General features: G+C 43.8%; 7 protein-coding genes, 2 long non-coding RNA genes, 2 other non-coding genes and 1 pseudogene across 36 annotated transcripts; 7 read left to right on the plus strand and 5 right to left on the minus strand.

Annotated features, from left to right (window-relative positions):
- Positions 1 to 348: 348 nt before the first annotated feature.
- Positions 349 to 103,133, minus strand: UBR2 (ubiquitin protein ligase E3 component n-recognin 2). 8 transcript variants are annotated; one of them, XM_070456423.1, is made up of 47 exons: positions 102,745 to 103,119; positions 94,751 to 95,010; positions 72,185 to 72,263; positions 70,145 to 70,258; positions 63,530 to 63,660; positions 61,258 to 61,396; positions 60,754 to 60,816; positions 56,540 to 56,660; positions 54,621 to 54,728; positions 54,164 to 54,252; positions 52,960 to 53,058; positions 46,909 to 47,072; positions 46,720 to 46,819; positions 45,174 to 45,302; positions 42,485 to 42,668; positions 40,218 to 40,279; positions 39,150 to 39,260; positions 38,359 to 38,424; positions 36,668 to 36,790; positions 36,457 to 36,520; positions 35,177 to 35,301; positions 33,250 to 33,302; positions 31,667 to 31,769; positions 30,604 to 30,652; positions 30,025 to 30,179; positions 28,096 to 28,198; positions 27,493 to 27,602; positions 27,306 to 27,386; positions 26,836 to 27,014; positions 25,888 to 26,087; positions 23,662 to 23,755; positions 22,691 to 22,852; positions 21,116 to 21,216; positions 20,381 to 20,459; positions 17,273 to 17,421; positions 16,282 to 16,337; positions 12,914 to 13,010; positions 12,595 to 12,662; positions 11,223 to 11,358; positions 10,591 to 10,684; positions 9,292 to 9,422; positions 8,180 to 8,288; positions 7,807 to 7,863; positions 7,419 to 7,496; positions 6,443 to 6,613; positions 4,408 to 4,509; positions 349 to 2,589 (listed from the first exon to the last, which is right to left on the minus strand). In XM_070456423.1, exons 1-47 carry the CDS (start codon positions 102,820 to 102,822, stop codon positions 2,448 to 2,450), a joined length of 5,268 nt encoding a protein of 1,755 aa, XP_070312524.1. In that variant the 5' UTR covers positions 102,823 to 103,119; the 3' UTR covers positions 349 to 2,447. The 8 variants fall into 8 exon arrangements, with proteins under 8 accessions (XP_070312524.1, XP_070312521.1, XP_070312523.1 ...); XM_070456420.1 differs by having other exon boundaries at positions 21,116 to 21,219; XM_070456422.1 differs by lacking the exon at positions 52,960 to 53,058 and adding an exon at positions 53,129 to 53,227 and having other exon boundaries at positions 21,116 to 21,219.
- Positions 103,134 to 103,215: 82 nt separating this feature from the next.
- On the plus strand, positions 103,216 to 141,116 carry LOC139031435 (uncharacterized). 2 transcript variants are annotated; one of them, XR_011483919.1, is made up of 4 exons: positions 103,216 to 103,407; positions 106,099 to 106,209; positions 110,109 to 110,192; positions 140,600 to 141,116. It is a non-coding gene; the product is annotated as an uncharacterized lncRNA (long non-coding RNA). The 2 variants fall into 2 exon arrangements; XR_011483918.1 differs by lacking the exon at positions 140,600 to 141,116 and adding an exon at positions 131,407 to 133,438.
- A 29,062-nt stretch (positions 141,117 to 170,178) lies between these two features.
- LOC139031642 (U6 spliceosomal RNA) lies at positions 170,179 to 170,285 on the minus strand. Its single transcript, XR_011484147.1, has one exon. It is a non-coding gene; the product is annotated as a U6 spliceosomal RNA (small nuclear RNA).
- Positions 170,286 to 189,219: 18,934 nt separating this feature from the next.
- LOC110131543 (small ribosomal subunit protein uS3-like) lies at positions 189,220 to 200,394 on the minus strand (annotated as a pseudogene).
- Positions 200,395 to 202,641: 2,247 nt separating this feature from the next.
- LOC139031635 (U6 spliceosomal RNA) lies at positions 202,642 to 202,748 on the plus strand. Its single transcript, XR_011484141.1, has one exon. It is a non-coding gene; the product is annotated as a U6 spliceosomal RNA (small nuclear RNA).
- A 6,230-nt stretch (positions 202,749 to 208,978) lies between these two features.
- TRERF1 (transcriptional regulating factor 1) lies at positions 208,979 to 413,124 on the plus strand. Of its 14 annotated transcripts, none has more exons than XM_070456432.1 (18): positions 208,979 to 209,131; positions 209,996 to 210,080; positions 293,750 to 293,832; positions 350,511 to 350,625; positions 375,617 to 377,276; positions 378,647 to 378,693; positions 379,585 to 379,735; positions 380,801 to 381,112; positions 384,483 to 384,870; positions 385,943 to 386,009; positions 387,258 to 387,397; positions 387,522 to 387,625; positions 389,147 to 389,222; positions 397,186 to 397,274; positions 399,133 to 399,246; positions 406,332 to 406,532; positions 409,149 to 409,396; positions 412,559 to 413,124. In XM_070456432.1, exons 5-18 carry the CDS (start codon positions 375,867 to 375,869, stop codon positions 412,881 to 412,883), a joined length of 3,672 nt encoding a protein of 1,223 aa, XP_070312533.1. In that variant the 5' UTR covers positions 208,979 to 209,131; positions 209,996 to 210,080; positions 293,750 to 293,832; positions 350,511 to 350,625; positions 375,617 to 375,866; the 3' UTR covers positions 412,884 to 413,124. The 14 variants fall into 14 exon arrangements, with proteins under 14 accessions (XP_070312533.1, XP_070312534.1, XP_070312531.1 ...); XM_070456433.1 differs by lacking the exon at positions 208,979 to 209,131 and adding an exon at positions 209,187 to 209,217; XM_070456430.1 differs by lacking the exon at positions 208,979 to 209,131 and adding an exon at positions 209,224 to 209,356.
- Positions 413,125 to 419,762: 6,638 nt separating this feature from the next.
- MRPS10 (mitochondrial ribosomal protein S10) lies at positions 419,763 to 430,414 on the plus strand. 2 transcript variants are annotated; one of them, XM_020884276.2, is made up of 7 exons: positions 419,763 to 419,870; positions 423,246 to 423,310; positions 423,401 to 423,470; positions 425,655 to 425,791; positions 426,757 to 426,865; positions 428,390 to 428,479; positions 428,950 to 430,414. In XM_020884276.2, the coding sequence occupies exons 1-7, from the start codon at positions 419,823 to 419,825 to the stop codon at positions 429,031 to 429,033; spliced, it is 603 nt and encodes a 200-aa protein (XP_020739935.2). In that variant the 5' UTR covers positions 419,763 to 419,822; the 3' UTR covers positions 429,034 to 430,414. The 2 variants fall into 2 exon arrangements, with proteins under 2 accessions (XP_020739935.2, XP_020739934.2); XM_020884275.2 differs by having other exon boundaries at positions 419,764 to 419,870; positions 423,398 to 423,470; positions 428,950 to 429,840.
- Positions 430,415 to 438,167: 7,753 nt separating this feature from the next.
- Positions 438,168 to 448,931, plus strand: GUCA1B (guanylate cyclase activator 1B). Its single transcript, XM_020884274.2, has 4 exons — positions 438,168 to 438,503; positions 445,089 to 445,238; positions 446,579 to 446,699; positions 447,621 to 448,931. Exons 1-4 carry the CDS (start codon positions 438,297 to 438,299, stop codon positions 447,746 to 447,748), a joined length of 606 nt encoding a protein of 201 aa, XP_020739933.2. The 5' UTR covers positions 438,168 to 438,296; the 3' UTR covers positions 447,749 to 448,931.
- A 1,342-nt stretch (positions 448,932 to 450,273) lies between these two features.
- On the minus strand, positions 450,274 to 458,037 carry GUCA1A (guanylate cyclase activator 1A). Its single transcript, XM_070456441.1, has 4 exons — positions 456,787 to 458,037; positions 451,315 to 451,464; positions 450,854 to 450,947; positions 450,274 to 450,561 (listed from the first exon to the last, which is right to left on the minus strand). The coding sequence occupies exons 1-4, from the start codon at positions 456,985 to 456,987 to the stop codon at positions 450,389 to 450,391; spliced, it is 618 nt and encodes a 205-aa protein (XP_070312542.1). The 5' UTR covers positions 456,988 to 458,037; the 3' UTR covers positions 450,274 to 450,388.
- Positions 458,038 to 464,629: 6,592 nt separating this feature from the next.
- On the minus strand, positions 464,630 to 482,978 carry CIMIP3 (ciliary microtubule inner protein 3). 4 transcript variants are annotated; one of them, XM_070456442.1, is made up of 2 exons: positions 482,590 to 482,978; positions 464,630 to 465,156 (listed from the first exon to the last, which is right to left on the minus strand). In XM_070456442.1, the coding sequence occupies exons 1-2, from the start codon at positions 482,836 to 482,838 to the stop codon at positions 464,827 to 464,829; spliced, it is 579 nt and encodes a 192-aa protein (XP_070312543.1). In that variant the 5' UTR covers positions 482,839 to 482,978; the 3' UTR covers positions 464,630 to 464,826. The 4 variants fall into 4 exon arrangements, with proteins under 4 accessions (XP_070312543.1, XP_020739929.2, XP_020739930.2 ...); XM_020884270.2 differs by lacking the exon at positions 482,590 to 482,978 and adding an exon at positions 470,891 to 471,098; XM_020884271.2 differs by lacking the exon at positions 482,590 to 482,978 and adding an exon at positions 465,945 to 466,092.
- Positions 471,081 to 482,419, plus strand: LOC110131549 (uncharacterized). The gene is made up of 3 exons (XR_011483920.1): positions 471,081 to 471,177; positions 471,358 to 471,492; positions 472,758 to 482,419. It is a non-coding gene; the product is annotated as an uncharacterized lncRNA (long non-coding RNA).
- A 10,652-nt stretch (positions 482,979 to 493,630) lies between the features above and the next one.
- On the plus strand, positions 493,631 to 514,725 carry C27H6orf132 (chromosome 27 C6orf132 homolog). The gene is made up of 4 exons (XM_020884277.2): positions 493,631 to 493,765; positions 508,729 to 508,804; positions 510,767 to 514,046; positions 514,608 to 514,725. The coding sequence occupies exons 1-4, from the start codon at positions 493,631 to 493,633 to the stop codon at positions 514,723 to 514,725; spliced, it is 3,609 nt and encodes a 1,202-aa protein (XP_020739936.2).
- The last annotated feature ends 11,821 nt before the right edge of the window (positions 514,726 to 526,546 follow it).

The following is a 526,546-nucleotide window of genomic DNA, read 5'->3' on the forward strand; positions in this document are numbered from 1 at the left end:
GTAAGAACAGGCAAGAAGAGTTTAAACCTGGAAACAACTTCCAGCTGGGAGAGGCTTTGAGGGCCCTGTTTTCCCAGTGATTTGAGGTCCAAGATGGTTCAGAAAGGTCACAAGTTGTCATAGTCAATCAATATGAGACTTAATCAGCTGAAATGATGAGCAAGCTTTCTTCAGAAGGTCAAGATAGTTTGGCTAACAGCCATAATTATTGACACTAATAATATAAGCATCTTAAATTTCAAGCTAATACAGATGTCCCACTTTATTTGTAGCAAGGTGACATGGGGGACAATTCCACTGCATTTTACTGTGTGAAACAAAACAAAGGAAATGTAGGCAGACCCAAAGTAATGTCAACACCTAAAGCATTTATTTGGATATCTTTAAACTTTTTACATATGATACATTCCCAATTTTACAAGTTGTCCACAGATAATAAAGTTATAGCCAATTTATTAAACAGATATGATTTTTCCCTGATATGGAAAGCATGTTTATATAAACATTTCTACAATAAACATAATACATGCGGAACAAATCATGACTAAGATGATTCCTTAGTTGGGGAAGACAATTAGCTTAATGATACACACACCAGAAGATAAAAGGGTGTGTGTTGCTACTTGATGTAAATTCATTTTCTCTCAGACTCCCTGACCTTCTCAGAAAACGGAATCCAGGGACACCCTCTGCTAACAGCAGGCTTATATGAAGTCAGTTTTAAAAGTTGAAGTATTGTTATGATTTGGTGAAGAAGTTTATAATCCTACTACAGAGGGAGAAACCTGGTTTTATTTGGAGTTTAAGCTTGGTTAACAACTGGAGAAAAGCCAAAAGAAGCTGGACTTAAAAGCTAAAGGAGTGGGGATGTGACCAAGGCCAAAATAAACATTAAAATCATGATGCCATAAACAGACCACACCACCAGAGAGGGAGAAAGGCCAGGAGAGGGGATGAGCGCTGGGCTCTAACGTGGATTTTCCTTCCTGTTGGGCAAGAAGCGCCCTCTCAGATGGGTGAGTCAGTCCCAGGTAAGAAGGGTCAAGTTCGTCCTTTCAGAGGAAGGGGTTCTTCACACACCACCTCGGTGATGCAGCAAGTGTGGCTTCTGTATCACCACTGACTTTAGCTGAACATCTGGATTTCCGGCCTTCCTCCTGGGTGTACTGTGGAGGGTGCGAAGCTGAGCAGGATGCAACTTTCAGACGCAGTTCAAAGAAAACTGAGTGAAACGGTTACCTGTATTGGCTAAAAAAGTCCAAGAGCCTCTTATTATTCATTCATCCCTTAGTCCCTCCTCAGAGAGACTCCGAACTGATTCCTCCACCAAATCTGCCACCACTCTCCGCGTACCCAAGCTCTTAGCACACATGATCATGCGAGAGTGGTGTGTGGCATGGCGTGGTTATAAACTATTTTACTAAGCGGCTATCATTCTAGGAAGGCACCTCTTAGTAAGAATAAGGTTCAAAAATAATAAAAAGCCTGGGCACACAGGCTGTCCCAGGAATGTACTAAGTGAACTAGCAGGTAAACAGCAATTCATCTATTCCAGAAAATGCTGGAAGGGTGGGGGTGAGGGAATTTCAAAACACTGAATTCTCATTTTTTTTTTTTTTGCAAGTGCTTGATTCTAGATGAATACACTCTTTCAACTTAGTCTTAGAAATAACAGAATATATTATCTGAAAAATTAGGATACTCTTAAGTTCTCAAAAAGCCCTTTAAAATGAGGATTTTTTCCTCAAAGCCAAAAGTCTTGCAAAAAGAAAAAAAAAAAAACAAAAAACGAGGGGGGAATCCAACCTTGTACAGCCGTACAGCCCTGAAAATCAGCTGGTACATAAAGACACCACCGTCTCCTCTTCGGATTCCCACAGGCTCCTCCAGCAAGTGTCCCCCAACCCCCTCACAGCCAGTGGAAACAGGGAATGCCACTTTCGAAACACACTGCTTTGCTTAGAGGTAGGGTGCCATCAGCTGTGGCGACACTGACCCAGCCCCCAGGTTGAGAGTCACTGAGCAGGCCCAGGAAGTGTGACCCCCAAAACACCAGAGACTCTGCTTCCTGCTGCTGCTGAATCAGCTTCCGGCCTGGAGTTCCCTGTGCTCAGTAATGTGACATGGCTCAGATGACTGGGGAACAGTCAAACGCAGTCAGTTGCCCACAAACGGGCTGAGTCCAGCCCAGGAAGAGAAGCTCCTTCCTGGATTCGAAAATTCAAGAAGTTATGTCTGAAGGACACAGCAAGCGATGCAAGAAAATCTGCTGGCAGAAAATGATTTTCATCAGTTCCTGGAGCCAGAAGCTATAAAAATAAAAACTGGGGGGAGAAAAAGCTTAAATAATTTATTTCCAAATTCAGAAGAAGCTATTTCCTATTTTCCTTCTCGAAAAGCCAGCTGGGTTACAAAAATCCAAGTTCATGTATTTGGTAGTGAAGTAGCTATAGGTGTTGCCAGTCAATGCCAACCAGTGTCTGGTTTGCTTCCTGTGCGTGTCCAATTTCCTCTGTGATACTGTGCTGGTGCCAGAGCTTCTGAATCTTCTTGAATCGTTCTCTGCACAAATGTAAAGGATTTCCCCGTCTGGAAAGAAGACACATGTCACTCAGGAGGCATTTGGTGGTATATTCATCTATTCTACTCCAACCTTTCCTGGTTTAGGAAAAGCTAACAAGTTACTGGTTTTAGATCCTCTGCAAAATTTCTCTTTGGCAGGCATCTGTGGCTATTAATATGTTAGCTCTGACCGTGTGCTAGGAGCAGCTATAGGGGAGTAAGTGCAGAAAAGAAGAGGAAAACAAACAAACTACACTGACTCAGGCTGGGGTGAGGAAGAGGAGGGTGGGGTTGAGCAGGAGGATTAACGTTGAGAGGTTAAAACTATGCATTCATTGTCCATTTTGTTGGTAAAATGTAAAACAGGGAGTGGCGGGGGGAGGATGAAAACATTACACAGGTAAAAATGTTCTTCCAAGTACGTCGTTTAGATCCAATGTTTAAGCAAAGCAGCCAAATATGAATAACTCTGGTGTCCAACTTAACGAGAGAACAGGTGTTGGTGAGTTCACGTCTGAGGCCTTGGCTCCCGACTCAGAGCATCGGTCCTCTCAACTCTCCATCCAGGGCTCCTCCTCCTAAGAGCCCACATTTCTTTTTTTTTTTTTTTCCTCCTGTTTGGCTCATTTCTTTCTTCATTTATTCTTCCATTTATTCATCCAACAGTATTTATTTAGAACCTGTTATATGCTAGTTCACTGTCCCTGGTTACATAAAATTTGGCCCAGGAGACAGGCAGTAGGCAGGTAAACACAGTGACTCGGGGTCATAAAGTGGGCTAAGAAGAAAATGAAACTGACCAATGTGACAAACCTACTCAGAGGCTACGTTAGCCAGGGTGGTCAGGGAGGACTTCTCTGAGGTGGCGGCACTGGACTGAGACCAGCAGGAGTCAGCCATGTGCTTATGGAGGTACGGGAGGAAGGGGGATGGAAGGGGTGGTACAGAGTCATAAGAAATACACCAGGAACTCATCTGGAATATGCAAGGACTACCCAGCAGTCAGAAGAGACAAAAACAAAGCTCTCAGTTACCAGTGGTTATATAACAAATCACTGCAAAGTTAAGGGCTTTAAGAGCTCACATTTCTCAGAGCACCAGGTTGAACCATCAACTGGTGGCACAAGTGTATCCTTGTAGTCAGTCAACTGTCTGGGGAGCCCAACTACTTACCTTGCTTTGGTTTCCAGGTCTTCAACTTCTGCTCCCCAAGCCTGGGAAGCTACATCTAGGTTAAGGTTTTTACCCCATTTTGGCAAAAATAAGCAGTCTGAAAATTCTTTAATAGTGCTTAAAGGAACTACTGTTCGTATATTGCTTTTGATGAAATAGGTGCGACCAAAGCAGAACACTGCCTCAAATACTGTTTACTGCTCTATATGTTCTAAGTCTTTGTCCCCCAGAGTCTTATGTAGTAAGGTAAGTCCATCTCTTATCAGTTAAGATTTGCTCTTTTTTCATCACTTGAAGAATACTGGGTCTCCCACACAAAACTGCACAAGCCACAGTGCGCTCTCCCTGCAACGCTTGATGCTGAGGCTGCTGCAGGACCCCTCAAGCAGTTCTCTGGAGTGAGACAAGGAAAAAAGCTGCACTCTGTCCCATTTTCTCCCCCTTATGTATCGTGATGGCCCTCATGACATTCTGAGGGCTAGCAATGGGAATGGCAAACCACATAGCAAGGGGAGCTGCCCTGGAAGAGTCCACAGACAACAGCCACTTGTGCTAACGCCCTGGGCGGGTAGCAGGCAGGCCTCTGGACCACAGGGTTCATGGGGATCACCTCATGCTGAAGGTCCTGGAGGCCCAGAGCCAGCCAATGCAGTTCCCCAGGATGGGCCTTACCTGAGTCCCTGGTCAGTCTCCCCATAGTCATCAAGGTAAGGAGGAGAATAAAAACAGCCTTTGGTTTTGCCAGCTAAAAATAGTACTTGACATTCTCGTACTCTGTAGAGAGACCAATTTATACATTAAGGACCAAAATTTGAATTCAGTCACAAATGGACTGAAGTCCTAGAGAAATCAACAAAACCACTAGAAGTACGGGGTTAACAGATATAAACTATTATACATAAAATAGATGAACAATAAGGATTTACTGTACAGCACAGGGAATTATACCCAGTAACTTGTAATAACCTATAATGAAATATGATCTGCAAAAAAACAAAACCAAAAACCCACTATATCACTGTGATGTACACCTGAAACTACTACAATATAAGTCAACTATACATCATAAATAAATGTAAACAAACAAAACTAGTGCTGGAAGGCAAGCAGTGGTATTTATAGCAGAGACACTTGATAGTTTCAGGTGGACAGTGAAGGGACTTAGCCATTTATGTATATGTGTATATCCATTCTCTCCCTAACTCCCCTCTCAACACATGCCTAATATTAAAAATAACTAAAAGGACTGTATTGTTATCAATATAAGGAGGAAGAGGGACATTTAGGATTAGATTTCCTCAACTCATATAAAACTGGCATTGAAAAAATTAAATATGAGAAAGTTAACTTCTAAAAGCAGTTACTGATATATCAACCACTCTTATGAGAAAATTATTCATTAAAACATGGTACACAGACATTATAAATTACATAGACCTGAAACACAAAGCAACCCCCACTCAACCAGAAGCATTCTGAAATATGCTGAACAAAGTACAACACTACTTTCGTATTTCTCCTAAGGGTTTTAAAAAAAAGTTTCCTGATTCTGTTGAGAGGCTTGCTTAACTTTTTCTGGTGTCAGTAATTTAGCTCAATTCAATATTTACTGAGAACCTGTAGTACACTGGAGGTAGTAAGATGTGCCTGAAATCTACGCCCCAGCGGAGTTCAAACTCACGTCACTTCTTCCTTTCTGCGATGGCTTCCATCTCACTCAGAGATGCCAAGGGGACACACTAGGCCCACGACTCTCCCCACTGTACTCGCGTGGCAGTAGCCTCCATGCTGTTTCTTTTCTTTTGGCCACGCTGTATAGCTTGTGGGATCTTAGTTCCTGGACCAGGGATCGAACCCATGCCCTAGGCAGTGACAGCTTGGAGTCCCAACCACTGGACTGCCAGGGAATTCCCTCTTTTCTTAAATAAATTTTACTGAGGTGTAATTTTTAAAATAAAATATATCCGTTTTTAGAACACAGTTTGATGAATTTCGTCCTTTCTGTTTCTTGAACATGGCAGGCACACCCCCCAGCAATTCTGCACTTGCTGCTCATTGCACCCTAAAATGTTCTCCCCTCTCCTTTACGTTTTTATTCAAGACACCTTCCCAGGGACCTTTTCTGGTTTCCTATCTATAATAAAATCCACCTCAGCTGCCATTTCACATTCCCCTCCCTGCCTTATTTTTTCTCTTCTGCATGGATCACTTTCTAAATTCTTATTTTCTATCTCCCTCATGAGAAAATGAGCTCCATGAAAACAGAGATTTTTGTCTGTTGTGTTGACCACTGCATTCTCAATGCCTCGTATACAGTCACTAATAAGTATCTACTGTACACTGTTGAATACACACAACTACCTGTATCAGTCTGTGCTATGTGTGAATCCTACCATTATAACAAAAGAAGCAATTAATTCTGACTGTGCCTGGGTAGAAAATCAAAGACAGCTAGCAGTTTCACATTAGAATGAGGCGCAAAGAAAGAAAAACAGAACTGTCACAGGGATGGAAATGACAATGGAAGAATCAGCACAGAGTTAGCATGAGCCAATATGAGGTGTGGAGACAAGGTTCCCCGTTTTCCTCAAATGAATAAAAATGGTGGCCTCTAATTCTCTGCCATGCAGCAGTTTCTTGTGTCCATTACTCAACAGGCATCTACTGTGGCAGATCTAAAGCTAGAAAGCTCCTTCCAGGGCCTTACCTCAGGAAGATGCCCACCCCGGAACCACAGGAGTAGGTGTGAGCAGTGCATGCCCCCACGTCCTCCCCTTCCAACTCCGTCTGGCAGCAGTAGCTCTGGGAGCACAGCAGGGTTCCACATACAAGGCACATAGTTGGGGCTCTGCTCTTGTCACCACCTGATTTGGGGCACCTTCATGGAATAAAAAAAATACAAGTGAAGACTAAAGAGCTGATGGTGGTAAAACCGTCCTGGGAAAAAATTCTGCAATATCAAGCAGAGCTGAAGATCCATACAGCATATATATCCATATAGCCCAGGCAAATTCATTTCTGGAATAGATAACATCTTACACATATACACCAACATCAGGTACTGGAAACAATCAACAGGAGAAAGGAGAAATAAAATTATCAACAGGAGGAAAAAATAGGTAAATGCTGCTACTCTCAGATAATGAAACGCTATACAACAGTGAAAAGTGATGAATTAAAAATTATGTATGTCAAAAGCCACAGGAATAGGTACAATGTTATTTTAAAGCTTAAAACAATTATAGGGGAGGGGGGACCGGGATGGGGAATACATGTAAATCCATGGCTAATTCATTTCAATGTATGACAAAAACTACTGTAATGATGTAAAGTAATTAGCCTCCAACTAATAAAAATAAATGGGAAAAAAAAAACCAATTATATATGCAAAATAATATATACTGCTTAGGAATATAACTATCTGTAGTTAATGTGTTACTTAAAATGCAAAAGGTTTAGATAAACTGTCATGAATCAAACTTGTTCCTCAGCATCCTGTTTCTCATATTTTATTCTGTAAGATGGTGGGATCGTCCTTTTATGAGTTAAATAGTGTCAAGTCCTCCTGATGTTACGATTTCCCTACCCAAACAGAAAAGAACAGTGAAATCTTTCACATTCTGTGTAGAGAATAAGTGTTTACAGTGGCAGGAAACGCTCAATAAGCTAATATCAAAACTTACGAGAAATTAGATGCTTGATTAATGAGGCTGCTGTAATCCTCTGGAAGGTCTATTAATTTGTTAGATTCTCTTGGATAACTAGAAAGACAAAACAAAACAAAAGCCACACAGAAACTCAGTTAATAGGAGGACATATTGTTTAACAATAGCAAAGTAACTTTTGATTTAGTCAAATAGAGGAAAACTGGGTGCTACCACAGCAGCAAGAAGCTATAGCAAGAAATTAAAAATGCACTGCACTCTTAAATAACATAGGGCCTTAGGATTCACATTTTACTTGAAGAACTCAGCATAAAAATTATCAGGACAACACAGTACTGTACACTTGTATCTTGCTTTCTCCCTACCTCCTCCCCGCAACCAAGAGGTTTGACAATCTTTCACCTACCTTATAGCGTCTCTTTCACCTTCCAGGTATCTTTTAATTTCGATGTTATGACACCAACTTTAATGTAAATGGAGGGAAAATTAAAACACAACATTTTTACTTTTGACGGGCTAGAACTAAATGTACAAGGAAATAAACATCTCTACTACTGTTCTCTGTCCAGGCCAATCTACTTATGCTATTCACTGGGCCTGGCAAAAATCTTATCACGAAGGTAAACCCTTAACTAAGAAGGCCTAATGAATCACAAGGATTGAATTTTGCCAGGCTCACTATCTGAGAATTTTGTAAAATATGCAATAAACTCAAGTTTGTTTCCAAATATATATATATATATATATCAATATAAAGAAGAAAATTGTATTGTCATTACCTTTCGATCAGTAATTTCATTATCTCCTTATTTTCTTGAAAAAGACAAATGAGGTTGTTTGGCAGGGAAAGATAGTTACATAAATGTTCAAAATGGCTTGTTCCAGAAGCTGCAAATAGAGAAGGAAGAGATACAGATATAACAATTAAGAGCAGATTCTATATTAGAGTAAGCAACAGCAGAGTTTAAAACAAAAAAAAGCACAAGACAGAAGAGTTCAATTTTGCTAGGTACATAACCTGCAGGAAGTAAATAAGATGGCACAGGAAGGAATCCAGAGAGTCAGGCGACTCTTTTACTAAACTGGCCACAATTTCTTGATGTTTCAGTATTATCATATGCAAAATGGGACAACTGTCCTGTGTGATATGCTTTATGGGGTTATTTGTGAACATTAAATGACAAAAATAACATATGGGGAGCTCCAGAGAAGTATAAAGCAGTACAGAAATATAAGACAATTTTATTACTGAGAGATGGATTTAAACATTCACTTAATCATCAGTGCAAATGATTAGGAAGTTCTCTCAGTGGTGCCTGGACAACTAACTAGATGGAGATGCTATTCAACAAACTTGTAGAGAGTGACATTACATGCAGGTACCCCAGGCCCTGGGGCCAGGCACTACGAGATACAGTACACTGTTAATCTACCTTTACATTACTTTCAAGAAATGAATTGAAGCAGAACATAGAGAACAACTGTGAAATAGCAAATTAACTCCTATATTAAAATCAGATTTATGTGCAATTATGAGTATTCTGAACCTCAATGCCACGTTTCCTGTTAAAAACCACCTGAATTTCAGTTTTCCCTTTTTAAATTCTGAAGAACCCATTATACATAAATAATATATACTTGAACATTTTAACATCTGACAGCAAAACTATATTTTTATACATGTACAAAATCAGTACATTTACTGAGATTCAAAGAAAATCAGATATTTACATAAATATGCATTTAATTCTGTAATTTTATACATCACCACTCAACTAGCTACGATCTAAAGATTTAGTAAGTTTTAATTTTTGCAATGCACTTTAATTCTTAAATTGCTGGAGTGAAAGACAACACACATTTCCTACATTTTGAAAGAAATTAGAATTACCTTGAATTTCAGGTGGGGAAGGAACTCCATTTAAGTAATGGAAAAACAAAGCAGAACACCTCAGAAAAGGCATGATTCCAGCTCTGACATTCCTCCACAGATGCCAACCAGACGGCATTTCTTTCAAGGCACTAAAAAAGAGAAAAATGATAAGTGGGAAACTTAATTTGAAAATGATTCATTCTCATTACAGCACAGTGTGAAAACAGACAACTGCTATCTGATTGTCAAAGGTGAGGGAAGCCCTGACTATCCAGGGTGTCAGGTATAACTGCTGATATACCCTCCACACTGTTATTAAAATTTATAAAAGTAATATAGCTACATAAAGAGAAAATCTGGAAAATATTAGCAGGTATTCTTCTGGCAAACTACTTTCATACTAATCAGTCTAACACAGTTATAAGTGTAACATGAAATTTAAAATTAACATAAAAAACTCCCACATTTTTCAGAATACCATAAACTATAATTTTTATCAGAGTTTTAATACTCTGGATAATACCTATCATAACCTACACTAAATTACTCCCTGCAAGCAAATTCTTGGATTGCTTTAAACTCTTTGCTAATATAAATAATATCAGTGTACACTGTTACGTCTACAGGTTTTTCTGTATGTGGATTATTTTGTTAGTATGGATTCTCAGAAATGGGATAACTTAGTCAAAGAACAAACAGCTTGGTTCCTGAGATCTACTGTCAGAAAGTCAAATGAAACTGTTATAACCAAATCACAACGGCCCCAATAACATATGAGGTTCCGAGAACTTCTACCAGCCCTGGATATAATCTTAAAAATGTGTGGGAAGAACTGTATATTACCCTTCTTGCAGAGATTCCCAATCATGTTAGTACAGTAAAAGTCTTGGAGTCCTGCAGATCCCCCATCTTCTTTTTCAAATGTGTCAACAGACAGCAATTTCCTTTATTTAACAAACTCCACTTCCCCCCCTCTTTTTCTGACATGCATACATTACTATATTTATTTATTTCTGGTTGTGCTCATGTGGGCTTTCTCTAGTTGTGGTGCATGGGCTTCTCACTGCGGTGACGTCTCCCGTGGAGCACAGGCTGTAGGTGTGCAGGATTCAGTAGTGGCGCAGGGGCTCAGCTGCTTTGCAGCTTGTGGAGTCCTCCCAGACCAGGGATCATCTGGGAACCCTGGTCCCCTGCATTGGCAGGTGGATTCCTATCCATTGCGCCACCATGGAAGCCCCAAATGAATTCCTTTTTCATGCTATTGCCTCCTAATATTTGGGGAACTGCCTATCATATAAAGAGTACATATGATCTCACCTTCCTGTATACTGCTGAATCATTTTATACAAAGCAAGAACTGCTAATTCTTCTTCTTCACCAGCAGCATTTTCTTGATCCATGCCACTCTTTTCTGAAAGACAAGGCAATATTAGTGCCCTGCATTTGCCTACTAAGTGGATTGCTGACCACATCGTTTAAGCACTCAAATATATTCACACAGTCACATGTAATATGAAAATACTCCCATGAAACACACAGAATTTTAATCCCTCAGGTCTGAGCACAGTTTACTATCATAACAAGGAACCTCTTAGGCAGAGGATGTGAATGTGCCCCAGGGTGCCGGGCAGCAAGTGGTGAGTAAAACCTGCTAAATATACAGTCTGTGGTACTCAGATATTAATAAACATGTGAAGTAAAAAAAAATAAGTAAAAACATTCACACATTCACATCACTAAGGAATTTTTAACAGAAGGGAAAATGTTTCAGAAATTTTCACATGAGGATAAACAGGTTTTTACTGTTTATTTTACTGTTTACCACTACAAGTAGCCTTATTATAAATTTATGTATTATTCTCATCTAAGCGCCTTTTCCTTCAGTACTTTTTTTTTTAAGCCGAGAAAACTCATTAATTTCCTTCAAGAATCTGACAAAAAGGAGTTACCTGTACACGAGGTAAGTAAGATCTGAACAATGTGTGCCATGGTAACCAGATGGAAAATGTGAAGGTCCCCAGTGCCAAGGCTGATCCCTGAAAAATCCTGACACTGCAGCGAAGGGAAGGCGAGAACCAAGCCCACCTGGACAGCAAACACAGGGTCAGACACAGCGCCTTTCCTTTCACTGCTGAACACAGTTCCATTTCCTTAAGGCGATCCCTTTGTGAACTCAGCTCCTCCCTTAAGAAATCTTTTGTTCTTAAAGGGTACACATGTTAGAAATTCCACTAGGACTGACTAAAGACAATTATTTAGAACATTATTATCTCATTTATTCAGCAACTCCCCTATATGCATTTATTGTTAATAATAACAAAAATAAAGCTTGAAATCTTTCTAGGTAGTAAGCAGTGGAAAAAGCATGAATTTTGGACCCACAAAGATCCAGGTATGAAGCCCAGATTCTCTTAGGAGCCTTTTAGATAATTCTTCTGAGTCTTAGTTTCCCTGTTGGTAAACTGGAGATAATATATGTATTTTTAATACCTTAGGATTAAACACCTTTGCAGTGAGGACTTAGAGACTAAATGAAGATGACTGTGAAAGCAGTCTGGTGCCCACTAAACTAGCCCCACTGTGAGTCTCCTGACACCTGTATGATGGTGTCAGTAGTGGGGGTTTTCAAAGGGGAGATGGGAACAGTAACAATGGCTAATATTTACTAGGGACACATTGCTCTAAGAGCTCTGCATTGATTATCCCACTGAGTTTTGACACAATCATATCAGGTAGGTGTTAACTAACTTAAAGGTATAGAATCTGATGCCCAAACGTGATTAAGGGGGCAGCACCTTGGGCTGCTGTGTGTGGTGGTTCACTCAGTGTCCTGTGAAAGGGAGCCTGGTTGAGGTGGGGCTGAACTTCAGCCATGCACTGCTTGGCCAGTGCTGATCTAGCACCAGACTGCACTTGCTCAGAAGACGTGACTTGCCCTAAATCACACAAAGGGACTGTCTGTTGCTAAGTAGTGGAACCAAAAGGCTGTATCTGCCCCAAACCACTGTATGGGTTGGCAGCAGCCCTTACATTACCAGTGTTATTTTTACTTCTTTATTGTAAAAAGCATAGAGAGGTTATGGTACTGACCTCAGCCACAAGGCAAAAATGAGAGAGACTGGATTAGACACTCAAGTCAACTCTCTCAACTAGATTCCTTAATATTTTTTTTTAAAGTATCTTCAGAAAAGAATTATACTCAAAAGTAGTTAATAATAATAGATGATAATTCTTTGTCTGCCTCTACATTACTCATCAAGTTTAAGATAAAGCTACGGAGTATGACAGAAGAATTTCAAACACAAATTATAAAATACCCACCAATAAATGAAACATGTCGATATCTAATATGCATGGAAGGTCTCTGTGGTTGTCACCAGGCACCAATGCTGATATTTAAAGAGAAATACAAGATCATATTTTATATATCAATGTAAGTATTATTTTTAACATGCACATAACCTAGCTTGAATTTATTTTTTGCAAGCTATATATGAATTCATAGCTAGAACCTGTATATAAGACAAAACAGTATTACCAAAATATTTTTTCATAGTGGAGGGAAGTTTCATTACTAAAAACAAAATTACAGAAGATGAGAAATTACCATAACACATATAGTACATGTATTAATACTCACATGCAAAAAGTTTACAGAAGTGTCCTTGGACCACTGAAAGTGACACCACTGTCCAATGTGCTCCGGCAAATCTTGTTAGTGACCTGAGACAGTCATCCTGAAATAGAGGCTGACACAGTTAACAAAGAAGCCAGCATATGAAGTAGTTCTCTTCTAGGAATGCTCATTCAAAGCACAGCTAGTTGAAGTACAGTTGGAAGCACAATGAAATCTCTAGATGGTATGGTACTGAATCTTATGACATTTTTACTGACATGTCTCTAACGTGAAATGAATGGAATAGAAAATATCTAATTGTATGCTGAATAAAACAAAATTATCTCCATGCTGCTAGTTCTGTATGGAAAAGTTAAGAAGGATACATGTGTCAAGACAGTCAGTAAACAGAGAAGAGACTCTCAGGAATGTGAAGCAGCATTTCTTTGTATTTAGTCTAAAGAAATACACTAAAATGTGGGAAATACTCCCAATACTGGGGAAACTTCATGGAAGATGGCTGTATAAAATCAGCGTGTCAGTAAACATCAAAAACTATTATGGGGACTATGTAGCAACAATGAGAAAACTTTAAAGTGAAGAATATAGTAGGAACAAAACTACATGTAAATATCTATTATAATTAAAGTATAAACATGCTAATGAAAAAAGACAAATGGGTGACTGACTTAAGTTTTCTTCCTACTTCTCTGTTTTCTAAATTTTCTATAATGTTGTTTGGTTCAGTAGATATTGAGGAACTACCATAGGCTAGTCTTGGTTTTGAAGATCTTAAAATGAAAACTCAGTCCTCCCAACCGCTTCTGTCAAGGAGCTCATAGCTTTGAGGGTGGGAAGGGAAAGAAAAGGGGGGTTGGGGACAACTAAAGGAGGCAGGATCCCAGATGAGCGAAATCCCACTCATGGCTCAGAAATTTTCCAGGGAAGACAAAGCTTGAAGAGCTTCTTAAAGAGGAGCTGTCTGCTTTGGGCACTTGAGCAAAGGCAAAAGTCTGGAACTAGCATCTGGGCATCAGTATTGATTTTGCAATCCTGGACAATGGATATGGAGACTGGCACCAGGTGAGTGATAATGGAGAAATAACATTTAAGACGTATGATTGGCGTTACTTTTTGGAGAACCCCTCTGAGAGTATGTTAGGAGAAAGTGAGATTCAGGGTAGAGAATCTTATTAACATTATTATACAATTACAATATTAATCAATAACATTACTAATTAAATTAATAATAATATATAATTATAAATAGAATTCATTATATTATTATATATTGTTATAATAATCTTATCATTATGATTATAATAATCTTGTTATTATTATTATAATAATCTAGGCAAGAAAAGATACAGGGTTGAACCAAATAAATTGAATAGGACAAATAAGCAGGAGAGGAATTCAACAATCTCTGCTGATCAACCGGACATGAACATCCAGACCAAATGATGCATCCAAAAGTACCTCCAAGATTCTGGCTTGGTCACCTGGATGGACAGTGGTGACATTAACTAAGACACTGAATATAGGAAGAAAAATTAAGCTGCAATGTTCAATTTGAGGTGCCTTTAGGAGATCCAGGTGAGAAAAATAAAGCAGGCAATATGGTAACAGATCGGGCTTGGAGATATACAGGTGGAAATCACTTAGAAGTAACTGAAATCAGAGTCATAGACAGGGCTGACCAGGGAAGAATATCATGACTGAGTCATGGGCCAAACTCTGGGGGTTTAAAATAATATTTATAGGACAAAGGAGGGAAAGAAGATGGAGAAGAAGCTGCCAGAAAGATAGGGAGAAAACCAGGAATGTCACAGAAATCAAGAGGTGGGGGGGGGGGGGGGGAGATAAACCACCTTACAGAGGTCCTTTATCATCTGATACAGGAGACAAAGATCAATGAAGATGAAAAGTGGAAGTCAAAAAAATAGAAGTTTGTCCCTAATGGCTATATACTATATACTTCAAAAAATTAAATTTTTCTTAGTAATTTCTCATAGAAAAATAAACTTAGATAAAATATTAGCAAATCAAATATAATGCAACATTAAAATGCCACTCTACCTCAGTGGCTGCCAGCCTTTCTGTGGACAATTCTTCCCCAGGCAGGGCTGGCAGGGTGAGGCAGGGGCGGACGGTTCAGCGGTAACGCGAGTGACGGCAAGTGGCGGAGGAAGCTCTGCTCGCTTGCCTGTATTCCCCTCCTGCTCTGCTGCCCGGTTCCTGGCAGGACCGGGACAGTTCGCAGCCGGAGGTCGGGGACCCCTGCTCTACATGACCTACATGACTCTACAGCTCTACATGACCAAGCTGGGATTATTTCAGGAATGCAAGACTGACTGGAATAACAATCAACATAAACAGATTACACACAATCATATTAGCAGAGAAATAGACAGAGTGCCAAAGAGGTAGTGTGAAGTATATAGAATCTAGAAAATGTAAGAACTGCCTTAAAAACCAGACAAAATAACCTCTATTCTATACATTTGTGACCGCCTTATCAGCATATTTATCAACTCTTTATTTATTACAGCAAAAAAATGTAATAGTCAACACTGATAGTCACATCCTATCCATCACATATCATAGCTAAGACTACAGTAAACTGCTGTTCTACTGATTTACTATAAAAATACAATTCAGGGCAGTTTTAATACCAGGGCATACTCCTAGATATTCCAACTTAATAAGTCAAAGTGACCCAGGTGTCTATATTTTTAAAAAACTCCAAAGATCATTCTTGTATCAGTGGTTCTCAATCCTGGCCTCGGGCAAAGCTTTTAAAAAATATTAATGCCTGGGGCCCATCTTCAGATACTCTGATTTAACTGACCTGAAGTAGGGCCGAGGCATTTTTAAAAGTTCCTCAGGCGATGTTACACGAATAAAATTACATGCACTTTTACAACTGTAAGTTTGAACAGTAAGCAGCAGATGAAGCTGATACTAGCTACACGGTAAAAATGAGCAAGCTTTAGCTGTATATTCCTTCACTCTTCTAGACATTAAATTACTCTGTTCTGACATTAATTTGTATTTATTTACACGCTGCTTACAACAGGTAGTCAAATGTGGTAGAGGATATGTTCTGTTCAGTATTTCCAACTGTAGAACTAAAAACTCAAGAACAAGCACTTTGTTTTTAGCTTTTCCCCCCATCTTTTTGCATGTTTAACCAAGAGAGATGAAGTCTATTTAAACGAAAAATCATATTACAAACATTACTGCTTCAATACTGTTAAAGAAAATGGGTTTTACCACAAAAGGAATGAATCTATGCTTAAATAACCATTACAGGTTTTTTGGATTAAAAAGAGCAGAACAACCTAGTTTCTATTTTCCCATTCCATGGATCGAGTAAACTGATAACTTACCAGTCTACAGGGCAAAGGACCAAACAATGGTTTATCTTCATCACTTAAAATTCTTTCTGTGGTTAAAAATAGTAAAGATGATAAATTTTATGCTTTGTATAAGTTTTTTTTTTTTTTTTTGAAACAGGTTTTTATTAAACAGCAAAGTGTAACTGCAACACAATTTTAAATGTTTGAAAATTAGGTCACAAAGAGATGCAAAATGTTTGCAGTATGACTATTATATATTCAAACAGCTAAAGTCATCAAATCTTACACCAATACAAACATAAGATTATTCCATGATTAGCCTAAATTTAATAACTATAAACTATATTAGTGGATTTCTTTTCCTATTTAACATTTTAATTAACACTACTGATTTCCTTACCAAATGGAACCTACTAAACTAAATTTTAAAAAATGGTTAAATGACTAAAATTCTGCAAACCAGTAGTTGGGTTTGCAGAGATGTCTGGGAGAAGTAGATAAAATACTGAGAAATCATCAATTAGTTTACATGTAAAACTCTCCCATCTTATTCATGACTCTGATACTAATCCACTCTTAATGGACTTTACAAAGTTGATCTGCTGGGTACTACAAATAAACCTGAGACCAAACTCTATTCTCTTCCAGGTGTGGTTTACATAAGGTTAGCCAAACTTAATCCATAAGTTTTTAAAAAAGTAAAAAAAATTCTTTCTGAAGAAAGCATAATATTGTCACGTTTTGAAATCTTTAAGTCATTTCACAAGAATTAACTGTGCATGAGAAGTAAAAGTGAAAACACATTATTTTAACTGACTAGAAGCTATAACCACCACTGAAATGAGTGCTCTTGTGGCTGTGGTTAATTTATAAACTGTCAATCTAATATTTTGTCAGTATACTACATTTCCTGCTTCAAAGTTTTTATATTATTGCTTAAGAATGTTGCCCACTTTAAATCTGCACACAACTCATATCATTGTATACTTTAGATTTAAAGACACAATTCTAAATCTCTTACCTATGCTTTGGATGGTATATGCACAACTACCCCAACACATTATGGGCACACGGGGATCCTCTTCATTGGGATGAACTTTTAATCCCACCTTATAAGTAGCAGTTCCAAATGTTGCTAGCATTTCTTTTATGCTTTCAGAATAAGGGTTCCTGAAGTGAACATGCATAGCATTAGCTCAAAACAATGTGCTCACATCAATCAAATGGCTCAGTTTCTTAACAGCTATCTTCTATATTGGAATTGAACCCCTTAAACTATCTAAAGACAGTTGTATGAAAAGGGGGAATTAAAGACATGCAGACAGCCCCTGCCTGAGAGTAGTTATGTTCATCTTGGGTTGGTGGTGATGAGGCACAGGCCCAAAAACAAGGTATTAGGCTGAAGGTCTACGTATTGAACTACAGGACCCTTGACCTCTTTCTCCATCTCAAGAACATCACAATGTATACCCACTGCCATAGATTTTAGTTTCTCCAGTGATGAATCCTCATGGAAAAGCCAGCTTTACACAAGGACATTTTCAGGGTCCCAAGAAAAAAAGACTGATAGGGGTTTGATCTCCTCAGTGTGAGGCTCATCTGTCAGGAAGCTCCAACCTGCCCACCAGGTACCCACTGAGCTTCCTAGTGATTTATTTTTGAACAGTCACCTAAGGACCAATAAACATTTAAGGAAAGAATCACACATCAAAGACAGAAACATCAAAACAGAGAAGCAAACAAAGGAACTCAGGGAAGGAGAGACAGTGCAGAAAATAGCAAATTAATTAAGAAAAAATTAGGGGATCAGTCCAAGAGGGCCAACAATGAGCTAACAGTAGGGCTAGCTCAAAGAACAGAAATCCAAGAAGAGAAAATTATCTAAGGAAAAACCAGAAAAAATTCCCAGAACTGTAGGATATGAATCTTTAAAGAGCCTGTTGAAAACACACATAGCGAAATGAATGAAGATTCACACACCAAGGAATATCACAGAGAAATTCCAGAACACTGGGAATTAATAAGATGACCACAACAATTTCCAGAAGTAATAAAATTACAAAGGAATAGGAATCAGGTGTCAATTTCTCAATGGGTGCTACAAGTTAGTAAAATAATGTGTTCAACATTTAGATGTGAAGTAACTTCTAACCTATAATTCTATACCCAAACCATCCATCAAGCATGTGGATACAACAAATGTATTTTCAGACATGGAAAATTTAATATCCAGGCACCTTTTCTCAGAAATCTGCTGAGGGATGCACCGTGAGGGAGTAAATGAAGAAAGAGAAGGATACAAGATCCAGCAAACAAGAGGAGCATGGCCAGGGCGAGTGTTAGGGTAAGAGTTGTGCCCTGTCCTGATTGGTGCGAGAGGACAGAGGCTGTGGGAGGAGGGCTTCAGGGAAGATGATCATCAGATGGATCCAAGCACTAATAGCCACTGCTAGGCATCTGACAGACCTACAACAGCATTTAGGAAAAAAAGTATTATATACACAGAAAACCAAGTACATGAAAAAAAAAAGGTAATTATTAATCACAGGAAAACAAAATTGTAGAAGAAAGATTTATCACACAACTTATCAGTATTAACAATTATAACGTAAAAATTGACAAATTATTTAACCAAAAATTGTAGAATAACTCTACAGGAAGATTGGTGAGGAGTAAGTGAATAGGGTCAAGGTAAAAGCTGAATCCTACATTACTAGTCTCTGTAAAGATACTTTAAAAAAAAGACGATGAATCAAGATACAGTTGATTAAGCATCTTAATTAGAAATAAGGAAGTAAATAGTAGAAAGAACAAAATGACAGGACTGGGGATGGGAAGGGGGTATGTGGGAGGCACATGATTGATGTTTATTCTATTTAAACCTTTTATTACTACTTTTGCCAGCTTCCCAGGTGGCACAGTGGTAAAGAATCCGCCTGCCAATGCAGGAGACACAGGTTTGATCCCTGAGTCAGGAAGATCCCCTGGTACAGGAAATGGCAACCCACATCAGCAGCAGTACTCTTGCCTGGGAAATCCCATGGACAGAGGAGTCAGGTGGACCACAGCCCACGGGGTGTGAAGAGCTGGATGTGACTGAGCATGCACATATGCACTACTTTTGCTGAGATATTTAGTATGTGCCAGGCACAGCTGCCAGGTAACTTTAAGGGCATTATGTCACTTTACCACACATATGAGGTAGATACTATTTTCTTCCCTTTACAGATGAGGAAATTGAGTTAGGTAAGTGATTTGCACAAAGTGGCACAGCTATAAACAGTAGTGCTGGAACTGAACAAATGCAGTCTAGTTCTAGAATCTGGGCTATACTTTGTAACTTACTGGCTATGGGTTAAAATGTGGCCAACTACGGTGTTGGAGAAGACTCTTCAGAGTCCCTTGGACTGCAAGGAGATCCAACCAGTGGAGCCTAAAGGAAATCAGTCCTGAATATTCATTAGAAGGACTGCTGCTGAAGCTGAAACTCCAATACTTTGGCCACCTGATGCGAAGAACTGACTCACTGGAAAAGACCCTGACGCTGGGAAAGATTGAAGGCAGGAAGAGAAGGAGATGACAGAGGATGAGATGATTGGATGGCATCACCAACTCGATGGACCTGAGTTTGAGCAAGCTCCGGGAGTTGGTGATGGATAGGGAAGACTAGCATGCTGCAGTCCATGGGGTTGCAAAGAGTTGGACACAACTGAGAGACTGAAATGAACTGATGGGGTAAAATAAGGCTGAAAACACTCTGGTTTTGACCCAGAGTTACTAAGAGGTTGGTGGGTCCGTAAATAGAAATACAGAAGTCAGCAGGAAGCATGGACTTTGGTGAGGAGGCTGAGCAGCTTGGATTTAGATGTACTGATGAGGCGCTACTATCAAGGAGAGCCAGATAAAGGGGTACAATAGGAAGTCAGCAACACCTAGAAGTTTGTGAGAATTAAACATGACATGTAGGTCTTAGGTGTTTATCAGTATTCCTGCATTAAGTCTCAGGATTTATTAAGATCAATGTCCTGTAACATTCTGCTCCCCTACTTGACAAGTTTATATTCTTACTAATGGCTAATTTAATTTTTCATTTCAAGTGGGCCAAATGTAAAACAGATAATATACTCACTTAGGATGAAAATCAGGCCTAAATCCTTCAGGAAGGTGCAATTCATCCATATTTTCTAAATTCTTTGATGAGGCAGTAACTACAGAAACAAGCATTTTATACTATTATTCTTCAGTCCACAATATTTCTATAAATTTCAGCCATAAATTTCACTCTAAATTAAAACAGGAAAAATTCCCATAATGAAAACTGGTGTAATATACATTCAAAGCATGAAAAGTACTATTGCTCTGGATGAGCTAGACACCTTTCTCAATCACTGTGCTTCTCCTGAGAGTGCAACCACTGGAAGAGTGCGCTGTTTCGTTTCCTTAAAACCAACGGTGTACATTCTGCTCAGCTCACTTTCCCTCAAGGTCAGAAGTGCAGTGCGTACCTATCAAACTTGGGAAGGTTTTGGTAATGCCAACAATAAAGTGAGTCAGCCCATGGAGAATAAAGCCAGCTCTTCGATACTCAGTTACATCTCCCCCACCCCCAGAAGCTCTTCAATAAAATGGGGGAAATAAGTGAGAAGTATCTATCATAAGCTACACATGAGCTTGTGTGTTCAAGGAATAAGGAGTAATGTAGCAGTTTCAAATTTAGTTCATTAAGATAAAGAAAATTTGAGTAAGTCAATTTTAAAATGTGAGGTTTCACTTTTAAAATATTTTAGAACAATTTATTCTGGAACTGTATTTTCCAATGGTCTCAGATATTACGGAAAAATGAAAGCAGGTTATCAGAACTTACTAGGAGTACTTTCTTCTTTCCTAAGAACCTGTAATGCTTTTATTTGCTGAGATATTGTTCTAATCCACTGAGTCAGATTTGGTTGGTCTGAAAAATTTAACCTGCTAGAAAAGATTATAGAGAGTGTTTAGTATTCTGCTGTTGCTTAGTTTAAGATACAAAAAGACTCCTTAAATCATCACGGGTATATTTTAAACATACTTCAAACATTAAAATACTAAAACAACCAAAAAAACTTGGGGAAAATTTGTTACTTTTAAAAGTTAGAATAGGTATTTATTTGTCAATGGAAATGAAAATGTACTATTTGTCAATATGATGCTACTAATTATTAGCATAAAATTGAGTAATTTGTCAAAAATTTCACTTTTTTAGTACCAGAATTTGCCAGTATTTCTTGAATATCACAACCAACACATCATGGATACTATTTATTGAGTGCTTATTATGCGGCAAGCATCTAATTAAGTTGCAAGCATTTCACAGTATTAGATTTAATCCTCAAAATTTTCTTAATAAAATAGGTTATATTATTGTCCCCATTTTACAGATGAGGAAACTGAGGTTTTGAGCTATGTAACTTGACTAAGGCTGTATATGGGACAGATGTGGCATTCAAACCCAGCTACAACAGACACTATAGCTTATGTTCTTAACAAATGTGCCATAACTGACTCTCCTGGGAAAAAAAGCAAAACCTGAACCACAGAAGTGATTTTTTTCTCTTTACAGGCAAGATAATTCTATTCTTAATCTTACAGTGACTAATTTCTTTATCAGTTCAAATGCAGATATAAGTCAGCACCATGATATTTCTTTTCTGATTAAAAAAGCATGAGCTTGCATCATATCTAATGGTATTTTAAGAGCATTTTGTGGTAGCATAGACTAAGACACCATAGTTTGAACTCTTAAAATTGAAGAGAAAAAAACCGACTCTGCTTTAATTTAAACCCAAATAGTAGCATACAAATAAACAGATGACTCATATTCATAAAACTTAACGTATACAAAGGTCAGGTTTGAATAGGAGATACCATCAACTTCATATTTGAAAGGAATATGATCATGAATAACTAAAAAGCACACTAGACATCATGAAACAACAAAATTTTTACATTTTAAATACACTTAACAGATATTCACTTTTTGGCCCAATTCTTTAATTGACCAGTAAATTGCAAAAAATAATATTTAATTGTTAGTATGCTCAATAAGGTCAGTTTGTGCTGTCCCTCCCCCCACTGATTTATTGAGTGTCTCAAAAAAGTATGAAGGAGATATTTAAAGCAAGGTCTTAAAGGAGACAGTTTTCATGAACCCATGGGAATTTTACATCCTTTATAGTGTTTACGGGTGACCAAAAAACTTAAATTTTGGTCTAATCCTTTCTAAAAACTACAATTGTATCTCATAGGTCAGCTGGAAGAAATGACTAAATAAAAAGTTTGGAAAGTACCTGGAAAACATGCATTTACCTAGAGTGATATCCTCACCCAGCTGTGGTTTATCATTTCATTACCTTCTAAAGGAAACTACTTCTTTAATATAAAGGTTTTATGAGCCAAAACTTACCTATGAAAAACATTTCTTGGAGGAAGCAGCAGAGGAATAACAGTATTACTCAAGCATTCACAAAGGGGACAAAGGAATTCTCCATTTTCTACATCATAGCTTGTATGTAAGCGTAATCTCTGTTGCCTTCGCTGTTCTTTAGCTTGAACGGAATCAAAATACCTTCACAATTAGAAAACACGAGGTATCAAAAACAACGGCAATTTTTTTTTTAATGAGAGCCACAAGCTTCAACATTTTGTTTCCACAAAACATCTAAAAATTAAAATTTTAAAATGACCTCAATTATTTTTAAAAGCGATACTTTAAGTTGTAGTAAATAGCAAAAAGGGCTAAGAGTTCTAAAACAGGAGAATTAAAAAAAGATTGCCTTGCAAACCAGTCATTCACCAAGTAGCATATTTCTTGGTCCTAGTGCTCTGTGGTTTCTCCCCCAGGACTAGAGCTGCTTACTAGGGGTGGTTCAGGACAACTCAATGAGCAGAGTACTAGAATAACGGCACTTCTGCTGCTAGAGAACATAGAAAGCATCAAAATAGAGTATTGAAGTTATTCCATATTAGCTCAGGGAGCCATGACAATCTTCAGAGGTAACTAGGCAAGTGCTAGCATCTTCAGAATCAAGAGCTCTTCACCCTGGACCCGAAGAAAGACATTCTTCTTGGGTTTATACCACTGTAAAAATCCTTTTCTTCATCTAGTCTGTTAGATTTCCCATATTAAAAACTACAGATCCCTAAATTAAAAATTATATTTGATATACTATGAAGTTTCTAAGTCACTCCTTTAAATGTACTGAAAAAGTAAATTAATTTTAATTGTTATTTGTTAGGCAGTAATAATGAAGTCTTTTTTCCTTCTGACGAGTTTAGTTCTCTCCCTTTTTCTAGAATGTAATTTCCTTTATTAAAAAATTAAATTTTAAGTCTTTGGGTAAGCTTCTCTTGACTAATATTAAGAATATAAATTACCTTTGCCAACAGTGTGCATGCATAATGTGCCCACAGCTACCAGTATGTATTCCACAAGACAGATCAGGGTGCATGAATAATGGATCATAATTTTCTGCATTATAAAACAAACAAAAAACATAAGAGAAAACTCAAGCATTTAATATTCCTATACAAATGTACAAACTTAAATTGTGAAATCCTTACTAAGAGCTTGTAAACTTCAAATGAAATGCTAGTTTATTCCTTTGATATACCAATAATTTATGCAAGACCCTGGATTATTTAGAATACAGGACTCTCTAATTTTCATTACCCTGAGCAAATTAATGAAACTTCCTTGAACTGTGACCTGAAACTGGAATCCTGTTGTTGTTGTTTAGTCGCTCAGCTGTGTCTGACTCTCAGCTGTGTCCGACTCTTTGCAACCCTATGGACTGTAGCCCCCTCTAGGCTTCTCTGTCCATAGCATTTTCCAGGCAAGAATACTGGAGTGGGTTATCATTTACTTCTCCATGGAATTCTGTATTTAAGTACATCTAATTTTTTGAACACATCACATTTTTAGGGCATTAAGAGACTCCTATTTCCCACAAATGATGGAGCTGTCTTTAATGCCCTCAGGGCAGCTGGGTCACAATGATCTCGAACAAAAAATATGTCCTGGCAGCAGTGGGGCGCTCCCTAGAGGAGATTCTTCTTAAGGACACTCATGCAGAGAAGAGCCACAATTACTGTAGGAGTCAAGGTGCAGCAAAATACCAGGACAGCAGCCCAGACCAGAGTAGGGAAAAGGGGGTAATTCACACAGCTTTCTGCTCTGGCACTAATTTTTATATTCAAAGGAGATGAAAAATGAAGACAAACATAAAATGGCTAGCTGGCTTCTTTGGGAATTCTTGGAATTCTCTACATAAATTAGCATAATTTTAGAAATTCTCTAACAGTAAAATTACCTGTTTCAATTTGCTTTATACAATAGAATAGCGCAAATTTCACAGCATAAAGAAAATCTTTAGTGATCTAAACTGTGAAAGCCTTAAAAAAATCCACTTATGGCCAGTCAGTTTTTCCAAGCAGGTAACTAAATACAAGTGATAACTTTATCTTCAGCCTAGAATGAAATCTGTAAACCATCTAGTACAAATGGTCATTTCTTAAGATGAAGCAGACCAATCTTTCTTAACTAGGGGGCTTGAGAGCCATACTCTGAAGACTTTCCATGTAGAGAAAAGGCAATTTTACCAGTGGGCTCTCAAAGCTCTCAAACGTCCTTCTAGTCATACAATGTGAAAGGCACTGGCTAAACAAGTGCCTTGGAAATTAAGACACAGTTCTTGCTCTCACGAAGTTTACTGGTATCACTGAGGCACATGCACATATAAACAAACAGAAGAGCAGAAACACAAAAGTATCTATGGTGGACACAACAAGGTATAGCCCAGACACCCCTGCAGGTGTGAATGACTTACTCCATCAGCTGTTAGAAGAGGGCACTCAACTGTTATCCCTCTTTAAAAGACTTTGCTCAGGGTCACACTGCTTTGCTCAAGGTCGCACCTCTTTTCAGAGGCAGCCCACAACCAGTTTGTTATCAATGTCAGGGTATAAAAAACCCACCCCCTTAGCCCAACCCAGGACAGCTTTGAGCTCTATCTAACTCCAGAGCGCCTATGGGGTTGGCTAAGGACTTCTGGGGACTGTATCATAGCTCAACTTCTCCCTCTGGCCAAACCTGCTTCCTTCCCCTCCATTCCATAGACACTGATTCCAAGACTCCTGAATGATGTCCTGCACTACATGGCAGTCTCGATCTCAATAATCTAAATGAGAATCTGGCTCAAGGACTGCTTCTCCCAGGGCTGGCTCACCAGGACTTCACCCTGGGACCACCCATGAGAAAAAAGAATCATTGTCATTTCAGTGTGTCAACTAATCATTGGAACTTTACAAGTGTGAAGAATGGGAAAGACTGTTGTTAAGTACCAAAGTATGTTAATGTTTTACCACAAAGGACAGCTTTCCTTTGAATCCCTGCTATTTATCAGCTGTGTACTTCAGGCATGATACTTACCCCACTGGAACATTTCTGCATTTGCCAAGTGAGGAATTCCCACCCAAGTTACCTGCCCAAGATACCAGCAAGCCTACAGAGTTATCATCAGATTAATAAATTCTGTATGTCACTTACCGTACTAAGTGGCAGTCACTATTAACAGGGCAGATGAGGACACAGCTATGACTCACCTGGATCCTGAATGAATTTACTTCTGTCTTTTGATAACACCGTTGATCTCTGCACAAACGCTGCCAGGACCATTGCCTTGCTTTCTGCGCTCACCTCTTGCTCTTCCTGACACAGGATACAGATGACACACTGTTTCTGTTCAGGGGCCCGGGTCTGTGCGGGGCCCAGGGCTGTAAGAGTCATATCTGAAACCACAGGGCTGCAACAACAAGGTTATGAGAGGAATTAACGAGCCTGAGAAGTTTCTACAGAACCAGAGAACAGTAGATTTTAGGTATGTACATATTTAAAACAGTTTTGGTGACTTGATTTGAGAGACAAAGTCTTCATATGTATCAAAATTATCTCCTTCAATCCTCACAGCAATCCAATATGTAACACAGAAGCCAGATGCTAAGTTAGCTAAGCCTAGTGTACTCATTCATTTATGAGTGTCAAGGGTCTTTTCAATAACTTACATTTTAAGCATATACAGGAATTACCCTATCAATAGTCAGAGACATGCTCATAATTATATGCTAATTAGCTCAGATTTCTAAGATTAAATCCTCTAACTACAAGGCCACACAATTTTTCTATCAACTCTTCTAAACTACTCTAGGACTAAGTGTACTTATAAAGAAAAAAGGGGGCTTCCCTGGTGACTCAGCAGTAAAGAATCTCCCTGTCTTGCAAGAGACACAGGAGATGTAGGTTTGATCCCTAGGTTGGGAAGACTCCCTGGAGAAGGAAATGGCGACCCACTCCAGTATTCTTGCCTGGAGAATCCCATGGAGAGAGGAGCCTGGTGGGCTACAGTCCATGGAGTCACAGAGTCAGACACAACTGAAGCGACTTAGCACACACACATGCATGCAAAAAGAAAAAAAAAAAAAAAAACAAACCAAACATCTTCCTCAATTGAGAACCACTGGTCAAGCGTTTCAAAACTTGTGCTTAATTTTTACCCATTATCAAGTACAGCAGAGACAGAGGAATCCAGTTCTGATGTCTGCTGAAAGAGTTCTTTGTTCTCATCAATAAAGTGCCGCTGCATCTCAGACATCTGAGCCATGATCTTTTCTCTGCGCAATCTGGCAATCTCGGCTTTTCTCTTCCTCTCAGCTTTGTCTTTGTCTCTCGAACTCTGAAATTACACTTCATTTAATTAGACCACTAGAGGCTAAAGGCACATTTTTCCCCCAAAGGAGAAATATTTTTATTGTAAATACTAGATTTTTAATCAACTTAACATGCTAAAGAAAAAAAAAAAAAGCAGCCCAAAAGATTGCTACAAAAATAAACAAATAGTGCCAAAATTTCTTTGCATTTACATGTTTGTGAATAATATCAACTACCAACTTACTGCAGATAAATTTAATTGCTTAAAGTGAGCTTGCCACATCTTTTCAGTATTACCACACTTTACATCTTATACCTCTTCCATTATGGTTCCTTCTGTCTCTGCCACAGGACTGGTGGATGAACTCTCCCTTAACTTCTTAATAGCATTAAAAGTCTATGAAAAAAAGTATCAGTTACTCTGAAGCTACGAAACATTCTAAAATTTAAAGTTAAACATTTAATATTTTTCACAAAAAGCAGAATGATGTAGGAAACTTTACCTTTAATATCCACCTAATCATATCTTTGTGGACTTCTAGATAGGGAGCATTCTGCAGTGTTTCCAGCATAGCCAGTACACTAGGTGAGTTGTTTGGAGCCTCACCAGGTTCTAAGGTGGAAGAAAAAAACGAGCATGTGAGCATCAGTTAAGACTTCATAGTGCTTACTACCAGGCACAAGAAGATAAAATGAAATTGCTTATAATACTGGCCCATCATGCGATTACAGCTCTTTTAGAAATTTTCAATACTTCTCAAAATGTGACATATTTGTGTTTCACAAACAAGCTGTTAACAACTAGAACACTTTCATCATTCAAAAACTGATGTCTTACACCATATGATTATTTTAAGATAGCCTCTAGCAAAATTCAATAAAAACCCAGCTGAAAGGTCTACCTGAGATTTTACAAGTCTAGGAAAATGAATTAGATCTGGTAAGTACACAGGCTCTGATAAAATACACAGGTAAATACAGATAACATCAGAAATCTGGATTCAATATAATCTACTTAAAACCTGTATGATCAAATAAAAGAGGTTATATTACACTTAAAAAATGACTGATATGCTGAGTTAGTTTAGTAGAAGTTGTATACATACTCGATATCTTCTGCGTGAAGGTAAATGTTATGACATGCTCTTCCATGACATTCTCTAAATGCTGTTTTTCTTCTTGTAGTGCCATTCCAATTAAATGTAATACCTAAAATATAAGCACATAATTTTGTAAGAAATAACAAAAAAGAATCCACTACTGAAAAAAGAGAAATCAAACTATTAAAGATTAAGTATAGTAAAAAATAATTCAAAGTACTAATTTTTATTAAATCCAACTCTAAAGTTCATTTTTTAATAAAGAATTCCCAGCAAGGAAACAAAAATTTCTATTTCAGCTAGGAAGAAAATTCAATTGCAAATTCTTAAGGTAAGTTAAAATTACTAACAGCTGTGACTAGCAGGTCATATAATTTTCAGTTTTATTCCATCCCTACACTACAGTCTTAAAAACCACTGATTCTAAGGATCAGTGGTCAAATAATTAGACTTGAAAGCATCAATCATGTAATTATCTAATCTATAATACTAGTTTAGTTTTTCTAAGGACTAAAAATCATCTCAGAAAGAGACATACTTTTATCTCTAATGCCACATCATTTATAAAGATGTTCAGCATACCTGATGAAAAATTCATTGCTAGACTTCTAAGAATATAACGACACTGAATCTGTCTCATCTTTATTGTTCTTTACCCTGCTCCCCAGTTTTCGAAGGAGATACGTGTGTGGTGTCTCTGTATCTTTCCCTATACATAGGGCTGCTGTGATTGTCAAGACACTTGGAAGAACATTAGTGTGAACGACATAAAGCCAATGTACACAGAAGATAAATCATGTTCATTCCTCTTTTCTCCATTTTCCCACAACTCTTTTGCTCATATAATATTGATCGTCTCCAGTATACCACAACTCCATGCTTTTACATTTTATTATTTTTAACTTTTGTAATCTCATTTTATTTTTTAGTTTAAACTTTTTATTATTGGGGTATAGCCAATTAACAATACTGTGACAGTTTCAGGTGAACAGTGAAGGGACCCAGCCATACACACACGTATCCATTCTCCCCTAAAATGCCCTCCCATCCAGCCATGAGGGAAGTATACATATACAAATATCTTAGCCAGTGAGATACTTGAGGCTGCTGAGACAATGGGAAATAGCTTTGAAGGAAGGCTCACCTTCATCTGAATTCTGGCTTCACTGCTTTGAAGCTACATGCCTTTAGGGAGTTCCTCTGAGCCTAACTTCATCATTTTTAAAATGGGAAAAAACATTAGCTTTCCTCTAGAGTTTTGAGGGTTACCAGTACAGTACGTAAAAGTGCCTGGCAAGAATAGGCTAATTCTATTAACTGAGTATTAGTATTATCTTACTTTCTAGTTGAGTAACATGGACCAGTTAATTGACTCTCACTGAAACTTGCCTTCTTCATCTATACAGAAGAAAAACTATCTACTATCTACATAGGAGTACTATGTGAATTTAATGAGATGATAATTTATGAATGACTTACATTAAAGCTATAAAGTAAAATACAAAGGTTCTGAACTTGCCACTAATTAGCTATAGGACCGTAAGTCCCTGACTTGCAATTTCTTCAATTGCAAAATATAAGTATTAATGAACTCACAAGGTTTTAAAGAGAATTAAGTAAAAAACAAATGCACAGATAACACATTATACAAATATCAGACTACTGCATAAACAAAGACGGATCAGGACCAGTCAGTGAGAGGCAGATCTGCCAACAAGAGCCGGGTAATCACAACCACTGTGGTGTAAAAACATCTGCCAAGCTCTCCTTCTTATCCTCAGACACAAAAATAGAAACAAAATACTTTATTTCAAAGTAAGATAACACTACATTTTAACCTAAGTGTCCCATGTACAGATATTGAAAGAGTATTTTGTATTTTGGTTTTTACTACAAAACCACTGAAATATAAATAATACATGTCTTCAAACTTACCCTTTGCAGCATGGACTCAGACCAGATATGTCCACTATGTTCTACAGTCCACTGCAATACTGTCCTCATGATTAACAACATGACATCTGACTGCAAAATGTTAACCAGACTTGCAAACAGAGGACAGAATGGGGGCAAAACTGGAGGTGGAAGTGCTGAAAATAAATATATTATTGGCTTCTTTTGTAGAACACACTTTAAATCAAATCAAACCAAAAAACCTATGACCTTATTACATGCTTTTGATAGCCTTCAAAGAATATTTTCATCTTAAAGCTATATTTTACCTTCTCAGGTCAGTTAAATGAATAAAAGTAGCTCCATAAATAGCAGTAGTACAAAAGAAGGTCTTTCTTTTCCCTAGAAATATCTGAAGACCTGAGATAAAACCATTAACTCAGAGGTGACTCAGTACAATATGTCTATATTAGCCTATATATTAGCCCTTTAAATGTTCATTCATTCAGAAAGCTTACATTTACATCTTTCACTTCACTAGGGATTATTATCATAGTCTATAGAAAACAAACTTTAACAATTAAGAGACTGACATGAAATTTTGGGAAACATTAAAAATACCTGTATCTTCTTTATTTTGTCTTTTCAATTTCCGTTGGGCTTCCTCTGCCTAATGAAAATGAATTTGGACAGAGAATAAGTAATATGAAACAATTTAATATCCAAAACTACTGATATAAGTTAATCTTTGTCATACTAACTTCTGATTTTAGGAAATTTCTATCCTTAATTTTGTCATCACTCTAAAATTGATTTCCAGGTTAATTTCCCCTTACACTAAGAGAATCTACCAAGTGGATTCTTTCTTGGTTTAAAATGCAGGGGAACATGTATCAACCAAAGTCAAAAAATTATTTAGGTTTGAGCTCTATCTCATGCATCAAAAATGAATAAACACTGCTATATATAAAACAGATAACCAACAAGGACCTACTACATAGCACAGGAAACTATATTCAATATTTATAATAACCTATAAGGGAAAAGTATCTGAAAAACTATATATATATATAAGCTATATATATATATATAAAAACTACATATATATAAAGGTTGAATCACTGTACTGTATACCTGAAACTAACATAACATTGTAAATCGACTATACTTCAAAAAACAAAAATCAAGTAGTAAACAAAAGCTTCATGTTTAAGTTTTGTTTAATGCCATTTATTCAAAACTTATTTTTAAGAATAAATTGCTAAAAGGCAAAATTTAACTAGTTAAATTCCATTAAGTCACCATGGAAAAGCATAATGTTAGTACTAGCAATTCTGAAATGAGTGTGAAACAGGTTAACTGATTACCATACAGGTTGACAATGTGTCATCAAAAGCCAATAAAATACATACAATTAGATACGTGTAGGTACGTGTATAATTATATAGATCTCTTTTATGTACACACAAAATACTAAGGGGAAAACCCCATATGTTAAGTGGTGGTATTATAGGTAATCTGTACTTTCTTCTTTATACCTTTCCATATTTTCCAAATTTTCTACAATAAAAATGTGTCCTTTTTCAATCTGTGTGAAAAGCAGTACAAATTGTTTAGGAAAAAACAAAAACAAAAAAACTCCAAGCAACCCCTTCCCAATATACTTTTTAATTTTCCCAATTACCTTGGACTGCTCTGCCCTTGAAAAGTGATAGAAATACAAATTGAACTCTTTGGCACACTCTGGTTTCAGTTCATACATGCCTCGTCCTGTTAATCCAGGTTTCCTTTGGGGAAGAAAAAATTCTTAAATCTCATATTGTGGACTTCCCTTGTTGTCCAGTGCTTAAGAAACCACCTGCCAATGCACGGGACATGGGTTTGATCCCTGATCTGGGAAGATCATGTTAACCACCAGGCAACTAAGTTTGTGTGCTGTTACTACTGAAGCCACGCTCTAGAGCCTGTGCTTCACAAGAAAAGCTACCACAGTGAGAATACCTAGAGAGAGCCCATGCATAGCAACAAAGACCCAGGGCAGTCAAAAATAAATACATAAATAATTAATTAAAAAGTCTCATACACTGCTAGTGAGTATAAGCTGGAACTACTTTCTGTGGATTCATTTGGTAATCTATATCCAAAGCTTTATGTGCATCCATTTTATCTAGCATGTCCACTGTGGGTTTATTCTAACTGGACACGGGAACATGATGATCACTGTAGTGACAACAATCTGAGGTCTAACAACAAGGGACAGGTAACACACATTATGCTATCTTCAGACAACTGAAAACTATTAAAAGTGATGCTAACTTCTATATCTTGACATGTAAAGATGTCTATGAAAAGTTCTACCAAGTGAGAAAAGCAAGTGTAATCTGAGTTGAGAGAATTTTTTTTTAAATCATTTACTTTATTTATATTTATTGTGGCTGTGCTGGGTCTCTGTTGTTACATGGGCTTTCTCCAGTCGCAGACAGCGGGGGTTGCTCTTAGTTGCGGTGTGCAGGCTTACTGCAGAGGTTTCTCTTGCTGCAGAACAGCGGCTCTAGGTGCACGGGCTTCAGCAGCTGCTGCACTTGGGCTCTAGATCACAGGCTCAGTAGTTGTGGCACACGGGCTTAGCTGTTCCATGGCATGTGGGATCTTCCTTGATCAGGGATTGAACCCAGGTCTCCTGCATTGGTAGGTGGATTCTTTACCACTGAGTCACCTGGGAAGCCCCTGAGAATCTCTTTTATAGTTTTTTTGATACTTCCCCTAAAAACGTGTGTTGTTTTAAAATCAACAGAAATACAGACACTGTCATTGAAGTGAGGAGCAAAGAAAAAGCAGGATTAAGAAACTGCCTCAACAACCTTAAGGGGATAAACTAGTTTATTGATTGGGTGACACACAGGACACCAAAGAAAGCATTATTTAGAGGCTGATCACAGCTCAGGCGGCATACTCAAATGGAAACAAAGGAAGAGTAATGCATTTACTTAAGACCAGGTTAATTTCAGCTATTTGAAACTATCAGCTATGAACACCTGTTTTGAATACAATGAAAATTCTCATATATCTACTTTAAGTTGCTAAGCACAGGGCTAGATCATAAAAGGGAAATGTCAGTGAGAAATCTAGTTCAGAATCACATGTCTGAAAATGGTTGTCACTCTCTGAAAACAACAATTTTATTCTCACTTGCATCAAAGGAAACATTCTAAGAAAAATTAATGTATAAAATAAAATCAAATGTGAAAAAATAGAAAATAAACTCACTTGAAATGTGCAACTGCTTCAATCACACTCTCCATGCCAGTCTCTTTGTTCTCCTAAAGGTACAGGAAATAAACGTGTTTCATGTTAATAACAGTATCTGCTAGCAGTCTGAGCACTGTGCTTTTATCTCATTAAGCTTCATAGAGCAATTGTATAAAGGGAACACACTACTATCTCAGTTTCTACAGATTCCATAGGATTTCCATAGGAAACATGATTAATATGCAGTTGGGGAAATTTACTTGGTAAGCTAACATTCATTCAGACTGATACAATTAAAAACAGGTCATCATATGAAATCAAGGTGACAGCTTTCAAAAAGAATGAAATAAAAACACAAAGTATACATAACGTTTAAACAAAATTTATATCTTTGTAATATTTTCTGAAATAGCTACACTAATTTCTTATCTATCTTCATTAAAACACCATTTTCCAAATCATATCTTATTTGTGACAAGATGTTACCCAGGAATTGTGTGGAAAAAAAGAATTCTCTGGTCAAAAATGTTTGGTAGATATAGATGCCATCACTCTGTACAAGGTATTTGCATTTTAAAATGCTTTTTAAATTTTATTTCTTTCTATTCTAACATCTAAGTGAAACTATAATTGTTCCCTCATTTCCTGCATTAAAAAGTACCTGCATACATAACTAAAAACGGAAATGGCAAAAGCAGCCCATTAACAGAGACCTAAAAAAAAGTACATGTAATTTTTATTCTTAATAGATATTTAGTGATATTAAAAATTATTTTTTTAGGTGTGATAACTGGCAAATGCACAGGTTTTTTCTAAAAGCTTGTATCTTTGGATCAACCGTGGCCCTCCTGACATTTGAACTAGATAGGTCTTTATTGTGGGAGCCTGTCCTGTACTGTAGGATGTTTAGAGTATCCTGGCCTCTGTTGAATGGATGCCAGGAACACACACACTCAGGCCTGAGTAGTGACACTGTCAAATGGTCCCCTCCCGGGGCAGGAGGTGCCAAAATTATCCCTGGTTGAGAAACACTATTTTAGATATATACAATTCTATTTATAGATGAAATGGTAAATCTGGTAATCTCTACAAAATAACCCAGTGAGGGTGTAGGGATTAGTGATTAGAGTAGAAATAAGATTGGTCATCTGGTGAAACTGGTGATGGGTTCATTATACTATGTTCTCTATTCCTATAAATGTTTTAAGTTTTTTAAGTTTGAAATAAGACGATGTTTAAGAGAAGTATTACAATGCCACAAGTAAAGGTTTAAATCCTTGAAGAATGAAAATTAAGGTTCAGAGTTCTAATCTATGTTTCAAATATGGGAAAACATTTTGAAAAACCTTTCCCAACTGTAATCGGGGTTTCTAAAAAGCCCAGGGCTGAAAAACAGGTGGTAGAGGACCTTAAGATTCCAGAAGGAAAAATAGCTACAACTGATCTACGAATGCCCACATGACTGTTAATTTACATTCACTAAAATGAGAGGAGTGGCTTAGGAGGGTCTCTGGATGCTTTAGAAGGAAAAAACTAGCAAACTTTAGTTTATTCAACATAGTTGAGTAGGTATTTCTGGGTTATAAAGTGTTATCTCTACCCATCACAATTTTGTACTAAACACCCTATCAACAATCCTTCTTTAATGGATATGTAAATTCAGTTCTAAGGAACACATTTGTTTTATTCAGTAGCCTTATCTCTTTCAAGGCTTCACTATAAAGGATTCTATTTCTTTGCTGCTTTCCACTCCTAGTACCTAGTATTTTCTTTTTCTATTTACTTCTAGTAAGAGTGACTAGAGTTATACATGTGCTAGCACCATAGTTTTTACAACTGTGGAAAAGGTATACTAGATGGACAGTTAAAGGTTTAAATATTTCTATATATTTATGGAAGGGTTTATGGAAGGATTTCCATATTTTTTTAAAATGTAGGTACTTACATCTTCAGGTAAAGACTTAACCAATTCACTATGAGCCATAGGTTTGATGCTCAACTGATGGATAATCTCTCGTTTAATCTCATCTGTAGCATTAACCTGTCCAACTCCAGGACTAAATCTCTCTCCTGTCAACAATGAATAAGTACATATAGACACACTTAACAATCATAATATTTATAAGCAATACATATTTATAATTCATGCAACACAATATATTTTTCTTTCTTTACAATGGGAAAGCAATGACTGGTCAGGCAATAAAGCAGGATGAGAATAGCTCCCAATCATTTTCCTGAGCCTCTGACACAACAGGTGAGTGTAGTCTTCAGCCACGGAGAGAGAACTCTGGTTGCTGTTTTTCAAAGAATGAGATCAGCAGGTGGGAAGAGACTAGAAACAGCAGCTGTACCAGCGGCCTAGGAAACTGCTTTCTAGTCATCTGTCATGTGGTAGGAGGAAGGGACAGTCCTCCTTTGCCCTTTGATCTAGTGGCAAATAAGGCATCACCTTCTGAGATCTCCTTCTTTGGTATTACATCCTGACAGTAGCCAGGGTTCTCTGCTCCAGGGCTGTTGAGAGTCTGAAACAGTATGGGAGGAGGGAGAAAGTAAAGCACACAGTAGGAAAGAGGGAGGCGACAGGACCGAAAATATAGACAGTGAGAACACTCACGCACCACAAAGCCATGGAGAGAAACACAGCTAAGATATAAAGTAACAGTAAATAACTCCTAAATATCCTATTCTTGTTTGCTAAATTCTCCTGTTCCCTGCTTTATTCCTAACTCACAATCTTCCAGTTTATTTGCATTAGCAGTTGTCCTCTCCCCTTCTTCCAAAGCACTGGAGTGCTGTCACTCATCATTACAGTAACCAGAGGGGAAAATAAAAATATATACTCTAATCTCCTTCCCCTAAAACTGAGTAACTGCTCAAACAGAAGGAACAGTTTAGATTCTAAACTATTTGCTACCACAAAAGTCAATACAGGACTTCCCTGGTGATCCAGTGGCTAAGAATCCACCTGCCAACGCAGGGGCCATGGGTTCAGTTCCCCGCCTGGGAAGATTCCACGTGCTGTGGGGCAGCTAAGCCCGTGTGCTACAACCACTGTGCTCTGCAGCAAGAGAAGCCACTGCAACGAGAAGCCCGTGCACCTCAACTAGAGAAAGCCCATGCACAGCAACAAAGACCCAGCACAGTCAAAAATAAATAGATAAAATTAAAAAAAATTTTTAAAGTCAATACAATACAGAAATGTTTCAAAATATCCAAACTTACCAACAAGCATTATAATGAGGTATAGCATTTCTTCTATTAGAGTGTTGTTCTGCTGAACTAAATCCTGAAACCATCGGGGGCAATGGAAGAGAGCAAGTTCAGAGATAAGAACAAGAATCATCTGTATTACCTCAGATGATTAAAATAACCAAAAAGAATGAAAGGCACTTCTGTAACGATTGTGTTGTGGTCTCATAAGGCATGTTCTTACCTTATGGGCAGTCTCAGAACCAATTTTCTTCCCATAATCTGGGGTACTGAAAATTTGATAAAGTTCAAAGCGGCTAAGCATTATCATCAGGAAATGATTTGGATCCATCATGGAGACACCTGTCTTTTTTTAAAATGTAAGAAAGAAAGGAAAAGAGGAAGGTCAAAAGGGCTACTAAACAATTAGTGAGACATATTTTGGTTTGCACAAGAGAAAGCAGCTTACTCGTTCATCAATTCCAATAAAAGATGAGGACTCATTTAGCCCCAGTCCTTACTTGTGATAGCTACAAGTGTGGACAGGAATCTATGCTGGTAAAACAAAACAAAACATGCCCTGAACCCACATATCATAATAACATCTTCGTTTTAAATGCTTTGCATTAGTTGTATCCCAATAAATTCAGTTCAAGGTTTTATGTCAGTGTTGTCACTCTCAAGGGTACGACTCTGAGAGAAATGTGGTACAGTAATAAAACTTTCAGTATTTTTTTTTAAATGCATATCATATTAAACTCTTATCAAGAACTCAAACTAATTTTTAGTAATAAATGCTATACTAAGTGAAATGCTGGCTTGTAAATATTAGTTTTAATTCTCCTATAATTCCATTTGTACAGATTCTCAATCAACTTGAATTTTAATTTTTTTGAACCAATAATTTTTGAAATTTACATTTTGTAACTTATTCTGTAATTTCTAAATCCACTCAGCAATAATATGGAAACACTACTTTGTGACAAGCACTGTGCTATGTAAATGGACATAAAAAGGACCAAGAGAGTTCTCACAGTTTAGTGCAGAGGAAGGAAAGTAAATAGGCAACCACAATCCAGAGTTATGAATGCTCTGGTGGGGATAAGTATCATGCTATGGGCCCTCCCCAAAAGGATACACAGCCACATTTTAGTATGCCAGCTTTCTGGAGAAAGTGATACTAAACTAAACATGAAGATATGCAGGAAGATAAGACAGGTAGCAAACAGAAAAGGAAGAGGGTGGGGGGGTAGGTATAACCTAGGTAAGGAAGGAAATAAATGTACAAATTTTAAGACTTAATGGAGTATATGACAAGTTCAGGGAGTTTTTAACATAGTTAAGTACTGAAGGCCTTGAAAATCAGTTTGAGGGGTTTGGGGCTTTATAATCAGAGGACAGAGAACAAAGTATGCCTTTCTAACTCTAACAACTGTATAGATTGTTGAACAATTCACCAAGGTAAAGAAACTCTGAAGATGGGAAGAAGGTATGGAGGACACAGGATTTATTTTGAATATGTGAAACACGAGATGTGTTCAGGAAACCAGATGGAAATGTTCGATCAGTTATTTTAGCCACATGAATTTGGAACTTAGTAGATAAGGGCTAGGTGGCTTCTTTGGTAGCTCAGTAGTAAAGAATCTGCCTGTAATGCAGAAGATGCAGGTTTGATCCCTGGGCTGGGAAGATCTCTGGAGAAGGAAACAAGAGCCCACTCCAGTGTTCTTGCCTGAGAAATACCATGGACAGAGGAGCCTGGCGGGCTACAGGCCATGGGGTTGCAAAAGAGTCGGATGCAACTTAGCAGCTAAACAAAAACAGATAAGGGGTAGACTGAAGTTACAGATTTGAGAGTGGTCCTAAGTGTCTGGGTCTGGTGAAAATAATAAAAACTCCCCCAAACCTTTAAATTTAATGCTTTTAATTCATTACCTGAAGCATTACTATATCCTTATCAAACATTTCACGTCTACATTTCACATTGTGGTAGTAATAAATCTAAAAAAAAAAAAAAAAACACAAGTAATTATATTGGGTAAACAGGTTTTTATTTGTGCAGTTTTCTCCTCTCCCCACTCACCAAAAGAGCACATGGCTTTTGTGCATGTGAGTATGTGAACATGCAAACACGCACACACAATGTGGTTTCCCCAGCAGTGAATGCTATCTTAATAGAGATTAATTATTAGAAATTTCCAGATTATAGTATGGAAACTCTATGGAACTTTATGGTTCACATTTTGCAGCCAACTTTCTGGGCCTCCTAATAAAGTTCTTTCAATGAGATTTATAGCTATCAAAAGTAGAGAAAAATCCTATACCATGTCTTGGTGAGGTTTAAAAATTAAAACCTCAATTTCAGAGCTATACTAACAGAACTTTTATCTTTTAACTCAATTTTATAATTAAAGCAGGTGAAATCTTGATTTTTCATTACGTTTTTAAAAATATCAAACTTTGTTCTACAAATGACTTCAAGTGAAAATTAAGTTCATTTCTACTTTTGATATTGTTTCTTAATAAAATATGAATAAAAGCTCTAAGAAACTTTTGGTTTAACATTACATCTATCTTGTCAAACAGTTTTTAATAAAACATTTTTAAGGTTCACTTCCAGTGGCCATTCAATAGTTTCAATATAGATGACTTTCAATGACTATTATAACCTCCACAGAAACTAAAGAATGGACTGAAAACTCTTCACAGAATTAAAAACCACTTACCTGGTTTACGAGAGAGAAACCATTTCTTCTCCACATTCCTGCATGTACTTGGGCACATAAAACAAGACATCTAAGAGGGTGTTCTATCAACATGGGTGGGCTAAGTTCACTCTGTGTATACAAAAAAACCACAAAAATCTCAACTCTATAAAGAAGACTGGTTTAGAGATGGAGACTTTATATAAAGTACAAGTCAAAATTATTTTAAGGTATGTCTGTGTGCTAGTTAATTTTATGCATCAACTTGGCTGGACCATGGTACCCAATTTTTGATTACCACCAGTCTAGATGTCGCTGTGAAGGCATTTTTTTAGATGTGACTAGTATTTAAATCAGTACACTTTATGAGCAAAGCACATTACTCTCCATGATATTGGTGGGCCTTTTCCAATAAGCTAGAAGGCCTTAAAAGACTGAGGTTTCCCCAAGGATGAATAAATTCTGCTTCCAGCCTGCCTTTGGATTTCAGATTATAAAATCAACTCTTAATCCACCAGGTTGCCAGATTTATTTCAGACTTGCCAAATCCCTTGACTATGTGAGCCAAATCCCTACAATAAATTAATCTGTCTTTTCCTGTATACACACACATATACAAACACACACTCAGGTATACTATGCAATGATTTGATATTTGCGGTTTGATTCCTGGGTCGGAAGATCCGCTAGAGAAGGGACAGGCTGCCCACTTCAGTATTCTTGTGCTTCCCTTGTGGCTCAGCTGGTGAAGAATCTGCCTGCAATGCAGGAGACCTGGGATCGATCCCTCGGTTGTGATGAGCCCCTGGAGAAGGGAAAGGCTATACCCACTCCAGTATTCTAGCCTGGAGAATTCCATGGACTGTATAGTCCGTGGGGTCGCAAAGAGTCCGATATGACTGAGCGACTTTCACTTTCTCATAATTACGAAATGATCGGCATGGTAAGTCTAGTAACCATCTGTCCCCATACAAAGTTATTACAATATTACTCAGCATATTCCTTATGCTGGATATTACATTCTCATAACTTATTATCTAACTGGAGGTCTGTAATAGATATTTACTTTTAAATGTTCGCACTACTTACTAGAGGTAGGAGCTCTGGAAATTTATATGCCACTTCACTTTTACTTAACAACACATGCAAACCTGCATGGAAAACAAAGATAAAAGTATTTCTGTAGGTGAAAGTCATTTAGATTAAAAAAAAAAAAACCCTAAATATTTGCTCAACTTTATATCTAATTCCCTTTCTGTGTTTCTTTGGAAACCTATCATATTACACATTAAGATACAAAATGAATTGCATCCATAAAAGAAGCTATTCAACTGTTATTTTCATGAACCTCTGTATTAAAGGCATGCTTAGAACCAGAGTCTTAATTACATGTACCAGCATACACTGATTAAATTTTACAAAAGTAAATGTTAGAAGTGCAGACATAGCAAATGCAGCTATGTAACTATCAAAGCAATTTATGTGTTAAACCAATTTTTAGGGTCATAATCGACTGGATCATGAAGTTTGTTCAATTTAAAGTACAATAGCAAGAGATCCTCCTGGCAACTGAACAGAGAAACTGGCCATGGAATTTAAGGTCTGCACTGATTCTGACCTCAGAATTCAGTTCCTCAGAACTTCCAGTTTAGGATCAAAGTCTCTTTCGTCCCTAATTGCAAAGGGCCTTTCATAGCTCAACTTAAGTTAATTCTGCTAGCTAAGAATTGTCCTATTTATGTTGCTGTCTAAACAGAGAATGCTTTTTACAGTCTTATCAACAGATGCAGGCCGCCTGGTCAAGCCCGGTTCGAAGCTTTCCTTATCCAAGAACACCTGTATTGAGAATCCCATTCTAACAATGTGCACTCAGCCTCCATTAGCACAGCCTCCAAGTTGTTCTTGAGCTGCTCTGTGTATGTTTGCTTGGCTCTCCAGTTAGTTTATAAGCATTCAGGCCAAGGTTTGCCAAACACAGTAAGATAAAATGCTCAAAATATTAGAAGACTGAGGGGGGTAAATACCTCAGCAAAATCAGTACATTTTTAGAGTACTGACTGTTTTCCCTGTGGATAATTATCAACATTAGCTTCCACTCAGATTTTCAAAGGGCAGAAAAGATCAGTAGCTGAGTTGGAGACCCACTTTCCTGCACTCTAGTTGAACACTATGCCACACCACCATGCCATCACTTGCCTGTACTGAAGATCAATAGTTCAGCATGCAAGCATCAATACTTATGAAAACAAAACTGGGCATGAACAAGTTATAGGAAAAAGAGATTTCTGCCTACAATCACAATTTCATTCCAGGTACTTTTTATTGTTCTACTTGTACTATTTAAATTCACATGTCTAAGTTCAATCTTAAATCACCACAATTTTAATAAGAATCTAAAAAAACTGTTGGAATGCTAACATCTATTGGCAAGATAATGTGGTAATGCACAGAAAAATGGAAAAAAAAAAAAAAGGCTTCAGAAATGACAGAGGGATTGTTACTATTTATCCCATAGACATTAAAAGGGTAATAAAGGAATTTTATGAACAACTCCATGTCCACATATTTGATAACTCAGATGAAATGGACCAATTTCTTGAAAAACAAAAACCACCAAAACTCACACAAGGAGATACAGATAATAGGAACTGCTAAAGAAACTGAATCAATGACTAATTACCTACCAAAGAAGGGAAAGTATCAGCTCCATACGATTTTACTGGTGAATTCTACAGAACATTTAAGGAAGAAAAGATGCCAATTCTCTAGTCTCTTACACACACACACAAACTAGTTTCATATTATTAAGTTACTGAGCCACACACTTAATCTACATTGCAAGTTCTGCAATGAGTGAAAATATTTACCTTGATAACTTTACTTTTCTACTCTCTTTTCCATTTTTAAATGGAACTAAAGGGAACAGTATGTGAACAGGCTAAGAATTACTGCACTCAAGAAATGTGGAAGGAACTTACAATGTCTATAGAGACAGTTGAGTGCATATGCAGAGTTTCTGGCTGCCGTGAGGTAGCAGCTTCAAACAGTCGAGCATGTATAAACAGTGTGTAAATCAGCTACTTACAGTTAAAAAAAACTATCAACCCAATTTGGAACTCACTTCAACCTGATGATTAAAAAATTATCAATAAGAAACTGCTTAGAGAGAGGAAGTCTAGGGTGTTTTCAAATTTTTTTTTTTGGGGGTGTTTTCAATATATTAACAATCACTTAAGTGACAGACTGAATAAGAACACTTTCAAAACAAAGCATTGTGGGTATTCAGTAAATACTAACCACAAGCAAAGATTCAAAAGACAATTTCATGGTTCTCTTTTTAGGGAAAAATGTTTTACCTGCAAGTAAGCGAGAAACTGGGAGGTGAATGCTAACTTTTTCTTTGGAAACACAGTATCTGATAGTTTCCACTGAATGTCCACAAATGCTTAATGTAACTGGCTGTTCACCATCCGTAAAACCACCATGACACTGCGTCAACACAGCAAGGCATTTCTTGTAAGCTTCTATTAATACTTTTTCCTATAAAAGAGGATTTTATGTTAAGTTTCTACAATATTAAATAAGAATCTCAAATTCAATGATGAATATTTACCTCAAATATCAATATGGGCAAACTCAATCTTCCCCTTGCAACTTGCTCCCTCTATCCAACGCCCTGTCTCATGGAACATCTCTACAGAGCTGTAGAAATCTAGAAGTCATTCTAATATACTCCTTTCCCTCATTCCCCATTTTTTTCTTTAAATTGAGGCATAGTTGATGTACATTAGTCAGAAGTGTACAATATAGTGATTCAAAATTTTTATAAATTATATTCCATTTAGTTATTATAAAATATTGACTATATTCTTTGTGTTCTTATAGCTTACTTATTTTACACACAGTGGTTTGTACCTCTTAATCTCTCCTATTTTGTCCCTCCTGGTCTTCTTTCTCTCCATTGGTAACCACTGGTTTGTTCTCTGTACCTTTGAGTCTGTTTCTGTTTTATTTTTTAGATTCCACACATAAGTGACTACAGGATTTTTCTTTCTGACTTATTTCACTAAGCATAATTTTTTGTTTTTCTGACTTATTTCACTAAGCATGATACCAGCCAGGGTCCATAATATTGTTGCTAATGCAAAATTTCATTCTTTTCATGGCTGAGTAATATTCCATTACACCTACCCACCCATCTACATATTCTTTAGCCACTCATCTATTAGACACTGTATCCTGGCAATTATGCTGCTATGAACAATGTTGCTGTGAACACTGGAAGTCTTAGTCACTCAGTCAAGTCCAACTCTTTGTGAGTGGACTGTAGCCTCCCAGGCTCATTGGCAAGCATGTTATTTCTTCAAATTAGCGTTTCTTTATTCTTAGGTAAACACCCAGGAGTGGGATTGCTGGATTTTATGGTGGCTCTACTTCTAGTTTTTTGAAGAATCTCCATACAGTTTTCCACTGGGGCTACAACAATTCACATTCACACTAACAGTTGTACAGGTTTCCTTTTCTCCACATCCTCACCAACATGTGTTATATGTGGGCTCTGTGATGACAACTATTCTGACAGGTGTGAAGTGATAGCTCATTGTGATTTGATTTGCATTTCTCTTATGATTAGCAGTGTTCAGCATCTTTTCATGTGCCTATTGGTCATCTGTATGTCTACTTTGGAAAAATGTCCATTCAGGTCTTCTGCCCATTTTTTAATTGGGCTGTTTTTTTAATATTGAGCTGTATGGGATGTTTATATATTTTGGATAATAATCCCATATTGGTCATCTCATTGGCAAATATTTTCTCCTCCTCAGTAGGTTGTCTCTCTGTTTTGTTGATGGTTTTCTTTGCTGTGTGGAAGCTTTTAAGTTTAATTAGGTTCCATTTGTTTATTCTTTTGCTTTTGTTTCCTTTGCCTTAGGAAATACATCCAAAAAAATATTACTAAGATTTATGTCAAAGAGTGTTCTATGCTTTCTGCTAGGAGCTTTATGGTTTCCAGTCTTACATTTAGGTCTTAATCAAACTTGAGTTTATTCTTTTATATGGTGTGAGGAAATGTTCTAATTTCATTCTTTTACATGCAGCCATCCAGTTTTCCCAGCATTACTTACTGAAAAAGATCACCTTCTTTCCATGGCATATTGTCTCCTTTGTTGTGGATTAATTGACCATAATTGTGTGGGTTTATTTCTGGGCTCTATTTTCCTTATTCCCCATTGTGCAATCTATTACCAAGCTAGCAACTGCATCTAAAATGCTCTCAAACTTGACCACTGATATCTCCAGTCACTTAAAGGAAGGCCAATGTGCCTCCATTGAACTTCCTGCTTCTACTCTTGCCCTCCTCCATCCGTTATCCACACAGAGTAACTTTCAAAAACATGTAAACTGGATCATGTCACTTTTCTGCTTGGGAGTCTCAAATGGCATCCACTTCAGTTAGAATAAAATTCAAACTTCTGAACATCCCTGCAAAGTTATGTCTTTGACCTCTGCTCCAACTACAGCCTCTCACAGCTTCTAGAACAACCATACTCCTCTTCATCAGAGAGCATGATACAGCTTTTCCTCAGTCAGGAATATTCTTTACTCTGATCAGTTAACTCTGACACATAGTTTAGATCTCATGGAAGCCTTCTCTGATCTCCCAACTTACACCTCTCATCTAGATTTTATAGCCAAAGGAGGCCAACATAGTTTAGACACAGGACAAATGTACTAATAGTAAAATTTCATTTTGGGGTAAATTTATAAACTTTTTATATGCTCAAAATCTTGATAGGATTATGGGGGGGAAAAGGAAGATAGCAACATAAGAGAAAAGTGTGTGGCTTATATCTCCCTCTATTTTCTAATTTCTCTAAGGCTTTAGGATTGTAACTTTTATTGAATGTATAGGTGAAAGAGGAAAATATGCTATTTTATGAGCATATCATTATTATCCTCTCCAAACCGCCTCATATTTTACTTAGGAAATTGTTTCTCTGCCCCGCCTCCATTTATCTCCTATCCCTGATCCCAGAATAGACTCACATCTAAAGCACACCAGTCTTGTATCATCGAAATGACATGTGTTAATTTCATTTGTAGTGTGAAGGCTGCTTCCCACTCTGGTTCCATTTCAATATGCTGTCCTACTTGACGTGTAATTGGATCCATTCCCTTAAAAGAAGTGAGAAGATTTTAAATAAATTAAAATTACATTTGTTTTTCTACATAGAAACTTAAGAAATAATGTAAAAGAAATATATACTGATTACAAAAACATACAAGAATTTTAATAGGAAGTTTCAAGCAGTATAAGAAGTCTAACTTCTTAAATTACATGTTTATATAACATTCCCTAAACTTTTATAAAGAAAAAAATCCCAGTAAGATATAGAATGAATTACTTTAAAAGCAATTTTCTACATGTTTTAGACAATAAAATTTGTACTTCATTGCAACAATCCTTCAAATTCCTTTTCAGTTCTATCATCTATAGAAAAAACTGTCAGAAGAAATTTGACAGGCTTTTAAAATGCTACTGAATTTATAAATATGCTCTATAAAATACTAAAATAAAAATTTTATATTTATTTGTAATTTGCAACTGCAAGTTTTCAGAGTTTGAAGGGAAGCAAAACCAGAAAAAGATAAATAGCTTTTAATACAAAAGAATATACCTCTTTAGAAACTAGCCTAACTACCCTGGTATAACAGAACTGATTAAATGATGGAAAATATAGGACATTTTGAGTATTCAAATTAACCAAGGTAGCTACTGTTTCTATAGGCACAAAGCAAAAAACAGAAGTACTATACTAAATTAAACATCCATTAAACTACCACATAACATGGGAACTAGAATATATCCTAAAAAAGGACAGGTACTAAAGGAAGCATAATGATATGGCTCATATTCTCTGAAATGTTATCTTTCTTTTTACAGCCAGGGGAATTCCCTGGCTGTCCAGTGGCTAGGACTTGTGCTCTCATTGCTGAGGTTTGATCCCTGGCTGGGGACTAAAATCCCATAAGCCTCAAGCTGTGGCTAAAAACAAACAAAACAACAACAACAAAAAAAACTGGTTAACTATACCAGTTAATTTGTTTCTAGATTTTATTTTGTATACAGAGGTTTCCAAAAAGAAAATTAAATGGGCAGCTGGTGAGGAGCGTTCTATACTATATCATATAAATATGACATCCATGAAATAAGAAAGAAATATGCAAACATTAAAAAAACACACAAACATAGCTTCTTAACTAAGTTGACAATACTTCCATTCAAGCATATTCAAAACAAAATAACTAACTTGAAGCCCCCATAGAAAGAACATTAATGGTAACCAAAAAAATAACCAAATACAAAAGAACAGCAGATGTCAGAACCTCTGCTGGGATCTCATGCATTCTACACCTTTCTAAGAGTTTCCAATTAAGAGGAGCTTCTTGGTCCAAATTGTAGCTATCCAAATTATTCTTTTAAAAATGTGCCCAGAATGAAAAAAATGCAAACAGAAAGATATTTAGATCAGTGAGCCAAAAAGGAAAAAAGTAAACGTTTCCCTTTTGAAATGTATCTATTTATACATACCTGCATACATTTGAGTAATTCCAAAAAGGCATCAAATCCTTCCAGGAACTTCTGCCTCAGACCATCTGACCATTCAGTTGGTTTGCTAATTAACACATACCTGAACAAGATAAAAACAGCCATGAGTAAATGAATAAACAATGACCTTTTACAAGTTGCAACTTGTTTAATAACTGAACAAAAACTTACTTGAGATCTAAAATAAGACTCTGAACCCTCCTAAACTTAAAGGCTTGTAAAGCAGTATATCGTTCAAACTGAAATCTGCCCTGGACATCTCGATGTCTCAAATGATCCATGAAAGTCTTAATGATAATGGTCATCAGGTTTTCTTCTGTGATAAGCATCCGAGCCTAAGACAAAGTATATCAGAGTACATGGTAATAAAAAACTATTTACCAGAAAGCTAAAAAAAAAAAAAAAAAAAGTCACCAACACTGGTTAGCTCTTTCAGTTTAGACCTTTTTCAATACAACTATATAAAATCATAATATCATAAATGCATTATTGTGTATTTCTAAATAACAATTACTTACTCCAATTGCCACGTGTATGAAGCAACAATTATATCACGGAGAAAGATGCCAGAATGTAAGGAGACAGATCCAAGGCTCATTATTCAAAGACAATTCAGGGTGGGGGATCTGAACCAGGCTGCAAATTTTCCTTAACTGAGACTTTTAGACACCTATAATGGTATGGTATAATTATTCTAGGATCCACAGTCTTATATCACAGATTCTGTAGAACTCAGTATGAAATATGAAACCATATTTCTTTTAAACTTAGTTGAGATTTATTTTTTGTTTCTTTCTGTGTATAGATATACATATCCATGTATTTTTGAATAAGCAAATACACTTAAATGATGCAAAAAAGAAGTAAAAAGGTAAGTCTCTTAGCTCCCAAAGTTCCCCTTTCAAAGGCAATGTTTGTTAGCCATTTTCTTACATATACTTCCAGAGGTGGTGCGTGTATAACATATACATGTATGCATACATACACACATATATATACACATTTATAGTATACATGAATAAGTGTTATTAAGTAGATATAAGTATGGCTATGTAAAATGATCTCTGCCCCCTGCCTCCTGCCCAAAGGATAGCCTATTATAAACACTGTTCTGCACTTGGTTTTTCACCTGATATATTTTGGAGATTATCCCATACCAGTTAACATAAATTCTCTCATTCTTTTTAACTATCACAACTATTCCCTTCTATCAAACTTTATTAGCCAGGCCCTTTACTGGTGAGCATTTAGGTTTTTCCCAATCTTATGCTATTTATCACAAAAGATACTGTAACAATTATCTACTGTGTACAGCTGCAAGGAGATTCATAAAATAATTTCCTGGAAGTGAATTACTGGGTTAAGGTAATACACATTATAAATGTTGACTGATATCACCAAACTCCAAATTGTCTCCTGAAAGAAGACAAAGATGTCAAAGAAGAAAAGATGCCTAATGTAGAGGTTAAGTGGTAAAGTCATCAGACAAAGAGAAAATCTATTAATGTATAGTTAAACATCCCTTTGAAAAAACTGTTAAATCACCATCTCATTGCCAGGACTTAGGCTCCAAGAAGCTCAAAGTCAATAGGATTAATGTATGCTAATTTTCCTAGACAGTAAAGACTATAGTTCAAGTTTGAAGGAGGGGAGGAATTGACAAGTAAAGTGATTTTCCTTCTTGTTTGCTGTATTAGTCAATTTTGAGACAATTAAATGAGTATAGGCAATTTCACTGACTTAAGAAAAACTTCTGTCTCAGGGGACAAGCTTTTACTATTTTGCCATCAAGCACATTGTTTGCTTTCAGTTTTTACTTTTTGTTTTGCTTTTAGGTACTTTATCAGATTAAAGAAATTCTTTTATTCCTATTTCATTTGCAGTGAGGTTTTATTAATTTGTTTTAAATCATGAATTCAGGATAAGCATCTGATATGATCAATTTTCCTCCTTTTTGTCTGTTAATAAGCTCTTTTATGCAAGCTGATTTTGTTTTCAAATGGTATACTACTCTTGCCTTAAAGATATAAAACAAACGGTTATGATACATTATCCTTTTCCCATATTGCTTGATTCTGTCTGCAATTCAATATGAGTTTTGGTAATAAGATTACAGAGGACATCATTAAATTGTGAAGTATATTCTCTCTGTTTTCTAGAAAAAGTTACATAAGACAGGTATTATTTTTTTCTTAAATATTTGGAAGAATTTCCCAGTGTAGCCTTTGGGCCTGGGGACTTCCTTGTGAGCAGATTTTTATATTAATTAAAACTTCTATTTCTTGTTTCTCTTGTAATTACTGGTGTTTTTTCTTAGGGATCTGTTCATCTCATCTAGATTTCCAATTATATTAACTGGATCCTAATATTGGCTATTTTCTATTTGAAATCTGTAAGATTTGTAGCTGTTGCAATCCTTTTTAAATTAAAATGTTTTTCTATTTTTCTTATTAGACTTTCTAGAGATGTATCTCCCACCAGTTTTGCTTTTCTTATCCTCAAAGAAAAATTTTTTGTACAATTTGTTTTGTTAATTTGTGTTCCTTACTATTTCCCTTTTTCTACTTTCTTTAGATAAAAGACAGAAGTAGTTGTACTACAATGGGCTTCAAGATCTGGCACTATCCACCCCCATCACACCCCATCCCCAAACTCAATGACCTCACAGATCATTCTCCTTCTCAGTCACTCTAGCAACACTGGCCTGATTTGGGTTTTTTCTTCTAAAATATCAAGTGCACATTCACCTCAGAACTTTCCACTTGCTATTTTTCTCTGCTGAGGAGACTCTTCCACCAGCTAGGCACATCACTTACTCCCTCACGTCTCTGTTCAAACACCATCTCTCCGAGAGGCTTTTTGGGAAAACCCTGTATAAAATATGACCCTTTCACTGCCACTCTCTAACCTTTTAATCTGCTTTCCTACTTTATAGCACTTCTCAACGATCTTTGATTTGTAAGCAGTATTACATACATGTATCTCCTCCTAGTTAAGATTATAAATTCCATGGGAACAAGATCTTTTGTCTTTTTTGTTTACTGCTCTACTTATCTCCAGGGTCTCAAACAATGCCTAGTTAATAAAAATTCTAAATAAATATGCTCTGAATTACAAATACATGTTATTTTCCTAGTGCTTCTAGCTAAAGGAGTCAGGTAAGAAACAAACATAAAAAATTGAAATATTAGAAAAAACCAAAAATTATTTGCAGATTACTAGAAATTCTAAGGAATTAACACAAAATATTAGAGAAAATGTTAATAAGAAAACCAGATAGATACAAGATGGATTTATAAAAATCAGTAGTTCTTAATTTATTAGCCATAATGAGATTAAAATTGTGAGTAATTTATAATAGTGTCAAAAATATAAAACATAAAACACTTTTAGGACAAATTATGTTCCTAGATGGGGATATTCAATATTGCAAAATTATCAGTTCTTCCTTAATTATCTATAAATATTTTTTCAGTCAAAAACTCTAACGTGTTTTTGAAACTGACAAATTTATTTTTGTTTGTTGTTGTTTAGTCATCAAGTCATGTCTGACTCTTTTAAGGCCCCATGGGCTGCAGCCCACCAGGTTCTTCTGTCCATAGGATTTTCCAGGCAAGAATACTGGAGTGGTCTGTTTCACCCTAGATAATATACATGTTTCGATGCTGTTCTCTTGAAACATCCCACCCTCGCCTTCTCCCAGAGTCCACAAGTCTGTTCTATACATCTGAGTCTCTTTTTCTGTTTTGCATATAGGGTTATTGTTACCATCTTTCTAAATTCCATATATATATATATGTTAGTATACTGTAATGGTCTTTATCTTTCTGGCTTACTTCGCTCTGTATCTAGGGTGAAACAGATCACCAGCCCAGGTTGGGTGCATGAGACAAGTGCTCGGGCCTGGTGCACTGGGAAGACCCAGAGGGATCGGGTGGAGAGGGAGGTGGGAGGGGGGACTGGGATGGGGAATACATGTAAATCCATGGCTAATTCATTTCAATGTATGACAAAAACCACTGCAATGATGTAAAGTAATTAGCCTCCAACTAATAAAAATAAATGGAAAAAAGAAAAAAAAAAGAATACTGGAGTGGGTTACCATTTCCTTCTCCAGGGGATATGCCCAACCCAGGGACTGAACTCGCATCTCCTGCACTGCCAAGAGGATTCTTTACCACTGAGTCAGTAGGTTTTCAGTCAAAAACCCTAATGTGTTTGTTGTTTGGTTGTTTTTTAAAATTGACAAAATGGTTTTAGTCCTTTAAAAAAAAAAGGTCTAAAATAATTAAGAAAATAATTTCTTTCTTTTTTTTCAGTTCAGTTCTTATTTACTTGCATCAGGTTTTTCAGTTGTAGCACATGGGATCTTTAGTTGCTGCATGTGGGATCTAGTTCCCTGAGCAGGGCTTGAACCCTGGCACCCTGCAAGGGTGGGGAGGGAGGACCATAAAAGTCTTTGCCACTGAACCACAGGCAAGTCCCAAGAAATTTCTTGGCAAGAATAATAAAAGGAGATCTAGAGCTCTATAAAATACTAAAATGGATTATTAAGCTAAAATTATTAGAACTGAGTACTGGCATGGAAATGGACAAAAGGATCAATGGAAGAGAAATACAGATTTGATTACACATGGGATTGTCTCAGAGGCTTCTCAAACTCATTGCTGACTAAACTGAAAGCAACACTTTCCCTCTTTACAAGTTCTACTCATTCTCCAAAACTTCTTATCCAAGTGGCAGAGAAATCTACTTGGTTACAACCAGAAACCCAGGAATCACCTTTACATTCTCCCCTCAAACCCAATAACCAATGACTCACCAAACCCAATATCCCTGAAACCCGAAGTGCGGTTGTTTAGCAGATTTCACTACTTACATCTCTCTCACAACTTCTATACCCTCTGCCACAATCCCTAACAGGCTCCCCACAACCACCACTGCCGCAGCAAATTTGTTCTCCAAATTACAAAAAGCTTCATGTTTTAAAAATCACAAATGTGATGATGTAAGTGCCACTTCAAACTCTTCAATGCCTTCCAATGCTCTTAAGATGAAAATCAAAATCCTTAATTTGGACCAAAATATCTCATTAGTGGGTAAATAGACTTCAGATAGCTTCAACTGTGCTAGAATACACCCTTGAATATAAAAGTATCTGAGGATAAAATAGTCATTAAAAAAAGAAGCTGGAACAGACACCTTATTAATAAAATAAGTGTAGAATACTGATAGCTCCATACAGTCAGGCCCTTGCCTATGTTTCTGGTCTCATTTTATTCCATGTTCAAGGATGTTCAACTGCACTTCTTTCCTTCTATTCCCTTTATAGGAACGTCCCTACTTCAGGGTTTTCTCAAGTGCTGGTTCCTTTGAATGGATTTTCCTTCATGAGCCTGCATAAAGCTACACAGAATACTCTTCCAAACTGTGGGAAAAGGTCAGACCTTTTTACTATTCTCTCAGAACAACCAAATTCTTCAGAGTTTTTACTATAGCTTTAATTAACCATTTATGTGAGTCTTTCCCTCTACAGTAAGTTTCATGAAGGCAAAGACTATGTCTGTTTTTGTTCACCACTTCATTCCTAAAACACAGAACTAAATAAATAATAGGTGCTCAAAGTTTTGTTAAATGAATCAAATATTAATTATTCAATATTATGAAAACATAAGGATGCCTGCTGGAACAACTAGTGAAACTTAGTACAAGATCACGGAATCATCATGATTCAATTGCCTTAGTAATCCCCTGCCTTAGAGTGGAAAAGGAGGCTTCTCAAAAATGTGAGATTATATACAATAGGCTGTTTCTTCCTTCCTGTCTTTCTTTTTTTGGCCACACTGCGTCCTTTGTGGGATCCTAGCTCCCCACCCAGGGACTGAACCCAGGAGCCGGCAGTGAAAGCACCGAGTTCTGACCACTGGACAGTTTAGGAATTCGCACAATATGTTGTTTAACTAATGAGTTTAATTAACTTGTCAGTTCAAAACCTCAAGGAAGTACCATGAGAAAGTACAGATTAAGTTCAAATAACTTTCCCCCTCCAGATTACATATTCAAAGTTATATCTTCTGGTATAGAAGGCATCCAAAGTCGTATCACCCATTAATAAAATATTTTTCTATTCAGAAATATACAGATCTCAGTTCACTATTATTTTAAGGCTTTACTCCTTCTAGTGGAAAACAAGAAAGTTCTTCTTAGTCTTTTAGTACTTACAAGTGAAGGGACTGTGAAAATCTGAACCGAGAAGTCTGCGATTGAAAACTCTCTGTCGTGGTCATCTGTCACATAATCACTCTGCAAACGCTCATAGTTCTATTAAGAAGGCAAAAAAAGGCAAGGAGTGCCAGCTATCAGTGACAAAGAAGAGGCAAGCACTACTCACCAGAGTAGGTGCGGTGAAGAACTGGACAGACAGAGCAGTCACGGACACTGCTCGCTCGTGATCATCCTCCATAAAATCTCTCTGCAACTGCTGGTAATTCTAAACAACAAGGGGGAGATTCACCTCTAATCCACAATGACCAAATGTTTAAGGATTATAATGAAAAATCAGTGCTGGAGGAGTCAATAAGATGTGCTATGAGAATAACTGGAATGATTTCTACCAACTACCAATTTACTAATCTGTAAACACACTGATTCACTATGCAATCTTCTTGAGCACCATGGCAGTTTATGAGCTCAAACAGGAGTAACAGCTATTAAAATCCTGGGCTGTCATTGTACACAGGTGGAGCTCAATCACAGTAGCTTTACACTGCCTCTGATGAAATCAGACTTTCATTACTTCTGGATGGCTACCACAGTCACCTGGTGGCTCTTTCAAAGTACACATGCTTGGACCCTATTCTTGGTGAATCTGCTTCAGCAGGTTTGAGAATGGAAAACATAAACATGTATATTTTGAAAGAGCTCCTCAAATGATTCTTATATGTTTCCTTTGTTAATAATCCCTAATTCAGGTGAATAAAAATAACCAAGCAGTTAGCTTAAGGGAGAAGACCAAAATTCAATGGCATCAACAACCTTGAGTTCATGATTTTTAAATCACATCCACATACACATGTCGTTTCAACTAAGATTATCTTTTCCTACACAAAATTTAATAGGAATAATATCATAATTCAGAATGGCATAGGTTTAAAGTTTCCATTTATCACTTCACGTCATATACACTGCATAGATGGATATTTATATTATCATGGCAGGTTATAAACATGAAAAACCTCACTGCTAGACTTTTATTCTATTGATAAAAGATAAAAAGATACTTTATGAAGTTTCTTAGAATGTAAAATCAACATAATGACACATTACTATTAGCTACTAATTTTACAAATGCTGGATATAATCATGGACTACAGCTATTCTGTATATAACCTATTTTTTTACTCTTCAAATGTGAGAAACTACTTACCTTTGCAAATCGAACGGCAAACAGTTTCTTGTATTTCAAATCCATAAGTAGACTGCTCATGAACAACTGATGATACACACTCCTAGCACCTTTTACAAAAAGAGCAGATATAACATGAGGATATACCAAACAAGCCAAAAATTCATTTCCAAAGTCTTCATATGATTAATTGTATTTTTACATCTCAAGAGCAAAACTCTACATGTATTTCTTAAAACATGTGAAAACTGTTTCATTAAAAATCAGTTTTTCTAAATGTATTCTTCCAACAAAACATTAAGGTTATTTGAGTCATGGATCCTCAAATCTGTTTTTTCCCCAAAGAATAAGACTGCATGTGCTAATTCTAAAAACCATAAATATATTTATTAAATATTTCCTCAAATGAAAAAGAAACTTTAACATCCCAATTACCTATGAAAGTTCCCCTATACCTTACAGTAGTTAAGATACTTACCTTTCCACAATTTGGAATCACTAAGCATCAATCTATCCACTAGAGAAGAGTTTTCACCATCTGGCCCTTCTTGTAAACCAACCTGACATAAAATTCGGCGAAGGCCATCTTAAAACAGGAAGAAAAATAGTCAAGAAATAGTTAACTTCAAATATTAAAATAAAATAACTTATTAGTAAAAGTGTTCAAATGGACTTACTATAGAGTTTTTACTTGCTTTTTTAAAAGGTCAAATTTATTCAGAAAAAGTAACTATATTAACTATTTTATTAACATTTTCACAAAATGGAGAAAAATTCCAAATCCTGCATTCTATACCAACTTTTATTCCAGAATACCAAAATATTTGTTTATCAGAATGGCAATGACCTTTTATGCTTAAACAATTTAAACAACAAAGAATCCAAAAGCCACTGAAGTAAACATGGTTTTCTAAGCATCTATGCTAATTAAACCAGGTATCAGTAAAATTGTTATATATCCTATGGTAACAAAAGATAGGTATAATACGAAATTATGCTACCATTTAAAAGAATACATGCTCTGTACTTTAATATATACCAGTCCATTTTATTGTTATTATGCAAAATGTTCATTAAACAAAAATACAAAAATATGTACTTATGTATACCCACTATATGAGAGGCTTTGGAAGGCAAATTCCTACATATACTAAACTTAAAAAAAAACCTTCAAATATTAATGTAAACATTAACACAACTAGAACTTTAATACCTTCCGGTTTCGTATTTTATATTTAAAACCACTGTTTTTAGTCATCTACAATCATGCAAAATAATCTGAAACTTCTTTTTTAATTATAAGAGCCACCAAATAGAAATTTTTTAGAAGGCTACAGAGAAAACTTTATATATATATATTAAATAATAGATGATAAGGTCTTTAAATTGTTGATTATAAATTTTCTCAAAGAAAATTTTTAGCAGAAAACTGTTTCCATGATACTATTTATTAATCCTGTAGCACAGTACTTGGCATACAGATAGATACCCAATGGAAAACAGCAAAGTTAAAAAAGGTTAAGAAAACTAACTGGAAAGACATTTAAAAGGCAAGCAAACATATTCTCCTAAATTTCCACACTTCCCGATTTTCACCTGTCAGTTCACAGTTGGTAGTACTCTTTCTAATAGCTTTTTAATACAAATGTTTTAGAAATTTTCTTTATAGCAAACACTGGAATATCATGTATCCAAACTACATCCCTTGCCTGAAGAAATATAGGACAGACAGCTTAGATGTATTCCTAGTTTACTCTTCAGTGTTACACAACAAACTTGTATTTTTGGCATTGGACTTGAAGGCTCTTAATTGTTACCACTACTTTTAAAAGATTATCTGATCTGTTGACTATGGAAAAACAAAAACTCAAATACATAGTAACTTCAAATTTGCATATTTTCAGGGTTGCAAATTATCAGTAAACACAAATTGTAGAAATCAAAACAAAGATATCCTTTAAACAGTTAACCATTTAGGTTTTATTTACAGTAGCATTTTTCAGCTTGCTTTGTGGAAAAGAATTCCACAGGATGCTCTATTAAAAATAGGTTCTTTTATCAAGTTGGTAAGATTTAGATTCATTAGCATATTAAAATCATTTACAATTGTTTAATCCACTGTTTCCTTTATTTGAAGATAAATAAATGTTTTATTTATGTATGAAAATATATAAATGTATGCATATGAAAAAGATCCCATAGATCAAAATTGGGAAGTATTTTTTTGTGTATATAAAGATATTCTTATATGGTATTTAAAACTAAAGCAAAAAAAAAAAAAAAGAAAGAAAAGAAAAACCAGAACACCTGATTCCATTTGTTACTTTTCCAAAATAGTTTTACTAGGGCATATAAGCTCATTTTTAAGTCAATTTGCAAAAGGTTTTATGGACCTACCTGAATATCCAATAATACTTCCCAGCCAAGACAAAAGTTTCAAACCAAAATTTTGATGTGCGACAATAGACGAATGCATAACTTGAACTTTGAGTGGCTTTGTTTGTCTACTGGTATTTCTCTTAAAAAGAAATGACAGGATGAAAAAAAACAAACTTAAAAAGGCTATTTTATAGAAAATAAATCAAATTTTTATTAAATATAACTACACTCTCATCATTATAGGTGAGTTATTCATGTATGTGTGTAAGAAAAACACAACATGGGTTGCTTTATTCAGATTCTGATTTTCTAGAAGGAATCCTAGGATTCTTACAAAAAAGTAATAAGTTACAGTTTTAGCCTGAATTCTTGGTCTTATATCTGAAAATGTGCCCCATCAATTATAAATTATTTAAGTGTTAAACTGACTGTATGTTTTTAAACTAATTTCTTAATGTAATTATACACTAACTTGAATAATTTATTCACTGCATAAATGTGATGTTATCAATATTTTAATAAAAATTATAGTAAACACATAACACTTTCCAGCTTAACCATTTTTAAGCGTGCAGTTCTGTGGTGCAAAGTACACACTGGTGTGCAACTCATTTCCAGAACTCTTCGTCTTGCAAACTGAAACTCTGTACCCAAATACGCTGGTACCTCATACAAACAAAACCATACATTACCTTCTTGTGACTAGCTTATTTCACTTAGCATAATGTCCTCAAGGTTCATCCACACAGTAGTGTGCACCAGAATTTTCTTCCTTTTTAAGGCTGGATAAAATTCTACTGTGTGTATATGAATTCTATCTAACCATTCATCCAGTTAAATAGCTCCTTAGTGTCTATCAGTGGATGAACTGATAGACACCTTTTGTCATCTGAACAATGCTGTCATGAACATGAGACTCTGCTTTCAATTCTTCTGTGTACATAATCAGAAGCAAAACTGTTGGATCATATGGTAATTCTATTTTTATTTTATTTATTTATTTACTTGGTAATTCTATTTTTAATTTTTAGAGGAAGCACCATACTGTTTTCCATAGTGGTTGCACTATTTTACATTCCCACCAATAGCACACGAGGGTTCCATTTCTCCATATCCTTGATAATACCTGTGATTTTCTGTTATTATTGTTGTTTATAATAGCCATCTTAATGCATATGAGGTGCTATCTTTTCGTGGTTTTTACTTGCATTCCCCTAATGATTAATAATATTGAGCATGCTTCCATGTTCTTTGCCAATCTGCACATCTTCTTTGGAGAAATGTATTTAAGTCTATCAAAACTTTTCATTTAACATGATTTCCCCCTTTTCCTTTTCTTTTTGAATTATCTTTCTACCCATCTCATCCCATCTCCATAACCCACTTTAGCACAGTATACCTTTGAATATTTTATCCACCTTATATGTATCATATATGCACACAGTTACAAAGACTTTATTTGATTTTCAAAAAAATGGAATATTACCATACTCTTTTGCATCTTTGTGTTAACAGATTTTTTTGGGGGGGCGGGGTGAGCTTAATGACTCATCATATTCTGTGGTGTGGATTTATTTAAACATTCTCGAGAGAAGGGTATTCATATTCTCTCTGTTTCAATCTTCTATGACTACAACAAAGTTAGTACTGAACATCTTTGCACACACACTAACTTGAGCTTATATTTTTATGGGATAAATTTCTAGGAGAGGCAAAATTTTAATATATGCTACTAGACTGTTTTCCAAATACATGGTAGTAATTTATGCATCTCTGCCAGCAAGGTACTTTATCACTCTTAATTTCTCCATCTGTTGGATATGAACTCTCCCTGTCATTTTGCTAATTATTAGTGAGCTTGAGTCTCTTTTTACATATATTTATACCATTGAGATTATATCTCTGCTGTGGTTGTCTTTCCATACCCCATGTCCATTTTTCTGTTCTGTTGTTTGCTCCCTACTTGATAATCTATGAGTGCTCTGTTTATCATAAACATTAAATGTCTATCCTTTGTGTTAGAAATAATTTTTCTAAATTTACTGACATTTTTAATAATATTCTGCTATGCCAATTTTTTATATAGCCAAAAAAATGTATTCTTTTTAACTCCTGGGATTCTAGTCTTGGTTAAGAAGCTCTCTTCCTCCCCCCTTAGAATATATCTTTGTTCTAGATTTTCCTCATACTAGTATCTATCTCTGGACTTTCTATTCTATATTATGAAAATAGTATTGCTATACCTATGCAGACATTACCAGAGACTTATTTTTTAGGGAAAAACTGAAATAACACTATTAAACAACAAATTAAAGGGAAAAAATATCATCTCCTTTACCTGGATTCTGTAAAATTACCTGTAAAATTCTATCCTAATTGCTTTATCATTTACACATTATCTTTCTTTTTCCACACACAGACAAAAAATAATCATGGAAGGTAACTTATATGGATCATGTCCTCTTATTCCTAAAAACTTCAGTATATAGTTCCTAAGAATGGGGATGTTCTACCACAGTATTGTTTCTAATGCATTATTAGAGTATGTCCAGATATCAAGAATTTTAAAAATAAGACACAAACTCATAAAAAGAAAAATATAGTTTGCTACATTAAAATTAAAGTTTTTGCTCAAGGAGAGGCATCACAAATAAGATATAAAGTCATATGTCAGGAAAAGATACTGCAACAAAAGATCAGGATTCAGATTATGTAAAGAACCCCTACGAATGAGTAAGAAAAAGACAAATAACTTAAAAAAATGGGTAAGGGTATGAACAAGAAATTTACAGAAAACTTAAATGACCAATACAATAAATATGAAATAAGATACTCAGTAATCAAGGCAGTGCAAATCTAACAGATGCGATACCATACATACACAGCAGGTTGGCAAAAATTTTTTAATTTGACAATATATAGTTCTGACAAAGCAGTAGAGACACAGGAACTGTACTTCACTGCTGGTTGGAATGTATACTGGGTACCACTATTTTGGAGATTACCTTGGCAAAATCTAGTATTACTGAAAATGCTTATAACTTAACAACTCGACAATTCCATTTCTTGGTATATATACTAAAGAAACTTTTGCTTTTATACAACAAGAGGACCAAAAAAACGTCCACAGCAGGACTGACTGTCATAGAAAAAATTGGAAATATCCAAACTCTTCATCAACAGGCAAATGTAAAATTACAGTATAGTCATCAATGGAATACTTTACAGATACATATATCAAACCAGATAAATCTAGAAACAACACTGACATGAAAAGACAAGTCACCATTGATAGTATAGTCACCAATGGAATACTTTATACCATACATGTATCAACACAGATAAATCTAGAAACAACGCTGAAATGAAAAGCCAAGTTACAATATAATACATTCAGTATGAATCTTGTTATATAATGTTTAAAGACCTCCAAATCAATGCATATAATATTGATAGGTATTTAGCAGATAAAGTAAAAGGCATGTATGGAAATGAAAAATTAATTAACAAAAGTAGTTATCTCTAGTGAAAGAGGAAGGGGAATGGGATTTAGAAGAGATAATACAAGTGCCTCTGTACTATTTTATTTATTTAAAATAAGCACAAAGAAAATAAGATATAATGTAGCACACAGGCGTTTACTGTGCTATCTCCATATTTTATCTATATATTTAAAATATTTTACAATATATAAAATTATACTTTAGAAGGATATTTACATAAAATGCGGTTACAGGGAATAGTTAAAGACAATAAATTCTAACTTTTAAAAATAAATCTAAATGTGGGGAATAGTTTTCTTTCAGATGTATTATACACTAAATGCTATACAGCATACCTTGCTATAAGGTACCAAGAAACAACTTCCCTTGAATTCTAATCTTGGTGCTAAAGGCCAATTTAATTCCTAAAAAGGTAACATGAAACCCTATCAAAAACAAAACAAAAAGCAAAAAACTTTCTAAGACATCTTTGATGAAGAAATAGGAAGAGACAAAAAATATATATGTATTGCATCTAAACATTCGTTTTTTTATATCAATCTTACAGCTTAAAAAAAACTAGGTAAAGCAACAAGCAATGTTAAACTAATGTATTTTCAAACGTGATTTTTAGCTGATGTCGGCTTTACATTCAAGAAGGCAGAAAAATGTGTTCATAAACACCAAAATGTGGGACTAGTTTTATACTAATAAAAAATACAAGTGTACACATGTTTTTACATTACTTACCACAATTATTGATTTTGCTTGTTCACAATACTGGAATTCTCCATATCGAACAGACCTACGTCCCTGTAAATAAAGACATTTGAGATTAACTTGCAAAAATATTTATATTCAGTATTAATAATTTTTGAATCAGTAAACAGTGTTATATGAGCATATAACAACTCTGGTCAATGTTTAATATTTACAATGTTTATTTTATTCATTAATTAGAAAGTAAATTAAAATATTTTCCTTCAAAGCAATCCTAACATTTTCAAGCCATCAGTAAGTATATACCTTTGAACAATACTACATTTGTTCTTCTGTGTAGAATGAAGGCAATTTATGTTTTCACCTAAACTTTCTGAGAACAGCCTACAGTTATATTCAATATATATTTGAGACAATATTCATATGAAATTTTAAAAAAATAACCTAGACAAACACTTTTAACTTAATTTTCTAGGATACCTTACCTGTATTAAAAGTGTAATTATGCAACATCAATGTAATGAAATTACTTACATCTCGATCTACTGTAGTTGCAAAGCCAATGGCTTCTTTTTGTGTACAGTTAACAGCTTTCTGAAGAGTATAAATAACTTGTTCATAGGTATGAACCTCATCATTAAACAGCATGCAATAGTAGGTGTCACTCTTCTCGCTGTGGGATAAAACATTAATTATACATCATCTATTTGCGTATCACCCTGCTCCAGGATGATTTATTAAAAGAACACTTTGTCCTGGGATTTTCTAGTATCTCAGACGGTGAAGAATCTGCCTACAATGCAGATTGGACCAGGGTCCAATCCCTGGGTTGGAAAGATTCCCTGGAGAAGAGCATGGCAACCCACTCCAGTACTCTTGCCTGGAGAATTCCATGGACAGACGAGGCTAGAGGGCTACAGTCCGTGGGGTTGCAAAGAGTTGGACATGACTGATCACCTAACACTTTCACTTCAGACACTTTGTCCTAGGGAATGTGCTAGGCACTAGGCACATATCTGTAATGAAGTCATCTCTGGTCCCCACATTCTATGATGTTATCAAGCTGGTGTGAAAGATACATACACATAATCTGTGTGAATTAGCTTTTATCAAGAACAGGATGCAGAGTGGGATAAAACCAGTCTGGGAGTTCAGGGAACTGCCAAAGAAGTAACGTGAGAGCTGAAGTCAGAACTGGCTATCAGCGGTGGGTGCTCCACTGGGGGATTCTCCTCAACCCATCAGAGATGGCCACTTGGCAATGTCTGGAAACATTTTTGGTCGTCATGACTGGGATAGGAGTGCTTCTGGTGTCCAGGGGGTAAAAGCCAATGATGCGGTTAAAAATTCTACAATGCACAAGTCATGCCATAATATCTGAGCCCCAAAGTCAACAGTGCCAAAGCTGAGAAACTACAGTCTAGTAAAAAGTGAAAGCAAAGACCCTGAGGTGGTAAAGGTAAACTGGGTGGTGGAGCATGGGGAGGAAGGAGGAGGTTAGTCTGGAGAGAGGCAGAAATCTTAAAGACCTTGAAATAGATTTGGATTTTCCCATCCTAAGAGCAATCCAGGATTTGAAATGGTGAAAATTCACTGTGGTTACAGTGTGGAGAATGAACTGCAGGGAGACAAGAGTGGATATGGCAGTCTGGTTAAGGGTATCATGCTGTCCAAGGATGAAATTAATGTAATTTGGACAACCATAGTAGTAACGCAGATGAACAAAAGTAGAACAACTTGATACAGGGGTAACCTGCTGGACCCAAAATCTAAGTGGATATATGGGTGATTCAGGTTTCTGGGTAGATCAAACGTCATTTACTAAGATGAGAAAACAAAGTTAGATTGCTTTCCCTTCTATGCTGGTAGTCCCAAACTGAAAATGGACTAGAATAATAAAAACACAACTTTTCTATTCTCTAAGGTGTAAATTTGGATTTTAAGTTTAGATCTTAGTTGGTTCCTAACTCAAAATACACAAAGATAAAGTTATGAGGTTAACTAAGTCATTTTCAACATTTCCAAAAAGGAATGCTAACATCTCATTTCATTAAGAAACATAAACTATAACCTGATTATTTGGAACACTGTTGAGAAAGCAAAAAAGATACAGCACCAATGTCCTTTAGACTCTCACTTGTATTCAACATTGAGCATGAGTATGATTCCAACAAGCTTAACTGGTTAGAATTAAATGTAAAAGAGAAGGCTGCTTGAGGCAAGCACATTCACGCAAAAAAGTTAAGTCCTTAGCCGTAATACAGCTATAGCAGAATCCGGCTCTCTGGTTGCAAATTTACAATCTCCTCAATAATTTAAGAACAAATGGTAAAAAAAAAAAAAAGTTAGATGTACACCAAAAGAAGCACAAAGTATAGAATAAATTAAAAAAAAACTCAGAATCAAAATGATTAAAACTGAATTTGTGCATTTAGTCAAACCAAAAAACTCACTTAGGTCACAGTGTTCATTCCCTAATCAAATCTGACAGATGAAACAAAAAGAATTATCGAGCTAACAGCTTTAACACAAAAAGAACAGAAAAATGCCCGTGCTTGCAACCAGTGGTACAGCTTTAGCCAAAATATGGCTATAAATCAGCTAAAGCAACCAACAGGGAAAAACCTCTACTAATTAAATGGCTCACATATATTTCAAAACCATAAAATCAAGGTTATTATTTTGCTGAAAACTAGTAATTAAAAAAGATTATGTTCAATTCTAGCTACATTAATTTGAGGAATTAGAATCAAAATGTTTAAAACTAAGTATAAGCAAATACAAAGAATAAATGGGTTGTACTTACATCATCTCTAAATCTGGTGGCAATTCACTTTCTTTTTCCCAGGTTAGTATCTCTACTGCATATCGAAACATAATAGCAAAAATATTATAAGTTCTTGCTATCACATCTTCTGATAAATGGACAAGAGGATCCTGAAAGAAGAAAAAAAGCAACCATGTTAAATGCGCATTAATTCTCCTTTTTTCCATTCTGCCTTCCTCCTCAAAATACTACTGTAAAAGGCTGACTGATCCTCCAGCGTCAATTTCTCTTCAATTTGATCCTTTATGTTGTATCTCAGCAAATCAAACTTCTAAAACATTTTGTCCACAATAATCCCTATTACTGAATCTTTTGAATCAAAATATTCCAAGGCACTCCAATGCCTAATACATCTAAAAATTTTGGAATGGCATTAAGGGACCTTAAAATTTAAGCATGTTTACAGCTTCATATCCCTCTAATCCCCAAATTCCAGAATAAACAAAGAAAAGTTGTCTAAGGACAGACAAGCAATAGTTAAGTTTTACAGGTATGAAGCAAAGCCTAATTTTGAGGATTCTAAAGGGGAGAAGTCAACAAGATCAGAAAACTGCTCCTTGATGCAGTTAAGAATCACTCACTTTCAGTGAGACAAGTTGTGTATGCATGTAACACGCAAGTTCGCACATTAGACTTAACAGTGAATAAGTCACTAAATTTCAACGCTAATGTAAAAAAGTATTACTATAAACATACACTAAGTTTATCATGGTATCTTTCAGTCAGGCTGGCAAAATGTTTTACACAATCTTTAATCTTAATGCTTTATCTTATGTTTAGATTTAAGATAAACATGTTATTCAGCTTAATGGCTAAAAGTGTTATATTCACCTCTCAATAAGAAAATCAATATATTCCAACATGATGGAAAGGGAACCAGCACATTCTTGCAAATATACATAAGGACACAGAAACATTTTTGTACATCCTCACCAAGGACCAGCTTAATGGAACTGATATAAATCAAATGGAGGAGAGTAATAACAAGAATGAAGAAAAAAGGACAGATTCCTAGAGAAGATGGGTGCAGGGCTTAAAGAATGCCAGAAAAAGTAAAGTAAGGAGAAGATTTTCCGAAGTCTCACAGAACTTTCTACCTATGCTTTATATGTTCCATCAAAAAAAATTTTTTTATACTGCTACCAGGTTTGCTACCATTTCTTATGGAGACTTTAGAAGTTAACATGGTAAAATCACCCATTATAAAGAAGGTACCAGAACTGGAACCTTTTGGGGATTCATAGAAGAGTGGCTAGTAATCATAAAATGAACCTCACACAGAACTAAAATAAAAAGTAGAGCCAAAACTCAGTTTTCTAGGTTATACTATCTCACTATATGGTCATTCTGTTTCTTACGTTATTATGTCCCGTAATACAAGACATTTTAGAGGACTGAAGAATTATGATAAACAGGATTTATAAGAATGAAATGGTGTTGTGATAGAAACAACTGCCACCTCTTGAGAATCCAAGCCAGTAGTGTTCAAACTCTGTTCTACAACATCCCAGGGTCGGGCAGAGATGTTTCTTATTTGAAATACACATCTGTTTATATTTTTAAACAGTCTCCAGATAAAGATTCTTCTGCCATCTTTATATGCACATGTTAACTTCTTGAAAATGGTTACGGATTAAGAAACATTTCTACAGTGAAGAGATGCTGGGCTGTGCAAGTCTATTCATGTGTACAATGGGAAATCAATGCTATTTGAAGAGACTTCTGTTCAAAGTGCTCTTACCACAGCATAAGTCAGTCAGAATGAGAAAATAAATGACCATCTTATCCTATGTTGCATTACCTATTATGATTAATAATGGTTTGTGATGACATTTACATAGAGAATGCAAGCCTTTGTCAGTGAGTTAAAAAGGCTAAAAAGGCTACTGTTATCTTAGAAGACCATGGGAATTATGGAGAACTTTAATCTTTTATGTGATCACTTCTATACCTCTATAATGTCTGAATTTTTAGAATGTCAAAAGAAAAAAAAAAGAGAGAATTCCCTGGTGGTCCAGTAGTTAGGACTCTGAACTTTTACTGCTGAGGGCATGTGTTCAGTCCCTGATTGGGGAACTAAGATCCTGCAAGCCAAGTGACACAGCCAAACAGAAAAAAAAGAAGGTGAAAAAAAGTAACCATATAATATAAAAGAGTTTAACTGCTGTCTTATGCAAATAAAGTATAAATGAGAGCTTTCTCCACACTGCCTAACTAAAACTAGAAATTAACTAGAAACAAAATAATCATGAATGCCTTTCTAACAAGTAAATAATATACATTCCAACTTATAAAAATTAAATTCATTAATAATACCACTTTTGTGTTTTACTATTGGGATTTAATTAAAATTAAAAAAAATTCCACTGCCAAAAAAATGTTTCCAAAAATCAGTGCAATGTACTATCAGAGTTGTCTGAAATACCTAGGTTTAAAGCCCAGTACCAGCACTTAGCTGTGTGGGGTACTGCAGACAACTTTCTTAAAATAAGATTCAAGTTTCCACAGCTACAAAATATGGGTAACAGTAGTATTTATCTTACACAGCTGTTCTAAACACTATCCCAACAGAAGTATATAATCCAATTTTTCCAACTTTTTCTTAAGATGTAGGCTGAATGTAAAATAAAAAAAAAATTATGTTCAATAAAAACAATTCTATGACAGACTAAAAAGTCATGTTCCAAATAATACATACCTTTCTTCCATTTCAAGCACAAAATATAGAAAACTTAGATAATGTATAAATTTAGTGAGTGAGCATTATCAGAGAAATGCAAATCAAAACCACAATGAGGTACCATTATACGCCAGTCAGGATGGCTGCTATCCAAAAGTCTACAAGCAATAAATGCTGGAGAGGGTGTGGAGAAAAGGGAACCCTCTTACACTGTTGGTGGGAATGCAAATTAGTACAGCCACTATGGAAAACAGTGTGGAGATTTCTTAAAAAAGCTGGAAATAGAACTGCCATATGACCCAGCAATCCCACTTCTGGGCATACACACCAAGGAAACCAGATCTGAAAGAGACACATGCACCCCAATGTTCATCGCAGCACTGTTTATAATAGCCAGGACATGGAAGCAACCCAGATGCCCATCAGCAGACGAATGGATGAGGAAGCTGTGGTACATATACACCATGGAATATTACTCAGCCATTAAAAAGAATTCATTTGAATCAGTTCTAATGAGATGGATGAAACTGGAGCCCATTATACAGAGCGAAGTAAGCCAGAAAGATAAAGACCATTACAGTATACTAACACATATATATGGACTTTAGAAAGATGGTAACGATAACCCTATATGCAAAACAGAAAAAGAGACTCAGATGTATGGAACAGACTTGTGGACTCTGGGAGAAGGCGAGGGTGGGATGTTTCAGGAGAACAGCATTGAAACATGTATATTATCTAGGGTGAAACGGATAACCAGCCCAGGTTGGGTACATGAGACAAGTGCTCGGGCCTGGTGCACTGGGAAGACCCAGAGGGATCGGGTGGAGAGGGAGGTGGGAGGGGGGACTGGGATGGGGAGTACATGTAAATCCATGGCTAATTCATATCAATGTATAACAAAAACTACTGTAATGATGTAAAGTAATTAGCCTCCAACTAATAAAAATTAAAAAAAAAAAAAATTTAGTGAGTGAGGACCAGGTATGCTAAACAGAATGCTATCTTTTAATATCTTCTAGTCTTTCCTCAAAGACTTCATTCTTATATGCAAAACAGAAAAAGAGACTCAGATGTATAGAACTGACTTGTGGACTCTTAACTGAATTCTTAAGTAGGAATTAAATGGCAGAGCCTGGAGGTTTGATTCTCTATCAGATTGCTGGAATATATATTCTCCAGGCAGGAGGTATCTTGCTGGCATTTTCTTTTTTTTCAACAGTATTAAACTTTAAAAACTTATTTATTTTATGTTTACTGCACTGGGTCTTCACTGCTGTGCACAGGCCTTGTCTAGCTGTGGTGCGCGTGGGCTTCCCATTGCAGAGCACGGGCTCTAGGCGCTCGGGCTTCAGTAGCTGCGGCACGCAGCTCCTCGGGCTCAGTGGTCGCAGTTAACGGGCTTAGCTGCTCCACAGCATGTGAAATTCTCCCAGACCAGGGATTGAACGTGTGTCTCCTGCATTGGCAGGTAGAGTCTTAACCACTAGACCACCTGAAGTCCCAGAATCTTCTTAAAATTTAGGAAATTAACCTGTCTTCACTACTTGATAGCTACCCCACTAACGTATGAGGATAAAGCCAACAGAGTAACTGCAAGCAGATTCATAATTTTCCTTAGGAAACTTAAAGTGAACAATCTGCTGGTATCTAGCACCTCATATTGACCCACAGTCACCTGTATCTAGGTATAAAACATTTCTATCACTTCAGAGTAAAAGCCCTTACCAATTAAGCAGTTCTTCTCCATTCTTCTCTTCCCTATCCCCTGGCAACCACCAGTCTGTGTTCGAAACAGATTTCTCTTCTGGATATTTCATATAAATGGAATCATACAATATATGACCCTCTGTGTCTGGCTTCTTTCATGATGTTTTGAAAGTTCATTACTTCTTTTTATAACTGAGTAATATTACACTGTATGTTTATCCATTCACACACTGACAGACATTTTGGCTATTTCCACCTCTTGGCTATTATGAATAATGCTGCTACTAACATGTTTGTACATGTACATATCAGAATATTTGTTTTTAATTCTTTTGCATATATACCTAGAAATGAAATTACAGGCTTATATGGCAATGTTTACTGTTTGAGGAATAGCCAAACTGTTTTCCACAGTGCTGAATCATTTTGTAACCCCACTAGCACTGTAGAGTTCCAATTTCTCTATATCCTTTCCAATCTATTTACCACTTTTTTGATTATGTCCATCCTATTGGGTGTGAAGTGGTATCTCGCTGTGATTTGATTTACAATTCCTATGGGTGTTCATTGGAAGGAGTGATGTTGAAGCTGAAACTCCAATACTTTGGTCACCTGATGCGAAGAGCTGACTCACTGGAAAAGACCCTGATGCTCGGAAAGATTGAAGGCAGGGGAAGGGGACGACGGAGGATAAGATGGTTGGATGGCATCACCAACTCAATGGACATGGGTTTGGGTGGACTCTGGGAGTTGGCGATGGACAGGGAGACCTGGCATGCCACGGTTGGGTGGACTCTGGGAGTTGGCGATGGACAGGGAGACCTGGCGTGCCACGGTTAATGGGGTCACAAAGAGTTGGACACGACTGAGCGACTGAACTAATGACTAATAATCTTGAGCATGTTTTCATGTGTTTGTTGGTCATTTGTATTATATCTTCTTTGGAGAAATGTCTATTCAGGTCCTCTGCCCATTTTTAATTGTGTTGTCTTTTTGTTGCTGAGTTATACGATATATATTCTAGATACCAGACACTTTATAGATATGATTTATAAGTATTTTCTCCTGGAATCTTAAAGTTTTATACTAGTTCTCAAATTTTTTTCAAAAGTTAAAACCCCCTTTTCCAAATTTATCTTTGTTTGCCTTGCTTGTATTTTTATATACAGAATCCCAATCCAATATGTAAGAGATAAAAATGGAGCCGTTTCAACTGCCAGTGGAGAAATCTGAAACCCTGATCACTTGGCATCTCTCTTTAGCAAATAATCCAAGAACACACGCACAAAGCAAATGAAACACAAACAAATATATGTCTTCCATAGCACTGAATTATTTTGCACAAACTTCATCCGTCCAAAACACAGTGAAACACAGTTTAAAAGACACTGTCCTACACCATAAGTTCTTTGGTCACTCTGTTAAAATACTTGAGACCACGAAGATGCACGCACGAGGAAGGACGAGAAATGTCCACTTGCCCCAAATCTATGAGATTTACTTACTAAAATGCAATAAGTACTTTAAATATACCCACCTCTCTGCCATTTAAAATTAAAATCTGAAATAAGATCCTAAATCAAATATCAACTGCCACAAACAGCAGAGTTTGAAGTTATTTATTTAGTGAGAATCCACTGAATCATTCCAAATATTTAGAGAAAAACAATGAAGGATCAACGATAATTTTAGAAAGCACATTATTTACTGGAATAAGTATAATTTGTACTGAGCTATCACCCCAATGTTTGGTCCCATCACATATCCAATGACACTGATTTACTGGGAGATGATGAGTAGGACTGGCTGCTATTGACTATAGAAAAGAAAGGTATCCAGTCTACAAAGTCTTGGTCACAGCACAAATAAAAATCAACTAAGTTAACTGGTCTACATGTATCCACAAATAATCCTTTTAATAAAAAACAAAGACTTAAAAAACTCATATATGCTTAAAATAAAACCAATGCAAAAGTTCAAATTAAATTAAATTTCTAGAATTTCAAGTGTGTTCTATTAGTAACTGTATGGCATCCACAAAATGCAAAAAAAGCTTTTCAAGTATAGTTGGACACGGTTTATTGTGCCAGGATTATTTTACTTATACAATTCTATATTACAACCTAATTCTAGGTCTGAAAATATTTCAAAAACATAGTTAAAATAGTATTTCCTTAATAACAATTTTGTGAAAATGTTTTTACCTCTTCTTCCTCAGTTTCATAGGTGTTAAGCTCATGTTTCTGACAGTAAGGACCCTCTTTCCAAGCTTCAGTATCACCACAGTCACAGAAACCTCCACCTCCTGATGTTGTCATCTTGAAAAGAAATTGTAAAGTATCTTGTCAATAAGTATTTACTGAGGACTATCAGCTTATAAATAGGAATATCAAGTGCTAAGGAAACAACATTGCTAAAATGTTTAATTTCTTTGGAGGATAAAATCAAAATACCAAATCTCTCAATGTTTTAAAACTTATTTTAAATAAGCCTATAGGCTAGTTTAAGTGACTTCAAAATAAAATAAGATACTTTATAGTGCTTAGTAAGCAACATCTATTTTTTATTTATTTTTAATTGAAGAATAATTGCTTTACAGTATTGCACTGGTTTCTACCAACAAGGCTACATCTATTTTAAAGAGGTAAAATATGTCCACTTGCATGAGTTTCTAATTAGTAAAAATCACAAGGGTTTTCTTGCTAGGTTTTGGCTAAACTGATATACTGCTGGTATCTGTGCTACCAGGCTATAACATACTATAACAGATTCAAGAGTTACAAAGATTCTTTTAACTGCTATCTTCTACAAAAGTCTAATAAGAGTGCTGCATGTGTATCAGAAAAGTGATCAACGAAAACCATTTATTTATTCTTTTCTAAAACTCTCTAAATAGCATTCTTTGAAAAGGAAGGAAACTCTGGAAATACCACCTGGCCACAAAACTTTTTACCACTTGTGGGGGGTCAAGAATTATTCCTGCTTCCTTAAAATACAGCAATTATTCAAGGAATCTGGCAAGATAAAACTTATTATTTAATAATTAGTAGATTGGAAATTCTGCTTCTGAAAACATGCTGTGAGTTTATGAATGGGTATAGGTGCAAGTTTTAGAAAGAGCCTTTCATATTTTGCTCAAGGAAAGTATTTATGTGTTACATATCACAGGGTAATTAATGTAAACTCACAAATGATGGTTACTCTTTTAAGGGCTGCAAAGATACCAAGAAACATGAGCAGGCAGGCATATGGAAAATGATAACTTCACCCTATAGCTCTTAATGAGTGTTCTGGTTACCAAAGATAGGTAGGTAGAACAGCCTAAAGGAAACTAGGATTCTCTTGCTGATTTTTGAAAATAAAAAGAATATACAAAAATACGAATTCAATTTTGCAGCTGTTTTAGTTGATTATTATCAATACTAGGGCAGAGTAAATAAAAACAAACAGGAGAAAAAGTCCTGAACTAATAAAGCTCTTGAATTAAGAAGATGACTGCAATATTTCTTCTCTATCATTTTACTTGAGATTAGTGTGAGAAGTTCCAGCTCCCTAAATTTTTGAATGTTCATAGCTCTGGCTTCAATTTCCAGTACAGGAACCAGGACAGGCTTAGCAATAATCTGCCTATGTATTCTGTGGCCCTAATTTAAAAGCAAACACACTTGATTTTTGGAAAAGTATTGTTTGTATTATAGCAGTAAAATAAACAAACAAAACCTGGTTAGCCTTATGTTCTGGAGTTGGCTTTCTTTTACACTGTATAATAGGTGCCTCTTTAACATATTAAGAAACAACAAATATTCTGTAGAGGTTCACCAAAAAATATTTCTTAAAGGTATAATCCTGTCACTTTTCCTTATTTTGCTCACTCATTCTTCCTTCAGAGTCTCCCTCTCACATTTTAACTCTCACCTTTATTCTCTAATTTTTGATAACCTGCTTTATAAACCTAGAACTAGAAAGATAATAAACATTAAAAATAAACAGCAAAGCTAACTAGCTGAAAACCAATACTGGAAGAGCTGCTATCTGTCTTGCCTTTCTTAAACCATGTATTCCATGAAATCTGGATTCATAATTTGTCTCTACACTGCCATCACATGTTTAATGGTATTTCAATAACACGTTTCTTAACCACTCTCCCCAGTTTCAGTGTTAAATCTTGTGATTTTAAAAAGGAAGAAAATGTATTGAGTATAAATTTCAATACTAGGTGTGGTTATCATCTGGGTATTACTAACCCTATATCGATGGTCTCTGTGAATACTTCCCAAAAAGCACTCCATGCACAAAACACAAGTTGGATCAACTGCACAGTCTCTGTAAAGTTAAAGAAAAAAAAATCATAATGTATACAATAACTGTATATTTTACAATGCAGTATTTCAAACTAGAATCTATCTTAGAAGAGCCAGAATAGTGAAAAGCCTTGCTGTAAGAAGAAAAAAATTATTGCTCCAAAAGATCTGTCAGATCTTTGATCAATGAAATCAGCTTAAGAAACTGTTTCTCATATTCGATGTATATTAGCGGGTCTTAGAGGGCACACATTACCAGAATGGCAATTTTCCCTAAAGATTTGGGGAAATCGTATTTTATATTAAAACCCACAGATGTATATGGAATAGATTTTAGATATTATACAGTCTTAAGATATATCCTGAGATTTCAAGTAACTTTATCCAAACAGATAATTCAGACCAAAGGTCATCAAAGTGGTTTCTACACACATTCCCCAAAGTCAAGATGCAAGAAGACAATATTAAAACAAAGGTCTATTTAAATTTTCACTAATTTAAAAGGCAATCATATACTAAGCATTCAATATAGAGGCTGACATGGGTCTCTACACTTGTATATCTGATGGTCACACAACATTTATGGTTTGTAAGACATCCTGTTGGGAGAGGTAGATTTCACAAGGTGCACGGGTTGACAATGGTAGCCTCTGTCACTTCATTTGCTTTTATCATACTGTCAGTTAGATATACTTGCATATCATATCTTAAATAAGAGAATCTCTGATTCTATGAAATGAGATGGGAGTCATGAAAATCTTTACATTTCCCCTTATCCTGTTTCTCATAGGCAACCACCCTACTATCCTTATTATTGACTTTTATTTGTATATGTTAGTGGCTCAGTCGTGTCCAACTCTTTGTGACCCCTTGGACTGGTAGCCCGCCAGGCTTCTCTGTCCATGGAATTCTCCAGGCTAGCCATTCCCTTCTCCAGGGGATCTTCCCGACCGTGAGACTGAACCCAGGTCTTCTGCACTGCAGGCAGATTCTTTACCTGCTGACCCACCAGAGAAATCCTTTATTTGTTTGTGTTCTCGCAAAATGTTTTTGAGTACATGTATTTTTTTCATTCTTTTTAAAATAGTTGTTTTACAATATTTTATTAGTTTCAGGTATACAGCAAAGTGATTCAGATACACATATACACATATACATTTCAGATTCTTTTCCAGTATAGGTTAGTAAAAGATTTGAACGTAGTTGCCTGTGCTATGCAGTAAATATTTGTTTACTAAGTGCATGTATTTTTGATGTGTGCAAATCTGTTATGTATTATTCTGTCTCATTCTGTTCTTTACTTTTTCAATTCTGTAACACAATCCATTCATTCTGTATGTGTACATTTGATGTGCTGCTTCTAATTGCTATATAATATGTCATGGTGTGTTCCAAAACATTTTTTCTCTATACTATCCCTGCACCAGATACCTGGATTACCTCCAATGCCTTTCTACCACAAATAATGCTGCAATTAACATCCCTGTAAATGTTCTCTATAGATCTGATTGAGATTTCCTTTGGTAAATCAACTCTAGAGCAGAACTGCTAGGTCATATATATAAAGTTTTTATTCTCAGTGCCATGCTACTGTCCAGAGTGGCAGCATGTTTCCCAGCAGTGTGTAAGGGTTTTTATAGCCCTCCATCTTCACTAGCATTAAGTTTTTCTCTAACAGGGGCTTCCCCGGTGGCTTAGTGGTAAAGGATCCACCAGCCAATGCAGGAAATACAGGTTCAATCCCTGGGTCAGGAAGATCCCCTGGAGAAGGAAATGGTAACCCACTCCAGTATTCTTGCCTGGGAAATCCCAAGGACAGAAGAACTTGGTGGGTTACAGTTCATGGGGTCACAGAAGAGCTGGAGACAACTTAGCAACTATACAACAACCAGCCTAACATAAGTGTGAATCGCTCAGTCATGCCCGACTCTTTGCGACCCCATGGACTGCAGCCCACCAGGCTCCTCTGTCCATGAGATTTTCCAGGCAAGGATACTGGAGTGGGTTGCCATGTCCTCCTCCAGGGGATCTTCCCAACCCAAGGATTGAACCCGGGTCTCCTGCACTGCAGGCAGATTCTTTACTGACTGAGCTACAAGGGAAGCCCTATGAAATGATACTTTACTATTTTAATTTGTATTTTTCTAATATACTTGAGCAACTCTTCATATACTTATTGCTTTGAGGATTTCCTTTTCTATAAACTGTTTGGTTATATCCTACGCCCATTTTTCTTCTGGGATTGCTTCATCTTATTTGCAGGAGTTCCCCATATAATTTAGTCTAGTAGACATTAATCACTTGGCCATTTAGACATTGCAAATATTGTCTCCCATGTGTCACGTGTGTATTAGTTTTGCCCATGGGGTCCTTTGTTAAACAGAACTCCCTATTTTGATGCAATTAAATTTACACACAAATTGGTTTGTGCTTTGAGATTTTCAGAAGTTCTTTTCCCAATCCTAGGTCACAAAAATATATGCTTTTAAAGAAAATCATTTTCTTCAATGAAATCTTTTGGTATTTTCCACATTTAGGTGCTTAATCCATCTGGAATCTACTTTTGCATATAATATAGAACAGAGATAACATTTATTTCTTCATAGACAATGAACTGCTTTCTTTGTCTGAAACCATCTAGTAAACAATCTAATTTTTACCTATTGATTGTGGTGTCACCTTTAAATATGTTAAGTTCCATTAGCAAGTCTATATCTAGGTTCTCTAATATATTTGAGTGACCTATTTGTTCTTATACTAAACCACACTGTATTATTATGGCTTTTTGTAGAATATCTTAATATCTGATAGGATAAACTCCCCTTTATTCTCCTTTTTTAAAGGCTTAATCACGTAACTTTAAAGAGTTCCTCAAAAATACTCAGTTAAAATTTTGACATAGATTACCTGGAATTTATTGATAAACTTCAGGAGTAATAGCATCCTTTTAAGAGTAAATTATCTAGGTACTTTCTAGGTTTTGTTGTTTTAATGACACACATTAAAATTTTTTTTTCATTTTCTAGTTAGCTAAGGATGAGGAAAAGAAACTATTGATTTTTAACATCCTTGATAAACTTAAGCAGTTTTTAATAGTTTGCTGATCCTTTTTTCCCCTGAAGTAAATTGAATATATAGTATGTACACAATGACAATTTAATTTTTTTCCTTACAATATTTATATCTTTTATTTTTCTTCCCTTATACTGTTGACAAGGACTTCGAGTAAAATGTTAAACAGCAGCAGTAATAGCAGGCATCCTTGTCTTGGTTTTGGATATTAAACACATCTAAAGGTTCTTATTAAGTATTACATTCACTGTCAGTTTACTAAGAAAGTGATAAACTTAGTGATATCACTATTAAGTATTATGTTCACTGTAGGTTTAGTAAGAAAGTGCTCTTCTAAAAAGAGTCAAGCATTTATCTTGCCTTTCCTATACAAACTGTGCCTCAGGGTAATCAAAGGATTGATGAGGGATTGTATTTCTTCTTTATAGAAGACTAGCTAATAAACAAAGAAGAGATAATATATTCGAATAGCACCATTTTGCGACCACCTAACAAAATAAAGATCCAGGCAGCAAGCCATCACTGACTGCTAAAACATCAGGCAAAAAGGCTGGCAGAGGGCGTTCCCTGGCAGTCTGGTCAGTAAGACTCCACGCTTTCAATGCAGAGAGCATGAGTTCAGTCCTTCACTGGGGAAATAAGATCCCACAGGCTGCATAATGTGGCAAAATAAAGAAATAAATAAAAGGTTGATGGAGACCTTTACAATGATTGCATCTGCCAGGTAGCTAAATCCACTGCTGCTGCTGCTAAGTCGCTTCAGTCGTGTCCGACTCTGTGCGACCCCACAGACAGCAGCCCACCAGGCTCCCCCGTCCCTGGGATCCCCCAGGCAAGAACACTGGAGTGGGTTGCCATTTCCTTCTCCAATGCATGAAAGGAAAAAGTGAAAGTGAAGTCGCTCAGTTGTGTCCAACTCTTAGGGACCCCATGGAGTGCAGCCCACCAGGCTCCTCCGTCCATGGGATTTTCCAGGCAAGAGTACTGGAATGGGGTGCCATTGCCTTCTCTGCCTAAATCCACTGGTCAATCTTAAAAGCAGCCAAGCATTACGTGCCTCCTGATATGAAGAAATAAAAAGTTATGCATCTGACTTTCCTGGAGTGGCACAGCGGGTAAGAATCCACCAGCCCAGGCAGGGGACATGGGTTTGATCCCTGGTCGGGGATATTCCACACGCCGCACAGCAACTAAGCCCACTTGTCACAACTACTGAACCCGCGCCCTTGAGACCACACGCTGCGACCAGTCGGCTTCTGTGCTGCGACTACTGAAGCCCTTTCCACCAGAGCCCACGGCCTCCAGAAAGAGGAGCCACCGCAATGAGAAGCCTGTGAGCCACACGAAGAGCAGCCTCTCCTCACCGCAACTAGAGAAAATCCACGCAGCAACAAAGACCCAGCGCAGTCAAAAGATAAATAATAAATAAACAAGCAGGTCAGTTAAGATATAAAAAGTTTATTAAAAGAAGCTATGCATCAATAATTATAAAATTACTATCCACTCTCTTCCCTAATAACAGAGTTGTTAATCAAGCCTAACTACGCATTAGAAGAAAGACAGGGAAAAAAGAAAAATGTTAAGCAATATCATGTGGCCAGAATCAGCGAAACCTTGAATGTGGAAAATTCCATAGGACAAATGACCTGGTTTCTTAGTAACATAAATAGAAAAATGAAAAAAGAGGTAAAGGAGCTATTATAGTTAAAAAGAAAAAATGATTAACAGCCAAATGCTATGTGTGAAATCTGAAGCCACATTTATGAGTCAGTTAAGACCAGTTCAACCCTGTTAGACAGTAGATAATATTAAGGAATTAGTGTTAATTATTTTAAAACATTAATGGTTATAGAGAAAAAAGGCACATAGTGAGTATTGATTTTTTTAAAGAGTATGCTATCTGGAATGTTCTTCAAAATAATCTGGCAGGGCAGGAAAAAGTGTATAAGCCTGTATGTGTGCACAGATTAAAGAGTTGCCATATACTGGTAATAACTGAAGCTCGGCAATGAGTACTCTCAGGTATATTAGACCACTCACTCTATCTTTATGCTTGAAAATGTCCGTAACAAAAAAACTTAGAGAAATCTAACATACAAATACTCAATATAAGTTCCCTTATATATTCTTTGTTCGCTAAGAATTAAATCACAAACAATAACTGAAATTTATGCAGTGCTTTTCTGATTCAAATCAGTAAAACATTTTTCTTTTCTCAACTATTAAAATGGTGAATTACATTAATAATTATTTTAAAGATGAACTATTCCTGAACTAAATTCTGTTTGATCATGATGCATCACTCTTTTAGTATATTCTTAGATTCAGATATTTAATATTTTATTTAGGATTCTTTCATCTATATGAATGAGAGAAATGGCTTTATAACGTCTCCTTGAGTTTATCAGGGCTTGAAATCAAGCTGGTAAGTAGCCTCATAAAGAGGCAGTTTTCACTACTTTTCCATTTTCTGCAGTAACTTGTTTAAGAAAGAAACTAACTGTTCTTTCAAAATTTGATAGAATTTACCTGTATATAGTCATCCAGGTATGGGATTTTAGGGAGGGAAGATCTTTGATTACCCTTCCATGTTTCATACTATTTCACATAATATATTCAAGTTGCCTATCACTATTCTACAAATTTATACATTTCATCTACATTTTCAATTTTTTTTTTTTTGTTTGCGTTTACTCGTTCATAATTCCTGCATTTCAGAGGTTGTCAGACTTTCTTGGTTAATGGCATCTTTATTGTCTCAACAGTTTCCTTCAAGGCACCATTTCACCAAATGAAACACCTAACAATTCTGTTTATCACACACTTAGACTCAAATTTAGCACCTGGTGGGCACTGCACAATTTCTCAAATTTTAGAATCAAATTGGACACTGCCACCCTCATTTCTTATTTCACAGGTATCTGCTTTTTAAAAATCAGCAGCAGAGAGGACCCAGCTTTGCAAGAAATGATACCATCAAAAGGAATGCAGTGAGTGTATCAATCTTCATTCTGAATTTTATATATGTTCACCTTCTTTTTTTCTTACTCAGTCTTCTCAGAAAATTGCCTTAATAATTCCAAAGTATCCCAACTTTTTACTCATATTTCATTTTCTGATCTTTTCATTTCATTTCTTTCTCTTGAGTGTGCTCAATTGTTCTATCTCTACTGACTTCTTGAACTCAGTGTTTAACCTTCTTTTTCTATCTTTAAAATATATTTATAGAACAGTTGCAAAAATACAGAGTTCCTCTACACCCTTACTTTCCCTTAAAAGCTTTCCTTAATGTTAACCAAAGTACAAGGAAACTAACACTGGTATAATATTATTAATTACACACTTAATTTAAATATTATCAGTTTTCCCACTAAGGTGCTTTACTTCTCTTCTAGGTTCCATACAGGACCTGTCAAATCTTTTGGAGATTGAGGTGATTAAGGAAAAAATGACACCTAATGTAATATGGGAGTCTGTGTTGGATCCTTAATAGAAAAAGAACAACTGAGCACACCCAAAGGAAAAAGAAGAAAGGAAATAAAAAGAAAGGAAATAAAAAGAAAGGAAATAAAAAGAAATGAGGGTAGCAGTATCCAGTGTGATTCTAATTAGAAGAGCAGGAATACAAGGAAAACTGCTACTTTAACTTCCTTCTGTATCATATTTTATGCCTGGTATATTTTTCTCCACTGTTTATATTTCTATTAGTGCCTTTCTGTTTTACTATGCCTCTGATAGATAACGTTTTTGGAGTTTTAAAAATCTGAGAACCGCTGTCTTTGTATTTTGTTGTTGTTCAGTCCCTAAGTTATATCTGACTCTTTGCAACCTCATGGACTGTAGCACTCCAGGATCCTTTGTCTTCCACTACCTTCTGGAGTTTGCTCAGATTCATGTCCATTGAATCTGTGATGCCATCCAACCATGTCATCCTCTGCCATTCCCTTTTCCTCTTGCCCTCAATCTTTCCCAGCATCAGGGTCTTTTCCAATGAGTTGACTTGTATCATCTGCTGGCCAAAGTACTGGAGCTTGAGCTTCAATACTTTCGAAGAATATTCAGGATTGCCTCCCTTTAGGATCGACTGATTTGATCTCCTTGTAGTCCAAAGGATTCACGAGTCTTCTCCAGCACCACGATTCAAAAACATCATTTCTTCAGTGCTCAGCCTTCTTTATGGTCCAACTCTCACATCCATATGTGAAGACTACTGGAAAAACTATAGCTTTGACTATACAGCCTTTGACAACAAAGAGATGTCTCTGCTTTTTAACACTCTGTCTAGGTTTGTCATAGCTTTCCTTAATCAGAGCTTAACCTGCTGGGGTTTTATCAAACTGACTGGAAAAAGGGAAATACCCAATTCTAACCTGCTCTAGCCATCCTGTCCCAACTAAATTAGGGCTATCGGGGACATCAAGAAACACATGTGAGGTTCACAGCCCAGAGATACAGGCTCATTAAAAGACTGAGACCTAATCATAAGACTACAGAATGCTTCTCTCTCCCTGACCCATTACCACCATGTTATTTTGTTGTTGTTGTTATACATTTTCTAGCAGATGTTTTTGCTTTTTAAAATTTTATTGAAGTATGGTTAATTTATTGTATTGTGTTAATTTCTGTTGTACAGCAAAGTAACTCAGTTATAGACTCTTTCTCATATTCTTTTCCATTACAGCTTATCACAGGATACTGAATATAGTTCCCTGTGCTACAATGCAGGACCTTGCTGTTTATCCATCCTATATATCACAGTTTGTATCTGCTAATCCCAAATGCCCAACAGTTCCCCCCCACACACCCCTTCTCCTGTGGCAACTACAAGTCTGTTCTCTATGTCTGTACCATCACATTACTAAAGGCCTAATTACAAGAGTCCCCTTCACCAAGTATACTGTATGACTAGTGACCAAGAAGAAATTTAAGACATACTAAAAGGTCAAAAAATACAGTTTGGAGACAGCTAGGATAAAAATCAGACTCAGATACTGGAATTACTAGGCACAGATTTAAAAACAATAATGATTAACATGCTAAAGGCTCTAATAGATATAGTAGATAGCGTTTAGGAACAGACGGACAATATAAACAGAGATGGAAATCCTAAGAAAAAACCGAAAAAGAAATGCCAGCGATCAAAGACACCGAAACAGAAATGAAGAATGATGGATTTATTAGCAGACTGGATATAGCTGATGTAAGAATACCTGAGCTTGAGGATATCTCAATAGAAAGCACTAAGACTGAAAAGCAAAGAGAAAAAAGACTGGAAAGAAAACAGAACAGAATATCCATGAACTGTGCAACAACTACAAAAGGTTTAACACATATGTAGTGGAAATACAAGAAAGAGAGAAAGGAACAGAATATTGAAAACAATATGTAGGACTTCCCTGGTGGTACAGTAAATAAGAATCCACCTGCCAATGCAGGGGACATGGGTTCAATCCCAGGTCTGGGAAGATTCCATATGCCCCAGAGCAACTAAGCCCGTGGGCCACAACTACTGAGCCTGCATGCTCCAGGGCCATGCGCCACAACTACTGAGCCCGTGTGCTGCAAGTACTGAAGCCTATACGCCTAGAGCCTGTGCTCCGCAACAAGAGAAGCCACCACAATGAGAAGCCCATGCACTGCAACGAAGAGTAGTCCCTGCTCCTCACAGCTAAAGAAAAGCCCACATACAGCAACAAAGACCCAGTGCAACAACAAAAATAAAGAAAAGAATATAAATAAAAAAGTAAAGAGAAAGCATTTACTGAGAAAATTTCCTTAAATGACTGTCAGACACCAAACCACAGATCCAAGAAGTTCAAAGAACATCAAGTGGGATAAACACCAAAAAACTCTGTACCTCGGCATATCATTTTCAAAATACAGGAAGTCAAAGAAGCAAGAGGAGAAAAAAAAATCTTACATGTAGCAGAACAAAGGTAAGAAATCATATCTGACTTCTCAGAAACCATGAAAACAACAGAAAAATAGAGTGAAATATTTGAAGTGTTGAAAGAAAAGATGCCTACCAACCTGGAATTCTGTACCTGCAAAATTATCCTTCAAAAGTGAAAGAGAAAGAAAAACTTTATCAGGTAAAGTGGACTCTTACAAGAATTAATAAATGATAAAAGGGTCAATATATCAGAAGTAATATCAATTATAAATATCTATGTATGAGGTTAATAAAAGAACTGAGACAAATGAAATATAAACTGATAGAACTAAAAGAAGTAAATAAATGATAATCATATATGGATATTTTCATACCCCTTTCTCAGTAACTGAAAAAACTAGTCATAAAAATCAGTAAGTATAGAAGTGAATGACACAATCAACCACTTCATTCTAATTAAGAGTCATAGATTATTATATCCAGTAACTGCAAAATACATCTTTCTTTTCAGGTGCATACAGAATGTACAAGACTGTGTTGCTAAGTCATAAAACAAACCTCAATAAATTCAAAGACTGCAACCTTACAGAACTTTGTGTTACAAACAAGTCACAATATGATACCCTGGAAAGCCTCAAATATACGAAAATTAAGTAGCGCACTTCTAAAGAATAAAATATGAGCACATTAGGTCAAAAATAAGTAGAAAGAAGAGTAGAAACCAAACAAACAAAACAGATAAAAAAGAAAATTAATAAAGCCCCAAACTGATTCTTTAAACAGTTTTATGAATCTTTTCAAAGAGAAAATACAAACTACTAATTTTACAAAGAAAGAGACTTCACAATAGATACCGTAGATATCAATGACATAAGAACTTAATGCCAATAAATTTGGCATAATACAATGAAACATATTTCTCAAAAATCACAATGTACCAAACATGACACAAGATGAAATAAAGTTCTAAATAACTAATCAAGGATCAAAGAAATTTAACTTGTTATCAAAATTTTCCTCTGAAGAAAACACTGACGGAGGGGTGGGGAGGGAAATGGGAGGGAAGTTCAAAACGGAGGGGATATATGGCTGATTCAGGTTGAGGTCTGAAAGAAAAACAACAAAATTCTATAAAGCAATTATCCTTCAATAAAAAAATAAATTTAAAAAAAATTTTAATAAAACTTTTCAAAACTGGAAAAAAAACCCAAAAACATTGAAGGAAGAACTCATACCAATTTTATACAAACTCTTCAAAGATATTCCTTTTTTTCTATATTTCTCAACTCATTTCATAAGGCTAGCATAACTCTTGTTACCAAAACCAGATAGAGACATTACAAGAAAGTGACAGATGGTATATTTCATGGATTACAGACATAAAAAACCTTAATAAAATACTAGCAAATTGAATCCAGCAATATATAAAGGTTATAATACATGATGATCAAGTAGAGTTTATCTTAGTAATGAAAACCATTTGGGAAAAAAAAAATCAATCAATGCAACTATTTATAGAATAAAAAAGGAAAATTATAGTAATCTTAAAAGATACAATAAAAGCACTGGATAACATTCAGTCATTTATTATAATAATAATAAAACTCGGCAAACTATAAACAGAAGGAAATGTCCTTAACGAGATAAAGGGTGTATATGAGAAAACTATAACAACATACTTTATGGTAAAAGACTGAATGCCTTCCATCCAAGGCAAGGATGTCCTCTTTCACCAGTGTAGTAAGGCACAAAAAAATACAAGGCAGAAAGGTTGAGCGGGAACAAATACAACTGTCCCCATTCAGAGAGGACACAATTATGCAAAAATCCTAAAGGACCAAAACCAGAAGAAAACAAAAACTACTAGAACTACTAAATGAGTTTTACAAGCTCACAGATACAAATTCGATATCAGAAACAGAAACCAATTCTATTTCTTTATACTCACAAAAGAAAACTGAAATTAAAACTAAGAAAAAAATACCATCACAAAATACTCAGGAATAAATATGTAACAAAAGGTATGTACAGCTTTTATATAAAAACTATAAGGCAGTTAAAAGAGATTAAAGAAGACCTCAATAAATGGAGAGATAGAAGATGTTCATGGACTGGAAAACTCAGTATAGTTAAAATGTCAATTCTCCTCAAACTGGTCTATAGAGTCAATGCAGTACTAATCTTAATCTCAGCAGTCTTTCTTAAAAGGACTTAACAAGAGACTTAAAAAAAGACACTGACAAGCTAATTCTAAAATTCATAAAACGCAAAGGATCTAAAATAGAGAAAAGAAACTTTAAAGAAGCAAAAATGAAATCAATACGAAGTTTACTACAAAGTTACAGTAATCCAGTTAATGTTGTTATTGGCATTAGAATAGCCATATCAATGAATGGAATTGATCAGTATTTTGAAATAGACCCACACTCATATGGTCAAGAGTCTTCGGTACCAAAGCAATTTAATGTGAAAAGTAAAAAAAATGGTGCCAGAACAACTGAATCCCCACAAGTAATAAGGAAGTGAAGCTCAACCCTTATACCTCAAACTTTATTAAAAAAATCAGTTTTGAGACAGATCGCAGACCCAGATATAAAATCTAAAACTTCAAAGTTTACAGGAGAAAACTGAGAGAATATTTTTGTCAGCTTGGAGAAGGCAGACATTTCTTTAATACAAAAAACAATTCTCACAAAATTTAAAAGTTGAAAAGTTAAACCATTAAAATTTAAAACTTCTGCCATCATAAGATACCATCCAGGCAAGTCACAGACTTAAGAGGAGACACTCATAAAATCTGTCTGACAAAGGGCTTGTATCCAGAATTCATAAACAATTCCAAAACTCAGTAATAAAAAGATAATGAAGCCAATAAAAAAACTTCATTAGTTCAATGGGCAATGAACACATGTAAAACTGCACCAACATCATTAGTTATCAAAGAAAATTAAAACCATATTGAGATATCACTATATAGAACGGCTGAAGTTTAAAAGACTGACAAAATCAAATGTTGGTGAGAATATGGAGCAAGTGGAACACTATTGCCGGGAAAAAATTTTTCTTTTAGAAAAAGTTTTGCCAGTTTCTTATTAAGTTCAAACATACTTGTCCTTTGATGCAGCAATTTTACTCCTGGGGTAGAATCCGATAACAATTAAATTGTGTGTGTGTGCACATGCGCCTGTGCATGTGCACACAATTGCTCAGTCGTGTCCGACTCTTTGCGACCCCATGGACTGTAGCCCACCAGGTTCCTCTGTCCATGGAATTTTCCAGGCAAGAATACTGGAGTGGGTTGCCATTTCCTCCTTCAGGGAATCTTTCCAACCTAGGGATCAAATCCGTGTCTCCTGCATCTCTTGCACTGCAGGTAGATTCTTTACCACTGAGCCAGCAGGGAAGCCCATAATTAAACATCTGTCCACACAAAGACTTGTTTGCAAATAGTCACGGCCAGCAACTAATGGATCAGCTAAGAGTGTTCACTCTATCAGAATAATAACAGTATAGAAAAGCTTATCTTACTGGTGTCTTTCCTGGTGGCTCAGTGGTAAAGAATCTGCCTGCAATGTAGGAGATGTGGGTTCGATCCCTGGGTCAGAAAGATCCCCTGGAGAAGGAAACGGCAACCCACTTCAGTATTCTTGCCTGGGAAATCCCATGGACAGAGGAGCGTGGGCAAGAGTTGGCCACGACTTGGGAATAAACAACCAACAACCAATGGTGTCTTAATATTCCTAAAGTGTGTCATAAAAAGCTGAAAATTTCTAATAGTGTAAGATTTATTATTTGTTCTTTTATTTTTAAAAATTGCTTGGCCATGCCATGTAGCATGCTCAATCTTAGTTCCCCAACCAGGACTGAATCTATGCCCCTTGCAGTGGAAGTTGAATTCCAACCACTGGACCACCAGGCAATTCCTTTATTGGCATTTTAAATAAACAGATTCAAAGTTAAGGATAAAATAATAATGTTTAATACTTGAATATGTTGCATTTAAAATAATGTTGGCATAAGCTAATATGATTTATGAAACAAACTACCATTTTCCTTTCCTTTAAATATTTTAAATTTCTACCAAAAAAAATAGAATGAACTGATTAAAAAAAAGCCATAGAAGACTTATGATAACCTCAAACTGAAACAATTCAAATGTTCATCAGTAGAACAATGGATTATGGACAATGACAGTACATTCATACAACGGACAACTACTCAGCAATACAAGTGGAAACAATTTCTAATAATTATAGGATTTTAGATGAATCAGATATACATTATGCTGAGTAAAAGAAGCCAGGCACAAAGGAGTATGATTTCATTTTGATGAAGTTCTAGAATGGACAAAATTAATCTAAGGTGAAAATATCAGAACAGTGGTTACCTAGGGCTTGGAGTCCTTAACAAGGAAATTTCTAGTCAGACGGAAATGTTCTGTTTGACAGGATGTGTTACATGAGGTTAACTATTGTAAAAAATTTACAATTAGGATTTGTGCCTTTTGAAATGTGTAAATTTACCTCTAAGAAATAAAGAACTCAAATAGGGTGTCATTAGGAAAATTTTGGTGATATAAACCCAAGTTTCCTTATCTAAAAGGATTACCCCACAGTAACCTATTCATACATCTACTATTCCCTAACAACTGGATAAAAGGCATACATGTAAAGTTGGTATTATATCCCATGTATGGCTATGTTCGATCTTACACCAAATTGGCGCGTTAAAAAAAGTAAATAAAAATGACCATAAATATCCAAACCAAGAATACAAGATTCATTTTAGACAACCACAGAAATTCAACCTATCTAGGAGATATCAACTACCCACTTTCTGTTACTTTCCCAGGTTGGAGAGAGCAAACTAGACAAGGGAAATTCCAATACAATGAAGACCACAGTGATAATACACGGCAATGAAATTGTTTCTATTAATAGGCACCTATCTTGAAAAATATTAAAATGTGTATAAAAAGATGTGTACAAACAGGTACAGAATGTTCCCTGCAGCATGGTTTGCTACAGGATAAAAAAAATCCTAGAAAATTTCCATCTCTCATTTCATTAATAGGGCAAACAAATAAATCATGGCCTGGCCTTACTGTTGAAATACAGCAGTTAAAAGAATGAAGTAGATTTATATAAATTGACTGAGAAAGAGCTCTAAGACAAACTGTTTCATGAAAAAAAGCCACATTTACAAATACAAACAGCATAATTTCATTCATGTATCACATCCATAATTAGGGGTAACAAGTATTTTTTAAAGTAACACAGCATTGATTTCAATCTCTATACCATTCATGTTTTTTAAAAAAGTCTTAAAATAGAACTCTACTAAAAAAAGATCAAGTGTTCAAGTTTTTTAAAAAGCAAAAAATTGAACAAACTCTTCTTACTGAAAATAAGTGTTTCTTCCATATTAGAGTTCTCTATTTCCAGAGAGAAAAGGAATGAAACCACCTCTTTCCCTCTGCCTAACATATTTATTACTCATGGCTCAATAATGAACTTTTTTTTAATAATGAATTTTAAGACTGAGTATTCGGCTTAAAAAATCTTACGTATAAAAATTTCTTATAGTTCCCTAAGTGCTTTTCTATACTATACCTCTTTTTATCCTAACAACCCTGTGAGGAAGGAAAAATAACACCCAAACTCTAAAGATCACTGAAAACACTTCTAACGTTCACCACTTTCAAGTCTGCATCTTTACCAGACACAGGAAAATTACACTTCCTTGCCCTGTTTTGCAGTCAGACAGAGGCCTTCTAACTAATTCTAGCTAAAGGGATATAGGCATGGTCGTCACTTTTGAGCCAGAGCAATTTATTTGCTGTGTAAGATCCTTCTCTTTCCTTATTCTGTGACCCTTAAAAACATATGAAGTTGACTGAGATGCCACACAGTATAAAGTAACTACTTAGAGAAGAGCCCTCCACTCATCACCCCCACCAATCTGGTCACAGTCTGAGTAATAAATGTATTTTGGGTATTTAAAGTCTCTGAGATGGCAGGTTTGTTGGTTATTTTTAGCATAACCTCATCTATCATTACTGATAGACTCAATGTTTAAAAAAATTAAACAAGCAAAATTGCTCGTAACAAAGAATCATAAAGTACTATCTGGAAACATGTGCTAAGAATATTCCTAAAGATAAGTGTATGGAAATAACTCACTGGGGGGAATGTGAGCAGAATTGATAGCAGAAATGAAAGGGCTTTCAGGTAGAGATTGATATGAGCATCTCTACAAGATTAAATTAAAATTAATATAGTACATTAAAACTAATTGAACATGAATTAAAGGACATGGTAATAAAAATTATTTTTTGACATTTAAATAAACATTCCCATAATTTATTAGGCTTTAAACAATTCCCATAATTTATTAGGTTTTAATCTCTGTGCCTCAGTTTCCTTAGCAGTAATATATTCAGTTTTTACTAATATACTATTTGTAATAATCTCTGCCTTGCAACCCCATGGACTGTAGCCCATCAGGCTTCTCTGTCCATGGGATTCTCCAGGCAAGAACAGTGGAGCGAGTACCCATGACCTTCTCCGGGGGATCTTCTCGACCCAGGGATTGAACTTTGGCCTCCCGCATTGCAGGTAGATTCTTTACCAGGGAAGCCCCTACTAATAAGATATTTGTAATAATCCTTGCCTTGTGGGTCTTGTCAATTATATATCTATATCTATTTCTCTCTCTCTCTCTCTCCCTATATATATATATACACACACATATATGTGTAGATATATACACATATACGTATATATATGTATACATATATGTAACTTCTACACATATATTTTTAGTGTCAAGCTAAATAAATATTGATTGTGAATGTTAAAAAAAAAAAAGAATATTCCTAACTGATGGCAGCATAACTCCCAACTCCAAATTCTGGTTATCTGTAATATTCAAGCAGTAAGCTTTTAAATGTTAAATAAAATGGAACTAATTTAATGCTAAACTAATAACCAAAGTATGATTTCATATTTTACTAGTATTTTATTTTTCTTAATGGTTATGAGATGTCAAAATTTAAGTACTTATGATCAACATCACACTAACATGATTGTCCCTAATAACAACCATCTCTATTTAGAAAGAAATAACAAGTGCCAGGTTTGATTCCATTTTTCCTAATAATGAACCAAGTATGAAAAAGCAAAAGTGAAAGTAGCTCAGTCATGTCCCATTCCTTGGGACCCCATGGACAGTAGCCCGCCAGGCTCATCTGCCCATGGGGATTCTCCAGGCAAGAATACTGAAGTGGGTAGCCTTTCCCTTCTCCAGGGGATCTTCCCAACCCAGGTCTCCCGCATTGTAGGCAGATTCTTTACCGTCTGAGCCACCAGTGAAGCCCAACTAAGCATAGACAAATATAAAAATTAGCCTACTGTCTGAAAACAGATAGCTTTTTCTGACATCACAGAGGCTTCAGTGAGATGATCTGAGATCTACACGATTTTAGAAATGATGAACAAATAACGGAAAAATTAACCTAATTTCCTTCACAGATTCATTTTAAAGACTCCTGAGTATCATTTTTTCTGGTTAAAGAAAATCTCCAACCTACAGACATAAGTCACCTTTTTCCCGAAGGGTCTAGTTTAGAAACTCTCCCACAATTCCAATAACCATATTTCATCTTTCCAAATAACAGACTCCATGTCATCTTATCAAGGTACTGAGTTTCATGTACTACTTTAAACATAAGACATTCATCCTCAGACCCCAGCATGGCCATTTACCAAGAGTTTATTATGTATCAAATATTGTGGAAAGCACTACACAAAGGACCTCATTTACTTTCTTAACAACTGTGTGATAAAGAGTTTGGCTGACCTTTGTCTGGGGTTCCTAGGAAGTAACTTTAAATCCTTGAAATTTCCCATATATAGGAGTGTCTTTGTTATTTACACTTCCACCCCACCCACATATCTGAAAGTTTATACTAATGAAGTAACTTATTATTTTTTAATTTTATTTTTAATTGGCAGATAATTACTTTACTCTCTTCAAAGAAAATTTGAGATACCAAGGGAACATTTCATGCAAAGATGGGCATAATAAAGGACAGAAATGGTATGGACCTAACAGAAGCAGAAGATATTAAGAAGAGGTAGCAAGAAGACACGGAAGAACTATACAAAAAAAATCTTCATGACCCAGATAACCACGATGATGTGATCACTCACCTAGAGCCAGACATCCTGGAATGTGAAGTCAAGTGGGCCTTAGGAAGCATCGCTACGAACAAAGCTAGTGGAGGTGATGGAATTCCAGTTGAGTATTTCAAATCCCAAGAGATGATGCTGTGCAAGTGCTGCACTCAATATGCCAGCAAATTTGGAAAACTCAGCAGTGGCCACAAGACCGGAAAAGTTCAGTCTTCATTCCAATCCCAAAGAAAGGCAATCCCAAAGAATGTTCAAACTACCACACAGTTGCACTCATCTCACACACTAGCAAAGTAATGCTCAAAACTCTCCAAGTCAGGCTTCAACAGTACATGAACTGTGAAATCCAGATGTTCAAGCTGAATTTAGAAATCAAACTGCCAACATCCGTTGCATCACTGAAAAAGCAACAGAGTTCCAGAAAAACATTTACTTCTGCTTTACTGACTACACCAAAGCCTTTGACTGTGTGGATCACAACAAACTGTGGAAAATTCTTAAAGAGATGGGAATACCAGACCACCTGATCTGCCTCCTAAGAAATTGGTATGCAGGTCAAGAGGCAACAGTTAGAACTGGACATGGAACAACAGACTGGTTCCAAATCAGGAAAGGAGTATACTGTCACCCTGCTTATTTAACTTATATGTAGAGTACATCACATGAAATGCCATCTGGATGAGGCACAAGCTGGAATTAAGATTGCTGGGAGAAATATCAATAACCTCAGATATGAGGATGATAACACCCTCATGGCAGAAAGCAAAGAGGAACTAAAGAACCTCCTGATGAAAGTGAAAGAAGAGAGTGAAAAAGTTGGCTTAAAACTCAACATTCAGAAAACTAAGATCATGGCATCTGGTCCCATCACTTGATGGCAAACAGATGGGGAAACAATGGAAACAGTGACAGACTTTATTTTGGGGGGCTCCAAAATCACTGCAGATGGTGACTGCAGCCATGAAATTAAAAGATGCTTGCTCCTTGGAAGAAAAGCTATGACCAATCTACACAACATATTAAAAAGCAGAGACATTACTTTGCCAACAAAGGTCCCTCTAGTCAAAGCAATAGTTTTTCCAGTAGTCATGTATAGATGTGAGAATTGGACCATAAAGAAAGCTGAGCACCAAAGAATTGATGCTTTTGAATTGTGGTTTGGAGAAGACTCTTGAGAGTCCCTCGGACTGTGAGGTGATCAAACCAGTCAATCTTATAGGAAATCAGTCCTGAATATTCAGAATGGAAGGACTGATGCTGAAGCTGAAACTCCAATACTTTGGCTACCTGATGTGAAGAACAGACTCACTGAAGAAGACCCTGATACTGGGCAAGATTGAAGGCAGGAGGAGAAGGGGTCAACAGAGGATAAGATGGTTCTATGGTATCACTGATTCAATGGGCATGAGTTTGAGCAAGCTCTGGGACTTGGTGATGGACAGGGAAGCCTGGTGTGCTGAAGTCCATGGGGACGCAAAGAGTTGGACATGACTGAGTGACTGAACTGAACTACTTTACAATAATGTGATGGTTTCTGCCATACATCAACAAGAATCAGCCAAGGGCATACATGTCTCCTCCCTCTTGAACCTCCCTACCACCTCCGTCCCCATGCGACCCCTCTAGGTTGTCACTGAGTGCCGGCAGAATTAAGTAACTCAGACTGGAGGTTGGCCATACCAGAAAACCAACCAAGTGATTAGAGGGCTGGGGCTTTCAGGCACAGCTATGCCACTGGGATGGGTAGTGGAATTGGAAACTGAATTATGTGGACAATGATTCAATTAATCATTATTCAATATAAGAAATCCCAATAAAAACTCTGGACACCTAAGCTTGGGTGAGGTTCCCTGGTTGGCAATACTTTGTTGTCATGCAGTAAATGTGTTGGGAAGATAATAATATGTCCCTGAGAACAAGAAAACATTGCACTTGGAAATCCTGCCTTTTGACTGGTTTAGATTTGTGTGTTTTTGCTATCATAAAACTTTAATCATAACTACAGCATTTCCCTGAGTTCCGTGAGTTGTTCAGTGAATTATCCAACCTAAGTTAATCTATGGAGATGCCTGAAATTTGTAACCAGCAGATCAGAATTGAGTGTGGCTCAAGAGGTCCCCAACTTTCAGCTGTATTTTATACAATCTTGTAGAAGTCTGGGCCCTTAACCTGGAGTCGGCCAACTTTAAGTTAACAACAAAGTTTAGAAATATCCTCTAAGAGTCTGGTTCAAACTTGAGTCCTAGGGGGGCCATCATAATTATATCCCTCTCCCCCATTTCAGGCTACCTGTCTGTCCAAGTGCAGGTTACTGCATACTGCTTTCTTTCTTCAATCATTCAGGGAATAAATGTCCCTGATAGCTCAGTTGGTTAAGAATTCACCTGCAATGCAGGAGACCCCAGTTTGATTCCTAGGTCGAGAAGATCTGCTAGAGAAGGGATAGGCTACCCACTCCAGTATTCTGGGGCTTCCCTTGCATTTCAGCTGGTAGAGAATCCGCCTGCAATGCGGGAGACCTGGATTCGATCCCTGGGTTGGGAAGATCCCCTGGAGAAGAGAAAGGCTAACCACTCCACTATTCTGGCCTGGGCAATTCCATGGGGTTGCAAAGAGTCGGACACAACTGAGAGGCTTTCACTTTCACTTTTGTGACCTTTTAGATGATGTCATGAACATGAAAATTCTTACCCAAGGAACCTTCCTTTTCATTGATTCTATACATCCTCTAAATATACAGTTAGAATACTCAGGATAGGTATGAATGGATTAACCTATACCTCCACACTCTAATGATTTCATATCTCAAAGAAACTCCAGCCTCCACCACACACATACAGGAAAACTCTTCTGAGATCATCCCTGACTTGGTTTCACCCACAAACCCTACAGGCACACTTAATCTTCAAATACAGGCAGACAGCTTTTCAGTGCACCACTTTCACTGAGGGAATAAATACATTCCTCCTCCTGTCATCCCACCTCCACTCCTCCAAACCCCCAAAAGCCGATTCCATGATCACTGCTGAAAACAAGATTCTTTCTACTTCCTTTTCTTTTAGTCATGGAAGCTCTCAGAACTGTCAACTTAATCAAGCCCTCCCTACAAAGCATTCAAACCAGCACCCAACCTGTTCTCCCCCGGGATGGCCCCATACACAGAGACACGTGGCATCATTAGAGAAGAGAGAAAATAAGCAAAGGAAGAAATCAAGAAAGAATCCTGTGGTGCTGGATTGGAACTAGAGAGACCTACATACAGATACACAGATCCATTGACAGGGTTTGGGATTAGTGATATACCAATGGCAACAAGTTGACTTGGTATTTTATTTCTGAACACTGACCTCTACTAAAAAGGAACAGGCTCCTTGGAGAAATGGTTGATTTCAGAACTGAGGCAGGGAAAAGTCCAAGATGTGTCCAAAACATCTTTTGTCAGAAAAAGGAAGTACTCAAAGATCGATGGGGACATAAAAAAGAACAAAGACAGCTTGAAGGGCCTGTATGTGCGTGCTTAGTCACTCAGTTGTGCCTGACTCTCTGTGACCCCACGGACTGTAGCCCGTCAGGCTCCTGTGTCCACAGGGATTCTCCAGGCAAGAATACTGGAGTGGGGAGCCTTTCCCTTCTCCAGGGGATCTTCCCAACCTAGGGATCGAATCCAGGTCTCCCACATTGCAGGCAGATTCTTTACCATCTGAGCCACCAGGGAAACCGCTTGAAGGGCCTCCCACTGGTCAAATCTAGGACAATTCTGACCACCAGAATAATGGGACTCCATGAACACATACTGACACAAATAAAAACTGAACATTTGATAAGAAACAGGATATTTAATAGTCTCAAAGTATCTCACCACCAAATACTTACTGATTAGAGAGGGAAAAAGGGTAACTCCACAGTAGAGAAGCCTTGCAGAAATCCCCTTATCAAGAGATCAAAGTTAAAGAGCTATTGAACCAAACCAAAATCATATACTACTGGAACACTGAAAACAAGTGATTTCTGTAATATTTCTGTGAAAGAGACAACCTGACTCTAACCATGAAGTGTACAGACAAACCCAAACTGACAGGCATTTACAAAATAAATGGCCTGTACTTGTCAAGTGTCCAGATCATGAAAATCAAAGAAAAACCAATGCAACATTCCAAACTGAAGACTGAAAGACGTGACGTACAAATGCATGTTTTGGAACTGGATATTTTTGATACAAAGGATGTTATTGCAACAATTGGATCTCAGTTTCTTCATCTGTAAATCATGAGATTAAACTAGATCTACTGCTCCAAATACCAACAAAGGACTTAGGTTTCTGTATAGACAAAACACTAGATCTAATAGTCCTTCAATATATAAAAAGCTCTCAATTGGTATTCTAACTATAAAGAAAGATTGCCACAGACACCCAGAAGTTGTAACCAAAATTAAGTTGTATGGGAAAAAGTTTTAAAGAAAAAAATATTATACAATCAATACTGTATCCACACAATGGAATATTATCTAGCTATATGAGCCGATATGGACAGATGTCAATGGCAAGATTTTGTAGAGAAAGGAAAACTTAGCCCAGTATATCTAACATAGTCCCTTTTCTATGTATGTCTGCATATATATATGTTTAAGATAGCCCCATATATGGGCATGTGTATGCACAGAAAATTTCTGGAAGGATACATAAGAGTTTGTCAACAATGATTAGTTCTGAGAAATAGAAGATAGTCCTACAGGGAAACAGAGCACTTTCCTCTCCATCTTCTACCCTTGTACACGCAATTCTCAACAAAGAAATTTAAAGTCAACCTAGTAGCAGTAAGTACATATAGCACCCAGACCATGGTTTCTAACATTCCCAACTAAAAGGAAACTCCCTGCATAAGTGGCTGATTGCACATATGGGTCAGAGTAAGTACAAAGTGAGGTGTGGACATCTTGTGTCAGAAAGCAAAGAAGCACCCAAAGACTACAAAAGGCATGTGAAAAGGACCAAGAAGCTAGTGTGACGGGGCACTCAAAGGCCAAACATGGGGTGATACAAACATCAAAAAGAATCACTCTATCAAGAAAAGCAAGAAAGTGATCAGTACAAGAGTCAAGGCAGGGGTTAACTATGGGGGAGGAAGAAAGAACACTATGGGTTTCTGAAATCCTGGTGATGCTCTATTTCTTGACCTGGAAAATAATGTTTGTTTATAATAAGTTATTAAACCATACATATTTGTTGTACAGACTTACACACACACATACATACATAATATTTCATAATTTAAAAATTAAAATGAAAGGTTTCAAGAAAAAAATAAGTCACGTAAAAACAAGGCAAGAAAGAAAACGGCAATATCTTACCTGCAAGAGTATGTAGGTTCTCCCACTTTAAAAACACGACCACAAAGATGAGAAGGTTTGTTTGTTTGTTCAAGTTTGGAAAATCCCAACTCAGGATCTTCACCACAAAGGTACCATTCCATTGGTCCCAACAAAACTTGGTGTGCCAATGTGTCTTCTTTCTGCGGAAAAGGGTTGGGACCCCTGCAGTAGATTTTGGGTACATAGTGGGCCAAATGCTGGTATACTTCTTTAGTAAGGTCAGTTGCTTGCAGCCATTTCTTAAAAAAAAGAAAAAATACTTTTAAACAGTCAATAAACTGCAAATTTTAATAAATCTACTCTATTTTCTCCTAGAGAAAAAAATAATGACAAAAGAATCTTATAAACTGTTTTATTGACAACATTCATCACTGTATGCCTTTTCAAAAAGGGTAAAACATTTAGAACTTAACTACAATAGCCAGTATCTTAGAATTCTACTTAAAGTGAAAGCAAAATCAACAGTGAAATGAGCCCATCTGCTCAAAATGACTGCTGAAGCAACCTCCTATAAGCAGTCCAGGAAAATAACCACAATAAATCATCTCAAAGACGCTAGCCATTGAGCCTATCTGACTTCCTTTCTAATTTCAACTGTTTTGCTCAAATGATACTCTAATTGTGATCTGGATTCTCTTTTCAGTTTGCTGATAGGAAGAGCATACAGTAAACATGAACAACCAATGTACTAATTCTATTTCTCAATGATTAATAAATTACATGCCACAAGAGACTTTGTTTTAATGATTATGCTCTCCCCCCACCCCCCCCCCGCACTGACCTCTGCTTAAACCCTTTCTCCTTCACTCTCCACGCTAAAAACATCTTAAAAAGCCACCGTTTCCCGTACCCAAACTTTCATGTCCTACTACCTGTGGTACTTCTACTTAGATATCTAACAGATACTGAGATATTGTAATTTACAATAAGAAATACACTTTTGGTGTTCTCATTCCTAGCACAGAGCTCCTAAAACTCTTGAAGTTTCCTAAGTGTAAGTGAGATAAAGATAAAAGGAGTGTCTTTTGTTATTCAGAGCAAACCCCTTTCAATCAGACATGAGTTGCAGTTACTGAGGTGAATTTGGAAAGCCCCTAAGGATGGGGAGCTGGTTGCCAGGGGAACATGATTAACAGGTGGGAACTTACAGCCTCCATCCCAACCAACTTCAGGGAAGGGAGAGGTGCTGGAGGTGAAGTTAATCACTAAAAATGACCAATGATTTGATCATCATGCCTACGGAGGCATGAAGCCTCCATAAAAATTCCAAAATGTCAAGGTTCAGATACCTCCTTGCTTGGTGAACAGGCAGAGGTGCTAACGTGCCCAGAGAGGGCATGGAAGCTCCACACACCTTCCTCTATTTCATTTGGTTATTCCTGAGTTGTATCATTTTATAATAAACAAGTAACCTAGTAAATAAACTGCTTCCTTGAGTTCTGTCAGCCACTGAGCAAATTATTGAACCCAAAGAGGGGGTCACAGGAACCCCCCTCATTTGCAACATAAATTGTGGGTAACCTGAGGACCCCCTGCTTGTGAGTGGCATCTGAAGTAGTACTGGGGGCAGCTACTTAATGGGACTTGTGGGACTGAGCCCTTAATCTTTAGGATCTGACGCTAACTCCAGGTGTATAGTGTCAGAATTGACCAACTTGTGGGGCAACCAATCGGTGTCTGCTGAGGAGAGAACTGTTTGATGTGGGAAAACCACCCCCCTACACTTGGTGGCTGGAAGTGTTAGTGTGAATGTAAAGAGAAACAGAACAGTTTTTCCTTTCAGATACCAACTCAGTATGTCCAAAATTGAACTCATGATCTCCCACAACACAAAACCCCCTGCTGTTTTCTCCATTTCCCTGTTTTATTTTATTTTTTTTGATTTTTTGCATTTCCCTGTTTTAAACACCAGCATCTACCAGGTATTCAAACCAGAAAAAAAAACAGAAATCTTTCTTCCTTACCCCAACATTCAAGTAATCATCATGTCTTGTCTATTAGGGCTCCTCAACATCTGCTGAATCCATCCATTTCTTTCTCTCCATCTCTACTGGCACTGCCCCCAAACTGCCCAGAGCCATCAGATTAGTGCAACCATATTCTAACTGGTAATCCCCACTAGTTTGACCCCTCTACAGTTCATTTTTCCAATCTCACAAAATTGAGTGTTTCTTGCAAAATGCCAATCTGATCATGTCACTGTTTCCCCTTCTATTCAGGATCAAGTCAAGTCCACTGACATGGTTTACAAAGCCCTCTGTCTTGTATTATACTTCCTAGTCTCCTCCTCCTGAGTGGTACTGCTCCTCTCTCTGCTTCCCAGGGCTATTTTCTACTGATTCTTCAGATCTCAGTTTATGTTTCACTTTCTCTAAGATGCCTCCTCAGCCCATTCCTTACCCTAGTCTCCTATTCCTCTAACCCCCCACCCCCAGTTCTAAACCAGAACCAAGCTCCAGTGGGCATTTAGTAAAATCCGTTAACCTAATGCCTATAAACATATCTGTACTACTGACTGTCACTTAACGTTGATATCACAGGAAGATGCTCCATGTGGCTTTTATGGAAGCAGAAATAAAGCCAATCCAGGTGCAGGCTCTAAAAACCAAACCAAATAAGGCCTATAATAAGGCATCCATCAAACTACCTCCATTCTTTTCTCTTTCTATTTCCTTAAGTCTTAAGATTTTTCCTCATACCATTGTCATTTATTTATTCCTGCCTTTCATACCAATTCCATCTATGTTTATTTGTCCTCCATATTTCCTTGCTTTAATTACAACCAACTTTTTCTGGCTCTAAACCAAGTAAAAATTTGAAATCAGAAAACATGGAACAACTCACTTCTACAAAAATGCAGTTAACTGTTAACTCATAGGTCTCATGTTTACCTATAGATTACAACGTTTAAGTCTCAAATTACATCCTTGTTAACACAGTGCATTCAAGTGATGTCTAACACCATAAGACAAGAGTATAAGGTCGTCTAATGACTATACTCCAATATAAAATAAAACATTAAAAAAAAGAGTATAAGGTCTTTTTAACTATTACTTGCATAATCTTCAGTCCACTTCTTTTTTTTTGAAAAATAACTCTACAGAGAGATTTTAAATATTCATAAGGTGGTATATACTAACTTTCAAGTTAATTTCACACTTTAGAGAACTCTTCCGAAACATGCAAAATTCTTGTTCATAAGTTAAGGGCTGGATAGAAGTTTATAATTGAAAACAGCAGAAAAAGTCTTTACCCCTGAAGTGAAACAATCCTTTCCAAATGTAACTAATTTTGCTCTGTTTCTTTTTATCAAGTAGGAAAGAGACTAAATTACTCTTGAAACAGTACTTTGAGAGAGACAATCATTAAGATTCAAGAATCCACCCCCTGGATCCTAGAAAACTATGCTTCAATTTTAACTTACAACATATTTAAAGGTTTTGTTTAACACCAATTTTTTGTTTTATATTTTATGTTGCCATTTCTCTTAAAAGTTTACTTTTGCAGAATTTTGATCCAGGGAGGATAAAGGATGGTGCTTTGTAAAAGAAATTATGTTGTCTTGTGGCTCCAACAACACTCATGGGCCAAATATGTTCAGATTTCTCAAACAAAAAATTCAGAAACTAATATCAGCTTCTGGTTAAGAGAAAAAAAAAAAAAAATCAGTCACCTTATTTAAAACACTAATAAACAAAGCAAAGTACCTTTACATGGGAATTATATACCGGAGACATAGAATTAGTGACCAGCAACAGTATAGATTAGAAAAGGAAAGCTGTGAAGAGAAAATGAGCAGGTGGAGAAAATTTCTGGCTGCATTTCAGAATAATTGTTTACATATTTCTCAAAAGAAAAAACCTATAGCTTTTCATATTAGCTCTCAGTAACATAAGCTAATTGTAACTATTTCTTCAAAAGGAAAAATTACCAGATTCCCAATTTGGTTGCATGTTAATCTGTCCTTATTTCAGACACTTGTGGCTGTCATGTAATGTGCACATCACAGTAATAAGCACTACCTTATTAGAAGTCCTCCATAAGGGAAGTGGGGAAACTGTCAACTCATTCCACTATAGTAAACATGTTATGACAATGTTTCTAGGCTCTCTCCTAGTTTGAAAGCTAATTTTCAGCCTTGGGATGGACAGCAAGTATAATAAACACAAAAATCAAAGAATCCCGTGGGGTTAGTTCTTTCATCACAGTGAAAAGTAAAAGTTGCTCAGTCATGTCTGACTCTTTGGGACTCCATGGACTGTACAGCGGGCCAGTCTGTACTGGCCCGGCTCGGGTGAGTAGCCTTTCCCTTCTCCAGGGGATCTTCCCAACCCAAGGACTGAACCCAGGTTTCCCACATTGCAGGTGGATTCTTTACCAGCTGAGCCACAAGGGAAGCTTGTATCACAGTATCTAATTATAATTCTTTGCCAAATTAAAACTGCATTCTTTAACCACATTTGGTTTTGCTTTTGAACAAGGATAATCAACATGTAAGTTAACTATAAAAAAACAATCTAAAGCAACAATCACTAATGCTGAAATGAAGCTTTCGGGACTATATTAAGAAAAAATTAGAACTAGAAAAAAATGTAACTTAAAAATAGGCAAAAGACCCAAATTGACACTTAAAAAAAAAAAACCCAAAAAGCTTATGAAAAGATGTTCAACATCATGAGTCACAAGGGAAATACAAATCAAAACTATAAAGAGCTCCAACTTTACACTCAAAAGAATGGCTATAATTGAAAAAAGAGACAATTAACAAGTGTTGGCAAGGATGTGAAACCCACTGAAAACTTCACATCTGCTGATAGGAAGGTAAAACGATGCAGTCATTTCGGCCTAGCAATTCCTGACCCAGCAATTCCAAGCCTGGGTGTATGCCCAAGAGAAATGAAAACATATATTCCCACAAAAAAACTGTACACAAATGTTCACAGTAGCACAATTTATAATCTCCCAAAAGTTGAAACAACCCAAATAGCCATCAACTGACGAATGGATAAATAAAATATGGTATATCCACATAATGGACTATCATTTGGCAGTAAAAAGGAATGAAGTATTGAGGATATATGCTACAATAAGGACAAAACTTGAATACTTATGCTAAGGGAAAGAAACCAGTCACAAAAGACAACAAGTTACATAACTCCATTTATATGAAATTTCCAGAATAGACAAATCTATGGAAACAAAGAAACAGGTTAGCAGTGGCCTAGAGTCTGGGAGGTTAGAAGGAGTGTACAGATAATGGATGTAGGATTTCTTTTGGAAGGGTGATAAAAATGTTCTAAAACTGATCGTGGTGATGGCTGTACAACTGCATATACTAAAAACCACTGAACTGAACTGTAAGATATGTGAATTATATTGCAACATATAAAACTACTGAAAATTTTAAGGTAAAAATTAACCAATATAGATATAATACTTTATATAAAACTTCTGTAAGGAATACATAGTTCTTTCAGACTTGGGGAGAAACAATATATCCACTTTTTAAATCATAATCATCCACTGAAACATATAATTGAATCTGTGGAGCATAAGATGTAGATAGACTCAAGAAGTGTCAGGGGAGTTGTACTTGCACAACCGGGAGTTGGTGATGGACAGGGAAGCCTGGCATGCTGCAGTCCACAGGGTCGCAAAGAGTCGGACACGATTGAGCAACCGAACTAAACTGAACATACTTGCAGGATCAACTCTACCAAAGGAAAGAGAACACTAGAACATTGGGCCAGTCACTTTACTATCCTAAACTTAAAAGTACTGGAGTACTTAAATACTTTTGTGAGGCATTCTAGTAAAGAATAGATGGGATCACAAAAAGTCCTTCCTCCTCATACAAATAAGAAAAGCCAGTGTGTAAATACAGTGTGGGAAAGATGACACCAGTGCTTATTAAGTAATTTTAGACGGATGTGATCCCAACCAATTACTAGTTACAGAGGTCTAAAGGCTGCAATAACTGCTTTACTTGTTTATTCTCTCAAGTTCATTTTAACCTGAGAAAAGTTTATTCATTTTAATTTGTGATAAAGGCTGGGCTGGAGCCGAAGCTGGAAGAATACTAAAGCGTTATGCTGTTTTAACCAAATACAGACAATAAACGCCTCACAAAGTAAGGGCAAATTATCCTACTTGAAGAATCCTGTATTTTAATACTAGCCTGAATCTTCTTTAAGAAATTTTATTGGCCTTCAGACCTAAATTTTTTCCCATCTTATTCAGAAATCCATTTAAAAGGAAACAGAGCAAAACTAAAATGTAGCTCAGACTCTGATCTTTACAAACTCCAAGTCCAGAGTACTAAATTTTGATTACATTTCCCTTAATTTCCCCCACTACATCTGACTGAGAATTTCACTACACAAGGACTAGGAGCACTGGTCTCTAGCATTGGTTTTATAACTGTTTACTCAGGAAATCTCAACAAATTTGAGAAGCTCTCACTTGATAGCTTGCACTTTTATTTAAAATTTTATTTCACATTGGAGTATAGTTGATTACCAATGTTGTGTTAGTTTCAGGTGTATAGCAGCTTGCACTTTTAGAACTGGGAAAATAAGAGTACATAGCCTGTACCACTGGGTTACAGGCAAAATATGGCAGAAGTAAAAAAAAAGTCAGGTAAATAAAAGGTCAGATATCAACATGGATACTGACAGGATGATGTAGTAGGGAACAGCTATTATCATCATTTTACTATTTACTTCGAACATAGCTTTCATTTTCTTTTCAAATCTCTCGATAAATGAAAGGCAGATGGGGTAAATCCTTGGGTTGTTGAAATACTAAGCAGAAAGTAAATGAAAATGGAACTAAACAAGTTAGTTTAAGAACAAAGATGCATCAGTCAATGTGTTTCTTGAAACTTTTCACCTCTACTCCTAACATTTTCTTCCCGTATGACTGTAGTGTCCTCATCAATTCGCCCAAAATAACTCCTCACTAACCAACAGGCTCAAAGTGCCCCACTACAACTTTGTTCCTAACATTCAGATTGTTGACTTGTGCTCAAAGGTCACTTCCTTCCTACCAGTTTTTAAATCGGAGGCCTTAAAGGTGGGGCCTAAGCTGTGTTGGTCCATTTATAATCATTCTGGGCAATCTGTTCTAATGGGTGTTCCCTGTCCTTCTGGAGGAAAGATACCATCGAGTTTTATTAATTGTTTTATAACTCTGTTACTTATATGAGCATATTCATATTATAGGTTCAGTACAAGACTGGCTTTGAATGCTTTAAGTTTGGGGCATTAACTGCTCTCACCACGCTGTGGCCACATTATTAGCTTCCATTTACTGACAGCCGCTCTCTCAAAGTTATATAACGTTTGTTCTCCGTCCAACTACCCCCAACTCCTAGACGAATTATTGTTTTAATCTCCCAGTCTCCGCGACCACTTTCTCACACTCCATAAACCTGTCAAGACAGTAACTCTTCGCACATTCACTAACGTCGACTGACCAAACCAGGGCAAAAACGCACTGAAAAGGAGGGGAAAAGACGGAGGACAGTGTCCTTGGCATCCGCCGGCCCCAGAAACAAAGTAAAGGCGGCAGATTTCAAACGAGGAGGCAAGGCTCCGCTTATCTCCGGAAAAGGAATCAGGAAAACAAAGTACCCAAAAAAACCAGGAAGCAGAGTTGGCAAAGAGGGCAAAGGCCCTGTGCTGCGAGACTTAACTGGGAGTGTGGGGAAAAGGAGGAATAATGGAAGAGCAAAAGGGAAAGCGAGGGTGGCTGGTGCACCCAGCGGCGCTGCCGGCTACTTGTGGATAAAGAGGGAAGGAGAGGGGCAGGATCTGGGGCCTCCCCGTGCCATTACCTACACGGGGAGGCGCCGCGCGCGGGGTCGTCACCCCAAGTCAGGGCCCGCCGCCCGGGGATTCCCAGGAGAAGGTTCCTCCCCCGGGGCGCAGCCTGCCACGACCGGACATCAGAGCCCCGGTCCAGGCACTCACCCCCGCGGTCTCCTCAGCTGAACATTCCAGCAAACTCCGGTCGAGGGCCTGCACCTCAGGCTCCAGCTCCGACGCCATCTTCCCTCCTTCGCCTCCCCAGAGCTGACGCCGCTACTGCCGCCCCGAGGGCAGCGGCCTCACCACGGCCCGGGGGCGGGGGCGCTGCAAAGCCACCACCCTGCCTGGGGCGGTCGGTCTTGAGCAGGAGTTCAGGTGGCCGCGGGTGGAGAAGACGAAGAGTAGCGCGAGGTGAGGCGGGCAGAAGGGACAGCGTCTCCTGCGCTCCCTCCCGGGCTCTGCGCCCAAGAGTCAAGTCACCGCCTCGTCCCTGCCCCGGGGAAGGACACAGAAAACATCGGACCTGTCACTCTTGCCCGCTTCTACTGCGTCCTGCACCGTGAAAGGGGCAATAACATTCCAAAGAGGAAGCAGAGCACTCTGGGAGTTGTAGTCGTCCTCCGCAAGGCCAGGAAAAAGGTGGAACCCTTACAAGGAGCCCGCCCCGGGATGGCATTGTGGGAGTTGTAGTCCGTTCGTCTCCTAAGAGCTTGGAGAAATGGCAGATGAGCGGGCGGAGCTTTTGTGCACAGCTAGAATCGTGGGAAGAGACCCGTGGTTAGAGGCGCCCACCTGGGAAGAGGCAGAAGCGCGAGATACCGTGTGGTACCGTAGTTTTATCCCTCAACGCCGTTTGTTCATTTTTGTATCCCAGAGCTTAGAACAGTGCCTGGCACGTGGTAGAACTCGAGTGCTTTTCAAAGCCTGGAGTGGGTATGAACTCAAATACTTGTCGAATGAATAAACATTCCTACAGTTACGTTTCTATAGTGTTTATGGCCCTGTCATCCATCAACACTGGTAACGAAGGTGTACATCCCCCAGGATTTTGAAGGTTTTTTAAAACATGTTAAACTGGTGTGAAAGGAAACGTTTCCAAGTGATTTAGTTATGACTGCTTATTAAAATTTATTACAAATCTTGTTGCAAAGGAGGAGTCTACTGAGCCAATTCAAAGATTTACTCTTGATCAGGACGTTTTATAGAAATAGATAATCATTGTTAGGTTGGACACAAAAGGAAACTATGTTTCGGTAGAGGTAATTAGACTTTTGACTGACAGGTGTGTGGGTTTCTTAGAACAAGTCTTCAGTTCCTTTAGAGTTTATCAGAAAATTGCTTACACGTTGTATTAGGTATGAGCTTTATTCCTACAAAGAAATTGTGAATTATATTAGGCAAAAAAAGTTCTGATGGAATCCAGGTTTGGGAAATTTTTTTTTGCTGGGTGTTATTGTTGTTAACAAAACTATAATATTACCCAAGTTTTTTCTTTTAAAGAAATAAAAATTACCCATATCCCACAGTCCAAATAAACCTTGTTATCGCTTTAAAAAATGAAACTAATATCTGTATAAGTTAGAACTGCAAACTCAATGAAAATATTTTTAAAGGGAAAAATGATAACTATGCCTCTTACCCAAAGTCCTTCTCTGCAAAAAAAAGCATTGTTAATATTTTCTTATGATTCTAGCCAGAAAAAAAAAGTATTCATATATACATAAATACCTAGAATGAGAGATCTTGAAAGGGTCATATATACACATGTTACTTTCTTCTTTGCCCAACCTCCTTGCCCTGATGGGCTCCCTAACCAGAGACAACCTGGAAGAAGCCTGGGATTGTTATAACCCAGAAGCAAAGATAATGCCTCTTTAAGAGTCCTAATGTAGAATTAAAGCCATTAAAATGCATTTTAAATAAACTTTATTATTTTTAATTTTTGGATTAATTTTATATTCTTTTCCCCTAAATTCTTTTTTTTTTTTTTAATTTTATTTTATTTTTTTTTTTAATTTTTATTAGTTGGAGGCTAATTACTTTACATCATTACAGTAGTTTTTGTTATACATTGATATGAATTAGCCATGGATTTACATCCCCTAAATTCTTGAGTTGGATATTTCTATTAACCATTCTTTTTCAAAATGTACATCTAAAGTTGTGGTTTTCAAACTTGAGTGTGCATCAGAATTACCTAGAGGTCTTGATAAAATACAGACTTCTGGATCCCACTCAGAATTTCTGATTCAATAGGTTTTGGATGGAGACTGAAAACTGTATTTCCATCAGGTTCCTGGGTCAATCTGTGGGCTTGGGGACTAACTTCAAGAATCATAGATTTATTAATGCAATGCATTTCCATTATATACTGCTTTAATTACATTATGCAAATTTTGGTATATATTATTCTATTATCATTTATTAGTATGATTTAAAATTTTCTAGTATGTATGACCTTGTGATCTTTTTTCTTTTTCATATCCATGACTCACTTATTTTGTAACTGAAAGTTTATACATCTTAATCTCTCTCTTTTTTCTTTCTTCCCTCCACCTGCTGCCCTCTGGCAACCACCTGTTTGTTTTCTGTACATATAGCACTGTTTCTGTTTTGTTATATTTGTTCATTTGTTTTGAATTTTAGATTCCACATATAAGTGAAATTGTACAGTATTTGTTTTATTGTCTAATATATTTTTCTTAGCATAATACCTTCTAGGTTGACCCATTTTGTCACAAATGACAAGATTCCATTCTTTTTTGTGGCTGAGTAATATTCCATTGTATGTATGTACCAAACGTTCTTTATCCATTCATCTTTTGATGGGTGCCTAGGTTGCTTCTGTATCTTGGTTATTGTAAACAATACTACAACAAACATAGGAGTTCATATATATTTTCTAATTAGTGTTTTTATTTTCTGAAGATAAATATGGAGGAGTGGAATTTCTGGATCATATAGTAGTTCTATTTTTAACTTTTTGGGGAATCTCTATACTGTTTTCCACAGTGACTGCACCAATTTACATTCCCACCAAGAGTGCATGAGGGTTCCCTTTCTGCACATCCCGCTATTTACTGTCTTTCTGATAACAGCCATTCTAACAGGTGAAAGATGATACTTGTTTTTTTGATTTGCATTTCCCTGATGCAGGTGTTCCCAACCTCTGGGATCTAATGCCTAATGATCTGAGGTGGAACTGAGGTAATAATAATAAAAAAAAATAAAGTGTAAAGAAGCATAATGCTCTTGAATCATCCTGATACCATTTCAGACCCCTCCCTGCAGGTCTGTGGGAAAATTGTCTCCTATGAAATCAGTCCCTGATACCAAAAAGGCTGGGGACCTTTGCATAGTGATGCTCAGCATCTTTCATGTCCCTGTCAGCCATCTGCATGTCTTCTTTGGAAAAACGTCTGTGGAGATCCTCTGCTCATTTTTAAAATCAGGTTGTTTGCTTTTTTTACTTTATTTTTTTATTTTTAAATTAAAAAAAAATTTTTTTTTCTTTAGGTCTGCATCATGCAACATGTGGGGTCCTAGTTCCCCAACCAGGGAATCGAACCTGTACCCTCTGCAGTGAAAGCACGGAGACATAACCACTGGACTGTGAGGAAAGTCCAGGTTGTTTGTTTTTTAAATATTGAGTTGTATAAGTTCTTTATCAATATTTTAGATATTAAACCCTTATCAGGTATATCATTTGCAAATATTTTCTCCCATTTAGTAGGTGGTCTTTTCATTTGTTGATAGTGTCTTTTACTGATCAAAAGCTTTTCAGTTTGATGTAGCATGGCAACCCATTCCAGAATTCTTGCCTGGAGAATCCCCATGGACCCAGGAGTCTGGCGGGCCACAATTCATGGGGTCGCAAAGAGTCAGACATGACTAAGCAACTAAGCACAGTGCACAGTCCAACTTGTTTATTTTTGCTTTTGTTTGTCTTGCCTAAGGGGACATAACCAAAAAATATTACTGAAATCAGTGTCAGAGAGCTTACTGCCTATGTTTTCTTCCAGAAGTTTTATGGTTTCAACTGTTACATTTACATCTTTAATCCGTTTTGAGTTTATTTTTGTACATGGTGTGAGAGGGTAGTCCAGTCTGATTCTTTTGTATGTAGCTGTCCAGTTTTCCCAACACCATTTATTTAAGAGTCTGTCTTTTCCTTATTGTATATTGTTGCATCCTTTGTCAACAGATTAACTGCCCATATAATGTGGGTTCATTTCTGGGCTATCTGTTCTGTTCCATTGATCTATGTGTCAGTTTTTGTGCCAGTACCACACTGGTTTGATAATTAAGTTTGAAATCAGGAAGCATGATAACTCCAGCTTTGTTCTCTCTCAAGGTTGTTTTATCTACGTGTATGTGGAAAAAGCTATTTCCGTACAAATTTAGAATTATACATTCTAGTTTTGTGAAAAATATCACTGGTATTTTAATAGGGATTGCATTGAATCTGTTGATTGGCTTGGGTATGGTCATTTAACAAAATTAATTCTTTCAATCCATGAACACAGTATATCTTTCCATCTGTGTCATCTTTAATTTCTTTCATGTGTTTCACAGTTTTCTAAGTACAGGTCTTTGACCTCCTTAGTTAGATTCATTCCTAGATATTTTATTCTTTTTGGCAGGATTATAACTGGGATTGTTTCTTAATGTCTCTTCTGATAATTCACTGCTAGTGTATAGAAATGCAACAGATTTCTGTAAATTAATTTTGTATCATGCAGCTTTTCTGAATTCATTGATTAGTTTTATGTTTTTTGGTGTCATCTTTAAGATTTTATATGTATCATGCCATCTGCAAACAGTGACAGTTTTACTTCTTCCTTTCTAGTTTGTCTTCCTCTTATTTGTTTTTCTTGTCTGATTGCTGTTGCTAGGACTTCCAATACTATGTTGAATAAAAATGGTGAAAGTAGGCAATCTTGTCTTGTTCCTGATCTTAGAGGAAATTCCTTCAGCTTTTTACCATTGAGTATGTTAGCTAAGGGCTTGAACTATCTGGCCTTTATTATGTTGAGGTATATTCTCTCTATACCCACTTTCTGGATAGTTTTTACCATAAAAGGATGTTGAACTTTGACAACGTTCTTCTGCAACTATTGAGATCATCATATGGTTTTTTTTTTCCCATCATATGGTTTTTATTCTTCAATTGGTTAATGTGGTGTATCACATTGATCTGCAGGGGTTGAACCATCCTTGTATCACTGTGATAAATCCCAATTGATCATGGTCCTTTTAATGTATTGTTTAATTTGGTTTGTTAATATTCTGTTGAGTATTTTTGTATCTGTGTTCAGTGATGTTGGCCTGTAATTTTCTTTTTGGTGTGATAGCTTTGTCTGCTTTTGGTATCAGGGTGATGCTGGCCTCATAGGATGAGTTCGGAAGCCCTTATTCCTATGCAATTTTTTGGAATAGTTTGAGAAGGATAGGTGTTAACTCTTCTATAAATTTTTATATAATTCACCTGTAAAGCCATCTAGTCCTAGGTCTGTTTATTGGGAGTTTAAAAAAATTTTTATTTTATATTGGAGTATAGTTGATTAACAATGTTTTGTAGTTTCAGGTGTAGAGTATTTCACTTAAACATATACATGTATCTATTCTTTTTCAAATTCTTTTCATTTTGTGAGTTTGTTTTATTAGATTCAATTTCATTACTGTTCAGATTTTCTGTTTCTTCCTGTTACAGTTTTGGGAGGTTGTGTATTTATAGTAATCTGTCCATTTCTTCTAGATTGTCCATTTTATTGGTATATAGTTTTTCATACAGTTTCTTATGATCCTTTGTATTTCTGTGGTATTGGTTTAGCTTCTTTTTCATTTCTGATTTTATTCATTGGTCCCTTTCCCTTTTTCTTTTGATGAGTCTAGCTAATTTTGGTTCTCTTTTCAAAGTACCAACCTTTAGCTTCATTGATCTTTTCTATTGGGCTTTTAAAGTCTCTATTTCATTTATTTCTGCTGTGGTCTTAATGATTTCCTTCCTTCTACTAACTTTGGCTTTGGTTTATTCTTCTTTCTATAGTTCCTTTAGGTATGAGGTTAGGTTGTTTATTCAATATTTTTCTTGTTGAGGTAAGCTTGTATCACTATAAACTTTCCTTTTAAAATTGCTTTTGCTGCATCACATAATTTTCTTGTAAGTTTTAAAAAATATTTATGTTTTGGCTGCATTGGGTCTTGGTTGCAGCATGTGAGATCTTTAGTTGTGGTATGTGGGATGTAGTTCCCTGACCAGGGATTGAACGTGGGTCCCCTGGACTGGGGACATGGAGTGTTAGCTACTAGACCACCAGGGAAGTCCCATCACATAGTGAAGTCTATTTGGTGTAATGTGTCATTTAAGGCTAGTGTTACCTTATAGATTTTCTGTCTGGATTATCTGTCCATTCATGTAAGTGGGGTGTTAAAGTCCCCTACTGTTAAGTTGTTACTGTCAGTTTCTCCCTTTATATCTATTAATATTTACTTCATGTATTTATGTGCTCCTTTGTTGGGTACATATATATTTATAATTGTATCTTTTTCTTGGATTGATCCCTTGATCACTATTTAATGTCCTTCTTTGTCTCTTGTAACAATCTTTATTTTAAAGTCTATTTTGTCTGGTGTTAAGTATTGCTACCCTAGCTTTCTTTTGATTTCCATTTGCATGAAAAAGCTTTTTCCATTGTTTCACTTTCAATCTGTGTGCCTCTTTAGGTCTGAAGTGACTCTTGTCGGCAGCATATAGATGGGTCTTATTTACATATCCATTCAACCATTCTGTGTCTTTTGGTTGGAACACAGTCTATTTACGTTTAAAGTAATTATTGATAGGTATGTACTTATTGTGGGGTTATTGTGTAGTTTTGCTTTGTTTTTTTGGTTGTTCTTTTCTTCCTCTTTTGGTCTCTTCCCTTGTGATTTGATGACTATCCTTAGTGCTATGTTTGGATTCCTTTCTCTTTTTCATCTGTGTATGTATTATAAATTTTTGATTGGTGTTTACCATGAGGTTTACATATAGAAATCTATATGTGATTATTTTAAGTTGCTGATCTATAAAGTTCAAGTGCATTTTTAAGAATTCTGCTAATTACTCTTCCCTACTATGTTTACTGTTTTGACATCATATTTTATGTCTTTTTGTTTTCTGTATCCTTTTACTACTTAGTATGGATATAGATGATTTTACTACTTTTATTTTTTAACGTTACTACTAGCTTTATACATGGTTGATTTTCTATCTTTACTGTATGTTTGCCTTTACTAATGAAATTTCTCCTTTTGTGATTTTCATATTTCTAGTTGTAGCCTTTCCTTTTTCACTTTGAGAAGTCCCTTTAACATTTCTTATAAAGCTAGTTTAGTGGTGCTGAACTCTTAGCTTTTGTTTGTCTATAAAACTTTTGATCTCTCCATCCAATCCGAATGAATCTTGCTGCATAGAGTGTTACTGGTTGTAGGTTTTCCCTCTTAATCACTTAAAATGTATCATGTCACTCTCTTTTGGCCTTCAGAGTTTCTGCTGAAAAGTCATCTGATAGCCTTTGGGACTCTCTGTGATTCCTGGACCTGGATGTCTTTTTTCATTCCCAGGTTAGGTAAGTTTTCAGGTATTATGTCTTCAAATATGCTCTCTGTCCTTTTTTCTGTTTTCATTTTGGAACCCTTATAATATGAATGTTAGTATCCTTGATGCTGTCCCAGAGGTCTCTTAAACTGTCCTCATTTCTTTGTATTCTTTTTGTATTGAGATTCTCCTATATTAGGTGCATATATATTATAATTGTTATATCTTCTTCTTGGATTGATCCTTTGATCATTATGCAGTGTCCGTCATTGTCACTTGTAATAGTCTTTATTTTAAAGTCTATTTTATCTGATATGAGTATTGCTACTCCTGCTTTCTTTTGATTTACATTTGCATGGAATATCTTTTTCCAGCCCCTCACTTTCAGTTTGTATGTGTCACTGGGTCTGAGGTGAGTCTCTTTTAGGCAGCATGTGTAAGGGTCTTGTTTTCATATCCATTCAGCAATCTGTGTCTTTTGGCTTGAGTGTTTAGTCAGTTTACATTTAAGGTAATTATTGATATATATGATCCCATTACCTTTACTTTATTGATTTGGGTTTGTTTTTGTAGGCTTTTTGTTTCTCTAGTGTTTCCTGTCTAGAGAAGTTCCTTTAGCATTTGTTGTAAAGCTAGTTTGGTGGTGCTGAATTAACTTTTGTTTGTCTGTAAAGCTTTTGATTTCTCCTTTGAATCTGAATGAGATCCTTGATGGATAAAGTAATCTTGGTTGTAGGGTTTTTTCCTTTCATCACTTTAAATATATTCTGCCACTCCCTTCTGACCTGCAGTTTCTGTTGGAAGATCGGCTATTAGCCTTTTGGGGATTCTCTTGTATGTTATTTGTTGTTTTTCCTTTGCTGTTTTTCATATTTGTTCTTTGTGTTTAACTTTTGTTAGTTTGATTAATATGTGTCTTGGCCTGTTTCTCCTTGGGTGTATCCTGTATGGCACTCTCTGAGCTTCCTGAACTTGGGTGACTACTTCCTTTTCCATGTTAGGGAGGTTTTCGACTGTGCATCTTCTCAAATATTTTCTCATACCCTTTCTTTTTCTCCTCTTCTTCTGGGACCCTTATAATTTGAGTGTTAGTATGCTTGATGTTGTCCCAGAGGTCTCTTAAGCTGTCTTCATTTCTTTGTACTCTTTTTGTTGTTGTTGTGATTTCTACTACTCTGTCATCCAGCTCACTAATCTGTTCTTGTGTATCATCTAATCTACTAAAAATAGCCTTCTAGTGTATTTTTCATTTCAGTTATGGTATTCTTTATATCTAGTTCTTCTTTATATTTTTCTAATTTTTTGTTAATAACGTCTAACTTCTCACTGTGTTCATCTAATTTTCCTCCTGAGTTATTTGAATGTCTTTATGACCATTACCTTATACTCTTTATTGAGTAGATTGCTTATCTCCACTTAGTTCTTCTGGGGTTTTATCTTGTTCTTAGTTTGGAACATATTCCTCTATTACCTCATTTTGCCTAATTTGCTATTTTTATTTCTATGTATTTGGTAAGTATTTACATTTCCTGACCTTGGAGAAGTGGCCTTTTGTAGGAGGCATCCATGTATCCCAGCAGTATGCTTTCCCTCTGGCCACTAGAGCTTTATGCCTTAGGAGTACCCCCTATGTGGGCTGCAGGGGTCCTTCTGCTGTGTGAGACTGATCACTGTGCGTGGTCTGATAGGTGTGCTGTCCCCTTGCCTAGTTGGTTGCCAAACTGCATTGTGTGGAGGCTGCCAGCCGCCAGAGGGTGGGGCTGGGTCATGAGGCAGCTGGCTGTGGAAGCCCATGGCTTTCCAGGCCTAGTACTGGTACGCTGGTGAGTAGTTATGGGGCGGAGGGCCCTGGATCTTGCATTAGCCTGCTGATTGGTGGGGCTGGGGCTCAGGGGCATCCCAGGGCTGGTATCAGCAAGCTGGTAGGCTTGTGTTCCCCATCCCCCAGCTAGCTGCTCAGCTTGAGATGTCCCAGTACTAGTGCCAACAGGGGCCATGTTCCAGTTCTAATAAGTTAGAGGGAGGATTCCAAAATGGCCCTCACCAGCACCAGGGTCCTCATAGAATGGGCACCCCAAAATGGCTGCCACCCGTGTCTGTGTACCCAGGGTGAGCTCCAGTTGCTTCCTGCCTCTCTAGGACATTCTCCAAGATCAGCAGGTGGATCTGACCCAGGCTTCTTTCAAATTACTGCTTCTGCTCTGGGGCCCAGAGCATGTGAAATTTTGTGTACACCCTTTAGGAGTGGAGTTTCTATTTCCCACAGACCTCTAGTTCTCCTGAAAGTAAGCCCTGCTTGCCTTCAAAGGATAGTGTTCTAGGAACTCATCTTCCTGGTGCAGGACCACTGGGGGAGCAATGTAGGTCTTGGAACTCTTGCATTTTAGGGAAAACCTCTGCCATGTTGTTATCCTCCCATTTGTGGGTCACCCACTCAGGGGATGGGTGTTGACTATTTAACACCCCTTCTACCTGTCTTCTTGTGGTTCTTTCTTTATATCTTTAGTTAAAGAAGATTTTTTCCATTAGTCTTCTGGTCTTTTTCATCACTAGTTGCTTTTTTTTTTTTTTTTTCAAATTTTGGTGTGCCTGTGGGAGGAGGTGAACTAGATTTTTCCTCCTCTGCCATCTTGGCCACTTCTGGCATTGTTGTCCTTTGTTGCTGATTTCTCATTGTATTGTATTGTGGGCAGAGAACATGGTTTATATGATATAGATCTTTGGTATTTGATGACATTTGGCTTGTGGACTAGGGTATATGGTCAAGGAATCTTCAAATCATTATTTGAAGATTTATTGCTTTATTGATTTGAATTTGATAAGATTTGAATGCTTTATTGCATTCCCTCTGTTTTCTCTTTCTGGAACTTTTTGTTTGACTTCCTTTTATATTTTCCAGGATTTTTTATCTCTTTTTCATTTTCCCATATTTTTAACTTTGTTCCATTCTGGTTATATATCTTCTAGCATACAAATTCTCTCTTCATCTGTGTCTAATCTGATATTAACTATCTATTTAGTTTTTATTTTCAATGACTTCATTTCTCATTTCTAGAAATTACATTTAATACACTTTCAAAAAGTCCTGTTCTTTTATAATGCTTTATTTACTTATGTCACTAAATCTTTCTTTTATATCTTTAATACTTATGAAAGTGCTTATACAGTAGTGTTCTGTAGTTGTTGTACTTATAGAGAACTTGGGAGCTGAATCTTAGTTTGTGTGTCTGTGCAGATCCTCATTTAAATGATTGCTCCTTTGTGCTTTGTGATTATCAAATTTGAGATCATTTCCACTTAGCATTGGCTTTGGGAATCGCAACAGGCCTATATTTAGAACATGACCTTCAAAACAGTTTTCCATTTGCTTCTACAAGGCCAAATTTTCTAGGAACATCATATACTCAGAACCAGGTGCACTAGGAGGATCATATATCCAGGATCAATTTTTATGTCAGTCTCTTGGCTTGGGGATTCCCTAATAGTATTAATTCAATTGTGTGACATTGTCCCTGTTTATAAATTCTTAAGGGAGAGTTCTTTTCCCTACTCAGGAAAGTTTAAAGGCTTCTTTGTTATTTTCCTCTGCCAGTCAATGAGTTTTTTCCTAATCTATCCTTTCACTGATATTCCAGTCCTTTGAAAGCTCAGGTTTTATGTGGGAATCTCAGCTTCAATTTATGTTCCTTAGCCCAGAGTCTTATCTTTTGTTCCCAGTTGGTCATTAAACACTAAACTCCAATTTTCAGTTACACATGGCATGTTGAATACTTCATGACAGTAAGGGGGGGAGGGGGGGCAGGGAGAAAGATAGGCTAGCTATGGAGATGATAGCACCAAACTTTTGGAAGGTGGAAAGCAAATGGATGAGAAGTAACTGACTTTGCAATCAGTGAACGCTGAAACCTGGGCTTCCCTGGTAGCTCAGCTGGTAAAGAATCCGCCTGCAATATAGGAGACCCCAGTTCGATTCCTGAGTCAGGAAGATCTGCTGGAGAAGGAATTGGCTACCCACTCCAGTATTCTTGGGCTTTCCTGGTGGCTCAGCTGGTAAAGAATCCGCCTGCAATGCAGGAGACCTGGGTTTGATCCCTAGGTTGGGAAGATCTCCTGGAGAAAGGAATAGGCTACCCATTCCAGGAGTCTGGTCTGGAGAATTCCATGGACTGTATAGTTCATGGGGTTGCAAAGAGTTGAACACTTCTGAGCGACTTTCACTTTCAAGCCAGCAATAAAGCAGTACATACTCATGCTAATTCATATCCAGAACTCTGAAAGATTTAGAAAAATAAAGCACCATGTTACTGTGAAGGTGAGTGAAGATGATGCTAAAAACAAGAATATTGTTTGAAAGTCTGTATAACAAGAAGTTAGATCACCTCATCTCCCACCCTAGAAGAAGACTAGAGGTTTATCCTCTAGAGAGGTTTCACTTGAGGGTCTTTGGACTGAGAGACTTAAGGCAGAACTAAGAACAGGGACACTACTGAATACTAGGGCCCGCCTGGAAAACCCCACGGATGGAGAAGCCTGGTAGACTGCAGTTCATGGGGTTGCTAAGAGTCAGACACGACTGAGAGACTTCACTTTCCCTTTTCACTTTCATGCATTAGAGAAGGAAATGGCAACCCACTCCAGTGTTCTTCCTGGAGAATCCCAGGGATGGGGGAGCCTGGTGGGCTGCCGTCTATGGGGTCGCACAGAGTTGGACACAACTGAAGCGACTTAGCAGCAGCAGCAGCAGCAGCAGCAGCAAGAGTTGACTGATTGGAAAAGACCCTGATGCTGGGAGGGATTGGGGGCAGGAGGAGAAGGGGACGACAGAGGATGAGATGGCTGGCGGCATCACTGACTCTATGGACATGAGTTTGAGTAAACTCCAGGAGTTGGTGATGGACAGGGAGGCCTGGTGTATTGCGATTCATGGGGTTGCAAAGAATCAGACACGACTGAGCAACTGAACTGAACTGAACTGAATTCAAAGTTGATACACTGAATAGGTTCACCCCAAACGCATTTCACCCCCTTGGCTCTAAGCATACCAGTGCCTGGCTTATACGTCTCAGGCAGAAGTTTGAGAGAATCTTCTCCAGAGAGACAAAACAACCTAAAAGAAAATCTGTCAGAGGCGTGAAACTCTATATTAGACTGCTTGGACTGCCATACCAGAATACTACAGACTGGGTGACTTAAAGCTAATTTTATCAAAGTTCGGAGTCCAGAAGCTTAAGATCAAAGAACTAGCTGTGTTGGTTTCTGGTGAGGGCTTTCTCCTTGGCTTACAGATGGTTACCCTCTCATTGCATCCTGCCACAGCCTTTCCTCTGTGTGTGTGGAGAAAAAGAGGTTTCTGGTGTCTCTTCCCAGTGGGAGGATAGCTGTTATATAGGTTGGTTAGTGAAACATATCTGGGAAGGGAGAATTGTGCTGAGCCCTGAGTGAAAAGAAAGAGGTAGTCACAAGAGCATTGTAAACAAAGCAGCAAGTGCAAAGGCCCTGAGGCTAAAACAGACTTGGAATGAATCAAGAACGTTAAGAAAGCTGTGGCTTTATGGCAAAAAGTTTTCAGATAAACTAATAAATACTAGGCTTTCCAAGTGGTGCTAGTAGTAAAGAATCTGCCTCCAGTGCAGGTAGACATAAGAGACCCAGGTTTGATCCCTGGGTCAGGAAGTTCCCCTGAAGAAGGAAATAGCAACCCACTCCAGTATTCTTGCTTGGAGAATTCCATGAACAGAGGAGCCTGATGGGCTGCAGTCCATAGGGTGGCACAGAGTCGGACACAACTGAAACGACTTAGCATGCTCACATGCTCACTAGTAATAGAACCATTCTATTTTTCCTATTCTTTACTAAAACCTTTTCAAGATAGATGTTACTATTTTTAGTTAAGATATGATGAAACTGAGCTTCATGAAGATAAGGTAACTTGCCCAAAGTCACTGTGGTAGATTGAATGTTTTATGGCTCTTATTTTATGTATAAATAAATATTTATTTGGGTGTGCCAGGTATTGGTGGTGGCATGTGGGATCTTCCATCTTAGTTGCAGCATGCAAACTCTTAGTTGCATCATGTGGGATCTAGTTCCTTGACCAGGGATTTAACCCAGGCCTCCTGCATTGGGAACTTGGAGTCTTAGATACTAAGAAGTCTTATATACAGAGAAGTCCTTCCCTTACCATCTATAACAAGTCTCAGGAATAATTTTTTTTTCTTTGATAGGTGCAATGTATTCTTTAAGGCATGTAAATCACTGTACTTGGTCATTATGGGAGGCCAAATGAAAGAAGGCAAAATAGTGTCTTTCTGGCTCTAGAAAGACATTAGAAAACCAGTGACACCAAGCCCAAAAAGGACAAGGGCGTACAGCTGCCCCAGGCATGGGTTCTGTTATATCAGCCTCTCAGAAACCACCATTCACAAGTTCAATTACTGCGGCAAACTCTGTGGTTGGCTTCCCCAGACAGTGTCATCTCCAGATATGCTTTCATGCCCTCTAAAGTGTGGTCAGCTAAACACCACATTGTCTACACTCCTTTGCAACTAGAGTCCTGGAAACAAATTAGATTCCATCAATTGTATGTGCTCTGGTGAGATTTAGAAGTTGCAAGTGCATTGGAGACTATCTTGTTCCTGGCTGTTACTGACATCAAGCTTGGTCCTGGAGATGTGTATCTGTTGGCTTTGTTTCTCTGCAGAACCCTGACTGATATGGTTACTATTAGCAAATATCCATTTGCCTTGTTGTTGGGTTCGTTTAATTAATTCTGTGTTTTTCCATCTTGTATTAAGCTTTTTAATTAAAATTTTATTTTCTAATAGGTAATATTGCCACTTGAACTTAGCCATTAAGTTCCCTCTCCTGGAGACAACTACTGTTTTCCACTTCTTATGTGTCCTTCTAGAGAGTTTCTGTATATTACCGGTAAATTCTTGTTTTTATGCCAGTGGTAGCATATGTGCATATTTTCTGCATTTCACTTATTCATTTAGGAGATTCCTCCATAGGCTATGTAGTATTGCAGTGAATATATGTTTCATTTATTTAACAATCCCTTATTAATGATGTTTAAATCATTTCCAGTCTTTTGCTCTTAGAGACCATATGGCAATAAATGACCTTGTAAAAATGTTATTATGCACATGTAAGTGTGTCTGTGAGACAGATAAAGTCTTTAGAGTTAGAATCCCTAGACTACAGGGGATGAGTGTTTTTAATTTTTGTCAAAATTATACATGTGCAAATGTCAAGAATTTTACATTTCTACAGAGTTTGTTTAAAAACAATGAAAAAAAGCAGAGCAGTCCCTAGTCCCTTTCCCCCCAATCTGTCTTCTCAGAGACAATCACTTTGAATTATTTTAGCTGCTGCCGTATTTCAAAATAGCTTCCTTGTATTACTTCTTGATTTTTTTCCATTTTAGGCATCATCTATGCACTTCCTGTTAGGAAAGAAGATTTCACACTCTTTCATCCCCTGCCCCCACGTTCATATTCCTCTGCCCTCCTAATGTAGTTATATTTGTCATTTAGATAGACAAACTTACAGAGTTTACATTATTATGCTGATAAAAGTTTTTTATAGCTGAGCCAACCAGTAAATTATGATGACTTTTCCTGAACAACTTTTTATTTTCCATGGAGTTAATAATTGTCTTATTTTTCTTTTTCGTCATTTTCTATGAGCACACCAAGATGTTCAAGCTCCAGTTCTTTTCAATCGTCTAAGTCTCTCATTATACCGAGACACATCCAGTTACCTTTAAATTATATCTTGTAGAAATCTCTGCTGGGAGTTTTCTGACCTCCTCCAAAGTGGTAATGGCATGGGACTTCCCTGGTGGTCCAATGATTAAGACTTTGCCTTCCAATGCGGAGGGGTGGGGTGGGCGGCAGGTTTGACACCTGGTCAGAGAGCTAAGATCCCATATGCCTTGTGGCCAAAAAATAAAAGAAACCCTGAATGGACTGGCTGTCCTGTTAGCCCAGAGCCAGCAGTAGATTTTCCATGACACTGTGAAGCTTAAACTTCAAGAGCCTTGATTTGCCTTAGCAATATATCCACATGATACACGAATTTTGTATAATTTGAAAAACGAGACATTTTAACTGTGTTTGGTTAAATACATTGTCTCTTTCCTATTCCTCTTTCCCTCTGTCACATTTTCTCTCACATTACAGTTTTGGGATCCAAGCAAGGGGAATTAGGTTGGAGATCCATTCAGCTTGTATTTAGTTGGATTATATGTAGTTTGTAGTCACATCTGTATAAAGTTCAGTTATTGTCAGTCATCCTAGTAGGAATTGCTATAGGAATATTTTGTGTGTATGTGTGTGTGTGTGTGCTCAGTCACTCAATTGTGTCTTTACAACCCATAGACTGTAGCCCACCAGGCTCCTCTGTTAATGGGATTTTCCAGGCAAGAATACTGGAGTGGGATTCCATTTCCTCCTCTGGGGATCTTCCCCACCCAGGGATGGAACCCGCATCTCTTATGTATATCTGCATTGGCAGGCGGATTCTTCACCACTGATATTCCTACCTTCTATCAATGCTATGCTAACTCACCCTGGGTTGTAACATGAAGGTGCAGAGGCAGAGGTTATAACAAATGTGAACATGTCCTATGGTGCCTGATGGCAGAAGTAGGTGACTAAGGGCAGAAAAACAAGGTCTGAATGTATGGAGCTGGAAGATAGTGTGTGGAAAAGTTTTTTCCATTTATCAGCTGTAGGAAATTATAAGTAATGGATTCAGTTTCTAACAATTTAGTTTTCTCCTATCAAGAATATACTGATTAATGCAACACAGAATTATTAATGTGCTGTGCAATTTTTCGTTTTTGGTGTGAAACATCTAAATAGAATTTATCAGAATTCTGTTTAAGCCTGTAGCAGTATTATAAATAGCACTATGTATATGTAAAAGTTGCTTGTTTTGTATACATCTCTACTATGATAATAAAAACAAATTTTGATTAATCATGCTGGAGAAAAGACTGAATTACCTCCATATTCTCTCTAGAGAAAAATATCACAAAATCTTTGTCATATGTAGAGATCACCAAAAAGTATACAGCATACACTTAAGAGTTTTACATTTCATTGTAGGTAAATTTTACCTCAAGTGCAAAAAGGACAAGAATTGTAAAAAAAAAAAAAAAATTGATCTCCCATTAAGGGCATGCATGCTGAGGTAGATTGCAGGAAATGTACTGACACTTGCAAATTGTTCCATGTGATATGCATCAAGAAATAAGATGAATTAATGGACAGTTGGAGAACTGGATAGATTAATAGATCTTTGATAAATTAAGTATAGTAAAATGGTAACTGTAGAATTTAGGTGATAGGTATTGGTATTTATTGTAAAGGTTTTGTAACTTTTTCTATAGGTTTTAAGTTTTTCATAATAAATTATTGGGAGAAAAATTATGCAGCTGAAAAATATAGAATAAAGGTATTAGAAACTTGAATCAAGTAATTAACTCATAAAATAATATTCTATTTTTCTGGATTTTTGTGATGTTTGTGGTATTTTTCAGCTCTATTAAATTTGTAGTTTGTTATGCTTTCTCATTCTATCAATACATAAATACTCATTTTCATACCAGCATTTGTATTTGTAATTTTGTATTTTACTTTCTTAAAGAGGATCCCCGAATTGTATAAGCTTCAGGCTCCATAAAGCCTGGATCCACCCCTGCCTGGTACATAGCCAACATTCTGAAATCTCTTTGCACGTTCTCTTTAGAATCTCCAATCTCCATTGTCCTTAAGATTCCCTTCATCCTTCCGGTGTTGCAGTTCCTGTGTCCTGGATTCTACGTCTTCTTATCTTCTTCATTGTTTGATTCACCTTCATTTTGATGAACCAGATATTCCAGTAGTTTCCAAAGAAAGATTGCATGAGAAATACATTTTACAGATCTTGCGATTATCAAATTATCTTTATTCTACTCTGCCACTTGACTGATAGTTTGCCTGAGTAAGAGTTAGAGGTTGGAAATAATTTCCCTCCAGAACTTTGAAGGCAGCTCCTAGTTGTCTTCTAACTTTTTAATATATCTATTGAGAAATCTTGTCATTCTGATTTCTAATTCTTTATTTATGATCAGTTTTTCTATCTCTGTAAGCCTAAAGGATCTTCTTTTTATCCTTAGGAATTTCACAATGATATGACTCAATGTGGGTCAGTTTCTATTCACTGATGCCGAACACTCAGAGGGCCCTTTCAGTATGAAAACTCATGTCCTTACAATCTGGGAAGTTTTAAAGAATTAGTTTTTAAAGATAGTATTCTCTTCTATTTTTTTTCCCTCCTATAATTCCTGGGCTAGTCTTCTATTTCTCGTATCTTTTCTCTTATTTCAGTCTCTGCCTTTCTGCTTTTCTTTCTTCTTTTTTTTTTTTGGCTGCACCACACAGCTTTTAGGATCAAAGTTCACCAACCACAGGTTGAACCTGGGCCCCAGCAGTGAAAGTGCCGACTCCTAACCACTGAACCGCCAGGGAATTCCCTGTCTCTGATTTTCTTTCTGGGCGATTTCCATTTAGTCAATTTTTCTCTTTTTTTACTTTATTTTTTAATTGGAAGAAGATTACAATGTTGTATTGGTTATACAGTCACAGTTATATCATCTCCCTCTTGAGCCTCTCTCTCCTCTTTTGATCAGTTATTCATTTCTCCTTTCCATTTTTGATTTCTTGGATTTCAATTTCATTCATTGACTCCTTTAAGTAATGTCTTGTTATTTTATGGTTTCAATAGTGTGTCTCTGAGGATATAAATTATAGGTGTGGTTGTGGGTTTGCTTTGTTGTTGTTGGAGTTTTCTTCCTTCCTATATAGCTTCAGTTTTATCCAGGTTTCTTCTTTTCTGTTAGTTTTGTTGTTTCTTATGTTAGAGGCTGTAATCTGTGGTTGTTGGCTCATTTTTAAGAGTGGGAGACTAAAAATCTGACAAGATGCCCTGAAGGCATCTTGTATAGCGTAGGGTATATCAGTGTGGACTTTGCTATAGGATGATCTGCCTGGGACATTTCACTGGGAAATTTCTGATGTCAGTATGTCTAGGTCTTTCCCCTTAGTCTAGTCAGATTTCTCATAGAACACACTTACTCTCTTGCATGAAATGTAAATGGTCCTATCTTTCCCAACTGTCAAGGGACTAGTGCAATATGGCACCCAGAGTCAGAACCTGCTAGAATAGAATTCCCAGCCTCCCAGGTTGAGTCAGTTAAACAAACTCATTGTAGACTAGAAGGGATGGATGTATTCACTTTGTATTTCTAAAAGGGTACTAGTATACTTTTAAAAAGTCATACCCAATGATCTAGGGCCTGTAGACACCAATTACTATTGATATTTGTTTTGATCCATTGCTTATTGTTACCAATGGAATGTTGAATCCTTCCGTAGTGGAGCTTACACTGACATAATCTATCTGCAAAGACTATATGAAAGTGAAAGTGAAGTCACTCGGTCATGTCTGACTCTTTGTGACCCTATGGACTATAGCTCACCAGGGTCCTCTGTCCATGGGATTTACCAGGCAAGAATACTGGAGTGGGTTGCCATTTCCTTCTCCATGGGATCTTCCCGACTCAGGGATCGACCTCCAGTCTCCCTCATTGCAGACAGACTCTTTACCATCTGAGCCACCAGGGAATCCAGTGTTATTAACTAGAGTACCTGGCTATTCTCTATTATACACCTCACCCTGGCTTGGGAGATTCTTATGTGTTCAGTTAGTTCACAACTAATGCATGAGGAGTCATGCTGTAGGTTATACTGCTTTGCAATGGAGGGAATAATGCCACATACATCAAGGATTGGTCTTTGACCAGCAGGACCCTGATTAAAAGAAATAAGATCAGATGAGCTATATTAGCAGAGGAAATTCAATCAGACTCCTCACATGATTTGGATACTAAATTTGTGATTATGATCATATTCAGCATTTCCTGGGCCTCCCTCCTTCTCACTTTCCTGATTGATTACCAGCTAGTAAGTTTATAATTTACCTACCATTTGGTTAAAAGGTGTTTTCATTTTTGCGCTAATATTTCTGGTAAATTGTGAAATAAGTTCCTGTCCCAGATTACTCAGTGAATTATCATCAGGCTGGTTGCCCACATTGTGTAAAACCCAAAAGGCAGAGGGAAATTTCATTTTAGACTCACATGTTTAGTTTTTATTTTTCCCAGTTCATAATTCTTTCCCCACTCTTTTGCAATCCTCAAGGCACTTGTGCTTTATCAAAGCTAAGTGTGTGTGGGGACACCCACACACCATAACTATGACAAGGCAGCCAAATTAATGAATTAATCAAAAAAATGAAAAAACTCCTTATTTGTGTTTACCAGGTCCTTTTACAGCTGTCATCACCAGATGTAAGGAATCAGGAATGTCATATTTCTGCACAACTTCCTCAGTAAGCTCCCTAAGAGTTGACTCCTTAACGGCAGCTTTTACTAATTAAGCATTAATTGTTCTGAGAACATACTTTTGGCCTTGATGGGCTGGGCAGTAGGGAAACTTACGTACCTCTTGCAGTGGGCAGGGCACAGAAGTAGCTAGGGGAAGGCCAACCTCATGGGGCTGTTGAATGTAGCGTGTTGGTTGTTAAATACGTCAGACCCTTGCCAAGGCAGCATTCGTTTTCCCTTGTGATCACTCTGTTCTTGTGTCAGCTTGCCTGCCTCCCTCATCTTGTCAAAGCATCTCCGGCTTTGTTCCAACAGGATTCCTTACCAGGGATTTAGTGGCATCCACAAGATGAACCAGGAGCTTAATTTTGTGAGAACTGCCAGTCAGTTGAATCAAGCAGCCAAGCCAATGGTGTAAACATTTAATCACAGCCCAAGAACTTGAATAACTGAGAGAATGTCCCGTTTTTATCTCTAGAGCCCAGGTTCATGTCATGGGGACTGCCTTTAATCTTGCACAGGGATGAGACCCCTCATGCTCCTCTCGAAATAGCCCCCACAGACTAGGTGTAGGATGTTTGCTGCTGAAGGCAGTTTTAAAGGAAGGTGGAAGCCTCAGCTCTAAGACGGCGCTTCCTCTACAGTGATGCCGGGTGTCTGCAGGGGGCGCTCTTGCCCAGGGCTGGCTTCTGCAGCGCCGGGAGGAGAGACGAACTTTGGTGAGGCTGGGCTTTCCTATGACTGGGGTTCCTCTTCTTTAACAAGGGAGCTTGCATTTGTCTGAACGTGACCAATTCCCGTTGCACAGCTTGGGACGCAGAAATACCTGATGTCCAATTGTTGTTTTGGATTCAATAAGCAGCTGATATAACTGACATTCAAAAGGAGCCTGGGCTTCAGCATCCTCAGGAGGAGAATCCTGAGGCCAATTCTTTCCTCTCGCTCAGGAATCCCCAAAAGGCTCTAACCTCCATCAACCACGGAGACATACCTCCTACGCTGGTTGCTGAAAGGGACCCAGGGGGAGGGCGGGCAAGTACAGCTGTTTATAAGCTTCCGAGGCAGTCTGTGGTTCCGACCCTATACAAATTCTGATACAGTACCCAAATGTGGGACGTCGGTCCCCAGGGTCCAACATGCCCATTAAAATCTACACCTGCTGTTTGGTGACAGGGTGCTCAAAGAACAAAAGCCTCTCCCTGGACCAGCGTGAATGTCTCTACGGTCTAGAGGTAGAACCAAACTGTATCTTTAAGGGCCCCTGAATTTCCTCCTGGTGGATGATGCATCACATTTCATCAAAAATCAAGGGAAGACAGAGCTTCAGGCATAGTTGTTTCTGAATCATCCCTAATTAATGTCATAAGTTAATCAAGTAACTTCAATATCTCAATTAGGCCACCTGTTGAAATCCTGCTTTATCAAAGGTGGCACCCTGATGGAGAACCGATATTTCATGATGGCAGTACCAAGGGAACTTCTGGCTTTGCCAAAGAAAAGGTCACCATAAGAAGGTTGTCAGATATAGCAAATAAAAAATATATAGAACACCCAGTCACATTTGACTTTCAGAAAAGCAACATGTTGTTCTTTTTGCATAAGTATATCCCAAATGCCGTATAGGATACACTTACACTAAATTTTTTTTCCTCAGATTCAGATATTTAATAGGTGTCCTGTATTTTATCTGGACACCCTAACTGTAAAAAGAAAGTTCAAACAATCTAAAAGAATGTAGATTCTCAATCTCACTGGGCAGAGATAAATATTAAGGATTTTGGTTATGTCTTTCCATAAACTATTTGTGAATATACTATCTTTGTGTCCAAACCCTGGCTCCTCCAGTTGCTAGCTGGGTGACCTTGAAAGAGTTATCTAATTTTCCTGGATTTTAGTTTCCTTGTCTGTAAAATGGGGATACTAATAGTATTAGTCTCACAGAGTGTTAATGAAGGTTAAATGAGTCTGGCTCATAGAAAGCACTGAATGATAATTATTAATCACTAATACTTTGGCCACCTGATGAGAAGAGCTGACTCATTGGAAAAGATCCTGATGCTGGGAAAGATTGAGGGCAGGAGGAGAAGGGGACGACAGAGGATGAGATGGTTAGATGACATCACCGACTCAATGGACATGGGTTTGGGTGGACTCCGGGAGTTGGTGATGGACAGGGAGGCCTGGTGTGCTTCAGTTCATGGGGTCGCAAAGAGTCAGACACAACTGAGCGACTGAACTGAACTGAACTGAATATCATGTATCATTCTTAAAACTGCAAATGGAGATATGTTATATGAATTGTTCCATACCTTGCTTTTGTTCACTTTTTATATCTCATTCTTTTTCACAGATGCATAGAATTCCTTTCTAAAAATTAATTAATTGTCCATGGATGGACCTAGATATTGTCATACTGAGTGAAGTAGTTCAGGTAGAGAAAGAGAAGTATCGTATGACATCCCTTATATGTGGAATCTAAAAAGAAATGATAGAAATGACTTATTTACAAAACAGAAAGAGACTCACAGACTTAGAGGGCAAAGTTACAGTTCCCTGGGGGGATGAATAGGGGAAGAGATAGCTAAGGAGTTTGGGATGGACATGGACACATTGCTGTATTTAAAGTTGATAACCAACAAAGACCTACTGTAGAGCGCCTGGAACTTTGCTCAGTGTTATGTGGCAGCCTGGTTGGGAGGGGAGTTTGGGGAAGAATGAACATATGTATATGTATGGCTGAGTCCCTTAGCTGTTCACCTGAGACTGTCATAACATTGTTTTGTTAATCAGCTATATCCCAATACAAAATAAAATTGTATTAGTTAATACAGTACAAAGGTTAAAATTAATTAGTTGCTACTGGGAACTTCCCTCATGGTCCGGTGGTTAAGAATCTGTGCTTCCGCTGCAGAGGGCATGAGTTTGATCCCTGGTTGGGGAACTAAGATCCTGCTTGCCATGTAGTGGGACCAAACAAACCAGTTAATTGATTGCTACTGATGGTCATTTAGGTTATTTTCAACCCTTTTCTACCTGACTACTGTTTCAGTGAACATCTTTGTGCTGCAGGGATTGTCCAAAAGTGTTTCCTCTGGGTAGTCTGGACAGTGAGCCAATCAAAACTTGGTGTTTCCCTCCACCCTTCTCCCAGTGGGCGGGGCTACAACTGAACTTTTTGCCAGGAACCTGGATGCGCCATCCAGGTCCTGGCAGTTGGCTTTCCAAGAGAACGCAGTAAACAATAGCAAAAGAGCTGAGACTAACATGCTTGGATACAAAATTAAGAAGGTACTCAAATCCCAGTAATCAAGGAAAATAATATTTAATGCAATATTTTAAAATTAATATTAATTGCAAAAAAAATCCACGATGAGCAAAATATCAGAATTTTAAATGAAGATGGGATCAGTAACAGTGCTGTGCCAAGTCCTTTTTGGGTTATACATTAATTTTTACTTTAAAATGTTTTATTAAAATATGATTTATTTGGATTACTGAATTTTCTGATGCTCTCTTAAATTTTGCACCAGAGATCAGCACTTTACTTGCCTCACTCTAATGTCTAGACTCTGGCTGGCACCATATCCAGGTGGCACAATGTCTAAGCTTGTGCTTCATTGATAAGATGGTTCTCTTGTGTGCCCTAAAAGAGGGGAGCGCCTTAGGGCATGGGGGCCCCTTCTATGGAACACAAACCCACACTGCATATGCAGTAGACTGCCTGGTCCTAATATACATCTCCAGGGGCAAGTGGGTTGGTTGCGGATCACAGGCCTTCTCTTGCTGGTCCTGACTTTTCCTCATTAAAATCTGTTATCTTGAGTCCTGTTAACACAACAGAAGTCACTGCTGAAGGGATCTAACACAACAAATCTTCTTCACATGGTTTCATAAACATATAAGAATATATCTACAGTATAAAGAGTTGCTGGTTCAAATGGTATGTATACCACAAATATTGATAAATACAACCAATTTCCTCTCTTATGATAATGTATTAATTTACATGCCCACTAAAAGCTTGTGTGAATAACTGTTTCCCCATTTTCTTGACAACACTGAGGATTGTGGTGCTTCTTTATCTTTGCTAATCTTTTAAAAATATATTTATTTCTTTGACTGCATCGGGTCTTCCTTGCGGCTCGTGGGATCTTCGTTTTGGCATGCGGGAATCTTTTCCTTTGGTGCATGGGCTTCTCTCTAGCTGTGGTGTGTGGGTTCTCTTGCCTTGCTGCCCGTGGGTTTCCTGACCAGGGACTGAACCCGTGCCCTCCTCAGTGGGAAGAAGATTCTTAACAACTGGGCCACGAGGGAAGTCCCTCCTCATCTTTTATATGAGTCTTTTGTTTTCCTTTCTAGAAATTCGGAGGATTTTTTTTTTCTTTGTCCCCTTTGCTCTGAGATTTCACAATGATATGCCTTAGTACAGGTCTATTTTAAATCTGTGTGGAACCCTTTTAATTTGGAAACTCATGCTCTTCAGTTCTGGGAAATTTTCTTGCATTATTCTATAATGGTCTCCTCCCTTTTATGTTCACTGTTTATTCTTTCTGGGACTCGTATTGTTCTGGTCTTGGACCTCCTGGATCAGGCTTCCACTTTTCTTATCTTTTCTTTCCTATTTTCCATCTCTTTGTTTTTATGCCCTGTACTCTGGGAGATTTTCTCAATATCATCTTCCAGACCTTCTGTAGATTAAAAACAAATTTCTGATATCATGTCTTTAAATTTCAAGAGCTCTTTCTCACTCTTTTTCTCTGAATATGTTTTCCTTATAGCATTCCATTCTTATTTTATGGATGCAGTATCACAATGGCTTTTCATTTTTCTAAGGATTTTAAAAAATATTTTTTGATGTGGACCATTTTTAAAGTCTTTATTTAATTTGTTACAACATTGCTTCTGTTTTATGCTTTGGTTTTTGGCCATGAGACATGTGGGATCTTAGCTCCCTGACCAGGGATGGAACCCAAACCCCCTGTATTGGAAGGCAAAGTGTTAACCATGCCAGAGATTGGTGTTAGATGGGACTGCCAGGCAAGTCCCATCTACGGATGTTAATGATAGGTTTTGCTTTTTTTTTTCTTCTCCTTGCCTGATGGCCATAATCCATTTCCTCCAAGTTCCTTTTTCTGTTTGCATATTTTGGTTTCTATGCTTCATGTTATGTTTTCCTAGATGCCTGGTGATCTTTGGTCATCATTTGTTCCTGTTTAACCTGATTGGAATCTTTGATGGAGTAGGGAAGGATTTGTTGAGTGCTCTGGCTAGTTGGTTTCATTAAGGGAACCCTTGATATATCTTCATGTCTTTCCTTGTGAGCTGGTCAGATTCCCCAGATAAGTCTTCTTCAGTCTCCTTGTGGAATAGTGCAAGGCAGGCTGACATCTTCTAGGAGCAGAATCAGATGAGGCCAGAGTTTTTAGCATCCAATGTGCATGTGTATGCATGCTCAGTCCTGTCCAATTCTCTGGGACCCCATGGACTGTAGCCTGCCAGGCTCCTCTGTTCACCGAAATTCCCAGGCAAGAATACTGGAGTGGGTTGCCATTCCCTTCTCTGGGGGATCTTCCTGACCCAGGGATTGAACTCACGTTTAGCACCCAGTACTTGACACCTAATCCTGTTTTCTGTCGGCCAGTGTGCCCCTGCCCTAAAGTGTGCCTGATTCCTTCAGACCAGAAGAGTCCCACTCCCCCCACAGGTTTTCCCTTTATAGAGACTAAATATATTCATAAAAAGCAGTTAGGTTTTATTTGTGCCAAGATGTTTTAGGATACGGGGGCTTCTGTAATTGCATTGCCTTATACCTTCTGAACAACGTGAAATGGTAGTAGTAATGTGGGGGTCTTTGTCTTTTTCTAGATTTACTGGGTGTCCTTTTAGAATTTCACCATTAAGCCTGACACTGGTTTCCGTTTGACTGCGTACCTTCATTATATTAAGGAAATACTCCTTGTTTCTTTTAAGAGATTTTTATCAGAAATTAGTGTTGAATCTTTCAGCTGTAAAACATCTGTATTCATGAGTGATATTTCTATATAGGTTTCTTTTGGATGCTGTATTTTCCAGGGTTTGGTATCAATGTAATATTGGCTTTGTAAAACAGTCCGAAAACTTCCTTTAACAGCATTGGAACTATTTTACAGCATTGGAATGAACTGATGAATAAATTTTTAAAATAATAGTGTCCAGTACTTAGATAGATTGGCTCTCCACCATCCTTCAAATTGAATTACAGTTTGTAGGGTGACGCCTACATCTAAGTAGATGCATATTATACGCTTTAGTGTCATCAGGCATGACAGAAGTAATATTGAATGAAAAATGTAAAATTTACTTTCTGGAAGCTTCAGGGAGCCGGAAAAGGAGGAGAAGGAAAAGGAAAAGGAGGAGGAGGAAGTTAATTGTATTGTTTGGACTAGAATTTAGTTCAACAGACCCTGTTTCTCTTCAGCAGGCCTGATAACATAGGACAAAGTAAAAGGAATTTCTACTTCTCCTTTCTCCACAATTGTGGAGACTTGGCTCCACAATTCTGTGGTCTCCCCAGTCACCTTTGTAGAAGCTTCCCCAGGGGAAATGTGTCCTGGAACAGGTCTGGAGTTGCCATGTACTAACAAATAGAAAGGGTAGATGATCCCTTTCTCCACTGAAAGATGGTGTTTGATACATTTTACCAGCTTGACTTGGCTGTCTAATTCAAGACCAGGAGACTGGGAACCCAGGCTCCCTACACTGGGAGCACGGAGTCTTGGCCACTGGACCACCAGGGAAGTCCCTTGACCAGACTCTTTATTCTGCTTATGGCTAGAGACTGGATTCCAGATGGGCAAATCTGGTTGCTACTTCTGATTGGTCATCAAAAGGGCAAAGGTCACCTCCAGGGAGTCACTGCTTTCTGCACCAGCTAAGCCTTCTCTGGTCATCACCATGCCCCTCGCACTTTCTGGGTATCACCATGCAGTTCAGCTGCCTTTCCCTTTTACTCCAGCCACCTGCTGGGTTCACTTTCTGACTGGTCAGCCAGGTTCCCAGGAAGAGGCTGGCCACTGATGAAGTTCATTTTCTTCTTCCCCTACTCTATCCACCCCTGCAGTGTCCTCTCCCCTCTTTTGCTGCTGCCTCCCCGAGGGTCCCCCAGTCTCCTCCTCCCTCAGTTACCCTGTGTTTACACTTTTCTTCCCATTAAAATCAGATTTTATATCTTCTATTCATCACATTTAATGAGTGAATCAAATTACTGGGAGTGTGTTAGACTCTCTTGCTGGTAATAAACAGGATCTTCCTTGGTTCTCCTCGAATAATTCCCTCCCCCCAGTGGGAGGGTGGGGTACACAATTATTGCAGAGTCCGCATGGTAATTGATCAGGGCTCTGCAGGCACCTACAGTAGATTCCTGTCTGGGCTTCTTTGGATGTAGAACACAGCTCGGAGACCAGAAGGGGGTTCAGGACCCAGAGCCCTAAGGACATTGATGTGTCACCACCTGGGCAGGAGACCGCCCACCCCTCAGCATGACAGCAACACAGCCCCCTTCTGCCTCTGCGTCTCACACTTCTGTCTCTGCAAGCCTGCCTTGCACTCTTCCTTTCTCTGCCTCATGGTTTGTGTTCTCTCCAAACTGCTTCTTCTCGAGCGTTCTGGGCCTCTATGGCATCTACTACCCCGTGGTACTGCCTCCCATCTAATGAGCACGAGTTTTCATAGTATAGCTCCTTGTAAGCTGCTGGCTGGGCCACTCACTGGCTGACCTTGATCCACTACCTCTGATCCAGCCATCTGTGGCCATGGAAGACTTATGTTTCTGTCTGGGGTTTTTGCTCCTCCACACAGGGATGTGGTAGGGCATGGCTATGCTTAGTACTCTGAACTGGGCTTTATCCAGGAAACATGGTTATCCTTCCCACAAGCGCAAAAGGGCTCAATTGGAATCCTGATGATTCCCAAACCAAGTGAATAAATAGCAGCATCTCATGGGCAAATTTTTACATATGCAAATTTCTAGGAGCCACTCATCTGTAAAATGGAGACAGTGATAACACTTATCTCATTAGATTGATGTGATTATTCTTATTTTCATATTTTTGTGTGTGCTAGGTTTGCTATGAAAAAGAGTTGGAATCTAATGCCCCCTAAATAGGAACTTGTTAAATCAGTTGTTTTCAAAGTCTAGGAGGAGAGAAAGGGAGAGTATATCACAATTGCTTGGAGAACCTCATCCCTGATCTGTGTCACTGTAATGGAGGCAGGGGTTGAACTTTCCAGATTATATACGAGTTGCAACTCCCACCCTCAAAAGCACTGCTCTAAATGACCTACAGTGATATGTCCTTTTTATTTTTTAAAGTTTTTTTTTTTTTATGTGGACCATTTTTAAAGTTTTCTTTGAATTTGTTACAATCCTGCTTCTGTTTTATGTTTTTGTTTTTTTTTTATGGCTATGAGGCATGTGAGATCTTAGCTTCCCGATCAGGGATTGAACCCACACCCCCTGCATTGGAAGGGCAAGTCTAAACCACTGGACTGCCAGGGAAGTCGAATATGTCCTTAAAATGGGATCTCATGTAGCCAATCAAAATGATCTCTGCAGGTGTGTATGTTTTTTAACATGCAAAGGAAATCATGATGGATCATTTAATAAAGCAGATTATAAAACAAGACTATAATAGGAATTTTTATTTTTTAAATTAACTTTTATTGGCATATAGTTGCTATGGTAGGGATTTTTAGAGAACAAAAATATAGGTATCTATGAATAATGAAGGATATGGAGTATTAAAGGTATGTTTGGGCTTTCCTTGTGGTCCAGTGGTTAAGAATCCACCATGCAATGCAGGGGACACCAGCTTGATCCTTGGTCCAGGAAGATCCCACGTGCCATGGAGCAGCTGAACCCATACACCACGACTGCTGAGCCCAAGCACCTTGAGCCTGTGTTCCGCAGCAAGAGAAGCCCGCACACCACAACTAGAGAGTAGCTGCGGCTTGCGGCAACTAGAGAAGCCCACATGCTGCAATGAAGACCCACCACAGCCAAAAATAAATAAGCAAATCTTAAAAAATAGGCATGCTTGGCAGACCCATGGCATCAGCATTACCTGGGAGCTTCACAGAAACGTAGAATCTGGGGCCTCTTTCCTGACCTGCTCCATCAGAATATGTGATTTTTGACATGATCACTGCCTTGTTGATGCACAGAGTAAAGTCTGAGACTCACTACTCTAGAACACTGGTTCTTGTCTTCGCTGCTCATCAGAATTCATCTAGAAGCAGTAAAAAATAAATCCTGATGCTCTCGTAGCACCTCGACCAACTAAATCGCCTCTTTGGGGTCAGGCTGGGCATCATATATCATAACTGTCAACTGATGCCCAGGAGCAGCCAAGATTGGAAATACCTGCTGAGTGCCTTCACTCAAGCTGTTAGAGTGCTTATTCTGTGGCTGGGGCAAACCTGGAGCTTCTAATTTTGTTCTGTCTGCTTTTGTATATTTTCTAATTTTTATTTAGGGAATATGTATTATTTTATTGGGCTTCCCAGGTGGCTCTAGTAGTAAAGAATCCTCCTACCAATATAGGAGACATAAGATATGTGGGTTTGATTCCTGGGTTGGGAAGATCCCCCGGAGGAGGGCACGGCAACCCGCAGAATAGCCTGGTGGGCTACGGTCCATAGGGTCACAAAGAGTCGGACACGACTGAAGCGACTTAGCATGCACACATTGTTTTGGTAATGATTTTAAAATGTTATTTAAACTTAAAAAGCTCTAAATGGATGCAAGACTCATCTGAGGTTTAGCCTTGAAGTGAGGAAGATGTTTCAGAGCAGGATTCATGATAGAAAGGGGAGTATCAAGTCCATGTTCCCAGATTGGGGGAGGGAGAATGAAACAAAGCAATATGTTGTGGTGTTTCTTTTATTTCTAGTCATGATGTTAAATTTTTAAAGTTGTATTTTAAAAAGTAATTTTATTTATTTAATTATTTTTGGCTGTGCTGCATCTTTGTCGCTGGGCAGGCATTTCTCTAGTTGCCGTGAGCGGGGGCTACTCTTTAGATGCGGTGCGTGGGCTTCTCATTGTGGTGGCTCCTTTTGTTGTGGAGCAGGGCTCTAGGGCTCAGGGCAGTAGCTGTGGTTCCTAGGTTCTAGACTGCGGGCTCAATAGTTGTGGCATGTGGACTTAGGAGGTCCTCAAAACGTAGGATCTTCCCGGATCTGGGATCAAATCTGTGTCTTCTGCATTGTCAGGCAGATTCTTTACCACTGAGCCACCAGGGAAACCTGAAAATTGTATTTTGAGATTAAAAACTATCACAGAAAGAAAGCGTGAGCTTTTAATGTTTAGCAAAAGGGAACGCGAGTTAAATGCTGACAAACCCTGTTTTGGAGGAAAAAGAGGAGTCATTTCCATTTACCACCTGACCTGGTGCATCTCTTTCCCTTAAGACAAAAGAAACTAAACATTGCTGAGAGCTCACTAACTGCCAGCATTGTTATAGGATGTTTCATTACCCTTGTAATAATGCCAAGGAGCAGCATTACCATGTCTGCATTTTAAAGGAGACTAAGCCCTACAGAGGTTATTTGATTTGCATTTAACCCCTAGCCCCATGTTGTCCAATATGGCAGCCACTGGCTACATATGGCTGTTGAACACTTGAAATATGGCTGGTCTGAATCGCTGTGTGCTGTGAGCATAACATAAACACCAGATTCCAAAGACTTAGCATGAAAAAAAAAACTGTAGAATAGCTCATTAATAATGTTTCATATTAATTAAATATTGAAGTGATATTGTCTTGGATGTATTTGGAATAGATAAGATATATTATTAAACTTTATTTCAGCTATTTCTTTTTCACTTTTTAAATGTGGCTACTAGAAATTTAAAAATTACTTATGTGGCTTGCCTTTTGGGTTCATACTTTATTTCTAGCCAGGCAGAGGCAACTAGAAGTTAGGCTCAGGGGGATTATTTCGATTTGCTGTTTATTCTCTTTGGAACCCTTCTAAGGGCAGAGGAAAAGATGAGAGAGGAAGCAGCTTCTCTCCGTCTGATTGAGAACTGGTCGGAAAAGAGTGAGTTTGAGAGCATCCCTGCCAACTTTCTTTAGCCCGGTGGTTCTCAGCTTTGAATTTACTGGAGAACTTTTAAAAATCCTGCCACACTACTGTCTGATCAAATCAAAATCTCTAGAGAATTTCTATTTTTCAAGGTACTGAGGAGGTTCAGCCAAGATTGAAAACCACTGTTTTAGCCAGATGTTTTAATCCTTCCTCCCTGGGAACAAACGCGAGCTGTCTGGGAAAGTAAGCTAGCAACTTTTAGAAAGCAGACATCTTAGATGATCTTGGAGGGTATTATTTGGGTCATTATATATTTTCTTTAAAATTAAAAAAAAAATTGAGGTTGCTTTGTTTCTGTTGTGTGAATCAGTCCTGAAAGAACAGGGTTATTTAGTTATCTTGAAAACTCATTCTTCGGCCACTAGGGGGATTGAGTGAAAGCACTTGCAGAAGGATAAAAGCCTTTGTCCCTTTGAGAAACTCCTCAGAGTGGAGGTAAATTGGCACTGTCATCCTGGTGGGCAGAGGAGCAGCTTGTATTGCTACTTTTAAACTTTCATTTCAGTCCTATAACTCAAAGGGCTTGACCTTTGTGTCAATGAGAAAAGTGCTATATTCTTTCTGGAGATCTCTTTTGCAATATAATAGCAGAAAATATTTATGGAGTGCTCACTCAACGCCAGACACTGTTCTGAGTGCTTCACCCACACATTAAGTTCTCATAACAGGGTCTTCCCTCGTGGTCCAGTGATTAAAACTCCACCTTCCAATGCAAGGGGTGCACATTTGATCCCTGATCAGGATCTAAGGAATCACATGCTGCAGGGTGCAGCCAAAATTTTAAAATAATAATAACAATTTTTAAAAAATCCTCACAACAATCTGATGCAGCAGGTTCAATAACTATCTTAATTTCAGATTAAAAACAAAACAAGGGCTGGAGGGACTAACAGACCCCATGGCCACAAGAGTTGGAAAATAGAGGATTTGAACTCAAGCAGTCTGTCCCAGAATATCTGTCTCTTGACCTCTAAATGATATCATATAAAATGAACTTTGTCCCATGGTTTTAGCCCTAGGATTTCATTCAAGGAAATGATCAGACAATTGCATAATTCAGAACACAACTAGACCTAGAAAAATCTCAGTGTCCCTATTCTCATTGGAGACTAGTTTAAACAGATTAGAATATCACCATAAAATGAAAAAATATGTAACAGCTAAGAGTCCTGATATAGAAGTGATGTACTGAAATGGAAGAAATCTTCTTGAAGTATTATTAAGTTAAAAAAGCAATTTAGAAAACATATTCAGTACCATATCCAGGAAGAAAAAGCCAGCGGGTACGTGTGGAGGCGGGAGCACTAAAACATTAACAGTGGCTATTTTTAGAAGGAATATCAGAAGTTTTAACTTTCCTCTTTACATTTTTTCCTTATATTCTGATTTTTTTCATAATGTCTTTAGGTAGTGATTTTTCTAGAGCAAGGCAAACGAAGATATTTCAGGATATGAAAGAACAATGCCTGCTTAAAGGAAGTGGAAGGAGTAAGTGGGAACTAGTCTTTGAGGTCATTTTGGGCACTAAATTTAGCACTAGAACTCTGGCAGCCAAAGTAAAAAAAGAAACATGTTGGTTGTATAAATTTCATAGTATTTCATTTAGTGTTTTATGAGAGAGCCTCTTAGGTGGTTTTCTGCGTTTCAAATTGTTTACTCTTGTGAACTTCAGGGTGTGCAGCCCTAAATAGATGCTGCACACATATCCCAATTCTGTGTTACCAGCTTGTGTTCTATCAAAGTATTAGGTTGGCCAAAAATTCATTTGAGTTTTTCCATACCGTCTTATGGGAAAACTCAGAAGAACTTTTTGGCCAACACGATACTTGAGTCCCTCCCATGTACCAGTCTGGGGTCTGAATGCTCAGTCATCTTTTCCTTGCACCAGAACACTGATTTGTACCTCCTGTTTATCCCCCACCTGGAATCCCATCCCATACAAATGCCCTGGTTCTTAAGTCTAGTTCCAGCACCTCCACTAGAGCCTCCAGTCCAAGCCAGTCTTCTGCTTTTTAGACGGCTGTTGCACCACAGTCCTCAGGAGATGATTATATACATACCCATTCCTTCATCTTTTCATAAACATTCACCGTGTCTCCACTGTTAGACCAGAAGCAACCTGGGAACATAGGCCTATTTTCTCTTATGTGTAGAACCCTGGAATGATAGCATTTTAGAGTTTGAAGGAGATGCTTAACAGCTGGGATGACCAGTGCCTCCTGGTTTGCCTCGGACTTTCCTGGTTTTAGCACTGAAGGTCCCACCTCCAGAAAACCCACTTAGTCCTAACAAGTCAGCTGGGCACTTCTTGGGTCCTTACTTGATTGGTCCTTACTTGATTGGATAATTATAACTTGATTGGTTGAATGGTTTTATATGGCAAAATCCCTACTAAGCACATTCCCATTTTTAGCACTACATTAGCAAAATAATAACCCCTATATTAAAATGGCTCTCTCTACTGCTGTGTTTGTATAATTATCAGGCAAATTCTGACAGCAGGAAAAGGCAAGGGTTATTATTCCACTTGAGAAAAAGTGAGGCTGAGAAGAGTTTTGTAAATTTTTCCAGCTATTAAGTGAGTAGCCAAAATTATGAATTAGGTCTTTTGATTCCTAATCAGGGCTCCCTGGAATTTGAAAATACCCACCATGGAGCTTCTATCACTTTAAATAACTGTGCAAGACTTTTGTGAAGAAAAACCCAAATTGTAGTTTGAGATCCAAAAGGCTTGCACGAATCAAACATGGAATATCATCATATTTCTAAGTGGAACACTTCAATATAATAATTTCCCTAAATTTCATTAAATTGAATGAAGTTTTAACAAAAATTCCAACAAGATATTTCTTAGAATGTAACAAAATTATTCTTAAGTTCATCTGCTAGAATACCCATTGAAGAAAAGTTCAAGAAAAATTTGAAAAGGAACAGTTGTGAAGGAGGATAACTGTCCTTCTAGGTTTTCAAAGTTATTAAACTACAGTGTTTTAAGCAGTGAGGTTGGCACAGAATTGATTAATCATTGGAATGAAATAAAAAGCCCAGAAAGAAAACCCAAAGCATATTAGAAATTTGGTATTAATAAAAATAAATGAAAAAAAAAAGAAATTTGGTATATGCTAAAGCTGATTCAAGTCAATGGGAATGATTGTTTATTTAATAAATGATATTGGGCAAATAGACTGATCATTTAGATGTGAATAAAAGTAGGGCTGTATCTCTCCCAAAACTCCAAAATAAATAAACTTTTAATGTAAACAAATAAAGCTATAAAAGAATTAGAAGAAGAACCAGTGAATGTTTATGGATCTTTGGGAGAAGAAAACCTTTTAAATTTTAACACAGAAGGCAGACATAATAAGGGTGAAAACAGATTAAATTTGACTACATGAAAAATAAATTTTTAAAAGGTTTAATATAAATGACAATGTAGGATGAACCTTTGCTATGCATATGATGATTTGAAATAATTACTGCAAATAAGAAAAAATAAACATACTAATAGAAAAATGGCAAAGTACCCAATTTGTCACAGAAGTATAAATTATTTAAATTTCTATCTCCTTAATAAGCAAATGAAAGTAAATACAAACCAAAAAGATTCTCTCTCCATTTTTTATCTTACCTAATGATATTGGAAAAAAATTTTAAACCATAATATCTTTTGTTGATGGGAGAATAAATCAGTAGTCTTTTTGTAAGGCCAGTTGTAATAGGAATTAAAACCTTATTAACCTGCCTTAATTTTGATCCAGCAATTCCATGTCTGTCTATATTTTAAAGTAATAATTGGAAATATGTGCAAATATCTCTTTATAATCTTGTGTGTAGAAATTTTATTTATTGATGTTAAAAGGAAGAAACAACTTAATGTCTAGTTCTAAGGAACTGGTTGCATAAATGACAGACTATTGTTCTAGGGGAATGAGAAGCAATCAAACAAATATACTCTGCAGTTAATGTTGTAGATGAATATTTAATTACATGAAAAATATCCATGACATGTATATTGCTAAGTGAAAAAAGCATGTTACTAGGCTGTATTCATAGCATGATCCTGTGTTTGTTTATACACATATATACACATACACACAGAACATGACGTGGATTACTCATGATTTGTTCTTTTTCTTTTTTACTTTTCTACATTTCTACAGTATACATTTATTGATTTTTTAATAAGACTAATAATTACTATTAATTATTTTTAAAGAGAACTTAGAACCTGGGTCAATGTTTTTATCAAACATATGGAATTACAGGGATGTTTGTGTGCTATGATATATACTTTAGTAATGCTAGAATTTTTTAATTGAATTTTATCATTTTTATAGTCAAAAGGAAACAATTTAAAAAAATACAGAAAGGGCTGGGGAACAAAGAAGTTCATACTCTTTATTCCAACTTTTAGAAATGTTCTTAACGCTGAATATGAGCAAATATTTACTTATTCAGAGATTCATCATAACAGTGTTTACAATAGGAAAAAACCTGATAACAGACATAGAAACACCATTTAAATAATATGAAGCTAGATGAATTATGAGACAGGCCCCTTAGATGAACCTACAGTAACATAGTGAAGTCAGCATGAATCCAGCCTGCCTGGATTCAATCTCAGCTCTGCCACTTACTTGCTGTGTGACTTTGCACAAGTTACTTAGCCTCTGTGTTTCAGTTTCCTCCCATAAAATGAAGGTAGCAATAGTACTACATCATAGGATGGTTATGAGGATTTTTAAATCACAACCCATGTGGGAAACAAATGACACATTCAAATTGGATAATTTGAAGAGAGTTTAATAAAGGGACTCTGTGCAGAGCTGTGGACAGGATGTCGTGAAACCCCCAGGGATAGTGTAGTACTCTTGGCTAGTAATAGTAGGAAGTCATAGGGAGCAGCTAGGCAGGTATTGGAACCTGGAGCAAGAAAGAGTTCCTAGGAGGAGCTGTGGTCTTTGTTAAAAGCTCAGTGACCCTTCATACCTTAACCTCACCCTTCAGGCTTCTTCTGGGACATCTGTAATTAGTCTGCCACTGCTGCAGTAATGGTGCATGTAAATAATCCCAAATTTCACCAGCTACAAACTGCAGACATTTGTTTTTCTCACTCCCAGGTTGACTGAGGCAGTGCTCCTTCAGGCTTTGGGTTGTTTGGGTTCAGGTCAGCTTGCTAGCCCCCTTATTTTAGGACCAGCCGCCAAGAGGCCAAACCAAACAGGCAAGTCCCTTTCAGTCCTCTGCTCACCCCAAGTGTACAAACATTCCATTGGCCAAAGCATGTCCCATGACTGAGGCTAAAGTAAATAGAGAAGAGATATTTATATTCCATACACTCTAGTAGAAGGCAAACTCCCATGGCAAATCCTAACACAGGCAGAGAGGGAGAGAGTGGAGTTGGGAATGATAATCCAGTGACAACTTGTCATTGGCCATATCCAAGGGGCACAGAAGCTGGGTGATGTTCTCTGTACAGGGCCTGTCCGGGGCACAGAGCAGGGCGGAAGAGGGTAGAGATGTCTAGAGAGGCAAACAATGATATCTGTGTAGGATTACATGAGTTGATATTTTTAATGAGTTTAGGATAGTGACTGGCATAGGAAAAATACTATATAAATGTTTGTTAAATGAAATAATAAAATATGGTGCTGTTGAGAATGATGTTTTCAAGAATATTTAAATATTTAAACTGTTCATCATTAATTGCTAAGTGAAAGAGATTATAGAGCAGGTACACATGATGATACAATTTTAAAATCCAATTTACCTAGAAGAAAGACTGGAAGGAAACTTAGCAAAACAATAATGTTGTTGCTGGGAGGTAGAATCATTGGGAATTTTTCCCCTATGTGTTCTGTTTTCAGAAATAGGCTGCCATATACGATCTCATAAGTTGTGCACTCCACAACTCCAGAGGCCCTGTTTGTCTCTCTGTGCACCTCTGGCTTATGCAACTTCCTTTATTGCTCATAAATTCTAAAACACACATGTATTACTCTTGTGTAATCAAATAAAAGCAGTAAAAATCGCAGCCTTGCTTTTTCTCCCTAAAACTTTTCAGTGACAACAGAAACTGACCTAGCTTGGCATTTTCATTAGAGTGACAAATAAATTATCACAGTATAGTTGTCCTTTGGGATTCTGGGGCAATGGTACCGGGACCCTCGTGGATATTAAATTTCACAGATGCTCAAGTTTCTTGTCTAAAATAGTGTAGTAGTTGCATATAACTTACACAATCCTCCTGTACACTTTAAATCATCTCTAGACTACTTATATGGAGAAAGCAATGGCACCCCACTTCAGTACTCTTGCCTGGAAAATCCCATGGATGGAGGCGCCTGGTGGGCTGTGGTCCATGGGGCCGTTAAGAGTCAGACACAGCTGAGCGACTTCACTTTCATGCACTGGAGAAGGAAATGGCAACCCACTCCAGTGTTCTTGCCTGGAGAATCCCAGGGACAGGGGAGCCTGGTGGGCTGCCATCTTTGGGGTCGCAGAGTCAGACATGACTGAAGTGACTTAGCAGCAGCAGCAGATTACTTATAATACCTAATCCCTATGTAAATAGTGTGCAGCAAGTTCAAATTTTGCTTTGTGGAACTTTCTGAAAATTTTTTCCTCCGATTGTTTTTGATCTGTTCGTTGGTTGACTCTGCAGATGTGGAATCTATGGGTACAGAGGGCTGACTGTGCACTGGGACGATTGTTAAAAGGAGCACTCACCAGTGCTTGGGGGCAATCCAGGTTATATAGTCACCATTGCAGAACTGAAAGGTATTGCTTCATGTGTGTAGCATAGATACAGGAGACTTGTTTGGCCTGAGTGAGTTGCTGAAATTTTTTAAAATCCTCTAATATGTTTTATTTAGTGGAGAAATTCAGAACTGCTGAATCAGAAATGATGAATATAAGAGTGGAATATTCTTATTAAATCCACAGTGGAGAAGATTTGGAGTAAAATGAAAGCTTCTCTCCCCAGGCCCAGGAGGATAAAATGAATCATTCAGGTACTTCCTGCCACTGCATTTCTTGTTATATGAGATATTAATAGCAGCAACATTATTTGTTAATATAATCTTCATTGATATTAATATCTTATTATAATATTAAGGTATTATAATATCTTATTAATATTATTGGGCTTCCCAGGTGGCGCTACTGATAAAGAACCCACATGCTGATGCAGGAGATGTAAGAGATACAGATTTGAGCCTTGGGCTGTGAGGTTGCAAAGAGTCGGACATGACTGAAGTGACTTAGCACGCACATTGATATTATTACCACTTAGGCTACTGCATTCTCTTAATTAAAAGCCAAAAATTATGTGCATTCTCTTTGAAGTCCCCCCTCCCAAGACAGAGTTAAACATCCCTTCCTCTGTGTGCCCACAACCCCTGTGTCTGTACTTCCATTCTAGAATTTAACATAGAGTTTCTTTCTTTTATTTTTTTCATTTATTTTTATTAGTTGGAGGCTAATTACTTCACAACATTTCAGTGGGTTTTGTCATACATTGACATGAATCAGCCATGGAGTTACATGTATTCCCCATCCCGATCCCCCCTCCCACCTCCCTCTCCACCCAATTCCTCTAACATAGAGTTTCATAGTCATTGGCATGACTTGTTTTGAGATCATCCAAAGAATTCATGGATTTTCTTTCATTTTTGTAACCTCAGTGTCTGTCTTGGTACATAACACAGAAACATTTCTTGAGTAGGTGTCAGGACTTCCTATTTCACTGTTCTGGGAGGCGTGGAGGGCGCTGTCTCTTGAGAGTGTGGGAAAGTGGTGAACAGCACATATATATATACCCGGGGGAGCCTGTCGGGAAAGGCTGAGTCAGAAATACTCTAGAGAGCTCCCCGCCCTGAGCCCCCGACAGTGCACTCCTAAAAACTGGGAGACAGAACCAAAAGCCATCCTAGGCAGGGTGGGGCAATTCAGAAGAGTATGTCTCATATATACGCTGGTGGTTCAGATGGTAAAGAATCTGCCTACAGTGCAGGAGACCTGGGTTCGATCTCTAGGTCAGGAAGATCCCCTGGAGAAGGAAATGGGAACCCACTGCAGTGTTCTTGCCTAGAGAATTCCATGGTCAGAGGAGCCTGGTGGGCTACAGTCCATGGGGTCACAAACAGAAACAACTGAGTGACTAACACTTTCGTGTGAAAAATAGGTAGCTAATGAGACCTTACTATAGAGCACAGGGAATTCTACTCAGTGCTTTGTGGTGATCTAAATGGGAAGGGAATCCAAAAGAGAGGGGATATTTGTATACATATGGCTGATTCACTGTGCTGCCCAGCAGAAACTGACACAGCAGTGTAAAGCAACTATTTTCCAATTAAAAAAAAAAAAGAGCATGTCTCTTCTCCCGTTTGGATTCTTATGATCCTTTTTAGATATTATTTTTTATAAAAATATTAATATTTTTGGAGATAAAAATTTGGTTTCATTATAAAGTTAGATTGGAGGATGTAGCTTGGTTGTCAAGTGAGTCTGGTAATATCCTCCTATTTCAAAATTACCGTCCAAAATGCTATCCTCTACCCTTGTTGGGAAGAAATTGTCCTGTTTGGCCTGCCACATGACTGGGGGGACAGACCAGAATATACCTATACTCCACATGGCAGGTTCCCAAGCAAAAGTGAATTCAGAAAGCTAGGCCTACTGGGGGAGTATGTACAAAGACACGAGCTACTACACTGGAGAACTGGTACTGTGTGTTCTCTAAAATCTTTTTCACTTTCCTCTCCTGGTTTGGATTATTGAGAGGTCACAGTATTAAATATTTCTCCTAACCTTAGTTTAGCTTTTGCTTTTTTATAATATGAAGAATGTAGCCTGTGAACCAGGGCTTCCCAGGTGGCTCAGTGGTAAAGAATCCGCCTGCCAATACAGGAGAAACTGGAGATGAGGGTTTGATCCCTGGGTTGAGAGGATCCTCTCGAGGAGGAAATGGCAACTCCAGTATTCTTGCCTGAAAAATCCCACAGATAGAGGAGCCTGGTGGGCTACAGTCCCTGGGGTCACAAAGAGTTGGACACAACTGAACACAGCAGCAGTCTCTGAACCAGCTGAGGAATGTGGATGGTGGAACATGGACTGTTTCCATGTTTGATATCAAGGTATTGGACACTTTCTCCACAAATCTTAATGTGACGGCTGGACAGATCATTGGCAGAAATACTCAGGATTCTGAATTTGAGAGTTTGGGCTCCAGGTTGCATAAAAGTAACCAGTCCAGAGTGCTATTTTCATAGTTCAGATATCCCAGTGGGCAAATCTGATAAGCCAGTTTAAAAGGCATTAATGGCGAAGAATAGGTTTCTATTTTAGACCACCACCCAAACCTCATTTGTCTTTTAGCAGCCACTTTTAATGTACTGCCTAAAAAAAGAGTGTCCTGTAGGCATGGTAAGCCATGAGCCAGGTCTCTTCAGGGAGGGGGCTTGATCTGACACCCCTGAATCAGGGCATATAGGAAGCTCCCACTTTATTCTCCATTGCACAAGGCTATTGTAAGATGCTAAGAATGCAGTGGAAAAGGGGGAATTTTCCAGGTTGAGTTCAGAAGGAGCAAAGCACAGGTGGCCCCAGAGCAGGGACCCTTCCAGCCTTATCCCATCACAATACACTTCACCAGCTTGGGCAGAAACAGGAAGGAAGGTGAGGGCAACACAGAGCCCCGTGAATGTGACCAGGGCACCATTTCTGGGTTCTGGAGAGTCAGTTGACCTGATGAGGCTCTCTCCCAGCAGTTTGACAAGTCAGCCTCCTCAGCCTAAGGGCTCCAAAAGTCCACAGTCCACCAGCCCTAGGCTGCAGTTCACAGCCACAGTCCCTGCATTGCTAATCCTGGCCAACTGTCAAGTTAGTGAATCTCCTGGGTTCTCAGGGGACTGGGCAAGAGTGTGGATGACTCACTGTGGCCCATCCCCATTATTAGAGAAACAGCTCAAAGCAAATAGTCTGTGAAGGTGATTAATGTCAGTTTCATTAGAGAATATTTTGTGGAAGGTGCAGCAATAAATAGCATTTGCAAACCTTTTAAGACTAATTTTTGTGTCACAGAAGAAAGGGGAAGTTAAGAGTAAATAGCCTGAGAATCAGATGATTTATTTCTCAGTTTAGACTTGTGTGTTTCAATCACTTCTGAGACGTTTCTTCTCGTCTATCTGCCTTTGGGGATCAGCACTGAAAGAGGAGTGACTCATCGTTTGGCCACGTCTTCTTTTCTGTGTTTAATCCCTTAATGTAAAAGAGAATTAGGCAAGAGGATTAAGAGAGATTAAACAAGATTCATTATTGAATTATTAAAAATTAAGCTCTGGCTTAAAACAGCCTAAGAGGAGATGCATACAATAATGTAAGGGACATAAAAATTCCTTCTTCAAACACAAGAGATGTTCTCCATTTGTTCTTGATAAAAATCAATAATTAACAATAATACACTCAAAAGGTATCATAATGTCACTTCGTTTATGAAGAGACCCTATCAACCCACCTCTCAGAGGGTAAAGACAGAAAAATAACTCTGGTCCTGAGATGGGTTAACCTGTTATTTCTCTTTATCTACCAGTGGACCAGATCTTCTTACCCAGAGAGCATCAGAGTTTAAAACTGATAACCACTGGACCCTTGTAGGGCTCGTAAGCTCCTGGGTAGTACTCTAGGGCAGGACTTGACAGAGATACCGAAAATGAACAAATTTCCCCTTCCTCCTTTTTAATCACAGACATAGCCTTAAAGGTCCCTTTATCAATCTCCCCAGGTCAAGTCTTTATGTGGAAGAACCAAGAGAAAAGATCCAGAGATAATTCTGGGAAAAAAAAAAAAAAATTAGGTTTTCCTCAGAGAACTCAAAGCAATGAAAATGTTAGATTATGAAAGATGTATATATAAAACATTAAAGATAAGATGGTCATGGGTTGTGCATTCAGCCTTATTCCTCCCAAGATATTTTTTTACACCACAAAATAAGGGAAATTTCTGTAGGGTCTGCTCAGTCTCATAAGATTACATTTCCAGACTTCAGAGGCAGACTAAGACTCTCAAAAGACAAGAGGTGTGTTCGCCTTCAGAGCTGCTGCAGCTTTCATGAGGAGTCACTGCCTTCTCTTTGTGGGCTTGTGGCTGCTGTGTTTAGTCTAGAGCCACGGTTTATAATTCTCTACGAGGACCATGGATGGACAACTAGGGATATGTGAGCCCCATGAACTTGTAGCAATTTTCATTATACATATATTGACTGGGGCAATGGAGGAGCCAGAACTCTCAGATTCTCGGAAAAGTCCATGGCCTCATATGGAAGAGGGTTCCAAGGCTTTTCCAGGGCTGAAGCATCTGTATGCTTTCTGATTCAGCAGCAGCCCCACACCTGAAATATAGGTAATGTTCTTAGACCCACGTTACAGATGAGGAAACGGGCTGACAGAGTTTAAAAAACATGTTGAGGTCACACAGCTGGTAAATGGTGAAGCCAGATTATAAATCCAGATCTGACTTCAGAAACTGAGTCTCTCATTAGTGGGCAATGCTTTGTCTACATTTAATAGGCTCAAAAGAATAAAATCTGGAATTTGTTAGGTCTCTTCCAGCTTTCCCAAATCTTTACAGTAACATCCCTGACAGGTGACCCAGCTCTGCCTGACCTCTTCTGGGGTTGAGAGCTTCATCCCTCATCACGGGTCAGCTCCACTGTTAAAATTAATGAGTACTTTTCAAATATTAAACCTCAATTTACTTTATGACTGTATGCTAGCAAAGTGGTTTCAAATGTGAAATACAGAATGTTTTTAGGTATGCTATCCAGGACTGGAGACTGAAATTCTGCAGCATGAAGACTTCTGCTTCTCTCCCTTTTCAAAGTGGGGCACACGGTAGAAGGTAGCCTGTGTTGGCAAATCCAAGCATGAACATCAAGAAAGAATCTAACATGTGGAATGATGGACAAGGCAACCATCCAAAAACATCAGAAGAATGTGTGCTTTGAAAATGGGAATGACCTGACAGTTTCCATATACAGCAAAATCTTTATTGGCTGACTTTGGAGGCCTTTTCCCCCACTCTAGCTTCTTTTGTAAAAATGATCCTTTGTGTATCTCCCTTATGCTTTAGTGAACAAGAAATTTGGAAGGTGGGGGAGGATGCTTTCTTAGAGTCTTGGTGGTTTCTTTTGAGCTCACATTCTTTCCTGCCTCTCAAAACATCCTCAATGATAGATGACTTAAATGCTTCAAAAATGGAGAGCATTTAACAGTAATGCTAGTAAAGTAGAAACTTTGTTATTGATGCCTGAATTAACTATTCTTTTTGAGGTAGCTAATCTCCATAGATGGTCACTAAGGATTCATGCCTCCTGGGACTCATGCCTCGGAATCTAGACTGGCCCAAATGTAATGTGGTGGGAGTGATGCTGTGTCAGTTCCAGGCCTCAACCTTAGAAAAATTCTTGAAGTTTCTACTTGTGTACTTTTGGAAACTTTGTACTGCTGTGTATGAATCCAACTAATCTCATGCTGGAGAGACCATGGAGAGAGAGAGAGATGTTCCAGGATGATGTGGAAAGAGAGAGTCCCAACTGTTCAAGTATTTCATTAGTCTAGCCTTTCAGCCATCCCTGTGAAGGCACCAGACATGTATCTGAGCTATCTTGGCTGTTCTGTGTAGTTGAACTTCTAGGTGACTGCAGTCCTAGCTGATATCACACAGAGCAGAAGAACCAACCAGCGGAGCCTAACCAACCTATAGAATCATAAGAAGTAATAAAATGCTTCTTATTAAAATCTCCTAAGTGTGGAATGGTTTGTTACATAGTAATAGATAATGAAACACATTTCATATTCATATAGCAAAATTGATTATGGGTAAACAAGTGTTGATTCCAATCCCAAAGAAAACTATGTCAAAGAATGTTCAAACTACTGTACAATTGCACTCATCTCACATGCTAGCAAAGTAATGCTCAAAATTCTCCAAGCAAGTCTTCAACAGTACATGAACCATGAGCCTCCAGATGTTCAAGCTGGATTTAGAAAAGGCAGAAGAACCAGAGATCAAATTGCCAACATCCATTGCATAATCGAAAAAGCAAGAGAGATCCAGAAAAGCATCTGCTTTATTGACTATGCCAAAGCCTTTGACTGTGTGGATCACAACACACTGTGGACAATTCTTAAAGAGATGGGAATACCAGACTACCTGACCTTCCTCCTGAGAAATCTGTATGTAGGTCAAGAAGCAACAGTTAGAACTGGACATGGAACAACAGATTGGTTCCAAATCAGGAAAAAGAGTATGTCAAGGCTGTATATTGTCACCCTGCTTATTTAATGTATATGCAGAGTACATAATGAGAAATGCTGGACTGGATGAAGCACAAGCTGGAATCAAGATTTCTAGGAGAAATATCAATAACCTCAGATATGCAGATGATACCACCCTTATGACAGAAAGTTAAGAGGAGCTAAAGAACCTCGTGATGAAAGTGAAAGAGGAGAGTGAAAAAGTTGGCTTAAAACTCAACATTCAGAAAACTAAGATCATGGCATCCAGTCCCATCACTTCATGGCAAATAGATAGGGAAACAGTGGAAACAGTGGCAGACTTTATTTTCTTTGTTTCCAAAATCACTGCAGATGGTGACTGCTGTCATGAAATTAAAAGACACTTGCTCCTTGAAAGAAAAGCTATGACCAACCTAGACAGCATGTTAAAAAGCAGAGACATTACTTTGCCAGCAAAGGTCTGTCTAGTCAAAGCTATGGCTTTTCAAATAGTCATGTACGGATGTGAACATTGGACTGTAAGGAAAGCTGAGCACCGAAGAATTGATGCTTTTGAACTGTGGTGTTGGAGAAGACTCTTGAGAGTCTCTTGGACTGCAAGGAGATCCAACCAGTCCATCCTAAAGGAAATAAGTTCTAAATATTCATTGGAAGGACTGATGCTGAAGCTGAAACTCCAATACTTTGTCCACCTGATGCGAAGAACTGACTTATTGGAAAAGACCCCAATGCTGGGAAAAATTGAAGGCAGGAGGAGAAGGGGACAACAGAGGATGAGATGGTTGGATGGCATCACTGACTTGATGGACATGAATTTGAGCAGGCTCTGGGAGTTGGTGATGGACAGGGAAGCCTGGCATGCTGTAGTCCATGGGATCACAAAGAGTCGGACACGATTGAATGATGGAACTGAGCTGAACTTAAGTGTTGATAAAAATGTATACTATAGTAAAGTGATGAAAAACATTCACTTAAAACACCCAATTAAAAAAAAAAAACAAGCCTTATTAGGGACTTGCCTGGGGGTTCAGTGGTTAAGATTTCACTTTCCAATGCCGGGTGGGGGTGCAAGTTCAATCCCTGGTGGAGGAGCTAAGATCCCACATGCCTTTTGGCCAAAAAACCAAAACATAAAACAAAAGCAATATTGTAACAAACTCAATAAAGGCTTTAAAAGTGGTCCACATTAGAAAAAAATCATGAAAAAACAAGCCTCATTAAAGCAGTATTCTAACCACAGTGAGAAAGCACTTTATAACCACTAGGATGACTACAATCAGAAAGACAGATAATAACAAGTGCTGGCAGGGATGTGGAGAAATTGGAACCCTCATACACTGCTGATGGGAATATAAAATGGTGCAGTTGCTTTGGAAAGCAGCCTGGCAGTTCCTCAAAATATTAATCATAGACCTGGCACTCGACCCAGAAACTCCACTACTAAGGATATATGCAAGAGAAATGAAAACATATGTTCCCATAAAAACTTGTACAGGAATTTTCATAGCAGCACTATTCAGGATTGCTGAAAAGTGGAAACAACTCAAATATCCATCAGCTGATGAATGGATAAATAGTATGTGGTCTAATTTATACAAGGGAATTGTGTACATAAAAAGGAATAAAAAGATACATACATGAAGTATGGATACATGCTACAGCATGAATGAACCTTGAAAATGAAGTGAAAGAAGTCAGTCACAACAACCACATAGTTTATATGAGACTGGGAAGCAATGGAGAGTGACTGTTAATGGGTACAGATCTTCTTTTTGATATAATGGTCAAATATTCTAAAATTGAACAGATTGATGATTTCAACCTTTGTGAATATACTGAAAACATTTAATAGCCCATTTTAAATGGGTGAATTGTATGATATGTGGATTGCAGCTCAATAAAGGTGTTACTAAAAAACAAGAAAGGCAATCTCCTATAAGACTGGTATCTATCTTATTTTGCCTGCTTTGGGCACTAGATTCTTGCCTGTCATCAGATAAGGCTAAATCAACTCAGAGAGCTAACAGCACTTGAATGGGCTTTCTGATGGGGTAGTTTATCAAAATAGCATGAGATGAGAGCTGAATGTCAGTTTATTATACAGTTAATATAATGTAATATTACAGTTAATATTTTTAGCTTCCTCTTATCAATAAGGTGAAGATCAATACAAAGATTTGGTCTGAATTCTTAAATTCTCTGATTGAGGTTTGTTAAGTCACCTCTGGGGACCTGCTGTGTTCTAATTTTTGATGTGATAGTAGCTTGTCAGCATGAAGAAAGGGAAGAGGGCAGTATGGTCCCCTCCTCAATTTCTCAGAAAACAAAACAATGTTCATAACTCTATTCACAAGAACTGTCAAAAGTATCTGAATTCATTACTTACAATCAGAAAGCATAAGTTCCAGTTAGATTATCCTGCAACAGCATAATAGCACATTTTTCTAATGGCTACTGAAAGGTTGACTTTTATAGATGTCTTAGATGTTTTGAAAAAAATGTTGTATGCTCTATTTGTTTTGAGGTGCAGTTTTAAACATACTCATTAATTTAAGCTTGTTAATTGTGCATTTATGTCCTCTATAGCCTTACAATATTTTAGGTATTTCATTTAAAATTATAATTATTATAAATATAATATTAACTTGTTGATAAACTAAAATATGCCAGGCCCCATGCCAGGGTCTGAGGATTCATTCCTGATCAGAACACAGTTTGTGTCCTCACGGAGCTCATAGTAGATGAGAAATGTCTCAGTGAATGAATATATAAGACCTGCAATGCCAATCTGTATTTACTTTGAATATATATTTTAATTTATGTGTATGTTTAATGTATTATTTTAATATTAGTATTTAATACTATTAATATATTATTATTTTATCTATTATTTTTGACAAAGCATTGTTAAAATCTGCGGTCATGAAGTTATCAAATTCTCCTTTAGAACTGTTCATTTTTGCTTATACTCTGAGGATCCTTTGTTGCCCCAGTTCAGGATTTTTATAACTTTCTGATGATATTGTTGTTTTTTTGTCGCTAAGTCGTGTCCAACTCTTTTGTGACCCTGTGTACTGTAACCTACCAGTCTTCTCTGTCCCTGAGGTTCTCCAGGCAAGAATCCTGGAGTGGCTTGCCATTTCCTTCTCCAGGGATCTTCCCAGCCCAGGGATCGAACATGTGTCTCCTGCATTGTTGGCAGGCGAATTGTTCACTGCTGAGCCACCTGGGAAGCCCACCTTCCTGATGAATTGTTTCTTTTATCTCCTGCAGTGTCTAATCTTCACACCACTCAGTAAAATTTTCATTTTCATCTCCAGAGGTTCAACTTGGGTCTCCTTTCTGTCGTCTACGTCTCCACTTAACATACTCAATCTTTACCTTCTTGAGTTTATAAAATATAGTTACAATAAATTTAATGCTCTTATCTTTTAATTCTGTCATCTGTGCTGTTTCTGGATGTGTTTCTATTGATAGATTATTTTTCTCCTCATTGTGGGTCAGTGTTTCCTGCTTCTTCACATGCCTGGTAAGTTTTGATTGGTTGCCAGACATTGTGTATTTTATCTTGTTAAATGCTGGATGCTTTGTATGCCTGTAAATATTCCTGAGCTTTGTTCTGAGACACAGTCAAATTATTTGGAATGAGTTTGATCCTCTTAAGGCTTTTTTATTTTTAAGCTTTGTTAGGCAGGACCCAACTAGACTTTAGTCTGAGGCTATTTCCCCACTACTGAGGCAGTACCCTTCTGGTCACTCAAGGCTGTATGAATGACAAGGTTTTCCACTCTGTCTGATGGGAGTCCAGTTCTTCTCAGCCCTGTGTCTTCTCCCTGGATTGCTATCTCTGCTCCTTTTGGGTCATTCGTTCTCTGGCCATGGGTGGGTGTATCACACTCACAGGCTGATGAACACTCAGCTGAAGACTCAATGGGGATCCTGGGCACATCTCTGATATGGACTTTCTCTGTGAGCAGTTTCTCCTCCCACTCTGTGCCTGAAAATTCCGACAGCTTTGACTTTCTCAGACTCTTAGATTTCTCTCTTCTACTTAGAGACCATGTGGGTCTGCTCAGGTTCTCCCTGCCTAGCTCTGGCCTAGAAACTCTCCAGCACTTAACTGGAGCAAGCATAGAGTCAGTTAATGTGTTTCACCTCTCAGGGATCAGGGTGCTGTGTGATGTCCAAAGCCTGAAAAACCTTTGTTTCTAGTATTCTGTCCAGTTTTTTAGTTGTTTCGAGCAAAAGAGGGTAGATCCACTTCCTGTTACTCCATCTTGGCCAAAAGCTGAGGTCTACTTAATTTTTAGTCATGCTTTTGCCTTAATATCTATTTTTGTCTTCGATTGCCACACCAGCTTTCCTTCCACAAATATTTGCCTGGTGTTTGTACTTCCAGCTCTCTCCTTTGAGCCTTCTTATATCATTATGTATCAGGTTTGTCTCTTTAAAAAGAATGTCACAATTGGGCTTTATCTCCTAGTCTGAGAATGTTTGTCCTTTAGCAACTGGGTTTAATTGTTTATAGACATTAGTAATCTATTTGGATTTATTTCTATTTACATTTTTTAAACAAGTACTTATTACATTATTTATTTATTTTCATTCATTTGCTTTTATTTTTGGCTGTGCTGGGTCTTCATGCTGCATGAAGCCTTTCTCTAGTTGTGGCGCTCGGGCTTCTCATCGCAGTGTCTTCTCTTGTGAAGCATGGGCCCTAGAGTTCTCAGGCTTTAGTAGTTGTAGCCCGCGGGCTCAGCAGTCGTGGCTCTCGGGCTCTAGAGTGTGGGCTCAGTAGTTGTGGCACGTGCACTTCGTTGTCCCACAATATGTGGGATCTTCCCAGACCAGGGATTGAACTGGTGTCCCCTGAATTGCTACGAGGAAGATTCTTAACCACTGGACCCTCAAGGAAGCCCCTCTAGTTCCTTTTTTTGTGTTTCTCTTTTATGATGCTTTTTCTTTTTCCTTTTATTGCTTTTTATTATATTAAAAGAGGTTTTTTTTTAATGCTCCCCTTTTTTATTTCTACAAATTTGAAAGTTATGTATTCTATTTTGTTTATTTAAGAGTTATATTCAGAATTTTAATATGCATTCTTGACATAATAAAGTACAAAGCTAATTGGTACTGTTATCCTCCTGAAGAAAAATACAAGGTCTTATAATGATTTAATTCCTTTCTCTGTTTCCCACATTCCATAATACTGTGAGCTAAAATGTATTCCATCTTGTTTTTAAGCATCCCCACACCAATAAGTAATTTTGAATAGTTGATGTTTATTAGGTTTAGATTACCCATTTGCTCCCCACTGCTTCTTGCATCACACTCCTTCCACAGCCATCTTACTGAAGAATGTGCTTCAGGAATTCTTTCCCTGAAGAGTTAGTGAGATGTGAACTCTGAGTCTTTTGTTTGTCTGAAAATGTTTTTATTTTATTCTATGCTCAGTGTAGAAACATGATTTTGCTGAATATAGAATTCCAGGTTTAAAATTACTTTCCCTTAATATATTGAAGATATTGTTTCATTCTCTTCTGGCATTTGTTATTTGATGAGAAGTCTGTTCTCCGTAATTGTTGTTCTTTTATAGACAGTCTGTCTTTCTAATTTGGCCAGATTTATCTCTTTGTCTGTATTGTTCTGCAGGTGTGATGATATGTTTAGGTGTAGATCTGCATTATTTATTCTGTTCGAGACAGTTTACTACTTCAGTTAGGAAGACACATTATGTTCAACACTGTCCTGTACCCTCCTCAGGACTGAGGGATCAAATCCCCTAGATGCTAGAAGCTGGGGGTACTTCCAGAAGACAATGCTTATGTATCAGCCTTCTCCAGGAAGTACTCGCAGCTGAATAGTGCTGCTTTGCTCACAGGGTTACACCCCTTCCTAAGGGTGGGTTTAGTTGCTAAGTTGTGTCCAACTCTCAGGACCCCATGTAGCCTGCCTGTCTCCTCTGTCCATGGGATTTCCCAGGCAAGAATACTGGAGGCGGTTGCCTTTTCCTTCTCCAAGGGATCTTCCTGACCCAGGGATCAAATTCAGGTCTCCTGCATTGCAGGCAGATTCTTTACCAACCAAGCCTTTAGGGAAGGGAAGCTTGCATCCAATGACTGGGATTGGTCGATGCAGGGATACAAAGAGCCAGCCCTCTTGTCTCAATGGGGGACGATTCTAGAGGTCCTTCTTAGCATCAGCACACCCTTTAGTAGGATAATCAACTCATCCTGACATATTTACAGGTTCTAGGGATTAGGAATTGTTGGGGAAGATGGCCTTATTTGTTTAGCAACAAAAATATGCATTATTTTAATTCAAATTAAATTGGAAACTACCCATCAACAGGGAATTAAGAACATTTTACAGCATTACACTTTTGATACAGAGAACAAGGGAACTGCATAAATGATGGCATGGAAATATGATATATATTAAATAAAAAGCTCGATGTTCTCAAGTACATGTGTTAAGACCATTGGTTCTGCAGATTCTAATCCATCATGCTGACACCCAAATCAGCATATTGATTCTTTATAGAAAGCTGTCTATATGTATTAAGGAAGAAAAAAATTCCAAAACAAGTTAATCTGAAATATAGCAACCAATGTATTATAGTTTATACTTATTAAAGATCATATGAGGCATGAAAAAAAACTGAACTCCTGATCTTCATCCCCAAACCCCAAAGTTCTCTCTTATCTCAGTTAATGATAACTGTTGTTACAAATATTCAGGGTAAAATCCTTGGAGTCATCTTTATGTCCTCTTTTTGTCTGCAAATTCTATGCAGTTTACCTAAAAATGAACCCAGAATTGGACCACTTCTTATAATCCTCACTGCTGTCCCCGGTCCAAGTCACCAATACTTTTTGCCTGGATTATTGCAGCAGCCTCATGACTGGTAGGCTTTCAGCCAATTCTCAATGTGGCAGAGTGACCCCATTAAAGTGTTAGTCAAATCCTTGTCTCCTTCTGCTCAGAACCCACCAGAGGAACTGTTCACTTATCACTCACAGTGAAAGCAAAGTCCTCACTGTGATTTGCAAGGATTCCTGCCTGATCCAGCTCCCTGTTACCTCCGAGACTCATCTCCCACTGCTGCTCTCTCTTTCTCACTCCACTCCCCCACACACCCTGTTCCTTGCTGTAATTTAAAAATACCAGGCGTGGTTCCCAATCAGGACCTTTGCTCTGGCTGTTTCCTCTGCCTGGAAAGTTCTTCCCCACACATCTCTGTGATTTGCTTTCTTACTTCTTCAGATCTTGAATAAACATCACTTTCTCAGTGAAGCTTTCTCAGGTAATTTATCTAAAACTTTAACCCCTCTCTCTTGACATTCCATACCCCTTTCCCTACGTTATTTTTTTCCTTAACCCTTTTTACTTACCCCCTATCTCATATGCTATATATTTGTCCATGGAATTCTCCAGGCATTCCCTTCTCCAGGAGATCTTCCTGACCCAGTGATTGAACCCAGGTCTCCCACAATGCAAACACAAACTCTTCACTCTCTGAGCCACCAGAGAAGCCCGTTATATTTATTATCTATCTTCATTATTAAAATGTAAAGTTTATTAGACTAGGCTTTTAAAAAAAATCTATTTTGTTAACTGCCATGATCCCAGAGCCTTGAACCATGTCCAGCATGTACTATGAGCTCAATAAATAATTGGTGAATGAATGAAAGAGTGACTATTTTTTGTTTCTAGAAATTTGACTTGAAAAATCTGTGTGTTCTTATTGAATAGTGTCCTTTTGCTTCTGATTTTTAGTGATGAATAGCATGTGCTCTCAAACTAGACTGCTTGGGTTGAAATCCCAGCTCTGCTACTCTAATAGCTGTGTGACCATGGGCAATTTCCTAACATCTCATCTGTAAAATGCAGAAAGTAATAGTGGCTGCTTCACAGGGATTTACTGTATAGCTGTAAAAGAATTAGGAACCTTTTATGTACTGATATGGAAAGAGTTTCAAGATCTATTTTAAGCAACAAAAGGAAGGTGCAGAATAGTAATATATAATTTTCTGTCTTTTATGCAAGAATTTGTACCTGCATAGAAAAATATTGGAAGTATTTAAAAGAAATTTATAAAAGTGCTTGACTACAGAGAGAAGGGAGTGGGAGTAGCGTATCAAGAAAGAGAGTGACTTTACTGTTGAAAGAGGAGGGTAAAGATGTTGATTAACTTGAGGTTTTGTTAATCAAGTTGGGATAAACTTGGGACTTCCCTGGTGGTACAGTGGCTAAGATTCCTTGCTCCCAGAGCAGGAGGCCCAGGTTCAATCCCTGGTTAGGGAACTAGATTTCACATGCCTCAACTAAACATCCCACAATCTGCAGCTAAACATTCTGCATTCCACAATGAAGATCAAAGATCCTACATGCCACAATTAAGACCCAGGGCTGCTGAATAAATAAATGTTATAAAAAATCAGGATAGTCTTGGTTATGTGGTAGTTACAATCACACCAAAGTCTCAGTGGTCTTTTTCTTTCTCCTGCTAAATGTCCCTTATAACAGACTGGGAGTTCTATTACATAGTTCTGGAATGGGTATATAACCTAGTTCTGGCCAATGATGTGACAAAATATCCTGGAGAGCTTCAGGGAAATGTTCCCACTCTTGAAAAGAAACAAACAGGAATAGATATCCCTCACACGTGCCAGATTTACAAAGGATGCTTGGTAATACAGGAGCCATCTTGTTGACTGGGGAGAGGCAAGCTTGGGAGATTTACAAATCTGACCTCCAGGGGATGGTAGAGTTAGAAAATTGAAAGAACCTGGATACTTAATGAGGTCAGCAAACCACTGAATTAGCCAACTCTGGAGACTTCCTACCTCAGGATTTCTTATTATGTGAGATAATAAAATTTATTTATTGTATAAGCTATTTCAAATTAGATTTTCTCTTATTAGTAGATGAAAACATCCTCATTTATAGGTTTCTCATTCATTTTTCTTATTTTATTTTACTGACTAGCTATCCCAGTGTAATGTTGTATAGAGCATGAAAGCAGCCATCTTTGTCTTATTCCAGATTTAATAGGATTACCTCTAAAATTACCCCTAAATATTATAATGACTGTAGGTTTTGGTAAGTCCTTTTATTAAGATAAGAAATTTCTCTTCTAGAGCTAGCTGCTTAGAAGTTTGTGGGTTTTTTTTTTTAAAATCAATAATAGATTTAAATTTTGCCAATTATTTTTTAGCATTTGTTGATATAATCAGATGCCTAATCTGTAAATGTAGTGACTTACATAACTTTCTAAGTTAAAATTAGATCCTTGGACTTCTGCAATTAACCTCTTTGTCATAATATCTTTCCTTGATACAGTGTTGTATTTGCCTTACTGAAATTTAAATAGAATTTTCGCATCTCTGTTCCAAGTGAGGTGAATCTTGCTGAATTTTGGCCTCAGTGCTTTGCTGAATGCACAAAATGAATTAGATATTTTTCCAACAGTAGAATAATGTATTGCTCTGTGCTTAGTCGCTCAGTTGTGTCCGACTCTTTGCGACCCCATGGACTGTAGCCCACCAGGCTCCTCTGTCCATGGGGATTCTCCAGGCAAGAATACTGGAGTGGGCTGCCATGCCATGCTCTCCTCCAAGGGATCTTCCCAACCTAGGGATCAAACCCAGGTCTCCCGCATTGCAGGTGGATTCTTTACCATCTGAGCCACCAGGGAAGCCAAGAAGAATGTATATAACATAGAAATTTATCTCTTTTTGGAAAGTTTCCTAGTACTTATCCATTAAACTTCTTAGGCTTAGCATCTTTTTTTCTATCCTGGCTTTGCCGACTGGCTTGAGGGATCTTAGTTCCCTAACCAGGGATTAAACCCAAGCAGTGCAAGTGTGGAGTCCTAACCCCTGGACCTCCACAGAATTCCCTTACAAAGTTTATAAAACTTAAAAAGAAGACAGTAAAGGGGATGGTAGGAGGGAGCCTCATGAAGGAGGGGATATCTGTATATATATGGCTGATTCACAATATTTTACAGCAGAAAATAACACAACATTGTAAAGCAATTGTATGCCAGTGGAGGAAAAAAAAGACACTATGGGAATTCAGCAGTCCAGTGATTAGGACCCTATGCTTTCATTGCAGGGGGCACTGGTTGGACTCCTGGTGGGGCACTGCTTGGATTCCTGGTGGGGAAACTAAGGTCCCTGCTAGCTCTGTGGCAATGGGCAAGGAAAAAACCGTGAAACTTAAAAAATGCAGAAAATAATATAATAAACACCTATTTATTAACTCATAGCCCCAAATGATCAATACACAGCCATTATCATCTTGAAACAAATCCCTGACATTACAGTTTATAAATATTTCAGCACATATCTCTGAAATATAAAAACTTTTTAAAACCTACCACAATATATCATAAAACATCCCGTCAGTGCTCAAATTTCCTTTCGTGTCTCATCAATATTTTGACAATCTTTGTATCAAGATTCAGTTAAGGGCTATACATGCAATTGGGTGATGTGTCTTTTAGGTCTCTTCTAATCTATAGATCTCCCCCATCCACTATACCACACACATCTTTCTTTTCTTTGGAATTTATTTGTTGAAGGAACTGGATCACTTGTTCTGTAGAATTTCCTACAGTCTGGATTTTGCTGATTATATTTCTCTGGTGTTGTTTACTATGTTCCTTATAGAAAGCAGCCAATACTGATTTATAAAAATTATTCCATATCATAAACTTGAAGTGTTTTAATCCAGTACAATTATTACTTTTTTTATTAATGCAAAACTGTCACATCTTTTGCCAACAGGAGCCTCTTTAAGTTGACTCCTAAGTGGTTTTTTAAAAAATTTATTTATTTTGAGTATAGTGGATTTAAAAGGTTGTGTTAATTTCTGCTATATAGCAAAATGATTCAGTTATACATATATATAGAGAAGGCGATGGCATCCCACTCCAGTACTCTTGCTTGGAGAATCCCGTGGACGGGAGAGTCTGGTGGGCTGCAGTCCATGGGGTCGCTAAGAATCAGGCATGACTGAATGCCTTCACTTTCACTTTTCACTTTCATGCATTGGAGAAGGAAATGGTAACCCACTCCAGTGTTCTTGCCTGGAGAATCCCAGAGACAGGGGAGCCTGGTGGGCTGCCGTCTATGGGGTCGCACAAAGTCAGGCACGACTGAAGTGACTTAGCAGCAGCAGCAGATACATATATATACATTCTTTTTCATATTCTTTTCCATTGTGATTTATCATAAGATATTGACTATAGTTCCCTGTGCTATACAGTAAGATCTTGTTGTCTACCCATTTAAAAAATATGTATATTTTTATGTATATTTATGCATATCTTATTTATTTGGTTGTGCTTGGTCTTAGTTGTGGCATGTGCAGCCTAGCTCCCTGACCAGGGATTGTACCTGGGCCCCCTGCATTTGGAGCACAGAGTCCCAGCCACTGGACCACCAGAGAAGTCCCTATCCATTCTAAATATAGTAGTTTGCATCTGCTACTCCCAAACTCCCAGTCTATCCCTCCTCCACCCTCCTTCCCCCTTGGCAACCTCAAGTTTGTTATCTATGTCTGTGAGTCTGTTTTGTAGATAAGTTCATTTGTGTCATATTTTAGATTCCACATAAAAGCAATATCATATGGTATTTGTCTTTCTGACCTACTTCACTTATAATCTCTAGGTCCCTTCATGTTGCTACAAATGGCATTATTTCATTCTTTTCTATGGCTGAGTAGGATTCCATTGTATATATATACCATGTCTTCTTTGTCCATTCATATGTTGATGACATTTACGGTGTTTCCATGTCTTGGCTATTGTGACTAGAGCTGTGATGAAAATAGAGGTGCATATATCTTTTTGAATTGTAGCTTTGTTTGGATATATGCCCAGGAGTGGGATTGCTGGATCTTATGGCAACTCTATTTTTAGATGTTTTGATGAACCTAGTAATTAGTGATGTTGAGCATCTTTTCATGTGGATGTTGATCATATGTATATCTTCTTCAGAGAAACATCTCTTTATGTCTTCTGCCTGTTTTTTGACTGGCTTGTTTTTGTTATTAAACTGTATGAGGACTCCTAAGTGGTTTTGATAGTCTCCGTGGCCTTTGGCTTTGTTGTCTCTCATATGACAAATTGTTCCATACTCATCTTATACCTTTCCTGCCCCAGGCCTGAAATCAGCCTTTTCTCAAGTGAATTCTAATTCCTTTTAGTGGAAAATGATGTTTAGAGACCACTCTTTAGACATTGGGGTGCTCACTGCTACTAGGTGGATCCATTTTCCAGATCTTCCTTCAATTTTGTTTTCTTTAAATATAGTCACACATAGTTTCTCTTTATTCATTTTTTATTTGAATATCTTTTTTCATCACTTTATTTTCAACTGTTTTAGGTGATCTTTATAATTTTTTTTCCCATGTGGTTTGTGGGATCTTAGTTCCCTAGTTCAGTTCGGTTCGGTTCAGTCACTCAGTCGTGTCCGACTCTTTGCGACCCCATGAACCGCAGCACGCCAGGCCTCCCTGTCCATCACCAACTCCCGGAGTCCACCCAAACCCATGTCCATTGAGTCGGTGATGCCATCCAACCATCTCATCCTCTGTCGTCCCCTTCTCCTCCTGCCCTCAATCTTTCCCAGCATCAGCGTCTTTTCCAATGAGTCAACTCTTTGCGTGAGGTGCCAAAGTATTGGAGTTTCAGCTTCAGCATCAGTCCTTCCAATGAACACCCAGGACTGATCTCCTTTAGGATGGACTGGTTGGATCTCCATGCAGTCCAAGGGACTCTCAAGAGTCTTCTCCAACACCATAGTTCAAAAGCATTATTTCTTCTGTGCTCAGCTTTCTTCATAGTCCAACTCTTACATTCATTGTTGACAAAGTAATGTCTCTGCTTTTTAATATGCTGTCTAGGTTGGTCATAACTTTCCTTCCAAGGTGTAAGCGTCTTTGAATTTCATGACTGCAATCACCATCTGCAGTGATTTTGGAGCCCCCCAAAATAAAATCAGCCACTGTTTCCACTGTTTCCCCATCTATTTACCATGAAGTGATGGGACTGGATGCCATGATCTTAGTTTTCTGAATGTTGAGATCAAACTTGGGCTGGACTCTCAACAGTGAAAGCATGGAGTCCTGATCACTGGACCACCAGGAATCCCCTAGATGACTTTTATTTATTTCTTTTTGATATAATAGATTTTATGTATTTATATTTTCATTTTAATTTTTTTAAGCACCAAAAACATTTTGTATTGGGGTATAGCCAATTAACAATGTTGTGGTAGTTTCATGTGAACAGCAAAAAGACTCAGTCATTCATACACATGTATCCATTCTCCGCCAAACCGCCCTCCCATCCAGGCTTGCACATAACACTGAGCAGAGTTCCATGTGCTATACCGTAGGTCTTTGTTGGTTATCCATTTTAAATTTAGCAGTATATATATGACCTTCCCAAAGTTCCTAACTCGATGTGTGTCTTGTAATAGCTAGATTTTTAAAGATCCAGTATAAGATTCTCTTTTCGTCCATGAACTAAGTCTATTCACATTCCAAGTAATATTGATACATCTGAATTCCCAACATATTTTGCCTTTTCTACTCACCTGGATTTTTGTTGTTTCGTCATTTGTAAGATTGAATTTTCCTTGTCCTATTTTATCCTTTAAAATTGGAACTTGTGTCTGCTGTTTCTTTTAGTGGTTACCCTAACATATGGATTTTACAAGTTTCACTGATTTCTTTAATAAGATATTTCGAGGATTACTATTTTTCCTTTTTTCTATGTACATTCTCTATTAATTCTTTGTGGCTGGCAAATGTTCTGCATCCTTGAATATCTACAAATATATTTATTTTACACTCACACTTGAATAATAGCTGAGTACGTAGAATTCTAAATTTGTAATCATTTTTATCTCAAAAATTTGGAGATATATTTCTTCTGTTTTCTTGTGTCCAACATGTTTTCATTGAGAATTCTGATGTCAGTCTTCATAGAAATGTTTTGTAAAATCTTTGGATGATTTTAAGAAATTGTCTTTTATTGCCCATTGTTCTAAAATTTCACTCATATACACTAGGCATAGTCCTTTCTTCTTTAAAAAAAAAAATTATTTACTTACCTAGCTATTTCTCTATTTATTGATGTGTAGTCATCTCTCATTCATCTGACTCTATTCCCAACCTGAAGATTCATGAATTTTTCCTCCCCTTTATCATTTATGTCTTTTATTTTCTTCTGGAATATGTATAAACAGGCTGGGAGACTCTGGCTCTCTTCTCCATGTTTCTAAACATTTCTTCATACATTCTGTTTTGTGCCGCATCCTGGGAGAATCTCTCAGCTATTTCCAGCTCATTCTGCTATTTCCCCTTCTTCTGAATATTTTTATTTTCCAAGAGCTCTACTTGGTTCTTTTTCATAACTTCCTTTTTGTCTTGTGGATTCAATTATCTCTATTATCTCGGTGAAGATTTCAATTATATCTTCCTTAAAATCACCTTCTGTGAGTTCTGGTGACTGTTTCTTAGATATGTGTCGTGTGTTGCTCTTTATGCTTCTCTTTTATGAAGCACTAGTAATTCTTGGCTCTGTACACATCTTTTCCTCTGAGAGTCTCTATTATTCTGACTATGGGAGGAACTGCTTACTGAAACTTGCTTCCAGCCACTGATGGGGAGGGAGATGAGGATGGGTCCATTATCTGGCCTTTTGGGCATGGGCAGTCTCCCAGGGTGCTGACTTGCCTCTTGGGCCCAAGGATCTCCCTTCACTGATTAGGAGCACACACCTGTAGGAAGTAGGAGAGGCAGACTATCAGCGTCTTCCTACCCAAGTGTACTGGGTTGAGAAGTGTCTCCCCAAATTCATGTTCACCTAGAACCTGTCAGTATGACCATATTTGGAAATAGGGTCCTTACAGATGTAGTCAAGAAAAGATGAAGCCATGCTGGATTAAGGTGGGGCCTACATCCAATTTGACAGTAAGTTGGCCCCCTTACCAAGAAAAAGAAATTTATCACACAGTCTTTCTGCTTGGTGTCCCTGAAGTTGAAACTCACAGGTCCCTCCTAGCTACATATCAAGTCATAATGAATCAGCTCTTCAAGTCTCAGTTTGCTCATCTAGAAAACAGAATTTTAATACCTCCTACTGTATAGAGTCGTTATGAAGATCAAAATGATAAGGTTGATACAACAGGTTGTATGAATCGAGACATTATATTTTCCTTATGCTAAGTTCCACATAGATAAGATTAGCAATAATGACACATATCAAAAGTAATATATGTTATTCTAACGTTTGGACCAATAAGCCTAATTCTCTTAATATACCTCAAAAGAACAGCCACCTACAGAGCTATCTTTATGCTTGAAAACTGTTTGGCATAGTAATCCTTATAAAAGCTACACAGAGGGAGATGTTGGGAAACAGGTGAAACAGGGGAAGGGGCTTGAGAGGTACAAACTTCCAGCTATAAAATAAATAAGTACAGCATAGGGGATATAGTTACTAATATTGTTAATAACTCTGTATGGTGACAGATGTTACTAGACTTACTGTGGTGATCTTTTTATAGTGTATATTGAATCACTATGTTGTCTCCTGAGATTAATATAATATTGTATATCAATTATATTTCAATTTTTTTGAAAAAAGACATGGGCAGTAACCCAAATAGCTAACAATGGGGGAATCAGTATATAAATCTGCCTTTCCCTGCATATATATGATATATGTAAATATATAGATTTTTTTTTTACTTTGCAAGTCTCCCTTATCAACACATAATAGTCTCATAAAATTCATAGTATTTTAAAAATCATTTCATTATTTTTATTTAACAATCATATATGATGCCTAATAAGTACCAGGCATTATTTTAAAAACTTAAAAATATTATGTTTTAAATCATTGATACATATTTTAAATGCTTTGTAAAATATTTTACTTTTAACAAAATAGTATTACAGCTGTTTGATAAAGACTGATTCACTGCAAACTTCATTAATATCCATGTTACTAAGACAAAATTTAACTTCTTGTTAATACATGAAAAATACTTTAAAATGCATGAGAAAATCATCTGTGATATGCCTTTTAAATAGAATATTTATTGTGCTTAGTTTAGGGACAAAATTTATTTTTAATATAGATTGAAAGAAACTACATTCTCTGCCATTAAAATGGGCGAAAATTGTTTTCATTGCCTAATGCTTAGAATTCTTATATTTTAACTTAAAATATCAATGTTTTATTTTTATAATTTTCAAATTGTATTTCCAAGTGAAGAGATGAGACAGATTTCAGACTGCAATTAACAGATACTTCTCTACAAATATATTTGGGAATGTGATTTTGGTGTGGCTGATTAGTATTCCAGTAAGTGGATTGCTTCTCTCTACTTTTGATTTACATGATGTGCATAAATCTGCTTTATTTTTTGTGTGCTTATTGACATGGCCTAAGGAACCATAATGATAGTGGGAAATTCTTTTTTTTTACTCTTTCTTTAAAAAAATTTTTAAATTATGAAAAGTATGATAATTATGAAAGTATGATCACATTTGCAAGAGACTTGGAAAATACAGAACAAAATTACATATAGTTCCACTATATATTGCAGTTATTTTTTAAATAGATAAATGAAGATTTTTAGTTGAAATTTCAATACCAAATTCTCAAAAATTAATAGAATGAATATACAAAAAGTAGGATGTAGTAGACCTGAAAGGCATCATGAACCAATTCTACATAGTTAAGATTTATACAATTTTCACACAACAGTAGGATACAAACTCTGTTCAAGTTCCCATAGCCTACAAACTAGTAGACATTGGAACATACCCAGGGACATAAAACAAGGTACAAAAATTTCATGGTTTAAAGGTATTGAAATCATACAGAGACTATTCTCTTATCACTGCAGAATTATGTTAGAAGACAATATCAAAAGATAATTGAAAGTAATCCATGTATTTTCAAGTGCAGTGTGACATTTACCAAGAGAGATCTTTGACTTAGCCACTGAAAGCCTCAGTGAAGTTGGAAGATTGAAAAAAAAACAGAGGGTGATTGCAAAGTCCAAAGCATTTAAATGAGAAGTTAATATCAAAATGAGAAATTAATATCAAATGTGTATTTTGTAATTAAATGTCCATTTTTAAATGATAGGTATATCTAAGAAGCCATACAAGGAAAATCAGAAATATATGTAACAGAATAAAAATGAAACGAGAATTTACTAGAATCTGTTACAGGTAATTGAAGCTGCTCAATGCAACTAAATACAATATAGAATCTTGAATAAGGTGTGAAAACAAATAATGGACACTAGCATAAAATTTTGTGAAAATTTGAACAAAATCTGTACTTTAGTTACTAATACCGTATCATGTTAATTTCCTGTTGTTGTTTTTTTAACGACATAGTATTTCTTTATATTCTCAGAATTAGACTAGAAGTTTCAAGCCTCATTCAAATTAAAAAAAAAAAATCCCTAAGATAATAAACTTTCTTCATTTTTAGCAGTAATACTAGATACAAAATATGTGAAACTATATCAAAGTTTTGAGTGAATATAAATTAGAAATCTAGTATATATGAATTGCTAGATTGCTTTTCCCCACTTTTAAAACAGATTTGAAAGTATAAGACATGTTTGGAAGTTTGAATTCATATTATTATAAAATAAAACCAACTTACATATCTGATAAAGAGTATCTCAAGGAAAATTTTCAGAATTATAATCTTTTATTGTGGTAAAATATACAGAACATAAAATTTACCATTAACGTCATATAGCACATTCAAATTCACAGTGTTGTGTAACCATCTCTACTATCTAATTCCAGGACATTTTTATCACCCCAAAAGGAAACCCCATATTTTTATCACTCCAAGAGGAAACCCCATAACTATTAAGCAGTCATTCCCCATTGCTCCACCTCCCAGTCCCTGGCAACCAATAATCTCTCTGTCTCTATGGAATTGTCTATTCTGGACATCTCAGATATATGAAAGCATATAATATATGGCCTTCTGTGCCTGGTCTTCTACATCTAGTGTGATGATTTTAAGGTTTGTCCATGTTATATAAGTATTGGTATAGAATTATCATTTTAATGCTTTCATTCACTTACCTGTATTTTAATAACAATTCCTTATTCTTTCTTTAGTCAGTCTTTAATCATTATGAGTGTAGACTAAAGAATGCAATAAGGAATAAAGATTATAATTGTGTAATAGATTTCTTAAGTGTTAATGCCCATGGTGTTGTATCAACCTGGGTAAGAATTGAGGGACCAGTTCTTGACTTCGTCAGATTCTGTCTGTGTGACTCACTCAAAACATGCCCAGAGTTCTCTCATGCTGGTCTTTAAAGGAGAAATGTTTTAGCATTATTATTATTTTACTCTTTTATTTATTTATTTGATTGCACCAGGTCTCAGTTGGTGCACCATAGGATCTTTAGTTGTGACATGTGGGATCTAGTTCCCCAGGCAGGGATCGAACCCAGGCCTCCTGCACTGGGAGCGTGGAGTCTTAGCCACTGGACCACCAGGGAAGTCTAGGAGAAATGTTTTAAATAACTAATTGAGCTACTTTTTGAAATTCAAACAAATGCACTTGCCAACTTTGAATGTGGAATAACATTCCACATACTGAGGAATTCCCTGGAATAATGTTCATGGACCTTGCAAAGGATAACAGACACTTTATGAGATTCTTATGAGGGAGAATGTATTGCAGCCATTAAACATGCTTATGAAGACAATGTATTGCAAGAAAAATATTTATGATCTAATGCCAGAGGGGAAAGCAGGACTCAAAATTATAAGTATGCTACGGAAATGAGAGGAAGGCCACTTAAAACTATGTAAAAACACTTTTAGGAAAAAGAAAGGAAATATGCAAAATAACAATAACATGAGGAATGGTAGAATTATGGGTATATATTTTTCTTTCCTGAATTTTCCAAAGCTCTGTAATGTGCTTATATTACTTTTATTATTAAACAATTATACGTGAATAAAGGTAATAGCTCATGATCACTGACCTTTAGCAGCTTTCCTGTAAGTCAGCCTTGATTCAGGCCATCATAAAAGGACATGCAAACCCACATGTGCTCTATAGATAGAAATCTTGAAGTTAAATGATTGGAAAATTACACAGGAACTGCTTTCTAATGTTCATTTTGGAAAGATAACTGCCATTGTCTTGCCTTATAGAGGACAGATCCTTTTAATGAGGTCCTTTTTGTACTTTCTTAGTTGAATGACATTTTTTAAAAAAGATTTATTGATTTGGACCATTTTTAGTCTTTTTTGAATTTGTTACAATATTGCTTCTGTTTTATGTTTTGGGTTTTTGTTGTTGTTGTTTTTGCTCTAAGGTACGTGGGATATTAGTTCCCCAACTGGAGATAGAACCTGCATCCCGTCCCACCCCCCAACTTGGAGGGAAAGTCTTAACCACTGGACCACTAGGGAAGACCCTGAATGACCTTTTATTGGACCAAATTCTGCTTGCTATCTACATCTTAAAAGCGCATGGAATGTACCAGGCCACCTATTATAATGGGCTGGGAAGCACTTTGGCTTGGTTGTTAGGAGGCCTCAATTTGAGCCTTAGTTGTGTGGCCTCTGGCAAGTCAATTTCATCTTCTTAACCTTCTCTCTGCACCATGGGACCAGGGGTCCTGACTTCTATGGACCTCTAGATGAGAAGGAAATTCTCAGCTATTTAAATGATCTCTTACTTCTCATAAGTAGGGACTCAGAAATGTGTCTGACTCCTACTAAAGTAGAAACAGCTGCCGAGCAGGAAAGAGAAGAGCGATCGAAAAGGATATAATTGAAAATAAGGAAGACAGCGAGCACTGGAGGGTGACTCTCAGGAGATATGAACTCTAGTCCCACCTATGCCACTGGCTGAGGGTGTGATCTTGAGTTAGTCATTTTCTTTCTCTAGGGCCTGGCTTCTTCCTCTGTGAAATAAGGTGACAGGTCTCAGCCCCTCCCAATTACAAATTCTATTAATATATGATTCTAGATTATAGAACGAGGGCTGCCTGTTGTAGCCTCACTTGATTCTTACAGGACCTCCTTGTTATTCAGGGGCCTCAGCACAATGTTGACTTTTTAATCTTTTAATTCATTCTCATGTCATCCATGGAGTAAATCAGGAGAGAAAATCCAGATGAACATTCCCATTTAAGCCAGTTTCTTGAGGCTGATATTTTAACAAACAATAAACTGATGAATCATGAGATGGCTTTGGAAAATATTAGACACTTAAATCTTCTCAACATTTTTCAGGAAATAGGCTGTAAATGGGGGAAGAAAAATGTAAATGTGTTCAAGATGGGGAACTGCCTTAAATAAAAATAACTACATTTTACTTTTAAATTAAAAAAAAAAAAAAAAAAACTCCTCCTGAAAGAGTATTTGGGATGGGTACAAACATAGTATCAGGGATTTTTCTTTAGATACCACAGCCAGCTCTTTATTTGCTAAACAGAGCATTTTGGAAAATTTGCATCACGAATACAGACCCAGGCAAGTAGGCCAGTTGAGATGGTTGATTCCTCAGCCACTTTCTCAGTTATTTGGTTTTCCTAATGGTCAGCTCTGCCCAAAACCAAACATCATCAGGGGAAGCTGTGGGGTAAAAGTGTAAGAGTGGCAAAATTTGTTTTCTGGTTCCGCATCTGGTTCTCCCTGCTCAGTATCAACTCCCCAAAGCTGCCTTAGATACCTGTATTTTTAAAAATTTATTTATTTATTTGGCTGCACCAGGTCTAGTTGTGACATGTGGGATATTGTTCCCTGTCCAGGGATCAAACCTGTGCCCTTGCATTGGATGTGCAGTCTTAACCATTGGACCATGAGGGGAATCTCTGTATACTTGTATTCTTTCCTCTTCCTTTCTTCCTTCCCTGTCCCTCACTCCCTCCTTCTTCCTTCCTTTCTCTCTCTTTCTTTCTTTTTCTCTACAAATCCAAAATCTTTCACCTGGAGAAACTTTCTATATTTATTATTCTGACCTATAATTGATTGAGAATATCCTACAATGGGTTATATATTCCCATGTTTGGTAAGCTTATAGGATTCAGAGGCTCGAATAAATGGAATACATTTTCCACCCACAGCCTTGAGGGAATATGGGGTAGTGAGAGAAAGCTGGTATTTATAGGGTCTCTCAATCGGGGTCTATTTACAAAGAGCAGAAACCACTTTGGCTGATTTCAACAACCCTTTAAATAAGGGAATTATGTGCTTACAAAATTGTTTGAAGGATTGTCAGAAAAACCTAGGTTGAGCTTCCAAGAATGATGCCTAGAACAGGATGGTAGAAGTGGCCCACAAAGGGAGCTCTGACTTCTGTCAATACTAGTAAGCTGGAGGATCAGGAAATAGTAGGACCACGTCACTCCTGATACCACAGAGCTGAGAAACAGACCCTGGGACTCTTGCCACTGATGTCTCAGGAGAACTCAACCCACCTCTATTTGCATGTGTGCCAGCAGAAATAACAGAAAACATCAGAAGCTTGGCCTGCACCTTATTTCTGCCTTCCAAATCCCCAGATGTGTTTCCTTGATGGACTCGGAACACTTGCTGTCAAGGAGTCTAGGAAATACGTAGTCTTTTTTTTTTATTGTTGAAGAATTTTGAAAAAACAAAAGACATTTATTTGACTGCATTGGGTCTTAGTTGCAGCACTTGGGATATTTGTTATGTCATGTGGGATCTTTCACTGGGGCATGTTGGTTCAGTAGCTGTGGCACATGTGGGCTTAGTTGCCCTGTGCCATGAGGGATCTCAGTTCCCTGACCAGGTATCAAACCCTTATCCCTTGCAGTCTCTTGCATTGCAAGATGGATTCTTAACTGTTGGGCCACCAGGGAAGCCCCAGTCTGTCTTTTTTTAGTCTGAAGTATTTAGTGAAGCATAGTTCAAGGGAGCTGGAATGGAGCTGAGTGAGCCTAACTGTGATATGTAACATGGGAGAAGGGTGGGGAACAACTTCATTTTCACCAAGGTGCCTGGAGGTTCACTCCCATATACCAAGGCCAGCTATGAACATCATCATGTGTATAGAAAGAAGCCATATGGAGCATAAGACCCTCTGGTAGGGTAGGACTCAGAGTATAGAGTATAAGTCACTGCTGGCTTCTTAGCACTTACACAGTCTCACCTGAGAAATGGAAACACAGACTCACAATCTGGCAGGCCAGTTATCTATATAGATATATAGACAAATATATATGCCTTTGGAAACAACTGCATTTGAGAGTTTAATTTGCATTTAAAAAAAACTAACCTTAGATGCCACCCATCTGTAGAGACTGAAGGTGTTTCTAACTCACAACATCTACTTGCCATGAGCCTACTAACTGCCAAGGAATACTTTCACACGTGCTTTCTCGTTTAATTTTCATAGCACATGAATTCAGAATTCCTGGGGTATGAGCTATATAGAATATATATATAAGGCAGTTATTAGACTTCTTTGAGGGGACCAGAAGGGACTACCCTTGATATGTGTGAAGGCGACCCATATATCGTTACTAGAGAAAGTGAAAGTTGAAAGATCAGTTCAGTTCAGTCGCTCAGTCATGTCTGACTCTATGCAACCCCATGGACTGCAGCACGCCAGGCTTCCCTGTCCATCACCAACTCCCGGAATTTGCTCAAACTTATGTCCATCAAATCGGTGATGCCATTCAACCATCTCATCCTCTGTCATCCTCTTCTCCTCCAGCCTTCAGTCTTTCCTAGAATCAGGGTCTTTTCCAATGAGTTAGTTCTTTGCATTGGGTGGCCAAAGTATTGGAGTTTCAGCTTCAGCATCAGTCCTTCCAATGAATAGTCAGGACTGATTTCCTTGAGGATTGACTGGTTTGATCTCCTTGTAGTCCAAGGGACTCTCAAGAGTGTTCTCCAACGGCACAGTTAAAAAGCATCAATTCTTTGGCGCTCAGCTTTCTTTATAGTCCAGCTCTCACATCCATACATGATTACTGGAAAAACCAAGTTGATTTTGCAATAGGTGCAACTATTTCCAAAATCAGAATGTGTGGAAATTTAAATGTATGTCTAACCCATGTGATGTTGGACCGCTGAATTTTATTTTATTCTTTTTTAATATGGAATGCTTCACGAATTTGCATGTCATCCTTGCACAGGGGCCATGCTAATCTTCTCTGTATCATTCCAATTTTAGCATATGTGCTGCTGAAGCAAGCACAGACCGCTGAATTTTAATGGTGTTGCAAAAGAAGTGTTGGGACCTTAGTCGTATTGTGTTCTCATGTGTGAACATAGCGTAGTTTATTTAATCTATTCCTTATTGATTGGCATGTGGTTGCTTCCGATCTTTTTCTATGTGGACAATGATGCAATGATGAATTAGCCTCTATATCATGTTGTCATTGTGGAGGGAAACAGAATCTCCAGGAGTGGAAGTGTCAGGTCAAAGGGTAAATGTACTATCAATTTTGGAAATATTGTCAATTGGTTTTTATTATGGTTGTGTCATTTTTAAAATTTTTGGCCGTGCTGGGTCTTTGTTGCTGAGTGCGGGCTTTTTCTGGTTGTGGTGTGCAAGCTTCTCACTGTGATGGCTTCTTGTGTTGAGGAGCATGGGCTCCAGAGAGTTTGGGCTTCAGTAGTTGCAGCTGACAGATTCCAGAGCGTGGGCTCAGTCGATGTGGCCTACGGGCTTAGTTGCCCCAGGACATGTGAATCTTTCTGGACCAGGGATTGAACCTGTGTTGTGTGCAGTGGCAGGCCGATTCTAACCACTGGGCCACCAGAGAAGCCCCATGATTGTGTCGCTTTTCACGCCTACTGACCATGGTTAAGATTACCTGATCCCCCACAGCCTTGCTGACAGAAACTGCTGCTCAGTTTTTGGGGTTTTCCTAATTTAATAGTTATCTCAGTTTAGTTTCAATTTGCTTTTTTCTTATGAGTCGAAGAAAGTTTCTTTTTGCATGCGTTAAGGGCCGTTTGTCTTTTTCTATGAACTTTTCAGTTTGTGTACTTTGCTCATTTTTCTTTGAAAAGACTGATCATTTTTGGTCTCTTTGTATTGATGTATTGTAGTTCTGCATGTATTTGGATAATTAGCACTTTGTCTAAAGATGCAAGTTAAAAATGTATCTTCCCAATTTATCATTTGTCTTTCAACATTTCTTATGGCATATTTTTTCATGTACTTACAATTTTTGTGTAATAAAAATTACTATTTTTGTGTATGCATTTTGAATTATAGTAAGCTCATAAAGAAGTTACATGTTTTCTTCTTAGAGTTTTATAGTTTAATTTTTTAATATCAAGATTTTAAAAATAGTTGTGTTTTTCTTGGTACATGATGAGAGATAGATCCAACTTTATTTTTTCCAGGTGGTTACTCGGTTGTCTCAACAACATTTATTTGAAACTGTTTTCTTGGCACGCTAATTTGAGTAGCCACTTTTTCATATACTAAGTTTTTGTATATATTTGGCTCTATTTCTGCACTTAAATTCTACTCCTTTAGCCTGTCTAGTCAAGCAAAATTATACTGTTTAAATTATTGGGACCTATTAACATTTTAATATCTGTTTGGGATAGCTTCACCACATTGTTCTTCATTTTTCAGGTTTTTCTGGTTACTCTTGCTTATTTATTTTCCGGAATGAATTTAGAAACAACTTATCTATTTCTTAAAAAAAGTCTATTAGCAATTTCTTAAAGATCAGGTTAAAATTTATAAACTGACTCAGAGAGAACAGACTTTTTATCATGTTGAATTTTTTTTTTTTTACCAAAGAATAAGACAAACATTTCTATTGTTCTGTTCTACTTTAATTCCCATAGTAGTGTTTTGAAAATTTCCTCATAAAATTATATATTTCTTTTTTAAAAAAAATCAATCTTTAAAATATTTGCTTATTTATTTTCAGCTGCACTGGGTCTCTGTTGCCGCATGTTCGGCTCTCTCTAGTTGCATGAGTGGGGGCTACTCTTCGTTACAGTGCTTGGGCTTCTCATCGCAACTGCTTCTCTTTTTGCAGAGCACAAGGTCTAGGGCGAGTGGGCTCAGCACTTGGGGCACATGGGCTTAATTACTCTGTGGCATGTGGGATCTTTCTGGACCAGGGATTGAACCCATGTCCCTTCATTGCAGGCAAATTCTTAGCCACTGGACCAACATGGAAGTCCCAAGATGTATATTTCTTGTTAAGTTGATTCTTAAGTGTTTTATCTTTTTGTTGTTGTTCTTGCTAATGTGGTTTTCTTATACTTTTAAAACTGGTATTGTTTTACGTAAGAAAACTATTCATTGCTGTATATTAACTTTATACCTTGTAGTTTATTGCATTCTTTTAATATTTGTAGTAGTTTTTTTTGCTAATTCTCTTAAATATAAAATTGTATCTCTTGAAAACAGTGACAATTTTGCCATCTCTTACAATTCTTATACTTTCTCTTGTCTTATTGTAGTTCTTAATATCTTCAGGACAATATTAAATAGCAGTATTGACAGGAGGCATATTCAGCTTATTTCCTACCTTAGCATGTGTTCTTCCATTGTTTTCCATTAAGATTGTTTCTGGTTTCTGGATTAATAAATTATGTTAATCATGTTAAATAAATCATCCATTAATATTTCATGGGATGTTTTTTATTTTTATTTTTAAAATTTTATTTTCTACTAGAGTATAACTGATTAATAATGTTGTGACAGGTGAACAGCAAAGACACTCGGCCATACAAGTATCCATTCTCCCCCAAACTCCCATGGTGTGTTTTTAAAAATCAAGAATGGGTTTTTACTTTTTCCCAAATCCTTATTATCATTGAGATAATTTTTCTCCTTGTTTATATTAATATAGAACTATCACTGATATTAAGCCATCTTTTCATTCATGGAATAAATAACAATTGATTATTATTTTAAATGTACCCCTTGATTCTGCTTGCTAATATTTTATTTGCAAGCTGGAAGTAAGATTGCTGGGAGAAATATCAACAACCTCAGTATGCAGATGATACCACTCTAATGGCAGAAAGTGAAGAGGAACTAAAGAGCCTTTCGATGAGGATGAAAGAGAGTGAAAAGGCTGGCTTAAAATCAACAGTCAAAAAACTAAGATCATGGCATCCGATCCCATCACTTCATGGTAAATAGATGGGGGGAAAGTGGAAACAGTGACAGATTTTATTTTCTTGGGCTCCAAAATCACTGCAGATGGTGACTGCTGCCACGAAATTAAAAGACGCTTACTCCTTGGAAGAGAAGCTATGACAAACCTAGATAGCATATGAAAAAGCAGAGGCTTCACTCTGCCAAAAAAGATCCCTATAGTCAGAGCTATGGTTTTCCAAGGAGTCATGTACGGCTGTGAGAGTTCAACCATAAAGAAGGCCGAGCGCTGAAGAATTGTTGTTTTCAAATTGTGGTGCTGGAGAAGGCTCTTGAGACTCCTTTAGACTGCAAGGAGATCAAACCAGTCAATCCTAAAGGAAATCAGCCCTGAATATCTATTGAGAGGACTGATGCTGAAGCTGAAGCTCCAATACTTTGGCCACCTGATGCAAAGAGCCGACTCACTGGAAAAGACCTGATGCCAGGAAAGATTGAGGGCAGGAGGAGAAGGGGCTGACAGAAGATGAGATGGTTGGATGGCATCACTGACTCAATGGACATGAGTTTGAGCAAACTCTCGGAGGTAGTGAAAGACAGGGAAACCTGGCATGCTGTATTCCTCAGGGTCGCAAAGAGTCAGACATGACTTAGCGTCTGAACCACAACAATAATGTTTTATTTAATGTTTTTATGTTGATATTTATAAGTGAGACTGGTTTGTAATTTTCTTTCTTTGTGCAGTCTTTGTCAGGTTTCAATATCAATGTTGTGTTTGCTCTGAAACCATTTACAGCTCAATGGTCAGATAGAGATTTCTCAGAAATCATGGACCATGTGAATTTAAGTCATGCACCTATGTGAAGCCTAGCTGTGATTCCATATTTTCTGAGGATATTTTTATTTTCCCTCCCACCCACCATTAAGACTGAAGCAGATAAGTTTTCTTACTGTGCTTTTCTGTATGCTGGATTTTCCAAGCTCATCTTTGGGTATTTTGGCTTTGTGCATGGGTCTCCTATCCATTTCCCTAACTTTGGAAGGCCTTTTGTTCTCTAGACATTGAGAGGATGTCAAGATAGAAACCTGAGGTCGTAAAAGATGACTTTAAGACACCTGGCATTCCACTTAGATTGCTCCTTCCACTCATGTGACCTATGTAAATTTGTGACTCTCTTGCCGTCATTGTTATTGTTGCTCAGTTTCTAACATGTCTCTTTGTGACCCCATGGACTGCCACTTGCCAGGCTCCTCTGTCCTTTACTATCCCTGGGAGTTTGCTCAAATTCATATCTGTTGAGTTGGTGATGCTACCTAACTGTCTCATCTAGCTCTCTTGCTAACTTATTCTTAAAACTGAAAGCAAATCTATTTTGTCCAAAATTTTCACTTGTCTTGCAGAAAGAAGTTGTGAAGACTATCTGGTCTACTATACTGCTATAAACAGAAATTAGGACCTGCCATATCAAATATATTTTATAACACTAAAGCAATTAAAATTGTGTAGTTATGGCATAGAAATACTTAACTAGATTAATGAGGCAGAATGGAGACTGTAGAAATAGATCTATCTCTATATAAGAACTTAGTATATATCCTTACGACATAGCATTTTCAAAATTAAATTCCAGATGGATTGAAGGGCTAAACTTGAAAAAAAAAGTTATGAAAGTGTTAGATAAAAATACAGACAAATGTTTCTATTTAACTACAGAGAAGGAATGATCCTCTAAATCAAATGCACATACACTCATACAAGAAAATACAGGCAAATATTTATAACCCATGGGGTAGAGAAAATTCTCTAAAGCAAGACATACTCGTGCTTGCACAAAAAGCCTTATAGAAAAATTTGATAAATTTGATTACTTCAACATCAAAACCAAAACGAAAGAAAAAGCAAGAGGCTAGAAGAAAAGATTTTCATTGTATAGAGTAACAAAAAATTACCATCACAAATATGTTAGCCAGTCAACAAGAAAAAATGAAATTAAACAGAAAAATTGTAAAACACTATAAAGAAGCAACATAAAAACCCCATAAAGATATTAAAAGATATATCCCTTGTATAGTTTATCAAGGACATCCAAATCTTAACAATGAGAAACTATTTTGTTAACAATGATATAGTCAAGAATTTCACACTGGTTATATTAAGCACAGGCAAATAGGGAAAAAACTGATATCCTAATTTCAGTTGTTGGGAATTTGAAATGATATGGTCTTTTTGGAGGATAATTTAGCAATATCAGAATTTTTAAAATGCATACCCTTTTATGTAAGCACACTACTTACACAGCATATACTGTGAGACTATATGCACATGTGACAAAGAGATTCCATTAATAATAAAAATTTAAGGTGAACTAAATGATCTATAGATTGTACATGTGCACAAGAAGACATGCACAATAATGTTAGCTGCATCACTATTTGAAAATGGTAAAAACAAATGACAATAATGGATAGATAAAGCGTGATCTTACCATATGATAGATTACTATGTAGCAATTAATAGGAATAAACAAACATGTTTATCAATGTGGATGGATATCGAATGAAATTTCATGATAAAAGCAAGTTGTAGAGTCATATAGAAAGAAACCATTTCTGTAATAATTTTTAAGCTCACAAAATAATGCTGTATGTTATCAAAGAAAAATGTAACAGGTGAATTAAAAAGATACACATTAAATATCTGAGAGCAGATGTCTATGGTGAAGGGGGAAGAATGGGAATAAGGGAATGAAAGTCAAAATTGGCCATAACTAAGGTGTATGAATAATCAAATCATGTCAATACATATTTTTAGCTGAGTTCTAACACAATTTTAGAAAAACAAAAGAAACAAACAAAACTCTGATATAACCATACCAGTACTTAGGTGAGAGTTAAAGTTAAAAAGGCAAGTCAAAGAACCATGTATACTGTGTTATAAGACATAAAACAAACCTACAAAATAAAACCCTCTTTACACATACATACACATATACCCAAGTACACACATATGCATAAAGTTTTGAAAAAGATAGCTATTGGAAATATGTAAATAATAATGTGGGAAATTTTCATACATTATTCATAACAATTTAGAAATGGTATAGAATAAAAATAAATGCAGCTAGAAACTCCAGGAAAAAACAAAAAGCAGTAAGAAAGGAAATCTAATGATTACAGCTTCTGCAATGAACAGTATTTTCACAATAACAATAATGTAAAGAGGGATTTTTTTTTTGCTCTCTTTCACTCTACACAGGTGTGTGTGAGTGATGTATATATTTTACATATGTGAGCATTTAATTTTTGCAAGGATTTTATGCCCTTCATGCCATAGTAATATGTTGTTCACTTATGTATAAAACATAACTCCCAAGCAGATCATATCCTTTCTATCCTTGCTCATCTCTGTCTGTTCATCTGTCTCTCTTTATCTCTGTCTCTCCCCAATATATCTATATATCTATATATTTCTCAGCTACATAGCAAGTCAAGTTTTTTTTAAAATTCTTTTATTTTATTTATTTATTTATTTTGCAAGTCAAGTTTTTAGAGACTTCTTATGTAAGGAGTAAAATGAGAGGAGATAAGACAATGCTATATTGAACAGTATTTGATTCTATAATCATGATGCATTTATTGCCAACAGGAGAGTTTTAATTGATTTTTAGTTGTCCATAACAAAACTTTGGGTAATGCTTTGGAGACCTAGTAATAACCTTGAAAATGAAATTTTTGAATTGAAGTGTGAAATTGTTGAATGGATTGGTTGCGGAGTTAATATCTTAATTCTATTTAAAAAACATAAAAAGATGGTTGATGAAACTAAGCCTCAAGGTGTTAGGGTATTATCTATAGTTGTTGAACCTGTGCCCCCTGCAATGGAAGCATGGAATCCTAACCACTGGACCTCCAGGGAGTTGCCTCCGGTAGGTGTTATTAATGTTATTACCTTGGTCTCAATGTTGCTGGGAGAAATTAGTAAAGATTTGGTGCCCAGGCTTGGAGCAAAGAATTAGAAGGAAAAGTGGAATCCCTAATCTCTCAGTGAAGGCAGCAATATCAGTCAGCAGAAGGAAGCTGGATCAAGGAGAAAGGTGAATCATGATGTGGACTATAGAGGACATACTTGTTGAGGGATGTGTGTGGTTATTTATAGCAAGGAGTTTGCTAGGGGCTTGAATCATAATTATGGGTATAATTGTTTGGGTATAAAGAGGATAATGACCAAATTTTAAATATGGGTTTTAAATAGATTGGCTTTCAACCCAATTTTTCACCAATCCTTCTCCCTTTTGGGGAATATTTTCCTAGAAAAATTTATTCCCTTATTTTACAGAAAAGTCACTATGTTCTGTAAATGAATTTCCTGGACAGAATTCATTATCTGGCCAGTGGGAGGAAGGCTTCTTATGTAAGACAGTCTCCTTGTCCACTTAGGTATTGATTTGATTTAAAAAAAAACACAAAAAATCCTCCACCATTTGTGTGCAGTTGTGCCTGTTCATTTTCAATGAAAAATTATAGCAAGACAGAGACAGAAATTCTCCTTCCATAGTGCCTGCCATTTCACTACATGTAATTGGGCTTCTAATAAAAAGATTCATGTATTGGTGATGTTCTTCTAAGGGACCTTTCTAGGGCAGTTATGGGGCTGGAGGTATAGATATTCTGGTCAAATATGAAAGAGAACTTTTAAATTCTGGATAAGACTTTCTGAGATAGCAATGTATTTCTTGATTCCTAGGGACTTTATGAATGGAATGGACTGAAACATGATTTTTATGGTTTAGTTATTCATCTATGTGAAGGAGAGTACAAAATCAGATACTCTTTCAAGATCCTTTTCTAGTTCTGGGTTTTTACATATTTAAAATTCAAGAGCACAAATAAATTTTAAGCTTTCCATTTTATTTTGCCCCTAAGGCACATAAATAGAGCATGGGAATGGTAAATGGAAAGAAAAATTATAAACTTGAATTTAAACTTCTTTTTCCTTAAAATAACAAAGCTATGATTTGCCATATACTCTGTACAGCTTTGGAAGAGAATCCGTCCCCCATTTATTCCTAAGAATTATTATATTCAGGAGAAAGGCATGGGGAAGAGTGTTTATAAATAAAATTTTATTCAAGATTGGCAGCCATTGTAAATAGATAACAAATGAGAACCGACTGTATAGCACAGGGAACTTTACTCAGTGCTCTGTAGGATGTATGGGGGCGGGCGGGGAAATAAAAAAAATTAAAAAAATAAAAAAAGAGGGGATGTATGCATACATGTGGCTGATTGGCTTTTTGATGTACAGCACAAATTAATACAACATTGCAAAGCAACTATACTCCAATTTTAAAAAAGAGGGTTGGCAGTCATTGATGTTCTAGGAAATAATAATAGGGCAATAACTCCTTATTGCCAAATTCAGATTTAAATTGAAGAAAGTAGGGAAAACCATTCAGGTATGACCTAAATCATCCCCTTAACGATTATACAGTGGAAATGACAAATAGATTCAAGGGATTAGATCTGATAGACAGAGTGCCTGAAGAACTATGGACAGAGGTTCATGACATTGTACAGGAGGCAGGGATCAAGACCATCCCCAAGGAAAAGAAATGCAAAAAGGCAAAATGGTTGTCTGAGTAGGCCTTACAAATAGCTGTGAAAAGAAGAGAAGCAAAAGACGTACTGTTCTCCATAGTGGTTGTATCAGTTTGCATTCCCGCCAACAGTATAAGTGGGCTCCCTTTTCTCCACACCCTCTCCAGCATTTATTCTTTGATGATGGCCATTCTGACCAATGTGAAATGATACTTCATTGTGGTTTTGATTTGCAATTCTCTGATGATGAGCCATATTGAGCATCTTGTAATACCTGGAATGACTTTTATTTCTTGACCAAGTTCTGACTGACTGAATAACATGATTGGATAACATGGTTCAAAACTTCTAGAGTACTTCTTCCTGCTAAGTGACTGGGGTCCATATCATAGATCACAGATGACCTCATTATCAGAAGGTCAAATAAATGAAAGAAGATGGGGCTTCAGAGAATTGTACAGGCATATAAATGCCTTGTTTCTCCTTTGCCTGAAATGGAGCAAAATTAACCAGATGAAATTAAACCCATGAAAACATCTTTTATATGGGCTCCTCTGGGTCATAGGGTGAACTTGCCTCCTCCTCTCTGTTATCTAATAATGGCCTTCTCCCATACCCCATTGCTATCTCTTCTATTTCTTAAATGACTTCATCTGTAAGGATAAAAAACTTTATACAGTGGAAACAATATCAACTTTTGAAATTGGAGCATAAGATTAATTGGCATGATTTGAAAAACAGAAATTGTAATATTAATGATGATGAAAAACTGTTAAAATGAGTCAGGAAGAAAATAGCATCTGAAGAGGCCTTACAAATAGCTGTGAAAAGAAGAGAAGTGAAAAGCAAAGGAGAAAAGAAGATATACCCATTTGAATGCAGAGTTCCAAAGAATAGTAAGGAGAGATAAGAAAGGCTTCCTCAGTGATCAAGTGCAAAAAAATAGGGGAAAATAATAGAATGGGAAAGACTAGAGATCTCTTCAAGAAAATCAGAGATGCAAAGATGAGCACAATAAAGGACAGAAATGGTATGGACCTAAGAGAAGCAGACGATATTAAGAAGAGGTGGCAAGAATACACAGAAGAACTATACAAAAAAGATCTTCACGACCCAGATAATCACGAAGGTGTGATCACTCACCTACAGCCAGACATCCTGGAATGTGAAGTCCAGTGAGCCTTAGGAAACATCGCTACAGACAAAGTTAGTGGACGTGATGGAATTCCAGTTGAGCTATTTCAAATCCTAAAAGATGATGCTGTAAAAGTGCTGCACTCAATATGTCAGCAAAAACAGCACTGGCCACAGAAAAAGTCAGTTTTCATTCCAATCCCAAAGAAAGGCAATGAATGCCAAAGTATGCTCAAACTACCGCACAATTGTCCTCATCTCACACGCTAGTGAAGTAATGCTCAAAATTCTCCAAGCCAGGCTTCAGCAATACATGAACCATGAACTTCCAGATGCTTTTCCAGATGCTGGTTTTAGAAAAGGCAGAGGAACCAGAGACCAAATTGCCAACATCCATTGGATTGTCAAAAAGGCAAGAGAATTCCAGAAAAACATCTATTTCTGCTTTATTGACTATGCCAAAGCCTTTGACTGTGTGGATCACAATAAACTGTGGAAAATTCTTAAACAGATGGGAATAACAGATCACCTGACCTGCCTCTGGAGAAACCTGTATGCAGGTCAGGAAGCAACAGTTAGAACTGGACATGGACCAACAGACTGGTTTCAAATAGGAAACGGAGTACGTCAAGACTGTATATTGTCACCCTGCTTATTTAACTTATGTGCAGAGTACATCATGAGAAACGCTGGGCTGGAAGAAGCACAAGCTGGAATCAAGACTGCCGGGAGAAATATCAATAACCTCAGATATGCAGATGACACCACCCTTATGGCAGAAAGTGAAGAAGAACTAAAGAGCCTCCTGATGAAAGTGAAAGAGGAGAATGAAAAAGTTGGCTTAAAGCTCAACATTAAGAAAACTAAGATCATGGCATCCAGTCCCATCACTTCATGGCAAATAGATAGGGAAACATAAAAAGATTGATCCTTTTCCAGAAAAGAAGTCTAGGGAGATAAGCCAGCGTTGGACTAGTGGTTTCACAGTCTTTGGACTCTGGCCTCCTTCTATCTATTTCATCACCCTTAACTGAAGGTCCATATGAAGGTCACTGCATAACCCAAGATGGCTTTCTCTTTTTTTAACTTTTTATTGGAGTATCGTCGATTAACAATGTTGTGATAGTTTCAGGTGGACAGCAAAGGGATTCAGCCATACATATACATGTATCCATTCTCCCCCAAACTCCCTTCCCATCCAGATTGCCACATAACATTTAGCAGAGTTCCCTGTGTTATACAGTGGGTTCTTGTTGGTTGTCCATTTTAAACATAACAGTGTGTACATGTCCATCCCAAACTCCCTAACTGTCCCATCTCCCAGCAACCATAAGTTCCCTCTCTGGTCTGGGAGTCTGCTTTTGTTTTGTAAATAAGTTCATTTGTATCATTTCTTTTTAGATTCCACATATAAGGGATGTCATACAATATTTCTCCTTCTCTGTCTGACTTACTTCACTCAGTACAACAATCTCTAGGTCATTCCATATTGCTGCAAATCACATTTTTCAAGATGGCTTTCTCTAGCCATCCCCTCTTCACCCCAGGCAGCAGGAAGGTGGAAGGAGGAAAGGACAAAATGTTCAGCCTCCCATCTGAATTTGTCCTCCTTTATCTGTCTTCCTGTAAGTTCCAGAAAACTTTTCTCTTTATAACTCATTAATCAAAATTTAGTCACATGACCATACTTGTAAAGGGAGGCTGGAGAGGGCAATTTCTTTTTAAAAAATTTATTTATTTTTATTTTTTGGATGTGCTAGGTCTTCATTGCTGCATGAGGGCTTTCTCTAGTTGTGGAGAGAAGGGGCTGTTCTCTAGTTCTGGTGCATGGGCTTCTCATTGCGGGGGCTTCTCTTGCTGAGGAGCACAGGCTCTAGAGTGCATGGGCTTCAGTAGCTGTGGCTCACAGGCTTAGTTGCCCTGTGGTATGTCTTCCCGGATCAGGAGTGGAACCTGTGTCCCCTGCATTGACAGGTGGATTCTTAACCACTGGACTGCCAGGAAAGCCCCGGAGAGACCAATTTCTATTAGAAAGTTCTACTCTAATAGAGGGTGGCAATGTACCTCTATTACTGAAAAGTGGGGTATTGAATGAATATTGGGTGGCAATTGACAATTTCTGCTGTAGGAAGTTAAAATCTATTTGGGGAAATAAGAACCTGTAGGCTTGAAAAGACAATGAATAGTCTATTGGGAAGGACCAAGCCATGGGTTGCCAAAATTTGGAGGAGGAAGAATAGGTGTCAAGGCTTCTTGGAAGAACTGAGATTTGAACTCCCCTTTGAAGATAAGAAGGATTCAATAGGCACAAAAGCTTGGGAGGGCACCCCAGCTGGAGGCATTGACCTGAGCAGAAGCCTAGAAGCTGGACAATGCAGATCAGCCTCGGGGCAGGAGCAACAGAGACCAAATGTTAAACTTCTATGTAATGGAGTCTTTGGCTGAAAAAGGAAGGAATAGGACTGATTTTTTTAAAATTCCCTGAGGCAAAAGTTCCAAGACCACTTAGCCAGGACAAAACATGACTACTGAATTTGCTTCCCTATTACTGGAATTGACAATCCTGTATGCCATGAACAACTCATGCCAGCAGAAACGATCACATTATTTACTCCAGTGAGTTCCCCTAGTTTTTGGATTGTCCAAAATAACACATAGTGTTAACCAGTGAATGAATATATGACAGCAGCAATCAAAATAAACACATAGGATGCCTGAGACTATAGCCAAAGGCTAATATTCATTAAATAGGGGAAGGAAAAAACCCGACAAAGAGAAGGTTCTGGGTCTCTTTCCTAAATATTAATTGTTTATTTCATGATTCTCCTCTACTCCAAACAGACCTTAAAACGCCTCTTCTTAATATGCTCCCATAAAGGATTATAAACTAGAAAGGAGGATGGTTTAAACAAAAGTAATCAGAAAGTAAGCAATCTTCTTCTTTCTCTCTGGCTCGAAGCTTGTTTTGTCTGTTAAGGAACTTTTCTCTTCAGCGCACAGACCTCAAGGTCAAACAGAGGTCACTCTTCTGCTTTTTTGAGGTATGGGCGCTTTCATGTTATTTGTTCATTTTTATTGCTGAGAATAACCATCCATTTGCCCGCATAACCAAGGCCTCCCCAACACAAAGACTTGAGAGTAGGCTCTGGCAGGGGGTTAATCCCATTCAACGCAAAGCAAACAACTTCAAATCTCATTAAATGTTGGACTTTGCAGCAAGAATACAAATATTTCCAATTTAGAAAAGGAAGATAGAAATGTGACACAGAAGTATTCTAATCATTTAGTAGAGTAAATCGTACCAACATGATCCTAAAACTGTCAACTTGGTGGAAAAGAGAATAAAACTCCATTAATAATACAACAGTAATGCTTACTTTTTCACATCAGGAAAATTCCATTATAACAAACAGCCCGAGGCTTTTAAATTGCTTTTGTTCTAGATCAGTGGAATATTGTTATGAAGAATATATTGCTAGCGATGATAGTTTAGATCTAAGGATGAAACCTAGCTGATTTTTATAGCGTGAACCAGCAGAGATGGTGGTGGTTGCACACGGGACTGTGTGAATAATCTCCTTTGTGCAAATTTTTAAAAGGTAAACCCTTGGGACTTCCCTGGTGGCCCATTGGTTAAGACTCAGCCCTTCCAATGTAGCGGGTATGGGATGGATCTCTGATCGGGGATCTTAGGTCCCGCATGCCCTGAGTCATGGTCATAAATAGATAAATAAAAAGTAGACCCTTCATGCAGGCACACAGCTTGATGAGGAGAATGCTGGCTGGAATTCAACTCCATTTGCCCCCTCAGCTAGGGCACAGCTAAACAAACCCCTGCAGAGGTCCTAGTGGCACAAAATTGCTCTTTTAAGACCTATTTATAAGGTGATCCTCTGAAATTATTTTCCTTAAGTCTACTCTGGGATAGACCTCACTATATGCTTCCTTTTTAGTTATAAGATCCTCTCTGATAGAATTTTCCATTTAAAGATTTGGACCAATGTTTTTTTTTTTCCACTGGTTTTGGAAGTATTTTAGATTCATCATCCTACAGGGGTCTTGTAGTTCTCCCAGTTACCAACCGTGGCATCTTGGGGTAAGTTAGGATATTTTTTTACTCTCTTAGCCTAACTTTCCTTATCAAGGAACTATTGGTTCACTGGTTCTCAATAAACATTTCAGAAGGTCCTTTTTCAATACCAAAATGAAATTCATAGGTAATACGATCATTCTACACTCAGAAGTTTTAAATAATTATAATGCCCACATATAAAGGAGAAAGAAAAGAAGAGCTGTTTATCATAAAGCTATATAAAATGCGTAGGCTTAACTATAATACAAAACATAATAAAGTTGTCAGATGCTGAATAAAACAAAGTTAGAATCTTCTCTCAGTTTAAACTGTAGTCTACATTCCTGGAAAAATCAGTGTAAACCCACGACAGTACACTTTGTGATTATGTGGAAAACAGAGTTAGGTGCTAGGTTTGATCATTTTGAATAGGCTTTCCACCCATATAAATGGGCTTTTGAAAGTGGTTTGGAGTGTCCATGGAAATTGTTTGTTGGGTGGGACTGTGTCATACGTGGAAGGAGGTATAGTACCCCTGGTCCTAATCTACTAATGCCAGTAATACCAGTCCCCTAATCATTGTGAAAATAAAAAATCCCCCCAGATTTCCACAACACACCTGACTAGGGATTTTCTTGTCTCATTGACAATCACTGGGTTAACTAGTCTTGAGTCCAAGAAGGCTGAAAAATCTCAGGACCAGAAAAGTCCTTCCTTGATGAAGAGGATGATTATAAGTCCACTTTCCCGCAGCCTCTCCTAGGGACTCCAGCTCTAGGGGGAAGGACACACAGCTGATGTGACAATTACAGGACCAGCCCTGGAAAGGACCTTGAGGATGGCAAATGATACCTCTACCTTCTCACTCCATCTTCTCCCATCTGGCAGGGAGTTCCCACTTTCTCTTCCCTTTCAAGCAAGTATAGTATACTCTTTCAGAAGTATAGATGAGGACTTCCCTTGTGGTTAAGAATCTGTTTACCGAGGTAGGGGACGTGGGTTTGATTCCTAGTCCGGGAAGATCCTACATGCCACCGGGCAACTAAGCCCAAGTGCCACAATTACTGAGCTCACGTGCTGCAGCCACTGAAGACCGTGGGCCCTAGAGCTCGTCCTCTGCAATAAGAGAACTCACCTGCAAAGAGAAGCCTGTGCACTGCAACAAAGAATAGCCCCTGCTCGCCACAACTAGAGAAAGCCTGCAAGAAGCAACTAAGACCCAGTGCAGCCAAAAATAATTAATTTTTTAAGTACAGATGATGTTAGGGATTTATATCTTTCATGTAAATATGTGTTAATTGTACGTCTCTCAAATCCAAATGGCTTATGAGAATATGAAAGGGTACTGAACCTCGCTAGAAATTAAGGTAGTGAGAAATTTATAATAAAAATGAAGTACTATTTCATATTCATCAGGTTGGCAAAAATCTAAAATATCAACAATTTCAAATGTTGGAAAAGAGTATCGAAATTGGTATAGCCACTTTGGGGAGCAATTTGATTTTATCTATTAAGATCGGAAATGCTCTTATTCCTACATCCCACGAAATTGATTCTTTGGTCTGTACCTTAGAGAAACACAATTTGATTGCACCAGAAGATATATATGTTTGTAGCAGCATTACTTTTAATAGTGAAAAACTAAATCAACTGGAGACATTTAAATGTCATTAATAGAAGATCAGATTCATATATCATCATGTATTCATAGAAGGGAATATTATACAGCAAGTACAATGATGAATCACAGCTTTCGGTCTGCACAGTGATAAATCTTAAAAACAATTCAGAAAAGCTAATTGCAGGGTATGTAGAGTGTGACACCATTTAAATACTTTAAAAACCTGCAAAATAGTGCCATATACTGTTTACGGATACATGAATATGCAGTTAAAGCATAAAACATGTACAAGAATGATTAATGATTCATGATCTTGGTTATTTCTGAAGAAGGAGAAAGAAGAATGAGATTGGAAAGAGGACATGCAGAGAGCTTTCAGTTGAATCTGCAATGCTTTTGTTCTTCAAAAAAATATCTTAAGGAAATGTGGCCAACTGTTAAGATTTAATTTGCTATAGATGGTGCTGGATATACTGGGTACTCATTATATCTTTTACATATTTTGATGAGAAATATACCATAATAAAAATAATATTAAAAAGTTATGCATCTCTAGGGGTGTTTGTATTCTTGACTTAGCAAATTCTTTCCAACCTTCTGAGACAGAGAACTCAATAATGAATAAGATACATCCCCCCACCCCGCCATCTTAGATTGTGGTTCTCTAACTTTATTGAGTGTCAGAATCACCTGGAAGGCTTGTTAAAACACACACTGCAGGGCCCACCCCCGGGGGTTCTGATTCAGTTGGTCTAGGATGGGCCTTGAGAATTTGCATTTCTAGCAAGTTCCCAGATGATGTTGTGTGTTCGGGGACCTCATGTCTCCTGACATTGTTTGAATACTATCGCAGGAGGACTTTATTCCAGCTATAAGAATTCCAAGAAGTGATGGGAGAAGTATCTTCTGGATGCTCGGCCAAGTCTCTGAAGGCACAGTTATGCTACCCGCCCTGGGTCACAAGTGACACATCATCTTCCTGGCTTCTCAAGAAATGTCACTGCATCCTTATAACCCCATCTTACTTGTGGCTGTGTATATTTCAAGTTATTCTATTAAAACTTTAGCTCCTCTATACATCCTATTTGGTATACACCTTATACAAAATATCAGTAGTAGTTACTCTCAAATATTAGAATTATGGTTAATTTTTAAATCTTCTTGCTTGTCTGCATCATCTAACATTTCCATAATGAACATTTCCATAAAGTATTAATTACATAATAAGGATATTAAAGTAAAATAAATATATATCAAATTGTGTTAGGCTCTGTGATGTGGGCGGAGCTTCTAAGAAGTAATACGGATATAGACTTGCCTTCAAGAGATTTATGATCTTGTTCATACATACATTGGGAAAACATTTCGTAATAAGACAAGGTATTCAGGAAACAGTGTTCACTGAGAACTAAAAGTACAGTTGGCAAGTACTTTGGAAGGAAAAAATGACGAGGTTGAGTGAACCTAGAAGGAGCATTTGGGCCCAGCCTTGGATGATACACGTGCCAGAGCCTACGCAGAGGGCAAGGAAGAATTCAAGGGTCTTTGCAAATCCCCAGGGTATGTACAGGTGCTCAGTGAACACTATGAAGAATTGAACACGTACTGAATTCACACAGAAACTGCACTCTGGCACAAGTATGCATTCAGCCACATGATAGTGGCTCATACCCAAGACACATAAATTGAAACCAAAATTAATTTCATTGTGGGTTTATGACAAGTCAGGTAGGGGAGAAAATGTCTTTTTCTCCTTTTACATGATTTCTACGTTGATGACTACATCCCTAAAGTGCATCTGTGAGTTTGTAAAGACAGACCCATCTGGACTGGACACACCGCTTCCTGGGTATGTTCTCCTCCCCTCTTGCTCTTAATTAACACTGAGGAGTTCTTCGTGGATTGTTGTTCTTCTAGTTTCTCTGCATCTCTTCACTTCTTTCTATTTGGGTTGTTTATATTTTTCTCTGTGTTAAAAAAGCCTGTACCACATCTGCTTTATCCGCTCATCTGTTGTTGGACATGTAGATTGTTTGTGTCCTGGCTATTGTAAACAGTGCTGCAGTGACACCTGGGGTGCAAATAGACAGCTACTGGGAGTCTGCTGTGTAGTACAGGGAACTCACTTCGGTGCTCTGTGATGACCTAGAGCATGGGAGTGGGGAGAAGTTCCAAAAGAGAAGGGATATATGGATTTCATATATATATCATGATACAAATATCACTCCGTTGTACATCATAAACTAACCCAACATTGTAAACAATCATACTCCAATAAAAATAAAGTCTTCCCGGGTGGTACAGTGGTAAAGAAGCCACCTGATAATATAGGAGGCACAGGAGAGGCAGGTTTGATCCCTGGGTGGGAGAGATCCCCTGGGAGTGGGAAACTGCAACCCACTCCAGTATTCTTGCCTAGAAAATCCCATGGACAATGGAGCCTAGTGAGCTACCATCCAAGGGGTTGGACACAACTGAGCACACACACACACACACACACACACACAAAAGTAAAAACAAACCAAACACAAAAGCCTGAAGGCATCTACTTTTGGCCAAGATAAAACAACAGGGTCCAAATTTATCCTTCTACCTTCAACAACCACAAAAGCAGATTAAAATGTATGAAAAAAAAGGTGTTGGGGTGCAAGGAGGGCCTGGATGGAGGAGGTACATGAGGAAACTCTTGAGGGTGATGAATATATTCACTCTCTTGATTATACTGATGCTTTTACAAAACTTAGATTGTGTGGGAGGGGGATCGGGATGGGGAATACATGTAAATCCATGGATGATTCATGTCAATGTATGACAAAAACCACTACAATATTGTAAATTAATTAGCCTCCAACTAATAAAAATAATTGGAAAAAAAAACTTAGATTGTATATTTCAAATACGAGTTTATGTCAATTTTATCTAAATAAAACTGTTTAAAAAGTACTGAAAAGAAAAGAAAATCAGCCTGGAAGCACAGGTCCTTAAAACAAACAAACAAAACAATAAAACCTCCTATGTTATTCCTTGGGTAGTTTCCCTTTCTTTTAGCAAATTTTAAAAATTACTGTTAAGCAGAGGTGAAAAATACTCCTATGCTATTTAATTGAATAATCTCCCCTTTTTAAATAAGATCTGTTAAGCACTGGGATGCTAATAAAGTTAAAACTCCTAGACCTTCACTTATAGAGTTCTTTCCAAAGTTCTATAGCTAACTTTGTTTGTAATTGTGTTTTCTTTTTTTAAGAGGCCCCAAATTGTATTGTATAATATAAGATTCAGGCTCCATGAAACCTGGAGGCAGCCCTACTTTTTTTTTTTCCCCACACCATGCAGCTTGTGGGGTCTTAGTTCCTGCACCAGGGACTGAATCTGCCCCTGGGCAGTGAAAGCATGGAGTCCCAACCACTGGGCAGACAGGGAATTCCCCAACCCTACTTTTAAAAAAAGAAAAAAGATTATTATTATAGAGCAACATCCAGACTCCAGATCCAGCTGCCAAAGAGACCATGTTATGACCATGTTATGCTGCGGGTACTTGTGGGGACAGCAGGAATCCATGGCTTCCTCCCTTCTCTTTCGGGTGGGGATGGTAATGGAGGGCAGTGTCTCATCTATGGGTTCCACAATGCTCAGCAGTCAGGCAGGGGCTTCTTAAGGGTCCCTCTTACCACCTGGGTCTCAAGGCAGCATGATCTTCACTTTGATGCCCAGCACACCCTGTCTTAGCAGTATATGGCGCCAGGTGGTGTCTGCATAGGAGTTAACAGGGTCTCCACTGTGGATCATCAGGCCATCCATGACTTCATGGGTTTGACCCTCTGTCCCCAGAGTTTCCCAGGCACTACAACCTAGCAGCCTTTTCCCTACTCTCCATGATGACCCACAGCAGACCCCAACAAGTTCTCCTAGAAGTGTGTGCTGCAGACTCGGCCAGGGTAATGACTCACTGAACTCTCCTGTCTGCCTTTCCCCTGTAAAGTTCTACATCGCCCTCAGGGAAGTGAAATCTCTTCTGAAGCACAGCAGTTAATTCCTGAATCTGCAGGCCCTTCTCACCAATCATGTTCTGTGTCCAGGGGACCAAGATAATGATTTCTGTCCTGGTTGGTTGAAGTCGGACTTCAATGGAGGCGTCATCTTTTGCCAGTACCCAAGTGAGAGGCTTGTTCAGTTCAGCCTTGAGGACGCCATCAGAGACCTCTTGGACACTGGCACTGCCATCTTGCCACCCAGCGCCATCTTAAGGAATGGCCCAATGCTGCTGTTAAATGATCTAAGGAGTGTGATGTGAGGAAATTGTTCCCATTGCTATTGCAGACAGAACACAAACATGCAAAGAACTTTAGAACTGTGGTGGTCTAGAGCACCATTCTCTCCTGGGATAAGCCTCTGTGAACTTGGTAACAGCCGTTGAGGAGCTGTGAATAATATTTCAGACTTCTTCACTTGCTTTCTCATCAACTGCTTGATCTGGAGGGACCCAAGTGTGACGGAGAAAAAATGACCCAATAAATGTAATTCAGCTTCAGCAGCTTCAGAATGGGTTTCCTGCCACCTTCAACGGCACTCCAGAATTGAGCAAGCAAAGTAGGCTTTGCCTTGGGTGCTCTTTGTGAATCTGCATTGGAGAATTTCAGTTCCAACCCCTTCAGAGTGGGTGTCCTGAAATGATCAGGGAAATAGGATCTTTTACTACATTTGGGGCCACATTTCACACTGTTCCTTAGTAAAATATCCCTGCTTTTCCTCTCTGTGAACCACACCCCACTTCTCCCTCAGTACAAGCTTGGTGCCTTCTTCCTGGAATTGCCTTTGGTGCTGGAATTGCCTATCTAGTGCTAAGTGAAATCGTCTTCCCTCAACTGGAGCATGCAGGATATGACTGTTCTCGAAGCTTTTAGGAGTTTAGACCCCAACTCCTACAACCACATGATCTTGGGTAAGTGATAATTTTTCTGAGCCAGTCCCCAAATAATAATTTGTTTTCCACACTCATATGTGTTAATTTTATAATTAAAATATTTTATGGTGTCTATAACAATTCCTACTGATGGCTCACAGTTGGCATGAAACTTAACTAAGATAATATATGTAAATATTTTCCATAAGCTAAAAATGCTGTACAAACATAAGGTACCGGCACAAATGATGTTTCAAATATTTAATGACCGGTAGGCACTGGCCTTGACCAGTCAGAACAGTCTTCAATCACAGCACTAGAGCTCAGTCCGGTAGGTTTCCTAATGGGCCAAATATTAACTCTTTAGTCACAAAATTAAAGGAAGGTTTGCTGTTTCCTGAAGGAGAAGCTGAGGTAATAGTGGTCTAATGGAAGCCGGCTCGGGGAGGTAGCAACTATATTCTTTTTCAGATTCTTTTCCCTTATAGGTTATTACAAGATACTGAATATAGTTCCCTGTGCTATTGAGTAGGTCCTTGTTGGTTATCTATTTTATGTATAGTAGTGTATATATGTTAATGCCAACCTCCTAAATCATCCCTCCTCCCTTTCCTTTTGGTAGCCATAAATTTGTTTTCTATGTCTGTGAGTCTCTTTCTCTTTTATAAATATGTTCATTTCCATCTTTTTTTGTTAAGATGCCACATATAAGCAATACCATATGATATTTGTCTTTCTCTGCCTTACTTAGTTCACTTATTATGATAATCTCTAGGTTCATCCTTGTTGCTGCAAATGACATTATTTCATTCTTTCTTATGATTGAGTATTCCACATCTTCTTTATTCATTAATCTGTCAATGGTTATCTAGGTATTTCTGTGTCTTGACTATTGTAAATAATGCTGCAATGAACATTGGGATGCATGCATCTTATAAAATATTTTTTAACAAAAATGAAGCACAACACATAAAATTTTGTGGGATGAAGTTAAATCAGTTCTTAAAGGGAAATTTATAGCATTATAAATTAGCTTATATTAGAAAAGAAGAAAGGTCTTAAATCAACAGACTAAGCATCCATCTTAAGAAACCAGGAAAAGCAAAATAAGCCAAATCAAGGTGGAAGGAAGAAAATAATAAAGAGAAAAAAAGCCACTTAAAACTGAAAAATGATAAAGAAAATCAGTAAAATAAAAAGCTGGTTCTTTGAAAAGATCAATGAAATAAAAATACTATTAATAACAATTATAAAATAGAGAAGACGCAAATTACCGATGTCATTAGATACCTCAGAGATATTTTTTTTTGAAGTACTCTAAACAACCCTATGCACATAAACTCAATAACTTAGATGAAATGGACCAAGTCCTTAAAAGTCACAAAATTCCAAAACTCACCCAAAGAAGAAATAGGTAACATCTGTATTAAAGAAATGGAATCCACAGGTAAAAACCTTAAAAACAAATAAACTTCCAGGCCCAATGGCTTCACTGGTAAATTCTATCAAACTTTTAAAAAACAAATAGCACTGTTTCTATAAAATCACTTCCAGCAAACAGAAGGAAAGGGAAAGGAACACTTCCCAACCCATTTTATGAGGCTAGAATTGCCTTGATACCAAAAAAACTAGACAAAGTCAGTACAAGGAGAGAAAATTATAGACCACTATCCCTCATGAACAGTACACAAAAATCTTGAAACAGCAACAACAAAAAACAACTAGAAGATCAAATCTAGCAATATATAAAAAGACTACTACTCCATGACCAAGTGGGATTTATCCTAGACATGCATGACTGGTTCCAAATACAAAAATCAATCAGTGTAATTCACCATATTAAAAAACTAAAGAGGAAAAATGACATGAGTATATCCAACAATGCAGAAAAAGCATTTGAAGTTGTCCAGTATCCATTCATGATAAAAACTCTCAGTGATATAGAAATAGAAGGAAATTTCCTTAATTTGATAAAGGCCATCTACAAAATACCTACAGTTAATGTAATGTTTAATGGTGAAATACTGAATGCTTTCCCCTAATATCAGGAACAAAGCAAAGATGTCCTCTCATCACTCCTATACAATATAATACAGGAAGTCCTAGTCAGTGTAATAAGTCAGAGAAAGAAAGTAGCAGTAAAAGGCATACAAAAGCATATGAAAGAAAATACGGCCTTTTTGGCAGTGACGACCTCCCCATGAGAACATGTCTTCACAAAGGATCTCCTTCATCCCTCTCCAGAAGTGAAGAAGAGGAAACACAAGAAGAAGTGCCTGGTGCAGAGTCCCAGTCTGTATTTCATGGATGTGAAATGCCCAGGATGCTATAAAATCACCACCGTCTTTCAGTTCAGTTCAGTTTAGTTGCTCAGTCGTGTCCGACTCTTTGTGACCACCATCTTTAGCCGTGCACAAATCATAGTCTGGCTGCTCTATTGTCCTCTCCCAGCCTATATGAGGAAAAGCAAGGCTTACAGAAGGATGCTTCTTCAGATGGAAGCAGCACTTAAAGTACCCTGTATCAGGATGAATGGGAAACTGTCCCAATAAACACATTTTGAATACAGAAAAAAATAAAAGAAAGGATATTGTCTATTTGCAGATGACATGATTTTCTACATAGAAAATCCCAAGTAATTTACCAAAACTCTTAGATTAACAAATGAAGGGACTCCCCTGGTGGTCCAGTGGCTAAGACTCTGAGCTCTCAATGCTGGGGTCCTTGGTTTGATTCCTGGTGGGGGAACTAGATCCCACATGCCACAAAAGACCCTGCACAGCCAAATAAATAAATAAAAATAAGTATTAAAAAAAAATGAAGTTAGCACAACTATAAAAGATAAAGTTAACTCACAAATTCTATATACTTAATTCAGAAATCAAAATTTTAAATATATTTCATTAAAAAAATTTTTTTTTGGTTTTTGTTTTTTCATTTAAAAATTTTAAAAGAGAAATACTTAAGTAAAAATTTAACAAAACTTGTGCAGGATCTGCATGCTGACAACTATAAACACTAAAGAAAGATATCAAAGGACATAAATAAATGGAGAAACATACTGTATTCATGGATTGGAAGATTCAATTTAGTTGACCATGCCAATTTTCTCCAAAGAAATCAATAGATTTAATACAATTCCAATCAAAAGTCTAATCAAAAGTAAGATTTCTGCAGATATAGACAAGCTTGGTTTGTCTTACATTACATTACATTACAAGCATGGTTCTTACATTTATTTGGAAAGGGGAAGGGAGCAGAATAGCCAACATAATTTTGAAAAAGAAGGATCAAGTGGGAGAAATCAGTCTACCCAATTTTAAAACTTACTATAATGGAAGAATAATCAAGACGCAGTAGTGCTGGTGGAGGGATAGAGGCAGAGACCAATGGATCAGTCTGTATCAAACAACTGAGTCAGAAAATGTCAATTATTGACAAAGGTAAAAAAGCAATTCAATGGTTAAAAGGTAGTCTATTCAATATATGACGTTGGAATAACTGAACATCCATATGCAAAAGTATGCCACGAGAAGCTAAAGACAAAAAAATCTTGATCTCAATCTCACACTTCATTGAAAAATAGATCATAGATGTAAAATGTAAAACTATAAAACTTTCACAAGAAAATAAGAGTAGAATGTTCATGACTTGGGATCAGGGAACTTTCTTAGACTTGATATCAAAAGCACAACCCAGAAAAGAAAAAAATGGACAAACTGGACTTTATTAAAATGAAAACCTTTTGCTTTGTGAATGACGTCAAGAGAATGGAAAGCTATAGATGTGAGGGAACATATTTTCAAATCACATACCCAACAAAGGACTTGTATCTAGAAAAACTCTCAAAACTCAATAGTAGGAAAGCAAACAACCCAATTAAAAATGAGGAGACCATCTTGTCACAGTTTAATTCTTATAATCCTTAAAACAAAAGTTGTTGTTTAGTTGCTAAGTCATGTCTGACTCTTTGTTACCGCATGGACTGTAGCCTGCCAGCCTCCTCCATACCTGTCATTTATGTATCTGGTTTTGGTTGTTCTGGATCTTCCTTGCTGTGTGCCGGCTTTGTCTAGTTGTGGCGAGCTGGGGCTACTCTCCGGTTGCGGTGCTTCGGCTTCCTGTTGTGGCGGCTTCTCTTGTTGTGGGGCATGGGCTTTAGGCGGATGGGCTTCAATGGTTGTGGCTTGAGGGCTCTAGAACACAGACGAAGTAGCCACATGGGCTTAGCTGCTCGACAGGAAATGGGATCTTCCTGGAACAGGGATCAAACCAGTGTCCCCTGCATTGCAAGGCAGATTCTTAACCACTGGACCACCAGGAAAGCCCCCAAAGATACCTATCTTGATAGGAAATGATGACCAATGCCTTTCGTTTGTTTTCAATGCCATTTTAAAATATAGTGCTTTCTGGATAATTTACATTACTTTAGGTGGGAACAAAAATAATTGAGGTTTAAAATTCTGTTTAATATTAATATTACAGGAAAAGTATCAGTAAGCATTTTATTCACTTCAGTTTGATTTAAATGATCAGCTCTTCTAGAAAACTTTCCTTGACCCTTAAATATAAATTCCATATTCCTTCCACTGTGCTTTGCCAGGTTCCTGTGCCTATCTTTATCACAGTACATTTCTTATTTTACAGTATTAACCTATCTCCTGAGGGCAGCTTTCACTTTATTTCCAAGCCCTAGCATAATAACTGGCAGGTAGTAACCACTCAGTGTGTTTGCTGAATAATTAAAGACTTGTAAAGAAAAAGTAAAATTATTGATGAAATAATTCAATGGCAACAACCAAAAATTCTGATAATATTACCATGCTTTTAGAATGGTCCCTGATGCATAGTAAGTCCTCAATAAATGTTCATTTATTCAAAAGATATTAGTTAGAAAACTACAATGTATGAAGCACTGTTACAGTTGATGGGTAAATCACATGCATTTTAGATCATAACTGTTAAAGGAAAAACAGCAGAGACCAAAATCCCCACCCTAATTGGGATTTACATTTCAATAGGAGAGAGAAACAATAAGTAAAATAAATTGGTGAAATATGTAGTTTGTTAGATGACCAAAAAAAAAGGGCAAAAGACAAATATCTATGTACTTCACCTTAGAGGAAATAAGCACATGAAAAGATGTCAATATGATCAGCCATTAGGAAAATGCCAATTAAAACCATATTGAGAAACTATTGGGTTTCCCTTGTGGCTCAGCTGGTAAAGAACCCGCCTGCGATACAGGAGACCTGGGTTTGATCCCTGGGCTGAGAAGATACCCTGGAGAAGGGAAAGTCTGCTTACTCCAGTATTCTGACCTGGAGAACATGGATTGTATAGTCCATGGGGTTGCAAAGAGTCGGACATGACTGAGCGACTTTCACTTTCACTTTTCACTGAGATCCTATTATATAGCTCTTAGGATGAAAAAAACATCAGTAGCGACAAAAGCCTGGCAGTATCTACTGATGGCTGGGGAGCAACTGGAACTTTAAATATGGAATATAAGATGATTCTCAGGAATACAATCTACCTGTGAAACACATACTTATCATGTGATATGGTATGATCCCACTCTTAAGTATGTACCTTAGAGAAATGAATTTTATATCCACCCCAAAACCTGCACATGAATGTTTATATCTGCTTTATTCTAATCATCCCCAAATCATGAAGGCAACCGCAAAAATCCTCCAATGGGTGAATAAAGTGAATATATTCATATTCTTTAGCATTAAGATACTATCTAGCAATAAATATTATTGCTAGTAGAGTATGAATACTACTGAGCAATGAAAAGGAATGAACTATTATTATTACATGTAGTAATATGAATGAGTCTTAAAGACATTATGTGGAGTCAAAGAAGCCAGTTTCAAAAGACTGTATATGTTTGATTCCATTTCTATGACATTTAGGAAAAAGGTCAAGTGAAGGAGTCATGGAGAACAGACCAGTACTTTCCAGGGGTTATAATGAGGGGACAGCGGAACTCTAAAGGGATTTTTTAGTGTGAAGGGGATAGAACCATCTTTATCTTGATTGTGATGATGTTTACACATAGAATACACACACATACACACATCAATTATACTTATTAGATGTTGATTTAAAAAAAGAAAGAAAAGCTTATTCCTAGGTAGGACCTCTGACTTCATCTAAAAGAGACAGTTTGCCAAAATTCTGTGCTTCTGAACTCAATTCTGAAGGAGAAAATAAATATTAAGTCAATAAATAGATTAAAGGAACAACAATAGCAAGAAAAAAACCCCAAACCAAACCCAAACCACACCTTCTATATGCAGGCTCAGCAATCAAAGTCAGAGTTAATTTACTAGGTAATTATCCTATTTATTGTTGGTTTAAAACTCAACATTCAAAAAGCTAAGATCATGGCATCCAGTCCCATCACTTCATGGCAAATAGGTGGGGAAACAGTGAGAGACTTTATTTTCTTGGGCTCCAAAATCACTGCAGATAGTGACTGCAGCCATGAAATTAAAAGATTCTTGCTCCTTGGAAGAAAAGCTATGACCAACCTAGACAGCATATTAAAAAGCAGAGACATTACTTTGCCAACAAAGGTCCATCTAATCAAAGCTATGGTTTTTCCAGTAGTCACATATGGATCTGAGAGTTAGACTATAAAGAAAGCTGAGCGCTGAAGAATTGATGCTTTTGAATTGTTGTGTTGGAGAAGACTCTTAAGGGTCCCTTGGACTGCAAGGATATCCAACCAGTCCATCCTAAAGGAAGTCAGTCCTGAATATTCATTGAAAGGACTGATGCTGAGGCTGAAGCTCCAATACTTTGGCCACCTGATTCGAAGAACTGACACATTGGAAAAGACCCTGATGCTGGGAAAGATTGAAGGCAGGAGGAGAAGGGGATGACAGAGGATGAGATGGTGGATGGCATCACTGCCTTGATAGACACAGGTTTGAGCAAGCTCTGGGAATTGATGATGGACAGGGAAGCCTGGTGTGCTGCAGTCCATGGGGTCGCAAAGAGTCGGACAAGACTGAGCAACTGAACTGAATTGAATTATCCTACACAACCATACAATCATGCTTCAGGTTATTAGAGCAACAGGTTGAACTGAAAAAACTAGATAGGGGTGATTTCTGAAGTGAAATTGTTACCATTCAGAGGTTTACTGTATTGTTTTTCTTCTTTGACTTAATTTCATTTTCTGTTTCAGGCTGGATTTATAAGCAATCTGAGGCTATTTTTGTAAAAAAAAAAAAAAAAGTGCATGTTAAGAGTTCACAGTGGGTTACAAATGATGTTTTCTTTTAGCATCCTATTTTTTTTTTAAATTCTGTAATGAACATGTATTACTTTATAAACCAATAACCTAAATAAATTATAAGAACCGAAGTCAACTGCTAACTGGAGTATCTCCCACATAGAAAAATTTCTGGACCATGTTCTTATTTATAGGCAAGAATGGGCTTAGTTACTCTAGGTATCTATGATATCTAGTGGTTGTAAAATTCGTGCTTCTAAAAGGGTTTCAGGGTTCCCTTAAAAGGTTGTGTAAACAATTTGATAGTTCCTCAAAAAGTTAAACAGAATTACCATATGATCCAGCAATTCCACTCCTATGTGTATACCCAAAATAACTGAAAATAGGCGTTCAAATAAGTAGGGCTTCCCTGGTAGCTCAGCTGGTAAAGAATCCGCCTGCAGTGCAAGAGACCCCGGTTTGATTCCTGGGCTGGGAAGATCCCCTGGAGAAGGGATAGGCTACCCACTCCAGTATTCTTGGACTTCCCTTGTGGCTCAGCTGGTAAAGAATCCGCCTGCAATGCGGGAGACCTGGGTTCAAATAAATACATATATACTCACATTCACAACAGCATTGTTTACAATTGCCAAATGCTGGAAACAACTCACATGTCATCAACTGATGAACTGATTAAAAAATATTAATACCTACATAAGGGGATATTGATTTTCCCTAGTGGTTCAGATGGTAAAGTGTCTGCCCGCAATGCGGGAGACCTGGGTTCGATCCCTGGGTCGGGGAGATTCCCCTGGAGAAGGAATTGGCAACCCACTCCGGTACTCTTGCCTGGAAAATCCCATGGACGGGGGAGCCTGGTAGGCTGCAGTCCACAGGGTCGCAAAGAGTCGGACACGACTGAGCGGCTTTACTTCACTTCAAGGGGATATTATCCAACCATAAGAAAGAATGAAGTATTGACACATGCTACATCATGAATTCACCTTGAAAACACTGCTATGTGAAAGCAGCCAGACAGAAAAGGTCACATTTTGTATGATTCCATTTATATAAAATATCCAAAATAGGTAAACCTAAAGACTGAAGCAGATAAATGGTTGCAAGGCCCTAGAGGAAGGGAAGGATGGGGAGTGACTGCTTAGTGCATGGTGTTTCCCTTTGGGGTGATAAAAATGTTTGGAACTAGATAGATGTCATGATAATACCACTCTGTGAATGCATTAAGTGTCACTGAATTATGTTCTTTAAAATGCTTAATTCTGTGTTCTGTGACTCTTACCTCAATTTTTAAAAAAGAGATGAAGTGTGTCCCCGAAGTCTTATTCACATTTGCAGCAAAAATCTTTGTTTTTCAAGGAAATTATAAAGGATAAATTTAGTTTAGCCCATATCTGAATAGTTAAGAACTCCGAGTGGCATGAGAATTAATCAGTGATATGCACTTTTTTGAAAGTGATCTGAATAGTCTAAAAATGTTCAGAGGAATTGAGTAGTCAGAATGGTTACAAATCAGCATAACGAACTCCCTTTGTACAAGCTATTCATGTGTGAAAAGAACCTCTGGAATCCTAATGGTCCTTGCAATTCTTGGGATCCAGTGCCTGTCAAAGGTATCTTTCTGTTTTGATGTTAGTTTAAGTGTGAGAGAAGTAAAGGTGAGGTGTTACCTACAAAATTCGACTTTGGGGCCTGGAGTGTTTCTAAAAATTTTGAAACCTTAGGCTTCTCTCTTCCTTTAACGATGGTTCTTTCAAACATCTGATTGTTTAAAAAAAATTCTTAGACTACCTCATTTTTCCTTTGAAAGTACATAAGACCCCTTCACGATGCACAGCCAATGACTATCCTTTAAAAAAGTCAACACAAAGTCATTTACTGAAACTCACTGTTTGAATTTTCCATTTCTATGTTATTTACTCTTAACCATGATCCTGAAAATTTCAGATAGAAGTCCTGAGCTGGCTCTTCTCTGCACTCTCCAAACTCACTCTTACCTTTTCCCAGCATATCCTACGCCCGCCCGGGGAGCTGATTTATCAACAGGCTTCAGAGCCTCTGACTTCCGGTAGGGTTCAGCCAATGGGAGGCACATGCTGGAGGTCAGAGGGCAGGGGCAGAGAAAAGCCGCGCTAAGTGCTCTTTGCAGGCTGCCGGTTGACTATGGGTGTGTTCTTCCGTGTTGTGTTCTTACAGAAGACAGTCACTAATGTTGTGTAACCCTCTCCTACATGACTTCAGCAACAGCCTTCCCTGTGTTCCAGATATTTCTCTTTCTCGCCCTTTCTGACTTACGGGTTTGTTTAAGGTTCCACACTGCTTTTAGTCCTCTGGTGCTATGCTCCCTGTTGCTGGTTTCCCTCAGCCCTGCATAAGCGAAGCCACTCAGTCGTGTCCGACTCTTGCTACCCCTTGGACTGTAGCCTATGAGGTTCCACCATCCATGGGATTTTCCAGGCAAGAATACTGGAGTGGATTGCCGTTACCTTCTCCAGGGGATCTTCCCGACCCAGGGATTGAACCCGGGTTTCCAGCATTGCAAGCAGAGGAGTTTACCATCTGAGCCACCGGGGCCAGAGCGAAATGAAAACGCAGGACTTTTCCTTCAAAAACCACAGTGGATTTCAAGATGGCGACCGGCATCGCCATCTTGATTGAACAGTGCCGGGACCTAGTAAGGGCGGGGTCCTGTGTGACCACACAAGCTGCATATACACAAAGCCCGCCCCGACTGCACGTTATTTTAAACAGTTCTTACCTGAAATGCTCCTCTGTTACCTGTTGAAGTGTGCTGGCCAGATTATTTTCTAATATGAGGTCTTAAGGGTTCTCTTTCTCATTAAAAAAAAAAAAAAAAAAATGTGACTCCATTAGGGGTTCTGGAAAAGTGTTGTGATTTATACTTAAACACTGTGCAATTTAAAACTTTTTAGTAGATTTGCATTTTCATAGGAAATTCACTTATTTTTTCTTCCTCAACGTTATACTGAAAAAAGCCACTCATTTGCGAACCAGCGGGGGCCACCACCATAACCCTTGAGTCTCACTCACCATTGGCTGGTACCCTAGCTGAAATGTGTGACTCCTAAGCATGCCTTCTAGGCAGGTGCAGGAATTTTTAGCAGGAATTTCAACCAATGTGTTGCTTTTGTGTTCTTCTTCTTCTTTTTTTTTTTTTTTAAGTACCAGATACAGAATCTACCAAATATCCTACCTTTTTCTCCTCTTTCTTAGAAATAAGACTTAAACTGAGAACCTTCTCATAGTCTGGAACCTATTTTCTCTCTGGCTAGAAACTTGCCTAAGATAGCGATCTCTTAGTATTACTAAATAAACACCAGTTAGGCCTCCTGTCTTGAGTAAGGCCTGCTCTCTCAACACTGTCCTTAACAGACTTGGGGGTTAAGATGACAGTCAACATATCATGCTATCTTATTAGTTTCAAAATGGGAGTCCCATAAGCCCTCTTGTGCCAGGACTTTTTGCTTTCGTTGCTTTGGTGGCAAAGAAACAGGAGTTTGAGAAATACTCTACAACTCTTGTGTTTCACTGCTTGAACTTGCCACAGGCTTTTTTGTCCTTGACCACTGAGCCTTCTTCAACAACTGGTAGTTACATCCATCACTCGTTTCTTTTCTTTTCTTTTTTTTTAACTTTTAAATTTGTATTGGGGTATAGCCAATTAACAATGTTGTGATAGTTTCAGGTGAAGAGTGAAGGGACTCAGCCGTACATACACATGTATCCATTCTCCTTCAAACTCCCTCCTATCCAGGCTGCCACGTAACACCGAGCAGAGATCCTTGTGCTATACAGTAGGTCTTTGTTAGTTATCCATTTTAAATATAGCAGCATCACTCATTTCTAAAGCCACACTGATGTGTTCTACACACACAGTCCATTGATTTGGTCATATTGCATCTCAGAGCCTTGGATAGAGCAGGAAGCAGAAGTGGGATTTTCGTGTTTTTCTCCCCGTTTCTCCACACCTCCAGTTTTCCCAGTTTTTATTCTTTTAAAAAATTTTTTGGTCGTGCACCCCGCATGTGGGATCTTAGCTCCCAACAAGGGATCAAACCCAAGCCTCATGCATTGGAAGCATAGAGCCCTAACCACTGAACCGCCAGGGAAGTCTCAGTTTTTAAGAAACTCTCCTGAACAGTCACCTTTAATATAAAGCATTATACAGAAAAGTTCACTTCTTTGAAGATTTACCAAATATAATGTCTCATCTTTTCTCTGAAATGCAAATTTTCTCTCAAGAACAAACTTTCGTTTCAAAAGGGGGTCATATAAAAAAAAATTCCAACTGTTTAAATCCAGAGCACAGAAAAATTACTCCTAGAACAATACACAGAATGTTCATTGGGCCTAAAACATTTCATTTGTTTGTGAATTGGCTACATTTCTATTCATTTGGGGTCTGTTCTTAAGATAGGCAAATAACCAGTATGGACACAGACATGAGCCTTCTCTTGTGAAAGCCAACAACAGAATTGCTTAGATTTTTAGTCTGGATGGCTGGAAGGACATTAGAGGTCTTATATACCCAAACTACAAATGAGGAAACTCAGAACAACATTTCTGGACTGGGTGACAGAACTGATGCACAGAGTTGAGAGTTTTGCCCAAGGTATCAGATTCCTAATCCATGCAGTTTGGAAGTGGCTCTATGAAGACACACATTTTGGGGGAAAATTTGCCCCACATTTTAATGTGCCTGCTCCTGCATCACCCAGTTCTGCCGTTTTCTTTTCTGTACATTGTTCTCTGGGTGGTGAAGTGGGGGAGGGTGCTTAATAATTACCTGTCTGCTTTGCTCTCTGTGATGTTCATTTCTGCCCCTTCCCTGGTTTACCTGCCAGACACAGGTGTTGTTCCAAATGTCTTATAGTAGTGCTCGCTTCAGCAGCACATATACTAAAATTGGAATGATACAGAGAAGATTAGCATGGCCCCTGCGCAAGGATGACACGCAAATTCGTGAAGCGTTCCATATTTTTAATATACAAGCAACTCCTCCAGCTCAACTCCAGAAAAATAAATGACCCAATCAAAAAATGGGCCAAAGAACTAAACAGACATTTCTCCAAGGAAGACATACAGATGGCTAAAAAACACATGAAAAGATGCTCAACATCACTCATTATCAGAGAAATGCAAATCAAAACCATAATGAGGTACCATTACATGCCAGTCAGGATGGCTGCTATCCAAAAGTCTACAAGCAATAAATGCTGGAGAGGGTGTGGAGAAAAGGGAACCCTCTTACACTGTTGGTGGGAATGCAAACTAGTACAGCCACTATGGAAAACAGTGTGGAGATTTCTTAAAAAACTGGAAATAGAACTGCCATATGACCCAGCAATCCCACTTCTGGGCATACACACCGAGGAAACCAGATCTGAAAGAGACATGTGCACCTCAATGTTCATCGCAGCACTGTTTATAATAGCCAGGACATGGAAGCAACCTAGATGCCCATCAGCAGACGAATGGATGAGGAAGCTGTGGTACATATACACCATGGAATATTACTCAGCCATTAAAAAGAATTCATTTGAATCAGTTCTAATGAGATGGATGAAACTGGAGGCCATTATACAGAGTGAAGTAAGCCAGAAGGATAAAGACCATTACAGTATACTAACATATATATATGGAATTTAGAAAGATGGTAACGATAACCCTATATGCAAAACAGAAAAAGAGACACAGATGTATAGAACAGACTTTTGGACTCTGTGGGAGAAGGTGAGGGTGGGATGTTTCAAGAGAACAGCATCGAAACATGTATATTATCTAGGGTGAAACAGATCACCAGCCCAGGTTGGATGCATGAGACAAGTGCTCAGACCTGGTGCACTGGGAAGACCCAGAGGGATCGGGTGGAGAGGGAGGTGGGAGGGGGGACCGGGATGGGGAATACATGTAAATCCATGGCTGATTCATTTCAATGTATGACAAAAACCACTGCAATGTTGTAAAGTAATTAGCCTCCAACTAAAACAAAACAAAACAAAACGAAACAAAACAAATGTCTTATAGTAACAAAACTGCCATCTTTACCTATCTCCTATCAGCCAGTACTATATTATTTCAACAATTAAAAAAAAGTTCATAGTTACTGATAATCTTTCATAGTAATTAAATAAGCCTGATCATTTTAAGTTTCAGTGCTTTAAAATATAGTTATTTTATTTTAGCCTCTAACTAATAAAAATAAATGGGAAAAAATTTTAAAAAATATATAGTTTTTATTTTAAAATTTATTTCAGACTTATTTGAAACATTCAGCAGAAGTAGGATAAACAGCATTATAGACAGTTCCACTAATTATCCAAACTTTGCTAATCTTATTGTATTTAACTTTTGGGTTTGGGAGAGAGGCCTGGGGTATTTGAAAATAAATCCAAAACATACTTTCATCCTAAATTCTTCATTATGCATGAAAAGATAAGAACTCAAGAAAAAACATAACCACAGTAACCTCATTAAGTCTAATAAATTAATAATTTCTTGACATCTATATCAAGTCGACATTTTATTTCCCTGATTGTCTCAACAATGTCTTTTAAACAATTGGTTTATTCTAGTCAGAGCCACACAAGATCTAAACATTGCATTTGGTTTACTATGCCTTTTAAAAGTCGTTATTCACAGGCATTTGACTTTCACTTCATTTGACCAAGGAAAAATTGTATGGTCCCAGTTCAAAGGTGGGTGAACTGGAGCTCAGAAAGGTTAAGAAATCTTTCCAGGTTCTCGTTGCTTGGGGCATGACCCAGAATTTGAATTAAGATCTGCCTTAGGCTTCCCTGGTGGCTCAGGTGGTAAAGAATCCACCTGCAGTGCAGGAGACCTGGGTTCGATCCCTGGGTGGGGAAGATCCCCTGGAGAAGGAAATGGCAACCCACTCCAGTATCCTTGCCTGGAGAATTCCATGGACAGAGGAGCCTGGTGGGCTACAGTCCATGGGGTCGCAAAGAGTCCGACACGACTGAATGACTAACCACAATTTAAGTCCCCAAATTCCTTTTTATTCCTTCCCCTTCAGGCTACCAGGGCTTTTCCTGCATTGCAGAGAGGCAAAAGGCCTAGTGGTTAAGGGAGTGTTTGGGCTCAGTTTGGCCTGGATGCAAACTGGAGCAAGTTACATAATCTCTCTGATCCTCCACTTCTGTCTGCATCTGTAAAATAAGGTTAATGATGATGCTTTGGGGCTGATAAAATAGGAGAAAGCACATAGAGAATTTAGCATAGTACTAGGCACATAGAAAGTACTCAGTAAACCTTAGTTATTATTTTTAGTGTAGAGGAGGAGAAAGAATCACAAGGTGTTTTCTGCTTTTGTCAGTAGCCCAGGAGAGGTGGTTCATCACTTTAGGATTGAGTCTGAAGGGGTTAGAGAGGTTGGGAGTAGGGGGTTGATTCTGCCTGAATTGGAGAAGAAAGCCCTGGACATAAAAATTTAAATAGGCATCAGAAGAGTTCTCCAGAGACCTCAGCTGGAAAACAGTTGAACATGTCTTCTGACCTTCCACAGAGGGAAAACTGGTGGGGAGTAGAGATGGTAGGAGGGAGACATCTCAATGTTTATATGAATTTGGAACCACTACAATTGCATCAAACAAATTCTAAGAAAATGAATTGCATTGAAAAAAACAGCTCTCTCTTAACATGGGGTAAATGCTGAGAATGGGAAAACTAAGATCTAATGACAACAATAATAGTAATAATAATAATAATGAAAGTGAAAGTGTTAATGACTCAGTGGTGACCAACTCTTTGCAACCCCATGGACTGGGGCCCACCAGACTCTTCTGTCCATGGGATTCTCCAGGCAAGAATACTGGATTGGGTTGCCATTTCTGTCTCCAGGGAATCTTCCCAACCCAGGGATCGAACCCCCATCTCCTGTGTTTCCTGCATTGACAGGTGGATTCTTTACCATTTGAGTCACCAGTGAAGCCCCCAAACAGAATCAATGCCTGGAGGTGGCAGGGATCAAACCCCGGGCCTCATACATGCAAAGCATGTGCTCTACCAGTGAGCTACACTCCCTTCCTGTCCCCTTACATTTTTTGCAGTCCTAGGAGGGCTTCTGTCATCTCAGGCAGGTTTCCCACCAGGATGGGACTATTTCAACCTGACACTGATTTCAAAGATCCAAGGTAATATTTTAACCTTAGTCATCCTCCCTCTGACACTCATTCTGAGAGTCCAGAACCAGTGCTCCCACATTTGGGGTTGTTGAGGGCTGAATCTGTTGGCTAACTAAAATCCTTTGTAATGTGTATTGTTTGTGCATTTATGGGTGCTGTCAAAGTTTACTAGGCCCTAGGCAGTTTTTGATGGTAAGACTCTGAGGCCCCGATTAGTTTCTAGAATCCTTGGGAAGGGAGGGTAAAAAACCCCACTCACAAGTAACCAAGAACTTGCCTAGACTCTGTTCTAAGGCCTTTACATGTACAAACTCATTAAAATTGCACAAAACACTACACTGCAGGTACCATTATTCTGATTTTACAGGCAAAAACTGAACAAAGTGGGGTTAAATAACTTGCTTAATAAGGGCAGAGCCTGCCTGGCTAACCATTGGGCTTACTACCTCTCTGTTGACAGTGGGCTTAGCATGTAGGGGGTCCTTGGAAGGCAACACGCGCATCCTAGGCTGTAAAGCAGCAATACTTTAGGTCCCCAATCCTTCCTTTTAGCTTAGGAGCAAGAAAGACCAGGGTATCAATTTCTTCATTGACCGTAGGCAGGTTACTTTCTCTCTTCAAGTCTCAGCTTCCTAATCTGCCCCAGGGAGGACCCCTCCCTGCATTACAAGTGTGGGTGTGTGCTGGGGGTGGGAGGTGGTGGGGCTGAGGTTTCTGGGCGGTACTGCCTTTCCTAGGTCTTTTGAGGAAACAGGGTGTTTTGAGGTTTTTGTCCTCGTCAACTCCCACCCAGGAGGTCCGGTCCCCAGGCAGTGATGGCGCTCAAGCTTGGCTATTCCTCCTCCACTTGGAAAAGGGCTGCCACTGCGGCCAGCTTCGGCCACAGCCCGGCTGCCGCGAGGTCGAGGGTGGGTCTTTGCTCTCTGAGGGAGTTACTGCTGAGACTGTACCCTTAGGTAGGCTTCTTGGAGGTAGTGACATTGAGTCGAGCCTGAAGGTCTAGCAGGAGTTAGTAAGAGGAGGTGGAGGGGGAAGGGTTACCCCCGCCCCCAGCCACAGAACAAAGAAGCACTACCCGGCTTACAGGAGAGGAGGAGCCGTGAGAGTGGGGGGCTGTAGGCACGAGATCGCGCGGGGGCTCCGGAGCTTTATTCTAAGAGCAGCTGGGAGGGGTTTGAAGGAGTGTAGTCCGGGGTTGTAGGAAGACTCTTCTAGACACTTAGGAAGAATGGGTCGGAGGGGGCAGGAGGCCATCGCAGAAAGCAGTCGTGTTGGAAGATGACCTCCGACTAAAGAATCAGAATCTTTCTCAAACCCCACGACACTGTGCGCTGTCCCTCGACTTTCTTTGCTTCTGTGGAAGGGCTCCCTAAGAGGGTAGGGCACCGGCCAAAGGCTCATAGAGCGAAAAGAGCGCAGAGCCCCCTCTTCTTTCGGGGGCTCTCTGGTCCAGGTGCCCCAGAATTGATAGGGTTATGCGGGAGAACTCAACACTGCTGAAGATGGAGAACCGTTACCCCTCAAAATACAGAAAAACCTCGGCCGCTTTTGGCAGCAGCCTCCTCCGCCCATGACCTCATGCTTTAAGCTCCCATATAGCCTTCCCCCGCCCTGTCCACACCCGGCGCCCGAGTGGGGGTGGGGGACAGTGGCGAAGGTCCGGGGAGCGGGAGCACCTTATTTATACTGCCCGAAGATTTGGGGGGACGGGCGCAACGATTTTCCCATAGTGAAAAACGCATGGTTTAACTTTCTCCGGAGCAAAAAGCACTCGCTGTCTTGTGGGACTTCAACGAGAGAGATGCCCCGTACCCGGCTCGAGGTGGTCTATACCACCCAACCATCTTTGGTTCACGTTTCCTTGAACCCGTGAAGCCTCCTGGAAAGGCTGGCGTCCCGGGATGGACCGAAAGGCCGGCTGCACCTTCGAGGGACCAGGGGGCTGTCCGGCTCTCGCCCCCCTGGCGCCGCCGAGGTTTGAACCCTTGGCTCGCCTTTCAGCCCGCGCCCTGCCCCCTGCTCGCAGCTGCTCTCGGCTCGGGCGCAGCGGTTTCCCCCGCAGAGGAGGAGGAGGAGACTGAGCGAGGAGCGGCTCCCGGCTCGGGTTTCCGCACCAATGCCGAGCAGCCCCGGGCGGCCCCCGGCGGCCGGCCCTCCTCCCCGGCACCACGTTCCACAGTCATGGCGCACGAGGAGGGGCGAGCGCGCGCCGCGGCGGCACCCGCGCCCCCTCCCCTCCGCCGCCCGGTTCCGGCCCCTCTCCTAGGCAACCTCCCTCCCCGGCCTGCTGCGCCGCGGAGATGGAGACCCCTCCCCAGAGGGCTGCCGTTCCAGCGCCGACTGCAGCACCGGTTCCCCGCCCCCATAGGGGCGGAGGGATGGGAGCCGCGCGCTTCGCGAACCTCCAGCCCCTTCCCGGGAGCCTCAGCCCCTCTCCCAGCCCCATCGAGGCCGGGTGCAGTGGTGGGTAGGCGCAGACCGTCTCATCGCAGCCCACCCAGACCTTGGCATTTTTGCAAGGCCTTAAAAAATAAACAGAAAACCCAAACCCCAGTCGTTAGATTGCAAAGCGCTTTACAATAACCGGGATGGCTACGCAGGAAACAATCCTGCACTGGTCCGGGTCTCGAGCGGCAGCTCCCCGGCCACGCCGTCTTCTCCGGGGCCTGGATTTTCCGGCCTCGCCGGAGACTCTGCCACGCCCCGGGGCTGACAGGTCCCGCGCGGGGCAGCAACTTGGTCCGCACCCCCTGCCCCATCCTCGCCCAGAGTCTCGCCAGCGTACAAAAGGTGCAGCCTCACGCACAAGCAGAGCACACATAATAAGGTCGACAGCGCATCGCCGGGGAGGCTGCGAACAATGCGCCGGGCGGCCCGCGCCCGCCAGAGCGCGGCGCCCCGGGGGACAGGGGGCGCGGGCGGGGGCCGCGGCGGAGGACCCGCCGGCCGCGGCGCTGGACACCTTACTTCCTGCTTCCCCGCCCGCGGCCAGACCCAGCTCTGCGGAGGGATATCTCTCCCCTCCTCTGTCCCTCTCTCTCCCTTCCCCCGCCCCCCCTCCTTTTTGCTTCTGCTCCCCCCCCCTCCACCACCCCACCCCGCCTTTCTCCTTCTGCAAGAAAATAATTTGACAGTCGATTTGCTGACAGGGGAGGAATTTGCATCCTGGATTAAAAAAAAAAAAAAAAAGGCCGAGAGGAGCTTGGGAACGGTTGCTAGGGGTGGGTAATGGGTGAAAAAAGGGGGGCGCCGGGGAGCGGATAAGGAGGGTTAAGGGAGAGGGCGAGGGTGGGGAGCAATGCAAAAGGTAAGGCCAGGTTACCGCGGCTCGGCCCCGAGTGGGCTGCGGCCGGGGGAGGGGCGAGAGATACATATGTATTTCTGTCTCCCTAGCACACCCCCTTCCCTCTAAGCGATGGCTGAGAGGCGGTGCATGCAGATGGGGAGTAAGTTTCCTGAAGGGGAGGGTGGATGCACGCGCGCGGCCCCGCGCTGCAAATTTCCACCGGGGAGGGAGAGTGGCTGGATGCGGAGAGTTTGGAGTTGCTTGCAGCGGAGGGCAGGAAGGGGAGCAGGGCCGGGAAAGGGGGCTGGCGGGTGCTATATCTGGGAGTAAGTTTCCAGGATCGGGAGAGCCTGCACGCTTGCTCGCTAGTAAGTTTCTGGCCGGGGAGGGCGCGTGGGGCGGAGGAGAGGGAGGGGTGCATGTATACAGAAGGGGGGAGGGGGGAGCAGATTTCCTGCGGGGAGGCTGAATGCATATGGAGAGTAGATTTCCTGAAGGGAGGGTGGAGGCGTAGACGGACCGAGTAAGTTTCTTGCTGGGGTGGTGGCGGAGCTGCTGGGTTGGTGCTTTGGAAACCCAGCGCTTCCTACCCGGGGTGGGAAAGCACGCTGTTGGGTGGCGGGGGGTGGGGTGGGGGGAGCGAAGGGCCAGGTTCCCTGTTGGGGAGAGGGGCTTGCATCTGGGGAGTATGTTTCTTGGCGGAGCGATATTTGTTTACAGGCTGAGGGCAGTACTGTAAGTGAGTAGCGCTTCGAGAAGACGGCTCTGACATAAATTAATATTGAAATTACTCCATCAGCTCTGCTCGCCCCTCATCTCACCCCCCAGGCGAAGACTGGTCTTCTTGTCGGATTGCCCATGCACTTGTTGCAGAAACAGCCAAGGTAGGCAAGAAGCTTATTAAGTTCCATTAAAAAAAAAAAAATTAGTTGGGGGATGCTCCTTGAGAAGACAGGGGAGGGGAAGGAAAAATTGGGGGGACGGATTACGAGACGTCTCCCCCCACTTTTTTACTTTCAGTATGTTCGCAGGGCCTTCTCTCTGCTTCCCTTCTTCCCTCTCCCCTCTCTGCGCTGCAAAGCATCCCAGCAAAGGGGGAGGGGTGAGGTGGGCGCTGTAATTGGCAGCCCCAGCTTAAAGGGTGATGGTGGTGGTGAAGCTTGCAATTGAAGGTTGTGCTGTTATAAGGCCTTCATTCTTCCAGCCAAGAAACCGCAGGACTCTAGGGATGTGCCTTTTGGGGTTTTTGACATGATGCATATGTGTATGATACGCTCCTGTGGGCTCTTCGGGGGCTGGGTACTCCCCAGAAGTTAAAGTGGCCACCCAGATAGGAGAAAGGTATAAGGGAGTAAACCTACCCCTCCACGCCCCAACTTCAGTTCGGGGAGGCTGGGAAGTTACTGCTGGTGGTCTAAAGAAATAGATGTTTAAAAAACAGCACAAAACCACCCATTCACTGGCAGAGGCCAAGAGCACCTGGCGGGCAGCCTCTGGCCGGCACTGGGATGGGGCATCTGCGCCTGCCATCCTTAGGTTAAAAGAAAATGACTTCTGGTTCCTCCGTGTGCCTTCGAGTGGGCCGTTAGAGCCAGCTTTGTGGAAACTCTTCCCCACGCTAGACGCGGCTTTGGCAAGTGAACGTGTTGAAGCGGGTTGCTAACAGCATGGCCCCGGCTGTCTCGTGAAGTGCATGGAAGTGATGCTTACGAATGACGGATCCAGGGATGGCTGAAGAGTTCTTTAAAAAATGCCGGCTGTTTGCACTTTTTAGCAGGCCATGGAGCAGAGCTTTAAGAAAGGAGTTTTACATTGTCCCAACTGGTACCAACCTCCTGCATCGCTTACTGTCTCAGGAAAGCAGTCTGGTGATGGAAAATGTGGTTTTGGTGCTCAGTGGAAGGATAACAAGGAGGAGTAGTCAGTGCTTAACTAGTTAACCTGCCCTCTTTGCTTCTCTGTGCCTCTTTTCCTGGTCCTCAGCCTACTGGTTTCTGCAGATGAGTTGTAGGTCTTTGGCTGTCAGGTACCTTTATTATGCTGGAAGCTTTATTTATCTCCTTATTTTCCTTTAACTGAAGTATACTTGACTTAGAGCATTGTATTAGTTTTAGTTGTATAACATAGCAATTCAGTATTTTTATACATTATGAAATGATTACCACCATAAATATGCAAGGAATTTTAACTTGGTCAGGATAATTTTAGCATCAGGGATTCAAACCAAGACATGTTTAGTTGAGTCAGGGAGTAAACAGTAGGCAATGTGGTTAACTAAAGTTGGTTAAGCTTTCTACAGTTCTATAGACGAGCTCAGTACTAGCAGGGGAAAAAATATGTATTAAAAAAATGAGCTCTGTACATGTTATTGATGGAGAGTTTTTTTTTTCTTTCCTTCCTGTCATCAGATTTCCAGATTGAGAATTTGATATTTGGCAGTGTGAGAGTTGAGTTAGTTGGGAATTAAATATTATTGCCACTTATCAAGTGTTCCTAACTAGGCATTCGTTAAACAAATTAGCTATTATTTTTCCCCTGCTGAAAATCTGAGACTGGTTGATGTATATGCTGGGAAGGTAAACAAAATCTTTATGTGTGTTTATCCCAGGGAAAGGGAATTATTTACATGTCTACCCTCAAGCCAAGAGCAGTCATTCAGTTTTTTTTTTTTAATTTATGAGATTTATTTTATTGTCTTGCTTTGGCCATTAATCAAGTCACAGGAGCTTTTTTTCCCTCTTCTGCTGAGAATGTTCTTGTGGTAATAAAGGTTTGAAGGCCCATGAATCATAATTCATTCTTTTAAAAATATTGTCAGGATTTGATTTATAGGAATTGATACAGGCAGTGACACACCTCTTTGGACTCCGCCCTTTTAGGCATGTCCATTTTCGCCAAAGAATTGTTTAAAAGGCCTGCTTGACATCTCAAAAAAGAGCGTTTCCCTTCTGCTTTATGAGCACTGAGAAGATTAATTTTGTGGGTTCCATAGTAAGCATGGGTCTTTTCACAGCTTGGTAAGCAGGCTTCCACATAGCAGGCATGTGTTAATATCACATAGCGTTTATGTGAGCTTACTGTGAAAACAGTTGTTCTATGAACTGTGTGGAAAGTACTCAGTTTTGCCTCTTTTAACCCACTTGGGCCTGTGGTTTTTGTTGAGGTAGGAGCTTTCATTGTAAAAGAGGCGATAGTCTGTAGTGTTCTTTGCTGCTTATATAATAAAATATGTGGTCACAGAAACAAGACTTACCTAAAATTCTTTTTCTCCTGCTCTGATGGGTGGCTTGGTCCTAAGAATCAAGAGCATCGGTTTTTTGGGGGAAGTATGAGAATTCTCTATAAAGCTGATTAATCAGGAAATGGTAAAATTGTCTTGTGTTCAGCCATTGGCTCAGTTTACAGTATTTGTAAAATGACAAGAACTTTTAAGGTGGTTTGATTCTTAGCGCAGGAGGACAGGGTCACTGGAAAGAAAAGTGGGGAGGTTATCAGCATCTAACCATTTCTGGGCTTCAGAATTTTTATCTCAAAAATGCATGGTTTGATCCATGAGTTGCATCCGTCTCTGAAATTCTGTGACTCGGTCTTGTGGAGAGGTCTCAAGAGATCTCCACAGTCCGTCTCTTCCTGGGCCAACGGCCAGATTGCCTCATGGACTTGGGCGAGTTGATTAACTTCTCTTTTTGTCTTCTCCTGGAGAGAGTGGATTTATACCTTGGCATTCCAAAAAGGACTCTTGAGTGGCCTGGTAGTCTTGACTGTTAAATGCAAGGAAATACTTCAGTCTTAGGGGGAAAAAAGTGCTGGGGGCGGTGGGGGGGGGGGGGGGCAAAGTGCATGGTTGTGTCCCAATTATATGTGCTAATAAAGAGTGGGGCATATAATCCCAGGCACCAAAAATAATTTCAGTTCATCTTGGAAGTTTTCCCCTCCAGCCAACTGGTTCACCTGCCTAATTATGCCTGGTCAAATCTAAGGTTAATTGAGCTGTTATTCCCAGGCAGCAGGGGGAGTTAGTCCTGGGAGGAGTGGGAGAACCAGAACACCCAGAGTGGCTTTACCCACTTTCTGTGGAGAAATCACAAGTGGGTAATTGGGTTTGGTCATGTATTTGTGATAAGGTTCATAATAATGATATTGTATTACTGTCACTTCTTCTATAACGTATATTTTACCACGGGCACTTTTGGGGGAAAAGCTCTTGATGTTTTTATTGACTTTGAGCATTGACATGAGAAATAAGGATCCAGACAAGTGTTTCAGACCTCAGGCAGTAGAGATGGATGCTGACTGTCCTGCACTAAAAACGGTTGAATTCAGCTCATTTTATTTCTGACCTCATGAAACTGTGATTTAGGGAGGAGAATCAGCTGGAATCTCATGGATTAATAATATTTCTGAATTTGCATGTCAGAGGGGAACCAATGAAATAAAGGGGAGACTAAAACTTAGTTGATTTCTTTTGTGGGGAGGGGGAGACTAGAGCAACTGGAGATATTGTCGTGTTTTTCAGCTAGGGTGCTGTGGCATATCAAAGAATAATGTAGTCCTGGTTATGTAAGTTTGATTCCATGTCTCTCTTAATAAACTTTTTCTCTGGGTTAAAGAAAATACACAACAAAAACTTCTGGGATTTTGTCTAAAAATGTTTTAAGTTCTCAAGGCTTGTAGGGACTTCTGGTAAATTTGAGTTTACTGAAGAAACATGATTTTTGCTTTTTCCTCATGGAAGACAAGCTGGGGATGAGTGGGATATACTGAGCTGTTGGTTTAGTAACACTTAAAAAAATTTGTTTTTGATAGAGAGGTGGGGGGAAAAGAACCTGTGCACTTAAATGGCTGGAGGTTAAGTTATTTTCATGCTGTAACCGGATCTGGTTTATTCATGCGTACATTTGGCAGCTACTTATTGAGCGCCTACTGTTTCCTAAGCACTGTGTTACTGCTCTGGGTATATATTGATAATTAAAAGAGACATTATCATCTTCCTCTACGCATCCCCTACTCTACCACTTATTCTACAGTCCAGAGGGGAGGCAGACATGTAAAGAAATATATCTTGCAAAATTCGATAAATGCTCAGATGAAACCACAGGGGGCAGTGACCTGGACTTACTTAAAGTAGCCTCAAAAAGCCTCTCTGGGGATTGAGAGTGGAGGAAAACAGGGAGTATCAGGCAGAGCAACGAAGTCTATGTGGAAGAACTTGATGCGGGGGTGGGGGTGGGACTAAAAAGAGGCAAGGTGGATAAGGGGTTGGGAGAGAGGGCGTTTGAGATGATCCTGCAGAATTCCAGGCCTTGGAAAGGTTTGGGTTTCATTGAAGGGCAGTGGGAAGTCACTGAAGGTTTGTAATGGGAAGTGACATCCCCTAACTTATGTTTCAAGGGGATGGTATTGGTCGAGAGGGCAGGTGTGGAATTAGGGAGTGCAGTAAAAGGTACTTGGAGCAGGCCACGTTGGGGAGGTGACAGGAGTTGAATGCAGGCGAGCAGGTGGGTGTGAGACACATATGAAAGGTAGAATGGGCAGGGTTTGCTGATGGATCTGGTGGAGGGTGAGGAGGAGAAATCCAACGAGGAGGTTTCTGATGGGGGCAGTTGCATAGACACAGGTGGTGCTCTTTGCTGAGACGGGGGTAAGGGAGAGTCCAGGGAGGAGACTCAAGTGATTTCACTTTGGGCACTGCCAAGTGTGAGATGCCTGTTAGATTCAAGATGGAGATGTTAAGCTTGCAGCCTGTTACAGCATCCAGCCCCAGAGGAATGGCCAGGCAGGAGATCAAAATGTGTGAACCATCAGCCAAAGGGTGGTATTTAAATCCAGGAGACTGGATGAGGTGCTCTAAGGAATCTGTTGAGAGAGAAGAAAAGGCTGTGTGTGTGTGTGTGTGTGTGTGTGTGTGTGTGTGTGTTTGGGCCAGGAGTGTGTTAAATGTTTCACAAGTTTAAGGCCAGAAACGTCACCACTAGATTTGGCAAAATGGAAGCCACTGGCGACTTTGCAAAGAACAGTTTGAGTGGAGCAATGGTTTAGGTGGGAGCAAAATTGGAGGAGGTTGGGAGGCAATAGGAGGTGAAGAACCCCAGAATAGCATGTGTAGACAACTTTGGGGCAAAGTTTGACTGTGAAAGAGGGGCAGAGAAATGGAGGGGGAGTTGGGAGGATGTGCATGTAGAGGGAAGGGTTTGCAGGTGCTCCTGGTCTATGTGTGTGATGATGGGAAAGATCCGGGGAGAGGGAGGGATTGATCATGAGCAATCGGTGGGGTCAGCCTGAGCGAAAGTCCTTGAGAAAGTCTGTAGGGAAGATCTGGCCTTGGTGGGAGGAGGGCGGGACACTTCCTTCATGATGACAGGGAGGGAAGAGCCAGAAGGAGTGAAGGTGGCCAGGACAGAAAGCTGAGGAGCTGCTGGGGCAGCTACCTGCTCTGTCTCTCCAGGCTGAGGTCCCATTCCCCTTGGGCAGGGGTTTTAGGGTCGGGCTCTGACACCAGCCAGAGACGACAAGGGTTAAGACTGCATCAGAAAATTGTACTGCGTTTTCTTTGAACATTTGACTGCATTATGGAGCAGTACAGAGGCAAGACAGGATTCTTTCGCTTGGGGGAAAGAGTCTTCAGTTAGAGTAATTTGAGCTTCGCGTTAGACTGATTTGAAAACTACGATTGGGAAAAGACATCTGAGCTTTGCAGCCCTATTCAAAAGTTGGTGGGCACTGGTGTCATACATTTGGAGCGAGAAAAAATAAAACGCGAAAGGGCTGTTTCTTCTTCAGGCAGCCTTTAACAAAAATTTGCTATAGCCTGCGCCGGTGGCCCCATTGATGGGGACTGTCTGGCAGGTGAGTGCGCGAGGAGAGTCAGCAGATCTGGGTTGGGGGTCCAGCCCCGTTGTGTGGCTCTGGACAAGTCAGCCTCCGAGTCTGCCTCTGCATCTGTAAAAAGAAGGTGATACCATCTGCCGCCTCTTCTGTGAGAGTTGTGAGGATGGAATCAGATAATGTACGCAGAGTGCGATGTAAACTGTAAGCGGTGTGGCACATGGGCGGCAGCGAGGTGCGGTGATCTTCAGCCAGATCTCTTTTTAGTTGTGAAACCTGGCAACCAATGAACAACTTCCCTCGGTTCCCCAAAGCTTCTGCTGAAACCCCCCCTCCCGGTGCCCTGTGTCCACTCTCACTCTTGCTCCCTGCTGGGAGCCGCTTTCTGTTTGGGGTTTTCAAGCCCTCTGTGATTTCTTTCAGTGAAACTGCTCTTACTGCCGGAAAGCTGGCATCAGCAGGGCTGGCTGTGAAATGCCAGTCTTTGTAGGTTCACGGTCTGATTCCATATATAGAATTTGAGACCTGCCCACTCAAAGGGCCAAATGAACTTGTTCTGTGAACTTGGTACAGGGGAACCTTGAACCCACGGAAGAATGCCAGCAGTGGTCCAGTGGTCTTAGCAGTGATTCATTCACCTTCTGAATTTGTTTTGCAAATGAGGACTGTTGCATAAAGCTGAGTCTACCTGAAAACAGTCCTTAGCACTCAGTCTTACTGTGTATGCTGGAAAGTCATTTCTAGTTTTAAAAAGTAACTGGTGCTTCTTACTAATCGGACCCCTGGCCTCTGCCTCAGAGGTTGAGGCTTTATTTATTTATTTCAGAATTAATTTTTACTATGAAAACGCTTTAACGCCCACAAAAGCAGACAGACTAGTATAATGAACTCCATGATACCCATCTCCTAGATTCAGAAGTTAGTGAGATTTTGCACACCTATGGATAAGGGGACTTCTTCCTGTATTTGTAAAATAAACCCGAGTTGTCAGTTATGAGAGATCAGTAGAACCGATATCAGTTTGGTTTCATAGAGAGGGAAAATAATCAACGAAAAATCAGAGAAAGAGAGAGAGAGAGGAAATGGATGATGTCATTGTAATAACTAGTGTTTACCTAGCATGTTATAGGTCCAGAGCCTCTTAGGCATGTCTTATTTTTAACTGTCTTGCAGCAACCATAGGAGGTAGCTTTTACTTTAATTTTACAGCTAAGGAAAGTGAGGAATTGAAAAAAATATAAATAAGTGATTAACCCAGAGTCACATGTCCAGCCAGCATCCAAAGCCCTAGTTTAATGCCAGAATTTGAATGGCCTCCAAATTTTGTGTACCCTCAAACAGATAGTGCTATATAGTATTCAATAAGAGGTGTGGTACAGAATAAATGCTAAGGATCCTGGAAACCAAGAAGATCCTCTGGGAATTTGGGGGTTAGAACTCCAAGGACCTTAGAACTCCGAGGAAATATTCAGATGACTTAAGCATGTTTTGGGCATTACATTTTTCAAAAAATTCAATTGCCTGGCTCATGCTGTAGCACACAGCTTTAAGCCTGCTTTGTGATGAAAGCCAAAAAACTTGACTTTAACAGATCTAGTGGCTATTCTTCATCCACCTCCTACTTTCAGCCCTGGCCGTTCTATGGGCCCCTCCGTGGTCATTTCTATAATAGAAATCTTGGCCTTCAGTCTGCAGGCTCTGCCTTTGAACAACTGGGCCTGGAGCAGGTTGCTACCTGGGGAGGCTTCCTGAGGGCCCCTAGGGTTTCTTTGTTTTATCAGAGGCTGTAACGGAGGCTGCCCTGAGAGCCTGTCCTCGTCTTTGGGAAACCACCTCCAGTCCCACTTCTTTGAAAGCTTTTTAAAAAAGGAAAAGGAAAAAATAATGGCGTCAATACCTAAGGAGTTTTAATAGGAGGGTTGTTTGAGTCCTCTCTGTTGTCATCACAATGGGAGATACCCAACTCCCTTAAAATTCAACTGAAGGCTACCCGTAATGAGCTGATTCTCAAGTGCTGGGACCTGTCCACTTCTGTGTTTTAATTGGGGGAACACACGTGAGCCAGGGTAGGTAAGGACATTCGGTGGCCTCTTTCCTTTTGAAGGGTCTGAGCTTTTTTAGAGATCAGCATGGAACTCAGACAATTTCACGGTGCAGCTTCTCATTCCTGAAGTCTTTCTTGAGGGCTCCATGGGTCTGGGCCTGGGCCAAACTGTGGGGTGGGCTGCGGGGGTTGGGGGGGGGATACCCTTGGGTCTCTGCAGCCCTTGGCTTGCAGGACTGTTGTTATCTTGACCACTGGGCGTGTCTTTCACTCCTTCTAGACTGCCCTGGGGAGGCCAGAACTGGGTCACCACTCAATTCTGCACCCCCAGCACCTAGCACAGCGCCTGGCGCTGGTTAGTACAGTACAGTGTAAATGCTTCCAGATGCTTTGTTGCTTCGGTTTTGCCTCTCTGGTTCTCGCCCCATCGGTTCTTGGTGGAGGGAGAAATCCTGGCCTCTATGCCACCAGGATCAGCTCTTGCAGCCACTGAAGGAGACCAGACCAGAGAAATGTTTGCTGCCCCCTTGCCTTTCTGGCCTGGCAGGCTTTAGCTGGGATGGTTTAACTGAGCTCTCAAATGCAAATGTGGCCCCATCCCCCCATCTCTTTTAATAAGTGACATTTTGTTAAATCAGTTATTCAAGGCCTTATCTATATTTCTGTCTGTGCTGGCTTAGTCAAAATAGGAAAGAGTGAATATTAGATTTCTTCACCGCTCCCCCCCCCTCCCCTTGGAGCAACTCTACGTAAGATTTCTGATAGGGGAGGGGTGCTGTGTCCTTGAAGAAGTAAACGCTGCCTGCAGAAAAAATGTGGAGGGCTTTGACTTGTAGCGAATGCTGTTTTTCAGCAGCTGTGATTTTTCCATTTTTCTTTTTCTTTCTGTTTTGATTAGTGGAACTCATTGTGCTCCGGGGTTGGGATTGCAGTGGGGGAGGGCGCGGAGGGAGCGACATTTACTGGGAGAGCTGGAGTTGGGGAGGAGGAAGGAGAGAGAAGGGATTTATTGAAAATATATGTCTACTTCTGCTATGATAAAGCAGCAGGCATGTAAAAATGCAACGGGGAAATCATTATTGTGGTAATGTAGGCAGAGCTCCGCTTTCTCATTAACGGAGCTTAGCCCACGTGGAGGAGGGGGCTGCCGGGCTGCTTTGAGAGTTGAGGTATTCAATAATAGCAGAAACTCAGGGGATTGTCCCCATCCCCCCCCCACCCCCTCCAGCTGCTTTCTCCTTTTCTTTCTCCAATCAGTCTGTAACCTTTTCCAAGCGGCTTGTTGGATTTCATGGTCTTCGTCCTCACCCCTGCCACCCCAAAATGCTGTGAGGACTGTTTAATTTTTAAAGTTAGAGGGAATTAAAATAAATTTTCTCCTGGGAACTTGAGGAGATTTTTGGCAACTGTGTTGTGAGTCAGAGATTGGATTATATCCCTTGCATCTGGGGGAGCATCATGAAGAGCCGATTGAGAGGCTCAGGAGTTTGCATGTGCTGTGGGGAACCCAAGTGAGGGTTCCACATCGCTTTAGGATTGGTAGCTATTGCTTACAGAGAGCTTACTGTGTGTCTGGTTTATAGCATACCCTGTGCTTGTAGAGAGCTGACCATGTAGAGTGTCAGGCATTTCATCCGAACAGTTGTAAGAGGCAGACATGATGCCTGCTTTACACTCAAAGAAACTGAGACTCAGTAACTCATTTAAGGATATTCAGGGGCTATGTTGCCCAGCTGGTCTCCAGAGCTAGGACTGACTCCAAAGACTGGCTCCTGATCGCTAGGCCATGCTGCCTTTAAAAATGGGCTCATCACCGTCCTTGTACAGGCTTGTAGATCCTAGGAATTTGGGGAAAATAGAGCCACCACCAGGCATGCTGATGATCAGTTAGGGTAAAGTGCTCAGGGTGATCATGAGAGCTGGTGCCCTCCTGGACAGAGTTAGGGGCTCACGTCTTTGTTAGAAGAGGTGAATCCCTCCCCCCACCATTACCTGCCAGGCTGTGGTCCGTTTGCTGATAACTCACTTGTGCATCAGGCATTTATTGATTAGCTCCCTTGTGCTGGGATTGTTCCAGTGGCTTGATGTACTAGAACAAGTAAGAGAAGGTGCTCAAAGTCTAGTGGAGGACTCTTAGAAGAACATATATGGAACATAGAAGAAGTATGATGATACACAGTGATGCCTCCCTAGGAAAAGACAAAACTTCAGAAATAGTAAGCAGGAGGGAAGTCTTCAGAGAGAGGTGGTATGTGGGTGGGTTGTGTGGGTTCAGGGGGTGCTTACAGCTAGACAAGGGGGAGGGGACAGCTGATAGTCTGATTAGTATAGGAAACCACATACAGTCTGGCCTCATTGCAGTACCACTTCTATTTCAAGGCTTACCCATCTAACTTCATTTTACATCACCCTTAGTTGAATGCTTTAGAACTGTGCCGTCCAGCATGGTTGCCATTAGCTATTTGTGTCCAGTTAAATTTAAATTAATTTAAAAATAAATAAAGTTTAAAATTCAGTTCCCCAGTTGCACTAGCCATATGTCAAGTGCTCAGTGGCCACCCACAGCTAGTGACTGCCATATTGGAAAGCATCGATGTAGGACATTTCCACTAGTGGAGAAGTTCTGTCAAAAGAGAGTGCTGTCAAACTGTGTTCTGAGGGTTTTTCTAGCATGGAATGTCCTTTCCATTGCCCCTCACCTGGCTCACTCGCACTTCCTCTAGAGGCATTCCCTAAACACCCAGGACAGGCAGGACTTCCGTCTCCCTGTCCATCTGGATTGCAGCACTCCTCTCGTGTATCTGTCTCCCCAGCATGACTTTCAGCTTCTTAAAGGCATGAACTGGGTCTTGCTCATCTGTGTCATGTCTTGCTTATCACTGTATACCTCGCCCCCAGCTGGGGCCTGGCACATAGGAAGTTAATGACATTGCAGGTGAGGAGGCTGGAGGAATAAGCAAAGGATTGGGCGGGGGCGGGGGCGGACTCCTGCCCTAGTGCCTTGGTGTGGAGCTTGATCTTGACCCTGTCGGCAGTGGAGGAGTCACTGAAAGGTTTGGGGTGTGGGTGGAATGGGGCCACATCAGATTTATGTATTAGAAAAGTTACCCTGAGAGGTGTGGAGGACAGGCTGGCTCTGCTGAGCCTGCAGGCTGAGAGAGAGCAGTTAGGAAAATGTTGGAAGCGCAGAGGTAAGAGGGCTAAGGGGTCTGGACTTCTGGGCTATGGCAGTGATGTTGAAAGAGTAGCATTGCCATCTTGCCAAGTCAGGGCCTTCTGCCATTTCTTTCTCCATTTTATTTATTTTTAAAGTTTTTTTTTTTTTTTAATTTTTGAATGTGGATGATTTTTAAAGTCTTTATTGAATTTGTTACAGTGTTGTTTCTGTTTTGTGTTTTGGTTTTTTTTGGCCATGGAGGCTTATGGGATCTTAGCTCTCTGACCAGGGATTGAACCCATACCCCCTGCATTGAAAGGCAAAGTCTTAACCCTTGGACCACTAGAGAAGTGGGTCTCTCTCCATTTTAGATCCATTTCTAAGGGGAACTGCAAGAATTCTTCTTCTGGGTCTTTGTACCCCTTTTGCTTTTGAGGCCCCCTGCCGTGTACTGGCCCCCCCCCCCCCCCCCACACACACACACTCTCTGCTTGGTTGGTGGCTGTCCCCTTTCCCCCGCCTCTTCTGCCCTATGCCTGCCTATTTGTGTCCCTCCAGGGAGTGTCTCACTCTGGGTCATCACAAGCCTCAGTTTGTGATCACATCCGAGTAGAAGTGCACAGCGCACAAGCTGGGATTTCAGCCTCCTGTTTTTGCCAACTCGTGCCAGGTTCTTCTCTGAGGACACTTTTGGAGGCTTAAATTGAAGAAGGCTATGTAGAGAGTTTTGAAAAGGAGCCTGGGATGTAACTGAGATCAATCCAGTCTCTGAGATAGTTAAGAGGGAACCAGGATGGTGGGCTTTAGAGAAGCATAAGAGGATTCTTTTCTTTCAGTAGATGAGGCTGTGTACTCTGGCCGTGGTGACCTCACATTTTGCACGTTTGGGGGCAGGATGCATTTCAAAGTGTAACAGCCCCCTAATAAGTGCAAATACACGTCACCAGTTTACATATATTATCTCATTTAAGCCTCAAAGCAACTCTATGAGAAAGGCATTATTATCCCTATCATACAAGTGAAGGAATGGAGGTACCAAGGGATGTAGTGATTGGGCCTGAACATGCGCTCAACTCTGCCCCAATTGTTCTACATGATTTTGGGGGGTGGTTGGTGGACAGACCTTTGACCAGAGCTGGAGTGGTGTTCATGACCTTGGGAAAGTCACTTCACCTTCCTTAACCTCCATTTCCTGAGATAGTCACATCTAGTTGGTAGGGCCATTGGGAAGATGAACGGCAGAATATATGTAAAAATCAGCACCTCAGCAGCCAGAGGGTAACCTGTATTTGTGGAGTAGAAGTCCACAGTCTAGGCTCGTCCCTCTTCTCTGATCAGAATGTCATGGCTCAGGTTACAACTGTGCTCCTGATTGTGAGGCCTGGAGAAGACATGATTCAGGTATTTCTCTGGTGGTCCAGTGGTTAAGACTCCAAACTTCCGTTGCAGGGGGCATGTGTTAGATCCCTAGTTGGGGAACTAAGATCCTGCACCCTGCAAGGGCCAAAAAAAAAAAGATGATTCAAAGCTTTGTTAGAGCTAAGGGTTTTTCACTGAAATTGTGTAAATGGTAAATGAAAAGAGTTCGTAAGACTTTGTTTTGGAGAAGGAGGCTGTAAATAGTACATAGTGATCATAGGGAATTCAGAAAATGTCGGCAGGTCTAAAGAAGAAAATAAAAATTGTCTTTAAGTTCTCTTTAATTTGTTCCTATTAACATTTTAGTAATTTCCATCCAGTATTTTTTTTTGAGTGTAGTCTAGTGACTAAGAGTGTATTAAGAGTAGAGTTCTTAATATAAGTTCAAACCCAGATTGCCTGGGTTTGAATCCTGGATCCTTCAGTTACTGAAAATAATAACAACAATTTGTTAGGACTGGTTGAGATGAGATGATACGTGTAAAACATTTGGGACTGTGCATGGCAGAGAGTAAATTCTCAAGAAGCGTTAGCTATGATATTGTGCTTTAAAAATAGTATTGGGGTTATTTTGCATATGCTTTAATATCTAGCTCATTAAGTATTCTTGGGAAGCATTTTTATTCTGAAATACTTGTTTAGTATCCTCTTATTTGGATTCTGTATGTAGCACATACTGTGTACCAGGCATTGGGCCTCCTGACTTAACTAGTCATTTTTATTAGAGATTTAGCTTAATTCTCATTTGTTATTATGTATTATTAATATTGTTTACTATATTATTTATTTATTGTTTACTATACAGTAAATAGTGCTTTGATGAACATAGATCATGGAACATAGATATACATAGATCTTTGATCACATCTTGGATTGTTTTCTTTGGCTAAATTCCTGGAAAGTAGAATTACTGTGTTAAAGAGAGTGGGTGTTTTTTAAGGTTCTTGATAATATTTCCTAATGGTTCTTCACACAGTTATAAAATTAATTTTCATTCATACTACCAGCATAATAGAGTATGCTGCATCCCCTCCACCCTAATATTACTGGTTTTCAAAAAATGGTCATTCTTGTGTAACATGAATTATTCTGTAAACAACATGCATTCTCTCTGGGGCTCAGCTTTTTCCTTGCTGCAAAGTGGAGTACCACTGCCTCTTGCTTGATGACTGTTACTTGTTAATTTAGCAAGCTCTTTGGATTTCTGTTATGGAAGACCAGATGACCCGAATTATTCTCAGATGTGAAGTGAGAATTTCCTCATACTTATCGAGAAGGACTTAGGTGTGCTCTCTCTCACCAAACCTACACGAGTGACTAGTTATTCCATGCCCAGGACACAGGATATGTCAGATAGTTGGTCAGTAGACAAGCAGCATTCTTAGAATAAATGTTGCTAATAATTGACTGCAGAAATATAGGATCTTGGTCCAATTTTCTAGGAATTTGTTCTTTTTAAATCTTTATAAGAAAATGAAGGCCACTTTCACCCCCTTCAAGTATAAGAAAATACTGTCTAGTGCTATATGAAACTAGATATTGAAGAAAAAAGTTGTTCTACTGAAAATGCCACAAAGTTTGAAGAAAATGAAAACCAGTCCTCATTCCATCATCTAGGTAGAACCTAGATGAGGTAGGACCTCATTCCATCAGAGGTAGAACCTCTGTTTTAAAAAGTGCTTCTTTCCTAGTTTTTTTTTTTTTTTTCAGTAGATATACCTTTGCACAGTTGAATGCTTTGACTGTAATTTTGTATTTTTTTTTTTTAAGAATCTGCCCTGAAGTGATCATTTCACCATTATCTGGGCAATGCAAGCTCTTTAGAACACTTTGACTCTTATACCTTCTTTATATTCCTCTTGAAGTCTTGTTGTGATTTTAATTCTCCTAAGAATTCTATCCTATAAAATTATTGTAATATAATATAAAACATAATTAAAATATAAAATAAATACATATATATTTTAAGTATAAAATAAATGCATTTATATTTTAAATATAAAATAAATATATTTATTTTAAAATATAAATTTAGGTCAAATAGATATATTTTAATATATACTTAAATTAAATATATAAATATTTTATTTATAAAATAACATAAAATTATCATAAGAATTTAATCCCATAAGACATTGTTTTTAAAAGTCAGCAGTCTTTTAGATTAATTCACATATTTCCTCTTTTTGGTATTCTTCATTTCTCCCTGTAAAAACATACACATGCTTTCCTCACAGATTAAGTTTCTTTTATTTGGAGAACTCCCCCTTGTTGTGTGTGTATGTATGTGTATGCTGGTGTCACAATTCTCTCAGTTTTTGCTTGTCTGAAAATGTCATTTTTGCCTTTATATTTGGAGGATATTTTTACCAGGTATAGAATTAGTCCTTTTAAGATATCATTCCATTGTCTTCTGCCTTTCTTCATTTCTGTTAAAAAGTCATCTGTCAGTTTCACTGTGATCGCTTTGAAATGAACATATTTTCCCCCCCTTTGGCACCGTGTTTTTAGCAGTTTTACTATGATGTGCATAAAAGTGTGGTACTCTTTGTATGTGAGCCCTGTGGAGTTTGGAGAGCTTCTAGAATTCATGGGCTGGTGTTTTTTGGGTAAGTTTTAGAAAAGTCTTGGGCAGTTCTTCAAATATTACTTTGCCCCACTATTTCTCTCATCTCCTTAGACCTCTGTACGTGTGTAAGACCATTTCATGGTATCCTGCATGTCCCGTGAGCTTGTTTTTGTTTTTCTGTGCTATAATATGAATATTTTTTCCTACTGTTCTATCTTCTAATTCACCTACTATCTCTTCTATTGTTTCTTTTTTGCTATCAAACTCATCTATTTACTTCTTAAGTTTGTTTTTATTGTCAGAAATATTTGATTTATGATAAAATATATCTTTATTTTTAATGATCGTGTTTTTCTCTTGGTTTGGGCCTTTTCCTGACATGCTTGGTCATTTTTGTCTGAATGTTGGGCATTTTACTTGGAAAATATAGAGGCTCAGGCTGTATCACCTTGATTCATTTACACTTGGTATTTCTGATTTGCCCTTACTTGTAAGGTGGGTATTTATTAGGGTCCCTTTTTCTTCATAGGCCCTGATCTCCAGATTTTGTCTCCTTGCCCCTGTGAAACTACTAAAATCTCTACTTAGCTTTTAAGTCTTTTAATAGTTACTTCTTTTTTTTTAAATTAATTAGGCTACGTCAGGTCTTATTGCGTCATGTGGGATCTTTCTTTCTGGTGCGTGGACTCTAGCTGTGGCATGTGGGCTTTCTAGTTATGACACGTAGCTGAAACCATCCCCTGACCTGCCCCCGGGGCCCAGTAATTGTGGCTCAGAGCTTACTTGCTCCTTGGCATGTGGGATCTTAGTTCCCAGACCAGGGTTTGGACCTGTGCCCTCCGAATTGCAAGGTGAATTCTTAACCATCCGACCCCTTTTAATAGCTTGTTGTTGCTAGTTTCCCAGAGTCTAGCCTTGTACACACATTGGGTTAGGTGTCAGCCAACGCGTTGAGGGGAAACTGCTGTCGAATGTTGGGCTCACTTATGTGTGTTCTTTTTGTCTGGGATCTTGGCCTCTCAAATCCTGGCTGTTGTCATGGCCCTGAACTCCAGTTTCTGTCTTCTCAGTCCAGGGAGGAAGCTGCTGCAAACTTTAATTTGCTGTCTTCTATTTCAACTTAATGTTCCTTCTACCAAAGCAGCAAATGTCCTATGGGGAAGCATTAGTACTAATATACATCTCAGAAGCTTCCCTCTCCTCTAAGAGCTTGGCTTAAGTCCTAGCTGCCTCGTTGTACCCCTATGTCACACCAGCGAACAGTTATTATTATTGTTCCTGTTTTGTATTTTATTTACCTTTCATGGTTGTTCTATACAGGACGGTTAGTTTCCGGGCAGTTATGTCATAATGGAGGTTTCTCAGGTGGCTCAGTGGTAAAGAATCCACCTGCCAATGCAGGAGAAAAGGAGACGCAGGTTCCATCACTGTGTCAGGAAGATCTCCAGGAGGAGGAAATGACAACCCACTCCAGTATTCTTGCTTGGAAATCCCGTGGACAGGGGAGCCGGTGGGCTACCGTCCATGGGGTCATAGAGTCAAACACAACTGAGTGACTGAGCGTGCACACAGACACGTGTCATAATAGCTGAAAGCGAAGGCTAATTTTTGTATCCTTTATTATTTGACATTGGGAGTATTTTCCATGTCTTTTAAAAAAATCTTTATTAGGTGATTTTTTAATATCTGCACAGAACTCCTTCTTACAGCTTTTATAATCTGCTTGACCATTCTATTGTCAGATACTTAGGTCATTTCCCATTAAACTCTTATATAAGTAATGGTGCAATCTTTGTGCCATAGTACTGTATTATTTTAAAAATACTGCTTTAAAAGTATGGAATGGGAATGATCAGAGTTGAAAATATTTATCAGTATTGATTGTTTTCATGCATATGTCAGGTACGGAAATAAAACTGTAGTCTTTTTCTTTCTCAGATATTTTAGAAGAAAGCTATCCTTTTTGAAAAAAAGTGTTTTTCCTTCCTTCTTTTTTTTGACCGTGCTGCACTACTTGCGGGATTTTAGTTCCCCTACCCGGGATTGAACCCAGGCCCTTGGCAGTGAAAGTGCAGAGTCCTAACCACTGGATAGCCAGGGAAGCCCCTTCTTTAAAAATATTCCTGTAATGCTTACCATGTGTCAACCTTCTTTTACATGCTTTAATATAATACTAACTTCAATTTTCCTAATAGCCCTAGGACCATAATGGAACTAATAATGATGAGGAATCTGGGGCAAGAGAGGATAGATAGCTCACCCAAGTTCACAAGATGACTCGTCCAAGGCCACACACTCTTCAGTGGCAGAGTTGGACTGTGCATTCTGGCTCTAGAGCTGGTGCTTTTAACCCTCACACTGTACCACCTTGAGCTAATTGTTGTGATTTATTATTTCCTTTCTACCAACGTTGGCTTTTTCCAGGGCTTCCCCAGCCTTTTCTTAATTAGGCATTTCTTTTTTTCCCCGTGTGTTAGCTGGGGGATGAGTGTGAATGTGGGGACAGTTTGGGGAAGGAGATGCCATGGACAGAAGTGACTCCTGGAACTGGGGCTTTGTGGTGGCCACTCACTTTGTAGATAAGCGGGTTGAGGTTGTCTAGTGGCTTGTAGTGAATCTGTTGGGGATCTGGTGTGGATTCGGTGACAAGGGAGTCTCTTTTCTTTAGTTAATTAACTTGTTGTTTTATTTTTGGCTGTGCTGGGTCTTTGTTGCTGTGCATGAGCTTTCTCTAGTTGTTGCAAGCGTGGGCCACTCTCTAGTCGCGATGTGTGGACCTCTCACTGCGGTGGCTTTTCTTGTTGCAGAGCATGGGTTCTCGAGTTGTGGTGCACAGGTTTGTTGCTCCGTGGCATGTGGGATCTTCCCGGGTCAGGGATTGAATGCAGTCCAAACGCAGTGGACCCTGCCATGGCAGGCGGATTCTTAACCATTGAGCCTCCAGGGAAGTCCCTGCAAGGAGGTTTCTGCTTCTACCTGATGGGCTAGGGTTTGCTGGGCCTTTGCAGTTTAAAGAGTAAGAATAAAGGACTCTGTCTCTTCCTTCCCTGAACATCAGGATATGGAGTAACGATGTATAAAGAGTGGGCTCCCGACGCATGGGAATGTCAGGGCGGCCACAGGGCAGCAGGGATTGGAAAGCTTAAGCACCGGTGCTGTGGGCCTAGTAAACTGGATGGAGTAGATGAAGAATAAGGGACCTTAGGAGCAGCTGGACTCCTGTTCCTTTGTCTTTAAGCCTGTCTTTGGAACTTCGTGTTCATTCCCATGTGTATCTTCTTTCTCCTTGTTTCGCTGTTTGTCATTGTGTTTTCCTGGTCCCATTCCCCTTCCTCCCCTTCCGACTCTCCTTCCCTTTGGGTCTGATATTGATTTGAGGGAGAGGTAGGGGTGGGGTTTGCTGGGTTTTTTAGAGTGGTTTGAGTTTATAACTTGCAGTGATTAATCAGAGAGGGCTTTGCAGGAGAGATGCGTTTATTAAATATATCCAAGCAGGTCACCAGGAAGGAATGACGGAGTAACAGAACTGAAGGGGCTCTGTCCCTCCCCTGCTCTTAACCTTCAGTGGCCCCCACCTCAGTCAGTGAAAGCCAAAGTCCTCACGCTGGTCTGGTGACACCCTGCCCCGCCCCCCCTCGATTTTGTGATAGGATGTTCTACTGTTCTCTACCTGCCCGCTCACTCCAGCCACAACGACTCTCTGATTGTTCCTTGGATGCACCTTCCATGTTCCTGCCTCAGGGCCTTTGCCCAGGCGGTCCTCGCTGCTTGGACGGCTCTTCCAAAACCTGGATACCCATCTGCGTTGCTCACTCTCTCCTCCTCCAGTCTTCACTCAGATGTCGCTCTTTATTGAGGCTTTCCTTACCTCTGCATTTAACACCACAGCCTGAAGTCTCTATCCTCTTTATCTCCTTGACTTTTTCTTTTATCCCCAGGCTCTTTAACCTTCTAGCATTCCATATAGTTTGTTGTTGTTGTGTCAATCAGTCATGCCCTACTCTTTGCAAACCCGTGCATGGACTGTAGGGCCCCTCTGCCCCTCCCCCATGTTCCACCCCTCCCCCCCCATTCCCCTGCCCTCCCGCCTTCCCTTCCCCCCTCCATCCCCTTCCCCCCACCCCCCTTGCTTCTCTGTTGATGGAATTCCCCAGACTTGAATACTGGAGTGGGTTGCCATTTCCTCCGGGGGGGCGGGGATCTTCCTGACCGTCTCCTACATTGCAGGCAGATTCTTCACCACTGAGCCACCCAGGAAGCCCTCTGTATTGTTTATCTGCTAAATATCTTTATTGCCCCTCTCCTCCCTCCTACAATATGAGCCCCCAGGAAGTCAAGGATCTTTGTGTGGGTTCTCTGCAGTATCCTAAGGACCCCGAATCATGCCAGGCACATAGTAGGTCCTCAGAAGTGTATGTTGAATGCTGGGTCGTTGAGGGGGGGGTTCCTCTGTAGAGCCCCCAATTTAAGAGATTTTCATCACATCTTAGGATCTGGAAAGTCTCTTTGCCTGTAGGAATTTTTTTTAATTAAGATTTTTATCATTGTCATCCCCTTCCCCCTTCCAGTTCATTTAAGACTGTTATGAAACAAAACTCATTATGCTTCAAAACCTGACAGAGCTCAGGCCCCGAGGAAAATGAGAGGAGGCGGCGGCGGCAGCTTCCCTCCTGCCCCCTCTCCTTGGTTTTCTCTGGGTGGTTGGTTCACTTAGGATGTCCCAAAGCCCACAGGGTCGAGGGGAGCAGGGGACCCAGACCTCCCAGGATGCATCCGAGGGAGAGTGTGTGGTCAGCTAGAGGGGACGCCTGCCTTCCTGCAGTGAAGGCTTTTTGCCAGTCGCCAGTACCGAGGGCAGAAGGAAGAAGGAGGCAGGCTGGAGAGGAGAAGAGCGAGAAGGGACAGTGAGGTGTGGTTTTTTGTTCGGTTCGGTTGGAGGAGTGATGATGTAAGGAGAAATGAGGAGTGTGGTCCTCCTTGAGTGACTGTTAAGTTTTCACTTCAAGTGATGGGCAGATGGCATTCATTTGCTCATCCATAGTCATGGAGAGGCCGCTAGGAATACAGATGGGCTAGAAGAAAGAAGGGTCTGTGGGCCTGGGCTGGAGTCAGCTCTCCCATCACCACTCAGAGGCCGAGGGTTGGATGGTCCCTGGGGACCTTGGGTGAACCCAGTGGCTCAGAGCTGGCATGTTGAACTTCTCCTGGATGTGTGGGTCTTTGGGAAGTGGGAAGGCCCGCTGGCAATAATTCATGTGTGTGGATGGGAGGGAGGAGGACTTCGCGGTCGACGAGGAAGTGGCTTCGACTCCTCCCAGCATTCTTTTCTAAACATTTTCCTAAATGAATCTATCTTCAGGTTTTTCAGAGTCGGGGCAGGCCTGTCCTCTGACTTCAGGAGGCCAAGGGTTTGCTCTAGGTCTTAGAGCTTCATTCAGCTCTGAATCTCCTTGTGACTTTTGGTTTTTCTATATGAAAAAAGAAAGAGAGCTTAGGGAGTAAGTTCTCCGATAGGGACAGGCCAGTTATACAAAGTTATTGATAGACTCTCAGCACGCAGGGATGTGAGATGTGGAGATATGGTGACACATGCCTGCGGGGAGCCTCTGCCCTCCAGACCAGGGGTTTCACCCTCTGCCACCCTCTCTGCCCCAATCTTAGCATCTCATCAGCTAATAAAGTAGCAACACCAACTGATTTGAGTTTCACCGCCTTTCATTTCCTCTCTCCTGTCTTCTGGTTCTGGGGCCATAATAAGCTTCAAAAAGCCACTAGCCAAATGATCAGCCCTGAATAATCAACCCTACAGAACTAAAAATACAGGGTTGCATTATAATGCAGATGTACTGATAAATTAAGGGGGAAATAGTTGAGTCTACAGTTGTTTGCTGATATGTTGTCCCAACCAGAAGTTACATAGGAAATAAGTCAGCATGTAGCTGACTTATTTAGAATGAAGGCTCTGGAGGCCAGAATCCTGCTTTGAGCCCATGTGGGGATTATGACAGCATCTTGACTGGTTGTCCTACTTCTGACCTTAGATGACCTGCCAAGCCCTTGCCAGCTGTCTCTGACTGTAGCTCTATGGGTGACTTGGTGTGATCCGTCTTTAAGGCACATCTCTTACTGAGGATGTCAGGGGTCCCTCCCCTCCTTTTTTGTAATGTAAAAGGAGATATTTCCAAAACAAAAAGAACATATCTCTCGCATTTGCTAGACATTGGTGGCTATTTCCCCCTGTGGCTCAGTGCTAAAGAATCTGCCTGCAATGCAGGAGCCACTAGAGGGGTTTGATTCTTGGGTCCAGAAGATACTTTGGAGGGGGCAAGGCAACCTACTCCAGTATACTTGCCTGGAGAATCCCATGGTCAGAGGAGCCTTGTGGGCTGCCGTCCATGGGGTCGAAAAGAGTCTGAACTGACAGGACTGAAGTGACTTAGCATTCAGGCATTGGTTATCGTGTGCCCTGGGTCAATAAGATCTTCATTCTTATGTATTAGCTTGACTCAGTCTTATTGGAAATGATGAATTCAATAAAAATGATTGAATCCTCACTATATGCAGAATACTAGGCAAAGCATTAGATCAAGAATTGGCAGTTTTTCTATAAAAAGCCAGAGAGTTAATATTTTGGCTCGGTGGGCCATGCCTCTGTCCTGAGTACTCTACTCCGCACTGTAGCATAAAAGCAGCCAGAGACAAGGCATAGATGGGTGAGTGACTGTGCTCCCTGCAAACTGTGCTTGCAGGACCAGGTGGTGGGACTTAGCAGCAGACCACAGTTGCTGACCCCTGGTCTTACCCTTTTGACCCCTTTGTTGGAGACACAGCTATGAACAAACCCGACATCATCATGACCCTTTTGGCGTTTTCACTCCCTTGGGAATAATTCTTTGCTATTGTTAATAGCATTACTTTGGAAACACACCTGTTATAAATAGTTGACAAGTAGCTTTGGGGGGAGCATTGGAAGCCTAAGTAACTTTACTGAAGAAAGTTTCCAGTGAATACTCAGTTCTATTTATATTATCTATGGGTGTGTGTGGGGGGTCTGGGCCGGGGTGGGGGTGGTGGGGGGGTACTATGTGTACTTAATTTGGTAGACACTATTTTTGAGTTGCTCTTTTCCCCACTTAACATAATTTTGCATGCCTATTTCTATGTATTGGTCTAGATTGTATAATTTTAGTGGCTACATAGTGTTTCTTGCTGAATTAAGGCATGTCATGTGCTGGGGTGTAGCAGGCACTTGTGAGATATTTGTTTCCAGGTTCAGTAAAACCCAGAGTTGAAAAGGAGCTGTTTTCTGCAGAGGCTCTGCTGGTGGGAACTGTGGCTATGGGAGGCTCTGGGAGAGCCTGGCATGCGTGATGTCCTGGTACCTGCCTGCCAGGTGACAACCGATGTCCTGGTACCTGCCTGCCAGGTGACACCAGCCTCTGTAGCCAGCAACCTGCTAGGTAAGTGTGTATTCAGTGCAGACATTTAAGTGACAGAGAGCGGGGTGATCTTTTACTAGAGTACCATTCCCCAAGTGCAGGGAAAGCATTTGTGGGCCGTGAAGCAAAACTTGGGAGTCAGAGGGTCTTTGCGGGGGCAGATGGGAAGGAAAAGCAGCCTGAATGGAGGAGGTGGAAAGCCCAGAGGGAGGGACTGGGTTCCAGAGCCAGACTGACCTTGATTCGACTCTGACTCTTGGGGTTGTCCCTCATGTGCTGCGACTGGGTACATTCTTGGTCTCTGTGTACATCAGTTTTCTGTGCTGTAAAATGGGGCTTATCATATCCTTTCCATGGAGATGTTGGGAGGATCAGAATAATCTCATAAGCATGTAATACAGTGACTGGAGTCTAATAAGCATGCTATGTATATGATAGTTTTTATTTGGGGTGAAGTGTGCGGTCCCTGTTAGGGCTGCAGCTTACAACAGTAGATGTTGTTTTATTATTATTGTTAGCGTGCGTGTGTATGTGCTCAGTGGCTCAGTTGTGTCTGACTCCTTGTGATCCCATGGACTATAGCCTGCCAGGCTCCTCTGTCCATGGGATTCTCCAGGCAAGAATTCTTAAATGGCTTGCCATTTCATTTTCCAGGGGATCTTCCTGACTCAGGGATCAATCCAGAGTCTCCTATATTGGCAGGTGGATTCTTAACCATCTGAGCCACCTAGGAAGTCCCTACTCAGCTCTTCATGCATTCATTCACTTATTCTCCACACACACAGAAGCCAAACTTTGTGCGTTATGCAGTGGCGGAGAAAACAGGCATGGTGGTGGACTTTAATCAAATCACCCCACAAATGTGTACTTACAGACCGTGATAAAAGCTGTGAAAGAAAAGTACAGGGCCTTTAGGTTGGGGGAGGATCTCTCTCTCTCTCTCTTTTTATGAGACACTTAATTTCATTAGTAATCAGTGAATACAAATCACAATGAGATTCCATATCCCCATTTGATTGTCAAACATTGAGAAGCTGTGCAGTAGCAAGCATTGGAAAGAACATAGATCACTGTGTGCTGCATTTATGTGCTGCTGGTCGGCGTGTAAACAGGTGAAAACCCCTGTGGAAAACAATTTTGTGTTATCTCGTGAAGTTGTATGTGCACCTATGGCGTAACCTGGCCTTTTCTACTTCTGAGTGTAAAATTGCCTTGAGAAGCTCATTCACGTGGGCAAGGCGAGGTATACTAAGAATGTTCCTTGTGGCGCTGTTGATACTAGTGAAACACTGGAAACCCAGATGCTCATCAGTCGGAGGATGGGTCAAAACATTCTGGTCACACGATGGGCTGTTATCTGGCAGCAACATGAATGCACAACCATTTCCCTGCAATGATCTGAGTGAATCTTAGTCATCTAAGGTTGGATTTAAATAAGCAAAACCCTGGGGACTTCCCTGGCAGTCCAGTAGTGAAGACTGTCTTCCACTGCAGGGCACATGGGTTCAACCCCTGGTCTGGGAACTGAGATCCTGCATACCGTAGGGTGTGGCCAAAACTTAAAAAGAAAAATTAAATTAACTTAAAAAAAAACAAGACCCTGAGTATTCCATACCATATGATACTTTTGAAATATATTTTAAAATCAACAAATATTTAAAATACATTATTTAGAGGTACAGATATATACAAGTGATAGTTGTTCAGTCATGTCCGACTCTTTGTGACCCCATGAACTGTAGCCCGCCAGGCTCCTCTGTCCATGGGATTCTCCAGGCAAGAATACTGAAATGGGTTGCCATGCTCTCCTCCAGGGGATGTTCCCAACCCAGGGATCTAACCCGGGTCTTCTGCATTGCAAGCAGATTCTTTACTGTGAGCAATTAGGGAAGCCCAAACTTAAATAATAAACCCATAAATATGAGTTGGTGGGTTCATGGGTTCCCTTCTGTGGGAAAGACTTGTGGATGTTTTTGTGATGAGATCCCCACATGCAGGATAGATATGGGAGCCAGGAGAAGCTAGCTCTGTTTGAAGGCACAGTAGGCTTTTTTTAGGTTTTGCTTTGGAAACTTTTTAAAGACCAAATTATGAAATGTTACCCATCAAAGTAGTGACATTAGGTGCAAGGGTGTGCATTTCTTTTTTTTTTTTTTATCATCAGGAGTGTATGTTTTTGATGACTACAAATGCAGATAGGATATGGGAAACTGGCTGTATCTGATATGTATCATTTCCTGCATATGCAAGGTGGTGCTGGGAGATGTCAGCGATGAAGGGCTGCGGCGATGAAGGGCTGTGTTTGCAGCCAGGTGTGAGATTCCTTGTCGCAAGGCTGCTGTCACCATGAAGGGACAGATGTGACTGGGTGATGAGGCCTTCTTGGGTTTGGTGCCAGAGTTTGCAGGCAGAGCTAGTTCAGAGATGAGTAAGAAGGGGGCACTTTCTGTTTGTAGATTCAAGCTCAAATGTGCATATTGAAACTCTTCCTCACTTTCCCTCTTCTGGTTGACGGGCCTTGAGGCATCCTTATCTCATTTGTAGAAGGACAGAAGAGGAGGTGGAGGGAACACCTTCGTATGAAAGAACCAGCTTACAGAGAGGAGTTGGGGATGGGCTGAAGCAGAGTTTCAGCCCAGAGCTGAGTTCCTCTGGGATGAATGGCGCTTCTGTTGGGAAGGTTCAAAAAGATGCTCTTATCAGGCTGCTTGACCTGAGGCAACATAGAAGTCACCAGAAGAACAGAATGGCTGCTAAATGAGCAGGGCATCCTGGGCAGCAGTAACTGAAGGAGGGAAACTTGCAGAGGGATGAAGGAGTCCAAAGGAGGAGGAGATGGGGACCAAGAGGGATTGGGAACCCAGATCACACACACTGGCTGCTCGAGAGAATGGGAAATGTTTCGCGTGCTTGGACATTTAACAAGCATGTGAAGAGCAGAGTTGTTCCATGTGGTTCCAGAAGGTAAAGTTAGAATGGAAAGGTGGAAGCTACAGGAGGAGGTATTTGGTCTTAGTATATACATCAGTGTTTCTTAAGCTGTAGTTGGCATTCCATTAGTGGGTTGTGCAATCAATCTAATGACTAAACCAGCAGTTAAAAAAAAATGAAATAGAATAGAAAGGTTGAAATAGAATTGGAAAAAAAGACTTGAGTGGATCAGATGTGTATGGGTCAGTTTTATTTATGAAATATTTGTTCAGCTTTATGTATTTATATGTATATGCTGATATTTTATGTACCAAATCATGGTATAATATCTTATTGGGGTGAGGTGGAAAAGTTTGAAGGCCATTGTTATGAGCTACCTGTTATGAGCATTTAATAACAATACTTACCGTTTATTGAGCTGGCGGCTCATATGGTAAAGAATCTGCCTGCAGTGCAGGAGACCTGGGTTTGATCCCTGGGTTGGGAAGATCCCCTGGAGAAGGGACTGGCAATCCACTCCAGTATTCTTGCCTGGAAAATTCCCTAGACAGAGGAGCCTGGCAGGCTACAGTCCATGGGGTCGCAGAGTCATTGGACATTACTGAGCAACCAACACTTTCACTTTCACTTTCCACTGTGCAGGCACTTTGCTAAGTGCTTTATATACATTTTCTCATTTTAATTTTACAACAGCCCTTGTAAGCAGGTATTATTGTTCCCATCTGAGAGATGAGCAAGTTCAAGTTCACTTTCCCAGTGTCAAGGAGCATGTAAAAGGCTGAGCTTGGAATTGAACTGAAGTCCAAGTCTCTTAAAAGCCTGTGCATATGACAGAAAGAGAAAGATAAATACCGTGCAATATTCACTTGTATGTGGAATCTAAAATATGACAGAAATGAGCTTATCTATGAAACAGAAACAGACTTATCTATGAAACATGGAAAACAGAGAGCAGACTTGTGGTTGCCAGGGTGGGGTGGGTTAAGGATGGATTGGGTGTGGTAATTGCAAACTAATGTATATGCAATGGGTGAACAATGGGTCCTATTTTATAGCACAGGGAGCTCTATTCAATATCCTATAGTAAACAATAGTGGAAAAGAATATGAAAGGGAACATGTATATGTATAACTGGATTGCTTTGCCATACACCAGAAACTAACACAACATTGTAAATCAACTATCCTTCAATCAAATAAATAAAAAGTTGTGAAATAAAACCCTGCCTAATTAAAAAAAACAAACTCCTATGCATATAATTATGACCACTCCAATGCAAGAAGAATCATCGGAGTGTCCATCACGTGGCACAGGTTGCCTGGAAAAGTGAGAATTGTTGGAGCAGAAGCTGGGTGGCCACCTGTCAGGGATTGTGGAGACAGGGGGACTGTGCTGTCATAATGATTGCCCTCCAACATCCTGTGGCATAGCCTAGGATGCCACTTGTCCCTTGTCCCTCTTTTACATCCGTTCCAACTCTGGAGTTTCTTTGATTATCAGTTGCAACATGATTTAATTAACATATAGATTTAGATTTGTTTAGGTGGGATTTTTTTAAACAAGTTTTCTCATTTTTCTGTAATGAATGTACATTTATTTTATGATTGCAAAAAGTCATTAAAAATGAAATGTTTTCTGGAGTGAACACAAATCAATTTTATAATTTACAAAAGTCACTGAAAAGAATAATGCTGCATTGCAACAAAAGACTTTAATTAAGAATTCTTGCTGGCAAATTTCTGAAGACAGCTGGCAATTGCTGCTCCCCCTTTTGTGTGGGCTGGGGAAGCTGTGCGTGAACCACAGGAGGCCATGGACTGCAGCTTCTCATCAGTTGCCTGGGCCAGCCCACCCTCCCTGCACAGAGCAGCATGAGGCAGGGGTTATGGCTTAGGGGAGCCCCTTTTCCCTCTCAGCTGTGAAGTGAAGCTTCCCTTGATTCTCTTTTTGTTTTTGTGTTTTGGGCCATACCACACAGCATATGGGATCATTAGTTCCCCAACCAGGGATCGAACCTGTGCCCCCTGCAGTGGAAGCTCAGTCTTAACCACTGGACCAACAGGGAAGTCCCTCATTAATCCTCTTTAAAGCTGGGAAGGATCTTAGAAGTCATCCCCACTAACCTCTTTGTTTTAGATAAGAGAAAACTTAAATCCTAAAGAAGGGATGTGACTTAGCTTTGTTCTTGACCTATTGCATGAAGAGGAGAACTGGGATCACCTCTCAGATGGGTTAGATTATGTTGCTTCCCCCAAAAGAAAGAGGGTCCAGAAAGTTGGTTGAGTTTGTGGGGTGAATAAAGAGCAAAGAAGTGGCAAACCTTCTGATTTTAATTTCATAGGAGAGTTCCAAAATGGAGGTGAGGGGAATGTGGTCTAGTTGGAAGAATCTCAGCCTGGGAGTTGACCTGAGTTCTGCTCCCAGCTTTAAAACTCCCTGTGTGATGTACAGAATAGAATTTTGGACTCTGTGGGAGAAGGTGAGGGTGGGATGTTTCCAGAGAACAGCATCGAAACATATATATTATCTAGGGTGAAATAGATCACCAGCCCAGGTTGGATGCATGAGACAAGTGCTCGGGGCTGGTGCACTGGGAAGACCCAGAGGAATTGGGTGGAGAGGGAGGTGGGAGGGGGAATCGGGATGGGGAATACTTGTAAATCCATGGCTGATTCATGTCGATGTATGGCAAAAACCACTACAATATTGTAAAGTAATTAGCCTCCAACTAATAAAAATAAATGAAAAAAAAAAAAAACCTCCCTGTGTAAACTTGGTTGAATCACTTACTCGCTGTTGGAGGACAGATTAATTCTTGTTCCTCATGTATTGCTTAGTCAACACACTGCAGGTGTACTCATCCCCAGCAGAGGATGTCCTCAGGCTTATTTCCTTCCAGAGCCAATGGCCTAATCTTCACAGAGGAGTTGCCATTAGTGGTATTCTCTAGAACTTCAGGCCACAGTAGAGGAGATTCTCCAGATTGGTAGGTGGCAGCCATTGAGTATGGTTGTTACATGAGTATGAGGTTGAGCTCAACTCTTTGATCAACTCAAATTCAGGGATTGTGTTTTCTGAATCCTCACTGTGCATGGTAGAGTGCTGAGGTTCTGCATACTATAGATGCCTGATTCACTGAATTGATGGTGTGTATGTGTGTATTGTGTAAGTAGTTTGTGGGTCACATGGAAATGGGATCCAGGTCTACATTCAAATAGTCTGATTTTTGCTCTGTTGATGGACTGTCCGCGTGAAACTTAAACATAGGCTGTTTGACTTCAAAATCAAGTCGTGTTGAGGAGCTCTGTGGTTTGTGATGGTGTTGATTTGAAGTGGGTCACTCTGTGCCTAAGTAGACAACCCAGGGGAGGGGGGTCAGGAGAAGGGGTGTGGGGAGGGGCAGAAGCTTCTTCTAGGCTTCGAAGCTACCCAAGGAGCTGAGCACAGTAAGGAAGTTACTAGGATTGTGGCATTGTGATTGGCCTCCAGACTCATCTCAGATGGATCATAAAAGAGCTGATAAATTTCTCTTGAGTGGCCTGTCTTGGATACGAGATTCTCAACTGGTTAAAGTCGTCATTCCTTTGACCCGGGATGCAACACAAATGTTACCCTGTCTGATGGCCTCAGCTGAGAGGGTAGGCAGATGTGATTGTTGTTGGGGTTTGTTTTACGCTCTGTTATCAAAGCTATTAATATGACACCTTAAGGCTTTATGACTTGGTTAGTGGCATCAGCATTTGAAAGAGCTGGCTTAGGGCTGCTGTTAAAAGTTATGGGGAGAGTAATTAAGTGGTAGTTGTGAAATGCAGGGGTGGTTTCTGTTTACCAACGGCTTTGCAGGGAGCCCTGCCAGTTCCTGAACCCCCTTGGTGAATTTTTTGAGAAAATGAGTTGGTTTGGGTGCTTTGCTGTTAACTCCAGACAGCCCTCAGTTTTTTTCTCTGCCTGTGGTTCATGCCCTTAGTCTACTGCCTGGGAGCGCTCTCCTTATCATTTAGTCCTCTGTTACTCAGAGCATCGCCCCTGGACCAGTGGCATCCGGTATTACCCAGAACCGAAGGTTGCAGAATCAGGATCTGTGTTAAGATCCTCAAGTGATCTGGGTGCCCTTTAGGTCTGAAAAGTGCTTGGGCTAGCACCTGTGCCCCCTGAGGTTAGAGATTTGTGGCAATGTGGTTTTTATTGTGTAGTGTAATAAACTATTTAAACCCTAGTGCAGAGGTATAATTCCCAGTCTTGTGTCTTCAATTAGAGCCTGGACTCTGTGTGTGTGTGTGTGTGTGTGTGTGTGTGTGTGTGTGTGTGTGTGTCCATTGTCACTTGTGGCATCAGCATAGGCTTGTGGTTTACAGTCCTCCCCACAGCTCGCTGAGTTCTTGGCACAGCTAGTCATTTCTTTGAATGCAAGTCTGGCATCCTAGAATGTGGGGAGTGTGACCAAAACACCACTTTCTTCCTGTTACTCCCCTGCACAGAAGCCCACGGTGGCTCCCACTGTCTGCTGTGTCACGTCCAAACCTCTCGCTGGGGCTCCCAGGCTTATCTGCCCCGCTTTCTATGCCACTGGCATATTGGGCTGATCTTCCCTGCAACCTGAATTTGGGTCCCTTGCTTAAAGTGTTTTTCCCACCATCTTCCTGGTGGTCAGTGGTTTCTCTGTTCTCTGCCCTTCTGATTTGCTCTGCTGTGCTATGGAGTCCCTGGTTGTTCTGGGATGCTTGTTGAGGCCTTGTGGTTACTTGCGGGCAGGTCTTAACCCCTCAGTCAGATAACACACTTTTATTTCTTTTCTTCCAGTTGTATTGAGATATAATTCACATATAGCACTGTGTAAGTTCAAGGTGTACAGCTCAATGATTTTTTTAAACAGATTACATAGACTCTCAATGAACTTTATTTATTAAACATGATGATTTGGCTTGCATGCATCATGAAGCAATCACTGCAGTTAAGTTTTAGTGAACCTCCATCATCTTATATAGATAATAAAAGAAAAATTTTTTTTCCTCTTATGATAAGAACTCTTGGGATTCATGCTTTTAGAAGGTAGGAATACCCTTGTATGTCAGGGACCCCAAGCATCTGGCAGGTGTCTGATGATTGAACACCTGTGGATTTCTTGGTACCAGTCATCAGGAGGCCGAGGATTTGGTGTGAGTAGGGTGAGGTGGCTACTGGTTTCACAGATAGGTTGGGGCTGGTGAGGGCTTTGAAGAGAAGTCCAGGGGAGATGGGAGGGGACTCCACTGAGGGGAGGTGGGGGGAACTGGGTTGTTCGCTTCCAGTCCTTCCCTGATGGTACCAGAAGTGGAGGAGGAGCGCCAGGGTGTTTCTGATTAATTGCAAACCTGTCTGTTTTCATTTTATGTGAATCTGGAGATGAGAGAAGAGGGGCGAGGAAGGATGAGGAAGAGTGTAGGGCCTTCCCAGATGGCTCAGTGAGTAAAGAATCCGCTTGGTGCTGAGAGAAGGGGGATGAAAAGGGATGAGGAAGAACGGGTGCAGAAATGAGGAATCAGGCCGTTTGGATGTTGTCCTGGTAAAGTTTGGGGTAAAGGCTATATTTACTTCTTACAGTGATGCTGGTAGAATCTTTTTCTATGTTTAGAAATAGTTTATGTAATATGAGAGTATGTATTCTTTAAAAAAAAAAAACCTGAAACTAGAATAGAATAAAACTTAAACAGACCAGTTACCATAGAAGAAATTGAGAAACTTATCAAAGAGCTTTTCCTTAAAATAGTGTACGACCAGACGGTTTCATAGGTAAATTTTTTCAAATATTGAAGGTGCATGGAATTCTATTGCTATTTAAATCATTCTAGAGCAAAGAAATAAGGAATGCTTAAATTCTCTTTGTGAAGCCAGCGTAACAAAACATAACAGAAGAGCACTATGGGCACACAGAACTACAAAGTGATCTTGGCTTTGAATATTGATGCAAAATCCTAATAACATAACCAGCAAATAGAATCCAGCAGCCCACAGGAAGAACTCCATGGGCAGGTGGATTTCAGAACAGGAATGCAAGGATAGGTTAATTTTAGGATTTCTTTTAATAAGCTCCCCATATTAAAGGATTCAAGGAGAAAACAAGATGCTGAAAAGGTTTATGAGAAATTAAGCATCTCTTTCTAATAAAAACTCATAGGAATAATTAGATACCTCCTCATCGTGAGAAAATGTATCTTTATCAGGGTGGTAGCCAGATTTTGCTTAGTACTGAAGTGGTAGATACTAGATACATTCCAATTTAAAAATTCAGGTTTACTAAACTTACTGCAGTAATTGCTTCATGATATATGTAAACCAAATCATTATGCTAAATTATTAAGTACCATAATTATATAACCTTGTTTTGGAGAGATAAGCTGGTATAATTAGATAAGAGAAAGAATTAAGAGGTATAAAAACTACTAAAAACAATAAGAGAGTTCAGTAAGGTCATTGAGTGTATAATTAATGCACAGCAATCAGTAATTCTCCCACAGAAATGATATTCAACTAGAAAACATGATGGAAGAAAAAAAAAATTTCACTTATGTAAGCAGCGAAAGAGAGAGGAAAAAAAAAACTAGTTATAAGCCCAATAAAAAAATATACTTATGTGTAACTTCAATGCTACTAAGGGGCATAAAAAGCTTAAACAAGAAGATAATATAACCCTGGCTAGAAGGGGTCAGTGTTATAAAAATCCTATTCATTTAAGATGTGATCACAATAAAATTACCAATAGGATTATTTTGGTAGTAGAAGACTGATTCTAAGTTCATATGGGAAAATTAGCTTACATGAAAATACATAAAGAAGAGGGGATAATTCTAACAGATATTAAGTATTTTAAAAGCTATAGTGATTAGGATAACTTGGTACTGAATAGATTGAACAGATGAGACAGAATAGAGAGACCTGAAATAAATAGTGGTGATGCATATTTGTGTGTGTAATTTGTGATAAAGGCAGTTTTTCAGATTTGTGGGGAAAGATAGTAACTTCGTACAATATTACCACCTTGGGGGAATACATTTAGCAGGCGCTCTACTTTCTGTCTTAGGTCAAAATAAGTCTATCAAAGATGTAAATGAAGAATGAAAGTAGTAGAGCACTAGAAGAATTTTTCTACGGTCTTGGAATAGAGAGACATTTCCACATTTGACACAAATCCTGGAAGACATAAAATAAAAGATTGATATCTTTGACAACATAGAAATGAGAACTTCTATAATGAGAAAGACAGCATCAACAAAATCAAAAGATATACGATACCCTGAGGGAGAAATATTTGCTACATGTGTGATAAAAAGAGCTAATTCTCTCAATATGCAAAGAGCTCCTAGAAATCAAGAAGGAGCATTAACTTAACTGAAGAATGAGCAAAGGACAGGAACAGAAAATCATAAGAAAAGAAAGGTAAATGAATCTTTAAAAGACAAGATGCACAAACTCTCTTATAATAAAACATGCAAAGCAGAACTGTAGTAAACTGGCACTTGTAATCCGTCAGATTAGGAAGATCAAAACCTAAGTTGGTGAGGATGTAAAGAAAACATGCTTTTGTACATTGCTGGTGAGAATAAATGGATACACTGGTTTGGAAAGCAATCTGTGACTTTTATTTAAATTGTTAGGTACTCGTATCTTAGGGCCCAGCGATTCTCTTTCCTAGGTATCTGCTCTATAGATGCATTCACGTACATGCACAGTATTCACTGAACGTTGTTGTAATAGTGGAAAATTAGGCATAGTAATGTAAATATCCATTGGATGGAGAAATAAATATTTATTTATTTAGTAAGGGCAAAATAAAACAGGTGGTTCAGATCATTAGTGAGTCAATAAATCAACTTAGTGGGTTGTGACACAGTGTGAAACAAAGAATAGAAAATAACAGAGTGCATTGCACGGAGTGGGTAAATATTTAGTGAGATTTTTGTTTCAGTTTTGCATATTCACAAGTGTGAACTGGGTCACATATTTCTTACTGTGGGCCTCAGTCAGCAAAGTTGGAAAAACACTGCCAGAAGAGTAGAGAGGAATATATTAGGTTGATGGCTTATGACAAGAATAGGTCTGAGAAATGTAATGTGGAGTAAAAAAAAAAAAGAAGCAAGTTGCATAATGGTATGTACAATGCTATGCCATTTTTGAAAATGTATATTTTTGGTGGAATCATGTATTCATACAAAACAGGCCTGAAATGTGTGCACCAGGCTCATATCAGAGAGGCCTTCTGGCGTGGTATTGAGAGGGGCCTTGGCTTTAAATCACATGCTTTAATTTGTCAAAAGCAAAGTATGAGTGTTTTACTTGTGTATTTAAGTGAGCAAAAAATGTTTACACATTATAGAAGGACTTTGCAACAAATCCATTAAGTCCTCATGCTTTTCCCTCTGTTGTTTCGCATTTTTCTAACTCATTTTCTTTTACTGATCAGTTTAAGTGTCTTTCCTTTAGCTTTAAATTGAGTATCTTATAAATTCTTATCAGCTTGTTAACTTTGTTTTTCAGTTATTAGTTTAAGATTGTACATAAAATTCTTTAAACAGTGTTGTCAGTGGCTCATTTATTGGATCTTTACATGTCTTTTCTAAGTTTTCCAGCTTATTCTTTGGGAATTAATTGGGCCCCTGGTTTAGTCATCTCAGATATTTTTTCTAAGAGCCAACTTCGACTTTCCTCCTCTTCTCTGACATTTGTTTGTATTCTTGTTTGTTACTTTGGTTTTCACATTTCCTTTTTCTCCTTCCTTTTTGCCTTCCACAAATTTCCTTCAACAGCAGTGCTTCTCAAATTTTCGGGTGCCCATGAATCACACGGGGCCTGGAGCCCCAGTTAAATGTGGATCCAGCAGGCTGGTGGTGAGACCCCAGATTCTGCATTTCAAACCCACTCCAACTGGGGCTGACCTCCAAGGAGCCAGAAAGTGGAGGCAGTGGCCCCTGCTTCTCCTCTGACCTTAGGGCACCAAGTATTCAAGTGTCTAATAGCCAGCGAACCCAGCAACTGTATAAATATTATGCCCCAAGTATGTCCAAAGAACTCATACTCATCTCCTTTAATGTAGTGAAGGTGGGATGTCCTGCCTCACCCTCTGGCTCCAGGCAGGTCTGACCACCACACACTGTCCAGGTGATCCTAAAGGACAGAAAGGTTCGTGGCTGCAGAATTTCTTAGGGCATATTCAGTTGGTTGAGCTGACCACCTTTGCTCAGCACAGCTGTCTGGGCTCTGCTGATTTAGCTGACTTTTTAAGAACATTTTGGGTCGGTTGTTCTTAGCCTCTTTGAAAGTCCATGGACCTATTATTAGTGGGAATATGATGCAAGCTGTGGACTTCCTCTCCAGAAATATGCCACCTCCATTTGTGCATACTGAAATTCCAGTTTTTCTTTTACTTGTTTGGGCTTTAGGCACCCAAAAGCCAATCTATAAACCATTCAACTGACACCTTATTTAAGGGGAAGAATCCCAAGAAGAGGAACATGATTGACCATGCCCGGGCTCCCTGTGGCCACCGGGGGCCTGCCTGGCCGGACACTGGTTCCCCTAGATGTGGTCTCTTGAGCCAAGTAGGCAGACCCACCCAGACTGGGCCTGCATCATCTCGGGGGAGGGCAGCCCCACATGTTACCTCCTGCAGCTCAGCCTTGCCCTCAGCTCCGAGAGTCTCCCCTGGCCTGAGGAAGCGGAGACTCAGATCCCTTCCGGCCAGGATTCTGGGCTCAGATGCTCTTCCGGCTTTGACATGGCAGAACCTCCCGCCTTGTTCCCGTGTCCTGTTTCCTTCTCTCAGTCTCGGTTCTTCTCGGAGGCTTCTGTGTTGGTTCCTGTTCTGCTGACGTGCCTGGTATCCAGGTCCTGGGCTGGGGCCAAGACCCTGTCGTGGGCTTTGCTTGAGACAGCAGGGTGCGGTGGGATCCCAACCCATTCACTTACTGGCCGTGTGACTCTGGTATATTATGTAACCCGACTGGCCTCGGTTTCCCTATATGGGTGATGGGAACTATAGAATATACCTCTACAGAGGGAAGGATAACTGCATGTTAGTGTGTGTTGCTAACCAGTAACTGACACGACTAGTCCTACTCCTAGGGGTTGGATCTGCTGGATCCAGCCAGCTGGGGCCTTGGTAACCTTCACCAGATGTCTCAATACCAGTGTTGCTGAGGCTCACCTGTGCCCCTCCCCGACTCCCATCACAGGGCTTTGCCTACTTGTTGGGACAGTTCAAAGTTTCATCTTCTGCTGCTGCCTTCCCCAAAGTCACTGTAAGCTCAAACTCTAGCTGGACTTCTCTAGTATCTCCTTGGACAGGAGGCCTGCCCAATGAACCACAGTTAATCTGTGCATGGGATTGGACTGGCTTGTCTACTCCCTGCTGATCCCAAGAAGGAAATTGCAGATCAATTTCACTTAAAAATACAGCTGCAAAAATCATCAGTGGAATAAACTAATGGCCTCAGTACTTTGGGAAATATTTATTGTGTAACTCCCATCCACTAGTCATGGTCCTTAGCACTGGTGATTCTTCTGTCCTTGGGGCCATGATGGAGTCCTGAGGCCCCTGGGGGTTGCAGGGGGCGGGTGGAACAGACGTGTGGACATTTGATTACATTGCAGTCCCTGTGACAAATGTGATAGTGGAGGAAGACAGGATTGTGGGAGCCCAAAGAAATGAGCCGGTAACTCTGTTTTCATAAAGTAAGGATTGGAAGGCTTCACAGAGTAGGTAACATTATAATAGGTCCCTGGAGGTTGATATCTCTATATCTTTGTCTCTTAATTTTTTTCAGATAAACTTTATAGTCATGTAACATGGTCTTGAGAGATGAGTTTTGAAAAATTATCAAGCATGGCTCATGCCTGCTTATCAACCGTGGCTCGTGCCTGGTTCAGTCAAAGAGACTAATATTAATAGAAATAAACCATAAAAATTAGGACCCCCAATATTTAGAATAGTGCCTAGAATATAATCAATGCTCAACAAATATCTGATGAATGAGTGAATGTAGTCTCAGTAGATGCAGAAATATACTGGAAATAATTATATGTGCTTTAGAAAGTATCATAAAACTAAAACTAAGTGTCTTAGAGGATTTACTCCTAAGTATGATAAAGAACCTGCTGTGTATAATCATGTACCAAGCCTTCCTTGGGGGCTGCAGGTTCTGAGTGGAGAAATTCTAGAAGTGTGCTCTGAAAAACAGGAACTAAACCAAAATGTCCCTTATCGCTACTCTTATTTAGCATAGTTTAACAGATGCTTGTCATACCAATATAGGAACAAAAAGAAACTTAGAGGGATTGGTATAGGGAAGGAAGAGATAAAAACATCGCTGTTTGCAAATGACACAATTTCTATTCAAAGAAAATTACAAAATCCTATGTGACTGCTTCTGATCAGAAGTTACAGTATTGAAGGGTCAGTATCCCAGGTTTTTGCCTAGATTTCATGCTTAGTCAGTTAAAATTCCAGTGAAAAACTTCAGAAGGCATGCATAATAATCATCCTAATTATCAGGAAAAATTGGTGGGCAAGCGTACTGAAGGATGTCTTGAAAATCTTTTAGCAGTGGGCTCCTCTCAGCAAATGAAGCAGGTAAGCAGTAGTTATTAAAACTATACTGTATTAGGATCAGACAGAAAAAGGAGAGATGGATACAATAAAATAATCTAAATAAATAGAAGGCATTGCTATTGGTGAATTTGGAAAGGCAGACAATAGTGAAAGACATTATTTTAAGGTAACTGGCTCCTGGGAATTCTCTGGCCATCCAGTGTTAAGATTAGGGCTGTGCATTCTCATTGCTGAAGATCTGGGTTCAGTACCTGGTTGGGGAACTGAAATCGCACAAGCCTCGTGGTGTGACAAAAAAAAAATACAGTAAATGACTTGGGAAGAACTAAATAACAGTATAGAGAAAATGAACTCAGATATGTCTTATAGTTATAAATTCTAGATGTGTTTAAAACTCAATTTTAAAATCTCTTTAAAACTCAGGAAAAGTAGATGGAGTATTTATCCTCGCTGTGGAGAGCAAATGTATTTGTGAAAATTCCATAAAAATGATCATTGAGGAAATGGGATATGCTGTAAGGGAATAAAATCTATAAAGCAAAAACCATAACCATATACCCAGTCGTCTCAGGTGGACTGTGTCGGCCTGGGGCTGGGGTGGGGCCCTCACAGGGACATGTTTACAGCCGGGTTGACTCAGTAAAGTGGATTTTTCCCCCCCAGGCCCCCCTAGTAATTAAAGTGTGCTAAAGGGGAAGGTATAGAAGAGGGAAACAGTTGTGACAAAATGATAGCTATAAAACATGTTGTCAAAAGCATGCACAGAACTGATCAGGCTCTTCAGGGTAAATATTCAGATTGTCTTGCTAAAATAACCAAAACATAGGAACAAATCATTTCATACAAGGCCCAGTTAATAAAGTGAGATGTGGAGAACAGTTCAACTTCCTAAACACACAAGATACTTAAGTTAAAATAGATCTGAGTTAGTTGGCCTATCTTATTAGTGACAAATAGATCAAATTTATAAAACTCACTATTGAGGATTGTGGGAAAGAAAACAGGGTACCATTGGCATTATCGGAAAGGGGAGGTGTTTTTCTAGGGAGCATGGTGACTTTGGTGACACTGCTTATATCTTTTTTTTTTAATTAAAAAATTAAAAAAATTTTTTTGACTCTGCTGCACAGTGTGTGGGATCTTAGTTCCCTGACCAGGGATTGAATCCATGCCTTCTGCCAGTGGAAGCTCGGATTCTTAAGCCCCGGATTGCCAGGGAAGTCCCAACACTGCTTATACCTTTTGACCAGTATTTTTACTTTTGAAAATAAGTCCCACAGAAGTAATCCCAGAGGGGCAGAAAACCAACTCTTCCAAAGATGGGAAAGAATTGGAAATCATCCAAATGTAGATAACCCAGGAAAGGTTGCATAAAGTCTGTGATGGCAGTGCCGAGGAATCCATGGCCACAATGAGGCTGAGAGCTGGTTACAGGCGCCCGGAATGGCATGGGGAGGCTCACCTGTGCTCAGGGCAAGCCGCTGACATCTACACACGCACGCTGCAAAGAGTCTGGAGAAGGGCAGAGTTTATTTGATGTGTTTTTGATCAAGTTTCCCCCCCCACCCCAGTAAAATTGTTAATATGTAATGCAGGTTTTTCAAAGAAGAAAGGAGGGGAGGAAATTCTGATAGTAAAAAGGGGAAACGTGGGCAGGGTATGGTGGAGAGACAGCCTGGGCAGGGCGTCCACGTGGGCTGGATTTGAGTCACTGCGTTGCCATGCGGTTTGGGGCAAGTCACACATCTTCTCCAGCTTCCCTTGTCTCCTCCCCAAAACGAGGTAATGGGGACAGCCACCAATGCGATCCCAGGAGTTCTTGCCTTCTGAGCAAACCCTCTTTCATTAACCAGCTTTGCAGAGTTCTGGGAGGGCCCTGACTGGTCTCCTTCATGCTTGTGCCCATTTCTACAGAATGTTTGTAGTTCTGGGCAGCTCCACTTCTAGGGTGACAGCAGAGATGGGGGGCAGACGAACACATCCCAGAGCTAGACAGGCAGCAGAGCCGTTGCAAATAGCCCTGAGAAGGTACTGCAGCCCCCTGGAAGCGTTAAACAAAGCAATAGGGACCCCTTCTTTTCAGAACCAGCGATGTGGCCCAAGAGAAAAAGACAGAGCCTTAAAAGAGAACATTCTGGTGAGCAAATGCAGATTGACCAGGCTGTTGAATTTCTTTTAGAAGATGTACTTGTGGACAAGGCAAGAAGGGAAGGAGGCCAGCCACTTAACTGGTGTGTTTGGGACACTTTGGGGCCTAACTAATGAATTCTAGCGTTGAACTCTTAATTGGAAGCTGGATGACCTTGAACTTCGTAACCCGAGCCCCGGTTTCCTCATTGTGAAAAATGAGGATAACCTCTTCCGAGTCTGTCGTGAGAAGAACTTGGTGGGATGTTGTGCCTAAGCGTTCCCTGTGCTTTCAGTTACCCTTTGTCAAGGTTTTCCTGGATGCCTGCCCAAAAAAATGGCATGACGCTGAGTCCCGTAGGGAGTACAGGGCAGTCTGAGTGATCATTCGGGCCTTTGGGGAGCGTGTATAGCCGGGAGCGGGGTGATTGCATGAACCCCTGCAAAAGTATGTCATGAGAAGGTAGCAGAGTCGGGGTGGTGTTTTTAGGATGAAGGAAATTGGGCCATTCAGGGCAAAGAGTGAGGAGCTAGTTAGGAGGCAGAGTGTGGGGATGCCTGAGAGAGAAAGAGTGGTATTTGGTGGGGGAAGGTGCCAGAAGGCCTGAGGTGGATGTAAGAGCCCTGCAGGGTGTTTTGAACACATCTGTGGCTGTTACCTTGTGGGCCTTAGGGCAGCCCACCTGCCAGGTGGGGGCTCTGAGGTTCGCAGGGACTGAGGGACCCGAGCTCCCGCCCGGGCTGACTGGGCCCGGTGGAGGCCTCTCGCCTGCTATGCTGCTCCTGTGAGGCACACACCCTCTCAGGAAGAGCAGGCCCGGGCCCTTCTCGCTCTGAGGAGAGGGGCTGCGGAGAAGGAGATGAAGGGCAGGAAGTTTCGGAGGTGGAGAAGAAGGTGGAGGTCGTGAGGGGCTCAGACTGATTTTCAAGAGGCGGTGATAGAACGTGGGACCCGGAGTCAGTCTCTGGGGTGAGTCCCAGCTTTAGAGGTGCTGCAACTGTGACCAAGTAAATCAACCTTTCTGAGCCTCAGTTCCTCCCTCTGTAAAATGGGGCCATCCAGCTAACCTCCTGTAGCCTGGGAGGACTAACTCATTTAGAGTTATGTATGGAAAGTATTTGACACTTTCTAAGGCATCCATACACGATAGCTGCCACGATGATGAGGATGATGACGATTGTTGTTATTATTTTACTTTGTTTTTTGTAATTATGAAAGATTGGCGCCTCTTAGAAATGAATAGTTGGCTTTGCTGCCTGGTGGATCAGTAACACGTTTTGCTTCACGTGGCAAGTAAATGCTTCTCTCTCTCTGCTCTAATTTATTTTCGATTTAAAGCAACTAACCTTTATTAAGGACCTTCTGTGTATCAGACATTTGTTCTGTAATTTTACATGTATTGTCTCATTTAAATCCTCCCGTTAATTCTTTGGGAGGAGGGGTTTAAGTATTATTCTTTAAAAAAAATTTTTTTATATGGATCATTTTAAAGTGTTTATTGAGTTTGTTACAATATTGCTTCTGTTTTATGTTTTAAGGTTTCTTGGCCCTGAGGCGTGTGGGATCTTAGCTCCCTGACCAGGGATCAAACCCACACCCCCAGCATTGGAAGGCCAAGGCCCAACCACTAGACCATCAGGGAGGTCCCAGTATTCTTGTTTGTAAGATAGGGAAATGGAGTCTTAGAGAGTCAACAAGAGGCGATCCAAACTCTGACTCTCTGAGCAAACTTCTGGTGGACACGGGGTGCAGGGCATGGGTGAGCCCAGGGCCCTGCCCCTTCCTAGTCAGTGACCTGGGACCAAGCTGGTAGGGGCAGGGGGCTCTCATTTCCTTTCCGCCTCGTAACTGCAGCTTTGAGTCAAGGTATTTAACCCCAGGGCTTACCCCAGTGGTTACATGGTAGTGATAACAGCAATTAATTGGAAGGTTATTGTAGAGATTAAGCAAGATAATACCCAAAGCTCTGGAGCACAACTGTAAGTGGTGGCTGCCATCGCCCCTGTCTCCAGCCTCAGATTCTCTCCAGCCCCCTGGGAAAGGGCCCTGTTTGTCAGCTTTAGCCTGGAGAATGGGTATTATGTGTGAGTGCATAAGTGCTGAGTCATGTCCGACTCTTTGCAACCTTGTGGACTGTAGCCCACCAGGCTCCTCTGTCCGTGGGATTTTCCAGGCAAGAATACTAGAGTGAGTTGCCATCTCCTCCTCCAGGGGATTTTCCCGACCCAAGGATTGAACCCACGTCTGCTGTGTCTCCTGCATTGCAGGCAGATTCTTTACTGCTTGAGCCATCCAGAAAGCCCAGTGGGTATCATAGCTTTGACTAAATATGTAGATGTTTTAGGGGACCTTAAGAGGAGTTTGCTGAGCATTGCAGTGTGAACTTATTTCCACTTTGGATGAATCCAAAGCAGACTCAATGTGGGTGTTCCCTAGTACGAGAAAGCTAAGGTCTTGACTTCTTGGGGCCTTTGATTCTGCAGTTGCTTAGCTGAGGCAGGAAGGAGGAGCTGGCAGGAAGAGCAGTTAGAGGGCAGGATTGAGAGGAGGGAGGAGAGTGAATTGCTAGGCTGGGAGGGTTGGGAAATGAGACTGGGTGGGGCCCCTGACCCAGTAGAGGCCTGTGGATCAGCCAGAGGCTTCCAGGCTGGGTGCAGAGGGGTGAGAGGTCAGATATTCTGATAACCGGGCTTCTTGGAGTTGGCCTTGGCCAACTGGATTGGGGTAGAGAGCAGAGAGGAAAGGGGAGTCCCCCGAGAGGGATAGAAACCCATGATGCAGCCACAGAGACATCCAGGAGGGAGAAGAGGTGGGCGTATCCTCCAGGTCATGGGGTGGACAGCCAGTTGGTGACTCTCTGGAGGTGGAGGAGAAAAGAGGAGTCTAAGGGGAGCCCCAGTTTTAGGGCGATGACTGAGAGGAACCCATCAGAAGCAGGGCGGAAGGGAAAGCTGCAGAACTGACATGGGTGTGTAGGGGTTGAGAACCTGTGAGAATGGCAGGTGGGGACATCTGGTCAAGAACAGTGTCCCGGCTGAAGGCCAATGCCATCTGCAAACAGATCCTGGTCCTGGAAGCCCCCAGCTGTGGGTGAGTCCAGTGCCAGAGGGTGGGCTTGGTGGTGGTGGAGTGCTGCTGGACCCTCAGGGAGTTGGGCTGGAGGCTGCCAATTGGAAAGACATAAGCTCCAGATTGGTTTTTTTTTTTTTTTTTGCTTTTAGGGGGTGCTGTGCCAGCTCTTAGTTGCGGCACGTGGGGTCTTCGTTCCCTGACCCCTAGGCCCCCTGCATTGGGGAGTGTGGAGTCTTAACCACTGGACTACCAGGGAAGTCCCCTCCAGATTAGTTTTTAAAACCCTCCCCCCACAACCCCGCACCTACGGGGGTTGCCCACGTAGGTGGGCAAAGGTTGCCCACGGCCTGTAGTGGGGAGGCCAAACTCCTCCACCTGATGTGTCAGGCCTGTCCAGAGCAGGCCTTGTATTAGCCTCCCGGGACTGCTGGGATGACATACCAGCAAGCTGGGGGATTGGAAACAGCAGAGATGTATTCTCTGGCGTTCTGGAGGCCAGAAGTTCATTGTCAAGGTGTGGGCAGAGCTGGTCTCCTCCAGAGGCCCGGAGGGCAGGTCTGTTTCATGCCTGTGTCCCAGCTTACGGTGACTCCCGGCAGCCGTTGGTGTTCCCTGACCTGTAGCTGCATCGCTGCCTCCGTCATCACACGGCCCCATCTGTGTCTGTGTCTCTTTTCTCTCCTTGTAAGGGCACCAGTCTTTGGATTTGGGTGGGTTTGAGATGACTATGACCTCATCTTAACAGTTGCATCTGCTGAGACCCTGTTTCCTAATCAGAGCCTATTCTGATGTTCTCAGTGGTTCTGAATTTTGAGGGGGGCACCATTCAACGCAGTATGGGCCTCACCTCTTCCTGCCTTTCTGGCCTCATTCACGCCTCCCCCAACCATGACATCCTTCAGGGAAGATGTCTCGAGCCGACCCTAGCTCAGGTTCACTGTCTGTTTTGTCAGCTTCCCCATCTGTGAGCGCCCCAACATCTCCTCAATGGCACATGTCCTCTGCCAGGCTTGGGCTCCTTGGGATGGGGACCGGACTTAACCCGTCCCTCCTCACTGCAAAGTAAGTTGGTGTTTGAGAGCCCAGCCTCAGAATGCCAGAGAAATGGATTTGAATCCTGTCTCTCCACTCAATCAACTATGTGACCCCTCTCTAACCCTCCAGCCTCAGTTTCCCCATCTGTCAGATGGAGCTATTACGTGAGAATTTAATAAATTCAATGAGAAAAAGTATGTAAAGCAGCCTAGTGGGGAGCTTAGGGTCTCCTCGAGGGTGGTTGCCGTGTTTTTTTGTTGTTTTGTTTTGTTGATTTTTGTTTTTGCCAGGCCACATGGCATATGGGATCTTAGTTCCAGGAATCAAACTCACGCCCCTTGCACTGGAAGTGTGGTGTCTAAACCACTGGACCACCAGGGAGGTCCCGCCATGTTTTTTTATTCACGTTGTGTTTCTAGCACTTGGTCCAGTGTCTGGTATGTTACGTGCTGTATAAAATATTTGTTGAATAAGTGACCACGTGGGGAGACTTGGCTTGATGAGAAGGAACACTGCTGTGTTTATGTATGGGACCCCCTTAGAAGCCCCGCTTCCTCCTGCCCTCGGTCCCCAAGAGCTGGGTAATTGCATTTTGAGTTTCAGCTAAATGCTGACAAGTGGCGGTGAACGGGGGTCGCAGTTTGAGTCAGGCTCAGCTCCATACCTGCTGTTTCTCTTTCATGTGGATGGAACAAACTCTGGCTTTTTACATTCGCGGTACCTATGGTGGCTGCAATAGATGAGTCACCATTTACTGTAAAGCTTTCAGATGCCCGGCAGACATATACCAGTCAGGAGTGAGAGGGCCTTCTGCGATCAGGAACCCCAGCCATGAGCATATAACAAGGGAGAGAAACTATTTGTTGTGATTGCAAGTGGTAGGAAGGTCTTAGGTGAGGGTCCATAGCCATCTTAGCTTCCTCCTTCCCAGATTTCCTATTGGAGTTTTACTTTGATCTGTAGGCATATTTTGAAGTCATTTAAATAAGTCTGTGCAAATTTGTGTCTGCTTGCTACTAAGTTAGAGGTTTATGCTTCTGTCTGGTTTTGGTTTTACGTGGAATATTAATCTTTTTAAAGGGACCTGGCCCATTTCTCGATTATCGGTCACTGAGAGCAGTGCTTCAAAGTCTGAGACTTTTTTTTTAATCCTTTTAAGTAGAACTGTCTTTGGGTCTTCTTTGCCTGCATGTGATGGTTTTCTTTTCCTTTCAAGGGATGAACCTGTGAAATTCCATTTGGTCTCGAACGGAGACCATGGGCCATTTCAGTTTTTGCAGATGAACTTGGTTGTAAAGGACCGAAAAGACTGGCAGGCACTGCGTGTTCTCCCTTGCAGGTGGGGCTGGGTGGGGCTGGGTGTGGGGAATGCTGAGTGGCTGGAGAGGCACTCTCAGAGTGCCCAGCATGTGCCTGACTCTGTGCCAGGGCCCAGCTTCCCTGCCAGCAGGCTGTGTGGCAGGGTCTGGGGCTCTCATGGCATTTCAAATCTGATGGAACACATACAACCCTTATTGTGCATGTCTGTGTGCACATCTGTGCCATGGGGCCTTGGGTAAGTTATGGGACCTTTCAGCCTCAGTTTCCTCCTCTGTAAAATGGGCCTACTGACACTTTTCTCAGTTGGGTGGCTTTAAGGATTTGATGAGATATTTTAAGGCACCAACTATAGGCCTGATACATAGTAGGGTTCAAAAAAATGGTCATGGTAATTACAAGAAGTCCTGTGAATCTCTTTGTTTTCAGAGTATGGATGGTGGTGGGGGCCTTTCGGTGAGAAGAGGGAAGTTAAGATATTCTTTTTAGGTGTTCACCTCCCTGGTTCTTGGTGGTAATTAATTCAGTATCCTAAGTTGTCCTCTGTGTTCATTTGCCTAGTTTCTGCCTCTCCGCCTGGGGTTTGGTGCTGGCCCATGTGGAATACCCCCTTTCCTGTCATCCAGGGTCCATCCTTTCCTCTTGAACTTCTTCTATGATTGGCCAGTCCATGCTTTCCTGGTGTATATAGAGGATGGCCACAAGCCCCTGCCGTATAGTTCACACCCTCCCCTTTGCTCTAGAGGAGGTGGTCCCAAGGCCCCAGTCAGATCCCGGGGTTTCCCAGACATTTTTATGCCTCCCCTGGGAACAAGAGACTGTCAAAGACATCTGTTCGGGATTCTGAAATTCAGGGCTCTCTGGGAATGGCCGAGGGTTTTGGGGACAGTGGTGACAGAATATTTGAAGTTGGAACTTGGGGACCTTCAGGATGATGCCAGCTGTAGCTGGACAGAGTCTCCAGTGAAAGATGAAGGGACTGGGCTTGGTTTTTGTCTCCTTCCTCATGGGCAGTGTCTCCTGCGTCTGTCCTCTTCTTTATCCCCAGCTTCTGGAGGTGAAGGGCAGAGCCTGCTTGCTGCTTGAATTTGCCAGCCTCAACGTGATCTGGTTGCTTCTACTGCCCTCTCCCAGGGTGCAGTCCTTGCATGGGGCGGGGGGAGCTTTGTGTCTTGTTTGCATCTGCCTCCCCAAGACATGCCCTCGATAAGCCAGTGCTGAGAGAGGGAGTGAATGAATGAAGAGTCAGATGACAGCTCCTCACAATGGGAAAAAATTTAGACAGGGTGAGAGTGCGGTCCCCACCCCTACAGGAAGAGGGTGGTTATAATTTGTTGTTCTTTCTTGTGTGTGTGCGTTTGTGTGCTGAGTTGTGTAGTTGTCATTGGAGGTGAGCCACGTTGGTCTATAGACCCTTTTGCTGGGTTGTCCCTGGTGTAGTAATGATGTGACATCTCTGGGGTGGTTGTCTGGGATCAAGGGGACAGCCCTTGGCTAGGACCAGGAGTATTTTTCTCTGCACAAAAGATGCTGATCTGATGACCTTTCTCTTTCCCTTCTCCCATTGGATTTGTCGTAACTGGATCCAATGGGAGAAAGGAAACCTATTCATGTCGAGTGGGCCAGAGAGGTTTAGTGATGTCTTGTATGTAATAACAGGATTCGAATGCCACTCTTGAGTCCAAAGACAGTGTTCCTTCTGCAGCATCACCCTGACCTCTGAAATACTAGAAGGTTCTAACCCTGGAATTTCCATCCATCCTGGGTCCTGTGGGACCTGCTTGGAAAATTGAGAGAGTGCGATAAATGATGGTCACCAACAGTGGCTTTCTCCACTCATTGCCACACTGTAAAGGATCTGACCAGGAGGAATGGGAGTCAGAAATCAGAACACTGAAGCTGGCCGCTGTTCCCAGAGCCCTCTGTTCTGCTTGACGTGTTTGGAACTCCGTGGTCCTGGTCTCAGCACCCCTGGAGCTCTCCCCACACCATCCCCCACTCCGACCCCATTGTCAGTTTCTGGGTACTTCTAATCAGCATTAGGACTGGTACTGTCTACAGCCATGTACATTGCTTTTCTAAAGCTTTCTGTCTGGAAGAACTCTCTTGTTCCAGGGTTTTTAGAATAATTACATCAGGTTCGCACTTCCTGGGCACCCAGCACTTGCAGCTACTTGGAAGGTGTGGGTCCTTTTCTGATTAAGTACTGACATTTGGGAATCAGCTTCCATTCAGCAGAGCTGCTTTTCTTTTTTTCATACAGACAGGTACTGAGGTACCCAGGGCCCCCCAGTTGGTAATTGGGGCAGATCAGACCTCTTGTCAGGGGAGCTCTGGGGGTGGAATCTAGTTGCAGTGGGGCCTGTACTTTCTCTTTGATCGTTTTAGGTTTAATACGCTCTCCTCTGTAATGGAAACCATAACACAAGCTGATTACTAAAATTTGACTATTGGTTTAATGAGAAACCTGTGAGAGGGACCCACTTCCTCTTGATTTTTGTTTTATTTTTAAAAATTCTGTACATGCTGTTTCATTTCTCTTCCTCTGGACTTTTCTTTTAGAAAAGTCACAAACAACGTACTATACAAACCAAAACCGTTTAGAAAATAAAATCAGACCCTGGGGAATACAGAACACTTTCCCCTCCACGGCGCCTTCTTCCCACCATCTGGCTGAGCCTCTCCATGGGTCTGATGGGGGAGCAGGTTGCTGTTGACATGGAGAAGCTGAGGCCTATGCAGGGGATGGGAGTGGCTTGAAGACTGCACTGGAGTGGGGCTGTCCTCCTTTGGTTCCTGGCCATTGCTTTTGCTTCTGCCCAGAGCTCTGCTGTTAGATGCGGGATAGTCTCCTTGTTGGGTGTAGCCTCAGCCCTGCATCCTTGTGGTTTCACTAGCTTCCTGAATATGCGCTCTCACCAAAGAATTGTTAGGATCTTGCATTTAGGTGGTGTCTGGACAATCTTGAATGAATTCCTTACCCATCCAGCCAGCCAACCACAGTATTTCTTGACCTGCTCTGCATGAGGCAATGTGCCCTGGAAGGTTAGAGGGATGAGAGAGTCAAAACTCTACTTCTGAAGAGTCTTTTCTTTGGAGTTGGGGCACAGAACTATAACACAACTATAATACCAAACAGAACAAAGTTAAGTACTGTGATAAGCATCAAGCCAAATGGAGTCGTGAAAGAGGGGTTCCTTTTTTCTCAGAGTTGCAAAGATGGCATTGAAGCTGAATTTTGAAGGATGAATAGATGATGGACAGACTTGGGGAAAGAAGGACCAAAGGCCTGATGCTATGGCCTCTCTCGCTTCCTTCATGTCACACTGCACAAACACAGAGGTGATCCTGGCCTGCATTTAAGTGGTGCGTGCATCGTGCATGCTCAGTTGCTCAGTCATGTCTGACTCTTTGAGATCCCATGGACTGTGGCCCACCAGGCTCCTCTGTCCATGGGATTTCCCAGGCAAGAATACTGGAGTGGGTTGCCATTTCCTCCTCCAGGAGATCTTCTTGACCCAGGGATCGAATCCTCGTCCCTGTGTCTCCTGCATTGGCAGGCAGATTGTTTACCACTAAGCCACCTGGAAAGCCTGGGTTTAAGTGGTACTTGGCTATTAATGGTTTTGCAGAATTTCTTGAACCTCCTTCACTTTGAAGTTAGGGTTAGAGGTAGAGTGTTGGCCTTCAGAGAGGGCTAGCTAGTATTTACTGAGTGTTTTACTTACATTTATCCAGTTTACCAACATCATCTAGTGTGGGACACATAGCTAGCAAGCCCTTGAAGCTGAGATTTGAACTCAGAGCTTTCTGCTCCCAGGGCCCCTGTTCTTCCCACATGCCTGCCTTATCACCTCCTGGGAAGTCACTGATGCTAAACAGTCATTCCTACGTCTCAGGTCTCAGGATTCAGGTGGTAAAGTAGTGTGGCCTGGTGGGAATGCTTGTGAAAATATTTTGTCGTCTTAGCTCACATCATTCAGACTTCCTGTGGTTAGTGGAGGGGGTATTTCTGCCTCCGTAATGCTTTCTGGATGACCCTCTGTGGTGCCATTCTTCTGTGATGCTGCTGTTTGGCTGACTTTTCTGACAGTTGCCATGTATATTACTTTCTGATGAGCAGGTGTCTTTTGACCTCTGACCTGCCCAAGCTGACAAGTCACGTTCTGTACATAAATGGGTTGTTGATGCCTTCCTAAGGATACAAGCATTTGAGTTGGCAAAATTGGCCCCATATCCTTCTGTTTGGTGGGGTGATGTTTTTATTGGACAGACAGTGCTGTCCCATGAAAAAAATCTAAGAGAAACAAGGAGAATGGGTGGGTTGATGAGCAGCAACTTAGTACAGGGTGGACTTCCTAGGACAGAGGCAGTAGGCTGGATGTTGGACTCATTTGGACCCAGTTTCCAAGGGATGTCTTGAGACATGGCTAGGGGTGTAAGGTAGATGGTGATCGTCAAGGGGTAGGGTGGGTGCTTGAATCTTAGTAAATATTTGGCAGTTGTGAAAAAATGTAGTCCTAGAGTATATCTCAATGGTCCTCTGTCTTGATCCCTCTAGCTAGGAGTTTGTGCAGTGAGTGCTGTCTGCAGACGGTGCCCGAGGCTGCCAGTTTTGTCATGGGAGGGAGGTGCCGTCCCTATGTGATACCAGTCCTGTTCCACAGATAATTTCTTGTCACTGCTCTCCTCTGATGACTCCCTCTGCTTTCTTCCTCTCCCAGCTCCTTCTCCATTACAGTGCAATTTTAGATTCTTGCAGGGCTGCCGAGCAGTTAATCTTAGAATCCATTTCTCCAAGAGCATCCTGCTTTTTATCTCTGTTCTCTGTATTGGGGGGGTGGGGGGGGGTGTCTGGGATTCTGCTGCTAAAAAAGTTTGAAAATCAGATGTCTAAAGCATTTCTGCAGTGTTCACGGTCTTCAAGGGTGACCCAAGGGGTTTGTGAGTGAGGACTCTACCTCCTGCTGTGAGTATTGTGGGGGGTGGCGGTGGGCGGTGGGGATCGATGTGTCTGTCCTGTTGCTCTTAATCTGCTTCGGTTCTTCAGGGACTCATAATTCTCCTCCTTTCATCCCAGTCTGCTGAGGAAAACAAGTTGTGGGTCAGTGAGTAAGTCCCAAATTATATATGCTCTCTCCTGTAATACTCATGTCCCAGACTAGGAAGCTCAGAGGGGTTGATTAATTTGCTTGAGGTCATGCAGTTTATCAGTGAATTGGTCTAAGTTTGAATCCAGATCTGATTTGAAATTCATCATTTTTACTACTGTATATGCATCAATCACACTTTTACCTACAATCAAAACTGTTTATTACTCTATCATTTATCCCTCTTGGAGAGCTGGGATGGGTAAATTTAGCACTGTGTGCAGTAGTTGTTCTTCACTCACTCAGTTGTGTCAGACTCTTTGCAACCCCATGGACTGTAGCACACCAGGCTTCCCGGTCCTTCAGTGTCTCCTGGAGTTTGCTCAGATTCATGTGCATTGAGTCAGTGATGCCATCCAGCCAGTCTATCCTCTGTCATCCCCTTCTCCTCCTGCCTTCAGTCTTTTCCAGCATCAGGGTCTTTTCCAATGAGTTGGCTTTTCGTATCAGGTGGCCAGAGTATTGGAGCCTCAGCCCCAGCCCTTCCAATGAATATTCAGGGTTGATTTCCTTTAGGATTGACTGGTTTGATCTCCTTGCAGTCCAAGGGACTCTCAAGAGTCTTCTCCAGCACCATAGTTCAAAAGCTATGTTTATCTCAGTTTTATTTACCTTGGAAGTTCTATTTTGGATGTCTGACTGAGATGGGAAATTGGGGAGCCCCTGCTTAGGATCTTTGGTTCTGTCAAAGTCAGAGTCGGGGGAGAGGTCTGGAAGGCTGACCTCCCAGTTCCTGAAGCTGGATATTAAAGCCAGCATCTGGGAGCTTCAGAGCCCTGAGGCCACTGGTTGCCTTCCTCATTCTCTAAATCTTTCTCTGATACTTTTTAGTCTTCCCCTGGATTTCCCATAGAGTCTTCAGAGCTTGACTCAGCAGATGAGGAACTGGGAACAACCTGCTTGGAAGTGTGTGAATGGGGGCACGGCTTGAGGAAGACTGGAATTGAGTGTGTGGGAGGCCTTTGATCAGTTCCAGGTTGCTGTTCCACCAGTGGCAGAAATTAGAGCCCCTGGTTGATGAGACAGTGCAGCCAGTCATGGGTGCCCTTGGGCACAGAGTTGTTTAATGGTGTCTCCAGTGTGGAGCTATCTGCTGTTGTTGCAGCCATGCCTCTCTTCAAATTGTGATTATTAACTTTGCTCCCCTTTCCAGGGTGCCCCAGACCTCCACTTGAGGGAGGGGATATAGTCCTACCACAGGGCTTAGACACACTCCTGAAACACAAGAGGGAGGCTTGAAAAAGAAATCCAAGGACTTGGTTGCTGGAAGAAAAATCCAGCTAGCTCATCGGCTCCCAGAGCCTCAGATTTATCCAGAAAAGCAAGGAGCGTTTTTCATTTGCTAGTGAACACCCCCCTCCTTTCTCTGGTGCAGTCACGTTAAAAAAGTTAAGGGGGATCAGCGACTCCGGGTTTGTTGAGTCCCAGTGGGCAGAGTCCCTGCCTGCATTGCCTGGACAGGACAGAGGGTGACCAGCCCCAGAGCCTTCCTGGAGGTTCAGTCCTCTCTCTCCCTCCTGTTGCTACATATTTACTGAGAACTGAATACTCCAAAGCTGGAGCTTAAGAACTGCGGCAGCTCCAGGCAGGGACAGCTCATGTCACCCTGATCAGCCACACCTTGGGTTGCTGTTTATTCAGTCTGTGGGGTGGGGTGTCTGGGCCTTTACACAGCGGGCTGCACGTCGGGATCCCAGGAACGATAGATGCTGTGGCTTGAGATGGGCCTTCCCGACCCCTTTTGTCATTCCACCCCTGACTTTATGGAGGGGTGGCCGAGACCCAGAGAGGGGAAGCTGCTGCTGCAAGGCCCCACAGCGCCCCTCAGACAGCCCGGGAGCTTTGCAAAAAAAGGTCTTCCAAGGCCCAGCCTAAAACTCCCCTGAGATGCTGGCCCTGTGTGCCCTGCCCTGTTTTCCTTGGAATGAGGGCTGGTGTTTCAGATGAGGACTTTATGACTTCATTTCAGATAATGCAGTTAGTTGGGTACAGTTTGCCTGGTGGTTGCCTAAATTTAAACGAAGTGGGCTGGGGTGGGTGGTAGTGAAGAAGATTGGCTTGGTGCTTTCATTAAAGCACAATGTGTTGGGGGAAGGTTCGATTTTTATTTTTACTTCACTGAATGAGGGATGAGCACAGAGCTGTGGGTTTTTTCTCCCCCTTTCCTTTTCTTTCTTTTTGAAATTATTAAACCTCTATATTCTCGAATCGGGACTGGTGGTGCGTTTTGCTTTCAGGCTGAACGAGATTAAAGTAGGTTGAACGAAAATATTATTATTTTGCATTTTGTGAGGCTAGGGTACAGTTGTTGGGCAGGCCTGTTAACCTGAACTGTGATTGGACTTGGGTTTCATTCCCAATTCTGGGCACTCACTGGCTGCGTGACCCTGGATTGTATTTCCAAACCTGACTTTCCTCTTGGTAATGTTGGTAGCAATACCTAGGTTTTAGAATTGCCTTGCATCTGAATCCACGTGTTGGAAGCTCCTGGAGTGCCGCGTGCCACACGGAGGGTACTTGGGAATTTTTCTTGGTTGTCCATCCTCCATCATGCTTTCCCTGCCTCGCCTCCCAGTAAGGTGGGACTGGATCTGGGGATGAGGTTGAGAGGATGGCCTCCTGGAGGAGGGGAGGAGGGTGGTGGGGAGGCACGTCCTGGAGAGAGAGAGAGAGAGAGAGAGAGAGAGAGAGAGAGAGAGAGAGAGAGAGAGAGAGAGTGAGTGAGTGTATGTGTGTGTAGGGGAACTGGAGTTAAAGGGGAACTTGACTTGTCTCTTTGCAGGAATATTAAGAGATCTGAGCATCTAGAACTATCTTCCTGGGCTTTAACCTCACTGATTTGTCGCTCTTAAGTCTTCTCAGTGTTTGAAAATCCAAGTTAAAAAATACTGTGTTTCTGGTTATAAAAGCAACATGTTAGAGCAAAGTGGGAGCAGACAGAAAATCGTAGAGAAGGAAATAAAAACGATCCATAATCTCACTCCTCTGGGAGAAACCAGCATGAGGATTCTGAAGTCCGTGCCTCCGGTTTCTTTCTGTGCCTGTATACATAGGGTGTGTTTCCTTCTGGTTGATTTCCACAAAACTGGAATCATCTTGCACATATTGTTATGTAACATGCTCTTAAAACAATATTCTGTGAGCGTTTCCTAGTTGTAAACTGTTCTTTTAAAACACAGCTTTGGGTGGGGGCACAGCATTCCGCTCTGCGGATATTCCAGAACTTATTCAACCAGCCCCCCTATTGTTCCGTCATTTAAATTGCTTTCCGTTCCCTTTGCTCCTTCCCCTCATGCTGCAGTGGATTGGGGGGTGCAGGCTTTCATAGCTGGATCACTGTTTCAGGAAAGCAATTCTCGGGCGAAGCACGCTGAACGGAACGGGTTCATTAGTTTTGAGTTTATTTTCATGCCTTACATGTTCCTTAGATCTTTGGGCTTTGTAGTGAATTCACCATCTGGGTGAGCTCTGTACCTCTTCTGCATTTCCACCGTGTGCTCCATAAACCACTCACCCTTCAACTACTGCTCTTTAGTCATCAGGGGAACAGAAAACAACGAGAGATCAGAGTTGCCCCAGGAGATCCTAATTCAAGCTCTGACTCTGTCATTCACTTGCAGAGCACCCCTGAAAAATGTGGGTACTTTAAAAATATATTTATTTATTTTTAATTGTTGTTAAGATCCTTTATTTTATTTCTTTCTTTTCGGCTGTGCCTCGCGGCATGTGGGATCTTAGTTCCCCCACCAGGATCAAACCTGCGCCCCCTGCAATGGAAGTGCGGGGTGTCAACCACGAGACCACTGAGGAAGTTTCCAGAAATGTGGATACTTTTTAATCCTCTGTTTCTTCATCTACACAATGAGAGTGATAATATGTTTCTGACCAGAGGATGAGGGTGAAATGCAATCCTGGCCTCAGATGTGCCGTGTAACCTGAAGTACTATAAAGATGCTGGTTGTTAGTGATGATGACTTGACCTTTGTCCTTGAGGAATGATCACAGGACCTGGTCCAGGGGTGCTGCAGCTGGCTTGCACCAGCTCTTGAGAGTTGATTCTCCCATCTCTTCCTGACTGCAGGACTGCTGGCCCTCCAGTTGGTAGCTTGAGGTGGGCCATACTGAGAGTATTTACACCCTGGAAATTGACAAAAACTGCAATCGAGGCTTTTTTTTTTTTTTTGAGAGCTGATTGTTAAACATTTACCAGCACTTCACAGCCCGTGTCCCCTGTGCTGTTTTGACATACATTGTTTTGAGTCTGTAGTTCATGTATTATTGTCTCAACTTCCCCAGCTGGACTATAAACTCTTTGGAGCAAGAATTAGATATTTTAAGACGTTAATGATCGGGACCTATAAAGCAGCATTTCCACAAATGAGCTCATGACTGTAAACTACGTGAGAAGATTTTATGCTAAGACTTACACTCTCTGGGATTCTTAGTAACTACACGGGCCCATGGCCCAGTCCTCTCTCAATGACCTCTTATAGGTGGATCTTACACAGATTTTTAGTTATTTAGCCTTAAAACTGCCCAGGGTATAATAAAGAGGCTTTATCTCCCTGCGTTTCCATCAGTGACTGTGATAATAATGGCTCGAAAGTCATAGCTAACATTTACTGACTGTTTGCTGTGTGCTAGGTACATCTTTAATGCTTTTACAATCATTTTCTTGTTTAATCCTCATTCCACTCATCTAGAAAGTACATTAATATGATCCTTGTTGTATAAATGAGGAACATGTGTAACTTAGAGGCTTGGGCACGAATGAGGGAGATCCTCCATTCATTCAGCAGACATCTAACCCCTGCCACATGCTGAATGCCTCCTGGCTGCCAGGATGAAGTGCCAGCTCCTGCCTTCATGGAACAATCCTTCTAGTGAGCCAGACAGACAGTAAATGCACATGCAAACAGTACTGCGATGTCAGTTGTAGGCTATGAAGAAAACCAATAGGGTTTTCCTCCACGGTGATGATACAGGAAGGCAGGTGGAGAGCTCATGGTAAGCTCGAGTCAGGCACACAGGGCACTGTACCCCTCACTGTACCCCAGTGAGGACTCCCAGGATGTGCTGGGCAGGTGGCATGAGCCAGAGGGCTGAGCAGTGAACGCAGGAGGAGGCGAGCAAGCTCCCTGGGGCTCAGGCCCTGGGAGAGGATATGAAGATTTAGAATCCGAGACCCATGGAGTTGGCAGCTTCTTGGAGGCCAATGTTCTCATGGTCCACGTGGACCCAGGAAGGTGAGGAGGGCAGGATAGCTCTCCCGAGTCCACCCTTGTGTTCACCGACAAGTAAAGCCCGGTGTTGTATTCCCAGTGCTGAGCCTGTGCAACACAACTATCTCCCAGCTTTAATTTTTTTTTTTTCCTGGCTGGATAATAATGGCACATGGCTGCAGTAAGCTAGTTTAAGGACAGTTAAGGCTGCAGTAAGCTAGTTTAAGTTTAAAGGCAGCCCTAACTCCAGGCACCCGGGAGCTGGAGTAAATTACGAGGACAGGCTACTCTTACCCACGAGACATGCTGCTAGAAGATGGGGCCTTCTGGTGTGTAAGAGGCAAAAAGTATTTTAGGCTGCCCTTCCCACCCGCACCCCGTTGCGTTATGGACCAGCCAGTGTCCAGAGTGGCTGAGCCAACATTTATTCAGCATCGGCTCCACATTCATTTGATAAGATACTGAAAACCCGCCCTGAGAGATGGAGAGCTGGGATCCAGTGTCCACTCTGTGGTTAGGAAGTCAGCTGTGTGAGGCAGGTCTTGGTCTGGTTTCCTTCCCTGTAACCGGAGGGGCCTGGCCAAACGGTTTAACGTCTCTTTTTCCGCTCTAACCTTTATTCTAAGCCGGAGATTAAACAGGGACCCGCTTCCAAAGCATTTCAGTCTCTCAGTTCCTGTCCCAGGTGGTGACGGCTCCCTAGAGCGCAGGTTTGGGGGACTGGGGTGCCTCCGGGGCATTTCTTGGTCTGTGGGTGCCCAGTATTTTCCCCCCGTGGTTCCCAGTTTTAAGCCACCTGGTATTGGGTGGTGGTTAGGTGGCCCTTGCCCACACAGAACGTTCCCCACAAAGTAAAACTCGCCCACAAACGCTTTCCTAGCAGTGGGTGCGCTGCTGGCGGCCGGGCGGATGAGAGGTTGGGTGTACTTTCCTCACGGTCAGGCGGTTGGGATTTCGTGTCTCAGAACCGTACTGTCCTCATCCTGGTCCCGCCGGCGGCCTCCCACCGAAACTTTACAGTGATACCAGAGCAAACACAACAGGCTTCAGAACTGAAATGTGATGAGGTGAGGCAGCAACAGGAAGTGGGGAAGGGAGCAGAACAAAGCTTGCGATGTGTGCTCAGAATGTCGACCTTTTTTTTTCCCTCCCCTTTTAAAAATCATAGAGTTCTCCTAAATGGTTGAGATAGAAGTTCTTGTTTATTTTAAAAGTTCAGCCTCTGGAGAGGCCCGAGGAGAGAGCACGTGGTGAAGTAAAACAACGTTTAGGGAAGATGCAAACTGCCCCCCCAAACCTCCCCCCCCAACACACACACACACCCGTGCTTGGCAAAAGGTATGCAAATTTCATGTCAGGTTGGTGTTCTCAGGCCCTTTCATCCTATCACTCCACTTCTCTGTACTGAGGGCTGGGGAAAGTTATTTAAATTAGCTTTTCTTTTAGACCTTCCCTCATAAGACTCCTCTTGACCCTGACTGAAGACAGTGGGGAAAGTGGCATTCTGCCCCCAGGGTTTTTCTTTTTCTGCCTCTCTCTCAGTTTCTTATTTTCTGCCAATGACTGAAAAAGGAGAGAGAGCAAATTCAGTCATCTGTTTCCGGCATCCGGAGCGGCCCGTCTGTTGACTGGAACAGGACCCTGTTAGGCGGTCACCCTGAGGTGCCTCCCCCTGGAGAGGACACACTTCACACACGGGGGAGACTCGGGGACGCATCGCTGGCTGGCCGCACTGAGAGAGGGAATGTTAGTTATTAACTGTTTTTCATTTGAAGAGCAGATACAGTCCTGAGGATGGAAGTTACCCTGTGGATGCTCCCTCTTTGGATATCGGAGCCCGGTTAACTCGGGATCACCTAGCTACGTCAGGGCAGTGAGTGGGGTGCAGCCAGCAATATCGGTGCTGTGTGATAAAAGCCATGTGTTTGTCGAAGCTTCACCTGCCTTTTCACAAATTAATCTCCTCCCAAGCTTGGGAAGTTGGGAGGGAAGTTATTGGTGCTCAGTGATGGCTGGATAGTAATAATAATGAAATAATGAGTTAGCAATGGTAAGTCAGCACTTACTAGGCACATTTGGGAATACTAGGTCCGAGGCATCATCTTATTTATTGCTGAAGGAGCTCCATTGTACAGATAGCCAGTGGAGGCCACTGCTCCCTGCCAGGGAGCAGTGAGTTCAGTAACCTGAGATGAAGCAGGTGTCCTGTCCTGAAGTTCACTTGGGTCGCAGCTTGGGTCTCCCGTATTGCCCTCCGTGGTCACTGGCATTGGTTTCTGAGATGGTTGGGCTTAGGGCGTGGCCTGACCCTAGAATGTTTCTTTGGAGGAACTTTGCAGGTCCAGGGGATGCCCTCGCCCTGATTCCACTAGCTTTCCTGATGGTTAGGCAGCCTTGCCATGGATACAGGTGCAACTGGATACCCTTTGCAGCCTTGTAGATTCATGTGTCAGCTGCATTCCATTGCAAATGCACCAGAGCGAGGATTATTCCAAAGAAAAATTGAATTTTTTTAAGGTACCTCTGTCCCCATTTCTGGGCATCCCAAGTGGCTCAGTGGTAAAAAATCCACCTGCCAATGCAGGAGATGCAAGTTCAATCCCTGGGTCTGAAAGATCCCCTGGAGAAGGAAATGACAACCCACTCCAGTATTCATGCCTGGGAAATTCCATGGACAGAGGAATCTGGTGGGCTACAGTCCATGGGGTCACAAGAGTCGGTCACGACTTAAGGATTAAACAACAACAGTTCTATTCTGTGTCTATGGCATTTTATCTTTGCCACGATCAGATGTAGTAAGGCCTGCTCTGAGTGCCTAAATTCAAGGCTTGGTGGAAGGGCTGTGTGGTGTGGGCTCTTTTCACATGATTTTGGGCGCCTTCCTACTTTCTTGTGGCTTCATTTCAGTTTTGTTTGCTTTTCAATCTTGGAGTAGCGGTGTGGAAGGCATAGGGAGTTGAACGATCAGCTAATTCAGAGAACTTGTATACAGTGAGTGGGATGAATAGGACATGGGGCTGAAACAGTTTTTTAAAACCCTGAGCAGTTTTGCCTCCAGCAGAAACTTGGCATTCACAGGCTCATTTGGGGAGTCCTAAACAACTTGCTGGTGGAGGTCACCTTCTGACCAATCCAAGCCTCTGGTGTCTCTTACTCTGCTGATGCTACCAAGCTATACAGAGGTTGCTAGGCACATGGCGATAGCTGGTGTTTTCTCAAGTGAATGAGACTTGAAGAGGGATGGTAGGGCTCTCGTGGCAGTCTGGTTTTCAGTGTTCTATGAATCAAATAGGCAGAGAGGTTGGCCTGCACAATTGGGAGCTGTACCGCTTGGCTGTGGTCAGTGGAGGACTGTGTAGGTGGGCCCAGCTCATGTCTTTCTGGTTCTTCTGTTGCTGGGGGTTGGCACTATCTAACTGATAGAACAGTATAAACAGATGAAAAATCATTCTCAGCTTCCCGTCCAGCTTCATTTCAATGTTTCCCATCCTCTTCCAACACTACCTTCATAAAGTTAACTTAAAAAAAAAAAAAAAAAACTCCACGATAAAAATCAAAGAAGAATCTTACCACAGATTTATTGGAGTCCAGCTCATGTTCTGTTATCTCCCAGTTGGTTTTAATACCCTAAGAGCCATATAGCTCCCCAGTGGAATCTTGCAAATTAAATGTAGCATCTTGGTCTGTTGATTGTAAAATTCTTGTGGGAAATGTGGCCCGGAATGTGAACATGGGAACTGGACTTTTTTTTTTTTTAATTAAAAAGTGGTTCTCTATCTTTGATTATTTGTTTAAGCTCTGTAAGGAGTTCAGTGTTCAGCAGTGGGGAGGGAATGCCTCCCCCGCTCACCATGAACAGAGAGAACAAATTTGAACAGTTTAGAATTAATAGTGTTTGTGGTTTAGAAACCCACCTTTTCTGTCATTAACCACTGGTGAATGCCAGCCTGAAACCTCTTCTTGTGCCAGAGTAAACCGCAAGGTTGTGGAAAAACGTAAAGGAAATGGGGGGTAAGTTCATAGTAAAACGTGAAGGCTGCTTGTGGGTGGGGGCTGCAGAATAGAAGGAGGAGAAGGGAATGCAGGCTGGTGAGATCCTTGGCCTTTGGCAGACTTGGACTTTGCTAGAGAGAAGGTTCACAGTGTGTGAACTAAGCATTGATATTCTCCTTTCTGCATTTCCTTAGATTTGTATTTTATTTTTGTTATAGTTTTGCTGGTTGCAAGATTTGTGATATTTATTTATTTGGCTGCATTGGGTCTTAGTTGTGGCACTCAGGACCTTCGTTGCAGTATGGGACTTTCTAGTTGTGACATGTGGGCTTAGTTGCCCCGAGGCATGTGGAATCTTAGTTCCCTGATCAGGGATCAAACCCATGTCCCTTGGACTGCAAGATGGATTCTTAACCCCTGGACCACCTAGATTTGTATGTTAAAACTTCACAGAGCAAGCAGCGTGGAGGACACGGTTTATGTTTGTTGGAGTGAAGTGGTTTTATCTCCACCAGCCCACGTCTGTCAAGTTAGACTTAATTCATCTAGGAGACTGGTTCTTAGCTGGGGATGATGTTGTCTCCGGGAGACGTTTGAAAATGTCTGGAAGTTCCCTGTTGGTCTAGTGGTTAGGATTCAGTGCTCTTGTTGCTATGGTCTGGGAGGGTTCAATTCCTGGTCTGGGAACTAAAAGCCCACAAGCCCCGTGGCGTGGCTGAGAAAAAAAGGAAAAGAAAATGGAGACATCTTTGGTTCTCACGACTGTTTGGGCCAGGGGTCTGTTACTAGCAGTTAGTAGGATACTGCTAAATATTCCACTCTGCCTAGGAGAGCCCTCACGATTAAAAAATGATTTGATATGTCCCATGGGCCATTTTCTCCCCTTCTCCAATAGAGAATTAAAAATATCAACTATTTAAGAATCTATAGACTTAGCACTAGTCAACGGTAAAACACATGCCTCTTTCAGGCCACTTTTTGATCCACCCCAAGTGACGACAAGGCTGAGATGGAGAAACCTCGATCTCAGGGCTAGGTTGCTATCCGGTCATCTTTCAACGAGCAGTGATTTGGCACTGGGCTGTGTTAAGTTATACACTTCTACTGAAGTGGAACTGCCAGGTCCGGAAGGCTTGCTGCTCCAAAGATCTGAAAGGGCCCCAGGAATTGGCATCTTGGTTCAGTTGCAATAATTTTGCAGCTTCGAGTCATTTTTTTTCACCCTTTTCTTCTAACAGTTCTCCATCTTATCTTGGTGCCCCAAGAACCTGTTCCCCCAACATGAGTTCTCTATAACTTAGTGTATTTTGCCCCTACCCCATACAAAATACTCTAATTTGAATTTTTCATGCTTTTTTTAATCTCTACCGCTCATCTGTATTGGATAAATCCTTGGTCCTCTTTGGGGAATCTGATTTTCTCTATCCTAAAACAGGTTAATGAGTCTCCAAATTGCTTTTCTGCATAAGATGGGTCCCATGTGCCATTTTCTTTCCCCCCTCCAATAGAGAATCAAAAATACGAACTATTTAAAAAACTATGGACTTAGCACCAGTCAACTGTAAAACAAATGCTTCTTTCAGGCCACTTTTTGACAAGTCTCAGGTAAGAATGATAGCATATTAAATTATTAGGCAGTTTTATGACTGTGCAGGGAAGATTTATCCTTCGATGAATAAATATTGCTGTAGCCCAATTTAGAACTTGACAAATGCTGATTTACAGCTTAAAATATATAAGGGTTGTTGTATGATGAAGTGGCGGTGGTGGTGGGGTAGGGTTAAAGAGACGGCTGTGGCACCTTTGAGTAATATGCCATTAAACATAGCTGCAAGCAGAGCTGCTAGGAGGATCCTCAGTGGATTCTGGGGGTGCCTGCCTCTCCCAGTAGGTATCAGGGTCCATATCACTTTGTGATACACAGTCCCAGCTGATGGTACTTGGAAGGCCTATTAAAAGTGTGGGTGCCCCCAGGTCCCTAGAAGTTGATGCCACAGTGCATCTTCTGGAGGAGTTCACTTGCCTGCATATGGAATTTCAAGGTAATATGGGTCAATGATGGTCCATTTTTCAGATAAAGAAGGTAGCTTTGAGGATGAATGCTCACCAAATCCAACTGAGGAAGAAAGCCAGTTTCATATTCTGGACCTGGTGATCAGCCTACTTTTTTTTTTTCTCAAATCATTTCTTTAAAAAAAAAAATATTTATTTAAATGTTAGTAATATATTTTGTTTAATTCATTATATAGAAAGCATCACTACTTCAACACATAACCAATATAAAAATTATTAATGAGATATCTTCCCTTTCTTGTGTATTACATCTCCGTCTTCCACTGTGCGTCTTATACTTGGAACCATCTCAGTTTGAATTGGCCCATTTCAAATGCTCAAGAGTTATCTGTGGCCAGCACATCGGACAGCAAGTTCAGTTCTCTGGGTGGCTCGGGAGGCAAAGTGTCAATGCTTCTCTGGAACTAGTTGTCTTTTCGTTTTTGAGACACACAAGCTGGGAAATCTGGATTCAGACCATCTGAAATGGGTCATGCTGGGAAATCTGGGTTTAGACCATCTGAAATGGGTTGTCCAAGATTCCAGCCAGCCAGAGTCAATCAGTGGATGCACCTGGTTAAACACCATTGAAACGTGACAGGATTTCTTTGTTTTGTTTTTTAAAAAATGATTTTTAAAATTGAAGCCCAGTTGATTTGCAATGTTATGCAAGTTTCAGGTACACAGCAAAGTGATTCCGTTACACATATATATGTGTATATATATATTCTTTTTCAGATTCTTTTCCCATACAGGTTATTACAAAATACTGAGTGTAGTTCCCTGTGTCATACAGTAGGTCCTTGTGGTTTTCTTTTGTATGTAGTAGTGTTATTCCCAAAGCCTAATTATCCCCCCACCCAACCTTTCCCCTTAGGTAGCCATAAGTTTGCTTTTTGTGTCTGTGAGTCTGCTTCTGATCATCCTACTTTTGAATAACAACAACAACAACAACAACAACAAACCCTGAGACATTTGGACTGAGACACATGAATACTTAGAAGAGAATTTATAATTGAAACTGACCTGTAATATCTGTTGCCTGTATATACGTATCATGATGGTAGAGCCAGATCAGTTATGATCTCTTCCTATTTATTTGTTTGTTTACTGAATAGTGTGTGCACAGGGTATAAAAATTGGAAGTTACAAGGAGTCTGAAGTGGTGTGTAGTAATTCTTCTCCTTCCTGGCCCACTCCCCCAGTTTCCCTGTCCAGAACTTTTGGATTATCTTTTTAAAGGTAATCTATGCATCTAAATACATATATAAACCTGTAGTATTTTTGAACAACTACTGGCATACTGTTGTGTGCTTTAGTGTCTTAGCTAACAGTATACATGGAAGATTATCCCATATCGTGACATACGGAATACCCTCATTGTTTTTTTTAACATCTGTGTAGCGTTCCATTTTACGGATAAGCCATAATTTATTAAAGCAGCCCCTTGACAGTGGATATTGAGGCTTTCCAGTCTTTTGTCATTACAGATCACACTGCAGTGAGTATCCTCATGTACATACCATTTTGCATATGTAGGAGTATGTCTACCGGATGAATTCTTAGAAGTGGAATTGCTGGTAAAAGCACATACACGTCAGTGGTATTGGTAGACGTTGTGAGTATCCTTTCAAGGAGGTTATAGCAATTTACACCCTTAATGAATGAGACATCCTCGTCGGCACAGTGAGTTATCAGACTTTTTGATCTCTGCCAGTCTGATAGATGAAAATTGGTATCTCAGTTCGTTTCAATTTGCATTTCTTTTATGAGTGTGGTTGAGCATTTTTTTCACAAGGTGTAGATCCATCTGTATTTCCTTTTCTTGCAATTCATAGTCTTTGCCCATTTTTCTACCAGGTTGTCGGGTCGTTCACAAGTCTTTTAATTTTGCTATCTCTTTGGCTTATTTCTGTATTTGGCATAGTTCTCTCCTGGGGGGCTGAGGCAGAACTTGCATTCCAATGAGGCTCTGGAGAGTGAAATGAATGATGAAATGGGTCCACTTTCTTGGGTGTGGCCACTGTACCCTCTGAGGCAGCTGGACTCCTTGAGTGGTTTCTGGTCTCATCCCATCTGTGCTGCTTCAGAGCTGACAGCGGTCTTACTCGGGCAGACAGTGAGTGCCTATTGGTGTGTTAGACACGTGAGTGTGGATTGGTTTGTGGGGTGGACATGAATGAGACTGGGGAAGCCATGGGGCATGGGGATCTGGGCACTGTGAATTTGCATTTAGCAGATTCTCAGGAAAGAAAGCCGGTAGCCACACAGAAAAAGTTCAAAAACATTGTGTCTGGGAAGTCAGGCAAATAGGGTACACTTATTTTTAAGTAATACGTCAGTTCCATTTTCAGTATGATGCTTGATATGTTTATTTTTTCAGCTTTTAGACACCTTTTCACTTGAAGTTTATCCAAACATAATGTATTGGTTCTTTTTTTTTTTTAGTCTAACATTATTTAATTTATTTATTTTTATTAATTAATTTATTTTACTTTACAACATTGTATTGGTTTTGCCATACGTTGTCTTGACTCCGCCATGGGTGTACATGTGTTCCCCATCCTGAACCCCCCTCGTATTGGTTCTTAACTGAGAGTGAGCCCTCCCCCTCTGCCTCCCCCACCGCCCCCCCCCAAGCCCTGGGCATTTGGCAATGCCTGGAGACATTTTTGTTGTCATATTCACAGGGGAGAGGGAAGGAGAATCCCATTGGCATCTAGTGGTTAGAGGCCAGGCATGCTGCTGAATACCCTGCAACACCCAGGACAACCCCACAATAGAGTTTTCAGCCCCAAATGTCAATAGTGTCAATACATAGAGAGCCCTCATATAACGCAATGAGGTCCAGTTGTTAATCTGGAATAAAAAAACAGACAACCCAATAGATCCACCATTTCCTTCAGTTTTCAGATATTCTGGAAACTTTGTAGTGTCACGGTTGAACTCACTGATTTATTACATCTAGAGGAACTTAACCTGAAAGGGTATGATGGTTGAAGGAAAACATACTGAGAATTTTATTTGGAAACGTAACTAGCACACTGTTTTGAAAGAACTCTAATCTATGTTTGCTGAGTCTGGGGGGACCCCCCTGTGGGCTTCTGGTGGGAACTGGGCTGTCCCTGCCCCTGCCCTTCCTCACGGCCTTCACTCTTTGCCCTGTGCTTACTCCAGATACAGACAGGTAGGAATTTCTCAACCTGAGACTCCTGAAAGGCGAGAGTCAGCAGTACCCCAGCAGAGTGGCATTTTCTGGGTATCCAGGCTCTGAGCCCAGGTGATGCTGGGGCCCTCCTGGGCTCTGTCTGAGTCTCCAGCACCCCAATCTCCCAAGCAGGATGCCTGCGTGGGTGGCCTTCAACTCCAGGGGTTCAGAGGAACCAGCAGAAATACCCTCTGATTTTCCCCTTTTTCTGTTTTCAGAGAGGGAGGTGGGTGAGAGTGCAGGGTGGAGAGCCAGACCACCGAGCTGAAATCTTTATTCCTCTTTATTCCTGAAATAAAGAATAAAAAAATCTTTATTTTGCCTAACTTCAGGCAGACCTCAGTCGTCTCGTCCTTATAATAGGGGTAGTAGTAGCATTATTAGGAAGATGAACTGAGTTAGCAGATGGAAAGTACTTAGCACAGTGCCTGGAAGTGCTAGCTATTATTATTACCAGTTTCAGCTCTTGGAAGTTCCAGCCTTCTTGCCCTTTCTCTGCGTTTTGGAGGGGAAACCCTTTGCTGAGATGAGCCAGCTTCCTAGATTCCAAGGGGGCTGGGGTGGCTTTCGTGTAGATAAGCGCCCCTCCTAGAGTCTGGGTGGGCGCTGCTTCCTCCAGGAGGCACCAGCCCTTAGCTCTCTGTCGCCAGCTCCACCTGCCCACGGTGGCCTCCTGTGTGTCCCCTGGGCCTGCCTCTCTGAGATGGTCTTCTCCTCATCCCACTCTCCTGATTCTAGTTTCCCATTTCTCACCACATCATTTGATGTGTCTGCCTTGGAAAAGCTCTAGTTGGAAGAAGAGAAGACGGTCATTTCTGGACCATGGGCCACCCACCCACATAGGACTCAGCTTTAGTCAGGCTTGGGCTGGAGGGCTCCCTGCCCTCGGCCCTCTAGGTCCATTTCAGCTTGGCCTCCACCACCGTCACCAGAAAGGGTTATTTATAAAATGTGGACAGCCTTTGGCAAGAGCCTGTAAACAGTCTACCCAAAAGTTGTTGGGTGAAGCCAACTTTTAATTTTGTTTTCTTTGCATTTACCTTGGAGGTTTGTATTCAGATAGTTTTCATGGATCATTTAATGGCTGGGGATCATAAGGGTCTCATGCCTGGGGGATGGTTTAACCTGAAAGCTTTCATCAGCACTTGAAGACATCACTGAATACACAGAAGACTCATGGGATGCAGTGAGGGAAAGGAGTAGATAAGCCCTGTTCTCAAGGAGCTGCCATCCAATGGGGGTGACATGGCACATCCCCTGATAACATCAGGGGCTCTCAATCTGTTGGGAGAGATACAGCCTCAGCCCTCATGGAACCCCCAGTCTAATGGAGGAGGCATAGGGTTAATTCACAGTCTGATGGGTGAGATTGTTCATATTCTCGGGGAGCTCTTGGTCTGATGGACAAAGTCTGCTAATTCAGCCTGATGGAAGAGACCTGAGTCTTGCTTTCAAGACTTTGATTGTATGAGACACAGACAGAGTCCTCAAGGAAATAGGTAGGAGCGGGCAGTTCTCAACCCAAACTTTCTTTCTGGTGACATGATGGAAGTAGGGGAGATAGGAGAAGCTTTGGCCACCCAGCAAAGAAGCAGGTTCAGGAGTGGCTTTTGATTTGGCTGCAGCAGCCGCTTTCCCTGGCCTGTGCTGGCCGAGCCCCACCCTGAAACACTGTGTGGGGGCTGTGCTATCTTTAGTGGTCACCCTTCGTAATCTTTAGAGGACGTTGCTGACGTGGCTGCTTCCTGGGCTGGACCTTTCTCCCTAGAGAGCCGGGGCCTTTTGCAGGGTGAGAATTTGTTTTGGGGCAGGGGAGGCCGTGGGGAATGTCTGGAGACTTCTAAAACCCGGCTGCTATTTTTTGCCTTCTCCCAAGTCAGAGAGTGAGACTTTTGGACCCTTTGAACAATTGTCTTAGAGTCAGAAAATAAGAATATTGGAGAAAGAAATATCACTAGGCATCACCTAGTCTTATCTTCCCATTTCACAGAGGAGAATGTGGAGGCCAGGAGAAGGGAAGTGTATTTCTCAATGCTGCTCAGTAGCTATGCTGGATCTGTGACCTGCATCTTGTCCCCAGCACAGGCCTGGTAACAGTAGTTTCAGGAGCTCCTGGTAAACACTATGTCAGGTCAGTGAGTCCCCTGCTCACTGCGCAGTATGCTCTCATCCCACTTTGAGTTAAAAGCCAAAGGCCTGGGCTTCCCTGGTGGCTTAGTGGTGAAGAATCTACCTGCCGATGCAGGAGACAAGGAGTTCAATCCCTGATCTGGGAGCATCCCGCGTGCCGCGGAGCAACTAAGCCTGTGTTGTGTGCCCACAACTACTGAGCCTGAACTACACAGGCCCTAGAACTCATGCTCTGGAACAAGGGAATTTACCAAAATGAGAAACTGCAACTAGAGAGTAGCCCCCACTCACTGCAACTAGATAAAAGACTGCGCAGCGATGAAGACCCAGCACAGCCAAAAATAAGTAAATAAATTAATTAATTTAAAAAAACCAAAAAGCCGAAAGCCTTATCATGGCTTCGGGGCCGGCCTGATCTGACTTCCCACCTGCTGCCTCTCTGACCTGCCACTTTCTTTCTTATTCATGCTACGCTTCTGGTTGTTCCTTGAATGTACTAGGGCATTCCCATCTCAGGGCCTTTGCACTTGCTGATCCTTTTGCCTGGAATATCTTCCCCCAGATAATCTGTATGGCTCACTCTTTCACCTCTGTCAGGGAATCCTTACCTGGACATTCTAGATAAAATGCTCTCCCTCTTTGCCCTTCTCCATCCCTTTTATTACCCTGTTTTATCTTTTCGCCAGAGCCTTTTTCACCATCGTAAAGGGTATATATTCATTTATTTATTAACTCTTCCTCATTTCCTGCCTTTAGAACATAAATACCAAAACATGATCTGTTTTGTTTGCTGCTGTATCCTAGGCAACCAGAATGTGCCTGGCACATAGTAAGTACTCAGAATCTGTTCAAGGGAAGAAGAGAAGAATAAAGGCGGAGAGGGTACAACACAAATTGAAATCCAGGCATGTGGTGTTAAGGATGGTTTGACTGGGTTAGTTTGTGATTTAGAAAAAGGATAAAACGTATTGGGATGGCAGAGATCCATCACTTTCCAGTGGCCGTCTGGACCTTTCTCTTTGGTACGGTGGTAGGCTGGCAGCATTTCCAGTCTGCCCCTGAGTTCCATCTACCTTGCATGATCCTTATACCTATAACTGCAAAGAAACTAGGTTACACTTCACTCTTCCCAGAAAGAGAGTGTTTTATGAACGCCCTGGATATAGAGAGGCTCTGAAAACTGCGTTGGAGTGCCCTGGCCCTTCGCCAGATGACGGACTGGGGATTGCACTGGGGGAAGGAAGCGGCATCTTCCCTGCGGTCTACGAATCTTAATCTGCATGACCAGACTCCTCCTGAGGGACAAAGGCGGGCACTAGAAGATTTGAGTTGAGGATTCAGGAGAAGATTGGGTGTGGGGGTGCATACACTCAGCATATGAATTTTGTATGGACTCATGAAATTGGGAGGTAGGAACGGGAAGCTGCTAGCTCCTGGGTTCTTGTCCTGCCCCTTTTGTGGGTGGCCTTGGTGGGTTACTTCCCCTCTCACAGCCTAGCTTCCTCATCTATAAAGTGAGCTTTGGGCCACCCCTCGGTGGGGGTTGGGGTTAAGGCTCCTGGGGATCCATGTGGATGTGGTCCTTAAAGTCCCTTCTAATTTAACATCCCTAACATCAGCTGCATTTAAATTCACTGCTCTCTTTGGATCAAATATCAGACGTTTGGTGAAGTCATGGCTTCCTTGATATGCTGGAAATAAAGCTGACAGTTTAAAAAAAAATAAATGTTTAAAAAGTTTTCTCAATGCCAGTCACTTTAGTAAGTGTGGGATTTTTTTTCTTTCTTTTTCTTGGTCTTAACCTGTAAGCGATTACAAGATCAAACGAGTTTCAGTTTGAGTCCTCTCTGCTCTACAGTCTGAACCTATATCACGTAGACTTATCACATTTACTTTCAGCTAGTCTGGCTGTTCTTAGGGAGGCCCTATCAGCCTCACTGTTCAGGCCTCAGGGTAGGAAGACGTGGTTTTGGGCAGTTTGGAAGTTGGATTTTCAGCGTTGCTATAGACCTGGCCCCTCTTTGCCTCTTTCCTGCAAACCACCACACCCCTCTCCAACCTGACTCAAGTGAGCTGTTTGTTATGCAGCGGTCTACTCAGGAAGAGTGTCTAAATTCCAACCATTTCCCAAATCCTTACCTCTTGCCCAGGACCAGACATTTATTGGGCCCAGTGCAATGGAAATGCGGGGCCTCTTGTTTAAGAATGACTAAGGATTTCAAGACTGGGACAACACAGCATTAAACCAAGCGGGGGGCCTTGTAAGCTTGTGAAGCTGGACTCTGCTCTCCTACCTTCCAATACCAGGACCATGGAGATCTATAAACACATTTCAAGAGTCACTATAAATTCCCTCAGAAGGAATTTGAGTTGTTTCTGTCATGGCCGGAGTGATTCAGGGCAGCTGTCCTGAGCATCTGTGTGTTTGGAACATCACTCCAGCCCAGTGGACAGGGTTTGGATGGTGTTCATGGATGCTGATGGGAGGTGCAGAGAAGGATGGTTTACAAGGGGTTGTGTTGCCCAAGCAGCCCTAAGGATATTGGGGGGTCCTTTCTTGCAGGAACGTCATTTGTTTTGCCTTTTAGAAAATCTTAGGATGAATTATCTATACAGTGGAATATTATTCAGTCATAAAAAGTATGAAGTAATGATGCATGCTACAACATGGATGAATTTTGAAAACATTAAATGAAAGAATCCAGACACGAAAGGCCACATACTGTATAGTTCTGTTTATGTGAAATGTCCGGAATGGGCAAGTCCATATGATAGAAATTGGTGGCCAAGGGGCGAGGAAAAGGAGGAGTGACCACTGATGGATATGTTTTTTTCTTGGAGGGGAAGGTGATGAAAATATTCTGAAATGAGGTGGTCATGATAGTTATACAACTTTGTGTTTTGTGAGTATGCTAAAAACCACCAAATTGGATAGGATTTTTTAAAAAAAAAGAAACTTTAATCTTCATTTATCTCTTTATTTTATGCCTTAAGTCAGGCTGTGCACCATGTGCAGGATCTAGTTCTTTGACCAGGGAGGGAACCCATGCCTCCTGCATTGGGAGTGGGAGTCTTAACCACTGGTCTGCTAGGGAAGTTCCCAAATAGGGCAGTTTAAAAGGGTCAGTTTTATGGTTTGTGAACTATATCTCAATTTTTTTAAACTAGAAGAAAAAAAAAAGATCTAAGGTCTTTTGAGGGCTTGGCATTTAACTCTCTTACCCCTCTGCCCTTGGTGGATGTGGCTAGTTCCTTGCAGGAGTGGCCATTCTTCCCTTCCCTGAACCCCTTCCCTCTTCTTCCTGCCTCACCCTCGGTCACAGATCCTCTCTCAAGCAGCCCTCCTACAAAGCCTGTTTTCCAGGAAAGATCTATTGGAAGTCTTCATGCTCAGCGGATCTGCGGCTGCTAAGACGCAGCCTCTCCTGAGGCATTTGCATATTAGCTTCTAAAGGGAGAAAGCTTTTAGGTGAGAAGAAGGAACATTTAATTTTAGAATTCCAAGTAAGAGCAAGAAAGCGTGTGTGGAAGGTTATTCTTTTTCACGGGGTGGAGTGCTCTCAGCGCCTCTGAAGCTCCGGGGCGGCAGGTCTCCTTTCCAACCATGGATCTGGCCGACCCCGAGGCAGGGCCAGTCTGGTGACGAGTAGCAGGCCAAGAAACACCCTTTCGGGAGGAGCATCTTTGCCCAGACCCACCCGGGCTTCATTTGACATTTTCCAAAGAGGTTGCCATTTTGATTTTGGGGGGCTGTTGGGAAGAAATAGCCCTTCTGGTCAGGTTCGTTTTTGCTCTGTGGCTGCACTTGGTTTTTGAGTCAGGTGGGCCCTGTTTGGGGGAGAGCCTTTCCCTGGCTCTTCTCTGCTCTTGTTCTTGTCAGTTCAGCGCTGCTGTCCTTCCCAGGGGCTCCTTCACCCCCCACCCCCAACTTCCCTCTTCACATCTCCTGCCGCCTTCCCCGCTGTCACAGCCCCATCCTCCAAGATCTGATGTGGCCCAAGCTTGGTCTCTCTGAGATTCCCCTTTAGTCACTGTTAAGCCTTCTTCCTTCATATTTTCTGCAGCTCTTGGATCCCAAGACCTTTATCTTAATCATGTTTGGATCTTCAATGCCTAACATGGTATTTGTACACAGTAAGCCCTTAATAAATGCTTTTGGATTACACTGAACCAAGATGGTGTTTGACCCTATGAGAAAAATGAGCTCAGTGAGGGAGGTGCCGAGGACATTGTAAGCCTCAGGAATGACTTGATAAGAGACAAGCTTGTGTAGTATGAAGGGTGGGAGACTGGGGGCACCTCAGAGCTTCATGTCATGAGCCCAGGGCATCTCTGGAGCTTCCCCGTGGAGGAGCTGCTTCTGTGGAGTATCCTTTCCTGAAAGATGTCTTGAATTTCAGGCTTCATCCTTAGGCAGAAGGACCTGCATAAACAAATATTTATTGTGTGTACTGCCATGCACTGATCTAGATTCTTCCACTTGATTGGAGCTCTTTTGGGTGGTGGAGGACCACAGCGCCTCTGAATATGCCCTGCCTGGCCTGGAAGAGTTGCTTTTCCTTGAGCCTCTTGAGTTTTCTCCAGATTCCTGGGGATGTTAAAGTCTTGAGTGGTGGCTCATGGGAAAAGTGCATTGGTGCTTCTGTCTTAAACACTGCTGTTCACACCCTGCCTCTGAGGGGAGGGGTGGAGTGAGAGTAAGACAGGGCTGTGTGTTCCACCCCATGTATCTGGCGGATGGATGCGGCCCTGGCTCTGTCCGTCAGAGTCCCAGGATGAGATGACCTGCAGAGGGTTTACTGGGGAGACTTTAGCGAAGGGGAGCATTTAGAGAAGGCTGGTCAGGGTTAGGGAAGCCAAAGGGTAGGCAGGCACCCCTGGGGTTGGCAGCAGTGGGAAGCTGCTGTCTCCCCCCTGGCCAAGAGGACAGAGCTCCGGAGTTGGGAAGACGCGGCCCCTGACAATAGCTGTGATGCTGAAGGGATATAGTCACTGCTAAACTGTGGTGAAACAGAAGGAAAGTGCATTAGTCGCTCAGTCGTGTGTGACTCTGCGTGACCCTATGGGCTGTGTAGCCAGGCTCCTCTGTCCATGGGATTCTGTAGGCAAGAATACTGGAGTAGGTTGCCATTTCCTTCTCCAGGGGATCCTCCCGACTCAAGGATCAAACCTGGGTCTCCTACATTGCAGGCAGATTCTTTATCATCTGAGCCACCAGGAAAACAGAAAGAAGAGGGGAATAAGGGCTTTGCCTTTGCCCAGTTCAGCTGGAAGCTTAGGGAGCCCAACTGCTGCAGTAGGTGGTCCAGTAAGGCACAGAACCATGTGTGCTTCTGTGTGTGTGTGTGTGTGTGTGTGTGTGTGTGTGTGTGGTTGAGAATACCCACCACCCCCTGGCTGCTGGGGCATTCCAATGCCCAGCTGGCTCTTATACATTTCTCAGGTTATTCAGGATGTGACCGGTCAGCCAGTGTTTCCTTCCTCCCAGCATCGTGGCTTATAAAGAAGAAAGTAAGTATGCTGTCGACATCAGCAGGATGGGCACTGGGTATTTGACTGTAGCAGGAATAACATGACATTCATTGGCAGCAGGCACTCAGCATCCTAAGCATTTTCCCGGCATCCTCTTATTCAGTCTTCGCAATAACTCCAGCAGGCAGGTACTGTTCTAATCCTCATCTTCAGAGTGGGCCTGAGGGAGTTAGTGAGTTGCCCTGTTGCAACAGCTAATAAGAGGCAGAGTTGATTCTGTCTTTGTCAATCACTCTGATTTTGTCAGAGCGATGTGTCTGACTGCTGCCTGCATACGAGTACCGCCGCTGCCTCCCCGGGTCCCCTTCCCCCGCCGTGGGGCCCTACCCTCGCTGTGGTCAGTACTGCGCTTGTGCTGGGATGGTCTTCCCACTTCCTCTCCACTTGACCCAATTGAACCCACTTTTGGGACCCAACTCAGATCTCACTTCCTCTGCGAGCCCTTTTCCAGCCATTCCAGCCCCCACGCCTCCCCCGCGCAGGCAGCGGAAGGTACTGCCCACTCTCCCCTACATTTTGAGTGTGTCCATCTCTTCAATCTCCAAGAAGGCTCCAGCTTTCTTCAGTACAGATGTTAGGTCCTGAGTGTTCTTGGAACCCTTCCCTTGCTCCACAGTTTTAATTGAAGAGGCTAGAGTAATTATTCCAGGGTTCAGGGGACCAACAGTGATGGTGCCCATGGACCAACGACATAGGGGAGATGCCATCACCCCTGCAAAGCCTGGGGAAACTTCTTCAGAGGGAACTGCCCCAGAGCCCAGGGAGGGCCGGAGCCCTGGGAGAGGGACCGCGTGGCAGGCGGTGATGGATCAGAGGGTTGGTTTTCTCCTTGGTTAGTAAATGCCTGCTGAGAGCCAGCAGGGAGGGTTCTTTAAAAGGAAAGAGAATCAGCGAGAGATGAGGTCACAGAAGCTTATGGTCTCCTTGAGTGTTTTCAGGAGAGATGACAGACACGAAGTATCAGCCCGGTGGCCACTCCCAATGGAGGTGGACATGTGAGGAGCTGGAATTGTTGCAGATCCCCTTCTTACAGGACAGGCGGTGGTGAGGGTAGTCCCATGGCCCCCGGGAGGATTTCCCCAAAGGCCTCCCACAGGCCACAGAGGCAGCGGGGTGGAGCATAGCCAGTCTGCGTCTCGGCAGTTTTAAAGCCTCACGGTTCTTTTGAAATGTCTCTGAAGCTTCTTGGAACTTTGTATAATTGCAGACATCCTTCACCTCTGGGGCTGACACCGAGGATAGGGCTAAGCACCATGTCCCTCCCCCTCCCCCAGCCCGCCCCAAGCATCACCCGAGGCTCCCTGGTGTTGCGCAGGAAGAACCTCAGCCGCTCTCAGCGTGGTGTTGCTTAATCTCATTTTTCTCTATTCCTATTTTTTCCACCCACTCTTGTTAGCCTCAGCCCATCGACACTGGAAGGGCAGAGTGAGTTGCAGGGAAGCTGTTGGGAGGAGGAGTAGCAAATGGAAGGCAGAGAGCCTTTCTCTTGGGCCTCTCTGTGCTAAATGTCTGTGGATTTTTCTTTCTGCTGAGCCTTGGATGGGCCAGGAGGTGCTTCAGACATTCTAAATGCCTCTTCTTCCCCAGAACTCATCGCCCACCCTCTGAGCTCCAGGCCCTCGAGCTCATGGTTCTTGCTACCCGGAAAAATGCGCTCACCCTCTGCATTGCCTTGTTAGACACTAGGGAGCAGTGGGGTCTGTGGAGAATTCTGCAGCTTACCCTCCATCACGAGAGTTTCTGGGCTCCCGATCTTCAAGTTGCGGGTTTGAATGTTACTTGGAGTAGGTGTGGCTGCTTGGCTTGGCAGAGACTCAGGAAGGAAACAAGTAGGGGTGGGTAACACAGCCTGGGTGAAAACTTAGAGGCAGGAACCAGTGGAGACAGTCAGGAGGGGACCACTGTTCCGTGTGGCTGAAACTTGGAAAGAAGGGGGAGATGAAGCTGAAAAGGCCAGCTGGGCCCCAGAAGGGACTTGACCGCTGTGCTTGGGCCTGTTTTCTACATCAGTTCTTGGGAAGTGCCAGGGTTTGGGTGTGGCTGGGGTCAGTTGTAGTGGTAGATTTGCCCTCTGGGCAGGCTGTAGAAGCTAAGACTTGACTGGGGAGAAATTTTGCATTTTTCAAAAAAGGAGACATTTCTGCATATCAGACCGGATCACTCTCTGGCGCTGTGGAGTCTTGATACTGTGTAGGTTTCAGAGATCAGATAATGCTTTGGTTCAGTTTTTAAACTTTCATTATTCTTTATTATGTAAATAAAACATAATAAAGATAAGCAAAGAGGAAAAGGAAGTGAAATTAGTGTTACCCATCATCCCGCCATAAAAATATGGAAACCATAAAATAACTTTGAGAGAATGAACGTGGTACACAATGAAATCTGGTGGCCAAAATACTTTGGTGACCTGATGCGAAGAGCCAACTCATTAGAAAAAACCCCCATGCTGGGTAAGATTGAAGGCAAGAGGAGAAGGGGATGACAGAGGATGAGATGGTTGGATGGCATTACTGACTCGATGGACATGAGTTTGAGCAAACTCCGGGAGTTAGTGGATGGATAGGGAAGCCTGGCGTGCTGCAGTCCCATAGGGTCGCGAAGAGTCGGACGCGACTGAGTGACTGAACTGAACTGAACTGAAATATCATTTACATTGAAACTTGGGTATGGAGACTTCCCCAACACTTGTGTATTTACAAGGTGGAAGCAAACTGTAGGTGTTTTATTCTGTGTGTGTATATATGTGTGATTTTTATCCCATTTAAAAACTACATGCTTGTCTCAAACTCAGACTGAGGGTATAAAGAGAAACCCCCTGCCCACCTTCCCACTTTAGCCCCTAATTCTACTCCTCAGAGGTCACCTCTTTAAAAGTTTCCAGTGCATCTTGGAAGACATTGTGCTCAGTGAAAGAAGTCAGACAAAGACACGAAACTGTATGATATCACTTATATGTGAAATCTGAAAGATAAAACAAGCTAGTGAATATAATAAAAAAAGAGGCAGACACAAACAGGTGTTTGCCATTGAAGAGAAGGTGGGAGGGGCAAAATAGGGATGGGGAGTAAGAGGTATAAACTTTTAGCTATGAATAAGCTACAAGGATATATTGTACAACGCAGGGAATATGGGCAATGTTTTATTATAACTGTACATGCAATATAACCTTTAAAAATTATGAATCACTACATCACACACTTGTAACTTATTTAATATTATACAGCAACTATACTTCAATTTTTTTTTTTTTTTAAAGCCTCCATTCTTTTTTTTAATTCATTTATTTGGCTGCACCAGGTCCTAGTTGCAGCATGTGGGATCTAGTTCCCTGACCAGGGATCGAACCTGGGCCCCCTGCATGGGGAGCTCAGAGTCTTAACCACTGGGCCAGCAGGGAAGTCCCTTCAATTTTTAAAAAATTTTCCAGTATGTCCTCAATGAGGGAAAGATTTGAAAAGGATAATGTGTATGGAAGAATGAATTGTAAATATTGAATTCTCATATATTAGCTGTCATGCATTGGTCAGGAGAAAGGCCAAGGGTGAATTTGGAGGGCCTGGGAAGTAGATTGTGGTCAAGGGAGGGGCTTTCAGAAATCAGTGTTATGGAGGTCAGGAAAGGGGAAGATGGAGAATTTTTGAAGCCTGGGCTGTGTCTGGATTTGTCCTGTGGATGCTGGTGAGGGGCAGGGTGCGTAGAGGTGAGTAAGACTCTGGACAGGGCCAGCTATGGTCCAATTTTACCTCCTAGGTGTGGAGAGATGGTTTGGGGTGGAGAGATGGCAGGCATGCAAATAAGCATGAGACATGTCAGGAAGCAGTGACGGTCACTGATAGATATTTATAAAAATACCGTTGTTTGACAAAATGAAAAGTTGGCACGTCTGTGTTAGTACCCCAAATTAAAAAAAAAAAAAGTTTTAACAATTGGATGAATACTGAAAATCTGAGGGAGGCAGCAGAACTGCATGTATTCCTGGATGGGGGTTTTTAAATATCGTACTTGGTTCAGGTTTTGTATCCAGCTATGCAACCTGGGGCTGCACCTTAATTTTTTTAGATCTCTGTTTCCTTACCTGCCATAAATCAGGAGTCCTCAACCCTGGCTGCACATTAAAATCACCAGGAAACTTAAAAGAAGAGAAAAAAACCAATGTCAGAGCCCCTGTACAGTCCAGGTGTATCCAAATCTCTGGGAGTAGGTCCTGGGAATTTTTTGTTAAATTTTCTTCCAGTTTGGGAATTTTTTAATGCAGCTGACATTGAGAACCTCAGGATTAGGATCATCCCAATTGCACATTTTTGTCCTAAAATGTTATGATTCTATTTACTATATCCTACAATGTTGTTTCTTTCAGATACTGTGCATAGAATGTTATAAGCTTCTTACATATGAAGAAGTCTTACTTTTTATTTTTTTAAAAAACAACTCCCCATAATTCTCATCAAGCCAATGGTTTAATGTCAATTTCCTTTGTCCAGTAAGTCAGAATCATAAATGTAGTAAAACATCAAATAATTGTTGACCCAGGAGTTGAAAGCATGGACTTTCACTTCTCATTCCCACATTTTAAAAAAGGTACTGACACCTCCATTTGTAAAGAAGACCCTGAAGAGGTCAGAGAGAAGACATTACTGGAAGTGTGTTTTGCTAGAAGAATTGTGTATACCGAAAGTTCCAAACAAGGAGGTCCAGTCTCAGGTATCTTTATTGAATCTAGGTTCTACATGGAGTAGGAGGTGTTTAAAGAGGAGGTCCAGTCTGGGGTGTCTTTATCGGATCTAAGTTTTACATGGAGTAGGAGGTGTTTAAAGAGAGTCGGTGCTGTTTTATCTTCACCATTGAAGTTTTTGGTTTTGTCTCTTCCTAAATGAGTCATTTTTTAAAAAGGAACCTAACTTGGGGAGGTGGGGAAACCACTGCTGGGAGGTGCCAAGGAGGGGGCGGGCACTGAGGCTGACAGTCAGGGTACTGAGTTCACAATTGGGTGGTTGACCCAGGAGGGGTGGAGCCAGGGACCTGTCTGCAGAGGGCATATCAGGACCAGTGGGACAGTTTGGTGGTAGTGATGCGGGGAGCGGGGTGGGGAAGTTGGGATGAAATGCTAATGATGTTGTTTATTAATTTACTAAGTATTTTCTGGAACACACCCAACAGACATAGGGCCTGGTATCAAGGCTCAATCCACATGTGCTAGGAAATTAAGAACAAAGGGGAAGGAGCTTTCTAGTTTTTCACTTCATCTGGGGACACAAATCATGGAGGTCAGGCATGTCTGTATTTCCTGCCTTTACAAGTAAGCAACCTGAAGTTACAGTGTCCCATACCAGTGTGAACAGTACAAGTGAAAATGTTAGTCCCAGGCAGGATTTCAGAGGAGGAAACATGGCATCCTGGAGACCCCATGGTGGAGGGCCAGGGGGTGTGATGAAACATACAGTGGAGTCAACCAGATGTTGGTGGAGAGCCTTGTGGGACCTCCACACGTCACTTCCTCTTTCTGGAAATGCTGATTTCTTGCACCTGAAAAATGATCTCACACACCTGAGTCCCCTAGATCCCTGAGAGCTGATCAAAGTGTCCACTGCTCCTGATGCCTGGTGAGGGAGGAGAGGGACAGAGAGTGGGGAGGTGTTGACAGGCCCCACGTGGAAACCAGAAAACCAGGGCAGCTGCGTGGGATTGGTCCCCGTGTTTGGGGTGAGAGAGGAGCACAGAGCCGGTGCTCTGGGCACTGGGAGGAGTTGCGCGTCTGTGGGATGTTGGCCGGGCATGCTCCTTTAATTCCATACCTACCCCTGCCCCCCAGAAGTGCTCATTTTCATCTTTCCTGAGTGCTGTCAACCGCCTGCAGTTGGGCTAGCATGTTTTCTAAGCTCGTCACAAACTTCCTGTTTAGGTCTGATCTGGGGCTTTGTGTGTTTCGAAACCCTGGCACTGACAGAAGTCCAGCGCTTCTCTCTTCATCGTCATGAGGAGCCCCTTTTGTCCTCCTGCCTTTTGCTGATTTTGGCCATCCTTCTTTGCAAACCTTCCCCTTGGGAAATGCTCTCTAGCTTCTGCACTTGCTCCTCTTAGGGAGGGTTGAGAGCTGTGAGATCTGAGGGTTGGAAGAAGGGAGGGCAGCACACTTATTGGGCCCCTTATATAATGCCAGGCACTGTGCTAGATGTTTTCCTACATTTCTTGTTTTATTTAGGCTTCACATTAGCTCATGCAGAACCAGACTCAGAGAGGGGACGTGACCAGCGTAAGTTGGATAGCCACTGTGTGACAGGGTCAGGATTTGATCCCAGGCTTGACTCCAGAGCTCCTGGTATTTCCACTGTGCCTTTGGTTCCATGGGTTTGGCGAGATCTTGATTTCTTAGTGGGCATCTTGGTGAATAGGATTGCCTTCCCCTCCATCGGTTCCTCCTGGACCCTTGTTGGTTTGTTTTTAGTGTGGAGTATAATTGGCTTTGAGGGCTTCCCTGGTAACTCAGCTGGTAAAGAATCCGCCTACAATGCAGGAGACCCTGGTTCGATCCCTGGATTGGGAAGAGCCCCTGGAGGAGGGCATGGCAGACCACTCCAGTCCTCTTGCCTGGAGAATCCCCATGTACAGAGGAGCCTGGCGGGCTACAGTCCGTGGGGCTGCAGAGCCGGGCATGATTGAGCACAGCACGTAATTGCTTTACGGAGTTGTGTTGGTTTCCGCTGTAGGAGGGCGTGAATCAGCCACAAGTATACACACGTCCCCTCCTCCCTGACCCTCCCTCCCCTGCAGCCCATCCCACTCCTCTCGGTTGTTGAGCTTCCAGTGTTACAGGGCAGCCTCCCTCTGGCTCTCTGTTCTACATGTGGTGATGTATATGTTTCAGTGCTACTCTGTCAATTTGTCCCACGCTCTCCATCCCCTGCTGTGTCCCCAAGCCTCCCAGAGCCTTGTTATTCAGGTGCTGTCCATTCGGTCTGCATAGTGTGTGATCTGATGGCCCATGAGTGCCCTGTTGACTTTCACTTTTCCCAACCATCCTCCTGCTTTGGCCCCGGAATTCTTAGAATTAAAAAAAAAAAAAACTATTGGAGTATAGTTGCTTTACAACAATTTCTGCTATGCAGCAAAGTGATTCAGCTATATATATATAATATATCCCCTCTCTCTTGGATTTCCTTCCCATTTAGGTCACCGCAGAGAATTGAGTAGAGTTCCCTGTGCTATACAGAGGGTTCTTGATAGTTCTCTATTTTATACATAGTAATGTATATATGCCGATCCCTGTCTTCCCATTCATCTCAGCCCCCCACCCCTTTCTCCCCTTGGTGTCCATACATTTGTTTTCTACATCTGTGTCTCTATTTTGGCTTTACAGATGGGTTCATCTGTACCGTTTTTCTAGAGGGACTCTTAATTTTTTTTTTTTTTTTTTTTTTGCGTGGTCCCCAGCTAATGGTTGAACTGGGTTAGGGCCAACTCCCTATTTCCCAGGAGTGGAGGATCCTCTTCCCTACGTTTACCAGCCTGCTGGTCACCATGAACTCCATTCAGCCAGGTTTGGATTGCTCACATTTTAAGCTCTTCCCATGAAGAGGGAGGAAGATAGGATATCTGTGTGAGTGCAGGCAGGTGGCTAAGCAGGGGTTCCAAGACCTTGCATACGCGGGAGGCGGGCAGAGGGCTCCATCGTGCCATCCTCGTTATCATCATGGTGGCTGTTACAGGGTGTCAGACCCTGGGGGCTCCTACAAAGGAAGAATAGTTACCCTTCCAAAACTTCAGGAATGCCCTGTGTCCCTTCCCTTCCCTGTCCCAGTTCTCTTGTATTTTCTTATATTTATACTTCTCGAAGTATGTCGTCTGCACTCCATCAGAATTGTTCTGTAGCTCAAGTAACATCTACCCTTGTAGACTCTGTGTTGAGCAGTGGGCAATTCCAAGCATTCAACACATATATTAATTACCCTCAAGGGATGTGCTGTCTGCTTGGAAACTCAGCAGATGGAACACTTGCCAAGAGAAGCTAAATGCAGTGAACTCACAAGAACACAGATTGCTCAGCAAGTTGGGACTCAAATAGGGTGCTCAGAGGGGTGGAGCTCAGAGGGGACACTGGGACCTTGAGGGGCGCATGGGGTGGAGCAGAGCATGCATGTGGGAAACAAGATTGAAGAGGGATCCTTCCAATTATATAGGACAGCAATGTGTAAAAACAGTGCTCTGAGCTATTATAAATACTCTCCACATATTCAACAAGGAGAAGAAAACAAAATCAGAAAAGAGAAGAGAAATAGAAGATGTAAAAAAGATTCCAGTGGAACTTTTAGAGCTGAAAGATACAGCATTGGAAATAAAAAACATACTGGATGAGATTAAAGTAGATTAGACACCAACTTGAAGTCATGGCAATAGAAACTGTCCAAGAAGAAGCACAGAGATACTTAAAACAAAAGCATAGCATTGACTTGTGGGACAGCATTAAATGGTCTAACATATCTGTAAGTGAGTCTCAGTGGGAGAGGGGAAAATACGTGAACAAATAATGGAGAAAAATTTTCATAATTCTGTGAAGACTATAATTCAATGATTGGAAAACTATGACTTGCAGGCCAACTATGGCCTGGAGTCTATTTTTGTATATAAAGTCTTATTGGAACAGAAAAGCCAAACAAGACAATGGTGTGGGAAGATTCATCTGGATGTGTCCCCTGAACCAGGGGGGATGCTGGGGGGTCGGATAGAAGACGTTTATTATATTAAATTTAAGGGATGAAATGTTGAGGCCTTGGACCAGAGTGGTGGCATGAATATAGACAAGAAGAAAGAGAGATGGAAGATTTCAGACCCCAACTGGGATTTGACTTGCTGCTGGTGAGACCTTGAGCAGGTGACTTCTTCATTTCTTGAAGCTCAGTTTCATCAAGTGTAAGCAGACGTTCAGAACACTGCATGGTTTTATGAGGGTTTTGACTTGGGTCACACCCAGCACACAAGTGTAAGAGGCAGGACTGGTGACTGACGGGGAGGGATCAGGGGAGCGGAGAATGAGGATTGAAAGGACTGAATGCGGGGGTCTGGGAGAGTGATGCAGCCCAGACAGAAAGGGGTGGCGCTGTGTGGGGTCCCAGCATTCTTCAGTTGGAAGAAGGCCCTTCTCCTAAACCCAGGCCGCCACGGACCTGTCCCAGAGACCCACAGCCACATGGACTGTGCGTGTCTGAGCCCACGGCCTCTCTTTTCAGCTGCACCCTCAGTGATGCTGGCCTGTGACCTGCTCTCTCTCCCGTCAGGCTTGGCACTGGGTGATGTGAGGGAGACCTGTGGGGGTGCTGGGTTTCAGGGCTGACCCTGAGAGACATTCCCCGCTGTCCCCACTCCCTCCAGTCCCCCTCCTGTCTGTCCTTGGTCGCTCAGGAGACAACCGGCCTTCGGTGATTTCAACCCCTCGCCCAGCAGCAAGCCCACTCAGGTTCTCACCTTCCCCGTGGTGCCATGATCTCCATCTGGGCTCATCCCTTCCACTCAGAGGAGGACATGCCCCTCTTCCTCCTGGCCAGAGAGAACCTTCTTCCTGCACCCGGGGACTCACTCCTGCAGTTCCTGGGACCTCACCCCCTCCAGTCATGCTGCTGGAATCTTTCCTCAAACCTTCACCCCCCCTTTGTCTCCTTCCCTCCCTCCTTCCTTCCTGTGCTTTCCCAGACGGTTAGAACCTGCCCTTGGGTTTTGGTCCTTTACTGAGGCAGCCCGCTCAGGCCGGCTTCTGCCCTTGGCAGATGTGAAGGGTGCAAGGGAGGATGCGGTGGGTTTGCTGCACGGGGCATCTGTGTCCACATGAACTGCTCTCCCCACGTCACCTGTGGCCTCCATGTTACCACACCCAACAGACGCTTCGGTCCTTATCTTTCTGGAGCCTTTGCTACTTCTGATACTGTGGACAACTTCCTCCTTCGTGCAACTCTCTTTTCTCTTGGCTTCTTTCATTCTGCAAATAAATCTCTCAGCCATTATTTCTTGAGCATCTCCTATGTGCTGGGCTCTGGGGCATACCATAATACCATGTCTCTGCTTTCAGGGAGTTTCTAATCTAGTGTGAGGGGAGATGGATAAAAATATAAATAAAAGTCAGGTGGTGATGGGTGTAACAAGGAAGAATACAACAGGGAAGGGGGATGGGTGCTGGGGTTGTTGGGAGGGTCTGAGAAGGTGACATTATTGCGGAAACCTGAAGGAAGTGAAGGATGCCTGGAGGAAGAGTGTTCCAGGCAGGGGACAAGCACATGCAAAGGCCCTGGGGTAGGAGCCTGCTTGGGATGTTAGAGGAAGCCATAGTGGTTGGATGAAACTGAAGAAGGGCAGTGTAGAAGGGTTCAGGGAAGAGGCTGGGTCAGCTCATGTGAGTCTTGGACATTTCAAGGACTTTGCCTTTTACTTTGAGAGAGATGAGATACTCTAGGAATGTTTGGGGCTTCCCAGCTGATGCTAGTGGTAAAGAACCTGCTTGCTAATACAGGAGACATAAGAGACGTGGGTTCGATCCCTGGGTCGCGAAGATCCTCCGGAGGAGGGCATGACAACCCACTCCAGTATTCTTCCCTGGAGAATCACAAGGACAGAGGAGGCTGGCAGGGTACAGTCCATGGGGTCGCAAAGAGTCGGACACGACTGAAGCAACTCAGCACACACACGGGAATGTTTTGAGCGGAAGAGTCACTTTTAAATGATCACTTAGGAGGTTGTGGGGAGCCTAGTGTATTAGTCTGCTAGTATTCCAATAACAAGAGTACCACAAACTGGGTGGCTTAGACAGCAGGAATTTATAGTCTCATTGTTCTGAGGCCAGAGGTCCTAGAACAAGATGTCTGTAGGACAGCGCTGCCTCGAAGGCTCTAGGGAAGGACATGTTCCAGGCCTCTCTCCTAGCTTCTGGTAATTTCCTGGTTCGTGGCAGTGACTCCAGCCTTCACATGGTGTGGTCACTGTGTAGGTGTCTGTGTCCAAGTTTCCCCTTTTTGTTAAGGATAGCAGTCATATTGGATGAGGGACCAACACTGCTCAGTGTTGGAGGAGGAAAAGGCAACCCACTCCACTGTCCTTGCCTGGAGAATCTCATGGACAGAGGAGCCTGCAGTCCATGGGGTCGCAGAGAGTTGGGCATGACTGAGCAACTAGCACATTACTGCTTAGTGTATGATGTATGACCTCAGCTTAACAGCTTATGACATTTGGCTTCGACCCTATTCCAGATGAGGTCATGTCCTGAGGTCCTGGACTTAGGACTTTCATGTAGGAATTGTGGGGAGACACAGTTCAACCTGTAACTCAATTCAACCTACAATATATGGATTATAGACGGGCAACGGTGGAAGTATGGAGACCAGCTAGGAGGTTAGAGCTATATGCTAATAAGAGAAGCTTTTTGGACCAAAGTAGTAGCTGTGGAGGTGGTGAGAGTCTGCATGTATTTTGCAGACAAAGCTGACATCATTTGCTGATGGGTTGGACATGGGGTGTAAGGGAAAGAGGGGAGTCACAGTGACTCCTGGGTTTGGGACCTGAGTGACTAGAAGTTTAGAATTGAGTGTCTTCCTTTCTTAAATCCTCTCTACCCCCAGGAACCCTAGACGGGCCTCTTACTGGGCAGTCCTTCCACTGCTGGGTTCTTCAGGGCTCCATCCTTAGCTGCTTCTTCAGTCCCTCCTGGTTGATATGATCTGTCCCCATGGTGAAGCCAGGTATCCTGAATGTGCTTTCTGGGTCACCCCTACAGGCCCTGGCTCTGGAGGATGCTGAAGGAGGAAGACACAGAAGCAGGACGACCCTGAGAGATTAAGCCTCTTAATCGTGAAAAAGGTAGCTTCTCTGACATTCTGGGTGTTTGAGTGCTTGTTTCTTTGATCCTCGTGGTGTGGAAAATGCCCCACGGAGGGGAGGTCAGCTGCACTGGGCCTGGACACCCACGTGCGTGTGTGCATTCCAGGCAGATTCTTTACTGCGCCACTAGGGAAGCCCCCTCGGGGGTGGATATCCAGGCACAAATGGAAAATACCTGATCGCTTTTAATATATTCTCATTTGGAATATATTAAAAGGGATGTTTCTACTTTAGAACCCAAATAGGGCTTTTTGTTGATTTGAGTGAGTGAAACTTTACATTATTGGGTCAGCTACATGGAACCAATTGTTGGCTGTGGGGGCTGGAAGGAACTCAGAAACCCTCGAGTCAAACTCTACCCCTTTTAGAGTTGAAAAGACACTGGGAGATCAAGTGACTTGCTCACGGGCACTCATTAGTTCATGAAAGTGTCTCTTGAAAGTCCGTTATATTTTCTCAAGAAAAGCAACACAAAGGCACTGGAAACAGGGAAAAGCAAAATCTGAGCAAGTGCTAGGAAAAATCTGTGGATGAGTGCTTATTTTCCATTTCTCAGTTTGGATTCTTTGGGGTTGTGAATGTCATAAAACGGAGCCCAGAGGGGCTCCACGGCACAGGGAATTAATTAAGTGACTTGTACCAGCAAAACGCAGAGATGGGATGGACTACAGGGTACGTTTGTGATAGCAGCTCTGCTTGTCATCAGCAGTCCAGTTTCTTCCCTTCTCTCTGCTGCTCTTCCATGGTGTCAGTCTGTCCTAGGGCTTGCTTTTCCCCTGGAGGCAAAATGGCCACAGAAGTTTCTGAGCTTATTGTTGCATACCCCTCCAGCCAGAAGGAAAGAAGCATCCTTTCCAGTAACTCAAAAGTATCTTTTCCAGAAGTCCCTCCCCAGAAAGCCAACTTTGGCATTTCATTGGCCTGAACTGAGTTACATGTTCATTCCTCAGCCAATCACAGTGGCTAGGTGAGCACCGCCTGTTGATTGACACGGATGGGAGATATTCCCTAATTGGCCTAGCCCTACCCTGGGTGATATGTCAACTTTCCTCAAAGCACCTGGGTTGGGGAAAGTACAGGTCTGGATACTGTTGGGGGAGGAGGAAAATGGACATGGGGAGAGTGACAATGACATCTATTATATTGTATAATCTAACTAATTAGCTACTAATTGTTGGGGTAACAGTGAGAGGAAACCCACTCTTAGATAATGGAAGTCTGAATTTTAAAGTATTTAACATAGCATAGTTTCAGATAGAACCTTCCCAAACAGTTCCTGTTGGAAGTCTTGCAATTAGCATCTGCTTTTCAGTCTGTCTTAGAACATAAGACCTTCTAGGAGGTTAACTATACCTTGTACAATGCTGTTTTATTTCTAATATGCTTATTCAACCTTTTTATAGCCAGAATAAACACTCTCCTCAAATTCTGAGTTAGTGGAGATTAAGTTACAGTAATGAAGTTGCTCTTCTATAACCTCGTCTATAAGATGGGAATAAGAAAAGTACCTTCTTTATAGGTTTTTTATTAGGATTAACTGAGGTAATCCAAGTAAAGTGCCCAGTGGCTAGCCCAATAAATGTTATCTCTATTAGCTTCATATAACTCAAAATATTGTCATATTTACATGTTTGTGTGCATGTTTAAGCTAGGAAATTAACTCTTTACAACAAATATATGTCACTGATTAGCTCAGTTAGAGACAAGGTAAGTGAAGGTATTAAAATATTTAGTGTTTATGGATTTTTTAAACTTTTTTTTAGAATTAATTTTGGGGGAAAAGAAAAACTTAAGTAGCACATGGTTAAATTAAAGGTAGCTCAGTTGGTAAAGAATCCACCTGCAATGCAGGAGACCCCACTTCGATTCCTGGGTCGGGATGACCCGCCGGAGAAAGGATAGGCTGCCCACTCCAGTATCTCTGGGCTTTCCTTGTGGCTCAGTTGGTAAAGAATCCGTCTGCAATGTGGGAGCCCTGGTTTCAATCCCTGGGTTGGGAAGATCCCCTGGAGAAGGGAAAGGCTACCTACTCCAATATTCTGGCCTGGAGGATTCCATGGACTGTATAGTCCATGGGGTCACAAGGAGTTGGACATGACTGAGTGACCTTCACTTTCACTTTCATAATCCCTGGAAAATAGGGAATTTTAACTTTACATATTAATGTATTCTTGGTTGAAAAAAAATCTTGTAAGTAGCTGAGAGCCTGTTAAGACCTGTTATGATTTTCTTGCCACCGTTCTCTGTTTGGAGGTTCTGGAGGGGCAGGTGACCCTCCTCAGCTTTGACTTCACACAGTTAAGCTTTTCTGGGTGGATAGGATGAACTTTAGGATCGTCTGGACTGGGTGAGATGCTGCAGTAGACAGAAGCTAGCCTTGGACTTTTATTTCAGTGGAATTTTATCTAATAGAATGCTGTGGATTGTTCTTGAGAGCCTTGGGTGCCGTCAGGCTGACCTCAGAATTCTAGGAGCTGAAGGGTCTTGGTTTGGGGTTCCCAGATCAGTGGTGGGAAGAATACAAGTTGGCACAGCACCCTGAAATTGATTTCTGAAATGGGAGGTGATCACTGTGAGGATGCAGGATGAATAAGGTGCAGTGAGGGACTTGTGGATGGAGGGAAAAGTTCCAGAGTGACCAGGAACTTAACAGACCACAAATTTATAAACCATAAAAATTTTCATTCCCCTCCCCACTGAATACTGACTTAAATTTTCTGTGGGTTGTTTGTTGCCCCCAAGACTGGCTGGTCACCATGGTGATAAAGTAGATGAGAACTAGTGATAACTGAACGACTGACCTTAAATTCCTTGGTTTGGAGGATGCTGTAGAGAAGTGATCCTCAAATGTACAATAGCGCCTGGACCAAGAAACTACAAAAAAGAATTGAGGGGATTAGCTTAAAGCTACCATTTTTTTTTTTTTAATTTCACCAGGGAAGGACAATTTCATAAAAGAAAGGACCATCTTGTCGCTAAAATAGTAGGAAAGAGATAGTCTAAGGAGTAGAATCTTTATATTGAAAACATTCAGCTTTGGGAATGATTATTGCACTCTTCTTATTTTTCTGGCAACACCTGTGGAAACAGTGTTAAAGGTTGATGCTTCCTTGCAACTGTGCCTAACAGGTGTTGGGGATATATGGAGTTACTATGCAACTGTACAGAGAAAAATCATAGTTTTAGGAAGCTTCTCGTGGAGCCTAGGCATTCGCTGACGTCGTGTCTTTATTTGATTTAAAGGGACAGGAGAAATTCACTTAAACACAAGTCTTGATAAGCCCAACTCATTTTCTAAAAGAAGAGGAACTGTTTACTCTCAAGTCATTAACTTAGAATTGTTAGTTTAATTTTCCACTCATAGGAAGAAGATCTTGCAATAAATAAATAGTTCAAATGAAAAGGCATGTCAGTAGTTTTCTCCCTTTCCACCATTTATCCCTGAAAATGGAAAATTTGTTCAGTTTCCTTTGGCTTTTGGTGGTGTGCTGTGTTTCTGTGTGTGTGTAGGCCCTGGCTCACACACACACACACACACACACACACACACACACACACACACACACACACACACACGCATACACACACAGAAAACTTAGCTTAGTCTGGAAGGCCCCAGAAAGGAAAGGGTACTTTTGAGAAAAGCAGTGTGCCCACCAGTCAGTTGCTAGTAAGTGTTAGTAATTGTATCAGCAATTACATCTTGGAGCTATCAAAAGAGGGTGACTTTTTAAGATGTCTTTGAAGTCATTAAAAAGTAAAAAAACAAGACTTCCCTGGTAGCTCAGGCTGTAAAAAGTAAAAAATACCAAACATACACTCATCCGCCCCTAGCATCCAAAACAGCAATAAAATGTTTCTCATTCTGCTTTGCCTGCATGACTTTGCCACAAATACGTTTTGCCCTCCAGCCCAGGATTAAGCTTCTGTGTGGGGCCATGACTGGTACGAGCGGAGAAAAAGATTGCTCGCTGTGTTTGTGTGAAACCCTGAATGGAATCGTGGAATCTTAGCGCCGGAAAGAGTTGTGAGGTTTCTGCCATCCTGCCAGGCTATCCTGACACTCATCACCTTGACTGACAAAAGGGCACCTAATCCTAACGTTTCACAGATCTCTAATGTTTCATGGATCCTCTGTAAAATTAAAATGTGTCTTCCTCAAGAAAAAGCAGGGCTGCTGGGGTGGCGCTAGTGGTAAAAGTGCATGTACATGTGCTAAATCGCTTCAGTCATGTCCCACTCTTTGTGACCCTATGGGCTGTAGCCCACCAGGCTCCTCTGCCCATGGGGATTCTCCAGGCAAGAATACTGGAGTGGGTTGCCATGTCCTCCACCAGGGGATCTTCCCGACCAAGGGATCGAACCCACGTATCTTGGGGCTCCTGCATTGCAGGTGGATTCTTTACTGCTGATCCGCTTGGGAAGCCCAGTAGTAAAAGTACCCTCTTGCTGATGCAGGAGACTTAAAAGATGCTAGTTTGATCCCTGGGTTGGGATCAAAAATCAGTTGGGATCAAAGCAGACCGCTCTGAGCAGACACTCAGGTCTGCAGTGATTGCCCTGTTCACTGCCTCACTCCTGGGTACAGTGTCACTGGAGCTATTTGTACTGTCCTATATGCTCATATGGCACCGTCCTTGCGTGGTCTAGGAGGCGCTCGGTCTTAACTGGTTCAGACTCCGTACCGCTTGCTTCTCCTAAGGTGAATCTGTCCAGCAGGCTATGCCGTCTGCACCGCTGCAGCTGGGTGTGCTTCCGACATTGCCACAACCCTCTTGTCTTAGTCGGCCTGGGCTGCCATAGTCCCAAAATATCATAGACTGCGTGGCTTAAATAATATAAATTTCTTTCTCATAGTGTGGAGGCTAGGAAGTCCAAGATCAAGGTGCTGGCAAGGTAGGTTTCATTCTGAGACCTCTTCTCTTGGCTTCTAGGTGGCCGCCACCTTGCGTGCTCACATGACCTCTTCTTTGTGGAGAGAGGAAGCTCTGTGTCTCTTCCTCTTCTTCCTTGGCTTTTTTTATAAGAAATTTTTTTTGTTTGATGTGGGTCATTTTTAAAAGTCTTTACTGAATATGTTACAATATGGCTTGTTTTCAGTTTTGCTGTTTTTGGCCACTAGGCATGTGGAATCTTTTGGGGTCCCTAGCCAGGGACCAAACCTGCACCCCCTGCATTGAAAGGTGAAGTCTTTACCCCAGAACTACAAGGGAAGTCCCTCTTCTTAAAAGGACACTTTTCCTATCATGGGGGCTCCACCCTTGTGTCTCATGTTAACTTAACTGACTCCTGAAGGCCCCATCTCCTGATCCCATCAGACTGGGGGGTAGGGCTTTAACATAAGAATTTGGGGGCATGGGGACAAACAGCCCATAGCAGTGCTCCTGGAAGGTCCAGGAGCCCTGCAGTAAGCAGAGCAGGCCTTAGTTACAAGCTTTCCTTGCGGTGGGAGAGGTGCAGTGTTCCCAAGCTGGAGCAGGTGGCTCTGTGGACAAAAAAGTTGGATGACATTTACCACAGAGCTGGAGGGAACCTGCAGGAGCCTGGTGATTTCCTTGTCTTTTCAGAGCTTAGATTTCTTACTTTCATATGTCAGTGGTAAAGTTGTGGTTGCCAAACTTGGTCAGCCTCAATGAAATCTGGATGGTTTAGCATTCAGTATTCCCATGAAGTATTCTATAACATGGTGGGCCTCTGAAAAAGAGGCTCTTGGAACCAAAGCCTGGGAAAATGGGTTATTTCTTAGCACTTAATCATTTTGGGCATTTCTTCCTGTTTCATGGGAGGAAGAAAAGGCAGTAAATTAAAATAAAACTACTCCCTGTTTCATGAGAGATCAGTATCTTACAGTGTCATTTTAAATGTATGCAAACGTGGTAATGTCCACATGGACCATCTAGATGTGCACACAGGAACACACACACACATATGTCAGGTGGAAATTTTTTTTGTTGTTTTCTAAATTTTTTTATTGAAGGATAATTGCTTTACAGAATTTTGTGGTTTTCTGTCGTACATCAACAAGAATCAGCCATAGGTACACCCATGTCCCCTCCTTCCCGAACCTCCCATCACCCTCCCACCCTTTAGCCTATCCTTTGAAAATTCTTTTAAACTTTCAAAGAACCGATAATTTCTGTGTTGTATAAAATGTTCCAGGGTTTAGAAGAAAGACGGAAAACTTCCAGATCCTATTTTCAAGCAAACATGACCCTGATAACAGATCTGGCAAGTCCCCAAAGGGAGGCTCTATAACCAGTCTTGCTTAGGAATGTGAAAATACGAGATAAAACTCTAGTGAGTAGATTTCAACTCTAGAGCATGTCAGTGTTCTACCATACCCAAGTCAGTTGTAGCTCTGGAATGTAGGAATGGCTTCATATACATTATAGTTTCATTTGATTCACAAAATGGTTTAAGTAAAAATATGTAATAATCTCATTAATATCAAAAGTACATTCAATCAATTCAACTTCTAATTTCAGAAAACCACTTAAAAAGGAGGAATGCACTATGTAAGATGACCATTTCTTAATCCGATAAGGAAAATTGAGTTTGTAGAGTCCACTGGCTTTATACTTTATTGGAGCCCCAGAAAGGTATCACTGGATATGAACTGAGATCAAAGCAAAAAGCCAAAGAAGAAAGTTATAAAAATAGTAAATTTAGAGAATAAATACTGTAAAGAAAATAAAATAATCATTGACTACAGATTCATGATTAATGATTAACTCTTTAAGAGTTAAAGAGGTTTACGAAAAACCTTATTTCTAAATGGTGAGATTAAATCCATGGCTGATTCATGTCAATGTATGGCAAAACCCACTACAATATTGTAAAGTAATTAGCCTCCAACTAATAAAAATAAATGAAAAAATAAAATAAAATAAAAAAGGAAAAAAAATAAAATTAAGGATTTGGATACTTGTGGAATTGGTTCATGAGTCTAATGCCATTCCTTCAAAAGTCTCATCAGGATTTTAAAAAATTTCACCAGATGGTTCTAAGTCTATTTGGAAAAATACATAGATGAGAACCTCAAGGAGAATTATGAAAATGGTTTTGGAGGAAGGGAGTTAGATCTACTGGATATTAAAATATATAGCACTCCCAGATATTAAAATGCATTATGAAGCTTTTGTAATTAAAATACTCTGGTGCTGGAAGAAAAGGGGGAGGCAGGTAAGTGAACTAGGAGAGTTCAAAAATAAACTCTCACAGGTATAATTTAATAAATTGTAAAGAATTCATCACAAATCAGTGGGAAAGGGAAAATTATTCAATAAATAATTTTGATGCCTAGTTAGCAATTTGGAAAAAATCGTTTGACTTCATCCAAATGAATTACAGATGGATTAAACAATTAAGTGCAAAATGTAGATGCACAGGAAATCAATAGAATTGAATATTGCTTAGAAACAAAAGAAAAACACTACAAAGGGAAAAGAATAGTCCATCAAGCTACAGGATAATCAAAGATTTCTTCATGTCAAAAGCCAACGAGGAAACAATAGCCCGGGAAAAGTAACTAACAGAAATTACTCTTTATTATGTGCTCAACAAATTAAAAAGGAAGACACTGAAACCTTGGTCGAGAACTTGAAAAACTAAATAGAACACTAAGCAAATATATGGAAAATGTTCAATTTTGCAATAAGAGATATGTAATTAAAGCAGCAGTAAAGTACTATTTTAACAAATTAGCAAAACAACCCAATTTTTAATGATAACCCCAATTCTGATGTTATTACGTTATTATGAAGCCATTTTACAATGTGTTAAAGAACTATATTATTCATTCATACATTTGATCCAGTAATACCACTTCTGTGGACTATCTTTCCACATCCCCCTCCAGAAAAGACAATACAAAATATTTAATATGCTGTTTAGATAGTGATGCTTCCCTGATGCATTATTTACAAAGCAAACACAGACATTCACACAATTAATGTCCAACAGTTGGGTAACTATAAAATTAAATAGTTCTTCTCTCAGCATAATACTCTACTATAATGAATAATTATTTTCAGGATATATAGCATTGTGACAAGATATTTACAATATAATTTTATGTGCAGAAATTGCAGTATAAACTATGGCATAGTCTTACTGTGGAATATAGCTATATCAGCTGTGCTGTTAAAATGAATGAACCGTAGCTGCTATGACAACACAGAAGGATCTCAGGAATATAACATTAAATAAAAAAGCAAGTTGCACAATAGCTGCAGTGTGATTCCAATTACAGAAGGTTTAGATGCACGAAAAACCACTGATATAGTACTTAGACATCCACATGCATGTGACAAGACCTTAAGACCAAGTGAGTGTAAACAGAGATTTAGGATAGTGATGGGGGGTAAGGCTAGGATGAAGGAGCAGCCCATAGAGGTGAGCTAGGGGCGTAGTAAAATTCTCTTCCTCATGCTGGTCTGTGGACACACCTGCATTTATTATTGCTATTTTTTATACCCTTAATATAAACTGCAGATATTTTAAATGCATTTAATGTTAACTAAAGGAATATTAAAACCAGTATTCACTGATTACAATTAGGTACAACATGTGTATCCCTAATAATGATGGTGGGCTTCCCAGGCAGCTTAGTGGTAAAGAATCCACCTGCCAAGCAGGAGACTTGGGTTCTATCCCTGGGTCGGGAAGATCCCCTGGAGAAAGAAATGGCAACCTACTCCAGTATTCTTGGCTGGGAAGTCCAATGGACAGAGGAGCCTGGCGGTCTGCAGACCATGGGATGGCAAAACAGTTGGTCACAACTTAGTGACTAAACAACAATAAAGGTGGTACGGAGTGTATAGGTAACAGTGAGTATTTCCTTCATTCATTTTCTCTCATTTTCATATTTTCAATTGTGTGCTTACATTATTTTTAAAAAAAGAAAGGAAAATTGAAGACAAATGCAGTTGTAGGATGATGTAAGATTCCTCCATTGGAGGGTATGCCATTCTTCAGAGGGTGGTGGACTAATTTATAGCTCTGAGGCAGAAGGGGAGATGGATTTCAACTGTAAAAAGAAAGTGTTTGAACATAGATCAGTCCATCAATAGTTACTGAGCATCTTTCCTGTAAGACAGCATTGGCTTCGCCTGCCTTCCAAAAAAATTTTGGACTGAGTTTCGAAGAATGGCTGAAATGGGTGAATTAGAAAGGCTGGTGTTTCTTTGAATTCCTTAAAAAAATTTTTTTTTTAGCTTCATTGTTTTGTCTGGTTATAAAAATAATGCAATTGATTTTAAATAGTCTTACAAAAAATATAATAGAACCTGAAGTAGATTAGACATTAAAACTATATCTCAGTTGAAATGAAATACAGGAAATAGAGAAACCTGTTAAAAGACACGACAGGGATTTGATCAGAAAGTTCTGAGGAGCTAAGACCCATATTTTCTCAGTAAATAAAATGTCATGGAAAAGGATGGGCGGCACTATGTAATAAATTTTAAAAGAGTCAAAGACATCACCCAGATACAAAGGTTAATCTTGTTTGGATCTTGATTTAAATAAACCAAGTGTATAAAAGCATTTAGGAGATAACTGGAGAAATTGGGACACTGACTGGATATTTGATATAAGAAATTATTAATTTTTAGGTGTGATACTGTTATTATGAGTATATTTTTAAAATACACGCTAAAGTTTTTGACAAATGAAATATTGGATATTTACTTTAAAATAATACAGTGGAGAGTTTGAGTATGTTAACTATAAAAAGTCCTTATGTCTCATGTATATTCATCCAGGATTTACCTTAAAATCATCCAGGGATAGGGGACATCTAGAGGTATGGTATTGTTCAGTTCAATTGCTCAGTTGTGTCTGACTCTTTGCGACCCCATGAATCGCAGCACTCCAGGCCTCCCTGTCCATCATCAACTTCCGGAGTTTACTCAAACTCATGCCCATTGAGGCGGTGATGCCATCCAGCCATCTCATCCTCTGTCGTCCCCTTCTCCTCCTGCCCCCAGTCCCTCCCAGCATCAGGGTCTTTTCCAATGAGTCAACTCTTCGCATCAGGTGGCCAAAGTACTGGAGTTTCAGCTTCAGCATCAGTTTTTCCAATGAACACCCAGGACTGATCTCCCTTAGGATGGACTGGTTGGATCTCCTTGCAGTCCAAGTGACTCTCAAGAGTCTTCTCCAACACCACAGTTCAAAAGCATCAATTTTTCGGCGCTCAGCTTTCTTCACAGTCCAACTCTCACATCTGTACATGACCAATGGAAAAACCATAGCCTTGACTAAATGGACCTTTGTTGGCAAAGTAATGTCTCTGCTTTTTAATATACTGTCTAGGTTGGTCATAACTTTCCTTCCAAGGAATCTTTTAACTTCATGGCTGCAATCGCCATCTGCAGTGATTTTGAAGCCCCCAAAAATAAAGTCTGACACTGTTTGCACTGCTTCCCCATCTATTTCCCATGAAGTGATGGGACCAGATGCCATGATCTTAGTTTTCTGAATGTTGAGCTTTAAGCCAACTTTTTCACTCTCCTCTGTCACTTTCATAAGGAGGCTTTTTAGTTCCTCTTCACTCTCTGCCATAAGGGTGGTGTCATCTGCATATCTGAGGTTATTGATATTTCTCCCAGCAATCTTGATTCCAGCTTGTGCTTCTTCCAGCCCAGTGTTTCTCATGATGTACTCTGCATATAAGTTAAATAAACAGGGTGACAATATATAGCCTTGATGTACTCCTTTTCCTATTTGGAACCAGTCTGTTGTCCATGTCCAGTTCTAACTGTTGCTTCCTGACCTGCATACAGGTTTCTCAAGCGGCAGGTCAGATGGTCTGGTGTTCCCATCTCTTTAAGAATTCTCCACACTTTATTGTGATCCACACAGTCAAAGGCTTTGGCATAGTCAATAAAGCAGAAACAGATGTTTTCTGGAACTCTCTTGCTTTTTCAGCTATGTATAATAATAGGAGCTGGGCCTTGGGTAAATATATTCTTGCTACTTCCGTGTATGTTTATTATTTTCTATAATAAAACATAAAAATAAACATAGTAAAGTATAGAGAAGGAAGTGAAGGTTACCCATAATCCCACCCTGGGAGAGAACTACATTTTGGTTAAAATCTCGCTGTACTTTTTCTGTATGCACTTATAAGTTTCTATGCATATACAGTTTTAAACAATTAAGAAAGTGTACTAGCTGTATTGTTTTGTATTCTGCTTTTTTATATTGTGGTCACTGTTGTGCACATTTAGGTCTTCATCATAATTTAAAATTACGGCTGTTTATTATTCCAGTATGTGAATACACAGACATATGCCATAGTTTATGTATCTAACAAGTACTGTACAGATGAGTATCTAAGCTGTTTCATTTTTTTCCACAATTCAAACAATTCTGCATACTTGCGTATTTCTTTTGACAAATACGTAGAAGGTCAAAGACATTTTTAAAAGCTTTTCTTTCCTATCATGCCAAACTGTTGAAGATATGATACCATTTTGAACTCCCTCCATTTTATCATAACCTCAGCCACATTAAGTGCTATATTCACAATTTTGTAAATGTTTGCCAATCTGATAAAAGGATAAAGATTATCTTATTTTAATTTGCATTTATTTGATTATTAGTGAAGTTTCATAAGGTATGTTAGTATTTTCTATTTTGTGACTAGGTGTCTATATCTTTTCCCCCAATGATTGTATTTATCCCTCACTTATTGTTTCCCAAGCGGTCTTTACATATTAATAGTTACAAATATTTCATATATTATATAAATTGAAATATTTTCTAGTTTGTTGTCATTTAACTTTGGGTCATTTTTGAACAATCATTTGTCTGGAATTGCTTTAGTAGATTTTTAAATGTTATACATCTGGGTTTTTTTTTTTTATTTTTTGAGTCTTTGTAACTTTCTAAGTTTTCATTTTTGTCACCTTAATAAATACTTTATTAAGAGATTTCATTACATAGCATGCCCTCTAATGCTTTTTTATTTTAATATCTTTATTGGTTATCAAATAAGACATGTTTGTGGTGGAAAGAATACACTTGAAAATTTGCCTTATACTTTATCATGCAGTGCATCAGATAAAATTTGGTAATTTACCTTTCAGTAATTTTTCTATATGTGTGTATGAGTTAGAGTAACACTTGCTGAAGACACAAAACCCCGATTATAACTTCACACAGCAGAGGTTTCTTACCCAGCCCAGCATAGACGCTCCTGATCGGTGGTCAACCCTCCAATGACCAGTTCGGAGGTCCAGGCTACTTCCATCTTATGACTCTTTCATTTGATAGGGCTTTGGGGTCTTCTCTGCCTCTACTGAGTTAGCCAAAAAGTTCATCTGGGTTTCCTGTAACATCTTGTATAGCTGGCAGATGAAAGAAAACTTACCCCTCAGCCTGGAAGTGAGCCACCTGGCCTCACTGCTGCTGCTTTTCCATTAGTGGGAGTAGTCACATGGGGCCATCTAGATACAAGGGATGCTGGGAAATGAAGTCCCTGGCTGGGCAGCGGTTTTCCAGTGAAAACCTTACAGTCTGGAAAGAGGAATATGAATATTTGTTGGACTTTTAGCTGAATCTGCCACCATTTATTGCATTTGTAATGCAATGTATATTGCATTTATAATGCATATAAATATATACTGTATAAGTAGATGTGCTCAGTCGTGTCTGACTCTTTTCCTGTAGCCCGCCAGGCTTCTCTGTCCATGTAATTTTCTTGCTGGAGCAGGTTGCCATTTTTTCCTTCTCCAGGGGATCTTCCCAACCAAGCGATCGAACCTGTGTCTCTTACGTGTCCTGCATTGGCAGGCAGCTTCTTTACCACTAGTGCCACTGGGAAGACTGTATAGATATAAATATGTATTACATTTATAATGCATATAAAGTGTATGATATATAATTTTCTTTACAAAATGGAATTATCCTACTGAGTGTTGAATTTTAGCATCATTTTGTGGGCATTTCCCTGTGTCTTTAAATCTTTTTCAAAAGCATGAGTTTTAATGTCTACATGGTGTTCCTTGTATTTCATTTTACCATTTTTCTATTATCGTACAGTTAGGTTTTTCTAGATTTTTATTATTGTGATTAGTGCTGCTATAGCTGTCCTTGTGCATAAATTTTTGAGCATTCCTCTGATCATTTCCTCGGGGAAAATTCTTGCTTAGTATTAAGGCTGGTGATACATATTACCAGATGGCCCTTCAGAAATTGGACTAATTTATGCTGTCATCAGTGGTGTTTAAGGATTCTTATTTCAGAGCACCCTTGACTGTTCTGGGCATTATAGTTGTTTTGGTTTTTGTCAATTTGTTGAAAACAGTTTTGCATTGTTGAATTTCAAAGCTTTGCTTAGTAATGGGTTTGAACATTTTTTCGTGTGGTCATTGATAATTTGTGTGTGTGTGTGTGTGTGTGAATTGCCTCTTTGAATCCTTTCTCATTTTTATTGTGCAGTGTTCCATCTTTTTTCAATCACTGATAAGAGATTTTTATGCAATGTGTGTATTGACTTGTCATATGTTACAAATGCATGTATGCATGCTAAGTTGCTTCCGTTGCATCCTACTCTTTGTGACCCCATGAACTGTAGCCCGCCAGGCTCCCTTGTCCATGGGATTTCCAAGGTAATACTAGAGTGGGTTGCCATTTCCTCCTCTGGGGATCTTCCCAACCCAGCGATCAAACTCGAGTCTCCTGCTTGGCAGGCAGATTCTTTATTGCTGAGCCACCTGAGAAGCCCATGTTACAAATATTTTTTATCTAACTTCTTGCCTTGATTTTCCTTTGTAACCTAATTTTTTTAGATTAAACTCAACAGTTTAATAAAACAGTGTGATATCACACGCGCTGAATCTTCCCAGTTAGCAGTACTCCTGAGGTTAAAACCATTTAAAAAAGCAAAGCAGAATCTTTTTTTCTGATCCATCATATGGTTTGAATGTTTTTAATGTGAACTTTAGTTATCTGGGAGTGAGGGGGTTTCATCAAGAAAATGGACTTCCCCAGAAGGATATGGGGTGCTGGAGATGGTAAGACCTTCTTTATCTTCCCAGGATACTTAGGAGAGGCAGGAAGATGGGTGATATCCGACGACCCCATGGTTTTAGCTGAGTGAGTAGCAGCAGAGGCCCTCTGGCTATTTTTCGTGTTAGATCTTATTAAAAACACGTGTAGTAGCATGGCAGGGACCAAATCAGGGATCAGGGAGCTGAGTTGTAGTCCCAGCTCTGCCACTCACTCACTGCGACCCCGTGCAAGTTTCTTGTCCGACCAATGCCTCAGTTTATTCCTCTGCATAATGCTTGGGGTTGTTTCTTTTAAGTATTTATTCATTCATTCATTTATTTGGCTGCATCGAGTCTTGGTTGTGGCACACAGCATCTTCGTTGCATCAGCTGAATCTTGCATTGTGGAGCATGAACTCTCTGGTTGCAGCTCTTGGGCTTAGTTGCTCTGTGGCTTGTGGGATCCTAGTGCCCCCATCAGGGACTGAACCTCTGTCCCCTGCATTGGGAGGTGGCTTCTTTACCACTAGACCACCAGAGAAGTTCCCAAGGGATTGTCTTTAAGTGGTGTTTTGGGCACACGAATTCCAGGGCTATGCTGCAGACTTCCCCACCAGTCCTCTTCCACATTCACTACCTACTCTGACCTGTGTTAGGTGAGTGGGTGGGAAGCTGGGAGAAGATTACTCTCTTTTGGTTCCCTGAGTGATTTATGAAAATCAATCCAGTATATATCTGTCCCAGATATAATGTGATCTAAATGTGATATTCACCTAATAAGATTAGATGAATCTAATGTGGTTTTCCTCTAAAACACAAATACCGTGCCACTTTTAATTGTAGTAGCCAAATTAAATTACTCATCCCAAATTAGATTTCCAGCAAACTTAATTTGAACATGAGCTCAGTACTGCAGGCCCTACGTAATCTTTTAAGATATAAAATAAATCAGTGGGATACCCGTATTGTTCCTCTGGGCTCTTCAGTGGTTACCATAAAAGAGAATAAGAAAATGTCTGGAGGAAACCTGCAAAAATAGAACCGAGACAAAAACTCTGATACTTCAGCTTATCATGGAGGGTTTTGCCCCCTGCCATCCCTTCCATCACTAGGACCCTCCCAGGTCTTGAAGGACAGGAAGCAGATAAAGGCAGGCCCAAGCAATCACTGAAGACTTATTGCTTACGATTGCCTTTTTTTGTTTGTTTGTTCCTTGAGTGACCACCGCCCCCCCCCCCCCCCCCCCCCCCGCCCCAGGAGGGCCATAGGTAGGAAGTGAATCAATCCCTGGGTAGAATGTGCATTTGCTGAGGGACTAGAGAGGTTTTATAGCAGTGATGAGCCATGTTTTCTCTCCTTTTATGTCAGTTAGGTGACAGATGAACTAAAAACCAACCTGGACTGGCTTAAGGAAAAATAGGAAATGTGTTGGCGTGTGTGATGGAGAAGTCCAGGAGTAGATCCTGGCATCAGGTGAGGCTTTACGGAGCTTCCTGTGAGGTGCCTGAGACCCAGTTTCTCTCCTTCATTGTGGGCTCCTTTCTCAGGCACAGCCTCCCCTTCTGCCCCCAAGATGGCCGCCCAGGCTTCTCTTTCTTTGTTTTCTGTCAGTGGGAGAAGACGACGGTGACTTTCCTGTTGGGCTGGCCAAAGGCTTGTAATTGAGTCTGGGTGCCCCTGGTCAGCTCAACTTGGAGCCTCTGCTTTTCTGAACCAGAATTGTAAGGACAGGATGGGATGAATTGACCACCTGGGGGACTCAGGGGACTGCTGAGAAAGTGGGGTAAGTCTTCAGTGATTGCCGGGCCTGCCTTCATCTGCTTCCTGTCCTTCAAGACCAGGGAGGGTCCTAGTGATGGAAGAGATGGCAGGAGGCAAAAGCCTCCATGATAAGCTGAAGAATCAGAATTTTTTTCTCAGTTCTATCTTTGCAGGTTTCCTGCAGACGTTTTCTTATTCTCTTTTATGGTGGCCGCTGAAGAAAGGGAAGCTGGGGGGCACCTCCTAGCCCCATGACACTCTAAATAGATCCTTCTGCTTGCCCAGCACTCAGGCTTAGATTTTCTCACTTCAGTAAATGGCCCTGAGAAGTAGGTGGGACATGTGCATAGATGAGGAAGGGAAGTTCATCTGGGATCAACATGCCCAAGGCCTTATCAGGCTAGTGTCTTGTGTCTTCTGCTTGTTTTCACTGTATCCTGCCTTCTTCCTACCAGTCCTGCCCAGGGGCTCCTCCTGCCCACTCCCCCAGCACCAGCCCAGGATTCTTCATTAAACAGACAGTCAGTCAATAGTTGTTAAGTTCTATTGACCGACCAGTATACCGTCAGACCACACGTGGCCTTTTCTGCTCATATAATCTGTGAATATTGTTATAGCAAACCACCAATGCGGTCGATTCCCAGTTATTAATTGGTAGATTGTCCCTAGAAATTCAGTTTCCCTTTCCCTGAATTACAGAGTTCTTCTAACAGAGAGATGGGGTTTGGATCACTTGAGGATAGACACTCAGAGAAGGCTAAGGGGTGTGGGGGTGTGTGTGTAGGAGCATGCATACGGATCTGTGTTAGAAAATTATGTTTTGATTCCCTGCCGCCTTAGTCTGGACGACTGAATTAGATTTCATGCCTGCCTTTCCGCTTAAATGTAACTTACATTTGTGAAAGTCACCATTGGCAAGATACTGAAACCAAGGACCTGTGATAGGTGTGCTGTTTTGAAACATTTTGAGTAACGACTATACGCTTGCTTTTTCATTTTGGGAAAAATCGCAAGCGCCTGTTTTCTTCTCCCTGCCTGGAAGACCCTCCTCCATCAGGATTTCATCTCAGGTTTTGCTTGTACTTCCTCTGGGAAGCGATGGACTTTCTCCAGCTCTGCATCTCTGTGTGCTGAAGGTCCGATTTCCAGGTTAGCACTTCACCCTGTATCGTGCAGTGCACTGGTTGTTTCCTGTGTAGTAGAGGTTGTTAGCTCTTTCAGGTCAGTGCTTGGTCTTCCTTCTCCTTTCCTTTTTCCCTTCTGTCCTTCCTGTTTTCTTTCTTTCTTTTCCTTCTCCTTCCCTCCTTCCCTTCCTTCCTTCTCCATAGCACTTACCTCCAGGCTAAAGTGAGGTGCTCTGGCATTTGGTTCAGTAACTGAAGGAGGTGCCCCTGCATCACCATCATTGTCCTTACAGTGGTTTTGTAGTTGTCTGGTAACTTCTCTGTCTTTCTCCAGTGCAGTTCTTGGCATCTGTTATATTAAATGCTGTGTGATTAAGTGTTGACTAATTGAATCTTTCTCACCTTCTCTAAACCAGCCCCACCTTGCCACCCCTCTCCAGCCCCCACCACTGAACCATACCTCCACGGTCCCTTACAGTCTCTGCCACACAGTAAGTGCCCAGTAAGACCTTGCTGAGTGAGTGGATTTTACCCTCCTGGGATCTGCTTTGGGGAGAGGCAGATGGGAAGTGAAGCTCTGAAAGGGCAGAGGAGGTGGAGACTGGATGGGGCTGGGCTGAGGAGCTGGGTGTGTCATCCCGTCTGCTGCTGCTTTTTTTTGTTTTAATTATTTATTAGCTTATTTATTTGGCTGCACCGGGTCTAAGTTGAAGCACGCGGGATCTTCAATCTTCATCGCAGCCTGTGGGCTCTTAGTTGAAGTGTGTGAGATCTAGTTCCCTGGCCAGGGATCGATCCCCGGCCTCTTGCCTGGGGAGCACAGAGTCTTAACCACTAGAGCACCAGGGAAGTCCCCCGTCTGCTGCTTCTGATGTCCAAGTACAGAAGCAGCACTTTCCCGAGGGTGGGGTGCTGCGTCCACACCCGGCTGGGCAGCTGGGGAGCCCAGTGCCTGAGGAACCATTGAGGAAAGGAGACTGGCCGCGATTCTAGGTTGTATTTTAACAATACAATAAAGAATTTTCTCTGCTTCCTGATCCTGTTCAAACATCTGCATGGTTGAGATGAGATGAGAAGGAGGGGCACGTGGTCGCCCCTGTATGTTGCCCTCGTCCTTCCCATCGCCCTGCAGGTGTGGGTGGGCAGTGACAGGTCCTTGAGAAGGGGGGAGAGCTCCCAGGGATGAGCAAACCCCTTAGCATCCCTGAATGGCTTGCTACCACTGGGCTGATCCACTCGTTCCGGTTTGCCTGGGGCGGTCCTAGTGTTAGTCCTGGAAGTCCTGAGTCCTGGGCCACTTGTCCGTCCCTGGAAAACCAGGACACATGGTCTCTTTGGATGCCACTGGCTCCCATCCCTGCCCTGGCCGGCTCTCTTGATTTCTTTTCCCTTTACGAAGTCCTTCATCTGGCCTCTTCCCCTCCTCTTTTTATACCTGTCCCCCTCTGCCTAGCTAGTTCTTTCAAGCCAAGCCACGTGCCTGGCCTGCATCTCCATGCTCAGAGGCCTTTCGGACTGTTTCCTGAATCACTGTGGCTTGAGCAGCATTCCCAGATCTGGACAGAATTGCAGGTGCTACCTTGTTCTCCCCTCTGACTCCATTTGGCTCCAGAAATCAGCTGAGCTGTGAGAATTTCTGTCACTTAGATGTAAAACTACCCTGGTTTGGGAAGTGAGCGTCTTCTCTGGGGGTAGCTGTCTGTGTACACGCAGTGCTCAGAGTAGCTGGCCGTGCCCGGGAGATAGGGCAGGAAGGTGGCAGGGCTTGTGGCGGGCATCAAGGCCCACCTTCCTGGGCCGGGCCTCAGCCCTCAGCCCCTCTCTCGTGGGCACCTCGGGCATGGCTCTCAGCAAGGCCTGGGCCTACCCTGCCCTCTTCCCTGAAGCCTCCTTGCCCACACTCACCTGTTTGTTCTCAGAAAGTGAAAGTCGCTCAGTCATGTCCGACTTTTTGTGACCCCATAGACTGTAGTCCATGGAATTCTCCAGGCCAGAATACTAGAGTGGGTAGCCTTTCCCTTCTCCAGGGGGTCTTCCAAACCCAGGGATCGAACCCAGGTCTCCCGCATCGAGGAGGATTCTTTACCAACTGAGCTATTAGGGAAGAACTCTTACTACTTGGCTAGTAAGTGCTGCCCCATTAAGTATGACTGTTTTCTTCCATATTTCTCATGTGGCAGCCCTTCCTTGAAGGCACACGTCTCATCTTAGGTCTCCTTTCCTTCCCCTTCACAGCACCTGACCTTGTGCTGGGCTCACAGCTGGCCCTCACTTGGCACGTCCTTGCTGTTCATGTGATTTAAGGATGTGTGAGTCGGTGGGTAGGTTCCTTGTGAGCACCTGTATGCAGAACACATCGGCAGACAGTGTGGAGGAGAAGAGCTTGATGGAGGCTGGCACCCAAGCCAGGCCCAAGCCAAGGGTTTCGGGTGGAATTCTGTCTTTCTGACTTCCTCTTTAACACAGGCATGAGAGAAAGAGGCTTTTTTTTTTTTTTTTAATTGCAGAGTTGAGTTTTTAGTTCCAAAATGCCTCACTTGATGTCTTGGATTCACTTTACATTTTCTGGAACATTCCAATGTAATTTACAGATAATCATAGGATTAAACAGTTCTTGAGAGGGCTCTAGAGAGGTGGGAGAATGGGGTTGAATCTTAGAGAGTTTTCCTTTTTTGATTCATTTCCTTCTGGGGGGAGTTCCGAAGGAGGCACTGCTGAGTCCCAGACCCTGTAGATGTCATCCTGTAATTTCTTTTGGCGTTGCTGATGGCCCACCATGCGGGAGGTGGGTGCGTGGGGCTGTCACTATCCTGACTTCCTGCTCTGGTCACTGATAACCAGCTGTGTGCTTCTGCTGTGTGTCTGCCCACGAGCATACACAAGTGTGTTTGTTTTCAACTATAAATAGCTTTAGGAATGTATAGGAATAATGCATGGTCTTTGTAAAACACTTGGAAGGAAGTTAATTTACTCCTACTCCTTAGAAACAACCACAATGAACATTTTCCTGGGCATCTTTCTAGATTTTCTTTCTGTGTTCAGACACACACATAATGTATTTACACAGGTGGGATCATTTTATATAAAATTTAGGGGCCTTTCTTTTGCTAAACACTATGTTACAGACATTTTCCCTATGTCAATAAAAATGGATTTGTCCTTCATTCAGCCGATACTTACCAAATGCCTGCCACGTGTCTAGCACTGTCCTGGGTGCTGGAGGTAAGGCACTGAACAAAAGAGATCAAATTCCTTGCCCTCATGGAACCTGTGGTCTCCTTGGGGAGACTGGCAATAAATAAAAATGGTATGTAGTAGGTTAGAAAGTGGTAAGTGCTATAGGGAAAAAAATGAGATAAGGAAGGTGAGAGGAAGAGAGGGAGGTAATGTGCATTTCACAGTTTTGAGCAGGGTGGTCATGTGAGAGGGAAGCCCTGGTGATGATGATGCTTAGCAAACAGTGTGTGGTGCTGAGATTCTGCACAGGGTCCAGGGCTGGGCTGGAGGAGACACACCAGCTGAGCCTTGGGAGCTTGGGACAGGACCCACTTAGGTCCCCCTGTGGTAGAAAATCCAGGGGACTTCCCTGGTGGTCCAGTGGTTAAGACTTCGCCTTCCGATGCAGGGAGATGGGGAAGGGTGAGGGGTTCCATCCCTGATTGGGAGCTAAGATCTCACAGGCTTTGCAGCCAAAACACAAAAACATAAGACAGAAACAATAATGTAACAAATTCAATAAAGATATTAAAAATGGTCCACATCAAAAAAAAAAAATCATAAAAGGAAAAAAAAGAAAATCCAGACTAGAGCATTCAGGCAGGGCCCTATGCTGGTCAGTAATCATAAAAGTGACCACTGTTTCGGTAACATGATAGTTTCCAAAGCAGCTTTTTGTCTGTTACTCCTGGCCCTGCTGCTTGTTAGCTGAACAGTTTTGGGCAAATAACCCACCCTCTGTGGGCCTTGGTTTCCTTCCTTGTGAAATAATAGGGCTCTCATACAGTTTAAGTGAGTTCATGCAAATGCATGGAGAACAGTGCTGGTAAGACCCATTACCAAAAAGTTCAGCTGTTATCATCATCATCATCATCATCATCATTATTGCCTTTCATTTATTACTCACAACCGCCCAGCAAGGACATGGTGCTCAGTTTCGAGATGTGGAAGTTGAGGCTGGAGGAGGTCGGCCTCTCTAGTTACAAGTTCAGGGCACTGTGGGTGCTGGGGTCTTAGCTCAGTCCATGCAGGCACTGCCGTCCTCCAGGTGGGGGCAGCTGCTCCTGTTTCAGGTGGATGCCCCAGAGACACAGGCCACGACCTTCCTGATTGTCTCCACAGAAGAGAAGTGGCTCTCAGAAGTGACCGAGGACAATAGGGAGGGGGGCATGGTTGGTCAAGGTGTAAAGAAGCAAAGATAAGGGAAAACGGAGACTCAGCAGCTCTGCTCGGCGTCCCCACTGTGGTCCACTTGACATCAGTGCGTCTTCTTCTCCCTCCCCTCCCGTTGCCACAGACACCAGCTTGTAGCCATCTCTCTTAAGGACTTAGAGAGGGACACGATAATCAGTGGCGTTTTTAGGTTTCCATTTCTGACTTTGAGAATGGTCCCTGTTCTTGCGTCTGCAGGAACTTGCTGACAAGCAATGCCATCACAAATACAACCACACCTCATAGCCATGATGACTGGCCTCTTTCCCAAGGGTCTCCTGGCTCCCCTGGGCCCGGCAGGCCCTCATGTGTATAGGCCATTGCACACATGAAAAGACCGGTGGGTCTGAACGGAGCTGGGTTGGCGGGGGCTAGTGTCTAGGTCTCCCCACCCCGCCACCCACGAGGACACCTAGAGTAAATGCAGCACCAGGTCTACCTCATGTCTGGTTCTCTGAAATGGAGTGTGAGTGTGTGTTACCATGGAAACCATAATATAAATGGTGGCTGCATGTAGTTAAAATAGCACTGTGAGTTTTATGTTGCAAGTATGTTGTGAGTTCAGAAGGCTTTCATGGGCTAGCCTGGGAGTCCAACCATCATTTAAAATATGGTTTCTGTGGCTACGTTCTGTTAAGATTCTGAACTATTACTTTTAAGCAAGCCTTTAGAGCAAGTTGTTTGTAACAAGGAAATTGGCAGCCAGTAATTTATACGATATTTATTAACCATCTCATGGGGCTTCTCCTATCCTGGGACTCCAGATGAAGCGTAAGCTCCGGGGCAGTCCTGTGGCAGATGAATGGAGCTGTGGCTTAACAGTAGCATGTTTAGAAACGGGATCAGTGCCTGATGGAGCTGCCAGATGCTGGTGGAGAATCCACCAGGAGCAGAGTAACTGCTGTGGGGGACATACCTGGGTACCACACCTCAAGAGAGGCTTAGATGGCATGTTGTAAGATGGGGACAACACTCCTAACTTTAAACCAAGTCATATAGTAACATATGCAGAAATTGGGCCTAGAAAAGAGACAACTTGGGAGGAATTTAGTAACTGGGTGTCATTATTTGAAGCACCATGATATAGTCCCCCAAAAGAGACTGATAAGAGAGACATTTCAGTAATCTAAGGAAGGAGTTTGACAGCCAAAACTGTTGGTGATAGGATGAGTTGCTTTAAGAGATAGTTCACCATCTTTAGATGTATGTAAGCAGAGCCTGGCTGGTCACTTGTGAATACTGTAGAGGGATTTTAAACCCTGAATGAGTGATTAGACTAGACTTTGAAAGCGTTTGCTAGCCTAGAGCTTCTATGATTCTAGGATACGGATGGAAAATTCATTTTCTGACCCTCCTGTTCAGTGTGTTTAACAGTGGCTGCCTAGAGCAAAGATGAGAACGCTTTGGACCTGGCTCAGTCTCAGCTAAGCAAGTAGGAGCTCCTCAATTGATTAGTAATATTTGCTATGGCAGGAGGCTATGTTACAGGATACCCAGCCTAGCCATCGCTTTTCCAGTGGTGGTGGTAATCTTGGACTCAGGTCAAGCATAAGCAGGATGACCAACCATCCTGCTTTGCCTGGGATCAAGGCACTTCCCTACCTGGACTTTGACTCCAAGACAGTCTCAGGAAAACCAGAATGAACTGGCCACCCCAAGTAGGACGGGTGGTCACCAATGACTGTATGTATTGGGTTCTGTTTCTGCTGATGGAGAAGATGCCAGGAACATCTTCATCTTCTCAGAGTGTGAGTCTGGGGCTCTGCCCTCTGGAGGTGCCCTGTAGACACATACAGCATAAATGAGTTGGATGCAGTCCCTGGGAAATCGTTGCACTATCCTTGCAATTAATTAATTTGTTCAATTAATTAAAATAGCTTCACTAATTATATGTACAGGAGATTGCACATTTCATTAGGCTGAGCAGATGGCTCCACTAATAATTACCAAAGCCTGGGGTTGCAGGAAGGAGGGGTGTTGGCATATGAATTGATATTGAACACTTCAATGGCCTTCTTCCTACAACTAAAGTTGAAGTTCCTGTCCCCAAGATGGATTGAGGAACAGATTTTTAATGTTCTTCTGGGGGTGCCAGCAGGTTGTGCTAACTTGCTGTTTGTGGCTAGTGACCGTTTTCTTCATCAAACATCTGGCCAGGTCAAGATGTGGAAGGGGTGTGGGCTCCGTGGCTTTGGAAGAAGGAGCCAAGTCAGGGTTAGACCTGGGACCTCTGCACAATTCAGAGAGCTGGTTAACCCGCTGAATTGTGATGATAAGCCACATCTCCCGGAAGAATAACAGGTGTCTCATCTCCAAAGGAAACGTGCCTTCTTCTGCTGTGTTGTCCAGACCTTGCCCCCGTCCTCACCCCTGTTCCATCCCTAGGGCCTTAGAATCTAAACAGACCCACAGACATGCCGGAGAATGAAAACCCTGACTGGCTGCACTCACAGACCAGGCAGAGTCTGCACTAACCTGATTGTGCGTCACATAGGTGAGTTTCTGGAGTGTTCTCACTTTGGTGATGAGGATGACAATTATCGATAATTGACAAGTATTGCCCATCCCCTCTGGGCCAGAAACTTCCCGCACTCCGCTGTAATTCTCAAAACAGCCCTGCACGGCAGGTGTTAACTTACAGATGAGAAAATGAGGCTTAGAGAAATTAAGTAAGGTGCCTGGGGTTACCCAAAGCTGTGTTAATACCCAGAGCTCTGTATCTATAAAGCCTTTTGTTCTTTCCACCCTCTTGCTCTGCTGGTAAATGATTTGGGGTCATAAAAGTCCCATGCCCAAATCCGGAAGGTTGTGAGGGGAAGCCACTGGGCTGGGCTCACTCCTGCCCACAAGCAGGGCACTGCTTCGGAGCCGGTCACTGCTGCTGGGCCCTCAGCACCTCAGAACCCACAGGGGCCTCGGGGCAATTGGTTCTGAACGATTTCCCAGCACCCACACCCAAGTGCTCTGTGCATAAAAGCAGTCAGCCGGCCGTGTTACGAAGGAATGAGGTACTGGTCAGAGAACGTTCCAGAAAGAAATCTATCATTTCAGGAGATTCTTCAGAATGTTCATTTAATGTGATCTGATAAGAGAGTTTTCTTTTTTGCTCATTTTTGTGGTTGGGGAAAGGTGACCCATCTGAAGTTTATATGCAATATATGAAGCAGAAACAAAGCCGAGGGTGGGGGGAATACCACTTATAAAAGAACAAATAGATCAGTCTAGGGGCCGATGGATAGAGCTTGAGCATGACGGCCAGTTTCCTGCTTGGGCAAATCGAGCATTGTCATTGGAAAACGTGCTCCATCTTGTGTGATGGTCCCGGTGAACCCCCATCCCTCTCTGGTCTGCCTGCCTGCCCCCCCAAGGTTCTCTTGAAGTACATGTCCATGCCTTGACGTTTTCACTCCACTCTCCTTCTGAGATGGAGCAGGAATGGGGTGGTGTATCTGAGTCACAAAAAAATTGTGAATCATTCTTGAGATGAAGGAGCCCTGAAAATGTGACTCATTTCTGTAGCATGTACAGGTAAGAAATGGCTGTTTGGTTGTGACTGGCAACTGCCATATAATTTCCAATTTTGACTTGGTTGCTGTTGTTTTTGGGGATGGGATCAGACCTGGCCCTGGGGTGGGTGCTGTGTGGAAGGACACAGTGCCATTTGGACTTGGTTCCTGCCTTTCAGCACTTCACCACCTGAAGGAGGCCAAGGCATGTCCATAGTTGCAGAAAACATGTCGGTTTGAACATATATTAAGTGGTAAACTGAAAGATGGAAATCTTAAGCTTAATCAAGATTATAATATATTTTTCCTAATCACAGATCCAATTAAATGCCAGAGGGAGGCTGCAGAGCCCAGCCAGGTAGCTTACATCAGTCTGCGCTAGAAAGAGCACTGAGCTAGTTCATAAACTTTAGCGTTTCTGTGTACACATCTGCTCTCAAGAGTAGTTTCTTATTCAAGCCTTCTCTCTTGGTTGTTGTGTCAGCCTAGATGGGCTGGCCGAGTTTGCATACCTGCTATGAAGTTTGAGATTTGCTCAATTTAAATGCATTTGAAAAATATCTTTACACAATTTTATTAGCTCATAACCGTAATCCAAGAAGTAAAGAAACATAATAATGGAATTTGCTCATTGTTCTTTGAGCTTTGGGTAAAATTTGTAGCTAGGCTCATTTCCAGGGATCAGAAGGGGTTGTTCCATGAGGACCAACGATTGGATATTAGGACTTGACCTTTCAAAAATAGGGGTTGGGAACTTGCCTGGTGGTCCAGTGGTTGAGGATCCACCTTCTAGGGCAGCGGACGCAGGTTTGATCCCTGGTCTGGGAACTTAGATCCCCATGCCTTGGGGCAACTAAGCCTGTGTGCCACAGCTAGTGAACCCTCAAGCCACGGCAAAGATCTTGCATGCGGCAACAAAAACCTGATGCAGCCAAAAATAAATAAATATTTTTAAAAAAAATGAAAATGAGAGTTGGGCATCTGAGCCTACTGTTATATCATGAGCTGTGAGAGGAGGATGTGACTAGGAAAAGAATAAGGGAAACTGGAGCAGTCTGGGGGCTGCTGCAGGAGCTAGATGGAAATAGTGAGCAAAGAAGCAAAGCAAGTCAGGTGAGAGGAGATGGGGATAGGAAATGACCACAGGCATGCTTTTGGCTGTAAGTAGAAAAAAAGCAAACGAATAGTGGCCTGAGTAACACAGCTTCTCACAAGACAAGAATCTGGGGCGAATACAGTGGTTGTCTGGTGTTGATCTTGCAGTTCAACAGTGACGTCAAGGATAGGACTTTTTTCAGTTTCTCTGCTTTGCCCTCCGTAGTGTTTTGGCTTCTTAGTCTTGTCACTTCCAGGAGTGTGATGTGGTCGCCTGGAGCTGCAAAGGAGGCTGGTGAGAGGATGAGTAAGCTTTTCCAGCCTTGATAGCGGAAGTGGACAAGAAGGGTGAGGAATGGTTGGAGGCTTATCCAGCCAGCCATTGGACATAGACTAGCGGTGAGAAAAGAAAAAAATAAAAAAAATATATGCTGAATCATCACGACAAAAAAACCAGATGCTCCTAGGTAGTTTCTGTGTGTGAATGGAGTTTGGGTACCTGCACAGTATAGTATGGAAGGACATCTTTTAGGTCCCATTCCAGCCCCATGGCTGATCACCACCGAAGTCAGTGTGTAGGCAGGATTCAGGGAAAGCCAGCTGAGAGCCGGCTAGGCAGGAAGGGTGCACAGCAAAGTAGCATCATTGTGGAGCCACCTTTGCTCTCATTTCCAGCCCCTGATTCTCAGAAGCAAGACAGCTGGTTGTCAGGACTTAATAGTAGAGCTTGTTAATTTCTTTGTAAACTCCATTTCAATGAACAGATGCATTTAATTTAGGACACTGAGCTTCTGATAGTAGCTCAGAGGTTGATACCCCTTTAGCACCATTTTTAATTCCATGCCTCTGTGTTTGTGCATGGACACACCCTCTGTTCACACCCCTCTGGCCCAGAACAGTTTTTCTTCTCATGACCTCACAGAGTCCCAGCCTAACCAGAACACTGGTTCCCCTGACCCTCAGCTTCTCTTCTCTTTCCTGTATCTGTGCTTTATGGACTCTCCTTTCCCCACAATGCTCAGTAGAGGCGGCTCTCTAGTAGATGCTCGGTAGATCCATGGCTCTTGCTGCTTTGAGTCATTTGGATATTGTTTAGGGCCCTGCCAGTTACTCGCAACAGTGAGTCAGATGCCTTTCCAAAAAATGGAAACCAGCTGATTTAAATGCAGTTCCTTGTTCTCCCTGTAATACTCTAAGAGCAGGGTCTCAAACTTTCACGTGCATGTGAATCACGTGGGAATCTTATTAAAAGGCAGATTCTGATTCAGGAGGTCTGGGGTGGGACCTGAGACTGTACTTTTTAGCTGCGAGGTGATAGTGATGCCTCTGGTTCAGGAAGTAGGATCTCAGCCCTTAACCAGATATCAGGTGCTCAGCAGCCATGCGTGGCTATAGCTACCACATTGGACAGCACAAACATAAGATGCTTATGTTCTCCACTATAGCAGAGAATTCTACTGAACAATGCTGGGCCTAGAGTCGAGCCAGGGAGAGAAGCCTTTATTAAGTGAAAGTGTTAGTCGCTCCATCGTGTCCGACTCTTCTCTGTCCATGGAATTTTCCAGGCAAGAATACTGGAGTGGGTAGCCATTCCCCTCTTCAGGGGATCTTCCCAACTCAGGGATCGAATGAGGGTCTCCTGCACTGCAGGCAGATTCTTTACTGTCCAACCAAATAATATAGAGCCATGGACAGTGATAAGAGATTAAGTAGAGGGAGCCTTGTCAGTGAATACCCTAGTGGAGAGGGACCAGAGTTTCCTTGAGAAAGTGATGGTTGAGTTGGAGTTGGATCAGGTAGTTGCTGGAAGGGAATTTGGGGAAGAGTGGAGAAGAGAGAATTACAGAGTTAAAGCGTGTGAAAGTGCCTGGAGATCTTGCTTGCTGGCATTCGATAAACAGTGTTCCCCATGTATGCTCTTGTTGACTGTGTAATCCAGAACTGTGGAGAAGCATGGACTGCTATCCCTAGTGAGCACAGGTTCTGAATCCACATTTCCTGTGTCCAAATCTGCTTGTTTAAACTCCTAGTGCCTCGGTTGCCTCATCTGTAAAATGGGCAAAATAATACGTACGCAATAGAGCTGTGGTAGAGAGTTGAGTCAGTACGTGTAAAGCAGCTCGGAGTGCTGGCCCACTGTACGTGCTGTTGCGTTGTTAACTGTTATTACCATTCTTACCCGTACCAGTGACTTGTTAGCAGGGGGCTGCCCTGCCTCGAGCACCTGCTATGATCATGGAGTCCCTGCCTGGTGCTGGCCCCTAAGCACTTGGGGGCAGAGCTTCTGGGCTCCGAGTTCTCACTGCTAGTAAACCCAGAGCTCTGGACCCTGGTACCCTCTCCCCACCCATCCCAGCCCTGTCCCCTCTGCTCTCTTTTTTTAAAAAATGATTCTGTGTGTTTATTTATTTTTGACTGTGCTGGTCTTTGTTGCTACACAGGCTTTTCTCTAGTTGTGGCGAGCAGGGGCTCCTCTCTCGTTGCGGAGCTCAGGCTTTTCACGGCGGTGACTTCTCTTGTTTCAGAGCACGGGCTCTAGGGTCCTCGGGCTTCAGTAGCTGTGGTGCATGGATTTAAGTTGCTCTGAGGCATATGGGATCCTCTCGGATTAGGGATCAAATCCGTGTCTCCTGCATTGGCAGACGGATTCTTTACCTCTGAGCCACCAGGGAAGCCCCTGTCCTCACTGCATTTAATCCTCCCAGCTGACCCCATCAGTGCTTAATGTGGCTATACAGAAGTCACAGCAGTTATACTCGTTTCCATGGCCTGTGAGCCATGGAGCCTAGAAACAATCCAGCAAGTCCTACACTAAAGTGTCAGATTCACGTCATTTTGGGTGTTAAGAGTCCGGAGGTGGAAGCATCTCACTAACCTCCATCTGATTGGAACCCCAGTGCCCTTTCCTGTCCCCCACGATGTGTCCCGCCGGTTCCCACATGGCCTCTTAATGTCCTGCGGCTACCACGGCCAGATGGATCACTCGCAGCTTGGAAATAACAGAGGGATCTTTACCTTTCCACTTCCGGTGCCCCTGGGCCTGTGGTGTGCGGTGGCCTTACCTGGGCGGAGTCTCAAGGTTTAATCCCTTTCCCCCTGAGGGAGTTGAGGCCACAGCGGAGTCCTGACCTTCTCCACTGGCCCATCTCAGGTCTGTCCTGTGGCCGGTGCAGAGCCAGCGATTCTCAGCACAGAGAGGGGCCACTCTACACAATCAGGCCTAGGTAAAGGACTGCTGCCCAGGATTCACTCCCAGAGAGACTTTTTTTCTAGCCAGATCTAGACATCACTATGACTTGGCCCATTCAAGCAATTCTTCTTATAATGAGATTTGATGCATGAGATGGGCCTGTATAATAGCGCTAGATAATATAATTGTTGAGAATATTAGAGTTGGGACTTGAGTAGCTTTAAAATTTGAAAGAGGGTAGTAATGGTGGAAATTGCTGAGATCACTGTTCTGGAAGGAATGCGTGGGTCCAGTGGTTGCTGCCAGCAGGTCTCCTGGGCTCTCTGAGGCTTGCCATAACCCCTCACGAATCAACCACCTTGAAATCGTTGGGTCCCACTTGCCTTTCCGAAGTTTTCTTTGTTTTACTTTTAGATTTCCATATTTATGCCCTTGGAGCTCCTTGGCTTGTGTATCACACGCCTGTTCACATGTATGCATGTGTATGTGCCCCTCTGAGTACGTGCGCGCGCGCACGCACACACACCCACTTAGACATCCCTGGGAGCTACGTGTGTCTGTATAGTTGTTCTGTTTGTCTTTTTAGTGGCCCCAACTGAAAGCCCATCTAGGACTGCCAACCTAATAGAAAAAATGAATTTGCCGTATCCCTGAAATTTTCCATTTCCTTGTGGCCGGGAGGTGGTTGGATCTGGCCGTTGGGATTCGTCACCACCCTTGGCCTCCGTTCTCTGCATCCGTTGGTGGATGTCTGTGGGGCAATTTCCTCTTCACGTTAAGTAAGCCCTGGAGGGGCCCGTGTGGCCCTTGGAGACTCCTGTATTTTCCTCCCCTGGAGGCTGAAGTCAGTCGCGGGCGGGGGGCCGCCTTTGGATCTTGTGGGTTTTTTCCGCCCCTTGTGCCAGTTGGATTGAGGCGTCCTTTTACTTAACGGTGGTAAGAACCCTGCGTCTTTGCTCAGGGACCCAGGTCTGCCGTCTGGTGGGAAGTTTTTTCACAGGGTGGAGGCTGCAGGTCCCCGTCCAGCCAGGTGAGCAGCAGCAGAGCAGTCTGGGACCTGACAGAACCGCGTGCCAAGAGCTTGGAAACATCCCCTCCAGTGCCCCATTCACGTCTCACTAGGAGGATGGTAACTTACATATGTCCTTAAACACTGACAGCCGTCATGAGCACCCCCAAAATATTGCCTGAACCTAGCTCCCCAGTTTACGGGGACCCCAAGGATGATAAAAGCAGAACGTGAAATAAGCTTGTGAAAATTACGGTACATTTTCCTTTACTGACGGTTTGAATCAGGACCCATCTGAGTTAACACCAGCCAGTGGTAGGTCTGGTCATTATGAGGGAGCAGGCCCTGAGGTGATGAGTGAATGCTTCTGTGCTGGGCTGTGAGAGGTCGGTTCATTCTGGTGCTCCCTCACCAGGTTATATGAACCTCCAACCCCATTTCTTACTGGATCTCCTTGGGGGCGAGGACCGATTTGTTTGCTTTCCAGTAGTCCCTGGAACATCAGGGGTGCTTTCTTTTTCTCTATGTGTGTATATTTGTAAGGTCTATTTTTTTGTTTTTAGAATTGCATACTCTTTTAATTGGGGCTTCCCTAGTGGCTCAAATGGTAAAGATTCTGCCTGCAATGCAGGAGACCTGGGTTCAATCCCTGGGTTGGGAAGATCCCCTGGAGGAGGAAATGGCAAGTAACCTTGCCTAGAGATTCTAGGCAAGTAATCTTGCCTAGAGAGTCACTTATGTTTACATTCCATTTGACTGCTTATAACTTTGAAGGAACCAGGAAGGAATATTCTTCCTACCTTCCTGTCCAGGAGGAGAAAATAGGTTTGATGAGCACGTAGAGGTCTCTGCACACATCCCCTCAGATATCTCCACCACTGTTTAATGCTAGTAAATACTCTATCCAGTAATCTTGCCTGGAGAATTCCATGGACGGAGGAGCCTGGCGGGCTACAGTTCATGGCGTTGCAAAGAGTCAGACACGACTGAGCGACTAACACACATACACACACACACACACACACACACACACACACACACACTTTGATTAATTTATTTGTTATTGGCTGTACCGCATGGTATGTAGGATAATTGAACCCATGCCCCTGAATTGGGAGCACAGAGTCTTAGCCACTGACCACCAGAGAAGTCACTGTACGTGTATATATATTTTTAATTCATTTATTTTTAACTGAAGGATAATTGCTTTGCAATATTGTGTTGGTTATCTATATATTTTTAACTGGAAACACAACAGATCCATAAAAGCAGACCCGTTTCCTGTCCTTTGCTCTCAGCGTGGCACAAAGATGTAGGATCCCTGAGCCAGGGGCTCCGTGGAAGAACCTCTTCTTATCCCACTGCAACCACTTTCCCTTCCTGACCTGGATCTTAAAGGCCAGAACGCAGCCTTCTGGAATTCTTAGAAAGTAGACACTGCGACAAGAAAATAAATATTGTCTGTGTCAGAAAAGCCAGTGGAGGAGTCTTCCTCAGACAGGCCCCAGGTACAGTGAGAGGCATTTGAGCACATTTACAGGGGTCACATTCTTGGCGATGGAGAGGGAGGCCTAGAAAAGGATCAAGAGCTGTCTGCTTGCCTTTAGCCGGGACCACCCACCCGTCGGGGAGTTGGGACTGTCCCCTGCCTGCAAGGCCGAAGAAGGGATGCTCCTGCTCGACACCCCCTCCCCCATGAGGTCTTGCTTTCAGTATCATCTGTAGCCCAAGGAGGTCAGGGGGCTCTGCCATGAACTTCCCCTTGACCGGCCGAGAGAATCCAGTCCTGGATTGTCTGTTTTCTGAGCTGTTGTTCTCTCGGTGTGGAGATCTGAGGAAAATTCAGAGTAGACCGAGCTTCCTTGGGCTCAGCGCCCACACCTCATCCCACCCCACGCTTCACGGGCCTCTTCTTTGTAAAGAGGACACACCTGGTTTCGACCATCCCTTGACTGTTCAGGAAGAGAGTGGTTAGTGACACATTTTCCTTCTTTGGGAACAAATTCTCCATTCCTAACCCTGTGGCAGTGCTCAGGGGAAGGGGAGGCTGAGGTCAGAAGGGACTGTCCATGTGATGGCCTCTTTCCCGTTCTTTTCAATGTTTTAAGTTTATACAATTAAAGCAATTCCTTTACTATCATTTTAGTGGCCTCTTAGAAGGAAAAGGAGATCAACACATGTTTTCCATCTACAATTTTTTAAAAACCAGAAGACCGGTGGCATAATTTGGAATCACTTCCTAGAATTCTACTGTGTCTATATCATCTGTTTATCCAGTCTTAGCATTTTACATGTTTATATTTTGCCCCCCTTCGCCTGTCCATTAAAAATAACATATAAGCATCTTTATAGCTAAACCTTTAGTCATATTATGATGACCTCCTAAGAGTGAATTTCTGTTAAGTAGACTTTCTGGGTCAAAGGATATGTAAAACTTGAAGGTGTTTTTGCTGCATATTGCTCAATTTCTCTTCATAAATATGACACTGATTTGCTTCCCCACTAGCCATACATGAATGTGCTCCACCCTCTCATTGATGCTGGGTGTCTTTCAGCATGTTTATTTGGGTTTATAATGTGAACATCCTGCGGGATAGATCACTGACTCAAATGCTTGCACATCAAAGTTTGGATGGATATTACTCAACTTACCATCAGTGTATGAACATGCCTGTTTCCTCTGCTTTCTTGCCAACACCGCAGCAGGATATGAAAATCTTTTCCAGTTTAGTAGGTTGATTTTATTGATTTCTCCAGAGTTTGACAGTTCTTCATATGTTATGCCTTTTGTATTTTTCTTTCATGGATTGCCTGTAACCCATTTTTTCCCTTGTGTGTTTATCCTTTTCTTGATTTTTAAGCTCTCTTTATATATTAAGGACACAAATATGCATATAACAAATTGTTTTTTAAATTTTGTTGACATTTCATTTTGTTTGCCCTTTTTGTCTGTTTATATATCTAGCTGGCAAGTTTTTGGTTGCGGGGGCTGCTGTGTTGGGTCTTTGCTGCTGCAGCCTAGCTTTCTCTGGTTGTGGGGAGCAGCGGTTATTCTCTAGTTGCGGTGCACAGGCTTCTCATTGCAGTGGCTTCTCGTTGCAGAGCAGGGCTCTAGATCATAGGCTTGGTAGTTGCAGCATTCAGGCTTAGTTGCCCCATGGCATGTGGAATCTTTAATCCGTGTCCCCTGCATTGGCAGTCGGATTCTTAACCACTGGGCCACCAGGGAAGTCCCAGCTAATGTTTTAAACAGTAACGTTTATCAGCCTTTTGTCTTTATGGTATGCTTCAAGAATTACCTGAACTTTGGGCTTCTAGGGTATCCTTTATGTCTTTATTTGCCTGGATGATGGGCCGCTGCTTCAGTTCCAGGCATGGTCCCCAGGTCCTTCAGACGTAGGGCAAAGTCACCATAGACAGTCCTCCAGGAACTGCTCACCCACAGTGGGGGGTTCGAGGTTGGTGCTGGTGAAGAGGCAGCCCCGCCCAAGACCCAGAGTTACCAACCTGGAATGCAGCTGGCCGTTGGGGTGATTCGGAGCCAGAGGGTGGATGTCATGGTGGGTATGAATGTGATGTGGACGGCATGGCTGCTGATCATTGCCACTAATAGCTGGCCTCAGGACGGCAGTGTTGCCCACTAGGGCCAGTGAATAAGAGGAGGGGCTCTTTCTGTCCAAATCTTTTACCATTGAGCCTCAGAAGTCTGAACAAGACAAGTGGGACCAGGACTTTAAAGGACCCGCATGACTTGGTTCGACTCAGGCTTCCTGTGATAATAGCGTAAGTGTTAGTTGCTCCGTCGTGTCTGACCCTTAGTAACCCCATGGACTGTAGCCCACCAGGCTCCTCTGTCCAGGGCATTCTCCAGGCAAGGATACTGGAGTGGGTAGTCATTCCGTTCCCTTCTCCAGGGCATCTTCCCAACCCAGGGATCGCACCTGGGTCTCCTGCATTGCAGACAGATTGATTACCATTGGAGCCAGCAGGAATAATAGCACAGAGCAGCCTCAAATGACGCAGGACAGGGTTGCCTCCATGGCTTTTCTTGCAGTTTGTGTTTCTCCGCAGTGCTTTCTGAACTGACTTGCCTGCTTTCTCTGCAGTTCCCAGATTTGCTCTTGGTGAGATGTGCTTGGGGAGTGGGGCCACGGGGGTGGATGCTGGGAAAATGCATTCAGAGCTTCAGCTGGGGACTTCCAGGTTGGTGGGGGGGGGGCAGGACTTGGAGCCTCAGTTCCCCCTCAGCCATTGGTTCAACAGCTAGAAACTAGATGTGTTTCAGAAATGTGTGAACAGTGTTGAAGAGATTTTTCTTAAACTTTCAGCAAAGTGAGATCTTCAGACCTATTTGAGATACTGTGATCAAACCTTCAGAGTGGCCTTTAGGAGTGTCTACCGTGGGCTGTCTGTTCAGATGGAGAATTCGACATTTCCTCCTGAAAGTTAAGGGCGTTCATTAGAATGTAAAAACCAAGCTGGATTGTGATCATTACAAAACTGCCACTTCCTTCTGCTGCTCCGACATACCTAATCTACTTGCATCTCCCCGCCTTTGCCCTGCCCTCCCCCAGATCCTGGCTCTTCATTTAGGTCTTTCTCCAGTGTCCCCCCTCCCCACCACCCTAGTTAAGGTAGCACATCCCTCATTGTGCTGTTCTCTCTCATATCGCCTCGTTCTCTTTTCTTAATAGCAGACACAATATCAACAATAATAATGATAGCCATTATTAAAGAGTACCAACCATGTGCCAGGAAGTGTTACAAAAAACCTTTACTTGTGTGAATACATTTGATCTTCCCATTAACCATATGAGAAGAATATTAGTATTCTTGTTTTACAGATAAAGAAATCGAGCCCAGACAGAGGTTCATGTAATAGTTTGGCACTGGGAGTCTTCTGTTCAGTAAACATTTATTAAACAGTTACTGTGGACCAGGTCCAGGCTCTGTGCTAGGATCAGGGGGTCCAAAGATGAGAAGGTCCCTGTCCTTGCATTCAAGTCACCAGGAGACCAGTGTTCTGGACCAGTCTGGGCCTGTGACTCCTCTCTGAGAGCCTGGAGCAAGTTGCTTACACAGATACATGTGCTTTAATTTTCCCATCTGTAAAATAGAAATAAAGGGGACTTCCCTGGTAGTCCAGTGGATAAAAATCCACCTGCCAGTGCAGGGGACTCTGGTTTGATCTCTGGTCTGAAAAGATTCCACACGCCTCGGGGCCACTGATTCCAGGTGCCACAGCTGCTGAGCCTGCGCTCTGGAGCCCACGAGCTGTAACGACTGAAGCCCACGAGCCTACAGCCTGTGCTCCGCACCAAGAGAAGCCACCACAGTGAGCCCGTGCGCCACAACGAAGAGTAGCCCCCACTCGCCACAACTGGAGAAAGCCCAAGAGCAGCAACGAAGACCCAGTGCAACCAAAAATAAAACTGATGATTTTTTAAAATAGAGATAAAGGCACCTGCCCCACGTGCTCCTCTGTGTTCCTGGAGGATTTGTTGGTGAAGTCACTTTGGGGTGATACATCACACCGGTATTACTTTGGGGTGCACACGGGGTGGTACAGATGCAGGGAGTCGTCGGCCATTCCTCACTCCGAGACTAGGAGATAGCAGACATATTCTGCTTTCCTACCTGCTGGAGGGAAAGGTAGAGGACACTCATCTCTGTCCTAGGCTTCCCAGGTGGTGCCCATGGTAAAGAACCTGCCTGCCAATGCAGGAGATGTAAGAGATGCGGGTTCGATCCCTGAGTTGGGAGCATCACCTAGAGGAGGGCATGGATAGAGGAGCCTGGCGAGCTACAGGTCCATAGGGTTGAAAAGAGTCAGACAGGACTGAAGCACCTGATATAAGAGATGCTGTACTTTTATAACTGGTCAGTAGGATTATGATGCTTAGAGCAGCCATCCCATCTAACTGGAAGTGGTGTTTTATTGTCCAGGGACCCAAAAATCCCTTACCTACTGAAGGTACTTTTTGAAGGAAGTTCTTTTTTTTTTTCTCATTTATTAGTTGGAGGCTAATTACTTTACATTATTGTAGTGGTTTTTGTCATACACTGACATGAATTAGCCATGGATATACATGTATTCCCCATCCCGATCCCCCCTCCCACCTCCCTCTCCACCCGATCCCTCTGGGTCTTCCCAGTGCACCAGGTCTGAGCACTTGTCTCATGCATCCAACCTGGGCTGGTGATCTGTTTCACCCTAGATAATATACATGTTTTGATGCTGTTCTCTCGAAACATCCCACCCTCGCCTTCTCCCACAGAGTCCTGAAGGAAGTTCTTTTTATTCGTCATTAGGCTACTAGCCTGACTTTAATTCCAACAGCTGGTGTTATTCTGGAATCTAAGGCAAGAGCAGTATTTTGCTTTCTGTTGTTTTTGCCAAGGCCATGAGTTAGAAACAAGCTTTTGGTAATAGATGGGATGTTGCTGTGTGATGGGGAAACAGCCCTGTGAAGAGGGATTCTTGCTCCTTGTCATCCTCTTGAGATGGACTTTGGAGACTGGAGTGACCAAACCTTTCAAGCAAAGCAGGCCAACATGTCTGACCCCTTCCTCCTAAACAGAATGTGAGAGGGTGCTTTGGTCGCTGGTTCTTGCCCTGGGCCCCGCCCGCCTTTCTGTCATCCTGGTTTGTTTCCTGTGTCTAATTTGTTGCACGATCTGTTATTAACCAGACAAGCCCTTGCAAGCTGGGGAATGGTTGCAGAGTGATAAAGCAATAATGTTAGTGTTCTACTTTCCTAAAGAGGCGTCAAGCCCAGCACATTCTGGGAAGCATCCAGGTACCAGAGCCCATTGATTCTGTTCTTTCACTCCTCTGTACTGTTGCCATCCTACTGTAGACGCCTGTCACCCCGTCCATCCATCTATCCGTACATTCATACATACTGTGCTGTGCTTAGTTGCTCAGTTGTGTCTGACTCTTTGTGACCCTATGGACTGTAGCCTGCCAGGCTCCTCTGTCCGTGGGGATTCTCCAGGCAAGAATACTGGAGTAGGTTGCCATGACCTCCTCGAGGGGATCTTCCCAACCCAGGGATCAAACTCAGGTCCCTTGTGTTGCAGGAGGATTCTTTACGGTCTGAACCACCAGGGAAGCCCATACATACATACATACATATAGTCACCTATCTATCCAGTGGAGCACTTATTTTCGAGCACTTACTATGAATCAGACCCAGAGCAAAGACCTGAAGGTACAGAGATGAGTAGATCACCATCCTTGCATTCAAGGGATTCATACAGTAATAATAGGAAACCTGAGTTCAATGAAGTGTTCCATGCTTAGTTAGTTGGAGGCTTAATATTCCCACTACCAAGAAAAGGCAGAGTTTGGTTAAGAAAATTTTTACAAAAGAGATGGCTGGGTAGTCGAGTCTTAAAAGACAAGCTAAGTGCTTACTTGTATCACTCAGTCCCTCCCGACATCTCATCCTTCCACAGATACTGATACCTACTAGGAGCAAGTCCCTTGCTTGTATGCATCCCCACCTCCTCTTGCTTTGACATTGGTTCATTTCCCACCCATGTCACTCCCGTACTGCTTCAGGCCCGTCACCTGTTCTGAAATTTTGGGCCACGTCTTGTTCCAAAGGTAAAGTTCCAGCTTCTGAGGGTGGCCTTTGGGCCTCTCCACTGTGTTGTCTGGGCTTCCCGGGTGGCTGAGATAGTAAAGAATCTCCCTGCATTGTAGGAGACCTGGGTTTGATACCTGGATGGGGAAGATCCCCTGGAAAAGGGAATGGCAACCCACTCCAGTATTCTTGCCTGAAAAATTCCGTGGAGGAGCCTGGTGGTCTGTAGTCCATGGGGTCATAGTTAGACAGGAAAGAATGACTTTCACTTTCACTTTTCATTGAATTACTGAGAGTGAACCTTGCAGGCTTAGTTGTCTGGTCCAGTTATCAACTTGTGAATTGATCTGTTTCATTTTCTTACCAAGGGTTTTGGGGGTTTGGCGCAGTGGGGTGCACATTGGAAAGATTCTATAATAAAAATGAAAAGTCTCCTGGCCTCTTTCCTTCTTAACTTGTACCTCTCCCTTGGGGCAACTTCTTTTAACTCTTTCATTTATTTTTTTCTGACATTTACCTCCATGTTTAAAAATAATGTGCTTTTGTTTTACTCCTATTTTAGAAATTATCTGCTTACTTCCTGTTATGATGACGACTCCACTCACTTATACCACGCTTCTACCTCCCCTCCCCACATCCTCACAGCATAGCTGCATCGTTATTTATAGTTCCTCTATTTGGTTAGCTTTATAAGTAATATTTTCACTATCATATTTCTTGCTTATTAACAGCAGTAACTCTTGACTCCCTTGAGCAGTAAGATGAAGATATTAGTGTCCTTACCCTAACTGCCTTCCAACTTCCTAATTTCTGTCATCTCTGTTTTTACTTTGACATTGTTAAGGGTGATAACATTTACATCTTTATTTTCTAACTGCCAGTTAAAAAAAATGTGCTCTGTCTGTAGGTTGACTCTAAAGACTGAACAATCAATGGATAGAGCTTATGTTATTGTGGATGTGGAAACAAGTTGTGACAGTTTACTCTCCGACATACATGTTTGATTTGCCTAGTGATTTCAAACAAAAAAAAAATTCAGCCAACATTCTAAAAGTAGGGAGAGTTTCTGTAAAAGATTTAGACTTTGGGATACTGTTTTAAAGGTGGTAATATCTGGTCTGACTTTCCATATGGCAGCACTCTGTTTCCTTTAGAATAAGCTTGCCTCCTCCAGCTTGCTGCAGCCCCTACCACTCAGGCAGTGTAGGCAAGACTCCTAGCCTGCTGTGTCCACTTACTTATTTGCCTGACCTTGACAGCAGTTAAGTGTGTGATCCTGATGCCTGATCTGATACTCTCTTTGGAGTCAATATTATGAATTTCATATATATATATATATGTCAATATTATGAATTTTATATATATATATATATAAACGAAATTCATAATATCTATCTATCTATCTATCTATAGCTTTATATTTTCCCGAGTATGTCATTGCCTTCCTTTTTTCCTCCCCACCATTTGCTATTATATCCTCATTTTTTTTTTCCCCTCAGACTCTCTAGCCAGTTGGGTATTTTATATGTTCTCCCTTCCTCCCAGAGTTCTCCATCTTCCTCAAGTTTGACCTGCTTGCTGTCTAGGCCTGCTACACAATTGACATTTGGGACTTTCCTGTACTATCATCCTAGGTTAGTTCTACTGCTTCCTGGATCTCATCTCTTCTTTGTGTCCATTTAGTTTCTTTAGAGAAGGAAATTCCTTCCTTTTTTTTTTTTAAATTTTTGTGCTTGGGGGAGTAGGTATCTGTCTGCCCCATGGGTACCAGTGGCTCAACTGTTCTGACTTCAGGTTTTATACAATCCCCCCACTTTTCAGCCTCACACTTGATTCCTGCCCTCCATTGCCCTGGCATCTTTGAGTTATGAGCCCCTTGGCCATTCTGCCAGGCTGATGGACTCTCATAGCATCTGAGCCCACTCCAGCATCAGGCTCCCTGTGGCTGCAATATCAGTTTCTAATCTTGCATACTCTTATCTTTTTTCCCAGTCTCTTTTCCAGTAGCCCTTACATGTTTCCTTTGTTGTTTAAAATTATTTCACTCTCATCTTGGTGATGATGTGTATAGATGGAGAGACTATAAATGAATACAGTTAATTTGTCGTCCACCACCTAAATTAGGCGTTTTCAATCCTAAATTTACCTCTTTTAGAATTTATGAGTGCTTTGTATTATAAATATGTCTGTCCAATTCTTACTCTGTTTTAACTATCAAGTTTAGATCTTGTACTAACATTATTAAGGCGATGTTAGCCATAATCATCTCCTAATTTTCAGGAGCTTACCATGATTAACGTTGTTTCTCACAGCTCCAACAGTCAAATGGAGGTGTTCTGACACGACTGGCCTTCTTCCACAAAGTAATGCAGGGACCCAGGCATCTTATGACTCTGCTAGACTTCAGAGCAGGGATCCCTAACCTCCAGGATCTGACATCTGATGATCTGAGATGGAGGTGAGGTAATCATAGAAATAAAGTGCACAATAAATGGAGTAATGCAGTTGGATCATCCCCAAAACCACCCCCCACCCTGATCCGTGGAAAAATTGACTTCCACAAAAGCTGTTCCTGGTGCCAAAAAGGTTGCGGACTGCTGCATTAAGAGGATGTATTCACAACTGGGTCAAAATTAGTTCTTGGGGCTAAAAAACAAAAAATCCTACATTTTGATACATAAATCACAGACATACCTATGGTCCATAAACAGATACACAGTGTATTAAAGTTCCAGAGGAAGAAACTACAAAAAAAGTGCCTGAAAAGACCCCTTACAGGGGCAACAGTGATGAAAAAAAGGTTGAGAAACACTGCTACGGGGCTGAGGAGCACCTGTGTTCAGGTGAAAGGGAAAAAAGAAGGTGGTGAAGGCTCACTCACTTCTTAACCATCTTGGCCCCAGAATGACCGAGGTCTCTTAGCCCACATTGCATCGGTGAGAACTAGTCACTGGGCCCGTCTTGACACAGGAGGAGCTGAGAGGTATAGTTCTGGGCTGAGCAGCTGCCTTTCAGAGACAACTCCTACTAAATAAGGGGGAAACACACATTTTGGAGTATGGCTGGCCTGCAAACACAGGGGCCGGCAAACTTTGTCTTGAAGAGCCAAGTGGTCTCCATCACAACTGCCCAGCTCTGCCTCTGGGGGCCAGAAGCAGCCACGGACACCGTTGGAATGAATGGGTGTGGCTGTGTTTCAATAAAGCTTTATTTACATAAACAGGTGGTTGACTGGCCTGCAGGCTGTGGGCAGCCCTTGCTGATGCCTCCATCTGGTGACCATTCCAGAGCTTTTCCATTGCCCGCTTTTCCTTGTGTCTCAGGACCTAACTCACGTTTTCTCCGTTCCCTGTGCCTAGATGGGACCTGCGGCTGCCCTCAACTGAGTGAGGAGGGTGAGTCCCTGGTTCTTCTGTGAGAAGCGGTATGGCTCACCCCAGCTCAGTGAAGTGCAGAGGTCCCAAGTCTGGAGAAAGGGAATGCATTTTGCTTGTGACAATATGATATTAAGCCATCCCCACACCTAATCTCCACAGTCACCAGCCATGGCACATGTCGTAAGTGCTCCAAATATGGGGACAGTTTCTATATTCAATGCTCAACCCTTTAAGGTACCTGCAGGAGGTGAATTAAGCCCTCAGAGGATCTGGGCCTCTGCTTCTCATAACATGAGAGAATACACCATATTTTCAATGGGTTATTTCAGTGATGAAGGCAAATAATAACATGGCCATATATTTATGTTAGAAACAGGATATAAGATTATATATACAATATGATCTCAACCATCATGTCTTAAAAATTTAGTGAAAAAAAAAGGGGGGGGGTAAATATTCTCACAAGGATGATGAGTGGCTTTTCTTTCTCTTTTGTATATGTTTAAAACTTTTACAGTGAGCATGCTTTCTAGGCGGAGAAGAATAAATGTTGTTTTAAAACTAGAGAGGCAGAGAGTCAGCACCCAGCAGTGACGGCGTCTGCCCGCTTGTGTGCACGCGCGTGGGCCCAAGGACGCCGTTGGCAACTCTGTCCGAACAAGTCCCTCTGAGGTGGCCCGTGCCGCTCACCCTCCCTCAGAGCAGAAAGGCTTCTTTACATAGCGACTGTGGAAGGGTTCCAGCCTGCTTCTCTGCTGAGAAATTCTTCTCATTTCTAAGTGATGAGAGCCTCATCTCAATTCTTTTTCCGCTGAGGCGGGACCAGCCTCTCTGGATGAATCATCGAGATTTATCAATAGGGTGAGGAGGAGGGGTGTGCCTGGGGTTAACTGCGTGTCACAGGCATCGGTCATCTCGGCCACTCCCCTGTGGGCTTGCTTGACTTTGAGGAGAAATGAAATCACTTGCGCCCCAAAGTGCTATCTGTGTTGACCACCAGCTATGGTGGCCTGACTTCCAGGTGCCCCCGCCCCCAACAGAGCAGAGAGAACAACCCATTCCACCCTCCTAACCAAGTTCAAGGTCGTACTGAAACACCCCTAATTGTCTGGGTCCCTCTTGGTTCCTCATTTGCCTCTTCCAGGTATCAAGTGGTTGGGTCCGGGGGCCCTCCCTCCTCCTGTTTCACACCCACCTGCGTTTCTTCTCTTCAGCCCTTGGCTGTTTTTCCTGGGGATGTTGTTCTTGGGTCCTGGGCTGTCTACACACTGGCTCAGCCTGTGCCCTCTGCATTTATCAGACGTGTCACATTCTGCAGCCCTTAGCCCCTTCACTAGGACAGGGTGGCCCTCTCCCCTTGCCCAGGGCCCTGTCTCTAGTCTCCACGGACATCAGCTGCTTGAACAGAGTTCCCATGGCCTGTGTTTGCTTGCCCGTAGCCTCCATGCCTCCCTGTGATCCACCGCCTCTGTCTCTGTTTCTTGCGTTTTCCCTCCAGATGAGGTTGGAAGAACCTTATCCCAGCTCTTTGCCTCCACCCTGGCTCCTGTGTTCTGAGAACTGAGCTTGGCCTCCGCTGTTTTTATCTCCACACACATACCCCGTACATGCCTGTGATGTATGGGCATGTGTAAGGATCACACTCAGTCACAGGCACGCATGTGTGTCTGTGTGCACAAGAAATCCTTACGGTGCCTTGCGAGACCCTGTACTGGGCTTCTCAGCTCCAGCACTACTGACATTTGAGCCTAGTAATTCTGTGTTCAGAGGGGCGGTCCTACGTGTTCAGAAGTACTTAGTGGCCTCCCTGGCCTCTACTCACCAGATGCCGATAACACTGCCCTAGTTGTGACAACCACATGTGTCTCCGGACACTGTCAGATCTCCTCCAGAGGACGAAAGTGCTGTGGGTTGAGGACCCCTACCCTACATGACGGGGACCTCCCCTCCCACACCCCTTCTCTGCCCTGTCCTGCTGTGTGCACACGGATCCCTGCGACGGGGCCTTGCTTCAGTTGTCCCCGTTGGATGCTCAGCGTCCTCCACTCAGATCTTCACTGGTCGATCATCCGGACCTCAGCTCAGCTGACACCTCCCCAGGGCTTTTCTCGAGCGCAGCCCAGTTGCTCCGTCGTATTTCCATGAGGACTCTCTGAGGCACATGGCCTCAGGTTTGGAGGGGAGAGATGAAGAGGGGTGGGTGGCAGAGTCAGAAGGTTGCAAAGAAGCCCCTCTCTCTGGGTTATGTAATCACTCTGCGGGGAGAGAGTGCGGTGGGGCTCAGCAAGCAAGTCCCTGGCTGCTTGTCATGTGAAGAAAACTGATGTGAACGACACTTTTCCTCCTCTGCTTCCTGCTCAGCTTTTTTGTTCTTTGTATGGTGAATAATGTGACTGCAGGAGGAGCCTCATCCTTAGAGTTATTTTTACAAGGTCTTCTCTCTGTTGCAGATGACTCAGAGCTGGGGCCTTCTCTTGAACACGTTCCTTGGGAAGTGCCAGGGAGATGCTGTGCCCTAGACGAGCAGGGGGCCAGAGAGGGTGCCCTGGCCCCCTGACCCCTCTGGAGCCGTGTCCACAGGGGGCTGGAAGGAGGGCCTTGCTGAACCACTGCTTTTTCCTGTTTCCTTCTGCCAAGGCCAGCCCTGCCTTTTTCTCACCATCCTTTTTTGCTCCAGCAGAAATGACCAGGACAGCCTGCCAGTCTGGAGAGGAGAGAGGGCACTGCCCTGCCCCACAGTTGGCACTGCAGGCTGCAGGTAGGCCAGGCCCCAGCAGGCTGGTGGCTCTAGCCTAAAGGCATGCAAACCACCTGGAAAGCGGCCACAAGGCCCCAAGGGAAAAGGAGAACAACCTGTTGTCACGTCTCCAACCACCCCTGGCACCAAGACCCAGGGAATGTGTGTTGAATAAAGAAACCAATGAAAGGGAAGCACCTTTTCACATGTAAAGCTGAACCACCTGAGCATGTGTCCAGCCCAGAACCGCGTACTATGGAGGATGGTGGATTGTGCCCCTGCTCCAGAGGATGCGTGTGCCCAGACCTCGGCACATGGACCAGAAGCTGTCGTCACTCTTGGCTCGGGCATCATCTGACTCGACCCCTCGTAACCACTCCGAGGGGCAGGAATGTCGTTTCCTTTTTCAGAGGATCGGGGAGGTGGATGGCATGCCCAGTGCTGTGCAGTTACTAACCAGCACAGCTGCGTTCCTCTGCGTTCCTCAGCACAGTCTGCCCACTCTGTGGCTTCTTCCCTGACCCTGTGATGCCGTGGAACTTCGGAAACCCCAGAAATAGAGGCTCCCCTGCTTTCGAGAAACACTCCATACCCTCTTTCCATCACAGCTGCAATGCCCTCCTTCAGGAGAGCTGGTCCTCTCCCTTCTGTTCTGCCTGTAGTGGAAAGGCAGATTCACAACCACCTGCTACCCAACAACCCTTGGAAGAATTAGCATATGAAGACCCCTCTCAGTCACCTCTGCTCTGACGGTTCTGGAGAAAGGGACTGATTGGGGAATACACCCTCTTTTCCTCCTTCTAATATGCCCTAGCCCCCAAGTCCCTTTCTTACTGTCTTCTCCCAGGTCACACAATCCCCAACTGAAAACCCAGGTGAATGGAAAAGGTTTCTAGTTGATCATTTGGGCCTCAGAAGGCACTTCCCCACAGATGTAGCTTAAACATGATGCTGTCATATCTGAGAAAGAGTATTAATAGCATCGGCCAAGTAGAGAGCTAGCATTAATATTAATGATTTCATTAATTGTGTGTGCTCGGTTGCTCCGTTGCGTCTGACTCTGCAACCCCGTGAACTATATCCCGCCAGGCCCCTCTGTCCATGAAATTTTCCAGGCAAGAATACTGAAATGGGTTATCATTTCCTACTTCAGGGGATCTTCTCGACCCAGGGATCAAACCCGAGTCTCTTGTGTCTCCTGCATTGGCAGGCAGGTTCTTTACCTCTAGTGACACCTTTCATTAATCAGTTAACTAATAATAAGTCATCACCATCTCTTGCCTGGAAGACTGTAGCAGCCTTGTCACAGGTCTGGTCTCTTCCACTCTTATTCTCCTATAGTGTATTCTCTATGTGAAAAACTAATCCAGCCCCACCTCGCCTGTGCTCAGAGAGTTCCAGTGGGCTCCTAGCCTCACGTCCTGGCTCCCACCTGCCTCGCCGACCTCACCCGCCAAACTTTTCCAGCCAGTTCATTTCACCAAGGGACTCAGGAGCCGCTGATCCCTGTGCCTGGAACTCTCGTCCCGCCTTGAATTACCGGCTACAGTCTCAGTTCACTCAGATCTCTGTCAGATGTCACCTTTTCAGGTGCCCCGGGCACTTCAGATAGATGACCTCAGATACACTCCCCATCACTCCTCTGCCCGCCTCTGCTTCGAAGCACTGATCACACCCATTTCATTGCTGGTGCATTGGTTTCCCTGGGTCCTGTTGGGCTCCTCACTAGAAGGCCAGCTCTGCAAGGGCAAGGACCTGGTTCATTTTATTGGCTGCTTTGCTTCTAGCACTAGAACAGTACCTGACATTTGATGGGTGATCAGAAAATATCTTTATGTAAATAAGTGCATAAATGAACGAATGCTATGTCTACATCTGGCCAATAGACAGATAGCGCTTTCTTGTGGAATTTATCAGGCATTCCAAACATCAAAGATTCGTGTCTTCCTTTCCCAGCCCTTGGGATTTGAAGTGTAGGGATTTCGTTTTAGTAACGAGTTCGTCGATTATTCTGGAAAGTAGGACTCCTTACTCTGCATTCTTGGAGAAAATAGATACTCTTCTCGGGTTCTGAATTTGGCAAAGGAGGGGGGCGAACACTTTGGTGTCGTGAGTCTCCTGCCTCCAGTTTTACTGAGAATGGCCATGCTTTATTTATTTATTTTTTATTATTTATTTTTGGTTGCGCTGGTGCTTCGTTGCTGTGCCCAAGCTCTAGAGCCCAGGTACCATAGTTGTCGTGCGTGGGCTTGGTTGCCCCAAGGCATGTGGCATCTTCCTGGACTGGGGACCAAACCTGTGTCCCCTGCATTGGCAGGTGGATTCTTAACCAATGGACCACCAGGAAGTGCCGAGCACATATTTTTGATTACTCTAGAGTGAGGTTTCTCACCTTGACACTCCTGACACTCTGGACCAGATGATTCTTTGTTGTGCTGTTCTGTGCCTTGTAGGATGTAGGAAGTTTAAGAGCATCCCTGGCCTCTACCCATATGTTGCTAGTAGAACCGCCAGCTGTGACAACCGATTAATGTCTGCAGGCATTGCCATTCCCTTGAGGGGCAAAATCTTCCCAGGTTGCAAACTGCTACTCTACCCTGTGCTGGAAGCCCCACCCCCAAGAAGGAATTATCCAGCCCAGTTGTCAGTGGTGCCTGGTTCAGGATACCTGCCCAGTGCAGCACAGATGGAGGTGTTCTATTTTGGGCTGCCCAGAGGTAACCACTGGCCACATGCGGCCACGGAGCACTTCAAATGTGGCTGGCATGACCAAAGGACTGAGTTTTTAAAGTTTATTTCATTTGAGTTAATTTTCATTTCAGTAACCACTTCAGTAGGCTAGTGGCTACCGTCCTGGATAGCACAGCTCTAGAGAAACCTGTGTGGCTCACACTTTAGTGTCACAGGAGTCATCTGGGGCGAGCAGAGTCTGATTCAGCAAAGCTGGGGTGAGGACTGAGAGTCTGCATTTCTAGTAAATTCCCAGGAGATGCCAACCACAGTTTTAGTAAGATGAACTAAGTCTCTAACCTGAAGAGTATATAAACACAGAAATGCATGTCTGCCACCTGGAAGGGGTACAAGACACACTGGTGTAGTTTAAGTGATGGGAAAAATACAGTCTGTCAGACAGATATTGGTGTAAATCTGCTGTTACTCAGCTGTGCGCCCTGGACAACTTACTTAACTTCTCTGAGCCTCTGTTTCCTCATCTATAAAATGAAACAGTGACCATTCCCACCTTGCAGTGTGATTCTGAAATACTCTACTTGAAAGCACCAAGCCCAATGTCTGCCTGGTCCATACTGGGCTCTTGGGAAATAATAGCAGGTATTACTGATCCATCTAAAGAGAAGGTGTCAGTTGGACCTAGAGAGTGTCATACCCAGTGAAGGTAGTCAGACAGAGAAGGAGAGATATCCAATGACATCCCTTATGTGTGGAATCTAAAAAGAAATGATGCAAATGAACTTATTTACAAAATAGAAACAGACTCAGGACCTTAGAGAAGAACTTATGCTTGCCAGGTGGTAAGGATGGGAGTAAGGGATGGTTAGGGAATTTGGGATGGACATGTACACACTGCTATATTTAAAATGGACAACTTACAAGGCCTTACTATATAGCACAGAGAACTCTGCTTAATGTTATGTGGCAGCCTAGATGGGGGCAGAGTTTGGGGAAGAATGGATACATGTGTATGTATGACTGAGTCACTTTGCTGTCCGCCTGAAACTATCACAACATTGTTAATTGGCTATACTCTAGTATAAAATTTAAAACATTTTTTTTAAAAAAGGCACAATTTACACACATCAGCCCCGACATTCAGGCCATGCCTGAGACAACCCCCACCCCCACCCCCATCACAAACACTCAGATGTTCTTTGGAAAAGCAGGTCCCTGGGCCCAGCCCACAGCTGCTGAGTCAGAGCCTCTCGTGGTGGGGCCCTGGAAGCTAAGTTTATTGTTGTTTTTCATCGAGGTAAAATTCATTTAGCATAAAATTAACCGTTGACCCTTTGGAGTATAGAGGTCAGTGGCGTTTCGTGCATTCTCAGTGTTGTGCAGCCATCACCTCTGTCTTGTTCCAGAGCATTTCCATCAGCCCACAAGGTAACCCCATGCCCCTTAAGCAGCCACCCCTCATTCTCCCCGCAACCCCAGCCCCCGGAAACCACTGGTCTGCTTTCTGTCTCCATGGACTCACTGGTGGGTATTTCGGATAAAATGAACCAATCAATATGTGATCTTTTGTGTCTCTTTTCACTTAATGTTTTCAGGAGTCATTCATGTTGGAGCATGTATCAGAACTTCGTTCTTTTGATGGCTGGATAATATTCCATTGTATGTAGGTACCAGATTTATCTGTTAGTCAGTTGATGGACCGTTTGGGTCATTTCCATATTTGTGGCTGTTCTGAACAGAACAGAGCTGCTTTGAACATTTGTGAATGAGTTTTTGTTTGAGTACTTGTTTTCAGCTCTTTGGGGTTTATATCTAGGAGCAGAATTACTGGGTCATTGGTAACTCTGTGTTTAAGGTTTTAAGGAACTGCTCCACTATTTTCTAGGGCAGCTTGTACCATTCCTGCCAGAAATGCAGAAGGGTTCCAGTTTCTCCACATCCTCATTGACACTTGTTATTGCCAACTTAGTGAGTACAAAGTGAAGCTTTGTTCTTAACTTTTCCAGGTGGTCCCTCTGGGCGCTGGAGCCATATGCTGGAGAGCTCATTCTGCAGTGGGTTAAGTGATGGTCCAGTTCTCAAGGGCCATGGGATTTGGGACTTGGTCAAACAGTGCTTTTGTTGGGCTGGTGAAACCTAGCAGAGAATTGGCGTTGTTCCTGTGTTTAGGATTAAGAGGTTGGATTTTTTTTTTTCACTCATCTTACTGTCTTAGTCCATTTGGGCTGCCACAAAATACAACAGAGAGTGGCTTGTAAACAACAGAGGTTTATGTCATACGATTCTGGAGGCTGGAAGTCCAATAGCAAGGTGGCAGCATGGCGACCTTCTGTGAGGGCCCACTGCCTTGTGCATTGCTAGTGCCTTCTCGTTGTGTCCTCACGTGGCAGGGGGAATGAGGGGCTTGTGGGACCTCTTTGATAAGGGCACTAATCCCATTTGTGAGACCCCCACCCACCCTCATGACCTGAACACCTCCCATAGCCCCCGCCTACCAATCTTAACCAATTTGGGGGTTAAGATTTCAACATAACTATTTGGGAATGGGGGAAGTATAGAACATTTAGCATGCAGCACTTGACTCTTTCCTCTTTAGTAAAGGGAGCTGAGTGAATAGGGGTGGCTTGCTCTCAGCTTGCCCTGGAAAGGCCAGATCAGTGCAGATGGCCCGCCTGCACCCTGGGTGAGGTCCCCCACCCCTGTGCCCCATGGGCGAGTTTCAGCAAATCACCTCAACCTGCAGCTTGGGGCTTCACCCGGAGGGCCTGTCCTGGCACGAACTGGCTTTGAATTCTTCTGTTTTAATAAAATGTCCTGTGAAGTTTTGCATTCTACTGCATAGCATAGCTGGACCTGACTTGATTTTTTAAATTAAGGGGTATTACCCCAGATAGTGGGCTTCCCTGGTAGCTCAGACGGTAAAACATCTGCCTACAATGCAGGAGACCTGGGTTTGATCCCTGGGTTGGGAAGATCCCCTGGAGAAGGAAATGGCAACCTACTCCAGTATTCTTGCCTGGAAAATCCCATGGACTCAGGATCCTGGTAGGCTACAGTCCATGGGGTTGCAAAGAGTCAGACACAACTGAGCGACTTCACTGACTTACTGACTGACCCCAGATAGTTAAGTGTATCTCAGGAACATGGCAGGTTAATCCCGTGGCTCTGAGGATGAAGGTGATAAACTGGGGTTAGTGGGCAGAGGCGTGTTGGGGCGGGGGCTGCAGCAGGAGTGCTTTATGAAAGGAATAGTATTCCTCTCTAACAATGAGGATTTTGTTTCCCTCTTCCGGAATTTCCTCAAATTTAATCTCTGCAGTGGAAAACAACTTTTAAATGATACATTTATCCACAAGGAAATGGAGCAAGGTCCTACTGTTACTCCCTGGGCCACTTCAAGACAGCTCTAGGGCAGCGGTCCAGCACTCACGGCCTCCTTAGGTCAGCAGTTCTCAGCCTTGGCCACGTGTTACCACCTTCTGGCAAACTTGAAGCACTATTGTCTAATAGGTTTTGGTGAAACCCAAGTATTTGTGTTATTTAAAGCTCCCTCAGGTGGTTTTGATGTGCAGACAGGACTGAGAACTGCTGTGCTCATGCATGGGGCATGATGGTGCAAAAAGCAGATGCTTGCCCTTGCCCTCGGAGAGATTACTGTCTTGATTGGGGAGGCCCATTCCTTAATCACATAATTAATTAATTGCAACTGTGATAAGTACTGTTACAACACTTGCTTTTCTGGAGAGTCAAAGAAGTCTGACTGAAGCTGTACTCTGAAAGCTGACTAGACATTAATGAGCGGGGAGCTAGGAGAAGAGCGTCCTGTTGAAATGGACTAGCATGTGCAAAGGCCCTGGGGTAGGAAAGAGCTTGGAGTGTATGAAAACCTGAAAGACAAACTGGATGGAGTTGTGTGCAAAGAGATAGGAGTCCTGAGGAGGTTGGAGAGTGGATGGAGGCCTGCCATCCACTGTCGATCTACTATGAGTCCTCTGATACACTCTCAGTGTTTGAGCTGCTATACGGTCAAGCTTCTGTGTTCTGAAATAACTAAGAGCATCAGGGCCTGATAAAGTGGCCACATGTCTCTCATAATGGTGTGGGCAGGAACCCCCTCTCCTAGTTCTGTGAATTATTCTTTCCTCAACCTCCATGGAGGTAGGAGTGAGGCATCAACAGAGGAGGAGAGCTGTCTGGAGAGAGAATGGGAATTTTCACTGCATCAGAGAAGCTTCTAGGCCTCCCTGGCTGTGGATGGGATGTGTCCCACGTGAAAATTAGATCTTCTACAATGTCACCATCATCTCTATGCTAGAGAACTCATTGACAGGATGGGTGGCCCTCAAGCGACTGGAGCCTGAGATTTCTCACTGCATTGATTATGCTCCACCCTGTTTCTTAGATGTTCTCATATTAAATTTACAGACTGAATTCCTCCTCTTCCTCCTCAATTTCTTTCTCCTCCCCACTACTGGTTTCCTCTTGTAAAAATCTGTGCCAGTTTCTGATTCTTTGTGGGTGGCCTGGAGGGCATTCTTTACACTTCATTGGGCCCTGCTTCCCATTTCAGAAGCTCCACAGTTATCTCCTCTGTCCTCTCCCCTCTCCCGGCTGCACCCTGCTTCTGGACCAGAGGGATGGGAGCAGTTCTTTTCAACTGCTTTGTGGCCGATGGGGACCCTTCCTCTTTGGTTTGAGCCTCACGATAGCCATTTAAAGTGTTCATGTCTCGTATTAGATTTTTCCCTCACAAGGCTCTTAAATCTTCATTCTCTCCATCACTCTAATAACAGAGTGGTCAGTAAGGCATCATTAGTCACCACTGTGTGCAGAAGGGAAGTTGAAGCCCTGACAGCCGTGTGAGGGCAAGGGGAATAGTCTGGCTTCGCTTGATGGCTGGGTGCCTGTTGGTCCCTGGAAAGTCACAGAGCCTTCCTGGGCTGCATGCTCATTGGTTGTGTGGGAAAGAGCTAAGATTTCCATTCCTGATGTTGGGAAGGATTGAGGGCAGGAGGAGAAGGGGATGACAGAGGATGAAATGGTTGGATGGCATCACCAACTCTATGGACATGAGTTTGGGTAGACTCCGGGAGTTGGTGATGGACAGAGAGGCCTGGTGTGCTGTGGTTCACGGGGTCACAAAGAGTCAGACACAACTGAGTGACTGAACTGAACTGAAGGTGGTGCAGTGCTAAAGAGGAAGGGCTTCCCAGCTTCCCATTCTGGCTCCAACGCTCAGGTCTGGGACAAGTCTGGGATGAACCAGCAGGCCTCCATCTCCTCACCTGTGACCCAGTGGTACAGCAGTGACCCTGCAGGAGTGTTTTCAATATTCGGGCATGTCCAGGAAGGCCCAGCACCAAGGCATTTCCTGTGTCCTTCAGGATGTGGTAGTTGTTCCAGCTCCTCTACTTTCTGGAACTCGGCTGTTTGTCAGAGAGCTCCAGCCGTGAGTGGTGGAGCTGGAACTGGAATCCGAGTCCGCTGGCTGCCGGCCCACAGCCCCTTGGGTGGAGCCCTCTGTAAGTCCCATCCAGAGAGGGTGGACCTGGGACCAACGAGCTGTGACTCAGTGACAGTCAGCCCTGGTGTGGTGGGACTGCCCTCTGGGAACTCTGAGCATAGCGGTGGGAACCCGTGAGGGTGCAGGAAACTGAGTCATTGGGAACCCTGCGCTCTTGCAAAGCTGCCCTGAAGCCCCCATTGTTGTTATTGTTATTGTTGTTGAGTCGCTAAGTCCTGTGTCTGAATCTCTGCGATGCCATGGATTGCAGCCTGCCAGGTTTCCCTGTCCTTCGCTGTCTTCCATAGTTTGCTCAGATTCATGTCCATTGAGTCGGTGATGCTATCTAACCATCTCGTCCTCTTCCACCCTCTTTTCCTTTTGCCTTCAGTCTTTCTCAGCATCAGGATCTTTTCCAGTGGGTCAGCTCTTCACATCAGGTGGCCAAAGTATTGGAGCTTCAACTTCAGCAACAATCCTTCTATGAATATTCAGAATTGATTTGCTTTAGGATTAACTGGTTTGATCTTTTTGCAGTCCAAGGGACTCCCAAGCATCTTCTCCAGTACCACAATTTGAAAGCATCAGTTCTCTGGTGCTCAGTCTTCTTTATGGTCCAACTCCAAAATCACTGCAGATGATCACTGCAGACATGAAATTAAAAGATGCTTGCTTTTTGGAAGAAAAGCTATGACCAACCTAGACAGCATATTAAAAAGCAGAGACATTACTTTGCTGACAAAGGTCCATATAGTCAAAGCTATGGGTTTTCCTGTAGTCATGTATGGATGTGAGAGTTGGACCATAAAGAAAGCTGAGCACTGAAGAACTGATACTTTTGAACTGTGATGTTAGAAAAGACTTGAGAGTCCCTTGGACTGCAATGAGATCAAACCAATTAAGTCCTAAAGGAACTCAGTCCTGAATATTCATTGGAAGGACTGATGCTGAAGCTGAAGCTCCAGTACTTTGGCCACCTGATATGAAGAAGTAACTCATTGGAAAAGACCCCAATGCTGGGAAACATTGAAGGCAGGAGGAGAAGCGGACTACAGAGGATGAGGTGGTTGGATGGCATCACCGACTCAATGAACATGAGCTTGAGCAAGCTCTGGGAGTTGGTGATGGACAGGGAGGCCTGGTGTGCTGTAGTCCATCGGGTCACAAAGAGTCGGAGACAACTGGGATTGATCTACTCACATCCATACATGACTACTGGAAAAACTAGTGACTATACGGACCTTTGTTGGCGAAATTATGTCTCTGCTTTTTAGCCCCCATACCACCTGGGAAATGCTGTCATGGCTTCCTGTTGATTTCCATGCTGAGAGAGGAGTTGGAACTGTCTTCACTCACTGGCGTATGATAGTAACATTCCACTTATCCGGGGCCAGTTGGGAACTGGGAAATGTGCTCAATATGAGACCTACGCTCTTGCTGATATCCCAGCAAAGAAGGCACTGCTAACTCCATTTTATGGAAGGTTCAAGCCAGTGAGGGGCGGGTCCAGATTTGAACCCAGGTCTGCCTGGCCCCAGGCTTCCCGGGTGTCTCAGCTGGTTAAGAATCCTCCTTCAGTGCAGAAGACCCCGGTTCGATTCTTGGGTCAGGAAGATCGCTGGAGAAGGGACAGGCTGCCCACTCCAGTATTCTTGGGCTCCCCTGGTGGCTCAGCTGGTAAAGCATCTGCCTGCAGTGCGGGAGACCTGGGTTTGATCCCTGGGCTGGGAAGATCCCCTGGAGAAGGGAAAGGGTACCCACTCCAGTATTCTGACCTGGAGAATTCCATGGACTACAGTCCATGGGGTTGCAAAGAGTCGGACACAACTGAACAACTGAACTGAACTGCTTGGCCCCAAGGCTCATGCTCTCTACATGATAGTGACCTTCCATACAGTAGCATTCACCATGCAGCTTAGAATGCTCATTCATATCCCTAAACCCACACCCACTATCTGCCTGTGTCAGCACTGACCAACTAATTTTCACCAGTGGTCAAATTGGATTTGGCCAAGTTACCACTGTTGAAGAGAAAAATAGGTGAATCCCAAAACTTGCTGTAAATTGAGAGGGTGGGCACGGTGGCCCCTGTGTTGGATGCCTTGTGCCAACTTAGGAAGAAAGAAAATTAGCAGATACGTGTCTGTCTTTCTTTCCTGGCTTGCCCTAGGTAACTTCTTGGGCACTTTTGGAAAAACCTGCATGCCCTGAAAACCACAGCAGTGGAAGCGTGGAGTCAGGTCAAGAACCGATTCGATCCCTATTAAGAGCCTCCTTTCATAGCTAGAACATGCCATGCTCTTTCTGTCACAGGATCTTGGCACAGGCTGTTCATTCTGCCTACAGCACCTTTTCTTTCTATCTTTTCCCTCCTGCTTTCCCTATTTTGCTTCACTAATTTATTCTTAGGGCTCAGGTTAAAGATCAGTTCTTTGTGAATGCACCCCTGACCCTTTCCCGTGCTAGATCTGCCTCTGATATATACTGTTCTGACAGTCATCATGCTTTCTTCAGAGCACACTGCTATTATAGTTCTTCCTAATATTTGATGTTGGTTCCCCCACTAGAGGATAAGTTCCATGAAGCTAGGGATGACATCAGTCTCAACTGTTGTATGCCTAGTGCTTTTTACTTGCCTGCTGTGTACCGGGCACTCAGTCAACAATGGATAGACCACTGGATGGTTGGATAGGTGGATGGAACTAGTTAACTTAATTTCCTTTCCCTTAATTCCAGCCAGTATACTCTTCTTACAGGCAAGGGAGATTGGGATCACCTGTTTATATGTCTCCCTTGTGTCTCTTTGAAGAAGAACCCATTTTGAGAACATTAGAATGTAACCCAGCACCTGATATATAAAAGTTGGTAGTGTGGTTTTTTAAGCTAATCTTGCCTTTGAGACTGGATCCAAGGGCTTCTGCTCCTTGGATCAGAAGAGGGGAGCTTGGAGGGTTATTTTCCCATGTTGAGAGTAAGGATGGCACACTTCTTCATGAAACCTGAGGGGGGTCCATCCCTGCTTCCCAGCTTATTCTCTGGTTTAGCTTCTTGGTAAGGTCTACTGTGGAAGTTGCCAGTTACTCTATTGACTTATTTATACACAAATAGTTATTCCCATAACCTTCTCTTCGCCAACGTTCAGAGATAATGATAGACAATCTTTATAGCATCACAGACGTCACTTCAAAAGCATTCTCTTGCTATAGGAATGTTTATGATGTGCTTATCGCTAGAATTTCATGAGCAACAAACTCCCAAATTGCAGATGATTTAGCATTTGAAGCAGGGAGTGAGAGCGTATGTGTATATGCATTTAAAAAAAAAAAAAAGACTTTGAAAAGGGAAGTTTTTCTTCTGCAGATATATCTTCTTCTAAAGTTTAAAATAAGAACTACTTAAAAGCTGCAAGTTTAGAGGAATGAGCACTTTCTCTTAAGCATTCAAATGGGGGAAAATGACTTGTAATCTCTCCCTCAAGTATTAAGGCAATAGGCATTTAAAGGCTTTTTTGGGAGCTGGCTGTCACAGACAAAAGATTTCTCAATTTTAAAAAAAAAATCATTTTTATAGCGTTAAATAGTAGGAATGAGCAGCAGCAGCCCTCTTGACATTTTGGAAATGATTTATTTTCTGAAACGTCTCAGTCCATTTTAATAAATGACACTTTGTTCTTCAATTCTGGGTGGTCGTTTTGGCTGGGGTTGCCATAGTTATGCTTTGACGTTCAAGGTAGAACAGGACAGGGCTCCAGGCACAACTCCTGACTAGGCTCCCATGAACCCAGTGAATTGGTGCCACCACCTCTGAACAGACACCCCAACGCCGCACTTTCTCAACATCTATGTCATAACTCTTGCTTCTTGGAGAGAGACTCTCTGAGCAATCTGAACTGTAGTCTAGAGGGTGAGTTTGACATCATTTTATTTCTAGTGACTCTCTCTCAACCAAGAGCTCAGCCAGCCGTCTTAGGAAAGTCACAGCTTGTGTAAACGTTTCCTGTAGTGGTGTTTCTCAGCCGTGGTGTGTGGAATGGTGCTGGTCTGCAAACTGTTGACCAGATCAGTACAGAAATTGAGAGTAAGCCCTGAGATGCTTCCATGCCGATTTGACCAAGTAAGCTGTTGAATCATTAGAAGAAGGCTTGTACTTTGTATGAATATCTTTGTCACTTCATTTTTCTACCCCTTCCTTTATCTTATATTTTATAAAAGTATTCATCTGTGATGGATTGAAAATTAAAGAACTGGTCCTTCATCATTTATAGGTTGAGAAGCCCTGTACTGTGGCGCTTTTTTGTAAGTTGTCTCTGCCCCCTGTGGGACAGGTAGGCTGTTGAATGAATTTGGGGAAATTGCAGCACTTGCCAAATTATCCTGTAATGAAACATATGTATGCCTCTCTCTGTCTTGCTAGGCTGTTGTTGCTTGAGAGCAGGGGCTGCGTCTAATTCATCTTTGTAGCCTCGTTCCTTAGATCCCTGCCTGGCACAGTGGAGGGCGTGGGAAACATCCATCCCGTGCATGTCTGCTCCCTAGTGACATGAAAGTGGGTGAGCTCCCTCGGCTTCTGGATAGTGTCCTCGGCACGCTGGTGATGGAGAGCTGGGAACAAGCGATGGAGTGACTGTCTCTTCTCTTTTTCCCACAGAACCAGGCCTCCTCTCCCCACCTGCCCAGCAGCATGAGAGCAGCATGACTGGCCGGCCGCAGGAGAAGCCTCCAGAGCCAGGCCCCCATCTCAACCATCTGCTGCAGAAGTCAAGGTAAGTTTGTTCCCCTTCTCCTGGAAGGTGTGCACATTTTTCATTTGAACTAATTTGCTATGATTTTGTAATCACTTGCCATGTACTGGAAAAATAGTGTTTACTGGGATGTGGGTAGACTGAAAAGGTGCATGTCAGCCTAATGGGGCAAAATGTCTTTGTTTCGGTTAATGGAGAAGCCAGTGATGAAGCAGAAAGGACATGGAATTGAGTTTCTGGGGACTGAAGCTGTCATTATTCCTCCACTACCTTCTGAATCTGGGACCTTGGACAGGTCTTTGAGGGATCAGGTATATTGGGCTTCCCTGGTGACTCTGTGGTAAAGAATCTGCCTGCTAATGGAGGAGACTCAAGTTTGATCCCTATGTCAGGAAGATCCCCTGGAGGGGAGCTTGGCAACCCACTCTAGTATTCTTGCCTGGGAAATCCCATGGACACAGGCGCCTGGTGGCTACAGCCTATGGGATCACAGGAGTCGGATATGACTGAGTGACTAAATAACAACAGCATCCAGGATTCTGGGGGTGAAGGAATCTCTGGAATAGGATAGAACTGGGTGGATGGCCTGGGACTCGCGGAATGCCCTACACGGAGTCTCCTTTCCCACGCAGGGTCATAAGGGGCCTTAGAAGGGGCCAATTTTTGGCCAGTGTTGAACAGTGAATTGTTAGAAAATTCCTACTAATATTGGGACAAATACTTCCTCTCTGCAATTTCTGTCTTTTCTCCTCTGCTTTGCCACGTGGAGCCCCAAAGACTGGGCTTTCAAAGTCTCTTCCACATGACCCTCTTTGAATTTGATGATGACTGTCATGACTCTGCTTATCTTGAAGAGAAAATTCTCTCTGGAGACTGATGCCACTCACCTTGTTCTCTTGTCCCCTCCATGTTAGAAGGGGGCTTCATCACCTCCAGTTTGGTCCTGCCAGTTGCCCACCTGACCTGTACCTTCCTCAACACAGACTCCATTCACCATTCATTCTTCAGGACATATTAAGTTCCTCCTTTGTGACAGTCACTGTACTAGACCCTGGAGATACATCAGTGAGCAAAAAAGACAGGCTCTTTGTCTCTTTTAAGACAAAACAGGTATAGATCCTTGGAAAGATTTTGAAATAAGCCCTGAACCATTTCTGCATGCTCCTTTTAAATATTTTATGTTTTCAAATTTTTTCTTAAATGTTTCGTGAGTGCTTGAAAAAGTGTATACTCTCCAATTATTAGTATTTAGTAGTTTTCTATATATGATCATTAAAATAATATAGTTCACTGTGCTATTCAAATTATGTATATTATGTCCTTTTCTGTTTTTATCTGTCTTTCAATTATTGAGAGACCTGTTAAAAATCTCCTGTTGGATTTGTCCATTTCTCCTTGTACTGCCAAAAAATTTGCTTTGTATGTTTTAGGGCAGTGCTGTTTGACACATAGATACTTAGAACAGGTGTATCTAACTGATAAATAGGGATTCATTTCTATCATCTTTATATACTTTCAGTTTTTTCTACTGTTTCTTTTCAATTGAGATTTTTTTCCTTCCTCATTCCATCTTCTGTCTTCTTATTTGGAACTTATGTGCTGTGTCTGTTCTTTCAATGTTTAGCCCATCTATTTTAATAGGCATACTTAACAAAGTATAAAATGTCTTTACCTTCCTGCCCCAAAATTCAAGAATCATAAACTGGTTTAATTCTAGCCACCACTTCTTCCGACTTATGTACAATTATTATCTTATGTTTTCTTTCTATTCTATTTTACCCCCTGCAAGTTAGACATCATTGTTTTTATACGTGTTTGTATAGATTTATTCATATTCTTTTCTCACCATTCTTTCATGAGATCATTTTCCTTCTGCCTAAAATAAACCCATTTGAATTATCTTTAGTGAGAATCTATTGGTAGTAAACTTTCAAGTTGTTTTTGTTTTGTTTCCGCTTGGTTTTTGTTGACATGAAGCTGTCTTTATTTTGCTCGCAGTTTTGAGAGGTAACTTTATTGGAATATATTCTCTTCTGTCACTGAAACCCTTATTCCACTGCGTCTGGCTCTCAATGTTACTGAGAAGTTGGCTGTCAATCTAATTACTGTTCCTTTATAAGTGACCTGGCATTTCTCTCTAGTTAACGTTAAAGATGTTGCTGTTCTCTTTGGTGTTCTTCTATTTCTTTCTTATATATTTAGGTGTCAGTGTCTCTGTCTTTATTCTGGGTTTCGTTGGGATTCCTACTGCTAAACATGGGTGACTTTCCACAATTCTGGAAAATTCTCACTCTTCATTCTTTGAATATTGCCTGTTTTCCATTCTCTCTGATACTTCTCTTTGGAACTCCAGTTAGGCATGTGGTGGACTTTCTCATTCTGTTCTCTGTATCTCTCAGCCTCTGTTCCATGCTTTTTACCTCTTTGTCCCTCTGTGCTGAACTCTGAATAATGTCTTCAAATGTGTCTTCCATTTAATTTATTCTGTGTCTCAAATGCTCTTTAATCTATACATTGAAAATTTTCCATTCAGCTTTTTTATTTATCATTTCTATTAGTTCTGGTCCATTATTTTTTAAGTATTTATTTATTTGGCCGTACCAGGTCTTAGTTGCGGCACATGGGCTTCTCCCCAGTTGTGGTGCACAGGTTCAGTAGTTGTGGCTCAGAGTCTTAGTTGTTCTAAAGCATGTGGGAGCTTAATTCCCTGACCAGGGATCAAACTCATGTCCCCTGCATTGGAAGGCAGGTTCTTAACCAGTGGACCACCAGGGAAGTCACCTGGTCCATTCTTTTTTAAATCTGCTTGGTGAGTTTATGACCTCTCATTTCTTGCTTATATTTACAAACTTCTTTCTTTCTTCACTCCACTGAAGTTCCTGTTTAGACATTGTAGAATTTCACGTCTGGTAATTGCAGAATCTGAACTCTGCAGGTCTGGTTCTGCTGTCTGTTGCTTCTGCTGGCCAGGACTCATAGTGCCATGTTTCCTCGTTGTTAGTTTCTCTGAGCTCTTCATTTTCCTTAGATACTTTCCTTTGAGAAGTATTTGAGGGATGGGTTGAAGTTGATTTTTCAGAGAGGTTTTGCATTAACTTCTGCTGGTTGTCTTGGGGCACTCTCAAATAAAAAATCACTTTAAATTCATTTTCTACCCAGAACTTGAATTCAGACTGCAAACCTGTGTGAGGTCCAGCTTACAAGTTCAAATTTCTACCCAGCCCAAGGTCAGGTTTTCTTGTGGTCTCCTTTTGGGTTGTGGGTCTATTTCTTGTTCATTGAAGGCGGGAGCCTTTTGGAGTCCCAATTTTATGTCAGACCTGAGATATTTCTCCTGTTTCCTGAGCCATGTGCAGTTTTCATGGGAAACTTAGAATCCATAGGATGTGGCAGGAACCCATAGGGCAAAAGCCAGCTTTGCTCTTCTCTTACATCCCAAGGTTCCTGCTTTTGGTCTTTGAAGAATCCTTCCATTTTTACCAGTTCAGTAGTGTGTTTACAATTTTTATATTTTATATTTTAAATAGGACATTAGTTGTTTCAGTTGAGAAGGTCAAGTAGGGTATCTGGTGGGCCATATTGCTGGAAGGTCTGTCTTCTTTCTTCTCCACTATAGCCTGTGGGGCAAGAATTGCTATTCCTTGTTCACAGAAGGCTCAGAAAAGACATGTTATGGGCTGCAGGCACATAGGGCTAGCTGGTGAGGGACTCGGAGGGAGTATATCCCTCCCCACCCCCCTTCCCTACCTTTTCTCTCCCCAAAATAACTGTTGACCATTTTTCAGGAGTAGCTTTATACTCTCAAAGGATACAAGTTCCTACCAGAATGCTTTAAATAGCTGAGCAGCTTTGTAAAATTTGTTTATGAATCTATTGTTTATCTTCCTCGAGAGAGGAAATGGCTTCTGCATTTTCGGTGGCTTGTTTCTCCCGTGGTCACCAGCAACCTTCCTGCTTCGTTCCCACTTGGCAAAGGCCTCCTAGACCCACAGCCAGATCCCGTGTGCACTTCGTCTAGACCCCAACTTCCTCTCATCCGTGTGCCCTCTCTCCTTCTAGCATCTTCCCCTCCCTGTGCCTCTTTTCCACACACCCCCATCCCCATCCTTCCTGCTCTTAGTTTTCCTGTCTTCTCTTGGTGAGCCTTTCATCAGAGGGGAGACCACAGAGCAGGGTGCTTAGACTTTATGGGCTTGAACCCAGCTCTGCTATGCCCTAGCTTCACCTCTCAGCGCTTCAGTTTCTTCATCTGCAACATGGGGACCACAGACAGAGCGGTTCAAGGACTAAATGAGATGACGTGTGTATACAGAGCTTGTAACAAGAGCTTACAGTCTATCACAAGCACTCAGCCCATGGCCGTCAGTATCATTGTGACTGAGAAGAGACCCCTTCCGGGCTCACGCTTTTGTTCAGTGGAGGCAGAAATCTAGGGTCAATGTAAGATTCCCAGCCTCACTGGGGTATGTTTTTTAAAATAATAATAATAATCTGAGGGAAAACAAAACACATCGGTCTAGCCAGTGTTTGCATCAGCTATAAACCATGAATTCTAGAAATGGTCATTTCTAGAAACGGAACGCTTCAGCATCTTGGCCCTCCCTCCAGGTTGTTTTCTCTGTCATGGAACCATGAGGGCGCTAGAGTCTCGGGACCCCACTTGCTGGGGAATTTTCCCTTGTGGAGCTCCAGTCCCTCAGTCAGTGGACGGCACACCCACTCTGCTAGACATCTGTCCTGAAGGGGCAGGATGGGTCGTCTTCATTGTTCATTTTACGTCCATCCTTACAGCTTACATGACTATTTTTTATTTCACACTCCCTTTTCATAAGTCACTGACTTTATATTATGCTTAGATTTGTGTCACTTCCTGATTCGGTATCTATCAAGCAACAGTGTTTTAGCACCTGCTATTTGTAGTAACTCTGGGGTTTGTACAGTGGGCAAATGTTTTGAAAAATGCAGAGTTGCTTGAGACCCAAAAACTCTTCTGAGAAATAGTCTATTCATTTAAAAGACTTTATGACCAAAAAAATGCATAAAGGGAAAAACGCCTTCCAAAGATTAAGTGCCAGGTATTCAGAGTAGGTTTTCAAGGGGGACAGCCTTGTGTCCTCGACTGGGCAGGGAAGGCTTTCTGGGGAAGGCTAGGGAAAAGATGGGAGCTGGCCCCTGGGGAAAGGTAGGGTGAGGTGGCTGGAAAAGGAACCTTGTACACGGTCGATGTAGAAGTAGTGTGAACTGAGGTTTAGAGATGGGCATTCTCTGGAACCAGTGAGACCCAATGCTGTGCTTCTAGCCCCACAGATGGCCGCCGTGACCCATCTTAGAAAGCCACGTCCATTAGCATATCAAGCTCCCTGACACGTCCTGGAATTAATGTTTGACTGTGTTTCACCGGGTTTCCTGTGTTTAATCACTCATGGCCAGTGAACATGCTGGTCTTGAATGGATATGCATTTGCCTTTTTGCCTGTCTATAAAGGCTGCCAACTCACTTTTGTAAAACAGGGATTGGTGACTTTAAATATTTAGTCTCTGAGGATCAAAACATTATTTGGAGTCAACTACTTATCTTCTCTCTCTGAGTATGGCTCAAATATCTAGGACAATGGGGGTTTCTAGGTGCCTGAGCACTGATGTTGCTGCACTCGGGAGGGGGGCTAGCTCCCAAGAAGATGTCCACCGACATTCTCGACCTAGCTGAGGGGCCAGGCCAACCCCGCCCCATCTCCACCCAGCCTACAAACCTCAAAGTTTATTAACAGCCTCTCTCCAGATAATGATTCATGCTTCCTGTCCCTCCTCTGTTTTAGTTACTCAGGGCTGTGAGCCAAGATTGATTACTTACACCGTCCAGCTGGCCTTGCCCATGGGGAGCTCAACTGGTAGACTAAATACTCTTCATTGGTTGACTTCTCCTTGTCAGCAGAGTCCATACAGTCAAACCAGGGTTTTTGCTCAACGCAGATGTGGAAACCCTTTCCAGAAGCAGGAAGTCGGGACACATCACGTACGGGAGTATGTGAGGAGTTTGGGGGCTGAAGTTATGATGGTAGAGAGGCAGGAGGCGCTCCGGGCACAGGACGCATATGCTGCCATGGCCTCATAAAAGCCAATGGAAATGGGCTCTCGGTTGAGTCTGTAAGTGCCGCTGTGGAGGCTGACCATCCTCTTCTCTGTTGGGTGGCTTTGGTTCTAAAACTATTTTAATAATCTGTGTTATACTAGTCATATAGATTATTATATTTTTTAATACTTATGTTATTGTATTTTTCCTCTTTTGGCAGTGCCTCATGGCATGTGGGATCTTAGTTCCCCAACCAGGGCTTAAACCCATGCCCCCTACAGTGGAAACACAGAGTCTTAACCACTGGACCACCAGGGAAGTCCCTGGATTATTCTATTAAAAAAAATTAAAACACTCCAGCTGGAGCTTCAGTCTGCTCTGATAACCTCCCCCACTCACTCACTTTCCTTTTCCAAAATACAGCAGAACTGAGACAGGCATCCAGGTGTCCTGACTCCTAGCACTCCCCGCCCACCCAGGGAGCCAGAGATTTTAAGGATCAGGTGTCAGTGGTAGAAAACCCTACTGCTTCAGTATTCTGCCTCAAGGTTGCTGGGTGTCCCCGAGACAGGCAGGGTCTAGAAGGTTCTCCCAGCTGAGCCCTTGCTGGTCGCAGGCAGTGGGAGCTTCTTGCAGCCCATCAGGTCCAGCCTCTTCATTCTGCAGAAGCTGAGTCTGAGATGCAGGGAGGGGAAGTAATTTGCCCAACAAGGTCACAGGGCCAGACTCCTTTTCTGTTTGGCCCGGGTTATCTTTATATTGGGTTTGCATTTCCTGAATACGCAGCAACTGGGTGGGGGGGTGGGGGCGGAGGACAGGGGAAGTGGGCTTAGAAGAACCCCTTCTGAGAATGTTTAAATTTCCTGTGAGTGTCCCATGAAGAGGCAGATAATCTGTGTGCACATGATCCAGAGGAGGGGGAGGCTTGGTTCCGGTCCAGAAGTCGGAGAGTGGAGGGAGAAGGAGGCAGACTAGCGGGAGAGACAGAGAGTCTGTGCTGCTGTCATCGGTGGAATAGAAATAAACGGGGGTTTGTTCCTCTGCACGTCCATGATGCCTTCTTCTTTATGTTTTGGGAACACTCAAGTCATGCGGAGGCTCTTGTTGGTCATGTGTGGTTCTGAGGGCTTCTTTGGCCGACAACCAGAGGCCTCCGCTCTTTCTCCCTCAGGTTGGCATCTTCCTGGCATGTGTGATCTTTTGGAACTCTCTTCATCCTTTGGAGCTTCCATAGGTTAGCTCAAAACTCACAGAAAAACAACAGGTCTAGGAGTGTTCCCCAAATGTCAAGGGTTGGCCTCCTTTCCCCCCTAACTTCTGGGAGGCTGGCATGGACTCTGAGGGACTTGGAGCTTCCACTAGAAAGGGTCTTGTTTACCCAACACGTTAGGTGGCAGATGTGGGCACCAAGGCCTGCTTGCCTGGGCCAGTCCTGCCAGACAGCGTGTCCCACATCCCTTAAAGGGGGCCGTTGTTTGAGAGGCCAGGAGGCTGTAACTGCACGTAAGGAAATATCAGATATGGACACAGTTACTGCCAATTTCCTGGAATCTGAGAGCTGGAGCCCTCCTCGAAACAGGAAAGGAAGTAGATTATCTCCTTATTAGGCATGGTGGAGGGAATGAAATGTCTCTTGCCGGGTAACTGGGGCAGCACCCCTTTCAACTTCTTGCTTTAATGATAACCACTAATATCCCTCAGCTTGAGGTGGCCACTCAAGAATTAACCTCTCTTCCCTTCTCCTGGAGTCTGAGCAGTCTGTGAGCCAGACAACTGGAGAGCAGAACACCTTCTCAGTTACCGGTAGCTTCGCTGCAGAACTCGGCCTGACCCACGGCCACACGGAGTCCCTCTCAGGCACCGCTGCGTCGCACTGACCCGTGGAGATCTGCAGGCCTCTCTCGCAGGGACCCACCTGCCCCAGAAGCATCCTTCATCAATGAGCAAGTCATGTGGGCCTGTGCGCCCCTTGCTTCGTCCTCTGCCTGGTGAACAGTATACTAAGTGGACATTAACCTTTCCACGGCCACTCTGGATCTTCCCTGGGGATAAAGGTGCATGTTCTCAGATGTGGTGGTGCTTTCAGGGGAGTGGTAGGGGAAGAGAGGTTACCTGTCACTACACCAGAGGGGCCCACACGGCTGTGGTTTTTCTCTCTTCCTTGCCGCGTCCACGTCTAGCCATCTCTGCCCCTGAGCGCCGTGCTGCTCACTGAAACAAAAGAGAAGGCTGAAGGTTGCCCAGGAAACAAATAACTAAACATATTCAGTCATCCCTGAGTCACTGAGCCTGATCTAAACTGTCCCCAAGTCAAAACCAAACAGCAGAAACCCCACCCAGGCGGTGAGACTCTGAGTCCTCCCTGGGCACCACGCACGTTCCAAACCTTCTCCTGTTTAACCTTCACCCACAACCTGGAGCAACTAGGTGTTGTTACGCCCCTTTGACAGATGTCAAAACTGAGGCCCCAGAAAAACTCAAAAAAGAGATTAGATAGGCCTGCCCAGTTCTCACTTTGCCATGGAATGTTAACGATTTGAACTCTGGTCTTCTGACTCCAGAGTCTGGTGCTTTGGGTGCCTCTGTAAGGGAAACGCCTGCCACATAATCCATTTTGTTTCTCTCCAGTGAGAAAAGTTCCTGATGAGTTAAAAAAAAAACAAGGTTTCAGAGAACTGAAGCTAGCCTTTTAAACTTAGCAAGAGAAAGATCTTGGGGTGTAAGTTGCATCAGATTCTTTCTCATACTTCCATAGCTGTATGCTGGACGGTTGAAGGCTGCCTGGAGCTGATGGCCAGGGCGTGTCTACACCAGGGCATAAGCCAGCTCTCCTTGACTGGTCAGAACTGGGGGGCGCTGCAGGGGTCTAGCTAGGGGAAGTAACTTCGTGCTACTGCGATCTGTGACAGATGAACGAAGGACACCGCACAGTATCAGAGGACACTTCCTCCTGGCATCAGAGGGCTGGAGGTTTAACCCCCTGTCGCATGTGTGTGGCCATGGGTACATCATCACTTGCATGTGAGTTTCCTCATCTCTGAAATGGGGAAAGCAATTCTGAACTCACAGGCCTGTGGTGGGGACAAAATAGTGGATGTCAGAGCTTTGTCCAGTGCTTTCCAGAAGGCTACTGTTGGTGGTGAGGACAAGCACGCCCTCCCATGAACTCCTCAGTGTCCTTACCAGAGACTCCACGTGGGCCAGAGGATTCGTGGCTGTGGCCTCAGGGGACGGGTCTGCCCTGAGCTCCACTGACCGCAGGCAGACACACCCATGGCTGCCAGGGCGGATCAGTCTCCATGTCAGCCCTGACCTCCTCGTCCCAGGGCTATTGGAGAGATGGAGCCACAAGGTTGTCACTCTTCTGTTCAGAAAAAGGCAAGAGAAAGAAAAGAAAGGGAGAAAGAAAGGAAAATTGATTTTCGTTGACCTGTGGCTTTTTCCCCTTTCTCCCCTCCTTGCTGTGACTGGGACTGCCACTTTTTTTAAAAAGATGTTCTGGGTGATGGAACATAATATTTAGACATGTTGAACTGACAGCTGATGGGCATGTTGTCAATACATCACCACAAATCATGTGGCCAGGGTTGGTGAGTGGGAGATTTGTGTGTGCGTGTGTTTGCACGCACACACTTAAGTGATTTTAAGTGATCAGGGAAGTTCCCATGACCCTTATGGAAAGCAGCTCCCGTGGAAGGTTAGCCAGGGAGGTGGTGGGCTCTGAGGGTGGACGTGGGAAGTGGGCTTCCATTGTGAATGGAGGGGGCTCTTCTCTGTATGAGCCTGCAGAAGTGAAATGTCCCCCCTTCCTCTCTCTATCCTTCCATGTCTTGTGTCCTTAGCTCCCAGTGGGTGCCCTGTATTGTGCTGAACCCAGTAGATACTCCTTAAAAGAGGTCCCAGTCTGATGCTGGAGGCAGATAAAACAGCTGGAACTGGGGCACTCAGTGGTGTAATCAAGACGCGCAGCCTGAGTCTTGCCATTCTCAGTTGCCCTCCAGGCGTTCTTCCTCCTGTCTCCATCTTCACTTACCCGCTTGTCAGGGGATTCGCCAGCCTCTCTGAGCCTTGGAGCCCTCGGTCCAGCTGCCTCTGTGACAGCTCCTGTCATAGGTCTCAGAACAAAAGTGCTTTCGCGCTGCTCCATCTTCACAGATGCAGATCTAAGCGTCATCTTGACACTCACTTCTCCCACACTCCTGTGCCCATCTCATCACTAAGTCCCGTCAGATTCACCCCCAGATGCCCCTCCATCACCACCCACATCCCAACTGCCTGGCTTGGACCGTCACTAAGCTTCCCCTGCATCCATCCAGTATCATCACTCACCCTCCTGCAGCCAGTTTTTCTGACCAGGGGTCCACAGATTATGGCCCGTGGGCCAATCCAGCCGCTGCCTGACTGTGTACAGCCCACGAGCTAGAAATGTTTTGTCCATATGGTGATTTGATGATATGGGACACTGACTTTAAACCCAATTAAACAAAATGTTATCCCTCCAAAAAATAACTCCATTCTTCTCATTAGATCTACATTATAGAAAACCGTACTCAATTACTCTTATATTTTGAGTTTCCTCAAGAAGTTTGTAGAAATTTGTTTTTCCTCTTATTATATATATTAATATATATATATATATATATATATATATATATATATCTACATCATAACCTCAATTTTGCCTCCTGGCTGTGAAGCCTGAAATATATATTATCCAACCCTTTACAAAAAAGGTTTGCTGATCTCTCTTCCATCCTGTGGCCTTTGCTTAATGGAAATCTGATCAGTGACACATGCTTGTACACACACACACACAAACACAAACACATACACACTGCTCAAAACCCTTTTCTTGTTCCTCAGTTGCTCTTGATGTAAAGATAAAACTCCTAACCTTTGAGAACCTGGGGTGGTCTAGCCACTGCCCCCTCTCCAGTTTCACTGCTATGCTCCTGTTCTGGCCATTCTGGCCTTCTTTCTGCTCTTGTGTCCACCGCGTTCCCACCTGCCACAGGGCCTTTGCCCGTGCTGTCCTTGACTTTGGGAGGCAGCTTTCCACACTGTTTTCCTGTTACATCCTTCTCATCCTGCAGGTGGTTGTATCACTGAGTTACACAGAAGATTCTCCCCGACCTTCTGCTGGGGTCACAGCCCCTGCTGTAACCCCTCATCACAGTCACAGACTTGGATCTGTCACTGTCTGACCCTCCCCCGTCCCTCGATAGCAAGCCCCTGACACCACATCTTGCACCCCTCTCACTGTGTCCGCTGTGCCTGGGACATAGAGGGCCCTCAGTAAAAACTTCATTTCATTGAATGTCTGAGAGTCAAGGAAGGCATCATAAAAGATAGGTTGAACAGGAGCTTGTAGGTTGAGAAGAAGGAGAAAGGGGGAAAAGGGGATTTCAGGCAGAGGGACCAGTATTCTGGAGACTCTGTGTGGCTCCATGTAGGGGGTTCGAGACATATATGGGTGAATGGTGGGGCAAATCATTGAAAGAGGAGGTGAGGCCAAATTGTGTGGGGCTCTCTGCTAGGCTGAGCTCTATGGATGCTTCTCCTGTGGACAGAGGGCACATTGGTGGTTTGAAGCAGAGATGTGTTGTGGACAGTGGGCTAGAGGGGCTAAGGCTAGAGCGAATGAGGCCAGCTATAAAGGACTGTTCTGTGCATTGGGTCAGTGGGGATAAGAGAAGAAGGTGGTCAGGGAATGTTATGGAGGAGAGGCCAACCAGAATTGATAGCCGATTGGAAGTGGGGGAGGTGAGCTCTTGGGGTCCCATGTTTCCGATCCAGGCCCCTCCAGTATTTAAGCTGAGTGGAGAGAGAGTTGTTGGGGTGCAGGTGGAGGGTGGACGTTTGTGTGGGGGTCAGGAAGTGGAGGGGGTGAATACCTACAGCCCCCTGTTCTCTGAAGTGGAGTTAGGGTCATCTGCTGAGACAATAAGCTTTTGAGGTTCAGGTCATAGGCTTTGGCCTCTTCTCTGTTTTGCAAGCAGAGAGTGCCATGTCCCCTCTAAACTGTTGGGGGGTTCAACTCAGCCAGGAGCAGCTGGGAGTTCAGGCTGGGGATTTCTATCCCAAACAGCTCCATAGGGGGTTAAACAGGAACTCAAGGAGATCTTAAGAGACCTGTCTTTCTTCACCTGTTTCCTGAAACATGATGTCTAGCTGTCAGCTTTGTCAGAAATTCTACTGTGAAAACCTTTGGAAAAAAGAGCTGCGCTCATCTCTGAAAATGTTCACCAAGGCCCTGCCCTGCCCATCTCTGCTCTAGGCACCACTGGGAACCCAGCTCTTGGCCCCCAGAGGGTCTGTACCTGACCTGAAGACATGTAACTGACACATGAAATGCACAGAGACAGGACTCCCCGGCGGTCCAGTGGTATGGACTCTGCACTTTCAGTGCTGTGGGCCCGGGTTCAATCCCTGATTGCGGAACTAAGATCTCACGAGCTGTGCAATGTGGCCTGCAGAAGAAGAAGAAATGCAGAGAGAATACTGCAGGAAGGTGTTATTCAGCAACATCATGCGTTTTTGTAGCGTATTAAAGCTCCCAAGACACTTTCACACGCAGGCAAAGGGGTCTTTAACCAACTCCTACCTCACGACCTTCATCCACAGCTCCCCAGACACCCACACACGTAACACCCACTCCCCCAAATGAGGTCGGGGGCCAAGCAAGCACCAACCGTGTTCCCAACCTTCTCGTGCCTGGAGTCCTTGTTCCTGTAGGTGCATCAGTTAATTCAGAGTGACGTAAGTCGACGACTTGTGGATGCAAAAGAGAAGGGAAGTTTGACAGTCTTGTTGACTGCTTTCCCTAAACACTGAGTGGGTCGGCTTTGGGTCAAACACTGCTCACGCCATCATGGAGAAGTAAGGGAGAGATGTAAAAGCAGAGGTATTAAGACAGCTCTGCCTCTATAGAACTTAAAGTCTAGCAATGGTGGAGAAACAGAACACCCAAGGTTCTGGTCTGGTTCTCGTCTGAGAACTGACCCGGAGGAATGACTTGTGTCTGGGCCTACAGATCTTTGCCCGGGGCTTGGTCCTGACTTTCCCCGAGGCTGGGGCTCTGGGAACCCCATGCCTGCCTTCTTGCTTCAGCTGCTGGGGCCCCTGGTGGGTGCATCACTTCGGCCCTCTGATCTTAGAGCAGTCAAGGGAAGTTATTTTTTTACTGTTTGTTTATTTATTCAGCTGCATCGGTTCTTTGTTGCATCGTGCGGGATCTTTCACTGTGGCTCGCAAGCTCTCTAGTTGTAGCACTTGGGCTTAGTTGCCCTGCAGCATCCACAATCTTAGTTCCCTGACCAGGGATCAAACCTGTGTTCCCTACATTGCAGGGCAGGTTCTTAACCCGTGGACCACCAGAGAAGTCCCAAGGAAAGTTATTTTGGTGGGAAATGGAGGCAGTGAGGTAATGAGAGCCAGTGACCAAGGGGACATCGGTCTTGAGTGAGTCCAGACAGGCTTGGGAGCTTCCCAGGAGGGATGGAAGGGTTACCAGAGGAGGGGGCAAACCTCACAAAGGGCAGGACCGCCTCTTGATCTCCTGATCCCTCTCAGAAGCTGTTGTGTAGACGGAAGCCAGGCTCTGTGGGCTCACTATTGCACACAGAACGTCAACAGCGGGACTCAAAGGTGAATATTCACTTCCAACTTTTTTCCATAATAGTGGAATTCCTAGAAGCATCTGTAACTTAAAGCATGCAGTTTTTCCTCAGTCTTGGTGTGTGCTGTCATTTGGGACAAGACCCTCCCAAAAGTGGTCTCAAAAGTGGTTGCAACAGCACGCGTCGGTTCATCTCCTGCAGGGTGTGTTCCCTATTCCATCCCTGGGTCTGTCCACCCTATGCTTCCCCTCCCTCAACAGCTTCCCGGGGGCTGTAGGAGCCTGGTCAGGGTGCCCTCTCCTCTGATGAGGAAGGCTGGCCTCCCTCGCTCAGCACGAGGACTAAGGAGGCATCGCCAGGGGCAGCCAAGCCACTGAGTCAGACTTCAGTCCAGGGACTCTGGGATGGTGGGAAATGAGAGGGGGGCTGAGGCCCTGTGTCTGGCTCCACTGAGCGAATGGCTGTTTAGCACAGTGCCAGGTGTGGGGCCCAGGCTGGGTCCTGGAGACGAGCAAGAAGGGGCCTCCAGCTGCCCTTGATGAGTTCACCCCCGCTGGGAAGGTGGGGGCGGACTGAGGATGATCCGCCAGAACCCGATTCACAGGGGCCCGGAGGAGGGACCGACTCAGGAAATGCCGCCGGGAAGGCCTCCAGCCCCAGACACCAGAGGTCCTTCTGGCTTGTTTCCTGATTCCCAGAATTCCCCCCCCAAAGTCTTAGAACTCTGGGCCAAAAGGGCTGTGGCATTGCCCCAGGCTGGGGCCGTGTGTTGACAGGATGGCCCAGAGTGGCACTGACGTCATAACCCGGGGTACCTCCTGTCCGAAACGCAGACAGAAGGGCCAAGTGTACATGTTAGTCGCTCAGTCATGTCCAACTCTTTGCAACCCCATGGACTGTAGCCCGCCAGGCTCCTCTGTCTATAGGATTCTCCAGGCAAGAATACTGGAGTGGGTTGCCATTCCCTTCTCCGGAGGGTTTTCCTATCCCAGGGATCGAACCCAGGTCTCTTGTATTCTAGGCGGATTCTTTACCGTCCAAGCCACCAGAAAAGCCTGAGACACAGACAAAAGGATCAAGAGAGCATGAGAAGCTTCATGCATTTATTTCCACACAAGGGAGCATCCCAGGCTTTGTTACCCAGTGACCTGTGGGCTGCTTACCAGAAAGAAGGGAGGTGGTTTCCCCTGATACACCAGCTCCTTCTCCAGGCCTTGGGTGTCCAGGGGCATTTGTTTTTTGAACAATTTAACATCTTCAACATCACGGACCAAAGCCAAGCCAGCTGCTCCATTTGTGAATTGAGCCCCTAACCATGCAGCCTACCTGGAATCCCAGGCGACATTGGGGATGGGGGCTGGTGCAACCCAGGGGCCAGTGCTGGCCGCCCCCCTCCCTTCCCTTGCAGAGAAAGTCAGTCTGTGCTGCTTGAACTGCTGGAGTTCCCAGCAGCTTGGTCCAGGGTGCTGGGTGTGGGGCTTGAGTGATAGGAGCAGAGTCCTCAGGTGCTTGACTTGTGTTTTCTTAGGTTTCTTGTTGCTGGGAGTGGGACCAGTGAATCTACATCTACCTGCCAGCCACCCCTCCTTCCCTCCATCTTCACCCCATGCTCCCTGGGGCTGCATCAGAGGGAAGCCTCCCAGTCTCCCAGCCCTTCCCTTCCCTGCTTGCGACAGCTGTGGGAATGGGGCTCCTTCTCTGGCTGCATCCCCCAGTGCTGATTCACGAGGCCTGAGCCTGAGGTCCTCAGGGGCATGAGTGGAGGCTCCTCCCTGAAACCCTGGCTCAGACCCCTCCATCTGGTCACCCTGCCGAGACCCTCCCTGAATCTCCAGCAGCAGGGGACAGGCCCACAGCACCTCCTGGGTGCTGGCTGGAGTGACCCTAGCCCCCTGCCAGGCTTTCCTCTGCCCCCTCCACTTCCTCCTTATGAAATTTTTTGGCTCTTTAGGAAGCCTGGCACCTGCACCCTGCCCCCCCCACCCCCCACCAAGGCTGTGGGCCTCAAGACACAGGTTTGCAGGGCTTTGTCTCCCTTAGCAGGGCGCTGGCACAGTAGGTCCTCCGTGTAAGTTTGCAGGAAGGAATACAGAAGATAAGGCCAGGCACAGATGCCAGTCTCTGGGCTGGGAGGCCAGTGGTCATGACCAAGTCATATCTCCTGGTGCAAGGTAGTTCTTCAAAATATGGTCACATGGCTCCTGAAATTCTCCCAGCAGCAGCTCCTTAGGAGGAAATAGTGTTCGGGTCGCCCAGGGACTCATGTGTGAATGGTTCAGGTGTCTCCCCATTCTGCCTTCTCTCTGCACATCTCTTGTCAACTTCCAACTAGTCCTTATCCCTTTTTAAAAATATTTGTTTGTTTACTTGGCTGTCCCAGGTCTTAGTTGTGTCATGTGGGATCTAGTTCCCTGACCGGGAATCGAACCCCAGCCCCCTGCATTGGGAGCGCAGAGTCTTAGCCACTGAACCATAAAGGGAAGTCTGACTAGTTTTTATTCCTAATCTCCCCACCTAGTCCCAGCCATTTGTCAAGGAGGGGTGATTTGAAAAACTGTATCCAGGAATGTATCAACAGGGCCCCCTCAGACCATGTCTGCCTCCTCCCGGAAGCCCCCCTAGACTCCTGAGGCCTCCCCTTTTCTCCCTGTGTCCTCAGCATCCACACTGCTTCATGCCAGCTAGGGTGAGAAGGAAGCGGCATGTGGCAGTCACGAGGGCTGGGGTTGGCGATGTTAATTAATTCTCTGGTAGAACTCCTATTGGCCCAGAGAGAGCACAGACAGTGAGAACTGCATCCCAGAAAGTGAAATAGCTCCCATCTCCATGCCCTGGTGGAGAGCTGGCCCCAGGAAGCGAAGTGCAGACTCTCCAGGCTGGGAGTCAGGCTTCTTCCTGGTTCCTGGGGCTTGGGAGGAAGCAATTGATGTTACAGGGTGAGACTGAAAGATGGAGAAATAAACGTCTCTTGGTGTCCAAAGGAAGCCTTGTGCATCTACCCAGGGCTGAGAGTCAGCGTGAGCAGTGGGGGCGGGAGGGAGCAAGGACGGGCCAGGCACTCTGCGTGGAGGAAGACTCAGCTCTAATCGCTGGCATTGGCAGAACTGGTCTGCGGTAATTGGGTTACTGGATTATAAAACACCCACTGGCTTTATTTAGAAGACTAATCAGAAAGCATTTAGAACGACAGTGTTGCTAGAAAGGAGACCACGAGCCACATGTCCATGTCTTGGAGAACTGCCCTTGGCTTCTGCCTCCTTTGGGAAACAGAATTCCAGGAGGATCCAAGTTAAGCTCTTTTGACAGACCTGAGAGGAAGTCTTGTCTAAGACCGAAGGGGGATTGTGTGTATAGTCCCTGATGGATAGCCTGATGTCAGAAAAAGGAAAATCTTTTTGGTTTTTCTTCCTCAAACAAGCGGTGGTGGTCTGGCGGGAGCCGGGTGTTACCCTGAATTGTAAGCAAACGAGTCTTGCCGAACTGTTCGCCAAAGTCAACTTCCTCTCTCTCTCTCTCTCTCTCTCTGATTCAAAGGATGGTCCTTTCCATCCTTCTTTGCAGACTGCGTCCTGTCTCCTGTACCCCCGGGGGGCTTAAGGGGAGGGGAGAGGGACTCATGCACTAGAGCAAGAGGTCAACATGCCGGGGCTGGGACCAGATCCAGCCCCTGCCTGTCCTTGAACAGCCTGTGGGCCCAGAAGGTTTTTCACGTTGAAGAAAAATCCAAAAAAGAACACTGTTTCTTGACATGTGAAAATTATATAAAATTCAGTGTCCATAAATAAAATTGTGTTAGAACACAGCCACACATTTATATATGGTTTATGGCTGCTTGCGCCCTGCAACCGCAGAGCTGTGACAGACATTGTGTGGCCCACAAAGCTGAAAATATTTACTCTCTGGCCCTGTACAGAAAAGCCCTGTGCTAAAACATCTCCGGAGAGCCTTCTTACTATGCACAGCATTCCATGACTCTGGCACTCTAGCACCCTGGGAAAATAGTAAATTCTGGCCCTCGGTCCATGTCAGAGGCATAGGAATCTGGGGGTGAAGTGCTTTAGGCCTCATTTGCCCGACTTGACATTGCAGCTCATGGAGTGTCTATCGAGCATCGGCTGTGTCCCAGTCTCTGGGGACCCAAATGGAGAGGATGCTGTCCCTGCCTTAGAAGGACTTGACAGCCAACGAGGGCATAACACCAAAGCAGGTCGTTTGACTCTAATGCTTCAGAGGAATCAGAGCGAACATCTCAGGTTCTGAGCAGGCAGTGTTTTTGTTGAGCTGAATCCAAAATCCTGGAGTCTTGTTCTAAGGAAGGACTTGACCAAAGAAATGTGAAAGCAGTTGTTCTGTTAATTCATTCGTGAGTGAAAAAGTTCCAGGTGCCAGTTACCCAATAAGAAGTGTTATACATAATGAGAAAAGCAGTTACCTTATTAGCAAAGTGATAAAGACTTGAATCTTGTGTTAGTACTGTAACAGTCCTGTGGGATTGACTAGTCCACCAAGAAGAACAGTTTCCAGGTTTTAAGTGTTTTGTTTAAAAACATTTGACCAGATGCTAAACTGTGGGCCTGGTGTGCTGCTGCCTATGTATATGGGGGTAGGGGTGGGGGTGTGTACAAGCATTCTTGTACAAGCATAAGGTGTCTCTAGAATATACAAACCTGAGTGATTGTCTGGAGGGGTACTGACTGTCTGAAGCACCCTTTATAAAAACTTTGCTCTAACTTTTCATTTTCAAGCATTTATTTGAGATTGTTTTCACTCTTTTGTATGCTCTTTTATACCTTTTGAATTTTGAACCGTGTGAATTTAGTATCTAGTCAAAAATATATAAACTTAATGAAATAAGTAGCATATGGTTTTGCTGTTACCTCAGTACATCTCCCTAGGGAAGTCCTTTTTCCTCTCTTCCATTCAGTATATGGTTCTTTTTTTTTTTTTTCCATTTTGTGATATCTGTATTCACTTTTTTAAGTTAGTTTTTTAACTGGAGGATAAGGAAACGGTAACCCACTCCAGTATTCTTGCCTGGAAAATCCCATGGACAGAGGAGCCTGGCGTTCTACAGTCCATGGGGTTGCAGAAGAGTCGGACATGACTTAGCAACTGAACAATTGCTTTACAATGTTGTGTTGGTTTCTGCTTACAAAAATGTGAATCAGTCATAACTGTATATGTGTGTACATACACACATATGCATATATATAAATATATCCCCTCCCTCTAGAGCTTCCCTCCCACCAATAGCCAGGACAAGGAAGCAACCTAGATGTCGCTTGTGTCGCTTCGCAATGAAGCAACAGATGAATGGATGAAGAAGTTTTGGTACATATATATGATGGAATATTACTTAGCCATAGGAAGGAACAAATGTGAATCAGTTGAACTGCGGTGGATGAACCTAGAGCCATTGTACAGAGTCTGTGATTTTTGATTGCCTACTACTGTGAGACATGTAGTCTTCTAGGTCTTGAAGTTACAGACAACCTTCAACTTGAGAGGGCATCAGATTGAACAGGAGGGCTCATTAGAACACGACTGCCAGGACTTCCCTGGCAGCCCAGTGGCTGGTAATCTGTGCTCCCAGTGTCGGGGGTGGAGGGGCTCAGGTTTGATCCCTGGTCAGGGAACTGGGATCCTGCCTGCCGCACGACATAGCCAAAAAGAAATGTTTGTTAAAAAAAGCACAGACTGCTGGGCCCCACCCCACCCTCCACGTTCAGTGGGTCTGGGTGAAGCTCAAGAATCAGCACTTACCCGAACTGGTGTATATACAATGGAGAAACGACAAGGTCCTACTGTAAGGCACAGTAGGAACTATAATCTATAATCCCTGTGATAAACCAAAATGAAAAAGAATATGAAAAAAGAATGTGTGTGTATATATATATATACATATATATATATTGTGTATATATATATATACATATATATATATACATATATATATATATATGTAACTGAGTCACTTTGATGTATAGTAGTAATTAGTGCAACATTATAATTCAACTATATGTCAATAAAAAACAAATTTAAAGGAAAAAAAAAAGAATCCGTTCCCAAGTGATGCTGATGCTGCTGGCCTGGGAACAACACTGTGGGAGCCCCGCCTCTGACTTTCTAGTGTTTTCTGCTTTCTAGGGTTCTTTATAAATAAACGACGTTCCCAGTTCTGAAGTTATCCACAAATAATGGATACAGTAGCTCAGAACACCAAGTAATCCCTCGTACGCAGCAGTCTGAGAACACAAGAGCAGACAGGTCAATAGACATAAAATTATCTAGCTTCCCTTCCACCCACAGTGTATAATGTAGAGACATGGAGTCTGATCATGGTCAGAGGCTGGTGAGTTTCAGTAAGTAATTCTTCCTGGGGGAGGTGCGGTGGTGCAAGGCTTTCAAGGAAGGTTACGTGGTGAGGTTTAAGCCAAGCAGGACATTCTGATATCACCAGGGCTAATGCCCACTGGATAACACTGCTGGACATAACTTTTTTTTCCATTTATTTGGCTGTGCTGGGTCCCAGTTGCAGCATGCAGGATCCTTAATTGTGCATGCAGAATCTTTAGTTGTGGCATGTGGGATCCAGTTCCCCAACCAGGGATCAAACCTGGGCCCCCTGCATTGGGAGCTTGGTGTCCCAGGGGCCACCAGGGACATCCCTGAACATCATTTTAAGACCCCCACAATTTATCCCTGACCATACAAATTTAGCCTGATCATCAGTGAGTTCCTCACAAGGATGTGAAGCCTCAGCATGGACCCCTGCACCTGATTCTTTGCCTTTGTGCATGTTCCCACAGGTGGAATTCCCCTGCTGGTCCTCTCAGCTCTGTAAACCCTATTTGTCCATCAGGACCAGGTAAAATATAATTGTTCTTTATGAGGATTTTAATACTCGCTCAGCCTACACTGAATAACTTTTCCTGTATATCAGTTCACTAGGACACTTGATCATTGTTCTCTTAATTTTTTTTCTATTTATTGATTCACTCATTCAATAATATTACCCCTCTATCAAGAAATTCTTATCAGAGGGCCTACCATATACTGGGAATTATGGTAGATTTAGGGAATAGAATCATAGGCAAGGAAAAAAAAAAAAGACATGGTCCCTGCCCTGGTAAGAGAAAGATCCATGAATCAAATAATTACACTGGTGGAAATATAGTTACAGGCTGAGAAGAGTGGTCTGAAGGAAAAGGATATGGTTTTGTGAGAACATAAAAGAAATGACCCTGATGTAGCCTTGGGAGTTGAGGTTAGGATAGACTTTCTAAGAAAGTATAGTTTGGGCTGAGAACTGAAGGATGCACAGGACTTGGCTGGATGAAGAGGTGAAGAAGGGAAGGGGAAAGCTCTCCAAATTGGGGAGGGGCAGTATGTGCAAAGGTCCTGTTGTAAGAGACAGCTTGGCAGATTCGTGGAACATGATCACTCTGGGAGACCAGAGTGACTGGGAATGTGGACACAGAGTTGGTGGGGAGAACAAGGAGAAAAGGGTTATATCCTGAGGCTGGGAACAAACCATGGGGAACCCTGTCAGCCCCATTATGATTTTTATTTTAAACTGAATGGTACTAAAGATGTCATGGAAAGGTTTTAAACAGTGGGATGATGTTATCACAGTACATTTCGGAAAGTTTATTCTGCTGCTGCTGTGCGGGGAATGGACATGACTGAAAGCAGGGAGATGACCAATCAGAATGCTTTGGGGATAGTGCAGAAGATAAATACAGTGCCCTGGACTAGGGTGCTAGTAGTGGAACCAGAGGAAAGTGGGTCAAGTTCAGAAAATACTAGGTGGTAAATTGATGGGTCGTGGTGGTTGGTTAAGGGGGAAGCAAGAGTCAAGGGTGAGACTTTGTTTTGGTTTGTTTTCTTAAAATATTTATTTATTTAGGCTGTGCTGGGTCTTAGTTAGGCTTCCTAGGTGGCACTAGTGGTAAAGAATCCACCTGCTAACTCGGGAGACATAAGAAACACAAGTTCAATCCCTGGGTTGGGAAGATGCCCTGGAAGAGGGCACGGCAAGCCACTCCAGTGTTCTTGCTGGGAAAATCCCATGGACAGAGGAGCTAGCCATGGACAGAGGATTCTTGTGTTCTTGCTGGGAAAATCCCATGGACAGAGGATTCTAGCAGGCTAGAATCCATAGGGTCACACAGAGTCAGACATGACTGAAGCTACTTAGCCTGCACACACTCAAGGGTCTTAGTTGTGGCCTGCAGGATCTTTTTTTTTTTTTTTTTTAATGTGGGATCTAGTTCCCTGACCAGAGATCAAACCCGAGCCCCCGTCACTGGGTGCATGGAGTCTTAACCACTGGACCATCAGGGAAGTCCTGAGGGCTTTGGAGGAGCATCCATTTTGGGGGAGATGATGTTGAGTTTGCTTTGAATTTAGAAATGAGGGTGTGGAGTAGGCAGCTGATCAGGAGGTCAGACCCTCTTAAGGAGTGGTCGCTGGGAGTCCTCAAGTCTTCATCTTCAGGGTCTGCTCCAGCCATGTTTAGCCAGCCTTTGTCCCACCCCACTGCTTTCCTTGTTCCACCCTTCATTCCACCAAACCAAATGCCTCACCCTGAATTTGTCCATCTCCATCTCTTCTCATTCAGAAAGGGACAGAGACCAACTTAGATTTGCTCCCAGTTGGGGGCGGGGGGGATCTTCAAAAACTTCCTGCTTAAAGTCCCCCATAAAAGGATATTGTAAATACCCCCTCACACATTTTTAAGTTTACATCTACATTTTTTATCATATGTCTGCAGAAGATGCAATTTCCAGTACATTGTAAACACTGATATTTTTAAGTAAAACTATGACATCACTTTTAAATTTATCCAGTGGAATCTAAACACCATGGTATTTGATACCCACATCATCCATTTAAAAAATGTATGAATATGTTCTTCATTAATAGTCAGTGTTCCTTTTTGTCCTGAAATTTTATTTCTGTTTCACTTCCCCTGTGGAATTTTATCCTAATGTAATATGTTTTTTGTCCCTAAAACTCTATCATTTGTTTCCCTATCCTAATTTTTTGTAACAGTTTTATATGAAGTTAAAACTTTTAAAATTTCCTGAAATCATAAAGTTCTAAGTTCTAAAATTTTCTTCCTGTTTGAGTTATCATTATAATGATTATTAAAAGTGTGCAGTTGATCAAGACAGCATAAAGGATATTCTAATTTGGATAAATAATACACATAAAAATTAAAATCATATTGAAAATATACCTTAGATGGTGATGCTGGAGACTTTTTAAAGAGAGTAACATTTGATTGTTTTTCATGTAAACACACTTTTTTGTTTGCGGTGTTGGGGGGTTTTTTTGTCTGAAGTATAATTAATTTACAGCGTTGTGTTAATCTCCGCTGTCCAGCACAGTGGCTCAGTTTTACACATTCTTTTTTAAACATTCTCTTCCATCATGGTTTATCCCAGGAGGCTGGATATAGTTCCCTGTGCTAAACAGTAGGACCTTGTTGTTTATCCATTCTCAGTGTGGTAGTTTACATCTACCAGCCCCAAACTCCCAGTGCGTCCCTCCCCCACCCGCCTCCCCTGGCAAACACAAGTCTGAGCTCTATGTCTGTGAGTCTGTTTCTTTTTTGTAGTTAGGCTCATTTGTGCTATATTTTAGGTCCACATATAAGTGATGGTATATGATATTTGTTTTTCTCTTCTGACTTACTTCACTCAGTGTGACAATCTAGAGTTGCATCCATGTTGCTGCAAATGGCATTAGTTTGTTCTTTTCTGTGGATGAGTAGCATTCCTGTGTGTGTGTGTGTGTGTGTGTGTGTGCGCGCGCGTGTGTGCCACATCTTCTTTATCCATTCACCTGCTGATGGACATTTAGGTTGTTCCCACGCTTTGGCTAAGTCATTTTTTTATTGACGTACAACATATACACATGTGATGAAGTCTGAGTGAGCAACTCAGGTTATCACAGAGTAAGCGCACCACCACCCATGCAGCTGTCACCCAGGTCCAGAGGTAGACTCTTGCTGGTGCTGGGTAATTTCTTCTGTTTTTTGTGTGTGTTTTTTTTTTAATCTGCCCATGGAAGAATACTGTTTGTTGCATAAGATATGAGACACAGGCCGGCATCTATTATATTTCTATTTTTCATTTATCTAGATGTAAACATGGAAAAGCCTCATTCGTATAAACTAATAGATAAAAAATAGGAGTTTTATTAAAGTGGTGTCAGCTCAGTGTTCTTGATCTGCTTCTGAGTTATGTACCAAAAATCACATAGTGATCTATCACTGACAATTGTATTTTAATCACTTCTACTGGGCCTTCCTAATGAAAAACAAGAATTGGAAACCACCCAGCTTGCAAATAAGATTTACTACTTATTTATTAGAGTGTCTCACTTTCAGGGTTCTGAGTGTGGCCTCAGTAGTTGTGGCACAGGGGCCCAGTTGCTCTGTGGCATGTGGGTTCTTCCTGGATCAGAGATCGAACTCGTGTCCCCTGCATTGGCAGGCAGATTCTTAACCACTGGACCACTGAGGAAATCCCCTAGTTCATGTTTCTAAGAGAGGGAACTTGATTGGCTCAGGCTATTTGTTTATCTACTTATTTATTTATTTATTGAGCCCAGGCACATCATAGACTTCTGGCCAGGTGATCAGCACTGTGCACGAATGTTTCTTTGAGCAGGGATACCAAAGAATCAAGTAGCTGTGTACTGACATGCACTGCTCTTCTTTGAAACTGTTCTTCTGCTAGAAATATACCCTCCAGCCTATGAGTTCCATATCTGTTATTTTTCCCTTTCTATTATATGCGTCTCTTTTCCTCCTCATACTGTAGTTATTCATGGACCAACTGCTTTTTCCACTGTAAGCTCCTTGAGATCTGGCCCATGTCTTAATCATTCCCTTAAGCATTGTGTCTTCCACTTAGTAAATGTCTGTGTCTAATAAGTGTTTCTTGACCAGATGAATTGAGTTATGAGTGTTTTAAACTTCTTCATATCCTTTTAGGCCCTACAGTATTGCTGGGCTTTCAATAGCAGTGTCCCAGAAGAACAGATGAATTAATCAGTGAGCAAAACAATGAATTAACGAATCGATGAGCTAATGAGCCGTTGAGCAATGGCTTGAAAGTAAGAGAGTTTACATCTCATGTGAGGGTCAAGATCTGTGGAATCAGTGTAAAGGTGTGGCGTGTATGAAACTGGCTATTTCTAATCCAGGCTCCCGTTTTGTGTTTATTTCTCTAAGAGTCGTGGTAGATACAGTTGCTCATTGCAAAACATCCAAGTAAGTCCTTTCCTGTCCTTTGCAACTTGTCTTGCAGGTGTGAGCAGCATCTCTTCACCACGGTGGCATTTGGTCCGTCCCTTCGCCCGGGTGAGGATGTAAAACCCCTCGCTCTGCACATGCGTGGTAGAGGCCAACGGGAACACCTGGCTGCAGCCACGGTCACGGACATGTCAGCCGTGGAGTAGCGTGGACGCTTTCTCTCTGCTTCTCAGGGTTTCAGTCCTTTTGGGTTTGTGTCATTGACCTTTTTGTATGGTTTTGTGGTCACAACCAGGGCAGGCACCATGGGGGACCAGCAGCTGTACAAGACCAACCACGTGGCCCACGGTGGTGAGAACCTTTTCTATCAACAGCCACCACTTGGCGTCCACGGCGGGCTGAACCACAACTATGGGAATACAGTGCCCGGGGCTGGAATGGATGCCCCTCAAGCATCACCCATCTCCCCCCACTTCCCTCAAGACACTCGGGATGGTCTAGGCTTGGCTGTTGGCTCCAAAAACCTTGGCCAAGTGGATACCTCGAGGCAGGGAGGGTGGGGAGGCCACGCAGGGCCTGGAAACCACGTCCAGCTACGTGGCAACCTGACCAACTCGAACATGATGTGGGGGGCGCCAACCCAGGCGGAGCCCACTGATGGCTACCAGTACACCTACTCGCAGGCCAGCGAGATCCGGACCCAGAAGCTTACCAGCGGTGTCCTGCACAAGCTAGACTCTTTCACCCAGGTGTTTGCCAACCAAAACCTGCGAATTCAGGTCAACAATATGGCCCAGGTGCTGCACACCCAGTCGGCAGTGATGGATGGAGCACCCGACAGCGCCCTCCGCCAGTTGCTGTCCCAGAAGCCCATGGAGGCCCCAGCACCGGCTCTCCCGTCCCGCTACCAGCAGGCGTCCCAGCAGCCTCACCCTGGTTTCACCGGTGGGCTATCCAAACCGGCTCTCCAGGTCGGGCAGCACCCGAGCCAAGGGCACCTGTATTACGACTACCAGCAGCCGCTGGCCCAGATGCCGGTGCAGGGAGGACAGTCGCTGCAGGCCCCCCAGATGCTATCCCAGCATATGCAGCAGCTGCAGCCGCATCAGTATTACCCGCCGCAACAACAGCCACATGCTGGGCAGCAGCGGGTGTCCATGCAAGAAATGCAGCCACCGCCACAACAGCAGATTCGCCCGCCACAGCCCCAGCCCCAGCCGCAGCCGCGGCAGGGTTCAATGCAGATACCTCAGTATTACCAGTCCCCACCCATGATACAGCCTTTGCCAGAGCCGCAGCAGCCCCAGATGCACCTGCAGCCCCCTTCTTATCACAGGGACCCCCACCAATACACCCCGGAGCAGGCGCACGCAGTCCAGCTGATTCAGCTGGGCTCCGTGCCCCAGTACTACTACCAGGAGCCCCAGCAGCCCTACGGCCACCCCGTGTACCAGCAGAGCCACCTGCCTCAGCACCAGCAGCCTGAGGACGGTCAGCCCAAGACTTATCCAGGCGACAGGCAGGCCCAGGCCATGCTGAGCTCCCACGGGGACCTGGGGCCTCCAGATACAGGAATGGGAGACGCGGCCAGCTCCGACCTGAACCGGGCCAGCAGTGCCCTCCCGCACCGGCCGCTCCTGTCCCCCGGCAGCATCCACCTCAACAACATGGGGTCTCAGCACCAGCAGCTGTCTCCCAGTGCCGTGTGGCCCCAGGTATCCTCAGAGTGGACATTAATCCCGGGATCTCAGGGTGCGCATGCGCCAGCCAGAGCTGAGTCCAATGCAGTGCCTAGTCCCATCCTCCAAACCCCTCCGACACTTTCGTTCTTTCTTTATTCCACAAACATTAACCAGACACTGTGGAATACGAAATCAATTGTGACTCAGTCTTTTGCCCGTAGAGCTTATAATCTCACTAAAGAGGTGGCCAAAATATATATATCAGGTCCCCAATGATGCATGTCATGGTCAAGGCCTCATCAGGTACCCAGGGACCACACAGTGGGGATGTCTTGTCCCCCTTAGGTCTGTATCCTTAGGGGACTTCCTATGAAATTGTTCCCTTCTGGGGAGGGAGACCATATTATGACAGCATTTCTCAAAGTCTATTGCTGAGAATAGGAGTTCCATAGAATGTTTAGTGGACATTGCTCGGGGGAGGGGAGTGGGTTCATGGGAGAAATTAGTATCAGGGGATACCTCATGTAGTTGCACTGGTGAAAACCTTAGCTGCCCACAGGATCCAGGCAGGTAAAGTCAATAAGCAGAATGGTCTGGTATGGATTGTGTGGACTGGAGGGCCTATGCCCCAGCTAAAGATATCCATAGTCAGGGTTTTTAAAAACAGTCCAGCCAAGCAGACCATGTCTGCAGGTCAGATTCAGCCTGCGGGTGACAGGTATTAACTCTTAATTGTTTCCCAAATATATTTGATCATAAAACTGCCTAATATATGCTGGGCACCGTTCATGTTTTGGCATGTTCCAAGTGCTACACTCAAGTGTCAACAGATTCAGGGCAGGAGAGTACCTTAAATAAGACCAGGGTAGATGAAGAGAGGGCTCTGATGAAGGTTGAAGACCAGAGATGAATTCCCTTTGACCCTGTTTTGTTTAGGACTCAGGCCAGTAGTAACTGAGAGCCTTTGTGAATACACGAATAAGATGACATGGCCCAGGCTAAAAAGAATCCCAGGAGGAGGTCTCCTTCTGTGAGGCCGTATCATCCAGCTCTCCGTCTATGTCTCTCTTGGGAATGGAGTCTGCCCGTGCACAGAGGGGTAGACAGGGAGAACAGGAAGGGAGGTGAGGGATTGAGTCCCAGTGGGCTTGTGGCTGGCGGGGCATCCTCAGGGGTGTGGCCCCAAGCCCATGAGCCTCAGGGGAAAGAAGACTGGAAGTTTCAGGTGTGGAAGGCCAAGGGCATGAGTGGCTATGAGCCCGGTCAGCATGAGGCAGAGAGAGGGAAGAATCCTAGAAGGGCAGGCCCTGGTGTTCCCACTGCTCAAGGACCCCTCCCGTCAGAAACATGCTTTTTTTTTTCTTCTCTTCTTTCTTCTGGTGTCCTGCATTGCTCAAAATTAGATGCACCTACCTGATGGCCGAGCCCAGCCAGGGTCTCCTGAGTCAAGGTAGGATGGATGCTTGTTGGCATGGGGGGAGACTGGGAGGTTTTCCTGGATTGTCTCATGATTCATTTCCAAATCCAAAGTCAGTTCCTCAAAGAAATTTATAAGAATAATAATAGCTGTTGTGGTTGAGCCACTTACTATTACTCCATATCATGTCTAATAAAAGTAACTCAGTGAGGGTGGGTATGATTACCATGTGCCTAGCATGTAGTAAGGACTCAACCACTATTAACTGTTATTATCATTATTATTTTACAAATGAGAAAGCTGAGTCTCAGAGAGCTTAAATTTGCACATCGAGAAAGTAGGGGTGCTGGCATAGACTCCAAAGCCCATGTTCTGCCCTCTTATCCATTCAGTGAGTGTTTATTGAGTACCTACTGTGTGCCAGACATAGAGCTAAGCTTTGAGGATGCCATAGTGAAATAGTACAGTCTTACTTCCTCCCCTCATGGGTGTGGTAAATCATTAAAGCCGGAGTTAGCCAGAACCTGACAAACTAAGATGTGTAATCTGAAGACTTAATCAGAGGACTGAGACTCATATCTCTAAGGGAAGGCTTCTAGAAGAGGAGGACCCAAGCACCCTGTTTCTAGAAGGGTAGTAAGCCAGAGGTGGGGGGAAGAAACCAGCACGTGAAGGCCTGGGATGAAGAAAGATGTTTGGTTCCCCTTTTGCATGATCTTAAGCATACCCTTTCCTACTTTTGAGCCTCTGTTTTCCATCTGCAAATTGGGCTCAGTTCTCCGAAGGGAATTAGCGAGGGGCCATGGCCGTGGGAGCTTTGGGTGAATGAAACGGGTTCATCGTGGGTTGTGTGGCCTTGTGATGAGTCATTGTTTCCCTTTGTTGATGTGCGTGTCCTCTCCACTTGGCCCTACCCTTGAGCAGCGGCCAACCCAAAGGAGTGTTTGGGGAGCAGTTTGATGCCAAGAACAAGCTGACATGCTCCATCTGCCTGAAGGAGTTCAAGAGCCTGCCCGCCCTGAATGGCCACATGCGGTCCCATGGGGGGATGAGGGCCTCCCCCAGCCTCAAACAGGTGAGCAGGAATGCACCTCCTATGCTTCCCAGGCCATGTGCTGCTTGCTTTGCTTTGCTGCCAGCAGATGGAGTAATATGAGCCCCACCCGGGGGACCTGGAGAGGCGTGGTCCTTTCCCAACGGAAGTGCTCAAGCTTTGACGCTGGGAGCCAGCCAGGTCACACAGTCCCCACTTCCACTGGCACCATGGACAAAATTCTAGAACTGAGGTGGTAGAAGTCCTTTTAGGGGATCCCAGCCTCTCTACATCCTGGAGAAGACAGCAAAGAAAACATGGAGATGCAATATTGTTTTTAACTTCTGCTGCATGATGCACTCAAGACCAGGGTCCCTTAGGCCTTCCAAATCATTCGTCAGTGGCCAGGGAGATCTAGTGTGACCACCAGGTTCCCAGCCAGCATTTTCTATTCACTGGGGCACCAGTGTTAGACTCTGGCATCTAGAGACCTTTAAATGCTCTCAGGATTATGCAGGCAGGATATGCTTGTGGTGGACTATCCACGCAGTTTTAGAGTTAGGTTAAAACTCAAAAGAATTTTCTTGATTCTTTGCATATTGTGCATCTTGATTTTAAGTCTATGAGATTAACTCGCTATTCACCGAAAACTTTGATGTGATCCAGGTCACTCCGTTTCTTGACGGTGCCAGTTAAAAGATCTTTGTCTTCCATTTGACAGATAAGGCAACTGCAGCCCAGAGAATTAAAAGGTTCTACATGAGAGCTTATGTGGGGTTTTTCCTTCTTTTTTTTTTTTTTGCCTGATTCTAAATCCAGATCCTTTTCATGAAAAGCAATGACAACCACACAATAATTTTTCTTCACTGTCTGTCTGAATATACAAGTGGTCAGGATTTTTTAAATGTAGAAAATAGAGTGTCTTGTCCACTGCCCATGGGCGTCACTGGAGCCGAGGGACTCAGGGTGGCAGGAAGGAAACCACCCTGAGGCGGTTCTCTGTCACCCACGCGTGATGTCCAGGAGCCTTGCAGGAAGAGCGAAGTTGCATGCCCCACTGTGGGAGCTGCTCTGAGCCCAGGATCAAAGCCTTTATTGTCTGTGTAGGAGGAAGGAGAGAAGGCCCCGGCGCCTCCGCCTCAGCCCCAGCCGCCACTGCCGCCTCCGCCTCCGCCGCCGCCACCTCAGCTCCCTCCCGAGGCGGAAAGCCTCACGCCTATGGTCATGCCCGTGTCTGTCCCTGTCAAGCTTCTCCCGCCCAAGCCCAGCTCTCAGGGCTTCGCCAACAGCGTCGCTGCCGCCCCCTCGGCCAGAGACAAGCCAGCCAGCTCGATGTCGGACGACGAGATGCCCGTGCTCGTGAGGATGACCCTCTCTCCCCCACACTCGCCCCACGGGGCTACCCCCAACCCGCCTGCTGTGAGTTGCTGCTCCGCCCCACCTGCCTGGGGTGGGGACATCCCTTTGCTTTCTTGGAGAAGGGGACAGATCTGCCCGGGCCGCCGGCCGGAGCTCATACGTGGCATGGCCCCTTGGGTCTGAGCCCCTGTGACCACCCTGGGAATTCCCATCTGTGTCCAATCTACCTGCTACCCAGTAAACGCCTAGTACTCTACCAGGCTCACGTTCCAGATTAGATTCTGAGAGACCCGAAAATGTTCCTGGATTAAAAACAGAGGTGATAACTCAGCTGATGATCACAGTGATTAAAATATGGACGTACTGTTCCGGATCACAAAGAGCTACTGCCCAGGGACCTCCCTGGTCCCTCCCCCAGGATCTTCAGACCTCCCGGGATCCATCCACCAGACGCGTAACCCCCTGGCACGGCAGGTCCTCCAGGCATCCAAGCTTATTGTCAGCCTTAGCAGATGCTTAATATTTTCAATATCACCTCTGCATAATTAAATACTCTTGGAGGACCTGATTCATTGAGGTTCCCAAAGTAATTCCACTGAGACACCCACCCCCAATCTCAAGAAAGCAAAGAGATTTGTGTTTCTTACTGTCCTTCTTTCTCAGCTTCCAAGTGCTTCATCCAAGCTGCTTAGCCTGGCTCTGGGACAGAGATCTCACTCTGTCTCCTTCCCTCTCCCCTTCCTTCCCTCGCCCTTCCTCCCCCCCCCCCCCCCCGCCCCCGCCTGCCCCCAACCCCTGTGGAGTCTGGAACCCCTATGGTTCATTACATCAGACTTGTCCCCTCCCCACAAAGTGCTGTGCTGGGTCATACTTGTTCTCACAGAATAAGTGGCCACAGGAATTCCAGGAGGCATAAAGGTGGGGCTCGGCCAGGAGAAGGATAGGGAGAATAATGAAGAGAACTAGAAAAGTCCTGAAAGAGCCTTTTTGGTTCTCTCCATAATATCAAGGCTCAGAAGAGGAAAGACAGATGGAGAACTTCTGGAGGTGAGGATTCCCATCAGTTGGCAGGTCCTGTGGGCCAACAACAGGCAGAGAGATGAAACCACACGGCCAGGCCCCCTCTTTGCCCAGGGAAGTGCCTGATTTGGTGGGAGAGACACTGTTTCTACCCTTTGGAAACTTTCAGCCTGAAGCTAGAGAAAGTCAGGTTTTTAGTGACACACGGGTCAGAGCTCCAGGCAGCAGGTCTGCCCCAACTCAGAACAGAGACACCAAGGCCCTCAGCACTGCTCTGCGTGGGGCTGGTGGGGAATATACCCCAGGAACTAAGGTCGTTAGGGACTAAGACGAGGCAAGGGACATTTGGTGTTAGAAGACCGTCATGAGGAGAGTTCTAGACAGAGTTTTGAAGGCAGAGATGAACTTGGTTTTGTGGGAAGGGTGAGAAAGATACTGTGAGGAGATAAGCCGAAGCATGAAGTAGGACTGATTACATGTGAGCAAGGTCCTGACACTTAATATATTAAGAGATGAAAATGTGCAGGGAGGAGCCCTGGGTTTTAATTCCCACTATGCTCCTAGCCAGTTGGGGTGCAAACAACTGAGACCCTTCCCTTCTCAGAACCATGGTTTCTCCCATGACCTCAGGGGGAAGGGAGTAGGCCTCCTCAGTGGCTGTCACCTCTCTGGGGAGCTTTTAAAACCTCTCAGCACTTGGCCCTGCTTAGCTGGAACTCTGTAAATGCTTCCTCCCAGGTGATATCCAGGTCTGACCTGGGGGCCTTCCCTGGCCCACAGTCTCAGAGCCTTGCCTGGAGGATTAGAAAGTTCCGATTCAGAGCTGTTGTCACTGAACCAGAGGCTCAAGGAGAGAGGGCCACAAAGGGACCTCTGGCCCTGTCTGTGGTCAGAGGTCTGGATTCCGGTGCAGTGTTGAAGACAGGCAGGGTCCTCAGTTGACCTCATCAGTCACCCAGGAACTGGGTGTAAAGCATCAGGATTGCTCCCCTAGTTGGGGGACACAGGCATCCTTTCCCCATTCCTCAGCCCTCTCTCCATCTCAGCCTCAAGCAGCAAGGAGCCCTCTGGTGGGGAAAGGAAGCAGGCTCTGTGGCCCTGGGGATGAACCTCTCTGCCCCTTCTTTTCCCACCTCTCTGCTTCCCTAAACTCCCCTGTTAGGGGCTGGAATGGCACCCCAGAAACTAAGGGGGAATCAAGGAGGGGCAGCCTGAAGTGCTGAAGGCAGCAGAACTGTCTTCAGCAGGGTTAGTTAGAGGGAGAGGAGCCCAGAGCTGAGGGGTGACTGGGGCAGGTCACATGACCATGGCCAACTCTTCCCATCACCCCCTGCTGCCTCCTACTGAGGCACCAAGGTGGATACCCGGATTGCCAGGGCCACAACTGTGGCAGGCACTGGCCTGCAGGGCCTGGGAGGGGACCACAGACTGCCCAGAACTTCCCTGCAGGTATCCCCTCTGCACCCCCGCCCCCACCCCTCCAACCACACCACTGTCTCTCCGGCCTCACCCAGCTCTGGGTTTTCTGAGCTGATGCTGGCACACACCAAGTCTGTTTGTGTTTGGCTTTGGCATGCCCTGCTTTATCTCCTTCCATGCATATGTTTACTTATTAGTATATCTGTTTCCATGTGGCAAATCTTCCTTCCAGAAGATGCTTGGTTCTGCTGGAATAAAATAAACTAATCCCGCTGACAGGAAACCAACCTAGGAGAAGGGTTTGCCACAGAGGAGAGCCACCAGTGTTGGGGTCAACAGTGAAGGGTGGTGAGGGGGAAGGGTCACCGGATCCACTTCTGGGAGAGCACAGGAGGGGGGGGGCCTCAGAGATCCCAGCTGGCAGCTCTCCTCCACCCTGACAGTTACCTCCAAGGGGGAGCCCAGTGTGTGGGTCACTGGCCCTGGGAGCCTTGGCTGAGGCCTGACCCCCCGTCTTCCTGCCCCACAGCCTCTGCCAGCTTCCCTGAATAGACGATTCTGTCCCCTTCTTAGAACATGTGTTATCTGTCCCCGAGGTCCGTCCCTGGGGAGCCCATGGGGAATTAAAGGGCCCACTCAGCTGGAGTCCACTCAGCAGATGGGAATGCGGTGATAAGCAGTAAAGAATGTGAATTTATTCTTTCTTGCCCACCCACTGTTCCTACCACCCCCACTCCCCCGCAGTCCGTCTCCAGACATGAGGGATTTCCTCCCAAACCAAAGTCGGCTCCCTTAACCAAGCCACCAGATCTCGCCTTGTCGGAGATGGCTGTGACCGTTTCTCAAGGCAGAGGATGCTGGGGTCAGACCGGGGCGGGGGAGGGGGGGCGTGTTCCCGTTAGAACGCAGATTTCCCCCCTCCCCTCAACCTGTGGCAAGGGCCTGAGGGAAAAGCCCCAGTATTTGAATCGGATCGTTCTTCCCGTCGTAGGAAATTCCCAAGAAGCACCAGCCAGGCGCGGCCAAAGCCGAGGAAGCCCTCAGGAGCGCGCCATCGGAGAAGAAGAAGTTCCGGCACCGGCCGGAGCCGCTCTTCATCCCGCCACCGCCCTCCTACACACCCAACCTCGCCGCCTCGCACTCGGGCGCCACCCTGTACCAGAGCCAACTGCGCTCCCCGCGGGTGCTGGGCGACCACCTGCTCCTGGACCCCGCCCACGAGCTGCCCCCCTACACGCCCCCGCCCATGCTCAGCCCGGTGCGCCAGGGCTCGGGGCTCTTCAGCAATGTGCTCATCGCCGGCCACGGCCCCGGCGCCCACCCGCAGCTGCCCCTCACGCCCCTGACGCCTACGCCGCGCGTGCTGCTCTGCCGCTCCAGTGAGTCGCCCCCCAACCCCGCCGCCGCCACCCCGGGGGCCGGGGGGGTGGGGGGGCACCCCGGCTGTGGGTGCTGCTGCCCTGAGAAGCCTCCCCTTCTGTCCTTGTCTCATTCACCTCACAGACCTCTGAGGTGGCCCACAGACCTCTGAGGTGCCTCAGACCGTGTGCTGCGTGCTAGGAATTCTTAGAATACTTACCCTCAAGGGAATCACAGTCATGCCAAGAAGACCAACGCATAAAGCTCATTAGGGTTTCACTGGGATGAGAGAGGAAAAAAAAAAAAAAAACAGTCGAAGTGCGCCGTGGAGAATCGTGTTAAGACACCCAAAGTAACTGTGCTAAGTACACGTACAAATAGGATTAGCTGCAAGACCACACCTCCACATTTTAGCACGCGGTGTAAAGATCAAGGCCTGCAGCAGGATCTCTTTCTAGAGCAAGAGGAATGTCATAGAATAAGAAAGCTTAATAGGGGAATTCCCTGGCAGTGCATTGGTTGGGACTCCTGGGGCTTTCACTTCCCAAGGGCCCAAGTGTGACTCCTGGCCTGGGGACTGGGATCCTGAAAGTTGCACAGTGCAGACAAAAAAAAAAAAAAAACTTAAAAGAGAAAAGAGTAGTAGACCAGAGAGATAGCTGACCTCCCCTTACTCTGAGAAGTGTGTGTGTGTGCCTGCTAAGTTGCTTCAGTTGTGTCTGACTCTGCCGTGACCTCATGGACTGTGGTCTGCCAGGCTCTTCTGTCCATGAGATTCTCCAGGCAAGAATACTGGAGTGGGTATCCATTCCCTTATCCAGGGAACCGTCCAACCCAGGGATCAAACCCAGGCCTCCTGCGTGGCAGGCAGATTCTTTACCCTTTGAGCCACCAGGGAAGCCAGGTGTTAAGAAATGGGGAAACCCTAAGCCACGTTGCCACACTCCAACTCCTCAGAGACTGCTGGGGTAACTCCTGCATGGTTTGGGTAGGAGAGGGGCCCCACCATTACTGTTCAGGTAACTGCTTGTTTCGTTTAGTTTCTTCTGTACCTTCTCTGCTGACCAGTGACCTCTGACTTTTGTGCTTCAGACAGCATCGATGGCAGCAACCTGACGGTCACCCCGGGGCCTGGAGAGCAGACTGTTGATGTCGAACCGTAAGGAAGAGCCAATTATTCTTTAGAACAGAAGCCTCAACCTAGAAAAGGGAGGGGGAGCTCTAAGAAGTATAGCTAGTACTTCTGGGGACCGAGTGGCCATTGGGCAAGAAGTTGTGGAAATTGTAGGATCATGTATTTCTCAAGTATGATGGTTACCCTATAATTTCCAGTATTTCAAGGCCTTTTCTACAGACTAAAGGCCTTAAAAATGTGGAGCCTCGTATTTGGAGAACCTTAGTGTCCCCATCTCCAGCTCCATGAGCCAGTTTAGTTGGGGGCCACAGGCCTTCACGTCTGCAGTGACATCTCTCTCAGGGTACCTAGCTCCCTAGGAGGTTCCACCCAGCACCCTGCTCCTTTACCCCCTCCCTAAGATTCTTGGCTGGGCCTCCAAATGGGCTTGTTGAATATTTGAATTGGAGGGTATAATTGAAAAGAAAAAAAAAATTTTTTTTCTTTTCATGGATAAATGTAAAAGAGGCCAGATGGTAGAGTGGTGAGTAGATTGAGTCAGGAATCAGGAAACCTGGTTCCAGCACCATTTTATTATTTGATCTTGATCAAGTTAATCTTTGTAGAGTTTAGTTAACTCATCTATTAAGTAGGAATACTTATCACTGATTTGCTTACCTCACAGGCCTTTGTGGGGTTCAGATGGGATCATTTATGTGAAAGTGGCCTGAAAGGATAAAAATAAAATAAGTACTTTGTATTTGTTTCATTGGGTCAAGTGGTACCTTTGGCCATCCTCTGGGCAGCTGTCCCGTTGGCATTAGCACCCTCCCTCTTCCAGCTGGGAAAGTGAAAGTTGCTCAGTGGTGTCCGACTCTTTGTGACCCCATGGACTGTATAGTCCATGGAAATCTCCAGGCCAGAATACTGGAGTGGGTAGCCTTTCCCTTCTCCAGGGGATCTTTCCAACCCAAGGATCGAACCCAGGTCTCCTGCATTGCAGGTGAATTCTTTACTAGCTGAGCCACAGGGAAGCCTCTCCCTAGCTCTAGGGAGCTAAGAATCCCCAGCCAGGCTTCTCCCTTGCTTCCTGTGGCATCTCTCCCCAATCTTCAAGCTGTTCTTTATCCAAGTGAAAATGTCATGCCTGGAATCTTCAGATCACACTGCGAGGAAATGTCCCTGCATTCTTCTTGCAGAAGGAACTGGTTTCCTTCATTTTTGAGTCTCTGACAGTTACCTTTGGTCTCAAATTGAAGACCACACTCCTGTTTTTCTTCTTGTGATTTAAAGACGCATCAACATTGGCTTGCGATTCCAAGCGGAAATCCCAGAACTCCAGGATGTCTCTGCCCTGGCCAAGGACACACACAGGGCCACACTCGTATGGAAGCCCTGGCCAGAGCTGGAAAACCATGACCTCCAGCAAAGAGGTATTGACAGCCTGGGAAGAACTGGGCAGGAAGGGCTGGATTTCTCCCGGGGGCCTCTGGCTCTAGGATCATTCTGTGACACTGAGCTCTCTCTGATGCAGTGCCTTGTCTTTGTTCCCAACAGTGGAGAATCTCCTGAATTTATGCTGTTCAAGTGCGTTGCCAGGTGGAGGGACCAATTCTGAATTTGCTTTGCACTCTCTCTTTGAGGCCAAAGGTGATGTGATGGTAAGGAACCTTGAAAAGGAGGCTTCCCAGTTCATACTCTTCATGTGGAAATTCTGAAAAGTATTTCCCCAAGTTCCTGTGTTGTCTCACGTCCCATGTTACCAACTCATAAGATGATGACCAGTCAGTGTATCCTTCCACATTCCTTATCTCAGTGAGTAGGTCAGGATTTGAAAGCCTACAAGAATACCTCCAGTTGAACTTCTGTGTACACATCTGTTCCTCAGTGATAATGATTTGAACATCTGTCTTGGGAAAATTCGAATTTCTTTTCAGCAATCGTAATTCACATCAGGAAACAGGTCTGCAATGGTGGAGGTAGAAGGCCTTCCCAAAGCAAAACTTGGCCTAAAAAAGCCTGTCATTCTCTGCTCTTCATTCTTCCCTACCATGGAAATCAGAGTTTGATGTCCATAGAACCATTTGCTGCCCTAACCAAAGGGAGATATTTGCTGCACACCATCTCGTGTCATTATTCCGTTTTTGACACAATTTCTGGCATCCCCAGGCCAGAATGTTGGGAGTCTTCTCCCAGAATCAGAGCTGATCATTTGCCTGCTCAACCGGGACCCCTAGCTGGAGCACTACATCACTAGCTTCAGCTTTCCCTTCAGTAAATACATGATTCTTATACCAGAGCTAGCCTCCTGCTTTGTAAGTTTATGAAAATGTATAAGCAAACAAATGTCCCAGTACTACCTTCTCACAAGATTATTGATACCCTTCAGAGATTCTCTAGAGCAGTGGAAAACTCCCCTTGACCTTTTAAGATCAGTGCTGCAAGCGGTGCTTCTCAAACTTCTAACATGCACACGAATCCCCTGGAGAGGCTTGTTAAAATGCAGCAGTTTAGGAGGTTGGGGTCCGAGGTACTACATTTCTAACCTGCTCCCAGAGGATGCTCGGGCTGCTCGCCCATGGACCACACTTGGAGTAGCAAGATTCCGGGCCTTGCTCTGCCCCTAAACCATCCACTACTCAACTCCATTTGTGCCATTTTTAAAGAACCCCAACAAGGCTGAAGGAGGCAGATTTGAATAGGCTATTTTGCGAGGCTCCCTGGAAGGACAGTGTGCAGTACAGTTATTACTAATACAGCTGTTTGTGTTCAGTTGTAATGAAACATGTAATTTTTTTTTTCTGCTAAAACAGTTCCAAGTCACCCACTCATTTCCTCAGAACCCTTCCCCAGAGACTCAGCCTCCATTCATAGGAGGCCCCACCGTATCTCTGAAGCCCGGGCGTCACCAAGGAAGGAGTGGCGTTTGGGCTGCCACCTGTGTTTCTGTGACATGACTAGCTGACTGCAGGCATGGGCGGGGGAGGTATTAGAATAATAAGTCCTGTTGGGTGCTGACTGAAAGGGGGACCCCGAATAGGGGAGTCTCCCCTTGTTTTCCTTCCAGCACCCCCACCTCGGGCCCTGCCATGCTGGCTCCTCTTCCTTGTGGGATAGTTGGTCTTCCAAGGATACACAGCCCCATGAATGACTCTTGCCTTTTCTCTCCCGTGGGTCTGCAGGCTGCTCTGGAAATGCTGCTGTTGCGGAAACCAGTCAGGTTAAAATGTCATCCTTTAGCAAATTACCACTATGCCGGTAGGTGCCAGGAGCCCTGCCGGGGCTCACTGTTTGCATGTTGCTTGTGTCCCCTTTTACTAACAGAGAGCACCTCAGTGCCATTTGTTTTCCTGGGGCCTCTGGGGCATAGCCAGTGGGGCAGCTGTGTCCACCGACTGGTTGCTGTTGGGCATTTGTCTGTCTGTCTCTCTTCCTGGGTGTGCTAAGAGCTGGGCAGCAGCAGACAGGAGCCCCGCGTGTGGCAGCGGGAGAGAGCCCCAGAGGGTGGAGCACAGAGGCAACAACTCACAGCGGCCTCTCGGCTTTAGAATCCAATCTTGCCTGCTCCCTGTGGCCCTCTGCGGCTTTGGTTTCCTCACCTATAAAGTGGGGCTCATATTCCATCCCTTGTGGCATTTTGTGAAGACTAGAGACAGTATATGGAGCCTCATGCCTGGCACATTCTAGTAGCCATTATTATTCATTTATTGAACAATTTAAGATGAGGAAGTGACAGTGACAGATTTTCACACAGTCCTGCCCTGTTCAGTTGAGAGCCTGAGGAGGAGGCAGTTATTAAACAGGTCACACGAATGGCAGGAGAAAGACATGTACATGCACACGTATACACGTACCTATATGTATACACATGGGACTTCCCCGGTGGTGCCAGTGGTAAAGAATCTACCTGCCAATGCAGGCAAAAGAGACTTGGGTTCGATCCCTAGGTCAGGAGGATCGCCTGGAATAGGAAATGGCAGCCCCCTGCAGTGTTTTTTCCTGGAGAATTCCATGGACAGAGGGGCCTGTTGGGCTACCGTCCATGGGGTTGCAAAGAGTCGAACACGATTGAGCACACACACGAACATACACACACGTATACATGTAGGCATAGATACACACGTGCACGTGCACATACAGTGTCTTAGAAGCGGGTGGATTACTGGTGGCATCACCAATAAGAGGAAAGGAGAACACACTTTAGGGAGTTGAGTGTGGTGAGAATGGTGAAAAGACAAGGAAACAGGTTGGGGAGCCCGTGGTGACAAGTGAAGTCAGCGTCTGTATTTCCATTAACCGGTAGCCTAGTCTATTCTGGCATCTCCGCCAGCCCGCCCGGGTTCTCTGTTTCAGAGAGGGCTGGATCCTCCAGTGCCCCTTGGTGGTATTCGTTTGAAGTTGTCTCTGGTGCCTGGGGGGACCCTGTGCGGTAGGTGCTGACTACTTCAGTGGCCTTGGGGACCCAGTGGTGCCTTTCCAGGCCTCGGTCCAGGTGATCAGATGTGGCCTTCAAGGAGTGCCGTTCTGCAGGTTCCACGGTACTCTCAGAGGGCTCCCACTCCCCACCTCCACTGTCTGCCTCAAGGAGCCAGTTTCTTAATATTGTCTCCATCATTTCCTGCTCCGTGTCTTCCCTGAGTGTGGCTAGAATATGTGGGAGTTCTCCCTAATCTGCTGTGGAAACAATTCAATCCTCTCTTAATTCCCAGCGTCATCTGCTGCCCATTAAACCCTGACAGGCCATCCAGCCTCCTGGAGCCTGTGTCAAGCTTCTTTGCTTAGTGGGTGAGACTTCCCAACCATCTGCCGCGGCTGCCCTCAGCCCCCGGGTGACTGGGGTGGCCGGCGCCTTGGGGCAGGTCAGCTCCAACAATGAGCAACCTTGTCTGGAACCTAAGTCCCCTCAGGTTCTTTCCAGCATGCCAAGCAACAATTGTGGTTTTTTTTTTTTTTTTTAAATGTGTGTCATGACATGAAAAAGAAGGGAAAACTATGGACTGGAAACTACCCCCACCCTCAACAAAACAAAAACATTGAAACAGGACTAAAAACTTTGGTTCCCAGGTGACTCAGTGGTAAAGAATCTGCCAGCCAAGCAGGAGACATAGGAGACGCGAGTTCAATCCCTGGATTGGGAAGATCCCCTGGAGGAGGAAATGGCAACCCACTCCAGTATTCTTGCCTGGAGGCTATATAGTCCATGGGGTCGCAGAGAACCGGACAAGACTGGAAGGGTTGAACTCCAGACTCCCAGCTGTCTAGAGAGAGAGGTCAGACCTCCCTGGCTTGTGCCCTGGAGGGAAGGTAGAAAGACTTTTGGGGGAGACTAAATTTTGGGGGAGACAGAGACAGGGGCCCTTGAAAATCACTTCCCTGACTTTACTCCTGACTGTCCTTCCACCCCATCCCACCCCAAGCAGTTCAGAAAGGAAGAGGGAAGAACGGCCAGTTCTGGGGCCCAGAAGAGACGCCCGTGTGGGTGGGCAGCTCACACAGATCTGGGGCTGCTCGGCAAACCCGGAGGAGCTCTGTTAAGATCCTCAGAGGGTGGTGCTGTTGCCGTGGCCTTCAGGGCTCTCAAACTGACACCAAAGCGCCTGATCCAGCTTTCTCTCCGCACCCTCCACCCATGTGTGGGCAGCTGTTGTTTGCAGTGGCTCCCAGTCAGCAGCTGAATTGGGTGGAGAAGGCTTGAGCATGGGGATGTCAAGGGGGCGAGGATGCCTGGCTGTGATTAGAGGACTTCCAGCATCCTTGGTTTTTCTGCTGAGCCGGTCATTCCTGCAGATGGGCGCAGAGTGGAGGGGAGTCAGAGCTTGCCCTGGGACTCTTGGCAAGAGTTCAGCAGAGGCTCATATGGGCTCCCCCACAGCCCAAGCGCTCGCGGGGTCCTAAACCTTGACCTGACTCCAAAAATGGGAGAGACCTGGAGGAAATACCCATTCAGTCGAGGGAGGCTGATCTATGTCTTGGAAGTTGCCCCAGTTTGGTGGGGAGACAGAATTACATTCTCCAGAGAATACTTTGAAAGAAGCACAGCTGTGAAGTCACCTCGCGGGCATTCTTAGCCCATGTTGCTAGCTGGAGACTGACTCCCGCAAAAGGTAGGAACCAAGTTACTATGCACTTTGCTGTTTGGCCTGACACAGCGCTTGGAGAGAAGGTTAGTGGACAAGCTCAGGTTCTGGATTCAGACCAAGGCCTCCCTGCCTTTTGCCTCTGGAGGGAACTTTGGTATCACCCAGTTCACATGCACCCCTAAAAAAATTACTCAGCCTTCACCCATCATGGAAAATCTTTCACAAAATGAAGATCTGGTATAAAAACAAGTCCTCCTTTTTCTGCAATGAACATGTCTTTCTTATGTAATCTCTGTGACAGCATCAATAACAGTTTTTAAAAGATTGAAAGGAAGACAGAAAGGCCCTCTTTAAAAGACACTGTGCCCAAACTTTCTCTCACCCCTCCAGGTCTCTCTTTAATTGCCTGCGTTTGCTATAGATTGCCCCAAATTTCACCACCATCCAGAGCCTGTTTCCCAGCAACCGAAGCTCAGAACATTTCTCCTCTGGATTCTGTTCCAGCACCAGTTTCCTCCTGTTAATTAGGCTCTTTGTAATTAGGCTTAATCGTCTTATTAGGGACCCCTGCTGATAATAGCCCACTAGCCAGGAATCCCCAGGGAGAATGAATGAGTGTGGGATGGGGAGGGGGAGGGTGTCAGCCCACTGACCCTAGGGACGTGATGAGTGGACAGCAATGATCTCAGAGAGGGTGGCCAAGCGAGAAGTTGGGGCAGCCCCCGCCTTGGTTTTTGCATTTTTATCCTGGACTTTGTCCAAGAAACAGAATCCAAGAAGAGCTGGCTTAAAACAAAAAAAAACCACCTTGTCCTGGAATGGGGAGAACGCTCCTGCCATACAGTCTCCAGGAGGAGCGACGCTGTACCTTACCTCGACAGATTACAGGAGGATTTTGAGGCAGGGAAAGGAAGACTGTGCACGTGCCAAGCAGCCTGGAGTAACACTGTGAGTGTACACACGCAACAGGGAACACTGGCAGGGACCAGTGGGTTTCATGAGTGCCACTAACATGGACGTCAGCATGGACAGCATGTTTTCCATGGCGGCAAACTTATTTGGAATCTTCTGTCCAAGTGGCCAGATCTGAGACGTTCACTGTGCCCCTCCTTAGGACCAGACGCTGTTAGGCACTGCATGACTGCCATGATCCCCAAATCACAAGAGAGGAAACTGAGGCTCAGAGAAGTAAATTTGCAGGAGTTAAGTGGCAGAACCAGGTTCATAGCATACTGTCTCCTGATTAAAGTTGCCCCTTTTTAATCACAGCACAGTGACCTCATTATTTGGGGTGAGCACATTCAGATATTATGTCTATATACCAGGCTTTGGCCTGAGAATTCCGCCCAAGAGACCTGGAGTAGAGTCTTGGCCCCATGGGTGATCCGTGATCAGGGTGCGGTAAAGAGCCTGCTACTGTGAATGTGAGAATGGATGGGCTTGTCTGGCCCCGCCTCTGTCTCTCAGTTCATGGACACCCCTGTCGGACAGACAGGTACGCACAGCACAGCCCTGTGTGCTAAACCATGGACCCTAGGGCTGAGTAGAGGAGCCATCTCTCACCGTCTGAGCACATGCTCCCCGCCCTGGCCATCAGGGTTCGGGCCAGCACAGAGAGGAAAGCTAGAGGGTGCAGCCCACTTCAATCGAACACTGGTGGCGTGGAGTGCACACCCCGGGATCAGGAAGACTGGAGACCCCATCACAGAGCAGCAGCCCTAAAAGCCGACAGAGAAGGGCTTCCTTGCTGGCTCAGTGGTGAAGATGCAGGAGACATGAGTTTGATCCCTGGTCCGGGAAGATTCCACATGGTGAGGAGTAGCTAAGCACATGTACCTCAACTACTGAGCCTGTGCTCTCGAGCCTGCAAGCCACAAGTACTGAAGCCTGCTAGCCCTAGAGGCTGTACTCTGCAATGAGAAGCCCACACACCGCAACTAGAAAGTGGCCTCTGCTCATTGCAACTAGAGAAATTATTTTTTTTTAAAAACTCAAACCACCAGAGAGTTGATGGGGAGCAGGCCTCCTTCCCCTAGGAGGCTTGAGGGTCCCCCATAACAGATGGTCCAGGAAGTGACTTCCCTTTGTGGGGTTACAACTGGCAAGCCATCTGGGAACATGAAGGGACATCTTTCAAGTAGACAGACCTGGGGACTTCACACTGTGGTTTCGGCAGTAATCCAGTGATGAGCTTGGTGTGGGGTGGGTTGAGGCTGGGTGCTGACCTGAGTAGGCCACATGGCCCTTGAGTGTCTCATGAGGGTTTAAAGCTGCACTTTGACTAGGGAAACATAGGGTCCGGCTGAGGGTGGAAAGGATTCTTCCTCATCTCACTGGGAGGGGTATCGTCAGCAAAATGTCCCCTAACCAACATCCCTGGTGGCCCAGTGGTTAAGAATCCGCCTGCCAATACAGGGGACATGGGTTTGATCCCTGGTCCAGGAAGATTCCACTTGCCTCTGGGCAACTAAGGCTGTGCACAGCTACTGAGCCTGCAAGCCCTAGAGCCTGCATTCCACAACAAGAAGAAGCTACTGTAATGAGAAGCCTATACACCGCAACTAGAGAAAGTCTATGCACAGCAACAGGCTCAGCACAGCAAAAAAAGAAAAAAAAAAGTGTTCCCTAACTTCCTAACTGAGATGCAACCTGGAGCTGCACAGACTGGACCTGCATCAGAGCAGAACAAAACTATCCTTATATGCCTGTGGGGGGACTTGACTGGTGTGACGTCCCTGTCTTGTTCCATTTACACCATTGCCTCTGTGATCTCTCTTTACTATTTTGATGGGTACCTAAAAGGAACCGTGATTTCTCTGTGGTCATTCAATTGTTGCTCCATTCTTTCTGTTTCACTCTTTCTGTCTCTGCCTCTGGACAAGGGGAGCAGATGGGAGCCAGGAGCCCAAGTTCTTGAATGTTGGAAGAATTTTAAGGAATGGTGATGAAAATACTCCAGAGCCTGAAATCCCACCAACCTCCTCTGCTCACATCCACTCTAGCAGAATTTCACCAGAGCCCTGGCCCTACTTCTCCTCCCTTTCACAATGGTTTGCACGACCAGAGATGTCCTGGTCTCTAGAACCAGTGGGAGATGCTTCCTTCTGCTGAGGATTAATCAGAAAGCTGCTTTTCTTTTAGAGAAATTTGCAAACCAAAGGCGTCAAGTGGTGATTTTTAGAGACCTGGACCAGCTCCGAAATGGAGAGCGTATTCTATACTGGAGCCAGAGCTCTTGGCTTAAGGACCCCTCAGGGAGTCCCACGGAGAAGGTGTTTATTTCAGAAATCTGAGCTGACATCACCGATGTCATCTATGATGACATCATCATCATATTTTCTCAAGGATCCTAGGATCTTCACCTCCTGTTTGCCTGCCAGGCATGGTTTCACCTAATCAACTGATTCAGACCAAATCTTTTGAGGGAAGAAGCAATTCAGGTTTTCTGTACTTCAGCCCCTCAGTGAACCATAGCAAAATGGAAATCTGGGCTTGTCCTAGTTGGAAGGAAAAATACTATGGTTTGGAGATTACAGCTTTGAAAAGTAGAAGCCTGTCAAAGGCCCAGGCATATACCATCCAAAGAATCAGAGATATGGGGAATTCAAAAAATTAGAATGAAGCTGAGTTTTCTGCTAACCAGCCACAGAAATTGAGCCTTCTCTGCAGCCCACAGAAATAGGACTTGCCTTGGAAACAGACCAGGACCATTCTCTGTGATTACCTGCATATCCTACTTTGACATGAATGTCAAGCTCAGCCATGAGGCAGGTGCTCCAGCCTGACACATCTGGGCCTCTTCCTCATTGGTCTGCAGGTTTGTCAGGAACCAGTCCCTCTCACCTCCCAGCCTCATCTGCCTTCCCTCTGCTGGAACCCTGTAGCTGAGCCATACCAGATTGCTGCTTGTTCCTTGAACACCTCCATTTCCTCATCTGTAAAATGGGTAGGAGTAATACCAATTTTAAAGGGCTGTCTGTAGAAGCAAATGACTAGTGTCTTTCAGGGTCTTAGAACCTGGCATATAGTAAGCACTTATAAGTATTAGCTTTTTTTCCCCCCTAGTGTCTTGCATGTGTGTGTGCTCAGTTGCTGAGCTGTGTCCTGTTCTTTGCAACCCTGAACTGTAGCCCACCAGGCTTCTCTGACCGTGGAATTTTCACGGCAAGAATACTGGAGTGGGTTGACATTTCCTACTCCAGGAGATCCTCTCCACCCAGCAATCTAAATATCTAATAAATATCTGCCGAATAAGTGAGTGAAATATATCCTCTCACTACTTGGCTCTGACCATGCACTCGCCACTTCCTCTCCCCAGAATTCCCATCCATCTCCTTCCTTTTTAAACATTTATTTATTTTATTTTTTATTTGGCTGCACCAAGTCTTAGTTGTGGCATGTGGGATCTTTAGCTGTGGTATGTGGGATCTAGTTCCCCTGACCAGAGATTGAACCCAGGCTCCCTGATTGTGGAACGCAGGGCCTTAGCCACTGGGCAACCAGGGAAGTCCTTCCATCTCCTTGCCTGACTTGCTTCTGTGTCTTTTTAAACCCTACTCAGGTGTTTTCTCTTCCTGGAAGCCTTCCCAGCTTCTCTGAGTCTGGTGTTCCTCCTTTGTGCCCCACTGGCACCCAACCCCTGCCCTTATCCTTGCAGTCATCCCCTTGAATGCACTGCCTCCTGATTTTCTCCCCACTAGACTGTTGAGTCCAGCACGCACAAGGAGCACTTACTACATGAATGCTTGCCCTCCCTAATTATATTAAAACTAGCTGAAATCTGCTGAGTGCTCACGATTTTCCAGTTACTAAGAGACAGTTTTAGGGAGTTACCTTCCTGAACCTTCACAAAAGTCCTCTAAGAGGTGGAGAAACTCAGAATTATTCCCATTCATAGGTAAAGAAACCAAGTCTTAGGTTTAGTAACTTGCCAAGGTCAGGGCCACGGCTAAGATTTGAACTCAGGTGGCAGGGTTGTTAACCATTACACTGCACTGGCTTTTTGTTCAGAAAGAAGTATAGTGTGGGTATTTACATGTCACACACTGAACACTTGTAGTTTGTAACTTCACTAAGTGAACCAGCAACTACAAGTGGGAAGAACTGGGCTGTTTTTTTATGAAGTTTGTGTTTTGTTGTAGGTTCGGACAAGTGGACCTCCCTAGAAAGAAAACTGTTTAATAAAGCACTAGCCACTTACAGCAAAGACTTTATTTTTGTACAGAAGATGGTAAGCATGCTTTTCCCCACTGCTTTCTTGAAACCAAATTTGGGAAGTTGCGCACCTAAAGATACATATAGAATTATTTTATTGATGGTTTAAGACTGTCACCAAAACAATGTCTTCCCTCTTTTGTTGGTAAAGGATGGTATTTGTTATGGATGGTGGGGCCCAGGTGTTGAGGAGGTGGAGGGAGGAGGGCATAGATTATTTGGATGTGGCAGTGGTGGGGAGGGGTATTTTTATCTTAATAAAGATGTGTGATTTATAATTTCTATCAGAATAAAATAAGCTTGGGGCTTCTGGTTCAGTTTACATAATTTATTTCATGTGTGTTTGACAGATCTATCATGTTTCTGACAGAATATGTTGGGAGGAGGGGGGATCCAGAGAAGGGAGAATATGAGCCCTGCCCCTAGTTGGTAGCAGAGTTTCTGCTGTGGGTCCCCTGATCATAAGGACAGTAATAATAGCAATAAAATGTTACATATACAGCATCTGGCAGCAAAAGAGAGTTCTGTCACCAAGATGAAATAGCATTTTGTCCAGCACATAATAAATGTAATAGGCTTAATTGGCTGAGAGGTGGTTTAGGCTAAAAGTTACAGTGATTCAGAGTGTTTTAGCCAACCAGTGAATGATAGAACCATACTGAGTTATTAAGGTCACGAAAATGCTCAGGTCCAAGTAGAACAGGGTCTCAGAGGACGACTACTGCTGGCTCTGGGCTGGGCCTCAGTGTTGTCCCGGGTTCCTGTCTCCTGTCCTTAAACCTGGGCCTTGAGTGAGTGAGAATCAGAAATAGGTGGAGTTTTTCTCCGACTTGCCTCCATCTTCAGATCTGAGTTCGCACCCACCTTACTCTGTCTTGGAGGCCACCGCACTCTGCTGCCTTGTGTTTCAGCAGCTCCTGTCTGTCCTGAGTCACCCCCTCCTGTCCTAGCTTTTATTGTTTCTTAAAGGTCCCACACCTTGTTGAGTGATGACGGATTCACATGACATGCTCGCCAGGCAATTCAGGATTTTAAACCAGGATTCTCTGGGACACTATCTTCCCTCCCTGGGCAACTCTAATGTAGAAATTCACTATACCAGGTCTGTGTGAAGGGGACAACTTTGAGGAGACCAGATGTCTGGAAGGTGCCCTTTTCACTCTTCACTGTGTGGGTGGACAGCCAGTCTGCCTCCAGAAAACTCACATTATTGAACCCCACTTTGAGCTTAGAGAACTGTGAACTAAACAAAGGAATTTTTTTCTCTTTAAAACACATTTACCTTTGCCCCTTTGGGGGAGAACAGGACAAGACTTGTTTTCTGCAAACACTAAGCTCTTGTCATCATAACTTTTGCCTTATATTCCTGTTCGATTACTAAGGAACATTTTTCATAAATAGATTTTGAAGGTCAGCAACTCGGAGAGCCAAACTCATTCAAGCATTTGAAAAAGCATGCTGCTCTTGTGGGTAAAAAAATGAGAGGGAGCTTGCTATGGATGGTTGTGAAAAAAAATCTCCAAGCCCTCTTGTGAAAAAGTCAAGATGCCGAACAGTACATATAGTGTACTACCTTGTGTGAGGCAAAATGGTGGGGAGGAATATATCTTTTTGTTGTTGGTATACATGTAGAGAAATTCTGGAACATCCCCCAAGATATGAACAAGAGAGGCTAGCTGAGTTGCATGGGTGGGGAGGGAACGGATGAATGGATGGCTGGAGAACAGGGCTAGGGAGGAGATTTTCCACCATGTACATGTTTTTATTTAACTGCGTAAACTTCCTACCTATTCCAAACTTAAAATTGCATGAAAACTGGCTGCCTTGCACCCTGCCCACTGCTAGAGCTGATCTTGAGATGGTTTTCCCGACAGGTGAAGTCCAAGACGGTGGCTCAGTGTGTAGAGTACTATTACACGTGGAAAAAAATCATGAGGTTGGGGAGGAAACACCGGACACGGCTCTCAGAAATCATCGACGACTGTGTGGTGAGTGAAGGCACCCAGGTGCTGCTTCTGCGGGCCCCACCCCCACCCCACGCCCAGGCTCATAAGTGGCTGGTGTTTGGCTTGGCTTTACTGCCGGCAGCTGCGGTGAGTGGGTGATGGGCCAGTTCCCAGTCAGGTTTCAGGCCTTGACTTCCTGGGATAACTAGGCAAGGGAAGGGCAGCTTCCAGTTTGACCTGCAGCCCAGTGATAGGTGAAGGAGGTGAGGGCTGGCTTGCGTTCTGGCGGGTAGGGGCCAGGGGAGTTAAACTGTGGTGGTCCCAGCCTTGACGTGTGTGGTTTTTAAGAGGCACCCTGGTGTCCTGGGATAGGCCTTCCTTATCCTTCCACAGTAGTTCTCCTCACCAGAGAACTAACATGCCTTAGAACAGGGGTCTCCAACCTCCGGAATCTTAATGCCTGGTGATCTGAGGTGGAGCTGATGTAATGATAGTAGAAATAAAGTACACAATAAATGTAATGTGCTTAAATCATCCCCACACCATCCGCCTATCCCACCCCCAGTCTGTGGAAAAACTGTCTTCCATGAAACTGGTCCCTGGTGCCAGAAAGGTTGGGGATTTTACACAGCTTCTATGAAGCATGCACAAGGAGCAGCTTTGACCTCTAGATGGCGCCAGGAACCCTCTGTCATTGGCAAGCTGATTAGCAGTGCATGGATTATTCTGGTCCTCACGTCACCATTTATCCTTGATATTGATTTCCTTCATTAGCAGAAAAATCCAAAGTTGTCTGAAGATTAAGATGAAGAACCTACGAAAGGCATCATGAGACCAAAATCTTCTCCAAACCCCTTATTTGTGGCTTGGGAAATGGCTACTGCTTTTGTCCTTGTGGTTAACTCTCTTCTCTGCATCCATAGCCAAGGAAAATCTTGCATGTTGTGGAAAACACATATGTGTATGTAGAAATTACGTCTTACAACAGATTACTAAACTCCAGTCTGCAGCCATTAGGGAAATGGTTTCAAATTCGTAAATATCATGAATTTTACAATTATACTTTTATTCCTAATTGTATCCCACGCGTAAGCGTTCTTAGCACATATGCAGGTTAATTTCTTTCACAGACACTTACACATAGCACTTCATACGTTCCAAGCATTGTACTAGGAGGGACTTGACGCATAATGACTCATTTACTTCTCGTACCAATTCTGTGAGGCGGGAAACTGAGGCACAGAGCCTAGGTAACTTAGCCGTGGGCAAAGGCTGGTGAATGTGTGGTCTGGGACTGACTCCCCTGTGTAACACTCAGGAGCAAGCAAACGCTAATCCTCTTACAGAAGGGTAAAAACGTGCATGCATGTGTGTGCTCAGCCATGTCGAGCTCTTTGCGACCCCTGACTGTAGCCTGTCAGGCTCCTCTGTCCATGGAATTCTCCAGGCAAGAATACTAGAGTGAGTTGCCATTTCCTACTCTAGGGGTTCTTCCCAATCCAGGGATCAAACTCATATCTCTTGCGTCTCCTGCACTGGCAGGCAGATTCTTTACCGTTGTGCCTTCTGAAAAGTAAAAACACCTGGAGTCATTAGGGTTTTGAAGCTTGAGTTCCTAAGAATTTGATCCTAACTACAAAATATAAACACATATTTAAAGTTATATGTGGACCCAAATATAAAAAAAAAAAAATAGACATCTGTAGAATAGAATGGTATTGTCATTCATTTGATGAGAGACGACAGTATTCTTGTGATCAGGACTGTTGTTTGAGTGGCTTAAGTAGTGATGCCTTATATCTGAATAGCCTTTTTCTCATCTGTGGCTAATGTTTAAAATAAAGCAGCGTGATCTCTTCTGGTTCAATCCGCTAAAAGAAATTGAGTCCTCACTGTGTCTGTAGTGCTGTGGGTGAGCCAGGGCTGCTGACTGGCCTCGGCCCCTGCCCCAGGGCATATGTTACCGTTTGGAAGACGTGGCACACCCGAAGAGAAAGCTTACCGTGAACTTCAAGTCTTTAAAAACACTGGGAGGTGAGAACCAGAAATTATTAGATATGACCTTCAGGAACTCTCTCTTATCCAGCTCTTCCAGTCGTCAGGCAGAAGGTTGAGGCCCAGAGAGGAGAAGGGGATTGCCCACGGTCACACAGAGCATTGCTTTCTAAGGGGGTAGACAGTAGATGAGGAAGCACAAAGAATCCCAGCCTGGGAGACCTAAGACCTGGCCCCTAAGCTTACTGACCTATAAAATGGGGCCAATAGTTTAGATGATCTGGACGGTCCCTTCCAGTTCTGGAATGTTCAGAGTCATGTTTTGGAGGAGAGTAAAATCAGAGGCTGTGGTTTCCTAAGGCAGACCTTTGGCTTGGATGTTACCAAGTGCCCAGGACTCTGCCTGGCATGATATCGGCACTCAGTAAATATTTGTTGAGTGAATGAGTGAAAATGTTTCCCAGCTAGGAGTCACTCTGGGTCATGGCAGCAATCCCTCTTCGAGCTCCCCGGGAGGAGATGGGGTGAACCAGGGGGTTCTGAGCAGAGGAGGGCTGCTGAAGACGGTGTCACTCCCGGAGGCAGAGGCGCCGTCTGGGGCCGGCAGGCCTTCGCGGGTGGGTGGAAAGGCCCGAGCCAGTGTGTAGCCTCAGACCCAGGAGGAAGGGTTAAGATGGCACTCCAGGCACCCCACCTTCTTGGGATTATTTGCCAGGCTGGCATTAAGCTGGGTCAGGTGTGCCATACCTGTGACCTGTGAGCTTAAAGAGAACAAAAAGCCGTGTGCAGAGATGACTCAGCGCCTGTTTGTGTTTTAGCTGTGCTGGGTCTCTGTTGCTGCACTCAGGCTTTCTCCAGTTGCGGCAAGCGGGGCCTACTCTCTAGTTGTGATGCCCAGGCTTCTCATTGCAGTGGCTTCTCTTGTTGCAGAACATGGGCCCTAGAGCTTGTGGGCTCAGTAGTTACAGCACACGGGCTTAGTTGCTCTGCAGCCTGTGGAATCATCCCAGATCAGGGCTCGAACCCGTGTCCCCTGCATTGGCAGGCAGATTCTTAGCCACTGGACCACCAGGGAAGTCCCACAGTCCACCTTCTGAGGATCGGTTGCCAAGTGGAGATGAAAACTAGGAACAGGCAAGGACAGAGAGGGTGTAGGAAGCACCCCCCTGGGAGGGGGCCCTGCTCTGGGTCCTCAGGGTCTACCTGGGTAGCTCTCCTGACCATGTGTGCTCAGTAATTTATTAAAGGGACAGGTGACTGTATTCCCCTGGATGGAGCACAGTCCGCAGCTCAGGGACTTTTCCAGGGAGAAGAGTGATGAACGAGGATGGGGAGTGACTGCTCTTGAGGGGCCAGGAGGTCAGCATAGCACATTGCTCACCTCGCAGGTGACTTGACTTCTGGCCTTCCTCTCCCACTCTTTTGGGCAGAAGAGAGGGCCAGGGTGTGCTCTGCTGAGGAGGTGGGAGGGAAGTGCTGACCACACTGTCCTGTCTCCTGCCCAGGCTCCTGCCCCCACTCAGGGTAAATCCTTGGGTCTGACTAGGAGCAAAATTCAGCACAATTCAAGAAACCAGCCGAGAAATGTAACTGACTTCGGAAGACAGCAGTCAGGGCACCAAGAGCACAGCTTCCCCAGGTCCCTGGCCTGAGTTACCTGTAGCAGGGTCCGCTGACAAGGGGCCTGGGCAACATCCCTCTTCCCTTTGGCACAGAAAAGCAGCTGGTTCTAATGGTTTTGAGAGGTTTAAAAGCTCTATGTTTGAGCTGAAAATCTAAGCCATGCCCAGATGGACAGATGTGCGTCTATGGACATGTGCAGGCAGGCAAGGAGTGGAGGCTGAGGTTTTACAATCAGATGGTGCAGGATTTATATCTCAATTCAGCTTCTTTACCAGCTGTGTGCTCTTGGGAAAATCAGTTCTCTGCCAAGTTTCTTATTTGTTTAAAAAATAAAAACTTGTAGGGATTCCCTGGTGGTCCAGTGGTTAAGACTCCATGCTTTCACTGCCAGAATGCTGAGGGCCCAGGTTCAGTCCCTGGCCAGAGAACTAAGATCCTGCAAGCTGCATGTCATTGCCAAAAAAAATAAATAAACAGAAAAAAGAAGACAAAAAAATATGCAGAGATTTTGTGAGAATTAGCAGTGTGTGTGTGTGTGTGTGTGTGTGTGTGTGTGTGTGTCGTCCCTGATCCAAAGCAGGCCTTCAGTGTGTTGTCATCACCAACATCTTTCATTGGTGACTGTAACACTCAAATGTGTGTCATTGAAGAAATTTGGATTGTTGAGCATCTGTGTTTTAACTTGTAAATTTCTCATAATACAAATGCCATTTGCAGGCCTAAGAAATAAAAACCTCCTCCTCCTCAACAAATTCTTACTTGGACTCTCAAAGTTTTGAGCACCTTGTATAATATGTAACCAGTCTGCCGGCACTGTATTTGCCTACCTTTCTACCAGGTTTGGAATATTACCAAGTGTTTCCTTTTCACAATACATCACGAAATGGCCAACTTGTTGATACAGAGTCCTACACGTTAGGCTTTCATCCCCTGTCTTTACATCTATTAGTCACCTTGGTGAGCCCTTTGGCTTGATGATAAATCATTTTGTGAACATGCATAGATTGTCATTTGAATTAAAAGCTGTCTGCATTCCTGAGACATATATAATCACAGGACAGTATAATTTAATCTGTAATTTAATGGCTCTCTGGAACTTTTTTTCTAAGAGCTTTTAAGCCCAAACAATGGCATGGTGAGAAAATTGTAATTATAACAACTGCCATGAAATAAATGCCATTGTCATTGAAAGTTACTGTGTAATTTACTTTAAATGGTGAGCTGTAGGCCCTGGCCTGCTTAATAACCTGATACTTGACACCATAAAGTTCCAGTTCTGTAAGGAACAGAGAGAACCCGTGGGGTTTGACATAACATGGTTTTACCTGAAATTTTGAGATTGGAAGGTGGTGGATTCATACTAGAGTAAGGCCATTTAAGTGAAATCAACCTGTCTGTTCTAAACTAGTAAGAGATTATAAGTTTATATCATAAATCACTCTGTAAAATAAGTTAAGCCTATATCTGTATTTATTGAAGTCTTTCAGCAAATGTAATCATTACTGAGTAATCCTAATTAACCCACTGGAAACTGGGATAATTTCTTAAGTATACCCTATTAATACATGGTCTCAAATAGGCATATATACCATACTGTGAGTGAGTGAGTATTAGTTGCTCAGTCGTGTCCAACTTTTTGCAACCCCATGGACTGTAGCCTGCCAGGTTCCTCTGCCCATGGAATTCTCCAGGCAAGAATACTGGAGTGGGTAGCCATTCTCTTCAGGGGATCTTCCCGACTCAGGGATTGAACCCGGGTCTCTCACCCTGCAGGCAGATTCTTTACCATCTGAGCCACCAGGGAAGCCCCATATACCATATTAAATAAGGCTAAAACTGAATGAGTGAAGAGTGTGCTAAATGCCCATATTACTGGGATTGTCTTTCACTCCCATCTCCAATCCGAACTGGAAAAACAAAGCTGGTGGGTTCTGGCTTCCAGGTTCTAAGACTCACAGGCTCAACCAGCATTACATTGCTGCCCAGGGTTAACCAAACTGGAGCCCACATGCTTCAAGCAGTGCGTGTGCAGAGAGCCCAGCAGAGACCAGTGATCCATCAGGGTGGGAGGCAGCTGGCCACCCCCATCTTGTTTCCTCATTTGTTAAACAGGTGGTTTACAGTCTATCCAGTGACATAGCAAATGTGAAAACACTTCATACACCATGAAGTGCTGTAAAACAGAAGCTGAAATGAGGTTGCTGGAACAGAGTTCCCATCCTTGGTCCTCAGTCCTTCTAGGCCCTAGGAGCAAGCCCTCCTCAGCCCGCCTCCTCATGCGGATGGAGATTGCAAAATAGGGCACTCAGTTCAATAAAAGGGCCACCTAGGTTCCTGCCCTCTCTCCCAGCCCACCCAGTACCTCCTCCAGGCTGCTCCTTTAACTGTCTTATTAACTTCAAGGATGGTCAGAATCTTCTACCTAATTCATCTCGTTGCTGTTCTGAAGTAGACAGAAGGGACACAGTTGCAGAGAGGATAATTATTCATAAAAATATTTTTCTTGTTCTTTTTTATAGAGTGCCTCTGAAAGGCATTTCTTCAAGAGCCTATGACCAGAAACAAACAAACAAAAAAACATGATAAGTAAAAGGAAATACCCAATCCCCTTCCATTTCTGCCCCTTTTCAGAGTCATTGTGGTTCACTCTTTGATCCTATATTCTGACAAGAAGAGAGCAAGAGCGCATCAGAATGCCGTGGGTCATGTGCCTGCTGAAGGTCAAATCAATATCTTGGGCATCTTGCAAGGAAGTGTGATAGCCTTTAAAAACAAATAATGGGGGGAGGGGACATGTGTATACCTATGGCTGATTCATGTTGATGTATGGCAGAAACCAACACAGTAGTGAAAAGCATTTATCCTTCCATTAAAAACAAAATAATTAAACAAACAAACAAACATGGGGACTTCCCTGGTGATCCAATAGCTAAGACTCCATGCTCCCAATGCAGGGGGCCCAGGTTTGATCCATGGTTGGGGATCAAGCCTGCAACTAGAGAGCTCTCGAGCCACAATGAAGACCCAGTGTAGCCAAAATAAGTAGAAAGTTTAAAAAATATAATGATATGGCTTTGGTCTCTGCCCAACGGAGTTCCACAATGTCATTTCTGCTTGAAAATCCTTCTCACTCCCCTGGGAAGACAGAGCAGCTACAAGTGGGGCAGCCTGCCTGGGTTTTGGTCGATGTCATTGTTCTGCTGGTCTCCAACAGGGGGGAGAAACTACGTAGAAAAATCTCTCCTGTCTGCCTTAGCATATTTTTTTATAAGTGATGAGGGGACCCAGAGTGGGCCTCGGGGACTTGGTTGCTCTCAGAATTCCAGGTGTCCAGTGACCAACCTTGTCCCTCCTGAGAGGCCTCTGCCAGCCACTCTCTCACGCACAAAGATGCCTCCACAGCCCCAGCGTCCTGGCCCTCTCTCCTTCCCTGGCCCCTGGGTTCTGTTCATCACTAAAAATGTCATTTGGGGGGTTCCCCCCTTTCTCTTGTGTTCCCTTAACACCAGACAAGTGAAGAAGATGAAGAGGTGGAGGAGGAGGAGGATCCGGAAGAAGACAGGAAATCCACAAGAGAAGAGGAGAGTGAATTGCCCAAGTCCCCGGAGCCGCCGCCGGGCCCGGTCCTGGCTCCCGCAGAGGGGCCGCCGCTGCAGGCCCTGGGCCAGCCCTCGGGCTCCTTCATCTGTGAAATGCCCAACTGCGGGGCGGTAAGTGTCTCTGCGTCCTCCAAGGATCTGGGACTGGTGAGAGCCGTGCGTATAGTCGGCTTAAAGAGATGATGCATTTTACAAAGGAGGGTGCTCTTCCAGCAGTGAAAGCTGGGCAGAGAGAAGTCCACGTGGCCATACCTTTCTTTCTTTCTTTCGTCCATTTACTTGTTGGGCCCACAGATATTTCTGGAGTCAAGCAGAGTCAAACACTGTGCCACATGTTCAGAGGATGCAAGTCCTTTCCGGGCCTCAGGAAGCAGTTGATTCAGGCTCCGCAGTGGCCTTGGCCTCCAGAACTCACACTGCCCGTTTCTTGGTGCCTCCCCACTCCTCTGAGCTATCCCACCAGGCTCGCCCTGGAAACATGCATTCAGATGCCATGGGAGAGCCCCCAGAGAAGGAGTCTCCTTTTATGGCATAATTACAAAGATTTGGCTGAAGTTTATCTTTGTACTCTTTGAGGGAAGCAAAAAAAAGATTTACTAAGCAAATTAATCATGTAAACAGGCTGAAAGCATGTCTGTTTAATTACTTAACCTAGTACTTTTTATTAATAAGTACATTAGAAGCATCATCTTACTAAAATAAAACCAATTCACCGTTTGATCATTTGTAGTGCTAAAGCCTTACAGAATCTGTACTGGCTGATGTAAGACTCACTGTGTATTTTAAAGAATAGATTTTTTAAATTGTTAACTTTGGACTCTCAATCCTCCACTGGTCTCCTGTGAAGTGAAAGTCACTCAGTTGTGTCCAACTCGTGCCACCCCCATGGGCTATAGCTCTGTCCATGGAATTTTCCAGGCAAGAATACTGAAGTGGGTTGCCATTTCCTACTCCAGGCCACTGGTCTCCTCCTCATCTAAGTTGTTGAGCTTTTCACAAATCAGGTTTCTTAAAGCTGTACACAGCTGTACAGGCAAGTCTAGAGGTATTATGCAAAAAAAATTAGAATATTGTTCCTTTCATATGAAGCCCTGTTTCCCCCAAGTTAATGATTATCTCTGCTTGTTTGTTACATAGGATAACACTCTTTCCCAGAGTGTATTGAATGCTGTTTATTGAGTCTGTCACTTAGATGAAGATAGCAGCAATCTTTCAAATATTTTAGGCTCTAAAGCTGAAATTCACTTGATTCACATCTAAGAAAAAAATGAAGAAGTAAAAAAAAAATGATATATACATCTTGCATTACCTTTGAAGAGAACATAAATTGCTAGCTTGTTTCTGTCTTTGATGTTTAAAGACCTAGATGTTTCACTCCATCATTACCATACTGTATAGAACACTTCTGTTCAAAAAGTGACTTTAAATGATGGTATTTTTGGTGAGTTTGTTTAGAAATTGGTTGCTTCCTCTGTTCACAGTTTGGGTCTATAGTAAATTCTTTCCTGTGAGGGGAATCATCTTTTACTTTACCCAATCAAAAATGCTTAGCAGGATGAATGTTTTTTCGTGACTTCAAAAAAACAACAGGGGAAAAAAAAGTGTGTTGGTTTTATTCATTGCCTAACCATGGAAGTTTTGGTTGCTAAATCAACCAAAGATTTTTTTTCCCTGCAAGACTATAAATGGAACTCATGAACTTAACACAGCAACCGTCTGTGGCTGGGTGGTTCAGTGAGTACTTGCATTAGCTAGTGCATTTAGCGATCTGGAAGTCAGGGCTCTAGGAATTCAGGGGGTGGATCACTTCCCTTTATAGCAGTGAATCTCATTGGAGAATGATCTTGTTCCCCATGAACATTTGGCAATGTCCAGAGGGAGACATTTTTGTCACATCTGGGAAGGTGCTTCTAACATCTGGTGGGTGGAGGCCAGGGATGCTGCTAAACACCCCATGATGCAAAGGACAGCCCCACAACAAACAGTTATCCAGCCCAAAATGTCAGCAATACTGGGGTTGGGAAACTATGCTTTACGGCAAGCTTCAAAAGACTGGGTCATTCCCCTTTTTATCATCCTGCAGTGAAATTTGGGGGTCTGAAATGTGGCTTCAGCACTGCGCTACTGACTGGGGCTTAGATGTAACATAGAATAGAGCAGAGCAGCTAATCAGTGTTTTCAGAGCCGTGTCTCTTAGGGTTCTAGGGATTCCTAGGGGAGATAGATAGAGCTGAGCAAATAGACCCAGTTCTGGGATGCTGTGTCTTTCACCCAGAGCACCTCTGCTTTTAGCTTTGAACTTTTGAATAAGATTTTTTAAGTAAAAAAAAAAAAAGAAAGAGGAGGGAAAAAAAAAAAAAAAAGGAAAGAGGAGGGAAAAATAAAGGGAAAAAAGTGGGAAGAAGTTTCTGGCTGAAAAAAATGTTGGAAAGCTGATCCAAACCCCCTCATTCTACAGATGGAAAAAATAAGGCATTCAGAGGGGAGATGGCCCAATGACCTCCATGTGTGTTGGAGGCTCTGGGTTGAGCCCCCAGTCTTTGGTCATAAGAATGATTTGTTGTTGTTGTTGGCACAGCATTTGTGTTTGTGGTATTTGATCTCTGCTTTCGGTGGCATTTGCCCAGAATTTGCTTATGTAAAACCCCTGTGCCTTGTCATTAGACTCTGTTTCAAGTATCTCATTTTCTACTGATGAGTAACTAATAACCCTAATTTCCTTTTCAGGACTGTAGATGTCATGTCACTCCCTTTCTTCCCCAGGTGTTCAGCTCCCGGCAGGCACTGAACGGCCATGCCCGCATCCACGGTGGCACCAACCAGGTGACCAAAGCTCGGGGCGCTGTCCCCTCTGGGAAGCAGAAGGCTGGCAGTGGCCAGAGCGGGTACTGCTCTGTGAAGAGCTCACCCTCCCACAGCACCACCAGCGGCGAGACAGACCCCACTACCATCTTCCCCTGCAAAGAGTGCGGCAAGTAGGTAGACTTGGGCCAGGGACTGGATCTAAGTGTGTGATGAATAAGGCCCCTGTGGGGTCTGGGCCAGGGTGGTCTGAGATGCCTCCAGGTAGAAAAAGAACCCAAACTCTCCAGCTTTTCCGCGTACCACCCTCGGGGTTGGCATGGTACCTCGTGGCAGGCGGACCTTGTCTCTGACTCAGAATATGGTCATTCTGATGTCCTAAACCCTAATGAGGATGGACATCATCAGAAAGCAGATCTCTAGTGACAGAACTTCACTCTTTTCCAGAAATGACGGATGGGACTGATTCCCTCCTCTTCCCTTCACACCCAAACCATATTCACCAGTACCGCTCTCTTTGCATCCCTGCCCAGTGATTTGAGAATGGCTCTAAAACATCTAGTCAGGAACTCTCTGTAGCAGAAATGGCTTTTCTAACACCACTGATGATTCCTGCACCCAGGGCAGATACCACTAATCAATTGCTACGCTCCTTGGTACCATATTAAGATAAGACTCCAATACTTTTCAATCCATTAAATCCTCATGCTTCAAGCAGGCACAACCAGTTGATCAGACTTGACCCACGAGAAAAAACCTATTTGTCATCTCTGCCCTTTTAAGTATAATTTTAAACAGAGAAAAGGGAGAAACTGACGGCGGGTAGTAACAACAGCTAACATTTACTGAGAACTTGATTTTGTTACATACTTTATGTTCCTGAGCTCTTTTAATCCCCACACAAAAACTCCATGTGATGCAGATATTACTTTATCCTTGTTTTACAAATAAGAACTGAACATTAAGTAATGTTCAGGGCGTGCCTCAGGTCACGCCCCCAGAAAGAGCAGAACTGAGATTTGAAGCCGTCAGTGTTCAGATACAGAGCCTGGGTGTCTGACCACTGTTCCATCCCATTGGTTTGCTTTGTTTGCTTATTTATCACTGGTAAGATACACACAGTCCCCTGCCACAGCATCCGGTATAAAATTCCAGTTTATTTCTCAGTGAGTCTGTGCTAAGAGGGGCTGTCACGAGTGACTTCCTTTAGGAGCCTTACCAAGTTGCTCTTCCTGTAACCTGCAATGCTGCAAACACGCAGGGTGACCTGGAGAGATGCCCACCAGGTAGCTGCCAAACTCTACTAAGGGAACATCGTTGGTTGTATGAGTGAGGCCACCCAGGACCTCTGTTTATAATATTCATCCTCATGGAATATTTCAGGCATTTTGCTTCCATTTATCAGTTACTCAGTGCTTGCCTGGCTCTGTTGTAAAGGATGTTTACATGTATTAATTTATTCCTCAGCCCAGTGAATTTATACTATTAGCCTTAGGTTGGTGGCACCTGCCGAGGCGAGTTGGAACCAGCAGCTCTCTTCCTGCAGAGATAGGGAGACACAGTTAGGATGGGCCCCCTCCTCGGGGCTCTCAGAGCCAGGACATGATGTCATCTTCATGTCACCGAGAAATAGGGAGCCCCTGGATTGACTATCGGGCTTATTTACTTGAAACAATGAAACCTCCTTAGTCTGACTTCCATCTGCTTGCCCTGGGATGGAAGAGAGAGGCAGGGAAGAGGGTCACACCACTGTCTCCTGAGGGGAACCAGCACCTTCTGCTGACTTCCCCCAGACAGGCAACTCCTTACTCCACTAGGTGGCAGCAAAGGACATTTTTAACAACCAGAGCGGAGTATTTTCAGCTCTGTCTTTCGGTGACATTCACTGTTTTTCTTGTCCTCTTTTTATGTTGCTTGGGACCTTTTTCAAACATAACTCCAGTTAAGATTTTATGGAAAATAAAAATATTTTCTATGGTTTTCCACACTAAGAATAGCATCAGGCAAATGTTTGCAGAATGCTTCTTTTAGCTGCTGAAATTATGTTCATCACATTAGGCAGTTTTCAGTGTAGTGTGGTGACTCATCAACTCTCTTCTAAGACACAGGTCTTACAAATCAGGGGGTTTTTTTCCTTTATGAACCCAGGAATGAATATTTATGCTACCCACTGTCCCCTAAAACAGGCAGCCTCACCTCTGGACAAATGTTCTCTGAAAAAGGTCCAGAGAGAAATATTTCAGGCTTTGCAGGCCATTCTGTCTCTGTCACAGCTACTCAGCTCTGCCATTTTAGTGCAGAAGCAGCCATAGACAATACATAAACAGAGAGACATGGCTATATTCCCGGAAAACTTTATTTACAAAAGCAGGCAGCGTATGGGATTTGGCCCACTGACCATAGTTGCAGACCCCTCATCTCAGGATTTCTCAACCTCGGCACTGATATTTGGGGTCTGACGATTCCTTGTTTGGGGTAGGGGGCCTGCCCTCAATATCGTAGAATGTTTAGTGATATCCCTGGCCTCTACCCCACTCAAAGCCAGAAGTACCACCATCACCCAATTGTGACCATCAGAAATATCTCCAGACATTACTCCCCGGGAGGCAGACCCACCCTCAGCTGAGAACCACTGTTTCATTCAAAAGCAAACAGGAGCCAACTATGCCATATGATGGCCAAAATAAGAAGGGATCTTAGGTGAAGAGGACTGCTTGGTGCAGAAGTCAAGTACAGTGAAGACCGAGGTGGGGCTGTTGGATTTGCCCGCACAATTACTAGCAAGCGATCTCAAGCACTCGGGCTGAGTACAGGGGACGGTGCTCCACTTGGAGAGTGTGGAGGATGGAGGAGCAGTCCATGTCTGCAGAGACCCTCTGGAATTTTGACAGGAAGAACAGGGACGGGAGGCCAGAGGCAGAGGAGGCGTTGTTTTATGGTGGGAACCAGCGGAGCTGGGCCGCATGATTTGGGGATTCTCAGTTGGTTGAGCGGGCTTACCTAGCGATGGAGATAGAGGGAGGAGAAGGAGGGAAAGGGGCATGGGCCCTAGGCCACAGGTGGACAGGACAGCTTTGAGAATCCATCCTTCATTGTCGCAGGGAGAAAGCCCAACACACACAAATGTTTTCCTATCCCCATCTTCCCTTGGAGAGAAGAGAGGTGACAGGTCATCAGGAGAGGAGGTCTTGGGAGCTAAGGAGACCAGAACACTGTCATCACCACCCCAAACCAGACATCAGACTGCACACCCACTGTTCCCTCTAGGACCCCTTGGATTTCTAAGAACTCTGGTGCTCTAAATGTCTCATGCTTCTTTTTCCGTATTTTTATAGAGTCTTCTTCAAGATCAAAAGCCGAAACGCACACATGAAAACTCACAGACAGCAGGAGGAGCAGCAGAGGCAGAAAGCGCAGAAGGCGGCGTTTGCGGCCGAGATGGCAGCCACAATCGAGAGGACTACGGGGCCGGTGGGGCCGCAGGGGCTGCTGCCCCTGGACCAGCTGAGCCTGATCAAACCCATCAAGGACGTGGACCTCCTCGATGACGACGTCGTCCAGCAGTTAGGAGGCGTCATGGCAGAGGCCGAGGTCGTGGACACCGGTCTCCTCCTGGATGAGCAGGCTTCAGTTTTGCTTCAGGGTGACACGGAACTCTGAAGGTCCCGCGTGTCGCTTCAAGACAGCGAAAACCCGCAGCCTGCAGCCTGCAGCCTCTCATCAGGAAACTGGGACTGCCTGCTTGTTTTGTAACCATTTTAAACTACCTGTTTAAAAAGTGGTTGGTTGTTTTTTTTTTTTTTTTCAGGTTTAGAAACAAATCGGTTTTTTCTTTTCCTTTTATTTAAAAACAATTGTTTTTATGGGAGGTTGGGGGGAATAAATAATTGGCACAATTCTACTTTAAGATGTGTTTCATCTGGGCTAGGCTACATTCCCAAGAACTCATTCCTGGCTGGGAATGAACTTGACATTCATGTTCTTTTGCTTTTTAGATGCCAACCATCCTGGTTGCCTTTTATCCCAAAGCTTGCGTGAGTGAGCAAGTGTGTGCGTGTGTGTGTGTGTGTGTGTGTGTGTGTGTGTGTGTGTGTGTAAAGCAGGCTGCTTTCTTTGTGCTGGGGTCTTGGACCATCCTTCCCCACCAACAGTCATTTTTGTGTTGACCTCATTCCACAGTTTGCAGTGAACTTGGCATCTTTGCTGAGAGACCCTGCTAGGAAGTAGCTTTCCAGTGAGCAAAGTCAGCCTTGTGTTCCACAGCTTTCTTCCAGCATACACATCATTTGAAGAGTTGACCAAATGTGAAAATAATTTTTCTCCCTGCCCTGCCCATCACTCAGCCTGGCTCTAAAAACTGAGTACTGTATCATTTCAGAATTTCCCTCCCTGGCAGTGGTTCACTGAGAAGGTGGTTCATAGAGCAAGTGTGTCCTCTTCCCCGTGCCCTGGAGACTGGTTGACTCCAATTCACCGGTTGGCAGAGGCGTACTTCAGCCTGAGCTGACTGACTGCAAGTCCGTCCAGAGGAAAATAACCCCCACTATTAAGTTGCTAGGGTTGTTTTTAGGGAAGATAGTCAAGGAGCCCAGATCAAAGTATCTAGAATGCCAAGCAGCCTTCTTTTGCCCAAAAACTAGCTCAGAAGAGCTCATTCCTTTTTGCCACACCGTTGATGGTCTGTGGGGTTCCAGACTTACTCTGTGCCGCTTGGAAGTACCATGAAACCTGATTCACTGTGATTCGGCTGTCACACACCTGTGCTGGACCGAAGTTTACTTTGACGCTAACTCTGAGGAAAAGGGTTTTCTAGCAAATCTGATGGCGAATACAAGGGAAATAGCATTAAAGGCCAACAAAAACGGTTCCAGATGCCCCTTCAGCTCCATTGTTTGCATTCAAAGTGAATTTATTCATTAAAGTCATTTACCAAACCTCTTTTAGAATTCTCCAAGCGACATAACTCTGCTCTGCCTCCCGTCCCTGCCAGCAGGGCTGCTGTTTGTACCTGAAGGTATTAAATCTGTAATCCTTCAAAAATGGCTCTCAGCTCACACTTTTGAGCTGAGTCAGACTGCTCTGCGGCCTCATCAGGGCAAACGAGTGCGCGCCTTCAGACTGGAATGCGGTCCCAGCTCAGAGCTGACGCTTCTGGCTGGTGACTTCCGAGCAGGGGGCTTTCCCACCTTCCCCCACCCCAGGTAGGCTGATGCCCCAGCTCCTGCAGGCGTGGCAACCCTGCCAGGGCACTTCGCTGACACAGTAACTAGCTTGACGTGAAAGAGGATGTCAGTGGAAGGATGAGGATAGGAAAAAAGCATCCTTTACGTTGTTTGCAAAAGCGTTTAGCGGGCAGTCATGACCCATAGTGGCCCCACGCGGGCAGTGTCCCCTGAATCTCAGGAAGGCCGTGGACAGAAGATCGATACAACGGTTCCTTTCATGCCATCATTTCTGTTCTCAGAAAAAAAGAGGTCTTGAAAGTTTCCTTTATCTTTTCTTTCTTTTTTTTTTTTAAGGGAAATGATGTGTCATTTGCTGCCATTTCTGACAAGTTATTCTATGTTTTGAGTTCAGGACTGCCTGGGCAGGGCATCAGCTTTGTGGCAGATCTATTTGAGAACCGTACCAAGTGTAATACCGGCTGATCCCATCTGCCCCAGTGACTACTTCCCTCCACATGTGGGTATATGAGAGGGTTCTGGAAGCGTTCTGCTATTGGATCTCTGAAAGTTTATCTGGCAAAGGAGCAGACACCCAGGAAAAATGTTTATAAAGCAAATGTATGCATTCTGTTTGGAGATTTGCCCGGCTGTTCTAGTTTAAAACATTAAAATAAACTGAGTTGCCAAGGCAAAAATATAATGCACAATTCAGTTTTGACTTTCCATGCAGTATACCATAAGCATTTTTGACTTGAAATAACCAAAGAACTCCTCCTTGATGAGACAGTTCACTTTGCTGAATTAGTATTTTTCTTCACAGTATCAGCTTAGAGGATTTTCACAGTAAAATATTGCACTTATGTTTTTCCTGAAATGATTCTGCCTGCATGTATGTGCTGTGTTCTAGTTCCCCACCCCCATCTCTCCTCACCCCGAAGAACTTTTCTTCCCGATGGTTTATGTCTTCAACAGGTTACTGTTTACTATCAGATAGTTTTTCATTAGTGAATTTAGACCTCTTTGAGAAAGCTTGTATATAAAAAGTTAAAAGATATATTTTATGGAAAAACCCATCTTATTTTCAAATATATTTAACTGCTGTTCTATTTTATTAGAGGAAGGTTGTAAATATTTTCTAGGAGTTCTATTGTAAAGAAAAGTATTTTTGAAAAAAATTAATGTAATAAAAACGAAAACATTTTTAAATGGTGGTTGTGATTGCTTCCTGTTCTGGCTTCATTGTGTTCTCTTCACAGGAAATGTCTTGCATGCCTTGCCATGTTAGGATGTAATTTATTCCGGTTTGCACTATTTTCAGTTGACATCATAATATCTAATGTGCTTCACTGTATTTTCCCCTGGAACGCAGGTCCCTTGGTCCATATCAAAAGCAGTATGTATAGCATATTCATATTTTTTCTTTTGTATCGTGTGTATTTTTAATAAGGATTTTGTGTAACATTTTGGCAAAAAAAGAGGACAGTATTTTCTAGTGAATTTTATAATACATTTTGCTAAAAATGTTTCTTCCTAGGTCAGTTTTTGTTAAGGTGAACCAAAAGTCTTATTTTCCCAGGGGTTTAAAAAAAAAAGTTTGAAGCTTGAAAGCAAAGTTATATTTAAACATCATATGTAACAAAGATGTTTTATAGACTTGTCCTCAAAAGTTGCATTCCTTAAAAAACAAAAATAACTAGGGCATTCTAGGTTGGTTTCCCCCTGAGTGATGAGCATTTTTTTTTTAACTGCCACAATACTATTTTTCAGAAAGCCAGGAGAATTTTACTTAAAAGTTTCCAGTCATTAGCCTTCTCAGAAATTTATTACAGTTCTTATAGATAGGCATTCATCAGAGATGTAACCAAATAGACACTGTCATATTTATTTGTGAAAACCTGATTCAATATTGCATCAGCTGCTCTGAAAATAAAATGTTATCTTTTTGAGTTTCATTTGGCTTAACATTCCTTCTTTTTAGCCGCTAAAGTGACTTCTCAATGCTAATTTACCATTAGTTGGTTTCTAGAGACAGGTTTAGAGGGGTGTTGATCAGGTTTAATGTTCATATAAGTGCCCCCACCGCCACTCTGGAGGCCAAGCTGAATATTTCTGCTTCTCCACGCAGTGGATGAGGCACTTGAAGGGTTGACGGTCTCTAACCCTCAGTAGTCACAATGCAGTTTCAGGGAGTTCAGTAATACACAAGTTACCTCACAGGGAACCGCCAACAAAATCCAGCCCACCCTGACTTACAGGCGTGGCTAATTCGATTTCCAAATTCTGAATTTAATGCTCAACAGCAAAATTCAGGAGAAATCTGAAATTCTGGATTTTATACAGAACTTGATTTAAGTGGGACATAGCTGTCCAAGACCTTGATCTTCTACATGCTTGGGGGGGTTTTATACTTTTAATTTGGGCAATTCTGGTCCTGTACCAAAGGAAACGCCTCCTCCTTTACAAACACTATGCATTTAGCCAGTGTTAGAAATTTAAATTCTGCTTCCAGAGGCTCAGGTGTCCAATCTGAAGATTTTAATTTTTGCATTCATTACTCATCTACCAGGCATTATTCTACGCTGTTATTACACATGGGGGAGTTGAGTGGATAAAGAGGACTGTGACATCATTCCTGCCTGCATGCCAAGGGATTTCATACTTAGAAAAAACATACAGGGTCCTGGGAACAGATCCAAGTCCACCAGTGGGAAGAGCAAAGCTCATGGTTTATTTCTATTACTGAACCATCTCACCATCACCCACATATTCACAGCAATTTGCAATAGGTGCTAGCAACTATTTGTTAAATTGGTTATCTCTAATCTTTCAGGGAAGTCTATCTCCATGTGTGTATGTGTAAATAAAACCTCTTTTGAGTTTACCTAAAGTCAACTCTTAGTTCCACAGACCTCCAGTCTACCTCCCTTGGTCACAGCCAGCCAGCTGGGGACTGAGGCTGCGTTTTAATGTTGACATAAGCAAAACATAATTAGGAAGTCATGTTAAGAAACTGAATATTATTACTAATATCTAATATTAATATATTATCTTATTATTTAGATAATAGATTTTTGAGTCTCAGATATCCCTGTATAAAAGAGTCAAAGGACTGATTATTTCTTTATATGAGAGAGAAACTTTTGAAAAAAGCTATCCTCCAGCCATCCCTCAAGAGATGTGTTTAATGCTTCTGTTTGAGTGTAAAGGCCAAGCAGTCATATATGCTTGATTTACATTGCAGCACGCATATCCTTAACATACAACATGGATCTCTCTTTGGGCTGTTTGGGATCATTACTTCCTCTGCTTCTATAATTTTATTTTCGATGGTCTTGATATTTCTTCTTTTCCCAACCACTGTATTTAAAGGTATGTTTGACACATAAACTCTATAGATATTTATTGTGTACAACTTGATGAGTTTGGAGATAAGTGTATAACCATGAAACCAGCACAATCAAGGGAGAAGGGGTGTCTTTTAAAACAGAACAACTGGTGCAATCAAAGTATGATTTAACTTAGAAATATTTGATGCACACACTTACTTTTCCTGGATATAAAGCAAGGTAGACTTGCACCAACCATCCAGAATCACTTGATCTCCTGTTCATTTACACTAATTCAGAGGTTTGAAGCGTTAGTTCATAGGGAAGAGACCCATAATGGACTGGCCAAGCTTCAGAACACCGTCCATGCTAATAAACTAGTAACTTTAATGTGTCAAAACAAAAAACCCACACCATCTATGCCTACACACCATACCAAAAGACCCTGTCCACAACCCCACTGCTGGCGAAACCCCAATTGGCCCCTCACAATGATGCCCAGTTTGCCCCCAGCTAATTGGTCCAGGGCTGGCACCTGACCAAAAGCTATTAGGCCCACAGTCTTTTCGATGACACAGTTTAGCCCTGGAAAACAAGGGGACCAAATCCAATTCCTGCATTTTAGAGTATGAATGGAGAAACTTGGTGAACCAAAAGCAGCAAGCAGTGGTCACCTGCAAGGTGGAAATCTGAGGGAGCAGACACAATTTGTAAGCAGAGAAAGGCCATCCATAAAGAGACCATATTTGGCCAGAGGGGTGGAGAGGGCATCCAGTTCCCAAGGCTGTTTTGAGCCCACTTTTCAAGTTTCAGGAGTAGGTAAGGCCATCTCGGTCTTTAAAAATAAAAAATAAACTCCTTTCTTGCAGGAGCATAGGGAAGCAGGGATCTCTATGCCTCACATCCTAGAGACTTAAGTAGAACTGGACCTTATCACAGAGTCAACTCCAGGGGTGTTGCAGGGGTGGAAAAGGCATTGAACTAGGATGTTGAAGCTGGTATTGGTTCAGCTGTAACTAATTCACCACATGACTTTGAGTCATTTCATCTCTGAGCCTCAGTCTCCTCACTTGTTAAATTCGGATAAACTGTACATCATCTTGTGAGGATCCGATTAGGTAACATAGGGAAATGTTGTTTGCAAGCTGTAATGTCACCATCATTGGCCGCTGCAGAACCCTCACTCAGCTTGTTCAAGGCAGCAGAGACCAGCTGAGGAGCCATCCCAAAAGAGAGACTGATGCTTTAGAAGGAGCAACAGAGTCGGAGAGCTCTAGAAAACTCCACTGGCTAAGAGGGACCAGCCAACTGCGAATGTCACAACTGAAAGGGGGAGCTTGATTCTGAAAAGGACACTGGCTCCTGCCAAGGCTATTGCGGTTACAGCTCTCACCTCTAAGTTATAAACGCAGGTTGTTTCTCCAAGGCAACGTGAGTATCAGACACCAAATCGTGGACCACCTGACCAGGGAATCCTAAAACAAAGACATTCTGACTCTCAAAACTATGATTCAAAAATGTCACAAGACCACTAAACCCAGCCTCTTGGTTATTCCCCCTTTAAAAAAAAAAAAAAAACCAGACAAGAATACCTTAACTCAAAGACAAACATGGAATGGATCTGAGGCTTGGCTCATACCTCCATGCCTGGCGCCGTGCAATAAATCCTTACTCTCTGCAACCCCCCACTGTCAGTCTGGGTTTTTTTGCGAGCCACAGGCACACAAGCGCTTTGCTCCGTTATAACAGGAAAATCAACTATCAATCAACCATCAACTCAGAGATGACCACTGTCAATACATTAGTCATATTTGTTCCAATCGTGTGGTTATGTTTACGTCCAACAAAACAGGAACTGCAAAGAACAAACGACTGACGGAACTCAGTAACTACCTAGAAACAAGCTGAAGCTATGACAAGAAGGCGGATGGGCCAGGTTAAGACCTGAGGGAAGCCGGCTGTGTTCATCCTAAGAGAGCGTGGAATCGCGTCTCTATGGTTATTCCTGTGCCGGAACACAAGGATACACTCTCTCCTTCTGCGGAACTCTATGGTCAGAGAACGCCTCTGTGATCCCGGAAGCGATCCGGGGGAGAGAGAACGGCAAGATGGCGGCGCGAGCGGTGTTTGGGGCCCTGGGCCGGCGTCTCTGGCAGGTAAGGAGCGTGCTACGTGAATTAGGCGGCCTAACAGGGACAGGTACCATAACGTCTGATTGCCACTTGTCATTCTTCCCATCTTCCGCGATATTTATTCCGCACTTTGACCCGTTGTTTGGAAGAAGGTGGCGAGAAAAGGGCTGATTTTATCTCGAATTCTCTCAGGATAAAACAGAAGTTAATGATTCAGGGCAAAGACAGGAACGAGAAGAAGAGTAGACTATGAGAAGTGGAAAGGATATTGGAGCGAATGTTGCAGATCCCGCCTTTCACGTTTGCGGAATAGGCTCAGAGAAGTCAGGAAGCTTTATACCTCGCGAAAATTCGGTGGCTTGAGAGTTTAGACGCTTCTCACGGAATCAGATTGAGATACCTTCCTGATAACCAGGTTTCTGAGACTCAGATGACAGTCTCTGAAATCAGAGGAGTGGGTTAAATAGCCACTGCTGTGGGTTTTTTTGGAGAAAAAATAAAAAAATTCAAGCAGCCGTTCTTATTTGGCTTCAGCACTCCTCTACTCTTTAGGAGAATGGATACATGTATATGTATAGCTGCGTCCCTTCGCTGTTACCTGAACTGTCACAACATTGTTAATCCGCTATACTCTATACAATAGAAAAAGTGTTTTGTTTTTTTAATGTTGAGGACTCCAAGGAGCTTTGGGTTTTGTGGTGTTTAAGCTATCGATTTTTTAGCTTAGAAAATACAACCGAGAATCTTAAAAATACTTAATTAAAAATAACACTAATAAACTCATTACATGTTAACATAATTAGCGGTTTTATGGGAAGCAAGTAGATTTTCCAAAACGAATTGAGAGAGAGGAGTGGCATGTTTTATGTTTTTGCAAACCTCTTTAATGTCTGGCTAAATAGAAGACAGCTTCTCTAGCTGCTTCTGCAGTCTCTTACTACGTCAGAGGCCATACAGTCTCTGGAAGACTTCACTGTACTCTGGTGAGAGACTTCGAGTGGGAAAGTTGAAAGTAGCATCTTACTGTTATTATTAAAAAAAAATATAAGTTTAGCCTCGTGAGCCGCCTCTGAAAGTGCCTCAGAAGTCCCTCAGAGGTCCTTAGACCACACTTTGAGAACCACTGTCCTTAAGTCAGGTAGCATTAAAGGTTGAAATTTTGAATTATTTTTAAGACATATCTATCCAGAGCAGAGGCTCCACGCCCTCAAAAAAAGAAAGGAAAGCAAAGGTAAGAACTTCTTAAGGTTCGTTTGTGGATGTAACAGCACTTTCAGTTCAGTTCAGTTGCGTCCAACTCTTTGCGACCCCATGAATTGCAGCACGCCAGGCCTCCCTGTCCATCACCAACTCCCGGAGTTTACTCAAATTCATGCCCATCGAGTCGGTGATGCCATCCAGCCATCTCATCCTCTGTCGTCCCCTTCTCCTCCTGCCCCCAATCTCTCCCAGCATCAGGGTCTTTTCCAATGAGTCAGCTCTTCGCATGAGGTGGCCAAAGTATTGGAGTTGCAGCTTCAGCATCAGTCCTTCCAATGAACACCCAGGACTGATCTCCTTTAGGATGGACTGGTTGGATCTCCTTGCTGTCCAGGGGACACTCAAGAGTCTTCTCCAGCACCATAGTTCAAAAACATCAATTTTTCAGCGCTCAGCTTTCTTCACAGCCCAACTCTCACATCCATACATGACCACTGGAAAAACCATAGCCTTGGCTAGAAGGACCTTTGTTGGCAAAGTAATGTCTCTGCTTTTTAATATGCTATCTAGGTTGGTCATAACTTTCCTTCCAAGGAGTAAGCGTCTTTTAATTTCATGGCTGCAATCACCATCTGCAGTGATTTTGGAGCCCAAAAAAATGAAGTCTGACACTGTTTCCACTGTCTCCCCATCTTATTTCCCATGAAGTGATGGGACCAGATGCCATGATCTTAGTTTTCTGAATGTTGAGCTTTAAGCCAACGTTTTCTGTCTCCTTTCACTTTTATCAAGAGGCTCTTTAGTTCCTCTTCACTTTCTGCCATAAGGGTGGGGTTTGAGATTTTAAAAGCAGGGGAAGATACTTGGGAAGTGTCATATTCCTTAGACCTGTGGTTCTTCAGCACAACTGGATTGTGGGCTCACTGGCCCACAAACATGGGAGGCAGTTTCCTCTGTGAGTATGTGTGGAGAAAGGCCTGTACCTCTTAACCACCATGGGTATTGTGCTTGATTTCCTTTCTTCTTTTTGTTTTTTCCCCCTTGATCCAAGGGAGACTGTGAAAGTTTTGATTTGCCTCCTTCTTCGGCAAAGAGAGGGAAAAGGATAATAAGCTATGAATAGACATTCTTAACTTAGGTGACCCTCTGTTGTTTTAATTTTGTTTGTACTAAACTGGTATTCTCACCTTTGAAGTGTTTTTAAGGATCTGTTAAGCTTCCAGTTTCTCAGGTTGCACTTTTAAATCTCAGGAAAGCTTAAGAAAAAAGAAAAAGCAAGTGGCAGATTATGTGTTACATATAGTAGGATAGATTTCCTACAACTGGAAGTTTTGTTCCACCAGGGGGAGCTGATAATAAAGGATTTGGGAATGCTGGATTGTTGCAGTATGAGGCACAGTAGTGATAGTAGATGGGTGTAAATTCCAATGTGTATTTCAGTTTACTTACAAGCTAGTTGTTATAGCTAGTTACTTATAAGCTAGTTGTCCCAGCCAAAGCAAGAAATAAATATACTGGAAAAGGATGAAAGCTTCAAGAGTACTTTGGAATTCTTATTCCAGCCCAGTAAATTATAAAGGCACTTTTTTTAATGCTCAAAAATATTTAAGTAAAGTATGTATTATATTGAAATACATTTAGTCTGTAAAAAATAATGGTCAAATGAAGTCAAATGTTTTCTTCCTTAATGTCCATATATTTAATTCATAGCTATTCATGTGAGAATTGCTTGTTTTTAAAAAATTCTTGCTCCTGAGCTTTAAAAGATATAGTCTGTGGTATTTTGAGAGTCCTTTTTGATTATCAACTCTACCATTGTCTTCTTTTTTCCCTAATGAAGCCTAATTTGGCATTTAGTTACCCTAGTTGTTTGTTTTGTTTGTTCAGTTCCTATGTCGTGTCTCTTTTGTCACCTCATGAACTGTAGCCCGCCAGACTCCTCTGTCCATGGGATTTTCCAGGCAAGAATATTTGAGTGGGTTGTTATTTCCTTCTCCAGGGGATTTTCCCTACCCAAGGATCTCCTGCATTGGGAGGTAGACTCTTTGTCATTACGCTATTTGGGAAGTTACCCCCATATCTTCATCTAAAATAAAGAGAAAACCTGTTGTTTGAAGCATCCTTTTGGGTTTTAATGGAAACAATGACTGGTTTGGAAATTGACTTCAATTCTGATACACATCCCCTTTTTTTTTAAAGGGTTCAAGGAATGTTTCTGTAAGCAATTCTAGGAGCAGTATAGCCAAAAACGATGGCTTTCTTCTGTAAGTATATAATTGGATTTGCTAAATTGATAAGAAAATAGACTCTTATGCTGTTTTACTTAGGTTTCTCTTTGTTTCCACACATAGCAGCACCAGTATGAAGTGGGTACAGTTTTCAAACCTACACGTTGATGTCCCCAAGGATTTGACCAAGCCTACGGTATGCACTCCCTATTTCTTGGCATAAGAAGCTACATTAGCGATAAATTTTCCTCCTTATGTCATTTGAGGCTGTTTCCCAAACACTTTATGAGTAAAACAAATGTGTTCTAGAATACTGGCAGACCCACAGTGAGCCTGAGGAAAGTATTCTCTGATATCCCTGAGCGCTCAGGGTCACTTTCAGGCTGTCAAGGTGAGAGCTAATTGAATAAATTACTTACCCCAGATAACTGTGGGAATGAGCTTTTTGCTTTTAGCTCAGTACAGTGTGCAGAGTTATCATAATTAGTGATGCTGAATACTTGGTATTATAGAAGCGGTTTGTGTGTAGCGGGGGGGGGGGGGGGGGGGGGGGCTTTCAGGTCTTTATTTTCATTTTAAGACAGTGAGTCTGGGCCTGGACAATGCTTTATTGTTCACAGTGAGCATTATCACAAGCAAAATCCAGGAACAGCTGTGTAACCTTGTTTCCTTTAAGTGAAAGTCATGGTTCCACCAGCCCAGTTTTTGGGTTATTTGTAGTTTTTATAAAATCCTTACAGGTTCCAAACCAAATGCTTGCAGTCCCACCCCTCAAAAATAATCCCCTTTATTCTGTTCTGTACATCTGTGTCTCTTTTTCTGTTTTACATATAGGGTTATTGTTACCATCTTTCTAAATTCCATATATATGCATTAGTATACTGTATTGGTCTTTAGGGGGGATCAAGATGGAGAATACTTGTAAATCCATGGCTGATTCATGTCAGTGTATGACAAAAACCACTATAGTATTGTAATTAGCCTCCAACTAATAAAAATAAATGAAAAAAAAAAAACCCATAATAATAATAATAATCCTCTTTAACAGTTTGGTATGAATCCTTCTAGACCTTTATATGTAATCATCTACGCACACCACACACATCAAAATGGAATTGCGGTATATCTAATGGACTGCTGGTTCAGTGTTTTCACTTAGTAGCATATGTGAATGCTGGGTCTCCAGATGCCTGCAGGAGCCAGACCTGTAAGGAAAGTGACAGGGTGACCACAGGGGCAGGCTGTGCCCTTTCTAAGCAAATAGCTGCTACTTGCTATAGCCCCTTGTGTTATGTGGAAAATCAGACCTAGAGATGTCATATTGTATACATTTTCCACATGAAATGAAATTCCAATATTTATGTGAAATCTTTTGATTTTTAGTATTTGTAACATTCAAAATATCTTTAAAACCCTATAGAGACCAGTCATTACACATCTTAGGGCCATATTCCCCCTCTGTTGTCCGTTCACTTAAGGATAGTGTACAGGTATTTTCTGTTTTTCCAACAACCATATTTGGGGGTACTTGTGAATGAGTATCTAGTTTCCTGGTGAATAAGTAGATCTGCTCTCAGGGACAAAGTGATTTAACTCTGAAACATCAGATTAGTAATATAAATTATTGGTTTGATGGATGAATGAAGCGAGGGTAATTCACCTCTTGGAAGAAAGTCAGAAATGTCAAACCCATTATTTCTAAGATCTTTAAGTATTAGGGTGGAAGAGGTAGAAGTTAGATGTATAGTCAGTGTCATAACATTTTAATTAGAAATGAGTCATTTTTCTATTAGGGCAGGCAAAATAAACATGGACAAACCTAATAAAAAGAATATGAGTAGCAATAGCTCGCTTTTGTTTAATGATGTTTATAATTTATAAGCACTTAAATCTGTGCTCTCTTATTTGTTCCCAGCAGAAATGCCGTGAACTATAGCACAGGTATTGTCCTATTTATATATGAGAGAACTAAAGTGCAATGAGATTAGTATATGACTTGCCTGTTGTCATTTAGCCTGAAGTAGGAGAATTTAATTCTCAGTCCAGTTCTTCTGACCAAGCTAGTTTTATTAACAAACCCCTAAATCTTTTCCTGTTGTGTATTTGGGTTCAGTAACTTAAGCTAAAGGGTTCCATTGGTGATTTTGTAGGTTGCTTGAAAATCCTTTTGATTCAAACTGTGTTATAACTGATTCTTAAGGGTCATTCTGGAGTTTGAATGTAGTCATATCTAGATATTTAAAGATGTTACTCTGTGTTTTTCTCCCCACTTACTAGTAAACTGTGAAGTTGTTCAGTTGAGGATAGTATTTTAAATTTTCCAGTATAAATATTAGAGGAGTCATGACTGAAGCTTTTCTTCTTGATTTTAAAATTGCAGATAACCATTTCTGATGAACCGGACACATTATATAAGCGCCTATCAGTTTTAGTAAAAGGCCATGATAAGGCTGTATTGGACAGTTACGAATATTTTGCAGTGCTTGCGGCTAGAGAACTTGGTATCTCTATTAAAGTGTAAGTATGATATTTCTTAATCTGACCTGTTAGCTGCTATAACACAGTCAGGAAAATGGTGCCAGTCCCAGCTAGGTCTGATCCCTTAAAATGGGACAGAAACTCATGATGGAGAGAGTTGAGGTTTGTTATTCTAAGCAGAATCATTCCTTCCTGTCTACCAGAATTTTAAAATACTAGAATGAACAAGGAAAATGACATTTCTTTCTCTAGAAATGGCACAGACATAGGAGTCCGAAGAAGCCTGTGTGTCTGAAATCTCCACAGGCAGGGAGGTGGATTAGGTGAACACATAGTTTTTCAGACCTGTTGGATTTGATGATCTTTGCTATTATATCCATTGTTTTAAAACTGCCTTAAGAAACATCACTCAACCCAATACTTTGATGCATGAGTAGAGTGACTTTATATGGCCTTGAAGTCTCTGCAGGGTCAAGTATAACTACCTCCTTTGTCTTGTCTTCTGCTCTCTGATGCTGAACAAGACCCATTTGGAGCTTTGCCAGTCTTGCCTTCTAACTGAACTGAAGGAACTCGAACGTTTCCCATAACAGACTGTAGTTTGTGCTTAGCAATGTGTCTGTAATGCACACAGCAGATACCACAGCTGTGTCCAACACACGGTGCTGCTCCCCCAGTTCATATATTTGGTCTGTGCAGGACCTCAGTGGTGTGAAAGCCAGAGGCGTGTGTGTGTGTGTGCGCGTGAGCACTTGCATGCCAAGGCTTGTTTTTTGGGTCTGTGGCAAATGTTCCTGTTGCTGTCTGCGCGTTTACTTTGGCCTGAGCTTTATGGCAACAGTTGTTAGAGATGACATTCTTAACAAGTGGAAGTCTGTAAATGATAGTTAATGCCTATAATTGAGCATGAGCCTGACCTACAAAATTGTGGAATCATGCTTTGATATCAGTGACTCAGGTTTTAACATCACTTAAGTGTGTTGCTTTGCCCATTAATTTTCTAGACATGAACCTCCAAGGAAAATAGAGCGATTTACTCTTCTCAAATCAGTGCATATTTTCAAGAAGCACAGAGTTCAGTATGAAATGAGAACACTTTACAGATGTTTAGAGGTGAGTTTATTTCAGATATTCAGGCTTTTTTTTTTAATGCCCCAAATTTCACATGAGTGCATCATAACTTTCCTTTAACTTTGCCTGTGGGCTTCCTTTTAGTCAGTCCATGTCCAATAGTTGTAGAGAAGATGAGTGGTTTTTGTGTTTATGGAAGAAGCGTGATAGAAAAATATTCAAGTAAAGCCATCTTTCAGAGTGTGTTTGCTTAATCGCTCAGTTGTGTCCAACTCTTTGTGACCCCATGGACTGTAGCCTGCCAGGCTCCTCTGTCCATGGGTTTCTCCAGGCAAGAATACTAGAGTGGGTTGCCATGCCCTCCTCCAGGGGATCTTCCCTGCCGAGGGATTGAACCCAGGTCTCCTGCATCGCAGGTGGATTCTTTATTGTCTGAGCCACCAAGGAAACCCTTTTTGGAGTAGTTCAGACTTTAACTCAGGAGTGTACATTATGTTGACTAGTATTTTTAATAAGAAACTGCAGGCAGGGTTTTTTTTTTTTTTTTAATTTGGCTGTGACAGATCTTAATTGCAGCATGCAGGATCTTTCATTGTGGTGCACAGGCTTCTCCCTAGTTGCAGCATGGTCTTAGTTGCCCTGTGGCATATGGGACCTTGGTGCCAAGGACCCACATCCCCTGTGTTGGAAGGCAGATTCTTAACCACTGGACAGCCAGTGAAGTCCCTATGTTTACTGATTTTTACACACTAAGCTAACGTTGGAATAATTTTGCTTCTATTTCAGAAACTCTAGGTGAGTTTTCACACAACTCTAATAATTCTTTTCTCATCCTCACTGAATTCTCCACATCCATGATAGCCAACATTAAGGTTTTTCATTCACTGATTATCATTCATTTGTGCAGCCACCCAGGCCAGCACAGTCTTGTGGTTGAGAAAAGCATGGGATCTGGAGTCAACCAGTCAGGTCCAAGCACTAGCATTTGCTGGCTGTGTGACCTGTGCCTTACTTAAGTCCTTCATCTTTAAATTGGAAATAATAACGGGACTCATCTCTCAAGATTAATATGAGGATTAAATGAGTATTTATCTAAAGCAGTTAGACTATTTTTTCACACAATAAATGATTGGTAAATGTTATTAAAACAATTGCTTGTGCATCTTTTATATGAGAAGCTCTGTACTAGGCATTGTATTAAGACATTGCCCTGCCCTTCAATGAAAAAGAAAAATCCATAATTTTATTCACCTTGCCATAGAGCATAAGAAAATCTTACACTTAACTGTCTTATAATTTAATTTTTTGTTTCCTTTTTGAGTTATTTTGTGAAATTCTTGTGCTGTTTTGATACCATGTTTGCCATCTGGGTTTCATGGAGCCCTGACTTTAAGGCATTTGGGAGTAATATTTCTCCAGTTCAACCAGAGGAGCTACATTTTTTTCCTATTGGGATTCTGAAGATTTCACCAATGAAGAAATGACTGCTGATTTTACCCCACCCCCAAAAAAAGTCTTAAAATTTCTACAGCGTAGCATGAACCAATTTCATGTCTGAAATTTTAGTTAGAACATCTCACTGGAAGTACAGCAAATGTCTACTTGGAATATATTCAGCGAAACTTACCTGAAGGAGTTGCCATGGAAGTTACAAAGGTATGGCTTAAATTTCTACCTCAGTTGCAGGGAGATCGATTATATCGTTGTGTTGATACATTGCTGCCTGATTCCAGCCGCCCCAGTGGAGGGGAGGACCTGGAGGCAGACTTGCCCCAGTGGTTGGGCTCTCTGCCCCCCCACCCCCGGCCCCCAGAGCAGTGGGGGCAGCTCAACAGAATGCAGCCCACATCCTCCCAGAGCAACTTCTGACACCTTCCTTCCTCTTAGCAGTTGTCTCAACACAGGTTCCACATTGATTGGTGGTCCCTGGAGATCACTGAGGAACAGCAGATTATGTATGTGAGAGTTTATCTGCCATTGAGTTTCCTTCTCTTTGTTTCAAAGTCCTGCAACAAGATGAGGGGGTAAAAGAAAAAGGTCAGAGGCCTTGAGGGAAGAAATGCATACATTCAGTTTGTGGCTAAAGAGTTAAGTCCATTATACTATAATTTTGTTTTTCTCTCTAGACAAGATTAGAACAGTTACCAGAACATATCAAGAATCCAGTCTGGGAAACAACACCAGAGGAAAAAGGAGACAGCAAGTCATAAAGTCCCGCAGTGACCACTTGTGCCAGGATGTGGAGTGAACCTGTCAAGTGGAGGGACCCTCCAGCAAGGACTATTTCAAGTCTACCCCACTGCTCTCCTGAGGCCACAAGGCCTGATCAGTGGAACGCAGGGATCAGAACTTTACGATACCCTGGACTGTTTTACAAGAACCACTTTATCTGTACTTTTATAAGACCCATATATTTCAGTTCTGATTTTTAAAAATACGAGCAAACCAAAAAAAAAAATATGAGCAAACCATTTGGACTACTCTGTGCCAAAACAGTCAAATTTACATTTTGTTATTCCACTATTGTTTAGTTATTAGTTTGTACTGATTGTGATTTCTCTCTTTTCATTCATCTAAAAATGAGTGTTCCACATACTCATCACACACATTTTTTTCTTTTGAGGGACCTAGAAGGAACCTTTGGTTAATTAAACACTAGCAGTTCGAGTTTTTGATAACCTACCTTGTTAGTGTAGGCTGGCATATGATAGTTTGGGATGGTGAGCTCCAAGTTTTGCCCCATGTAAGCATTACATTCTTAAAAAGGGTGTACTTTGCAGCAGATCAAGCATGTTTGTGACTTGCACTGAACCCCTCTGGGACTGCCTAGAAGGGTCACTGTAATGGAATTTGAGCTCTCGAGAAATCACTGACTATTGGTTCATTCATCCTGTAATTCGTTTATTCAGTAAGCTTTTCTTTTGTTAGCTTTGCACTGTAGTAAATACCAAAAATTGAATAGCAATAATGGCTTTCAAAAATTTTGCAAGGCACAAATAAATACTTTTCCTTATTAAGTTCCATGCTGATAAGACCTCTTTCTTTTGGTGAATAGCACTCTTTTTGTTTGGAGATGTCTACTTTTCCATGAAATTAGATAGTAGTAAAAAGCTCTGAAAGAGGCAGGATGACAATGGGCTGAGGCTGTTGGTGTATCAACCCCAAGGGACTGATTCGTTTCCTTTTTACAGAAGAATCGGGTGCTTGTCTTATGGTTTCCTTCTCATCTTTGGGGTAGTTATGACTTCTCAGTTTTCCCCCCCTTAAACTGGAGTCCCTGTTCTCTTTTCCTGACCTGCTATCAGGTATGAGTGTTCTGAATGCACTCTGCTTATGTATCAGACTTACATTACTGTCATTAACTTGAAAAGAATTACAGCCTTGTCCACCAAGACCTCATTCTGTTTTCAGCTCAGTCGTGGACTCATTCACAAATGTATAAAGCATGGCTCGCCCAGGTATAAACGCCAGGATTAAGAGCTAATTAATTAAACAAGCAATATAAGAGTAAATATACATAACAGAGCAGCCATTGTGGCTCATTTTCACTATAAAAAGATTCTTTAAAAATAAATACAGACCCACATCTAACCGTTTTTTTGTGCTTTTATTACAGACGGTATCAGTCACATAATAGGATGACTTGTGCACACTCACCTCTGGTGGCTCTCCTTTAAAGGTATACTTCCACTTCCAACTGTTTTCAGACTAGAGTAGCCTGTAAACCAGATAACTTAGCTCTTCACATTATATATTAAAATCTCACTTTAAGATAAATACAGAGATAAACTACACAACTAAAATTAGTGGTATTTCCTTGACATAAGTAATTGGCATATTTGAAGCCTACTTGATATAAACTAGGTAACTTCTTTATCCTCAGACTGAGAAAGTTTTGTTTTTTCTTTTAAATTGGGTCTCCTGAGTAAAATGCACATTCTGAAAATTAGAATTAATGCCCAAGTCTCACTATCTCTTTGTAGTGGTGATGAGAGGTAGTGAGAAGAGTAGACCTGATGTCACGATGAACCGGAAGGCAGGTATGAGTTAAGATGGTCTTATTGAAGTGAAGCCCTGAATTCATTGTTGCTTTCTCTGATCTGAAGTATAGTTTCTTTTTATATTATATAAAATAATGTTCAGGTCTATCTTAAACTATCGGTAGACTCTACAGGTTAAACTTGTTCAGTACCTAGTAGTTTTGATTTCAAAGAGAATTACTTAATATGTCCTTGGGCCACTTAGCTATGCCACAGTAAACACGTAAAGCAATGATTTTAAGTCAGTCTATTTTCTTAACATTTCTGTTTGTCAGCTACCATTCCTTGTTCCTTAAGCTGTATTATTAAATTAGCTTTACTACAACATTTATGAGTAGCCAAGTAAAAAAATGCTGGGCTGGAAGAAGCACAAGCTGGAATCAAGATTGCTGGGAGAAATATCAATAATCTCAGCTATGCAGATGACACCACCCTTATGGCAGAAAGTGAAGAGGAACTAAAAAGCCTCTTGATGAAAGAGGAGAGTGGAAAAGTTGGCTTAAAGCCCAACATTCAGAAAACTAAGATCATGGCATCTGGTCACATCACTTCATGGGAAATAGATGTGGAAGCAGTGTCAGACTTTATTTTTGGGGGGCTCCAAAATCACTGCAGATGGTGATTGCAGCCATGAAATTAAAAGACGCTTACTCCTTGGAAGGAAAGTTTTGACCAACCTAGATAGCATATTAAAAACCAGAGATATTACTTTGTCCACAAAGGTCCATCTGGTCAAGGCTATGGTTTTTCCAGTGGTCATATATGGATGTGAGAGTTGGACTATAAAGAAAGCTGAGCGCCGAAGAATTGATGCTTTTGAACTGTGGTGTTGGAGAAGACTCTTGAGAGTCCCTTGGATTGCAAGGAGATCCAACCAGTCCATCCTAAAGGAGATCAGTCCTGGGTGTTCATTGGAGGGACTGTTGCTGAAGCTGAAATTCCAATACTTTGGCCACCTCATGTGAAGAGTTGACTCATTGGAAAAGACCCTGATGCTGGGAGGGGTTGGGGGCATGAGGAGAAGGGGACGACAGAGGATGAGATGGCTGGATGGCATCACCAACTCAATGGGCATGAGTTTGAGTAAACTCCGGGAGTTGGTGATGGACAGGGAGGCCTGGCGTGCTGCGATTCATGGGGTCGCAAACAGTCGGACATAACTGAGTGACTGAACTGAACTGAAGTAAATAAAACATGGACTCTGGAGCCTAAAAGGCCTGAGGCAGATAAGAGTTGAAACCCACTAACTGCTATGAAGTTAGGCAAGACATTTAACCCTGTCAGAGCCTCAGTTTACTCAGAAAAATGTAGGAAATCTTACGAAGGTTGGAGCATTAAATCAGGTAACTTACAAAGCCCCTCACACAGTACCACAGTACCAGGCAGATAATAAGACATTCAATAAGTATCAGGTGTGTAAATGAGAAATACTGCCTGCCGTATCAGTAAACAAAGAATGTCACAGCCATCAAGCCCTCACATTACAGCCACCCCAACTGTGCATGCTGAGGAGACGCAGGATAAGAAGCACAGGATACTGACTCCAGATAGCAAAGAAAGGATTTCAGTGAGCCCAGACTCTTGCATCTTCCCATACTTAGAAAAATGCTAAATTCGTTAACTAAATACCTGGTTTTTCTTTTACAGTAATGTTCTGAATACCTAATCTTTGTTGCAAAAACCCCTATATATCCTGGCCCTCCCCCCTTGCCTCTTCGGAGCAGCCTCTCAGAGTTATCTGAGATGCTGTGTCCTGAGCCTAAGTCCTCAGTTTCATTCAGCAAATAAAACATAACTCTCACTTGTAGATTGTGCGTTTTTTTCAGTTGACAGTTATTACCAGGTGGCAGAACAAACAATGTACTCCAGATGCTCATGTGCTGTACAGTTAAAAACCAGCAGGAATGGACTTCAGAATACCTCCAAGGTGAGGATACCTTACAGTGGTTGCAAAGTTTAATTTAGATGAGAAAACATGTAGTGTGCTCATTATAATAACCCCCATACGTTCTACCAAGCATTTATAGATACCATCTTTTTTACAGATACTATCTTTGTAATCTTTGTAACAACTCAATAAAGTAGTTACTCTTATTATCCCCATTTTATGGAAGAGAAAATCAAGTTTGACTTGCCCACTCAATTGCCCTTTCAGTTTACAGATAAAACAGACGAAAAAGGTGAAACTGATGAGTTCCAGTTAGTAACAACAGAGACAGCCGCCTTAGAACCTAATTTTTAAAGGCTAGGGTGGGACTTCCCTGGTGGTCCAGTGGTTGAGAATCCACTTGCCAATGCAGGAGACATGAGTTTGTTCCCTGGTCCAGGAAGATAAAGTGGAAATATGTACTGGAATGCCCACATATTAAAGGCAGACTGTTCAAACCTAAAATCCAGATTTATGTCCCCTTGCACATTAGCAAAGTATACTAATTTCCCCCAAGGGTTAGAAATAAAGAGATGGGGGGGAATAAGGAATAAAAGATGTAAATGTGTATGAATAAAGGCCAGAAGCATAACCCACAGCTGGATCCCTGTGGTCTCAAGGCTGACATTGGTCCTGACTGTCTACAGTGGCCACAGGAGAGTGTAAGCGCCAGTCGGGGGGAGCCTCCTGGGTCACAGGAAGCCTGGTGCAGCTGTGGGGCTGCAGGCCAGGGCCGTCCCGGGCTCTGTAGACTGGTTTGTCGCTCACATGCATTTCCATACCCCTGGAGCCAGGCTTAGGGCTAAGTGCCTGGGATCCCCAAAGTTCCCTTTCCAAATCCCTGCTCAATTCCTAACCCTGCCCTCCTTAAAGCCTTACTGTTGTTACTCACTGCGAGCTATCATTGTCTGTGGAGTCCTAAGCCTCTTTAAAACGATATATTTATATCCCAACAGCTCAGCGGTAGTTAAGGGCAGGTCATGGGCAACTGACCCACATGAAAAGCCCATTGAATTTTAGATTCCTCAGCCAGAAGCTAAGTGAAGTTCTATTTCATTCATATGGTCTCTTAAACACAGGTATCATCCTTTATTCCTCAACATTGCCTGGTGCTGCTGCTGCTGCTAAGTCACTTCAGTCGTGTCCGACTCTGTGCGACCCCATAGACGGCAGCCCACCAGGCTCCCCCGTCCCTGGGATTCCCCAGGCAAGAACACTGGAGTGGGTTGCCATTTCCTTCTCCAATGCATGAAAGTGAAAAGTGAAAATGAAATTGCTCAGGCCAAATAGCGACAAATGTGAAGAGGTAGATAGGGGTGACACCATCTTCACACAGCCATAGTGACAGCATATGTTGTCTTCAGGTGTTCTGAGATGGGGACAGGGTTGAAAATAACTGGAGGCCTCTCCCAGTGCCAAAATCACCTTGTCTCTTCACATCAACATATATCTGCTAACCCAGACACTCCAAGGAATCAAGGGCAGTTGTCTTGTAAAAGTATGAAGTAATATCTCACATGAATTCAACTCTGATCATGTGCCAAGCGCTTTGCTCCGTTACTCAACAAGTCTTGTTTGTGCCAAGAATTCCTTGTTCATGCCAAGCACTGTTCTAGGCTTTGGAAATTCTGCACCGTGTATGGTGAAGCCCCTCTTCTCTGGGATCTTAAGACTCTAGTGGAGAAAACATGATATGGGGAAAAAAATAATAAGATCATTTCATAGATAATGCAGTTAAGCACTAGGCAGCAACTAAAGTAGGATAACGACAAAATTACTTGAGTGGTTACTGGGATGAAAGCCACTAATAGTGGCTCAGATGGTAAAGAATCTGCCTGCAATGCAGGAGACCTGGGTTCCATCCCTGGGTTGGGAAGATCCCTCACTCCAGTATTCTTGCCTGGTGAATTCCATGGACGGAGGAACCTGGTGGGCTACAGTCCATAGGGTCGCGGAGAGGCAGACACGACTGAGCGACTGATACTTTCACTGTTACTTGAGATGAGATTGGGAAAGTTCTCCCTGAGGAGAGGAGACCATCAGGAAGGAGGCAGCTGAATGAGAGTCTGCGGAAGGGCAGTCCAAGCAGCAGGACCAGTCAATGCTAAGGGCCAGAGAGTGTGACGCGTCTGAGGACAAGGGCAGAGCAACATGAAGTGGGTGGGACTAGATCATGGCCATGGGAAGGAGTGTGGCTTTTATCCTGAGTGTCAGTGGGAAGCCGTGGGAGAGTTTGGAGCAGGACAGTGATAGGATCTGATTTACCCTTTAGAATACATTCCTCTGGCTGCTTGGTATGGACTGAAAGGAAGGGGTGATGGGAAGGGTGGGGCAGAACCTGCTGCAGTGGACCAGTGAGAGGACGTAGCCTGGACAGAGCAGCAGGGATGGAGGGGATGGGAAACTTATATTAAGAATAAGTTTGGAGGTGGAGCTAACAGAAAGACCTTCTAGTAGGCTGAAAGGAGATCTAAGAGAAAGAGAGGACTCCAGGCTGACTCCTTGATTTTAGCCTAAGCAACTGGATAAATGGTGATTCCATGACTGAGGTGGAGAAGGGTTGAGCAGGGATTTAGGAAGGCTATCAGTATGTTGGCTTTGGCCTTGGTAAGTCTGCAAATCTGAGTGGAAATGTTCAGTAGGTAGCTGGGGTCCTGAATCTGGAAGCTACAAATGGTGTGTAATGTTGAGGGTGAATGAGCTCATCTGGGGAGCATATATGAGTAGAGAGGAGCACAGTCCTGAGGACAAGCCTGGGAAGCCCAAGCAGAGAGATTTGCTTAAAAGGAGGAGGTGCTGGCAAAGGAGATGAGCAATCAGTGAGGCTGGAGTGGAGCCAGGCTCCACGTGAGTCCTTGAACCCTAAAGTGTCTGAAGAAAGAACTTGGGAGGCGGTGTTGAAGCTGCAAGAAAAGTTGGTCATAATAAAGCTTTCTCTATGGAGTGACGGGGATGAGCATCCAGTTGGAGTAAGTTGAGGAGAGAATAAGAAATGAAGAGGAGGGACTTCCCTGGTGGTCCAGTGGCTAAGTCTCTGAGATCCCAGTGCCCAGGTTCAATCCCTGGTCAGGGAACTAGATTTCACATGCTGCAGCTAAAGAGTCCATGGGCTGCAACTAAGACCAGTGCAGCCAAATTATAAAAGAAGGGGATGTGAAACAGGTTCAGTTATCTGTTGCTACCTTCAAAAATGCCCAACACATCACAGCTCCATGACAGTTAGGTCAGTGCTCTGTGGGGACACGGTGTGCCCTGTGTGGTATCAGCTGGGGCGGCTGGAAGGCCAGGGCTGGAGGCATCAGCAGGTTCACTGGCCCCCTTCGCCCACAAGTCTGGTGGCTGAAGCTGGCTGTCACCCAGAAGCCCTGGGCTTCCCCACAACATGATGGCTGCATTCCAAGGGCAAGTCCTGGGGGAGAGCCAGGGATGAACCCTACTGCCTTTGATGACCCAGCCTTAGGCACCACATAGCCCATTCTCTTCGTTGAGTACTGCAAAGTCCCATCCAGGTTGAAGAGAGAGAAATTGGCTCTTCCCCAGGTTGCAAAGAACACGTGAGACCAGACCCACTGCAGTGCCAATTTCAGAAAATAACATCTTCCATCAGGGGTTTTGTTGTAAGAGGGGGCCAAGGTGAGGACAGCGGCCGGAGGGGAGCAGTAACTGGCAGTACTATTGGATCTAGTGGGCACCGTGTCTAGGGCCCACAATATTTTTAATTTAAATGTTTTAATTTCTTTCAAAAATAATATAATTCAGTCTGGACTGGAACTGGATTATATTCCTCTTTTTACCAATGAATGATAAAATAGCACTTTCATGTTTTAAATTTCTCTTTATGGCTGTGCTGGGTCTTCGTTGCTCCACGCAGGCATTTTCTAGTTGTGGTGAGCAGGGCCTGCTCTCCATTTGTGGTAGCTTCTCTTGTTGAAGAGCACAGGCTGCAGGAAGCGTGGTCTCAGGAGTTGTGTGCACAGGCTTAGTTGCTCCGTGACATGTGGGATATTAGTTCCTGGACCAGGGATCAAACCCGCGTCCTCTGCATTGGCAGGCGGACTCCCAACCACTGGACCACTGGGGAAGTCCCAAAATAGCACTTTTAATATATCATTATTTACTATTTAATTATCAATCTTTATCTTATAACCCATGAAGGCAACAGTAGGCCCCAGAAAGTCACAGGTGGCCTCCGACTATGGGGTCAAGGAGGAATTTTTGTCTTATTTTGTTTTAGTAGGGGTAATGTTGAGGCACGTCTGCAGATGGGAATGATCTGTTAGCGCAGGACACGTGGAGGGTGCAGAAGAGAAAGGGATGGCTGTGGACTTGGAGTGCTGGGTTGGGCAAAGGGAGGTGACAGCTAGAAACAAGTGGAGGAGCTGACAGGTGGAGAAGTGGGAAAGGGACTGTGTCCATCGAACCAGGAAGAGAGGCCAGGTATGTGAGCACAGGTGCAGAGAGGTGTGTCTGATGCATCTTCTCTGTGAAGTGAAGGATGTGACAAGGTCATCAGCTGAATGTGCAAGCCAGAGGAAGTTTCAAGGGTTGGAAGGGTGGTGGAACAGTCATCTCTGGGCGAGAGAAGGGACTTCCCCTGTAGGGTGGTTAAGACTCCAAGCTTCCCCTGGGTCATGGGTGAAGATTCAAGGGTCTGGCCTGTAAAGGAGCTTCAGGTATCGTGCTGGACAGCAGACCCCAGCCTGCTTGGCACCAGGGACTGTTTTCATAGGAGGCAATTCTTCCACAGACTGGGAATAGGGGATGGTTTGGGGATGATTCAAGCGCATTACATTTATTGTGCACTTTATTTCTATTATTATTGCATCAGCTCCACCTCAGATCATTGGGCATTAGATCCCAGAGGTTGGGGACCCCTGGTGCTGGGGACCAACAATGGGGTTGGGGGGGGTACAGAGCTGCTCACCCAGAGCCCTTCACATTGTAGATCCTGCTGCTTCTCACTAGACCAAGTGGAGGGCCAGCCCCAGCTCACCAGCCGTTCTGTTTTATGGGCTAGGAGGTGTACGTGCATCTTCCCTGGATATCAGAGTCTCCTGCGTCTCCAAGGTGGGCCTCCCTGGAGCTGCATGGTGCCCTACCGAAAGTGACAGGGCCCATGTGTACGATGGGAGGGTCTCAGCCTGCCTTCCCAATTCCCCCTCCGTCTGCCTACCTCTGTTTCTGCCCCTTCTCCCTTTTCAGAATCTACTGGGCAGCTTACTTGAGTGGTTGACCAGACTGAAGGGAGGGGTGAGGCTGGGGGAGCTTAGCTGACTGGAGGTCAGACCTTCCAGGGGAATCTTCTAATCTTAAGGCACTTAGCTGGCCTGGTCCCGCCCCCTCACTGCCAGCACCCCCCACTGCCTGTCCCATTCGGTTGGCCAGGAGATGATGAAGAGGCTGGCAGATCAGAGGAGAGGTAGGAAGAGGGCCCTCGCCAAAGGAATCGATCAGCTGCGTCTCAGCAGGAGGCAGAGACCCTGCTCCCTGCCGTCCTGGGGCCAGGATGGGGCAGCAGTTCAGCTGGGAGGAGGCGGAGGAGAATGGCACGGTGGACGTGGCGGAGCTGCAGGAGTGGTACAAGAAGTTTCTGGAGGAGTGTCCCAGCGGCACGCTCTTCCTGCACGAGTTTAAGCGCTTCTTCAAGGTCACGGACAACGAGGAGGCCACCCAATACGTGGAGGGCATGTTCCGAGCCTTCGACAAGAATGGGGTAAGGTGCCCCGAGGGGGAGGATCCTTGACTCATCCTTGAGGATGATCAGGGCTCATCCTTGACTAAAGGAGCACCCTCGGTGGGAGCTCCGTTTGCCAGTCCTCCTGCTCGGCCTCAGCTCTTCTTTCCTCTCCATCCTCTCTCACCTTTTCTGTCTCACTCTTCCTCCAAACTCTTCTCCCTCTCCCATCATTCTTCCTTCCCATCTTTTCTCTCCATTTCTCCACTTTCATCTGACTTTTCCTCTTCCTGAGAGCTGAAGCGAGGCTCTGCAGAAAGACCCAGGGTCCTCTCTATGTGTATTTATGGACAGGATGTGGTTTTTCACATCCATCAGGGCTCCCCTTGCTCTAAAGATAAGGGGTTTAATGGGCGGAGCTATCTTGGCACAGCCCATGAGTCACCCCTTGCTGAGGGTCCTTCTAATTGAGACAGATCAGCTGTTCCCACCCAGAACGCTGGAGAAGGCTCCTTCCTGGACTTTGAGGATGGAGGATTATTGCAAAAGTCTGTTTCTGCTCTTCAAGCCATGGAAGATTCCATGAAATCATCCATCCACAGAGTTTCTGCAAGTCCATGGTTGGCACCAGGAGCTAAGAAGATAATATATTTTATAAATGTACACCTGGGAATTGAATTTAAACATAGAAAAAAGTGAAAGTTGCTCAGTCGTGTCCAACTCTTTGTGGCCCCATGGACTGTAGCCCACTAGGCTCTTCTGTCCATGGAATTCTCGAGGCAAGAATACTGGAGTGGGTTACCATTCCCTTTTCCAGCAGATCTTCCCGACCCAGGGATCCAGCCCAGGTCTCCTGCTTTACAGGCAGATTCTTTACTATGTAAGCCACCAGAAAAGCCCTTAAACATTGAAACCCCGTCATTATTTAAGGCCACCCAGTCCAGTGCCTCCACAGTCCTTTAAACCATTAAGTTTGCCTTAAACCCCTGTTTCACTCCCTCAAATTGAGGGGCCAGTGGGTTGGACCTAGATAATTAATCTGGAAAAAGCAGTGGATACCCCACTTCTGTGTAGGAGGAGAGCTTCACTTTTCAGAGTGAGTCACTGGGAACGCTTCTTAGGTCCCACCATGCCCCAGGAGAAGGGAATGGCTACCCACTCCAGTGTTCTTGCCTGGAGAACTCCAAGGACAGAGGAGCCTGGCGGGCTGCAGCCCCCGGGGTCGCAGAGTCAGACACGACTGAGCGACTAACGCTTTTCTTCTTTCTGCCTCTGGTACTATCAGTGCACATCTCCTCTGCGCCTGTAGGGGGCGGTAGGGCGGGGTCAGCATCATCGCAGCAACAAAAACCTTGGAGGTGAACACTCTCCAGATCTCAACTGAGTTTCAGCCTTCCCAAAGCTCCTTCCACAGACGTCTCTGAATCAGCCGCAGCCCTGGAAGGGAGCAGGCCGAGGTTGTTACTCCAAATTCAGTGAATTGATTTGCCCAGGATCTTAAACTCAGGGGTCCTGCATCCCAGGCAAGCGCTCCTGCCTAGAAGGCGGTCTGTTGCGCTGTTTAAGAGAGGAAATGATTTTTTGAAGCGTTGAACGTCAGAAGAAAAGTAAACAAATATATCAGGTAGTATGTGGCAAGGTTCACACCCATGAATTTATCAATTTAACTTTACAGGAAAATTATAAGGGTAGTGCAAGTAATTCCCATTTACAATTTATCAAAATTCCCCAATTGTTTACATTTGACTCATTTGCTTTACTATTCTGTGTGATGTATTATATATATACATGTATACATACATGTACACAATATATGTGTATATTATATATATAAATATATATATTTTTAGAGAAAATTATATAGACATCACACCCTTTTACCCCAAGTATTCTAATATGTATTTTCTAAAACCAAGGGCATTCTCTTAACCTAATAAATGACCAAACTCAGGAAATTCAACATTAATAAGTTCTGTTATCTAATTAACAATCCATATTCATGTTTGGTTTACTGTCCTGATGACACCTATTACAACCTTTTTTTTTAAAGTTTGATCACACATTGCATTTAATGTCCTATCTCCCCCTTAGCCTTTTTTAAAAAATTGGAGTATAATTGCTTTACCATGTTATGTTAGTTTCTGCTGTACAATGAAGTGAATCAGCCATATTTATTTGTATATCCCCTCCCTCTTGAAACTCCCTTGCACTCCACCCCCATCCCACCCCGCTAGGTCATCACAGAGCACCAAGCTGAGCCTCCTATGCTTTACAGCGGTTCCCACTAGCTATCTCTTTTACACATGGTATTGTATATATGTCAATCCTAATCTCCCAATTTGTCCATCCCTTCCCTCTGCCCCCGGACCTGATGCCCTTTGGATCCTTTAGTCTCAGCTTTTCTTTATCTTATTTGACTCTGACATTTTCGAAGACTGCAAGTCAGTGATCTGGGTTTACCCTGTGTTGCCTTGTGATGAGACACAGGTTACACTTCTGGCAGAAATTAATGCCCCAGAAGAGATGCTGTGTGCTTCTGAGCATGTGACATCAGAGGGCACATGATGTTGGTTTGTCCCTTCGATCATTTAGCTATGTGGTATCTGCCGGATTTCACTGTAAAATGACTATTTCTTCTTTGTAATTAATAAGAATCTTATAGGGAGGTATTCATACTTCGAGACTAAGTAAACTTCCTATTGCTCATCAAATGATCAGCCCCTAGGTTTGGCATCCATTGATCATTTTCTATCTCCACTGTCCCTTCTCTATTTATTAGTTGGCCTCCTGCTGTAAGGAAGAGCTCTCCTAGCAGGTGTTTTCAGCTCCTCTGTCAGAAGCTAAGCCTTCTTCCTTTTCTTTTCCCACTTAGTCTTTGTCTCCAAACTCCTGCCCGACTCCACTTCCCACCTCAGAACAACCTTTACAATCAGCAAGTCTCATTTCTGAGCAACTGATCTGAGATTTCTGGGGCAGATAAAAATCAAAAGAGCTCTCAGATTTAGCTCACACGTCAAGATCTGTGGTGGTGAGAACAGAGTCTTGTGGTGGCAAGGAGGTAGGGGCACCTCGTCTCTGCTGCCATGCTCCCTCCTGGTGGAGGTAGTGACACCATCTCTGGTGCTTGCCTGTAATGCTCTGGATGGAGGAAAAGGAAGGATGAAGGTCAAATGTCCTTCAAGGTCCTTATGTAACGAGTGCTGGGGGGGAGGTCAGGGCCGGTTCCCAAATGCAGCCAATTCAGGGAGAAACGAGGCAGGTAATCCCACAGAGCAGATCACACGCTTGTCACTTCTGCTCCAGCTCTTGCGTAGACAGGCGTTTCCGTCATCTTCAGCCTCCGTGGGTAACTGAAGCTGACGAGAGCGCGTGCGCACTGGATGAGCGGAGCCCCTGCTGGGAGGGTCCCAGAACTGGTCCTGGGGTTTGCAGTAAACTCACACATGAGACCACTTGTCAGGAAAGGGCTGCTCCACACGGAGACGCATGTGAGGAGAGGGGTCACGGTGGAAACCGCATCATGTTGAGACAGGATGTTGTGAGAACAGAAAGTCCTAGACAGAGAATGAGGGGAAATCTAGAGATCTGAAGAGCAGAATTTTGCTGGTGATTTGGGGTTTGTGTGTTTTACTCCCCTTGGTGCTAGCCACCAGGTTCATTTTTTAGACAGTAATAGACCTTGAGTGGAGTAAGAAATTTCTCCCAACCTGATGAACTGGAGAAGGCATGTAGCTTGAAAGACTCTGCCACTTGCTGGGTGGGGATTTCTTGGGCAACTTATTAAACCTCTGAGTCTCAGTTTCCTCATCCATGAAATGGGGATAGCAGACCTGAGGGAGATGATGTATGTAAAACAAATGGCCCACTTTGCATAATTTCCTAACTGAATTCTTACTTAAAAAGAAACCTAAGGGACTTCCCTGGTGATCCAGTGGTTAAGACTCCATGCACCCAATGCAGGGGGTGCAGGTTTGATCCCATACGCCCCAGGGCACAATAAAAAGAAACCTAAGATCTAATTTTAGAAAGCCTAACAAATAATAATTACTAATGAAAACAGTCTTATAAAGGACAACCAATTACCACATTGTACGCCTTCAACTTATACAGTGTTCTTTAAAAGGCTATTGTGCAATTATACCTCAATAAAGCTGGGGGAAAACACAGGAAACAAGCCAAATAACCTTCAATGGGCTAACAGAAAGCAAACTAGGGACCATTCATAAAATGGCGAACCATTCAGCAATTAAAAAAAAAGGAACTGTTGATGCTTACAGTGACTGAAATGAATCTACAGGGCACTGTGCTGAGTGAAAGAAAACTACACACTACATGATTCTATTTTTATACTCTTTTCAGAGTGAAAAATATTATTGATGGAGAACAAAACAGCGGTTGCCAAGTGTTATGGTTGAGAGAAAGATGTGACCTTTGAGAGGTAACACAAGAGAGGTTCTTTGTGTTGAGAGTTACTGGTATCTACATATCTACATGTGTCTACACATGTGATACAATTTTGTAGAACAAGGAGGTAGGGGCAATTCAGGTGTAGGAGATTAGGAGATACAAACTATTACATAAATAAGCTACAAGGATATATTGTATAACACAGGGAATATAGCCAATATTTTATAAGAACAGCAAATAGAGTATAATCTTTAAAAATTATGAATCACTATCTAGGAGCTTCCCTTATGGCTGGGTGGTAAAGAATCCGCCTATCAATGCAGGAGACTCGGGTTCCATTCCTGGGTTGGGAAGATCCGCTGGGAGAAGGAAATGGCAACCCTCCCCCGTATTTTCCCCTGGAAAATCCCATGGACAGAGGAACCTGGTGGGCTAGAGTCCATGGAGTCGAAAAAGAGTCCAAGTTTGATGCAACTTAACGACTAAACAACAATATTGTATACCTAGAACTTATATGGTTCATCAACTACACATCAATTTAAAAATTCATAGAACTTATATACCTACAAAAATAATGCATTAAAGACTAGTGGGGGAAAAACAGAAAAAATAGCAACTGCTAAGAATCTGCCCTACAGGAATTACCAGAAACATAAGAAATACGTATGCACAAGATGTTCATTGTGTAATGTAAAATATCAAAACCATGTTCAACAAGAGGGACTGCCCAGTACTCCTCAAAAAAAGAAAATGGTATTATTTTAAATAATTTTGAAGGCATGGGAAATTTTAAATAAAAACCCAGTAACTAAAACTATAGCTACAGCCTGACCTCAATTAGGTAAATATTTAAACAATGAGGAGTATGGAGGACCAGAGGAATTATATAAAGGATGTTGGTTTAAGCTCTGGAGGTGTTGAGGTAGGCTCATTTTATTTTCTTGGTTTTCCCTTAAGCTTTTCTATTTCCCTCATGTGGGGCTGTATTCTCCTGCTGTCTATACCTTGCCCACCCAGGCACCCCTTGAACAGGGCTTGAGGCTCCCATGCAGCCTGACCCAGTGGGACAGAGGGGCTCTGGGCTAGTGATGCCATTCTGATTACAGAGTCATGGGAATGACGGATGCTCCTGGGGAAGTTGATGATTCCCATTTTTGATTTGGGATTTGAGAGCTGAGATCCCAACCTGGAAATATGTGAGGTCCTGCTTTCTAATCTCCTTTCAAAACTATGTTAATCTTATATTCAGACTTAAGTCAATCATTTCTTTATAAATTTGTAAGTAGTTATGAGACTCTGGGCAGAAGTTGCACTGTACTAGGCGTGGAGGAGAAACAGAAGCAATGTAAACCCCTCTCCTTTCTCCTGGAGGATAGACTGTTGCTCGAGAGTGAGACACACGTACAGGGCAGTTAAGGGTAGAAGAGGCGGTAGGAGCTGGGCTTTCCTGGTGGCTCAGTGGTAGAGACGTGGGTTGGATCCCTGGGCCGGAAAGATCCCCTGGAGAAGGAAATGGCAACCCACTCTAGTATTCTTGCCTGGGAAATCCCATGGACAGAGGAGCCTGGTGGGCTACAGTCCATCTTGTTGTTGTTGAGTCACTAAGTCATGTCTGACTCTTTGCAACCCCATGGACTGTAGCCCATCAGGATTCCCTATTCCTCACTGTCTCCCAGAGTTTGCTCAAACTCATGTCCATTGAGTCAGTGATGCTATCCAACCATCTTATCCTCTGTCACCCCCTTCTCCTCTTGCCTTCAATCTTTCGGGCATCAGGGTCTTTTCCAGTGAGTCAGCTCTTCACATTAGGTGGCCAAAGTCTTGGAACTTCAGCTTCAGCATCAGTCCTTCCAATGAGTATTCAGGGTTGATTCCCTTTAGGATTGACTGTTTTAGCTACTGAAACAACAGCTGGGAGTGTCAGAAGAGGGAGAGGGCGGTCATTGTGGCTGAAGTGGTGTGAGATGGAAGGCTTCCTGGAGGAGGGGACCATTGAGCTGAGCCTTGAAGGACAGGTGGGACTGGGTGATCATGGAGACTGAGAATGAATCCCGGGGTAGAAAACGCCATGAGCACAGATGCAGAGGCACATGCATGCACCAGGGAGGCCAAGCCCTGAGTTTCAGGGAGCGTGGCCTGGAATAGAGTTCCCACCAGTGCTCCCAGAGACGGGGTGGGGGGCTGAAGGGTGCCTCACAGCTCCCACCCCCAATGCAGGACAACACCATTGACTTCCTGGAGTACGTGGCAGCTCTGAACCTTGTGCTGAGGGGCACCCTGGAGCACAAGCTCAAGTGGACCTTCAAGATCTACGACAAGGACCGCAATGGCAGCATCGACCGCCAGGAGCTGCTGGACATCGTGGAGGTCAGTGTCACGATGAGGGGTGAGGGCACCTGGGCATGCTGGATGCTGAAGTGGGGCCCCTGGGCCTGGGGGTGGGAAGGGGCATTGGGATCATTCAGAATGTGCTTTCCAACTACCAAGAAATTAAGCTGGATATCAATTACAAAAGGAGAATGAGAAAATCCCCATCTGTTTGAAAATTACACTACTTCCTAATACTCCATGAATCGAAAAAAACAGTATCACACACACACACAAAATATCATGAACTGAGTAATGATACTAACATAACAAAACTTTGGAATGCAGCTAAAGCTGAGCTTGCAGAAACATCTGTAGCCTTAAAATGTATATATTAGAAAATAAGAGAGACTGAAATGAAAATCAGCAGTCCAAGAAGTCATCTCAACAAAGTTAAAAAAAAGAAAAGTAAGCCCAAAGAAAGCAAAAGAAAAGAATTAATAAAGAATGGAAATTAACAGAACACAAACGCTCAAGGAAAGTCATTGAAAGCAAAAGTAGGTTCTCTGGAAAGATCAACAAAGCTGATTGACTATTAGCAAGAATGAGCAAGGGGAAAAAGTGCTCTGGCTCAGACTCTGCTTGAAACCCTCATTAGCCTCTTACTCTCCAGAACTTCACTCTAAGGAGGGAGATGTTGGCCCATTTTACAGAAAAGGAAATTGGCCCACTGAGGTTGTGTGGTTCACTCAAGTTCATCCACCAGGAAATGCTGGGCTGCCTGTAGTGGTGCCTGCTTTGTGCCATGTGCTTGCTGGGCAGTGAGGTGTGGGGACCCCCAGTGCACACCTCTGTCCTAGGAAAGCCCCAGCCAAGGACTGAGGATTCTCCTCACGTCTGTCTGTCTCTGCCCCTTTTCACTTCTGAACATTGCCTCATTGCCAGAAATAGGGCAAGGGAGACACCTGTGCTTTATCCCTGCAGCCCAAACACCTGTGTCTCCCATCATCCTATCTCACACACATACACTTCACACACACCCATAAATCTACTGAAGTCTCCGTGTCTTCTGCTGTAAAGTAGAGGTTAGGCCATCACTGTGCCTTCGTTAGAGGTTTTGGGTGTCAGCTCCGATGCTCACAGTGGAAACACCAATGGTGTGGGAATGGGGCAGTGGGTGAAGCCAGGAACTCCTCGGTGGGAATTAGGCCGTGAAACCCTGAGGAAACAGCCTTAGCACAGGTCACTTTTAGTCTGGACCTGGGTCCCGTGATCCTCAGATGTACAGACTGGGGGCAGTGCTGAAGATGAGGTGCCGAGGGACGTGGGTCATGGCGGGGAGTGTGGGGGGGTCCAGAGTGTGCAGGGTCTTTGGGATGTCACTGGCTTCCCTCCCACAGTCCATCTACAAGCTGAAGAAAGCCTGCAGCGTGGAGATGGAGGCTGAGCAGCAAGACAAGCTGCTCACGCCCGAGGAGGTCGTGGACAGGATCTTCCTTCTGGTGGATGAAAATGGAGATGGTAACTGGAGCAGAGACGATGGTGGGGCAGGGGCAGGGGGCTCCCCATCCTGGGTCATCCCACTTTCTCCACGTCACCTTAGACCAGGCCCTTCACTTCCCGGCAGTGAGATGGGTGTGGAGAAGAGAACATAAAATAACAAGGCTGTCACTAGCATGTGAGGCTTGTGCGTGCATGCTAAGTCACTTCAGTCATGTCCAACTCTTTGCAACCCTATGGACTAGCCCGCCAGGCTCCTCTGTCCATGGGGATTCTCCAGACAAGAATACTAGAGTGACTTGCCATGCCCTCCTCCAGGGGATCTTCACGACCCAGGGGTCGAACCAGCATCTCCTGCATCTCCTGCATTGCAGGTGGATTATTTACTGCTGAGCCACTGGGGAAGCCCCGTGAGGCTTGTGAGAGGGATTAAAACTCCTACTGGAGTTGCCAGGCAAGTGCCGTGGAAGAAGAGGAGCTTTGGAGTCAGGCAGACCAGGATGCTTCATTTACCCTCTCAGCTTGATCTTAGTTTTCTCACCTGGAAAGCGGGAATAAGAATAACTGAAAGGAGTAAATGGGGTCACGTACTTGGACTCTCATCACTGTAGCTCAGTGCCCCAGCCCCAGGCTGTGCAAAGAGGCAGTTGGCTGGGAACACACCCAGAAGAGCCCTCAAAAACATTTTAAGGGTCCCATGTGCAAAAGTAAAACTTGAATGAATTAATTTGCAAAAGAACATTTCAAGGGTCCCACGTGCAAAAGTAAAACTTGAATTCATTTGCAAAGCAAGTCCCTTGAAGAAACCCTTGGAGGTTCCAGGAGATTCCTGGAGGAAAGCCCAAGCTCAGGCCCTGAGACCGCAGGCTCGTCTGTGTACATCCCCACCCTGTTTCTTCATTCCCTGACCTGGCATGACTGTCTCTCCTACTCCTTGCTCAGGCCAGCTATCCCTGAATGAGTTCGTTGAAGGTGCCCGTCGTGACAAGTGGGTGATGAAGATGCTGCAGATGGATCTGAACCCCAGTAGCTGGATCTCTCAGCAGAGGCGGAAAAGTGCCATGTTCTGAGGGCTCCAGGGCCCTAGGAGCCCTCCAAGACTCCAGACTCACCAGGTTTCCAGAGCAGTGGGAGGGTCCCTGGTTCAAACTGCTTATGCCCACTCTTATCCTGGCTTGAACTTCCCGGCATCCCCTTGCAGGGAGTGGAGCTGAGTGGGGAGGGCAGGGGTCATTAGTCTGAAATGGCCAATAGGGCTGTTCCATTGGGAGGATTCATTGGGTACTGAAGGGACTTGGCTTCCTCTCCCCCTTCAGCTGCTTCTGGGAAAGCTATGCCTTTCTAGGTGACTGTGGGGTTCCCACAGATTCCTACCTGGTTCTTAGTTGGAAGCAGGGAGATCTAGGGGTAGGGGTTCCGTAGATGAAATTAGCGATGAGAATGCCCACATAGTGTGAAACTGACTAGTAGAAGGGTGGGGCTGGCAGGTGTTGTTGACTCTGAAGGAAAGGTAGGAACTGGGGAGAAGGGATGGATAACAATTACATCCCGCGAGGATCCCGAGGACTGTTCTTCCTGCCCTTGGAGGGGGTAGATTGTACTTAAAGGGGCTGTTTCAGTTCTGCCCTGGTACTGCTCCGCCAGCCCCTTTCCAACCCTCCCTACCCATCATCCCTCACACTCAGCTCTCCAACCCTGACCCCTAGAATGGACCCTCCACAATTCACCATCCCAAGTCCACAAGCCAAGTATGTCTCCTTAAAGGATGGAGGAACCTTTCTTCTATCTCTGGGGAGAACTGGGGCCTGCCAGCCTGGGTTCTAGGACAGGCTCTGCTTCCAACTCCTGTGTGACCCATGGCAGGCATTTCTTTTCCATGACCTAGGTGTTTTGTCTGCACCATGAGCAGGCTGGACTCGACAAGCAGTTTTCAGATTATTACTTTTTAGATATGGGATTCTTTTTGTTATACAATTCTATGTGCAACCTCCATACAGAAACTAGATTAAAAGGCAGTCACTCTGGCAATCCATGGGTTAGGACTCTGCACTTTCATTGCTGAGGGCTTGGATTCAATCCCTGGTCAGGAACTAAGATCGTATAAGCCATGCAGTACAGCCAAAAAATAAAGAAAAAAAAAAAGGCAGTCACTCTGGTTGCAGGGGGCTGTACTGAGGAACTAAAAAAAGAAATCCATGCGAATAGATATGTTTTTGTGTTGAAGTATGAAGAATAAAACTAATTTGTAGATCCTGTGATTTCATGGACGTGATATCCATATAAAGTTAACTGTAAAAATAAATGTAAGGTTAAAAAAATAGTCAATTAAAAACTAATAGTAATCCAGCTGGGATACAGATATGCTCCAAATCATGAAGATGGTATGTGAATGAGGTTGGGGAAATGTCCAATTCTATCCAGATACCCTCCCAGCTCTGACCTCCAGCATTTCCCAAGAGGCAGCCACCAAGAGAAGCAGCAGAAATGTCAACTCCCTTTTGCCCCTGGCATTGAGCTTCACTTTCCCTCCATGTCTGTGCTCTGGCACCGGCTGACTTCCAGTCTAGAGTGGTCCGCGTGATGGACAGGCCAGGTGTGAACAAAATGCCCCCTCTCTTCCATCCCAGGGGGCTCTCTGCAGGCTGGGGCTCCACCCCTACTTTCCCCTTGTTTGCTCCCTCCCACCCCCTTGGATTTCCATTTGCTCCCAGAACCTCCCCCTTACCCAGCTGAAGTGAAGACTCAAAGCTCAGAAGGAAAGAGCATATCTGAAAAAAGTGATCACAACTAGTCCAGCCTGTGTCTCTCCCCAGGGTCTTGGTCAGGTGTTCCTAAAGCTGGAGTGTGCAAAGAATGCAGAAAGGGCCCCCTGTAAGAGACTGTTCCACTTCCCAACGGGTGCCAGGTCTCACTGTGGTAAGAGGGATTTAGGCTAGATCAGGGATGGTCGGGACACTTGCCATTAACAATGAGTCGCAATCCTATGGGGTACCATGTGGTACCACATAGCACCGAGGGGCCAGCAGGGGAAGAATGAGGGCGTTGTGCAGTCACTTCTGAATAAATACAGGTTCCCGATGGATTAAGGCGGACTGTCTATAGTATCATAAGTTCTCTTGGCATATTGTTTGATAAGGATGCTGTGAGTTTCTTGAGAATGCAAACTGCCCTCTTTGCACGTGTAACATCTAGCATTAATATAAGTAGCTGTTCGAGAAACACTTGTTGAAGGGAGGAATGAATCAACACAGACCACTCTAGCAGGCTCCGGGATGCTGGGGGCAGGGAGGGCATGTGACAATACAGATGAAGGCTGCAGCCACCAGATCTGCAGGGTCCCACTGGAGTCCTGGGAATGCCCACCTCTGCCTCAGAGCTTCTGTGTCTAAAACAGCATGGAACCAGAGAAGCTCAGTGGAAGAGCTGGTCAAAGCTGGGGGAGGTGCAGGAAGGGGGTAGGGAGGAGCCTGACGGATGCTGAAGGCTGCAAGAAGCAGTCACCACCAGCTGAGTCACACAGAGAGTTCCAGAACGCACCACCCCCCCAGCCCCTTTCTGGACTCCTGCCCCCGCGCTACCACCATGGACCCCTAAGAAGTGGGCTGGGCCTTTAATTTCAGTAGACTCTATCTAGTATTAAAACAACAATGAAACACCAGGCACCACCGTACACCGTACCCTCCCCAGTACAGAAAGAGCAGGCAGTGAGCTCAGCCATCAGCCTCCGCGGCCTCAGTTTCCCTTCCGCTAGCCCCCTCCTCATCCTGCTCTCCATTCTGGAGCCTGCGCACAATGCGGGTAAGGTCCAGGCTTCGGGTCAGCGTGTCCAAGAGCATCTGGTCCTTCTGGACGCCCTCCATGAACTCCTCTAGGGAGAGTTCCCCTGGGGTAGAAAGAAAGGGCATCATGGGCAGGAGGCGTTCACGTCTGCTGACCCGGGCCCAGAGCTGCAGTCTTGTAAGGGGGAGAGAACCAAGGCTGGAGGAAGTGGCTGTGAACAGAGACGGCCAAGGAGCCAGAGACCAAAGTCTGGCGCAGACATCCCCCAAAGCCAGCTCCGTGGCCAGGGCGGAGGCAGCGGCCTTGCGCCTCCCTCTCGCCTCCTGCCCTCTCCCCCTCTGAGCCTGGTGACGCTCCCAGTGACCCTCCCCTGGGGAGCCCCAGAGCGGCCTCACCATCCCCATTGACGTCAATCTTGGAGAACACTGTATCTGTGAACTCCTCGGCGGTCATGGTCGAGTCGCTGCAGGGGTTAATGGCTCGGATGGCCTGGGAGGGAAGAAGGAGAAGTGAGAGGACCGGTCCTAACTCGTCTCAGCGGTGGATGGGGCAGAGAGAGCTCGGCAAGCTCCCGACGGGACAGTCGGGGAGCGAGGGGAGTAGAAGTCAAGGTGTCCCGGGGCCTCAGACGGAGCTGGGGATGCGCATCTACAGCTCTTGGTGCAGAAGAGGAAACTGAGGCCCAGGGGAACCTGGCCCAGGTCACGCAGCTGGTGAAGGCCCGAACCGCCGCGGGGACCCTAAGTCTCAATCCCGTCCCCCTCCGAGCCCGCGGACAGACCCCAGACGGCTGAAGACCCAACCCCGGCTCTCAGCTCGGCCCCGCCCCTGCCCGGCCCTCGGCACCTGGAGTTACCCGGATGATGGTGAGCAGCTCGTCGCGGTCGATGCATCCGTTTCCGTCCACGTCGTAGAGCTTGAAGTACCAGCGCAGCTTCTGTTCCACCTTCCCCTTGAGGACCAGGCTCAGCGCCGCCACGTACTCCATGAAGTCGATGTAGCCGTCCTGGGCGGGGGGCGTGGCCGCCTGAGCTCGTCTGTCTAGGCCCCGCCCATGCCCCCGCCCCCGGAGCCCCCAGGGGCCCTGGAGACGCTGAGCCCCGCCCCCTTGGCGCCCACCTGCTTTTGTCTCCTGGACGTCCTTCATAGTCCTTCTTAGTCCAACCTACCTACCCCACTGGTTTATCAAATCCGATAAAGCAACCCCCCACTGGAGTGTAAATGGCTTATTGCTATCACTTCACAGGTACTTTGGTTCCAGCCGTCACTGTGATCCTCAAACTTCAGCCCTTTTCCAGTTTGGTGGGTGTTGTTACAAGATGTGTGTAGTTGAGACACAACCCCCTAGGAACAGGGGCGTAATTTGAATGAGATTTAAGGCGCCTAGATAAGGAATAGAGGTAGATTTGGAGGCATCGAGTGCCTTTCTCCTTCCCTTTATTCTTGGAAGCTTACTGAACACCGACTAGGTGCTGTGATAGACTGAGGATCCAGAACTCAGTAAGATAGAAGCCCGTCCTGATGGGAGCGCACCGTTGAGGACACAGGCTGGAATCCTGCCCCACCTTCTCAAATATGTAGGATCTGGGAGGAAGGATTCAACATGACCCTTGATCCATTATAATAGCTCCCACCTCCATGGAATTGATGTGGACTTAAATAAATGCAGGTATGTAAGGCACTCAACACTGCCTGGCACATAGTAAGCACTCAGTAAATGCCAGCTATTATTACTATTATTATTATTACCAAGGCATCCCTGGTAGCTCAGATGGTAAAGAGTCTGCCTGCAATGCAGGTGACCCAGGTTTGATCCCTGGGTCAGGAAGATCCCCTGGAGAAAGAAATGGCAACCCACTCCAGTATTCTTGCCTAGAAAATCACATGAACTTGATGGGCTACACCCCATGGGTTCACAAAGAGTCAGACACGACTGAACAACTGACACGCACATTATTACTACCATCACCATAGGGAAATCATGATGCCATCATGACATATGTTCGGGGACAGCACATCTGGACGGGACATTATGGACTCAGACAGGAGAGCGGCCAGGCAAAGGCAGCAGAAAGGCTTCCTGGGGGAGGCGGTGCCCTCATTGAGTCTTGGAGGGATTGGCCATGGGGGAAGGCGGTACAAGACATTCCTGCAGGATATTTCCCCAGGACTCCCCATATGTTCAGCAGCTGACTCTCCACCTGGCCCTGCCAGCCCTACCAATAAGGTCAGGGAAGCAGGAAACACAGGCCTGCCTCTGCCCACCTTCTGCCCAAGCCAAGAGAAGCTGGGAAAGGGAAGCCTGTGTCTTGAAGAGAGGCTGAGTGCTGAAAGGAAAGGGGTACTGGACTCAGAGCCTGTGAACCCGGAGTCCAGCCCCTATTGCTCCACTTACAACCCTCACTCTGGAACCAGGAAGTTACTGAGTGGCAGGTTTGGGGTCTGTACGAAGAACTCTTTAACAGACAGAATTGCCCACAGTGGAAGGGACAGCCTCGTGCAGTAATGAGTTCCCTGTCCCTGAAAGTGTGCAAGCAGAGGCTGGGGTACTGTTATTAGGGACGTGGCAGAGATGGAACAGGAAGGCCTCTAAGAGCTCCCAATCGTGTGCTGGCCTTAGGTGAGGCCTCGACCATTCTGAGCTCCACGATGGAAGTCAAAATCATAGCGAATATTTTCAGGGTGTTTCCTCGTGTTCAAGGGCTTTCCTACACATGGCTGGCTGTGCCATGGGGCATGCAGGATCTTAGTTCCCCAACGAGGGATCAAATCCATGCGCCTGTAGTGGAAGTGCGGAATCTTAAGCACTGGACCACCAGGGAAGTCCCTCAATCACTCCTTGACCAACCCTCCTCTCAGGGTCTTTGTCATGGTAGAGCCAGGCCCCCCTGCAGCCATGTTCAGAGAAGCGAGGTTTGCTTTCTTACCACTGTGGAGATTCCCCGCCCCCGGCAAGGGGACGCAGGATAAGGACACTTTGCTTTTCATTTTTTATCTTTCTGTATTGTTGGAAACTTTTACAATGAGCTGTCATTTCTTGGTAATTAAAATTTTTAATTTTAGAATTTTTTGTAATAAAAAAATGGCCAGAATGGGGCAATGGAAAGGCACGTGCGTTTGTGCCAGAAAGACCTAAACCTTGTCTTGGGAGAGATGTGGCCTTGGACAAGTCAGATAGCCTCAGGGTCTGAGTTCTGAAACAGAAGGACAGTGTGTGCTTTTCAGGATTGTGGTCTGGGTTAGATCGGTAATAAGACTATGACAATACTAACTTGTTTTTTGTGCTTCAGGTGATGTGTGTTTCATTCACTGTACTCATTTAATCTCACAACCACCTCTGGGTTTTTCTATCTCTATTTTCAGATGAAAAGTTGAAGGTGAGAGAGGTTAGGCCACATGCTAGTGAATGACAAAGCCTTGCCTAGAAACCGAGTCTCCTTGAGAATTCCCTGGTTGTCCCGTGGTTAGGACTCGGCCACTTTCACTGCCGGGAGAGTGTGGGTTCAATCCCTAGTCGGGGAACTAAGATCCCACAAGCCTCGTGGCACAGCCAAAAAATAAATAAATAAATATTAATAAACTGAGTCTCCTAATTGCCACCCAGTGCTCAGATGCAGGGATGGGAGATTTACATTGATTTGTGTGCACCTGTGTGATTGCCAGTCACAATCAAGTTCAGGCAAAACTCTGAAGTAAGCAAAGCATATGCGGGTTGCCCTGGTCACATTCCCTACTCATGGCCGTACCCCCAAACCCTGCCCACCCGGTACAGTTTCCTAGGATACAACTCTCTTCTAATTCAAGGGCTGGCAAACTTTTTCTACAAAGGGCCACATAGCACATATTTCAGTTTTGATGATCTGTAAAAGAATGCATGTGGTGTGTTTTAACAAAACTTCATCAACAAAAATAGGCCCAAAGGGCTATTGTTGGCACTCCCCAAAACTTCCAGTCTTCTGTATCAAAACTTCCTAGTCCTGGGTCCCATCTTGTAGCCAACCTGCCCCACTGCCTTATGCTGGTGGCAGTGGGTGGAAGTAGTGTCCAAAGTGTGATTTATGCCTTCAGTGTACAAGACACTTCAAATGTTACAAAGATGCTCTTCAGTTTAGCAAGCATGAATGTAAATTAATATATATTATATATAAGTAGTCCATAAAACTCATAATTCCTCATATAGTCATTCACTCAAGTAAAAATACTGATTGAGCTCCTACTGTGTTCTAGGCACTGTTCTAGGTGCAAAGGATACAGCAATGAAAAAGAAAGACAAAAATCCCTGCCTTTGTGGAGCTCACATTCCATCAGGGAGCTTGACCATAATCATAGCAGCTAAATGTTATTCAACATCATCTTGTAATACGAAGAGGAGACATGCTCTAAGCGAAAAGGGAAGGTCGAGGAAATGCCCGGGTGGTGACTAGTCCCAGTTAAATAGGGCTGAAACCAGGACGTCAGGGCATGTATCAGTGAAAAGGAGACATTTGACCAGAGCCTTGCAGCTGGGGAAGCTGTGAGCTGAGTGGAATTCTGGAGGAAGAGTGCCTGGTGGAATCCAGGCCCTAAGGTGGGGGTGTGAGTAGAATTAAAGAGGTCGGGTTTGGGACAATACAAGTGGTGCTTTTAAAAAAAAAGTGAAAGCATTAGTTGCTCAGTTGTGTCCGACTGTTTGTGACCCCATGGACTGTAGCCTGCCTGGCTCCTCTGTCCATAGAATTCTCCAGGCAGAAATACTGGACTGGGTTGCCATTCCCTTCTCCAGGGGATCTTTCTGACCCACTGATAGAAGCCGGGTCTCCAGCACTGCAGGCGAATTCTACTGTCCGAGTCACCAGTGGTGCTTACTTTGACAGAAATTGAAGAGCTAGCATTTGAATGACTCGGTTAGCCAAATACAGGGTTGAGGGGTTGCCCCGCCCCCATAACTGTCATCTTAGATCTCAGATCCAAAGGGTTATCTTGATCCAAAGGGTTTCCTTAACAGGCAAGAAGCTGAGTTCCTTCAGTGCATGTGGGTATAATGAGTTGAGGCTCAACCATGGACTCTGACACCTTTTCAGGAAAGACCCTTTCTTCTGGAGTATTTCAGGGGTCTAGCGTGAGGATGCCATCCCTTCTTGGTCTCTGTAACTTGGGCTCCAGTACTCTGACCCCGCACCCCTTTTAGGAAAGCTCTCAGGCACCACAATGCTGCCCTTGAGGCTGGGACTCAAAGCCCATAAGCTGCTTTGGCCCCTTGATCCTAAACATTAGCGAGTTTTTAAATAGCCTCTGAGCCTCAGCTTTCCCTAGAAGCCCCACCTACAATGATGTTGGGACTCTCTGGGCAGTGATGGGAGCCGGAAAAGCTCTGGGCAATGTCTCCCCAGCGTGCAGTGGATACTTGGCAGCTTCCTGTCGTCATCTTGGAGGAGGCAGCAGCCCAGGTGGGGGCCAGAAGGGAGGCAGAGATAGATGTGTGGATTTACGTTCTTCTACCACCACATCTTGACTGAATTGCTCCAAATAAATGGAAGGTTTGCTCTAAAATACCAAGAAACATCTTAACTGATGCTCCTGATGTCCATGACAGTTGACGGTGAATAAGCTGAGGCAGAGCAGGGAAGAAATGGGCTCCGAGGCCACCCAGCTGATGAAAACGAGGGACGGAAACTCACAGTGCCCCCTCTATCTTCTCAGGAAGCCCTCTCCTGGTGCGTCCAGGTGATCCCTTGGGGAAACGTCTATAATTAGGTCCTCTTAGGATGAACTGAGGTCACCGGGGACTTGGGAGCTGGCGTAGCCTGGGTTCCCTGGTGACCAGGCAACCCTGACTGTCCCCAGTTCTAGGGTCCACAGATCATCATGGGATGGGTGACCCAAACAACGTGGACCTGCCCACCCCAGACCAGCAGGCCTGAAGCTCATCACCCTGCTTTCTGCCTTCCGCCCCTCTGCCTTCTGCATCCTGGGAGCATCTCGGGGCCTCTGCAGAGACACCAGGAGCAGCATCAAGCATTTTTAGTAGGTGCTCGACGACCGTCTTGTTAAGTGTTCACGCTTGTTCTGGGGTAAATTGCACATGTGGAAGAGGCAGAGGAAACCAACGTCTAGCCTCCGAGTGCACTGACCGGAGTCTCTCTCTTCCCCGGGGACGAGGGCTGATTCGTCTCTAAACCTCCAGTGCCTGACACACAGTAGGTGCTCAGTGGATGTTGAAAACTGGAGTCCCTGACGTAGACATTCAGATAAACATTCATTCCCCCAGCCGTCCTCACACCTGCCCCTCCCACCCCCTCACTAGCCCCGGGGCATCCCTGCAGCGCTCCCCACCCAGAGCCCGGCTCACTTTGTTGAAGTCAAAGGTCTCAAACATCTGCTCCACGTACTGGCTGGCCCATGGGCTCAGATTCTTGAGGCCGAAGAACTGGCGGAACTCGTAGAGGGTGAGCTGGCCGGAGGGGCACTCTGTCATGAACTTCTTGTACCATTGGTGGCACTCGGTGCTGCTCAGCTCCTCCACCGACTTACCGTCCATGATGTTCCCCATCGTTCAGGCCCGTGGAGGCTGATGCCCAAGGGGCACTGGTTCTTGTCACCGCTGGTCACCGCTGGCCCCCACACCAGTGCGGCTGGGCTTCCTAACACTGGGCCCTCCTCGCTCACGAGCCTGAGTTCCCCAGATCTGAGCGCGGAAGGGCCTGACGAATCCCAAAGTGCAGGGAAATGACTAGAGGAGGTAAGCAGAAGAGAGGAGGCCACGGGGGCTGTGCAAGCCTACACCAGATCCAAGGGCTGCCGGAGAACGCGTGTTAAAAGTCCCCACTAAATCCTTGCAGCCAATGGAGACCCGCTCACTCTGAGAAGAGGAGCGAAAATAGAACAAAGCTTAGGGGTCCAGAGGCCCAGGATTACAGTCTTGAGCTGGAGGTGAGAGGATTTTCTTACCCAATTTGCAATCTCCTGATCCCTTCTTATGGGGACAAAGTGGGTGGCCAGCCAACAGCTATTCTGATCCTGTCACCTCCACTCCCTTCTCCTGGTTTGAATGGGTGCTCAGTGTTTCTGGCTCCTGTCCTCAGACACGGAATTGAGGTACCTATGAGAAAGATCTGGTTTCTCTTCCAGAGCTGGGCCAGTTGAGGGCCCTTGAGAGGACTGCTGTGTACAGTTACCCAGGCTGTGCACTGCACTTGGCTGTCATGACAGAGGAGTTCCAATCATATCACGGATAGTTAACATATGAGAGGGTCTGGGCGATGCGTAATTTATGGGCTCCCCAGACGAGACCAGAGAAGTCAGAGGGAAACCCCTTTTACATAAAGCTGCACAAATACACATAGCCTCACACACACACACACACACACACACACACACACACACACTGGTCCTGTTTTGACCACACTTATGTTCCTGGAAGCTGCATCTTTCCCATCGTGGGAGGCTAGAATTCAGCCCTCCATCTCACTCTGAACCTGACACCATCACCACTCAGAGGCAGGGGGAGGGGACACTGTGTGCCTAGTGGCCTGGGGCATGTGTGGGTGTGTGTATGTGTGTTTGTGAACGTGCTGCTACCTGCTGGTCCTGGAAGCGTCCCTGGCCGAGAATAGAAGCCCATCTATGCAGCGACATCTTTCTCTGATCTCTAGTGGGATACTCTCCGGCCATAGACTATTTATATATATATATAATTTTAAAATATTTATTTTAAATATTTATTTATTTGGCTGCACTGCCAGGTCTGAGTTGCAGCATGTGGGGTCTTTGGTTGTGTCATGCGAACTCTTGGTCGTGGCATGTGGGAAGCATGGATTCTTAGCCACTGGGCCATCAGAGAAGTCCCCGGCCAACATTCAAGAGCACTTGAGCCCCAGCTCTGTCCTGTCCCTTCCCTGTCTGCCTCCCTTATCTGCTATGTGGACCTCCCTCTCTGCATTAAAAAAAAAAGTAAACTAGAGGAGGCTTCCCTGACAGTCCAGTGGTTAAGACTATGCCTTCCAATAAAGGGGGTGCAGGTTAGATTGCTGGGTTTGATTCCTGGTTGGAGAGCTAAGATGCCACATGCCTCAACGGCCAAAAAATCAAACCATCAAACAGAAGTGATATTGTAACAAATTCAGTGAAGACTTTTAAAATGGTCCACATCAAAAACATATTTAAAAATAAAAGCAAACTAGAGCCCTCAGAGGCAGTTTGAGGATGGAGGCACCAGGAAGTCGGTAGTTCTTATACAGTTTTGTGGGAAGAGTGTCAGGCTGTCATCCTAAGATTACTCCCTAAGAACCAGACAGAGGAACTGGGCCTGGAGAGGTCAGCTCAGAGAGGTGGCCCAGTTCAACGAAGGGCAGTCACAGCCTTCCAGCCATCAGTGCCCAGTCCTGTGTATCCAGGGGCTCTGAGCACTGGCTGGGTGGAGGGAGGAGCCTGGAGTGATGGGGTCTGTGCCCCTGAATATTGCTCAGCCCTAGAAGCCCTCTCTCAGGGGGACATCCCCTTCCAACAGCTCAGGGCACAGAGGAAGCACCTGAAGCAGAACCCTGGGCACCTAGGGAGAGATTTCCTTCCTTAACCAAGATGCTTCAGATGGAATGAGACAAAGCTCCCTGGGAACAGAGGAGCCTCTGGGGGCTGTTTCTCTGGCCCTGTTCTACAGGCATCTGCCAGATATAACTAAGGATGGGATGGGGTTGGTGGCTATGTGCTCTGGACCAGGTCTGTCTGCCTTCTCAGATCTGATTTTCCCCCAGGGAGCAGTTTTCTTCCTTTCCATTATCCACTAGATGGTCTCCTTTCCAGTTCTACAGCTCTTTTTGCCCATTATCCTGAGAAAGTTCATCCAAAGGACCTGAGTTAAGAACGCCCCTTCAGAAGCCCAGAGAGAGAGAAAGACTGAGACGAGAGTGATGTCAATACTGTTGTCCTTGTCACTTGTGAACATGATACCTATGATGAGAAGGAAACCACCAAAATGTTAACAGGGTCATCTCTAAGTTATGAGATCACCAGTGATTTTTCATCTCTGCTTAAAAAAAAAAAAAATCTGCATCTCAAAAAATGGTTCATGGGAATTCCCCAGCAGTTCAATGGTTAGAACATGGTGTTTTCATTGCCTAAGGCCAAGGTTCAATTCCTGGTCGGGGAACTAAGATCCTGCAAGCCATGCTGCATAGCCAAAATAAGTAGAAAATTTAAAAATAACAGTTCATAATGTACATATGTTGCTCACATAAACAGAAGATAACCATTTTTGAAAAAAGAATCAAATGGGACTGTTTTACTTCTCTTTCACCTAAAACGATCAACTTAGGGTGCACTGCAGGGAGGGGGACACTGGGATCTGTCTTCTTTGATCAGATTCTCTGGAGCATGGTTTTTTCCAGGGATGAGAGGGCAGAGAGGGCTCCTCCCTTTATTTTGCTTGGGACCCAGGCTAGGATTCATGCCCTTGCAGAGTCCTCTCAGGCCCAGGGTTTGAAATGAAGAAGTCAAAGAGGAGGTGACAGCTCGTCTTTCCATCTCTGCTCATATCCTTCTCACTCTTCATGTGTGAGCACAAAAGCTACCTCCTCTGTGAAGCCTTCTGAATCTCTGCAGACTTCACCTTCCCTGCCTCAGCACTCTGACATATTGCTTATGTGTTCTATTAGTATTCTACATTGCATAACAAATTACCCACAAAGTCATCAACTTCAAACTATGCACATTTATTACCTCACAGCTTCTGTGGACCAGGAGTCTAGGCATGGCTCAACGGGGTCCTCTGCCCAGGACTTCACAAGGCTTGAATCAAGGGACCATCTGGGCTACATTTTCATCTGAAGGCTTGACTGGGGAAGCATTCACTTCTACTTCATCCAGGTCTTTGGTAGAACTCATTTCCTGTGACTGTAGGACGGAAGCCACAGCTCTCTGCTCGATATTGTCTGGAGGACACTCTCAGGTCCGAGAAGCTGCCCCAAGTTTCTAGGAGCTGCCCACAGTTCCTTGTTACATCGACTCCTCGACATGGCTGCTTATTTTATCAGGTCAGCGAGGAGATCCTCTCTGTAATCTGCTAAAATGGAATCTCAGATAATGGAACCTCATCAAGGAAGTGACACCCATCACCTTTGCCATAGTCTGTGGAGTAGAAGCAAGTCACGGGTCTCACTCACACTCAGAGGGAGGGGACTGTACAAAGGCAGGAACAACAGGTGGAAATCATGACAGCTCACTTTATAGTCTATGACAGTCACACTTTTACAATAACATAGACAAAACACTCATTTCTTTCTGGAATTATAAGCAGCTGGTTATTACCAGCCTGTCCTCAGGAATCCAGCAAGCTCTCCAGAGCAAGCTCCTCTGTCTTCCTCATTTTTTTACAACACTCCAGCACCCAGTAGCATGGATCCCACATGGTCATGTGCTGGTTATGCTGTGGGCCCCTCCCTCACTCCTTCTCTACCTTTGTTGGTCTGCTCTGAGCCCCAGGAGGATGAAACCTGTGGACGGGATCACCTGGGTTCCCTGACCCTCTGGCTTCAAGCTAGGTTCATCCTTTGGGAAGCACTGCTAGGAGATTAGAGGATGGAAAGAGACCAAGGCTGGGTATCTGTTCCCCTCCCTCCCTGCTGGGCCACAGTTTGGGTCCTGGTTGTTTTCTTTGACCTTCAGCTACAGCTCCTGCTAGAACTCTCTCCAGGCTCCTGTGACAAAGCCTCGTCCCTCTACCCCTCAGGCTTAGGGGTAAGAAGGGCTTCCCTCTGCTGCTACCCTCTGGGCATATCATCAGTCCCTTAACCATGCCCACTTATCTGTGAACAGTTCCTTCATTACACCCCCCCTCAATTATCTTTCCGAGAGTAACATTTCACTGGGAGGGGCTCAATAAAACATTATTGAATGAATGAATGATAAGATGATAAGAAAAGATTCAAGAGAGCTAACACAGACTAGAGCTTTTATGTCTGAAACACCAGGTTAAGCTTGATGAACAGGCTCAAGACAGTCCTGTGGGATGGATGCTATTATTTCCATGTGAGACGGGAGGAATTGGGGGCAGAAAAATCACATTCTCAGGTTCACAAAATTTTTAAGTGGTGATGTACCAAAGTTTTTCCATGTTAAATTCTTGCTTTTAGGCTAAGTCGTCAAATCGCTGGGAAAGGGAACTTCCTGTCCAATGGTTAGGACTCCACACTTTCACTGCCAAAAGCCCAGGGTTCAACCTCTGGTCAGTTCAGTTCAGTCGCTCAGTCCTATCCGACTCTTTGTGACCCCATGGACTGCAGCACACCAGCCTTTCCCCTGGTCAGGAAACTAAGATTCCCACAAGCCACACAGCTGGGGACGAAAATAAGTCTCTGGGGGAAAGGCTGGATGAATCTCGAGGATATATAAGCCCCTGAGTCTAGCGCCTTCCCTGTGGCCCTCTGTCTGAGCAATCCCCCAACAGGGAGCTCGCTCCCGCTGGCTGTGGGGCCCACCCCTCATTCCAGCCCAAGGTGCGAATGGAACCCACGGCCACCCAGCCCCAGAGGCCAGCCTCTCCCTCGCAGGGGCTCTCGCAGTCCTGCTCCCCATCCCTCCCCCAGAGACACAGGTGCCAAGTCAGGGAGACGGGGCTCCATAGCGAGGCATCCAGGAAGGGATGAACACATGAGAGGAGGAGACGGACCCGTGGGAGGAGTACCGAGGGTCTGAGCGGAAGGCTCATGCTGTGGCCGCGTGAGAGAGGACCGTGGCCTCCCCTGGCTGCTCTGTCTGCAGGACTCCTTCCCAGGACAGATGCCACACCAGAGTGAGAGGACCCACGGGGCTGAATGATGCCAAGGAGCGGGAGCATGGCGGGCAGGGGTGTAGAGGCAGAAGCCATGCCCGGAAGGAATGGGAGGGGTGGCAACCCCAGTCCCGACTGACTCGCTCCAACGTGCCCGTGTGCCCACTGGCCACCTCCACAGAAACACAACAGAGCCCGGAACACAGGTTCTGGGCCTCCAGAGACTGTCCCGCCCAGACCGACCTGGCACCTTGGCTGGCTTCTGTCAAGGTGTCCTGCAAGCGTCGGTGGAGGGTGCTTTACCAAGGTGAACCTCTAGGGGACGACCTTCTCCAGGAGCGGGGGTGGGGGAGGCGTCAGTTGAGCGCGTGCAGATACGGGCCCCGCCCCCACTCCTCGAGACTGTCGGGTCTGGTGGCGCAGAGATGGTTCTTGTTCATCTTTGTAGCCCAAGGCTCCAGCATGCGCTAGGTGTTCACCCAGTGTCTGTGGGATGACTGTTGAGAGGTACAGCTTTGGGTTGTGTGTAGACTGAAAACTTGCATTTATCTCTGCCTCTTTTGAAAAGCACGCTGAAATGGCAATTCATTTCTAAAAGCTGCAGATCCAGAGAGACCAAGAGGAAGAAGACAGCAGATGAGAGGTTCTAATAAAAATTTTGGACGAGAGAAACAGATGGGCGAGTGGTGCCTTACCAGAGTGTGGAAAGCTGAAACCTGAGTGCTAGAGAGCAGGAGACCTGCTAGTTGAAACCTGAGTGCTAGAGAGCTGGACCCTGGTGGTCCAGTAGCTAAGACTCCATGCTCCTAGTGCAGGCTGCTTGGGTTCAATCCTTGGTCAGGGAACTGGATCCCACTGGCCACGACTAAGAGTTCGCATGCTGCCACAGAGATCCCCAGTGCAGCAGCTGAGACCCAGTGCAGCCACATAAATTAAAAATAAATAAAATCTTAAATTCCCACCACAGGACTCTGGAAGCTCAGGAGATAGGCACAGAAGGTGCCGTAGGGGCTGGGGTGCAGGACAGGTGGCAGAAGTAGGGGTACTGGTGGGAAGTTTGTGTCAGGAGCAACTAGTTCCCCAGAGGCCCTCCTCAAGGTAGCAGAACAGACATCTTAAGGTGTCATCTCTCTCCTCCTGGCCCTGGGGAAAGGTTATTCTCAGACTTGAACTGGACAAGCTCTAGCCTTGAGAGATAGCTCGAGAGGAGAGAAGGGCTGCTCTGGAAAACAGGAAGTTATGGCAAAGTGTGCCTATGAAAAGTGAGACCCCTGCCCAGCTCCTTCCCACACTGGCTCCATGAACAATGGCAACCAGGAAGGAGAGACTTGATACAGATGCCAAATGGCCTGCTTCCAGCCAGGGATCACTAGACATTCAAGGAAAGCCTCTAATTTGAAAGACAGCCTACTTCAAATATAATACATAGGAAAACCTGGATCCTTTGCTGTTAGGTGATATTTAGGACACCCTCTCATCCTTTTTCTCTGGCTTGCCATCTTCTTTTCAGAGAAAGGTGTCCAGGGAAATCTGGCCAGTGCATTGGTTGCTTGTCTGGGTCCCCAGCATCCTGTCTCTTCATCCCACACCAGCCCCCTTTTCTCCTGTGCCCTAGAAGTATGCACCACTGAATCCACTATTCTACCTGCAATAAGACATGATTCCTAGAAATGAAACCAGTTGGAATCACTCAGTTGTCTGCTGGTAAATATTTAACTACTGGCTCTATTGGAAAAAAGAAATCCTGTTTTATAGATGTTTGCTGGTTTCCAGGGTGTAAATACTTCCACTGTGCTGGTTTCAAGCTACCAGCGTGAAGTCACTGATTGTGGAGTCGGGAGCTGCCCACTGCCAGCTCCCACAGGCCAGTTGAAGCTGGCGCCAGCAGGCCATTGGATCCAGCCTTGGGCGGCAGTGACCAGGGACTCACTCTGGCTCGGAGTCAAGCGCACTGCGCTTTTACTCTCCTTCTCCGTGAACCTCGGCCCATGAGCCTAACTAACATCAGCATCAGCTCTGCTGGACCAGAAGGGAGACTTGAGATGGGAAGTCCATCCCTCACCAAAAACACTACCAGTCAGAAGAGGCAGTTTTATGTAAAACTAGGAGCTAGAGAGGAGGCTCCCTGGAGATCAGGTTCACTCCCTGCAGGACATCCCCCCTCCCCAGTGCCTGCTCCAACCCCAGATCATGGTCGATTGATGTAGCTCTTTCTTGTTATTGGAGAGGTTGCCAAACTGGGAGCACAGACAGGGTGTGGCCAGCATGGGCTTTGCTTGGGACTCAGGCTCTGCAGGGGAGTTGGGGTTACTCTTGGGGTGAGCTGATGAGAATTAGGTCCTTCCAAGTCTTTGGGCACCTCTGGCCATAACCCTGCTTACAACATCCCTGTGGCCTCAGTTTACCAACCCACAGCCACCCATTCAGATGCCAGGGAAAGGAAGAAGAAACTTTAATTGCTGCTGAAAAGCGAGACCTCCCTTTGCCATTGTTGACAGTGGGCAGGGCACAGCCGTCCTAGCCTGGGCACTTTCTGCTCCTCCGGGAGGGAGCAGCCCTTCCCCTTGGGGACCCAGCATCATGGGGGTGAGGGTGCAGGGTAGGGGGCTCCTGACTGGCACAGGCCTACGAGCGCCACAAGACCAGGTTGGCAGGAGGCACGTCGAAGCGCTTGCGGGTGTGGTCGGTGTCCCGGCGGTATAGGTAGCCACACGTGGGCTTCTGCAAGGTGTAGAAGGGGTTCAGGGAGTTGGAGTACTGGGAGGTGTAGAAATTGAACCTGAGCTTGTCTGGATTCTGCCCTCTGGGGTCCACCACCACCGGCACATAGGCTGCTGCCAGAGTCCGCTCACGGTCCTGCTTCCATGACAAGGACAGGGGACGGTGTGGAGCCTTCACCTTTTGGCCTGATGGCGTCTTCGGCCCATGACTGGGTACTGAGGATTTCTGTGAGTCCTGGGAGGAAGGAAAGAAGGGGAGAGCCGGGGACTTCGCGAGGGCCAAGGGCAGGAGGGAGGGGGCAGGGGCACTGCTGAGAGGCCCACAGAGCTACCCCTGGAGCCCAGCTCTGCTGGCCCTGGAGCTAGACACTTGCAGGCAGGAGAAAGCCTTCAAGCTCCACAACCTGACCTGCTTCTACAAACCTGGGTTTGCTTCTTGGAGACCTCGACCAGCTCAGAGGCTGGGAACCCGGGGGTCATCCCCAACCCCACCCCTGCCCCTTCCCCCTACGTCTGGTCTGTCCATCAATGTCCCTCACATCCTTCTCTCCCTGGCCTCTGCCACCTGTCCATCAGGCCTCCATCCTCTCTCCTACAAGGTGACTCCAGTTTTCTACCAACTCTTCCTGTTTCTTTATCTCTTGCTTTCCCAGCCTATGCTTCACACTCTGAATTAGTCTCTATTGGGTTGGCCCCAAAGTCCATAATGTCCTACTGAAAACCCTGAACGAACTTTTGGACCAACCCAATATATTAATGACCAGAATGTATGGCTTGTCCTCAAAGCATCTTTTGCTGCCCAGAAAATAAAGACCAAGTCCCCAGCCCGGAAGGACAGGGCTCCCCCAAACCCTGAGTTCCAGCTATCCAGTCTGCCTGTCACTTCCTGGTCACACTTGATCCTTTCAGGCAGTTTTACCTTTGCTCAGGCTGTCCCCCAAAACTAGCCTGCCCTCCCTCCCACCCATCAGGGATACTCTTTCCTGTTCAGCCCTGAGCCCCTAAAGAGCAGCTCTCTCTTACCCTTACCCTTGACATAATAGCCTCCAAAATCCTACTCCTTCTCTTACTCCAGACCAAGACATTGAGCGAACGCTCAATAACTATTGGTTCAGCAGAACTGGATTCTAGTAAGGGGTCATTGGCCTTCCAACCAGCCAGCCCCGTTCTAATTTAGAACACTTCTCATTGTTACAGATTGTGTCTCCCACCCAACAATGTCTGCCCTTCATAACCACTCTTGGGTGATTGGATATGGAGGTCCACCCTCCTAGGAGTTCCCTGTTGCAGCCTTTATCCCATGGTACTGACATTTATTTGGTCCTGTGTTGCTACCCTCCTTGACCACCCTGTGACTGAAACATCTTCCTCACCTTTGAGCCCCTGTACCATCTCCAGGATCCTGGGTGCCCTCTCACTAGGAATCTTCATAGCTGTGATGGAACAACCCGAAGTCTGAGATCCCTGAGTGTCAGGCCGCTCTGTTGCACTCCCCCAGGCTGGAACTCTCAAGACCACCCATGTCCCATTTGCAGAGGCCCCAGGGAAACCCCAGCTGTAGAGCTATTGGAAGTTGAACCCCTGCCATCTGACAAAAGAAATCCCCAATACTCAAATCATAATGTACGTTCTGTTGTGTTTAATTTATAAACTATTTGCCCAACTCACACTTGCCCAGGGTTTTTCTCCAAAGCAGTCTCTGCTCCCATAGGTTCCCACCTAGCAATATATGACCCTCAGCCTTGCCCTTCAAAATTCTCCCTTATCCTCCCATGCCAGCAGCTCTCATGACACCTCCTCCAGGAAGCCTCTGATGCTGTGCCCTCTGCACCCATCTCACCATCCTCCGTGCCTTTAGGCCCTCCTCCCGGGATGTGGTCCTTTGCTGGGCTGGAATTAGGGTGAGGCAAGGCTATGCATTTTCAGGAGGGGCTCGTATACAGACCCATGAAAGGACACAGTGAGTGTTTCCTTTCAAATATTTTGCGCCCTAGGTCCTGTGCTTGCCTCATCTTCATCCCAAATAGTGGTCCTTCCAGGCTCTGGCTAAAGTCCCAGCAGCCTGTACACTGCTCTCAGAGGTCAGCACCACACCCTATTCACTTGGGTCCCCGGGGCTCAAGCCAGTGCTGGCACACAGCCAAGCTGGTGAGAGGGGTGCACAAGCAGTCAGCAGCCCCCCCAGACCCGTCCAGGCTCAGCCTTGGGGCTCACACTGGGAATGAGGTATGAAGAGTCACAATCCGTGGTCGTTTTTCACCACCACCCATGAGCACAGCCCCGAGCTCTTTCAGTGGATTTCCTCTGAGAGTCCTCACATTAACCCTTTAAGGAAGGTATCGTTATGAGCCCCGTTTATAATTGAGAAAACAGAAATCAGAAGGGTATTCCCAAGTTTAGGGTCATGTGACTGGTGAGGAGCTAGGCTGCGATGGGGACCCAGGCCTGGCTGACTCCAGGGGCCACATGCTGTACCCCACGATACATGCCGTGTCCACAGCATTGTGGGGATGGGGCCTGCCAATTCATTTCTGTTCTCATTTCATCATCTTGCTGGCCCCTTGCTGGATGTGCTGGGAGGCAGGTGAGCAGCTAGGGCAACCCCTCTCCAGGCCCCAGGCTCGCTGGTCAGAGAGGGTGGCCTGATGTCCCGGGTGTGGCGGGGACACTGTGGGGTTTTGAATGCTGGGTTTTGGTTCTGGGTCCTTGGACCTGGCACAGACAGGATGACACCCCAGGAGTCTGAGGTTTATTCTATGAATTATCTCTCAGCGCAGCTGAGGATGTGACATCAGTTGTTCTATCCATTCGTGCTCCTCTTACGCACCCGGCTCTGGGTGTACAAATAGCAGAGACACTACTCATATGAACACAAATATGAAGCCCTGGGAACAGTGCTTCTCAGTCTCGGCCCCGTTGACACTTTGGGCTGGATACATCTTTGGTATAGGGCTGTCCTGTGTGTCAAGGGATGCTTAGCATCAGCCCTGGCCTCTGCCCACTAGCACCCCCCGCCAATTGTGACAGCTGAGAGCATCTCTCGGTATTGCCAGGTCCTTCCAAGGGTGGTGAGAATCAGTGCTATAGAGTCCATGACAGTTTCCTTTCCCTCAGAATTGAGGCTGATAGCTTGGAGTTGTAGAATTTTCCTTTCCTGGGCCACACAAGTGGCTCGGGTTTTTTGTGTTAAGCCTGAATCCGAGGATGCGGGCTTCTGGTCCTCCTGACATGGCGGGGAGGCTCAGCCTGTGCCTGCGGAGACAGGGAACAGCAGAGGCCCCGCCCCCCACCAGCCCCTGCTCCCCAGCAGCTCTAGGCCTCCTGGGCCTTGCCCCTCAGGCTCCGGAGCTGGTGTGAGAGGTGACAGAGGCAGGTGCTTTGAGAATTGTTGTGGGGGGTTCTTCCTGCAAGGGGAAGGGCTTGCAACACTCTTTCCTAATAGGATCGAGAATCTACCAACTGCCAGGGACTAACCACTGACCAAAAGCCCCAAAGAGCCATTGTGAGATGTTATTCCCATCTTTCTGGTTTCCCTGGTGGCTCAGATGATAAAGAATCCACCTGCAATGCAGGAGCCGTGAGTTCAATCCCTGGGTTGGAAAGATCCCCTGGAGGAGGGCATGGCAACCCACTCCAGTATTCTTGTCTGCAGAATCCCCATGGACAGAGGAGCCTCCTGTCTTTCTAATGCAGAAACTGAGGCTCCAAGGAAGCCAAGCTTGGTCTAAGTGCACATGGCTAGTGAGTGGCGTGTAAGAACCTTGCAGAAGTTTCACAATTAATGACCAGTTAGTGCAGGAGCCAGGGTTTGAATCCTCCTCTTCTGCTCCGTCCCAGCCCAGACCCTGAGTCTCCCGTCAGCTATGCCCCAGCTGCTGCTGCCGCTATACTTGGGACCCTGCTTGGGCAACCCAGGACCCCCAGCACATCCAGGGATGAGGCTCACATAGGAATTGGGGCAGAGGGACCGTCCTGGGAAGGAGCAAGGGAGGAGGAAGAGAGAAAGGAGGCGGCGGATGGGAAGAGGAGGAGGAAGCCCGGCAGCCCCAGCCTCGTTCCGCCCCTTCCGGGGCCCAGCCAGGTTCCAGGTGACTAAGCTGAGAACACCCCATCCCATGCTCAGCCCAGCACAGCCAGCTCTGGAGGGAGGGTGGGGCCCGACTGCATACTTTCCAGGTTAACATCTGGTTTCATTTAACCATCTCCTCCCCTCTCAGGTCCTCCCTGTCAAATGCACAGTGTGTGCATTTAGAGAAGTGGTTCACACGGAGGGGGTGGGGGGTATTTCCTCGCCCACCCCACCCCAGGGGGACATGTGGCAATGCAGGGAGACATTTTCAGTGGTCACAACTGGGAGGTGCTACTGGTGTCCAGAGGCCAAGGATGCTGCCAAACATCCTACAGGACACCAGCCTCCCCTGCCCCGCCCATGACAAAGAACCATCAGCTCAACAATGCTGAGGTCGAGAAAACGAGTTTAGAGGTGGAAGGAAGGCCCCCATCTCCCCTATCTGCTTTCTGCTGCCTCAAGCCTCCCACTCCTCCCATTCCACAGGGGGCAATGAAGTTTAAAGGGCAAGGAGAAGGTCCCACCAGCCCTTTTGCTCCTTGCTGAATCGCACTCCCCTGTTTTCACTTGAGTTTTTGGTTAAGAGCCAAAGGAAGGAATCTGACGCCCTCTTTCCATAACCCCTACACCCGCAGGCAGACCCACCCAGGCTTTTTAGATATATCATGCATACATTTGTCCCTTATACCCAGGCCAAGAGTGGGGAAGAGGGAGGCTTCAGGGTGGCGCTTTCTGAGTAGGGCAAGAAGACTTCGTATGTGAGATGAGGTCCAATACTTCAGGCCCCTCTTCCGGCCCCTGCCCATCTGCTGGCCTAGCTTGCGCCTGACATGCCACCATTAGCACCTCCCTTTTTCGTGGAAGGCCTTGTGCCCTGTCAAAATGCAAATAGCACTGGGTGAGGCAGCTGGTGAAGCCTCCCAGGGCACCTGATGCTGGAAATGTGCCCGGGCTTTGGAGTTTGAAGGTCTAAGCTCAGGACCTGACTCTGCCCTTACAGGTCAGGCATCCTCAGGCAAGTCATTGAACCTCTTTGAGCTTGACTTGCCTCATCTGCAAAATGGGGCTAATAAGGCTATGTACTGCACAGCTTGTGGTGGGGGTGCCATGAATTGTGGGAGCTATAAAAGAAAGTGGTAATTATCATCAGTCCCATCCAGAAGTTACATGGAGGTGTCACACATGCTCCCCCGAAGCTTTATGAGCACTTATTTGCCTTCAGTGGGGGGATGGGGACTCTGAAGGGAGTCAGTGAGGAGGCCAAGTGGGGGGGCCTTGGCTTCCTCAGGAAGCCTGTACCACCCACTGGGTACCTGCTCTTCCGGTAATTTATTTATTTATTTTTGGCCACACCACGCTGCGTGCAGAATCTTAGTCCCCCAGCCAGGGATCGAACTCTTGTACCCTGCAGTGGCAGCTCAGAGTCCTAACCACCGGACCACCAGGGGAGTCTCTCCGGTCATTTATAATACACTCTGCCTATTTTCCCATCTACGAAGGATAACAGAAACTCTATCTCATAGGGTTATGATGAGTTAATGAGATACTCTCCTTAAGGCGCCTGGACATCTTTAGCTCTCAGTAAACGTTGACCAGCATTATTACTTATCACAAGTGTGCCTAGGAGGTGGGGCCATGCAAACTAACGGTCCAGGAAGCCTCTCGGGGAAGTGAAGGGGCAGAGACCAAAGGAGCTGAATGGTGGTCACCTGCCCTCCGCCCACCCCACCCCCACCCGGGGAGACTAGGACAGCTCCACAGCTGGGGAACAGGAGTCATTGGCACCTAAACCTTTGGTAGAAGCACAGGTGGGCTGGGCAGGGGCCTTCACCCTCCTTTCTGCCAATCAAACTTCTTGCCACTTTGGGCTGCCCTGATCCCACACCATGATGCATCTCACCTGGAACATCCTTGACCAGCACCTTCCTTGGTGGTGAGATGGAACTTTTGGCGGCCAAGGGCTCCAGAGGTATTCAGGGACTCTTGGGAGGGTCTGGGACACCAAGCTAGGGAGAACTTGTATGGGGCTGGGGGCATTGTGACACCGCTTTGACAACATAATTCCTTCTATCTTCCTGAGGAGATACGGGGCAGGGCTGGGGGCAGAAGTTACAAGGTCTGGATGGTTCTTCGAACCTTAATACCTAGTCACTCTGCGATTCCTTCTTCCCATGGTGCCCAGGACTGGTGAGCTATGGGTAGTGGGGTGAGAGGAGAGTGGGGGAAATCATTCTGTTTATTCAGGTACCTTGGGGAGTCCTAATGTCCCCCCAGCTCCCCAAAAGGTCACAAGAAATCACTGGCATGGAAGAAATGTAGCCGGCTAACTCTCTATTCGCTTTCTTCCTCTCTGTCTGCCTTCTCAAGTATAGGAATGAAGGATGATGGATGGATGGATGGATGGATGGATGGATGGGCAGATGGATGGATGGACACATCAACTCATGGATGGACACATGAATGGACAGAGCAGTAGGAGAGCAGCGTGGGAGGTGGATGGATGTGAGTAGGTCGATAGATGGTGGATGAGCAGACCCTCCTGATTTGAGCCCTGGTCACCTTCTTAGTCTCATCTCTTGCTATCTTTTCCCTCACTCTGTGTAGCAGCTACTTTCTTAACATGCCCTGCTCTCTCCCTTCTAAGTCTTTGAATTTGCTGTTCCCTTTCCTAAACCTCTTCAAACAAGGGGTTAGAAGATGAAGGGATGGATGGATGAGTGAGTAGACAGGTGGTTAGGTGGGGTGGCCACGGGTGAGTGGATGGGAAGATGGTCCATGCGGATAGATGGTGGGTTGTTGTATAGAGGATGGGACTTCAGGCTCAAAGCCAAACTTTATGAGCTTGAATCCTGGCTCTACCATTTTACTAGTTGTGTGACCTTGGGCGAGTATAAATAACTGACCTGTCTGTACTTCTGTTTACTCATCTGTAAAATGGTTGGACTAAAGGTCCCTAACTACTAATAATAGAGTAGGGCAACACACTTAGGACAGTGCCTGGCACAGAGGAAGCACTCAATAAATATTAGCTATTATTGGACTTTCCTGGTCTAGTGGTTAAAACTCTGTGCTTCCAATGCAGGGGGCATGAGTTCGATCCCTGGTTTGGGATCTAAGATCCACATTACACACGATGTGACTGAAAAAAAACAAACACAAAAAGAAAACTGGCTATTATTATGTGTGGGTGGGTAACTGTATTGAGGGGTAGGTGGCTGAATGGGCTGCCCTCTTGCCATCTTCAAACCCAGATGTCTCCCCCCAACACACCTCCTTCGGGCCCGATCTCCCCAACATCAGACTTCCAGGAACGTATCAGAAATGCCCCATGTCGGACTGCCCTGTGCTTCTCCCTGGGTCAGTGAGGGAGGAAAGGAGGAGGCCCAGGGTGAGGGAGGCAGAACAGCTGGTGACTTCCTGCCCTCCGCCCACTGGCCAGGGCTGGGCGCAGGACTGTTTCCTTCCTGGCACCGTCAGCACTGCCTGTTGAGTGTGGTGTAGACTTTGGGGCCCCCAGGCGGACTGGGAGTTGGGGTGTTAATGACTTGTACACTGTGCTCAGATCTCACACCCTAGTGGTAATGACCCCTAATTTCTGGAGAAGATGGGAGCGACCAGGAGGGGAGGCAGGCAGGGAGGAGCGGGGAAGAAGGGCTGCCCTGGTGGAGCCTCTGATCTGGGATCTCCAAGGCTCTGGGCAGATGGTATCTTGCTTGGGAGAGGGTGGGGAGGAGGGCCTGAGTTATACAGTTATTATCATTTCTAAGCCCCAGACAGCACTGAATCAGTCCTGCCTCCTGGAAGCCCACCCTTTCTGACTTCTCTGCCACACCCCCAGCATGAGCTCATTTTATTCCTCATCATAATTCCTGGAAGGTAAGGCGGGTGATCTGTACCCCACAGCACTCAGTGGGTGTTTGGGAAGGATGGGGAGAGCTGGTGACACGCCGGGCTGACTTGTGGAGATCCCTACCCTTTGCCACACACACCTGTCCTCTGTCCCTCTGTCCCTCCTGCCCTCTTTGCTGTTAACAGTGCAGACATGTGGCTTCCAGGGTCCTGCCACTGTCTTGCTTCAAGTAGCCTACTTATTCGAACATCCTCTTTCTACTCCTCCTTGTCTGCTGTGTGATTTGGACAAATTACTTAACCTCTCTGATCCTTACTTGAGTTTCCTTTGCTGGACTTCAAATACAAACGACTGAGCTATTCCTACAGCTCACATCAGGGTGCCTTATCACCATTGGTCCATGAAGGCTTCCTCTCTTGTTATATTAATTTTCCCTCTTTATCTCCAATCTCCAACCACACTCTCCACCCACGCCCACCAGAGGCAGCTATTCTAATGTTCTTAATAAGTATCTTCTTGTTCAAATGTGTTTTCAAAATACATATTGTTTTCTGTGCAGGTAGTGTTCATTTACATAAGTGGTTTTGTGTGTTCCAGATCTCATTCTGTTGTTTACTTTGATCGCTACCTTCTGTTTTTAAGATCCATCCATGTTGCTGCTTGAGCCTCATTCCTTGCTTCCAAAAGGCTCTGTATGTTTTTCCTCCCAGGTATCTCCAACTCCCCATCTCCACAAACAGCACTGCAATGACATTACATCCACAGGCCCTTATGGACCAGGGTGAAGGTTTCTTTGGGGCCTACTCCTAAGAGAGAATCGACTGGTCACAGGGTATGAGTAGGTGTCATTTGGGGCTTCCCTGAAGACTCACTGGTAAAGAATCTGCCTGCCAATGCAGGAGACTCGGGTTCGACCCTTGGGTCAGGGAAGATCCCCTGGAGGAGGAAATGGCAACCCATTTCAATATTCTTGTCTGGAGAATACCATGGACAGAGGAGCCTGGCGAGCCAGAGCCCATGGGGTCATAAAAGAGTTGGACGTGACTTAGCGACTAAACAACAATAGATGTCATTTGAAGTCTTTTTCCCTCCATCCACAACATGGATGTATTGTCCTCTTCCTTTGTAGAGCTGACTTGCTGGTAGTAGGTTGGGACTTCCCTGGTGGTCCAGTGGTTAGGAAGACTCCACACTTCCACTGCAGGGGGCGCGGGTTTGATCCCTGGTCAGGAAACTAAACTCCCATGTGCCATGTGGCGTGGCCAAAAAATAAATGAAAAAAAAAAACACTTTTAGAAGATGATATTGGGTTAATGCACATAGTCCACTCGGCCCTGTGCCTCACACAGCAAAGATGCTCAGTGAATGGTAGATGCAGCTGCTATTACTTTCAGGTCTCAGGAAGAGAGGGAGAGACAAGATGGACCCACGAGAGGGTGCATGGAAACACACTCAGGGCTCAAAGTCCCCATTCAAGTGTTGGTCTTCAGAACACGTGAAAAGTGTGCAGGGTTGTGCTGATTCCTAGAGGGTAGGGACCGATCCTGAAGGCTAGAACCAGAGCACAGAGCTGATGCGGAGGAGACGGCCATGCCCTGGGGAAATACTCCCTGCATTCAGTGCCCGCCTCTCTTTCCCCGGGGCGCCCCCTGCACAGGAGGCACCAGAGATCCTCGTCTGCTGTTCTGCCTCCGCTCTGCCAGCTAACGAACACATTACTCAGATGGGAAACCACACCTGAGTGTTGGAGCGCACCATGTGACTTCACAGGGTCTCCCAGGTGACTGAGCGGTAAAGAATCTGCCTGCCAATACAGGGGCCAACGGAGAAGCAGTTTCCATCCCTGGGTCAAGAAGATCCCCTGGAGAAGGGCATGGCAACCCACTGCAGTATTTTTATCGGGATAATCCCGTGGACAGAGCAGACTGGCGGGCTATAGTCCATGGGGTCGCAGAGTCGGACATGAGCAGGAGCATCCCACTTTACAGATGGAGAGACTGAGGCTCAGGAAGCCTGCATGGTCTCACAGGAGGTTAGTGGCACTGAAATCCACATCTCCATGCTGGCCCCCATCCAGTGTCCCTTTTTTAAAAAAAGGAAAAATACATTCCATGCTAAATTATGTTCTTTGGGACATCTCTGGTGGTCCAGTGGTTTAAAAAAATCTGCCTTCCAATGCAGATTCGATCCCTGGTCGGGGAACTAAGATCCCACGTGCTGTGGGGCATCTAAACTCATGTACCACAACTAGAGCACCTGTGAGCCACAGCGAGAGAAAGCTCTCTTACCTAACAACCCTTACGGCCAATATTAAAAAATAAATAATATTCTTTATTATTTGTAGAATTTTAAGTTAAGACAAATGATCTACCGACAGAGCACATTACTGAAAAGTAAAAGCCCCACCTGTCATCCTAGCATTCCCCGCCTGCTCCCCGGCCCCGCTACCCCCACACTCCCAGTCAGCTCCCCGGTCTTGGTCCCTGCGAACCCCTGGCTGTCCATTCACAAATACACCTTATCTACCTAGAGTCACAATATACATGAGATTTGGGTTTTTGTTTTTGTACTAAACAATCTTTTTTTTTAAATATACACACATGATTTCAGATGGTGGGATGTGTTTTACAATGGAATATTTTTGCCAGGCTTTTGAGCCTAACCTTGTAAACACCTACCCCACCCCATCTCCTGGGCCCCCGTGGAATTTTCCTTCTTGAGAAAATGAATTTTCCTTCTTTGTTGAATGGGTACTGCTCTCGTGCAGCCTCTCAGGGCCTCCGTTCTGTCTGTTGTTCTGTTCAGCACATCCATGCCCAAAGTCAAGGCAGGGAACTGGGGTGAGGGCACAGAGGTACTAAGTACCCACCATGAGTCAGACTCTCTGCTGGGTATTTTATCTATCTCACTGAATCTCATAACCACCTACATTAATAGCCCTTGTTTTACAGATGAACAAACTGAGGCTCAGAGCGGTGGTATCTCAGCCAAGGTCACACCCTTGCTAAACAACAGAGTCAGGATTCAAACCTATTTCCTAGCAAGGATCTTTCCCATTCTGCCTTGGTACCACCCACAGAGCCCACGGTTACGAAGGGAAATGCGTCCCTCCCCAGCACCCTCAAACACACCACTCCCCACTCAGGGCTGGATCTTGGATCCTCATACTCTCAGGCACCAGGTAATGACCTTGACCGCCTTCTCAGGACGTAGGAGTCCATGTTAGCCAGGCTTCCTCTTAGCCTGACCACACTTCCTGGCACCTGCCCAGCCCAGAGGAAGGCTGGGGTTGGCAGAGGGGGTGGGTGGAGACTGAAGCCCATTCCACCCTGGAGGCTGGGAACAGTGTCAGGAGCTGGTATGGGAGAAGGCATCTCCCACCTGGAGCATGCGGTGGGACGAGGTGATTCGCAGCTCAGTGGATATGGGAGTTGCCATGATGGGAGTTTTGACTCTTGCCCTTGCGGAGCTCGCCACCGAGACCTGGGGTGGGGATGCGGTGACTCTCGGTGTCTCTCAGCCTGCCCTTCCCGCACGCGGAGTGCACTTCCCCAGCCAGGAGCGTTTGGCTTTGTCGGAGGGGAGACCGCCACTTTGACAAAGGCCCGCTGGGTCTCTGGGGAGACTGCACCTGCCGGGCCCCCATCCCACCCCACGTTCCAGAACCGGCCAGGAAAGTCGGCTCTTGGAGGTGACTAAGTAACTGCCAAGTCAGGATTTAATTACAGGATTGGGCTTTTGGCTGTTTGGAGGGGAGTCTGTTATTTGGCTGTTTCTTTTCCTGGGGGACCAGGTGTGAGATGTCGTCATTAGATGAGGTGGGGCTACAACAAGGGGCTGAGCTGGACAGAGAATCAAGCCCCGAGCCTGCCTCCAAAGTTGTCAGAAACGGCCCCCCACCTCTCCACGCACCAACTTGGAAAAGGAATCTGGGTGAAATGGGGGTAGAGGGCAGGGAGAGCCCTGCTGTCTCTGCAGCCTCAAGCCCTTCTGGATGTTCATGCGTCACCCTAGTTCCCCCCTTTTCTCCACCCCCACCCAAGGCTAACCCCTAAGGAAAAGGGACCAGAAGGGGAAGAAATGAGCAAACACTTGAGGAATGGCCCCTGGGTGCCAGGCCCTGTGCTGGCACTTCACATCTATTATTTTATTTAATCTTCCTAATGACCCTCAGAGAGGGTACTGTTATTACTCCCATGTTACAGATGAGGAAACGAGCTCAGAGTTGTTTTATTTCCCTATATGCAAGCTGTTTACCACGCCCTTCTCTTCTTCCTAAGAAGTGTCCCACAAACTAACAACTTTTTCTTTTTCTACCACCAGTCCAAATCCCCTCCTGCCTAGGTCAATTAACCAAATGATTAAGCAATTAACTGATCAATTACACAGCCTCCCACAGTCCCTCAGCCTACTCTTTCTTCTTCTCTCTGGTCTTTCATCTAGCTGCTGAAGATCCTTACAAACAGCTGTTACCACTGGTTACCCTTGCCTGCTCTGTCACCTGGTAACCACCAACTCTAGGCCTGAACTTCTCAAACTATAACATGCTCCTGAATTACCTGGGGGTCTTGATATACAACTGACCCACTTTGCAGTACAGCAGAAACTAACAACATTTTAAATCAACTATACTGCAATAAAATTTAAAAAAAAACTGCTTAAATTACACTCTCAAAAAATATATATTGCAGATCTTCTGCTGGGTACCTTAATGCAACAGCTCACTGAATCTCATAATGATTTTAAATTAACAGCTTATTTTACAGATGAACAAATGGACATCTCAAGAGGTTGCTCAACATCTGGAATGGAGCTAGAGATTCTATATTTCTAGTAAGATCCCAGGTGATGCAGAGGCTGGTTTGTGGTGGGTCCTTTTGTTATTGTTATTGTTCAGTTACTAAGTCATGTTTGACTCTTTCGAGACCCCATGGACTGTAGCCTGCCTGGCCCTTCTGTCTGGGGGATTTCCCAGGCAAGAATACTGGAGTGGGTTGCCATTTCCTTCTCCAGGGGATCTTTCCAACCCAGGGATCAAACCTGAGTCTCCTGATTTGCCGGCAGATTCTTACCACTGAGCCACCAGGGAAGCCCCATGGTGCTTCTAGACTAAACTCTCCTGCCAAGTTATTTTTAAATTTTTTAACAGCAAATATATTTCCCATGGTTTGAAAATTAGAAAGTGTAAAACAGCATTCAGTGAGAATTCTCCCTCCCACTCTCTTTGCCCAGGTCCCACCACGTCCCCCTAGTAACCACTTTTATCTTCGGTTGTCTTTCCTTAATGTCTCTGTGCCAATACAAGCAGATAAGATTATACATAGTGAAAGTGAAGTCGCTCAGTCGTGTCCAACTCTTTGTGACCCCATGGACGGTAGCCTACCAGGCTCCGCCGTCCATGGGATTTTCCAGGCAAGAATGCTGGAGTGGGCTGCCATTTCCTTCTCCAGGGGATCTTCCCAACCCAGGGATCGAACCTGGGTCTCCTGCACTGGCAGGCAGATGCTTTACCGTCTGAGCCACCTATACTGCCCCAAATGGTAAAACACACACACACACACACACACACACACACGTACACATGGTTTTGTCAACAGTTTATCAGTTTATCTGGTAGAAAACTGGACACAGCCGGCTGACTCATTCATTTTTAGAGTTGCATGATTATTCCATTGTGTGATTATGCCATCATTTATTTAACCAGTCATCTTTAACTGGACAATCTGGGTTGTTTCTGCCTTTTTAAGCCCGTCACACCCTGGCTGACCTTGCTGTGACCTCTCTTCCATCTCCCAGTTCCTAGTTTCACCACCCTGAGCCCTTGCAGAGGCCTTTGCTCTTCCTGCCTGCCCTCCTCAGATCCTCCAGCCCACCCTGTTTTCTCCTTCTCTGAATCTCTGTTAATCCCATTGTTAGTCTCCTCCTCTTCACTTACCTCCTCACCCTTCACCTCTCCACGTGTCTCTCCCTGTCTCCCCAAATAGACTAAAGCAACTTGAACTCAGGAACCATGTCTCTGATTTCTCTGGATCCTTCACAAGAATATTATTTATAGGAACTTCCCTGGTGGTTCGGTGGCTAAGACTCTCAGCTCCCAATGCAGAGGGCTCAGGTTTGATCCCTGGTCAGGGAACGAGATTTCACATGCCACAGCTAAGATCTGATGCAGCCAAATAAATAAATATTTAAAAACAAGAATATTATTTATATGGTGGAAGTTGTGTATGAATGGAGTTGCTGGATGGTGACTCTCCTGGGGATGGTTCAGGGTCTAAGAGCCCAGGAGCTACCCAAGGTGGGAGGTCTCCAAGAAGGAAGCCCCTATCTTGTGCCTGAGTGTCTAGAGCACGTGACTGGGTTGTGATAATGTCCAGGGCACGAGGCGGCATCAGGAGTCCCCTTATGCCCTTCCCGTGTGGACGGTGGGAGGAGCCATGATGTAGAGGTAGGGGGTGGAGGGGCGGATCCTGTGGGTATGTGTGGATGCCCTTCCTGTCTCTGTCACCATCCTTGTCATCCTTCAGAGGCCAGCTCAAGCCTCAGTACTTCCAAGAAGCCTTCCTGGACCTCTCCAGGAAGCCCAGGCTATTCTTCCCTCCTCTGAATTCCTGTTGTGTATGTATCACTGGCAGCAGTCACTGTTCTGTACTTAGTCATCATGGCCTGCCACCTTGAATCATGTAAATCCAGTTCCCTGATGAGACCCCAAGATCCTGCAAGGTAGAAATAAGACTTCTATAATTGTCTTCTAGCTCCAATTACCTCAAACCTTCAGCACGGCAACAGGCATGGGAAGCCTCCACACATACTCTGAACAGGAGTGCCCTGGGAGTGGGTGGGGTAGGACAAGGTTGACCACAGATGTGTCACCAGTCAAAAACATTTGGGGGAACACAGCGTCTTTAAAGATGCTCTGTCCCCCGATTTGTTCCTCAATCTCTCCCCTCCTGGTGGGAAAATGATGACCTCCCAGCCACAAGCCCTGAGGGCCCTTCTCATCCTGTCCCTTGACCCTGGAGTGGACTTTTCAAGAATGCCACTGTCATGAAAAACAAAAGCAGAGGATTGTCTTAAATTACGAGATGAAAGGAGTATGACTATCAAATGCAATGGGTGAGTCTTTTTTAAAAAAAAATTATTTATTTGACTGTGCCAGGTCTTAGTTGCGGCATGAGGGATCTTCGTTTCGGAATGTGGGACCTTTTAGTTGTGGCACGCAAACTCTTAGTTGCAGTTTGTGGGATTAAGTTCCCTGACCAGGAATCTAATCTGGGCATCCTGCACTGGGAGCAGGAAGTCTTAGCCACTGGACCACCAGGGAAGTCCCACAATGTGTGAATCCTGATTGAACTGCGGGTTGGAAAAAAATAAAAAACTGAAGTGACACCTTGAGGGATAAATGGGAAATTTTTAATAGGGAGTATATTTTAGATATTAATGTGTATCGATCGATGTTAAATTTATGATGTGTGATAACTGCATTGTGGTCATTAGGAGAATGTCCCTAATCTTAGGCAGTGGATACTGAAGTAGTGGTCAGGGTGGGGAGATGTGCCATACCCGCACTTATGAACCGTCAGCAAAATGAAAATGAAGTGTGTGTGTGTGCGCAGGTGGTCATTTTACTGTTTCAATGTTTTCAAAATGAAAAGTTTGGAGGGGAAAGGTCTGTGGTAAAAGAGGGGTGCCATTCCAACTGTCTGGGAGAAAGAGGAGGGGAAATGCAGCCAGGGGTTCTGATGGGATAGCTCAGGGGAAGCACTTCAACTCTGTGACTCGATTACCGTCCCCCGCCACACACACACACACACACACACACACACACACTAACCTTCCACCCCTGGTGCCCAGAAAGCATTCAAATCTAACCCCCCCGCCCCCATGGCCTGACTCAATCTTCCACGCAGAGTCTCAGGTCCTCATCTGATGGGACTTCTCCTGGTGGAAGGCCACCCCCTGGCCAAGCTAGAATAGTATCTGAAGCGTCTTAAAGGTGCACAGCTCGTCCCCCTGGGGAATGAACTGAACCTCAGTGGGCCTGAACCACCGGAAGTTTTTAAAAATTACATTCACTTAGAGGATGAAAGGGAAACCTTGGACACTGTTGGTGGGAGTGTAAACTGGTGAAGCCACTATGGAAAACAGTATGGAGGTTCTCAAAAAAATAAAAATAGAACTACTATGTGATCCAGCAATTCTACTCTTAGGTATATATCTGAAAAAAATGAGAAAAAAAAAAAAGTTCCAAAGATATATGCACCCCAATGTTCACAGAAGCATTATTTACAATAGGCAAGATATGGAGACAGCCTAAGTGTCTATCGACTGATGAATGGATAAAGAAGATATTTTATTTATAAGTATACATATAAGTATGTATGCATTACACACACAATGGAATACTTTTGTTGTTGTTTAGTTGCTTAGTTGTGTCTGACTCTTGTGCGACCCCATAGACTGTTACCCATCAGGCTCCTCTGTCCATGGGGTTTTTCCAGGCAAGACTACTGGAGTGGATTGCCATTTCCTTCTCTAGGGGATCTTCCCTGACCCAGAGATTGAACCTGTGTCTCCTGCATTGTAGGCAAATTCTTCACCACTGAGCCACCACTCAGCCATAAAAAGAATGAAAACTTATCATTTGCCACAACATAGAAGGACCTAGAGAGTATTACGCATATAAAGTCAGATAGAAATACATGTAAATCCATGGCTGATTCATGTCAGTGTATGACAAAAACCACTACAATATTGTAAAGAAATTAGCCTCCAACTAATAAAAATAAATGAAACAAAAATAAAGTCAGACAGAAAGCAAATACTAAATGTTTTCACTTATTCGTGGAATCTAAAAAATAAAGCGAATGAATGTAACAAAACAGAAACAGACCCACAGACATAGAGAACAAAACTATTAATAGTTGGGATGGGGAATAGTGGAGAAGGAAGGAGGGAAGGACAAAATAGGGGTAGAGAATTAAGAGGCACAAACTACTATGGATAAAATAAATAAGCTACGAGGAAGTATTGTACAGCACGGGGAATATAGCTGATATTTTATAACTTTAAATGGTATATAATCTATAAAAATATTAAATCACTATGTTGTACACCTGAACATAATATAATGTTGTGATTCAACTGTATTTCAATCAATATATATATATATTCACAACTTCACAGAAAAAAAAGAATTTGATGTAAAAACAAAACCGCGCCAAGATTCAGTCATCCTGCATTCTCTTGGCGCTTGTCAACGAGGATATTTTCCACCCTAGTCATCAGGTTGGGACACTAGTTTATTGCTTTTATTTATCGCTTTTCCCTTTTTTTCCTATGGGCTTTTCCTTACAGGCATGGATGATTCCCAGCCCACTCTTCCAGGGCCTCTAGGAGCCATCGGCGTGCGCGCTGCGGCCAGCCGCCGCCCCAGTGCTGGACGCTCGAGTTGTTCCCCAAGTTCCGGACTGTCCTGGTTGCGAACCGCCTTAGAAGCGGGGACCCGGCCTGCCCCCTCCCTTCCTCGGGGGAAGGGGGCGGAGGAGGAGGCCCGGGAGGCCACCGCGGGGAGGGGGTGGGTCGTCTCCGCTCTGGGCGTGGGCTGGGCGAGTTTCCCCGGCCCACCGGGACCCGCCAACAATGGCCAGTTGTGGAAGGAGGCGGCAGGAATGCAGCCGGGGGAGTCGGGCGGCGGGGCGGCGGCGGCCGAGGGGCGGGGCCGGGGCCGGGGCGCAGCGGCAGCCTCTTACCTGTCCAGGTAGTTCGCATTTCTCGGCGAGCGGCGGCGCCCCCAGCACCTGTCGCCCGGTGCGCGGGCGGGGAGGACGGCGCGGGGCATGGCCTGGTAGAGGCCCCCGGGGAGACGGCGCGGAGTCCAGTCCCGAGCAGGGCAGGCGAGGGAGGGACTGTCCTCCCCCGGCGCCCGCGCGGCCGGCGGCAGCATGAAAAAGAACCCGACGGTGCAGGGCACTTTCAGCAAACTCTTCGGCAAGAAGCATGCCAACCCGCCCGCCACCTCCCTCTACGCCACCAACCCCCCCTGGATCTTCACCCAGGAGGCCCCGGAGGAGGGGACCCGGGGCTTCGGTAAGTGCGCTGGGAGCGGGAGCGCGCGGGGACCCCGCGCGGGCGGCCCTCTCCCCGGGCTCTGGGTGTTCCGCGGCCGCGAGGGCGGGAGACGCGCCAACGCGGAGGGGAAGCGACGCGTTTGAACCTGTGCGCTGGCCGGGCAGGAGCCTTCGGCAAAGGGAGGTCTCTGGGAAAGGGAAGGAGGGGCCCCTCCCCACCGCAAGGTCAGAGATCTTTGAGGGGGAGGACGCATCTGATCCTTGTCCCTCTCCCGAGGTGTTTGTTTTCCCTCCTCGGAGGAAGTTATGTTTGCTTTATTGTTGCCAGAAAGGCTTCCCGGGATTTGCGGTGCCCTCCCTCACCCTTCCCGCAGCACTTCTATTGAGTCTGAAGCCTTGCCTGGATCTGAGGACTTGGGGATGGTCCCTTCAACCCCTACTCTTTCCTCTTCCACCGTTCCCCCTCTCTCAGTTCCCAGCCGGGCCTCACCTGGCCTGGCGTTGCAGGCATAGAAGGAGCTGCTATCTGGGTGCCCACACACCCGCCTCTACCCTGAGGAGGCCCAGAACCACTACTGCCAGCAGGATAGCAGGCTGTGCCAGTCACCCAGTCTCTTTCTGGGGTCACAGGCCCTTGTCAGGTCAACCTCAGGTGCCTATGAATGAAGCCCCTCCTGACTGCCAGCTGCCCTTGGCCCCTGAGTCGGGTTGATGTGTCTGCAGTATTTGAAAATATCATACCTGCCCTGCCTTTGGGCTCTGCCTGTGGGTCATCTTATCACTGCATCTTTCTGCAATTTGTACCTTCTATAACTGAGAGGGAATCTAATCGGGTGAGGCCAGGAACTCACTTCTTGTGTCTGATCAGAGGTTCTGGGTCCAAGGAGGGTCACCCATCACTGCTTTAGCTCACCTGCCTTCATTGTCACCCCGTTACCTTCACTGATCTTTATGGCCAATGTGGGGACCCCCAGAGGATGTCACAGCCTCAGCCCCTGATCTTGGATTCAGGTTAGCCCCCAGCTTATCAGGATCAGGACACAAGACACCCGGACAGGAGAGGGCAAATGAGACATCACCTCTCTCTGACCCAAGGATCTCAGCTGGCTGGTGAAGAGAGATGAGCAAATGCCGTTTAGCCCTTTCTGGGCCTTTGTTATAAAAGAGTAAGTGCAAAAGGAACAGAGAGGTGACCTCTGATTGGAACTAGCATGTGAGCTGAGAGAAGGGCACCCAGCATTTCCACAGCAAACAGCAGGAGCAAAGGTAGGAGGGCCAGGGCAGTTTGGAGGCAGGGCTTAGGAACTTAGCAAATACATGTGTCCTGCCAAGTACAACTCTGTAAGGCCTAAACACCTCTCCTCACCTGAATCCCAAACATTTATTGACCTCTTCTTAGGTGCAAGGTACCATTCTAAAGTCCTCCTGTTGTTGACTTGTTTAATCCTCATCTAGCCTGTGATGTAGGGACTGTTATTCCTGTTGGACAGATGGGGAAATGGAGGCACAGAGAGGTTAAGTAACATGCCCGAGAGCACACCGCTTTAAATGATCGAGCCAGGATTTTGTTTTTTTCTGTTTTTTAATATTTATTTATGGCTGTGCTAGGTATTCATTGCTGCTCAGGCTTGGGGCAAGTGGGGACTACTCTGTAGTTGGTGGTGCGCGGGCTTCTTACTGTGGCTTCTCCTGTTGCTGAGCATGGCTCTAAGGCGCGTGGGGTTTGGTAGTTTCAGCTCCCAGGCTCTAGAGCACAGGTTCAGTAATTTTGGTGCCCGGGTTTAGTTGTTCTGCGCATGTAGGATCTTCCCAGATCAGGAATCAAATCACCACTGAGCCAGGGAAGCCAGAGCCAGGATTTTCTTAACTGTTCACTGATTTTTCCTTTTTTTCAATAGACTTATCAAGTTGTGTAATTGTCAGCACAATTCAGTTTAAAACATTTTTATTGCCCCCAAATTTCCCGCATGAGGCAGAGCCAATATTTGAACCCAGGTTGTGGGGCTCCAGAGACCACACTCCAGCTTGCAGAGGTGACTTTCTGGAAGGTATGAATGAATGAAAGTCGCTCAGTCGTGTCCGACTCATTTGAGACCCCGTGGACTGTAGCCCACCAGACTTCTCTTGGAACTCTCCAGGCAAGACTACTGGAGTGGGTAGCCATTTCCTTCTCTAGGGGGTCTTCCTGACCCAGGGGTCGAACCCTGGGTCTCCTGCATTTCAGGCGGACTTTTTACCATCTGAGCCACCAGGGAAGCCCTGCAAGTGGAAGGTAATCAAGGGAGAATTTGGATGGAGAGGCATCTACCTGAGAATACCTCCCCTCCACACTCCTTCCCCAAGGGGAATGCCTTCCTTGCACACTTCCTACATTTTTGCTTTACATACTTCTCTACATTTTTGCCATAGATAACTTCCCCAACACTTTTGCCTATGCTGAACAGTTAGTGGGGTTAGTAAAGAGATGTGGGCATGGTGCCCTGTCACCTCCAGCCAGCTTCTGCCTCCACCAGCAGGGCTGGAGCCCAGGGAGCCTCCTGCTCCCCAGGGCACAGGTGGGTCTCCAGCTGACTCAGCCTGTTTGCACCACGTGGAGAGGTGGGAAGCAATGTGCAGCCAGCAGAATGGCTCTCCAGTGTTTCCAGGGTATTTCCCGGGACACCAGTGGGTGTAGCAGAAGTCTTCCTGCTAAGCAGGACATGTGTTGGAGCTGGGGACAGGAAGGACTAGTGTTGAGGATTCTAGGATGTGATGGAGACCTTAGACCTATTTTGGAGTCCACCTCTGTCAATAATTGGGGGCCAAACCACTCTCTAGGCTTCAGGTTTTTTTGCTTCTGTTAAGTGGGTCCAGCAGTCTGGTGTCCAGGCTCCTTACAGAATGATTGCTTGAAATTTGTATATGGCAGTGCTTTGAAGAGCATTGAAAGGAAAAACGCTAAAACAAGGATTGGCAAATTATGGCCCATGGCCTGATTTTGTAAATAAAGTTTTATTAGAACATGGCCAGTCACACCCATTATTTGCATATCATCTCTGGTTACTTTCCTGCTACTAAGGGCAGAATTGAGTGACTGCAGCAGAGACAGTGTGGCTCACAAAGCCAAAAGTATTTACTAGCTGGCCCTTTACAGAACAAATCTGTCAACTCCTGTGTGGTTTATTATTATCAGGGCATGTCCAGCTCTGAGCACTTCCTGCTCCAGTTCCTCCTCCTAACATTGCTGTAGACCGGAGGAAACTGATCTGTGAAGAGGTCTCAAAGGGGTTGGGATTAGAGTTTCATAGGGTCCCTGAGTCTGTGACATTCTCTGAGATGCTGGCAGTATCCATACCCTTGGAGAACAGCTGGTAGGACGGAGCGGGAAGAAAATCAATGGGGAGTATGGAAGGGAATTAAGGAGTACGCACTTGCTCTTTGGCCACAGGCATGTAAAAATCTGTTTGCACAAGGGTAGGCTGGGTGCAGCAGGTAAAATGCAAACAGTCATGTGAGTGTGGTGATGGGTAGATTTTTCCTTACAGGATTTCCCTGGTATTTATCCAGTAACTATTAGAAGCGCTTCACTTAATGCAGCTGCATTCCTAACGAAGCCTAGGCCTCCCCACCAGGGCCTGGCAAGGGTCTTAAAAGGCCACACAATTGTTTTTAAAGTACGTGAGAAAACAGAGATGTGGATCTTTCCAAATCTCATGATAAGGGACTTGCTGCAGCCGGAGACCGGGCTGCCAGTGGCTCTGGACTCCTCCCTTGGCTCTTGGATTAGTTGAGCCAAGTTTCCTTATCTACTCTCACTCCACCCCACCCCACCAATGGGACGCCCGGCTTGCTGGGGGCCCTTCCTCTGAAATGTAAGTCACCTTCCTCATGTAGGATGCTTATTTAAGATGCAGATTCCTGTATCAGGGGGCCCACCTGAGGTATAGGAAGTCAGAACCTCTGGGCTAAGACCCAGGTTCTGGACTTTTCACCAACTCCCAGGTGATTTTTTTTTAAATTCATTAATTTGTCTGTGTGGGATCTTAAGTTGCGGCATATGAACTCTTAGTTGCAGCATATGGGATCTAACTCCCTGACCAGGGATCAAAGCCAGGCCCCCTGCATTGGGAGCACAGAGTCTTAGCCACTGGACTGCCAGGGAAGTCCCCTAGGTGATTCTTTTCTATGGCAAAATTTGAGAATCCTTCCCCAGATAGAGCTGGGCTGTTCTCTCCCCAACTGAGGACTTCCTGCAGCTCTACATAAATGTATAGGGCCTATCCCAGTTCCTTATCCATGAGAACCCCTGGGCATTCTCCCTAAGGTGGCTGCAGGTTCTACTAATCATGCTCATGGGGACCTTGTGTCTAAGGCCAAGCTAACGGGTAGAAAGCCATGAACTCCAGGCGCTGAGCACATATTTCTGGCCCGGGACAGGCTGGCACCAGCCTCCTGAAAGGAAAGCTGACCTGTGTGTGGCAGGAGTGTGAAGGAGATTTCTGTTTACTCCGTCCCCTGGAGGTGTGCTGTGGTTTGCTGGCAGCTCTGTACACACACACACACACACACACACACACACACACACATCCCCATCTCTGCTGTCCCATTATATAATCTCCTCTTGTTCCTGTAGTTCAACTTAGAAAGCCAGGCCCTTCCTTGACCACTACAGGCTACAGCATGCCCCTTCTCTCCCAGCCAATAAATTAATGATAATAATACCATCATAATCATTATTATTTTCTCCCCTCATGCTCAGTCATATCTGACTCTTTTTCAACCTCATGGATTGTAGCCCACCAGGCTTTTCTGTCCATGGGATTTTCCAGGCAAGAATACTGGAGTAGGTTGCCATTTCCTACTCCAGGGGATCTTCTTCACCCAGAGATGGAACCCATGTCTCTAGAGTCTCCTGCATTAGCAGGCGCTTATCTACTGAAATGGGCACTATACTAAAAACTGTGTTTTCTCAATTGAGGAAACACTCAGAGGTTCCGTCAGTCTGACTCCAGGCAGCTCAAAAATTAGTGCATCCAGTCACCCGGGACCTTGTTAAGATCAGATTCTGATGCACTTCAGACAAGTTCTCAGGTGAAGTTCACCAGGGCTGTAGGCCATACTTTGGGGAGCGTGTCCTAGCCTGGAAGCGGGCGGGGTTGTGTGTGGGGGGGTGCCTGTTTGCTCCGCTCCTCCTCCTCCAGTCCCCAACCCGGAGGCTCCTCCCCACAGTGGTCCCCCCTCCCCTATTCTGTGGCTCTCCCAGCCCAGCCCAGCTCCGCCTTCAGCGTCCCCTCTGCCCTTGGACAAAGGCTTCTCTCTGGCACCCTGGGTCAGACCTGCTGAGACTTGCTGGGACAGACCAGCCTTTTCAGGTTCCTGTCATGTGGCCCTGTTAATTAGCAAGGAAGGGCCTCATCAGCCGTTTGTGGGTTACATTCACATGGGGCCCCCTAGCTGCGTCCCTGAAAGGCTGGGGCTCCAGCCAAGGGACAAGAATGAGATGCCCTACCTCGGTGGGGTGGAAGTTGGGGCCTGTTTTGGGGTTCTGGGTTACTCTGGTCAAGGTAGCAAACTCTCCCAGCTAGAAACACCACCCTTTCTAAGCACCTGGAATTTTTTATTAAAGAACATAATATTTATTTGTTTATTTTTGGCTGTGCTGGGTCTTCGTTGCTGACTCTTCTCTAGTTGCAGCGCACGGGTTTTTCATTGCTGTGGCTCTCTTGTTCCGGACCACAGACTCTAGGGCACACAGGCTTCAGTAGTCGCAGTGTGAGGACTCAGTAGTTGCGGCTGCCCAGCTCTAGAGCACAGGCTTAGCTGCTCCGTGGCATGTGGGATCTTCCCAGATCAGGGATTGAACCCCTGTCCCCTGCATCTGCAGGCAGATTCTTTACCACTGAGCCACCAGAGAAGCCCCCAGCACCTGGAATTTGATGAGACCCGTGGCCAGTGCTCGTGGGGTCATTTGGGGGCTCCTGGCAATTTGGGACCCCGCACTGTCACCCCAGCCTTCCTCTCAGCTCTGCTAGCTTTTGTCTCTCCCTTGATTTTGGGAGGCTTCTCCCAAAAGGATCCCCATTTGACGGTGGGGCAACCCAGCCTGAGCAAGTGCTCAGAGTCCTCAAGTGCTACACAGAGGAGCTGGGGCGAGACCTCAGATCTGACTCCTGGATGCGTTTGTCTCCTCCAGGCCTCACCAACTCTTCAGGTTCACTGGACACTGAGCAAAGAGATATCAAATTCCTGTGCTAATTCCCTGGTGTGCTGGCTGTAGCCAGAGGGAATTGGATTCTAGAGTTAGGTTGCCTGGACTTGAATCCTGGCCTTTTTTACTCACCAGCTGTGGGACCCTGGGCCGGGGACTTAACCTCTCTAAGCCTCAGTTTCCTCATCTGGCAGATGAGGATAGTAAGAGTGCCTCCCACACAGGTGTGTGAAGAGGGATGTAAAGAGAGCTTAGAATGGTCCTAGCTCATAATATGCGTATCAGGTATCACACAGTTACATTTAAAAAAAACACTAATTTTATTTGGCTGCACCAGGGCTTGGTTGCGGCACACTCTTAGTTGCAGCATATGGGATCTAGTTTCCAGACCAGGGATCGAACCCGGGCCCCCTGCATTGGCTGCCTGGAGTCTTGGCCACTGGGCCACCAGGCAAGTTCCAGACAGTTACATTTTTATCATTCCTTTCCTCTCTAGTTTGGACCTATCTAGGATTTGAGGAAGGAGCTAAATAACTGTCCTGAACCTCAGCCTCCATGGAGACCCATGGGCAGCTTTGGGGCTGGGGCAGGAAGAGCATTTTGTCAGACTTTCAACCCTGAGCTCTATGAGGAAAGAAAGCCTAGTGAGAGGTTCCTCCTTTTGGGGAGAAGCAGAAAGGAAGGGCTAGGAGTGAGGCAGTCATGGGTACCCAGTCCTCAGCTCCCCCAGAGCTGGCGGTTCCCCCCTCCACATAACATACACACACACACACACACACACACACACATCCTGCTCCAAACCAAGAAAACTAGGTCAGCCTATTTGGGGAGAGGCAGTAAGCCACGTGCCATGTGTAGGGCACCCCCTTATTTGTGCCTGGAGCCCAACACTGCAAGGGGGGACCCCGTTTGGGCCCTGGCACCACTGCTGCTCTGAGACCTTGGGTCAGCGCCACCGCCCCAGCCATTCTGTGCCTCAGTCTCCCCATCAGCACAGAGGGCAGCCCCAAGGGTCCAGACTCTAGAATTCTCCCTGACAAGGGAGCAAAGGGCCACCTGCCTCCTGGTGGCTCTGCCCCCATGGGTAGAGTCATCCAGCTTCCTCTGTATCACCAGCTTCATCTCCTGACTTCATCTCCCTCAAGAGGCCCTCCTTTATCTCCTCCATTGAGGATGGGGCTTCCCAGAAAATTATTCTAGTGTCCCTGACACTGATCCCAGCAGAGTTCAGTTACTTCTGCAGGAAAATCCCCAAAGTTTGATTCTGTTGTCTTTCTCTTTATTTTAGACCTTGACCTTGAGACTCAGAAAGCCCCAGCCCTGACCTTGAACTCTCGGGCGTCCCAGCATACAGTAGCGGTCACACTTACCCCACTTGCTGGTGTGACTTGACCAGCTGGGAACTGAGCCCGGGTATGAGGGCCCAGGAAAGTGTGTCAGGTTCCAGACACACCTCTTTTTCTTTTTTTTTTTGTCCCCCATGAAATAACATACATTTAATATCTCATAGTTCTGTAGATCAGAAGTCTGATCTCACTGGGGTAAAATTAAAGTGTCGGCAACACTTTGTTCTTTTCTGGAGGTTCTAGGAGAGAATGTTTTCTACCTTCTGCCTGTACTCCCTGGCTCGTGGCCCCTTCCATCTTCAGAGCTGGCAACGGCCAGCTGAGTCTTTCACGCATCACACCACTTTGCCTCTGCTTCCCTCATCATATTTCCTTCCCTGAATCCCAGTCACACCTCTTAGAACTGGGAAAGCAGCTTGTATTTCCAAGAGGTGCTCCCGTGGAAGGGAGCCACTTGGGCCTTCCACGCCTGTCTCTACCAGAGCTGCTTCTTTCCCACAGGTATTCCAGAGAACAATCATGTTCTTAGAAAGGGTTCCCCAGTTCAAAACAACCACAAACCAACTAAGACAGCAGTGCCTCAGAAGATGGGCTGAGTCATGAAATCTGTGGGCTTCCCAGGTGTCTCAGAGGTAAAGAATCCTGCTGCCAATGCTGGAGATGCAAGAGATGCAGGTTCGATTCCTGGGTTGGGAAGATCCCCTGGAGGAGGAAATGGCAACCCACTCCAGCATTCTTGGACAGAGGAGTCCCTGATGTTGAAAACAGTCAGACACAACTGAGTGACTGAGCATGCATGAAAGATGCTAAGAAGCGTGCCTGACCCATTACAAGTGTCCAATAAATTCTACCTGGTATTATATTATTACTACTATTATAGTGATCAGCTTTCCAGGTTGCTTGCTTCTAAAACTCTTATGCTTAGTCAGCTCAGTCGTGTCTGACTCTGCAACCTCATGGACTGTAGCCTGCCAGGCTCCTCTGTCCATGGGGATTCTCCAGGCAAGAATACTAGAGTGGGTTGCCCTGCCCTCCTCCAGGGGATCTTCCCGACCCAGGGATTGAACCCAGGTCTCCCTCATTGCAAGCAGATTCTTCACTCTTTGAGTCACCAAGGAAGCCCCAAAATACTGGAGTGGCTAGCCTATCCCTTCTCCAGGGGATCTTCCCAACCCAGGAGTTGAACCAGGGTCTTCTGCATCGCGGGTGGATTCTTTACCAGCTGAGCTACCAGGAAACCCCTAACACTCCTTGGTACACAATAATAGTAACTATTAGTATTGTGGTAACTCAACTGCAGAGAGGATGCTCCCTTAACCCCAACACTGGTACAGATTTAAATGAAATAGTGAGAGAGAGGGGAGCATGCCTGGGTTAGTCCCCACCCCACCCCCTGTCCTACTAAGGGGCCAGGTAGCCATGGATCTGGCTGCCAGGTCAGATCTAGGTCCTTGGTTTCAAAACAGCCCTGTCTAGATAACGTCCCAGGAAACCCTGGTGTCAGTGCACTGGTGAGACATTAGAGCCAGCGAGAACTGGGTGGGCTCTAGTGTTAGCTGTTGGAGCTGTGGTTATCTCTACTTTTCTTGTTTCTGATTGGGCCAAATCTACACTCTTAGAATCTTCTTCTCCCTCCCCACCCACCCCCTGGCATCCTGGACTCCAGGCCCAGGCGTGGAGCCTGGCAGCCACACTGGGAAATCGGGTTTGCCCAGAGTTTATGGGATGTGGCAGTGCTGGGAACTGGAATTTCCAGGGACCAGGGAAAAGCTTGCCGTGTTGGTCCCTCAGAAAGGTGGAGAATCTGGAATGTGCCAGCCAACTCTCTGCCTGGTAGGGCAACACACAAAGGTTTCTGGGCCCCATTTCTAGGGTGCCCCCTGGAGCCTCCATGTCATATCCAAGGTCCTCTATGTCAGATCTGTAAACTCTTGCAATTTCTCCCTAAAGTCACGTACAGGAGGAAAAGTAATCACCATTCATCCAATGTTTCAGTTAGTAGGATACTAGTTTGTTGGAATTTTGACTTTTCTCCTCTGTCCTCTCTGGCTAAAGAGGAAGTCCCCCACGTCCCATAAATGGAGAAAGTCCTCCTTGCTCATGGCCCATGTAGTAGTAGGTCCGCAGTGACTCCTGCCTCTCGGAGGTGACAGTGTGAATCTGGGGGCAGGATGGGAAATTCCCATCAAAGTGTGCTAAGAGTCATGAAGGCGATTGGTTGAGAAAATGTGACTAGCATCTCACTCCCTCCCACTCCTGTAGAAACAACCCAGAGCACAGGTCCAGCAACTAGAGGAAGAGAAATATTCTGTATCATCTTTCTACAGGGAACAGAACCACATTTGCTGGCCCCATCATCGCTTCCATTGTACAGATGGGAAAACTGAGGTTCAGACAGGTTATGTGACATGGCAAGTCCATGGTGGAGCTGGGATTTGTATTAAATCAGGTGGACCCTACTGTCCTATTCTTTCTGTTCTGCCCTCAAGGGCACCTCAAATGGAGCCATGACCCCCAATCATTAATGGTTTGGGGGCTAAAGAAATCTTGGGTTAAGGACTTCCCTGGTGGTCCAGTGGCTAAGACTCTGCACTCCCAGTGCAGGGGGCCTGGATTCAGTTCCTGGCCAGGGAACTAGATCCCACATGCTGCAACTAAGAGTTTGTATGCTGCAACTAAAGATCCCACATGCCGCAACTAAGACCCGGCACAGCCAAATAAATAATAAACAAACAAATAAATAAAAGAGATCTCAGGTTAGCAGAGTAAAAGGTGGGTGCTGAGCCACTGGGTGGCCTTATCTGCTTTGCTTGTTTCAGATTAGAAATTCAAACACTCGGGAGAAAACAGCTTGTTTTCTTCCCTGTCTCAGATAAGCCTTAGCCGGGGCCTTGGCCACGCTCTCAGCGCCCCCAAAGGAGGGTCTTGTTGTGGGAGTGAAGGCTCAGATCCTGCAGAGGGTGGATCAGAAGACAGATGGCTGCTGGGGGCCGAAAGCCCCAGGAGACCCCGAGAAACCACGGCTGGAGTCCCTTGCAGTGCTGTTTCCAGCGCACACCCACCTATAGGATCTTGTCATGAAGAGGCGCCAGGCAGAGCCAAGCAGGGGCCACCAGGGGCTTGGTCTTCCTTACTGGGAACTGCAGGGCAGACTAAACTCAGTCGGCTCCCATGCCCTTGATCCCCAGTCATGGTCTCCCACCTCTTGTCTCCTCTAGATGGGATCTATTATGGAGACAACCGGTTTGACACCGTGAGTGAGTCGGGAACCGCCACGCTGAAAGCTCGGCCAAGGGTCCGGCCCCTGCTCACTTTTCTTCCGCTGGTGAGTATGTTCTGCCCTGAGGTCGGAGGGTCTGCTCTGGGCGGGCCATCTGGGCTGCCACAGAGGAGGCAGCCCCACCTGCCTTTGTCCCAGTGGTCATCAGCCTCACCCTCTGTCCATCCTCTTCCTTCCTGATGCCAACTGAGGGCGGCTACTGGGAGGAGGCATGGTTCACGACAGGAAGGCTGAGATTAGCGGTGTCAGCTCCTTTGAGTCGAAACCTCAGGAGAGGTTATGGGGAACTTGGGTGCAGAAGCAATGCAGCGGTGGGTACCTCCAGCTCAATGGGACTCCTATTCTACATTTACCAGGGGCTGCCTGCTCCATGCCGGGCCTTGCATAGAATGTTGGGATTCAGAGATGATTGAGCCAGCTTTGCTCAAGGAACCCCCTGCCCAGTATAGGGGATGAATTGGTAAAGAGACTGTTAATACATAGGCCAGACCAGGAGCAGCCGACCTAGCCACAGGGGTTGGTCAAGGAAGGCTTCCTGGAAGAGGCAACACCTCAACTGTCTCAAAGGTCAAATAGCAGTGACCCTTGGGAGAAGGGCATGTGGACTGCTTTATTTGTGAGTCTGAAACTGCCAGAAACCAAACACTCCCTTCTGGAGCCTGTGGTTGGGCTTTTGTTCTCTGACAAGGGAAAGAGACTCAAAACAATCTCTCTGTGACTGGTTCTATTTACTGTGATGAGAGCTCTGGCTTTTCCAAGACAGCCTAGGCCCGTGCTGTCCAATAGAAATACAATGCAAGCCTCGTGTATAACTTTATCATTTCTAGTAGCAGCATGAATAAGAAATAGGTAAAATTAGCCCTGAGATGATCATTCCAATTCTAACCAACGTAGAAGGTATGACTGAGATGTTTTACATTCTTTCTTTCACGCTAAGTTGTCAAAGTCTAGTGTGTCGCACTTTGAGCACACATCCTGCTTCTGAACTTGACATTTCAAGGGCTCAATAGCCACTTATGGTCAGTGGCTAGCATATACAACAGCCCAGATTTAGACCTAAACATTCAGCCTCATAACTTCTAGGTTCATTACCATCTGTGAGACCTGGGTCCCGGTTGGGACAATGCTGTCACAGGGATCACAGCATCTCATACCTCCATGAGGCTCTGTTCTGCCTCAACTCAGAAGGCACCAAATCCTGATCTGAGTTTTCAGGGGCCCATTAGACCTCACAGCACCCAACACCTTGGTCCCTGCACCCACAAGTTCTGCCCAGCACCGCCTGGCACAACCACCTCCGCATACTCAGAATTGCAGCGGTGGGCACCCAGGGCTGACACACCAGTGCCCACTGTGGTTGATAAAATATTGAAATAAATGGCTGTCGCCCCTTGAGTGGCTCTTGCTCTCTTAGCTCCTCTCTGACGTCTGCACCAGCAAGTAGAGGGTTAATGCGGCATAACTGAGTTTGTTCTGATTGGTCAGCATCCCATATCCCTGCCTCTACCCACCCATCCACTTTGGACCACTTGAGTAACAGCAGAGCCCCATGCCTTTCTGCCCTCCTCCCTTCTGGTTTGGGTCCTCTGGTTTGGATCTGATCTGGGCCAACCAGGGCCTGACTGGGAGTGCTGCCCGGGGTTAGGGTCTGCTGGCTGGCACTGGCCTGGGAACAGCCCTTCAGGACCAGCCTCAGACTCTGTCCCAGGAGACGGGGGCTTCCCCCCAGCAAACTCACAGCCCCTCATTGGTGAGGACGAGGGGACGAACACACTGTGAATCCACGACTGAAAGGGGCCTCGTGGGGTCCACACCGGCCTCCCTTCACACTGGCAGGAACTGAACCCAGAAAGGGAAGGTCATTCCATGCCTTCAGTGCCAACTGTGCAGCTGGCGTGGCCATGAGATCGTGACCGACACGTGCCTTCCTATGTGTCAGGCACCATCCCAATGCCTAGCGTGTGTTAACTGAACTGATAGAGAAACTGACGCTCAGGATGGGGAAGTAACGTGCTCAAGGACACGCAGCTCATAAATGGCAGAGCTGGGGTTTGTAGCCAGGCTCCAGGGTCCAAGTTCTATCGGGCCATCCTACCTGCCCCTCCACCTACAACCTAGAAGCTTTTCCTTCTTCCCTGCCAGCATCAGCCTGCAGAACCACCTGCATCTCCTGTGTCTGCCTCTCTAAACTCCTGCCTGGCCTTTTGGGGATCACCGACCCCTCTGAGACCATGCTGAGGCTGTGGGCCACATCGACACGATTTTGCTTACAATTCCAGCACAGGGATCTCAGGCCCCGGACATCTACCTATGATGCACCTTGAGATTAGGAACCCTGAGCCTGACCGCCTGTGACCCTGGGATGTGTTTTGCTCCTGACTCAGGTCCTAAGATACAAAGCAGCCTCAGCATCCTTCATCACCCACTCCTGGGTTACGGGGAATCCAGCTCCTCTGCCTTAGGCTCTGGACTGGGGCCTCTGCTTTCTTCTCGCCGGGGCAGAAGGCCGGGAGAATGAGAGGCAGGAGGACAGAACTGAGGGTGGTGCGGGTTCACACACAGACGAGCACATGCACACCCTGCCCCCCCAGCCCCGCCCCCCCTGCCCAGCCAGGTGGGGTGGGGAGCTGGGCTGTGACACCGCCTCACAGCGGGGCCTCGCCCCTCCCTGTCCTGCCTTCCCACACTCAGGGGGCTCCTCCCAGGCCTGACCCTGGGGCAGGGGAGGGGGCAGGCTGCAGTGCCCATGACAGGCCCATGTTCTTCCCTGAGTGCCATCCAGGCTGGGCCGTGTTCTGAGCTCACAGTTGTTCTCACGACCCCTCACGAGCCCCCCGTGGGACGGTGTGAGAGGGGAGGGCAAGATGAGGGGGGAAGGGCATGGCTGGTGCTTTTGCTTCCTTCCTAGACCTTCCTTGCCTACTGAGGTGAAAGTGCAGAGGATGGAGAAATATCTTGGCCAACTGCATACTTCCCCAGGCAGCTGGCCACCAAAGGCTAGTTACGAGAAGGACCCTGGGACCTCTCGGGGTCTGCGACGGGCTCTGGATTGATCCTCGGGTGATGGGCACCAGTCCTGGCTCTGCTCTGGGCCGTGAGGCCCTTCCTCTCCTGGGGCCTCTGGCTCCTCACCCCGTCAGCAGGGTTACGTGGGATGATCTGCTAGGATCTCCTCAGCTGTGACTTTCTGTGTTCAAATAACTCAATAACAGAGGGGCAGGAGGTGGGGTCAGCTCCCTGGAGGCCCCCAGAGATGCCAGGCCCTCCAGGGCTCCCCCCCAACCCCACCCTGACTTCCTGCTCTGATAGCTCCAAGAAGCTGGATTAGCATGGCAAACCTCAAAACTGGGGGTTCGGGGAGGGGGGTGTTTGGAACTTGGTTAGCGTCAGAATAAGAAAACTGAAGCCCAGGGAGGAGGGATGCATGCAACTCCCTCAGCTCCATGGAGGCAGAGACAGACCCCAAGCCCAGGTCTTCTCCTCCCAATTCCAGTCTATACCACAATGGATGGGCCTGGGCTGAGTGGGGGAAGTGTCCTTTCTTCCCACTTCCTTCTCCCTCCAAGGGGAAGCTCAGCCCAGAACTCAAGCCAGAGCCTGTCCCTAGCTTCTGAGAGCTGAGATGGTAGGACGGTAGGACGGCTGGTGGTGGGAAGGGCAAACTTGTCTCTGGGGCTGCCTGTGGCCCTACCCCAGTCTGAACCCGACCATCTCCAGGGCAATGCATATGAGGAATTAAAGAAATGCCAATGAGGCAAATATGGGGAAACTGGCCAGACAGGTCCCCGGGGTGCCTCCGGCGGCGAGAGCTCCCTGGGTCACCCCACCCTCTGAGTCAGGCAGGGCTGGCAGGGCCTGGGGAGATGTCAAGCTGGGCTCCGGGCAGGAAGCCTGACTGTTTTGGGCCCCACCCTCTACTCAGCAGAGATGCAGCCCTAGTCAGCTGGATTTCTCCTTTCTACTCTTCCTCTCCATCCCCCGGCCCCGGGAGCTGTCTCGGAAGCCAAGGCCCAGGCTCCCTTTGGGGTTGGCGCTCCTTGGGTGCCAAGGACCGCCCTGGGAAGGGTGGTTGGTCATGATTGGCTTTTGAGTGATTCCCCTGGCTGAAGTTGGCTGTCAGGGCTCTGGGGTAGGGGAGCTTTGTGTGTTCCTGTGGGAGTGGGTGTCAGAAGCCTGCAGCCAGTGTGCAGATGGAGCACCCCTTCCCCGCCGAAGCCACCCTGCCTCTGCCCACCTTCCACAGGGAGGGCCTCAGCCTGAACCCCCAAAGCCCAACACACACCCTCATCCTAACCACATATGACCACCCCTTGGCCACCCTATGGGTCTTCCCAGGTGGTGCTAGTGGTAAAGAACTCACTTGCCAATGCAGGAGACGTAAGAGATGTGGGTTCTATATTCCTGCGTCGGGAAGATCCCCTGCAGGAAGAAATAGCAACCCACTCCAGTATTCTCTCCTGGAAAATCCTATGGACCAAAGAGCCTGGCAGGCTACAGTCCATAGGGTTGTAGAGTCGGACACGATTGAAGTGACTTAGCACACACACGTGGCCACCCTGTGGGTTCAGGGATGTTTGCCCCCCGCTCAGGCTGCCTTCAGAAGGACTGGTTGGGAAAGAAGCTCTCGAAGTGACCTAAAGTGTGAAAGCGTTAGTTGCCTCAGTTGTGTCCAGCTCTTTCTGACCCCGTGGACTGCAGCCTGCCAGGCTCCTCTGTCCGTGGGGATTCTCTAGGCAAGAATACTGCAGTGGCTGGCCATTTTCTTCTGCAGGGGATTTTCCCAACCCAGGAATTGAAACTGGATCTCCTGCATTGCAGTTCTTTACCACTGAGGCACCAGAAGAGGCCTAAGGGCCTATTTAAATGGAGGATTCTAGGGACCTTAGTGTCTGGAGCAAGGTCAGGAAGGGGGCGGTGTGGGCTCTTAGGGCTTGTCTCCTTGAGCCTATGGACTCCTTGCCCTGCAGGGAGACAGAGTACAGCCCTCTATAGATGAGGGTCCAGGGCCAGGCCCTGTAGCCCGTCTGAGAGATCCTGGGGTGTCAGGTCTGTCCAGAGTAAGACGGCATTGTTGGTGGAATTCTCCGTCCCCCAGGAAGGGGGCATGAGCCTTGGCAGAGGGCAGAGGCTGGGGCAAGGAAGTCCTGGAGCTCTTTTTATATTAAAAAAGAAATTTTTTTTCCCTAAGGTTATTTTTTTTTTTTTACATGGACCATTTTAAAAAAAGTCTGTATTGAATTTGATACAGTATTGCTTCTGTTCTGTGTTTTGGGGTTTCAACACGGCACATGGGGTCTTAGCTCCCCAACCAGGGATCAAACCCACACCCCCTGCACCAGAAGGTGAAGTCTTGACCACTGGACCACCAGGAAGGTCCTGGAGCTCTTGATTGTAAATGCTCACTGGTTCCCAGCTTCAGAGAAGCTGTTGTGTGGGTGGCAAGCTGCCGACCCTCACACCGCCCCCGAAAGCCAGGAAACAGCTGGCTGGGCTTCACCCAGCTGGGGACGTTGGGTGCCTGGAGGGATTTCCTTGTGGCCTTCACGCCGGGGGCCTGTCCCCCTGCTCCCCAGCCTACAGCAGTGTTCCCAACCATTCCCGGCTCTGACTCTGACTCAGGGTCACCTCCCTCACCCCCTGAGCGCTGCACCCCACCCTGAGGTATCCCAGCCAGGCTCCTGGAGGAGCCTGTGAGGAAGTTTGCATTCCACAGTGTATCACTGAGGCTCTGAGCTGGCTCGTACTCAAGGTCAACTGTGTGTAGCCCGTTGGCCCAACCCCTGTGACCCACCCTTGGGGTTTGCCTGCATTCTGAGGAACCCCAGGTATGAGGATGTGTGTTCCGGCCCAGGGAGGCCAAGGGGACTGGGCTGGGGCCATCGGTGGGGAGAGGCTGTCCCCCAGATCCTTGGTGGTGCAGCAGGGGGCTAGTGGTGGGCTCTGACTCCCTATCACTTTAAGGGGGAGACAACCTCAGTCCTCAGATAGTGAATGCTTTCCTCCCCTCCTCTTTTCTGCTTTCTTTCCTCCTTCTCTTTAACTCTGAAATATTTGTGGTCAAAAGTACAGTAGGGGATTCCCGGTGACCTGGCCCTGACTCTGGGGAAGCACCCATCTATCTCTTCAGACCCAACCAGACAGACACATCCCAGAAGCCCTTCCCAGAGCAGAGTATCCATGGTCTCTGGCCACTGCTCACCCACTGAGCCTTGTTCGGACCCGAGCAGTGGGGGGGCCGGGGAGATGCCCCCTCCTTGAATGCTTCTCTGCGGGATCTCTTTAGGTGTGAGGAGGCCTCTGATGTCACAGCAGACCCATGGAGGTGGGATCAACCCCGTCTTACAGATGAGAAAACTGAACCTCAAAAGGCAAGAAGAGGGCACACTTCCCGACCACTGAGTGTGTGTCTGATTCTGTCTTTGAGATGATGGAGTTAAAATTGCCAGTGTGGTCTGCCTGCCTACAAAATCCATGCTTTGCTTCTTTTTTTAAGTATTCATTTATTTGGCTGCCCTGGGTCTTAGTGGCAGCACACAGGATCTTCACTGCATCATGCAGGATCTTGTGTGACAACACCTGGACTCTCTAGTTATGGTTCGCAGGCTTAGTTGTTATGCAGCCTGTGGGATCTTAGTTCCCTAACCAGGTTTCAAACCCATGTCCCTTGAATTGCACCATGGATTTTGACCCACTGGAGCACCAGGGAAGTCAGTCCCCATGCTCTTCTTGATTACAAGAACTTAAAAAACAAAACTACGTATTGTGTGTGTGTGTGTATTTTTTAATTGTGAAGGAAACAGAAGTTCATTGTTAAGAACTGAAAATAGAGACAAGTATAAGGAAGGAAATATATAAAAATATTCTCAGAATGGCGCTTCCGTCCCTAGGATCCCTGCCAGCTAATCATTGCCTGGTGACTTCTCAGTATACGAGGCTGTGTTGGGGCTGCTTGATTGAGCTGGGGAGCTGGAGCTTGCACCCCTGTGAAGTGGGCAAGGTGACGGGGATCTTAGCTTCTGGGTGTTGTCCGGGTGTTGGTTCGGGAAGGGCTGAGGCCCAGCTTCACAGGGAATGCCCCACCTGGACTCTGCCCCAGGCGTTGAGCAAGGTCTGCTGTTGCGGAGTGGGGGTGGCCTGGCTGAGGACGGAGGCGCCAGGGGGCTGCCCCAGCAGAGGGGCTCGATGCTCATTTGCATGTTCTTGGTCATTTCCCTTGCCCACCGGGTGGCACACCCGGTCCCTCGATGTGGGGCCGCTGTCCTTCAAGGACCAGACACGTCTCCCTCCTGAGTCTACTTGAGGGGCACGCCAGCCCCCTGGGGCGTGGGGTCTGTGATTTTCCCAGGGCAAGCCTGCTGAGGGTGGGGCAGCCCTCGGCTGACTGCGGCGGTCACAGGCCCACGGCGGAGCCAGCGGTGACCTCAGGCCCAGTCCTGCCTGCTTGGCCTCGCCCTGTGACTCCTGGAAAAGCAGCTTCACAAACTCCTCCCTCCCCCCTCCTCCCCTTTCCTCCTCCTCTACCCCCACTTGTTCCGCCGCCCCCTCCCCACAAGAACGCTCCCGAGAGGAGGGCGAGGGCGGAGGTCTGTCCCAACATCTGGTCGTGGAAGGGTGGCCTCCATGTTCAGGCCGCTGCCCACATGGCACAGGTGAGCCGAGCACAGACGGGGCGCCTTATGGGCCGGGACTCACAGAACCAGGCTGGAGATGATCCTAAAGAGTGTTCACAGGAGAGGCGAGGGAAGGAGGCCTTTTGTTCCTAGTTAATTGGTGGTGGGTCTGGCGCCAGAACACAGACTTTACACCTCTCTGTCCTGTGTTCTTTCTACCGCTCATTCATTCATCCAGGAGTTTCTTCACTCATCTCTCACTGAATTGCCCCATCTGTGCCAGGTGGGGCAAAAAGACTCAGCCGTCCCCCTACCCACAAATAGGCTGGACTGGGCCAGAAGAGACCACAGCCACCTGCAACAGGCTTCGTTTATGCTGGAGGAAAAGTGTGAGGATGAATGCTGTCATGGTAAAGAGGGCAGGCTCTGAGTTCCAGTCTCGACTCTGCTGTTTATTAGCTGTATCACTTTGGGCGATGTACTTGGCCTCTCTGTGCCTCAGTTTCATCTTCTATACAATAAAAACAACAACCTACCTCTTAGGGTTACTACGAGGATTAACTAGGTTGCTGCGTGTGAAGTACTCAGAACAGTGCCTAGCACATAGCAGGCACCTAATAAATGTGAGCCAGCAGAACGCACACACAGGGTGCGGAACACACTGAGAAGGGAGATGAACTCGGGCTGAGGTTGCCAAGGAGGGCTTCATGGAGGAGGGGTATTTAATCTAGGGTTTAAAGGATAGGTAGGAGTTTGCTGGACAAAGAAGAGCATCCAAGAGAGAATAAGAGCCAAAGTTAAAGTAGATAATGAGTAAGGATCTACTTTACTGCACAGGGAGCTCTTCTTAATACTCTGTAATGACCCATATGGGAATAGAATTTTAAAGAGAGTGGATATAGGTATATGCATAACTGATTGATTTTATTGGACAGCAGAAACTAACACATTTTAAATCTACTAAACTCTAATTAAAAAAAAAAGAGCAAAGCAAGATTTGGGAGGTCTGAGAGGATGTGGGAGTGAATCTCAAGCAGCTGCAGTGATTCTCCACCGTGGGGGAGGGGAGCAGAGCCAAATCATCTAGGGGCTTTTTCAAGCAATAGATTCACCCCCAGAACCCCCAGATACTCCCTCCAAGGAGTGGTCTCTCTGCCGTACTGAAGATCCCTGCTGCAGGGAGCCCATTTGCTCTTGAGTGAGGCAGGTCTCCAGGGACACTGGTGGAAAAACACAAGAACCACTAACCGGAGCCCAGAGTTTGTGGAGTGGGTGGGAGAAGGCAGCAGGAGCTGCGGACAGGACAGTTTATGAAAAGTCTAGAACGCCATGCGAAGGCGTTTCAGTGTCAACCTCTGGACCAATGGAAGGATGCTGAACAGGGAAGGGACCTGCTCTGGGATGCATTTTATTTCTTTATTTTTTAAAAAATATTTATTTTTGGTTGCATTGGGTCTTAGTCATGACGCCTGGGCTTCTCTAGTTAAGACCTGTGGGCTCAGTAGTTGTGGCCCACGGACTTAGTTGCTGCGAATCAGGTGGGATCTTAGTTCCCCAGCCAGGGATTGAATCTGTGTCCCCTGCGTTGGGAGGCAGAGTCTTAACCACCAGACCACCAGGGAATTCCCTGAGATGCATTTTAGAAAGAACATCCTGGCATCAGGCTTAAAGAATGGGGTGAGGCAGAAGTCAGGGAGATGATGGCAGTAGTCTGTCTGTCTGTCTGGGTAATAGACAGGACTGAAGGGGGGCCGAGCTTTCGGGGTAGCAGGAAGGGAGGGACACAGGATGTGCCTGGCAGAGCCAGGTGAAAAGCTGGGGGTGTGGGTGACGGGTGGATGCCTGGAAAGACAGTGATACCTAACTAGCTGTGAGTTCTTAGGCAAGTTGCCTAACCTCTCTGCCTGAGTTTGCTCATCTGTAAAGGGGAGGTAGTAATAACACCGATCACATCTTATGTTGTGAAGAGTAAATGAGTTAAGAGATGGAAGACAGAGCACCTGGTACAGAGTAAGTGCTAAGCAGCAGCTGTTAAGGTTATGGTTAAGGTCGGGAATATTAGAAATGAGAGAAAGAAGTGAGATGCTGATGTCTGTCCAGTGGATGGGTAAGCTCTAAGTCTCCCTCAACACTTTCTCTCTTGACGGTCTTGTTCTTTTGTTTGTGGGTGTGTGTGCTAAGTCGCTTCAGTCATGTCCCACTCTTTGTGACCCTGTGGACTGTAGCCCATCAGGTTCTTCTGTCCCTGAGATTCTTCAGGCGAGGATGCTGGAGTGGCTGCCGTGCCCGCCTCCAGGGATCTTCCTGCCCCAGGGATGGCGCTCTCCTGTCTTAAGTCTCTGGCATCAGCAGGCAGGTTCTTTTCCACTGGCGCCACCTGGGAAGCCCTTGGTCTTTTGTTTGCTATGTTTTCACTTCTTAAATTGTAAGATACATAACATACAATTTACCATTTTAACCATTTTAAAATGGACCATTCAAGGGTATTAAGTAACTTTTTCTTTTTAACCAACCCTAATGTGCAGAGCAATTGCAGGAATAGTACAAAGAACTCCCTAGAACCGCCACCTAGATTCACCACATCGTGCTCCATTTACTTTATTTGCTCTCTCTTGTTATTTACACATTTGTTTCTAAAGAGTAATTTGAGACATCGCATCCCTTTTTCCTAAATACTTACCTATTCACAACATTGTAAATCAACTATAATGCAATTAGAAAAAAAACAAAAACCTTCCCTTCTTCAAAATAAAAAGAAAAAATCTTACATACTATGTGTGTGCTATGTAAGCACAGCGATATTCTCTGCACAACTAGCAAATTTAGGAATTTAATATTGATACGACACCATTTTCTGATATACCTTTTACATTCAATCATCGCTGATTGTCCATTGAGGCCCTTTTACAGCACATACTTCCCCCGTAGCAGGATCACACATCGCATTGAGATGTGACCTCCAGCCCCTCTTCCAGAGGCTTCACCTCAGTCCTCTGAGGCTAAGGGAGGCAGGTGAGGAAGGTCACTCCCCGTGGAGATGGATGCTGTTCACACCTGTGCATTTGTACACTGAACTCTGTCACCACCCAAGCCAGGGCACTGGATGCCAGCTCCCTGGGTCCCCGTGTTGAGAGGGGAGTGACCTCTCAACAAGGTCCTCAAACAAGACCTTCCAGGTCTGTTTTACAAGCATTTGCATTGAAAAGAGTTTTTTATTTGCCTTCCCCAATCCACACCGGTTGAAGGGACAGCTAGCCCAGGCAGGTGGGAAGGGAAGAAGCAGGGTCAGCTGGGGCTCGGGCTGCATTCAGTTCAGTATTGGGGGCTCCTGAAGGGGTGAGTCTGGACGTTGGGACCTACCCCAAGGGTAATAGAGTACCACAGCACCTCAAGCACTGTGGGGATGTGGTAGGTGTGTCCTGGACTCGTGTGTGTGTGTGTGTGTGTGTGTGTGTGTGTGTACGGGTGTGTTCGTTCCAAGGCCGCTCAGGAGACAGACTTCCATCCTGTGGTCTTTGGGGTCTAATGCATTTTCAGAGATAAGATCAAAGGTGGGGTGGGCAGTATTACCTCCAGCCCACAAAGTCCGTCCATGTTCCTCATTTACACATAATTACAGGGTGATCCAGAAGGTGCTTCTAGGATTCCAGGCAGCTTGCTTTGATTGTTCACAATATTTTCACCTTTGTGGGGAGAAGATTTAGAACCACAGATTCCTGGGTTAGGAGCATTATCTCGTTTGGTCATCATAATGGCCCCACAAAGCAGGAAGCATCTTCACTTTATACAAGAAGAAAATGAGTCTCAGATTTGTAGAAAAGGGAAGTTGGGAGGCCTAGGTTTACATTCTGTCTCTTAAGAGATTTGAGATAACATAATGCTGGCACATAGTAGGTGCATAAATGATAGATTAACATCATGTTTGCTACGGCTCATCCAAGGTCACTCCACTGGCAACATCACACATGCACAAGCAAAATCCAGAGCATGACTGGAATCTGAAAACTCTTGATGATAAGTCCCTAGGTCTGTCTATTTTCCAGTTATGTGCAAAAGAGTAATGAGAGCTCAACCCTGGCTTTTAAAGGCCTGGCCTCCATCTCATCAAAATCAGAGTATACATACTCCATGAGGGTTATTAGACAATCAGTCATGGATATACCGCAAAGAGTCGGACAGGACTTAGCGCCTGAACAACTAGACACTCTTGTGTACTGCAGTATGTACCGCATCTCAGAATGCAGGGTTGAGAGATGTTGAGAACATGTATATGGCCATGTGACTCAAACAGAGGCAGAAAAAAAGTAGATGATGAAGCAAGGCCATTCCAGTTCTTCAGATTTCTTTTAAGAACAAAATGAGTTGTTTGCTGCCCTCATATAACCAGAGAGTAATTCTGAGACTGCCCTTGGCACCCCGAGGTATTGTGGATGTTTATGAAACATCTGCCTTGAATCCCCCTTCTTATATATTAAACCATTAAGTCTAGAGAGTTGGCGCCATCAGCCCATCAGTGAGTAACAGCTTGGCTTACTATGTGTCCATGTTTGTGGGATTCATATAAGACATGTCCCTGGGCTCCAAGGAGCAACCAGATCTCATTGGAGGAACTGGGGGAGTATCTAGAGAGCGAACAGGAGTCCTCCCTTGTGGGACTTGGCTGTGGGTTGCTCTGAACAGCAGTCAGTCAGCATGGCCTGGTGCAGACCAGGGATGGCTCTGTAGGAATAACAAGAGCTAACGTTTATTGGGTTTTCACTGCATGCCAGGAGCTAAGTGCTTCTTGTGTATTGCACCACTTAATCCTCACAACTTCCCTAGAATAGGTGCATTCTATTTTTTCTTTTGTGACCATGCTGTGTGGCATGTGAGAACCTAATTCCCCAACCAGAGATGGAACCTGTGCCCACTGCCATTGGGAGTGTGGAGTCTTAACCACTGGACTGCCAGGGAAGTCCCAGTAAATTCTATCTTTAAATCAGTTTCATAGTCAAGGAAACTGAGGCATAGAGAACTTAAGTCACTGGCTGAGTCATATAGCCAGTAGGAGGCAGAGCTAGAATTCAAATTCAAGCAGTCTGGCTCCAGAACTTTCCTATTCCCTCTACCATCTTTCGAGAGGGGCTCTGTGAATCCTTTTAGGATTAGAGACTTGGACTTTAGTGAAGCAAAATTCTCAGGGGTGGGAGCTCCACAGACCTGGGCTTAGCACCACTGGTCATGAGACTGTAAACAACTTATCAAACTTCTAAACCTCCACATTCTCTGGCTCATGGGAACAACTTCTTCATCACAGGGTAGTGTGATGGTGAGCATGTGTTTAGAGCACAGAGCAAGGGGTGTTACTGTTAGAAATGGAGGGTGGGAAGAGGGGCACAGCCTGACCAACACCCGGTATCAGGGATGAACATGAACCAGAGGGGTATGTTGGAAGGATCCTAGAGAGGGAGCTGGTTCAGTTAGGTTGTCAAATTGGCTGTAACAGGTGAGTGGAAATAAACACTATCCTGAAGGATACTGCCAGGGTGTTGAGGACCTTGAAAGCTAACATAAAATGCCCCACTGCTCCTCCAAAGGACAGGTGTGTGGCCATTGTTGACATATGGAAATGTGTGTTTGGAGGGGGGGGGGAATAGAATGCAAAATAGTATGTACAGACCAACAGCTGTGTAAACGCATTATGGTCTGCAAGCCTAGAGATCAGAAAGGCATCTGCAGTGCTGTCAATACTCCAGGTCACCGCTCTTTTCTTATTTACTTTTCTGTAACTACCTAATGAAAACTAAGAGTGAACAGGAAGCCAGGCCAAGGGGGGTTGGCTTTTGATCTTGTGGACATCCCTGGGGAGTTAGGCACAGTTTTTTTTTTTTGGATCTGTTTCAATTGAGATATAATTTATATACAGTTGGTTCTCATTATTTGCAGATTCGGTATCTGTAATTTGCCTATTCACTAAAATTTATTTGTAACCCCCAAATCGACTCAAGACACTTTGGCACGAGTGGAGCAGTGAAAAGTTTTTCACCTGATGCACAGGGAACCAGCTGAGGTCGAACAAGACATTTTGCTTCCTTGTTTCAGCCCTTGTACTGTAAATAAGCATCCTTTTCTGTTTAGTGCCAGGCTTTTCATATTTCTTTCCTTTTGTTGGTGATTTTGCTATTTAAAAATGGCCCTCAAGGACTTACCTGGCAGTCCAATGGCTAAGACTCTGTGTTTCCAATGCAGAGAGGTATGGGTTTGATCCTTGGTTGGGCAACTAAGATCCCACATGTTGCATGGAATGGCTAGAAAACTTTTTTTTTATTTTAAAAATTAAATAAAATGCCCCCTAAGCACAGGGCTGATGTGCTGTCTAACATCCCTACGTGCAAGGAAGCTACGAGGTGCCTTACAGAGAAAATACGTGTGTTAGGTAAGCTTCGAAGGCACGAGTTATGGTGCTGCTGGCCATGAGTTCAATGTCAATGTGTTAACAACAGACATTAAATAAGGTGTCTTTAAAGAGAAACCTGCATAAAGACAAAGTTGTATATTGATCATCTGATGAAAGTGACTTGACCAAGATTTACAGGATCCTAACCCTGTATGGATGGAGAAGGAAATGGCAACCCACTCCAATATTCTTGCCTGGAGAATCCCACAGACAAAGGAGCCTGGTGGGCTACAGTCCATGGGCTTGTAAAGAGTCGGATGACTGAGTGACTCACACACACACACACAACCCTATATGGATGTGAGAGTTGGACTGTGAAGAAAGCTGAGCGCCAAAGAATTGATGCTTTTGAACTGTGGTGTTGGAGAAGACTCTTGAGAGTCCCTTGGACTACAAGGAGATCCAACCAGTCCATCCTAAAGGAGATCAGTTCTGAGTGTTCATTGGAAAGACTGATGTTGAAGCTGAAACTCCAGTACTTTGGCCACCTGATGCGAAGAGCTGATTCATTTGAAAAGACCCTGATGCTGGGAAAGATTGAGGGCAGGAAGAGAAGGGGACAACAGAGGATGAGATGGTTGGATGGCATCACCGACTCGATGGACATGGGTTTGGGTGGGCTCAGGGAGTTGGAGATGGACAGGGAGGCCTGGCGTGCTGTGGGTCACGGGGTCTCAAAGAGTTGGACACGACTGAGCGACTGAACTGAACTGAACCCTGTATTTCCCTCAGGGCATGGATCCAGTTTTTACTAATTCAGTGTTTACAGCAATTTCATAGACCCTAACTACTGCAAATAACAAGACTTGACTATATAATAAAATTCACCCTTTTAACTAAGCCCATATTTCAGTATACTCACTGGTTATCCCTGTGAATTTTCCAGCAGTTATAACGGCCTCACAGAGCAGCAAGTTAAGAACTGTCTTTCCCTGTCCCCTTACGGTTCTGCTGTCTTTCAGGATGCCCAGGAGAACCATGGACTGGCTGTACCAACCCCCTGTGTGCCAGACAACTTTGCAGACAAACAAATGACAGGTAAGAGGACCCCAGGCTTGAGGCTTGTCCATCTTTCTCTTTTTCCTCCTTAAGCCCAAGCATCTGGACCTCCCTCCCCAGCTGGTGATGAAGCTGGAGTCCCCAGGCCTCTTGGCTGCTATCTGCTGTGGGTGGGAGATGAGGAGAGCCAGAGCTAAGGCCCAGGGGAGGAAAGATGGTGAGGGCTGGGGCCAGAGCAGGAACAAAGGCAGCGTGAGTGATAGAAAGAACCCTGGAGTCAGGCAGCCCTGGCCTTGAATCCCAGCTCCCCTGCATATTAGCCTCGTTCCCTGGGGCAAGTCACTTAACCCCTTGCCCCTCCGTATCTCCGGGCAAGACAATTCCAGTTCTGAAGGCACAAACAAAGTACTGGATAGGATGTGAGTCACTTCTTGTCATATCGCTTGCTCAAAACCCGCCAGTGACTTCCCTTGTCACCTAACAGAAGGGTTCTTGCCAGGACGGCCAGAATCCGGCCCCACCTGGCCTAATCTCCTGCTGGCTTTCTCGTCTCATCCCACTCTCCTTGCTGCTCCTTCAGTATCCAGGCTCGTTTCCACCCCTGGGCCTTTGCACTCCCTGCGGTCCAGTCTGTTCTTCCCTTGCATGTGTGCACAGCTCTCTCTCCCTCTCTCATTCCATCTTTCCTCCAATGTCACCTTCTCAGCCAGGTCTTCCCAGACCTCCCTATTCACATTGCACCCCCAGCACCCCTCCTGGGTTTTCCCCCATATCACTCATCACCTCGATGTGCTGGAAATTTACTGATGTGTTCATTGTCTATCTCATTGTCTCGTTGAATCACAAGCTGCAAGAGGGCCAGTATTTTGACTATGTTTTGGTTTGTCTTTTACTGCTGTGTCGCAGCTCCTAACACTTGGGTGCTCACTGGATGTGGTCTTTATTTTGAAGTCAGGAAACTGGGAGGAGCCCTTCAGAGCTGCACATTCCTGGGTTTGTTTCATTCTGTGCCAGAAATTGAGAGGTGGGGGAGGCAAAGGATGTGTGCCCCTCAGAGAGGAGTAACGGGCATCCTGGTGGCCTGCAGACACTAGGGAGGGGGCAGGGACTGGGGCCAGAGGGTAGGGATTTGAGCCTGGGGCCAGGGTGGGAGACTCAGTATCTCTCTAGTGCCTGAGTCATCCAAGTCAATTCATTCCCACTCCATCCATCTGGCAGTCCAGAGTCTGTTCCAGTTCTCTGCGAGGTTCTCTGGATTCTTGGTAGATTCAGGATCTTTAGAAAGCAGGAGTTGCTCATGCAGATTTCTTCCTCCCAAACCTTCACCCAAACTTCCTCACCGAGGTGTCCAGGCCCCTACCCCCATCCATGACTTCCTGTGTCTCCCAGCTTCCCTGTCTTACGCAGAATGGAAAGTTAAGCACAGGCGGTAGTAGTCAAAGTGATTATCATTCTCTGGACCTAGCACCTGATAAGCTCTTTCCATTCTTTTATATAAATTCTCTTAATCCTCAAACAGATTTATGAGGCAATTGCTGACGTTATTCCCATTTTACAGATAATGAAACTGAGGCTCAGCAAGTTTAACCAGTGTGTCCAAGGTCACACATTTAGTAAGCAGAAGAGCCTGGATTTGAACCCTGGTGTTTCTGGCTTTGTACCATCTGAGGCACCTGTAAGAAACACCCGGTGCACTCCAAGGGGCTAACCAAAGCGAGTTTAGTAAAGGGATGATATATAAGACTGTGAGCAGGGCAGAAGCGTGGAGCCTGAGCCTCGGAAGCCAATGGAGAAAATTCAGCACAGGCTCCAGAGGCTGTGCCAGGGGCACAGGGGTCCCTCCCTGGAAAGAAGAGGGTCCCTCTCAGGAGAGGTCAGGAGACTGGAGACATGGCTGCTCCTCGCTTGGTGTTCGCAAAACCAGCCAGCTGCTCTCTCAGGAGGTCAGCAAGCCCGCGCTGCCTGCTCACCCTCCTCATCTCTGCCTCTCCCTCCTTCCAGGCACCAGCACGCTCGTCAATGGCAACCTCCGACTATACAGCTCTGTGGGGGATCTAAGGCCTGGACAGTATGGCCAGGACTTACTCATCCCCCCACCTCCCCCAGGCCCGGCGCCGGCGCCGCCCCTAGGCACCCTGCAGCCTGCAGAGGAACTCTCACCGCCACCTCCACCCTCCACAGCTCCCCCACCTCCTCCCCTGCTGGTATCACTGCACCCACCCCCACCCAGCACGGCCCCAGCTCTGCTCCCAGGAATGGGGGCCCTTTCCCCCGCCCCCACCGTTTCTTCCCCATCCACACCCACGCCTCCTGACTTCATTCCACCCGCCCCACCCCAGGCCGTTCAAGCCCCACCTCCACCCCTCATGCCAACCCCGACACCCCCAGCCCCAGGGTCTCCCCAGACCGCGGGGACCCGCCTCTTCCCCGCTGGAGGTGTCACCAAGTGGAAATCGGAAGTAACGCTGAATGGTAGGCAGCCTGACGCCCCCAGAAGCAGCCCCCCCAGGAGCCCTGCTGAGCCCAAGGGGGGCCTCCCGGGTCCTGAGTCCCACCTCACCTTCCCCCGGTCATTCAAAGTGCCTCCCCCAACCCCAGTCAGGACTTCGTCCATCTCCATTCCAGAGGTACAAGGGGCTCCTCCTGAGGACGAAGAGCCCACCAAGAAGGGCCCCAGTCGACCCTCACTGCCTCCCAGCTTCCAGATCCGCTCCGCGTGCCAGGCCTACCCAGACAGGGCTGCTGAGCTAGCGCATCCCAAGGAGCCCGGCGCTGTGGCACCGGCTGGCCCGAGGCCAGGCCAGCCTCAGGTCCAGAGCAGTGAACAAGCCGAGACGCCACCTCCAGCCCCTCCCCTGCCCCCTCCTGCACCCCCGCTCCCTCCGCCAGCACCCCCGCTGCCCCCAGCCGCCCCTCCTCTGCCATCTGCCGAGAAGGCAGCCCCTCCACCTGCTGGGTTGATGAAAAGACCCAAGGCCAGCTCTCCTGCTCCCAAACCCAAACCTGACCCCCCGAGCCCGGAGGAGACAGCCTCTTCGGAGCCCATGGACTGGCGGGATCCCAGCCAGATGGCAAAGCTGCGGGACGAGCTGTCAGCCTATCTTTGCGGCTCCAGGAGAGAGGACCGGCTCGCCAGTCACAGACCAGGTCCAGTGGCAGCCTCTCAGGGAAGGGAGGACCACAAGCGTCCCAGCCTGCCAGCGAAAGAGGCGCCCCCGAGTCTGCTACAGAAGGAGGTGCCCCCAAGCCTGCCAGAGGAGGAGGCCCCCTCAAGCATTCCTGAGAAGAGTCCCTGCAGCCGACCAAAGAAGGCTGCCACCAGCCTGACCCTTCCTCCTGTGGATTACCTTCCCCAAGACGTGCCAACTCCTAGCGTCTGGGAGATCCGGAAGAAGCTGGAGGCCCAGCTTTCCTCATCAGCTGAGAAGGAGGCCAGGCCCAGCAGAGGCTCTCTGCCTCCCAAACCTCAGCCAGAAGGGGGAAGAATCTTTGAAAACAGAGTTGATAACGGCAAATTCTCCAAGCCTGTGGCCAAGAATCTGCCACCTCTATCCACCACCCCTCTGCCAAACACACCACTCCAGTCCAAGGTCACATCCGGACCAGCCACCCCACCCAAGGCCACGCCTGGACCAGCCACCCCACCCAAGGCCACACCTGGGCCAGCCACACCACCCAAGGCCACGCCTGGACCAGCCACACCACCCAAGGCCACGCCTGGACCAGCCTCACCACCCAAGGCCACTCCTGGGCCAGCCACACCACCCAAGGCCACGCCCGGACCAGCCTCACCACCCAAGGCCACTCCTGGGCCAGCCACACCACCCAAGGCCATGCCTGGACCAGCCTCACCACCCAAGGCCACACCTGGACCAATCACACCACCCACGGCCACACCTCTACCCATCACATCTTCCCAACTGATAGCAGAAAAGAACCTGGTCGCAGCTGGGCAGTGGGAGAAGCCAGAACATGAAGAACTTGCAGTGCCCTCCAAGCCAGAGGTAGAGGGGCACTCCTCAGAGGCCAGTAAGCCTCCTACACAGGGAGCCCACTCATCTCCAGCCTTCCCCCCAAAGATATCACCTGGGCGAGAAGAGGCGCCTTGTTTCTACAAGTCCCATCGCAGCCAGAACAGCCCCAGCAGAGAGGTGGCTGTGGTGACGCCCACCCTGTCCAGAGGAGAGGCTGCAGGGTCAGGCAAGCCTGTGGAGGGGAAGGAGCCCCAGGAGCTGCCACCCAAGCCCCCAGCCTCACCCCAGGCTGCTGACGAGCTCCTCAGGCACCCGGTGACAGGGGAGGTGGTGGAGCGGGGCTCCCCGATGGCCCTGCTCCTTGCAGCCAAGCAGAGGGCCCAGAAGGGGAGGCCCAGGGGGGCTGCCCTGGGCCGGTCCTCCCTACCAGGGAGTGTCCGAGGCCCCAGCCAGCCCGAGGCAGGCTCTGATACCATCTTGTACAACGAGGGCCAGCCCAACTCCTTCACTGTGGTCCCCAAGGTGTCCAAGGAGACTGGGAATGTCCCCCAGCTAACCTCGCCAGGACAGCCCAAAGGACTCCGTCAGTGGGAACCCCAGCCCCGCAGGGACCCAGAGGGCACGGAGTCGGGCCGTGGGCCCAGCTGGACAAAGGTGGAGCCCCGGGCCTCGGCGGCCTGGGAGAGACCAGAGCCCTCCAGCCTCCAGGGCCGCCTGCTGCCCAAGTCTTTCTCTTCCCCTCCTTCTCCTTCCCACAAACCGGAGGAAGACAAGGAGGAGGAGTTCAACTTTGAGGTCATCCCGCCACCGCCAGAATTCAGCAATGACCCCGAGCCCCCGACAGCCCCCTTGCAGTATCTGGGGCGCCGGGGTTCCCCTCCCCGGAACAATTTCTCAGACTTGGGGCAGCCCGCCAACGCCGGCCCACCTCGCAGCTTCTCTCACTTCTCCGCCGATCCAGGTCCGGCCCGGGGCCTGGAGCGCTTCTCGGGCGGGGGCGGGGGTCGCTCGCTCATCAAGAAGCGCCTTTACGTCGGGGAGCCTCACCGCAACCCCGGGCCGCCCCGCGGCGGCACCGGCCGCAGCCTGAGCTCCCCCAACTGCTTCGGGCCGCAGCCCGGGGGCCTCTTTGCAGCGCCCAGCGGCCCCGAGATGCGGCGCGTCAACTCAGCGGGCCGCGGGCCCTCCGGCGGCCTGCACTCGCGGAAGATGTCCCTGGAGGGCGCCCCTCGCGGAGAGACCAAGTACAAAGCTCTCGGCGGCGGCGGCGGCGGCGGCGACTACGGCTGCGCCCCGGCTACCGGCAGGTGAGCGGTGGGCCAGGGTGGCCAGGGTGATAGTGGGCTGAGAAAGCAGGGGAGATGGGGGCTGGGCTGGGAAGGCAGGGGAGACGGAGGCTCACCCCCAGACCACCCGGAGCTGGCCAGGCTGTGGCCATCCCCCCAGATATTTGCTTTTCTCCATCCTGGCTCTCAGGGCAGAGAGAACGGGCAGGGAGGCGCGCTTCCCTAACACCCACTCTCCTTTGTCTTCTCTCCTGTCTCCCCCTTCCTAGAGTCCCCGTGTGGGGTAGGGGAGAGCTGAGTGGTCCTTGAGTGCTGAGATTTCCCATCACCGAGATGCATCCAGAGCCAGGCTAGGAGAGAAGGGTTCTGAGAAGGAGGGTATTGCGCATGTACTCTGGCAACAGGGCCTGGACAGGAGGGAACCCTGTGGCTGATGAGTTAATACTGGGTCCCACTGGGGAGGATAAGCCCTGGGCTTGAGGGGCAGCTCCATCCTTCCTCTGATGGCCCTGGGGAGATTCTCGGGGTGATGGTTAACCAGCTGCAGATACTAACCTCATCTCTTCTCCTGCTCCCCACCAGGTCTCCCCACAACAACACGCACTACGGAAGCTCCATCAACACATTCACTGTGAGGCCTGGGACCCGCCATCCCATCTCCTATGCCTACTCAGGGGCCCATTGGAAGGCCCCGTCCTGAGCTCAGGGTTTTCTCAGCTGTCCTCCAAGGGGTCGGATCTGGGCGCTTGTTTTGGTGGGGTTGGGAGGGATGCAACTGGTGTTAGGTAGCCTCACTCAGACACAGAAGAGTCTTTGTTTCCCAAAGACAGACAGACGGACAACGAGTGAAGCAGTGCCCCCAGGAAGATCAGGATTGGACTTCTGTTTCCCAAAGCCTTGATGTGGCTGTGGGCCGTCTGCAGAGGAGGGTAGGAGGGAGAAGGAAGGAGAAGAGAAGGAACCTTTAAGGACCCGGAGCCTGAGTTTTCACTGTCTGGGACTATTTGCCTTAGCAGGGTTTACTGAAAGCAGTTTTCCAAGCAGCCCTGCTGAGCAGGTTCTAAAAGCAAAGGCAGGGGCATTGGCTCTGAATGGGAACCCAATGGGGAACCCATCAGAATGGCTGTGGTTACCGGTCAGGTTCTCATGAGGGGCTGGGGACCAGCCCTGTCTGGGTGGGGGTGCAGGGTGCTACAGGTTGATCTCAGCTTCCACCCGCCCACCAGTTGCCAATCCAGAGGTGATACCTAGAGTTGCTAGTATGAAAGCCACATTGAGGTGGGACCAGGAACATGCAGGCACAAGTTGGGGAGGTACCTGAACAAAGTGCTTTGCATTGACCATGAGTGGGGATGGGGGAATTGGAGGTTCATTCCTCCCTGGCCTTGAGCTACAGAAGGGCCTAGAGAGGGAAGACTTGGCAAGTTTGGGATGGAAGACACAGGGTGGAGGCTTGCTTTACTACTCAGACCCAGGCAGCCATGATTTGGGGGGTTGGGGCCAAGGAGCTAGAAAGCCTGGGGCTTGACACCAAAGGCCTTGAGTGATGGTCAGGTCCTGTATGGGATTTGGAGGGGCATCATCCCAACCACCCCTCCCAACCCCAGTACTACAGGTCCCCAATATTATCGAGGCCTTGGGATGTGTAACCAAGATGCCAGAAGGCCTTGGAGAGTAGAAAGGGACAGAGATGGGAATAGAGGTCTAAGAAGAGTTTGCTGCGAGTAGGGACTGTGATTTGGAAAGTCAAGAGTGCAGGACCAGGCCTGTTCAGAGCAGGGAAACCTGATCAGTAGGGTGACCATTTGTTCTTTGGTGGGAAGTCTGGGTTTAGGCCTGCTTTCCAGTGAATTAGAACCCCTTCCACTTTCAAAAAACAGTCCTGGTGTAGATGATGTCTAGCCATCAGACATATCAGGGAACAGTATTCCTTGGTCCATCTTGTCTTCAGGTCTTGGTGGGTTGAACTCCTGGGGCCAGGCCAAGGCAGGCTACCTGGGTGAGGGAATAGGGCAGGGTGCCCGCCTCAGAGGAGCAGGCTGGTGGGGGCACCCAGGAAGCATTTCCCTTTGGGGGCATGATGTTGGACCTCTGTGATGTGTGCTAACCACTCACAGTACCGGGGTGGGGGGAGCAGAGGACCACTTCAGGGAAAGAGTGCTGGGGTGGGCAGGTGCTCTGATGGGGCAGGATCTGGTTATCTGTGTCTAAAAAGCCAACCGCACCCCAGTGCCAGCACTGGCTCTATATATATGTATGTATTTCCCCCTGTACAATGTTTTATACAAGATTTCACTAATTTATCTGCTGTGTTAAGGCTTGAGGGGTGGGATGTGGACTCCTAGCTGTATCTTGCTCTGGGGTTGGCAGGGAAGGACTGATTCTCTCTTGGCTTGGAAATAAACAGGCCAGTCTGGATGGCCTCCAGTCCTGTGGCTGCGGATTGATGACTGGAACGTACTGGGCTGTGATGAGAGGTTGGGGAAGTGAACTCAGCTGGGGAAGGCCGAGCACAGGGTGGTGGCTGAACTGGAGCCATTATGCTGGGTCTAACTCTCTCTTCTGACCCTTAGGTTTTCTCATTCTCCAAGTCCTTTCAAGGGGAGGGAGTAGAGCTGAAGTCTCGTGATAACAGACTGTGCCCCAAAGCAAATCTCTGAGTCTCTGAACCTCAGTTTCTTCCGTACAATGGACATGATAACCTACCTCATGAGGCTGTTGTGACGACTAAAGACAGTCATTTAACAGGGATCTGAGTGGCCACAAGATAGCAGGCACTGTGCTTAGCACCAATACACAGCCATCAACATTCACACGCCTCCTACCCATGGCAAGACTGTAGTCTCGTGGAGGAGAGAGAATGGAAGGAATGCATAGAAACAGCCTCGATTGTAAAGAATGGTAGGGAGGGGAAAAAACAGGGACTATGAGAATAACTGGAGGGTGGGGGAGAGGAGTGGATTGACTTTCACTGCCTGGTCAGGGGGAGGCCTCTTGAAAGGGTGCCGTTTATGTGATCCCAGTCAAGCATCCAACATATATCTGGTACTCAGTAATTGCTCAATAAACTGCATCTTGTGTGTGGCCCTGCATGGTTTTCCGTAAAGCATCTTTAACTTTCCCAGAAGAGGAAACTGAGAACCAGAGGTCATCTCAGGACAGTGTGAGAGAGTGCTTGGGGTGTTTCCTGTGGCTGAGTCTTTTGTGGGGGGGGGGTTCTGGGAAAGGGAGGCTGGGAAGGTGACTCACTTGTCCGGCAACTTAGAAGGGCCTCCCCTCTCGCATCCTGGGGCTCCCTGGTTCTCTTGCCTCTCACTGTCCCCACCCTGAACTGTGAGCAAGGATGGGGCCCTGCCTCTGGCTGCTCTGCGGGAGGGGAGGATCAAGGGATCACCTTGAGTCATCTCTAACTCATCTTGAAAGTGACCGGGATGGATGCATGCTGTGTGGGTTTGTTTTTTTTTTTGGGGGGGGGGGGAATCTTTTGACCCTGCTGCATGGCATATGGGATCTTAGTTCCCCGACCAGGGATTGAACCTGAGTCCCCTGCACTGGCAATGCAGAGTCTTAACCGCTGGGCCACCCTGTGTGTGGGTCTTAAACTTTGTTAGTCCCAGACTTCTTTAAATAGCTGTTGAGAGCTATGCATCCTCACCCCAGAAAGATGCCCCCACATGCATTTTTACAGGTTATTTCAGGCACTCCACAGATCCCCCCAGACTGAGCTCCATGGACTTCACGGTGAGAACTCCTGATGAAGTCGTGGTCATGGTAACCACCAATGGTGTACTTAATTTTGACAGTTTGGAAAATTCATTCCTTTGCTCGTTTACTCCCGACTTGTCTAAGATGTGCTGGCCTCGTAATATACCTACTTCCATGTTGAGAAATTAGGGCTTCCGTGAGAAAGAGCTCCAAGAAGAAGAGTGAATTGTTCAGAATAGCCCACCTGCCTCCAGCCTCTGCTCCTCCCTGCTGCCTGCCTCCCGCCATCCCCATGTCTCATCCCTCCCCCAGTCACATCACGCCTCCCCCAAACTGTGTACCTGTGGGAGCAGGGATGGGGAGGGCCTGAGGAGGGAAAAGCTAATAGGCAGAGTTAATGGGTGTAGGTGGCACAGGTGCTCCTGGATCGGGGTGGTCGCACCTTGGTTTCTGGAGCCTCCTCACTGCTTCCTGGACGTGGCCCAAGTCCCGGTACCCAGAACCACCATCCCCATCTCCCTTTGAGGTCTGGCCCAAAGCAGCAGCGGGTCAGGTGCTGGGGCCTGCAGTGATGTCTGAAGGGCCCTCTTCTCCCAAAGGAGAAAGCACGGCTTTCTCCAGGGTGGGGTTTTCTGGAAGCAGAGAGGCCTCCTCCCACCCCTGTGGGAGGCTGCAGGAGAGAGAGGTGCCTTCCACTGAGGGAGGCGCTCCCTCCGGGCCTGCCCCGCCTGCTCGCCCCCACCGGCCGCCCCCCTGCGGCCACTTTCATCTCCGCAGCTCGAGGGCAGTGCGGGTTTCCCACCGTGAGTCAGTCAGCCGCCGGCAACGGGCGGCCCCTGAGTCCAGGCAGAGGAGCTGGGCCGCCTCCTCCCCAAGGGGCAGGGCCAGCCGGCCGCCGCGGGCCCGCTGCTGGGGCCTCTGGGGGCGCTTTTGGCCAAGAAGGTGAGAGAAGGAAGGTGCGCTTCTGGGAGGGGGCGGAGACCCAGGCGGCGCCTTGCGGATGTGCCGTCTTTACCTGGACGGTCCTGTGCTCCGGCCCAGCTCTCAGAGCTCTAGAACAGTTGTCAACACTTGGCACAGGGGAGCCCCTCCCCGCTCCCGTCCTTGAGAACTGCCCTCGGAACGCGTACAGATGGTTCTCTGAGATCTCCTGTCCTTCAGGAGACCTGTCTCCTTCCTTCCACCACCAGCCAGTCTTCCTTCTCCATAGCGTCCTTGTCAGGAGACTCAGTGGCATCCCTGTCCGGCCTGCCCCCGAGGTCCCCGTTTCTAACTTGAAAGTGCTCTGCTCCCGGCCATTTCCCTGTGGATCCTGCCGGCCACTCAGATTCGGCCTCTCCTCTCCTCTTCCTTCCTTCTCACACAATCGTGAGGCCGGAGCAGCCAGACCGATGGCCTCACTATCCGCCCCCTCGGCTTCCTCAAGGCTGACTTGCTCTTCAAGGCCCAGCCAGCCCCGAGTTGCTCAGAGAGCCCTCGTTCCTCCACACCGCGGCACCCACTTCCCTTGGCTGGCTCATCCTTCGGGCCCCCCAAACATCCCTCACGCCCTCCAAACATCCCTCACGCCCTCGGCCACCTCAGCTCCTGTTAAAGCTCCCCGGTTCCCCTCACACATCTCCCTCCCCAGCAGCCTGTTTTCTCCACAAGGATGCCTGTCTTATTCATCACAGTATCCCCAGCATCTCGGGCTGCTCCTGGGTGCACCAGGTACTAATATGCGTTTGTTGAATGGCTACCTGTTAGTATGTAATCAGATGCTATCATGCACTATAAGTTCCTTGGGGGCAAAGGCATTGTCTCCTATGGACTCATGATCACACAACCCTCTGGTGTTTTTTTTTTTTGGCTGCACTGGGTCTTCGCTGCAGCATGCAGGATCTCCGTTGTATCACTGGGGCTCTTTCGTTACAGCACATGGACTCTCTAGTTGCGACACCTGGGCTTAGTTGCTCCACAACATGTGGGATCTTCCAGGACCAGCGATCGAACCCGCCTCCCTTGCATTGCAAGGCGGATTCTCAACCGCTGGACCACCAGGGAAATCCCAACCCTCTTATTTCTAGATGTCTGTGACCTGATCTAATGCTGAGGTTCCTGCAGGATGTAAAGTAATGGTTTTAGGGACAGACCTCGTAGGTTTCATCATAAAGGTGTCGAGATGCCTTGAAGAGGCTCCTGCCTGGTGTGTGAGACCTGATGCTCTCTAAGTGGAGGCAGAAGGAGCTCGGTACTACCAGGTGTGGTCCACCTGGTTCTCAGAGGGCTAGGTCATCCTCAGATGATCCTTGTATCAGGTCAGAGCTGCTGCCCCCTGGAGCTGCCAGCACCAAGCAGCCCAACGACCTGCACTGCACGTTCACTCCCCTGCGGACCTCCCATCCTCAGCGCCGTGATGGGTCTCCAGCCTGCCCCTGTGCCACCAGGGTCACCGGGAATGCTTCTGTCAAACGTGGGCCGGACAGTGAGAAGCAGCAGCACCTCTGGGGGCCAGGGTGGCAGAAGCCAGTCAGGATCAGCCTGTTCACTGCCCCCCCCCGCCGCCCCTCCTACAGAGCCCTCCCTCAGGGGGGAGCCTGACAGCTCAAGGCGTTTGGGTTTGTTTTTGCTTTTTTTTCTGCCCCCTGTTAAACAGCGAGCTCCCTGCACAAGGTCCTCAGCCTTAGGAGGGACCCACACACAGAATGTGGACCCAGCGACACTGCCGTCTTCCCTTCTCCCACCGCAGTGTGCCGCTGAGGCGGGATGTCGCTGGAAGCCCGTCTGTGGGGCACTCCCTTCTCATCCCTGAAAACTGTATTTCTTCAATCTGTCTTCCCCAGACTGAGCCTCCGGTCTCCTTTAAGACTTCCTCCCGGAGAAGTATGTCTCTTGACTTCTTGTCACTGTCATTTGTGTTCTGAGCCACTCAAAGAGGGTTTGGTGGGTGCCTGCTTCCTCTCTTTCTCTCTCTTACCCTATCTGTGAGCTTCCTGCCTTTTGGTTCAAAACTTTCCAGCATTTGTTCCAAATGCCCAAGGCAGCACAAACCTGAGGCAGTTCCCTCCCACAGTGCTAGAGGGCTGCACAGTACAAGGCAAGGAGCCAGCAGGAATTCCCTGGTGGTCCTGTGGTTAGGACTCCATGCTTTCACTGCCAAGGGCCTGGGTACAATCCCTGGGTAGGGAACTGAGATCCACAAGTCACCCAGTACAGCCAGAAAACAAACAAAGGCAAGGAGTCAGGCAAGAATCTCACAGTCGAGTGCAGGACACACATACATACACACACACAAATAACTAGGATATAAAGCAAGACATTCCACAGCTCTCCCACCCAGGGGAGCCGGGTGGCCAAATAGAGCAGGTGGCCACACAGGTCACACTGCTGGCCTGGCACCACGGGTGGTCCCCCTTGCTGGCCTGTGACCAGGTCATCAAGGCCGCCCTCAGCCCTGTGACCCCAGTGGGAGTTCATGCATGAGAGGGCAGAGGAAGGAGGGCAGGCATCTCTTTACCTGCTTCCTCTACAGATTCTGACACTCAAACCCTTGGGAAAGGGTACCTGTTATTGCTGATGCAAACATACACACTGCTGTCGTCTTCGATGACCTCTCCTGGCCATTTAAGGCTGCCCTTGACATTCACTTTAACCTGATTTCTCCAGGGAGAGTGGAGGGGAGCGAAGAGAGGAAGTTTGTGTCATAGTACTGCTGTCCTTGCCCCAGAGGTCTAGGCTGAGTCCCTGTGTGTGAACATCATTTTACATGTGAGGTTGGCTGTGCATGTAACCAGCAGGTGGTGCTCTGCTCACAGGTACCTGACCTCAAGCCCAGAAAAGGACGTTCCTGATGAGGTTGACAGGGGTCCCCTTAGAATCCAGGCACAGAGCTAAGTGCTGCCCCATCTGCCAGTATTTCCCAAACTCGAGCTGCATTAGATATATTGGAGGATTTGTGAAAACACAGATCCCTGGGTCTCATACCCAGCACTCCTGATTCAGTGAGTTTGCTGTGGGTCCTGAGAATTCACATTTCTAGTCATGTATGGATGTGAGAGGTGGACCATAAACAAGGCTGAGTGCCAAAGAATTGATGTTTTTGAACTGTGGTGCAGGAGAAGACTCTTGAGAGTCCCTTGGACAGCAAAGAGATCAAACCGGTCAATCTTAAAGGAGATCAACCCTGAATATTCTTTAGAAGGACTGATGCTGAAGCTCCAATACTTTGGCCACCTGATACAAAGAGTCAACTCATTGGAAAAACCCTGATGCTGGGATTGAGGGCAGGAGTAGAAGAGGATGACAGAGAATGAGGTGGTTAGATGGTATCACCGACTCAACAGACATGAGTTTGAGCAAGCTCCAGGAGATAGTGAAGGACAGGGAAGCCTGGGTGCTGCAGTCGATGGGGTCGCAAAGATTCAGACACAACTTAACAAATGAACAACAAAGTTCCCAGATGGGGCTGCCAGTCCTGATGACCCAAGGACCACACTTTGAGAACTGCTGCAGTGCAGTATCTTATTTAATCATCCCACTCCTCTCTGGGAAGGCAGTATCCAGTTATCAGTGAAGAAACTAAATTCCCAACAGGCCAAGAGACATGGCCTAAGCCACACGGTGGAGGACAGGAAAGATTCAACCACCCGGGGCCCCGCCCTCTGCCTCAGGCGCCTCAGCACCCCTCCTGATTCCCGTAGGGCAGTAAGAAGAGAGAACAAGGGAAGGATAAGCAGGGTGCTGAAAGGATGAGGCGCTGTTAGGCTGGCAGGCATTCCTGGGGGTCCAGAGTGTTTTAAAAGCACTTTACTTCTATTGAAATATAGTCTGGGGGACTTATCTGGTACTCCAGTGGTTAACATGCCACACTCCTAATGCTGGGTTCAATTCCTGGCCAGGAAACTAGATCCCCCATGCCACAACTAAGACCTGGTACAGTCAAATAAATAAATATTTTAAAGAAGAAAGAGAGGGGGAAAAAAAATATATAGCCTCGTAATACTGGCCAATGAGCACTCACACGGCGGACCCTGTGTGGCCACCCTGAACCCCTCCCCTTTTCAGGACTGAAGCTCTGGCTCCCCCTGCTGGCAGAGATGTGGCATCTGTTCGTGCTCGGCTGGGTCCCTCCCCACGGTCCTTCCCATTGTGACTGACTGACTGCCCTTTCCATGAGACAGCCACCTCACCCGAGGTCATGTCGGCTCCCTGGAGGTAGCCCACGTTCATTGATGGCCCCTCCTTCCAAGTCAGGACAACTCTGAAGACTCCCCACAACTCCTGGGCTCCCCCCGGGGAGGCTAGCCTTCTCTCCCTGCCCTCCCTCACCCCTCCCTACTTGACAGGCATGCATCCTAAAGGCTCTCCCCAAACACGTCCTGTACACAAATCACAGTGTCCCAGGAACCTGTCCTGCCATAACTTGTTACACACCACGCACTGTTCTGAGCATTTACACATATTATTTCAGAGAGTCCTCCCAATGACCCCAAGATGTAGGTATTTTTATCATCTCCGGTTTACAGATGAGAAAAGAGAGGGAAAGTAACTTGCCTAAGGTCACAGAGCTAGCAAGCTGCACAGCCAGGATTCCTATGCAAGCTCTGAAGTGTTACACACACTTTCTTCTAGAACATTTCTGTGGTCTAGCTTCAAAGAAATTAAAGCAATCAGCCAAAGGAGATTTATTCTGATTTGAGAGGAAAAAAAGTCTTGACTGCTCCCAGTTCTTTTCAGACAGCTCTCTCCGGTGCCTGAATATGCAGCCCTGGTGCCTAATTTTAGTTCAGTGGTTCTTATGGCGAGGAGGGGGGTTGCTCCCTAGGGAACTTTGGCAATGTCTGGAGATATTTATTGTTGTTGTTGTTGACAGATCTGGGAGAAGGGACTTCTTCCAGTCTTGGTCTAGTGGCCAAGACTCCATATTCCCAATGCAGGGAGCCTGGGTTCAATCCCTGGTCAGGGAACTATTAGTAGATCTCACATGCCGCAACAAAGAGTTTGAATGCCACAACTAAAGATCCCACATGCCGCAACTAAGACCTGGGGCAACCAAATAAATAAATAACAAAAAAAAAAGACCTGTGAGATCCTAAGGGCGTTTAGCAGGTGGAAGTCACAGTTACTATTAAATGTCCTACAATGCAAGTAAATCTAGCCCCACATATCAGTAGACTATAATTGTGTGTGTGTGTTTCTTTGTCCATGGGATTTCCCAGGAAAGGATTACTGGAGTGGGTTACCATTTCCTCCTTGAGGGGATCTTCCTGACCCAAGGATCGAACCCGTGTCTCCGCATTGTAGACAGATTCTTTACCACTGAGCTATCAGGGAAGCCCAGACTGAGGTTGAGAAACTCTGTAATCTGGCTTTAAAGCCCAGTCTGCCAGCTGCTTTTACCCTCAAGGACTCCCAGTTTGATGACCACTAGAGAGCAGGCTTTGGTGGAGGTGGTCAGAGATGTTTGAGCAGGGGGTGGAGAGAAGGTTGGGAAGGCAAACCTCCTACCTGCACATCCATCGAGCTAGTAGTCACATGCAATGAAATCCCAGAGGCACAAAGCCACTCACCACATTAATGCTTGAAATAGCAGGAAGTTGGAAACTACTATGTGTCCCTCCCCTTGGAATGGGTTAAATAAGTAACTGTGGTAGAGCCATACAATGGGGACGGTGCAGCCGTAAGACAGAAAGAAGTAGCTTTTTATTATTAGCATGGAACCACCACCAAATATACACTGGGAGGTTGGGGGGGGGGAACGTGGGTAGTTTATACAGCATCTCCCATTATATAAAAAGGGAAGGAAGTATACACAGGCATTTGTGTTTGATGCATAGACTATTTCTTGAAAAATACATCAGGTGATATTGACACTGACATTCTGGAGGCCTCCAGGGAAGAGAACTGGGCGTCTGGGAGAGAGGGCAGAAGGGGGATGCTTAGTTCTTATTTAGATCTTTTTCTGTCTTTTAAATGTTATATTGTAGACATATATTTACTATCTATTCAAGATTAAATAACTTTTTAGTAAACTAAGAAAAAAACAACAACACCATAATAAAATAGAGATGACGGTGAGCCCCCTGCTCCAACAGGAAGGGAGGATACCTTGAACCCAATTCCAGGAGTGAGAGTGTCCACAGGAAATCTGTACCCTCAGGCCAGCTGCTCCCCACCTGTACCTGCGCACTGTCAGACGACATCAGAGAGTTAAAGACTTGTTTCAGTAGAGCCTGAGTTAAACAGAAGCAGGGTAGACCCACTATCAGTAGTTGAAGAAAATGCATAAACGAATGCCTAAAAATCCAAAAGAAACACCACTAGAATCTGGGGCCCCAGGGCTTTTTCGTGATGGCAAATAACTGACAAGGCCTGGGCCATCACTTTGGTCACAACATAAGCACTTCTAAGAGCCTCCGAGGATCCTGGCCCTTCTATTTAAAAGCCTCCTGGATCATCAGCAATTCATCTGAGTAAAGGGGCTGGGCCAGGGCCCCTTCCAGCCCTGGACCCCGCCAGATCAGGTGACCCCTTTCCCGGGGCAAGGCTGGTACAGAGCCGGCAGACACGCTCCAAAACCCAACCTGCCCCGCGGGGGTACAATCTGAGGGCCAGTGCCCCGGCAGGGGTGGGAGGACTTCCGCCAGCTCCACCAGGAGAAGTCTGGTTCCCGCTGACAGCAAAGTAACCTCACGGGAGAAGACCACGGGAGGGCAGCGCTAGGGCAGTTGAGTCCCCAAAGCCGGGTCACCTGCCTTCCCTCAAGCTCTCTCTGCCCTCCTCAAGCCTTCCTCACCTCTTCCGGAAGCTTCACTCGCTCACACCCTCCCTGCCCACTCAGATCTCAGCGCCCCTTTATCCCTTAAGTCCGGCCCTCTCTTGGCCCTGGCTCCTCTGTCTTGGTGAGTGGTGGTAAGCAGGTTCTGGTGTTTATCTGTCTCCCTGACAACTCTGCAACCGCCCGGGAGGAGGGAGTTATCTGAGTGTGTTTGTGTTTCTTCCTCTCCCCTAGGTACAGGACTCAGGATGCAGGGAGCAGTCCCCCTCGGCCTTGTTGGCTGTCCTGGGGCCAGGACTCGCTTCCCCCAGCTTGATCGTGTTTGTTAAGTGCCAGACCACGGGAAAGTAACTGAAGAGAAACGGCAGCTCTCATGTCCTTCCAGCCAGAAGGCCACCCAGGAGCCAGAATGACCCTCTGACGAGTTAAGTCAATGGCTGTCACTGCCTGGTGACCCATCTCTGAGTAGCACCGGAAGCCCTTACTCGGGCTGTGTGCTGTGTGGGCCCTGCTGCCCCCTGGCCCCCTGATCTTCCTCCCCAGCGCCCTCTCCCACTGCTCTCCAGGGTCTAGGGGGCCCACATCCTGCCTCAGAGCTCCTGGGCTTGCTCTTCCCTCTCCTCGGAATGCTCTTCCAGGCAGCTGGCCCCATTAATGCAGGCAGGGCCCTGCTCTGACAGCTCTCCTTCCCCACCCTAACTAGCCCTTTACATTTGCCCCTCCTGATCCAGTCCGCTCACTCTCCATCTCTCCACCACGCACGCCCCGGGGAGGCTGGCCACTCTGCCTGCATGGATAGGCTCCATGTCCTCTGGCTTCCATTCAGCAGAGAATGGGCAGGATACAGGAAGGGAGGGGATGGGAGGCCAGGGTGTTAATCCCTGGATCGGCTCTCTCCCTGCAGGGTGGCCGCTGCCCACTGGCCCCCCTCAATGGCCTTGGCCCCAGCTCCTGGCAAAAGGGTCTCACAACAGCCTCTCTCCAGGCCTGGTAACTGCGCCCTCCCTTCCCTGTACTCACCCAGGTCCGGCTACCTGTGTTGCGCTCCCCTGTTACCTCA

This window comes from Odocoileus virginianus, chromosome 27 (assembly GCF_023699985.2).
Source record: "Odocoileus virginianus isolate 20LAN1187 ecotype Illinois chromosome 27, Ovbor_1.2, whole genome shotgun sequence".
Lineage (NCBI taxonomy): Eukaryota > Metazoa > Chordata > Mammalia > Artiodactyla > Cervidae > Odocoileus > Odocoileus virginianus.

Excerpts from the sequence above, each read along its gene's own strand:
- UBR2 (XM_070456420.1), bottom strand. The coding sequence starts at position 102,822 with ATGGCGTCGGAGCTGGAGCCTGAGGTGCAGGCCCTCGACCGGAGTTTG. Across the intron at positions 38,425-39,149 it reads GTTTCTCTCTCGTAAACCAG|ATTTATTACTACCACAATGT; the intron begins GTAAGTGGTTTT and ends TTTTTTTTTTAG. Across the intron at positions 27,015-27,305 it reads AAGGAACCATAATGGAAGAG|AGTTCGAGAGACAAAGACAA; the intron begins GTATAAGATGTA and ends GTGTAATTTCAG.
- TRERF1 (XM_070456432.1), top strand. The coding sequence starts at position 375,867 with ATGGGGGACCAGCAGCTGTACAAGACCAACCACGTGGCCCACGGTGGT. Across the intron at positions 387,626-389,146 it reads AGGCCAAAGGTGATGTGATG|GCTGCTCTGGAAATGCTGCT; the intron begins GTAAGGAACCTT and ends GTGGGTCTGCAG. Across the intron at positions 389,223-397,185 it reads AGCAAATTACCACTATGCCG|GTTCGGACAAGTGGACCTCC; the intron begins GTAGGTGCCAGG and ends GTTTTGTTGTAG.
- MRPS10 (XM_020884275.2), top strand. The coding sequence starts at position 419,823 with ATGGCGGCGCGAGCGGTGTTTGGGGCCCTGGGCCGGCGTCTCTGGCAG. Across the intron at positions 419,871-423,245 it reads TGGGCCGGCGTCTCTGGCAG|GGTTCAAGGAATGTTTCTGT; the intron begins GTAAGGAGCGTG and ends TTTTTTTTAAAG. Across the intron at positions 426,866-428,389 it reads CACTTTACAGATGTTTAGAG|TTAGAACATCTCACTGGAAG; the intron begins GTGAGTTTATTT and ends CTGAAATTTTAG.
- GUCA1B (XM_020884274.2), top strand. The coding sequence starts at position 438,297 with ATGGGGCAGCAGTTCAGCTGGGAGGAGGCGGAGGAGAATGGCACGGTG. Across the intron at positions 445,239-446,578 it reads AGCTGCTGGACATCGTGGAG|TCCATCTACAAGCTGAAGAA; the intron begins GTCAGTGTCACG and ends TCCCTCCCACAG. Across the intron at positions 446,700-447,620 it reads GGTGGATGAAAATGGAGATG|GCCAGCTATCCCTGAATGAG; the intron begins GTAACTGGAGCA and ends CTCCTTGCTCAG.
- GUCA1A (XM_070456441.1), bottom strand. The coding sequence starts at position 456,987 with ATGGGGAACATCATGGACGGTAAGTCGGTGGAGGAGCTGAGCAGCACC. Across the intron at positions 451,465-456,786 it reads AGACCTTTGACTTCAACAAA|GACGGCTACATCGACTTCAT; the intron begins GTGAGCCGGGCT and ends CCCCCCGCCCAG. Across the intron at positions 450,562-450,853 it reads GATTGACGTCAATGGGGATG|GGGAACTCTCCCTAGAGGAG; the intron begins GTGAGGCCGCTC and ends TTTCTACCCCAG.
- CIMIP3 (XM_070456442.1), bottom strand. The coding sequence starts at position 482,838 with ATGCTTCTTGCCGAAGAGTTTGCTGAAAGTGCCCTGCACCGTCGGGTT. Across the intron at positions 465,157-482,589 it reads AATGCGAACTACCTGGACAG|GACTCACAGAAATCCTCAGT; the intron begins GTAAGAGGCTGC and ends CCTTCCTCCCAG.
- C27H6orf132 (XM_020884277.2), top strand. The coding sequence starts at position 493,631 with ATGGTCTCCCACCTCTTGTCTCCTCTAGATGGGATCTATTATGGAGAC. Across the intron at positions 508,805-510,766 it reads TGCAGACAAACAAATGACAG|GCACCAGCACGCTCGTCAAT; the intron begins GTAAGAGGACCC and ends CCCTCCTTCCAG. Across the intron at positions 514,047-514,607 it reads TGCGCCCCGGCTACCGGCAG|GTCTCCCCACAACAACACGC; the intron begins GTGAGCGGTGGG and ends GCTCCCCACCAG.